Raw genomic sequence first — 576,716 nt, 5'->3', positions numbered from 1 at the left:
ATCAATTTATTTATAATCTGAGATTGCAATTGGCTCTTTTTGTGACTATGTACAACAATACTTACAGCTTGATTTACCACATTGCCTGATTGGAATAATGGGGTAATGATTCTATTTTTACAACCTTCCTGTAAAGCTGTACAAGACGTATATCTGATTACCTCTCCAAAATGTTGTGCTTTTATTCTGCCATTTAAACGACAGCAGCCGATGTTATTTTGACAGCCAAGAATGTTCTAAAATCTCATGTTACATTTTTTTCATATCAGGATATCACAACAGATATTTTCAGCACACAAGGTTTGAGCTGTCTCATACCTGACAATCAGTGGTTAAGAAAACTTTGGCCCCATTTACACTTGCAATTGTAGGCTCAGCTCAAATCGCTTTTCCTTTGCACCATCACTAGTTGTAAGTCTGGACCCAGAGTCTGATCTAACAGAGATAAAAGGGGGTCAAGTTGGGCCCCGCCTTTGGATTTAATACAACAACTTTGTAGCATCTGCATGAAGTGAAACCCTTTCGTACTGCCACTAGTGTTGTAGTGTAAATGTCAGTGAGCCTGTCACCAGATAGAGGATATCATTAGATATCATTATCATGTGGAACAAGTACCAATGGAAATAAAATCCTATTTCCACTTGTATCATGACACAGTAACAAAGTAATATTACAAAGTATTGTCGAACAATTTTTGTTTGGCTGAAATGTTTTAAAACATTTATTAATATTTATACTTTTCAGTTGTAAATCAACTACAAGTGTTGAAAACAGAATATGTTATGACTAGTAGCAGAGTATGATAAATATTTCCATTGTCGAGGGTCACTGTAACTCATTAATGATATGATCAATTGTGATGTTTGGTGAACCAAGCTTGGGGGGGGGGCGGGGGAACGTAAAGGGGGTTTAAAAAAAGTCTGTTGGCCCATGACATATTTAATTTTGCTTTCCATCTCTCCCTTTAATGAATGCTGGATAGTTTTGTGGGTTGGGTGCTGGCCTGGGGGCAGAAGGCTTTAGATTCAAATGCTGGTTGGGCTCACTCAGTCTCTCGTCCTCTTGAGTTTCCTAAAATAGGCACCACATCCTAGGATGTGAGAGGACAATGGTGGCACTGCATGCAGTGGTTGACACACTCTTATATGTATCATCTTTGGGCAGTTCTGGTTGTCAGAAATGGAAATCAGCACTGCCTTATGCAGTTGATGAGATAAGTTACTTTCTCTAATGAGCTATTACTCCTTGGAAACAATTTTTAAAAATACATTATTCCCTACCACTCATGTCACGAACAGGGTGATATCCAGGGAAGTATCAAAATCCACTCATTGTTGATGTACTTTATAGAATCATCGTAGAATCATAGAATGATACAGCACAGAAGGAGGCCATTCGTTCCATCGTGTCTGTGCTGGTTCTTTGAAAATTCCCCTGCCCTTTCCCCATAGCGCTGCAAATTATCTTTTAAGTGCTATGCCATAATATGTAGATATTAGGGTGCATATTAGAACATTGCACCCACAGAAATTCAGCGTATTATGTTTTTAGCTATATTTTGGCAAAATCAGATTCACAAAAATCATGGCAGGTAGTAGTAGTGTCCCATTACTATGAAGACTATTAATTCAGAGCATTTTCATACAACTCATGCTCTGCACTTTTGACTTGTCACTTGAAGTTGCTTGTTAGGAGGTCACTTGGATACATTCTGAATGCTTCGCTTTTTATTTATCTGTTTGGCCTTTGCAAGAGGTCAACTAAATATCTGACACCATTTTCTCTTACAAGAATGTTGTTCCTTTAATGGAAATATATTCCCTATACACTGAATCTAAGACCAATATAAAATTAGCTTGGATTATGTGACATAAAAACAGTGTGATGGTTTTGGAGACCCAGTGATCTGAAAAGGCATTCTTTTTTTTACTAGTTTAAATGGAAGGAATTGATGCAAAATGCATCTTTTAAAAAAATATATAACATACATTTTTTGGATAGTATAATTATTATCTCCAGTTTATTTTTTCATTTGGAGATTTTAATACAAAAATTGTCATTTGCTGCATGGTCTTAATTGCATGGTAGCAAAAAAACAATTTGTGACAATTAAAAATGCAACTAGTTTCTTTCTCAATAATCTAAGAATAGATTTAACATCCCTTAAAAGAGTTGTTAAAATGTCTGGTGATATTGTTGGACAGTTATGGGGCAATAATCATTTGTTAACAGATAGTTGTAATTCTCTTAGTAACAGTAATTATATATACAAGTAATTGGCTCTGTTAAGGTGGAATACACATAGTGTATGAATTCTGAACACACCTGGGTATAATGAACATAAATACAATGAACTGAAGCCAACGATCATTGTTTTTTGTGCATTCATGATCCCAAGAAATATTTGATTCAACATGTGAATGCAATGTTAGAGATTGTCACAAATATAGAAATTTGTTTGAATGAGTTTCTATTGATAATTAATATTGAAAGTTTCAACAAATTATTTAGGTATCAGAAATAAAATGGAGGGGGGCAGAATATGTTGCATGTTTTGCTACATTGAGATAAGCAGGTCAACATCGTTCACTCTTTAAGGTTGGGAGGTTCATATTCCCAGAAAATTAAATAACATCCTTCCCTGCCATTTCATTCCCTCTGGTGCCACTTTCTTGTATTCCACTTTAAGTGTGAGCCGCACACTTCTCCCAGTGATGAGCCAACAGGGAGGTGCAATGATATGGTAGTAAATTGGATTCTTCCAGCTGTTGCACCTCCCCTTGAAGATGGAAAGGCCTCATTCTATGTAGCGACTGGGGGGTTGAGAACTGACCCAATCTGGCCAAGTGACCGCTGGGCCTGGGAATTAGGCCCATAACCTTCTGGTTGAGAGCCAAGACATCACTCACTCGAACTACTGTGAAATCTGTAGTGGAAACATTTGGGAACATTAAATTGCAAAACTTCCAAAGATATGTCATTCAGAGTCTTGTACCCTATGTCTGTTGGTGATGACTCTGATTAACATCAGTGCCATATGAGAACTCTTCCAATATTAATCTGAGGTCATGCACAACAGAAAAGGAACTGGGCTCATCATGGAAACTTAATTCTTCCACGACCTTGTAGCTACAATGCAATAAAACCATTTCCCACTATGAAGTAATTTTTTTGCACGACTTCTAATAGAAAGATCGTGTTTATTTTTGAAGATTTTACGTAGATCTGTATTGTGCAATTAATTAATTCTGTATCATTCAAGCACATAGTTCTATTTCTTGCATCTGCTTATTTATAGTAGATGAGAATTTCCAGGACCTAAACATTTGCACCTTTACATAAAATGGGTTTCATTTCATACGCACAATTAGACTTTGCAGATGTAAATTTTTTTTTAAAGGAATTGCAACAAATGCAAACAGTTTAACTTTCAACGAAGAGAAGTATGGACCTTGAAGAACTAACCAGCTAGAAACCTACTTTTCTGTAAGGTTAATAAAGCTGCCTCATTTGACAGAGCTGCAGGGCTGCATTCCTACATAATTCTTTTTCTTTTTTTAAAAAAAGCAATTTATCTGTCAAACCTCCAATGTTCTTGGGGCATGTTTCTGGTCGAGCGTGTTAATAAACCTGCAGGCTGCTCAGCTGGACATTCCCACAGACCAATACTTCACATTTACACGTTTCTTTTTCAATGCGGTAAATTTATTGGCCATTTTGACGCCAAGTTCCAACCCAAATCTGGGCTGATCAGTATTTTTTTTGGGGGAAACAAGATTTTCGCTCCAAGGATAAAAAAGTGCAACTGAAAAAAAAAGGTGCCATCATCAGGTTGGTGAACACATAACTATAATTTTTGTCTTGTTTTGTCTGAGTGTTGGCACTGATTGCCCTCTTGGGTCTCAGCAATAAACAAGCAACTTTGTGCCAAAATGCTTCTCTGCACACTAAAATGGAATCACTTCTATACAAACAATTCCTTATACCTACTTTTGGAAATACTGTGTGGAAGCCAGGAGATCATTGATAGATGCGATGATACGTTTTCATCTGAAGAAATAGCCTGGAAATCATTTGTTTAATAAACGAAGATACCAATTTTACTCACTTATCCATCAAACTCTTAAAGCCTAGGGCGCTCGACCCTACATGTTTCCCCTGGTGATGAGAGGGGTTTTGTAGCCTAAACCAGAGGTGTCCAACCTTTTGTCAGTATGTATCAAGAAGTCTTGGGAGTCACATATAAGGAGCGATTCCCTGATCTGGCACTCACAGTAGTGAGCAGTGCTTCTTGTAGAGAGCACAACTTGAGAAATCGTTGGTATACACCCCATAATTTGCTAGGAGAGGAGATAGGACAAGAAGCCTTGGAAGTTAAATCTGTGACTTTCTAGTGTAGGGGGCAAACATGGTAATCACTAATACTATGGCTTTTTATTTTTTTCCCCCCAAGTGTGTATCTTATTAGAAGAACACCATGAGGGTAATTTTCACCTTCACCACCTGGGCAGTAATCTGGCAGGTTTTATCACTCAAAGGGATGAAAACCGGGCAAGTTCTACAACAGATGTGCGGTCCGATTTGCTCCGCCAGACTACCGCTCAGGCAGTGAAGACGGAAACTTACCTCCATGTGTTTGACTTAGAAATTAATGCAAATCAAACAACTTGCATTCATATAGTGCCTTTAACATAGTAAAAATGCCCCAAGGCACTTCGCAAGTGCATTATCAGACAAAATTTGACACCGAGCAACATAAAGAGGTATTAGGAGAGGTGACCAAAAGCTTGGTCAAAGAGGTAGGTTTTAAGGAGCGACTTAAAGGAGGAGAGAAAGGTAGAGAGGTGGAGAGGTTTAGGGAGGGAATTCCAGAGCTTAGGGCCTGGGCAGCTGAAGACACGTCCGCCAATGGTGGGGCGATGGAAATCGGGGATGCACAAGAGGCCAGAATTGGAGCAGCACAGAGATCTCGGAGGATTGTTGGGCTGGAGGAGGTTACACAGATAGGGAGGGGCGAGCGAAGGCATGGAGAGGTTTGAACACAAGGATGAGAATTTTAAAATCGAGGCGTTGTCAGACTATTATCATGTTCATTATCCATTAAGGATCAGTATCAACTGTTCCTCCAATCCCCAACAGAGTTAGGAATTAAATAGTTAATATACGTAGTGTGTTCTCATCCAAGAGCTGTCAGAAGAGTTGTGGTTGACGCAGTGTTATTTCCATGTCATGCTTTTTGATACTGCTAGTATTTCCATGGAGGTAACTTAAATCATTCTCTCTTAATTTTTCATTAGAGAGCAGTCTAGGCATATCTACAATACAGTGAAAGTTATAGACTTGTATGGACTGAATATTGGCATACCACAAAGCCTTTATAGATAAAGCAGAGCATCTCATTCATGAGCACTATGAACTGCAAAGCAAATTGCACAAAAGATTCCACTTGCTAGAGCCTAGAATTTAAGTAATTCATCTGTTTGCTAATGCAAAATCTCATTAGAAATATTCTTATTGATCGGTTATTAACAACTGCACCAAAAATAATTTTGTTTATGATGATTGGGCGGCTTCACTGATAAAATAACTAGTTAAGCATAGTTGTATTTTGGCACAAAACCATTAATATTTGTTTTATCGTAGCAATACTAGGTGACTTGTATTGTTTGTTGGTTTGTTCATTTGTTTTTACAAGGTCACGGGTCATAGCTAAGAGGGACCAAGGGTCCCAGGCACTTGGATTTGTAGCCATTGTTATATAAACTTTTCTAATTAAAGTGAGTGGTTGTGGTCTGGAATGCACTGCCCGAGGGGGTGGAGGAGGCAGATTCAATCGTGGCTTTCAAAAGGGAATTGGATAAGTACTTGAAGGGAAAAAAAATTGTAGGGTTACGGGGATAGGGCGGGGTAGTGCCCTTGCAGAGAGCCGGCACGGACCCGACGGGCTGAATGGCCTCCTTCCATGCTGTAACCATTCTATGATTCTATAAAAGTGGACGTTTTGGATCTGCGCAACTCATGGCTTCACTGGGTCCCAAAGTCTCTGCCTAGTTATGACCCCTGAATTTGCTGTGGTGGTTCAGTTAGTTAACTGTTTGGGTTTTTGGTGATGGATAACAAACTCATCTCTGCTTCCTCATCATGGAAGCAAGCCTTACAGATAAAAGAAGAAGTGAAAGCTTGGGATAGAATTCCCTCACCTTCCTTTAAAGGAAAAAAAAATTGAGTTTCAGGACAATTCATATGGATTGTATGCTTGGTAGCAAAGAAATGCATAGTGTCTTTATGCATTACAGCACCACCCAACTTCAACTGACTTTTTTTGTCTTTGTCTTTTACTGTACAGATCATGAGTAAATGTGGAAAATATCTATGGGAATAACTTGCTTGAAAAGTAGTTTTTCATCATACAAACTAATACAGTTGTTTGTAATGTGTTTGAAACAGGGCTCTACACTACACTGTTAGCGATTAAATAGTGCATAATTTTATATTGCTTGCCACTGTTGAGATAATAAAAAATGCCATTTGTTCATCACTGAGGGTTTTAAAAGAAAAATGGGCAGTTCTGTGGATTTGGACATTTCACTTTTATTCACATAGGATTCCCAGGCAGCCAGTTAATGAGAATAGTTTAGAGCCCTGTTATATATTGTGGTAGTTGTAGACTGTTGTGTCATAATTGTTCATATTAATGACTGACTGTGCTTGCTTTGTTTATTATGTATGAATTGTTTTTCTTCACGTTTTGATATAATGACTACATCCTTTTCAAATATTTAGCTAATTTTCTTTTCTTTTTTGTACATCTTGTAGTTGCATCTCCAACAAGATTAAAGTTTACTATAGTGTCTCAGGACAGTGTTAAGATTACATGGAAAGCCCCTAGGGGGAGATTTCAGGAATACAGATTAACCGTGACACCAGTTGTAGGTAAGAATTTTTTTTCCTGCTGTTCATAATATTTCGCTTCTTTTTCTTTTAACCAACATGCATTATCTTTGCTTCTATTTGGTCTATTTGAAACTCTTTTAAAAATAACATTACTGACAGATTCTTTTCGTATCGTTAAAGCTTGAATTTATATTTGATGCCATGTTTCTGTATTGCTATAGTGTTCGATTTTTATAGGCACATACTTTTGTTAAAGGGGAGGGAAAGGGAAGTATGAGGTGAGTACTTTGTATTCAAAGAAATATTATCCAGGAGTTAAAAAAAATCATGGGAGCAATTTTAACCTAACCCGCTTGTCGAGATCGGATACATCGCTGATTTTACACCCTGCCTGATTTTACTCTCCGTTGAAGTCAGTATCGGACGGAGTGTAAAACTGGCATTCCACCCGATCCCGTGGGATTCCCGCCCGGTGAGTTAGGTTAAAATTACCCCCAAAGTCCTTTAGTAAATGAGGTATTTGATGGGGAGACACATTTGGTGGGGGGGGAGGGGCGTGGTTATGAACTGAGTGGAAATCCAGAGTTGCCCAACCCTGGGAAAGCAAGCTACCATCTGAGTACACGCGTATAAAGCAGTATCTCTTTCTCTTTAAATAAAAGTTTCCTTGCATTATAAACTTGTATACAATAACCAACAGGAAGTGGCAGTATCGGAAAATAGCCCAATCAGTGGTACTGGAAGACAAATCCCAAGGCCAAAAGGCCTGATGTCATGAAGCTGATTATTGCATAGAATTACATAGAATTTACAGCACAGAAACAGGCCATTCGGCCCAACTGGTCTATGCCGGTGTTTATGCTCCACTTGAGCCTCCTTCCACTTTACTTCATCTCACCCTATCAACGTAACCTTCTATTTCCTTTTACCTCGTGTGCTTATCTAGCTTCCCCTTAAATTCATCTTATGCTATTTGTCTCATCTACTCCTTGTGGTAGCAAGTTCCACATTCTAACCACTCTCTGGGCAAAGAAGTTTTCTCCCGAATTCCCAATTGGATTTATTAGTGACTATCTTATATTTATGGCCCATAGTTTTGGTCACCCCCACAAGTGGAAACATCTTCTCTACATCTACCCTATCAAACCCCTTCATAGTCTTAAAGACCTCTAACAGCCCATCCCTCAGCCTTCTGTTTTCTAGAGAAAAAACCCTGTTCAGTCTTTCCTGATAGGTATAACTTCTCAGTTCTGGTACTATCCTCTTCTTTACACCTTCTCCAGTGCCTCTATATCCTTTTATAATAAGGAGAATAGAACTGTTTGCAGTATTCCAAGTATGGTCTAACCAAAGTTCTATACAAGTTTAACATAACTTCTCTGCTTGTCAATTCTATCCTTCTAGAAATGAACCCCAGTGCTTGGTTTGCATTTTTTATGGCCTTATTAATCTGTGTCGCTACTTTTAGTGATTTGTGAATCTGGACCCTGAGATCCCTTTGCTCCTCCACCCCATTTAGACTCTTATTTTCCGTATTTTCTATATCCCACTCACGTCAAGTTATTGCAGTATATTAATACCACGCATTTGTATGTTCAAATAATAAATGAACGTCGTCGTGACCTCAGCAATACCAGGGTTACTGAGAACATTGGCATTTTCTTCTCAGGGTTAAGAGTTACCCACTGAAAATCAATCATTAACATTACACTTCATGCATGTGGTGCAAATCAGATTGTATCAGTGTGAGGGAAGTTTGGCTGCTATTAACTATAGCAGCCTTGTCAGTTTTGCTCCAGGTAACATAGTTCAATGAAGTGATATATCTTGGTGTTATCTAGTTTACGAGGCAGTAAATGGTTCCCATGTACTGATGAAACAATGAAGCCTCCAGGCTAAGTCATTTCTCAGCATGGGGGAGACAATTTTAATAAGTAAGCTCGGCGACTCGAATGTCTCTGGGTATTATGCCACATTTTTTGTGGTGACATTGTGAATTATTAAACGTTTTAGGAATTTCTCAGTTAGCTTTTCTTTCTCTCTTGTATGGGTATATGAAAATTGTACAGATTTTGAGGTCCAAGTTTTAAGCAAGGGAAGAAGTGAAAATAGATGAAAAAACATTCTGTACTCTCCCATTTTGTAGACGGTGAAATGTATTTTCCAACGCAAATATACCACAAATTTAACTTTATCTGTAAAAAGTGAGTGCCAGTTTGAATAGAAAACCCAATTATTGGAACAACTTCAAAGATACAGACAGAAAACAAAGTGCTCAGCAACTATCATAAACAGTAACACAGTTAATAACTTCAAGATCAGGGCCCCAATTTAAACTCCAGGCGGGTGGGTGGGAAACGCTGTTGACTTCTCAAATTTAAAATGGCGGCCGTGCCTCCAGCTGTCTAGGCCCTAACCTCTGGAATCCCCTCCCTCAACCTCTCCTCCTTTAAGACGCTCCCTAAAGCCTACCTCTTTGACCAAGCTTTTGATCACCTGTCCTAATATCTTCTTATGTGGCTCGGAGTCAAATTTTGTTTGATAATCGTTCCTGTAAAGTGCCTTCACGGGGCATTTCATGGGGACACCTGAAAATGGAATGTTTACCTCCAGGGTGGCCCTCTCCTAATAGGATCAATCTTCATTGCTACACCTATCTATCTATGCTTGGCCTCCCAAAGTCAATCTTTGAAAAGGATCACTGTTTCTCAATCTATTTTCCTTGCATGAAAAAAAGCACAACTTTAAGAGCAGCCAACAGTCTCTTAATAACCCAATAATGGAGCCCCCAACTCCCCTGGTCCTCCCAGTACCTCGTGCGATAAATGCCAAGAGCGCAACAAGAATAAGTTGACCTTGCATTATTTTGCAAGGCTGGCTCTATGGGCCGTAGGGCAAAGCAATACCTGAGGAGGGACTGACCTGTCACATTGTGTTGGGAGCACATTATCACCCCACCCCCCACCCATAGTGCTGCTATTAATGGAAACATAGGAACAGGCGGAGGCCATTCAGCCCCTCAAGCCTGTTCCACCATTCAATAGATCATGGCTGATCTGTATCTCAACTCCATCTACCCGCCTTGGTTCCATAACCCTTAATACCCTTGCCTAACAAAAATCTGTCAATCTCAGCTTTGAAATTTTCAATGGATCCCCAGCCTCAACAGCTTTTTTGGGGACAGAGTTCCAGATTTCCACTACCCTTTGTGTGAAGAAGTGCTTCCAGACATTACACCTGAACGGCCTAGCTCTAATTTAAAGGTTAAACCCCCTTGTTCTGGACTTCCCCACCAGAGGAAATAGCTTCTCTCTATCTACCCTATCAATTCCTTTAATCATCTTAAAACGAGGAGGCACTGACTGAAAGGCAGACAAGAGTGAATCACTCTGAAGCACTCTTGTGGACTTTCTTGTGTCCTCGCTTGACAACAGCATAGGCCTAACAGCCCCTCATTTTCCCACCCGTTTCCTTGCATTTATATAGCACCTTTAACATAGTAAAACGTCCCAAGGCCCTTCACAGAGGCGTTATCAGACAAAATTTGACACCGAGTCACATAAGGAGATATTAGGACAGGTGACAAGAGGTAGGTTTTAAGGAGCGTCTTAAAAGAGGAGAGAGAGGTAGAGAGACGGAGAGGTTTAGGGAGAGAATTCCAGAGCTTAGGGTCTAGGCAGCTGAAGGCACGGCCACCAATGATGGAACGATGAAAATCGGGGTTGCGCAAGAGGTCAGAATTGGAGGAGCGCAGAGTTCCCGGAGGGTTGGAGGAGTTGACAGAGATAGGAAGGGGTGAGGCCATGCAGAGATTTGAACGCAAGGATGAGAATTTTGAAATCGAGGTATTGCCAGACCGGGAGCCAATGTAGGTTGGCTACATTGAGCTCAGGGGCGATGGGTGAATGGGACTTAGTGCGAGTTAGGGTGCTGGCAGCAGAGTTTTGGATGAGCTAAGGTTTACTGAGGGAGGCCGGCCAGGAAGGCTTGGAATAGACAAATCTAGAGGTAACAAAATCATGGACGAGGGTTTCAGCAGCAGATGAGGGGTGGAGAATGTGATTTTGTTGGCAGGAATGAAAAACAATCCTTCATGACAAAAAACCCCTTTAACACTTTTTAAGGAACCAGTGAGCCACATAACCAGTACAAGTGTCAAATTTAGCCCCAGAATGTACAATACTTATGTGAAATGACAAAGCATCGATTCTAAAAAGGCGTTTTTTTTACCATGAGGCCCAGTAGACGCAGATTCACCTCAGTCACTGCTGTAGGTCCATGTGAGAGACACAGAGGGAGGTTTAATTTAAAAAATATATATAAATGCAGAGTTTAACTGCTGGTCAATGTCCCGATGGGCCAACTGAACTCTAGAATTTAGTTTGTCCCTTTAAAAGCTGGGAATTGAAAACCTTCCTTTTTAACCAGCAAAGTAATTGCTCCCTAATACAAAGTCAGATGTTTGTTTAAAAGCTTTTTTTTCATTGTTTTGTCTTGAAATGTAAATGTGGTTTAATAAATTGTTGTAGTTTGTGTGATTGCAGAACAATAGAAACCAATTGGGAGATCTGAGCTGTGTGTCTGCGATTAAAAATTATTATTCATAGCAATATGGTAGAAATATGATAATGAACAAATACTTAATGCGATCATATCACATTCCTATCTGTGCTATTTTAACATAAACATTAACATGTTTAAAATAAATCAATTATCAGAAAAGACAGAGGTCTTTAAAATTATGAAGGGATTCGATAGGTTAGACGTAGAGAAGATGTTTCCACTTGTGGGGGAGACCAGAACCAGGGGTCATAAATATAAGATAGTCACTAATAAATCCAATAAGGAATTCAGGAGAAACGTCTTTACCCAGAGAGTGGTTAGAATGTGGAACTCGCTACCACAAGGAGTAGTTGAGGTGAATAGTATAGATACATTTAAGGGGAAGCTAGATAAACACATGAGGGAGAAAAGAATAGAAGGTTATAGAAGGTATTAGATATAGGAGGTAGTAGAAGAGTGGGCAAGAAGGTGGCAGATGGAATATAATGTGGGGAAATGTGAGATTATTCACTTTGATAGGAAGAAAAGAAAAACAGAATATTTTTTAACTGGTGAGAAACTATTAAATGTTTATGTTCAGAGGGATTGGGGTGTCCTCGTACAAGAAACACAGAAAGTTAACATGCAGGTACAACAAGCAATTAAGAAGGCAAATTAAATGTTGGCCTTTATTGCAAGGGGGTTGGAGTACAAGAGTAAGGAAGTCTTACTACAATTGTACGGGGCTTTGGTGAGACCTCACCTGGAGTACTGCGTACAGTTTTGGTCTCCTTACCTAAGGAAGGATATACTTGCCTCAGAGGGGGTGCAACGAAGGTTCACTAGATTAATTCCTGGGATGAGAGGGTTGTCCTATGAGGAGAGGTTGAGTAAAATGGGCCTATACTCTCTGGAGTTTAGAAGAATGAGATCTCATTGAAACATACAAGATTCTGAGGGGGCTTGACTGGGTAGATGCTGAGAGGCTGTTTCCCCTGGCTGGACAGTCTAGAACTAGGGGTCATAGTCTCAGGATAAGGGGTCAGCCATTTAAGACTGAGATGAGGAGGAATTTATTCACTCAGAGGGTTGTGAATCTTTGGAATTCTCTACCTCAGAGGGCTGTGGATGCTCAGTCACTGAATATATTCAAGGCTGAGATCGCTAGATTTTTGGACTCTAGGGGAATCAAGGGATATGGGGATCGGGCGGGAAAGTGGAGTTGAGGTAGAAGATCAGCCATGATCTTATTGAATAGCGGAGCAGGCTCGAGGGGCCGAATGGCCCACTCCTGCTCCTATTTCCTATGTTCATATGTTATGCTGATGGGGTGAGATGAAGTAAATAGAATGGGAGGAGGCTCGTGTGAAGCAGAAACACCGGCATGGACCTGTTAGGCTAATGGCCTGTTTCTGTGCTTTTGGTAATTTTCTTAATTTCTATATAATTCTATGTAAATAGGTTAATGGATGCATTAAAGAAGTGCAAAGTGGAGTTTGGTACAAATGTGTTAAACATTCATATGAGAACAGCGATGATTATAATTTCTACTCTAATAACCCTGTTTCCTTAGAGCTAAATAGCACATTGATGAGCCTATTTATGTAGAGACTAAGTGTAAATGTAAAATGGAATTGATTTTAAAGCACCCAGATGTTCCTCGGGAGTGAACGAATGTATCCCCCAGTTTATTTAATACAATATCCTGATATGCTTACGTTGCTTCAGGTGGGAACCCCAGGGTGTTTCCTGCTTATTACTTCCTGAGTGGGGGGATTGTTTTCGATTTGGAGACAGTGTGGAAAGTACATTAATTACTTACTCGCTTCCTCATTGTTAAGAATCACATGGAAAATTACCCTTCCTGTTCATTAACTTATAACCTTGTTTGACCTGGAGTAAAATACTCATGTTTCTATTTGATTGTGTGGCTGTGGAAAGCTCTTTGAGTTCTTCATTAATGACACCAGCTCTCAGCAACAAGAGTTAGGCAAAAAACAGACTCTTTACACACTTCCCATCTAATGTTCTTGATTCCTTTTTGGAGAGAGATGATTCCTCAGAGCATCAGAGCATTAAAAGTAGCGACGCAGATTAACAAAGGTATAAAAAGTGCACACAAAGCACTAGGGTTCAATTCTAGAGTAACAGAGTTCAAAAGCAGAGAAGTTATGTAGCAGTAAAATTATGAGGGGCCTAGACAGAGTGGATAGGAAGGACCTATTTCCCTTAGCAGAGAGGTCAATAACCAGGGGGCATAGATTTAAAGTAATTGGTAGAAGGATCAGATGGGAGCTGAGGAAAATTTTTTTCACCCAGAGGGAGGTGGGGATCTGGAACTCACTGCCTGAAAGGGTGGTAGAGGCAGAAACCCTCATCACATTTAAAGAGTACTTGGATATGCACTTGAGGTGCCGTAACCTACAGGGCTACGGACCAAGAGCTGGAAAGTGGGATTAGGCTGGATAGCTCGTTTTCGGCTGGCACGGACATAATGGGCCGAATGGCCTCCTTCTGTGCCGAAAATTTCTATGGCTCTATGAAAAGTCATGTTAAACTTATATAGAACCTTGGTTAGACCACACTTAGAGTACTGTGCACAGTTCTATTCTCCATATTACAAAAAGGATATAGAAGTACTGGAGAAAGTACAAAAAGGTTTACAGGGATGCTACCAGAACTGAGAAGTTATACCTATCATGAAAGATTGATCAGGTTGGGGCTCTTTTCTCTAGAGAAAAAAAGGCTGAGAGAGGACCTTAAGATTATGAAGGGGTTCGATAGGGTAGACGTAGAGAAGATGTTTCCACTTATGGGGGAGATCAAAACTAGGGGTCATAAATATGATGGTCACTAATAAATCCAATAAGGAATTCAGGAGTAACTTCTTTACTCAGAGAGTGGTGGAATGTGGAACTCGCTACCACAAGGAGTGGTTAAGGTGAACAGTATAGATGCATTTAAAGGGAAGCTAGATATGTACATGAGGGAGAAAGGAATAGAAGGATAGGCTGATAGGGTTAGATGAAGCAGGAATGGGAGGAGGCTCCCATGGAGCATAAACACCGGCATAGATTAGTTGGGCCGAATGGCCTGTTTCTGTGCTGTAATATTCTATGTGATTCAATGTTAAATCACTTAACACAAACAAATAGTCTATTAACGTTCTCTGTGTATGCTGCAGCACTGTTTACCCACATCTACATTTTCATCACAATTAGCGAATGAAGGGAAAATATAGCCCTTAAAACCTAGCTGTAGGCCTTCTTCTGGTTAGTGTTTTTCAACTCTTAAAAAATATAATTCTATATTCGGATAACATATTGTTAACCCTAGGAACAGGAGGAGGCCATTCAGCCCCTCGAGCCTGTTTTGTCATTCAATTAGATCATGGCTGATCTGTATCTTAACTCCATCTAGCTCCTTGGTTCCGTAATCCTTAATACCCTTGCCGAGAAAAATCTATCAATCTTAGTTTTGAAATTTTCAATTGACCCTCAGCCACAACAGCTCTTTGGGGGAGAGAGTTCCAGATTTCCACTACCCTTTGTGTGAAGAAGTGTTTCCTGACATCACCCTGAATGGCCTAGCTCTAATTTTAAGGTTATGCCCCCTTGTTCTGGACACCCCCACCAGAGGAAATAGTTTCTACCCTATCAACTCTTTTAATCATCTTAAACATTTCAATTAGATCACCCCTTAATCTTCTAACCAGGTGTTCCTGCTGGCCTTTGGGTTCTATTACGGGTGAGATACAATGACAGCTGATTGTGCCTGTCCCAGTAACAGTATTAGCAACCAGATGCAGTCAGGCTGCAGACAGAAGGCAGGTATATGCTGCTGCAGCAGCTTACCATGTTGACTCAGTTCTAACATTATGGGCCTGTCAGAGGATCAAGCAACACCCTTGTACTTTTTACATCCTCGAACATCCTTGTTTTCAAATCTCTCCATTGGCTCGCCCCCTCCCTATCTCTGTAATCTCCTCCAGCTCTACAATCCTCCGAGATCTCTGCGTTCCTCCAATTCTAACCTCTTGTGCATCCCCGATTTCCATCGCTTCACCATTGGCGGCCGTGCCTTCAGCTGCCTAGGCCTTAAGTTCTGGAATTCCTTCCCTAAACCTCTTCACTTCTCCACCTCTCTCACCTCCTTTAAGACGCTCCTTAAACTTATCTCTTTGGCCACCTGTCCTTTTATCTCCTTATGTGACTTGGTGTCAAATTTTGTTTGATAACGCTCCTGTGAAGCGCCTTGGGATGTTTTACAACGTTAAAGGTGCTATAAATACAACTTGTTTTTGAATGGTGATATATGTTCAATTTTAATAAAAGAATCACATATTAGTATTTCAAATGCTCTGTGCGGGATTAAACTGGTTTTTGGACTGAATATCACCTTTGTGCTTTTATATTGAGTAATATCCATTAAGTAATGCATTCTTCAGTCAATCTCAGAGCAAGAAAGTGCAGCAATTAGAGGGACAGAGAAAGCTTAGGAACAAGTCTCTTCAGGTGAAAAGGTGGACTATCAGTTAGGAGAGCAATGATCTTGTAGCTATGGCTGAATGATTGAAGTAACCCCACAGCCTTAAGATACATACTTTTGGCTATTGAATCCTGAATCACAGGCATTAATAGGCATAGTTAATGGGTTTCGTGATTATTAGCTATGTCCACTCTGCAGGGTTGGGTTCCTGTCTTTCAAGTGGCCATAAAATGCAGTGGTTGGTTATACTTGGCCTTTGTTGTACCCCACCCTCCGGCAATGTCTGTGAGACTGGCCATCTGACAAGAAATTTACCCGCAAGCTACGCTCAATAATTCAAGACTATAATTTAAGGAAGAAGCAGAGGCCATGAGGAAATGCTGTTCATTCATGCTCTGATTACACCTTGTCAGTTTATGGAATTCTACTTGTTAATAGCTGAGTGTTAACAATAACACTATATTCTGGAGTTAACAATAACGCTGTATTCTGGAGTTAACAATAACTCTATATTCTGGAGTTAACAATAATGCTGTATTCTGGAGTTAACAATAACACTATATTCTGGAGTTAACAATAACACTATATTCTGGAGTTAACAATAACACTATATTCTGGAGTTAACAATAACTCTGTATTCTGGAGTTAACAATAATGCTGTATTCTGGAGTTAACAATAACACTATATTCTGGAGTTAACAATAACACTGTATTCTGGAGTTAACAATAATGCTGTATTCTGGAGTTAACAATAACACTATATTCTGGAGTTAACAATAACTCTATATTCTGGAGTTAACAATAACGCTGTATTCTGGAGTTAACAATAACACTATATTCTGGAGTTAACAATAACACTATATTCTGGAGTTAACAATAACACTATATTCTGGAGTTAACAATAACGCTGTATTCTGGAGTTAACAATAACACTATATTCTGGAGTTAACAATAACACTATATTCTGGAGTTAACAATAACTCTATATTCTGGAGTTAACAATAACGCTGTATTCTGGAGTTAACAATAACACTATATTCTGGAGTTAACAATAACACTATATTCTGGAGTTAACAATAACACTATATTCTGGAGTTAACAATAACGCTGTATTCTGGAGTTAACAATAACACTATATTCTGGAGTTAACAATAACACTGTATTCTGGAGTTAACAATAATGCTGTATTCTGGAGTTAACAATAACACTATATTCTGGAGTTAACAATAACTCTATATTCTGGAGTTAACAATAACGCTGTATTCTGGAGTTAACAATAACACTATATTCTGGAGTTAACAATAACACTATATTCTGGAGTTAACAATAACACTATATTCTGGAGTTAACAATAACTCTATATTCTGGAGTTAACAATAACACTGTATTCTGGAGTTAACAATAACACTATATTCTGGAGTTAACAATAACTCTATATTCTGGAGTTAACAATAATGCTGTATTCTGGAGTTAACAATAACACTATATTCTGGAGTTAACAATAACACTATATTCTGGAGTTAACAATAACACTATATTCTGGAGTTAACAATAACTCTATATTCTGGAGTTAACAATAACACTGTATTCTGGAGTTAACAATAACACTATATTCTGGAGTTAACAATAACTCTATATTCTGGAGTTAACAATAATGCTGTATTCTGGAGTTAACAATAACACTATATTCTGGAGTTAACAATAATGCTGTATTCTGGAGTTAACAATAACACTATATTCTGGAGTTAACAATAACACTATATTCTGGAGTTAACAATAATGCTGTATTCTGGAGTTAACAATAACACTATATTCTGGAGTTAACAATAACGCTGTATTCTGGAGTTAACAATAACACTATATTCTGGAGTTAACAATAACACTGTATTCTGGAGTTAACAATAATGCTGTATTCTGGAGTTAACAATAACACTATATTCTGGAGTTAACAATAACTCTATATTCTGGAGTTAACAATAACGCTGTATTCTGGAGTTAACAATAACACTATATTCTGGAGTTAACAATAACACTATATTCTGGAGTTAACAATAACTCTATATTCTGGAGTTAACAATAACACTGTATTCTGGAGTTAACAATAACACTATATTCTGGAGTTAACAATAACTCTATATTCTGGAGTTAACAATAACACTATATTCTGGAGTTAACAATAATTCTGTATTCTGGAGTTAACAATAACACTATATTTTGGAGTTAACAATAACTCTATATTCTGGAGTTAACAATAACACTATATTCTGGAGTTAACAATAATGCTGTATTCTGGAGTTAACAATAACACTATATTCTGGAGTTAACAATAACACTATATTCTGGAGTTAACAATAATGCTGTATTCTGGAGTTAACAATAACACTATATTCTGGAGTTAACAATAACGCTGTATTCTGGAGTTAACAATAACGCTGTATTCTGGAGTTAACAATAACACTATATTCTGGAGTTAACAATAACACTGTATTCTGGAGTTAACAATAATGCTGTATTCTGGAGTTAACAATAACACTATATTCTGGAGTTAACAATAACTCTATATTCTGGAGTTAACAATAACGCTGTATTCTGGAGTTAACAATAACACTATATTCCGGAGTTAACAATAATGCTGTATTCTGGAGTTAACAATAACACTATATTCTGGAGTTAACAATAACGCTGTATTCTGGAGTTAACAATAATGCTGTATTCTGGAGTTAACAATAACGCTGTATTCTGGAGTTAACAATAACGCTGTATTCTGGAGTTAACAATAATGCTGTATTCTGGAGTTAACAATAACTCTATATTCTGGAGTTAACAATAACGCTGTATTCTGGAGTTAACAATAACACTATATTCTGGAGTTAACAATAACACTATATTCTGGAGTTAACAATAACACTATATTCTGGAGTTAACAATAACGCTGTATTCTGGAGTTAACAATAACACTATATTCTGGAGTTAACAATAACACTGTATTCTGGAGTTAACAATAATGCTGTATTCTGGAGTTAACAATAACACTATATTCTGGAGTTAACAATAACTCTATATTCTGGAGTTAACAATAACGCTGTATTCTGGAGTTAACAATAACACTATATTCTGGAGTTAACAATAACACTATATTCTGGAGTTAACAATAATGCTGTATTCTGGAGTTAACAATAACACTATATTCTGGAGTTAACAATAACACTATATTCTGGAGTTAACAATAACTCTATATTCTGGAGTTAACAATAACACTGTATTCTGGAGTTAACAATAACACTATATTCTGGAGTTAACAATAACTCTATATTCTGGAGTTAACAATAATGCTGTATTCTGGAGTTAACAATAACACTATATTCTGGAGTTAACAATAATGCTGTATTCTGGAGTTAACAATAACACTATATTCTGGAGTTAACAATAACACTATATTCTGGAGTTAACAATAATGCTGTATTCTGGAGTTAACAATAACACTATATTGTGGAGTTAACAATAACGCTGTATTCTGGAGTTAACAATAACGCTGTATTCTGGAGTTAACAATAACACTATATTCTGGAGTTAACAATAACACTGTATTCTGGAGTTAACAATAATGCTGTATTCTGGAGTTAACAATAACACTATATTCTGGAGTTAACAATAACTCTATATTCTGGAGTTAACAATAACGCTGTATTCTGGAGTTAACAATAACACTATATTCTGGAGTTAACAATAATGCTGTATTCTGGAGTTAACAATAACACTATATTCTGGAGTTAACAATAACGCTGTATTCTGGAGTTAACAATAACGCTGTATTCTGGAGTTAACAATAACGCTGTATTCTGGAGTTAACAATAACGCTGTATTCTGGAGTTAACAATAATGCTGTATTCTGGAGTTAACAATAACACTATATTCTGGAGTTAACAATAACGCTGTATTCTGGAGTTAACAATAACGCTGTATTCTGGAGTTAACAATAACGCTGTATTCTGGAGTTAACAGTGATACTATAACAAAAGCAAAATACTGCAGATGCTGGAAATCTGAAATAAAAACAGAAAATGCTGGAAACACTCAGCAGGTCAGGCAGCATCTGGGGAGAGAAACAGAGTTAACGTTTCAGGTTGGTGATCTTTTGTCAGAACTGGAAGAAGTTAGAGATGTAACAGTTTTTAAGTAAGAACAGAGCCAGGCAAAGAAGGGCGGGGGAGGGGAGAAAAGAACAAAAGGGAAGGTCTTTGATAGGGTGGATTTGATAGGAGTGATTTAAATGACAAAAGGGATGACGGTGCAAGGGAGAAGGAGGTGGTAAGGGGACAAGCAAAGAAACAATAGATGGGTCTAGAGGAGATGTGAAAGGCAACAGCAGAACCATTAGCAGCACCTGCTGTCCGAAATATGGGAGCAGTGGTTATGATCTGAAGTTTTTAAACCTCAACGTTGAGTATGGAAGGTTGTAAAGTGCTTAACCAAAAGATGAGGTGCTGTTCCCTTGAGCTTCCGTTGAGCTTCATTGGAACAGTGTAGGAGGCCAAGGACAGAGAGGTCAGAGTGGGAGTGGGAGGAAGAATGTTGGGCAAGGGTATTAAGGGTTATTGACCATGGAGATGGAGTTGAGGTGCAGATCAGCCATGATCTAGGTACATAGGAAGGACCATAGTACGAAGAGACCTTTGAGCGAGCCTGTTCCGCCATTCATTTGACCTTTGAGCAATTTGTATTGATGAGTGTTACTGCGGCGTTGTGCTTTATTTTTTCTTTACAAGTTCTGTGGTCTTTTCAATAACAGGTGGCAAAACACAGAAATTAAACTTACTGAAGAGTGAGACGGCAGCAGTGGTAGAGGGCCTTCTCCCCAACCAGGAATACATGGTGCAGCTATTTGCGATCAACAGCAACAACAAAGAGAGTTCACCGGCTCAGGGGCGATTCACAAGTAAGCATCTTACGGGATACTTATGAAACGCAGGGGTGTTTCGTATTTTTGTAAGGGGGGCTGGGGGGGGGCAGTGGGGAATGATTCTATCCAAACAACTTCATGAATAAGCTATTGAAACTACATGGTATTAAAAATCTTAGGGCATCATAAATCTCTTCTATTATGCGTGACTATTCCAATGCCCTCCTGGCCGGCCTCCCACCCTCTGTGAACATGAGCTCATCCAAAACTCTGTTGTCCCTATCCTGACTCGCACCAATTCCCGTTCACCCATCACTCCCTTGTGTTCGCTGACCTACATTGGCTCCTGGTCTGGTAATGCCTCAATTTTAAAATTCTCATCCTTGTGTTCAAATCCCTGACTGGACTTTATTACACAGGCAACTTTCTTTACTTCCCACAGCGATTGGAAGTTCCAGCAAGTGGTGAACTATTTTCTCTGGGGAACTTTTGTTGGAATTTCACAAACAATCCCTTATCGAACAAGGCATTTTCCATCAATATGGGTCCAGCCATCTGCTCCCAACATGTTCTGGTGAATGTCTTTGTCAGAAAAGGATTTTGTGTGAAAGTTTAAAAACATTTCCTGGACAGAAAATAGATAATCAGGGAAATAAAATAAAAAATATTTTACGCACTAATATCATCTAAACACAGTAAGCTTCCAGAACAAGCATAATGCCAAACATAATACTGGTTGGACATTAAATTGTTGGACATCACCCAAGTGCTATAACCAGACTCAAGCTCACTGGAGGGAAGGTGAACGTGAAAAATTTAATGACTTCACACAGAGGGGTTGTGAATGTGTCAACTAGACTGGGCAGGGAAACAGTGGACGCAGACAGTGTTGGCAAATTCAAGAGGGAGCTGGATTGTTTTTTTTTGGCATGGGAACCAATTACAAACATATGAATTAAGAGCAGGAGTAGGCCATTCGGCCCCTCGAGCCTGCTCTGCCATTTGATAAGGTCATAGCTGATCTGATTGCGACCTCCACCCTACTTTCTCATCTACCTACTATAACCTTTGACTCCCTTGTTAATTGAGGGGTGCAAGAGACAGAAGTGTAGAAATGACTGTTAGCGATATTAAATGACCATTTAACTCACTTACACTAAATCTGAGTGTCAGCTGTGGCTCATTGGGTAGTACTCTTGCCTCTGACATCAGAAGGTTGTGGGTTTAAGTCTCACTCCAGAGACTTGAGCATATAATCCAGGCTGGTACTTGAGTGCTGCACTGTTGGATGTGCTGTCTTTCAGATGAGACATTCAGCCGAGGTCCTGTCTGCCCTCTCAGGTGGCTGTAAAAGATTCCGTGGCACTATTTTGAAGAAGAGCAGGGGAGTTCTCCCCAGTGTGCTGAGCCAATATTTATCCCTCAAAAAAACATCACTGAAATAGACTATCTGGTCATTCATCACATTGCTGTTTGTGAGACCTTGCGCGCAAGTTGGCTGCCGCATTTCCCTACATTACAATAGCGACTACACTTCAAAAGTACTTCATTGGCTGTGAAGGGCTTTGGGATGCCCTGAGGTCGTGAAAGGTGCTGTATAAATGTAAGAACATAAGAACATAAGAAATAGGAGCAGGAGTAGGCCAATCGGCCCCTCGAGCCTGCTCCACCATTCAATAAGATCATGGCTGATCTGATCCTAATCTCAAATCTAAATTCATGTCCAATTTCCTGCCTGCTCCCCGTAACCCCTAATTCCCTTTACTTCTAGGAAACTGTCGATTTCTGTTTATGTAAGTTCTTTATTAGAACATAGTGAAAAATGTTTGCAGAATGCGGGCCATTTTCTGGCAATGCACTGAAAATCTCAGCTGCATTGCCTGGGATGTTCTGTCCATTGATTTCAGTGGGCAGAGAATTGCGGGTCAGTGCGGCGGAGGTGGGTGAGGCTTCTCACCAGCAGCGTGCACTCCGAACATTTATGCTAGCATGTTCACAATCAACCTCTGTAGAGGCCCAAGTAAGAGTTGGAAGCAGCGAGCAAGGATATTGGCATCTTTTGTCTAAAATATGCTACTTGATTTTATAACTTGGTAGAAATTAAAAATAAATTTTAGTCTGATTGCAAGAATAATCATTGTATTTGTGGTGCTGTAACATTTGTACTTGTTGATAAGGCTTGTTGAAAGTGGCAGCACTAGACTGTTTAAAAAAAGCATACAGGATCCTGTGCTTTATAAATAGAGGCATATAGTACAAAAGCAAGGAAGTTATGCTAAACCTTTATAAATCACTAGTTGGGCCTCAGCTGGAGAATTCTGGGCACCACACTTTAGGAAGGATGTCAATGCCTTGGAGAGGGTGCAAAGCAAATTTACTAGAATGATACCAGGGATGAGGGACTTCAGTTATGTGGAGAGACTGGAGAAGCTGGGCCTGTTCTCCTTAGAGCAGAGAAGGTTAAGGTGAGGTGTTCAAAATTATGAGGGGTTTTGATAAAGTAGATGGGAGAAACTGTTTCCACTGGCAGGAGGCTCGGCAACCAGAGAACACAGATTTAAGATAATTGGCAAAAGAACCAGAGGGGAGATGAGGAGAATTTTTTTTACGCAGCGAGTTGTTATGATCTGGAATGCACTGCCTGAAAGGGTGGTGGAAGCAGATTCAATAATAACTTTCAAAAGGGAATTGGATAGAAAAGGAAAAAAATTGCAGGGCTATGGGGAATAAACAGCACGAGTCGGACTAATTAGATAGCTCTTTCAAAGAGCCGGCACAGGCACGAGGGGACGAATGGCCTCCTTCTGTGCTGTATGATGATTCTATGATGATGAAACCAAATTAAGTTGCTAAAATGATTTTTTTTCTACTGTGCAGTGAAGGCTTCGCGGAGCAGAGGCAGACCAGGCTCATCCCATGTACCAAAACACAAAAAGGAATCGGACTCCCGCGGCAGAGATAAAGCAACTGATGGATCTCCTGAAGAAGGTACGGTTCCTTACAGAGTTGAATTTAAATGAAACACTTAACAGGCAACTCTTCGTCAATTTAAACTAAAAAAAGTTTGCGCTTTTTTTTCCTGATACGCAACGAAAGAACAGAGAAGGAATAATAATAATAATTCATCCCGCTGTCAGAATAGTTATACACAGTTACAGCATGGATGATAGTGACACACAGGAGATACCCTCAACATGCTGTATTCATTCAAAGGATTGAATGCTCGCACGGCTCTGTCCCGGGGAGAGAGCGGTTTCTCTGGGATTGAATGCTCGCACGGCTCTGTCCCGGGGAGAGAGCGGTTTCTCTGGGATTGAATGTTCGCACGGCTCTGTCCCAGGGATAGAGCGGTTTCTCTGGGATTGAATGCTCGCACGGCTCTGTCCCGGGGAGAGAGCGGTTTCTCTGGGATTGAATGCTCGCACGGCTCTGTCCCGGGGATAGAGCGGTTTCTCTGGGATTGAATGTTCGCACGGCTCTGTCCCAGGGATAGAGCGGTTTCTCTGGGATTGAATGCTCGCACGGCTCTGTCCCGGGGAGAGAGCGGTTTCTCTGGGATTGAATGCTCGCACGGCTCTGTCCCGGGGATAGAGCGGTTTCTCTGGGATTGAATGTTCGCACGGCTCTGTCCCAGGGATAGAGCGGTTTCTCTGGGATTGAATGCTCGCAGGGCTCTGTCCCAGGGAGAGAGCGGTTTCTCTGGGATTGAATGCTCGCACGGCTCTGTCCCGGGGAGAGAGCGGTTTCTCTGGGATTGAATGCTCGCACGGCTCTGTCCCGGGGATAGAGCGGTTTCTCTGGGATTGAATGCTCGCACGGCTCTGTCCCAGGGATAGAGCGGTTTCTCTGGGATTGAATGTTCGCACGGCTCTGTCCCGGGGATAGAGCGGTTTCTCTGGGATTGAATGTTCGCACGGCTCTGTCCCGGGGATAGAGCGGTTTCTCTGGGATTGAATGCTCGCACGGCTCTGTCCCAGGGATAGAGCGGTTTCTCTGGGATTGAATGCTCGCACGGCTCTGTCCCAGGGAGAGAGCGGTTTCTCTGGGATTGAATGCTCGCACGGCTCTGTCCCGGGGATAGAGCGGTTTCTCTGGGATTGAATGCTCGCACGGCTCTGTCCCGGGGATAGAGCGGTTTCTCTGGGATTGAATGGTCGCACGGCTCTGTCCCAGGGATAGAGCGGTTTCTCTGGGATTGAATGCTCGCACGGCTCTGTCCCAGGGAGAGAGCGGTTTCTCTGGGATTGAATGCTCGCACGGCTCTGTCCCAGGGAGAGAGCGGTTTCTCTGGGATTGAATGCTCGCACGGCTCTGTCCCGGGGATAGAGCGGTTTCTCTGGGATTGAATGTTCGCACGGCTCTGTCCCGGGGATAGAGCGGTTTCTCTGGGATTGAATGCTCGCACGGCTCGGTCCCAGGGATAGAGCGGTTTCTCTGGGATTGAATGCTCGCACGGCTCTGTCCCGGGATAGAGCGGTTTCTCTGGGATTGAATGCTCGCACGGCTCTGTCCCAGGGATTGAGCGGTTTCTCTGGGATTGAATGCTCGCACGGCTCTGTCCCAGGGATAGAGCGGTTTCTCTGGGATTGAATGGTCGCACGGCTCTGTCCTGGGATAGAGCGGTTTCTCTGGGATTGAATGCTCGCACGGCTCTGTCCCGGGGAGAGAGCGGTTTCTCTGGGATTGAATGTTCGCACGGCTCTGTCCCAGGGATAGAGCGGTTTCTCTGGGATTGAATGCTCGCACGGCTCTGTCCCGGGGAGAGAGCGGTTTCTCTGGGATTGAATGCTCGCACGGCTCTGTCCCGGGGATAGAGCGGTTTCTCTGGGATTGAATGCTCGCACGGCTCTGTCCCAGGGATAGAGCGGTTTCTCTGGGATTGAATGCTCGCACGGCTCTGTCCCGGGGAGAGAGCGGTTTCTCTGGGATTGAATGTTCGCACGGCTCTGTCCCAGGGATAGAGCGGTTTCTCTGGGATTGAATGCTCGCACGGCTCTGTCCCGGGGATAGAGCGGTTTCTCTGGGATTGAATGCTCGCACGGCTCTATCCCAGGGATAGAGCGGTTTCTCTGGGATTGAATGTTCGCACGGCTCTGTCCCGGGGATAGAGCGGTTTCTCTGGGATTGAATGCTCGCACGGCTCTATCCCAGGGATAGAGCGGTTTCTCTGGGATTGAATGTTCGCACGGCTCTGTCCCGGGGATAGAGCGGTTTCTCTGGGATTGAATGTTCGCACGGCTCTGTCCCGGGGATAGAGCGGTTTCTCTGGGATTGAATGTTCGCACGGATCTGTCCAGGGGATAGAGCGGTTTCTCTGGGATTGAATGCTCGCACGGCTCTGTCCCAGGGATTGAGCGGTTTCTCTGGGATTGAATGCTCGCACGGCTCTGTCCCGGGGAGAGAGCGGTTTCTCTGGGATTGAATGCTCGCACGGCTCTGTCCCGGGGATAGAGCGGTTTCTCTGGGATTGAATGCTCGCACGGCTCTGTCCCGGGGAGAGAGCGGTTTCTCTGGGATTGAATGTTCGCACGGCTCTGTCCCAGGGATAGAGCGGTTTCTCTGGGATTGAATGCTCGCACGGCTCTGTCCCGGGGATAGAGCGGTTTCTCTGGGATTGAATGTTCGCACGGCTCTGTCCCGGGGATAGAGCGGTTTCTCTGGGATTGAATGCTCGCACGGCTCTGTCCCAGGGAGAGAGCGGTTTCTCTGGGATTGAATGCTCGCACGGCTCTGTCCCAGGGAGAGAGCGGTTTCTCTGGGATTGAATGCTCGCACGGCTCTGTCCCGGGGATAGAGCGGTTTCTCTGGGATTGAATGCTCGCACGGCTCTGTCCCAGGGATAGAGCGGTTTCTCTGGGATTGAATGTTCGCACGGCTCTCTCCCGGGGATAGAGCGGTTTCTCTGGGATTGAATGCTCGCACGGCTCTGTCCCAGGGATAGAGCGGTTTCTCTGGGATTGAATGTTCGCACGGCTCTGTCCCGGGATAGAGCGGTTTCTCTGGGATTGAATGCTCGCACGGCTCTGTCCCAGGGGTTGAGCGGTTTCTCTGGGATTGAATGCTCGCACGGCTCTGTCCCAGGGATAGAGCGGTTTCTCTGGGATTGAATGCTCGCACGGCTCTGTCCTGGGATAGAGCGGTTTCTCTGGGATTGAATGCTCGCACGGCTCTGTCCCGGGGAGAGAGCGGTTTCTCTGGGATTGAATGTTCGCACGGCTCTGTCCCAGGGATAGAGCGGTTTCTCTGGGATTGAATGCTCGCACGGCTCTGTCCCGGGGAGAGAGCGGTTTCTCTGGGATTGAATGTTCGCACGGCTCTTTCCCGGGGAGAGAGCGGTTTCTCTGGGATTGAATGCTCGCACGGCTCTGTCCCGGGGAGAGAGCGGTTTCTCTGGGATTGAATGCTCGCACGGCTCTGTCCCGGGGAGAGAGCGGTTTCTCTGGGATTGAATGCTCGCACGGCTCTGTCCCGGGGATAGAGCGGTTTCTCTGGGATTGAATGCTCGCACGGCTCTGTCCCGGGGATAGAGCGGTTTCTCTGGGATTGAATGCTCGCACGGCTCTGTCCCAGGGATAGAGCGGTTTCTCTGGGATTGATTGATCGCACGGCTCTGTCCCAGGGATAGAGCGGTTTCTCTGGGATTGAATGCTCGCACGGCTCTGTCCCGGGGATAGAGCGGTTTCTCTGGGATTCAATGTTCGCACGGCTCTGTCCCAGGGATAGAGCGGTTTCTCTGGGATTGAATGCTCGCACGGCTCTGTCCCCGGGATAGAGCGGTTTCTCTGGGATTGAATGCTCGCACGGCTCTGTCCCGGGGATAGAGCGGTTTCTCTGGGATTGAATGTTCGCACGGCTCTGTCCCGGGGATAGAGCGGTTTCTCTGGGATTGAATGTTCGCACGGCTCTGTCCCGGGGATAGAGCGGTTTCTCTGGGATTGAATGCTCGCACGGCTCTGTCCCAGGGATAGAGCGGTTTCTCTGGGATTGAATGCTCGCACGGCTCTGTCCCGGGGATAGAGCGGTTTCTCTGGGATTGAATGCTCGCACGGCTCTGTCCCAGGGATAGAGCGGTTTCTCTGGGATTGAATGCTCGCACGGCTCTGTCCCGGGGAGAGAGCGGTTTCTCTGGGATTGAATGTTCGCACGGCTCTGTCCCGGGGATAGAGCGGTTTCTCTGGGATTGAATGTTCGCACGGCTCTGTCCCGGGGATAGAGCGGTTTCTCTGGGATTGAATGTTCGCACGGCTCTGTCCCAGGGATAGAGCGGTTTCTCTGGGATTGAATGTTCGCACGGCTCTGTCCCGGGGATAGAGCGGTTTCTCTGGGATTGAATGTTCGCACGGCTCTGTCCCAGGGATAGAGCGGTTTCTCTGGGATTGAATGCTCGCACGGCTCTGTCCCAGGGATAGAGCGGTTTCTCTGGGATTGAATGTTCGCACGGCTCTGTCCCGGGGATAGCGCGGTTTCTCTGGGATTGAATGTTCGCACGGCTCTGTCCCGGGGATAGAGCGGTTTCTCTGGGATTGAATGCTCGCACGGCTCTGTCCCGGGGAGAGAGCGGTTTCTCTGGGATTGAATGTTCGCACGGCTCTGTCCCGGGGATAGAGCGGTTTCTCTGGGATTGAATGTTCGCACGGCTCTGTCCCGGGGATAGAGCGGTTTCTCTGGGATTGAATGTTCGCACGGCTCTGTCCCGGGGATAGAGCGGTTTCTCTGGGATTGAATGTTCGCACGGCTCTGTCCCAGGGAGAGAGCGGTTTCTCTGGGATTGAATGTTCGCACGGCTCTGTCCCGGGGAGAGAGCGGTTTCTCTGGGATTGAATGTTCGCACGGCTCTGTCCCGGGGAGAGAGCGGTTTCTCTGGGATTGAATGTTCGCACGGCTCTGTCCCGGGGATAGAGCGGTTTCTCTGGGATTGAATGCTCGCACGGCTCTGTCCCGGGGATAGAGGGGTTTCTCTGGGATTGAATGTTCGCACGGCTCTGTCCCGGGGATAGAGCTGTATCTCTGGGATTGAATGCTCGCACGGCTCTGTCCCAGGGATAGAGCGGTTTCTCTGGGATTGAATGCTCGCACGGCTCTGTCCCAGGGATAGAGCGGTTTCTCTGGGATTGAATGTTCGCACGGCTCTGTCCCGGGGATAGAGGGGTTTCTCTGGGATTGAATGCTCGCACGGCTCTGTCCCGGGGATAGAGCGGTTTCTCTGGGATTGAATGTTCGCACGGCTCTGTCCCGGGGATAGAGCGGTTTCTCTGGGATTGAATGTTCGCACGGCTCTGTCCCGGGGAGAGAGCGGTTTCTCTGGGATTGAATGTTCGCACGGCTCTGTCCCGGGGATGGAGCGGTTTCTCTGGGATTGAATGCTCGCACGGCTCTGTCCCGGGGATAGAGCGGTTCCTCTGGGATTGAATGCTCGCACGGCTCTGTCCCGGGGATAGAGCGGTTCCTCTGGGATTGAATGTTCGCACGGCTCTGTCCCGGGGATAGAGCGGTTTCTCTGGGATTGAATGTTCGCACGGCTCTGTCCCGGGGATAGAGCGGTTTCTCTGGGATTGAATGCTCGCACGGCTCTGTCCCGGGGAGAGAGCGGTTTCTCTGGGATTGAATGTTCGCACGGCTCTGTCCCGGGGATAGAGCGGTTTCTCTGGGATTGAATGTTCGCACGGCTCTGTCCCGGGGATAGAGCGGTTTCTCTGGGATTGAATGTTCGCACGGCTCTGTCCCAGGGATAGAGCGGTTTCTCTGGGATTGAATGTTCGCACGGCTCTGTCCCGGGGAGAGAGCGGTTTCTCTGGGATTGAATGTTCGCACGGCTCTGTCCCGGGGAGAGAGCGGTTTCTCTGGGATTGAATGTTCGCACGGCTCTGTCCCGGGGATAGAGCGGTTTCTCTGGGATTGAATGCTCGCACGGCTCTGTCCCGGGGATGGAGGGGTTTCTCTGGGATTGAATGCTCGCACGGCTCTGTCCCAGGGATAGAGCGGTTTCTCTGGGATTGAATGTTCGCACGGCTCTGTCCCGGGGAGAGAGCGGTTTCTCTGGGATTGAATGCTCGCACGGCTCTGTCCCGGGGATAGAGCGGTTTCTCTGGGATTGAATGTTCGCACGGCTCTGTCCCAGGGATAGAGCGGTTTCTCTGGGATTGAATGCTCGCACGGCTCTGTCCCGGGGAGAGAGCGGTTTCTCTGGGATTGAATGTTCGCACGGCTCTGTCCCAGGGATAGAGCGGTTTCTCTGGGATTGAATGCTCGCACGGCTCTGTCCCAGGGAGAGAGCGGTTTCTCTGGGATTGAATGCTCGCACGGCTCTGTCCCAGGGATAGAGCGGTTTCTCTGGGATTGAATGCTCGCACGGCTCTGTCCCAGGGATAGAGCGGTTTCTCTGGGATTGAATGCTCGCACGGCTCTGTCCCAGGGATTGAGCGGTTTCTCTGGGATTGAATGCTCGCACGGCTCTGTCCCGGGGAGAGAGCGGTTTCTCTGGGATTGAATGTTCGCACGGCTCTGTCCCGGGGATAGAGCGGTTTCTCTGGGATTGAATGTTCGCACGGCTCTGTCCCGGGGATAGAGCGGTTTCTCTGGGATTAAATGGTCGCACGGCTCTGTCCCGGGGAGAGAGCGGTTTCTCTGGGATTGAATGCTCGCACGGCTCTGTCCCGGGGATGGAGCGGTTTCTCTGGGATTGAATGCTCGCACGGCTCTGTCCCGGGGATAGAGCGGTTTCTCTGGGATTGAATGTTCGCACGGCTCTGTCCCGGGGATAGAGCGGTTTCTCTGGGATTGAATGCTCGCACGGCTCTGTCCCGGGGAGAGAGCGGTTTCTCTGGGATTGAATGTTCGCACGGCTCTGTCCCGGGGATAGAGCGGTTTCTCTGGGATTGAATGTTCGCACGGCTCTGTCCCGGGGATAGAGCGGTTTCTCTGGGATTGAATGCTCGCACGGCTCTGTCCCGGGGATAGAGGGGTTTCTCTGGGATTGAATGCTCGCACGGCTCTGTCCCAGGGATAGAGCGGTTTCTCTGGGATTGAATGTTCGCACGGCTCTGTCCCGGGGATAGAGGGGTTTCTCTGGGATTGAATGCTCGCACGGCTCTGTCCCGGGGATAGAGCGGTTTCTCTGGGATTGAATGCTCGCACGGCTCTGTCCCGGGGATAGAGCGGTTTCTCTGGGATTGAATGCTCGCACGGCTCTGTCCCGGGGATAGAGCGGTTTCTCTGGGATTGAATGTTCGCACGGCTCTGTCCCGGGGATAGAGCGGTTTCTCTGGGATTGAATGTTCGCACGGCTCTGTCCCGAGGAGAGAGCGGTTTCTCTGGGATTGAATGCTCGCACGGCTCTGTCCCGGGGATAGAGCGGTTTCTCTGGGATTGAATGTTCGCACGCCTCTGTCCCAGGGATAGAGCGGTTTCTCTGGGATTGAATGCTCGCACGGCTCTGTCCCGGGGAGAGAGCGGTTTCTCTGGGATTGAATGCTCGCACGGCTCTGTCCCGGGGATAGAGCGGTTTCTCTGGGATTGAATGTTCGCACGGCTCTGTCCCAGGGATAGAGCGGTTTCTCTGGGATTGAATGCTCGCACGGCTCTGTCCCGGGATAGAGCGGTTTCTCTGGGATTGAATGCTCGCACGGCTCTGTCCCAGGGAGAGAGCGGTTTCTCTGGGATTGAATGCTCGCACGGCTCTGTCCCGGGGAGAGAGCGGTTTCTCTGGGATTGAATGCTCGCACGGCTCTGTCCCGGGGATAGAGCGGTTTCTCTGGGATTGAATGTTCGCACGGCTCTGTCCCAGGGATAGAGCGGTTTCTCTGGGATTGAATGCTCGCAGGGCTCTGTCCCGGGGAGAGAGCGGTTTCTCTGGGATTGAATGCTCGCACGGCTCTGTCCCGGGGATAGAGCGGTTTCTCTGGGATTGAATGTTCGCACGGCACTGTCCCAGGGATAGAGCGGTTTCTCTGGGATTGAATGCTCGCACGGCTCTGTCCCGGGATAGAGCGGTTTCTCTGGGATTGAATGCTCGCACGGCTCTGTCCCGGGGAGAGAGCGGTTTCTCTGGGATTGAATGCTCGCACGGCTCTATCCCAGGGATAGAGCGGTTTCTCTGGGATTGAATGTTCGCACGGCTCTGTCCCGGGGATAGAGCGGTTTCTCTGGGATTGAATGCTCGCACGGCTCTGTCCCGGGGAGAGAGCGGTTTCTCTGGGATTGAATGCTCGCACGGCTCTGTCCCGGGGATAGAGCGGTTTCTCTGGGATTGAATGTTCGCACGGCTCTGTCCCGGGGAGAGAGCGGTTTCTCTGGGATTGAATGCTCGCACGGCTCTGTCCCAGGGAGAGAGCGGTTTCTCTGGGATTGAATGCTCGCACGGCTCTGTCCCGGGGATAGAGCGGTTTCTCTGGGATTGAATGCTCGCACGGCTCTGTCCCAGGGATAGAGCGGTGTCTCTGGGATTGAATGTTCGCACGGCTCTGTCCCGGGGATAGAGGGGTTTCTCTGGGATTGAATGCTCGCACGGCTCTGTCCCGGGGATAGAGCGGTTTCTCTGGGATTGAATGCTCGCACGGCTCTGTCCCGGGGATAGAGCGGTTTCTCTGGGATTGAATGCTCGCACGGCTCTGTCCCGGGGATAGAGCGGTTTCTCTGGGATTGAATGTTCGCACGGCTCTGTCCCGGGGATAGAGCGGTTTCTCTGGGATTGAATGTTCGCACGGCTCTGTCCCGGGGAGAGAGCGGTTTCTCTGGGATTGAATGCTCGCACGGCTCTGTCCCGGGGATAGAGCGGTTTCTCTGGGATTGAATGCTCGCACGGCTCTGTCCCGGGGAGAGAGCGGTTTCTCTGGGATTGAATGCTCGCACGGCTCTGTCCCGGGGAGAGAGCGGTTTCTCTGGGATTGAATGCTCGCACGGCTCTGTCCCGGGGATAGAGCGGTTTCTCTGGGATTGAATGTTCGCACGGCTCTGTCCCAGGGATAGAGCGGTTTCTCTGGGATTGAATGCTCGCACGGCTCTGTCCCGGGATAGAGCGGTTTCTCTGGGATTGAATGCTCGCACGGCTCTGTCCCGGGGAGAGAGCGGTTTCTCTGGGATTGAATGCTCGCACGGCTCTATCCCAGGGATAGAGCGGTTTCTCTGGGATTGAATGTTCGCACGGCTCTGTCCCAGGGATAGAGCGGTTTCTCTGGGATTGAATGCTCGCACGGCTCTGTCCCGGGGATAGAGCGGTTTCTCTGGGATTGAATGCTCGCACGGCTCTGTCCCAGGGATAGAGCGGTTTCTCTGGGATTGAATGCTCGCACGGCTCTGTCCCGGGGAGAGAGCGGTTTCTCTGGGATTGAATGCTCGCACGGCTCTGTCCCAGGGATAGAGCGGTTTCTCTGGGATTGAATGCTCGCACGGCTCTGTCCCGGGGATAGAGCGGTTTCTCTGGGATTGAATGCTCGCACGGCTCTGTCCCGGGGATAGAGCGGTTTCTCTGGGATTGAATGCTCGCACGGCTCTGTCCCGGGGATAGAGCGGTTTCTCTGGGATTGAATGCTCGCACGGCTCTGTCCCAGGGATAGAGCGGTTTCTCTGGGATTGAATGCTCGCACGGCTCTGTCCCGGGGAGAGAGCGGTTTCTCTGGGATTGAATGCTCGCACGGCTCTATCCCAGGGATAGAGCGGTTTCTCTGGGATTGAATGCTCGCACGGCTCTGTCCCAGGGAGAGAGCAGTTTCTCTGGGATTGAATGCTCGCACGGTTCTGTCCCAGGGATAGAGCGGTTTCTCTGGGATTGAATGCTCGCACGGCTCTGTCCCGGGGATAGAGCGGTTTCTCTGGGATTGAATGCTCGCACGGCTCTGTCCCGGGGATAGAGCGGTTTCTCTGGGATTGAATGCTCGCACGGCTCTGTCCCGGGGATAGAGCGGTTTCTCTGGGATTGAATGTTCGCACGGCTCCGTCCCGGGGATAGAGCGGTTTCTCTGGGATTGAATGTTCGCACGGATCTGTCCAGGGGATAGAGCGGTTTCTCTGGGATTGAATGTTCGCACGGCTCTGTCCCAGGGAGAGAGCGGTTTCTCTGGGATTGAATGTTCGCACGGATCTGTCCAGGGGATAGAGCGGTTTCTCTGGGATTGAATGCTCGCACGGCTCTGTCCCGGGGAGAGAGCGGTTTCTCTGGGATTGAATGCTCGCACGGCTCTGTCCCGGGGATAGAGCGGTTTCTCTGGGATTGAATGTTCGCACGGCTCTGTCCCGGGGATAGAGCGGTTTCTCTGGGATTGAATGTTCGCACTGCTCTTTCCCAGGGATAGAGCGGTTTCTCTGGGATTGAATGTTCGCACGGCTCTATCCCGGGGATAGAGCGGTTTCTCTGGGATTGAATGTTCGCACGGCTCTGTCCCGGGGATAGAGCGGTTTCTCTGGGATTGAATGTTCGCACGGCTCTGTCCCGGGGATAGAGCGGTTTCTCTGGGATTGAATGTTCGCACGGCTCTATCCCGGGGATAGAGCGGTTTCTCTGGGATTGAATGTTCGCACGGCTCTGTCCCGGGGAGAGAGGGGTTTCTCTGGGATTGAATGCTCGCACGGCTCTGTTCCGGGGATAGAGCGGTTTCTCTGGGATTGAATGTTCGCACGGCTCCGTCCCGGGGATAGAGCGGTTTCTCTGGGATTGAATGTTCGCACGGATCTGTCCAGGGGATAGAGCGGTTTCTCTGGGATTGAATGTTCGCACGGCTCTGTCCCAGGGAGAGAGCGGTTTCTCTGGGATTGAATGTTCGCACGGATCTGTCCAGGGGATAGAGCGGTTTCTCTGGGATTGAATGCTCGCACGGCTCTGTCCCGGGGAGAGAGCGGTTTCTCTGGGATTGAATGCTCGCACGGCTCTGTCCCGGGGATAGAGCGGTTTCTCTGGGATTGAATGTTCGCACGGCTCTGTCCCGGGGATAGAGCGGTTTCTCTGGGATTGAATGTTCGCACGGCTCTTTCCCAGGGATAGAGCGGTTTCTCTGGGATTGAATGTTCGCACGGCTCTATCCCGGGGATAGAGCGGTTTCTCTGGGATTGAATGTTCGCACGGCTCTGTCCCGGGGATAGAGCGGTTTCTCTGGGATTGAATGTTCGCACGGCTCTGTCCCGGGGATAGAGCGGTTTCTCTGGGATTGAATGTTCGCACGGCTCTATCCCGGGGATAGAGCGGTTTCTCTGGGATTGAATGTTCGCACGGCTCTGTCCCGGGGAGAGAGGGGTTTCTCTGGGATTGAATGCTCGCACGGCTCTGTTCCGGGGATAGAGCGGTTTCTCTGGGATTGAATGTTCGCACGGCTCTGTCCCAGGGATAGAGGGGTTTCTCTGGGATTGATTGTTCGCACGGCTCTGTCCCAGGGATAGAGCGGTTTCTCTGGGATTGAATGCTCGCACGGTTCTCTCCCAGGGATAGAGCGGTTTCTCTGGGATTGAATGTTCGCACGGCTCTGTCCCAGGGATAGAGCGGTTTCTCTGGGATTGAATGCTCGCACGGCTCTGTCCCGGGGATGGAGCGGTTTCTCTGGGATTGAATGCTCGCACGGCTCTGTCCCGGGGAGAGAGCGGTTTCTCTGGGATTGAATGTTCGCACGGCTCTGTCCCGGGGAGAGAGCGGTTTCTCTGGGATTGAATGCTCGCACGGCTCTGTCCCGGGGATAGAGCGGTTTCTCTGGGATTGAATGCTCGCACGGCTCTGTCCCGGGGATAGAGCGGTTTCTCTGGGATTGAATGCTCGCACGGCTCTGTCCCGGGGATAGAGGGGTTTCTCTGGGATTGAATGCTCGCACGGCTCTGTCCCGGGGATAGAGCGGTTTCTCTGGGATTGAATGTTCGCACGGCTCTGTCCCAGGGATAGAGGGGTTTCTCTGGGATTGAATGTTCGCACGGCTCTGTCCCAGGGATAGAGCGGTTTCTCTGGGATTGAATGCTCGCACGGTTCTCTCCCAGGGATAGAGCGGTTTCTCTGGGATTGAATGTTCGCACGGCTCTGTCCCAGGGATAGAGCGGTTTCTCTGGGATTGAATGCTCGCACGGCTCTGTCCCGGGGATGGAGCGGTTTCTCTGGGATTGAATGCTCGCACGGCTCTGTCCAAGGGATAGAGCGGTTTCTCTGGGATTGAATGCTCGCACGGCTCTGTCCCGGGGATAGAGCGGTTTCTCTGGGATTGAATGCTCGCACGGCTCTGTCCCAGGGATAGAGCGGTTTCTCTGGGATTGAATGCTCGCACGGCTCTGTCCCAGGGATAGAGCGGTTTCTCTGGGATTGAATGTTCGCACGGCTCTGTCCCAGGGATAGAGCGGTTTCTCTGGGATTGAATGTTCGCACGGCTCTGTCCCAGGGATAGAGCGGTTTCTCTGGGATTGAATGTTCGCACGGCTCTGTCCCAGGGATAGAGCGGTTTCTCTGGGATTGAATGTTCGCACGGCTCTGTCCCAGGGATGGAGCGGTTTCTCTGGGATTGAATGCTCGCACGGCTCTGTCCCGGGGATAGAGCGGTTTCTCTGGGATTGAATGTTCGCACGGCTCTGTCCCGGGGATAGAGCGGTTTCTCTGGGATTGAATGCTCGCACGGCTCTGTCCCGGGGATCGAGCGGTTTCTCTGGGATTGAATGCTCGCACGGCTCTGTCCCGGGGATAGAGCGGTTTCTCTGGGATTGAATGTTCGCACGGCTCTGTCCCAGGGATAGAGCGGTTTCTCTGGGATTGAATGCTCGCACGGCTCTGTCCCGGGGATCGAGCGGTTTCTCTGGGATTGAATGCTCGCACGGCTCTGTCCCAGGGATAGAGCGGTTTCTCTGGGATTGAATGTTCGCACGGCTCTGTCCCGGGGATAGAGCGGTTTCTCTGGGATTGAATGTTCGCACGGCTCGGTCCCAGGGATAGAGCGGTTTCTCTGGGATTGAATGTTCGCACGGCTCTGTCCCGGGGATAGAGCGGTTTCTCTGGGATTGAATGTTCGCACGGCTCTGTCTCGGGGATAGAGGGGTTTCTCTGCCGCTATGGATGCTGGGTAAAGAACTCCCCCATTATATTGAAAATTTTTACAGTGCATACAGTGACCATTTGGAAAATAGGACACCTGGGAAAAAAAAGACAGCTGATGCCAGTCGCCAAGGTGTCTGTAATTTACAGGATTCAATGTACTGGCTATTGGGTTCCCACTGTGGCATTTCCAAATTAGTCCCCTGTCATGTGGCAGCTCTAGTGAGGGAGGCCATTTTGTGTTTTTAGACTTGTGTCGTTGCCATTACACATGGCTCCTCACCCATCTAGTCTCCTCTCTATCAAGTGTTGTGCAGACATTCTTTCACAGCTGGAGACGAGAGAAATATTTTGCATATATCATACAAAATATTAGATCAATTGCACCACCTGTAATTCATATTGAACATCCATTATTGCCACTGCGATTATATACAGCTCACATAATCTCCCTTGCGTTTTGGAAAACAAATGGGTCAGATTGTGTGGCAGACTTTTCCTGTAAGTTTAAACTTACAAAGTCGTTGTAATTTTTCACTTCCGGTATCATAAAGTCTTGTAACCTGTGTAATCGCTCGCTTCACTGTGATACTAAACCGCCACCATTTTGGAAACAAAAGCGGGAAGTTCTTTTAAATTTGCGGAAAAAGAATTCCGTGTAGCATAATGGCACACGGGGTCCTCCTTCCAAGGGGGAGGCAGGCACTTTATCGACACAGACATAATAGTACAATTAGGGTTGCCAACCTTCCAGGATTGTCTTGGAGTCAAAGGAATGAAAGATTAACCTCCAGGACACTGCTGCGACCAACCCATTAGAAAAATCATAGGGGCATTAAAAAAAAATGGTGTGTTTCTTTCTCATTTGCTTTGAACACTTTTATTTGTTAGTTATAAAATATTGTAGATGGGGGGAAAATTGGCCTTTTGACCTACAGTCAAGAACCATCCAATCGGGTAGAGAAGAGTCTGTTCGTTTTCCAATTGGCCATGGGAAGGTTGTGTGTCCCAAGGATGGACATGTCGGGTGACCAGTATGAGGGGGTGGGGCAGTTAGTGGCGGGAGGTCATGTGATGAAATCTCCCGGAATACGTCCAGCCAGAGTTGGCAACCTTAAGATCATCATTTGTCCCATGGAGGAGTAGAACATAGAGGTCAATTTCAATCTCCCAATGGGTTTTGGGTGAGGTGGGGGCGGGCGGGTGGGGGGAGGGACAACTGCAAAATATACTCGCAGGCCTAAGTTTGAGACCCGGGGTAACTTGACACTCAAGCCACATCTACACGCTACTGAACAGCTGGTGGCTGGGAGAGGAAGTTCAGGCAGTCAGGGGCTGCTAGCCAGCACTGAAGGAAAGCTTGCTAACAAGCGGTTAAGCCGTGGTGGGAGGGTTTCAGGAAGGGTCTTACTGGAGGGAAGTGGGGACAGGGTAGAGGGCCGAGTCTTCTTTAGTGGGGATCCCGGAGCAGCACACCTCCTTCTCCCAGCCCACACAAAGGAAACTTTTCTCACTTAATTTTGGATGGGCTTTTTCTGTCTGCCGACCAGCTGCCGACCTCCTTCAGCCTTGTTGGGGGGGAAGCTTCTGCGGCTTCCCCATTCCCCGCTCCGGTTGAAAGGCATTCGGGGTGTTATTGAAGTAACAGAATTCCGGTTTGCCCACAGGTTAAAGTCGCCAATGTTGGGGAAAGGGGTTGAGTTACAAGTGGGTAAGTACAGTCCCCACCATGTATAGCGGGCATGTTCGTGCGATTTGCTCGCCATAAGCGGTGAGCCGTGCGATGATTTGAATTTGATAAATAAATAAATGATAAAACGTACGGACAGGGCGATTCAGATGCCTGAAATGACAACCGATGAATCTTGTCAATTCTGCTGAGATTGAATCCATGGGACCAACAGGTGTCTGTCGGAGGGCGAGTATGTGCGCATTCTCTCTCACCTTAAAACAAAAACGGAATGTCTCATTACAATTCTTGATTATTTTTAAGTTGGATCATACTGAACCCCAATGAGAAAAAACCCCTTTCTAAAGTTTAAAACAGAGCCGGTAGGTGTTCAGCTCTGTGAACTGGCAAGAAGGGCTGGCAGCAGTGGCAGGAGGTCTAGAGGCCACGAACGGGGGGGTTAGGACTTAATGCCAGGTAATCGCAAGGTGCGAACAGCGGCTTGCAACTGCCTGAAATAGCCGCCCTGCTTAATATGGTTTAAGTGGCGCCTTTGCACTAGACGCCTATGGTAATGGCAAACAGTCAGCACACCATTTGCATGATACAGGCGACTGTCCGGGATAAACGGGGACTGTAACCCCCTTCGTTTTCTAACTACCCGCCCGTCCGCTTTGCGCCAGGCGGCTTGCGTTACAATCCACCCCGTGGATTTGGTTTCTCACGCTCTTGCTGAGCTGCTGATCTCAGTGAGCAGAGGTCAGATGCCTCCCAGCAGAATTAGGAGGAAAAAAATTGGAACGGGGAGCAGTCTCTACACAGCTCTGGTCAACTGACCCAAAGCAGTCTGAGATAAACCATTCCTCACAACCCACTTTCTCAGCCACACTGTATTCGTGGCTTGAGGAGAAACAGGGAGGTGGAGTAAAAGGGAGAAGATGTACCTTCATAAGAGAGAACATATCTGTGAAAAATTCTGCATGTATAAGATTTGAGGCGTATGCGTTTTCTCACCAACCAACCCGATACTCAATACACTTTGGACACATCTATGGACAAAGATTATATTGGCTATGCTATTTTCTGATATCATCCAGCAGAAAATGTTGCTGGATCACAGGAACTGGGATTACCCGTCACGTGACATGATTTAATTTCGACTTTAAACTCTGCCGTGTTTAAGTGCAAAATAATAACTGGGCAAAGTGATTATGAGCTGTGATATAATCTTAGGAGTTCTTATGATTTATACAAAACCACGCAAACTTCACTCTTGGTGCATTTGATGACATCCCAACCCCGTGATTACGCTATATTCTTGTAAGACACTTTAACCCATTGTTATTCTCTAAATCTTTATATATTTTATCATTTTTGTTTTGCTTGTTCTTTGTATTTATTGTAACACAGCGTTCAATTAAAACTTTCTTTTAAAAAAAAATGTTGTGGTTACTTTAAGATGGTTTAGATTTATTGTATAATACAGTTTGTTGAAGACTTAAATACGCAACAGAGGCAAGAGGAGTGATTGGATGGAAGTGCAGTGACACATTTGCCTCTGAGATCTGTGGTTTGGCTTGTAGAGTCAATTAGTACAATTTCCAACACTTAATTCATGATGATTAAATCAACTGGGAGTCAACGCTGCATTTGGCAACTGATTAGTCTGTTAATACGAGTCTAACATTAAGAATTTCTGTTGCAATTCTTTTTGTTCAAAGTACAGCGATGTTCTCAAACTGAAAGCAAGTCAAAGGAAACTAAATTTACCGTATGTGTCCCCTTACGATTGTCTTCCCTTTTCTCCTGAAGGCGCTCAGTCTTGTTGGCATGGGGTCCCTTGGGCTCCAGCTGCCTCTGCCCTCTAGTGGCCATTCTTCATGTGAGAACCTAGACAATGTGGGTCAGCAGGTTATTTAACCATGGAGCACCAGACCAGCTTGATTCCTGATAGCCATACATCTATATGGGCAGAAGGGATAACCTACCAGAGAATATCCTGGTTAGTTTCCCATCTCTCTCCGCTATCAATTACAGCACCCCTATTGTCACTGTGGCTGAGAACATCTAACTCAACGTAGACTTGAGGATGTCAATCTCGGAACTACTTGATATTCCAACCAGCTAGCCACAGGTCTAATCAATCAATTCTTCTCGAGATGTTAAGTGCCAATTTGCATCTCATGGGTACCTGGCCTAAAGATGATGGTCATTAGGAGGCCAAGAGTTTATGAGGAGAAAAAACCTGGGGAAATCAGGGAGAAAATGCAGGCTAACAAAGCAGGTTACATTTATTTTACTGGCGTCATTTATATTCTTATTGGCAAAGGAAGAATGAATTGAAAGATAAAGACACTGACACTTTAACTGATCACATAGGCACTGGATCAGAATAGTGAATATGCACGACCTGATACATGCTATCAATTGTTTTTCTTAAAGTAAATATTCCTGCTTGTCTTGTTATCACCAGAACGGCATATTTTGTTATGTAACTAATGCGTTTTGATGGAATGTTTTTTTAATGAAAAACCTGCATTTTTGCCAGTATTTTGATGCATTTTCTTGTGTAGTCACGTCTTTCCTGAATGGTAAGGATCTGTTTGGATGCCTCAGTTCTATCTGCATAACATAGGTTATGCTTTTTCATACAATCTGGGGAAAAGAGTGATGCATTTTTCCTGTTGATTATTTCCGTGATGATGAGTCCTGTGCCCACTGCTCTGTTTGTGAATGAATGTACGGGGTAAGTACCAATTCTCTGCTAGTTGCTACTTGCATGCTGCTCTATATCTACATACAACTTTTGCGCGTTTTATCCTTTTGTCGCTCGGTTGACACTAAAATAACTTTTAAAGCGGCAATGTTGAATTTATTACATGACTCAATTCTCTCTTTATTGGTGGTGCAGGGAAATCAACCTTTTAGCTATGGTAAAAACAACAAACGTGGCTGATGGACGTCAACCAATCAAATATAGAAGGGGAAATGGATGGATGGCAAGGATTAAGCCAACACATTGAGCTGTGATGATTTTTGTCTTGAGATTATGTACAACACAAAGACTGCTGCTCCGTAGGTAGTGTCATTTCTTGTTACTTTCTTGCGGTATTTCGAAACTATTATTCTCACGTTACAGCCCTAGAAAAGTAAATTCGTCTGTTGGAATATTTCTGAATAATCAATGGTGACTGTTGTTCGATAAACTTGCAACGATTCAACGATTACATCGCAAACATTTATCTTGTAGTATGGATGGCTTCATTAGGGGTCAGTGATTTGGGACAATGCAACAATCTCGTGACAAATCCCGCAAATTTCTGCATTCATTGCGTGCAGTGGTATTTTCTGCTCAATTATCATAACTGTCAGCCGTGGCTCAGTGGGTAGCACTCTCGCTTCTGATTCAGAAGGTCGTGGGTCACTCCAGAGACATGAGCACAAAACCTAGGCTGACACTCCAGTGCAGTACTGAGGGAGTGCTGCGTTGTTGGAGGTGCTGTCTTTTGGATGAGACGTTAAACCGAGGCCCCGTCTGCCCTATCAGGTGGACGTAAAAAAAATCCCACTGTACTATTTCAAAGAAGAGCAGGGGAGTTCTCCCTGGTGTCCTGGCCAATGTTTATCCCTCAACCAACATCATCTGAGGGATTACAAATGACTTGCTGCCACAAATCACTGTCTCCACTCACTGATGCAATCACCGATGTAAAGTATATTGGCTGTTGGCATTTGTCAGCAAAAAGAAATGATCCCATACCATGAACTCCACAAGCATACATAGTATAAAAACTGAATAGTCTGAATGTCAAGGCTGTAATCTTATTTGGGCTTTCTGATAATGAATCAAACATGCTCTCAATATTTTGAAATCATCTGAAATGCCCTGTAATCGTTGCAATATTTTCTATCCTGATAATTAACTGCAGCTTATTGCTCCATGAAACTGGCAGTGGTAACACTGCAATTGTTAATCCTTCACTGAGGACATCATTGTTTGCTGATTGAATAGGGTGTGCTAACCATTAATGTTTCCAAAACACCTGCTGTCTTACAAAAAGGAACCAAAAATGGAGTAAAATACCCGCACCAAAAATTGGCATATATCAAACAATAATGTCTACATTGAAGTCATTCCAAGTCAGTAATCTAATTTCAGGCTTTGGACAATGGCTAGAAACCACTTCATTGTCTGTGATGTCTTGTGAATGCACTGATGGGTTTGCTCTCTTGTAATCACCTCCACATTGCAATTATTCTCTACGTCAATAATGCCCATTTGCAATATTAACAAAAAAAACAACATTGATTTTGAGTGCAGTTGTACCCATTGTATCTATTAATATTTTTTTTAGTATTTTTGATGCTGAAGTGTCTAGTATTGATGCTCCAGCCACCGTGAGTGTGGGCAGGCTTGATGAACCAGCTGGTCTTATCCTGCCCGTCAATTTTGTATGTTTCATGTTTCGTAGTTCGTACAATAACAAGAATTTTTTTTTTTTTTTTTTTTTTTTTATTCGTTCACGGGATGTGGGCATCGCTGGCAAGGCCGGCATTTATTGCCCATCCCTAATTGCCCTCGAGAAGGTGGTGGTGAGCCGCCTTCTTGAACCGCTGCAGTCCGTGTGGTGACGGTTCAAGGGAGTTCTTGGTGTTTTGCCGTTGTCGTGTCCGGTGCCTAGTGGTCCGATGCCGGGTGGTCCGTCCGGTTTTATTCTTATTAGGACTTTTCGTAGCGAGATTTTACAACCTAGTGGCTTGCTAGGCCATTTCAGAGGGCAATTAAGAATCAACCACATTGCTGTGGGTCTGGAGTCACATATAGGCCAGACCGGGTAAGGGCAGCAGGCTTCCTTCCCTAAAGGACATTAGTGAACCAGATGGGTTTTTACGACAATCCGGTAGTTTCATGGCCATCATTACTGATACTAATATTTTAATTCCAGATTTTTATTTAATTAATTGAATTTAATTAATTAATTGAATTTAAATTCGCCAGCTGCCATGGCGGGATTTGAACTCATGACTCTGGATTTTAGTCCAGGCCTCTGGATTACTAGCCCAGTAACATAACCACTATGCTACTGTACCCTAAGATGGCACTCTTCAAAATGTACATGAAGGCAATAGAACAAAAGCAAAATGCAAAAACAAGATGCTAGAAATCTGAAATAAAAACAGAAAATGCTGGAAATGCTCAGCAAGTCAGGCAGCATCTGAGGAGAAAGAAACAGAGTTAACATTTCAGGTCAATGACCCTTCATCAGAACTGGAAGAAGTTAAAGATAAAACAGTTTTTAAACAAGTACAGAGCCAGGGGAAAGTGGGGTGGTGGGGGGGAGGGGAGGAAAGAACAAAAGGGAAGGTCTGTGATAGGGTGGAGGGCAGGGGTGATTAAATGACAAAAGGGATGATGGGGCAAGGCAAGGAGGGTGGTAATGGGACAAGTAAAGAAACAAAAGATGGGTCTAGAGGAGGTTTAAATGGTGATAGCAGATCCATTACCAGCACCTGCTGTCTGAAAAAATGGGAGCAGTGGTTATGTTCTGGGAAAATGGGAGCAGTGGTTATGATCTGGGAAAATGGGAGCAGTGGTTATGATCTGGGAAAATGGGAGCAGTGGCAATAGAATTCCATTTGCTTTGTTGAGGACTATAATCTAAACCAGATCATTGTCTAAGCAGACCGTTAGCCTGTATGTATATGTTCCAGCAAAAGTTTTCTTTGTACCTTGATTATAGGTTTATGCAGATGAGCAGTTAATAAATATAACAATACATCCTCGTCCAGGAATCTGCTTTGTCCCAGTTGGAGGGAAAGTACTTTCACTAAGAGCAGTTCACTTTGCTCCCACTTCATGGGCCAGTTTAGATTAGGAGGAATTTAAGGCTTTGAAACAAAAGAGAGTTAGAAAAAAAGAAAAGAAGCAACATTTGTACAACCATCTTCAGAATTTGATCGTGCATTAGCAGGATATAGGCTATCCGCCTTTTAAAAAACGATTTTCTATTTCTGCAGTCCAGCACTACCGTAAATCAAACTCCCATCAATAAGAGAAGGTCCAAAGAAAGCATTGGTTTAAATCCTTAGTCATTATTCCACAGTATCTGTTGATATCTGCTGCTGAAACCCTCATCCATGCCTTTATTACTTCTAGAGATGACTATTCCAATGCTCTCCTGGCTTGCCTCCCATCTTCCATCCTCCGTAAACCTGAGTTCATCCAAAACTCTGTTGCCTGTATCCTAACTCGCACCAAGTCCCGTTCACCCATCACCCTGTGCTTGCTGACCTACATTGACTCCCAGTTCGGCAACGCCTCGATTTTAAAATTCTTATCCTTGTTTTCAAATCCCTCCATAGCCTCGCCCCTCCCTATCTCTGTAACCTCCCCCAGCCCTACAACCCTCCGAGATCTCTGCACTCCTCCAATTCTGGCCCCTTGCGCATTCCTGATTTTAATCGCCCCATCATTGGCGGCCATGCCTTCAGCTGCCTAGGTCCAAGCTCTGCAATTCCCTCCCTAAACCTCTCCACCTGTCTACCTCTTTCTCCTCCTTTACAACGTTCCTTAAAACCTATCTCTTTGACCAAGTTTTTGGTCACTTGTCTTAAAATCCCCTTATGTGATTCAATAGTAACTTTCAAAAGGGAATTGGATAAATACTTGAAGGGAAAAAATTTACAGGACTATGGGGAAAGGGCAGGGGAATTGGACTGATTGGATAGCTCTTTCAAATAGCTGGCACAGGTACGATGGGCCAAATGGCCTCTTCCTGTGCTGTACCCAGTATAATACAATGATGCTATGTGGCTCAGTGTCAAATTTTGTCTGATAACACTCCTGTGTTCCGCCTTGGGATGTTTTACTATGTTAAAGTCGCTATATAAATGCAAGTTGTTGTTAATATACTACACTTCAAGTTTGTTCTTGTGAAATAAACGCTATCGTTACTTGAACCTCCTTGGGATTTGAGGGTAAAAAAACACTCTAGACTTATTTCTGCATTTTACTCACAAATCCATACACTTGTTTCTGTCAGAAATCTTAAAACATACATGCCATTTTCAACACAATGTGATAAATTGTTGGACTTAAAATGTTTCTAGTGCATGTTAATCTTCTGAAGGAGGAGAGTGGGAACAGGTTGGATTTCATTCAGTCAGAAAGGAGGCATCTCTAACAGAGAGCGTCTTGACCGATCAGATGTGGAGTTGAGATTAAATTCACTTTAAGCATCGGTGACAGCCAAAAAAGAGCGAGTTTCTGTGCCGTAGAATATTTCAATGAAATGGCATTCAAATTTATTTTGAGCTGCTCTGTAACAACTGATAATCCAATATGAATGGACATTTCCCTCCCTCAGGAGAAGAAAAGTACTGGTGACGCTGCTGGTGCGTGTGTGAGACTAACTAAAGGTTACAGAGAAAGATGCAAACGCTTTTGTAACAAGTGTAGTGGTGACAAGCTATTCGAATGTAAGACTCACATGACTAATGGGCCCCTATATGTCGAATAATTATTTCCACTTAAAAATGTACAAATCACTGTCAGCATAAAGCTTCCACTACAGACGCCACAGAAATTATAATGTGCTCCATTATGGACTGCAGTTCATCTTACAACTGCACAGATCTGCTTTAGTCTCCCTCATACCCGTCACCAGGCCTTGTAGGATGTTTGATTTGGCTGCAGGTTGACACAAGTAGATGATCCTGCTCAGACTGCGTTCTCCTTTTGTAAGGTGGCCTTGTGAGGTCAAAATCCCTAGGCGTTACATCAGAGACAGGAACTGTACTGGCCCCTCCAGGCAGCAGGTGCAATGCTCTTCAGCTGTCACCATCAACACCTGCTCTTCCTCACCTGTGCACTGTCACTCACCTCCTCAAGCCCCACTAGCTTTTTCCAAGATGTCTATGTTTTGTGTCGATACACGGTAAAAGTGAGACCGGAGGTGCTGGCTTGTTAGAGGTTACTATTGCTCTGTTCTTTTACGTCTACAAAACAGAAGAAGGAGCATGTGTCAAAATGTTACCTCAAAGAAGGACCATCAAGTGGTTGTTGAATTGAAATGTGCAGTTACGGTATACTGTATACAGTTCTGGTCTGCACTGCACAGCTCAGGTCTGCTGTGCACAGTTCTGGTCTGCTGTGCACAGTTCTGGTCTGCACTGCACAGTTCTGGTTTGCACTGCACAGTTCTGGTCTGCACTGCACAGTTCTGGTCTGCTGTGCACAGTTCTGGTCTGCACTGCACAGTTCTGGTCTGCACTGCACAGTTCTGGTCTGCACTGCACAGTTCTGGTCTGCTGTGCACAGTTCTGGTCTGCACTGCACAGTTCTGGACTGCTGTGCACAGTTCTGGTCTACTGTGCAAAGTTTTGGTCTACTGTGTACAGCTCTGGTTTTCTGTGTACAGTTCTGGTCTGCTGTGTACAGTTCTGTGCACAGTTCTGGTCTATTGTGTACAATTCTGGTTTACGGTGCACAGTTCTGGTCTGCAGTGCAAAGTTCTGGTCTGCAGTGCACAGTTCTGGTCTGCAGTGCACAGTTCTGGTCTTCTGTGTGCAGTTCTGTGTACAGTCCTGGTCTTCCGTGTACAGTTCTGGTCTACTGTGTACAGTTCCGGCCTTCAGTGCACAGTTCTGTTTTGCAGTGCACTGTTCTGGTCTATGGTGATCAGTTCTGGTCTTCTGTGCACTGTTCTGGTCCATTGTGTACAGTTCTGAGATTTTTGCAAAGTTTAGGTAGCACAGGCAACAGGATCCATCCTCCTGCCCACCTTGTCTGACACTTAAAGAACAATCATGATGCAGCCAGTATGGCTGATGAGAATTTCTCGTGCCAACCCCCGTGTCAGTTTTTGGGTGCCCACCGTTTGAGTTACGAGCTGATTTGGACATGCACATTAAGCATTCAGTGCCCTGTTGGTCTCTTGGCAGGATAAACTTCGATTAATGGTTTAACACAAGGTGATTGGCGGTTTATGAGAGTGTACTTTGTGGCATGTGTACTTCAGGCAGGTACTTGGCATTCCAAGTGGTACTTTAGCCTTCATTTAGCTGCTATCCTGAGGTCAGCCATTGTTTTCAGGGTCCACTGGGCTCTGAAGACAGCATTTCTCCGGTTTGCTATTTGTTAACTATAAGCTTGCTGTGCTTGCCGTTTCTGGTGAGAGGGGCCCTTCAGTGCCATCCAGAACTGCGTTCCGGCCCTTTACTTGTGTCTGACCTTCTAGCACCTGGTCAACAAAATAACTCTTGCGACTCTGAGTCAGAAGGTCGTGGGTTCAAGCCTCACTCCAGAGACTTGAGCATACACTCCAGGCCGACGCTCCCAGTGCAGTACTGAGGGAGTGCTGAACTGTCGGAGGTGCCGTCTTTCCGATGAGACATTAAACCGAGGCCCCGTTTGCCCTCTCGGGTGGACGTAAAAGATCCCATGACACTATTTGAAGAAGAGCAGGGGGAATTCTCCCCGGTGTCCTGGCCAATATTTATCCCTCAACCAACATCACTAAAAACAGATTATCTGGTCATTATCACATTGCTGTTTGTGGGATCTTGCTGTGCGCAAATTGGCTGCCGCGTTTCCTACATTACAACAGTGACTACACCTCCAAAGTACTTAATTGGCTGTAAAGCGCTTTGGGACATCCTGAGGTCATGAAAGAGGCAAGTTCTTTCTTTTCCTTTTGAAATATGCTACGCCTCTCTGTGCTGCAGATTCCACCCATTTACATTGTGACTGCTAGTAACAGAGAAAGGGCTACTCAGGCACAAGCATGTTTAAAAGTTGTGATTGTGATTTTCATTTTCTGGAGAGGGGGGTTGTGGAGGCTCTCACAACAACAACAACAAACAAACAAACAACAACAACTCACATTTCTATAGCGCCTTCAACGTCGTAAAACATCCCAAGGCACTTCACAGGAGCGATTATCAAACAAAATTTGACACGAGCCACGTAAGATATTAGGACTGGTGACCAAAAGCTTGGTCAAAGAGGTAGGTTTTAAGGAACATCTTAAAGGAGGAGAGAGAGGCGGTGAGGTTTAGGGAGGGAATTCCAGAGCTTAGGGCCTAGGCAGCTGAAGGCACGGCCGCCAATGATGGAGCAATGAAAATTGGGGATGCGCAAGAGGCCAGAATTGGAGGAGCGCAGAGATGTCGGAGGGTTGTAGGGCTGGAGCAGATTATAGAGATAGGGAGGGACAAGACCATGGAGGGATTTGAAAACAAGGATAAGAGTTTTAAAAGCGAGGCATTCCTGTAGGTCAGCGGGCACAGGGACGATGGGTGAACGGGACTTGGTGTGAGATAGGATACAGGCAGCAGAGTTTTGAATGCGTTCAAGTTTATGGAGGGTGGAAGATGGAAGACCGGCCGGGAGAGCATTGGAATAGTCAAATCTAGAGGTAACAAAGGCATGGATGATGGTTTCAGCAGTGGATGAGCTGAGGCAGGGGCGGAGACGGACAATGTTACGGAGGTGGAAGGAGGCGATTTTGGTGATGGAGAGGATATGTGATCGGAAGCTCACCTCAGGGTCAAGTAGGACGCTAAGGTTGCGAACGGTCTTGTTCAGCCTCAGACAGTGGCCAGGGAGAGGGATGGAGTTGGTGGCTAGGGAATGGAGTTTGTGGCGGGGACCAAAGACAATGGCTTTGGTCTTTCCAATTAGTTGGAGGAAATTTTTGCTCATCCAGTACTGGATGTTGGACAAGTAATGTGACAAATGAGACAGTGGAGGGGTCGAGAAAGGTGGTGTTGAGGTAGGACTGGGTGTCGTCAGCCTACATGTGGAACCTGACGTGTTTTCGGATGATGTCGCCGAGGGTCAGCATGTAGATGAGAAATAGGAGGGGGCCAAGGATAGGTCCTTGGGGTCTCCAGATGCGGGAATGGGAAGAAAGACCATTGCAGGTGATTCTCTGGCTATGACTGGATAGATAAGAATAGAACCAGGCGAGCGCAGTCCCACCCAGCTGGACGATGGAAGAGAGGCGGTGGAGGAGGATGGTGCGGTCAGCCGTGTCAAAGGCTGCAGACAGGTCGAGGGGGATGAGGAGGGAAAGTTTACCATCATCACAGTCACATAGGATATCACTTGTGACTTTGATAAGGGCCGTTTCAATACTGTGGCAGCAGCGGAAACCTGATTGGAGGGATACAAACATGAAGTTGTGGGAAAGGTGGGCACGGATTTGGGAGGCGACTTACAGACCAATAATGTGACCAAATGCCATATTCAAGCACTGAAGTAAGAATGTTTGGACCAGTAGAAATTAGATTTACTCCTAACAAGTCTTGCCTTCAGGCTGGATTGTTGCCCATTCATAGTCAATGAGCAGAAAAGTTCTTGTATTAAAATGTTCAGGTTTCTTTCGAGTCTAAGGTCCCAGGAGAGAACACTAATTCCACAAAATGTGCTACTACAGTAGTACTTGATTGATAAATCATCAGCAATTATTCTAACTCCCTAAATTCCTTTGAGGTAAAAGTTCAGAAGCCAGCAAGCAGCATTAAGTATATCCTGGGAATAATATATCCCAAAAGCCTGACAAAACAATTTGTGATGAGTGGAAAGGTTATACAAACGTAATTACTTCTGAGCTTTTCCTAGAGCTTGTTCCATAATCAACAACTGTTACACTGCTGTGAGCCTCATTTCATTTGTCTTCCTGGTTGTTTCTAATCCTGTTCATATGTCTCGGTCCTGTTTTAATTTTTGTTCTTTTTGGTTGAAGGGAGATTAATTTCTGTTTTTTTTTCTCTCTTTCTCTTTCCAATCATTTTTCCATACTAAACATCATTGTAACCACCCCAACAGCCGCTGCTCAGAAACCAGTCACTGGAAGAAGGTATGTGAGAGGTTGCCATTCCCATCGGCAAGAATCATAGAGTGCAGAAGGAGGCCATTCGGCCCATCGTGCCTGTGCCGGCTCTTTGAAAGAGCTGTCCAATTAGTCCAGGCTGTGCATTCCAGATCATAACAACTCGCTGCTGAGGACTGACAGCAGATTGCTTGCCTTTTCTCTCGGCCAGATGATGGTACTTAGTAATGGCGGAGGGGTTTACATAGAATTACATAGAATGTACTGCACAGAAACAGGCAATTCAGCGCAACAGGCCCATGCTGGTGTTTATGCTCCACACGAGCCTCCTCCCTCCCTTCTTCATCTAACCCTCTCAACATATCCTTCTATCCCTTTCTCCCTCGTGTTTAATCGACTGTAGGAGAGAACTTGCTAAAAATAAATAACTGGTTATTTGTCTTTTGGTTTTCTGGTTGTGGTTTGAGCCGTGTCATTGGAGCAGATTATGTTTTGCTCCTGTCAAATAAAAACACTGCCAGACTGGAAAAGATTTTTAGCAGCAAAATCTTCACCTACCTACAAAAGGCCGCAGCTAACAATCGAACCACAAAGACCAGGATTTGGAAGCCCATTGCATTCCATACACATCTTCCGTGCCTGAAAAAGGATCACCTTCTAACAAGAGACTGCTAGTGTTCAGAGTTAATGCAAGAGTTAATACAGTGTGCTTGAAATAATGATACCATAAAGAGAATTAGAGACATTTGAGGAGGATTTCCCATTGCCGTTAAAAATTGACATTAAATAAAATCTTTATCCTGAACATTACTCCCACGAAACAATTTATTTCTGGTTCCAGAAGGATTTAATTTCGACTGCCTGTAGCCAAAACTAACACACGCTTCTTGAAGGATTTTTACAAGATACATATAATGGCAAGATAACAATCTATGACACGGAACCAAGACATTGCACTATTCTGATTTTTGGTTTTAGCTCAGGGTAATTTCGATGCTGCAGTCAGAGAGATACATTTTTGTAAGTTAGCACATCTGGATTGTACAGCCAGATGCAGAGATCAGCGTGCCTGATTCTTGGCCCTCCTAATTTCTTGGTTTTTAATTTTTAATGACCGGAAAATTGGGAGGGCTGCAGATTGGCGTACTGCCCTCCACAGTTGATCTTCTAATCTGCCTTCCCATCAAGTGAAGCTTTATGCCAGACGCGTTAACTTATAAAATTTGTGCCTTAGTGTATTACTAGTCTGAGATTGCAGTGCAAATTCACAGTTGACAGCATCTAATATATGCAGAGGGCATAAAATTACATCCATTCATGAAACTTAAGTCCTAGCTGGTAAACTTTGAATGTTTTGACAGAATGGGCAAAAAAAAGAATTAAAAATAGACCGTTGACGTTTGCAAAGTGCTCGGAAGGTCCAACAGACCCACTAAGCACTTTTAAAATCCAGGTTAACTCCTCACTGGGATCACTAGATCACAAGATAATCACAAATGGGCGAGGCCATTAGGCTCATCTTACTTCATCCACCCAGAAAGACCCTAACTTCCACCCCTACTGCACCATTGCGTTTTCGCTACTCTAACCAGGAGTCCATTCCATGAGTCGATCACTCTCTGTGTGAAGGGGAACTTGCAAATATGAATCCTGAATTTGCTTTTTACTACTTTGAACCTTTGGCCCCCGTCCTATTCTTGCAGTTTAAAGTAATTTTCAGGATTTATTTTTTCATACCGTATATTATAATATATTTATTTTATATTATATATTATATTACACTATACAATATTATATTATAATGTTAGATTTATTTTATATTATTATATAATATATTAATACTATATTGTGAATATTTTATATTATACTATATAATATTACACTATATAATATTTGTTTCATATTATACCATACTAATATATTATACTACATTATATTATATTAATTATACCATACTAATATATTATGCACCTCAAAGATGCCTCCTTTCAAGGCTGATAAGCATAGGTTTCTCCACTCTTTTCTCATAACTCAGACCTCTAACACTAACAATCAGTTTTGTGGTTCTTCTCTGCATTGCCTCCAATATGTCCCTTGTGTCTCGATCAAAACCGGACACAGTTCTCAACTAACCAGAGCACTGTACAGCGTGAAGATGACCTCTTCTAACTCGTATTTGACTCGACTATTCCAATGCTCTCCTGGCCGGCCTCCCATCTTCCACCCTCCGTAAGCTTCAGCTCATCCAAAACTCTGCTGCCCGTATCCTAACTTGCACCAAGTCCAGTTCACCCATCACCCCTGTGTTCGCTGACCTACATTGGCTCCCGGTCCGGTAATGCCTTGATTTTAATATTCTCATCCATATTTTCAAATCCCTCCATGGCCTCACCACTCTCTATCACTGTAACCTCCTCCAGCCTTACAATCCTCCGAGATCTCTACGTTCTTCCAATTCTGGTCTCTTGCACATCCCCGATTTCCATCGCCCCACCATTGGCGGCCGTGCCTTCAGCTGTCTAGGCCCTAAGCTCTGGAATTCCCTCCCTAAACCTCTCCACCTCTCTACCTCTCGCTCCTCCTTTAAGACGCTCCTTGAAACCTACCTCTTTGACCAATCTTTTGGTCACCTGTCCTAATATCTTCTTATGTGGCTCGGTGTCAAATTGTGTCTGATTAATGCTCCTGTGAAATGCCTTGGGGTGTTTTACTACGTTAAAGCTTCTATATAAATGCAAGTTGTTGTTTTAGCTATACAGTTCAACATTCTATTGGCTTTGTTTGATTTCTGCTCTGCAGTGACTGGACAGATTGAGTATCTAGTCTAGTAAGACTCCTAGTTCTCTTTGAACTTTGTCCTGAGCTATTTTAACCCTTCTCAAGGAGTTACATTTGTTATCCGTGTTTCCTTTGTGTGGGCAGTACTTTACAGTTGTCAGTATTCAATTTTAACTGCTATTTTTCTGTCCAATTACATAATTTGTCCAGTGCGTTTTGTAACTTCTATGCTGCCTCTTCCGATTCCACTGTCACTCCTAGTTTGGTATCATCTACAAATTTGACCAATTTGCAATGAGTTTCTGAGTTTAAGGGGTTGAATTGAACCTAAGCTGCCCAGCAGAAAACTGTCGGGATTGAATCACCCACCCGTTTTACACCTCTCCTGATTTCACTTTCCACTGATGTAAATTAGAAGCAATAGTCGTCTCAACACTGATCCCCGGGACACCCCAATTGGTATCGCCTCCGTACCCTGACATAACCCCTCTAACAAGGATTGTGCTTCATATCTGGTCAAGTCCAATTGGTGTAAGTTGGCCTCCATCAGGGATCTCACATCACTGCTTAGAATCATAGAATCATAGAAAAATTTACGGCACAGAAGGAGGCCATTCGGCCCATCATGTCCGCGCCGGCTGAGAAACGAGCCACCTAGCCTAATCCCACTTTCCCGCACTTGGTCCGTAGCCCTGCAGGTCACGGCTCTTCAGGTGCACATCCAAGTATTTTTTAAATGAGTTGAGGGTTTCTGCCTCTACCACCCTCTCAGGCAGTGAGTTCCAGACCCCCACCACCCTCTGGGTGAAAAATAATGTCCTCATTTCCGCTCTAATCCTTCTACCAATCACTTTAAATCTATGCCCCCTGGTTATTGACCCCTCCGCTAAGGGAAATAGGTCCTTCTTATCCACTCTATCTAGGCCCCTCATAATTTTGTACACCTCAATTATATCACCCCTCAGCCTCCCCTGATCCAAAGAGAACAACCCCAGCCTATCCAATCTTTCCTCATAGCTAAAATTCTCCAGTCCTGGCCACATCCTCATAAATCTCCTCTGCACGCTCTCTAGTGCAATTACATCCTTCCTGTAATGTGGTGACCAGAACTGTACACTGTACTCAAGCTGTGGCCTAACCAGTGTTTTATACAGTTCCAGCATAACCTCCCTGCTTTTATATTCTATGCCTCGGCTAATAAAGGAAAGTATCCCGTATGCCTTCTTAACTACCTTATCTACCTGTCCTGCTACCTTCAGGGATCTGTGGACATGCACTCCAAGGTCCCTCACTTCCTCTACACCTCTCAGTATCCTCCCATTTATTGAGTATTCCCTTGCCTTGTTTGCTCTCCCCAATGCATTACCTCACACTTCTCCGGATTGAACTCCATTTACCACTTTTCTGCCCATCTGACCAGTGCATTGATATCTTCCTGCAGTCTACAGCTTTCCTCCTCACTATCAACCACACGGCCTATCTTTGTGTCATCCGCAAATTTCTTAATCACGCCCCCTACGTTTAAGTCCAAATTGTTAATGTATACCACAAAAAGCAAAGGACCTAGTACCGAGCCCTGCGGAACCCCACTGGAAACAGCCTTCCAGTTGCAAAAACACCCATCAACCATTACCCTTTGCTTCCTGCCACTGAGCCAATTTTGGATCCAATTTGCCACATTCCCTTGGATCCCATGGGCCTTTACTTTTTTGACCAGTCTGCCACGTGGGACCTCGTCAAAAGCCTTCCTAAAATCCATGTAGACATCATCAATCCTCCTTGTCACCTCCTCGAAAAATTCAATCAAGTTAGTCAGACAAAATCTCCCCTTAACAAATCTGTGCTGACTGTCCTTGATTAGTCCGTGCCTTTCCAAGTGACAGTTTATCCTGTCCCTCAGAATTGATTCCAATAATTTGCCCACCACCGAGGTTAGGCTGACTGGCCTGTAATTACTCGATCTATCCTTCGTTCCCTTTTAAACAACGGTACAACGTTAGCAGTCCTCCAATCCTCCGGCACAAGCCTGTGTCCAGTGAAGTTTGGAAAATGATGGTCAGAGCCTCTGCTTTTTCCTCCCTGGCTTCTTTTAACAGTCCGGGATACATTTCATCGGGCCCTGGTGATTTATCCACTTTCAAAGATGCTAATCCCCTTAATACTTCCTCTCTCACAATGTTTATCCCATCCAATATTACACTCTCCTCCTCCTTAACTTCAATCCCTGCATCATCCCTCTCCTTTGTGAAAACAGATGCAAAGTATTCATTAAGAAACATACCCATATCTTCCGCCTCCACACACGTTACCTTTTTGGTCTCTAATAGGCCCTACTCTTTCCTTAGTTATCCTTTTGCTCTTAACGTATTTATAAAACATCTTTGGGTTTTCTTTGATTTTACCTGCTAATGTTTTTTCATGCCCTCTCTTTGCTTTCCTAATTTCCTTTTTAACTTCACCCCTGCACTTTGTATACTTAGAGTCATAGAGTTATGTCATAGAGTTATACAGCACGGATAGAGGCCCTTCGGCCCATCATGTCCGCGCCGGCCATCAAGCCCTGTCTAATCTAATCCCATATTCCAGCATTTGGTCCGTAGCCTTGTATGCTATGGCATTTCAAGTGCTCATCCAAATGCTTCTTGAATGTTGTGAGGGTTCCTGCCTCCACAACCCTTTCAGGCAGTGAGTTCCAGACTCCAACCACCCTCTAAGCTTTCCGTAGTATTGAGTTCCCGGTGTCTATCGTAGGCTTTCTTTTTCTGCCTTATCTTACCCTGAATGCTTCTTGACATCCAGGGGGCTCTAGATTTGGCAGCCCCTCCCTTTTTCTTTGTGGGAACATGTTTACTCTGAACCCCTTGAATCACCCCTTTGAATGCCTCCCACTGCTCTGACACTGATTTACCTTCAAGTAGCTGTTTCCAGTTTACTTCTGGTAAATCACTTCTCAGTTTAGTAAAATTGGCCTTTCCCCAATTGAAAACTTTAACTCCTGCTCTGTCTTTGTCTTTTTCCATAACTATGCTAAAACTAACTGTATTATGATCACTGCCACCAAAATGCTCTCTCACTGCTATTTCTTCCACCTGCCGCTCTGGAATCAAATTGAGACTTGTTTCTGGAGTTATTGGGCTCGATTTTAGCACCCGCGATCGGGTGCGTTCGTGGCGGGGGGGCTACGAAAATCGGGGATTCCCGGGGCGGGGTGGGAGCCCGGCTCCAACCTGCCCCATTTCTGGGTTCCCCACTGACGCTCTGACATGCGCACGAAGCCCCCGCATGTGGAACTCCCGCCGGCAATTAAAGCCAGCGGGGTGCCACTTAAAGTACTTGAACAGGTACTTCAGGTTGTTTACAGACCTGATTGACCTGATATTTTAGCAGGGATGGGATTTTGCAACTGACTGGGACTGTTTCCCGTACTGGGGGAAACACTCCCAGTTCGAATGGACGTGTTGCTGCCATCAGCCTGTGGCAGCTGCAAAGGTCCATTTGAAAGGTTGGGGGGGGAGACCCTCACTCATTGCAGGAGGCCACTCTGTCACTTTGGACAAAGTTTGGCCTCCACCACCCTCCTCCTAACAACAAAATTCACCAACTTGCACACTTACCCTGGTGTCCAGACACATGTACCTACCTTGCGGACCCCCTCAGGTGTACATCTTCTGAATGGGGGCCGCCATAGCTACAGTCATGACATCCTTGGAGGGCGAACAGCATCACCAGCCTCGCCGGCCACGCCGTCTACCTCTGACACATGGAGCTCCACAACACAGTGCTGTGACACATCCATCTGCACAGCAGGAGGGAGGGCAACCGCAGAGAGAGATGCGTCACAGAGGGCACTACCCTCGCCACAGGGTCCACAGACCGAGGCTCAGCTTCCTGGACCTCTCTGAGCAGCAGCGCACATGGAGGCTCAGAGTCACTCGACATGTAGTCGTGGACATCTGCAGCCTCCTTCATGCTGAGCTGCTCCCAGCTGGCTTGAGCACCATCTTCTTACCCGTCGCTGTCAAAGTCACCACTGCCCTCAACAACTTCTCCTCCGCATCCTTCCAGGGTGCCACCGGGGACATCGCCGACGTCTCTCAGTCGTCTGCACAAAAGAGCCCTGCAAATACACCTACACCCACTCTGCAGTGACACAATGGGTGGCATCAGTTGTGGGTCTTCATTGTGATCCTCAGGAAAGGGCATTATTGCACAAACCAGACAAGATTTGCAAAGACATGGCAGTAGTGGTGCCAATATAATATGTAATGTGAGTTGATCAGAAATTAAATATAAGTAAAAACATGACAAACCCTCAAACACCCTTGTGCATCCCCTTCATGCTCACGACACATTTGCCTTACGCTTCCGACTGCACATATGTGATGCATGCCCTGTGGCTGCAGTACAGGTAGTGGCAGGTTGAGTGAGGCTGATTGTGAAAGAGATTCATGAGAGGGTGAGTATGAGATAGAGCCATGAGATTGTATGAGGATTGGGTTGAGTGGTAGTGGCGGGATGAGTACTGGTGAGGTGAGTAAGTGCAGGTAAGATGAGGATGAGCTTTGAGTGGGTGTGAGGGGTGATGTGACAGAGTAGTGTTGGCAGTGCAGAAGGAGATGTGGGGTGAGGGCAGTGATGTGGCAGACGGAGTGTAGGGGAATGAGTAAGTGTACTCACTTCGGCTGACCTACTTAGGTCATTGGAGCGCCTCCTGCACTGTATGCAGGTGGGCGATATGTTGTTGGTGCAGGTGACCTCCTCTGCCACCTCGAGCCAGGCCTTCTTGGTGGCAGAGGCAGGCCGCTTCCTCCTGCCCGCCGGGGGGAAGATCTCTGTCCTCCCCCTCCTCCTCACCCCATCCAATAAGAGCTGGAGTGAGGCATCATTAAACCTGGGTGCAGCCTTCCCCCTGGGCTGCTCCATGCTGTAATTTTTCCTATTTGTTGCAGCATCAGTCAGTGGAGGACTGCCCCTTTAAATAGAGCTCCTCCAGCTGACAGACCGTACTGCGCATGCGCAGTCCGCCCGCCGCGCAGCTCAGCAGCGGGGAACCCGGAACAAGAGGTAAGTGGATCCAATCAGCCTGCGATTGCGCGCGGGGCAGACTGATTTCACCGGGCGCATTACCCACGCGCCCAATCGACCCCCCGCCACGAACCCGCCACCATGGTAATATCGGGCCCATTGTGTCTCTTTTGTGTTGCTGTAAAGCAGAAACTGCTTCACTGTGATGGAAGAGACACATTTCAACTGTACCCTTAGATCCTAGTTTGGATTATTAAGAATATAAAGTGAGAAAAATACTGCATTCGACAAAAAGGATGGATTAATTGTATTTCATTAATTGTTTAAAATGTTACCTTATGATCTGGAGTGCACTGCCTGAAAGGGTGGTGGAAGCAGATTCAATAATAACTTTCAAAAGGGAATCAGATTTATACATGAAGGGGAAAAATTTGCAGGGCTATGGGGAAAGAGCAGGGGAATGGGATTAATTGGTTAGTTCTTTCAAAGAGCCCGCATAGACACGATGGGCTGAATGGCCTCCTGTGCTGTATCATTCCATGATTCTATATAAGCATATTTCTTATGACTTTCCTGAAAATACATCTGAAAATACACCTACGTAATATCAGCATACAAATGTTTAATATTTTCATATGAAATTATTTTGTCTCCTATTTATTTTAAAAGAGTTAATACTTCCATTACAACAGCAGACAAAGGAATTTCACATATATTTTAAGTATTGGCACACTAATATCAAACTGGGCATTTTAATTCCAATTGTGTTAAAGAACTGGATGCACTTGTAAACCAGAATATATAAATGAAGAAATTCAAACTTCAATTAGCTTTTGATTAGCTCCTGTGGATTATATCGTAATTGTAATTTCTGATAGATTGAACAGGACATACAGAGGTAGATGCATATATTGTTTGCTGGTACCTTATATTGTGCAGTGTCGATACAAGAGTATCTTCTCCAGGGATACTACCTCATAAAATAGCACCACAAACCTTAGAGTTTACAGCTAATACTGAAAAATGTATTTTTGCTTAAAATTAGTTATATTACAGGGGGGAATGGGAAAGGATAAGAGATGTCTGAATAAGAACTTAAAAAAAATGCGTATATAACTTATGCCTGAGAGACTTATTTTCTCAGGGCTATAAAACGAATGTAAGCAGAATGACCTCAATGCCATTCAGTGACTGGAATTCATTTCTTGAAATAAGAGAGCAAGGAATCTTCAGGTGCTGTACCATCCTGCTGAAGTAAAGGCTGCAGAGGTTAATTGACACAGCTATATTGAGTCCCGCATGGAAACAGAAGGCAGGAAGTGAGTCACTGGAGTTTGTCATGGTCTGAACAGAGGTGATAGATTGTTACAAACTGCAGATGTAGAAAATTCCGTACTTGTAGATAGTGTCCAGTCCTAAACTATTGCACGGAAGAAAATCTTGTAAAGGGTTCCCCGTTTGAGCCTAACTGTCCTCTCTTGACAAATGTAAGGAATCTTACAACACCAGGTTATAGTCCAACAGTTTCAAATAAAACTTTTCCAACAACGTTCACCTGAGGAAGGAGGAAGCCTCCGAAAGCTTGTGAATTTAAAATAAAATTGCTGGACTATAACTTGGTGTTGTAAAATTATTTACAATTGTCAACCCCAGTCCATCACCGGCATCTCCACAACATAAAATAGGAATTAGGTTCGGAAATTCTTGAGATTTTAATGGTATCTCCCCAGTGTCCTGGCCAAAGCAGCCCTCAACCAATACCTAAAACAGATGATCTGGTCATTTATCTCATTGCTGTTGAGGGACCTTTCTGTGCGCAAATTGGCTGCCACATTTCCTACATTACAACAGTGACTACACTTCAAAAGTACTTCATTGGCTGTGAAGCGCTTTGGGACATCATGAGGTTATGAAAGGCGCTATACAAATGCAAGTCTTTTTTTACATGTGTTTCCACAGGCAAGGCTCTCCGATGGGAGTGCTAAATCGGAAGATACTTAGGCTGCAGTTATGCTGCTACTTCTGTGCTAAGTGAAGTGGTTTCAAATGTGCTGTGGCGTAAAAAATGGACACTCTGCAGCCAACCAGCACGCTTGCTTCTTCCAACAGGGAAACTCTTAGGAGAAGTAATGTTTGGTGTCGCGCATCGTAAACAAACCACAAAGGGGAAGCAGCATAGCAACATTCACAAAGCTCACAATAGTTTGGACAAATATCCAGCGCTCGAGTTGTACATTGTGCGGATGATTTGTATTGAGTAAGGCAAATGATGGGTATTGATGGCACTTGAAGAAGTGAAGTGTATCAGAAGGTACTTATCATAGAATCATAGAATGATACAGCACAGAAGGAAGCCATTTGGCCCATCGTGCCTGTGCCAGCTCTTTGAAAGAGCTACCCAATTAGTCCCACACCCCTGCTCTTTCCCCATAGCCCTGCAAATTTTTCCCCTTCAAATATTTATTCAATTCCCCTTTTGAAAGTTACCATTGAGTCTGCTTCCACCACCCTTTCAGGCAGCGCATTCCAGATCGTAATAACTCGCTGCGTAAAACAATTTCTCCTCACCTCCCCCGGGTTCTTTTGCCAATTGCCTTATTTAGGGGAAGCTTTTCAGTATATGTGGACAGGGGGCTTTTAGAAAGTTAGCAGCTTAGGCACTTATTGTCCCAATGGCTTAGGTGTATCAATCCAATTGATGGTAGCTTGGGTTTAGCACTTGCCCATTCCCTGGGGTGCCGACCCCTGCAGATGTTCCAGGCCAGGCTCATTTAAGTTTTTATGATGGGCTCCCAGTGATTCTTGCATTACTGCTGGATCTTCTGCCTCAGGTGGAGGGAAGGTGAATCATTGTGGTAATTGCTGCCGTATCGTGTGGCTCATATCTCCCATCCCCCCAGGCTGAAGGAACAAAATGCACTCATTGTTTTAAAATTTTAAAAGCACACCTTGCCCAGTGCATTCAATCACTCTCTGTTAAAGCTTTAACGGCCGGGAAATCTGCCGGATGACGTAACGCAGCCTTTAATCCATTATTTGAATACAGCCAGCCAAACATAGGTGTTGCATAGTCCAAGTGGTGGCTGATGCAGTGGAGCTGGCTCATTTCTCACCTCCGTCCTGCAAATCCTGCCCCCGATGTTGTCCTGTGTTAATTTGGGCCGGATCTTGCTGGAGTGGGGCATCTCACGGCGTGCCCCATTAGTTAGACTTTTTCCTGCACCTTTCAGCTTGAATATATTTTTTGCCTTGTAATTTGCTGGAAGTGCGAGCTGATAACAGTGCGGTGAGGGCAATGGGGCAACTGGGACCTTAGTGAACAACGGGACCAAACAGTCTATCTCCTTAACCAACGAGATTTAAGGATTGAGAAAGAAACAGAGGAACGATGGAGAAGGAACTAGTGTGAATTAGAGTCAAATCAGGTACAGAAAGAGAAATAAAGAGAGGGAAAGAAAGATCGGATTATGAGAGAGAAAAAAAGAGACAGAAAGGAAAAGTTAAAAAAAAATTTACATTTTAAATTTTAAAAGTCTCCAACAACGATTTATTACCTGTAGGATGACAGTTTCAATTGTTCCCTTTCTAGGCCGGAGAGATTGAGTGGCATTGCAGGAACATAAATTTCATTAAAATGGTCCTTACACTGTTAAGTACCAGCCCTAACTTTCTGCAGCGAGTGTAATTGGCAATTAATTTGCAAATGCAGCAATTTCATGAAACTCACGGGAATGCTGATGCTGTTTTCTTGAGGCTAACATTGGAGATTCGCAATTGACAGGATATCTCTACCTCGCCACAAGTTGCTGGATGATTTACACATTAATAAAGGCGAGCGCCATTAAACTCGTCGTTATCTTGACAGCAAATTCTGGGCCATTATGCTGACCAACCTAGTACTTACCTTCAATGCTGTAACCCTCAGAAATCACTTACCCTGAACAGCAGTTAGCTGAGATGCAACAGACAGTGAGGATATAGTACGCCACGCTCCTGGTAGCCCCCAAATAACACAGGCATTACAGCTAACACCATCAATCATTTCCAGGCTATTGTCAAAACATTTGTACATTGTTAGCATAGTGTACAGAAAATATGGTTCAATGTACATGATACAGAGATAGGGAGTAAATTTTACCTGGAGCCTTACGGGCTGCCCAGGGCTGGTTCGGGTGAGTGGATTTAGTTTTTAGGTATAGTGCAGTGGCTGATTGATGCATGGAAGTCGATGACCATGTAATCTTTCTGCCTGGGTCATTAACTTTGTCAGTTTCCACATGCACATGGGTGGACACGTGTTGACACTGTGGTAGAACTCTCGCCTTTGATTCAGAAGGTTGTGGGTTCAAGTCCCACTCCAGAGACTTGAGCACAAAATCCAGGGCTGACACGTCCAGTGCAGCACTGAGGGAGCGCTGCACTGTCGGAGGAGCTGTCTTTCGGATGAAATGTTAAACCGAGGCCCCATCTGCCCTCCCAGGTGGACGTAAAAGATCCCATGACACTGAGGGGTTTTTATAGAGTAAACAAGGAGAAACTGTTTCCACTGGCAGGAGGGTCAGTAACCAGAGGACACAGATTTAACGTAATTGGCAAAAGAACCAGAGGGGAGATGAGGAGATTTTTTTTTTATGCAGTGAGTTGTTATGATCTGGAATGCGCTGCCTGAAAGGGTGGTGGAAGCAGATTCAATAGTAACTTTCAAAAGGGAATCAGATAAATACTTGAAAAGGAAATATTTGCAGGGCTATGGGGAAAGAGAAGGGGAGTGGGATTAATTGGATAGCTCTTTCAAAGAGCTGGCACAGGCACGATGGGCCAAATGGCCTCCTTCTGTGCTGCAAGATTCTATGATTCTATGTTCCTCTTGTGTTACATGTGGGCTGTATCTGAGATGTTGCTAGTACTGTACTGTTAGTTGGCAGTAGGCCAAAAGTAATTAATCTTAAAAGCAATTTTCCTTTAAGCTGTTGACTGTGTGTATATAAAAATATGCTATCTCCCTGTAAAATGCAGCAAAATAAATCCTTATATCAGCTCAGACCATGTGATCGGATTCCACAGGCTGCTGTTCATCAATGTTCGATTTTACAACCCTCAGTTGGCAGAGAAAATCTGTTCAACTCTTGCCCTCAAAACTCCATTAGCATATGTTAGAAAAAATAACACAAGCGTGTGCTCCAAAGACATAAAGCACCTTCGGGTTAAAAGGTACGGATTTCAAACCCTCCATGTGTCACTGTTTTGCAACACACCCCAGCCTATGTATAGTCTAATAGATTGTATAGTCTGTATAGATTGTATAGTCTATATAGTTCATATAGTCTGCATAGATTGTATAGTCTATATGGATTGCTTACTGAATTATACAATTTGACTTTATTAAGAAGTCTTAACACAGACAATGTTGTGATAATTCTAATTATCAAACAGAAAAGTAAATATAGCTAGATTTGTTGACAATATAGAACCACTCAATGGTATTAGTAGTATACAATAGAGGTTTATGTAATTTACATTATATTCCTAAAAATGAGTTATAACCAGTCCCACAAGCAGAAATAAAAACTATACAGAGTTCCCTATTTATATCACTTGTATTGAAATCTACTGGTCAAAGAGGAAACTTTTTTCTGTGTGCTATTTCACTGTGTAACATTCTCTGTGACTGTGGTGCATTATCCCTGCTTGACCCCTGTGCAACCTTTGACAGTCAACCGCACCATCCACCTCCAGTGCCTCTTCTCAGTTGTCCAGCTTGTTGAGAACTGCCCTACATAAGAACATAAGAAATAGGAGCAGGAGTAGGCTATATGGCCCCCGAGCCTGCTCCGCCATTCAATAAGATCATGGCTGATCTTCTACCTCAACTCCACTTTCCCACCCTATCCCCATATCCCTTGATTCCCTCACTTGGTTCCACTCTTACCTATCTGATTGTAGCCAGAGCAACTCCAGCAATGGCTTCACTTCCCAACTCTATGCATCACCTCGGGATTCCCACCAAAGATCTATCCTTGGTCCCCTTCCTCTTCCTCATTTACGTGCTATCCTTTAGCAGCATCATCTACAGACATGGGGTGAGCTTCCACACCATAAACTGACGATACCCAGCTCTACCTCCCCACCACCTCTCGACCCCTCCGCTGCCTCTGTGCTGTCAGACTGCTTGTCCTGACATCCAGTCTTTGAGCTGCAATTTTCCTCCAGCTGAAATTGGGAAGACCTATAGCCATAATCTTTGGCTCCTCAACACAGATTCCGGCCCCTCACCACTGATTCCATCCCAAGCCCGGGCACTTTCTCTGTTTGATCTAGACTGTTCACAACCCTGGAGTCCTATTTGATGCTGAGCTGAGCTTTCTGACCCCATATCCTCTTCACCACAAAGACCACCTACTTCCACCTTCATATTATCACGCTCCTCCACTGCTACCTCAGCTCACCTGCCGCTAAAACCCTCATCCATGTATTCCGGACTCCACTATTCCAATGCTTTCCTGGCTGGTCTCCCATCCTCCACCTTCCGCAAACTTCAGCTCATCCAAAACTCTGCTGCCCATATCCTAACTCATCCCAAGTCCTCCCCCTCCCATCATCTCTATCCTTGCTTGCCTGCATTGACTCCTGCTCCCCCAACCCCTCAAATTTGAAACTCTCATCTCTGTGTTTAAATTCCTTCAAGGCCATGCCCTTCCCTATCTCTGTAAACTCTTCTAATACTACAACCTCCATCCCCCCCTGAATTATGTTCCTCTGACTCCAGCCTCGAGTGCATCCCCCCTTCCCTTTCTCCCCACCACTAGCAACCATGTCTTCAGATGTCCAGCCCCTACCCACCCTCAGCTAGTATTGGAATGTAGATCTTAATCAGTGTTGCACTCCTTGTCCTGGTACAGTATAATGTATTTCTAGGAACAGTGTTTGCTTCTGGCATGGTCTGGACAGTGAGTTTGGTACCCCCTCCATCTGTGTGCTTTGCTAACAAAGTCCTCTTTGTCTTACTCCCTGGGTATATATAGCACAATGCTTCTGTAACACAGCCAAGCAGCAAAGGGGATTGTTTCCCGAGACATGGTACATAGGAACATAAAAACAGGAGTAGAGCATTCAGCCCCTCGAGCCTGTTCCGCCATTCAATTAGATCATGGCTGATCTATATCTTAAATCTATTTTACCTGCCTTGGGTTCCATATCCATTGATACCCTCACCCAACAAAAATGTATCAATCTGGGTTTTGAAATTTTCAATTGACCCCCAGCCTCAACAGCTTTTCGTGGAGAGAGTTCCAGATTTGCACTCCCCTTTGTGTGAAGAAGTGCTTCCTGACATCACCCCTGAACGGCCCAGCTTAATTTTAAGGTTATGCCCCCTTATTCTGGACACCCGCATCAGGGGAAATGGTTTCTCTCTATCTACCCTATCAACTCCTTTAAACATCTTAAACACCTCGATTAGATCACCCATTAATCTTCCATACTCGAGAGAATGCAGGCCTAGTACACCAGCAAAGGAGAGTAATTTGAACTAAGGACATATACTGCAAAAATTAGAATACTGTCACATGAAGAAAGAAGTTTATGGAGAGAGACTAGTTTTGCAGGGGTTACAGCACGAACAACAATTAACCACACTTAAAAGTTGGAATGTTAATGCAATTCCGGTATTGTCTCGACTTACTTTATGTTCTGCTTTTATCTCTTGAATTTTGTTGGAACTTTTTGTCTTTTCTTTTAAAATGTTTTTAAGATATAGTTGCTTTTGGGTTAATCTTATTTCACATCCTCAGATAGTTTATTGTTGCATATTGCAGCTGTTAACAGACCTTTCATATCTGGCTCAATGGTTCTTGTGCTCATTACATTACATCAATCGCTGATGCTTTTTCCCTTGATCTTAATGATAATGTGCCTGATTCCTTTCATTTTTTTTGTCCTTTTGATCTCATATGTCTTTTGAGTCTAACAGCTGTGTCAGTGATTTTCACCCCAATTGCAGGACACTTACAGGCTGCTACATGCATTTTCATTTCAGAGTTCATTCAAGAAAATTCAGAAGAAACTTCTTTACCTAGAGAGTGGTTAGAATGCGGAACCTGCTACCACAAGGAGTAGTTGAGGCGACTAACATAGATGCATTTAAGGGGAAGCTAGATAAACACATGAGGGAGAAAGCATTGAAGTTTACGCTGATAGGTTTGGAAGAAGAGAGCTGGGAGGAGTCTCGTGTGGAGCATAAACACCGGCATAGACCTGTTGGGCCGAATTGTCTGTCCTGTGCTATAAATTCTGTGTAATTCTACGTAAAAGTAGAGGCTTGGAATGAAGTACAATGTAAAATCTATTCAACCAAAAAGGACTGAACTAGAGTTAACTTCTGCTCATTATCTGGTGCTAAATGATGTTACTCATTAATCATACTCCATGTACCATGGAGAGGTTAGGTAATTGCATGGCAAAATATGTCTGCCATCACATGACGTTCCCTTCCTACACCCTGAACATAGCAGTCTACCTTCAGCCTGTCCTCAGCATTAGTTCTGTTTACACCCCTGTCAAAGAAGTTTTTTCTCTAACGGTGTCTCGTTCACGTTTTGGCTTTTGGGCCCTAATTTTTATTTTTGAGTTCAGGAAACTTTGACTGGCTACTTGAAAGTTTAAAACAAATACCTGCTTTATATTGTTTTGGTTCCCTTCTGGCATTTAGTGGCCACCACTACACTCAAGAGCTGATCAAGTTCTGAATGCTGTAAGTGGTGATGCTTTCCTTAATCAAGGTTAAAGCTTTCAATCTCAGCCTTGTTTTCCTTGCCCTATTCTTACTTTCACAAAGGAAATGTAATAATAAGCATTGTGGCAGAGTAGTAGGCGGAATCCTTTTCTGCACCTTCATCAATAAGGGATTCAGGAGAAATTTCTTTACTGAGAGAGTGGTTATAATGTGGAACCTGCTACCACATGGAGTAGTTGAGGCAACTAACATCGATGCATTAAGGGGAGGCTAGATAAACACGTAAGCGAGAAAGGAATAGAAGGTTATGCTGATAAGGTGAGAAGAACTAGGGTGGGAGGAGGCTTAAATGGAGCATAAACACCGCCGACTGGCCTGTTTCTGTGCTGTAAAGTCTATGTAATTCTATGTACCAGGCAACAATATTCAGCACGCTATACAATTGAAAGAAGGAACTCAAGTTAAACATAGATCAGAATCGCAAGATTGCTCATATGGGCTAATAGCAGGATGGGAACTGTCCTGATATGTCGGGGGTGGGGGCAGTTCAACCATCAGTGGCTTTCCGGTTGGAATCGCTGGGTTCAGTTTGGTTCACTTTGATTGCCCTCAGCTCGCAGCAGAATGAGGCTGTAGGATCCTGAATGAGAAATTGAGGTACAAATGGGCGGAGTTTGCGGTGCGCACAATGGACCATTGGGCGGCCTAACCAATGGATCCTTAAAGGAGGCTGCTCAAAAAAACGGCCTAGGAGAAGCAGGAGTGTGCCCGCCACCCAACCGAGGATCACCTCCCCTCCCCTCCCCCAGACCCGACCAGCTGGCCGACTCAGCGTAGGAGCCAGCCAATCCCACCCTCCCCAACCTGCGAGCTGCAACGTGGCACCGTTTGGCATTGGAGGCCTTTAAATGAGACTCGAAGCCGGATTTGGACCAGGCCTCAGGCTGGCATGGTGACACGCTCCGCCTACGGGCACAAATTGAATTTCTCGACCATTGTCCTTTGAATTCAAAGTGCAGCCACCAGATGCCCGTTTTGAAGTCGATTCAGGTTTCTCTTTCCTTCACTCTAATTTCAGATTTATCTTGTGGTTAAAATCCAAGCGAATCACGCAGTTTAAACTTTGAATTTCAATTAACAGCAAGAGTGTCAATTTGGAGTTAAAATGTAGAGTAAATTACATAGAATTACATAGAATGTTCAACACAGAAACAGGACATTCGGCCAACAGGTCTATGCTGGTGTTTATGCTCCACACGAGGCTTCTCCCACCTCTCTTCATCTCACCCTATCAACATATCTTTCTATTCCTTTTTCCCTCATGTGCTTATATACATGGTTCCAGGGATGAGGGACTTCAGTTATATGGATAAACTGGAGAAGCTGGGGTTGTTCTCCTTAGAGCAGAGACGGTTAAGAGGAGATTTGATAGAAGTGTTCAAAATCATGAAGGGTTTAGATAAAGTAAATAAAGAGAAACTCTTCCCATTGGTGAAAGGGTCGAGAACCAGAGGACACAGATTTAAGATGATTGGCAAAAGAACCAAAGGCGACATGTAGTTATGATCTGGAATGCGCTGCCTGAAAAGGTGGTGGAAGCAGATTCAATCATGACTTTCAAAAAGGAATTAGATAAATACTTGAAGGGAAAACATTTGCAGGGCTACGGGGAAAGAGCAGTGGAATAGGGCTAACTGGATTACTCTTACAAAGAGGCGGTACCAGCTCGATGGTCCGAATGGCCTCCTTTTGTGCTATAACCATTCTATGATTCTATGAACTACTCCTTGTGGTAGCGAGTTTCACATTCTCACCACTCTTTGGGTGAAGAAGTTTCTCCTGCATTCTCTATTGGATTTATTAGTGACAATCTTATATTTATGGCTGCTGGTTTTGGTGTCCCCCACACCACATCTTCTCTGCATCCACCCTATCGAACCCTTTCATAATTTTAAAGACCTCTATCAGGTCACCCCTCAACTTTCTCTTTTCTGGAGAAAAGAGCCCCAGCCTGTTCAATTTTTCCTAATACTAGGAAATTGTCTCCATGTAAACTATTTTCTCATATTAGTTTCGATTGATTGAATCTAAAGTCCAAGTACATTGGAAAAGTGAAGTTTCTTCATCAGAGAGAATTACTCTTTCAACATTAACTGGTTAGTAGACAGGGTGTCGCCGTTCAGCCACCAGCAAGTATTGACTTTAGTGAGATATGTGCAAGGGCACTTCCTGTATCAACCTTTGTGTGATGGCTGTTTCCAAGTAGCAGATAACATTATTTGCAAAAGGATGTTTTAGTTAAAATTATGTTTCTCTAAATGATTAAAGCAAAGATGAAGCAAAACATTTATCTCAAGGGGGCTGGAATACAAAGGGGTGGAAGCTATGCTACAGTTGTATAGAGCTCTGGTTAGACCCCATTGGAGAACTGTGTTCAGTTCTGGGCACCGCACCTCAGGAAGGATATATTGGCTTTGGAGGGGCTGCAGCGCAGATTCACCAGAATGATACCAGGGCTAAAAAGTTTAAATTATGAGGACAGGTTTCATCGACTTGGCTTGTATTCCCTTAAGTATAGAAGATTAGGGGGTGAACTAATTGAGGTGTTTAAGATGATTAAAGCTGCTAAGGCCGGGGGACAATTGAAAATTTCAAAACTGAGATTGATAGATTTTTGTTAGGTAAGGGTATTAAGGGTTACGGAACCAAGGCAGGTAGTTGGAGTTAACATACAGATCAGCCATGATCTAATTGAATTGGTGGAACAGGGTCGAGGGGCTGAATGGCCTCCTCCTGTTCCTATGTTCCTAAATGTGGTCTGCATTCAGCGCTTTAAACTTTTGCAGTTGTAAAATGTGCAAGTAATAGTTGTGTGCAGGGCAGGTATGTTTGACCAGTGGGAATGAGCAGTTATTAATTGTGTGTATATAATCAACTTCAATAGATTGGGGTTTGGAAAATAAATGCTGCAGTCTTATCAGCTGGTTTTAATTCAGCGGAGTCTTGATGACTGTTCGAAGATATACTTCTGGATCAAACTTTCACAGCTGGCTTGAGTAGATAGCTTTTCCCTCACATCCAGCAAGAAAGCAGCATGGAATAACCATTTAGAGATAAGCACAAATCTGCCATTCCGGATAGTTTTTTTTCTATTCAGGCAGCTTCCTCAATTGCTACCAGTTGGCATCGAGCTGCCTAAGTAACGATCTTTAAAGGGACCTCAGGAGACCACTAAGAAAATGGCTCCAGAAGAAGGATATGCTGATAGAGTGAGATAACGTGGGGTGGGAGGAGGCTCGTGTGGAGCACAAACCTGTTGGGCCGAATGGCCTGTTTCTGTGCGGTAAATTCTATGTAAGACTTTTTAACAGTGATTTTTGTCGTGCTGCTTAATAATGCACCCCACTCCAGCCCCAGTTGGTTCCAGGCCTGACTTGTGGCTCGACTACACAGAGGAGTCACCATATTCCCTCGCCCCTCCCCCACCCCCACAAGGAGTTACACACGTGGGCTCGTTGAGTGCTGACAGCTAACCCATAATATTTAGGTGCGCCCCCCCCCCCCCCCCCCCCACCACCCCCCGGCCATTAAAATGGTTTGGGCCTCTGGGTGGAGCCATTGGGCGGGCATTGTACACTCCCGGTGTCGCTGCAGTTAATTATGGACTAGCTCGACTCTTCATAACATTTTCACAAGTAGCCCCTTCGTTTTGGGGCAAATCTCAATTCTGTGCATTCTAATCAAACCTAGCCTAGTTTATCCACCACACCATCAATCCTTAGAAAATAGCCCTCGGCAGGTTCAAACAAGAATAATTATTACTCCGGTGGGGGTGGCATATTAGTATTCAGAAGTAAACTCTCTGATTAAAATACCATGTAGGGGAAGCTGGGACATATTAGCAGAATGTAGTTAATTGCCAAGTAAAAAACGTAATCACCAAGGAACAGTGAGGTATTCAAGCTGCTGAACTCTGTGTCATAAAAGCAGGAAGAATACAGCAAACACATCCAGATTTTACATTCATAGTTCAGTATACATAGATAGTTTTAACAGAAGGGGCTGAGTTATTTCGATGAAACTCCAAAGCTATTAGCTGTAACTGCAAAAATCATAATCCAACATGAAATAGATTTTAAAACTGAGCAATATATTAAAATTATTTTAATGTGCACATGAGCCAGAGTCCCTCAAGAATGAAGCATACATGGTTTAATGTTCACCGTTCACTTCTTGTTAATCTAGTAAGACTATACTTCAGAGCTGTTAAAGTCAGATCTGTATAGCATTTACAAAAAGAACCATTCTATTATTTCAAAGGGCAATTTAAGTTTTATCTGTTTTTTTAATTGACCCATTCAGAGATTTTGTTTGGATTTTTAATATTTAGTTTAAGTATTATTCAAGGTTCCTTTAATTAATTTTTTCTGAGAAGCAGAAATCCTACCTAATGTTTTCCCTTCCTTCCCCCCAGGGAAACTGAGGCCAATTATAGTGCCACAACTGGTACCCAGCTGAGAACAGCACAGACTAAGGGTGGAACTTGGGTCTTTCCTGGTCTGTATCGCTTGGGGCCACACCAGGTTATGTATTTAGCCACTAATCCATTCGAAACTTTAATTCACCCTATAACTTATTAGGTCAGAGAATTGTGGGTTTGAGACCCATACTCGGACTTTGAGTTTATAATCCAGAAAGAAAACAGAAAGAAAGAACTTGCATTTCTATAGCGCCTTTCATAACCTCAGGACATCCCAAAGAGCTTTATAGCCAATGAAGTACTTTTGAAGTGTAGTCACTGTTGTAATGTAGGAAAAGTAGCAGCCAAATTGCACACAGCAAGATCCCACAAACAGCAATGTGATAATGACCAGATAATCTGACTTTTAGTGATGTTGGTTGAGAGATAAATATTGGCCAGGACACCGGGGAGAACTCCCCTGCTCTTCTTCAAAATAGTGCTGTGGGATCTTTTATATCCACCTGAGAGGGCAGACAGGGCCTTGGTTTAAAGTCTCACCTGAAAGGCAGCACCTGCAACAATGCAGCACTCCCTCAGTATTACACTGGAGCATCAGCCTAGATCTTGTACTCAAGTCTCTAGAGGGAGGCTTGAACCCACAACCTTCTGACTCAGCAGGCCGAGAGTGCCACCCACCGAGCCATGGCTGACACTTGAGTGCAGCACTGAGAGAGTCAAGAGCATTACGATTCCGGCTTCTTCAGTTATTTTTTTCTCATTCCAACACTAACGTCAACTCCCTTCTGCAGAAAGTAATCTGGGATAGCACGCCCAGGGTAAATAATAAATCATTGTCTTTGGGTTTACAGGTAGGATTTCCACTTGTGCCCTTGTCACTTCAGAAGATAATTAGTATCAGTCACGCTTATGTAGCAGGCTATATTGGCAAACAAGTTTATTCACAGATCAGCATTCACAGAGTTAAACAATCACAGCTAGGGTTGCCAACTCTGATTGGACCTGTATTCCTGGAAGTTCGACCTCCAACCTCCCTGTCCGATCATACAGTCTGTTTCCCATCTCCAATATTTTTATAACTAATAAACAAAAGTGTTCAAAGAAAATGAGAAAATCACACACAATTTTTTTTAACGCCCCAGAATTGATCGCAGCAGCGTCCAGGAGATTAATCTTTAGTTCTTGGAGACTCCAGTGCAATCCTGGAGGGTTGGCAACCCTAGTAACAGCTAGTCACTGAAGTCAGTTCATGAACGGGTTAAACAGATAAACTAGTCATTTGAGTTCCTTTGAATGGCTTTCTTTGTTGGTCTTTCATACAAATAATAGACAAATACTTATAAGAAAGGACAATATCTGCACAATCCTTCCTGGTTTCAATCTCCCTCTAAAAACATAGTCATTCCTACCTACAGAGTAGAGTCATACCTCCATGTCTATTTTGGTGAGGTCAAACCGTAACTAACTAATTTGTCGATGTCCGAGCCTTTTGCACCTAAAGTCCTTTGAAATACAATCTTACCTTTGAGATACCAATCTGCGAGACTGAAGCATTTTACACAGCTAGCTCCATAAAACATTCGAAAGTCATGTTAATGATCAGCTGTGGTGTCTGACAAGTGAAGTCTATGTTAGAGCTATCCTGATTAGATTAGAGCATTGCTTATTAGCCTGCCGATATATGTTAATTATTTCTAGCACTTGGGTGTGGTCAACAACAACAACAACAACAAGTTGCATTTATATAGCACCTTTAACATATTAAAACGTCCCAAGACGCTTCACAGGAGCGATGAAGCAAAATTTTACACCGAGCCACATCAGGAGATATTAGGACAGGTGACTAAAAGCTTGGTCAAAGAGGTAGGTTTTAAGGAGCGTCTTAAAGGAGGAGAGAGAGGTAGAGAGGCGGAGAGGTTTAGGGAGGGAATTCCAGAGCTTAGGGTCTAGGAAGCTGAAGGTACAGCCGCCAATGGTGGAGCGATTAAAATGGGGGATGCGCAAGGGGCCAGAATTGGAGGAGTGCAGGGAATGGCTGCTGGAAATTGTAGCCTGGTTGCTTGAATCGGATCGGCCTCAAAGAAGAATTGGATTTTGTGCACTGTGATGGATTACTGCATCACATGGTGGCTCAATGGGAGCTGTAGGGCAGGTGCCTGGCACAGAATATCTGATCTCAGCTGCTCAGGCTAGGCTGTGATGTATTGCATGCTGGTGTACTCAAGCCAAAGAATGTCCCTGCCCCACGCACAGGTGGGAGGAGGCGGAAATGGTTGGGAGTAACTGAAAGATGGGTCAGGTTTGTGAATTCTTTTTCTAAATTGTTGAAATTTTTCTGCGCTTATTATGCAATAAATCTTATTTTTAGGAGGATATAGTGGGTTGGATGAGGAACCATCGGGCAGCTGTATCTTTACATAGAATGTACAGCATAGAAACAGGCCATTAGGCCCAACTGGTCCATGACTGTGTTTATGCTCCACACGAGCCTCCTCCCTCTCTACTTCATCTAACTCCATCAACATATCCTTCTACTCCTTTCTTCCTCAAGTACTTATCTTGCTTCCCCTTAAATGCATCTATGTTATTTGAGGGGATTTGAGAAAGAACTTTTTCACCCAGAGGGTGGTTGGAGTCTGGAACTCACTGCCTGAAAGGGTTGTGGAGGCAGGAACCCTCACAACATTCAAGAAGCATTTGGATGAGCACTTGAAATGCCATAGCACACAAGGCTACGGACCAAATGCTGGAATATGGGATTAGAGTAGACAGGGCTTGATGGCCGGCGCGGACACGATGGACCGAAGGGCCTCTATCCGTGCTGTATAACTCTATGACTCTATCTATGACTCTATGACTCAATTACTCCTTGTGGTATCGAGTTCCACATTCACACCACTCTCTGCGTAAAAAAGTTTCTCCTGAATTCCTTATTGGATTTATTAGTGACTATCTTATATTTATGGCCCCTAGTTTTGGACTCCCCCACAAGTGGAAACAGCTTCTCTACGTCTACCCTATCAAATCCTTTCATAATCTTAAATACCTCTATCAGGTCATCCCTCAGTCTACTCTTTTCTGGAGAAAAGAGCCCCAGCCTGTTCAATTTTGGAAAGTTAATTTTTTCGGGAACACATTTGGTTAGATTTTCATTAGCACGATGTGACTGGGGAAACAGTTGTAATTGGGAAGAAAGGTTTCGTGTAATGTGAATTTTGAATAATGGAAATGGAACAAAATAGAAAATAACCAATTCAAAAGGATAAATAAGCAGTCAACCTATGAGGAAGAAGGCCATTGATGAGTGGTTCGATGACCCACTGTAAACAATTTGACAAACTTGACTTTAAAAAAACAAGAATGTGAGAGAGAGGCCACAAGTAAGTTCTTTTTAACAAAGGTCTCAGCCAAGTAGCACGAAAATATCTTTGAATAAATTTGGATAATATATATATTTTTAATTTGATCGAAAGCAGTTCTGAAGTATCTGTGAAGTAGAAGCAAAGCTATATTCACAGTAATATTACTAACCACTGTGGCTCATCCTATTAAGCCTCAGAACGATCATAAAACTCGTAATACGATGTATGTAAGGAATCTGATAAATATCGGTTATGGTTCTACTATTAAGTAGTGATTATCCCTTGTACTAATTTGTGCTTTTTTTAAAAGTATTCATAAAAACTAAATAAGTCAGAGTGAACGTCTTAAAAAAACATTCATTGCAGAATGTAACATCAGTTAGATCTGAAACATGTGTTTTGTGCCAGAGTTTATCGAAGCAGTTAACAATTTACATGCTGAGTCTCTGTCCAATGTAGCCATTCACAGATTATTGCCTCGACTTAACTGCAATGTGTCAGGGAGTGAAAGCAGCCAGATGCTCTCTCACTATAAAGGAGCAATGCCTTCAGGAAAATGTAACTTTGATTTGGTTTAGGGAGGCTGAAAGAGCTGAATATCATTTCTGTCACATCAATGCCGCACGCAACAATGCGTTTTAAAAAAGAAAGACTTGCATTTATATAGCGCCTTTCACGACCTCAGGATGTCCAAAGCGCTTTACAGCCAAATGAAGTAATTTTGAAGTGTAATCACTGTTGTAACGTAGGGAAATGCAGCAGCCAATTTGTGCACGGCAAGGTCCCACAAACAGCAGTGTGATAATGACCAAATAATCTGTTTTAGTGATGTTGCGTTGAGGGATAAATATTGGCCAGGACACCAGGGAGAACTCCCCTGCTCTTCTTCGAAATAATGGCCATGGGATCTTTTATGTCCACCTGAGAGGGCCTTGGTTTAACATTTCATCTGAAAGACGGCACCTCCGACAATGCTGCACTCCCTTAGTACTGCACTAGAAGTGTCAGCCTAGATTATGTGCTCAAGTTTCTGGAGTGGGACTTGAACTCACAAACTTCTAACTTAGAAGGCGAGAGTGCTACCCACTGAGCCACGGCTGGCACAAATAAAGCATTTTATGGTGCAGTTGCAGTTTTAATATTCAGTGCCAGTATTTTGCTAACTGTGAAAAGCTACCAGCTGACAGTCTTTGTGGTGCCTTATCTGATTTAAAAGATGCACTATTGAAAAAATGATGAGTGCAATAAAATTTAAATTGAAAAAAAGATAATTACTGAAGTTTAAACACACAGCAACAAATGTGTTTCTATTCTGCTGCAGCTTTCAGCATATTTAGCATAAAGGGAGGTCAGGAGGAATTTGCAAGGTATCTAGTGATATCAAAAGAATTCAGGGTGAAATCTGAGTGACAATCAAAAGCTTCTGGAACCATATGGCTTTGTGGTGCAGCAATACAAAATCTGCAAAATCACCCAAAAAAGGGGGAGAAGACGACAAAGGGGGCTAAGATATTTTTGGCCCTTCTGGCACACTCTCCCCATAATTAGACCAGGACCCAGATACGCCAGGTCCTGCCCTGGCCCTACAGTTTCCTGCCCACCTCAAACAAGGCCACGAACACAGGCGGGGATAGGACTGGGACACGACCTCTGAATGGACCCGCATCCCCAGCTTCTGGCCGATCTTTAGAGGTAGTGTTGCCAACCCTCCAGGGTTGCCCTGGAGTCTCCACATATTGAAGATTAATCTCCAGGACACTTCTGCGAGCAACACCCAGGAGAACAATCACAGAGACATAAAAAAAATTGAGTGTTTTTTTTTTCATTTTCTCTGATCACGTTTGTTTATCAGCTATAAAGATATTGGAGATAAAGAAAAGAAGGATGTTTGACTGGGCTGTTGGAGGCGAGAGGTCATGTGATTAGAAGTCCAGGGATACTTTGAACCAGAGTTGGTAACCATACTTTGGCGGATGATACGTCAAGAAAAAAGAGACGACACCTCCAACAGTGTCAGCCTAGATTTTGTGCTCAAGTCTCTGGAGTGGGACTTAAACCTATAACCTTCTGACTTAGAGGCGAGAGTTCTACCCACTGAGCCATGGCTGACAGTTTATAGCTATTTATTTTATTGTCATGCTGAGCATTCAATTTCTATTTATGGAAACTTGAAAATTCTAATCCCAGGTACGCTGCATCAAAGTATCCGGAACATTTCCAAGAATGGAGCAAATATGGAGGTCCAGTTATATACTTACTGACCTCTCGCAAGTAGTCTAAAATCAGGAAAAACAAACACTTTTGTGCATGTACTTAAATGCGTTCACACAGTCTTGTGCAGCAATATCTTACTGTCAATACATTTCTAAAGTTAAAAAGGAGCTGGTAGGAGTGCAAACAAAGTTCTTCATTGAACACTTTATAAGTGGTTCAATAGATTGGTTTATGGTGCTATATGTTCTATGCTGTTTCTTTGTTCTGAGATTACATTGGCTCAAGAATTTTTCATTTAACATTCAGTTTTGCTGGAGCATACTACACTGTGCACAAGGCAGTAGTATATTAAGGCTGTAGTATATTAAGGCTGTAGTATATTAAGGCAGTAGTATATTAAGGCTGTAGTAAATTAAGGCTGTTGTATATTAAGGAAGTAGTATATTAAGGCTGTGGTATATTAAGGCTGTAGTATACTAAGGCAGTAGTATATTAAGACGGTGGTATATTAAGGCAGTAATATATTAAGGCTTTTGTATATTAAGGCAATATAAATTAGGGGGCACAATTCTAAAAGAGGTACAGGAACAGAGAGATCTGGGGGTATATGTGCACAAATTGATGAAGGTGGAAGGGCAGGTTGAGAAAGTGGTTATAAAAGCATACGGGATCTTGGGCTTTATAAATAGAGGCATAGAGCACAAAAGTATGGAAGTCATGATGAACCTTTATAAAACACTGGGTCGGCCACAACTGGAGTATTGTGTCCAGTTCTGGGCACTGCACTTCAGGAAAGATGGCCTTAGAAAGGGTGCAGAAGAGATTTACTAAAATGATTCCAGGGATGAAGGACTTTAGTTACGTGGATAGACTGGAGAAGCTGGGGTTGTTCTTCTTGGAATAGAGATGGTTGCAAAGAGATTTGATAGAGGTATTCAAAATCACAAAGGGTCTAGACAGGGTAGATAGAGAGAAACTGTTCCCATTGGCGGAAGGGTCAAGGACCAGAGGACGTAGATTTAAGGGATTGGCAAAAGAACCAAAGGTGACATGAGGAAGAACTATTTTACACAGTGAGTGGTTAGGATCTGGAATGCACTGCCCGAGGGGGTGGTGGAGGCAGATTCAAAAGGGAACTGGATAAGTACTTGAAACAAAAAAAGTTGCAGGGCTACGGGGATAGGGCGGGGGAGTGAGACTAACTCTTAGAGCCTGTGCGGACTCGATGGGCCAAATGGCCTCCTTCAGTGCTGTAACCTTTCTATGATTCTACTATATTAAGGCAGTAGTTTATTAAGGCTGTAGTATATACCATAGCCATAATATACTTCTGCCTTAATATACTACTTCCTTAATATACAATAGCCTTAATATAATACTGCCTTAACATACTACCACCTTAATATACTACTGCTAAGTATACTACTTCCCTAATATAATATGCTATGGCAGTAGTATATTAAAGAAGTAGTATATTAAGGCTGTTGTATATTAAGAAAGTAGCATATTAAGGCTGTGGTATATTAATGTAATAGTATAGTAAGGCTGTAGTATAGTAAGGCTGTAGTATATCAAGGAAGTAGTATATTAAGGCTGTGGTATATTAAGGCTGTAGTATACTAAGGCTCTAGTATATTAAGATAGTAGCATATTATGGCTGTGGTATATTAAGGTAATAGTATACTAAAGCTTTAGTACATTAAGGCTGTTGTATATTAAGGCAGTAGTATACAAAGGCAGTAGTATATTAAAGCTGTGGTATATTAAGGCTGTGGTATATTAAGGCTATGGAAAATAAGGTAATGTTATACTATGGCTGTAGTATATTAAGCCTGTAGTATATTAAGGAAGTAGTATATTAAGGCTGTGATATATTATGGCTGTAGCGTATTAAAGCAATAGTATATTAAAGCTGAGGTATATTAAGGTAATATTATACTAAAGCTTTAGTACATTAAGACTGTTGTATATTAAGGCAGTAGTATACAAAGGCAATAGTATATTAAGGCTGTGGTATATTAAGGCTGTAATTTAATAAGGCAGTAGTATATTAAGGCTGTAGTTTTATAAGGCAGTAGTATATTAAGATAATAGTAAACTAAAGAAGTAGTATATTAAGGCTGTAGTATATTCAGGCTGTGGTATATTAAGGTAATAGAATATTAAGGCTGTTGTATATTAAGGAAGTAGCATATTAAAGCAGTAGTATATTAAGGCTGCGGTATGGCAAGGTAATAGTATATTAAGGAAGTCATATATTAAGGCAGTAGTATTTTAAGGCTGTAGCATATTAAGGCAGTAGTATACTAAGTTGTATATTATGGCAAGAATAGATTACGGCAGTAGTATATTAAGACTGTTGTATATTAAGGCTTTTGTATATTAATGTAGTAGTATATTATGGATGTAGTATATTAGGGCTGTGGTATATTAAGGAAGCAGTATATTAAGGCTGTGGTATGTTAAGGCTGTAGTACATTAATTGTAAACAATTTTACAACACCAAGTTATAGTCCAACAAATTTATTTTAAATTCCACAAGCTTTCGGAGGCTTCCTCCTTCCTCAGGTGAACGGTGTGGAAAATTAAGTGGTACATTAAGGCAGTAGTATATTAAGGCTCTGGTATATTAAGGTAAAATTATATTAAAGCTGTGGTATATTAATGATGTGGAGATACCGGTGATGGACTGGGGTGGACAAATGTACGGAGTCGTACAACACCAGGTTATAGTCTCAACAGCTTTATTTGAAGTCGAAAGCTTTCGGAGCTTTCCTCCTTCGTCAGGTTAAAGCACTGAAAGCTTGTGATTTCAAATAAAGCTGTTGGACTATAACCTGGTGTTGTACGACTCCGTACATTTGTGGTATATTAAGGCTGTAGTATATTGTGGAAATAGTATATTAAGGCAATAGTATATTAAGGTGACAGTATGTTAAGGCAGTAATATATTAAGGCTGTTGTATATTAAGGAAGTAGTATATTAAGGCTATGGCATATTAAGGTAATAGTATGTTAAGGCTGTAGTATATTACGGCTGTAGTTTATTAAGGCTGTAGTATTTTAAGACTGTAGTTTAATAAGGCAATAGTATATTAAGGCTGTTGTATATTAAGGAAGTAGTATATTAAGGCAGTAGTATATTCAGGCTGTGGTATGTTCAGGTAATTCTATATTAAGGCTGTTGTATATTAAGGAAATATTATAGTAAGGCTATTGCATATTAAGGAAGTATATATTAAGGCAGTAGTATATTAAGGCTGTGGTATAATATGGTAATAGTATATTAAAGCTGTAGTATATTAAGGCTTTTGTATATTAAGGTAGTAGTAAATTATGGCAGTAGTATAATAGGGCTGTGATATATTGAGGCAATTGTATATTAAGGCTGTTGCATATTAAGAAAGTAGTTTATTATGGCAGTAGTATTTTATGGCTATAGCATATTCAGGCTGTAGTATATGAGGGAAGTGTATTTTGGCAGTAATATATTAAGGGGGTAGTATATTAAGGCTGTTGTATATTAAGGCTTTTGTATATTACGGGAGTAGTATTTTCGAGCAGTAGTATATTAAGGCTGTAGTATGTTACGGCAATAGTATATTAAGGAAATAGAATATTAAGGCTGTTGTATATTAAGGAAGTAATATATTAAAGCAGTAGTACATTAAAGCTGTGGTATATTAAGGTAATCATATATTAAGGAAGTAGTATATTAAGGCAGTAGATTATTAAGGCGGTAGTATATTGAGGCTGTGCTATATTAAGGAAATAGTATATTAAGGCTGTTGCATATTAAGGAAGTATATGTTAAGGTAATAGAATATTAAGTCTGTTGTATATTAATGCAGTAGTATATTAAAGAAGTAGTACATTAAGGCAGAAGAATATTAAGGCTGTAGTATATTAAGGCTGTTGTATATTTAGGTAATAGTATATTACGGCTGTAGTATAATAAAGCAGTACTGCATTAAGGATGTATTATGTTAAAGCAGTTGTATATTAATGCTGTTGTATATTAAAGAAGTAGTATATTAAGGCAGTAGTATATTAAGACTGTTGTATATTAAGGTAATAGTATATTAAGGCTGTAATAGTATATAAAGGCAGTGGTACATTAAGCCAGTAGTATGTTAAGGCTGCTGTATAGTAAAGCATTAGTACATTAAGGAAGTAGTATATTAAGGCAGAAGAATATTAAGGCAGTAGTATATTAAGGCTGTTGCATATTAAGGTATTAGTATATTAAGGCTGTAATAGTATATAAAGGCAGTGGTACATTAAGCCAGTAGTATGTTAAGGCTGCTGTATAGTAAAGCATTAGTATATTAAGGAAGTAGTATATTAGGGCAGTAGTATATTAAGGCTGTTGTATATTAAGGCATTAGAATATTAAGGAAGTTGTATATTAAGGCAGTAGTATATTAAGTCTGTCGTATGTTAAGGCTGTAGTATATTAAGGCAGTAGTATATTAAGGCGGTGGTATATTAAGTTAATAGCAAATTAATGCTGTAGTATATTAAGGCTGTAGTTTATTAAGGCTGGAGTTTATTAAGGCTGTAGTATATTAAGGAAGTAATATATTAAGGCAGTAATATATTAAGGCTGTGGTATATTAAGGTATTAGTATATTAAGGCTGTTCAATATTAAGGAAGTAGTATATTCAGGCCATAATATATTAAGGCTGTAGTATATTAAGGCTGTGGAATATTAAGGTAGTAGTATATTAAGGCTGTGTTTTTTTTTATTTGTTCACGGGATGTGGGCATCACTGGCAAGGCCAGCATTTATTGCCCATCCCTAATTGCCCATGAGAAGGTGGTGGTGAGCCGCCTTCTTGAACCGCTGCAGTCCGTGTGGTGAAGGTTCTCCCACAGTGCTGTTAGGTAAGGAGTTCCAGGATTTTGACCCAGTGACGATGAAGGAACGATGATATATTTCCAAGTCGGCATGGTGTGTGACTTGGAGGGGAACGTGCAGGTGGTATTGTTCCCATGTGCCTGCTGCCCTTGTCCTTCTAGGTTGTAGAGGTCGTGGGTTTGGGAGGTGCTGTCGAAGAAGCCTTGGCGAATTGCTGCAGTGCATCCTGTGGATGGTACACACTGCAGCCACTGTGCACCGGTGGTGAAGGGAGTGAATGTTTAGGATAGTGGATGGGGTGCCAATCAAGCGGGCAGCTTTGTCCTGGATGGTGTCGAGCTTCTTGAGTGTTGTTGGAGCTGCACTCATCCAGGCAAGTGGAGAGTATTCCATCACATTCCTGACTTGTGCCTTGTAGATGATTGAAAGGCTTTGGGGAGTCAGGAGGTGAGTCACTCGCCACAGAATACCCAGCCTCTGACCGGCTCTTGTAGCCGCAGTTTTTATGTGGCTGGTCCAGTTAAGTTTCTGGTCAATGGTGACCCCCAGGATGTTGATGGTGGGGGATTCGGCTATGGTAATCCCGTTGAATGTCAAGGGGAGGTGGTTAGATTATCTCTTGTTGGAGATGGTCATTGCCTGGCACTTGTCTTGCCACTTATCAGCCCAAGCCTGGATGTTGTCCAGGTCTTGCTGCTTGCGGGCACGGACTGCTTCATTATCTGAGGGGTTGTGAATGGAACTGAACACTGTGCAATCATCAGCGAAGATCCCCATTTCTGACCTTATGATGGAGGGAAGGTCATTGATGAAGCAGCTGAAGATGGTTGGGCCTAGGACACTGCCCTGAGGAACTCCTGCAGCAATGTCCTAGGGCTGAGATGATTAGCTTCCAACAACCACTACCATCTTCCTTTGTGCAAGGTATGACCCAGCCACTGGAGACTTTTCCCCCTGATTCCCATTGACTTCAATTTTACTAGAGCTCCTTGGTGCCACACTTGGTCAAATGCCGCCTTGATGTCAAGGGCAGTTACTCTCACCTCACCTCTGGAATTCAGCTCTTTTGTCCATGTTTGGACCAAGGCTTTAAAGAGGTCTGGAGCTGAGTGGTCCTGGCGGAACCCAAACTGAGCATCGTGAGCAGGTTATTGGTGAGTGAGTGCCACTTGATAGCACTGTTGATGACACCTTCCATCACTTTGCTGATGATTGAGAGTAGACTGATGGGGCAGTAATTGGCCGGATTGGATTTGTCCTGCTTTTTGTGGACAGGACATTCCTGGGCAATTTTCCACATTGTCGGGTAGATGCCAGTGTTGTAGCTGTACTGGAACAGCTTGGCTAGAGGTGCATCTAGCTCTGGAGCACAAGTCTTCAGCAATACAGCCGGGATGTTGTCGGGGCCCATAGCATTTGCTGTATCCAGTGCACTCAGTCATTTCTTGATTTCATGTGGGGTGAATCGAATTGGCTGAAGACTGGCTTCTGTGATGGTGGGGATATCGGGAGGAGGCCGAGTTGGATCATCCACTTCTGGCTGAAGATGGTTGCAAACGCTTCAGCTTTGTCTTTTGCACTCAGGTGCTGAACTCTGCCATCATTGAGGTTGGGGATGTTTACAGAGCCTCCTCCTCCCATTAGTTGTTTAATTATCCACCACCATTCACGATTGGATGTGGCAGGACTGCAGAGGTTTGATCTGATCCGTTGGTTGTGGAATCGCTTAGCTCTGTCTATAGCATGTTGCTTCCGCTGTTTAGCATGCATGTAGTCCTGAGTTGTAGCTTCACCAGGTTGGCACCTCATTTTTAGGTACGCCAGGTGCTGCTCCTGGCATGCTCTTCTACACTCTTCATTGAACCAGGGTTGATCCGCTGGTTTGTTGGTAATGGTAGAGTGAGGAATATGCTGGGCCATGAGGTTACAGATTGTGCTGGAATACAGTTCTGCTGCTGCTGATGGCCCACAGCACCTCATGGATGCCCAGTTTTGAGCTGCTAGATCTGTTCTGAATCTATCCCATTTAGCACGATGGTCGTGCCACACAACACGTTGGATGGTGTCCTCAGTGTGAAGATGGGACTTCAGCTCCAGAAGGACTGTGCGGTGGTCACTCCTACCAATACTGTCACGGACAGATGCATCTGTGACAGGTAGATTGGTGAGGACGAGGTCAAGTAGGTTTTTCCCTCATGTTGGTTCACTCACCACCTGCCTCAGGCCCAGTCTGGCAGTTATGTCCTTCAGGACTCGGCCAGCTCGGTTGGTAGTGGTGTTACTGATGTTGGTGATGGACATTGAAGTCCCCCACCCAGAGTACATTCTGTTATGTTAAGGTAATAGTATGTTAATGCTATTGAATATTAAGGAAGTAGTATATTAAGACAGTAGTATATTAAGTCTGTGGTATATTAAGGAAGTAGTATATTAAGGCAGTAGCATATTAAGGCTGCAGCATAATTATTGAACTCCTGGAGTCATGAGTTCAAATCCCGCCACGGCAGTTGGGGAATTTAAATTCAATTAATTAAATAATATCTGGAATTTTAAAAAAACTGGTATCAGTAATGGTGGCCATGAAACTATTGGATTGTCGTAAAAAACCATCTGGTTCACTAATGACCTTTAGGGAAGGAAACCTGCTGTCCTTACCCGGTCTGGCCTATATGTGACTCCAGACCCACAACAATGTGGTTGATTCTTAATTGCCCTCTGAAATGGCCTAGCAAGCCACTGAGTTGTACAGTCTCGCTACAAAAAGTCATAATAAGAATAAAACCGGACGGACCTACCGGCATCGGACCACTAGGCACCGGAAACGACCCAAAAAAAGCCCAGTCGACCCTGCAAAGTCCTCCCCACTAACATCTGGGGACTTGTGCCAAAATTGGGAGAGCTGTCCCACAGACTAGTCCAGCAACAGCCTGACATAACCATACTCACAGAATCATACATTTCAGCCAACATCCCAGAATCCTCCATCACCATCCCTGGGTATGTCCTGTCCCACCGGCAGGACAGACCCACCAGAGGTGGCGGTACAGTGATATATAGTCAGGAGGGAGCGGCCCTGGGAGTCCTCAACATTGACTCTGGACCTCGTGAAATCTCATGGCATCAGGTCAAATATGGACAAGCTAACCTCCTGCTGATTACCACCTACCGCCCTCCCTCAGCTGATGAATCAGTCCTCCTCCATGCTGAGCACCACTTGGAGGAAGCACAAAGGGTAGCAAGGGCACAAAATGTACTCTGGGTGGGGGACTTCAACGTCCATCACCAAGAGTGGCTCGGTAGCACCACTACAGACCGAGCTGGCCAAGTCCTGAAGGACATAGCTGCTAGACTGGGCCTGAGGCAGGTGGTGAGCGAACCAACATGAGGGAAAAACCCATTGACCTCAACCTCACCAATCTACCTGTCGCAGATGCATCTGTCCGAGAGAGTATTGGTAGGATTGACTACCGCACAGTCCTTGTGGAGACGAAGTCCCGTCATCACATTGAGGACACCATCCAACGTGTTGTGTGGCACTATCACCGTGCTAAATGGGATAGATTCAGAACAGATCTAGCAGCTCAAAACTGGGCATCCATGAGGCGCTGTGGGCCATCAGCAGCAGCAGAATTGTACTCCAGCATAATCTATAGCATTATGGCCCGGCAAATTCCTCACTCTACCATTACCAACAAGCCAGGGGATCAACCCTGGTTCAATGAGGAGTGTAGAAGAGCATGCCAGTAGCAGCATCCGGTGTACATAAAAATGAGGTGCCAACCTGGTGAAGCTACGACAAGGACTACATGCATGCTAAACAGCGGAAGCAACATGCTATAGACAAGGCTAAGTGATTCCACAACCAACGGATCAGATCACAGCTCTGCAGTCCTGCCACATCCAGTCGTGAATGGTGGTGGACAATTAAACAACTAATGGTAGGAGGAGGCTCTGTAAACATCCCCATTCTCAATGATGGCAGAGTCCAGCACATGAGTGCAAAAGAGAAGACTGAAGCCTTTGCAACCATCTTCAGCCAGAAGTGCCGAGTGGATGATCCATCTCGGCCTCCTCCCGATATCCCCACCATCACAGAAGCCAGTCTTCAGCCAATTCGATTCACTCCACGTGATATCAAGAAACGGCTGAGCACACTGGATACAGCAAAGGCTATGGGCCCCGACAACATCCCGGCTGTAGTGCTGAAAACTTGTGCTCCAGAACTAGCCTCGCCTCGAGCCAAGCTGTTCCAGTACAGCTACAACACTGGCATCTACCCGGCAATGTGGAAAATTACCCAGGAATGTCCTGTTCACAAAAAGCAGGACAAATCCAATCCGGCCAATTACCGCCCCATCAGTCTACTCTCAATCATCAGCAAAGTGATGGAAGTTGTCGTCGACAGTGCTATCAAGCGGCACTTACTCACCAATAACCTGCTCACGATGCTCAGTTTGGGTTCCGCCAGGACCACTCAGCTCTAGATCTCATTACAGCCTTGGTCCAAACATGGACAAAAGAGCTGAATTCCAGAGGTGAGGTGAGAGTAACTGCCCTTGACATCAAGGCGGCATTTGACCGAGTGTGGCACCAAGGAGCCCTCGTAAAATTGAAGTCAATGGGAATCAGGGGGAAAACTCTCCAGTGGCTGGAGTCATACCTAGCACAAAGGAAGATGGTAGTGGTTGTTGGAGGCCGATCATCTCAGCCCCAGGGCATTGCTGCAGGAGTTCCTCAGGGCAGTGTCCTAGGCCCAACCATCTTCAGCTGCTTCATCAACGACCTTCCCTCCATCATAAGATCAGAAATGAGAACGTTCGCTGATGACTGCACCGTGTTCAGTTCCATTCACAACCCCTCAGATAATGAAGCGGTCCTTGCCCGCATACAGCAAGGCCTGGACAACATCCAGGCTTGGGCTGATAGGTGGCAAGAAACATTCACGCCAGACAAGTGCCAGGCAATGACCATCTCCAACAAGAGATAATCTAACCACCTCCCCTTGACATTCAACGGCATTACCATCGCCGAATCCCCCACCATCAACATCCTGGGGGTCACCATTGACCAGAAACTTAATTTGGCTAGCCACGTAAATTCTGTAGCTACAAGAGCAGGTCAGAGGCTGGGTTTTCTGCAGCGAGTGACTCACTTCCTGACTCCCCAAAGCCTTTTCACCATCTACAAGGCACAAGTCAGGAATGTGATGGAATACTCTCCACCTGCCTGGATGAGTGCAGCTCCAACAACACTCAAGAAGCTCGACACCATCCAGGACAAAGCTGCCCGTTTGATTGGCACCCCATCCACCACCCTAAACATTCACTCCCTTCACCACCGGCGCACTGTGGCTGCAGTGTGTACCATCCACAGGATGCACTGCAGCAACTCGCCAAGGCTTCTTCGACAGCACCTTCCAAACCCACGATTTCTACCACCTAGAAGGACAAGAGCAGCAGGCACATGGGAACAACACCACCTGCACATTCCCTTCCAAGTCACACACCACCCTGACTTGGAAATATATCACCGTTCCTTCATCGTTGCTGGGTCAAAATCCTGGAACTCCCTTCCTAACAGCACTGTGGGAGAACCTTCACCACATGGACTGCAGCGTTTCAAGAAGGTGGCTCACCACCACCTTCTCGAGGGCAATTAGGGATGGGCAATAATTGGCCTTGCCTGCGATGCCCACATCCCATGAACGAATAAAAAAAATGAAGGCAGTAATATATTATGACTGTGATATATTAAGGTAATAGTATATTAAGGCAGTAGTATATTAAGGCTGTAGCATGTTATATCAGTAGTGTATTAAAGCAGTAGTATATTAAGGCTGTAGTTTAGTAAGGCTGTAGTATGTTAAGCTAGTAGTAATTTAAGGTAATAGTATATTAAGGCAGTAATAAATACCAATGTATAGGGAAATAGCGCTCGTGGTATAACCGGTGGCCGATCCAACATTACACTGTCTGCAAAAGTTAAAATTACCCCTATTATGTGGCACATGAACCAACACAGCAGCTCAATCAGATTAGAGCAGCACCCAATCTTTTTAATACATTTCAGATAGTGAATCTCCTATTGTAAAAACTCAGTGTTGGTTGAAAACTACCCATGAATCGGTTTATATTAATTGTTGGGCAGTGCAATGACACAACAGGTTGGAGCAGCGACATTGCTGCATGATCATGGTGGTTAGACACAGAATCCTTTGCGTCCTGTGGAGAGGCACTGGGCAGAGGGAAAGTTATATCTGGGATGCTGCTAAAGGAACACCATTCTCACGTGTTTCTTACTAGCAGCCCAGATATAACTCTGGCAAAAGCCTGGGAGCAGGTGGCTTGCTGAGATGGCGTCGTGGTTTCAAGTGGCAGATTGCCTTCATTCTCCTGGATATGGGTTTGAATCTTTCGCAGACTGTTGGGATTGAAGTGCTCTCCGGCCCGGCTCCCACCTTCCACGCTCCATACACTTGAGCTCATCCAAAACTCCTATCCTAACTCGCACCAAGTCCATTCACCCATCACCCCTGTACCACTGACCTACATTGGCTCCCAGTCCGGGAACGCCTCGATTTTAAAATTCTCATCCTTGTTTCCAAATCCTCCCACGGCCTCGTTCCTCCCTATCTCTGTAACCTCCTCCAGCCCCACAACCCTCCGAAATCTCCGCGCTCCTCCAATTCTTGCCTCTTGCCCATCCCCGATTTTAATCGCTCCACCATTGGCGGCCATGCCTTCAACTGCCTAGGCCCTAAGCACTGGAATTCCCTCCCTAAATCTCTCCGTCTCTCTACCTCTCTCTTCTCCTTTAAGACACTCCACAAAACCTACCCATTTGACCAAGCTTTTGGTCACCTGTCCTAACATCTCCATATATGGCTCGGTGTCAAATTTTATTTGATGACACTCCTGTGAAGTGCCTTGGGATGTTTTATGTTAAAGGCGCTATATAAATGCAAGTTGTTGTTATTGTTGCTATATAAGATAAATTTGGTAAGTTCTAACCCAGTTTCTGGTGTGCCCACGGCCTAAAGCTCCTCTGACATTGCACTAATAGGCAAGGTCGTACAGAAAGTCCACAATGTGGGCTAAGGTGGGGAACAGAAAAATGTTACGCTGGTGTAATATAGGATGGTCTCGTAAGGTTGAGACACATCACTGGGGCGGAGCGAAGGCAGCTTTACTCTACAATATAATGGCTCTATACCTGATCTGGTAGTATTTTATGATGACACTGGGTGCCTGAAATGTAAAAGTAACCCATCTCTCACCTTGATAAGCACAGAATTCACTGGAAGGAAATAGAAGTTAAAGCTAAGTAAATTACATACCACTGTCTTCATAATCAGAAAGAGATCTTCACTTCTAAAGATTACAATATTGTTATGCAAAGGCAGAAAATTAAAGAGAATTTTAATTATAGGCAATAAAAACAGAAAATGCTGGAAAAGCTCAGCAAGTCAGGCAGCATCTGTGGAGAAAGAAACAGAGTTAATGTTTCAGGTCGAAGACCTTTCATCTGAGGTCAAATGCTGAGCTTCTCCAGAATTTTCTGTTTTTATTTTCCAGCATCCGCAGTGTTTTGCTTTTGATTTAATAATCGGCACTTCCCAATAATTATGGAATGTAGTTAGGGAATTGAACTTTTGAACCCACGATAGTTATAATCATCGAACCACACGGCATAGAAAGAGCCCATTCGGCCCATCATGCCGATGCCAGCCCTTTGAAAGAGCTGTCCAATTAGTCCCACTCCCCTGCTCTTTCCCCTTAGGCCTGCAATTTTTAAATTCTTTTTAAGTATATATCCAAATCCCCTTTGAAAGTTACTATTGAATCTGCTTCCACCACCCTTCTCAGGCAGTTGATTCCAGATCCGTTGGTTAACATTCTTTACCTGAAAGGGTTGTGGAGGCAGGAACCCTCACAACATTCAAGAAGCATTTGGATGAGCACTTGAAATGCCAAAGCATACAAGGCTACGGACCAAATGCTGGAATATGGGATTAGAGTAGACAGGGCTTGATGGCCGGCGCGGACACGATGGGCCGAAGGGCCTCTATCCATGCTGTATAACTCTATGACTCTATGACCTTTTCCATAATTTTTTTACTCATTCATGGGATGTGGGCATCGCTGGCGAGGCCAGCATTTATTGCCCATCCCTAATTGCCCTTGAGAAGGTGGTGGTGAGCCACATTCTTGAACCTATGCAGTCCGTGTGGTGAAGGTTCTCCCACAGTGCTGTTAGGAAGGGAGTTCCAGGATTTTGACCCAGCGACGATGAAGGAACGGCAATATATTTCCAAGTCGGGATGGTGTGTGACTTGGAGGGGAACGTGCAGGTGGTGTTGTTCCCATAAGACCATAAGAGATAGGAGCAGGAGTAGGCCATTCAGCCCCTCGAGCCTGCTCCGCCATTTAATGAGGTCACGGCTGATCTGGTTTTTACCTCAACTCCACTTTCCTGCCCTTTCCCCATATCCTTTGACTCCCTTGCTGATCAAAAATTTGTCTAACTCAGCCTTGAATGTATTCAATGACTCAGCCTCCACAGCTTTTTGGGGTAAAGAATTCCAAAGATTCACGACCCTCTGGGAGAAATTCCTCCTCATTTCCATCTTAAACTGCCTGCTGCCATTGTCCTTCTAGGTGGTAGTGGTTGTGGGTTTGGGAAGTGCTGTCGAAGAAGCCTTGGCGAATTGCTGCAGTGCATCCTGTGGATGGTACACACTGCAGCCACAGTGCGCCGGTGGTGAAGGGAGTGAATGTTTAGGGTGGTGGATGGGGTGCCAATCAAGAGGGCTGCTTTGTCCTGGATGGTGTCGAGCTTCTTGAGTGTTGTTGGAGCTGCACTCATCCAGGCAAGTGGAGAGTATTCCATCACACTCCTGACTTGTACCTTGTAGATGGTGGAAAGGCTTTGGGGAGTCAGGAGGTGAGTCACTAGCTGCAGAATACCCAGAATATGTCTGTATTTTATTTATTTGGGATTTTTTTTCAAAGAAAATATATTTCTGCTTGTAACATCTTGGCAGGTTATTAGATTCTCTGTAATGTGTATTGTCACGTTGGTCATCTTTTTATGTGTTATGGAATTATTTTTGTATTTAAAAATATACCAGTTTTACAGTGTTTAAAATCAGAATGGAAAATTAAATTTGTGGGTATGTGGAATGGACTGGCCCGAACAGTGTGGCAGAGGTGGGCACTTGGAAGCTGATAAAAGGACAGTAGGGTCTTTCTGAATGGATGAGACAAGAATGGTTGGATGGCTTGCCTCATTTGTATCTATCTTGTGAACCTCTTAGGCTCTGTCATTGTTAGAGATTAATGATATAAATACACGTTTTGCTTGGATTAATAAGATGGCTTATGTCACTTCAGTTTTGTTTGTCTTGACGGAGGGGCCGTCTTTCGGATGAGACGTTAAACCGAGGCCTCGTCTGCCCTCTCAGGTGGATGTAAAAGACCCCATGGCATGATTTTGAAGAAGAGCGGAGGAGTTCTCCCCCGCTGTCCTGGGGCCAATATTTATCCCTCAACCAACATCACGAAAAGAATAACAGATTATCTGGTCATTATCACTGTTTGTGGGATCTTGCTGTGCACAAATTGGATGCTGTATTTCCTACTTCATTGGCTGTAATGCACTTTGGGACATCCTGAGGTTGTAAAAGGTGCTATAAAAATGCAAGTCTCTCTTTCTTTCATATTTGTAAGGCAAAGCTTCTGGGTTTTAAGAGTTTGCAATTCAACAGTGGAAAGATGCCTGTCCTCCCACTTTTTAGTGCCTACTTTATAACATATTTTAAGGATGCATTCTTTAGCTCTGAATGCCTGACTTGCAGGAACTTAACTTGACAGAACGCCAGTGTTAGGGAGTGGTGAGTGAGGGTTGCGGGGGTTGAGGAGGGGAGTTGGTGCAACATATTGAAGTAGTGTGTTTTTCAGTACATTGTGGAGTTCTACTCGGAACTGGTGCACTCGGTCACAGTCCTTTGTCCCTTCCGATACGGTGCATGTTTGGCAAGCTCCCCGACCCCGGGCAGCAGCAGGCGCACAGTGGTCTGGCTCTCCTGGGAGCTGATGGTCGAGCGCTCGTTGTAATGGGCCGGTCGGGAAGCCTCACCCACCATGGACTCAAATCGTTCACAGAGGAGTTTGTGGCGCTCATGGTCCTCGGAGGAGATGCCGGTGTCGGGGGTGAACCTGCTTCATCACCTTGTAGATGTAGATGGAGTGACTCTCCTTCCTCAACCATCCCCGCTTCTTGCCGCCCTTTGCTGGTCTTGGCGCCCTTCTTGGGAGCTGCTTTCTTCTCCCTGGGCATTCTCAAACTCAGTTTCAGACACACAGAAGTGAAGCTGGCACTTCTGGCTGTGAGCGTTAATTGAGGGCCAGTGGAGTCGGTATTTCTGGGAGAGGAAACCAATCCAAACAAACTGAATTCTGCTCCATTCCATCGGATTAAGAAAGTCATTTGAAAGGTGAAGAAGATTAAACCACAGCCTATGTTTAGTGGCTGAACTTTTTTTTTAAGCAATTCAGAATAAGGTATTCCATCTTTATTTGTATGATGAGTATTTGTCACCCTTTTTTCTGCTCCTCTGCTGTAATACTTGAGAATTCTTTGCATTCGCAGTCACAAATCCCTCTTGTCTTTTTATTTTGCTGATTTTTGCAGCCTTTTGCCATTTTAAACTCTGTCGGCCAGCTTTCCCACATTCTGCTTTCTACATTAAAGCAAATCTATCTGATATTGAAGCCTCATAGTTTGGCGTGCTGCCCTGATTGCCATCAATGCCAGCTTTATCCACAAGGAGACACCAGTGACCAATCCAAAATCCCCTTCCTCTCTCCTTTTGCCCAGCACCTTCCCTTTGCTTATGGGCTTGATAAGTCAGCTGAGATTTTGCTCTCTGACCTTCATTGGCTCCTGGTCCAGCATCTCCTCCAATTTAAAATTCTCATCCTTGTGTTCAAATCCCTCCATGGCCTCACCCTTCCTTATCTCTCTAACCTCCTCCAGCCCTACAACCCTCCAAGAACTCTGCTTTCTTTCGCCCCACCATTGGCGGCCGTGCCTTCAGCTGCTTACGCCCTAAGCTCTGGAATTCTCTCCCTAAACCCCTCCACTCTCCACCTCTCTCTCCTCCTTTAAGCCCCTCTTTAAAACTTGAAGTGCCCTAACCTACAAGGCTACGGACCAACAGCTGGAAAGTGGGATTAGGCTGAATAGCTCATTTTAGGCTGGCACAGACACGATGGGCCGAATTGCCTCTTTCTGTGCTGTAAATTTCTATAATTCTATGAAAACCTACCTCTTTGGCCAAGCTTCTGGTCACCTGTCCTAATATCTCCTTGTGTGGCTCGGTGTCAAATTCTGTCTGATAATCGCTCCTGTGAAGCACCTTGGGACGTTTTACTATGTTAAAGGCGCTATATAAATGCAAGTTGTTGTTGGGATGAACAATTTATCAAAGGGGGCTGAGTATGAATGTCACTGGGTGCCATCCTGTCATTAGCACCCATTTTCTCAGCTCTGTAGTGAAACATTTCCTACAAGTTGTCTAGTGTAATTCAATCTTCACTCACTGCCAGGATCAACTTTATTGTGCAAATGCCTGGGTATACAATCCCTGCATTCACTGTGACTGTTTTATTTACTAGCCTCCTCAACATAGCAAATAAAATGGGAACTACAAATACAAAACATATATATATATATATAAACTGCAGAAATTATTGTTGTATGAAGAATCCTAGTGTGGGAATCCCAGAGCTGAGAATATCCCAGTACACCAAAAATGATAGGCTGTGTGATTTATACTTACCTTGGAACCCCAACCAGCTGTGGCAACTAAGTGACTTCTTGTTATATTTGGAATATATTTGCTCAGGTAATATGTAGCTTTAAGTGTATCATATCCATTGCTCTCTTTTTGCAGATCTGCCTCCACTGCCCTTATAATCCTATACATAGAGAGAGAGAGAGAGAACCAAACCCAATTACAGAGCGTTTGTGAGCTGTGGATTATAAATATCAGCAATGAAGCCTCAATGTGCAACAGATTGTGATGGTACAGGTGTGATTCTGATGTGGAAAGTGACTAAGTCATGTCTTTCAGGGTAAATTAATAAAGCCTATTATACAAGATGCGATGTTGATCAGTTTCTGAGCATTGTTCCGCATCAGTCCGCAGAAGGAGGTCGAGAAGGAACGATATCAGTTAACCAAAGAATTTGAGAATGTATATGTTCTCTGTGAGGGAGGAAGGAAGAATTCTAGAGATATACATGGTTCTTGAAAATGGAATGTACAATGTAAATAAAATGTTATAGTTAAAAATGTGATGCAGTATGTAGTGATTTTGATCATTCGTTCATTTTAAGCTCTAGACTATGTCAGGGCTCTAACTCACTGCCTCATCATTGCAGTCATAATGGTTGTAATATCATGCTTCATTTTTTATTGTTGAAATACATCCAGTGCCTATAACAGAAGTGCTCATGTCTACATTTTAACAGTGTTTTGTGTGAATGGAAAAATAAATCTCAAGCTTAATTGTTTGTTGTTTTTTGTTTGAATTATTTCTAGAAACTGACAATAAATAATTCTGTATTGTAGGACTATTTCTGTCCTCTGCGATGACATTAAAATAAAGCCTTAATGCCTCTAATCTCTGAAAAAGAGGTGGTTGTCCTGTCATTCATTATTTTTATCATACATTATGATCATCTCTACCCAAAGCTGTATTGTTGATAGTAAGAAAAAAAAAGGAAAATATGTACTTGGAGTTCAAAGCTTTGGGGGTGATCACAAACTCATTTGCGTGGCTGTGCTTTTATTCAAGTTGTACTCTGCTTTGTACATCTGTTAGTAAATAGATGTTTGGATAATGCTGCTCATCTGCACATCAGGGGCTAATATCTCATGCAAGGAGTATATTTAAAGATCAGTACATTTTGCCGTCTTGCCTAATGTTGATGTTGGAACTTGCCACTGAATTAATTCTCCCTATTTGGTTGCAGGTTCCCAGTTTATGTGCAAGTCTTCAGCTATCGCTGACATTGTGGTGCTGGTTGACGGTTCCTGGAGTATTGGCCGACTTAATTTCCGACTTGTCCGGCTGTTTTTGGAGAACTTGGTTAGTGCTTTCAATGTAGATTCTGACAAAACCAGAATAGGTAAGTCTACCTTCCGGAAATACCGTGAAAATATCGGGATAAGTTTGTTTTGTGTAAAACTGCACGGGATTCCATAGAGTCACTCAGGTTACAGTAGGAGGCCGTTCAACCAGTTCTAGTGGCAGCTTCCCTCCAGTCTGAGCTAAGTACTCCGATCCCATTCCCCTGCTCTTGGAGCTTGCGGGTCTCAATAATTTGCATGAGGACCTCATGTTGGGCAGCAGTGCAAAAGGGGCGGTATCTCATCAGCATTGAATATCGGGCCGGGCCTATAATGGGCGGCCAAGGCGATAATGGCCGTTATGTGATGCTGCCCAAGTCGAATTTCTACCCTAAAATGTTTGTTCTGAGGATTTTGCTATATTGTAAAATGAATATTGTATTCCCACATTTGCCAGTTATTTCTCTCCCTTATTGGAGGGGAATTGTTGTTTTGAGGGTTGGCTGTATGCAAGCGGGCGCCCAGGAGGGGATCAAGCGGGGGTCCCGAGTGATTCTGGTCCTAATTACAACGAGGTCGGCGAACTGCCAGTGCGAAACGCCGCCCCCATAGGCAGGAATTCAGACAGAGCGAACGAATGAGATAAGCCTCCAGCACCAACCTTAAAGTGAGAGGAGTATTAGTGTGGGGAATAAAAAGGAAGCAGGATATTAGAGCGGGCAACATGTCGGCAAACACTTTAAAACGTGAAAGCCTTTGAGGTACGAAACCCCTGAACGACTTGCCATAAAAATACCTCCCAAAGCGGCGTCCAGCTTTCTCTGACTGCAGCTGAGATTCCCTGTAGTTATCGCTGCAAATGGTCACCTCATGTTTGGTGGGCCAGATCAGGAACTGGCACCAGTCGAGTGGGTAGAGACAGGGGGTCTTAACAAGCATTATTTGACCCCCCCAACTTCCATAGATCTGTGGGCCTCCCTCCTGTTTCCAGGAGGTCCACCCGGAAATCAGGATGGGCAGCCCATGGTAGGTCAGCGCAACTCCCCACTGCTTGATTTGGGACCTTGCTACTGACCCCGTTTTCAGGCACTATCGAGGCAACACGAAAATCATCCGCACTGTTTTTACGTAGAATTTACAGCACAGAAACAGGCTGTTTGGCCCAACTGGTCCATGCCGTTGTTTATACTCCACACAAGCCTCCTCCCTCCCTACTTCATCTCACCTAATCAATATACCCTTCTATTCCTTTCTCCCTCATGTGTTTATCCAGCTTCCCCTTAAATGCATCTATGCTATTCGCCTCAACTACTCCATGTGCTCGCGAGTTCCACATTCTAACCACTCTCTGAGTAAAGAGGTTTCTCCTGATTTCCTTATTGGATTTATTAGTGACTATCTTATACTTATGGCCCTTAGTTTTGGTCTCCCCCACAAGTGGAAAGAAGTTCTCTACGTCTACCCTATCGAACCCCTTCATGATTTTAAAGACCTCTATCAGGTCACCTCTGGAGAAAAGAGCCCCAGCCTGTTCAATCTTTCCTGATAGCTGTACCCCCTCAGTTCTAGTATCACCCCTCAGCCCTCTCTTTTCTACAGTGCACCATTCTCTGACTGAGAGAATTAGTTATTAGTACTCCTGCTGTCAGGAGGAGTACGAAAATTATACCACGTACTTTCTAATGGCTCTTCCTCCAATAAGGGACAAACCTTTCCTCGATTCACTGTCTCTCCCAGGAACATGAGCTCAAGCTAAGGCTGAGGTCTTACTGTGTGGGGGAATCATGTCCAGGCACTCCATTGACCCAGCACTTAGTATTCTAGCCTGCTGGACCATCACACTATATAGATTTGACTCTTTTCTTCCAATGTTGTAACATTTCAAGGGGTTCACTATTTCATAGAACCATAGAATCATAGAATCATACAGCACAGAAGGAGGCCATTTGGCCCATTGTGCCTGTGCTGGCTCTTTGAAAGCACATGGGAACACCACCTGCACGTTCCCCTCCAAGTCACACACCATCCCGACTTGGAAATATATCGCCGTTCCTTCATTGTCGCTAGGTCAAAATCCTGGAACTCCCTTCCTAACAGCACTGTGGGAGAACCGTCACCACATGGACTGCAGCGGTTCAAGAAGGCGGCTCACCACCACCTTCTCGAGGGCAATTAGGGATGGGCAATAAATGCTGGCCTCGCCAGCGACGCCCACATCCCGTGAACGAATAAAAAAAAATCCAATTAATCCCACTCCCCTGCTCTTTCCCCATAGCCCTGCAAATTTTTTTCTGTTCAATTATTTATCCAATTCCCTTTTCAACATTACTATTGAATCTGCTTCCACCACCCTTTCAGGCCGTGCATTTCAGATCATAGCAACTTGCTGTGTAAAAAAATGTCTCCTCATCTCCCCCCTGGTTCTTTTGCCAATTACCTTAAATCTGTATCCTCTGGTTACCGACCCTCCTGCCAGTGGAAAATAGTTTCATCTTATTTACTCTGTCAAAACCCTTCGTAATTTTGAACACCTCTATTAAATCTCCCCTTAACCTTCTCTGCTCTAAGGAGAACAATCCCAGCTTCTCTCTAACCTCTCCAAGTAACTGAAGTCCCTCATCCTCAGTTAATTGATCTCAGCGAAGGTGACAGTGAGCTGACTAAGACAGGCTTCAGTGTTCCAGATTAGGGTGGAGAGTAAAAAAAAATCAGTTTAGAGTTTCTGCTCCTCACCATATCCAGTCATCTCTGCTCAAAAAGTGTCTGATTGCATGGGAGTGAGTTAAGGAAAGATTGGGCCCAGTTGTGTTGTCTCCCACTGTCAAGTAGCAAGTCAGAGTGTGATGGAATGCTCTCCACTTGCCTGGATGAGTGCAACTCCAACAACACTCAAGAAGCTCGACACCATCCAGGACAAAGCAGCCCACTTGATTGGCACCCCATCCACCACCCTAAACATTCACTCCCTTCACCACTGGCGCACTGTGGCTGCAGTGTGTACCATCCACAGGATGCACTGCAGCAACTCGCCAAGGCTTCTTCGACAGCACCTCCCAAACCCGCGACCTCTACCACCTAGAAGGACAAGGGCAGCAGGCACATGGGAACAACACCACCTGCAGGTTCCCCTCCAAGTCACACACCATCCTGACTTGGAAATATATCGCTGTTCCTTCATCGTCGCTGGGTCAAAATCCTGGAACTCCCTTCCTAACAGCACTGTGGGAGAACCTTCACCACACGGACTGCAGCGGTTCAAGAAGGCGGCTCACCACCACCTTCTCAAGGGTAATTAGGGATGGGCAATAAATGCTGGCGTTGCCAGCGATGCCCACATCCCATGAACAAATTTTTAAAAAATCACTGATAGTCAGTAGGTTGGCACCTGAAGAATGGCAACTAGGGTGAGGTTGCTGAGGGCTGCTGGGACCCATGAGTCAAAACCTGATTTAAAAAGTAATGAACAGGACATTGCTGCTTTTCCTTTGACACTTCAATAATTTTCTGGACTTTATTTGGAAAAGAATGAAACTGTTCAGTAATGCTAAAGTGAAGTATTTTAAAAGGCATGGGAAATGTTTAACCTCTTTGACCATTGCAGTATTTGTAAATGATTCATGCTGGTCTCTGGGAAGATGTAATTTTATGTTTTAAGCAGATTACACTTGTGTAAATTTCACATTCGTCGGGATGGTATCACAAAATTACTTAATTGTTTGATCCAGATCAGTTAAACAGGCCTCTTTTTAAAAATAAGATCTGTTCCATCTAGAAAGGCCTGGGTATTAAAACGTTTATTTAATGCCCAATGGCGTTTATTCAAATATGTCACAGAGTCATACGTTACTACCGCACCGCACAAAAACGTGCTACTTTTTATATTTGTCGTCACACTTGTTTCAGGGCTGGCTCAGTACAGCGGAGACCCAAGAATAGAATGGAATCTGAATCAACACAGCACGAAGGAAGCTGTACTCGATGCTGTCAGAAATCTCCCTTATAAGGGCGGAAACACTCTTACAGGTACCGTCAATTGTATAAAGTAGTGAGGTAAAAAACAAAAAAGCCCAAGTCAACCAGGATCTAAGAGAAAAAAAAAATTGAACTATAATTTTTCATCAGAAATTAATTTGTAATAGTTTTTGTTCTATAGTCAGGAATATAGTCGGGGCGCTCTGTCAGTGTGGTAACTCTGGGCCATAACGCAAATCGTTCTAGGTTAGATGCTCAATAATAAAGGTCAGAGGTGACATTTCGTGCATTGGGCTTATTCCAGGTAGAACCTATTTTGGGGTGGTTGGGGATGGGGAGGAAAAATGAGAAACCTATTACTCAGAGAGAGGTGCGAATGTGGAACTCGCCATCACGTGGAGTAGTTGAGGCGAATAGAATAGATGCTTTGAGGGGGAAACTAGATAAGTACATGAGGGAGAAAGGAATAGAAGGATATGCTGATAGGGATAGATGAAGGAGGGTGGGAGGAGGCTCGTGTGGAGCATAAACACCGACATAGACTAGTTGGGCCGAATGACCTGTGCTGTAAATAAATACTGTGTAATGTAATACCGGCCATCTGAAAGGAAGAAGTGGGCACTGAGTGGGGGAGGTCCGGGCTAACATTGTTGTTTGAACCCAGAAGCGGAGGCATTTTGTTTTTACATACGGCCCCTTCCAAAGCGAGCAGCATGGAGAAGCTGGCAGATGTTTCCATGGGAGAGGGACCTGACACACCCTGAAACCCACCCCCCTCCCCCCCACACGAAGCCACTCTTTGCCTGGACCTTGTTGCCGATTAGGCAGGTGGGTGCCTTAGATGTGCTTAGGTTTGCCAACTCAGATTGGGCATATTTCTGGAGGGTTCATCACATGACCTCCTGCCTCCGCCCGCCCTGCCCCCACACTCCCGCCATTGGTCGCCCGTCACACCCATCCTCGTGAAGCTCACCTTCCCATCGGAAAGTGAATACACTCTTCGTTACCCGATTGAATGATTCTTGAATGTCAATCAAACAACCTTTTTTCCCATCTCCAATATTTTTATAACTAATGAACAGAAGTGTTCAATGAAAATTAAAACAACACTATGATCTTTCTCCCAGGTGTTGCTGCAGCAGTGTTCAGGAGATTAATCTTCCATTCCTGGAGACTCCAGGACAATTCTGGATCATTGGTAATCCTAGATGTGCTCCTAGTCAGGTGAATGTCAGCCGGCTCAGTGGTAGCACTCTCACCTCTAAGTTGGAAGGCTGTGGGTTCAAGACCTAATCCGAAGACTTGAGTGCATAATCTAGGCTGACGCTCCCAGTGCAGTACCGAGGGAGTGCTGCACTGTCAGAGGTGCTGTCTTTTGGATGAGATGTTAAACTGAGGCCCCGTCTGCCCTCTCAGGTGGATGTAAAAGATCCTATGGCATTATTCAAAGACGAGCAGGGGAGTTCTCCCTGGTGTCCTGGCCAATATTTATCCCTCAACCAACATCGCTATAACAGATTATTAGTTGCTGTTTGTGGGACCGCAAATTGGCTGCCGCGTTTCCTACATTACAACAGTGACTACACTTCAAAAGGCTATAAAGTGCTTTGGGAGATCCTAAGGTCTTGAAAGGCACTATAGAAATGCAAGTCTTTCTTTTTTATAATGAAACCCTCGAGAGAAGACTGAGAACTATTTATTAGGAACAAAAATGGAGTTGTACAAAATGCGTAATGGTTCATGAGGAATTTAACAGCCCACAGATTGAAGCCTTAAGTGTGCTGCAGAGAACGCTGTAAAGGTCTACAGATAGCAGAAGTAGGTCTTCTGCCATTCTCATTCAATTTGCTGTTGTATTGGTTCTCTCTTCACAGCCGAAGACACAAAAAACATACCAGAAATAATGGGGAACCAGGGTCTAACAAGCGTGAGGAACTTAGTAAAGATTAGTAAAGGAAAATTACTGGAGAAATTAATGGGACTAAAAGCCGACAAATCCCCTCGACCTGATGGCCCTCATCCTAGGGTTTTAAAAGGCGTGGCTGCAGAGATAGTGTGATCTTCCAAAATTCCCTAAATTCTAGAACGGTTCCAATTGATTGGAAGGTAGCAATTGTAACCCTGCTATTCAAGAAAGGAGGGAGAGAGAAAACAGGGAACTACAGGCCAGTTAGCCTGACATCAGACGTCGGGAAAATGCTGGAATCCATTATTAAGGACGTTATATCGGGGCACTTAGAAAATCATAATATGATTAGGCAGAATCAACATGGTTTTATGAAAGGGAAATCGTGTTTGATAAATCTACTGGAGTTTTTTGGGGATGTAACTAGCAGGGTAGATAAAGGGAAATGAGTGGTTGTAGTATATTTGGATTTTCAAATGGCATTCGATAAGGTGCTATACAAAAGATTGTTATACAAGATAAGGGCACATGGGGTTGGGGTAATATATTAGCATGGATAGAGGATTGGTTAACGGTCAGAAAACAGAGAGTAGGAATAAACGGGTCCTTTTCAGGTTGGCAGGCTGTAACTAGTGGGGTCCTGCCAGGATTGGTGCTTGGGCCTCAGCAATTTACAATCCATATCAATGACTTGGATGAAGGGACCGAGTGTAATGTATCCAAGTTTGTTGATGATACAAAGCTGGGTGGGAAAGTAAGCTGTGAGGAGGACACAAAGAGTCTGCAAAGAGATATAGACAGGTTAAGCAAGTGGGCAAGAAGGTGGCAGATGGAGTATAATGTGGGGAAACATGAGGTTATTCACTTTAGTAGGAAGAATAGAAAAACAGAATATTTTTTAAATGGTGAACAACTATTAAATGTTGGTGTTCAGAGAGATTTGGGTGTCCTTGTACAAGAAGCACAAAATGTTAACATGCAGGTACAGCAAGCAATTAGGAAGGCAAATGGTATGTTAGCCTTTATTGCAAGGGGGTTGGAGTACAAGAGTAAGGAAGTTTTGCTGCAATTGTACAGGGCTTTGGTGAGACCACACCTGGAATACTGTGTACAGTTCTGGTCTCTTTACCTAAGGAAGGATATACTTGTCTTATTGGTGGTGCAACGAAGGTTCACTAGATTGATTCCTGGGATGAGAGGGTTGTCCTATGAGGAGAGATTGAGTAGAATGGGCCTATACCCTCTGGAGTTTAGAAGAATGAAAGATGATCTCATTGAAACATATAAGATTCTGAGGGGGCTTGACAGGGTAGATGCTGAGAGATTGTTTCCCCTGGCTAGCGAGTCTAGAACTTGGAGGCATAGTCTCAGGATAAGGGATTGGCCATTTAGGACTGAGATGAGAAGGAATTTCTTCACTCAGAGGTTTGTGAATCTATGGAATTCTCTATCCCAGAGGGCTGTGGATGCTCAGTCATTGAGTATATTCAAGGCTGAGATCGATAGTTTTTGGACTCTAGGGGAATCAAGGGATATGGGGTTTGGGCAGGAAAGTGGAGTTGAGGTCGAAGATCAGCCATGATCTTATTGAATGGCGGAGCATGTTCAAGTGGCCATATGACCTATTCCTGCTCCTATTTCTTATGTTTTTAATAAAGGGTTACTGTCAGGTGGATATTTATAACTTTCCTATTGACTGAGAGATGAGTTAAGGTAGCTGGACAGAGTTTCGACAGAAGTTTAGTCACATTAACACATTAATACAGCGATCTCTGCTTTTCTCCAATTCTGGCCTCTTACACATTCCCGATTTTCATCGCTCCACCATTGGCGGCAGTGTCTTTAGCTGTTTAGGCCCTAAGCTGTGGAATTCCCTCCCTAAATCTCTCCGCCTTTCTACCTATCTCCTCTCCTTTAAGACGCTCCTTAAAACCTACTTCTCTGATTAAGCTTTTTGCTCACCTGTCCTAATACCTCCTTATGTGGCTCGATGTCAAATTTTATTTGATAATCGCTCCTATGAAGCGTCTTGGGACGTTTTACTACGTTAAAGGCGCTATATAAATGCAAGTTGTTGTTGTTCACAGTAAATTAACTTACATTGTCAGCGGTGTTGATACATTAGCTAAAACAGAGGAAGAGGAGACTTTCGCTGTGTTGAAGATTCTAACCGTTGGAGAGAGTGGGGTCAAAATCTGGCTCAGTGAAGCTAATTTGCAAATGATCTAACTGGTGTCTCCCAGATTCAGTATGGAAATCTCGGAGGCAGAATGCCGAACAATCTGTAATTCTTTTGTCAGTTATTTCACAACCTGTGAACCACAATTTTCTTGACCAGACCCCATTTGGAGTACTGCGTTCAGTTTTAGGCGCCGCACCTCAGGAAGGATATATTGGCCTTGGAAAGGTTAGAGTGCAGATTCACCAGAATGATACCGGGGCTTAAAGGGTTAAATTATGAGGATATGTTGCATCACCTTGGCTTGTATTCCCTTGAGTTTAGAAGGTTGAGGAGTGATCCAATCGAGGTCTTTAAAATGATAAAGGGATTCAATAGGGTAGATACAGAGAAACTTAAATATATAGCTAGGCCATTTAGGAGTGAAATCGGGGAGCACTTACAGTGGAAATCTGGGGGTCAATTGGAGCTTTCAAGACTGAGATCGATAGATTTTTGTTGGGTAAGAGTATCGGGGGATATGGAGCAAAGTTGGAGGAACAGGCCCGAGGGGCCGAATGGCCTCCTCCTGTTCTTACGTTCCCATAACCAGTCCTCTGGCAGAATGGTGGAGTGCAAACGTGTGCAATAACTTACCTTTCTGACCCCATTCACTGGGGTACTCAGTAGTCCTTTGTACATTATCTCTTCTCCACGTGCTGGATGGAAAAGCAGACTAGCAACTGTCAGAAAGGTAGTGAATTTCTTGAGTGTGTCCGGAGTAATTTTTTACAGCAGTATGTCCTAGAGGCAACGAGGGGGCAAGCCATACTAGATTTAGTAATGAGTAATGAACCAGATTTAGTTAACGGCTTAACTGTACGTGAACATCTATCCAATAGCGATCATAACATGATCGAATTCAATGTGGTGTTTGAAAGGGAAAAAAGTGAATCAGCTGCTAAGATTCTAGACTTGGGTAAGGCCGACTTCAATGGGATGAGACAGAGACTGTCCACAGTAAACTGGGCAAATCTGTTGATGGGTAAAACGACTGATGATCAGTGGGAAATGTTTAAAGAAACTTTTAACGTGCTACAGAATCGGTTTATACCCCTGAGGGGCAAGAACTCTACTTGCCAAAAAAAACAGCCATGGACAACTAAAGAGGTAAGGGACAGTATAAGACATAAGGAAAGGGCATAAAAAAGACAAAAACTGGCATAGATCCTGGCGAATTGGAAAGATACAAAGAGCAACAAAGGGTTACAAAACAGATAGCGAGGGCTACAAACAGAGAGTATGAAAAGAAACTTGCAAGGGATATCAAAACCAATACGAAGAACTTTTATAGTTATATTAGGAAAAAGAGGGTGGTCAGGAGCAGTGTTGGCCTCTTAAAAACTGAAAGTGGGGATGTTGTCATTGACAATGGGGAAATGGCGGACATGTCAAACGATTACTTTGCGTCAGTATTTACAGTAGAAAAAGAGGATAGCATGCCAGAAATCCCAAGAAAACATATTGAATCGGAGACAGGGACTCAATAAAATTAACATAAGTAAAGCAACAGTAATGAAGAAAATAATAGCACTAAAGAGTGACAAATCCCCAGGACCAGATGGTTTCCATCCCAGGGTTTTAAAGGAAGTAGGTGAGCACATTGCAGATGCCCTAACTATAATCTTTCAAAGTTCTCTAGATTCAGGAACTGTCCCTCTAGATTGGAAAATTGCACATGTCACTCCGCTTTTTAAGAAAGGAGAGAGAGGGAAACCATGGAATTATAGACCAGTTAGCCTAACATCTGTTGTGGGGGAAATGCTGGAGTCTATAATTAAGGATAGGGTGATTGAACACCTTGAGAATTTTCAGTTAATCAGGGAGAGCCAGCATGGATTTGTGAAAGGTAGGTTGTGCTTGACAAACCTGATTGAATTTTTTGAAGAGGTGACTAAAGTAGTGGACAGGGGAATGTCAATGGATGTTATTTATATGAACTTCCAGAAGTCATTTGATAAAGTCCCACATAAGAGACTGTTAGCTAAGATAGAAGCCCATGGAATCGAGGGAAAAGTACAGACTTGGTTAGGAAGTTGGCTGAGCGAAAGGCGACAGAAAGTAGGGATAATGGGAAGATACTCACATTGGCAGGGTGTGACTAGTGGAGTCCCGCAGGGATCTGTCTTGGGACCTCAATTATTCACAATATTTATTAACGATTTAGATGAAGACATAGAAAGTCTCATATCTAAGTTTGCCGATGACACAAAGATTGGTGGAATTGTAAGCAATGTAGATGAAAACATAAAATTACAAAGAGATATTGATAGATTAGGTGAATGGGCAAAACTGTGGCAAATGGAATTCAATGTAGACAAATGTGAGGTCATCCACTTTGGATCAAAAAAGGATAGAACAGGGTACTTTCTAAACGGTAAAAAGTTAAAAACCGTGGATGTCCAAAGGGACTTAGGGGTTCAGGTACATAGATCATTGAAGTGTCATGAACAGGTGCAGAAAATAATCAAAAGGCTAATGGAATGCTGGCCTTTATATCGAGAGGACTAGAGTACAAGGGGGCAGAAATTATGCTGCAGCTATACAAAACCCTGGTTAGACTGCACCTGGAGTACTGTGAGCAGTCTGGGCACCGCACCTTCAGAAGGACATATTGGCCTTGGAGGGAGTGCAGCGTAGGTTTACTAGAATGATACCCGGACTTCAAGGGTTAAGTTACGAGGAGAGATTACACAAATTGGGGTTGTATTCTCTAGAGTTTAGAAGGTTACGGGGTGATCTGATCGAAGTTTATAAGATATTAAGGGGAACGGATAGGGTGGATAGAGAGAAACTATTTCCGCTGGTTGGGGATTCTAGGAGTAGGGGGCACAGTCTAAAAATTAGAGCCAGACCTTTCAGGAGCGAGATTAGAAAACATTTCTACACACAAAGGGTGGTAGAAGTTTGGAACTCTCTTCCGCAAACGGCAATTGATACTAGCTCAATTGTTAAATTTAAATGTGAGATAGATAGCTTTTTGGCAACCAAAGGTATTAAGGGATATGGGCCAAAGGCAGGTATATGGAGTTAGATCACAGATCAGCCATGATCTTATCAAATGGTGGAGCAGGCACGAGGGGCTGAATGGCCTACTCCTGTTCCTATGTTCCTATGTTTAGCCTTAGCTCAGAAGCGATAATGCAACAATGGATTATGAGGCAATTTAAGGATTATATGGAGGCCCCCAGGCAAATACGCACTCTCCCTGCAGTAACTCATTCATGCAACTGGAAAGTGATGATACTCATGAAAGCACAGCCTTGAAGGAAGTACGTTCACCAGTCCAGATGCCTTCAAGATGGCAAATTGCCTTGTAGACTTAGGATGCATTCACACTATATTGTAGTGTCGGTGTGAAGCAGTTACATTTGACAGATGTGCAATGCAGGTTTTTCAATTGTACTGCGATACTTCAAGCCAAAAATAATGTTAATTAGCTCATCAAGATAGGTTTTATGTCATCCAATCACCAAAGAGAGCTTGCCTACCACCTTGACTCTTTTCCAAGCCTGCTAAAACACAGTTTTATTTTTTTTCAAAACGTTTAATAACAAAAGACAAAAAAAAATCAAAAATGCCAAAAGAGCAGAAATACTTGACAAATTTCTTCAGATGAGTAGTTATTTCCTAAACTGATATGGACAATTGCCAGCACATTTTATGGAACTAGTCCAAACACACTGATAATGCAGTCTGTGGATTAAGGTTACAAAGTTTGTTTTTTGGCAACCTTATCATGCAATACAAAAATACTCCCAGAAGACTGAACATAATTTAATTTTTTTTTGCTAAGGTTTACAAAGTTTAATTTTACAAAGTTAGTTGTAACAAAGTCCAGCTGGAGTCAGTTCAAGACCTGGTAATTCATGGATGCAGGCATAAAGGGTGACTCTGTGCCTGATTGTTTTGTTACACCCCTTTGCTGAAGATTATACTGGAATCATTGAATCAAACATCGAAACATAGAAAATAGGAGCAAGAGTAGGCCATTCGGCCCTTTGGGCCTGCTCTGCCATTCAAAATGATCATGGCTGATCGTCTAACTCAGTACCCTGTTCCCACTTTTCCCCATATCCCTTGATTCCTTTAGCATTAAGAAATATATCTATCTCCTTGAATACGTCTAATGACTTGGCCTCCACTGCCTTCTGTGGTAGAGAATTCCACAGGTTCACCACCCTCTGAGTGAAGAAATTTCTCCTCATCTCAGTTCTAAATGGCGTACCCTGTATCCTGAGACTGTGACCCCTGGTTCTGGACTCTCCATCTATCGGGAACATCCTCCCTGCATCTAGTCTGTCTAGTCCTGTTAGAATTTTATATGTTTCAATGAGATCACCTCTCATTCTTCTAAACTCCAGTGAATATAGGCCTAGTCGACTCAATCTCTCCTCATACGTCAGTCCTGCCATCCCAGGAATCAGTCTGGTAAACCTTTATTGGACAGCACAGGAGGAGACCATTCGGCCCATTGTGCCTGTGCCGGCTCTTTGAAAGAGCTGTCTAATTAGTCCCTCTCCTACACTCTTTCCCATAGCCCTGCAAATTTTTCCTTTTCAAGTGTGTATCAAATTCCCTTTTGAAAGCCACTATTGAATCTGCTTCCACCACCCTTTCAGGTAGTGAATTCCAGATCATAATAACTCGCTTTGCAAAACTATTTCTCATCAGCTCCCCTCTGCTTCTTTTGCCAATTACCTTAAATCTGTGTCCTCTGGTTACCAACCCTCCTGACAGTGGAAACAGTTTCTCCTTATTTACTCTATCAAAGCCCTTCATAATTTTGAATACCTCCATTAAATATCCCGTTAACCCTCTCTGCTCTACGCTCTGAATACAATCCCAGCTTCTCCAGTCTCTCTACGTAACTGAAGTCCTTCATCCCTGGTATCATTTTAGTAAATCTCCTCTGCACCCTCCCCAAGGTCTTGACATCCTTCCTAAATGAGGTGCCCAGAATTGGACACAATACTCCAGCTGAGGCCTAACTAATGAAATAGCCTCCAATTATTCACTTATTTTGCCATCAGAGGCAACACTTTGTGCATAGAGTTGTCACATGGCTGTACGAAAAGCTACTGATCACATTTTAGGAACAGCTAGTAAGAAGGGATGCTCAGTGGGATATAAAGGTGATATTTGTGTTTCTAAGTGTTCCAAACCCACCTCAAAACACTTGATACTCAAGCCTGTGCACTTGTGTGTGACATGTGTTGTGTCAGGCTTGAACTAGTCCACTTAATACCGCTGTGGAATATTTCGCCTGTGGGAGAGTGAAGAACATAAGGAGAACAGTAAAATAGACTTAGTTGTCCTGACTGTCTTGTATGTTGTGAGATGGTCACAATGCTGTAATGTTAACAGTTTAAGCCTTTAGTTATTAATGCAAAGCGCTACACATCTCAGAAAACTATTCTTATTTTCTTTTTGTGGATAGAAGGTACAGAAACTTCAGACCTAGCATTGACAGGCGGAACCTTGATCAGATCACCTTGATACATATTAGTGCCATTCTAATACATGCCCGTTGATTTAATTTTTTTTTGTGCCTTCTTTTAGGGCTTGCCTTAACTTATATCCTTGAGAATAGCTTTAAGCCTGAAGCTGGAACCAGAACGGGTGTGCCAAAGATTGGAATCTTGATCACAGATGGCAAATCCCAAGATGACGTCCTTCCACCAGCTAAAAGTTTACGTGAGGCTGGCATCGAACTCTTCGCTATTGGTAGGTCACTGAATGTCTGTGTAGGTATAATTATCAACTAGAAACGCTGAAAAATGTTTAACCAGATTTAACTGACACCATCTGACTTGGACCATTGGTTGCTATTTTTGATGTACTGAGATAGGCTCCAGCCAGTTATTTTTCCCCATGAGATTTTTTACGTATTGCAATAGGATTTCTCAAGGTGAATCTTCTTTGTAGTACAGTGAAACCTGCATAAACGGACACTCCCAAAAAATGGACACCTGCAAAAAAAAATGGGCACTTATTGAGAGACCCAAATAATTTGTATGGTAAAATATACAAGAGGCATTCTTAAACCATGGACATTTCAAATTATGAACTATGGACAGCCTTCAATGCACCAAGCCCCTTTTACAACTTAAAACACAGGACAGGCAGGTCAGCACGAGGCAGCAGCGGGTTTTGTGAAAGGAACGGCTTTTGTGGAATGAGGAGCGCTTTACCCAGAATCCACAGCGGCAGAGAAACAGCTGTATCTCTGGGATTGAATGCTCGCACGGCTCTGTCCCAGGGATAGAGCGGTTTCTCTGGGATTGAATGCTCGCACGGCTCTGTCCCGGGGATAGAGCGGTTTCTCTGGGATTGAATGTTCGCACGGCTCTGTCCCAGGGATAGAGCGGTTTCTCTGGGATTGAATGCTCGCACGGCTCTGTCCCAGGGATAGAGCGGTTTCTCTGGGATTGAATGCTCGCACGGCTCTGTCCCGGGGAGAGAGCGGTTTCTCTGGGATTGAATGCTCGCACGGCTCTGTCCCGGGGAGAGAGCGGTTTCTCTGGGATTGAATGCTCGCACGGCTCTGTCCCGGGGATAGAGCGGTTTCTCTGGGATTGAATGTTCGCACGGCTCTGTCCCAGGGATAGAGCGGTTTCTCTGGGATTGAATGTTCGCACGGCTCTGTCCCAGGGATAGAGCGGTTTCTCTGGGATTGAATGTTCGCACGGCTCTGTCCCGGGGATAGAGCGGTTTCTCTGGGATTGAATGCTCGCACGGCTCTGTCCCGGGGATAGAGCGGTTTCTCTGGGATTGAATGTTCGCACGGCTCTGTCCCGGGGAGAGAGCGGTTTCTCTGGGATTGAATGTTCGCACGGCTCTGTCCCGGGGATAGAGCGGTTTCTCTGGGATTGAATGCTCGCACGGCTCTGTCCCGGGGATAGAGCGGTTTCTCTGGGATTGAATGTTCGCACGGCTCTGTCCCGGGGAGAGAGCGGTTTCTCTGGGATTGAATGTTCGCACGGCTCTGTCCCGGGGATAGAGCGGTTTCTCTGGGATTGAATGCTCGCACGGCTCTGTCCCGGGGATAGAGCGGTTTCTCTGGGATTGAATGCTCGCACGGCTCTGTCCCAGGGAGAGAGCGGTTTCTCTGGGATTGAATGCTCGCACGGCTCTGTCCCAGGGAGAGAGCGGTTTCTCTGGGATTGAATGCTCGCACGGCTCTGTCCCAGGGAGAGAGCGGTTTCTCTGGGATTGAATGCTCGCACGGCTCTGTCCCAGGGATAGAGCGGTTTCTCTGGGATTGAATGCTCGCACGGCTCTGTCCCGGGGATAGAGCGGTTTCTCTGGGATTGAATGTTCGCACGGCTCTGTCCCGGGGAGAGAGCGGTTTCTCTGGGATTGAATGTTCGCACGGCTCTGTCCCGGGGATAGAGCGGTTTCTCTGGGATTGAATGCTCGCACGGCTCTGTCCCGGGGATAGAGCGGTTTCTCTGGGATTGAATGTTCGCACGGCTCTGTCCCGGGGAGAGAGCGGTTTCTCTGGGATTGAATGTTCGCACGGCTCTGTCCCGGGGATAGAGCGGTTTCTCTGGGATTGAATGCTCGCACGGCTCTGTCCCGGGGATAGAGCGGTTTCTCTGGGATTGAATGCTCGCACGGCTCTGTCCCAGGGAGAGAGCGGTTTCTCTGGGATTGAATGCTCACACGGCTCTTTCCCAGGGAGAGAGCGGTTTCTCTGGGATTGAATGCTCGCACGGCTCTGTCCCAGGGAGAGAGCGGTTTCTCTGGGATTGAATGCTCGCACGGCTCTGTCCCAGGGATAGAGCGGTTTCTCTGGGATTGAATGCTCGCACGGCTCTGTCCCAGGGATAGAGCGGTTTCTCTGGGATTGAATGCTCGCACGGCTCTGTCCCGGGGAGAGAGCGGTTTCTCTGGGATTGAATGTTCGCACGGCTCTGTCCCGGGGATAGAGCGATTTCTCTGGGATTGAATGTTCGCACGGCTCTGTCCCAGGGATAGAGCGGTTTCTCTGGGATTGAATGTTCGCACGGCTCTGTCCCGGGGATAGAGCGGTTTCTCTGGGATTGAATGTTCGCACGGCTCTGTCCCGGGGAGAGAGCGGTTTCTCTGGGATTGAATGTTCGCACGGCTCTGTCCCAGGGATAGAGCGGTTTCTCTGGGATTGAATGTTCGCACGGCTCTGTCTCGGGGAGAGAGCGGTTTCTCTGGGATTGAATGTTCGCACGGCTCTGTCCCTGGGATAGAGGGGTTTCTCTGGGATTGAATGCTCGCACGGCTCTGTCCCAGGGAGAGAGCGGTTTCTCTGGGATTGAATGCTCGCACGGCTCTGTCCCAGGGATAGAGAGGTTTCTCTGGGATTGAATGCTCGCACGGCTCTGTCCCGGGGATGGAGCGGTTTCTCTGGGATTGAATGTTCGCACGGCTCTGTCCCGGGGAGAGAGCGGTTTCTCTGCTGCTATGGATACTGGGTAAGGAACTCCCCATTCTGTTGAAAATTTTTACTTTTTGGAAAATAGGACACCTGCAAAAAAAAAGGACAGCTGATGCCAGTCCCCATGGTGTCCGTAATTTGCAGGTTTCACTGTACTTTTTCTATTATCAGCATTTAATGTCATTCATTTGTTCGCTAACACAGTTGTTACCATTTCTGTTAAATAACAGGCGTGAAAAACGCAGACGTGAATGAGCTGAAGGCAATCGCCTCAGAACCCGATGAAACGCATGTCTACAATGTGGCGGACTTCAATATCATGAACACAATCATTGAAGGCCTCACTAAAACTGTGTGCTCACGCGTGGAAGAGCAGGACAAAGAAATAAAAGGTATGATACAACACACCTGTGCTTTGCATCAGTGCGGATATAGAATTACATGCGATAGTAGCCGGGGGCATAAAATGGGTGGTAGCAGATCAGCTGCCCCCCTTATAGCCTGCCCGATTTTCCTTTCCACGTATTACATGCAACCAAACTGCTAATGCCTGTTTTATGCCCCTGACGAAGTTGAAAGTTTCACCCAATTTCTCCCTCCTCCTCCTTTTTTTCTCTTTTGCTCTGATCTTAATCCATTTTCCAAAGTTTATAGAACAGAAATGAAAGCTGCAACAGGTGTGTGATTAGTACATTGATAGTTTTTCTCACTTTCTCACATAGACACAGCCTTTTGTTAAAAAAAACGCTCAATATGAATTTTATCTCAGTGAAACTTGTGAAAATTCTTCTCATGCTTTTCAAAATTATTTGAAGGCACGCTACTGGGCAGAATGTTCTAGAAGCTGAAGAAAAATATAGCATAAGAAAAATATAGCATTAGTGCAGCTGACTGAATGGTACTAATGCATCTTGGTATGTGCTCTGATTACACAATCCAAATTAAATCACAAGTCTGGGATTGAATGCTCACACGGCTTGAATGCTTAAAGGACTTAACCTCTCCCAAAAGCCCAGGCTTTTGGGAGAGGTTAAGGCCTTTAAGTAAAAACTTTAATGAAAGTATTAAAAAGCACAGAAGACAATTCAATTGATAAATTTAATTACGTTGTTGTGAAGTATACAATTTTTATTTAAAAAAAAAAATTCTTTAAGCATTTTTTTTGGACAATAGAAATTTCAGTTACTTAGGGAAAAATAGCTGAAAGAAAGTTCCAGCAAGATTTATGGGAACGTGGCCAGATTGTGCGTCAGTGATGAGAATGTGGAACTCGCTACCATAACGAGTGGTTGAGGCGAATAGCATAGATGCATTTAAGAGGAAGCTAGATAGGCACATGAGGGAGCAAGGAATAGAAGGATATGTTGATAGGGTTAGATGAAGAGGGGTTGGAGGAGGCTCGCGTGGAGCATAAACACCGGCTTGGACCTGTTGGGCCGAATGGCCTGTTTCTGTGTTGTAGACTCTATGTAATTCTAGAGAGGCAAAGCCCATATTAAATCTGGACATAGAAATTAATAATGCAAAAAGTTGACACAAAAAGTGTAATAAAGTGTGACAGCGGGAAGTGAAATGTTGCAGATAGGAAGTGTGTGCAGATGTAAGATTTTTAACAAGACATAGATACATAAAAGACACATCTCAAATAGGCTGAGAATTTCTGTGAAAGTTTTTATTCAGGTTTAACTTTACAGGTCTTTCAGTGCCATTATTCATTAAAAAGATATAATTATTAAGCGAATGATGCCCATAGCTAAACAACACTATTAGCATGCTAACTGCAGAACTGATAGCACAAAATCAGATTTTCTCTCTGCATTATGTGTAGCAAAATTGTCACTACATTTATAAAGAATTTATTGGTCATTTTGCTCCCCACAGTGCTCAGAGGAAATCTCTCCCTGTCAATACTCCCGGCACAGGCACGATGGGACGAATAGCCTCCTTCTGTGATGTATCATTCTATGATTCTATGATACTCGGATTTTGTGACTTTTATTAGCATAAGGAAGGCATCTGATTCAATTTCATGCCCTTTTGGTATGTGGCCACTAATCAATAGTGACACTGGCTTTTCTTCATACTGGTGCAATTCTGACCCTCAGTACTAGGTTTTATTTTATTTCCCGAATCTTTAGAAGCAACTGGAAGTGTGAGCTCAAATCCAGTGGGGCCCATGAACCTCGTTACATCTGACGTAACAGCCCGGGGCTTCCGTGTCAGCTGGTCACACGCACCCGGGAAAGTCGAGAAGTATCGCGTAGTGTATTACTCTACCACCGGAGGACACCCAGAAGAGGTGGGTTCTTTTTAATCGCAAGTACATAACTGCAAAATTGTATCATGTACCATTATGTACATATATTTTTAAATATTAGTTTTAGAATATAAAAGGATAAATAACTTTGTGATGTTTTATTTATTAGGCTAAAATGCCCCCCCCCCAATTAAAAAGTAAAGCATTTTTTATCTACCTATTTGGTGGCAGCCTGCAGCGGCCCTTTAAAGACTGCTGGTTTCGCTGCTGTTTGCCTGAGAAAACTGAAGGGCGCATGCCTGCTGCGGTCAGTCAAGATCCAATATCTGAAAGGAACCTGAAATAGGTGTCAGGCCCATGACTTGCACAGGCAATGCTTGATTCAGGCTGGCGCCCTTGGACCACTGCTGGGCGCTCTAACCAATATGGGGTGTGGTGCATACCCGGTGCAGAATGAGCGCATGCACGCCATATTGGACCCTTTAGCGCCCGTTTTCAGGTGCAATCCAATTCCTAGGCCGTTATCAAAAGTCTTGTTACTTAGCAGAATCTGTAAGAACATTGTTCTAAATTGATATGTAAATCCATTGTGTACTGATTCTAGTTTGATTGTCCTGTTTTGTACAGATTTTAATGCTTATATTTTTTTTAAAAAAGGCGTAGTGATTTTTTCAACCATTTGCCTATTAGTGTCAGTTGTGGTTCAGTGGGTTGCACTCTTGCCGCTGTATATCTAGGAAGGTTGTGGATTCAAGTCTCAATCCAGAGACTTAAGCTCAAAATCTAGGCTGATACTCTCAGTGCATTACTGAGGGAGCACTGCACTGTCAGAGGTGTTGTTTTTTGCATGAGATGTTAAACCAAGCCTGCCCTTTCAGGTGGACGTTAAAGATCCTATGACACTATTTTGAAGAAGAGTAAGGAAGTTATCCCTGGTGTCTTGGCCAATATTTATCCCTCAACCAACATCACTAAAAACTGGTTATCTGGCCATTACCTCATTGCTGTTTATGGGAGCTTGCTGCGTGCAAATCCCTCCATGGCCTCATCCTCCTTATCTCTGTAACCTCCTACAACCCTCCGAGATCACTGCGCCTCTCCAATTCAGACCTCTCATGCAACCCCGATTTTCATCGCTCCACCATTGGCGGCCGTGCCTTCAGCTGCCTAGGCCCTAAGCTCTGGAATTCCCTCCCTAAACCTCTCCGCCTCGCCACCTCTCTTTCCTCCTTTAAAACGCTCCTTAAAACCTAACTCTTTGACCAAGCTTTTGATCATCTGTCCTAATATCTCCCTATGTGGCTCGGAGTCAAATTGTGTTTGATAACGCTCCTGTGAAGCACCTTGGAACGTTTCACCATGTTAAAGGTGCGATATAAATACAAGTTGTTGTTGTTTTGACTGCCACGTTTCCTACATTACGACAGTGACTACACTTCAAAAGTACTTCATTGGCTGTAAAGCGCTTTGGGATGTCCTGTGGTTGTGAAAGGTGCGATAGAAATACAACTTTCTTTTTTCTTTTAGGTGGTTGTGGATGGAACGGAATCAACTGCCGTTCTTCAGAATCTGATGTCCCTGACGGAGTATCAGCTGGCGGTGTTTGCCGTCTATGCGAACGCAGCCAGCGAGGGCCTACGGGGGGCCGAAACCACATGTGAGTAGCACATGGCTAAGTCCCGATCCTGTGTTTAAGCTAGGGTTGCCAACCACCCTCCAGGATTGTCCTGGAGTCTCCAGGTATTAAAGACTAATCTCCTGGACACTGCTGTGAGCAAAAACCCAGGGAGAAAAATCATAGGGGCATTAATACAAAATTCTGTTTTGTTCATTTTCTTTGAACACTTTTATTAGTTATAAAGATATTGGAGATGGGGAAAGGATGTTTGACGGGAGGCCATATGATAAAATCTCCAGGAATGCATCCAACCCAGAGTTGGTAACCCTAACTTAAACATCAGCTTTGACATTTACAACTTTAAACATTTGGGTTTGAGAATTAGTTTCGATTATGCATGGAATGCAGACACAGTGATAGAAACATTTGTTTAAAAGAAAATTGCAGACAGTTTTGCTGATGGAAGTAGGCTGAGATTTTGGCAGAGTCCTTCGCTGTTAAACTCTGAAACAAGTCGCACAGTAAGTCCTGAATAATGCTTTGTAATGTTGCCCTTTGTAAGATTAGACAGAAGTTTATTTATACGGAACCTCGTTTACAAAATTAGCTTTCACTGCAATCTAAGGCTTGGTTTAAGGCCAGGTTCATAGCTGTTAGTCTACAGTGCCAAAAGCTAGAGGAATTTTAGCTTTCAGAGGATATATTCCATGACGGGCTTTTATTTCAACCAGTGAATGTAGCATAATTTAAATAACTTGTAGTGGATTATGAAGCAGTGGCCCATTCTACAGTTATGGATATCAGTAAAACCTGAAGATGGAACTGCTGCCAGGAATTTGATATTTATTATACTGCATTATGTATTGTTTTTTCTTAAAGAGCTTCCTTTAAGAACTTTCTTTAAACTATTATTAAATTGGGTGTGGGTAGTGTACAAAGCACGGTAGAGGCAGCATTACGTAGGTAACAAGGTGATGAAAAACATGGGCCTAAATTTTAACCCCGCGAACGGGTGGGTTGGGGGCGGCTGGGAAGATAAAAGTTGTAAAAAACTAAAACCCGACCCCAACCTGCTTCCAACCCGCCCACTTCCGGTTTTAATGGAGGCGGGTCGAGTGGCGGATGACCAACTCGCTCTCAGGAGGCGGGTCGGTCAGTGAAAGCTTTCAAGGAGGTTGTGGGCAGAGGGCGGGGAGGGGGGAGGGGAATTGCTGACGGGAAACCCGGAAGTGCAGGTTTCCCGCACATCCTTACGATTTTGACGTTAGGACGTCTTTTATTTTTATTTTGTCGGTTTCTTGCCCGACAGGTCAGCCTGTTTGACAGGCTGACCATCAGTCGGACGGGAGAAGAGCCAGGAAGCAGATGCGAGCAGGTAAGCCTTAGGTGGGAAGTGGCGTGGGGGGGGGGGGAATTGGTGTTGGGGGTCATCGGGGGGACCGGAGGTCGGTCATCAGGGACCGGTCATCGGGCGGGGGGTTGGGGGTCATCAAGGGTCGGTCATCTCTGGGTCGGCTGTCATCAGTGGTTGGGGGTCACGGGAGCCATCGAGGGTCGGAAGTCATTGAGGGTAGGCCTTCAGGGGTGTCAGGAGTCATAGGGGGGTCGGGAGTCATTGGGGTCAGGAGTCATTGGGGTTGGTCATTTGGGGGGTCGGGGGTCATCGGGGCTGCTCATCGAGGGAGGTTGGGAGTCATCGGGAGTTGATAGTCATTGGGGGTTTCGGGAGTCATCGGGGAGGGTGGGGGGTCATTGGGGGATCGGGAGTCATCGGGGGGTCGGAGATCGTGGCGTCGGAGAACGTGGGGTGGGGAGGTCAAAGATTGGGGGGGGCGTGGGTCGCTGCAGGTAGGCTTGTTGAGCCTGGGAGAAGCACTCCTGCTCCTCCTAGCCCACAAGCAGTGCGATGAAGGCACTTACTTGCCGAGCTGGGCCTTCTTGCCTCCTCTCACGTGACATGAAGCAGAAGGCCTGGGAGTTAAAAATAAAAAAGCTGTAAAAATAGTGTCAGATGTTGGTCAGTGGGTTCAGAAGGTCAGAAGGTTGTGGGTTCAAATCCCACTCCAGAGACTTGAGCCTATAATCCAGGCTGACACTTCCAGTGCAGTACTGGGGGAGTGCTGCACTGTTGGAGATGCTGTTGGAGATGAGATGGTAAACCAATGCCCTGTCTGCCCTCTCAGGTGGATGTAAAAGATCCCTTGGCATTTCAAAGAAGAGCAGGGGAGCTCTCCCCAGTGTCCTGGCCAATATTTATCCCTCAACCAAAATCATTAAGAAACAGATTATGTGGTCATTATCTTTTGCTGTTTGTGGCATCTTGGCTGCCACGTTTCCTACATTACGACAGGGATTACACTTCAAATGTAGTTCATTGGCTGTGAAGTGCTTTGGAACGTCCTGAGATCATGAAAGGTGCTATATAAATGCAAGTCTTTCTTTCTTAATCTATCTGAACTCGCTAAAATAATTTATGCAGCAAACATCCAAACGCAGCCTTTAAAAATACCTAATAAATGCCTTGCCTCCTCTTGAGTCCCGCATCTTTTTTGCAGCACCTTCTTCTCCATGGCTCCAGACCTCTCACTGCAGATTTTCCATTCCAGACCCAGATTCTTAGCAACAGCTACTCCACTTAAGTCACACATAATCTTCATTCACCCCCAACGAGACTGAAACAATTTGTAAAGTGGGTCTAGTTTCAACTGCATCAAAGGCTGGAGAGTCTAGAACTAGGGGGCATAGTCTCAGGATAAGGGATCGACGTTTTAAGATTGAGATGAGGAGGAATTTCTTCACTCAAAGGGTTGTGAATCTTTGGAATTCTCTACCCCAGAGGGCTGCGGATGCTCAGTCGTTGAGTATATTCAAGACTTAGATCGATAGATTTTTGGAATCTAAGGGAATCAAGGGATAGGAGGATCAGCAATCAAGGGATATGGTGATCGGGCGGGAAAGTGGAGTTGAGGTCGAAGATCAGCCATGATCTTATTGAATGGCGGAGCAGGCTCGAGGGTCCGTGTGGCCTACTCCTTCTCCTATTTCTTATGTTCATGCTTAGGACGTCATTGGAGGCAACAGATCAGCCACAGGGTTGGACTCAGGACTTGGACGCTAAAGACTTTATAAGCACAAAGTCACTCTGCATATTCTTGTATTTCATGATATGCAGTGAGATATCTTTTATTTAGCCTTATATAAATGTAATAAAAAATATGATAATAGCTTTAAATGTAGATGTTGCCCCATATTGGTTTCAGTATGAATGATACTGGGTTAAATTATGAGGACAGGTTGTACAGACTAGGCTTGTATGCCCTCGAGTATAGAAGATTAAGGGGCGATCTAATCAAGGTGTTTAAGATGATTCAAGGAGTTGACTGGATGGATAGAGAGAAACTATTTCCTCTGGTGGGGGAGTCCAGAACAAGGGGACATAACCTTAAAATTAAGCTGGGCCGTTCAGGGGTGATGTCAGGAAGCACTTCTTCACACAAAGGGTAGTGGAAATCTGGAACTCTCTCCCCCCCCCCCCAAAATCTGTTGAGGTGGGGGGTCAATTGAAAATTTCGAAACTGAGATTGATAGATTTTTGTTAGGTAAGGGAATTAAAGGTTACGGAACCAAGGAGGGTAGATGGAGTTAAGATACAGATCAGCCATGATCTAATTGAATAGCGGAACAGGCTCGAGGGGCTGAATGACCTCCTTCTGTTCCTATGTTCCTATGTATGAATATTCATTTGTTTATTTTTTTCAGTGGCACTTCCTGCAGCTGTAGATCTGGATATCTATGATGTGACTCACAGCAGCATGAGAGTCAAGTGGGAAGCGGCTGAAGCTGCCTCTGGTTATATGATACTTTACGCTGCGCTCACGGGAGGAGAGACAGCTGACGAAAAGGAGGTACGGTTTTTACTAATGGACATTATCCAATTTTCCATTAAAGGATGATTTCACCCGCTTATCATCTAATGCCCATGAATCCGCGGTTAGATTATCAGGAAGATATAACTTTCTAGTTCTTCGCCAGTCTTTCCAGTTTAAACAGGCTCAATTAAAGGATGAAATGGACACCAACCTCTCCCCTCTCTAATTGTTAGGCCTGTAGTTCAGTGGGTAGTACTTTTGCTTCTGAGTCTTGGGTCGTGGGTTCATGTCCCACTCCAGAGACTTGAGCACAAAAATCAGGGCTGACAGTCCCATTGCAGCACTGAGGGAGTGCTGCACTGTCGGAGGTGCTGTCTTTTGGAGGAAACGTTAAACTGAGGCCTTGTCTGCCCACTCAGGTGGACTTAAAAGATCCCATGGCACTATTTCGAAGAAGAGCAGGGGAGTTCTCCCTGGTGTCCTGGTCAATATTTATCCCAAAACCAACATCACTAAAAACAGATTATCCAGTCATTATCACATTGCTGTTTGTGGGAGCTTGCTGTGCACAAATTGGCTGCTGCGTTTCTGACATTACAACAGAACTTCATTGGCTATAAAGTGCTCTGGAATCTCCTGAGGTCGTGAAAGGCGCTATATAAATGCAAGTCTTTTTTTTATTTTCCTTTCTCATGCCACAGTTATACTGCAGATTTTCTGTTGTGCAGCAAAATCTTTTGGATCATGTGGAAAATACATGTTCAATTCCATTTTGTGGTTTAGCATGTCTATCAATGGTGACCTTGGCTGCAATATAGCTTTATGTGCACAGACACATTTTTTTGAAGACTGAAGTTTAAAAGAAAAGTTCAGATAGCCCTGTATTGATGTTCAAGTTGCAGTGAGTATGTCAGCTCTTTTCTAGCATTAGAAGCAACAGTCTCTGTCAAAGACCAGTGAGAAATGCATTTGATACATCACTCAATAACCATTCAAGCAAAGAGTATAATAGTGGATGGCTACCAGCTTCACATTTTTAATGTTGCATTGCTTGACTATAATTAGAATAGAAAAGCAAGGAAGTTATGATAAACCTTTATAAAACACTGGCTAGGCCCCAGCTGGAGTATTGCGTCCAATTCCATGCACCACACTTTAGGAAGGATGTCAAGGCCTTGGAGAGGGTGCGGAGGAGATTTATTAGAATGGTACCAGGGATGAGGGACTCCAGTTATGTGGAGAGACTAGAGAAGCTGGGGTTGTTCTCCTCAGTTAAGGGGAGTAATAGAGGTTTTGAAAATTACAAACCGATCTTTGACAGAGCCTTACCCTTCCCTCCCAATACTTGCCCAGAACCATCCCCCCTCTCCCAAGGCCTATGATTCTAATTCAGACTTAGGCTTTTAAAGATAAATGGTGTAAATTCAGAACAATGTCCTCATGCCTTGCACCCAATTTATGGAACTGGTGATTTTCCAATCTTATATTTGACTGTGAAATGATAAGAGTTACGATTGAGAAATCAGCTTGTTGTATTTTCCTTAATCCACCACAGGTAAAAGTGGCCGATTCAGTTACAGATATAGAACTGGAGGGATTGACTCCGAACACTGAATATACAGTAACGGTGTACGCCATGTATGGTGAGGAGGCCAGTGACCCCCTGACTGGACAAGAAACAACATGTAGGTCCTGATGATGCTTTTACTTAATTGTATTCCTCATACTATCTGAACACCTGCAGCATCATCGAATGTAAGAAATGCCGAAGAAAGCTTTCCAATTATGGCCAATACCATCAGATCTGCTTTTCATAGAATCATGCAGCACAGAAGGAGGCCATTCGGCCCATTGTCATTAATCCGGCCGATCTCGGTGCCTCCTGTCGAGCTGCCTCTCGGACCACGACTGGCGGCCACAACTTTCGTAAATGAGGCCGGTATTCCGATTTCCCACGGTCCTGCCAATGGCCTCATTAGACACATGCAGGGTCACATCACTCAGATCAGGTCCCGATTTGGGCACGGTCCAATTTCTAGGCCATGGAGGTTTATCTTTTGACATAGATGTTTGCGTGAGTAACCTCAACCTATATTCATAAAAGTCATAATAACAATAAAACCAGACAGATCACCTGGCATCGGACCACTAGGCACCGGACACGACAAAGGCAAACAAAGCCCAGTCGACCCTGCAAAGTCCACCTCACGAACATCTGGGGACTTGTGCCAAAATTGGGAGAGCTGTCCCACAGACTAGTCAAGCAACAGCCTGACATAGCCATACTCACAGAATCATATCTTTCAGCCAACGCCCCAGACTCTTCCATTACCGTCCCTGGGTATGTCCTGTCCCACCAGCAGGACAGACCCACCACAGGTGATAAACAGTCAGGAGAGAATGGCCCTGGGAGTCCGCAACATTGACTGCGGACCCCATGAAATCTCATGGCATCAGGTCAAACATGGGCAAGGAAACCTCCTGCTGATTTCCACTACTGCCCTCCCTCAGCTGATGAATCAGTCCTCCTCCATGTTGAGCACCACTTGGAGGAAGCACTGAGGGTAGCAAGGGCACAAAATGTACTCTGGGTGGGGGACTTCAATGTTCATCACCAAGAGTGGCTCAGTAGCACCACTACTGACTGAGCTGGCCGAGTCCTGAAGGACACAGCTGCCAGACTGGGCCTGAGGCAGGTGGTGAGCGAACCAATACGAGGGAAAAACCTACTTGACCTCATCCTCACCAATCTACCTGTCGCAAATGCATCTGTCCTTGTCAGTATTGGTAGGAGTGACCACCGCACAGTCCTTGTGGAGACGAAGTCCTGTCTTCACACTGAGGACACCGTCCAAAGTGTTGTGTGGCACTATCACCGTGCTAAATGGGATAGATTCAGAATAGATCTAGCAGCTCAAAACTGGGCATCCATGAGGCGCTGTGGGCCATCAGCAGCAGCAGAATTGTATTCCACCACAATCTGTAACCTCATGGCCCAGCATATTCCTCTCTCTACCATTACCAACAAGTCAGGGGATCAACCCTGGTTCAACGAGGAGTGTAGAAGAGCATGCCAGGAGCAGCACCAGGCGTACCTAAAAATGAGGTGCCAACCTGGTGAAGCTAAAACACAAGACTACATGCATGGTAAACAGCGGAAGCAACATGCTATAGACAGAGCTAAGCGATTCCACAACCAACGGGTCAGATCAAAGCTCTGCAGTCTGCCACATCCAGTCGTGAATGGTGGTGGACAATTAAACAACTAACGGAGAAGGAGGCTCTGTAAACATCCCCAACCTCAATGATGGCAGAGTTCAGCACGTGAGTGCAAAAGACAAGGCTGAAGCGTTTGCAACCATCTTCAGCCAGAAGTGGATGATCCATCTCCGCCTCCTCCCGATATCCCCACCATCACAGAAGCCAGTCATCAGCCAATTCGATTCACTCCACATGATATCAAGAAACGGCTGAGTGCACTGGATAAAACAAAGGCTATGGGCCCTGACAACATCCCAGCTGTAGTGCTGAAGACTTGTGCTCCAGAACTAGCCTCGCCTCTAGCCAAGCTGTTCCAGTACAGCTACAACACTGGCATCTACCCGACAATGTGGAAAATTGCCCAGGTATGTCCTGTCCACAAAAAGCAGGACAAATCCAATCCGGCCAATTACCGCCCCATCAGTCTACTCTAAATCATCAGCAAAGTGATGGAAGGTGTCGTCAACAGTGCTATCAAGCGGCACTTGCTCACCAATAACCTACTCACCGATGCTCAGTTTGGGTTCCACCAGGACCACTCGGCTCCAGTCCTCATTAAAACCTTGGTCCAAACATGGACAAAAGAGCTGAATTCCAGAGGTGAGGTGAGAGCGACTGCCCTTGACATCAAGGCAGCATTTGACCGCGTGTGGCACCAAGGAGCCCTAGTAAAATTGAAGTTAATGGGAATCAGGGGGAAAAGTCTCCAGTGGCTGGAGTCATATCTAGCACAAAGGAAGATGGTGGTGGTTGTTGGAGGCCAACCATCTCAGCCCCAGGACATTGTTGCAGGAGTTCCTCAGGGCAGTGTCCTAGGCCCAACCATCTTCAGCTGCTTCATCAATGACCTTCCCTCCATCATAAGGTCAGAAATGGAGATGTTCGTTGATGATTGCACAGTGTTCAGTTCCATTCACAACCCCTCAGATAATGAAGCAGTCTCTGCCCGCATGCAGAAGACCTGGACAACATCCAGGCTTGGGCTGATAAGTGGCAAGTAACATTTGCGCCAGACAAGTGCCAGGCAATGACCATCTCCAACAAGAGAGAGTCTAACCACCTCCCCTTGACATTCAACGGCATTACCATCGCCGAATCCCCCACCATCAACATCCTGGGGGTCACCATTGACCAGAAACTTAACTGGACCAGCCACATAAATACTGTGGCTACAAAAGCAGGTCAGAGGCTGGGTATTCTGCAGCCAGTGACTCACCTCCTGACTCCCCAAAGCCTTTCCACCATCTACAAGGCACAAGTCAGGAGTGTGATGAAATACTCTCCACTTGCCTGGATGAGTGCAGCTCCAACAACACTCAAGAAGCTCGACACCATCCAGGACAAAGCAGCCCGCTTGATTGGCACCCCATCCACCACACTAAACATTCACTCCCTTCACCACCAGCGCACTGTGGCTGCAGTGTGTACCATCCACAGGATGCACTGCAGCAACTCGCCAAGGCTTCTTCAACAACACCTCCCAAACCCGCGACCTCTACCACCTAGAAGGACAAGGGCGGCAGGCACACGGGAACAACACCACCTGCACATTCCCCTCCAAGTCACACACCATCCCGACTTGGGAATATATCGCCGTTCCTTCATCATTGCTGTGTCAAAATCCTTGAACTCTTTCCTAACAGCACTGTGGGAGAACCTTCACCACACGGACTGCAGCGGTTCAAGAAGGAGGCACACCACCACCTTCTCAAGGGCAATAAGGGATGGGCAATAAATGCTGGCCTCGCCAGCGACGCCCACATCCCATAAACAAATTTTTAAAAAATTCATCAACAACTTGCATTTAACGTAGTAAAACGTCCCAAGGCGCTTCACAGAAGCGTAATCAGACAATAATTGACACCGAGCCACATAAGGAGATATTAAGACAGGTGAGGTTCGAAGAGGTAGGTTTTAAGGAGCGTCTTAAAGGAGTAGAGAGGTAGAGAGTTTTGGGGAGGGAATTCCAGAACTTAGAGACTAGGCAGCTGAAGGCACGGCCACCAATGGTGGAGTAATGGAAATCGGGGATGCACAAGAGGCCAGAATTAGAGAAACGCAGAGATCTCGGAGGGTTGTAGGGCTGTAGGAGGTTACAGAGATAGGGAGGGGCAATGCCATGGAGGGATTTGAACACTAGGATGAGAATTTTAAATTCAAGGCGTTGCCGGACCGGAAGCCAATGTAGGTCGGTGAGCACAGGGTGATGACATGACTGGATTCTAAATAAATTGCAAATGCGTACTGCAGATTGTATGTAATCTTTTAACGTCCAGATTATGTCCATTGTGGAAAATATATTAAAAAATTAACGATTTGCAAAATCTGTTTTATCTTGTCTGTGGATTTACGAGAAAATAAATTTATATTTCTTCTTTTCTCAGTGCCACTTACTCCTCCCAGAAACCTACAATTCTCAGATATTGGGCACAGCAATGCCAGGGTTACCTGGGACGCAGGATCGAAGAAAGCAGTCGGGTATCGCATCATGTACGTGAAAACCGATGGGGCTACAATAAATGAGGTGAGCCCAGGAATTGGCTACTGAACAGCTCACTAATAGGAATAATAAGACAAATTTACCATTCATTTATTTTCTTGAAAACTGATCGGGGGAAAATTGCTCTGAGTGTTGCACTAAACGTGCGTTTATGAGTAACCATTTAGTTTGTTCACGCTAACCAAGGCATCAGTGAAAGTGACCATGAAGCTATCGGATTCTTGTAAAAACCGATCTGGTTCACTAATGTTCCTTTAGGGAAGGAAATCTGCAGTTCTTACCCAGTCTGGGCCTATATGTAACTGCAGTCCCATTCCCAAAGTGGTTGACTCTTATCTGCCCTTTAGAGTTGCCCAGCAAGTCACTCAGTTGTACTAGTGATGGCCAATAAATGACGGTATTGCCAGCGATGCCCACATCCCAAGAATTTAATTGAAGAAAAACATCTGTTCCCTCTCATAAAATTGATTATATATGTTATGCACATTGATGTAGAGTCCTGGCATCAACAATTTTACTTCACTGGTGAAGAAGGCTTTGATGGATTTTTCCTAATTTTTTACGGCTGTACTTTGCCAAGGCATCAAGGGATATGGGGATGGTGCAGGAAAATGGCGTTGAGGTAGAAAATCAGCCATGATCTTATTGAATGGCGGAGCAGGCTCGAGGGGCCGGATGGCCCACTCCTGCTCCTATTTCTTATGTTCTTAAAATTATTTTAAAATGTTCATGTCGCTTATTGATGATAGGGCTGCTCAAATCTACTACATCTGTTGATGTTCACCTGGCTATTAACGTGGCTTGATTGAAGTTTATTTTCTGTACAATACAGGCATTCAAATTATGAACCGGGATAGATCCTTGATCATGCGATGCAATGCAATGTACAAAATTACCTTTTCTGAACCGAGTACAGAAGTTCCTTGCTGACACTGCAAATTCAGGAATGAATGAATGCATGCTTAATTTTTCAGCACTAACGATGCAAAATAATAAGCTTATATATGTCAATCAGCTGTGACTCAGTGGGTCGCACACTTGCCTCTAAATCAAAAGGTTGTGGGTTCTAGTCCCACTCCAGAGACTTGAGCACAAAATCCAGACTGATACTCCCAGTGTAGTACTGAGGGAGCACTATGTCAAAGGTGCCCTCTTTCAGATGAGATGTTAAACTGAGGTCCTATCTGTTCTCTCAGGTGAACTTAAAAGATCCTGTGGCCCTATTTTGCAGGAGAGTTCTCCCCAGTGTCCCGGCCGATATTTATTACTCAAATAACATCACTGGTCACTGTCACATTGCTGTTTGTGGGACCTTGCTGTGCGCAAATTGGCTGTCACGTTTCCCTACATTACAGCAGTGACTACATTTTAAACGTACTTCGTTGGCTGTAAAGCAATTTGGGATGTTGTGAAAGCCGCAAGTCTTTCTCCTTTCTTTTTACGTTTACAAACATCATGATTATGTACCCAAACTGATAAGAGACACCCTCAAAATGACAAGGCTCTCCGGCTCGTCCCGGATCCACAGTAAGGTTAAGAATATTGAACCTTATCTTCCCCGTGGCAGCCTCTGCTTTGGCTGCTAAGCACCTGAACATACTTGCGGCAGCAATGCGCAAGGCTCATCCTGCGGTCACACGCAGTCGAACTTTGCAAAGGGGGTCTCAAACGGGCATTGGGCCCTATTGGCATATTCAAAGGGCTGAACGTTTTATTCAGGCGCGTGCACTGGACACCTAAGGAGAAGTCTTAGCCAATACGGCACTGCCTGCGCGGAATGAGCGCGCTCTTTCTGCCTACCGGATCGGATCCTTAGGTGTCCATTTTACGCCTGTGAAACGGGCACAGTGCGATCCAATTTCTAGGCCCTAGCTGTTGCTGCAAAGGTGCTAAAGGATGTTACGGTCGATGTATTTCTGTAAAATGGGGGAATGTTTTAAACAAGAATGAGGATTTGCATCAATCTATTCGTGGGCCGGACTGATTGTCTTCCCAGGACTCGGATTCCAGCAGTGTAAAGTTTAAACCGAATCACAGACTAAAGTATACTCGAAAATTTTAGATTATTCCAGACTTGGGCGTAACAGTCACATGTGGAGTATTGATTGTACCTTGCATTGCATAGAATTACATAGAATTTACAGCGCAGAAACAGGCCATTCGGTCTAACTGGTCTATGCCGGTGTTTATGCTCCACGCGAGCCTCCTCCCTCCCTATTTCTTCTCACCCCATCAACATAACCTTCTATTCTTTTCTCCCTCATGTGCCCTTAAATCTATCTATGCTATTCGCCTCAACTACTCCATGTGGCCATGAGCACTGTTTCCTCTAAGCTGTGCGCATGTGTGGTCATGCAGCAGTCTGCTGTTTGCTGCGCATTTATTCATTCCAAACCTGGGCCACGAGGTGTCATCATCAGTCACATCTGGGTGACTATAAATAAATGATCTTGTTGCGTCTGGTGGATCTTCACATCCGGCGGAGCGGATGTGCTGGGGTTTGGAATTGGCACAGGCCCTGGTTGTCCTCGTGCTTTGTGTCTGCAGCTGCTCCCGCGGGGACCTGCTGCCAGCGCTGTGTGCGGACCCGTGACGTTGGAGAATCAGTTTGAGGTGGGTGTTTATGGGTCGGGGGTGGGTGTCCTGGGTGTCGGGTGTGTAAACAACTAGATCCTGTAGCTCAAGATCCTTTCAGGTTCAATCCCCTCTCTGGCTGAGTTAACCACTGGTGGGGACACTACATTTACCTTCCGTGTTACTGGACTAGGGAGGGGAGAAAGGTTCCTTATTTGCTCCAGCCTTAAATCCAGCGATCCTTCCTGGAAAGTGTATGTGCATTCAGATAAGGGCATTTCTGAATTTCATCTGCGTTTCCCCCATGATCAAATAGCCATTGGCAAACACAGCACTGCACAGGCCAGACCAGGGATTGGACGTGGGACCGAGTATGCACCACAGGAATGCAAATTAATAACTGAGCCATCGCTATAACCCATTTGTGCCATGTATCTGTGGCACTGGCCAAGTTGGAAGCACCAACAAGGTGAATGTTTCCAGTTGCATCTCAGGTAACAGGGCCACCTCTGCCTGCAGCTTTAACAGTACACAGCCTTTACTGTCCCGGCTCATATGTCAAGAATGGTCATTTGGATGAGGTACCGGAGGACAGCTATCACTCTGAGCTGGGCCTCAATGTAAGTCATTAACTGAAGAGGAGTAAAGGGAGAAAGGGGAAAAAGTAGCAGATTCCACAAGCAGGGGAGCAGTGCGTGCGTCTGCATGCCTAAGTAGTAAAGGTTTAGGTTTTTGTAAAGGTGGTAGCAGTGGTTGTTTGCTTCCATAATTGTTAGGGGACATAATCACTACTGAAACAATGGCATTTGAATGTGTTGAAAAACATCAGTAACTTGTGTTGAGAGAAGTTTCTGTACATTAGCAGAAAATCCCAGGCTCCTGCCCTTGGGAGGAGACAAAGTAATGAAGGTCAGAAAAAACAGAAGGAAATGACTGGCTTTTTTCTTATACTTTTGACATAGCAAATGTGATGTCCGAAGTGTGACATCTCAAGTGTGATGGACTTATGCTGGATCCAAGACATATACTGTATATCAGGCACAAAAAAATTACTGATCTCATTAAAATAATGGACTCCAAGGCACATGTGTATCGGGGTAGTTAACACACCAATAGCCATTTTAGCGGACAATTTCACCTTGTGATTGAACAACCCCTGACTTGATAAAGCCCCGATGTACTTGCACCACATTGCCTCATTATTTTTCAGACGTTTTATTTGCCAGTTCTGCCCCATTTAGACTGAGCTAAACCATCAAACAATATAACTGCTCCACACATCTCTAACAGAGACACAGCCTTTATTTACACAATAAAAACATCCGAATCAGAGGCAGTCACCCTCTTCTTCGCCATCATCTGGCCTGTCATCTACGGACTCTGGGGTCCTGATATTAGCGGGGAGGCGGGGGCGCGATTGGGTGCGTGGGTAACCCGCCCAATAAAATCCGTCCGTTCCCCACCCGATCGCGGGTAAATTGGAGCCACTTAACGTGGCTTCCGGGTTTGGCGTCTGAAAGCTGCGCAGCGGACGGACTGCACACCCACATCACAGGCTGTCAGCTGGAGGAGCTCTATTTAACGGGGCAGTCCTCCAATGGCTGCTCCTGGAGCAAACACCCAAATTGAACAATGGAGCAGCCCAGGGGAAAGGCTGCTTAAATTCAGTGATGCCTCACTCCAGGTGCTACTGGATGGGGTGAGGAGGAGGTGGGATGTCTTCTACCCAGTGGACAGGAGGAAGTGGCCTGCCTCTGACACCAAGAAAGCCTGGCTCGAGGTGGCAGAGGAGGTCACCAGCAGCAGCAACATCTCCCTCACCTGGATACAGTGCTGGAAGAGCTTCAATGACCTAACTAGGTCAACCAAAGTGAGTACACTTACTCATTCTCCTACATTCCGTCTTCCACATCACCGCCCCCACCCCCCAACTCATTCTGCACTGCCAACACTACCCTATCACATCACTCCTCACACCCACTCAAAGCTCGTCTTCAACTTACCTGCACTTCCTCACCACTTCCTCACCTCCCCATTACTCTCCCCACCACAACCACTCAACCCAATCCTCATACAGTGTCATGGCTCTGTCTCATACTCACCCTCTGATGCATCGCTTTAACGGTCAGCTGCACCAAACCAATGCATTCAGCGGTTGGCCACGTCACCATCACTCACTCACGCGTCTCCACTTTCTCCCCTTATAGGAGATGAGAGCCCAGAATGCACTGGAGAGGGCGAGGACCGGAGGGGGGCCACAACAGGTAGTCGTCCTCACAGACGAGGTGCAGGAGGCGCTGGAGCTGAGCCGCACCCTCGAGTGCCTGTCCGGCAGGGACACCGAGACTGGCACCTGACAAACGTCTGGTGACAGAACTTTAACATTCAGCACACACAATATGAATTGATGTTAACATGCCTTGCCATCTTCAGCACCATGCTTAATATTGCCTCCTGTTCTCTTACAGGGCCTTCAGCGACCACTATGACTGTGGAGGGCAATTCCTCAGATGACCTGCCGGACTCTGAGGGTGCACGGTCACATCTGAGCGAGCCATCCACCAGTGCAGATACACACATCTCAGTGGGTCCCCATCTTCTGTTAGATTGGGGTCGCATATGGTGAGTTACCACACACATGTGAGCAGGAGCAGACACTGGTGGCAGGGGCAGCTGTGGAGAGACTGCGTCAGTGGGAGCACTCCTTTCCAGGCTCTGCTCAGCTGGACACAGATGCTAAACCCTGGGGGCCATCCTTTAAAATGAGAATGATCGAGGGGCAGCAGCACATTTGCGAGGTGCTGGAACAGGTACCGCATGCACTCTCCACAATCGCCCAGATGATGGAGGAGTCCAACTCCTCCATGAATGGAATGGTGGCACAGGTAAGGGAGGGCATTTTTTTTTTTTATTCGTTCACAGGATGTGGGCGTCGCTGGCAAGGCCGGCATTTATTGCCCATACCTAATTGCCCTCGAGAAGGTGGTGGTGAGCCGCCTTCGTGAACCGCTGCAGTCCGTGTGGTGACGGTTCTCCCACAGTGCTGTTAGGAAGGGAGTTCCAGGATTTTGACCCAGCAACGATGAAGGAACGGCGATATATTTCCAAGTCGGGATGGTGTGTGACTTGGAGGGGAACGTGCAGGTGGTGTTGTTCCCATGTGCCTGCTGTTCTTGTCCTTCTAGGTGGTTGAGGTCGCGGGTTTGGGAGGCGCTGTCGAAGAAGCCTTGGCGAGTTGCTGCAATGCATCCTGTGGATGGTGCACACTGCAGCCACAGTGCGCTGGTGGTCAAGGGAGTGAATGTTTAGTGTGGTGGATGGGGTGCCAATCAAGCGGGCTGCTTTATCTTGGATGGTGTCAAGCTTCTTGAGTGTTGTTGGAGCTGCACTCATCCAGGCAAGTGGAGAGTATTCCATCACACTCCTGACTTGTGCCTTGTAGATGGTGGAAAGGCTTTGGGGAGTCAGGAGGTGAGTCACTCGCCGCAGAATACCCAGCCTCTGACCTGCTCTCGTAGCCACAGTATTTATATGGCTGGTCCAGTTAAGTTTCTGGTCAATGGTGACCCCCAGGATATTGATGGTGGGGGATTCGGTGATGGTAATGCCGTTGACTGTCAGGGGAGGTGGTTAGACTGTCTCTTGTTGGAGATGGTCATTGCCTGGCACTTATCTGGCGCGAATGTTACTTGCCACTTATGAGCCCAAGCCTGGATGTTGTCCAGGTCTTGCTGCATGCGGGCTCGGACTGCTTCATTATTTGAGGGGTTGCGAATGGAACTGAACACTGTGCAATCATCAACGAACATCCCCATTTCTGACCTTATGATGGAGGGAAGGTCATTGATGAAGCAGCTGAAGATGGTTGGGCTTAGGACACTGCCCTGAGGAACTCCTGCAGCAATGCCCTGGGGCTGAGACGATTGTCCTCCAACAACCACTACCATCTTCCTTTGTGCTAGGTATGACTCCAGCCACTGGAGAGTTTTCCCCCTGATTCCCATTTTACTAGGGCTCCTTGATGCCAGACTCGGTCAAATGCTGCCTTGATGTCAAGGGCAGTCACTTTCACCTCACCTCTGGAATTCAGCTCTTTTGTCCATGTTTGGACCAACGCTGTAATGAGGTCTGGAGCCAAGTGGTCCTGGCAGAACCCAAACTGAGCATCGGTGAGCAGGTTATTGGTGAGTAAGTGCCGCTTGATAGCACTGTCGACGACACCTTCCATCACTTTGCTGATGATTGAGAGTAGACTGATGGGGCGGTAATTGGCCGGATTGGATTTGTCCTGCTTTTTGTGGACAGGACATACCTGGGCAATTTTCCACATTGTCGGGTAGATGCCAGTGCTGTAGCTGTACTGGAACAGCTTGGCTAGAGGCGCAGCTAGTTCTGGAGCACAAGTCTTCAGCACTACAGCGGGGATGTTGTCGGGCCCCATTGCCTTTCTTGATATCACGTGGAGTGAATCGAATTGGCCGAAGACTGGCTTCTGTGATGGTGGGGATATCGGGAGGAGGCCGAGATGGATCATCCACTCGGCACTCCTGGCTGAAGATGGTTGCAAACGCTTCAGCCTTGTCTTTTGCGCTCACGTGCTGGACTCCGCCATCATTGAGGATGGGGATGTTTGCAGAGCCTCCTCCTCCCATTAGTTGTTTAATTGTCCACCACCATTCACGACTGGATGTGGCAGGACTGCAGAGCTTTGATCTGATCCTTTGGTTGTGGAATCGCTTAGCTCTGTCTATAGCATGTTGCTTCCGCTGTTTAGTATGCATGTAGTCCTGAGCTGTAGCTTCACCAGGTTGGCACCTCACTTTTAGGTACGCCTGGTGCTGCTCCTGGCATGCTCTTCTACACTCCTCATTGAACCAGGGTTGATCCCCTGGCTTGTTGGTAATGGTAGAGTGAGGAATATGCTGGGCCATGAGGTTACAGATTGTGGTGGAATACAATTCTGCTGCTGGCCCACAGCGCCTCATGGATGCCCAGTTTTGAGCTGCTAGATCTGTTCTGAATCTATCCCATTTAGCACGGTGGTAGTGCCACACAACACGTTGGATGGTGTCCTCAGTGTGAAGACGGGACTTCATCTCCACGAGGACTGTGCGGTGGTCACTCCTACCAATACTGTCATGGACAGATGCATTTGCGACAGGTAGATTGGTGAGGACGATGTCAAGTGAGTTTTCCCCTCGTATTGGTTCGCTCACCACCTGCCGCAGGCCCAGTCTGGCAGCTATGTCCTTCAGGACTCGGCCAGCAGTGGTGCTACCGAGCCACTCTTGGTGATGGACATTGAAGTCCCCCACCCAGAGTACATTTTGTGCCCTTGCTACCCTCAGTGCTTCCTCCAAGTGGTGCTCAACATGGAGGAGGACTGATTCATCAGCTGAGGGAGGACGGTAGGTGGTAATCAGCAGGAGGTTTCCTTGCCCATGTTTGACCTGATGCCATGAGGTCCAGAGTCAATGTTGAGGACTCCCAGGGCCACTCCCTCCTGACTGTATATCACTGTACCGCCATCTCTGGTGGGTCTGTCTTGCCGGTGGGACAGGACATACCCGGGGATGGTGATGGAAGAGTCTGGGGCGTTGGCTGAAAGGTATGATTCTGTGAGTATGGCTATGTCAGGCTGTTGCTTGACTAGTCTGTGGGACAGCTCTCCCAATTTTGGCACACGTCCCCAGATGTTAGTAAGGAGGACCTTGCAGGGTCGACTGGGCTTGGTGTTTTGCCGTTGTCGTGTCCGGTGCCTAGTGGTCCGTCGGGTTTTATTCTTATTATGACTTTTTGTAGCGAGATTTTACAACTGGGCCATTTCAGAGGGAAATTCAGAATCAACCACATTGTTGTGGGTCTGGAGTCACATATAGGCCAGACCGGGTAAGGACGGCAGGTTTCCTTCCCTAAAGGACATTAGTGAACCAGATGGGTTTTTACAATAATCCGGTAGTTTCATGGCCATCATTACTGATACTAGTATTTTAATTCCAGATTTGATTTAATTAATTGAATTTAATTAATTAATTGAATTTAAATTCGCCAGCTGCCGTGGCAGGATTTGAACTCATGAATCTGGATTTTAGTCCAGGCCTCTGGATTACTAGTCCAGTAACATAACCACTATGCTACCGTACCCATCTCTGAGATATTGTCACAGGGACGATAGGACATCTCTTCGATAGTGTCACAGGTAAGTGTGGGAATGTCTGCGATGGAGAGAAGGCTGGCCTCCATGAAGCTTCAAGCACGGCTCACAAATGAGTCCATTCAGGCTCTGACAACGGCTGTTCGGACTCAGGGTGAACAACATTCTGCCACCTTAAACAGGCAGGCAGGTACACTAGCACTGGCCTGACAAGGCTTCACACATGTCCTCCAAACTGTCATCCAGCAGAGTGATAGGAATGGTGTGGGCCTGGCCCAGGGGAGGGATGAAAGGGGACATGGAAGTGGGGACACCACTCAAAGCGCCCCCATGTGTCATCCATTGCCCCCCTCTCAACCAGTACCCGCAATGCTGCCTCCTCTCCAGGTGGCCGAGTCTGCCCCTGCACAGGGGCAGGTGGAGCAATATATGGAGGAGCCCTCACGGGCATCGAAATCCAGAGGGCATAGGCCCAAAGTATCTAATCGGTCAGGTCATGAACAAGAGCAACCTGACACTACCTCTGCTGCAGGCTCAGGGGATGCACCACATAGGAGTAGTTGGAAGCGAAAGGCAAAGGTTTTGTGAGCACAAAGTGGATGCACAAGGGTGTTTGATGGTTGGTCTTGTTTTTTATTTATATTTGCTTTTTGTTAAACACATTTTAAATATTATTATTGTCACCACTACTGCCACATCTTGGCCATTTTTGACTGGCTTCTGTAATGTGGCCCTTTCTTGAGGTTCACCATGAACGTCCACACTTGATGTCACCCATTGGGTCATCCTACATTGGGTGTATGTGTAGTTGCAGGACTGTTTTGTGCAGAGAGTGGGGGGGCGCTGGTGTGGCCGCTGCTCGATCCAGGTAGTGAGGGCTGGAGTCTTCACACTGTCTGATGTTAGGAGAACCGTTCACATATCAGTGACTCCCTGGCCTCACGAGCAGCCAGGTGAGCCGCTGTTCTGCCCATGGGTCGCTCCTCCTCCTCCTACTGCCCTCCTCCTCAAGGTGGGTGGCAGATGTGGATGGGGCCTCCTCTAGCGGCATCCCTCTCCGTCGTGCCTTGTGGTGCAGGGCACAACAGACGACTATAATGCGTCCCACTCTGTCTGGTGCGTATTGAAGCGCTCCCCCAGAACGATCAATGTACCTGAAGCGCATCTTGAGTAGCCCTATAGCATGCTCAATTGTGGACCTGGTAGCGATATGGCAGTCATTATATCAATGCTGTTGCTTGGTGGTGGGGTTCCTCAGAGGTGTCATGAGTCACGTGTGCAGGGGGGGTATCCCTTGTCCCTGAGGAGCCAGCCCTTGCCGGTGTTCGGTGCGTGGAAGAGGAGTGGGATGTTGGACTCCCGGAGGATGAAGGAATCGTGGCAGCTGCCAGGGTATCAGGTGCACACGTGACGGAATCTCTTGCAGTGGTCACAGATGAGCTGAGTGTTGATGGAGTGATAGCCCTTCCTGTTGATGAACAGTCCTGGCTTGTGTAGAGGTGCTCGTATTGCTATATGGGTACAATCGATTACACCCTGCACCCGTGGGAAGCCAGCCACAGTGTGGAATCCCACTGCCCTCTCCGTCTGGCTGAGGTTGTCCATGGGGAAGTTGACGTAGTGTGAGGACCTGCGAAACAATCCATCGGTGACCTGCCTTATGCACTTGTGTGTAGACGACTGAGAGACCTCAGTGATGTCCCCGTTGGCACCCTGGAACGATCCGGAGGTGAAGAAGTTGAGGGCAGTGGTGACTTTGACAGCGACAGGTAAGGAGATGCTGCTCGGCCCAGCCGGGAGCAGCTCGGCATGAAGGAGGCTGCAGATGTCCGTAACTACCTGGCGATTGACTCTGAGCCTCTGTATACACTGCTCCTCAGAGAGGTCCAGGAAGCTGAGCCTCGTTCTGTGGACCTTGTTGCAGTAGGAGGAGGAGGAGCAACCCATGGGCAGAACAGCGGCTCACCTGGCTGCTCGTGAGGCCGGGGAGTCACTGATATGTGAACGGTTCTCCTAACATCAGACAGTGTGAAGACTCCAGTCCACACCACCTGGATCGAACAGCGGCCACACCAGGGTAGCGCCTCCTGCGACGTCGCTCTCTCTGTTGTTGCCCTCCATGCTGTTGTGCAGGTGCCTGTGGCGCAGCACTGTGTTGTGGAGCTCCACGTGGCGGAGGTGGACGGTGTGCCTGGCGAGGCTGGTGATGTTGTTCGTCCTCGGATGTAGTGGTGAATGCAGCCATGGCGCCCCCCCCATCCTGACTGTGTGAGTTTGAGGGGGTCCGCAAAGTAGGTAAATGTGTTTGCACATTAGATTTTTGGGTGGAAAGTAACAATTTTGAGTGGAAACACAAAGGTCTTGCAGCCAAAACTTTGTCTGAAGTGACAGAGTGCCCTGCTGCAATAAATGACGTTTTCTCCCCACTTGTCAAATAATCATTTGTATCTCCCACTGGCTGCTGGCTGAAACACGTCTGTTGCAACAGGGAGTATTTCCCACAGCACGGGAAACACACTGAGGATCCTTCAAAATTGCACCCCTGCCAAAATGTCTACTCAATCAGGTATCTCAAGTACTTTAACTATGTGTAAAAGTATGTAAATCACCATCCCGTCGGCTTTAATTGCCGGTGGGACTCCTGCATTCGGGAGGCGCGCGCACTGAACGCATCACTGGGGAACCCGGAAGTCAGCGGTTTGGAGCTGGGCTCTGAACTCGCTCCGGATTTCTACGATTTTAGAGCCCCCCCCACCCCACCCCGTGCCCAACGCACCCACTCCGCCATCAGAAAATCGGCCCCTGGGTCTCAATCAGGATGTCCCCATTCCTCTGTTGACAGTGTTTACTTCCGCAATTTCTATAACCTATTTTGTTTAATTAAAAATCCTTGACAGCTCGCCTTGTTACAATTATCCATTATTTTGTACATTTGTTCTGTTTGTTTACCCTGAATAATGTTTTCTAAAAAGATCTTCTATTCAAAGTTGTGATTTTTTTCCGGTGGTGCACACAGCCTTTATATCGGTGCACCAACCCAAATTCATTCCGCAAACAGCCGAAAAAAATCAGAGAGAACATTGGTAGCGAGTTCCACATTCTCACCACTCTGTGGGGAAAGAAGTTTCTCCTGAATGCTTTACTGGATATATTAGCAACTATCTTATATTTATGGCCCCTAGGTTGAAGTTGAAGACTCAACGACAATTTTCGTGAGAAACCTGACATCTCTTACAGAATATACAGTTGCCATTTTTTCAATTTACGATGAAGGACAGTCCGACCCACTCACAGGCAGCTTTACGACAAGTAAGTCACAGAATTAGTCTGTCCTTTCTCAGCGACCATTCTTCCGTTGCTCTCGTTCACGTTCTACCTTATGTTAACGATTCAATATAAAAAGTAAAACATGCTGCTAAAGAATGTACTTAAGTCCACTCCCTAATGCATTGCTGTTTTTTTTTAATCCTTGTCCAATTTAGGGAACGTCCCAAATCCTTTGGCCTTAACAGTCAGCGATGTTTCTGCAGACGATTTCAGAGTTAGTTGGAGACATGCTGCAGATGACGTTACTTTATACCGATTGGCATGCACTCCCTTGAGTGGTGAAGGTTCAAAAGAGGTAAGGCACGACTCATCTAGAAGCAGTGCTAGTTTAGAAATGAAATCCCCCCCAAAAATCTAATCATTTCGTATAGTAATTATGAATTATTGAATTCACACAGGCACAGCTTATAAATGTGAACAATCACGGCAAAAACATCCTTTGTTTGTTCGTTATAGCAAAATTATAAACTCCTTCATTTTCAGGTTGGCAGGCTGTAATTAGTGGGGTGCCGCAAGGATCGGTGCTTGGGCCTCAGCCATTTACAATCCATATTAATGACTTAGATGAAGGGAACAAGTGTAATGTATCCAAGTTTGCTGACGATACAAAGCTAGGTGGGAAAGTAAGCTGTGAGGAGGACACAAAGAGTCTGTAAAGGGATATAGACAGATTAAATGAGTGGGCAAGAAGGTGGCAGATGGAGTATCATGTGGGGAAATGTGAGGTTATTCACTTTGGTAGGAAGAATAGAAAAACAGAATATTTTTTAAATAGTGAGAAACTATTAAATGTTGGTGTTCAGAGAGACTTGGGTGTCCTGGTACAAGAAACACAAAAAGTTAACATGCAAGTACAGCAAGCAATTAGGAAGGCAAATGGCATGTTGGCCTTTATTGCAAGGGGCTTGGAATACAAGAGTAAGGAAGTCTTACTACAGTTGTACAGGGCTTTAGTGAGACCTCACCTGGAGTACTGTGTACAGTTTTGGTCTCCTTATCTAAGGAAGGTTATACTTGCCTTGGAGGCGGTACAACGAAGGTTCACTAGGTTAATTCCTGGGATGAGAGGGTTGTCCTGTGAGGAGAGGTTGAGTAGAATGGGCCTGTACTCTCTGGAGTTTAGAAGAATGAGAGGTGATCTCATTGAAACATATAAGATTATTAGGGGGCTTGACAGGGTACATGCCGAGAGATTGTTTCCCCTGGCTGGAGAGTTTAGAACTAGGGAGCATAGTCGCAGGATAAGGGGTCGGCCATTTAAGACTGAGATGAGGAGGAATTTCTTCACGTAAAGGGTTGTGAATCTTTGGAAGTCTCTACCCCAGAGGGCTGTAGATGCTGAGTCATTGAGTATATTCAAGGCTGAGATCGATAGATTTTTGGACTCTAGAGGAATCCAGGGATATGGGAATCGGGCAGGAAAGTGGAGTTGAGGTCGAAGATCATCTATGATCTGATTGAATGGCGGAGCAGGCTCAAGGGGCCGTATGGCCAACCCTGCTCAAATTTCTTATGTTCTTATGTTCATTCTAACCTCATTCACAATTTACAGAAAAAGGCCATTCGGCCTAACTGGTCCATGCCTAATGAAGAGAGAAAATTCCCTCCATGTGTTCCGGAAAGTACCATAGCAAACATGTCATATAAAAACTGTTTTGCTTAATCGGGAAGTGTGTTCAACTGAATTGCTATATAATGTTACTTTTTTTAAAGAGACATCCATATATATTTATTTCTTGGTCCTTATTTTGATTTGGACTTTAGGAACATAGGGACATAAATAGGCCATTCAACCTCTTGAGCCTGTTCTGCCATTCACTGAGATCATGGCTGATCTATACGTTAACTCCATCTACCCTCCTTGGTTCCGTTACTCTTAATACCCTCACCTAACAAAAATCTATCAATCTCAGTTTTGAAATTTTCAATTGACCCCCATCCTCGACAGCTTTTTGGGGGAGACAGTTCCAGATTTCCACTACCCTTTTTTGTGAAGAAATTTTTCCTGACATCACCCCTCAATGGCCTAGCTCTAATTTTAAGATTATGCCCCCTTGTTCTGGACTCCCCCACCAGAGGAAATAGTTTCTCTCCATCTACCCTATCAAATCCTTTAATCATTTTAAACACCTCAATTAGATCACCCCTTAATGTTCGATTCTTGAGGGAGTACAAGCCTAGTTGATGTAATCTGCTCTTTTTACAGTACTTTTTTTTTGTCTTTCAATGATCATAAAATGCTTCCTGTGATCAATAGCGGCAGATATCCGATTAGGTTATGAGAGCATTTGGCAGTATTCTCGTATATTCAAACAAAATAGAAAGTCCAATAAAATCTCAATCCACTATGACAACTTTCCTCCAACTGTCTTTTATCATTTTAGAAGTGTCTCCAAAATATAAACTTTAAAGTTTCTTGGAGAGAGTCATCCTCCGGAACTCCTCGCTAACCCTCAGGTGATCTCTCTTCAGCTGGCAAAAGGAAGGCCTTTAAGCTATGATTCCCTTCGAGGCCAGACTTGCATATCAAAGGATCGGTATTATTTTAACATGTCCTAGTAGATGACTCATGAGCTGTGGCTCAGTAGGTCGCACTCTTGCCTCTGACTTAGAAGGTCGTGGGTTTATGTCCCTCTCCAGAGACTTGAGTACATAATGTAGGCTGACACTCCCAGTGCAGTACTGAGGGAGTGCTGCACTGTTGGAGGTGCTGACTTTCGGATGAGACATTAAACCGAGGTCTTGTTTGCCCTCACAGGTGGACGTAAAAGATCCCACAACACTATTTTTGAAGAACAGCAGGCGTCCTGGGCCAATATTTACCCCTCAACCAACTTAACTAAAACAGATTATCTGGTCATTATCTCATTGCTGTTTGTGGGATTTTGCTGTATGCAAATTGCCTGTCATGTGTCCTACATTACAACAGTGACTACACTTCAGAAAGTGCTTCATTTGGCTGTAAAACGATTTGGGGTGTTCTGAGGTCGTAAAAGGCTCTAGTTTTTTGGGAGAGATGTGAAATGGGCTGTCGATTTGCTATCACCCATTTTACACTATTGCATAAAGTCAAAATGACCCCCCATATCTGTAAAAGAGCCCAGCCAATTTTCATCCATCAATTTAAATAGAGGAAAATCGGGTGGGTCCCTTCAAGGGCATGCACTCCGACCTATGGGATCGTCCCTATTAAATGTTCATCTGCTAATAATGGCAACAGTAACGTCTAGGCTTATATTTGTGTTTTTACATGTTAATGAGGTATGTTATATAGATTTTAAATCTCTTTATGTGGGAAGAAAATGCTTGATTTACATCAGCAACTTTTATTTTGCAGTTTGTTTTGAGTGGGGACACGGACACTATAATTCTTGACGATTTGCTGCCTGGGACAGAGTATGAGGTTTCTCTCTCTGCGATTTACAGCGACGAGACTGAAAGTGATGCCGTGGCTGTTCTTGAGACTACACGTAAGATAAAATGCGTGTAAAAAGTATCCTGCTGATATCGTAAAACGGCACCTATAAAATGTCATGGCCTCGCCCTCCCTTTTCTCCTCCAGCCCGACAACCCTCCGAGATCTCTGCGTTCCCCCAATTCCGGCCTCTTGCACATCCCCGATTTTAATCGCTCCACCATTGGCGGCCGTGCCTTCAGCTGTCGAGGCCCTAAGTTCTGGAATTCCCTCCCTAAACCTCTCTGCTTCTCTGTCCTCCTTTAAGACTCTTTGACTTGCCTCTTTGACCAAGCTGTTCTAATATCTCCTTATGTGGCTCGGTGTCAAATATTGTCTGATAATTGCTCCTGTGAAGCGCCTCGGGACGTTTTACTGCGTTAAAGGCGCTATATAAATACAAGTTGTTATTAGAACATAAGAACATAAGAAATAGGAGCAGGAGTAGGCCATATGACCCCTCGAGCCTGCTCCGCCATTCAATCAGATCATAGCTGATCTTCGAACTCATCTCCACTTTCCCGCCCAATCCTCATATCCCTTGATTCCCTTAGAGTCCAAAAATCTAGCGATCTCAGCCTTGAGTATACTCAACGACTGAGTATCCACAGCCCTCTGAATTCCAAATATTCACAACCCTCTGAATGAAGAAATTCTTCCTCCTCTCAGCCCAAAATGGCCAACCCCCTATCCTGAGACTATGCCTCCTAGCTCTAGACTCTTCAGCTAGTGGAAACAGCCTAAGAACATAAGAAATAGGAGCAGGAGTAGGCCAATCGGCCCCTCGAGCCTGCTCCACCATTCAATAAGATCATGGCTGATCTGATCCTAACCTCAAATCTAAATTCATGTCCAATTTCCTGCCCGCTCCCCGTAATCCCTAATTCCCTTTACTTCTAGGAAACTGTCTATTTCTGTTTTAAATTTATTTAATGATATAGCTTCCACAGCTTCCTGGGGCAGCAAATTCCACAGACCTACTACCCTCTGAGTGAAGAAGTTTCTCCTCATCTCAGTTTTGAAAGAGCAGCCCCTTATTCTAAGATTATGCCCCCTAGTTCTAGTTTCACCCATCCTTGGGAACATCCTTACCGCATCCACCCGATCAAACCCCTTCACAATCTTATATGTTTCAATAAGATCGCCTCTCATTCTTCTGAACTCCAATGAGTAGAGTTCCAATCGACTCAACCTCTCCTCATATGCCCACCCCCTCATCCCCGGGATTAACCGAGTGAACCTTCTTTGCACTGCCTCGAGAGCAAGTATGTCTTTTCTTAAGTATGGAGACCAAAACTGTATGCAGCCTCTCAGCATCTACCCTGTCAAGCCTTCAGAATCTTATATGTTTCAATTCATCATAAGGTCAGAAATGGGGATGTTCGCTGATGATTGCACAGTGTTCAGTTCCATTCGTTACCCCTCAGATAATGAAGCAGTCCGAGCCCGCATGCAGCAAGACCTGGACAACATCCAGGCTTGGGCTGATATGTGGCAAGTAACATTTGCGCCAGACAAGTGCCAGGCAATGAGCATCTCCAACAAGAGTGAGTCTAACCACCTCCCCTTGACATTCAACGGCATTACCATCGCCGAATCCCCCACCATCAACATCCTGGGGGTCACCATTGACCAGAAACTTAACTGGACCAGCCATATAAATACTGTGGCTACAAGAGCAGGTCAGAGGCTGGGTATTGTGCGGCGAGTGACTCACCTCCTGACTCCCCAAAGCCTTTCCACCATCTACAAGGCACAAGTCAGGAGTGTGATGGAATACTCTCCACTTGCCTGGATGAGTGCAGCTCCAACAACACTCAAGAAGCTCGACACCATCCAGGACAAAGCAGCCCGCTTGATTGGCACCCCATCCACCACCCTAAACATTCACTCCCTTCACCACCGGCGCACAGTGGCTGCAGTGTGTACCATCCACAGGATGCACTGCAGCAACTCGCCAAGGCTTCTTCGACAGCACCTCCCAAACCCGCGACCTCAACCACCTAGAAGGACAAGAGCAGCAGGCACATGGGAACAACACCACTTGCACGTTCCCCTCCAAGTCACACACCATCCCGACTTGGAAATATATCGCCGTTCCTTCATCGTTGCTGGGTCAAAATCCTTGAACTCCCTTCCTCACAGCACTGTGGGAGAACCTTCACCAGACGGACTGCAGCGGTTCAAGAAGGCAGCTCACCACCACCTTATTCAGGGCAATTAGGGATGGGCAATAAATGCCGGCCTTGCCAGCAACGCCCACATCCCATGAACGAATTTTAAAAATGAGATCACCTTTCATTCTTCTAAACTCCAGAGAATATAGGCCCATTCTACTCAATCTCTCCTCATAGGACAACCCTCTCATCCCAGGAATTAATCTAGTGAACCTTTGTTGCACTGCCTCAAAGGCAAGTATATCCTTCCTTAGATAAGGAGACCAAAACTGTACACAGTGCTCCAGGTGAGGTCTCTCCAAAGCCCTGTACAATTGTAGTAAGACTTCCTTACCCTTGTACTCTAACCCCCTTCCAATAAAGGCCAATATGCCATTTGCCTTCGTAATTGCTTGATGTATCTGCACGTTAACTTTCTGTTATTTGTTTACAAGGACACCCAAGTCTCTCTGAACACCAACATTTAATAGTTTCTCACTATTTAAAAAATATTCTGTTTTTCTATTCTTCCTACCAAAGTGAATAACCTCACATTTCCCCACATTATACTCCATCAGCCACCTTCTTGCCCACTCACTTAACCTGTCTATATCTCTTTGCAGACTCTTTATGTCCTCCTCACAGCTTACTTTCCCACCTAGCTTTGTATCATCAGCAAACTTGGATACATTACACTTGGTCCCTTCATCTAAGTCATTAATATAGTTTGTAAATAGCTGAGGCCCAAGCACTGATCCTTGCGGCACCCCACTAGTTACAGTCTGCCAACCTGAAAATGACCCATTTATCCCTACTTTCTGTTTTCTGTCCGTTAACCAATCCTCTATCCATGCTAATATATTACCCCCAACCCCATGAGCCCTTGTCATGTGTAACAACCTTTTGTGTGGCACCTTACCAAATGTCTTTTGAAAATCCAAATATACTACATCCACTGGTTCCCCTTTATCCACTCTGCTGGTTACATCCTCAAAAAACTCTAATAGATTTGTCAAACATGATTTCCCTTTCATAAAACCATGTTGACTCTGCCTAATCATATTATGATTTTCTAAGTGCCCCATTACCACTTCCTTAATAATGGATTCCAGCATTCTCCCGACAACTGATGTCCGGTTAACTGGCCTGTAGTTCCCTGTTTTCTGTCTCCCTCCTTTCTTTAAAAGCGGTGTTACATTTGCTACCTTCCAATCCACTGGGACCATTCTAGAATCTAGGGAATTTTGGAAGATCACAACCAATGCATCCACTTTCTCTGCAGCTACATAAGAACATAAGAACATAAGAAATAGGAGCAGGAGTAGGCCATACAGCCCCTCGAGCCTGCACATCTTTTAGAACCCAAGCATGTAGGCCATCAGGTCCAGGGAATTTGTTGGCCTTTAGTCCCATTAATTTCTTCAGTACTTTTTCTTTGCTGATATTAATTACTTTAAGTTCCTCATTCTCATTAGCCCCTTGGTTCCCCACTATTTCTGGTATGCTTTTTGTGTCTTCTACTGTGAAGACAGATACAAAGTATTTGTTTAACGTCTCTGCCACTTCCTGATTCCCCATTATAATTTCTCCTGTCTCAGCCTCTAAGAAACCAACGTTTACTTTCGCGACTCTCTTCCTTTTTTCCATACTTGTAGAAGCTCTTACAATCTGTTTTTATATTTGTTGCTAGTTTACTCTCATAGAATGTTGTTATAGTTTTGGTTGTGTTGTTGTCTACTAAAACCTAAACAAAGAGGAACGCTGTGATGGCTGTACAATATTCCGCCTATGCACCCCCGATTGACCCTGAGAAATGTGTTGTTTAGAGTCCTAGGGCTGCCTGTTGCTGTTTCTCTTGTCCCGGTGGAGCAAGTTGGGAAAACGAGATACTTAAAAAAAACTCAATGGGGTGGAGTATAAACAGAAAATGCTGGAAAGCACTCAGCAGGTCAGGCAACATCTGTGGAGAGAGAAACAGAGTTAACGTTTCAGGTCGATGACCTTTCATCAGAACTGGAAGATGTTCGAGATTAATAACTTTTAAGCAAATACAAATCCAGAGAAAAGGGGTGGGGCGGGTGCAGGAAAAGAACACAGGGGGAAAAGGTGGAGGGCAGGAGTGATTAAATGACAAAAGGGATGATGGTGCAAGGCAAGGAGGGTGGTAATGGGACAAGTATAGAAAGAAAAGATGGGCCCAGAGGAGGTGTAAATGGTCACAGCAGATAAGCAGAGGGGAAGGGAAATATGGAAAATCTGGCAAAGAGAAAAAGGCTCCCAGGACCTGGAATGTGGTGGAGAAAGGCAGGGAGACCCCAGGAGTATGGACCATCCCACTGGCCCTGAATCGATAGGAGATCCCCCACCCCAAGCACCGGCCCACCCCTCCCCCACCCCAAGCACCGGCCCACACCTCCCCCACCCCAAGCACCGGCCCACCCCTCCCCCACCCCAAGCACCGACCCACACCTCCCCCACCCCAAGCACCGGCCCACACCTCCCCCACCCCAAGCACCGGCCCACCCCTCCCCCACCCCAAGCACCGGCCCACACCTCCCCCACCCCAAGCACCGGCCCACCCCTCCCCCACCCCGAGCACCAGCCCACCCCTCCCCCACCCCGAGCACCAGCCCACACCTCCCCCACCCCAAGCACCGGCCCACACCTCCCCCACCCCGAGCACCAGCCCACACCTCCCCCACCCCAAGCACCGGCCCACACCTCCCCCACCCCAAGCACCGGCCCACCCCTCCCCCACCCCGAGCACCGGCCCACCCCTCCCCCACCCCGAGCACCAGCCCACACCTCCCCCACCCCAAGCACCAGCCCACACCTCCCCCACCCCGAGCACCGGCCCACCCCTCCCCCACCCCGAGCACCAGCCCACACCTCCCCCAGTCCCAGTGGCTCTGCTGCAGTCCATCCTCCATTACCAGCACCCGCTGTCCAAGAGAAAATGGGAGCAGTGGTTAAAATCTAAAGTTATTAAACTCAATGTTAAGTCTGGAAGGTTGTGAAGTGCCCAGTAGAAAGATGAGCTGCTGTGAAGTCAGTGGGCTGGAAATTGGGCCTTATTTTCAGGTCCATAACCAGGGAAGACCTGAGTTCCAAGATCTGTGTGTTAATTGAATTAATACAAATGCGTCTAATTAAAAAGCTGACACAGATAAATTACTAAGCAATGCTCTTATAAACAAATGTATAATCCTAATTTATAAGCTAAGATAAATATTATACATTATTTTATCCGGGGTTGTGCCACACGATTTAGAATCAATTTTAACTTTAATTTTAAATTACAGTTCAGCGGATAACCACGACAACAACAACCTCAACAACGACACATAGACCAACTACAGCCGGTATGTGATTATTAACAATAAAAAGATTCTTACAGGTCGATAATTTAATTGAAATGAAACTGTTTATGTTTCTACACCTAAATAAAACATTTACAATTATTTTTAATATAAATGTTCTCTTAGTTGTGCCAGCCGTGGCTCTGTGGGTAGCACTCTCGCTTCTGAGTCAGAAGGTCATGGGCTTAAGTCCCACTCTTGAACCTGATAATCTAGGCTGACACTCCCAGTGCAGTACTGAGGGAGTGCTGAATTGTCGGGGTTGCCGTCTTTCGGATGAGACTTTAAACCGAGGCCTTGTCTGCCCTCTCAGGTGGACGTAAAAGATCCCATGTCAGTATTTTGAAGAAGAGCAGGGGAGTTCTCCCCGGTGTCCTGGCCAATATTTTTTCCTCAACCAACATCACGAAAACAGATTACCTGGTCATTTACCTCTTGCTGTTTGTGGGATCTTGCTGTGCGCAAATTGGCTGCTGTGTTTCCTACATAACAACAGTGATTACACGTCAAAAAGTACTTCATTGGCTGTAAAACGCTTTGGGACGTCCTGAAGTTGTGAAAGGCACTGTAGAAATGCAATTCTTCTTTTATAGTCATCTCTTTGGTTACATGTTAAATTGTTTTTTTAAATTAATAATGTACAAGTAATAAAAACAAATGTTTCCCTTCTGTACTTCATTCTTGTGCATATATTTCTAGTTCCAGGGTTTTTATAGGGTGAAAAGCTGACTCTGCACTTTGTCTCCAAGCTTATGACTTTGAAGTGTTTGGAACTCCCTAACTGACAGCTTTGAATGGGGGGCATCTGTGAATCATTTCCGTGCAGTGTGACTGACCTCTCTCTCCATAGTCATCTGAAAGGCAATGTTGGGCAATAACAGGGATCAAACTGTCAGAATGCCCATCCCGGATATAAAACAATACGGTGACAGAATGACAATGTGCAGCTCTAAACCCACCATACGCAGCCTGAATCATATAAATGATCGTGAACATCCACAAATCCATTGGTGTGGGTAAAACCACGCAGGAGGTCTAACCAAGAACTGAAAGGGATCCAAGACTCTTTCACTCCAGACAGGATCTTTGTAACTCCATTATGTCATAGGAACATAGGAACAAGAGTAGGCCATTCAGTCCCTCGAACCTGTTCCGCCATTCAATTAGACCGTGGCTGGTAGATACAGGAAGGAATTGGAAGGGACCAGTGGTTCTTGCTAAAATTTAGATGAGGAGACACTGTACGTCACCTGTTGTTTTAAATGTAAATTATTTCACCATTACTGCTTTTTATACAGGTGCCATAGTCTCAACTCATCTCCGTTTTCATCAGTCAAGAGCTCTTTCGCAAGGCTCGGTGCAGTAACTATACAGTAGTTCTTTACTTAGAGAGTGGTGAGAATGTGGAACACGCTACTGCATGGAGTAGTTGAGGCGAATAGCATCGATGCCTTTAAGAGGAAGCTAGATAAGTACATGAGGGAGAAAGGAATAGAAGGTTATGTTGATAGGATGAGATGAAGTAGGGAGGGAGGAAGCTCGTGTGGAGCATAAACACCGGCATAGACCTGTTGGGCCGAATGGCCTGTTTCTGTGCTATAAATTCTATGTAATGCTGTGCAATACAAGGTACAATCAATACTCACATGTGACTGTGGCACCCAAATCTTGAATAATCTAAAATTTTAGAGTATGAATCACAATTAGCCAAGGACTCATACATTAGTCTGTTACAATTGGCTGAAATGTGAATTGGTTTAAACTTTACACTGCTGGAATCTGTGTCCTAGGAAGACAATCAGTCCGGCCCACAAATAGATGCACTTTCTCTTTTTTGTTCAAAGCATTCCCCCATTTTACGAAAATAGACTGACCGTAATATTCTTTAACATATTTGCAAAACATTGAGGGCTTAGAAATTGGACTGCATCGTGCCCATTTGACAGGAGTAAAACAGGCACCTATGGAATTCTAAGTAGCAGGTCCATTTTCAGTCACCTCCGTGGAGTATTAATGGGGCCCAGTGTTGGCGTTGTTGAAGTTTTACTCTAGAGGGTCAATTTTTCCGAATGTGCACTTCCAGCGTGGAGCCTTGCCCACTGGGATTGGCTGACATGAACATGAGCACAAGCCCCACAACGTTCTGTCCAGAATGCACGGGAAATCCTGGGGCTCGCACCTGCGATTTCAAGGTGTGTGCTCCCAGTAGATGAGGCTCCTCCCTGAAAGCATACATTCAGGGAATTAGTATTCAGATATTTACATAGAATTTACAGTTCAGAAACAGACCATTCGGCCCAACTAGTCTATGCTGGTGTTTATGCTCCACACGAACCTCCTCCCACCCTACCTCAACTAACCCTATCAGCATTTCCTTCTATTCCTTTCTCCCCCATGTGTTTATCCAGCTTCCCCTTAAATGCATCTATGCTAGTTGCCTCAACTACTCCTTGTGGTAGGGAGTTCGACAGTCTAACCACTCTCAGGTGAAGAAGTTTCTCCTTATTGGATTTATTAGTGACTATCTTATATATATGAGATATTTCTCTCAGCTTCAGCATCTCAGACCACTCTTGTAAGTGACCCCTTACTCCTTACGGACCAGAACGTGCCTTTACTTGCTCGACATGTGGGTAATTTATAGTGAACCCACAGGTTAAACAGAATAACCCCATCTCTGTATTCCGATTTAGTGGATCAGCCTTCCTGTGATCTTTCTCGATTTCATTATATACACTCCTGCAGATTGTAGTTGAGGCTATAAAGTGCTAAACAGATGTATTAAACAGTAAATGGATAAGTGAGAACCATAGCAATAACCATAGTAATTTCAGTAACTGCAGGTTTAACTTTCCGTTTCTGTGAGAAAGGAAAATAACAAACAGGGATTTGCTACGCTAAACTTCAGTGTAAAACTGGACCTGGTACAAGGTCCCTGATGGTTGCAGAGAGCTTATTCAATTGGAACAAGATAAGCTGAGGTATAGGACCTCAATTGTCCTACCCCCAACCCCCCCACCCCGCAAGCCAAGTATGGGGGGGGAATCTAGCTGCTGTTGCAGGACTGAGAGGCTCTGTGCAGCAGTAGTGTAATGGCTGTCAGCTGCGGGCTAGTGCCTCACAGCAATTGTGTCAAGCTGTGCCCCAATGATAACATTTTTGGGGGTTACTGAGTCCACTGAAGAATACCAAGACAACATGCTATGGGCTTCGTCACTTTTTCTCAAAGAGCAATACTGAGGTCTTGGGAAGCCCAGGCTAGGAAGACCAGTTAGCATTAGGAACCAAGACTGCAGAGTGTTGGTCCATTCCAGGAACTGCTTCTCCTCTCTAAACCAAAGAGGGCCATGCCGCTACACATTATAAATGCAACTGGGGCTGACCAAGGTCGCCATGGCTTGCGGATGCCTTTGGTTCTAGAGGATTGCAGTGATAACAGGTCACATCTCTTCACTTTCCTCTCCCTAGATTTTGGAAAGGGGTTGAAATAATAACTAATGTATTAATTGTAGATGATTTTGTGCAGGAAGGACTCAAAGAATTGCAGTGATTTTTTTGTAAACGTCTACGGAAAGGAAGATTAAAATCTGTGAGATGAGAATTATTCTGGTGATTTACAAATTGCCTTTTGTGGTTATTTGTTAAATTATGCAAAAATGTAATTTAAAAATTAATGATCTGAAAGTACATATGGTCCAGCAAAATATTATTAGATAATTACCCAAAGCCCTGATTTACAATTTGCTTTGATTTGTTTTGTTTTAGTTATTCGATCTGGAATAAGGAGCCTGGTTGTGGATGATGAAACCACATTTAGCCTACAAGTGTCTTGGGACCATGCTGATTCCTACGTCACACAGTACAGAGTGTCCTATGTATCTCTTAAAGGAGACCGTGCGGAAGAAGCGGTAAGCATGGTCTGTATAAGTTTTCACATATTCTATTAGGAATGAACTATGGGAATGTCCTAACGAATACCAGGCTGAGTGAAAGGTAAATTCTGAATGAAAATTAGGGACAGCACATTTAAGTGATAACTTCCCATCTATTGCCCTGCCCAAGTCAAGTATTAATTGATTATCTACAGAACAGCCTTTTGTTCATTGTCTCCACATGCTTCACCTATTGTCTTGCCTGAGAACTGGCAAAACCCATCCAATGAGAGTTATGTAGATTTATAGGGATGTTACCAGAACTGAGAGGTTGTAACTATCAGGAAAGGCTGACATTTGGTTGTATATTTTAATTGAACATTTTAGTTTGAAGACAGATTGTGAACATGAAACGACAAAAGAACACCATTGTTTTCGTTCTCAGCTTCACTAGTGGAGACAACTGACTGAGTTCTTTCCAACACTATTAATGGAACTTTTACTCCTGTGTAAAAGAAATTTAGTTTCTGAGATTGGAAAATACTTGAATTTTGGCATTGTCATTAACTTTTAATACTTTAGAAAATTACTAAAGAATTAAGTTGTCTGCAAAACAGGCTAATAAATGTGAGAATTTTTTTTCTAACACAAACCTTCTTTCATGTCAGATACCAGCCCTATATTTGGTCCCACGTATCGCTAATGCTGCTGTTTTAACCTGTGGCTATACTAATATGAGCTAGCAGACAATTAATAAATAAACGCAATATAATCCATCTGCTTGGTTTTAAAATCTCACCTGGTTCCATGCGTATCTATCCAATTGTAGCCAGACAACATCCAGGCTTGGGCTGACAAGTGACAAGTAACATTTGCGCCAGACCATCTCCAACAAGAGAGAGTCTAACCACCTCCCCTTGACATTCAATGGCATTACCATCGCCAAATCCCCCATCATCAACATCCTGGGGGTCACCATTGACCAGAAACTTAACTGGACCAGCCACATAAATACTGAGGCTACAAGAGCAGGTCAAAGGCTGGGTATTGTGCGGCGAGTGACTCACCTCCTGACTCCCCAAAGCATTTCCACCATCTACAAGGCACAAGTCAGGAGTGTGATGGAATACTCTCCACTTGCCTGGATGAGTGCAGCTCCAACAACACTCAAGAAGCTCAACACCATCCAGGACAAAGCAGCCCGCTTGATTGGCACCCCATCCACCACCCTAAACATTCACTCCCTTCACCACCAGCGCACAGTGGCTGCAGTGTGTACCATCCACAGGATGCACTGCAGCAACTCGCCAAGGCTTCTTCGACATCACCTCCCAAACCCGCGACCTCTACCACTTAGAAGGACAAGAGCAGCAGGCACATGGGAACAACACCACCTGCATGTTCCCCTCCAAGTCACACACCATTCCGACTTGGAAATATAATGCTATTCCTTCATCGTCGCTGGGTCAAAATCCTGGAATTCCCTTCCTAACAGCACTGTGGGAGAACCTTCACCACACGGACTGCAGCGGTTCAAGAAGGCGGCTCACTACCATCTTCTCAAGGGCAATTAGGGATGGGCAATAAATGCTGGCCTTGCCATGAACGAATAAAAAAAAATCTCCTGAAATGGCTTCTCTTCCCACTCCCACACCATTACCTCTGGAGTCCCCAAGGATATTTCCTTGGACCCCTCCTATTTCTCATCTACATGCTGCTCCTCGGCGACATCATCCGAAAACTACAACGTCAGGTTCTACATGTACATCAATGGTACCCAGCTCTACCTCACCACCATCTCCTTCAACCCCTCCACTGTGTCTGATTTGTCATGCTGCTTGTCTGACATCAAGTACTGGATGAGCCAAAATTTCCCCCAATTAAACATTGGGAAAACAGAAGCCATTGTCTTTGGTCCCTGCCACAAACTCTGTTCCCTCGTCGCTGATTCCATCTCTGGCCACTGAACCAGACTGTTTGCAACCTCGACGTCCTATTTGACCCTGAGCTGATCTTCCGATCCCATTTCCTCTCCATCACCAAGACAGTCTACTTCCACCTCCAGAATATCGCCTGTCTCCACCCCCACCTCAGCTCATCTGCTGCTGAAACCCTCATCCATGCTTTTGTTACCTCCAGACCCGACTATTCCAATGATCTTCTGGCCGACCACCCATCTTCCACCCTGCATAAACTTGAGCTCATCCAAAACTCTGCTGCCCATATCCTAACTTGCATAAAGTCTCTTTCACCCATCACCACCATACTCGTTGACTTACATTGGCTTCCAGTCCGGCAATGCCTTGATTTTAAAATTCTCATCCTTGTGTTCAAATTCCTCCACGACCTTGCCCCCTCCAATCTCTGTAATCTCCTCCAGCCCTACAGTGCTTCGCGATCTCTGTGTTCTTCCAACTCTGGCCTCTTGTGCATCCTCCACTTCCTTTGCCTCACCATTGGCGGCCGTGCCTTCAGCTGCCTAGACCCTAAGTTCTGGAATTCCCTCCCTAAACCTCTCCGCCTCTCTACCTCTCTCTCCTCCTTTAAGATGCTGCTTAAAACCTACCTCTTTGACCAAGCCTCTGGTCACCTGTCCTAATATCTCCTTATGTGGCTCGGCAACAATTTCTTCTCTGATAACTCTCCTGTGAAGCGCCTTGGGATATTTTACTATGTTAAAGGCACTATGTAAATGCTAGTTGTTGTTGCTGTATGTTGTGCTGTGCAGTACGCCGACAGAATTGGCTGACCGTCCATTTTACTCAGGTGATGGTTCCTGGAAGGCAGAATGACCTCCTGCTCCAGCCTCTGCTCTCGGACACATTGTATAGAATTTCTGTGACACCTATCTATGCTGATGGAGAAGGCAACACTTTCGCTGTCACAGGCAAGACATGTAAGTGAAGTATCTACTGGTGCTCATTTTATATGATATCAGTCACTCATGGTGCAACAAAAATTTAAATCTTTCTAAATGGGTTTATCATTCCATGAGGAAACCTTACCCGAGTATGGGCCTGGGCTCATAACCTGCCTTTCTTACCATACCTGGGGCTCCATGTGCCATTTGGGGAAAGGAAACAAAGAAAGACCAAATAATCTGTTCCAGTGATGTTGATTGAGGGATAAAAATTGGCCAGGAATAGCACCATGGGATCTTTTACGTCCACCTGAGAAGGCACACGGGGCCTTGGTTTAACGACCCATATGAAAGACGGCACCTCCAACAGTGCAGCACTCCCTCAGTACTGCAGTGGGAGCGTCAGCCTAGATTTTGTGCTCAAGTCTTTGGAGTGGGATCATGAACCCACGACCTGCTAGCTCAGAGGCGAGAGTGCCACCAACTGAGCCACGACTGACAAGACATATGGAGTTAAAACAGTTTATTAATTTGAGGGCGCATTTTTAAAAAAAGTAACATTTTGTTACCGCGATTACTTTTCCTTGTAGTGTCACTCTCTGGACCAACGAGCCTGCACATCTCTGAGGAATGGTACAATCGCTTCCGAGTTAAATGGGACCCCCCACCATCAGCGACTATGGGCTACAGAGTGGTGTACCAGTCTGTCTCTGGTATTTCATTTTCATTATTGTTCAGTGATACTCGTACAAATATTTATTTCTATTACAAAATCTCTTGAGCATTCACAGTTACATCCCAGCAGGATAGGCACTGATAATTTTTAGTCACCAAATCACTGTACATCTCTTTAGATGTCAAATGTATTTTACTCTAGGTCCAGTAACATACAGCATACCGATCTTTCACTGTCACCCCCAGTTTATTTTGTTAAAAAGCAGTTAGTCTGGATATATTTACCAGTTATCACTATTTCTGTGCCACCCCACTGCCTGCTATTCTGAACTGCTGACAATCTGTCTGGTGCACATCAATACATATTCGAACTGTCTGCATCCAGGAGTGAATCAAAACAGTTACCGGTTTTGCAGGCACTGTAGATCTTGAAAAATAAAAAGCATGTTTTCAATATAGGCCTTTCTTTTCCATTTTTGTCTTTGTTATTTTACAAAAGCCTAAGGGTGCAATTTTAACCTAACCTGCCTGTCGGGAAACTGACAGGGATCGGGTGTAACTCTGGTTTTACACCCGGCCCGGTTTTACTATCCATTGAAGTCAATATTGGACAGGACGTAAAACCAGCATTCCCCCCAATCCTGCAGGATTCCCGTCTGGCCAGTTAGGTTAAAATTGCCCCCTAAATGTCTGTACTATTACTTCGGTGTGCTCTTGTTACACAAATGGTAGCTTTTGTTGAGTGGTTGTTAATAATGTTTGATTTGTGAGAAGTATAAACAGATATGGAGATAATGTCGTGAGATTCACCGTAGGTTTCATTGACGATAGTTACTAATTTTGATTCATGTTTTCCATAGCTTTCTACTGAAAACATTCCCGCCTGCAATCTCCCTGGTTCCTTTTCTGTCCTTGATGTGTTTCAGCTGCTCTAATCCATCTAATGAAGAATATTAAGAAGGAAATGATGGTTAACAAGAGAATAATGGTTACTGATATTAGAAAGAGGATAGTGACTGTTCTGACATGTTTAGATCAGATCCAGAACTGAAATTTGGCATATCAGAAAGAGGAAAAGCAAATTACCAAGGAGAAACATTAACCTATGTGATTCCGCCTTTGTTTTTTTTTGTTGTAATCTCAGCACCAGGTCCAGCTCTGGAGACGTTTGTAGGAGATGATGTGAATACAATGCTAATTCTTAACCTGCTCAGTGGCACTGAATACAGCGTCAAAGTGTTTGCAACGTACTCCACTGGTTCTAGTGCTGCACTTACAGGAAGAGCCAAAACACGTAAGAGCTATTTTCTGTTAGCCTCATTACCCTAAACTACGTTGCTTTTTATAAAGCTAATGTGGAATGGAGGCCATTCGGCCCAGCGTGCTTGTGCCAGCTGTTTGAAAGAGCTATCCAATTAGTCCTACTCCCCTGCCCTTTCCCCATAGCTCTGCAAATCTTTCCTCTTCAAGTATTTATCCAATTCCCTTTTGAAAGTTATTATTGAATCTACTTCCACCACCCTTTTAGATGTTGTGGAAAATGTTGCCATTTAAAGTTCAATATTTCTGATTCCATTTTGTAACTATCAGTAAAGATTTATTAATAAAAGCACCAAACGTAAGCAACTGCTTTATGAATTCTGGTCCTACCAACATGTACTTTGCATTGGAGCCGTTCTGGAAACTACATCAGTGGGGCGGCCACTTGCTACATTTACAAGTGCAGAAGATAAATGTTGACATTTTATAAACCAAGCAATAGTTCTAACCTTTTCCATGCTGCAGCTACTTCCATCATCTGAAATTCCTGAAGGTTTCTGTAAGGTGTCAGCTGTAGCTCAGTGGGTAACACTCTCACCTCTGAGTCTGAAGGTCATGGATTCAAGCCCTACTCCAGAGACTTGAGCACATAATCTAGACTGACACTTCTAGTGCAGTACTGATGGAGTGCTGCACTGTTGGAGGTGCTGTCTTTTGGATGAGATGTTAAACTGAGGCCCTGTCAGGTGGATGTAAAAGATCCCATGGCACTATTTTGAAGATCAGGGTAGTTCTCCTCGGTGTCCTAGCAATATTTATCCCTCAACCAACATCACTAAAACAGATTATCTGGTCATTTATTTCATTGCTGTTTGTGGGATCTTGCTGTGCACACACTGGCTGCTGCATTTCCTACATTACAACAGCGACTACACTTCAAAAAGTACTTCATTGGCTGTAAAGCGCTTGGGACGTCCTGAGGTTGTGAAAGGTGCGATATAAATGCAGGTTGTTTCTTCTTTCTGCGAAGCCAGTTGTGTAAACACTTAACACTCTCCTTGTTCTTTCCTGCAGTATACCTCGGTGTGACAAATCTTACCCCGTACCAAGTTCGAATGACTAGCATGTGTGCTCATTGGCAGCTGCATAGACATGCCACTACCTACAGAGTAGTTATCGAATCTCTCCGAGGTAAGGCAAAGTGGCAAAGTTGCATGGACTAGATTGCCACAGTGCACAATATATATTTACTGTACGCACGCTAGAAACTTAGGGGAGAGTTCTTTCCATCATGGATGGTGAAAGTACAAGGATGTGGACGGTAAGGGAGATGAGGAATTGTTCAGACATTGTCATGTTGGTGATTGAGACCAGGAGTACCGAGAGATTAGAAAAGATGGTGAAGCCAAGGATATAGATGAGGGAATGCCACAACTTGGGAATTTTTTAACCATTTTTCCACAGAAAGGAGTTGGAAAAAGAATTACTTTTAGCATAGCATCTTACAGCATAGAAGGAGGCCATTCATCCCATCGTGCCTGTGCTGGTTCTTTGAAAGAGCTATCCAATTAGTCCCACTCCTCCTGCTCTTTCCCCATAGCCCTGCAAATTTTCCTTTTCAAATATTTATCCAATTCCCTTTTGAAAGTTACTATTGAATCTGCTTCCACCACCCTTTCAGGCAGTGCATTCCAGATCATAACAACTTGCTGCGTAAAAAAAATTCTCCTCATCTCCCCCCTGGTTCTTTTGCCATTTTTAGATGCTGGGTTTTTAAAGCAAAGTGTATTCATACAAGTTTAGACAAAAGGTGGTTAATATGCTAATGGAGGTTGTTTTTCTTAAAGACAGTTTAACGGTGCGTGAACATTTATCTAATAGCGATCATAATATGATCGAGTTCAACGTTGTGTTTGAGAGGGAGAAACCCGTAACAGCTACTAAGATTTTAAATTTAGGTAAGGCGTCTTCAATGGGATGAGACAGAGACTCTCCATAGTAAACTGGGCAAATCTGTTAATGGATAAAACGACAGAAGATCATTGGGAGGTGTTCAAAAAAGAATTTAACGTGTTACTGAACAAGTTTATATCCCTAAAGGGCAAGAGCTCCACTTGCCAAAAAAAACAGCCATGGACGATAAAAGAGGTAAGAGACAATATAAATCTAAAAGAGAAAGCATACAAAAATGCAAAAAAAGCACAGATCCTGGTGACTGGGAGAGATACAAATGACAGCAAAGGGTGAGAAAACAGATAGTAAGAGCTACAAAAAGGGAGTATGAAAAGAAATTTGCAAGGGATATCAAAATCAAACACAAAAATTTTTACAATTATATTAAGAAAAAGATGGTGGTCAAGAGCAATGTGGGCCCCTTAAAAACTGATCATGGTGATATTGTAAATGAAAATAAGGAAATGGCGGGCATGTTAAATAATTACTTTGCATCAGTATTTACAGTAGAGGAAGAGAATAGCATGCCGGACACCCCAAGGAAACTAATTTTGAATCAGGGACGGGGACTCACTATAATTAATGTAAGCAAATTAACAGTAATGAAGAAAATAATGGCACTAGAGAGTGACAAATCCCCAGGACCAGAAGGTTTCCATCCCAGGGTTTTAAAGGAAGTAGGTGAGAATATTGCAGAAGCCCTAACTATAATCTTCCAAAGTTGTCTCAACTCAGAAACTGTTCCTTTAGATTGGAAAATTGCACGTCATTCCGCCGTTTAAGAAAGGTGAGAGAGGGAAACCAGGGAATTATAGACCAGTTAGCCTAACATCTGTTGTCGGGAAATTACTAGAGGCCTATAATTAAGGATAGAGTGACTTTGACCTTGAAAATTTTCAGCTGATCAGAGAGAGCCAGCATGGATTTGTAAAGGGTAGGTCATGCCTGATGAACCTGATTGAATTTTTTGAAGAGGAGACTAAAGTAGTGGACAGGGGAATGTCTATGGATGTTGTTTATATGGATTTCTAGAAGGCATTAAATAAAGTCCTTTATAAGGGACTGTCAGCTAAAGTTGAAGCTCATGGAATTGAAGGCATGTTATTGACCTGGTTAGGAAATTGTCTGAGCGGCAGGAGACAGAGAGTAGGGATAAGGGCAGGTACTCAAACTGGCAGGTTGTGACTAGTGGTGTCCCACAGGGATCTGTATTGGGGCCTCAACTATTCACTGTATTTATTAATGACTTAGATGATGGGATAGAGAGCCACATATCCAAGTTTGCCGATGACACAAAGATAGGCAGCATTGTAAGCAGTGTAGATGGAAGCATGAAATTACAGGGATGGTTACTAGATTAAGTGAATGGGCAAAACTGTGGCAAATGGATTTCAATGTAGGCAGGTGTGAGGTCATCCACTTTGGACCTAAAAAGGACAGATCAGAGTACTTTCTAAATGGTGAAAAGCTCAAAACAGTGGAGGTTCAAAGAGACTTAGTGGTCCATGCACATAGATCATTAAAATGTCATGGCTAATGTCATCAAAAAGGCTAATGGAATGCTGACCTTTATATCTCGAGGACTAGAATACAAGGGGGTAGAAGTTATGCTACAGCTATACAAAACCCTGGTTAGAACACACCTGGAGCACTGTGTTCAGTTCTGGGCACCGCACCTTAGGAAGGATATATTGGCCTTGGAGGGAGTGCAGCGCAGATTTACTAGAATGATACCTGGACTCCAAGGGCTAAATTACGAGGAGAGATTACACAAACTAGGGCTGTATTCTGGAATTTAGAAGATTTAGGGATGATTTGATCGAAGTTTTCAAGATATTAAGGGGAACTGATAGGGTAGATAGAGAGAAACTATTTCCACTGGTTGGGGAGTCTAGGACTAAGGGGCATAGACTAAAAATGAGAGCCAGGACTTTCAGGAGTGAAGTTAGGAAACACTTCTACACGCAAAGGGTGGTAGAAGTTTGGAACTCTCTTCCGCAAACGGCAGTTGATGCTAGCTCAATTGTTAATTTTTAAACCTGAGATTGAGAGATTTTTGTTAACCAAAGGTATTAAGGGATATGGGGCTAAGGCAGGTATATGGAGTTAGGTCACAGATCAGCATGATTGCATTGAATGGCGGAACAGCCACAAGGGGCTGGATGGCCTAAGACTGTAAACAATAAACAATTTGTTAGCTTGTCTCAGTAATTGATAAATACCCCACACCTCTCTTTGACCATGAATAGAGAAAGCTAAGAGATGAAGAGTATAGGCAGTCAGTTAGATTTTTGAAACAGAAAGCTGTAAGCCACTTTCAATAGGAAAGCTATGAGAGCTTTTCCGAGACTAAGAGGTTAGAAATGCTAGAAGAACAGTTAGGAGTCATCTTCAAATAAGGTGACCTACTGATGTGGGGAAGCATGGCGTGTTCTTTATTTTGTATTATTGCATTAAAATAAATGTTACTGATTGAATTGAATGTGTCTGATTATAAATGTATGTTCACCTTACTGCGCCTCTGAGAAGGTTAGAAGAAGCACACTTGTGAAAGACACGAATATCCAATTAAGGTCACAAGGATGCTATTGTTACATTCCTGGGTCATGCTATCATACAAGTAGATATGTAAATTAACTCCCAGAAAAGTATGATGCAGAATCTGCTTACTGGAGTGATTGACATCACTGAACCTGAGAAGGGAACTACAGCAGTTCCGAATTTGTAACAAGGAGTTTATATGAAGGGTGAGATTGAGAGAGGACGCAAGAGAAGTGGGTTTGGAGGAGATGGGGCAAGGGTGGGAGGGGTCTAAGGTGAACATTGATATTTCTGAGGATGATGAGACATTTGACACAGATGCTAAGCGAAGAGAAAAGGGAGGACATCTAAAGGAGGAAATCGGTATGGAGTGATGATAAATAATGAGCATTTTAAATGAAAGCAGAGAGTGATGTGCTTGTAAGAGGAGAAAGTTGGGAGAGAGGCCAAGGTTTGACCTGGAGATAAGAATAATGCTGTTGACATGGTTGCTATTGTGGGTTAGAAGGTAAAATTTGCAGCTAGGTAAGGTAGCTACTGTAAGGGGGAAGGGGGAAGGAGTCACCACTCATGACCCTTGATTCAGCCAGAGCCAGGATGTCAATACGACTATATATAATAAGGACCTTAATCGGACATTCTGGGGAGAAAAATGGAGGAGATAGTGGTTATTGATCCACCAACGAGGCCTGGTGGTGCAGTGTTGGCAACGGTGAGTCAATGAGGATTGGAAGCGGTGCAGTTAATCTCCAGGAGATGGTGAGATGGTCAATGGTGTTATGGGAATAGGCAGCTGGGGGTTGCTGTTGCACAGTGGAGGCCAAGGCGGGCCCATCTGAGAAGGCAGAGAGAGGCACAGAGGAAATCCATGGGCTCATTCATTAGTCTGTGATTCGAACTTGAGCTGGTGGCAGGAGAGAAGGTAGGCTGAGGAGCAATGATGGGCAGGAGTAGAGTTTAGATAGGGCTTGATGTTGGAGAAAGAGGAGATAAAAGGTGGCCTGGCTGGGTGAGGGGGGAGCAAGAGAGAGGAGGGGGGTATCCAGGGAGGGTCAGAGGGAGGAAAATAGGAATAGTACCCTCAGGTGGATTGGTAGTCATAAAGGGGGTGCAGGATCAGAGAGACCTGGGGGTTTACATATACAAACCTTTGAAGGTGGCAGGACAGATTGATAAAGGCTCATAAAAAAGCAAACGGGATCTTTGGCTTTATAAAAGAGGCATAGTGTATAGAGTCATAGAGTTATACAGCACGGATAGAGGCCCTTCGGCCCATCGTGTCCGCGCCGGCCATCAGCCCTGTCTACTCTAATCCCATATTCCAGCATTTGGTCCGTAGCCTTGTATGCTATGGCATTTCAAGTGCTCATCCAAATGCTTCTTGAATGTTGTGAGGGTTCCTGCCTCCACAACCCTTTCAGGCAGTGAGTTCCAGACTCCAACCACCCTCTGGGTGAAAAAGTTCTTTCTCAAATCCCCTCTAAACCTCCCGCCTTTTACCTTGAATCTATGTCCCCTTGTTATAGAACCCTCAACGAAGGGAAAAAGCTCCTTAGTATCCATCCTATCTGTGCCCCTCATAATTTTGTACACCTCAATCATGTCCCCCCTCAGCCTCCTCTGCTCCAAGGAAAACAAACCCAATCTTCCCAGTCTCTCTTCATAGCTGAAGCGCTCCAGCCCTGGTAACATCCTGGTGAATCTCCTCTGCACCCTCTCCAAAGCGATCACATCCTTCCTGGAGTGTAGCGACCAGAACTGCACACAGTACTCCAGCTGTGGCCTAACCAGTGTTTTATACAGCTCCATCATAACCTCCTTGCTCTTATATTCTATGCCTCGGCTAATAAAGGCAAGTATCCCATATGCCTTCTTTACCACCTTATCTACCTGTTCCGCCGCCTTCAGGGATCTGTGAACTTGCACGCCAAGATCCCTCTGACCCGGTGTCTTGCCTAGGGCCCTCCCATTCATTGTGTATTCCCTTGCCTTGTTAGTCCCTCCAAAGTGCATCACCTCGCACTTTTCCGGGTTAAATTCCATTTGCCACTGTTCCGCCCATCTGACCAACCCATCTATATCGTCCTGCAGACTGAGGCTATCCTCCTCGCTATTTACCACCCTACCAATCTTTGTATCATCAGCGAACTTACTGATCATACCTTTTACATTCATATCCAAGTCATTAATGTAGACCACAAACAGCAAGGGACCCAGCACCGATCCCTGTGGTACCCCACTGGCCACAGGCTTCCAGTCACAAAAACTAATTTAAGCTAAACCTTTAAACGTCACTGGTTAGGCCTCAGCTGGAGTATTGTGTCCAATTCTGAGCATCATGCTTTAGGAAGGATGTCAAGGCCTTAGAGAGGGTGCAGAGGAGATTCACTAGAATGGTACCAGGGATGAGGGACTTCATTTATGTGGAGAGACTGGAGAAGCTGGGGTTATTCTCCTTTGAACAGAGAAGATTAAGTGGAGATTTAATAGAGCCGTTCAAAATTATGAGGGGTTTTGATAGAGTAAATAGGAAGAACCTGCTTCCACTGGCAGTAGGGTCGGTGACCAGAGGACACAGATTTAAGATAATTGGCAAAAGAACCAAAGGGGAGATGAGGAGACATTTTTTTATGCAGCGAGTTGTTATGGTCTCGAATGAACTGGCTGAAAGGTTCTATGGTAGTGCATGCGAATGGATGCAAATGGAAGCCTGAGTTACATAAACATGCAGGCAGGAGTCATGTTAAGCATTCATCTGTCAATATTGCCAACAATAATTTCTAGCTTAGATAGATTTGGATTAGTGTTTTGCGTGTGTAAAAGAATTATATTATGTATGAAAGAAAATGAACATATGTAGGAGCCAATTCCTTGTATGCGCCCCATAGATTCATCTATTTGTATTTTATTATGTGGTTCAAAGTAAGTCATTGCTTCAGCTGGAATTTGGACTAAACACAACCCAGATGTTCAGATAGCTGATGCAGCAATATATAAAAGTGGGGATAGATTTTCTGCTCACTGACTATGAATAGGTGAAATTCAGCATCTTTTGCATCTTTTTGTAACAGCAGAACTTAAATACATTTAAGTTTAGACATTAATTAGTTGACATGGGAAAACTGAGTTTAAAGTAGTTTAAACTGCTCAGCACTTAGGTTTGTCTAATTCTTAATGCTAAAATCATGGAGGTGATAGTATAAAACAGCATATTAATAACCACCACCGGAAATATTTATACTGCCCTTGCATATAGCACTCTATTTTATCCAGTATTCGCGCATGCAGTTGATTTTTTGCTGAGACACAGGATAGCTACCTTTGGCTAAATGGATAATTTAAAATATCGGTAGCGGGCGACATTTCACAAGTTGAGCTCCTGTTGACTTTCTATTGTAAAGGAATTATAGGCCAAGAGACAGCTCGAGAACAAAAGAACAGTGTCCAGAAGTAACTATACCTTGCGGTTGAATGCAACTTAACCGACCTACCACAGACTTGTTAGACCTCAGACGGTTCCCTTTATGGTTTGCACATGTTCTGTATAATCCTTTGACACAATCAAAAAAAAAAAATTGGATTCCACTTTGTCCTTCTCTTTTGCCAAAGAAAAGTCTCTCCATGATTTTCTTTTAAGGTTTTTGTAGGGTGAACATTTAGAAAAAAAAATGGCTTGGCATTGTTCCAAGAAAGAGTTTCTACCAACAAAGCATTCTATAGTAGCTGTATTTTGATTTGCCAGGGGGCTGGAATGTCTCAAAGATCGAGTTTCAAATAACTAATTTCATAGAATCAAAAGGTGTTCAATTCAGACTTGCTTGGGAGATGAGATTTCCTCATCGAATCGAATTTGACAAAAGCAAAAATACTTTGGATGCTGGAAATCTGAAATAAAAACAGAAAATGCTGGAAGTACTCAGCAAGTCAGGCAGCATCTGTGGACAAAGAAACAGAGTTAACGTTTCAGGTCGAAGACCTTTTATCAGAACTGGAAGAAATTAGAGATTTAACAGTTTATAAGAAGTATACTTGCTCTACTTGCTTAAAAACTGCTTAAATCTCTTAACTTGTTTCAGTTCTGATAAAAGGTTATCGACCTGAAACGTTAACTGTTTCTCTCCCTCGCCACAAATGCTGCCTGACCAGCTGAGTGTTTCCAGCATTTTCTGTTTTTTAATTGGACAGTTTGCCGAAAATGTTCTGGAAAATGTAAGAAATATGGGTATAAGAAAAGAACAAGTTTTGATTTGAAGATTGAATGACATCTGTCTGTCTGAGTTCTGTATTGTCCCTGCCCACATCGCTTCCAATCCACACCGCCTTGGCCAGCACTTGCACTCTTTAGAACAAAGAATTCACATATTGACCAAATATGCACAGATGTGGGTTTTGTGGCATTAGTGAGATGTATCATCAAATTTGAGTTTCTTCAGTTATCTTTACCTGACCTTAGAGATTGCTGTCAGTATAAAACGAGTGGGCTGATCACATCACAACAGGTTTGCGCTGGGCGGGACAGGCTGAAATGACCCCCCCGCCTTGATTATATTGGCATGACTAATAACATCCTAATCAACTGATTATTTCTTTTGGGAAATTTCAGATGGAAAGAAGGGGGAAGTGGTTGTTGGTGGAGGGACTTCCAGGCACTGTTTTTATGAGCTCATTCCTGATACCAAGTACAAAATCAGTGTCTATTCGCAGCTACAGGAGATTGAAGGACCTGCTGTGAGCATACTAGAGGCAACAAGTATGTACTCGCTTTATCTACAACTTATTCACTGTTCTCCCTACATTCATTTTAGTTTTAATTTAAACTGCCTCACACTTTACTATGCATGCTTTGAAAGACTACAGTGTTCTGTTCAGCTTGAGTTATTAAACGTGGAAGTTGCTTTACATGATATCATCCACCGTGACTTACTATCATATGTGTAAACTGCACTCTGTGTCAGATAACTGTCAGGGCAAGAATGTGCATGGCAGAGGCTGTATTCAATCATAAACACGCAACAAAGCCTATATTTCTATAAAGCTGATGTAACAACATCGGTAAAAGTGGCTTATTTCATAATCTCCTGGCCGGCCTCCCATCTTCCACCCTCCGTAAACTTGAGCTCATCCAAAATTCTGCTCACCGTATCCTAACTCGCACCAAGTCCCATTCACCCATCACCTCTGTACTCGCTGACCTACATTGGCTCCCGGTCCAACAATGCCTCGATTTTAAAATTCTCATCCTTGTTTTCAAATCTCTCCACGACCTCGCCCCTCCCTATCTCTGTAACCTCCGCCAGCCCTACAACCCTCCGAGATCTCTGCACTCCTCCAATTTTGGCCTCTTGCGGTTCCCTGATTTTTATCGCTCCACCATTGGCGGCCGTGCCTTCAGCTTAGGCCCTAAGTTGTGGGATTCGCTCCCTAAACCTCCCCTCGTCTCCTCCTTTAAGACGCTCCTTAAAACCTACCTCTTTGACCAAGCTTTTGGTCACCTGTCCTAATATCTCCTTATGCGACTCGGTGTCAAATTTTGTTTGATAATCGCTCCTGTGAAGCGCTTTGGGACGTTTTACTACATTAAAGGCACTATATAAATGCAAGTTGTTGTTGTTGTTGTTGCTGTTGTTATCACGGAAGGTTTGGTATGATATTTGCCAGCCTTCATATCTTCTATTCCTACCAACTACTATCAGAGTCTGGTAACTTTATCTCTCTACTCCCAACATTTCTTCCTGTTGTCAACTTTTTTTTATTTAAGGTAATGAAATAAGGTTGTCTTGTTTGATATGACAAAAAAAACTGTGGCCGTTTGGTTTTTCTTCTGTCCAATAAAACTAGTAAAATTAAATACTTCAAACCCGATGATAGATTGGATGAGAGTTTGGTTCTACAAGGATAACATGATTCAGTAAGATATCAAGATATCATTGAGAAGCGATGAGAGATGACTTGGGAAGTAAATGTACCAAGCCAGTCTGAGTAAGATCAGCTCAGCCAGGGCCGTTACAATGGACTTCAGCATCCCCACGCTCAGACTTGGGGGGAGGAACAGGAGGATCCCACTATTGCTCATGGACCTATACTGTGGCTTGGGTTACTCAGCCATGAGAGGTTGAGAGGAGTATTGTGAGCTATCCAGCCCTGCAACCCTCTCTATCTCTGTAACCTCCTTCAGCCCTACAACCCTCCGAGATCTCTGCGCTCCTCCAATTCTGGCCTCTTCCGCACCCCCGATTTCCATCGCTCCTCTATTAGCAGCCGTGCCTTCAGCTGCCTAGACCCTAAGCTCTGGAATTCCCTCCCTAAACCTCTCCGCCCCTCTACCTCTCTCTCCTCCTTTAAGACGCTCCTTAAAACCTACTTCTTTGACCAAGCTTTTGGTCACTTGTCCTAATATCTCCTTTTGTGGCTCGGTGTCAAATTTTGTCTGATAACCCAATTTTGTGTGAAGCGCCTTGGGACTTTTGACCACGTTAAAGGCGCTATATAAATGTAAGTTGCTGGTGGTGAGAGAGGTGGAGAGGTGCACTCACTCTTGCTGCTCTTGTGAGGTCATTAAACCTCTTTCTACGTTGAACCCAGGTCATGGAGGTGATTGACACTGCTGGTACTGACCCGATCAGTCAGCTCTGTCCAGCCCTGCCTGATCCTGGCCTTGGAGATGCTCCAGCAAGTGCCGGGAGGGAGTACCTCCCTCCTGGCCCTCAATTCCTCCACTAGGACCTCCAGGGAAGCATCAGAAAAGCGGGGGGGGGGGGGGTGGTGGGGGGGGGGGGGGGGGGTTGGTGGTGGCAGCAGCCCTGTGACACACCTCTTGCAGCTAACAATCTTCCACAGGTGTTCAGTCAAATATGCCAGTGGGCGATGCAATGTCACTTTAAGAGGTGCTTTTCCTCTTTAAGTACAGCCAGGGAAACACGCCAGAAGTTGTATGGCTCATGTGGGCGGGCTGCCTGATTCTGCAGATTCTGGAGTTAAAATGACCCAGGCCTCATGGAGACAACATTATGGGGGGCTTGACCCAACCCTCCAATTTGCACCTCAAGTTAAAATTGGGGTTAGAGTGTGGGGCTGAAGTCACAACTAGGCCAGATCCAGTAAGGACGGCAGGCTCCCTCTCCTTAAGGACACAAATGAACCAGTTGGGTTTTTACGGAAATCTGGCGGCTTTCATAGTCAAATATTGTGAAATATGTACTGTGCAGTACTGAGGGAGTGCTGCACTGTTGGAGGTGCCGTCTTTCAGATGAAACGTTAAACCGAGGCCCCGTCTGCCCTCTCAGGTGGATGTAAAAGATCCCCTGGCCATTATTATAAGAAGAGCAGCGGAGTTCTCCCTGGTGTCCTGGCCAATATTTATCCCTCAACCAACATCTAAAACAGATTATCTGGTCATTATCACATTACTGTTTGTGGGATCTTGCTGTGTACAAATTGGCTGCTGTGTTACAACAATGGCAACACTTCAAAAAAAGTACTTCATTGTCTGTAAAGTGCTTTGGGACGTTCTGAGGTTGTGAACGGCACTGTGGGAATGCAAGTTCTTTCTTTTTTTACTCTGTTCTGGTGCCTCGTACAGACTCATTATCACTTCCTGGGATCAGTGCTCCATCCCTCTGCTTATACATCCCACGATCCTTTTAACTTCTGTTGCTGCTGCCACACTCGTGGTTTCAGCGAGCCAGCCACCAATACTCCTGTGTTGTGTCCTGTAGCCAAGAGCAATTTATTTTGTGTTCTCACTGTTTACTTCCCTTCCACGATCTCATGTTCTTGCATCTGCCCAAAGTAAGTGGCATGTGTCCTGCAACAGTCCACTTTTCCAACCTACCCAGATCCCTCTGTGTTTGGTTTGCTGGTTCCTCCCCCCCATTCCCTCCACCTCCCACTCCCCCCACCACCAACACACACTTTGGAGATATCTGTAAACTTAAACCTGTAAACTGTAATGGTCCTGGCACTGATTCTTATGCCATTCCACTGATGAGACGTTGCCATGTCAACTCAGCTTCATGCACAATCCCCCTTTGTTTCCACTGAGCTTATCCACCTCAACTTTATCTGCTTTGACCCACCTCAGAGGCTTGACTCCTATTTCATGATATCCTCCCTTGCAGACTAATTACTGTTTTGGCAAGGTAGCAAAAGCTGTGCTGAACTCTAAATACCTTACATCCATAGAATTTTCATCGTGAACAAGGACTCAAGGGACTCCAGTAAACTTCAGTTCATCCAAAACACCGCTGCTCATATCCTAACTCCCGTTCACCCATCACCCCTGTGCTCGCTGACCTGCATTGGCTCCCGGTCTGGCAACGTCTCAATTTTAAAATTCTTATCCTTGTTTTCAAATCCCTCCATGGCCTCGCCCCTCCCTATCTCTGTAACCTCCTCCAGCCCTACAACCCTCCGAGATCTCTGCGCTCCTCCAATTCCGGCCTCTTGAGCATCCCCCACTTTCTTCACCCCACTATTGGCGGCCGTGCCTTCAGCTTCCTAGGTCCTAAGCTCTGGAATTCCCTCCCTAAACCTCTCCACCTCTCCACCTCTCTCTCTCCTCCTTTAAAAACGCTCCTTAAAACCTACCTCTTTGACCAAGCCTGTCCTAATATCTCCTTATGTAGTTCGGTGTCAAATATTGTCTGATAATCGCTCCTGTGAAGCACCTTGGGACCTTTTACTACGTTAAAGGCGCTATATAAATGGAAGTCGGTGATTTTATGGGAACGACCTCCCTCCCATAAATCCACGCTGACCCCCTATTACCATAACATACCTGCTGGGTGTACCTCACACCAGATTGTTTTGTAGTTGTATTATGTGTGTGTGGGGAAGCAGTTTTATCTGGAGTGTGCCTTTATTTTACTTTAGTTCCTGTTCCGACTGAGCCACCAATCCCTCCGACAACAACTGCCCCTCTTCCAACGATCCCTCCTGCCCGGGAAGGTAAGACAGACTTGTTATAATTAATATCCTTTGGGGGAAAAAACAGGAAGTTTGATTCCATTGATTTGTGTTTCTTTGCTGCATGAGAAGATCAGTACCGATTCTGTTGGGGTTATTTCATGCTATTCACGCATCGCCGTTTATTTTATGCTATGTACTGTGTATGGAATATCCATCTCGACTGTTCTAACAAATTAAATTTATACTGGTTGTGTTAGTTATTTGCCATGCTAGTATTACTGCCATAGTTTATAATGCTCCTTTTCCCGATATATGTCAAATGATTGGAAACAGAGCAGTCTGATTGTCTGATCACTACATATTGATTTGGAATTCAATAACCATACTCACCAGTATCTGCTTCCATTGATTTCTGACAAACTTCCATTGCTCTTCTTCCTCCAGTTTGCAAAGCTGCCAAAGCTAACCTAGTATTCCTCGTGGATGGATCGTGGAGTATTGGGGATGAGAACTTCATCAAGATCATCGGGTTTCTGTACAATACGGTCGGAGCTCTAGACAAGATTGGCCCCGAGGGAACTCAAGTAAGTACCGACTGGGGGTGGGGGAAGGAAATCAAACGGAATCAGTGCTTCGTTGCATTGCTCTCAGACTCTTTCCACTGGGAGGAACATGATCAGGAGTGCATTTCACCTCTGTGTCATGTGCCTTCCACCACAGCAAGATCTGGGTTCAAATCATTGAATCATAGAATCATACAGCACAGAAGGAGGCCATTCAGCCCATCATGCCTGTGCCGTTTCTTTGAAAGAATTAGATAGAATTTACAGCACAGAAACAGACCATTCGGCCCAACTAGTCTATGTTGGTGTTTATGCTCCACACGAGCCTCCTCCCACCCTGCTTCATCTCACCCTATCAGCATATCCTTCTATTCCTTTCTCCCTCATGTATTTATCTAGCCTCCCCTTAAATGCGTCTTTGCTATTTGCCTCAACTACTCCTCGTGGTAGCGAGTTCCACATTCTCACCACTCTCACAGTAAAGAAGTTTCTCCTGAATTCCTTATTGGTAAACTTGAAGGAAAGGATTTTGCCTACTACTCTGTCACAATGCTTATTATTAAGTTTGCTTTGTGAAAGTAGGAATAGGGGAAGGAAAACAAGTGGTATCCAATTAGTCCCACTCCCCAGCTCTTTCCCCATAGCCCTCCAAATTTCTCCTTTTCAAGTATTTATCCAATTCCCGTTTGAAAGTTATTATTGAATCTGTTTCCCCCACCCTTTCAGACAGTGCATCCCAGATCATAACAACGCGCCGCATAAAAAAATTCTCCTCATCTCCCCTCTGGTTATTTTTCCAATTACCTGAAGTCTGTGTCCTCTGGTTACCGACCCTCCTGCCACTGGCAACAGTTTCTCCTTATTTACTTTATCAAAACCCTTCTTAATTTTGAACACCTCTTTTAAATCTCCCCTTAACCTTCTCTGCTCTAAGAAGAACAATTCCAGCTTCTCCAGTCTCTCCACGTAACTGAAGTCCCTCATCCCTGGTACCATTCTAGTAAATCTCCTCTGCACCCTCTACATGTCCTTGACATCTTTCCTAAAGTGTGGTGCCCAGAATTGGGCACAATACTCCAGCTGAGGCCTAACTGGTGATTTATAAAGGTTTTAAAAACTCACTGACATCTAACACACCAGTCTCACATGTGGCTCTTCTAAATCAGACATAACTCTCTGCTGACCGACTGCACACATCCCACACGCACCTCTATTGATAGACTGTGAGCCCAGGAGAAGAATAACCAGTTATTAATTTAAAGGGAAACTGGATAAGTATACGAGGGAGAAGGGAATAGAAGGTTATGCTGATATGGTTAGATGAAGTAGGGGTGGGAGGAGGCTCGTGTGGAGCATAAACACCGGCAGGGACCAGTTGGGCCGAATGGCCTGTTTCTGTGCTGTAATTCTATGCAATAACCAGTTATTTGTAGGATGGTGTTTGTCCTGAAACTAAATAGCACAGACAACAATTTCCTTCTCTAAACTATGAGAAATATATAAGGGTTTTGCATGTTTAAATTCAACATTGACTCTCCCTAATGCTCTTTTAAAATATTCACCAGCTGAACCAGCGTTTCCTTCTATCAGTACATATCGTTCTTAAAATCATAGAATCGTAGAAAGGTTACAGCACGTAAGAAGGCCTTTTGGCCCATCGAGTCCATGCCAGCTCCGTGCAAGAGCAATCCAAGCAATCCAGCTGGTTCCACTTCCCCGCCCTATCCCCGTAGCCCTGCAATTTTTTTTGTTTCAAGTACTTATCCAGTTCCCTTTTGAGGGCCATGATTGAATCTGCCTCCAACACCCCCTCGGGCAGTGCATTCCAGATCCTAACCACTCACTGTGTAAAAAAGTTTTTCCTCATGTCACCTTTGGTTCTTTTGCCAATCACCTTAAATCTGTGTCCTCTGGTTCTTGACCCTTCCGTCAATGGGAACTTTTTCTCTCTATCTACTCTGTCTAGACCCTTCATTATTTTGAATAACTCTATCAAATCTCCTCTCAACCGTCTCTGTTCCAAGGAGAACAACCCCAGCTTCTCCAGCCTATGCACGTAACTAAAGTCCCTCATCCCTGGAATCATTCTAGTAAATCTCTTCTGCACCCTCTCTAAGACCTTCACATCTTTCCTAAAGTGCGGTGCCCAGAACTGGACACAATACTCCAGTTGTGGCTGAACCAGTGTTCTTCTGGCACAAGCCCCACCCCTTTCCCCCATGCACTATATCCCCCCTCCTCCAACCTCCCCCCCACCCCCACCCCCTGCACTTTCAGGTATCAGGAAAGCAGGCCTGTGCTGCCTATGATTTTGCATTCATGTCGAGTGTGTTCAATGTGGGACCTAGCAGGTGAAACTCTGCGATTTTGTGAAATTAACCCTATAGCTTTTTATTCAAATTCACTTTCAATATTATAACACAACTTGCAAGAAGATTTACTGTAAATTTATTTGTGCCCCACCCTTTAGATTCCCTATGTACCACAACCCATTTCATGGCTGAGAGGCCAGTACATGTGTGGGAGCAGCCCAGATAGACCTAGGATTGTTCCTTCCTACCTTGTGGCTTCTGGATTGCACCTAGCTCCAGGTGATCCATTGACGTTGATAGACACAGAGATAAACCCATGTACAGAGATAAACCCATGTACAGAGATAAACCCATGTACAGAGATAAACCCATGTTCTACCACCCCCAGGGCTAGTGAGATTTTTTAAAGTGAAATCCATTTGAATATTATCTTCCCTTCTTGTCAAGTGTGAATTGACCTGACAAGGGTTTTGGTTACAGGTTTTTACAGGGTACTTACTTGAGAATTTGCCCCCTTAAAATAGTCAAACCTTTGAGAAGATTGACAGAAGAAAGAGAAATATAAACTGGATTGTAATAATTTGTGAGGTGGAATTGGTTTACTGACATGATACTTATTTGAAATGGAACAGGTTGCAATAGTTCAGTTCAGCGATGATCCCAGAACAGAATTTCAACTCAACTCGTACAAGGACAAAGAGAGTCTCCTCAATGCTATCCAGCATATTAGGTACAAGGGTGGAAATACAAAGACAGGTACGGACAAATAGTGTTTAACACAGAATCTTAGAAATTACAGCACAGAAGGAGGCCAATTGGCTTATGAGACCAGTACCAGTGCTAACTCTTAAACTGTATCTAACTATTGTAATCACATTTCTCTACCTTTTGCCCCATATCCTTTCATAATCTTCCTTTTCAAATATTTATCTTATTCCCTTTTAAATGCTGTTATAATCCTTGTCTCACTTGTGCTAATGTTTTAATGAACCTCTCTGTAGAAAACAAAATCTTTTAACTTCTCCCTTCGTTCTGCTGGTGTTAATCTTAATTGCTTTCAGCTACAATTTAGTCTATGGTACAATAACAAATTTATATATCGGGGTGAATATTGACACTGCTCTGTTAGCCAATGAGTTAGAGGCCAGGTGGGATTTGTGGTTTTAAATTACTCATAAACTACAGCAAACAGAGTCTGTTTAAACATCGCACCACAGCAAACAGTCTATTTAAACAGCGCACTACAGCAAACAGAGTCTATTTAAACAGCGCACTACAGCAAACAGAGTCTATTTAAACAGCACACTACAGCAAACACAGTCTATTTAAACAGCGCACTACAGCAAACACAGTCTATTTAAACAGCGTACTGCAGCAAACAGAGTCTGTTTAAACAGCGTACTGCAGCAAACAGTCTATTTAAATAGCACACTACAGCAAACAGAGTCTATTTAAACATCGCACTACAGCAAACAGAGTTTATTTAAACATCGCACCACAGCGACCAGAGTCTATTTAAACATTGAACTACAGCAGAGTATGTTTAAACATTGTACTACAGCAAACCGAATCTATTTAAATAGCACATTACAGCAAACAGAGTCTATTTAAATAGCACACTACAGCAAACAGAGTCTATTTAAATAGCACACTACAGCAAACAGAGTCTATTTAAACAGCGCACCACAGCAAACACAGTCTATTTAAACAGCGTACTGCAGCAAACAGTCTGTTTAAACAGCGTACTGCAGCAAACAGTCTATTTAAATAGCACACTACAGCAAACAGAGTCTATTTAAACATCGCACCACAGCAAACAGAGTCTATTTAAACAGCGTACTGCAGCAAACAGAGTCTATTTAAACATCGCACTACAGCAAACAGAGTTTATTTAAACATCGCACCACAGCGACCAGAGTCTATTTAAACATTGAACTACAGCAGAGTATGTTTAAACATTGTACTACAGCAAACAGAATCTATTTAAATAGCACATTACAGCAAACAGAGTCTATTTAAATAGCACACTACAGCAAACAGAGTCTATTTAAATAGCACACTACAGCAAACAGAGTCTATTTAAATAGCACACTACAGCAAACAGAGTCTATTTAAATAGCACACTACAGCAAACAGAGTATTTAAATAGCACACTACAGCAAACAGAGTTTATTTAAACAGTGCACTACAGCAAACAGAGTCTTTTTAAATAGTGCACTACAGTAAACAGAGTCTATTTAAATAGCACACTACAGTAAACAGAGTTTATTTAAACAGTGCACTGCAGCAAACAGAGTCTTTTTAAATAGTGCACTACAGTAAACAGAGTCTATTTAAATAGCACACTACAGCAAACAGAGTATTTAAATAGCACACTACAGCAAACAGAGTTTATTTAAACAGTGCAGTACAGCAAACAGAGTCTTTTTAAATAGTGCACTACAGTAAACAGAGTCTATTTAAATAGCACACTACAGCAAACAGAGTTTATTTAAACAGTGCACTACAGCAAACAGAGTCTATTTAAACAGTGCACTACAGCAAACAGAGTCTACAGCAAACTCATGAACTACAGCAAACAGAGTCTATTTACTCATTCTGGTCGGGACTTGTGGGGTCACTATATGCAACCTTATTTCTCCAGCAAAATACAGTGAGTGGAGGATAGTAACATAATACAAATTCTGTGCATAAAATCAATCCCAGTCACTTACAGCAGTGCGGTTTCCACGCTTGATTGAAGGGGGAATTATCCAATCATCTCCATTCTGGCCGGGAATAGTGGTGTCACTATATGCAGACACATCATCAACTGTGTTGTTAGTTGTAACCTTAACCAACTACCCCTCCTGTACTCGCTGACTTACATTGGCTCAAATCCCTCTGTGGCCTCGCCCCTCCCTATCTCTGTAATCTTCTGCATCCTTACAACCCTCCGAGATCTCCAATTCTGGCCATTTGCGCATCCCTGATTTTCATCGGTCAACCATTGACGGCCGTGCCTTCAGCTGCCTGGACCCTAAGCTCTGGAATTCCCTCCCTAAACCTCTCCGCCTCTCTACCTCTCTCTCCTCCTTTAAGATGCTCCTTAAAACTTACCTCTCACCTGTCCTTACATCTCCTTATGTACCTCGTGTCAATTTTTGTTTGATAACGCTCTTGTGAAGTGCCTTGGGACGTTTTACTACGTTGAAGGCACTATATAAATGCAAGTTGTTGTTGTTGTTTGTTTGTTTAGTAAAAAAACATTGCAGTGATTTTTCCAACTATTCAATCATACTATTTCCAAATATCTTACTACAAAACATGAGAAAATCAGATGGAATTTTGTATTCGTACTACTCCATTAACACTGGGAAACGGGGCGATGGGCAATCAAAAATTTGACAAAAGAATGTCCATCCCACTGGTTGCCCAAGGCCTGCCTGAATGTGATTCTCATGTCTTCTTTGAAATGGATGGCCAGCACTCTCTCCCCAAACAGGCCATCACTCTAGATTCAAACCAGGGTCCTACGCCATTGTGATTTTCGTGTACCAGTGGCGGGTCAATGAAAGAATTGGACATTTTCTCTTTAGTACAAGAAAGCAAATTATTTGCTCATTCAATGTCGACTCAGCACGTGCACAGAAAGTAATTTGGTGCCTTTGCTTGAATTTGCAGCAAGCTAGTCCCTCTGATGCCTCAGTTGTTATGTACCCCTCGCCATGTGGTGCCGAGGGGTACAAGGCAGAGGGGAAAAAGGGTTATAGCCAAAATATGCATTTTTCTCTTTCGTGTGCTGACCAATCCATTTTGCATTTCCATAATTTTCATTTTTACTCCAGATTTCTATTGTTTGTGGCTTTATTTCTATCCCTGATTAACCTGTCATGTGCTTTTTATTATCAACTCAGGCAGAGCAATCGTACATGCCAGAGATGCTGTCTTCACTGTAAAGGCAGGATTAAGGAGAGGCATTCCTAAAGTCCTGGTGGTAATTACAGATGGCCGATCGCAAGATGACGTTGACAAGGTTTCCAAAGAGATGCAGCTTGATGGTAATGGAAGGAAAAGGTTCTGGAAACCTGTGGCAGATGCTTCGATCTGAGATGTCTATCTCATCTGCACTGTACTCTTAGTGATAATAAGTGTGCATTTGTTTAAGTATCAGTTTGGCTCAGTGGTGAATATGCTTGAGTGATGGATGTTGGCCAAATTCACAGAAGAACCCTTTGCTGTTCTTCGAATAGTGCCATGGGATCTGGTTGTATAGACCAGGCTTGAATTCACTCGAGAATAGAAGATTAAGAGGTGATCTAATCGCGGTGTTTAAGATGATTAAAGGAATTGATAGGGTAGATAGAGAGAAACTATTTCCTCTGGTGGGGGAGTCCAGAACAAGGGGGCATAATCTTAAAATTAGAGCTAGGCCGTTCAGGGGTGATGTCAGGAAGCACTTCTTCACACAAAGGGTAGTGGAAATCTAGAACTCTCTCCCTCAAAAGTTTGTGGATACTGGGTCAATTGATAATTTGAAAACTGAGATTTTTGTTGGGAAAGGGTATTAAGGGTTATGGAACCAAGGCGGGTAGATAGAGTTAAGATACAGATCAGCCATTATGTAATTAAATGGCGGAACAGGCTCGAGGAGCTGAATGGCTTACTCGTGTTCATATGTTCCTATGCCATCAGGTCTCTTATGTCCACTTGAATAGGATGTATTCAATGTAATTTTATGTAAAGGCACTTAGACGAGTGCCAACAATATTGTAAAGAGATTAAAATTAAAGTACCCTAAAATCTGGTGTATTTTAGGTGTTCTTTACACTTACAAGGTCAAAAATAGACAAGAAGATGTGAATTAACCATTTTTGCAGCACAGTACTTACAGAAATATATAGGATTGACGCATATTCTCATTCCTGTGTCTTTTCACTCCAGGGTACAGTATCTTTGCAGTGGGTGTTGCTGATGCTGATTACGCAGAACTGATCACCATTGCGAACAAACCCAGTAACAGGCATGCTTTCTTTGTGGATGATTTCGACGCCTTCAAGAAGATAGAAGATGAGCTCGTTACCTTTGTTTGCGAGACGGCGTCTGCAAGTGAGTCACGATGACTTGATGTTTCTAATCACTGCTATTAGATTGATTTATTAAAGCCTACTGCCGAACAATGATGCCTGAATCTCAGAGAGCTCAGTTGTCAGCACTGACGGTGTCATCGTTTTACGAACATGTATCTATTCTAATACATAAGGGTCTGGAAACTTATTGGTGTGCACCCGTTTTACGGGGCCAGTATGGCGGTTAGCCAGCAGCGGGTGCACATTCCGCGCCGGAGGTGCGCTACCTGCCATATTGGTCAGGAGCTGCTCAGTAGGTGTCTGAGGTACATGCCCGAAGCTGGCGTTAGACCCGTTGCACGTGCAAATTGGGGGCCCAATGCCCATTTCAGTCCCCCTTTAAGAAATCAGTCCGCGAATGGCCTCCGCGCGCACTTCGGTCAGTTTCTTCGAGCGCTCGCTCAGCAGCCGAATCCAGCAGGTCCTTAAAGGAGGCTGCCAGCGGAAAGGAGAGTTTGACCTTTTTTTCTGTCTTACCGCATCGCAGAGCCACGGAGGGAACAGGAGCGTTCCTCCACCCCGCTTCCCGGTTCCATGTTAAAACAACGAGCCACTGATGGGCTATCGCTCGCCCACCCCACGATTGCTCCCCCCACGCCCCGGACTCTCCTTAAGCCCTCGGGCAGTGCCCAAGCCGGCCGATCTCGCTGCTCCCCACCCCGTAACTGGCGAACTGCCTCTAGGGCTGGGAATGGCGCCCGCCATTTCACCCTGGGCCCTTGCTGCCAGTCTCATTGGGCGCAGTCAGCTTGTGCCGCACTCTGCAATTTCTAGGCCACGTTTCCCCATTCCAGCTTTTAGAATAAAACAACGCACGAGGTAGGTTTATGTTTTCAAAATAGAATTTGAACCCAAAAATGTACTCCAGAAGAAAACAGGCCTGATCTCTATTCAATTTTCCTTGTGACAGAAACCTAATTTGATCCACAGTTTATGATGCATTTGTGTTGTATTGTTGAAAATTGCATGGTAGTGGCATCTCCAACATTGGTAGCAGCACTGCAGGTTAAATGCTGCTCTTTCCAGAAATTCGCTCATGGTTTTGCCCAGTGTTTCAAAAGATCAGCATTATAAGTGCAACCTCTGGTGGTGCCACTTGCCATTTTATCTTGTCACCGGTGAGGAAGAAAGAAAGAAAGAAAGAAAGAACTTGCATTTCTATAGCACCTTTCATGACCTCAGGACACCCCAAAGCACTTTACAGGCAATTAAGTAGTTTTTTGAAGTGTAGTCACTGTTGTAATGTAGGAAATGCAGCAGCACACTGCCTATAATTTTCCGAATGTTAATCCTAAACGTCTTCCCAACCCCAACTCTTTATACATGATTGTGACTCTTTAGCTTGTGCCTCTTCTGCAACTTGATCTGGAGCACCTTGATCTGGAGCATCGTGATCTGGAGCATGTGATCTGGAGCATGTGATCTGGAACACCTCGATCTGGAGCACCTTTATCTGGAACACCGTGATCTGGAGCATGTGATCTGGAACACCTTGACCTGGAGCACCTTGATCTGGAGCATGTGATCTGGAACACCTTGATCTGGAGCACCTTGATCTGGAGCACGTGATCTGGAACACCTTGATCTGAAGCACGTGATCTGGAACACCTTGATCTGGAGCATGTGATCTGGAACACCTTGATCTGGAACACGAGATCTGGAGCACCTTGATCTGGAGCATGTGATCTTGAATACCTTGATCGGGAGCATGTGATCTGGAACACCTTGATCTGGAAAACGAGATCTGGAGCACCTTGATCTGGAGCACCTTGATCGGGAACAATGTGATCTGGAGCATGTGATCTGGGGCATGTGCTCTGGAGCATGTGCTGTGGAACACCTTGATCTGGAGCACGTGATCTGGAGCACCTTGATCTGGAGCATGTGCTCTTGAACACCTTGATCTGGAGCACCTTGATCTGAAGCACATGATCTGGAGCATGCGATCTAGAACACCTTGATCTGGAGCACGTGATCTGGAGCATGTGATCTGGAACATCTTGATCTGGAACATCTTGATCTGGAACACCTTGATCTGGAGTATATGATCTGGAACACCTTGATCTGGAGCACCTTGATCTGGAGCACATGACCTGGAGCACCTTTCTCTGGAACACTGTGATCTGGAGCATGTGCTCTGGAACACATTGATCTGGAACACACTAATCTGGAGCACATGATCTGGAACACCTTGATCTGGAGCACATGATCTGGAGCACATGATCTGGAACACCTTGATCTGAAGCATGTGATCTGGAGCACCTTAATGTGGAATACCTTGATCTGGAGCACCTTGATCTGGAGCACCTTGATGTGGACGCCTTAATCTGGAGCACCTGGATCTGAAACACCTTGATCTGAAACACCTTGATCTGGAACACCATGATCTGGAGCACCTTGATCTGGAGCACCTTGATCCAGAACACCTTGATCTGGAGCATGTGATCTGGAGCACCTTGATGTGGAGCACCTTGATCTGGATCACCTTGATCTGGATCACCTTAATCTGGAGCACCATGATCTGGAGCACCTTGATCTGGAGCACCATGATCTGGAGCACCTTGATCTGGAGCACCATGATCTAGAGCACCATGATCTGGAGCACCTTGATCTGGAGCACCTTGATGTGGAACAGCTTGATCTGCTGCATGTGATCTGGAGCACCATGATCTGGAATACCTTTATCTGCAACACCTTTATCTGGAGCACCTTGATCTGGAGTACGTGATCTGGAGCAGAATGAGAAAGGGAGGATACATTACTTTTAACAAAATGACTGAAAGCTATCAATGCATTAGAACTAGGAAAATGGAACCATATCCGTATATTAATGTGTTTTAATTGATATACTTTCAGGTTGTCCATTGGTCCTTGTTGGAGATAACAGTCTTGCAGGTAAGGGAGTCACCACATATTTTACCATTTGATGAAAAAGTGCAGGGGGACACTTTATAATGTTGCTGAGTTTGTGCTGATTACCCAGTGATAACAGGCACAGGATTGTTAGAATAATTGCAATTTGAGTTGATGCTTCTCTACTTTGTACTTCCTGCCATCCAATTGTAAATGATCACATCATAATAGAATCTCCATGGCTGCAATTAAAACCATTAATAGTTTTAAGGACGTATTTTCCTCTGTTTGTAAAATTAAGGAAAAATTCTTTTACTAAAACTGCTCATGTAAAACCAATGCAAGTTTAGTAAAATAATTTGTTTTTGCCTTTACAAACAAAGGAAAATCTATTCTGCTAACACCAGCAGAGCAAGAAGGAAGTACCTTGGCTACTGTCTTCTAATGCCTATAATCCACCACAGGCTGAGGTGCCAATCCCAAGGGAAGCTAATGCCTATTAGTGCTTGAGCAACAATTAGTCTTCTCAGGAGAAGATTTCCCACTGAAAAGAAAAAAAGACTTGCATTTATACAGCGCCTTTCACTACCTCAAGATGTCCCAAAGTGCTTTACAGCCAGTGAAGTAATTTTTTTGAAGTGTAGTCACTGTTGTAATGTAGCAAACATGGCAGCCAATTTGCACACAGCAAGCTCCCACAAACAGCAATGTGATACTGACCAGATAATCTATTTTAGTGATTTTGGTTGAGGGATAAATATTGGAGCACGTGAACTCCCCTGCTCTTCTTCAAAATAGTGCCGTGGGATCTTATACGTCTACCTGAGAGAGCAGACGGGGCCTCAGTTTAATGTCTCATCCGAAAGATGGCACCTCCATCAGTGCAGGACTCCCTCAGTACTGCACTAGAATGTCAGCCTCGATTTTGTGCTCAAGCCTGTGGAGTGGGACTTAAACCTACAACCTTCTGACTCAGAGGCAAAGGTGCTACCCACTGAGCCACCTTAAAGGTCTCTATTTATTGTGAAATTATAGCGTATTCAGCAAACGGTGGCCAACTTCCTCTTCATATTGACACCCAAATTCATGTTAAAGTCATCTGTGTGAAATACATATTTATGGTGTAACTTTATTGCCAAATGATGGCAGAAAGGCTGAAAATATATATGTTTCAAATTTATTAGTGAAGCAATGAGAATTTACCACTGAAGCCATCACTTTAGAAAGAAACCCACTAGAGAGAAGGCCAGCTGATGGTAATGATGTGGAACGTTCATCACAATGTGCTGTCGAGGGAAATTTCTATTGGATTTGTGCAGCACTGCATAGAATGAGTAGCACTTTTGAGCGATATGCTTGGCTGAGATGATATTGTCAGAAAAAAATGCAGGTCAATTCTTGTTCTTTTCCCACTCCAAACAACAAAAAAATTTGCCAAATACTTTGTCACACCAGGGAGAACTCTCCTACTCTTCTTTGAAATAGTGCCGTGGGATCTAATACGTCTAACTAAGAGGGCAGACAGGGCCTCAGTTTAACATTTCATCCAAAAGATGGCACCTCCAACAGTGCAGGACTCCCTCAGTACCCTTTGTTAAGGGAAGGTCGTATCTGACTAAGTTGATTGAATTTTTTGAGCAGGTAACAAGGAGGGTCGATGAGGGTAATGCGTTTGATGTAGTCTACGTGGATTTTCGCAAGGCTTTTGACAAGGTCCCACATGGCAGACTAGTCAAAAAAGTAAAAGCCCATGGGATCCAAGGAAAAGTGGCTTGCTGGATCCAAAATTGGCTTAGTGGCAGGAAGCAAAGGATAATGATTGACGGGTGTTTTTGTGACTGGAAGGCTGTTTCCAGTGGAGTTTCGCAAGGCTCAGTACTAGGTCTCTTGCTTTTTGTGGTATATATTAATGATTTGGATTTGAATGTGGGGGGGCTTGATCAAGAAGTTTGGAGATGACACAAAAATTGGCCGTGTGGTTGATAGTGAGGAGGAAAGCTGTAGACTGCAGGAAGATACCAATGGACTGGTCAGGTGGGCAGAAAAGTAGCAAATGGAATTCAATCCAGAGAAGTGTGAGGTAATGCATTTGGGAGGGCAAACAAGGCAAGGATATACACACTAAATGGGAGGATACTGAGTAGTGCAGAGGAATAGAGGGACCTTGGAGTGCATGTCCACAGATCCCTGAAGGAAGCAGGACAGATAGATAAGGTGGTTAAAAAGGCATACGGGATACTTTCCTTTATTAGCTGAGGCACTGAATATAAGAGCGGGGAGGTTATGCTAGCTCTGTATAAAACACTAATTAGGCCACAGCTTGAGTACTGCGTACAGTTCTGGTCATCACATTACAGGAAAGATGTGATTGCACTAGAGAGGGTACAGAGGAGATTTATGAGGCTGTTGCCAGGGCTGGAGAATTTTAGCTATGAGAAAAGATTGGATAGGCTGGGGTTGTTTTCTTTGGAACTGAGGGGAGATTTAATTGAGGTGTATAAAATTACGACAAGACTAGATAGAGTGGATAGGGAGGACCTATTTCCTTTAGCAGAGGGGTCAGTGCCCAGGGGGCATGGATTTAATGTAATTGGTAGAAGGATTAGAGGGGAGTTGAGGAGAAATTTTTTCACCAAGAGGGTGGTGGGGTCTGGAACTCACTGCCTGAAAGGGTGGTAGAGGCAGAAAACCTCAACTCATTTAAAAAGTACTTGGATGTTTACTTGAAATGCCGTAACCTACTGTGCTATGGACCAAGTGCTGGAAAGTGGAATTAAGCTAGGTAGCTCTTTTTTGGCTGGCACGGACACGATGGGCCGAATGGCCTCCTCCTGTGCCGTAACTTTCTATGATTCTGTGATTGCACAATAAAGGCAGGGTCCCTTTCAGCTTAACTAGAGAAGCTGGGATTGTTCTCCTTAGGACAGAGAGGGTTAAAGGGAGATTTGATAGAGGTGTTCAAAATTATGAAGGGTTTTGATAGAGTAAATAAGGAGAAACTGTTTCCACTGGCAGAAGGGCGGTAACCAGAGGGCACAGAGTTAAGGAAATTGGTAAAGAACCAGAGGGGAGAAGAGGAGTGCTTTTTTTTACGCAGCGAGTTGTTATGATCTGGAATGCTCTGCCTGAAAGGGTGGTGGAAGCAGATTCAATAGTAACTTTCAAAAGGGAATTGGATAAATACTTGAAAAGGAAAAATTTGCAGGGCAATGGGGAAAGAGCAGGGTGAGTGGGACTAATTGGATAGCTCTTTCAAAGAGCCGGCACAGGCACGATGGGCCGAATAGCCTCCTTCTGTGCTGTATGATTCCATGAAGTCACACCCACTCTACACCCAAACTTCGCTTGCCAACCAGTCCCATACATTGGTGCTCTTATTGGCAGAACTTGGAGTTAATGCCTGTAATTACCCATGCTTTCAGTTTCTTATTTTTCTTGTGCAGGAATAGGCCGTACAGCCCCTCGAGCCTGTTCCGTCATTCAATTACATCATGGCTGATCTGTATCTTAGCTTCATCTACCTGCCTTGGTTCCGTAACCCTTAATACCCTTGCCTAACAAAAATCTATCAATCTCAGTTTTGACATTTTCAATTGACCCCCAGCCTCAACAGCTTTTGGGGGAAGAGAGTTCCAGATTTCCACTCAATTTGTGTGAAGAAGTGCTTCCTGATATCACCGCTGAACAACCTCGTTCTAATTTTAAGGTTATGCCCCCTTATTCTGGACTCCCCCCACCAGAGGAAATAGTTACTTTCTATTTACCCTATCAACTCCTTTAATCATCTTAAAAAGAGGATGCACTGACTGAAAGGCAGACAAGAGTGAATCAAACTGGGGCACACTTGTGGATCTTCTTGAGTCCTCGCTTGATAACAACATCGGCCTAACAGCCCCTCATTTTCCTACTCTCTCAGCCATTGAAGAACACACACACACAAAGGGTCTGTCAGATGGTGAGAGGGAGAAATACCCCTTTAAAAGTCCAGAGGGAACATATTAAAGTACCAGAAAAAGAAACCTTGCTTTTACCTTCCAACTAATAGGAGAATTGTCGGGAGATATTTTATAGGTTTTATACTGTAATCTGAAAACACAATTAATTGTGCTTGCAGGATTTAAGATGATGGAAATGTTCGGGCTAGTCGAGAAGGAATATGCCTCCGTTGAAGGAGTATCTCTGGAGTCTGGCTCCCTCAATAGCTTTCCCTGTTTCAGACTTCACAAAGATGCTCTTGTATCACAGCTGACCAAGTAGGTATCATTCTTGAACTGAGATTTTAAAAAGAAGCTCTCTGTATAAGCTGCATGTTTATTGTTCAAGAGAAGGGCACTTTATTGTAAGTTTTACTCTGGCCAGTTGTCCGTTACTGTTCCTGACTTTTTCCAATAGTCAAGAAATTTGGGTAAACAGCCAAGGGCCATAGTGGAGGGGACCACCACTGTTTTAAAGAGTAGATAAAGTAAATTGAGAAGGACCAATTCGATTATGTCAACCGTGGGTTTTAAAAGTCTGTCAATTGTAGGAGGAAGGGAAAGAGCTAGATTAGGAAACTGTGAGATGAATTATCATTTGAACGTTCATGAAGGAGAAAGAGTGTGTAGTTTGCCTATTTGGTCTTATGAACATGTGGTTTTATATTGTGGTGGTGAAGTTATAGACAGAGTTTATACTTTGTTATACACAGTTTATTATACAACTATCAGGAAAGATCGAACAGGCTGGGGCTCTTTTCTCTAGAAAAGAGACGATTGAGAGGATACCTAATAGAGGTATTTAAAATTATGAAGGGGTTTGATAGGGTAGATGTAGAGAAGATGTTTCCACTTGTGGGGAGTCCAAAACCAGGGTCCATAAATATAAGATAGTCACCAATAAATCCAATCGGGAATTCAGGAGAAACTTCTTTACCCTGAGAGTGGTGAGAATGTGGAACTTGCTACCACAAGGAGTAGTTGAGGTGAATAGCATAGATGGGTTTAAGGGGAAGCTAGATAAACACATGAGGGAGAAAGGAATAGAAGGATATGTTGATAGGGTGAGATGAAGTAAGGTGGGAGGAGGCTCGTGTGGAGCGTAAATGCCGACATAGACGGTAAAATTCTGTGTAATTCTATGTAATTTGTTGTATATAGATTACAGCAAATTACAAAACTGACATCTCAAATGAGTGCAGGTATTTCCTGCATAGTAACCTTGTGTTAAAATATCATTCATCAAAAACAAGGATTGTGTGATGATGTTGGGGCCTAAAATTCTGGAGGTGCAAAGTCTGCTGTTACCTGGGTGGGCAAGGGGCAGAATCTGCAGTCGGACCTGGTGAAGCGAAGTCTCCGGGGATGATGTTAAACTAACGCACGTTATTGAGTTTTATTAACGGCACCGTTTCTTCGTCAGGAATGTCCACCCTGAGGGCCTGCCTTCTGATTACACCGTCACCTTCCTATTCCGCTTGTTGTCCGACACGCCTCAGGAACCCTTTGCCCTCTGGGAGATTCTAAACCAGCAGAACGAACCTCTGGTTGGAGTTATCTTGGACAGTAAGAGTTTTATGGCTATTCACCTCAGTGTTGTGCGGAACTATGTCAGATTTAAGTTGGTCTCAACCCTTCAACCTCGGAGATGTTTTAGGACAGGGAGCTAGTGATCCAGCGTACGGTGCATTGCTCTGCTCATGTTAGGTTCATGATGTGTAAAGAAAGAATTTGCATTTATATAGCACCTTTCACAACCAATTAGATACTCTTTGAAGTGTAGTCACTGTTGTAATGTAGGAAATGCGGCAGCCAATTTGCACACAGCAAGATCCCACAAACAGCAATGTGATAATAACCAGACCATCTGTTTTAGTGATGTTGGTGGAAGGATAAATATTGGCCCAGGACACCAGCGAGAACTCCCCCGCTCTTCTTTGAATAGTGCCATGGGATTGGAGACGAGAGTGCTATCAACTGAGCCAACACTGACACCTTATACTGTCCTAGCAATACAACGTAAAACCCTACTGGCCTTCTTAATGGCCTCATCACACTCTTTGTGGACCGTAAACAATTTAAAATGTTCACAGTTGCCACATTGGGCAAAGGCTCAGTAAATTATAATCACATATGACTTCAACCCTGTTTGACTGTGAAAGTTTACTGTTAATTGTTACAGGCTGAAAAATTACCCAAATGTTTTTTCAATTTTAATCTTTTCTTATTTGCTGTGTTTAGATGGTGGGAAAACCCTGACTTATTTTAACTACGATTACAAGGATGAATTCCAAACTGTCACTTTTGAGGATCCAGAGGTCAAGAAGATTTTCTATGGCAGTTTTCACAAGGTTAGTTAACATAAATTAATCCAAAAGATCTCCTTTAATTGCCTCTTTTATTCTTTGACTGAGTTTCATTACTAGATAATGGACCACGATTGTTGCATCATTTGTGTTCCAGCAAATAAATTTAGGAAACTTCCCCTTTCAAAAAAACAGTGGGCTAAATCTTCTCAGTAAAATAACGGTGTGTTAACAACGCACACCGTTATTAATGTGCAAATCAGCCAGCGAGTTCAGGGGCTGAAGAGATACGCCGTGAGTTGTGAATCTCCAGAATTGCTGCTCGATTTATGCTACTCCTCCGTGCTTCACACAAATAGCATCTCGTTTTCAACCTCTCCATTATTTTTAAGAACTTGCTGGATTTGCACATTAATTGCCCCATTAAACTCGCTTCAGAAGGTTAGAGCTGGTGATTAATAGCGTAAGTACCCTTTTAACAACATGATAATTGTTAATTCTATGCCAATCAATCTCCCTGGCCCAAAAAGGGAACAGTTTAAACTGTTTAGTCTCATTTCTACCGGTCGTCAATTGTTGTCAGAGATTTTAAAAATGTAAAATTAAAAATCTACATTTTTTCTCTTACTTTTCCTCAATTTTTTTTCTCTCTCTCTTAATCCGATCTTTCCTTCCCTCTCGTTATTTCTCTTTCTGTACCTGATTTGACTTTAATTCACACTATTTCCTTCTCCGTCATTGCTCTGTTTTTTTCTCTATCCTTAAATCTCACTGGTTAAGGAGACAGACTGTTGGTCCCGTTGTTCATTAAGGTCCCAGATGTCCTGTTGCCATTGCTGTGCCATTATCAGCTCGCACTTCCAGCAAGTTACAGGGCAAAAAATAAATTTGAGCTGAAGGGTGCAGGAAAAAGTCTAACTAACGGGGCACGCCGTGAGATGCCCCACTCCAGCAAGAACCGGGCCATTAATTATGCCAGTTTAATTTGTTACCTCATGGTGTGCTTCATTTCACAGGTTGAGGATTAATTTTATTTGACATGAGGTATATAGTGAGATGTAATAAATATATTTGGCGAGATCAATTGCCCACTGCTTGGAGAACTAAACTATTCCACCAACTGGCTCCTGGCTCATTGTATAACTATGTCACTGAGCCTTGGAGGGGATGCAGCGCAGATTCACCAAACTTCTTCACGCAAAGAGTGGTAAGAATATGGAACACGCTACCACAAGGAGTAGTTGAGGCGAATAACATAGATGCATTTAAGGGGAAGCTAGATAAACACATGAGGGGAGAAAGGAATAGAAGGATATGCTGTTAGGGTGAGACAAAGAGGGGTGGGAGGAGGCTCGTGTGGAGCATAAACACTGGCATGGACCTGTTGGCCCCATTAGCCTGTTTCTGTGCTGTAATCTCTATGTAATTCTATGTAATGTCACTCCATATTCTTTGCCAACAGGTACATGTGGTTATCACCAAAACCCATGCAAAACTGATTATTGACTGCCAGCAAGTAGGGGAGAAGGAGATCAATGCAGCTGGAAACATTACCACCAATGGGATCGAAGTGTTGGGCCGAATGGTGCGGTCCAGGGGTCCACGGGATAACTCTGCTCCTGTGAGTGACTCAAATCTTCCTGCATCACCGCTAGCATTACTTTACATAGCATGCACAAAACAACAACAACAACAACTACTACTACTACTACTACTCGCATTTTATACAGCACCTTTAACGTAGTAAAATGTCCCAAGGCACTTCACAGGAGCGTTATCACACAAAATTTGACACCGAGCCACATAAGGAGATATTAGATCAAGAGCAAAATACTGCAGATGCTGGAAATCTGAAATAAGAACAGAAAATGCTGGAAGTACTCAGCAAATCAGACAGCATCTGTCGAGAAAGGAACAGAGTTAATGTTTCAGGTCGATGTTCTGATGAAGTCATCAACCTGGAATGTTACCTTTGTTTCTTTCTCCACAGATGCTGCCTGACTTGCTGAGTATTTCCAGCATTTTCTGTTTTTATATTATATAAGGAGATATTAGGACAGGCAACCAAAAGCTTGGTCAAAGAGGCAGGTTTTAAGGAGTGTCTTAAAGGAGGAGAGAGAGAGGCGGAGAGGTTTAGGGAGGAAGTTCCAGAGTTTAGGGTCTAGGCAGCTGAAGGCACAGCCGCCAATGGTGGAGCGAATGAAATCGGGGATGCACAAGAGGCCGGAATTGGAGGAGCGCAGAGATCTTGGAGGAAAGAAAGTTACACAAACCAAATGTCAATTTTTTAGATTTCTCACGATGCTGCCATTTGGTGGAGGTGGGGGGGGAGGTGGTGTTAACTTTGAGTAATATATGTTAAAAATGCTGTTATTGAATTAAACTTAGCACTTGAGGGGTTAAATTCACAAGATAGTAGGGCTAGAAGGTGTAATTTAGGATTCAAACGGAGTGTTTGAATCATTGTGCTTCAGACAATAGAAGTTAGTTTGGACTTTTTGGTGACTGTTCACACCTATTCTGGTTGAGGTGACTCAGTTAATTTGAGCTCGGAGGAGTAGATGCCAGGATAGTAATCTGTTGAGATTCCACTTTCTTGGATCAGAATTAACAAAAAGGATAGAAAACCCCATCTTCAGGGTCAGTCAGGTTTAACAAAGGCTGCAAGAAGCCTGAGCTGGGAATTAAGAGATATCCAGGTTGTTTTTTCCAGCTGTATCCTGACCCAAAAAGAAATAAAACGGAAATTGAATGTTCCGTCCACTGTTTGTGATAGTGTAGCATATTTTTGTTGTTTTGTGCTGTTGTGGGAAGCTGTGTGAAGAAAGAAAGAAAGAACTTGCTTTTCTATAGCGTCTTTCACGACCTCATGATGCCCCAAAGCGCTTTACAGCCAATTAAGTACTTTTTGAAGTGCAGTCACTGTTGTATTGTAGGAAAAGTGACTTCTAATTTGCACACAGCAAGGTCCCACAAACAGCAATTAAATAAATGACCAGATAATCTGTTTTAGTGATGTTGCTTGAGGGATCAATATTGTCCAGGACACCAGGGAGAACTCCCCTGTTCTTCTTCGAATAGTCATGATGTGGAGATGCCGGTGATGGACTGGGGTTGACAATTGTAAACAATTTTACAACACCAAGTTATAGTCCAGCAATTTTATTTTAAATTCACAAGCTTTCGGAGGCTACCTCCTTCCACATCGTTCACCTGAGGAAGGAGGTAGCCTCCGAAAGCTTGTGAATTTAAAATAAAATTGCTGGACTATAACTTGGTGTTGTAAAATTGTTTACAATCTTCGAATAGTGCCATGGGATCATTTACTTCCACCTGAGAGGGCCGACAGGGCTTCGGTTTAATGTCTCATCCAAAAGACAGCACCTACCAACAGGGCAGCACTCCCTCAGTACTGCACTGGAATTTCAGCCTAGATTTTGTGCTCAAGTCTCTGGAGTGGGGCTTGAACCCATGACATTCTGACTGAGGTGAGAGTGTTGCCCACTGAGCTACGGCTGAAGTTTAAAACAGTCTGGAATTGCTACTTTTGCTCAGTAACATGCATTATGCAAAACAGACCAGCTTCTTGATTTGTCATTGAGCTCATCTTATCAGAGTGCTCACCAGTTCCACTTATCGCTAGATTGATGAAAAGCATGTGGGGGGCAGGTGTGAGTTTCCAGTATTTAGCTTGTATGATAAACAGGACACATTGTCGATATTGGGCTGTGTGAGTTAACTCTGGAACGCAAGAGGTGTAAGGTCTGCTTACGGGTGTAACCTGTGCCACTGAAACTGTGAGAATAACTAAGACAGACGCAAAATTTGTGAACACCAACCTTTGTCTTCAGTTGTGGGCTCAATTGTAATTAAAGCCCGTGCAGACTTTGAAGCAAAGCATAACTAAATTAAACGCCCCTTTGTTAATGAGTATTAGCAGGAAACTGTGCATTTGTCATGATCTTTGTAGTGTGTAAATCATCATAAACACAAGTTCCCCCGTTACTTTGAAAACATTTTGTGATCTGGGCGGCATTCCTCGATTGTATGAACGTAATTCTTTGTAGGTTACAACTAAACAAACATTTTAAGAGATTTTTTTTCCAGCTGGTCTATTTGATGTTTTCCAAAGCTTGGTTCTGTTTTTTTTAGTGACTGAAGCAAAAAAAAAATGGTTTTAATTACGGTGTAGTGTATTAGATTTGCACAGAAGAACGATATTCAATCCCTGTTCTTATGGGAATAGTGATTGAGGGAAAAGTTCCTGCATTTTGTTGAAGTGCACACTGGGGCAGTGGGAAAGTAATAGCTAGTCTGTTGGTGCCCTCTGGGTCTTTATGGGCTCTCAGCAATTACAAGGCGCAATTTTGTAAACATCTGTTCCAGTCCAATCACTTAAGCACATAGCCTAAGCTGATGCTTCAGTGCAGCACTGTGGGAACGCTGTACTGTTGGAGGTGACGTCTTTCAGATGAGACATTAAGCTGATGCTCAGTCTGCTGTCTCAGGTGGATGTACAAGATCCCATGGAACTAGGGGAGCTCTCCCCAGTGTCCTGGCCAATATTTATCCCTCAGCCAACATCACTAAAACAGATAATCTGGTCATTTATCTCATTGTTGTTTGTGGGACCTTGCTGTGTGTGAATTGACTGCCGTGTTTCCTACAATACAACAGTAACTACACTTCAAAAGTACTTCATTGGCTGTAAAGTACTTCTAGACCAAAAAGCCCAGCATGTTGTTCCTTTTATTCACTGTTTACAAAGATCTTTCACCAAAGTGTACACCATTACAGCAGTGACTACACTTCAAAAATACTTGATTGATTGTAAAGTGCTTTGGGACATCCTGAGGTCGTGAAAGGTGTTATAGAAATGCAAGTCTTTCTTTTATAGCCTTCCAACCCATCATGTATGGCCTGTGCAACATGTTATATCAATTTACAGGCATATTATTCACTGACTGTAGGGACTGGAGTCCTGCAGTTGCTAAATGTGAACAGTATCTCCAATACAAATGGTAACATTGTGACATTATGAAACAAATTGGACAATGGGATGTTATGTTGGCCTTAGACATTGTACCCCGTTGATATTACAGAACCACTTCCAATGGAGGTCGTTCTATAATTTAATCCGTTTTTTTTCTGCCAAGGGCAGCCCTGTTTATATTGTGATGCAGATTGAGCCACACTGCATACTTGCCAGTTTTGCACATCAGCAAGGTAGCATTTGTGACTCTGCCAATCTAGTCTGGACCCTCCCCAATGCAGAGGGAAAGATCTGTACTAGACCGAACACTTGTCAACCGGTACAGGCAAGTTAAGAGCTCGCTTCACTCACAGCCAAACTCAGAACGGCCAACGGCCACATGTCCACAATCACACAGCAGTTGGAGGACACAGTGAAACGGCCTCCTATAGAGATTACCTCTGACAACACTCTTGAGTTGGAACATAGCAAGAAGAGAAAGAAAGACTTGCATTTATATAGCACCTTTCACAACCTCAGGACGTCCCAAAGAGCATTACAGCCAATGAGGTACTTTAGAAGTGTAGTCACTGTAGTAATGTAGGAAATGAATGTTGTCATAACTTGACACCAGGGACATGATCTTAAATGGGAAAAACGGATAGGTTGGAGGCTATGGGGGCAGTAAAAATCTTAAAAATCTAAAACCTGCCCCCAACCCACCTCCAACCCGCCCACTTCCAATTTTCACGGAGGTGGGACGAGGGGCGGGCGACCAACCCGCTCTCAGGAGGCAGTTCAGTCATTAAAAGCTTTCAAGGAGGCTGCGGGCCTCCATTTTGACAGATTTTTTGTTTTTAACTCCTGGGGGCCAGAATTCCCGGGCATTCTCCTTCATGCCACATGAGAGGAGGCGAGAAGGCCTGAAATTGCAGGTAAGTGCCTTTATAGCACAGCTTGTGGGCCCGGAGGAGCAGGAGTGCTTCCCCCAGGTCCAACAAGCCTACCTGTACCAACCCTACAAACACCCCCCCCTCCGATGACTGACCACCCTCCGATGACTGACCACCCTCCGATGACTGACCACCCTCCGATGACTGAGCCCCCTCCCCCGATGACTGAGCCCCCTCCCCCGATGACTGACCCCCCCCCCGATGACTGAGCCCCCTCCCCCAATGACTGAGCCCCCTCCCCCGATGACTGACCCCCCCCTCCAATGACTGAGCCCCCTCCCCCGATGACTGACCCCCCCCCTCCGATGACTGAGCTTCTCCTCCGATGACTGACCTCCCTCCCCGATGATTGACGGCGCCCCCCCACCCCCGGTGACTGACCTCCCCTGATGACCCCCTATTGACTGACCGCCCCCCCCAGTGACCCCCAATGACTGAGCCCCCCCCCGATGACCCCCGACCCCCCCGGTCTGTCGGGCGGGAAACCGTCAAAAAAAAACGTCCTTACGTCAAAATCCTAAGGACATCCAGGAAACCCATACTTCCAGGTTTCCCTACAGGAATTCCCCCCACCCCCCACCACATCCCCGATAAAATCATGCTCCTGATGTTTGCTGATGTTGAAAATTCTTTGTAAACGTTAATAACGAATAGATCTGCATCATTTATTAGTCCATATTAGTCCATTTATTTGTCCAGTTTACACTTCAGAAATTTCTGGGCAGTTCACCAGTTTGTCTGGTCCAGGACTAGACGGGTGACATCACTAGTGTGTTTGTGTATATACTACCCATGAAATGTTTGAATCTATTTTAGAAATGATTACTGTGGCTAACAAAACAATGTCAGTTTACTGTTGGCGTTGACTTAGTACGACAGAATATATTTACACGTCGTTAACAAAAGTTGTATTGCCTTATTAAATGTGCTTGATCTTTCACAAAGATTTACCTTTTAGTATTTCATTTCAATTCTAGTTCCAACTGCAAGGATTTGATATTTCCTGTTCCACCTCCTGGGCCAACAGAGACAAGTGTTGTGAACTTCCAGCTCTGGTGAGTGCAGAATAAAACAACAAAGATATCTACAGATGCGCTATCCCAGGATTTGTACATATTTATATTTTTGGAGGCATGGAGATGATGCTGAGGAGGTGTGGGTTTAGCGGCAGTTTATTTAAGACTCGGCGATTATAGAATTGATTCAGCCTGTTTTGATTTCATTATTTTCCTAAACAGTCACTCACATGAAAATTTGCAGAACAGAATAACGATCTGGTTGACAAGCATAAGTGAACTTTACAGTGTATTTGGGGCAAATTTTCCTCTTTGCACTTGGGTGTTAGATGTTCACTTGGGCAGAGCACATGGAGGAAAATCAGGCAGGGGGGGCAATCACACATCTGTAGTGGAACCTGCTTGTGCCATCCATTTAAATGAATTGATTGAAATTTGGGTGGGCTCCATTCCAGCCATGCAATCCTTCCTAACCCGATATTCCTCCATTCAGGCCAAGCACAAAACAGGAAAATATGCCCCAAGAATCCTTCCTTGCTACCGTTGTATAAAGCTCTGGTCAGACCCTATCTGGAGTACTGCATTCAGTTCTGGGGATCTTACCTGTTTCTGTGCTGCAAAATTCTATGTAATTCTCTGCAACCTAACAGTAATTCCCAAATTATATACATTAGACATAAAGAGATATGCATCTGGTAGTTTTTTTTTCAGGGAACTATGAAGGAATGTTTTATTCTTCTCAAAGACCTTTAGAGATTACAGCGTAAATATTGCAGGGCATGTTTGAGCTAAAAATTGAAAGGCCTTTTACACCTTATAATTGAAAATATTAAAATTGAACAATAGTCCACAGCTATAATTGCAATTGCTATAGTAATGGAAAATGTGGAAGTTTAACAGCATAGAAATACATAGACCTTGCAACATGGAAATAGGAACATAGGAACAGGAGTAGTCCATTCAGCCCATCCAATTCAATTACAGCGTAGCTGATCTGTATCTTACCATCTACCCGCCTTGGCTCCGTAACCCTTAATACCCTCGCCTAACAAAAATCTAGGCCATTCGGCCCAACGGGTCCATGTTGTCATTTACCCTCCATGCGAATAAATAGCCATAATCCCATTTACCCTCCCTGTTCCCATATCTCTTCATCCACCGATCCAATCTGAGCTTGAATGCTGACATAATTCCACAGCTTCACAGTTCTCTGTGTAAAGATGTTTCTCTCGCTATCTGTTCTAAATCTCTTACATTTATTCTTGGTTTTAGCCTCCCCTCATTCTGGACCCTTGAACTACTGGAAATCGACTGCTTAATGGCCCATCTTTTCATAATTTTAAACCCTATCATTTGCATCTTTCTATTGAGAAAACCCCCAAATTGTCCAAGTCTTTCATCACATTTATATTTTCTCATACCAGGCAGCATCCTATTAGAAATAAAAACAGTAAATGCTGGAAACATTCAGTAAGTCAGGCAGCATCTGTGAAGAGAGAGGCAGAGTTAACGTTTCAGGTCGATGACCATTGATCGGAACTCAGATGTGTTGTGATCTGTATTGTACCCCCTTTAAAATCTCAATTTGCATCCTATGGCATGAAGCCCATTACTGCACACAGTATAACTGAGGTCCCAATAAGATTTTAAATAGGCTTATCGTGACCTCTCGGCTTTTATATTCTAGATTTACAACACGATAGCTAAATTTGTTGTAGAATTGCGAATGTTTTCAATTGCCAATTTTTAAAAAAGACTGCCTGTTATTTTCATTCATTAAGAAGCTGAATGGTGTTGCTAAAATCCTCCAAGGGTTTTCTTTTGCCAGTGGGTGGGCTGAGCAGACGACAGCTGTGAATTCCTGTCCCCCCGCAGCCTGACCCCACCATTTCCCAAGAAACGTCTAAGTAGATTGACAGCTGCAGTAGGCTTTATTACTGAGCCTTGTCAGTAACAGCTGACCGAAGGGGATAGGACCATGAGTATTCGGAAATGCATTCCCAACTAATGAAAGCACCAAAGTATTTTAAAAACCTTGCGCTCTCGTAAGGAATGAATTGTGCAATACTTTTACATTATTGAAAATTGCAAAAAAAAATTAATGCAGAAAGATCTTTTTTTGGGGGAGGAGGTGGGTGGAGAGAAATTATTCCTAGTGTAAGTCAATTATTTTTTTGAAAGTTGTATTATAATGTGAACAGCAGTGACTGAGTCAATTTGCAGTGATCTCTGCACTTCTCTCCCTCTGGTACCTTGCCCGCATGGCCAATTATTCACATGTGAGATTTGACGGTGAGTTTTGGCAATCAATTTAACTAAAAGGGGCCATCATAGCCAAGCCTAATCCTTTGATCACACTTGCACTTTAAATGGGGCCACTGAGAGACGTAGAATCACAGCAAAATAGAATGATATAGCACAGAAGGAGGCCATTCGGCCCATTGGCCTGTGCTGGATGATTTCACTAATTTTCTATCACCCCTCCTCAAGCCACTTGTGATGTCCCTACCAATGACCTAGCTGAGATCAGTTAAGTCAGCATAGAATGCCTACTAAACCTGAGACATTCCTGGCCTGCATGGTCAATGCAAACAACAACAACTTGCATTTATATATCACCTTTAATGTAGTAAAACGTCCCAAGGCACTTCACAGGAGCGTTATCAGACAAAATTTGACACCGAGCCACATAAGAAGATATTAGAATAGGTGAGGTAGGTTTTAAGGCGCAACTTAAAGGAGGAGAGAGTGGCAGAGAGGCGGAGAGGTTTAGGGAGGAAATTCCAGAGCTTAGGGCCTAGGCAGCTGAAGGCACGGCTGTCAATGGTTGAGCGATGAAAATCGGGGATGCACAATGAGAATTCGCAATGAGAATTGGAGGAGCACAGATCTCGAATGGTTGTAGGGCTGGAGGCGGCTATAGTGAAAGAGAGGGCGAGGCCATGGAGGGATTTGAAAACAAGGATGAGAATTTTAAAATCGAGGCATTGCCAGACTGGGAGCCAATGTAAGTCAGCGAGCTCAGGAGGGGTGATGGGTGAATGGGACTTAGTGCGAGTTGGGATACGGGCAGTTTACAGAGGGTGCAAGGCGGGATGCTGGTCAGGAGAGCTTTGGAATATTCAAGTCTAGATGAGTTTAAATAAACCTTGTGGTCCTTGTGGGGGAGCCAATCTTAATGACAGTCTCTCCCACTGGAGGCAGGCCCAATGCAAATGAGGCAAGGCTAAAGCATCCAATGTCACAGAGAGAACCAACCCAACAGCTGGCTTTGTCCCCTTGTGCCAGATGTGCAATACCGCTGGTGGCAAACTTGAGCAGTCATCTTTGACTGGCCATTTTGCTCTGGACGCACACCATGCGAAGCTCTCATCCCATTGGTGCAGGCCAGCAATGAGATTTCCCGGCCTATACAGATCTAACTCTGACTTGACGGAAGATCCGTGGTCAGAAACTATTAGTTATGGACACCACTTAGAAGCAACTACATAGAATTATGTGTACAATTCTGGTCACCATATTACAGGAAGGATGTAATTGCTCTAGAGAGGGTGCAGAGGAGATTTACGAGGATGTTGCCAGGGCTGGAGAATTTTAGCTATGAGGAAAGATTGGATAGGCTGGGGTTGTTCTCTTTGGAACAAAGGAGGCTGAGGGGAGATTTAATTGAGGTGTACAAAATTATGAGGGGCCTAGATAGAGTGGATAGGAAGGACCTATTTCCCTTAGCAAAGAGGTCAATAACCAGGGGGCATAGATTTAAAATGATTGGTAGAAGGATTAGAGGGAAGCTGAGGAAACATTTTTTCACCCAGAGGGCGGTGGGGGTCTGGAACTCACTGCCTGAAAGGGTGGTAGAGGCAGAAACCCTCAACTCATTAAAAAAGTACCTGGATGTGCACCAGAAGTGCCGTAACCTACAGGGCTACGGACCAAGTGCTGGAAAGTGGGATTAGGCCGGGTGGCTCATTTTCAGCTGGCACGGACACGATGGGCCGAATGGCCTCCTTCTGTGCTGTAAATTTTCTATGATTCTATGATTACATAGAAAGTACAGCACAGACACAGGCCATTCGGCCCAACTGGTCTATGCCAGTGTTTATGCTCCACATGAGCTTCCTCCCTCCCTACTTCAGAAAAACCCTATCAGTATATCCTTCTATTCCTTTCTCCCTCATGTGCTTATCTAGCTCCCCCTTAAATGCATCTATGCTATTCGTCTCAATTATTCCTTGTGGTAGCAAGTTCCACATTCTCACCACTCTCTGGGTAAAGAGGTTTCTCCTGAATTCCCTATTGGATTTATTGGTGACTATCTTATGGCCCCTAGTTCTGGTATCCCCTGCAAGAGGAAACATCTTCTCCAAGTCTACCCAATCAAACCCTGAACCAGAGGGGGAAATGAGGAGAAATTCTTTTTATGCAGTGAGTTGTTATGACCTAGAATACACTGCCTGAAAGGGTGGTGGAAGCAGATTCAATAGTAACTTTCAAAAGGAATTGGATAAATACTTAAAAAGGAAAAAATTGCAGGGCTATGGGGAAAGAGCAGGGGAGTGGGACTAATTGCATAGTTCTTTCAAAGAGCCGGCACAGGCACGATGGGCTGAATGGTCTCCTTCTGTGCTGTATGATTCTGTGGTTCTATGATTCCAGTACCTCACCCAAGTGCCCATTGTTCATGTGTGGATCTAGACAGGAAGCAGCAGCAACTTATTTGACAATGGGATGGGGGGAGCGAGTGCATTACTGCCAAACTCGATCCTGTTTCTACCTAAAACGTTTCCGGCAGCAGTGACTGGACAGTGATTATTCGCGGAAACCTGAGTTCATCTTTCCTCTAACCTAGCTAGCCCTGGGACAATTGAGGCCAAGTATATCCTCGCTGTTGAGATCACCAAGTCACTGCAAATCAAACCTGGGACCTGGCTGCTCTTACATCACTCAGTTTCCACACTGAAGGCATTGGATATGTACATAGAATTACACAGAATGTACAGCATAGAAACAGGCCATTTGGCCCAACCAGTCTATGCTGGTGTTTTTATGCTCCACCTGAGCCTCCTCCCACCTTACTTCATCTCACCTTATCAGCACAACCTTCTATTCTTTCTCCCTTGTGTACATATTTAGCTTCCCTTGAATGCATTCGCGATTCGCCTCAATTACTCCTTGTGGTAATAAGTTCCACATTCTAACTACTCTCTGGGTATAAAAGTTTTCTCCTGAATTCCCTATTGCATTTATTAGTGACTGTCCTATATTTACAGCCCCTAGTTTTGGACTCCCCCACAAGTGGAAACATCTTATCTACATCTACCCTATCGAACCCTTTCATAATTTTAAAGACCTCTATTAGGTCACCCCTCGGCCATCTATTTGAGGGGAAGCTAGATCAGTACATGAGGGAGAAAGGACTAGAAGGATATGCTGATAAAGTTAGATGAAATAGGTTGGGGCGAGGCTTGTGTGGAGCATAAACGCCGGCATAGACCAGTTGGGCAGAATGGCCTGTTACTGTGCTGTAAAATTCAATGTGATTCTAAGTAATTCTTTTCTAGCGAAAAGAGCCCCAGCCTGTTCATCCTTTCCTGATATTTATAATTCCTCAGTTCTGGTATCATCCATGTTAATCTTATTTGCACCCTCTCCAGTGCCTCTGTATCCTTTTGCAGTATTGTGCTGCATGTTAAGAAATATGTTGCCTCTTGTATAATTTGGTATTTGTACCGTATTTCTGCACAGCCTTAGTTTTGCATTATTCACCAGGTGTTTCAGAATGACACATTTCAGTATGATTAATTGAAAAGTTATTTATTTCAGAGAGATGAAGGCAATTGCCCAGCTCTTCCACATGCCTGCACTTGTTCTCAAGACAGCAAAGGACCATCAGGACCACCAGGACCTTCAGTAAGATGCAATATTTGATTTGAAAAAATATAACTGGATAAAAACATTTTAGTTTTGAAGTCCAAGATTTCTTTTGTGGGTCTTATTTGGCAGATTTGTTTGTAGAAATGTGGCCCATCTCCATTTTACACATTTCTCACATTGTATTTGTGTCTTCTCTTCTCAGTACTGTTAAAAGAAGCCTCCTGGACTTTATAAATAGAGGCCAGGGGTACAAAATCAAAGAAGTCATGCTAAACCTTTATAAATCACTGGTTAGGCCTCAGCCGGAGTATTGTGTCCAATTCTGGGCACCACACTTTAGGAAGGATGTCAAGGTCTTAGAGAGGGAGCAGAGGAGATTTACTAGAATGGTACCAGGGATGAGAGACTTCAGTTATGTGGAGAGACTGGAGAAGCTGGAATTGTTCTCCTTAGAGCAGAGAAGGTTAAGGGGAGATTTAATAGAAGTGTTCAAAATTCTGACAGGTTTTTGATAGAGCTGGTAGGGAGAAACTGTTTCCACCGGCAGGAGGATCAGTAATCAGACGACACAGATTTAAGATAATTGGCAAAAGGACCAGAGGAGATGAGGAAAAATTATTTTTACTCAGCGAGTTATTATGATCTGAAATGCACTGCTTGAAAGGGTGGTGGAAGCAGATAGTAACTTTCAAAAGGGAACTGGATAAATACTTGAAAAGGAAAAATTTGCAGGGCTATGGGGAAAGAGCAGGGGGAGTGGGACTAATTGGATAGCTCTTTCAAAAAGCTGGCACAGGCACGATGGGCCGAATGGCCTCCTTCTGTGGTGTATGATTCTATGATTCATATTCTAAATGTAATAAGATCTAAATCTTATTGGCAATGCTTTAAAATCTCACTGCAAGTAAATTCTGTTTTGTGGTAGACTGTTGCAGTGTGATCCTGTTATAGTGTGTAGCATTTTTAGCAATCATCCCAATACAATGCTCAAATCCTGTTTGTCAAACCTGGTGTTAAATCTGCCCATCAGCTGTATGGCAATGCCCTCAGGAGAGGAGAACATTGGCAAAAGAAAAAATGATCTACCGTTTACGGTTAAAAATCAAATATTTGAAAAATAATTTAATTTTTGTGCCTATTAAGGTGAAGGATGTTTGTGCTGGGGTAAGAAATACATTTTCCAACAAGTGTCAGCAGCATGCATTCCCAGGTATAGCGTGGGTTAGGGGAGGAGAAAAGTTTCTTCTACTTTGCTCCAATAATGTTCTTTGACTATAACCTTGGAAGACCACTCCTGATTGAAAATGTCAAAGCTGAGATTGATAGATTTTTGTTGGGCAAGGGTATTAAGGGTTACGGAACCAAGGAGGGTAGATGGAGTTGAGATACAGATCAGCCATGATCTAAATGAATGGCGGAACCGGCTCGAGGTGCTGAATGGCCTGTTCCTGTACTTGTGTTTGCACTGATCAGTTTGTGCTGGGCTCCCCATGTACGATGCACAACAGAAGGTGGCAACTGCGGCTCAGCAGATCGCAATCTTATGATGCCAGACAGGGCAGGTCTTAGCTCAAAGTCAGTAGAGTACTGATCAGCTGGTTCAAGGAGCAGCATTGTTGAACTGCTGAGCAGCCCTGACTGGCTGATTGGCAAACTGCATAAGAACCCTAACTTGCTGCCCACATCCTAACTCTCACCAAGTCCAGTTCACCCATCACCGCTGTGCTCGCTGACCTACATTGGCTCCCAGTCTGACAACACCTCGATTTTAAAATTCTTATCCCTGTGTTCAAATCCCTCCAAGGCCTCACCCCTATCTCTGTAACCTTCTCCATTCCTAAAACCCTCCGGGATCTCTGCGCTCCTCCAATTCTGGCCTCTTGTGCATCCCTGATTTTAATCACTTCACCATTAGCAGCCATGCTTTCAGCTGCCTAGGCCCTAAGCTCTGGAATTCCTTCCCTAAACCTCTCTACCTCTCTCTCCTCCCTTAAGACACTCCTTAAAACCTACCTCTTTGACCAAGCTTTTGGTCACCTGTCCTAATATCTCCTTATGTGGCTCGGTGTTAAATTTTGTCTGATTATGCTCCTATGACGCACTTTGAGACATTTTACTACATTAAAGGCACTATATAAATGCAAGTTATTGTTGTTGATGTTACTGAAGAGGAGGAGAGACTGAGTAGCTTGGAAATGGTTTTTACCCAGCTGACTCATCAACTTGTTTAAAAAGTCATTGAGTGCTGCTGAGCTGATCAACAATGCTGCCCACCGAGCTGATCAGCACTGCACTGCACTGGGAGCTGCCCAGATTGGGGTCCCACCTCCTGATCTAGTACTCATTCACTTCTGGCGAACATTTGGAAATCCATCCCAATTGAGGACTATCATTGACTACCCGTTCCCACGGGTCCCCGTCTGCAGCCTCCTGCCTCCCCAGTTAGTGGTTCTGGCCGGGTTCTGACGGGGCTCCCCGAAAGTTTATTTAGATGAGGCTCGGGCCTCCACATCTCCAGACTCCACAGGTTTGCCGCCCGATTCGGGGCTCTCGCTCTCCGTTCCCATCCCCACTTTAAAATTGGCGCCATTGTGCCAGCCAACTTACTCTCTCTCCCGTTTTTCTGCTTCTACAAGGTGACCCCTGAGTGATACAAAGTTGAGAGGTGGGTGGCTGGGAAGGTTCTCCTGGAATCAAAGGACTGAGGTGACTTGTCTCCATGAAACTGCTGTTCCTTAGGGCCCTGCTTCTGGGTATCCTTTCCCTTGCAATCTTAAAGGGGTGGCCAGGCCTCGGTCTGAAGAATATTCCTCCCAGTGGGTGTCTCTGGGCTGGTGCTGGAGCACATAAGATATCATGATGGAGTTGTGCAGCTTGAAGTACCCTCTGACTGGTTCACCTCTGCCTCAAAGACATCCCCATAGGTGTTAAAAATGCAAATGGGGGAGAAAATTCAACTTACCTTCACCCGTTTTTCAGGCATAAAATAGTCACTGGGCCTACAAATCTCTCACGTGCAGGCATCGGAAAGGTCCTTTAGGAAGTGAAGGCTCATTTCACTTTCATGGGAGACAGGGACATTTGTTACCACCTCTTGCAACCAACTGGTGCTGGGCACAGGTGCAGAGGTGCTACTGGTCAGTCTGAGAATAGACTGAATAGATCTTGGAAGCCCTATAAAAGTGTTGTGTTAATGTTGGACCCTCAAGGCATCTATTGAGACAATACTCAGCAGCAGCCACCAATGTCCTTCGTGACTCTAAAGAAAGAACTTCCCCTTTCACGACCTCAGGGCGTCCCAAGGCTCTTTACAGCCAATGAAGTACTTTTGAGGTGTCGTCACTGTTGTAGGAAATGGTGCTTTGTTGCCACAGATATCTCCTGGATTGAAACACTATCCAGCATGTTCTGCATGGTACGACAGCCTTCCTGCATTGTGTTGTAGATAGCTCCTAGTTATCCATTACCTCACCTCAAGAATATCTGCGTGTTCCTTACGCGACTAGTGATGTTAGAGGGTGACCCCAAGGGGGAGGGGGAGCGGGAGGGGTGGTGGGAGGGGGAGGGACTCCCTATGCAGGGGGTTTCCACTTTCCAGTTCAGCAAGGACCCAACATATGACTAGAGGCCCAGTGCGCTGAGGTGAGATGAGGCATATTGGCATCCAGATGGCAACAAGTAGACACGGCCAAGGGGGCCCCACCTGGATCTCCAAATAAAGAGTAATTAACAAGAAGAACTGGATTGGCTTGTTGTGTAGTGAGTGAGGGGAAGCACTATAGGGCATGGGGGTGAGGGAGGGGGTTGTGACAATGATTCCTAATTGCGGGGGGGGGGGGTGCAGGTACCATATTTTCCAGGCACATGGAAACACCACCACCTGCACGTTCCCCTCCAAGTCACGCATCATCCCGACTTGGAAATATATCGCCGTTCGTTCATCGTCACTGGATCAAAATCCTGGAAATCCCTTCCTAATAGCACTGTGGGAGAACCTTCACCACACGGACTGCAGCGGTTCAAGAAGGCGGCTCACCACCACCTCTCAAGGGCAATTAGGGATGGGCAATAAATGCCGGCCTAGCCAGCGACGCCCACATCCCATGAACGAATAAAAAAAAGTTGCATTTGGTGGTGAGGGTGAACCTGTAAATTAGTTGCCCTCTCACTGAGCCTGCAAACTCCGTCACACTGGGATCACAGCCCAGAAATTGTCTGGGCCCATCTTTTTATAGGATTCCATGCGCATGATCAAAATAGCAGGAAGGTTTGTATCAATGAAAGACTGAGCAGGCTGGGGCTCTTTTCTCTGGAAAAGAGATGGCTGAGGGGTGAGGTGTTTCCACTTGTGGGGGGAGTCCAAAACTAGGGGCCATAAATATAAGGTAGTTATTAATAAATTCAATAAAGAATTCAGGAGAAACTTCTTTACTCAGAGAGTGGTTAGAATGTGGAACTCGCTACCACATGGAGTGGTATGTATGAATAGCACAGATGCATTTAAAGGGAAGCGACATAAGCACATGAGGGAGAAACAAATCAAAGGTTATGTTGATAGGGTGAGATGAAGAGGGGTGGGAGGAGCTCATGTGGAGCATAAACACCGGCATAGACCAGTTGGGCCGAATGGCCTGTTTCTGTGTTGTAATTTCTCTGTAATTCTATGTAATATTTTTCTCCTTTCTGATCATACTCATGTCTCTGTTATGACATTACAAACAATACATTGCAAATTCTTTTTTGGAGGAAAAAAATGGAGTTGGTCTTGCCACAGTCCAGGTGAAGTCTATGGACAGTGGAACGTGACTTGAGTATGTTGGAATGCTGAAGAGGCTACTCAATACCTGTCAGCTAATTGTAGGACAGTAATCCCATCGAAAGGCTTGAAATAACACCAGGAATTCTGAGAGAAATGCTTTAGCAGTTTGTGGTTGACATCTGGATCTTTAAATTGGATTTTACTGTCTTGATCCCACTGCTATTTTCTTTAATATAAAATGTATTTTTTTTCAGTGAAAACACTGTCAATTGACCAGTTGATTTCTTTTATTTTGAGATTTTCATTAATTTTTGTTCCACTGCATCACATCGAAGCTCAAGGTATGAGTCTTCTTGTGCAGTTCAACCAGGATATTTGGGATATTGAATTTACAGAAGAGCTATGGGGAGATTGTTTGTGCTGCACTGCGGTGGGTTTACGTATCAGATGTTTACACCAGCTACACAGCCTGCCTCATTTCCCATCCGTTGACATTTGGGCCACGATTTTGACCCCAAGCCGGGAAGGGGACGGGGGGGGTTGAATTTCATACAGGAAACCCAGAAGTACGGGTTTCCCGAATGTCCTTACGATTTTGATGATAGTCCGTGATCGTTGGTGGTCGGGATTGGGGTCATCGTGTTGGTCCGCTATCGTTGGGGGTTGGGATTGGGGTCATCGCGATGGTCCGTGATCATTGGTGGTCGGGATTGGGGTCATCGCGATGGTCCGTGATCATTGGTGGTCGGGATTGGGGTCATCGCGATGGTCCATGATCATTGGTGGTTGGGATCGGGGTCATCGCGATGGTCCGCGATCATTGGGGGTTGGGATCGGGGTCATCGCGATGGTCCGCGATCATTGGGGGTTGGGATCGGGGTCATCGCGATGGTCCGCGATCATTGGGGGTCGGGATTGGGGTCATCGTGATGGTCCGCTATCGTTAGGGGTTGGGATTGGGGTCATCGCGATGGTCCGCGATCATTGGAGATCAGGATCGGGGGTCAACACGGGGGCCCGTGATCGTTGGGAGTTGGGATCGGGGGCCATCGCAGGGGTCTATGATAGTTGGGGGTCGGGTTCGGGGTCATCGCGATGGTCTGCGATCATTGGGGATCGGGATCGGGGGTCAACACAGGGGTCTATGATCGTTGGGAGGTGGGTCAGAGATCGGGGGGGCCGCAATCGTTGGGGGGATCCGTGATCATTGTGGGGGGGGTCACTGCAGGTAGGCTTGTTGGGCCTGGGGGAAGCGCTCCTGCTCCTCTGTGCCCACAGGCTGCGCCAGAAAGGCACTTACCTGCAGTTTCAGGCCTTCTCACCTCCTTTCGCGTGGTGTCAAGGAGAAGGCCCAGGAATCCCGGCCCCCAGGGGTTGAAATCACAAAACCTTTCAAAATGGAGGCCTGCAGTCCCTTTGAATGGTTTTAGTGACCAACCCGCCTCCTGGAAGTGGGTTGGTTGCCAGCCCCTCGTCCCGCCTCAGTGAAAACCGGGGATGGGCGGTTTGGGGGCAGATCTGAAATTGTTGCAATTTTCAATGCCCCCTGCCACCAACCCCCCTCTGTTTTTCACTGTTAAAATCCTGCCCCTTGGTGTCAGCTGTGGCTCAGTTGGTAGCACTTTTGCCTTTGAGTCAGAAGGTTGTGAATTCGAGTCCCATTCCAGAGACTTGAGCACAAAATCTAGGCTGACACTCCCAGTGCAGTCTTTCAGATGAGACGTTAAACCGAGGCCCTGTCTGCCCTCTCAGGTGGCCGTAAAAGATCCCATGGCACTATTTTGAAGAAGAGCAGGGGAGTTGTCCCTGGTGTCCTGGCCAATATTTATCCCTCAACCAACATCTCTAACAATAGATGATCTGGTCATTTATCTCATTGCTGTTTGTGGGACCTTGCTGTGTGCAAATTGGCTGCCATGTTTCCTACATTACAACAGTGACTACACCTCAAAAGTCCTTCGCTGGCTGTAAGGTGCTTTGGGTCATCTTGAGGTCATGAAAGGTGCTTTATAAATGCAAGTTCTTCTTCATCCATTAAAATAAATGGGCAGTAGTTCAGGCACACCTTGCCCAGTATTCCAATATTAGCTGCTCTGTGCCACGAATTCAAGAATGGAAAATGAACCTTTATATTCTGAGGTGATGGTCTCCATGCTCCATCCCTATCTGAGAAGGTGCGAGGCTTTAAAATAGGCCATCTACAAAGTGCATGAGGAGAACCCTCAGGGTGACTCCTCCATCCTATTTAACTCTTCCTCTGTAGGTAAGAGACTGATCTCCATTCAACACATCCCCACGATGGCAGAGGTGAGATTGACAACGCATTATGTTGTGGGGAGGGGGCGGAGCACGGGTACAAACCAGCCTCCTTCCACCCCACAGCACCTTGGTGCTACAAAGCACACGATAACAAGTTGCCGCTATATTGTTGCTTTCTATCCATCGCGTGTTACATAATTGCAGTAAAATGCTAGATATGCACAGCAGGTCCATCTGCATCTGGAAAGCGAAAGCAGGTTAGCACTTTGAGTGTAGACACTTTATCGGAACTAATGTTATTTGAAGATGTCCTGAGGAATGGCCTATATCCAAACCCCATTAATAGATCTTATTTCTCTTTACAGAACGGTCTGTTGTGTATTTCCAGCATTTTATGTTTTTATTTCAGATTTGCAGCATTCAAAGTTTCTTTTATATGTGCGTATATGACTTACGTTTGCTCAATTTGTCACATTAATGTGTATTTTACAGGGTGGCCTAGGTTTAAGAGGACCAAGAGGTGAGAGGGGAGAACCAGGTCAAAGGGTAAGAGTTTCCTTCACAAACCTATTAGAAATCTATAAAATCCAATCGAAGAAATGCTTTTTATTCCTGTTTTAAAAAATTCACCCATCATCAAAAGCACAACTCGAATGTTCTACTGTATGCCTGTGCTCTATCGGGTAAATATTGTAAGGCTGCACTCCTGTCACAGACTCACTCAATGGTTGGAGGTCAGAGCGCCCAATTTTCCAGCACTCTCAATTTTCTGGTGATTAATTTTAACGACGACTGAATCTATGTCCAAATCTCTTCGTGCTCAACACCAGGAGTTCAGCGATACAAAATGTACACTCACTTGTAAAAATGTACCTTTATTTTGTGACAGGGATCAGAAGGAGTCCGTGGTGAGATTGGATCTACCGGCCCCCAGGGACAACCTGGCCCCCAAGGACCAAGTGGACTTTCGATTCAAGGACTTCCAGTGGGTTCATATTCTTTCTCAATTGGGGACTAGGCTAGACAGCATCGGTTGCATGAAACCATCTTTATGTTCACTGAAGGCTTTTGAAACTTATCTTCTTGTAACGGAATGGGGGTTAAATTGGTCTTTGGGCAGTAGGACGAAAGGGGCTCGTGGAGAATCGGGCTCGTAGGGAATCGGGCTCGTAGGGAATGGGGCTCGTAGGGATTGGGGCTCGTAGGGATTCGGGCTCGTAGAGAATCGGGCTCACGGGGAATCGGGCTCGCGGGGAATCGGGCTCGCGGGGAATCGGGCTCGTAGGGAATCGTGCTCACGGGGAATCGGGCTCGCGGGGAATCGGGCTCGTAGGGAATCGTGCTCACGGGGAATCGGGCTCGCAGGGAATCGGGCTTGTGGAGAATCGGGCTCGCGGGGAATCGGGCTCGTGGAGAATCGGGCTCGTGGAGAATCGGGCTCACAGGGAATTGGGCTCACAGGGAATTGGGCTCACAGGGAATTGGGCTCGCGGGGAATCGGGCTCGCAGAGAATTGGGCTCGCGGGGAATCGGGCTCGCGGGGAATCGGGCTCGCAGAGAATCGGGCTCGTAGAGAATCGGGCTCGCGGGGAATCGGGCTCGCAGAGAATCGGGCTCGTAGAGAATCGGGCTCGCGGGGAATCGGGCTTGTAGAGAATCGGGCTCGCGGGGAATCGGGCTCATAGAGAATCGGGATTGCGGGGAATCGGGCTCGTAGAGAATCGGGCTCGTAGAGAATCGGGATCGTAGAGAATCGGGCTCGTAGCGAATCGGGCTCGCGGGGAATCGGGCTCGCGGGGAATCGGGATTGCGGGGAATCGGGATTGCGGAGAATCGGGCTCGTAGAGAATCGGGCTCGCAGAGAATCGGGCTCGTAGAGAATCGGGATTGCGGGGAATCGGGCTCGCAGGGAATCGGGCTCGTAGAGAATTGGGCTCGTAGAGAATTGGGCTCGCAGGGAATCGGGCTCGTAGAGAATCGGGATTGCGGGGAATCGGGCTCGCAGGGAATCGGGCTCGTAGAGAATTGGGCTCGCAGGGAATCGGGCTCGTAGAGAATCGGGCTCGTAGAGAATTGGGCTCGTAGAGAATCGGGATTGCGGGGAATCGGGTTCGCAGGGAATCGGGCTCGTAGAGAATTGGGCTCGCAGGGAATCGGGCTCGTAGAGAATCGGGATTGCAGGGAATCGGGCTCGTAGAGAATCGGGCTCGTAGAGAATCGGGCTCGTAGAGAATCGGGCTCGTAGAGAATCGGGCTTGTAGAGAATCGGGCTCGCGGGGAATCGGGCTCGTAGAGAATCGGGATCGTAGAGAATCGGGCTCGTAAAGAATCGGGCTCGCGGGGAATCGGGCTCGTGGGGAATCGGGCTCGTAGAGAATCGGGCTCGTAGAGAATCGGGATCGTAGAGAATCGGACTCGTAAAGAATCGGGCTCGCGGGGAATCGGGCTCGCGGGGAATCGGGCTCGCGGGGAATCGGGCTCGCAGAGAATCGGGCTTGTAGAGAATCGGGCTCGCAGGGAATCGGGCTCGTGGAGAATCGGGCTCGTGGAGAATCGGGCTCGCGGGGAATCGGGCTCGTAGAGAATCGGGCTCGTAGAGAATCGGGCTCGCAGAGAATCGGGCTCGTAGGGAATCGGGCTTGCGGGGAATTGGGCTCGTAGCCAATCGGCAGCCCGTTTTACACCATGCCCGATTCTCTTTTCCATTGGAAATTAAATGGGGCACGTTGTAAATCGGGGCTGCTGATTTGTGATGAGCCTGATTCACGTTACTGGCACAGACAATTATTTCTTTCCTTTTCTATCTTGCAATTGCCACCAGAATAGCAGGTTTACTGTGTTATGCTGCATTTTCTTTTTAAACCCATTTACAATATCACGCTTGGAGTACTGTGAACAGTTCTGGTCTCCATGTTATAAAAAGGATATAGAGGCACTGGAGAAGGTGTAAAAAAGATTTACCAGAACTGAGAGTTTATACCTATCCGGAAAGATTGTACAGGCTGGGGCTCTTTTGTCTCTAGAAAAGAGAAGGCTGAGGGGTGATCTGATAGAGGTCTTTAAAATTATGAAAGGGTTTGATAGAGTAGACAGAGAGAAGATGTTTCCACTTGTGAGGAAGACCAGAACTAGGGGCCATAAATACAAAATAGTCGCCAATAAATCCAATAGGTAATTCAGGAGAATTTTTTTTACCCAGAGAGTGCTTAGAATGTGGAACTCGCTACCACAAGGAGTAGTTGAGACGATTAGCATTTAAGGGGAAGCTAGATAAACAGATGAGGGAGAAAGGAGTAGAAGGATATGGTGATAGGGTGAGATGAAGTAGGGAGGGAGGAGGCCCGTGTGGAGCATAAATACCGGCATAGACCTGTTGAGCCGAATGGCCTGTTTCTGTGTTGTGCATTCTAGCTACAATCACTGTATATAATGTAGAGGGAAATATCCCCCCATATTGCCATCGACTAAGAAAGCTGAAAGTTCATGTCTGACTTGTGTCTTTATTTATTCTGTTAGGGCAGCATTGGTGATAAAGGTGAAAAAGGAGAGATAGGTCCTTTAGGCCACCAGGTATGAGTTTAATTTAATGATACTATCCTATAGCTATTTTAAATGTTACTTATTATTATAAGATATTCAGTTTATGCTACATAATTGTACAGTTATTCCTTTTGCCTAACTTATATCATATGAAACTTTCTTTCTGCACATTTGTAGCATATTGTTTCAGAAAGTGTAGATTTCTGCTGGATTTTTTTGTATAAGTCAGAGCAATTGTAATGATAGGTATTTCTGTGTTGGGAGTCCGTCTTTCCAGAGTTCCTTAGCTTCAGGCATCTATCAGAGAGATATGAAATCTTGCTAGTGCTGTCTTGCATAAGCTGCCGTGCTTGTTTCAAAAAAAGCTCTTTTAAATTTATTATTTTAAGTGCATAAATGGGTAACTGACTAGACAAAATCTAGGCTCATACTCCCAATGCAGTACTGACGGAGTGCTGCACTGTCGGAGGTGCTGTCTTTTGGATAAGATGTTAAACTGAGGCCCCGTCTGCCCTCTCAGGTGGATGTAAAAGATCCCATGACGCTATTTGAAGAAGAGTTCTCCCTGATGTCCTGGCCAATATTTATCCCTCAACCAACATCACTTAAACGGATTATCTGGTCATTATCTCATTGCTGTTTGTGGGAGCTTGCTGTGTGCAAATTGGCTGCCGTGTTTCCTACATTACAACAGTGACTGCACTTCAAAAATTCTTCATTGGCTGTAAAGGGCTTTGGGATGCCCTGAGGTTGTGAAAGGCGTTATATAAATGCTAGTCTTTCTTTCTTTTATTTTGCATCTCTCTTGTTTCGGACATTGAGGCTGATTATAGCACCATCACCAATGCCTTGGCTCAGATCAGCTCATTTGCACGGACCAGGGATCAAATCTGAGAATTTCTTATCTGAATAAGTCAATGCGACAATACGTGGGCCTGGAATTTCTGCAGGGGTTTCTCCTCATTTCCCGCTGTAACTTTGCCGTTTATGCCGTTGCTCAGTGGTTTCTACTGAAATTTTGGCAAGAATCCCCCGCTGAGATTTTACCCCCTGGTGTTTATACCCACCGAGACTGCAGCAATTCCTAATGCCTTCCCTTTATTGAGTTTCTGTTTTTTTCCGTTTTCTGTTCATTAAAGTGTTAGCAGAACACCTTCCATTTCAAGACCTGGTGTCTACATCAGGCACTCCTAGACCATTGGAATCATACCCCAACAATGTGCCTCAGCTACACCTCAGAAGAGATCCAAAACCGTGCCTAACAGAAGCTGGGTTGAGATTGCCCAAACTCATTTCGCATAGAACCTTTACGGCCAGCATACGAAGGAATGCTTCATCCCATCCGCATGGGTTGGATTTCAACACGGATGCCAGAAATTCGAGGATACTGTCCAGCCCATTGCACCAACCGAACAACAGTGTCTAATTCAATCTCTTGTTCACATGTCTAGGGTATCCCAGGAGCACAAGGGACACCAGGACGTGATGGTTCGCCAGGTCATAGGGTAAGACTAAGGAATTATCTCAAAACAATTATTAGATTACTATATTACCTACTTTTAGGTCCCTATGTATTACAGTCAGCATTGAAATTCACTAGAGATTTAAGTACAGTGGATATTTTACTGATCTTGATTGTTGGCCAATTATTGTACTACAAAGAACCCCTCCTGCAACACAACTTTGGAAACACAGGAGGTGACATCCACCTTGGCTGGTTACACAAAATGAGCGATAGCAAATCTGCAGCCCGTTCTACTCTCCACCCAATTTTTTGTTGGAAATGAATGGAAAAGAAAATCGGACAGAGAGTAAAACAAGCTGCCGATTCGCTGTCGCCCGTTGGGCGGAGAGTAAAACCAGCTGCCGATTCGCTGTCGCCCGTTGGGCGGAGAGTAAAACAAGCTGCCGATTCGCTGTCGCCCGTTGGGCGGAGAGTAAAACAAGCTGCCGATTCGCTGTCGCCCGTTATGCACGTCTGCCTAAGATTAATTTCACCCCCATACAGTTTTGTCTTGAATTAGATTAGAAAATATTACTAATTATCTTTAAAAGATAAAACCCTGCAATAGTCTTATCCTCAACAATGATTTTTTAAATTCATTCTCGGGATGTGGCGTCGCTGGCAAGGCCGGCATTTATTGCCCATCCCTAGTTGCCCTTGAGAAGGTGGTGGTGGGCCGCCTTCTTGAACCGCTGCAGTCCGTGTGGTGAAGGTTCTCCCACAGTGCTGTTAGGTAGGGAGCTCCAGGATTTTGACCCAGTGACGATGGAGGAACGGGCGATATATTTCCAAGTCGGGATGGTGTGTGACTTGGACGGGAACTTGGAGGTGATGGCATTCCTGTGCGCCTGCTGCCCTTCTTCTTCTAGGTGGTGGAGATGGCGGGTTTGGAAGGAGCTGCTGAAGAAGCAGCTGAACTGTGTGCTTGAAACACAGTGTTGTATTCAATCTTTAAAAATAAAAGCATCCTCAGAACAGTTGTGAAGCGGTGGATCCATCAGGACAACAATTTTGTTGCAAGTTATTTTTTTTTTCAATTCATATGTAATTCTTTTTTAAATTCAATGCTGTTCTTTATTTTTCAAGAACAAATGTTGAAGGATAAGGACCATTGGATCCTATTCTAAAGCATTCCTTTAACACTCTATTGAGATTTATTTCCATATTTCCTGGAGATTATTTGTGTTTAAATGCTGAAAGGTGATGAGGTGATCAGGGGAACTGGATAAGAAGAATTACTGAGCCCCGGAGCTAAATGAATATCAATAGACGCAGTCATTAGTTTCGGTCTCTTCAGCAATCTTGTGTGTGTTCACTCAACGTCCTGATGCTGCTGGGCACTATAACTCTTCCCAGTCAGTTTCTTGAAGATAGAAGTAGCATTCATCCCTCAAGCAAAAAAGATCAGAAAAATCAAGAGAAACAATCAGAATAAAAGGACATTGAAGTGAATTATAATTCCTTATTTTTATATAAGAATTGATAAGGGTCATGTGTTAGTTAGCACATTCCAATCTAACCCAATGCACCAAGTAGTAATAAAATGTGGCTTTGAAATTAATGGGAAGGAAAATTGGGTGAGGTGTATGATTCGATTTTGCACATTTTACACAATCGCCAAAAGTTAAAATCGCCCCTCCTCCCCTCGTGTTTTCTCCCCTTCTTTGGCTATCCCTCAGGAATCATTCCCTGATGAAGAGAGTGTGAGATGACTTGTTTTCTCTGTAATGCCACGCTTGAATAGGCCATGAAAGGGTGTGTGAAAATGCTGAACCTTACCTCCCTTCAGAATAGAAGGGCTCTTAATTGGCCGGCCCTCCCGAGTTTTTCTTTCTGTCTTCTTGGGAAGCATCCTAGTATCCTTGTTGTCTCAGACCGGGAATAAATTGTTGGGGAGGACCCAGATCTATCACATCATGGTGCATAAGATGAATGAACCAGTGTGCTACATCAGCACAACATGAACACTTCTTAATGGTCTATTAATAATGGAGAAATAAAATGATTCTGGTGACTATGTATAACATTTAGAAATGTTGTATAACATAATCCAATACAATACATTGGAAGTCAACCATTATAGAAGAATATGTTCTAGGAATTTGCACTCCTGTCATGCACTGGGAACGCATGTCGGGAATTATGGGCCATATTACAGCAGGTCCCACAATTTTCTATCTATTAAAATTAATGAACCGAGGACCACTAACCATGGAGCTGAATTCCTGATATGTGGATTCAAGTCCCACTCCAGACACTTGAGCACAAAATCTAGGTTGACACGCCAGTGCAGTACTGAGGGAGTGCTGCACCGTTGGAGGTGCCATCTTTCAGATGAGACGTTAAAATCGAGGCCATGTCTGCCTTCTCAGGTAGACATAAAAGATCCCATGGTACTACTCGAAGAGTTCTCCCTGGTGTCCTGGCCAATATTTATCCCTCAACCAACATAAGTAAAAACAGATTATCTGGTCAATTATCTCTTTGCTGTTTGTGGGATCTTGCTGTGCGCGAATTGGCTGCCGTGTTTCCTACGTTACAACAGTGACTACACTTCAAAAAGCACTTCATTGGCTGTAAAGCGCTTTGGGACGTTTTGAGGTCATGAAAGGTGTTAGAGAAATGCAAATTCTTTCGTTTAATGCTCTTCACCGAAGAGTGCAAATTCCTCAAATTTAATTTATCATTTGCAAGTCTTCTTACCTGGAATTTGAATAAATTGCCTGAGGGCAAGAACATGTATGTGTATATGAATTTATTTTGCAAAGAAAAACTCTTCTGTTTGAAACACTAAATGACCTTTGCAATCAACTTTTGATCCAGGGTCCACCGGGTAAAGATGGTTCTGTAGGGCCACCAGGCTCACCTGGGCCTGTGGTAAGTACAGTTTGCATGCCCTGTAGTGTAGCGGGATATTAGTATTTAACAATGTCAATTTTTCAGGGTCGAAGAGGTACAGAAGGTCCAGTTGGACCAGCTGGATTTCCAGGTAGGAGGGTAAGTTTTTTTTTGTATAGCTAAGGAATGTTGCCAGAATGTCCCAAGAACCTCCTGCAACATTTTAATTCCGTAAATCACGTACTTTGTACGTGATCAAGTACCGGGTGTTACGCAATGAGGACTGCTACTGTTTGATCTTATAAGTCACTGGTGAATGGACTTTTATTTTAAATTCTGAAATGCATTCTTTCTTCCGATTCATAATTTGTTAAGTGGAAAAAAGTTCTTGGACTACTTTGGTTTTTGCCCAATATTTTTTGTTGTAAATCCAGTTATCTGTATTACACGGATTATCCCAGCAATTCACTATCAACAGTGAAATAGTTATGTTCAAATGATAAGAAAGAAACACAAGGAGAGTACAGGACCAGAAAAGCCTCATTTAGACCATCTGGTCTCAAAAACTGATCTCTCTTATTTGCCCACTCCCTTAAATATTTATTCAATTCTCCTTAAATTTTCTCACATTATCTGCCACCTTGGACAGTCCATTTCATACATTCACCACCATCTGCATAAAGTAGTTAAATCTAATTCCTCTGTGCACCCTCCCTCTTCTTGGGCCCATGCTATGCTTATGCTACCTTTTTAAAGATTGGTGTGTGTTAGCTATTCTCCAATCCTCAGGGTCTACGCCTGTTGCTAATAATTCCCTAAAAGGACACAATTGATTTCATCAACTACTTTTTTGTACCCTTGTTTGAAGTCAAACCAAACTCAGTGCCTTATCTTCCTTTAACTTCCTTGCTTTGACTGAAATTTCTATTTTCTTTCATACTTCTTCCCTGAAATTCAACTTCTATGCCTGGGACACTGTCCATACCCTCCAAACCCACACTGATTAGGCTACACCTCGCTACCTGTTCACTCGTTTCATCCCGTTTAATGGACTCTAGAGAGAAAATTTGAACAAATTTGCTCTTCTGGTACAAAGTAACCATCAAGTCCCACTTTCACTTTTCCTCCTTAAAAATATTTATGGACTTATTTTCCATAAATGGACTTTGATCACTATAGAAATGTAAAAGTAGCAGCCCTATGTGTAGCAGAATAGATAGGCATAATTAACACGATTGGCTGAAAACTGCAGTATTGAATCACAATTTGACAGACTGTTTGCACATTAGAAACCTATTGAACTGTTAACCAAATACATTAAACTTGGTGATACAAATGAAGAAAGTTATTTAGAATTTAGATTGAAAAATCCAATTAAACCATTTAATTGTAACACGCAATTAGGAAGATGAGATGAACGATAGTGTCTATACATTAAAAAGTAGTTAACATGTCTTAATATAGCACTTGGCACATAGTACAAAGTAATATGTAACTCCAATTATAGTCACTGGAACCCCTGTCACTCATTCTAATGCAGACCTTTCGGACGTCTGTCATTATTCGCCACCATTGAGCGTCTTCATTGCTTCTGCTAGTCATTGCATGAACTCACATTTCTCCATAGGCTTTCTAACTGAATACAGTTGTACATATTCCATTGACAATTAAATACTGGCACTCTCAGTGCCTTACACACCTGGACCAGGCCTTTCTCTGGCACAATCCAAGGAAATAAAAATGGGGAGAGATGTGTAACGGGTGGCTGATCTGATATCTCCCGTTTTACACTGTCGCCCGAAGCCAAAGTTACCTCCAGTGAGTTGTTAAGTGCAGCTTTTGTCTGTCACTTGCAATACAAGCACATTAGAAGGGTATTAGTGCTCTGTTCCTTCTGCTTGTTAGAGCTGCAGAACTGTACATCTGTTTCATGCACTTCACAAAGCCACAACTTCTTGGAAAATGTCCTTTGGAAAGTGCAGCTGTGATATTGGTCTCCCTCATTTTGTAATTACATTGCAGTAGAGGTTTCTTTATTCAGTTCAGAGCCCTAACAAAAGTTAAATACTGGACGACAGGTTAAATATCGAGTAGAAGTAAATTTGTTTCCCCAAGCAAAAGTGACACGGCAAACTGTCTTCACAAGACTGCAATATAGAAGCATTGATCGACATGACCACAATAAGCAATAGTATAAGGAATGGTTTAAAATGCTTGTTCAGCCTGGCGCCTTGTTCAAGATAACCAAGTGTAAGTATGCGAGCGAGCTGATTTCATTTCCTCCTTGCATTTTAATGAGTGGTTAATGACAGAGCATGGACGATCTCTTTAACAGAGCTCATTTGGTTTGACACGATAATCTCTTTTTAATAATAGCCAACAGTCCAAATTACACATTGTACACATCCCTGGGCCTTGTTATCATGTGCAAGGTAAAACTTTGAGCTACTATCCTTTTAAAAAATGTTATCTTTGTATCTTTGCTCCAACCATAACACTATTTTCAGCCTGGATCATAGGTATTTGTAAATAAGCCACAGTGCGATTTCTTGCTTGTTCGCCTATCTAGAGTAGACATAAAGGGAAGCTCCAGTTATTAGGGAGGTTTTAACAGGCAGATGCTTTATTGTATATATATCTTTTTAATTTTCATTTTTCCACTACCTTTCAGTGATAGTTTTTATTGTACTTATATTTTTGCTTTTTCTCAATCTATTTAGTCTTTTTTGATTTTTTTTTAAAATTCAAACTTATGGAACCATAGAATCACAGAAGGAGGCCATTCGGCCCATCATGCCTATGCCGACTCTTTGAAAGAGCAATTAATCCCACCCCCCCCTTGCTTTTTCCCAATAGCCCTGCAAAATTTTCCCCTTCAAGTATTTATCCAATTCCCTTTTGAAAGTTACTATTGAATCTGCTTCCACCACCCTTTCAGGCAGTGAAAGTATGGTGAAGTTATATTTGGAATTTTTTTGTATTAAAACATGTAAGGGAACATTTGAAAAAAATAAACTACCCAAATATTTTCTGCAAAGTTAGTAGGAAGCTGAGTTTAATTGAAACACTTACAAGACTTTGGGAGAGTCTAAAAATAGAAGGTCAATCCTGACAGAGGCTTATACCCAGAATGATAACTTGTCTTTTCCCTTTAAGACACTGACTGACCTGCTGTATATTTGCAGCATTTTCTGCTCCTGTTTCAGTTTCCCAATAATTGCAGGGTTTTCTCTTTTATTTAAAAATAGAGAGGGCATATAAAGGGGCCCTTGCAAAGCAAGCTTTCAGTAGAAGCTCTGGGAGGCACTTAAGTGACCTACAGCAGCCAAGTCAAGTTATGATTAATAATGGGGGTTAGTTTTAAGTTAAAGCAACTGGCAATGACATAGGACAACTGCCCCTGCAGGCTTCAGGCAATATGGAGAACTATAGCCAACCTGTCACAGTCAAGATCACCATCACCTGCCAATATCTTCTTCCAGGCTAACATTGGGATCATCTGCAATATCAGTCAATCTGCCGCCCAAAGATGTATCAAACAGATGACTGATGTATTGGTCTGCTTGGCCAGCACTTTCATCTCCTTTCCTTATTAAATAGTTACTTCATAGCTGGAATATTAGCTCAGATCAGGTCTCCAGTCTTGTTCTTCTGAGTCAGAATCCAACACCCTTTATCATGTTGAATTATGGCTGCACAAAAATAGGAGGCAACATTAAAATGTAATCTTGGCTGGGTTCTGAGTTAACTTAAGTTAATAAACCACTGATTCCAAATATTGTGAACAGCACAAAGACAATTCATATTTGTATTTAATCGAAGCAGAAGCTTCAATAAATTAATGCATTCATATATAGACTTTAAGTTTAACTAATGCTTTAAATGGAGTGCTTGGCAGATGAAGTCATCTATTCTAACACTTTAAAGAAATCTATCAACTTCAACTTAACAGCAGCAAAGAAAAAAGAAATACAGACAAGTTTATGGAGTGCTTTAGTCTTGTAAAAGATCCAGCATATTGACATTTTGACAAATTAAGTCTTGAAACTGCACAGGTTGTAAAAAGTGATTGGTATTTGTTCCAGATCATGTGAGTGAGATCCTCCATGTTTAGTAACCTGCTTTGCATGTGTTTAATTTGTTTATTCAAGATGTTCATGCTTAATGGCTCCTTCCTCTTCATAACTATGTATTAGTTCACGTCTCTCTGTAATGTATCTTGTTATTTGCTTGCAATATATTTGATTCATTGCAGATTCTTGCTTTGCGATTGGAAACCATCTTGTTTGTATTCTCTTGTAATTATGAATGCAACTCCCCCCCAACTGCATTGCTAAAGAATGGCGCAGTCAACAGCTGACAGTGATGTTTTATAAATATTAAATATTTACATCTCCCATTTCCTTGTCTATTGTCTCTTTAAGTAAGTATGCTTTCATGACAATAAAACATTGCTGATCTTTAGAAGCACCAGCGACAGTGAGGTATATTTATTGTGCGAGAAGACATCTGGCGATTTGATCACCACCTTTTTTATCAACAATATTTATTCTGTTTCGCCTTTTGAAGTAGTTGATAATTATCACTACTTATGGTTATTAAAACTAATGTGTTGGTTTTGAATCTTCAGAGTTAGTCCAATCATATTACCCACTTTACAGCCAATTTAGCCTAAACAAAATACAATTCTCTCCTTGTAGAAATGTGCTGCACAGACACCACTAGTTACAAACTAGAAAGAGTATTCTTAACATTCATTTTAGACTTAAAAGCACTAATTAATTTATACTTAAAAGCATAATACTTTTGACTTGTAACAGTTTTTCTTCACTTTTTGAATTATACACACATTTTCACGTGGTGATGAAACATTTGATGCTTGATAAGTTCTATCAGAGCAGTACATATTCTAAACACAAAATAATAATTAAGTATAAATGAGGTCCTTAACACAGTTCGCTTTGAAAGCCTTACTTTCCTGGTGCTGTATTATTTTATAAAGTTCAATGTTCATTTCCTTTCCCCTGTGAGACAACCAGTTTGATGTACGGTCTTTAAAATCTACCAAATCTGTCTGAGTTGAGTTGTTAAGCAATTTGTGCATCTGTGCTGTGAAATTAACTTTGCATTGAATGGCTTCATAGGGAAGTCCAGCTGCTCCAGGCTCCCCCGGAGTTCCAGGCAACCCGGGTCCCCAGGGCAACATAGGACCTCCTGTAAGTAAAACATTATCAGATTATACTTCTACAAAAGACAAAGAATTGTTTAACTGCAAATAGACAAAAAAAACAGTGGTGATATCATTCCTTATTTCACTGGTGACTAAAGGATTTTTTCTCCATGATTCACTGTAGAAATATGCCATTATTTTCAGGTTAATGTTTGAGTATTGAGCAAGGTGAAATATTGGTGATGGTCAGGTATTAGCTTTCTGACTGGAGGACCATAGCAATAGATCCACAAATATTCTGTTTGGCTTAAAATACATAATACACTATCATTGATACCAACCATATTCTAACTATATTTCAGTACAATAAAGGAGGTGCTTTTGCGTTCTGTTTTGTTTTGGCATTTTACGGTTATCCGCACTAGATGTATCTAACTTTCTGTGGGCATAAAAATAATGTCTGGTGGAGAGCATAAAAGTAGGCTGGGTCTGATCTGGCTGATATCGGCGTTGGTTAGTTTCAGTCCTGTTTCCTAAATTCAAAATCGAATTACCTATGGCCAGGAAGTTTTTCTCGGAAAATGAGGTTTCCATAGCATTTCTGGCGAAGTCATAACAGGAGCAGCTCCAAGGAAATTCAAAGGCTGCAGCACTGTTCAGAGTAGGGTTGCCAACTCTGGTTGGACGTAGTCCTGGAGGTTTCATCACACGACCGCCTGCCTCCAACTGCCCCGCCCCCACACTCGCACCATTGGTCGCCGAACACGCCCATCCTCACGACGCCCCACCTCCCAACACCGATTGGTAAGTGAACATACTCTTCATTACCCAATTGGATGGTTCTTGACTGTCAGTCAAACAGCCCATTTCTCCATCTCCAGTATTTTTATAACTAATAAACAGAAGTGTTCAAAGAAAATTAAAAAAACATACATTTTAGTTTTTAGTGCCCCTATGATTTGCAGCAGTCCCCTGGAAATTAATCCTTAATTCCTGGTGACTCCAGGCTAATCCTGAAAGGTTGGCAACCCTAGTTCAGAGATTAGAGTAGCTAATAAGCTGAGTGACGGCATTATAGGCTGGGAATTCCCTTGGAGCTGCCAGGCTATGGCTGTTTCAGAGCAGACTACCAGAGGCTTCTAAAGAACAGCCTCAGGTGACTGACTGTCTCCTTTACCTCCTACTTCGTACCCTGTGCAGAGGACCCTGGTCTCCAGCCAGTACCTGCTACCAATGGTGATTTAGGATGTAAACCTTAATCCTAGCAGTTCGTGGCACAGAGTGTTGACGCACCAGTGCACTGCAACACTGGAGAATGAACAAACTGCTAGTACGAATCATACTCTATTCAAAGGGCAGTGAATGTGCCTCCAAGTTCTGCCCAGTATGACCACTGCAAAGCTAAAAAAGGAATGTTTCCTTAGTTAATTATGCTTAACAAAATACTTTGACATTTCTGGCACTTCCAGGCTCTCAATAGTCCCAGAGAAAGTCTTTTCAAATTTATTGCCTCTCCGCTAATTAGATTTATTTAGAGCAAATTGTTTCAGACCATTCAAACAACATTATCTATTCAATTCAAACACTGAAATGCCTTTTCTCACCACAAAGGCAGCAATTTTACGAAGTTGTAAGCTTCTTGGGGAAGAATCAGCTAAATAGTTCCCAGCAAGCATTAATTTGCTTGAAATGTTTGCCTTTGTTTAATATTGGCCCTTACTGGGACAGGTTAATAAAATCCACTTGGACTTGATCTTCAATGTGAATTTTAAACAATTAAGACCATTGATGGGAAATTAAGAGATTTACTGATTAGAATTGTGTTTCAGAAGGCCCAATAGTTCACTGAGCGCAATTCATTCACCGTATTTCACTAAAGTCATGGTCCTCGCAATGAATAGCAATGAATTGCAGCTTCCATTTTAAAGAATACTAGTATACCGATGCATTTGATGCATCAAGAAACACAAAGAATACTGCTTCATCCTGAAACCAAGTCATCAGAAAATATGGGCTCAGTAACCTCTCTCATAACTTCATGGGGTGGGGTTGGGGGGAGAGGGTGTAATCCAATAATTATATGCCCCTAATTTTCCCAGTTGAGTTCTTCATAAATGGTTAATTCTCCTAAGTGGCCTAAGGTCATCTGGCATATTGCATTATCTCTTTGTTGGTGCTTTGCTTCTGTCTAGAATCTGTGGGTTTGGACATCCTTGCTGACGTATGCTTAGATTTTCTAAGGCATTTGACTGAAATCTGCTCAGGATAACCTGCACTGGATTCAGACAAAGAGGAGATGCTGTCGGTCACCAAATAAATGTAGAGATGTTCAAAACATGCGGCTGGGTCCAACTATGGAATAGTGTACAAGTGAAAATAGAATCATTACAGATTTCAAGCAGAAGACACATCTGATGTTCATGTTGTAAATATTTAACTTTACTGCTTAGATCCTCAAGAATTAAGGAAGTGTAGACTGGTTTGAACCTTTGTACAGCGACTATTGTCCGCATGATAGCCCTTTATTGGTTATATTCCTTCTCAGCACATGTGCAGAGCTGCGCAATAGTCATCATAGTTTCTGCAACAACTGGAGATAAATACCAGTAGCAGAACCAAAGAAAACAAGTGATTTAAGTAACTGATGTGTTTTTCCTCACATTAATCCAAAAAGGCAATGTATGTTAAGAGAGGCACAACATTTAATGCATTTAAGGGGAAGTTCGATAGGTACACGAGGGAGAAAGGAATAGAAGGATATGCTGATAGGGTGAGATGAAGAGTGGTGGGAGGAGGCTCATGTGGAGCATAAACACCGGCATAGACTAGTTGGGCTGAATGGCCTGTTTCTGTGCTGTAGACACGATGTAATTCTATGTAACATTTGCCTCTGAATTATGTATATTTCCATATAAACCAATATCTATTGTTAATTCTATTACAGGGTCCTTCTGGTCTAAAGGGAGACAGGGGTCCAAGGGTAAGTTCGTGAATGCTGGTTTTAAGTAATATTAAGTTATTCTGAAATGAATGAATAGTAGAAAATATGTATACTCTATGTTGGAAGAAGTACCTGCTTTAATAGCTTTATTTCCATTACAAAATAATTTGTAGAATGTAGTATTTATTTAGCAGTAAGTAAACATTGATTAACACCAAAGGCAACAAAATTGAAAGTTTCAAAATTGACATGTGACAAAGTATTACAATGACTACATCAATTGTGTTGCTAAAGGTCACTATTGTCATTTTGAAGAAACATTTTAGCAGAAATGCCCAAAATTACAGTCAGTGCTGTACTATTTGGGGTTATTTTATCCAAGTTGGTACAATAACCTTAATGAACAAGAGTGGTCGATGTGTGAGAATCCAGCAATCCAATTGACCTGAGCAGCCAAGGCTTGCCAATAGAATTTATTGCTTCATATTATATTTCAAATATAATGATATAATGATTTGTAATGCACAATCCTGCCATTTAATCTCATTTTGATTTTTAAAAAATTTCCTTTACTGCTGTATTACATAATGAAGAGGTATGTTAGAGATAATTGTAATTTTTCAGGTTTAACACTGTCCCATATCTTTTTTATTGGATTTTTACATTTTATGCGATATGTGGTTTTAATGTTAAGATATTGTTTCTTAACCTATTTCAAATTTACATGACCACTGAATGCACATTTTATAATTAATAATTTTTATTTAATGAAAGATTTTTTACAAAGTTTAAGTTATTTTGCTTTTTGCGTGGGGCTACAAATTAATGTCAGTGATATGATCACACGGATTCTTAACCCGTATCAAATTCCTCTCTCTGCTATTTTGACATAAATATTAATCCCAAAGTTTTTTTCCAAATTAGAGTTCAGTATATATCTTTCTTTAAAAAAAATCTTGCTGGCACAATTTCTGTTTGAAGACTGATGATATGACCCTTATAGTCAACAAAAACAATACTATATCAAATAAATAAATACCCCTTCCCTCCCCTCACCTGGGTCGCATCACTCGTTCCTATTTCCTTATTATGTGACTCCCCCCCCACCCAACCTCTATAGAATCATACAGCACAGAAGGAGGTCATTCGACCCATCGTGCCTGTGCCGGCTCTTTGAAAGAGCTATCCAATTAGTCCCAATCCCCCGCTCTTTCCCCATAGCCCTGCAAATTTGTCTTTTTCAAGTATATATCCAATTCACTTTTGCAAGCTGCTATTGAATCTGTTTCCACCGGGCAGTGCATTCCATTGTAGTCTATCTATTTCATCTTCATTCTTAGTCCTTTTGCAAATTCCCAGAAGTGTTCATATCTGGTTTCTCACACACATCAGTACTGCTGTTACTGTGTCAGTTCCACCCCCCGCCCCATCACCTCCCCCAACAACTACTGATTTTCCAGGTGTTAATTAATCCCAATGTCTCGCCAATCACGTTCTACTGATGCGCAATGTTTGAACTAGTAGTTCTGTTCTGGATTAGAATCTCTCCCAAAGAAATGCCAGCCATTTCTACAGTACAGTGGAGCGAAAATCACTCTCACACACATCTCCTTAGCAGCCAGTTCAGATCAAGTCACTCTCCTAGTTCCTGCCGCATTTGATAAATGGCACGGAAGGAAGTTACAAAAAAGGCAGACTTTTTTTTTGCCAATTTGCATCCCTCTTCCCCCTCCTCCTGCTTAATTATGGATCCAGGATTATAATAGTACCACTGCTTTGCTTGCCAAAATTATTTCCAATGATGTGCATTACTTTACACTGTCAGAGTGACGGGACTAGAGGGCAAAATTTTGAATGTGTACTTGAAACATTGCAAGGGACCCTAAGCTATAAATTGAATACTATTAATTAATCTTCTTACGAGACTTTGCATCTAGTGTTCATAGAGCAGAGTTCCTTTGTTACTATGTATTTCAGTCTCCGAGCCAAACGCGGGATAATAATGGGGCCTTCTCTCCAGCTTGATTTTTAAAAAATTTTCTCTCACAAAATATTCGAGGAGAATGTGGTTTAATAAAACCACAGAATGTATCGGCTGTTCTTCGCGGTTTCTGGAGATTTTAATCTTTAGAGGGGCAGAAGTTTTTTTTAAAGAGAAGAAAGACGTAGGAAAACATAGATTAAATAGCAAAAAAAAAATCAACCGAGAGTTCAAAAATAGCAAAGAGGAAGAATATTGGGGGAAAATAATGATGGGGAAAAAAGGGAAGGGTGACAATTTTTGTGTAGCAACGGTGTTAATATATTTGTGAAAATTTCCTTTGGCCGGTATATTGAAATCTCCAAGACTGAGATTGATAGATTTTTGTTCAGTGAGGGTATCAAGAGATATGAAACCAAAGCGGGTAAATGGAGTTGAAGTACAGATCAACCATAATCTGATTGAATGGTGGAACAGGCTCGAGGGGCTGAATGGCCTCCTCCTGTTCCTATGTTCCAATATTTAGTGAAGTTATAAACATGGGACATGAAAATCAAAGGCCGTTCCAGTGTATTCCAGCCATGTCTTTGGTGGTAGGCCAGGACTCAGATACGTCAGGCCCCAGCTTTATATCGGGGATGGCCTATTGGAGTCAGAGCCTCCATCGTGCGGTGGTGAGGTCAGTGGGCCGAGGACTCCCTCACGTCAAGAATTACTGCATCTATGGGGCCCTCAGTGGGACCCGGCATACGGTCAGTGGAGGTACAAGCAGACCCACCAAGGGGCAGAATTGGGGTTCAGGCTGAGAGAATGAGCTGGAACCTTGAAGAAAAAGAAAGGGGAAAATTAAAGAATAAAAATGTTAAATGTTGCCTTTCTAAGTTGGGCCACGGGGAATGGCAGTTATTGATCCTTTCCTGGGGGGAGGTGGGGGAGAAGAGGGGGGTGGGATAACACTCCCCCTTTATTCTGGCTGCCCGTGCCAGACTTTCTGACAAGGTGGGTGCCCTAGATGCACCCCCAGAGGTGCAGTGATCCGCCACTGGCAAGTAAGTAAGAGAACCTCCCACTGACCCTGGATTATCAGCGGAGGTTCCCAGTGGTCAAATCTCACCACTTACAGTAAGATGCAAACAAAAGTGGATTTTCAGAACCATACGAGTTCTTACCCCGAATAGATTTGAAGCAATCCAGTTACTTCTCTTTTCTCTAATTTTTAATTCTAAGTGCATTTCAAACATTTATTTTTGTAGCTTAGGGTTCCCGCAATATAAAGCTGTCCCTGACACTGGACATATTACTGTGTGTGCCATTGTTACGGTTCATTAGTTGAAAACTTACAAAATCAGCCAGTCCAGAAAGGCAGAAAGCAATCAAGAGGTTAAAAGGACGGGATAGTATTTTAACCCTTTTTTTTGCAGTATGTGGTGCTTTTTCTTCAAATTTAAGCATGTGACTTATATGAGGTGGCTATGAATAAGGCCACAAGTGATGCATCATTGGCTTAAGTGAACTGATCTTAAGGGTTTGTAACCATTTGGAGACATGGAAATCCCACATGAAAGTGAGCACACGGACAATAGCTCTAACTGAAACATTGTTCAATCGCAACCAATGATACAAGAATCAGTTTTGGCATCCATATTACAACAACTTGATTTATATAGCGCCTTTAACATAGTCAAATATCCCAAAGTGCTTCACAGGAGCGTTATCAGACAAAATTTGACAACGAGCCACATAAGGAGATATTAGGAGAGCTAGGTTTTAAGGAGCATCTTAAAGGATGAGTGAGAGATAGAGAGGCAGAGTGGTTTAGGGAGGGAATTCCAGAGCTTAGGGTCTAGGCAGCTGAAGGCATGGCCACCAATGATGGAGCGATGGAAATCGGGGATATACAAGAGGCCAGAATTGGAGGAGCGCAGAGATCTCGGAGGATTGTAGGGCTGGAGGAGGTTACAGAGATAGGGAGCCTTGAACTATTGATGATCTGAATCTATAAGATTTCAACAAGAAATGCTGTTAAAGGATTTGTCTGGAAACTACATCAGATGCATGCTCTACATGCCTTTTGTGTGGCTCCTAAAACAGGTTTACAAAGAAGGTCTATTGCATTTGGTGTCAACTGATTCCTCGAGCTTTGGGAATTGGAAATGATACAGTTTTCTTGAAGTTATAAAGTTGTAATTCAAATGCATTGTGTTCAAGGGACTTCACATAATTGCATTTTTCATTCCACTGTAGGCTTAATTATATTAATAGTTTATAAATAGAAAGGACACAGATATTGTACATGTGAAGGCAATTAAACAGGGTCAGATCACACTAGAAATATTTACAAGAAAATGACTTCATAAGGAATTGCCTCAAGCAGAGAGCTTATTAATACTAATAAATTGTAACAACTTTCCCAAAGCTCCAAAGTGAACTTGCAATCCTTTTTTTGTTGCAACACCTGCATTGTGCTTAAAACTGTTGCTAGGTGCTTTTTAAGTAATTTAGGAACATAGGAACAGGAGTAGGCCATTCAGCCCCTCGTGCCTGCTCTGTCATTTGATAAGATCATGGCTGATCTGTGATCTAACTCCATATACCCGCCTTTGGCCCATATCCCTTAATACCTTTGATTGCCAAAAAGCTATCTATCTCACATTTAAATTTAGCAATTGAGCTAGTATTAATTGCCGTTTGCGGAAGAGAGTTCCAAACTTCTACCACCCTTTGTGTGTAGAAATGTTTTCTAATCTCGCTCCTGAAAGGTCTTGCTCTAATTTTTAGACTGTGCCCCCTACTCCTAGAATCCCCAACCAGCGGAAATAGTTTCTCTCTATCCACCCTATCCGTTCCCCTTAATATCTTATAAACTTCCATCAGATCTCCCCTTAATCTTCGAAACTCCAGAGAATACAACCCCAATTTGTGTAATCTCGCCTCGTAACTTAACCCTTGAAGTCCGGGTATTATTCTAGTAAACCTACGCTGCACTCCCTCCAAGGCCAATAAGTCCTTCCGAAGGTACGGTGCCCAGAACTGCTCACAGTACACCAGGTGCAGTCTAACCAGGGTTTTGTATAGCTGCAGCATAACTTCTGTCCCCCTGTACTCCAGTCCTCTAGATATAAAGGCCAGCATTCCATTAGCCTTATTGATTATTTTCTGCACCTGTTCATGACACTTCAATGATCTATGTACCTGAACTCCTAAGTCCCTTTGGACATCCACTGTTTCTAACTTTTTACCATTTAGAATGTACCCTGTTCTATCCTTTTTTGATCCAAAGTGGATGACCTCACATTTGTCTACATTGAATTCCATTTGCCACAGTTTTGCCCATTCACCTAATCTATCAATATCACTTTGTAATTTTATGTTTTCACCTACACTGCTTACAATAAATTTTACCACCATATTTTATTGTCGATATTGTTTCCTTTCCACAGGGTGACACCCAATCCCAATCTATGGTTCGTACGATTGCTCAACAAGTGTGCGAGCAACTAATCCAGAGTGAGTAACTGCTATGAGACTTTCTGTTATTGTATGGAAATTCCAGGGGTTTATATGGAAAAGGTGTGATTTGTGATTCTTGTCATGAATGAAGTAGCTCTTTCTGTGCGTCTTTCTTTCAAACCATTCTGAAAGGCGATTAAGTGAGTTGGACAAGGCAGTGGTTGCATCAGAAAGCTATACCAGAGTATATACGAGCATACGAATTAAGAGCAGGAGTAGGCCATTCGGCCCCTCGAGCCTGCTCTACCATTTGATAAGATCATGGCTGAACTGATTGTGACCTCAACCCTACTTTCCTGTCTACCTACTATAACCTTTGACTCCCTTGTTAATCAAGAATCTATCTGACTCAGCCTTAAAAATATTCAATGACCCTGCTTCTACCGCTCTCTGGGGAAGGGAGTTCCACAGACTCACGACCCTCTGAGAGAAAAAAATTCTCCTCATCTCCATCTTAAATGTGACAGCCCTTATTTTTAATCTGTGACCCCTAGTTCTAATCTCTCCCACAAGGGGAAACATCCTCTCAGCATCTACCCCTTCTTGTCCCCTCAGGATCTTATACGTTTCAATAAGATCACCTCTCATTCTTCTAAATTCCAATGTATACAGGCCCAACTTGTCCAACCTTTCCTCATAAGATAACCCCCTCATCCCAGGAATCAGTCGAGTGAACCTTCTTTGAACTGCCTCCAAAGCAATTATCTTTCTTAAATAAGGAGACCAAAACTGTACACAGTATTCTAGATGTGGTCTCACCAATGCTTTGTACAACTGCAGCAAAACATCTCTACTTTTATATTTCATTCCCCTTACAATAAATGACAACATTCTATTTGCCTTCCTAATCACTTGCTGTACCTGCATACTAAGTTTTTGTGATTTATGTACTAGGACACCCAGATCCCTCTGTACCTCAGAGTTCTGCAATCTCTCTCCATTTAAATAATAAATTGAGTAATAAAGTAGTAGGATGCACATTGACACAACAACAACTTGCATTGATATAGCACCTTTAACATAGTCATGTGAGTTCCTTATACAGTGATTTTCCAGATTGGCTGAATTGGCTAGGGCAGGTGCTGAATGTGGGGTTGCCAATCCTCCAGGATTGTCCTGGAGTCCCCAGGAATTGAAGTTTAATCTCCAGGACACAACTGCAAGCAAAAACCCAGGAGAGAAAAATCATAGGGGCATTAAAAAGAATTGTGTGTTTTGTTTCATTTTCTTTGAACAGTTTCATTTATTAGTTATAAAAATATAGGAGTTGGAGAAGCAAAGGCTGTTTGACTGACAGTCAAGAATCACCCAATTGAGTCTGTTCGCTTTCCAATTGGCTGTGGGAAGGCAGGGCACCATGAGGATGGGCATGTTGGGCAACCAATGGCGGGAGTGGGGGGGAGGGTGCGGGACAGTGGGAGGCGGGAGGTCATGTGATGAAACCTCCAGGAATACATCCAACCAGAGTTGGCAACTCTAGCTGAATGGAGAGCAGGTGATTACACAACAAAAGGAGGAAAGAAAAGAAACCAATTCTTGTATTAATGCGGTGCCTTGTCATAACTTTTAATAAGGGTACGGTAGCGTAGTGGTTATATTACTGGGCTAGTAATCCAGAGGCCTGGACTAAAATCCAGAGTCACGAGTTCAAATCCCGCCACGGCGGCTGGCGAATTTAAATTCAATTAATTAAATAAAAATCTGGAATTAAAATACTAGTATCAGTAATGATAGCCATGAAACTACCGGATTGTTGTAAAAACCCATCTGGTTCACTAATGTCCTTTAGGGAAGGAAGCCTGCCGCCCTTACCCGGTCTGGCCTATATGTGACTCCAGACCCACAGCAATGTGGTTAATTCTTAATTGCCCTCTGAAATGGCCTAGCAAGCCACTCAGTTGTAAAAATCTCGCTAGGGATGGGCAATAAATGCCGGCCTTGCCAGCGACGCCCACATCCCGTGAATGAATAAAAAAAAAACTTTTAATAATATTTCAAAAGTGATTCACACACAGTTAGTTACATTGAAGTCTAACAAATTCAGGCAGTGAGGCTTAACTCTACCTGATCGTCTCAACCGCACTTGCCCACCAGGATTGCAGCTGGACATTCCGTCTCTGCCTGCCACATGCAAATGGTGGAAGGGAAGCAGGGCTTGGGCCCCTGGAGGATTTCCCTGCTCCACTTACTGCTGCTTCCAATGGCTGCCATATGGAAACCTGAGACGGTGGCCGGTGAGGGGGATAGAATCGATGGGCGGAGGTTACGGAGTTTGTGGCACGGGTTAAAGATGATAACTGGAGGGATTGCGGCTCATCCTGGACTGGATGTCGGACAAGCAGTCCGACAACGCAGAGTCAGTGGCGGGGTCGAGAGAGGTGGTGGTGAGGTAGAGTTGGGTGTCATCAGCGTACCTGTGGAAGCTGACCCCATGTTGTCCGATCATGTCGCCGAGGGGCAGCATGTAGATGAAGAAAAGGAAGGGGCCAAGGATAAATCCTTGGGGGATTCCAGGGGTAACGGTGTGGGAGGCAGGAAGAGAAGCTATTAGTGGTGATGCTCTGGCTATGATTGGTTAGGTGAGAGTGACACCAAACGAGGGCAGTCCCACTGAGCTAGAAAGTGGGGGGGAGGCTTTGGAGAAGGATGGTGTGGTTGATCATGTCACAGGCTGCAGAGAGGTTGAAGAGCATGAGGAGGGATAGTTTACCGGCGTCACTATATAGATAAGTGTGAGGTGGTGCATTTTGGTAGGAGGAATAAGGAGGCCACATATTGCTTGGATAATAAGAGTCTAAATGGGGTAGAGGAACAAAGGGACCTAAGGATACAGGTATACAAATCAATAAATGTAGCAACACAGGTTGGTAAGGCCATAAAAAAGGCAAACAGTTCTAGAGGGATAGAATTGAAAAGCGGAAAAGTTATGTTAAACTTATATTGATTCATTTAAGGGGAAAGCTAGATAAACACATGAGGGAGAAAGGAATAGAAGGTTATGCTGATGGGGTTAGATGAAGAAGGGTGGGAGGATGCTCGTGTGGAGCATAAACACCAGCATGGATCTGTTGGGCCGAATGGCCTGATTCTGAGCTGTAAATTCTATGTTGTTGCAATCACAGAAGATTCAGGGATTATAAAATACTTATTTCAATAATATTTTTCTACAATGAGTCAGACTGGAAGAAGGTGCCTGGTGGGTTTGGAAACATTCAGAAAAAGATGTTGTGTTGTCCTTGAAGCTAATGTAACCCCTGTGTATCTGTTTGTGGCACAACTGCTGATATTTGGGAGTTCTGATTTTCTTAGGTCACTTGTCGAGGTACAACTCCATTCTCAACCACATTCCAAGCAACTCAGTTCAAGTACGGGCAGCCCCGGGGCCTCCCGGAGAACCTGGGCGTGAAGGATCTGCAGGTCCACCGGGGGAACAAGGACCTCAAGGCCGACCAGGATTCCCCGGCAACCCAGGCATGCCTGGCAGACCAGGGGAAAGAGGTAACAAGATAAATGTCACCAGTGTCCTCCATTGTTTATGGAAAAATGTGACAGGACCTTACGAGCTGTAGATATTTTATTTTTTTTATAAATATTTAAGACATTGAGAAATAAACAAGAACTAAATAGGCTAAAAAAAAATCGCCTGGTGTTGATTTTACCAAGACATCAATGCAAATAGTAATTTCAACGCAATCTTGAGGCAAATTCATGATAACAAGACAAAACATATATCGGGACAGCTGTTAGAAAAAATTAGAGAACCTTAGATAATTACGTGCCCAGATGGGGATATATTGAATAAATATATTAGGAGTGTTATAATATATTACTCCCTCCTTCTGTTGGAAACTGGGCGGTACAGGAGTTCAAATCAAAGCAACCTACTTCTGACGAAAGGTCTTCGACCTGAAAGGTTAACTCTGTTCCTTTCTCCACAGATGCTGCCTGACTGGCTGAGCTTTACCAGCATTTTCCGTTTTTATTTCAGATTTCCAGCATCCACTTTGTTTTGCTTTTGTTTTGGAATACAAGCCTAGTTTGTGTAACTTGTCCTCATAATTTAACCTTTTTAGCCCTGGTACCTTTCTGATGAATCCGTGCTGCACCCCCTCCAAAGCCAATTTATCCTTTTCTTGTAGATATCTAGGCGACTGAGGCGGGAGCAAGTAATCCATCGTGGCATCCAACACAGACTACTTAATGATATTACAATTCAAAACGACAAACAGCTTCATATAACAATGCTAATATAGATACGCACACACACGCGTGCAACTGAGTAGCGAGCCAGGAGTGCGATTAAATCACTAATTGTCCAGACATTCACAATGGCCAACAAATGAGTATGGTGCGATCACAGGAATTGCTGCCGGCACCAACTAAGTGGCCATTGGCAACTTCAATCATTGAACAGCAGTCAGTTTGCAACATTGATCACAGGGGCCACCATCAAATTCTTAGTTCTTTTTTCTGCGATTTTACATGAGAAAGGGTTGGTTGACTCGTTTGGTTTGACACTTGCAGTCGCTAGCGAGAAAGCTGAAAATGAGTTTCTTGGCAGGATTAACAAATGAAAAATAAAAGCCTAGTAACAGATATTGGACCAAACTCTCCTCGCCGATACTCTTTACCAATGGTGAATATAGGGATTAACACAGGAACATAGGAACAGGAGTAGGCCATTCAGCCCCTCGAACCTGTTCTACCATTCAGTGAGATCATGACTGATCTATATCCTAACTCCATCTACCTAATACTCCATATCCTTTCAAATCCTTGGCAGGCAAAAATCTATCGATCTCAGATTTAAAATGATTAATTAAGCCAGCATCTACTGCTTTTTGTGGGAGAGAGTTCCACACTTCTACCACCCTTTACATGAAAAAGTGTTTCCTAACTTCTCTTCTGAATGGCCTGGCTCTGATTTTAAGGTTATGTCCCCTTGTCATAGACTAACGGAAAAAGTTTCTCTCTAACCACCCTATCAGTTCCTTTCAAAATCCTAAAAACCTCAATCAAATCACCCCTTGACCTTCTATATTCCAGGGAATACAAGCCTAGTTTATGTAATCTCTCCTCATAATATAACCCTTGGAGTCCTGGTAACATTCTGGTGAGCATCAAAGAGAATGAAAACAATGACTCGATATTAACAAAAGAACGCTGTGATTTAGTTGTAACAGTTGTGAGTTTGGTGCCACTCTCGAATGACAAGCAGCAGTCTGTACATTACGTGTACGGTGGCCTAAGTTTGTTCACGTTGTTGCATTTTCGTAGGTTTGTCGGGTGATAAAGGAGAACGGGGAAGTCCAGGCCTTGGCAAACAGGGACCCAGAGGGCCAGCAGGAATGGCAGGTAAAACGCAAGTTTCATGCTGCACTATCAACCTGCAGATTTTATGCTTCGCAAATATATTGCACATACTGTTGGCAATTCTCTACTGTCATACAATAAACATAGACTATCCCGTCTTATCGCTGCAGTACAAGTTGTGGCTCTAGCTGTCAGCTGTCATGATGAGAGACAACCATCAGCAAAGCCCCAACAAAATATCACACAATCACATAGTGGCATGTGGGATGGATAGCATTTGGATGCATTGTATTTACAGCAGGATTCTGTTTTGAGTTCAAGATGGTTGTAGCATGAGAATATTAAATATTCATTTGAATTATTAAGCACAGAGTAGTGTTACTTCATGGTTAGAAAATAACACAAATAATATTGAAGATAATTAAAGTACAGTATTTGGAAGAAAAAAAAGATTGAAAGCTCTTTGTGTTTTTGGATGAAGTCTCTGTGCACAGATTTGGATTCGCTAATAAAAGCAAACTGACATTATGAAAACAGCCCTGATGGCTCAGCTGGTTAATCCATGAAATTCAAAGGCTCAGTGCACATATGCTGTTTCACTGAGACACTACAATTGCTCTCGACTTCCCAAATTAAGGAGAGGAATATCAATCAGGGTTCTCACTCTGAATCACTGTCCATTGATGCCGCGCAGGAGGTTGAGTGAGGGCAGGGAACAGCCTTGGCTGTGATGCCCCTGGGAGAGCAAATAGCCTCCCGACACAACAACAACTTGCCTTTATATCGCACCATTAATGTGGTGAAACATCCCAAGACGCTTCACAGGAGCAATTATCAGATAAAATTTGACACCGAACCACATGAGATATTAGGACAGGTGACCAAAAGCTTGGTCAAAGAGATAGGTTTTAAGGAGCGTCTTAAAGGAGGAGAGAGAGGCGGAGAGGTTTAGGGAGGGAATTCCAGAGCTTAGGGCCAATACGGCGAAGGAAATCGGGGATGTGCAAGACACTTACTATCGAGGCTCACACGTAAAGATAGCTCCATTGGCAAGGTATCGAAGGTTGATCATTGGAACCATATTGCAGCAAAGACTCAATTTCCTGGGAGAGGGGTTGGGAGGAGAGTAACATGAAAAAAAGGGAGAAAAAAAACAAACTGATATTGAGACTGTACACAAACATTCTTCTGCTCTTTATTCAGTCTGTCGCATTCATTCATCCACTCACCTATTGCAGGACCTCAAGGGGAAGGAAGGCCTGGTAGCCAAGGATCACCAGGCCTCCCAGGCCGACAAGGTAGCCCAGGACGTACAGGGGCCACTGGTCCAAGAGGACCACATGGCACACCAGGCTACTGTGATCCGTCTTCCTGCGCTGGCTACAATATTGGAGGTACGATATTTTACTGAATTAACGTGGTCACCTTTATTGCTAGTCTAGTTGCTGTGGTTCTGTTTGTTTTGTAAATGTCAGATGTTGGAAAACGTTAAGTTTGCTGTTCTGTATTTTTGTATGTGCACTTATTTTTTTGTTGATGTCACTTTTTTGGTCTAACCTTCAGATACAATCTGTTGCCTTCTTACCCGGGTAGTCACAGATTTGTTTGAAGTATTGCAATACAGTTGCAGTAGTTTGTACCTGTGTGTCTATCACTGTTACAGATGGGGCGTAGTTAAAACAATTAAAGTATGCTGCACTTGTGAGTATAGCACCAGCAGACTTGCATGAATCGCTCTCCAGCTTTGCAATGTCCTGAGACTTTTGCCTTCTTTGCCCTGAACTGGCACTGTGCCCCCCAAAAATGGGGATTTTATTAAAAACTTAGCAGTGAGGACAGGGTACGGTAGCATAGTTATTATGTTACTGGACTAGCAATCCAGAGGCCTGGACGAATAATCCGGACTCATGAGTTCAAATCCTGTCACGGCAGCTGGGGAATTTAAATTCAATTAATTAAATAAAAATCTGGAATTAAAAAGCTAGTATCAGTAATGGTGGCCATGAAACTACTGGATTGTCGTAAAAACCCATCTGGTTCACTAATGTCCTTTAGGGAAGGAAACCTGCTGTCCTTACCCGGTCTGGCCTATATGTGACTCCAGACCCACAGCAATGTGGTTGATTCTTAATTGCCCTCTGAAATGGCTTATCAAACCATGCAGTTGTACAGTCTCGCTAAATAAAGTCACAATAAGAATAAAACCGGACGGACCACTAGGCACCGGACACGACAAAGGAAAACCAAGCCCAGTCGACCCTGCAAAGACCTCCTCACTAACATCTGGGGACTTGTGCCAAAATTGGGAGAGCTGTCCCACAGACTAGTCAAGCAACAGCCTGACATAACCATACTCACAGAATCATACCTTTCAGCCAACGTCCCAGACTCTTCCATCACCATCCCTGGGTATGTCCTGTCCCACCAGAGGTGGCGGTACAGTGATATACAGTCAGGAGGGAGTGGCCCTGGGAGTCCTCAACATTGACTCTGGACCCCATGAAATCTCATGGCATCAGGTCAAACATGGGCAAGGAAACCTCCTGCTGATTACCACCTAATGTCCTCCCTCAGCTGATGAATCAGTCCTCCTCCATGTTGAGAAGCATTGAGGGTAGCAGTGGCACAGAATGTTCTCTGGGTGGGAGACTTCAATATCCATCACCAAGAGTGGCTCGGTAGCACCACTACTGACCGAGCTGGCCGAGTCCTGAAGGACATAGCTGCCAGACTGGGCCTGCGGCAGGTGGTGAGCAAACCAACACGAGGGAAAAAACCTATTTGACCTCATCCTCACCAATCTACCAGTCACAGATGCATCTGTCCATGACAGTATTGGTAGGAGTGACCACCGCACAGTCCTCGTGGAGACAAAGTCCCGTCTTTGCACTGAGGACATCATCCAACGTGTTGTGTGGCACTACCACCGTGCTAAATGGGATAGATTCAGAACAGATCTAGCAGTTCAGAACTGGGCATCCATGAGTCGCTGTGGGCCATCAGCAGCAGCAGAATTGTATTCCAGCACAATCTGTAACTTCATGGCCCGGCATATTCCTCACTCTACCATTACCAACAAGCCAGGGGATCAACCCTGGTTCAATGAGGAGTGTAGAAGAGCATGCCAGGAGCAGCACCAGGCGTATCTAAAAATGAGGTGCCAACCTGGTGAAGCTACAACTCAGGACTACATACATGCTAAACATCGGAAGCAACATGCTATAGACAGAGCTAAGCAATTCCACAACCAACGGATCAGATCAAAGCTCTGCAGTCCTGCTACATCCAGTCATGAATGGTGGTGGACAATTAAACAACTAGCGGGAGGAGGAGGCTCTGCAAACATCCCCATTCTCGATGATGGCAGAGTCCAGCACGTGAGTGCAAAAGACAAGGCTGAAGCGTTTGCAACCATCTTCAGCCAGAAGTGCCGAGTGGATAATCCATCTCAGCCTCCTCCCGATATCCCCACCATCACAGAAGCCCGTCTTCAGCCAATTCGATTCACTCTACGTGACATCAAGAAACGGTTGAGTGCACTGGATACAGCAAAGACTATGGGCCACGACAACATCCCGGCTGTAGTGTTGAAGATTTGTACTCCTAGAACTAGCTGCGCCTCTAGCCAAGCTGTTCCAGTACAGCTACAACACTGGCATCTACCCGACAATGTGGAAAATTGCCCAGGTATGTCCCGTCCACAAAAAGCAGGACAAATCCAAACTGGCCAATTACTGCCCCATCAGTCTACTCTGAATCATCAGCAAAGTGATGGAAGGTGTCGTCGACAGTGCTATCAAGCGGCACTTACTCACCAATAACCTGCTCACCGATGCTCAGTTTGGGTTCCGCCAGGACCACTCGGCTCCAGACCTCATTGCAGCCTTGGTCCAAACATGGACAAAAGATCTGAATTCCAGAGGTGAGGTGAGAGTGACTGCCCTTGACATCAAGGCAGCATTTGACCGAGTGTGGCACCATGGAGCCCTAGTAAAATTGAAGTCAATGGGAATCATGGGGAAAACTCTCCAGTGGCTGGAGTCATACCTAGCATAAAGGAAGATGGTAGTTATTTTTGGAGGCCAATCATCTCAGCCCCAGGACATTGGTGCAGGAGTTCCTCAAGGCAGTGTCCTAGGCCCAACTATCTTCAGCTGCTTCATCAATGACCTTCCCTCCATCATAAGGTCAGAAATGGGGATGTTCGTTGATGATTGCACAGTGTTCATTTCTATTCGCAACCCCTCAGATAATGAAGCAGTCCATGCCCGCATGCAGCAAGACCTGGACAACATCCAGGATTGGGCTGATAAGTGGCAAGTAACATTCGCGCCAGACAAGTGCCAGGTAATGACCATCTCCAACAAGAGAGAGTCTAACCACCTCCCCTTGACATTCAACGGCATTACCATCACCGAATCCCCCACCATCAACATCCTGGGGGTCACCATTGACCAGAAACTTAACTGGACCAGCCACATAAATACTGTGGCTACAAGAGCAGGTCAGAGGCTGGATATTGTGCGGCAAGTGACTCACCTCCTGACTCCCCAAGGCCTCTCCACCATCTACAAGGCACAAGTCAGGAGTGTGATGGAATACTCTCCACTTGCCTGGATGAGTGCAGCTCCAAAAACACTCAAGAAGCTCGACACCATCCAGGACAAAGCAGCCCGCTTGATTGGCACCCCATCCACCACCCTAAACATTCACTCCCTTCACCACCAGCGCACTGTGACTGCAGTGTGTACCATCCACAGGATACACTGCAGCAACTCGCTAAGGCTTCATCGATAGCACCTCCCAAACCCGCGACCTCTACCATCTAGAAGGACAAGGGCAGCAGGCACATGGGAACAACACCACCTGCACGTTCCCCTCCAAGTCACACACCATCCCGACTTGGAAATATATCGCCGTTCCTTCATCGTCACTGGGTCAAAATCCTGGAACTCCCTTCTTAACAGCACTGTGGGAGAACCTTCACCAGACGGACTGCAGCGGTTCAAGGCGGCGGCTCACCACCACCTTCTCAAGGGCAATTAGGGATGGGCAATAAATGCTGGCCTCGCCAGCGATGCCCACATCCCATGAACGAATAAAAAAAAGAACGAAGAGCTTTTATGGCTCTCTTACAGTAACAATATGTGGAATTTGCTATCACAAGGAGTAGTTGAGGTGAATAGCATAGATGGATTTAAGGGAAGCTGAAGGTAGAAAGGAATAGAAGGGTTGTTGATGGGGTTAGATGAGTAGGGAGGGAGGAGGCTCATGTGGAGCATAAACACTGGCATAGACCTGTTGGGCTGAATGGCCTGTTTCTGTGCTGTACATTCTATGTCATTCTATGTAACAATATAATTGTAATATGTATATAAAACTAAGGAAAAAATGAGTTTTACACAAAATTGAGGCAATGATAATTGGAACTGGGAGGATAAGAAATAGTATAATGTTAATATCTCAACGCTTCTCCTTTTAAAAAAAGAATGTTAAAGGTTATAATTTTGGCTTCAGCTTGCTTTATAGTTTTGTTTTTTTTACTGACTGTAGTATGTGTTTCTGTTTGTCCTCTGTCTTCCCTGCCACCTCAACCCCATCCATTCTGCCAATAATCTAAAGGTCAAGATGTTTACAATGATTATCAACTATGAACTAGGTACGAGCTTATTTCTCTAGCACTCTCTGTCACCTAGGGCAGGTGCAGAGTCCTGGGCAGGTGTTTTGTCCCATCTTGTCTCATCCAGGCTAAACCCAACAAACATTAACCACCATCAAACAGCTGCTACCAGCTTTCCCCCTTCTACATAAACTAAGTAGCAACAGCTTCTCTAGATGCAAATAGTTTTGTAACAAGGCAAACCAGGGCTGGAGTGTTCCCCTAACCATGTTTAACGATTATGTATGAACTAATCGATCTAACAATGACCTACCTGTTCATGAAACCAAACTACTTTCAAACATTGTCCATTTTATTTTATTCATCTATTTTATGATGAAAAAAACATTAAAATGCAGCTTTGTTTATTTAAGAAGCACCAAACTTTCTATCATTAATTGCTCTCTAATCAATCGTACTGAGAGAGAATATCCTGTGCGTCTCGGGACTGGGTCTAATTATATACGTTCGCTAAATAGTTTGGAGGCAGTAAAAGATTTTGTCTGTTTTGGATACAAGGATTGCACTTTTTCCCCAAACACATTCTGTGGGAATTCTGTATTCCAACCAAAAGTGCGGTGACAGCACCAATTTGTGTCATTCTGGCTACCGCAAACCTATCAATTTGCACTGAACCATCTAACAATGAATAGCGACTTATAAATAAAAGAAAAATCCAAAGAAAAAAAGGGAAACAGTTTATCTGTGTCTTGTCAATTTCCTACTCCCTGGTGCTGGGATTCTCTCTGTGCTGTCTGCGTGTGCCGATCCCTGGTGCCTTGTCAGTTTGTGCTGATGTTTATTACTGGTGTGTATTTTAAATTTACCCGTTAAAATGTACATCAAGTACCAACCACCTTTTTGAATTTACAAATAATGTTCTAATCTCCTAATCATATTTAATCTTCTGCCTCTCCTCCTGTGCTAACTATGAATACTGTTGGTGGTGGTGGGTTAAGGTGGATACGGTGATCCAACTGATCAAGACATTCCTGTAGTACAATTGCCTCCAAACTCCTACCAAACCTATGACCCTTATGACGAACAAGATCCGTACATATATCATGGGTCCTACCCCTACCCAAACCCATACTCCCAGCCCTCCTATCCAGAGCCTCGGCCGGTCGAACCAGACGATGATTACAAGGAGGAGACGGAGGAATCGGAAGCCATCGAAGTCCAGTCGCCTGGAATCAGACGGTTCGCAAGGAACATGTCTAAACGCTCAAACACAAGGGAGGAGAACCAATAAAAGAGACTCGTAAATATAGCGTAAAAGCTCATGTACAGAAGTTCTTCACCCCTATCAAATGAGCAATGGAAAGGGTGGATTCAGTTCAGTAGATTAAAAACTGGGACCTCTGCAGAGATGGGTTTTTAATAATGGAACAATTACCCTGATAGAGAAGTCAAGCATGAATATTGGATATGAAATTTACGATGTAGCCAAATTAAAGCGTGGTGCCATTAAATAATAGTTGAATTTTTTAAATACCACATGATGTCAAATATTTCAGTACTAAAAAGGTTGCCTGATCATTTCAAATGACAAGTCTTATTGAAGATTAGTAGGGTGCTACTTTATCAGTTCTCTGTGTTATACTGAGCATAAAACTCGTGTTTTCCTTTCTGTAACAGTGCTATTTGTATTAAATTAATATAAATTGGAATGATGCAGTCATTTACATTCCACAAAAGCAAACAAATGTGTAAAGAACATGTCACGAAGTATAGAATGGTTAAGCACTTAAACTGATTCAAAACCACTGGGATGAGTTTCTGTTTATAGGCACTTGTGATAGTTACCAAAACTAACCTTTCACAGCAATGCAGAGATGTACATTTATGAATGGGAATCTTTACAAAGATAAAATGGTGTATTTGCTACTAAGTGAAGCCATTTAAATGAAGACTTAAAAGTTTTTCACGTATTACCCATTCTGCCCATTCCATTCGATTAGCTCTCCACGGAATCCAGCAGGTAATTTATTTGGATGAGATGATCATTGTTCAAATGAATAAGTCAATAAAAGCAAACAAGTACCAACTTTAAAGAGTGTCTGCCCTCGTTTCTGCTTTTGCGTTGTACATTAACAATCAGAGGACTGAAATACCCTTCCAATTTTCAAATCTGCACACGTTTCCTGCTATTAACTAACGATATAAATCTGAAATGCTTAATGTTATGAAGTAAATTTGATCTAGCAGGCTCCAGGCCCTATAGAGTTGCTAACTCTGGTTGGATATATTCCTGGTGGTTTCATCACATGACCTCCCGCCTCCAACTGCCCCCCCGCCCCCCCCCCCCACCAGTCAAACAGCCTTTTTTCCCATGGCCAATATTTTTATAACTTTAATAAACAAAAGCTTTCAAAGAAAATGAAAAAAATACACCTTTTTTTTAATGCCTCTATGATTTTTTTCTCGGGTGTTGCTCGCAGCAGATTAATCTTTAATTCCTGAAGATTCCAGGACAATCCTGGAGGGTTGGCGACCCTAATACCCTAACATTTGGAATTCTCAGCCACAATAATTTCTCCTTGCCATGTCCCTTTCATGCCTTCAAAACCTTTCTATAAAACTGTTCACTTTGGCCTCCTGTCCGGAATTATTTTTTCCTCCTTTGTTCCCTGCTTAGGATGTATCTACCTTGTTAAGCACCCTGAGAATTTTTCTTCATGTGAGGGGTACTGCTGAGATGTAAGCAGAGAGGAAGCACATTTAAATACCCATAAAAGCAAAAGCAAGCCTGTTTAATTAGGTTCTACGGCCCATTAAACTTCTCCATCCACTGCCCAAACATGACTACCTGAATCATGGACTCTTCCTCCACCTCACAATGAAAAAGCACTACCTCCTGAACAAGGACTCAAAGACTGTACTCTCAGATTATTAGGCTGAAACTTTACCAGTTGAGTTCCTTTGCTTCTGGCATAGAACGTTTCCTGTCAAAGGAATCACTAAGCTAGAGGCTGCAGATGCTATAATGTTGAAAATAAGGTTTGTAACTTAGTAAAGACGGAAAAAAAATACATATTTCACAATAATATGTTCAAACTTATCAATGCAATTATCTTGTGTCTTTAAGTACAGTCATTGATATTTTTAGTCTCTCTGAAAAGCCTAAGATTTGACTTTACATTCTTCACAGAGTTATCACTCATTCAGCAGAAGAGAGTTAACAACTATACGTGTACCTGCAATTCTCAGGATGTTGCAGTCTGAGTATGTGCACCCTGGAAACTCAGCATGCATATGTATGGCTCTCTCAGTGCAACAATCCAAAGGGTGTTTTTCCTTACCCATAACAACTATTATGAATTTTCTTTTTCAAAAGCATTTCAAAACAAGCTGGAGCATTGACATTCAGAATCTTTTTTGACATAAGAGCCCCATAATTGCACAATGTGGGTTAATTCCAGTGGGAGTGAGGCCATAATTTGGGGCAGAACACGTAGGGCATGTTGGGTTTCCACCCCATTGTGACCATGGTAAGAAATTCTGCTTGGGGGTGGGGGTGCACCTTATGCCCATCCAGCACTTCTGGGGGCCTGTCTGGGAATGTTCCCAGGTTAACTCATCTCCTGCATCTACAGTCACCAAATATAGTAAGAGTACTGAACACAGATACGGGAAACAAGATGGTGAATGGGAAAGGACTCACGATGGGAACAACTCTGAGCAGGTGTTTGTGTTGTAATGTATTTTAAATGGCTACACTAGCTGTATTTCTTTTATGTGTATACTCAGAATCAAAAGTAGTAATTGTTCATTTAAACAGCAGCAAGTTCTGAGTGGACTGTACAATTGTTTAAGTTTAGACAGAGGTTCTAAATAAAAGTCTTCAATTTTTAAAAAACATTTATGTAAGCAAAACTTTTTTGTTAACACTATGCACTGTCATGGAGATATCTGGTAAGGAGGGAAAGATTAAATGAATGGGCAAAACTGTGGAAAATGGATTTTAATGTAGGCAAGTGTGAGCTCATCCACTTTGGACCTAAAAAGGACAGATCAGAGTACTTTCTAAATGGTGAAAAGCTCAAAACAATGGAGGTTCAAAGAGACTTAGGGGTCCATGTACATAGATCATTAAAATGTCATGGACAGGTACAGAAAATAATCCAAAAAGTCTAATGGAATGCTGACCTTTATATCTAGAGGACTAGAATACAAGGGGGTAGAAGTTACACTACAGCTATACAAAACCCTGGTTAGGTCACACCTGGAGTACTGTGTTCAGTTCTGGGTACCGCACCTTAGGAAGGATATATTGGTCTTGGAGGGAGTGCAGCGTAGATTTACTAGAATGATACCCGGACTCCAAGGGTTAAATTACGAGGAGAGATTACAATAACTAGGGTCGTATGCCCTGGAATTTAGAAAATTTAGGGGTGATTTGATCGAAGTTTTCAAGATATTAAGGGGAACTGATAGGGTCATTAGAAAGAAACTATTTGGAGTCTAGGACTAGGGGACATAGTCTAAAAATTAGAGCCAGGACTTTCAGGAGTGAAGTTAGGAAACACTTCTACACACAAAGGGTGGGAGAAGTGTGAAACTCTCTTCGACAAATGACAGTTGATACTAGCTCAATTGTTAATTTTAAATCTGAGATTGAGAGATTTTTGTTAACCAAAGGTATTAAGGGATATGGGGCTAAGGCAGGTATATGGAGTTAGGTCACAAATCAGCTATGATCGCATTGAATGCTGGTACAAACTTGAGGGGCTAAATAGCCTACTCCTGTTCCTGTGTTTCTAGATAAAAAATTGTTTAATCTTTTAATTTTTATATATTTCTTGGCATTTGGTATAAAGATCCATACTTTAAATAGATGGACAGTGAATGTAATGGGCTACTATCCTGTATTACATGGCAGAGGGGCCTGCTTGGGTTGGCATTTTTGCCTATCTGGGGGGCATGCCCAGTCACGTGTCCCCAACCTGCCAAAGACCAGCTCCTCTTGACCCCACTCCCTGATGCTGGCATAACGACTGGGATCTCATCCTATAGGAATTTCCAGGTCACAATCTTCAAACGATCAAGATTAATGCTTGCGTTTCCTATAAAGATAATCGGATGAGAGTAAAATGTCTCTCTTGCATATTAGAGGAAATATTCATCCAAATGAATATTCCATCATGAAATGAACAGATAGACTGCTGGGCTTCTAATATTTGAAATTTGGTGGATTATCATTTTGGAAGCTTGGAGTTACAGTGAATTTAAATCCTACAAACAGCAAGGCTTAATAGGCTAATACTTGAATATTAAAATGATTTTTGAGAACGTATTAGTACAATCGCAAGAAAAAAACTTTCATTTATATAGTGCCTTTCATGATCTCAGATGTCCTAAAGCACTTTACAGCCAATTAAGTACTTTTGAAGTGCTCTGTAGGAAATGCAGCAGCCAATTTACACACAGTTAGGTCCCACAAACAGCAATGAGATAAATGACCAGATCATGTTTTAGTGATGTTGGTTGAGGGATAAATATTGACCAGGACAGTAGGGAGAATTCCCCTGCTCTTCTTTGAAATAGTGCCATGGGATCTTTTACATCCACTAATGAGAAGATGTGTGATGTCTCTTCCGAAAGATGGCACCTCCGACAGTGCTTTTTAGTGATGTTGGTTGTGGGATAAATGTTGGCCAGGACACCTATTAATCCTAACATATTGTAAACAAGCTCCCAAGTGTCATGAGATACCCTGCATAAACATTTTTAATGTGCAAATCACAAAAGTCTTGTTTTTTGATTTTTTTTTGCTGCTTATGATTTGTGTCCCTGTGTGCAGTGGGGGTGGGCTGGATAGTTACAATACAGAGACATCTAGTTTGATTTATTCATCGAAAAAAGCCACTAGAATCAGCTTTCAAACAAAATAACTTGTTGTGAACTTCAGCTCTAAAATAGACATGTCTTGGCTAGTAAAAACATTCTGAATGGCATTCTCAAATGATGTAAACATCTGGTAGTGTTCAGTATCCAATAGTTATTCTATTAAAAAAAGGCATTAGATAAATCTATGTTCTGCAAAGTGTTTTCAAGTACCTTACTGCTAGACCATTGAATCCTTGTGACTGACAGTCTTATAATGCCTAAACCTTTAAATAAAATGGGAAAGGCTGTATAAGATTTCTGCTCATTCATGATGTGTATGGAAGCTGCCATCGTAATCACCTCAAAGACAGATTAAAGAAAATTCAAACAACCCATTACAATTCTATTTTATTAGAGCGGCAAATTGACTTTTGATCTTCTCTGTCACCTGCCTCATCAAGCCTTAAGGTCTAGAATCTTTGCAAAAGCAAACAAATTGACATGTCTTAACCTAAAACTTTGGTAGACATCAGGGATGATAAAAACACCATGGACGCATGCAAGAGTGGAATGTTGATCCCTATGTCTGAACAGATGGCTTTATATTACTCTCTCATTGCTGAGATGCTAATTGACTAAAGAGTTTTAAGGACTAAATAGAACGTTAACAAGAATTATTCTTGGGGGTTGGGTGGTGCAATGAGTTAAGACTCTGGCCTTTCACCTTTGTGACTGGCATTCACATGCAACCCAGACTTTTGGAATGAAAGTCTCCTTTTAGCACAGGATAGCTGGTGTGGGAAATGAAAAAATATTACACTGGTGGTTTTGTGAAGGTACTCTTCTGAGATTGGGGCTTATGCATTGTTGGGGCAAAGTAAAAGGAAAGACTTGCATTTATACAGCATCTTTCACAACCTCAGGATGTCCCAATGACAGGCAATGAAGTACTTTTGAAGTGTAGTCACTGTTGTAATGTAGGGAACACAGCAGACAATTTGCGCACAGCAAGATCCCATAAACAGCAATGAAATCAATAATCAGATAATGTTTTTTTTAGTGATTTGGTTGAGGGATAAATATTGGCCAGGACACCGGAGAGAACTCCTCTCCTCTTTTTCGAAATAACGGCCGTGGGATCTTTTAACTGAGAGAGCAGACTTGGTTTAATGTCTCATCCAAAAGATGGCACCTCCGACAGTGCAGCACTCCCTCAGAACTGCACTGGAGTGTCAGCCTGGATTATGGGCTCAAGTCTCTGGAGTGGGGCTTGAATCCACAATTTTCTGACTCAGATGCGAGAGTAACACATCTGACAGTAGAGGGAACTTTACTCTGTGTATAAACATGCTATACTAATCTGGGAATACTTGGTACTGATACTGGGTGCTCATCATACAATTATTTTCATCATGAGCATAAAAAATTGAACAAAAATTATGCTTTTCTATGGTATTTTCAAATTGTGTTTCTGATCCTGAAGTAGTGTTATTAGGATATTTTAGGTAGAAAATTGCGGACAGAAACTTCCTAGAATCAGTGATGTGCTCAAAGGGTGTATTGATTGCAGTTGTTAGCTTAATTAAGTGTATGATTTCAATTTATTCATGCTTTTCACCTTTTATTTTCATATTTAATCTTCTTTATGTAACAGTACATTTATGGAAAATGGAAATAAAAAAGCAGCTCATTTTATCAGATGAGCATGTTCCTTTTGATGGCTCAAATTGAACTACATCAGTTAAGTAAACTGTGTTATTGCTAGCCCCGGGATGTCCCTATCTCAGCTTGCTACAATGGCACACCGTGAACTGGAAACATCTCACGGATCGATAATTTGTTATGACAATAAGTTCAATTTATTATTTTGCTCACATAAGGAGACAGTGTTGGCAAATGCAACCATTGTCTGTGTGTGAACAAAGATAGCATTGAAAATGTTAGACCTTTTTGAGCAGAATTCTGTGTTGGTGTGTTTTAAAGCCTATTCATTCTGCATGTGCCACATTAAAAGTCAAGAGTCAACTGCATGAACAAAAAATGTTAAAGTAGAAAAAGCTGGAATAATGAGTTTTCAGACGAGATTTGGCAGATATTAGTAATGTTCATGTGCCTTTGACACCATTCATTGCTGAGCGATGTGGATTGAAAAAGTCAAACATTAAGTCTGCTGACAAAAGTTCTCAAGCACAAAATATTCTGTAACATTGAAATTTGTGAATGAAACTTGGCAAGTATCAATAGTACCAGTTAGGTGCCAAGCCTACACATTGTTAAAGGTTATTGAGCTAATGCTAAAGCACTGTAACAAATCTTCCAGATCTAATCACAGCAATTGAGAAGTTTTGCCTACGTACTAAACACAGCTTGGAATGTGATGAGAAAGCAAGTTGAATCATTAAAATAGATTCTTGTGTAGACATTTAAATTGATTCAGATAACTTTTTCATTCATCTATTTTCTTCTGAAGTGGAGGGCAAAAAATGCAGAAATATATTTGCTGCTTAATGGCAGGATCTGAAACACTATTTGCAAGTATACTAATAGCATGATAACAGGATCTGAAAAACAAGTCTTTTCTTTGAAACAAATCTTTGAGGCAAATTGGTATTGTCCTAAATCACAAGCAAATTAAACATATTAGAAATACTAATCCATGTAATTACTTTAGATTTTCCTCTCACTTATGCTCTTCAGATCCTCACTGCAATACATCAGCTCGTTAGGCACCATGATGTGTATCATAGACATCTCCACAGTCACAATCAATGATGTTTTAACTGGTGTACACTATAGAGGAGCAAGAAGAGGTCTGTGCACTTTTGCTTTCCTTTGTTCCGTCAGATGCAGCACTGTAAATGCACAATTCTTTATCTGGCATCCCAAGCCAGACAGGATGGAATTTTTCCATTAAGCATAGCTGGTCTGAAAGGCAATTGAGGCTTGAATAGAAATTTGAATCCTTTGCTTGACAGTTCTACTCTGAACTGGAGCTATCAAACGCAAAATATGAAGCAATTTGTGGAATCAATCTGGAATCATTTTCCTATAACGGAATTTGTTTTAAATAAAATGTCATCACTTTATTTCTTTCAAGTCCAATTTCATTGTCTTTGGGGCTGTTTATAACCACCGTTGCTAATTTTTAGAATTTTTGGAAAATAGTGGATAGTGTCCCACTGTGAGAGTGTATTCAGAAAATTATCTCCTTTATATTTACAGTTGTTAAAAAATTTAATATGTCTGTTGGGTACTAATTCTTTCAGCGTTCTATGGAAATATTTTCATGCCATTTTGACACTACCATTGCCATTTAGCTTCTTGGCTTGACAATAACATCCGAACTATTGGTGAAGACAACTAGAAAGGCTGATAAAGAACAAACAAACTTGCATTTATATACAGCCTTTCATAACCTCAGGATGTCCCAAAGCACTTTACAGCCAATGAAGTACTGTTGAAGTGTAGTCATTGTTGTAATGTAAGAAATGCTGCAGTCAATTTACACACAGCAAGCTCCCACAAACAGCAATGTGATAATGACCAGATAATCTGTTTTTAGTGATGTTGATTGCGGGATACATATTGACCAGGACACCGGGGAGAACTCCCTTGCTCTTCTTTGAAATAGTGCCATGGGATCTTTTGGCTCCACCCAAGAGGGCAGACGGGGCCCCGGTTTAGTGTTTTATCCAAAAGGTGGCATCTCCGACCGTGCAGCACTCCTTCAGTACTGCATTGGAGTGTCAGCCTGGATTATTGTGCTCAAGTTTCAAGTGGGGCTTTCTGACTCACAGGCAAAAGTGTTACTTACTGAGCCATGGCTGACACTCAAAAAAAATGATAAATGGTGGGGGGGGGGGGGGGGGGGGGGCGCGCGCTCGCCTCAGGAAAGCACAGCTGTGTTTTCACTATCGTAAAGGCTCTGTCTGCCCAGTAAAGGAATATTGTAGCTCCTGGTCGTCAGATTACAGAGAAGCTCCATCTGTTGTTTTTGGCCATAGCCGCTCAGTCTAATGAACTGTGTGAGAGTGGCTGACTTATGCCAGAATTCATCAAAGAGATGTGACTACAGTGTCAATCCTCTGCAAGGCAATGACCAGTGCAATTGTTGAGCTAGACCTCAATGCTGATGCCAGGAACTGCTACAGCTGTAAACTCAACATTTTGCATGCATCCAAAATTGATACCGCATGCCACTAGTGAAACTTCACACTACTTCTCTCTGTGTAGCTCTCTCCCAGACAGCAGTCGTCTGCTTCTCTGTGGTTTGCATGCAGAAGTTCAACCGCAGAATTAGTCACCAATTGTTTAACCAGGTTTAATGAGGTCTATTGGAAATCTCCGACTTGCCAGCTCACATGACAGCACAATTTCTTCAAGCAACCATCAGGTTTAAATTTGTGTTTTTTTACTTTCCTTTGGCAGCATTCAGTTATAATATATAGCAGAGGACTGGATGGCTCAATGGGTCAACATGCTTTTGCCTTTGTGATAATGAGTTTGAATTCAACCCAGACTAAAGAGATGGAGTTGCTTCTTCCCGTTAGCTCCAACAGTCCAGCAAGGAAAATGTTAGGGTGGTTGCAACATAGCTCCTTGTGGGCATAGGTCCACATCATAAAATCCGTCACAATTTGGCAAATTCACTAAGCGAGACCACAATGATGTCTGGTATGGTGCAGTGAGAGTGGTAAATCCATTTTTATAAAAGTTGGGGCCAGAACTCGTTCTTGGAAGAAGAGTAGGGGGAGCTTTACTATGTATCTGGACCATGCTAAACCATTCAATTAGATCATGGCTGATCTGTACATCGACTCCATTTACACGTCTTTGTTCCATATGTCTTGATTCCCTTACCTAGCAAAAATCTATCAACCTCAGTCTTGAAAATTTCAATTGATCTACAGCCTTTTGTGGAGCGAGTTCCAGATTGCCACTGGTTTCACACCTAATAGGATAGCTGTAATTTTAAGATTATGCCCTCTTGCTCTGGATTCACCCACCAGAGCAAATAGTTTCTCTCTATCCACGATATTGAATCCTTTGATCTTTTTAAACACCTCGATCAGATTATCCCTTAACCTTCTAAACTCAAGGGAATACAAGCCAAGTTGATGCAACCTGTCCTCATAATTTAACCTTTGAGCCGTGGTATCATTCTGGTGAATCTGCACTCTACCTCTTCCAAGGCCAATACATCCTTCCTGAGGTTCAGTGCCCAAAACTGAATGCAGTACTCCAGATGAGGTCTAACCAAAACTCTGTACAACTGAAGCATCACTTTTGAAACTCAACCTCCTTGAGATAAAGGCCAACATTCCATCAGCCTTTTTTTAAAAATTACTATTTATAACTCTGCACTAGCTTTTAGTGATTTGTATACAGGGACACCTAAATCCCTTTGCTCCTCCACAGCTCCTAGTCTCTCACCATTAAAAATATATTGAGAAAATATGTCTTTCTCAGATCAAAGTGGATGACCTCACACTTCCCCAAATTTGTCATAATTTTGCTCATTTAAGTAGTCTATTTATGTCCATTTGTAACTTCCTGCACCCATCTACACAACTTACTGTGCCCCCTAATTTAGTGTCATCTGCAAACTTGGATAGACAACTCCATTCATTCATTCAAGCCATTAATATGCATGGTGAAAAGCTGTGGCCCCAGTTTGGTTCCCTGAGGGACACCATTTATCAAAAAATGGACAGTTGTGTAGTTACCTGGTTACTCCCTCCTTTCTTAAATAATGATATTTGCAATTTTCCAATCCAAAAGGTGCAATTGCTGAATCTAGAGAGCTCTGGAAAATTATGACTAATGCATCTGTAATTTCCTCACTTTTTTTTAACACCCTGTGGTGGAATCCATCAGGTCTTGGAGATTTGTCTATCTGTCCCATTATTTTCTCCATTGCCATTTATAAAAAACTTATATTAAATCTGCCAAGTTCCCCCTCTTGACTTATTTTTTGGTTCCCTGCTGGTATTCTGTCCTCTTGCTCCACTGTGAAAACGGATACAAAGTTCTATAAAGTCTGCCATTTCCTTATCATCCATTTAACAGACCCACATCTCCCTTTATTTTAAAATATTTATAAAAACTTTTGCTGTTAGCTTTGATATCCCTTGCAAGATTTCTCTTCATATTCCCTTTTTGTACCTTATACTTTCTTTGTATCCCTTTGTTGCTTTTTATAGCAGGATTTCCACTATTCCTTGAATTTGCATAAGCCTTTTCTTTTAGCTTGATACTGTCTCTTACCTCTGGTTGCTTAACTCTACAAGTGGAGCTTTTGCCCTTTAGGGGTATACACTGGCTTTGTATTGTACCAAATACTTCTGTTTGTCTGTAGGTTTACCTATTTACCTATTAACAGTTCAGCCCAGTTTACTGAGGTCAAATTATTTCTCATCCCGTTGAAGTTTAAAACCTTGGTCAGTAACTCTCCCTTCTTCCTCTCAAGCCTAATATCAAATATAATCATATTGTGGCCTAATATCAAATATAATCATATTGTGGTCACTATTTGCAAGATGCTCCCTTACCATCAGATTATTAACTAATTCTGGTTTATTAGTCATCACTAAATATAATATGGCCTGTTCCCATGTCGGTTCGAAATCAGTTTGTTCTAGAAAATTGACGGAATACATTGTGGAAATTCATTGCCTTTACTACTTGAGCTGTTCTATTTCTCCCAGTCTATGTGAAAATTAAAATCTATTATAACTACATTGCTTCTATTACATGTTTCCCTGATCTCTGTATTTATACATCCCCCAGTACATCACTACTATCAGGAGGTCTGTAGACAACTCAGAGTCTTGCACCCTTTGCTGTTCCTTAATTTTACCCATGGTGTATTCACTGCCCATTCACTCTTTGTTCTACTGCAGTAATTGTGCCTTTTATCAATATTGCTACAACCCCTATCTCATCCCAATTTCCCTGTCCTTTCTAAAGAGCCTATAGCTTGGAATATTTAGATCCCAATCATGCTCAGGTTGTAGTCAGGTCTCTGTAATGGTTACTACATCATACCCTTTAAGATGAATTTGTGCTTCCAACTCATTTGTTTTATTTCTTATGCTACTTGGGAAAATACCTTCAACTTGAAATATTTCCTCCTGGAGAAATGTATTTTTTCTTAAAAGATATCTAAATGAACATGTATTTTATACTGACTAGTCTCTCTCTAAGCATCCTTTCGGTTTAATGTACAGTTCATTAAAAGAATCCCACTCAATTCATGTGATCCTGATTTCGAAACAAATATTTGTTGAATGCTTGCAGGGGATTAAGATTCACATCAGAGGTAGGTAGAGGAAAGAAATAGCTTTTAATTCTGCAAACCAGCACTGTGAAAAATAAATAACTTTCTGAATTATCTTCATCCTGGCTTGGGAATGTATTCACTTCATCCTGTAGTCATCAGGTCTGGAAAGAAAAAAAAATAAATCAGAAAGTGAAACTTTGTCCAACATGGAAAAGACATCTGTTTCACATTAATGTAGTCATGACATCAAACAATTCTCAAAAAATTCAAAACGACAGTAATTATAGCATGATATCCACCGTATCAAGTTCTGTTTATTTTTATATAATTTAAAATGCATATCTTGAACTAATACACACTTAATTTTAAGTGCTCTGACACCCTTTCCTAGCTTGGCCTGAGGTCATGTTCAGTTCCTTTGTATGGATGGAAACCAACACATTTGCAAAGCTCGAGCCCTGTTCTGGGTCCTGGTCTTTTTTTTAAAAAAATGAACTCAGCACACAAGAAAATTCATACACATTTCCCATTATTTTTAGGATTTTGGTCCAAACCTTGAGACTTTGGAACTGGTTATAACTGTTTTAAGTACATTCAGATTAAAATTCCTCAGCCTTTCAGACGCACTCAAGGGCGGGAGCATTGTCGAAAGGGAAGGAAAATAGGCCGAGACCTGGCATTACAGCGGAGTTCCCACTCGGCCTTGGATGGCACAGAGCCTTTGGTCTGCTCCTTACAAGGCCAGAATCAAGGAGGGCAGGGACTTCCTGCATTGGAAATCTCTGCAGCCTTGACCTCATAGAAAGTCGGAATCTTTGGAGAGGTACTGGCCTCTTTGGCAAATGTAGGGACCACTTTAGGAGTTCAGGCCAAGGAAATGGCCCTGATCCCTAAAGATCAATTTTTCTTTTGGTGAGTATAATGAATGCACTTGAAGCCAAGTCAGAATGTTTCTCTGAGGGGGGAGGTGTGGGGGCGCCCTGTCCTCCTCCACCTTCTCCTAGGATTGACAACTCTGGTTGGGTGTATTCCTGTAGGCTTCATCGCATGACCTCCCACCTCGAACTGTCCCAGGCCTTATGGTCATCCAAAACTCTGCTGCCCGTATCCTAACTCACATCAAGTCCTGTTCACCCATCACCCCTGCGCTCACTGACCTACATTGGCTCCCGGTCCGGCAAAGCCTCAATTTTAAAATTCTCATCCTTGTTTTCAAATTCTTTCATGTTCCTCGCCTCTTCCCTATCTCTGTAACCTCCTCCAGCCCTACAACCCTCCGAGATCTCTGCATTCCTCCAATTCTTGCCTCTTGTGCATCCCCGATTTTAATCACTCCACCACTGGCAGCCGTGCCTTCAGGTGCATAGGCCCTAAGCTCTGGAATTCCCTCCCTAAACTTCCCCTCTTCTCTACCTCTCTCTTCTTCTTTAAGACACTCCTTAAAACCTACCTCTTTAACCAAGCTTTTGGTCACCTGTCCTAATGTCTCCTTATGTGGCTCAGTGTCAAAGTTTGTTTGATAACGCTCCTGAAGTGCCTTGGGACATTTTACTATGTTAAAGGTGCTATATAAATGCAAGTTGTTGTTGTCCCACACTCCTGCCATTGTTCCATCCTCTTGCCATTGTTTCATCCTCCAGGTGCACTGCCTTAACAAGGCCAATTGGAAAGGGAACAGACTCTTTGTTATCCAATTGGATTGATCTTGACTGTCAGTGAAACGGCCTTTTTTCCCCATCTCCAATATTTTTTACAATTAATAAATGAAAGTGTTCAAAGAAAATGAAAAAAAAAATGATTTTGTTTAATACCCCTATGATTTTTCGCCTGGGTTTTTGCTCACACCAGTGTCCTGGAGATTGATTTTAAATTCCTGGAGACTCCAGGACAATCCTGGAGGGATTCCTCCCCAAAAGCCCTGGCAGTAAGGCAGATGGGAGCCTGAGATACATTCCTAGTGATATTATTTAAAAGGGTGACTTTCCGCTGACCCTGTGCAAGGAGCTGTCCTCGACCGAGCGTTGCAGACTGGCACATTCCGAGTCCAGGACTACGTGCTCAGGGACGCACTGAAGCTGGGTATGGCCGCCGCAAAGGCTCTGTGGGGAAAGGCAACCATTTAGAGCCTTCCCGCCATTGTATACCGAGGGGCTGCAATCAGGGGAAACCCCCCCCCCCCCCCCCGGGCAGAATGTAAAATTCAAATTGATGTAATGTACCTGTAATGAATCTGTAATCAATAATCTGTATTGAGTGTAATGCAATGAGGCACCCCAGAGTGTCATGAACTGTAATTATGTACAATGTGTTCATTGAACTGCACTTGATGTAACCTGCAAATTGTATAATCTGTATTGTGTACATTTGGAATTTGATATGACAGCTGTATTGTATGTATTGCTGCAAATTTTATGAATAAAGTATATTTTATGAAAAAAAGACTCCGGCAGGTTTGATGGAGGTAGTCACTGCCGGCCCCATCCTAGTTAACTGCAGGGATCATGTCTCCGAGGAGCTTCAAGGCCTTTTTACTTGTTCATTGGCTGAATTCCAAAGCTGTCATGCATCTTTCAGAATGTATGCAGAAGGCGTTGGTTTTGAATGAAAGGCGTCAATGACCGATATTTGACCTTACCGAACATCCAACAAAACACTCAACTGAGTGACTCATTCTGAAGGATGGAAGGCTCTGACCTTTGACTAGGTCACTGGTATGTAACGACTGCACTTCCACCCACATATTCAGTGATCAGTAAGATGAACTTTGCCATTTGTTTGGAATGTATGGTCTAAACAATGGATACAGATTAATATGTCCCAGTGCAAACTCCACAGTCAATATGCTGGACAAGTTGGGCGAGGGGATGGTCCATTTTTATGCGCAGATGCAGTAAATATTCGTATTCTGGCATCTTTAGATAAATTGTAGTACTGAACTAATGATTTATACATTTAAAAAACAAAGGAAGTGCTGCACAATAAACTATCAGTAACTGAATGCACATGAATCACCTTCTGGTTTTTACAGCAACTGTTTGCATGTCCTACACAAACATGTCCAGCTTCACTCACCGGGTAAATGAATGGACTCTGATTCTTTTTACAAGAATTACAATCTATATACAGTACAAATCTTGGCATGACCTAGTCAGTATGGGAACAGTTTGTTCGTATAGATCTTTTCTGATATGCTTCTCTCTTTAGTCTCCACTTGTCAAGTACAAGGTCAGACATTAGGGGAAGATGGTGCTGATACTTTGCCTGATTCTTCAAATGGTGGCTTTGATTTTGTGCAAATGAGATTTAATTTTGAAATGCCCAAGTGCATCTCTATCAAAATTACAGCATGACATACAATAGCAGAAAAAGAATCTCAATAGTTAATAGATATCAATAGAAATGCCCCATAACTTGTAAAGCTTCTCAACTAATTGCACATTTTAGGTAACAGTACTGTACAATATTTACATTGCCCTTAGCTTTACTTTCTGTCGGTGCTAAGCATGAGTCACCATATTTCAAAAGTGGAACCTCTTTCTGTGGAAGCATTTCATTCCAAAATGTACTGTATATAGATTGTAATTCATTGTAAAAGGAATCACAGTCCATTCATTAACAAAATTATCAGGACTTCTTTATTCTTGTACTGTATGTCCCTATTTATAAAATCCAAAATGCTGGTGGCCTTTTTATGGCTTTATCTACCTGCACTCATACATTCAGGGAATTATGTATTTGAACCACTTTTTGTTCATTCCTGCCCTTCAATGTTTTCCCATTGAGTGTATACTCCCATTTCTTGTTTTCCCTCCCAAACTTATTCATAGGATCATAGAAATTTGTGGCACAGAAGGAAGACATTTGGCCCAGCGTGTCTGTGCCAGCCTAATCCCACTTTCCAGTTCTTGGTCCTTAGTCTTGTAAGTAATGTATTACCACATTAAGTTGCATTTGCCACCTGTTTGTCCATTCCATTAACCTGTCCTGTGCCTTCCCGAGATCTTATACTGTTGGCCATACCTCCTACTTTTGGGTTGTCCACAGATTTCAGATTGTATTCCCTATACTCAAGTTCAAATCGTCTATAAAACTGTTAACAATTCTAAATCCTGACAACTGGTGTCAGTGTGACCTGCTGGTGCTCAAACTGATCCAATTGCAAATCACTTTTCTTTTTGCATTCTCTGCGAATTTTTGCTGCATTAGTAAAAATTGACAAAAATAAAGGAAATAAAAACAGAGATTGGAGCATCGTCTGCATCCTTTTATTCCCCCTCTGACTGCTGCTCATGTTCATAATAGGCAGCTTGTATGTTTGCTTCTCATTGACTTTGATTTTTCTTTTCCAGCTGTCTGACTTTATTAACCCTACCAGTAAACAATGATCAATATCAAAAGGAGAAGGTTAACAAAGGCACGGGCATGTGATTCAGTCCACCATCTTGCACTAAATCGTTTCCGTGGATATTTGAATTCCTCCAACTTCTGAACTCTAACCTTTCTTGCTAAATGCATGGAAGATAAGAAATACCAGTACCTCGCCCTGCACTGCTGCTTGTGGGCTGAATTGTGGAAGCCTAAGGGTGGGTGGGGAAGGAGAGGTGAGCAGTGAGGCAGTGTGGAGTCAGCAATCAGCAGTTAAAGCCCCGATGCTCAGAAAGGAGACCCAGTGTACGATTCGAAAGTGCTCATAGGAGGCCTGGCAAGTGTGTGACAAGAGGTCCCGGTGGCATGGAGTTGGGAACGTGTATACGCAAGTTCCTACTTCTGTCTTTGCTTCTGCATGTTTGGTGGACAGCTGTGCAGGTTAATGAGAGAACTGTAATCGTGGTCAAAAAAGGAGTTCAAGAATATTTTGCTAGTATCTGATTGGATTGTAGTAAAAACATTGGACCAAAACTTAGCACAAGCCTACACTAAAATAATCAGAAAGTTGGTATGTGAAATTTCAAGCACAGAAAATATAGATAGATAGACATATCAGTGCAACATTTTCTCTATGTTGATATTCAGCAACTTAAGGACATCCTCATGCAGACCAAAATTACTTTTTCTCAAAATGCTCATTCACTGCTTCACCAAAGCCCTACTCTTTAGTAGTGAGTTTTGAATCAGGTAACAACCATAGAACGTGAATTTCTGGTAGAAGCAATCTCAACTAAAACAAACTTATTTTTTGTAAAATTATGTGAAACCAAGTGACAACATGTGTGAAAAAGCTAATACTTTATTATGTTACAACACATCTTAAGAAAATAATCTACAATTAGGCCTTCACTGCCTGAAGAAATGGAAAATAGATTTAATCTCGCAATTTGTTTTTTGGAATAGCTCTACAGTACCTCTGGAGTTTTTTTTTAAAAAGGATATCGTTATAACTACAGGTACCAGTTTGAGACAGATACCTTCTTAGAGTGGCGTGACGCTGGCAGACCAGAGTTATCCTGCCACCTCAGCACAGTCCTCTGGCCAGGGAAAATGTGTATGGTGTAAACATGGATTTCACACAGTGGCATGTGAGTGTAAAGGAAATCTAGTCGGCGTCTCTGCTAACCATAAAAAGATTTTAAGATGTATTTTCACCATTTGCCCAGGAGCGTTTTAAACTTGATTTTGCACTGGCTACAATTACACAGCAGTGGAGTGGGGCTTCTTCCTGGACATCTTCTTACGTCATTTATCTAAATATCATTCATACCAGAAAGGCACATATTTTCTGTTATTCCAAAGTTGTTACTGCTTGTGTAGTATAATTGGCTCATTAAAGACCTGTTGTAATCTCAGTGGTTACCCAGTGTAAAAGTGGTTTCTTTTAAACAAAAGAAAAGCGAAGGTCAAGAAAAGGCCATTTGGCTCACTGCGGTTTCTCCCCTTAAACTCTTCCAGCCGAGCATCCAACCGCACCCTGAACACCCTGAGTCTGCATCTTTACCACCCTCTGTCAGAGTATTCCAGTCACTCATCAGCCTTTACATAAAAATAGTTCTTTACGATGTCTGATTTAAATTTATTCTTCATTCATTTATATATTTCAACTAGAACCTTAATCTTCTTTCTAGGCTGTAGGGATTGAGTTTTTATTTATTTTTGTCACATGATCGACAGTCATTTCTTTGGTATATATTTCCCACATTAATTATCTCTAGCTCAGCACAGATAATTGAAAACAGTCTAAGTTGTTCCAGATCAGATCAGAATGACCTACCTGTACCTGCCAATGTAAATTCTATTGTCTGAACATGAACAAAGAACAGCTGGCTTTAGATAGTAGGAATCATCCTATAAAATGCAAAAGGTAATGTTGCCTTGGATTTGTTAGGCACATCAGCTTGATAAACCACTGTCCTATCAAGCAGCAGCAGTAGCCTGTAATCTTTAGATGTCCTTGAATAGGTGTTTACTGAATCAGGCCACAGAGGCATGCTCTTCTGTTGTCTACAATGTTGGCAATATTCCATAATACATAATGACCCCATCCTATCACACTGCCTCCACCGTGCATAGAGAGTGAGGAGTTAGTAGCAATTCCCCATCTTTACAAACAGCTTTAATGATTTAACATTTTCCCTGCTCTCAGAAATTCCTAGAAGCAAGTTCATGGCATAATCCCATTCTTAGAGCTTGAAGTAATCCCAGCACAATATCTCCATGAAACAGCATACTTATTTCATACTCAAGACGTTGAATGTGGCCTGTATTAAAAGCCAGTGCTGAAAACGTGAAAAACAAATCTACATCTTAAATTTCCTCCAAATTATATTGCCCTGCTTTTATATGAACTGTTCAACTAAGTGATGCAATCAGTTAAGACAAATTGAGCAGAACGGCCGAGATTCAACCAATGACGTCACCGGCGGGACAGTAAAACCGAAGACATACCGAAGGACTGTAATCTTTGGACATTGTGATTTTAAGTGATCCATTGTTTGTCAGAATTCCAAACACTATGCTGCGGGTAATTTTAGTTCAGGCTTTACTTTTTTAAGTGGTCGACAGAAAACCCAAAATATTTGAGATTATGTAATCTAAAGATCAGTAACAAATGAAACCTCATCCACAGAAACATTTAGGGGAAAAATAGAAATGCTGGGAACAACTGCCATTATTCATATGTGATATGATTAAATCATTAAAACTATTATACCCCAACCACTCACAGAGGTTAAACACCAACACGGACTGGTTGAGCCAAACTGCCTGTTTCTGTGTAGTAATTCCTATGTAATTCTATGTAACTGATATGGATTATAAATTGTGTTATTCACTTATAATAGATTTAACATTTTTTCCCCACACCAAAGAACTGGAGGGGGAGATGAGGAGAATTTTTTTTAAAAACGCAGCGAGTTGTTTATGATCTGGAATGCATTGCCTGAAAGGGTGGTGGAAGCAGATTAATAGTAACTTTCAAAAGGGAATTGGATAAACACTTGAAAAGGAAAAATTTGTAGGGCTATGCGGAAAGAGCAGGGGAGTGGAACTAATTGGATAGTTCTTTCAAAGAGCCGGCACAGGCACGATGGGCTGAATGGCCTCCTTCTGTGCTGCAAAATTCTCTAAAATTTCTCCTCTCCTGAAGGTACAAATTCCACAGGTGCCAGGCAACCTTCTGAACTTCATACAAATAGCCATTATTCAGTTCTGAGCCTGGAAGTGACAATGAATAAGGTATTTGAGCATTGTAGGGGAGGGGGAGGAGGTTATCACAACCAAGCCTAATCCACTCATCACCTGGCATCTGCATTTCCAGCACGGATCGTCTTCTAGTAATCAAGGACTGGAACGTGGGCTGTTTTTCTTCCTCCCTATCCAAGGATCAGAGGCAATTGCTGTGCCAGGATCACCACTGTGGCTGAAATCAGCACAGATTAGGGAAAACCAGAGACCTTCTTGAACTAAGACGATGGACAGAATGAAGGTACTGAAGAAAGCCCAGGCCCGGGAGCCAGAGGGATTGTACCCGAGGTTTCGTAAGGAAGTAGTTCATGAATCATAGAAAGGTTACAGTATGGAAGGAGGCCATTTGGTCCATCGAATCCGCGCCGGCTCTATGCGAGAGCAATCCAGCGAGTCCCACTCCCCCGCCCTTTCCCCGTAGCCCTGCAAGTTTTTTACTTTCAAGTACTTTTCCAGTTCCCTTTTGAAAGCCACGATTGAATCTGCCTCCACCACCACCTCAGGCAGTGCATTCCAGATCCTAACCACTCGCTGTATAAAGAAGTTTTTCCTCATGTCACCTTTGGTTCTTTTGCCAATCACCTTAAATCTATGTCCTCTGGTTCTTGACCCTTCTGCCAATGGGAACAGTTTCTTTCTATCTACTCTGACTAGGCCCTTCATGATTTTGAATACCTCTATCAAATCTCCTTGCAACCATCTCTGTTCCAAGGAGAACAATCTCAGCTTCTCCAGTCTATCCACATAACTAAAGTCCCTCATCCCTGGAATCATTCTAGTAAATCTCTTCTGCACCCTCTCTGAGGCCTTCACATCTATGAAACTGGATATGTTGCAGCAGGCATCTTTTGGGAATACTTAGAAATGGGAACTGTGCCTGAGCACTAGAGAAAGGGGAAATGTGATACCAATTTATTAAAAGAGATAACCCAGGGAACTGCACACCAATCAGCCTGACATTATTATAGGAAAAGCACTGCAGGACGTTCCGAAGGAATGAATGATGAATCATCTGGAGAAATACGGAACTATAAGAGGGGGCCGGCATGGCTTTATAGGAGGGAGGACATGCCGGTTAAATCTCTTGGAGCTCTTTGTGGATTTAACAAATCTCGTGGACAGGTGGAGCACAGCAAATGATGTTTATTTAGATTTCAGCTAAGCTTCTGATGAAGTGCAGCATAGGAAATTGGTCTGCAGTTTGGAAAGGCACTGCACAGGTGGGCTGCGTCTGAAATGAGTTGAAAATGAGCTGAAACAAAGGAGGCAAAGAGTGGGTAAACGTGGAGCTGGACCAGCATGGAACGAGGTAACTATTAGGGTGCCTTGGGAGCAATGTTGGGGCTATTACTGTTTATAGTGTACATAAATTACTTGGAAATGAGAACAGAAAGAAAACTCTCCACATTTACAGGTGATTCCAAACTGGAAGGGACTGAAAACAACAGGGAATAGGCCGATCAAATACAGAAGGAACTGGATAGACTCGGGACCTGGGCTGATGAGTGGCAGATATCATATAATGTGGACAAATGCAAAGCTATGGGATTAGGAAATGATAATAAACTGTGGTAATATAAGCTCAATACTAATTATTCTACAGAACAGAACACAGGAGAGTGATTTGGTGCATAGTGTGTGGCAGCAGTAAACACAGCAAATTAAATCTTGAACTGTATAGCCAGAGGAATAGAACACAAATCTCAGGAAGTGATTCTGAGTTTATACAGAGTGCTGGTCTGGCTCCACCTGGAGTATTGTGTATAATTTAGGGCACCACATTATAAGAAAGCCATTGATAGCTGGCATTTGGCACCTGAGTTATGAGGATGGGATTATTTACACTGGAGAAGGGATGATCATACAGAAATACTCAAGATCCTAAAAAGTATAAACAATATGTTTAAATACAGTCATAGAATCTGTAGCAGGAGAGCATAAACTAAATACAGAACAGGTGAAAAGATAGTTTAGATTTGACATTTTTATACACAAGGTGGTGAATGTATGGAATGGACTGCCAAGGGAGGCTGATTGTGTCAGCAAATTTGAAAGAGATTTAAGAGAGAGTTGGATAAGTGCCCAGAGAAAAAATTGGTAGAGAGGTATAACTGGTATCATGGGATATCATATTTCCTAGACACTGGGACCAGCCAGATGGATAGCAATAGTCTTTTCCAGTGCTATACATTCCTATGTTCCTACTAGATTCAATCCTTTCATAATTTTAAAAACCTCAATCATATCCCCTGAGCCTACATTTCTCCAAAGTGAAGAACCCTAACTCTATATGGCTACTCTTGCAACTAAGATTCTAAGTTTAGGTATTGTTCTGATTCCTTTTTTCTACACCTTCCCTACAGCCTCAATATCCATTACCAACGTGGAAACCAAAACTGGATGGAATATCCTAAGCTCAGCCAAACCATCTGTAAGATATAGGCGAATTCAGAGCGTGGAGTTGCATTCTTATATTTGGTGATATTTGCAAGTTAAGCCTGTACAAATTATAGTACTAACGTGCCCAAGATAACGCTACTTTTAATTTGGACATGTCTAGAATAAATAATCGTGGCGAGGAGGGCGGAATTAAGTTGTAATAGATTTAGTCAGGCCAGATAAATGGTGGGAAATCCAGGCCAGTTAGTAGAAGCTGTGTCCTGAAATTCACAAACGATGTGATTGGTCTACAAGGTTAACAAGGCAAACTAATGAATGATGAAAAAAGATGCAGTCCCACATAGGAATTTGCACAGAGCAATGATAGTGTACTATTTGGGAAGTAGCATTTACTAAATACTCAACCCTTATCCCCCTCCTCCTTGACATTTTATCAACAAATTGCTTGAACACATGTTGGTTATCAGCTAGCTTCTCCCCAATGTTGAGCTCAGCTTTTGTTTTTGTGCAGCCTTAATTAAACAGAAAAAATACCATAGCTGGTAAAACTTCACAATAAAATATATGATTGGCAAAGCAGATTTGACATCTGACCATAAAAATGCTAAATTGAAAAAAATATATTTTTTATGAGTAGTGAGTATTAACACATTTGGAAACTTTCACAGAGGTTCTAAAGGCAGTCTATTGGAGAACATGGTGCACAAATCCCTTTATGTTCCCTTTACAGTGCCGGTGCTGTAAAGCAAATGAAGTGTCACTGGAACCTCCAGGGATGGAGTTAAAGGAAATTTTTACTGCATCTCTGGAGACAACCAGCACCCTGGTGGCAAATATAAATGCTATTGCCTCTCATCTGGTCGTAGCCAGGCTCAGTGCTCAACTGCCTGTACACATCAGTGATGCCCTGACTTGTATGGACTTTTCCCAACAGCTGAGGAAGGTCTGGCATGCAAAGCTGTGGAATAACCAAGGAATTTTTAAAAAAACGGGTGGATACCACAGCACTGGCAGAGTTGGGCTATACTGAAAACCCACTTCTTGAAGTTATTCTACAATATGAAGAATTACATTGGATTAGTGGATCATGAAACAGCTCCTTCTGCCCCTCAGATATTTCTAACATGCCATATACTAGAAATTTGTCATGGAAGTGAAACAAGGGGAAAATTCAGTTGGATTAAATTTGCTTGTAAGCAAAGTAGAGGTGATTTGTCACAGAAGCAATGATTCTCAGAGGCTGAAAACATTTCATTTCAGTCCTCAAGGGTTAAAAAAGCTTTTTTTTGCCACCCTTACTGCTATTGTGAGATGGTCCAAAAGTACCAGATCAAAGGAGCCAGCAGTGAGAAGAAAGGGGCAGGCAATCAAGGGGAAGCTGGATAAATACATGAGGGAGAAAGGAATAGAAAGATATGATGATAGGGTTAGATGATGTAAGGTGGAAGGAGACTCTTGCTATAAATCCTATGTAATCTGCAGCTGTCTTTAGTTTGCAAATCCATTGTTTAATGTGAAGAGAGCACTTATGGAATGGTATTAATAATACATTTATAAAAACCATGTGTCTTATTTGTGAACCATCTATATTTGTGCAATTATAAGCCATGTGACAAAGTGAAGCTTTATATTAAGTGACAAATGAATTGCTTGTGCTTCACTGAAAAACCAAAGCAGCATGGAACAAGTAATCATAACATTCAGATGACTTAATGAAAATTCATTTTCATTAACTTCTGTGAATACAAGGTCTTTGATTCAATCAGAGTTCACAGCTGAATAATGCCAAAGCCAAATGAAAATTAAAAACAGTTTTTAAATGATTGTTTGAATAAATAAAAAAACTATTAAGACTCCACTTACACTGCCACTTTCACATCAATGCAAAGAAGCTTCCAGCTAGCAATGCAAAGAAGCTTCCAGCTACCAGTGGCAAAAAAGTGTCCAGTCCCAGTCTGACATGTAAGTGTACTAAAGACAAGCAGTATGAGACATTACCAGGAGGCCGTCGCACATTACTTTTAATTTGCAGTATAACTCTAGTGCGCTGTAAAGCCGTATTTTAAAAGTGCCTGCACAGTCCTTCGTATTTCCTGGAACTGTTAAAACTTTGTGTGGAATCTTTTTAACGTTAGGGGGAAAGTGGATGCTCCTACCAGCCCTCTCCTACCTCAAAGTTAACTGTTGGGGAAGTGGAAGCAAAACATGTGCAGAGCTCTGTTGTCACTGTACCTCAGTGATGAACCAACTGAGGTCTGGATGGAGTAATTCCACTCTGCCAATTGCGCATTCCAACAGGCAGATCCTGGCCTCAGATCATTAACTGTAGTCTAAGATGACTAAGAAGAATCAAGCTCCAGCTCCCCCCAACCCCCCTGCCAACCCACTTCCTCTCTAGTTCAGCACAGATATCAATCAGCATCTCTTTAGAGCAAGAAGGATATTCTAAACAAAAACACACTTTTGTCCAACATTTTACTCATCGCTCTGAAACTATTTGCATTTAATCCCTTGTGGGCTGCTGCAGATTTCTCTCAGGAAAACTAATATGGAGAGAATAATGTACAGCTGGGTAGGCATTACAAGGTAGTAATTCTGAGGGATTCAGATATGTTAAAGCACCAGAACAAAGCTCGAGCAGTTTAAAGCCATCATCTGGACCCCCTAAATAAGATTACAACATTGAAATCATAATTTTTTCGTTTTCCTTTGGTTAACCTTCTAAATTCGGTCAGTTTTTCATCTCTCCCTATTGACTTTTGATGGATTATGGTTCCACATGTGCCAACCAACCTCTGATACTTCACTCAAACTGTTTTGATGTGCGTGTCTGAAGAATAATTGTGCACTACGCTATTTCACCAAAGACCATCACAAATGAAAATGAATTTCTCTGTCCCTAGTCCACAGATACTGAGTCAAACAGTAGCACTGAATAGGGGTAATTTCATTCAGGTTCAACTTTTTTTTCCTACAGGCGGAATGATAGTTAGCAGATAAATGCATGATGATAATGGGCAGGATGAACAATTGTGACACAATTACTATAAGTTTATCAAGTGATAGTCAACAGTTGGTTACCAGCAAATAATTTAATGAATATATATATACAATAATGCTAGCAGATCTCTCAACACTGTACACAGCATGTCTAAGGATAGACAGTTTTATAAGGATGCACCATATTATGAATAATGTATTATTCTCCTGCCAAGAGGCAGCTTTATGCACCCTAGTGTGTCCCCTTAAGGTCACAATGATCCTGAAATGACACTGTGGGAGAATAGGGTATGAGCTCTTAATTTAATTGTCTTAAATTCCTTTTACTGCTAGCTTAGCAGAAATGCTAACTTGTTTAAAATAAATGGGTTAACGGATCTGGAGAGTGGAATTTCAGACGAGCGTATTTATGCATTAACATCCCATTGTGCAATTTCAGTTCATTTCGTTTATGTACTGACATCCCTGTTGTTAGTCTATATCGCTATAATTTTCTGCATTTGTGCCTCAAATCCTTGATTACAAATGCCTACATAGTCTCACCCTACGCTACCTCTAAGACCTCCTCTAGCCTATGTCCCAGCTCGTACCTTTCAATCCTCTAACTCTGGTCATCCCCTCCTCCCGTCGCCATCCTATCAGTGCAAGAGCTTTTAGTCTCCTTGGCACTACTCCTTCCTTAATATCTTCGAGTTGCTACTTCCCTCCCCGATTTAACAGCCTCCTCAAATCTATTTTTTTTCTACCATGCTTACACTTATCTCTCTTAACTCTTTTGCCACCGTTCAGCATTCACTTCCTCCTATGTGAAGTCCTTTGGGAAGTTTGTTATGTTAAATGCACTATATAAATGCAAGTAGTAATTGTAATGGATGTAAAACTTTTAGTTGTATAGATTATGAGTGGTTAGACTGTGGAATTCTTTTACACGAACCACTGCTGAAACAGAGCCCATAAGGTATTTTAAAAAGGGAAACAGATGCTTGAAAAATAATATTAAAGGGTACGGGGAGCAAGCAGAAGAGTGGGATGAGACTGGGTGACTCCTGTGGGGAACAAAAAAAACTGGCACAGACTTGATGGGCCAAATGGCCTGTTTCTTTATTACAGCATTTCAAATGTAAATTCAAAAATATGTTCTATGATTTTGATCACTATAAAATTAAACATTTAGCACAAACAAATCTGGAGAAAAACATCCTTTGAGGGAGTTGTTTCGTAGCAAATGCAATTCTTTTGGTTCTGAACCCATTAATATTCAAAAGGGCTATGAAACAATATGCATAAGAAAAAAGATTATGGGCTACAAATTTGGCCGTGTAGTGCCCGTTGTATAGGTGCTACGCAGCCTCCTGAAGTTCCAAAATGGCATCCGGAATGCATCACACGGTTCTAGCGTGACGTGTGGTGCATGCCACCTTGGTAAAGGGGTTTGCGCAAATAACGAACGCTAGCTGCATGTAAAGTAAAGAGAATATGCATTAGATAGGGTACGGTAGCATAGTGGTTATGTTACTGGACTAGTAATCCAAAGGCCTGGACTAATAATCCGGAGTCACGAGTTCAAATCCCGCCACGGCAGCTGGGGAATTTAAATTCAATTAATTAAATAAAATCTGGAATTTAAAAAAAACTAGTACCAGTAATGGTGGCCATGAAACTACCGGATTGTCGTAAAAACCCATCTGATTCACTAATGTCCTTTAGGGAAGGAAACCTGCCACCCTTACCCGGTCTGGCCTATATGTGATTCCAGACCCACAGCAATGTGGTTGAATCTTAATTGCCCTCTGAAATGGCCTAGCAAGCCACTCAGTTGTAAAATCTCGCTAAAAAAGTCATAATAAGAATAAAACCGGACGGACCACCTGGCATCGGACCACTAGGCACCGGACACGACAAAGGCAAACCAAGCCCAGTCGACCCTGCAAAGTCCTCCTCACGAACATCAGGGGACTTGTGCCAAAATTGGGAGAGCTGTCCCACAGACGAGTCAAGCAACAGCCTGACATAGCCATAGCCAACATCCCAGACTCTTCCATCACCATCCCTGGGACAGACCCACCAGAGGTGGCGGTACAGTGATATACAGTCAGGAGGGAGTGGCCCTGGGAGTCCTCAACATTGACTCCGGACCCCATGAAATCGCATGGCATCAGGTCAAACATGGGCAAGGAAACCTCCTGCTGATTACCATCTACCGTCCTCCCTCAGCTGATGAATAAGTCGTCCTCCATGTTGAGCACCACTTGGAGGAAGCACTGAGGGTAGCAAGGGCACAGAATATACCCTGGATGGGGGACTTCAATGTCCATCACCAAGAATGGCTCAGTAGCACCACTACTGACCGAGCTGGCCGAGTCCTGAAGGACATAGCTGCCAGACTGGGCCTGCGGCAGGTGGTGAGCAAACCAACATGAGGGAAAAACCTACTTGACCTCGTCCTCACCAATCTACCTGTCGCAAATGCATCTGTCCTCGTCAGTATTGGTAGGAGTGACCACCGCACAGTCCTTGTGGAGACGAAGTCCTGTCTTCACACTGAGGACACCGTCCAACGTGTTGCGTGGCACTATCACCGTGCTAAATGGGATAGATTCAGAACAGATCTAGCAGCTCAAAACTGGGCATCCATGAGGCGCTGTGGGCCATCAGCAGCAGCAGAATTGTATTCCAGCACAATCTGTAACCTCATGGCCCAGCATAATCCTCACTCTACCATTACCAACAAGCCAGGGGATCAACCCTGGTTCATTGAGGAGTGTAGAAGAGCATGCCAGGAGCAGCACCAGGCGTACCTAAAAATGAGGTGCCAACCTGGTGAAGCTACAACTCAGGACTACATGCATGCATGCTAAACTGCGGAAGCAACATGCTATAGACAGAGCTAAGCGATTCCACAACCAACGGATCAGATCAAAGCTCTGCAGTCCTGCCACATCCAGTCGTGAATGGTGGTGGACAATTAAACAACTAACGGGAGGAGGAGGCTCTGCAAACATCCCGGAGTCCAGCACGTGAGTGCAAAAGACAAGGCTGAAGTGTTTGCAACCATCTTCAGCCAGAAGTGCCGAGTGGATGATCCATCTCTGCCTCCTCCCGATATCCCCACCATCGCAGAAGCCAGTCTTCAGCCAATTCGATTCACTCCATGTGATATCAAGAAACGGCCGAGTGCACTGGATACAGCAAAGGCTATGGGCCCCGACAGCATCCTGGCTGTAGTGCTGAAGACGTGTGCTCCAGAATTAGCCGCACCTCTAGCCAAACTGTTCCAGTACAGCTCCAACACTGGCATCTACCCGATAATGTGGAAAATTGCCCAGGTTATGTCCTGTCCACAAAAAGGACAAATCAAATCTGGCCAATTACCGCCCGATCAGCCTACTCTCAATTATCAGCAAAGTGATGGAAGGTGTCGTCGACAGTGCTATCAAGCTACACTTACTCACCAATAAGCTGCTCAGTTTGGGTTCCGCCAGGACCACTCGGCTATAAACCTCATTACAGCCTTGGTCCAAACATGGACAAAAGAGCTGAATTCCAGAGGGGAGGTGAGAGTGACTGCCCTTGACATCAAGGCAGCATTTGACCGAGTGCGGCACCAAGGAACCCTAGTAAAATTGAAGTCAATGGGAATCAGGGGGAAAACTCTTCAGTGGCTGGAGTCATACCTAGCACAAAGGAAGATGGTAATGGCTGTTGGAGGCCAATCATCTCAGCCCCAGGACATTGCTGCAGGAGTTCCTCAGGGCAGTGTCCTAGGCCCAACCACCTTCAGCTGCTTCATCAATGACCTTCCCTCCATCGTAAGGTCAGAAATGGGGATGTTCGCTGATGATTGCACAGTGTTCAGTTGCATTCGCAGCCCCTAAGATAATGAAGCAGTCCGTGCCCGCATGCAGCAAGACCTGGACAACATCCAGGCTTGGGCTGATAAGTGGCAAGTAACATTTGCGCCAGACAAGTGCCAGGCAATGACCACCTCCAACAAGAGAGAGTCTAACCACCTCCCCTTGACATTCAACGGCATTACCATCGCCGAATCCCCCACCATCAACATCCTGGGGGGTCACCATTGACCAGAAACTTAACTGGACCAGCCACATAAATACTGTGGCTACAAGAGCAAGTCAGAGGCTGGGTATTCTGCGACGAGTGACTTACCTCCTGACTCCCCAAGGCCTCTCCACCATCTACAAGGCACAAGTCAGGAGTGTGATGGAATACTCTCCACTTGCCTGGATGAGTGCAGCTCGAACAACACTCAAGAAGCTCGACACCATCCAGGACAAAGCAGCCCTCTTGATTGGCACCCCATCCACCACCCTAAACATTCACTCCCTTCACCATTGGCGCACTGTGGCTGCAGTGTGTACCATCCACAGGATGCACTGCAGCAACTTGCCAAGGCTTCTTCGACAGCATCTCCAAATCCGCGACCTCTACCACCTAAAAGGACAAGGGCAGCAGGCACATGGGAACAACACCACCTGCACGTTCACCTCCAAGTCACACACCATCCCGACTTGGAAATATATCGCCGTTCCTTCATCGTCGCTGGGTCAAAATCCTGGAACTCCCTTCCTAACAGCACTGTGGGAGAACCTTCACCACACGGACTGCAGCGGTTCAAGGCGACGGCTCACCACCACCTTCTCAAGGGCAATTAGGGATGGGCAATAAATGCTGGCCTCGCCAGCGACGCCCACATCCCATGAACGAATAAAAAAAAAATCCGTGTGCAATGCTAATTTAAAGGGATAGATACTATTTTGGCACTTAATGCTGCAGCGAATGCACTGTCTTAACCATGACCAGCTAAACATGTCAGACGGCCTGGCGGAACCCCCCCCCCCCAACCCTATCAGTGCTATTTGAAGGGACAATGCGGGATTTACAGGTTAGTTGCTGGATACCCGATGGATTTGTACCCGTATTCAGAGGTCTCCTATATTTGAATACATTTACAGCCAGGAGTTGCAGGAGTGAAGTTCGGAAATGCTTCTACATGCAAAGGATGGGAGAAGTTTGGAACGCTCTTCTGCAAATGGTAGCTGATGCTACCTCAATTGTTAATTTTAAGCCTGAGATTGATAGATTTTTGTTAACCAAGGGTATTAAGGGATATAGGGCTAAGGTGAGTATATGGGGTTAGGTCACAGATCAACCATGATCTCACTGAAAGGCGGAACAGGCTTGAATGACTAAATGCCACTGCCACATGCTGCCTCCTGTTATGCAGCACCTTCTCCTTTGAGAAAACGGGATGTGTGTCGGTGAGTGTCTTGCGGGATGTTTGGGTGACGTGCCGGTCATGGTTGAATTGCTGCCAGTGTGTGTGACCTGTGAGTTGTGGGTGTGCGGATTGAAACAGTGATAATGTGTGAGGGTGAGAGGAAGCATCTGATTGGAAGAGTTGAGTACTGATTGAAAGAGTTTGTTGGCATGTGGGTGATGGGGGCGCGGTGTAGTGCGTGGAGCAGTGGATGCGGCTAGTGGTGCAGTTGGTAGGAGATGCCAACTGACAGTTGACCTCACTCACTTTGGCCACTCGTGCCAAAGCATTGCATTTCTTCCTGCATTGCATCCATGTTCGTGATGCTATGCGCCTGGCATTGACTTCGTCCCCTACTGCCTCGAGTGTATGTCTGGAGGGCCTCATGCCTCCCCCCCCACCCCCGGTGGATATAGGATGCCCCTCCTTCTGTCCACCTCTTGCACCAAGGTCGTCAGTGCATCACCACAGATTCTTGGTGCACGCTTTCTCGCAGGCCTGGTACAAACTCAGATCGGGAGATTGGTGAGGTCTGGCATGCAGATTGGAGGATGTGGGATTTAGTAATGTGCAACCTTTATTCAATGTTTTTTTTAATTCATTCATGGGATGTGGGCGTCGCTGGTGAGGCCAGCATTTATTGCCCATCCCTAATTGCCCTTGAAAAGGTGGTGGTGAGCCGCCTTCTTGAACCGCTGCAGTGCGTCTGGTGAAGGTTCTCCCACAGTGCTGTTAGGAAGGGAGTTCCAGGATTTTGACCCAGCAACGATGAAGGAACGGCGATATATTTCCAAGTCGGGATGGTGTGTGACTTGGAGGTGAACGTGCAGGTGGTGTTGTTCCCATGTGCCTGCTGCCCTCGTCTTCCTAAGTGGTAGAGGTTGCGGGTTTGGGAGTTGCTGTCGAAGACATAACTCAACAGTTTGTAAACGTAGGGACGGGACCTCCATCTGTGTTTTACATGTGCGATGTTTGATCTCCGTTCAGACTCCGTGCGGACCAGTATCTTATATTTGGCACTGTGGTGCAGGCTGCCTTTAAGAGGTGCGAGCAATTCACACAAAATTTGGGCCCCCTTGCTGGTGAGAAGTATCAAAACTGGAGAGGACATCGCAGCTAAGCCTTGAAGCTGAGCTACTGTCAGGTAAATGAGAAGGCAGCACACGTTGGAACCACCAGGTGCAGGCTAATCGTGTACCGTAATGCCAGCACCTGGTATCGGGGGGTTAAATTGGAGAAGGCCCATCAGGTTTGAACAATAGCAGATGTTTTTCAACAACGGATTAAGTCGAATCCTAACAAAGTCTGAAGTAAATTTATACTGTTAAAATAATAGGGCAAGTCAGTTTCTTTTCCAAAATATAATAGAGATTACATCTTATACAATAGAGATTATATTTTCACAACACTTTTACTTGATATAAATTGACTAGTACATGCGGGAGTGTGTGTGGCAAAATTTGTATTTCTCAGAACTGGAATATAGCACTAATATTTGGAAAGCGAACGCTTTTTCCTTTTAATTGTTCCAACTTGGATAGCACTGTCATGTCTGAGAGTACTGCACGTCTGCCTGACTAAAACAGCTATTATTTTCTGCTTAGGAGTAGACTATTAACACATTCTGAAGCTTTTACATGACTATGAGACATATGCTTCAAATCATTGCACTGTATTTGTAGTTACATAAATTCGTAACCAAAAGTCCTCGAACTTAACTCTTTAGGAGGGCAATACAATTTATGTGACAATATCAGATTACCGTGCTTAAGTAGAGAATTTTTTTAATACTCAGCACTACAAAATTTACAAAGATACCGTTTCTCCGATATTATATGAAACAATTGCTGTGCATATTTTATAAAGTTTAAAAAAAACTAGGACACAGACAACTGAAGGCTTGGTCAAAGGTCAGGTGAAGGGAAGGGGGATGCACACAAGGTCCTTGAGGAATGGAGTGTTCGGGTGGAGGGTGGGATATAGAACTGCAAGGGATTGCAGAGATTAGCTTGGGGCAACGCTATGCGGGGATTTAAAGACAAGGGTGAGAATTTTCCATTTAATGCACTGTGGGATGAAAGCCAATATTGGTCAATGAGAACAGAAGTAACGTGAGTGGAACTTAGTGCAGGGCATGAAATGTGTGGCGGACTTCTGGACAAACTGGAGTTTATGAAGGTGAAATGATAGGAGGTCAGCAAGGAGGACATCAGAGTAGTTGCCTCAAGGTGAAGTGGAGGTGCAAGAGGGCAAGATAGAAGTCAGAGCAGCTCAGGATCGAACAAGTTGCAAACTGTCTGGAAGTGGAATGGAATCAGTGGCAAGGGAGTGGAGTTTGTGGTGTGGCCCAAAGACGATGGCTTCAGTCTTTCCAATGTTGATCTAGAGCAAGTTATGACTCATCCAAAACTGGACGTTGGACAAGCAGTTGGCGGGGGCTGGGGGGCGAGACAAAGGTGGTAAGAGGTAGATCTAGGTGTCATCAGCATAAACGTGAAAGCTGATCCTGTACCTAAGGATGATCTCACCAAAGAACAGCATATAAATTAAGGAATGGAAATCAGAGCACAATTCACCATCCAGTAACAGCTCATGTGGAAGTTTTCAAATGTGTACATTTTATGATGGACTAGTCCACTCAGAACTCTCCACACACCTCTACTTGTATTCCTGACTTACCCTCTGGTCAATATGGCTGGTGCCACTCTTCAGCATTTTCCTTTTTTTTTGAAAAAACTCTCCAATAAGAGAAAGCAACAGGAAGCTATCTGAGCACTGAAGCATTTTGGAGAACACTGAATAGAGGTGACAGCAACACTTGCCAGCTAGATGGGCTGGGAGCAAAAGCAGAGAGAGGAACAGGAAGAGAAAGTAAAAATGGAGACAGCAGAGTAGCATTGTGTATTGGATGTCTAATGCTCAGCATCATGGAGTGGAAGGGTTTTACATAGAATTACAGAGAATGTACAGCACAGAAACAGGCCATTCGGCCCAACAGGTCTATGCCGGTATTTATGCTCCACACGAGCCTCCTCCCTCCCTACTTCATCTCACCCTATCAGTATGTCCTTCTATTCCTTCCTCCCTCATGTGTTTATCTAGCTTCCCCTTAAATGCACCTATGCTCGTCACCCCAACCACTCCTTGTTGAAGCGAGTTCCACATTCTAACCACTCTGGGTAAAGGAGTTTTTCCTGAATTTCCTATTGGATTTATTAATGACTATCTTATATTTATGGCCCCTGGTTCTGGTCTCCCCTGCGAGGAGAAACATTTTCTCTACGTCTACCCTATAAAACCCGTTCATAATCTTAAAGACCTCTATCCGGTCACCCTTCAGTCTTCTCTTTTAAAAAGAAGAGAAACGAGCCCCAGCCTGCTCAATCTTTCCTGATAGGTATAACCTCTCAGTTCTGGTATCATCCTACTATATATTTTTTCACCTTCTCCAGTGCCTCTATCTTTTTTGCAATGTGGAGACCAGAACTGTTCTCAGTACTCCAAGTGTGGTCTAACCAAGGTTCTATACAAGTTTAACATAACTTCTCTGCATTTCAATTCTATCCCTTTAGAAATGAATCCCAACGCTTGGTTTGCTTTTTTAAAAAAAATGGCCTTATTAACCTGCGTCACTACCTTTAGTGATGTGTATCTGTATCAGATCCCTCTGCTCCTTTACCCTATATAGACTATTACCAAATTAGTATGTGATCCCCTTATTTTTCCTACCAAAATGTACCACCTCACACTTTTCTATATTGAAATTCATTTGCCAATTACACAAGGTTTGATCCTCACTCCACTTGGCTCCTGATCGGAGCACCAGGCAAAGGCCGTGGTATTTTTCCAGTACTGCAGGACGAAAACCAGACCATGGAAAAAGCATTCTAGCTATATCACTGCACCAGTGTCTATAGCTAGTGCTGCATAATTTAGGTACTTGCTGCTTTTGTTTAGATTTTACAAAAATTAATGACACTTGCGCAAAGTAGAACCTTATTTTCACTGTGCAATTATAGTATTTCTTCAAGCCAAATGCTTAAAGATGATATGCAGTTTTTACAATGCCAATGTTGAAAAGTAATAAAGGAATGGCAAAACAGGATGGTGTATGACTGGAGGTGATGGGTTCCCATCACATTGTTGCTCTTGCTGTTTCTCCGTTTCAAGTGGCAGAGATTGGGGGGACTGGAGAGTGCTGTTGAAGTAAGCTCACGCTGCACGCTGTAGATAGTACATACTGCAGCCACATGATGGTGGAGCTAGAGGGGATGGATATTGAGTTAAGTGGCAGGGGCAGCGATCAAGTGACTGCTCTGTCCTGGATGTTGTCAGGTTTCTTGAGTACTGTTGCAGCTGCACCCATCTAGGCGAATGGTGAGCCACTCGTAGCAGAGTATCCAGCCTTTGCCTTGTTTTTGCACTGCTGTGACCAGTTAGGTTTATGACCCCCCACCCTCCAAGATGTTGATGGTGGGGGATTTGGTGATGGTGGTGCCGTAAAAGGCAGGGGCAGATGGTTGGGCTGTCTCTTGTCAGAAGAGTACAAAAAGTACCTGGACCTGCACCTAAAGTGCTGTAAGCTGCAGGGCTATGGATCGGGTGCTGGAAGGTGGGATTAGAATGGGCACCTGGTTGTTCTTTGAGTCGGCGCGGACACGATGGGCCGAATGGCTCCCTTCTGTGCTGTATCTTTTCTATGGTTCCAGAAGGTCACTGTCTGACTTTAGATGGCGAGAATGCTATCTGCCAGTTATCATCCAAGCCTGAATGTTGCCCAGCTCCTGCTGTAGGTTGGCAGGTTGCAAATAGTGGGATGCTGCAAGGATCAGTGCTTGGGCCTCAGCTATTTACAATCTATATCAATGACTTAGAGGAGAGGACTGAGTGTAATATATCCGTTTGCTGATGATACAAAGCTAGGTGGGAAAGTAAGCTGTGAGGAGGACGCAAAGAGGCTGAAAAGGGATTATAGAAAGGTTAACTGATTGGCCGAGAAGGTAGTAGTGAGAGTATAATGTGGGGAAATGTGAAATTATCAACTTTGTTAGGAAGAATAGAAAAGCAGAATATTTTTTAAAAGGTGAGAGACTAAGAAATTGTCGGTAGTCTGAGGGATTTGAGTGTCCTTGTACACGAATCACAGAACGTTAACATGCAGGTATAGCAAGCAATTATGAAGGCAAATGGTATGTTGGCCTTTATGGCAAGGGGGTGGGAGTATAGGGGGTGGAAGGCATGCGGAATGATCTCCGTTATTAGCCAAGGTATAGAATACAAAACAGGGATGTAATGAAGGAACTGTATAAAAGGCTGGTAAGGCCACAGCTTGAGTATTGTGCATAGTTCTGGTCACCACGTTATAGGAAGGACATAATTGCTCTGGAGAGAGTGCAGAGAAGATTTACAAGAATGTTGCCAGGGCTTGAAAATTGCAGCTACGAGGAGAGATTGGATAGGCTGGGGTTGTTTTCCTTAGAGCAGAGAAGGCTGCAGGGAGACTTGATTGAGGTGTACAAAATTATGAGGGGCCCAGATAGAGTAGACAGGAAGTACCTGTTTCCCCTAGTGGAGAGTTCAAGAAGAAGAGGACATAGATTTAAGCTGATTGGGGAAGGATTAGAGGGGACATGAGGAAAAACTTTTTTACCCAGAGGATGGTGGGTGTATGGAATTCGCTGCCCGAATTGGTGGTAGAGGCAGGGACCCTCAACTCTTTCAAAAAGTACCTGGACCTGCACCTAAAGTGCTGTAAGCTGCAGGCTACGGACCAGGTGCAGGAAGGTGGGATTAGAATGGGCACCTGGTTGTTCTTCGAGCCGGCACGGACACGATGGGCCGAATGGCCCCCTTCTGTGCTGCATCTTTACTATGGTTCGATGCGTAGGACTAGCTGGATTGCTCTTGCAGAGAGCTGGCACGGACTCGACGGGCCAAATGGCCTCTTTCCGTGCTGTAACCGTTCTATGATTCTATAAGAGTTAGGAGGTCTTGCTGCAATAATATAGGGTTTTGGTGAGACGACACCTAGAGTACTATGTACAGTTTTGGTCTCCTTATCTAAAGAAGGATATACTTGCCATTGGCGGGGGAGTGGGGGGGGTGGGAATAAAGGTTCACTAGATTGATTCCTGGGATGTGAGGGTTGTCCTATGAGGAGAGATTGAGCACAATGGGCCTATATTCTCTGGAGTTTAGAAGAACGAGCGGTGATATAATTGAAACATATAAAATTCTTACAGGGCTTGACAGAGTAGATGCTGAGATGCTGTTTCCCCTGGCAGGAGAGACTAGAACTAGGGGTCATAGTCTCAAGATAAGGGGTTGACCATTTAGGACTGAGATGAGGAAAAATTTCTTCACTCAGAGGGTTGTAAATCTTTGGTATTCTCTACCCCCGAGGTCTGTGGACGCTCAGTCGTTGAGTATATTCAAGACCGAGATCGATGGACATTTGGACACTAAGGGAATCAAGGGATATGGGGATAGGGCAGGAAAGTGGAGCTGAGGTAGAAGATCAGCCATGATCTGATTGAATGGTGGAGCAGGCTCAACGGGCCGTGCGGCTTATTCATGCTCCTATTTCTTATGTTCTTTTAATAGATTTATTTATGTCACTTTCTAAGTAAATTGAAATTTTACCAAACCAAAGACATATTTACATGTCTAGTTTGGTTACTGTGCTTATACGGTGCTTACTGGATCATATACTGCTGTCGTACACTAGTACATTGAGTTTATCGGCAAAGTTTCATAACCTGGCCAATATTTATCCCTCAACCAAATTACTAAAACAGGTGATCTAGTCATTATCATATTGCTGTTTGTGGGATCTTGCTGTGCGCAAATTGGCTGCTGTGTTTCCTACATTGCAATAGTGACTACACTTCAAAAGTACTTTATTGGCTGTAAAGCGCTTTGGGGCATCCTGAGGTCATGAAAGGCATTACATAATTGCAAGACTTTCTTTCTTTGGACATTGAAGGGGGCTGAAGCAGTTTGTTTGTTACGATTGGGAGGTTGGGATGGAAGTTGTGACCTTTGAGGGTCATAGGGTATTGATACGAATTTTGAGTGTCGCAGGGTTTAAGAGGTGAGTGCTGCTCATTACGATTCTCCAGTTGCGCTAGCCAGCCTTTCTTTTATGGGGCCATTGGGATATTGTGGCAGAGGGGGGAAAACGTATGTCATGTGTGGCCTCTAAGAAAGGAGACCAATGTGCCAGATATTTCCCAATTCTAATGGAAGCTGTAATAATGCTATGCTGATTGGCATACGTCCCATAGTTTTACATACAGGTCTGTTGTAGGAGCAGGTATGGCTCACCACAGAAGAGGGACATTGCTAGAAGTGAGAGCTGTGCAAGTCCAAGTTCCGCAAAGGATTCTCGAGGAAGGAGAGTCACAGACTTTGTCGCTTTGTGACTTGTTGCCTCCAGTGGCTGGATATGGGATTACAACCACAAAGTGTGCAGAAATGTGTCCTGGCCATAGCATCTCCACTATTTGTCCATGAGGGAGAATGGAATTTATGCGCGACACAGCATGTTTGATGAATAAGTCTTTTGTGCTAATTGGAACCAGTGCACATAACTGTGCCAGAGATATCTTAATAGGGATGTCAATCTCTCCAAAGCGACCAACGCCTTTGCCAGAACTTAAGCTTGCAGTCTGAGGTAAAGGGGGAAGGGTGAGGGTCACATTCTGCAACAAAATGTGCAAAGGAAAAGAAAATTCTTAATTTGGGTAAACATAAAATGCAATTCATAAATTACTAAATCTCCAGAGAAAGGGGGGAAAAGCGTGCCCAACGTGGTCCTCATCCTGATGGCCACCTTTGTGTGCGGCTGCATCAAGCTGTGCATAGACCCTCGGTACGCAAACACAAAGTGTCACTACATGCTGAGGTTCTACCTGTCCCCGGTGTTGAGAAGGATGGGCCTGGCCACGCTGCCACGGAACGCTCCGTCCAGTTGGACCGTTCCGCCCCACCTGTCCTTCGTGGAAAAGTTTGTGCAGAAAAACACCTTTGACCACAAGGCGATCAGCAAGTGGTCCGCACGTAACGTCCTCGAGACCCTGAGGGAAAAGGAGATGGTGGATCCTGTCGGTTGGTTCTCCAAGCAGACTGTCAATGTCATTTGTCAGAACGCCTCATCGCCAGAGCTTTCAAACAAGCACCAAGACCTAGCTTGGCTGGTGGTGAGAAGGGCCCTTCCCATCAGGTCCTTCATGTACTCCCGGACTCTCAGCGCCACCGCGCGCTGTCCCAGAGAAGGCTGCGGTGGAGACGAGACCGTCACCCATCTCCTTCTGGAATGTGCCTTTGCAAAGAAGGTCTGGAGAGAGATGCAGTGGTATCTGTCCAGGTTCGTCCCGAGCAGTTCCATAACACAGGATTCTGTGCTCTACGGGCTGTTCCCGGGGATGCACACTGAGACGGACATCAGCTGCTGCTGGAAGACCATCAACTCAGTGAAAGACGCCCGAAACTTGCTGGTCTTCCAGTACAAGGAGCTGTCCTCGACCGAGTGTTGCAGACTGGCACATTCCAAGGTCCAGGACTACGTGCTGAGGGACGCACTGAGGATGGGTGCGGCTGCCACAAAGGCTCTGTGGGGAAAGGCAACCGTTTAGAGCCTTCCTGCCATTGTATACCGAGGGGCTGCAATCAGGGAAAAATCCCCTCGGGCAGAATGTAAAATTTTAATTGATGTAATGTAACTGTAATGAACCTGTTATCAAAAATGTGTATTGAGTGTATTGCAATGAGGCACCCTAGAGTGTCATGAACTGTAATTATGTCCAATGTGTTCATTGAACTGTACTTGATGTAACCTGCAAATTGTATAATCTGTATTGTGTACGTTTGGAATGTGATATGACAACTGTATTGTATGTATTGCTGCAAATTTTATGAATAAAGTATATTTTTTGAAAAAAAAATTACTAAAGGTAAATTAGGCTTCATTCTCTGACTGACTGTTATATTCCACATTTCATAGAAAGAACATACAATTAAGTGTTTTGATCTGATGTTCAGGTGTAAAAGGACTTAGATTCTTTATCTGTCTCTTCTTTCTCCTTCCAGGATTTGTATTAGCTATTTCTGCCTCAGTAATGTTAGTAGGTATGCGGGGTCTCTGTTTATGTCCTTTCCTGAAACTTCGGCAGATTTCGCAGCCTACAAATTATTATTGAGTGGCAAACACTTGTCACATCTGTCATCAGTTTCAAAATCTCACAAGAAACAATTTTAAAATTATTATACACCACAAAACATTCTCCAAAAAAACTGAGAAAAGGAACTGCAATTTATACAAAGCAAAAAAAAATGACCTGAGCTTTCAGTTTGTTCTTCTCACTTGAGGATAGTGTGGGCTTATGACTGATGTTGACAGCACAAAATAAATGATCTTAAGTTGATGTATGAAGAGGTGTTACAGGAAACAGAAAAGGAAAGATAACAAGTTCTGAAAAGTTGAAACGGCTTAATGAAATAGACATTCCTCTGATTTTCTCAGCCTGCATTTCTTATCTTATGGCATACAGAATAAAACCAAATGGAAATAAAGCAGCCTTTGATAGTGTTCATTACAAAAATAGCCAAACATTTTTATGGTGTAGAGGAACAATCATTATTTTCTATTAATTTCAACAACTTGCATTTATGTAGTGCCTTTAACGTAGTTAAAGGCGCTTCACATAAGAATTAGGAGCAGGAGTGGGCCATACGGCCCCTCAAGCCTGCTCCACCATTCCTGCCCGATCTCCATATCCCTTGATTCCCCAAGAGTCCAAAAATTTATCGATCTCAGGCTTGTACATACTCAATGACTGAGCATCCACAGCTCTCTGGGGTAGAGAATGTCAAAGATTCACAACTCTCTGAGTGAAGAAATTCCTCATCTCAGTCTTAAATTATCCTGAGACTATGTCCCCTAGTTCTAGGTTCACCAGCCAGGGTCACAGGAGGGTTATCAAACAAAATTTGACAAGCCACATAAGGAGATATTAGGACAAGTGACCAAAAGCTTGTTCAAAGAGGTGGGTTTTAAGGAGCATCTTAAAGGAGAGCGGTGTAGAGAGGTGGAGAGGTTTAAGGAGGGAATTCCAGAGCTTAGGGCCGAGGCAGCTGAAAGCACGACCGCCAATGGTAGAGCGATGAAAATCTGAGATGCACAAGAGGCAAGAATTGGAGGAGCGCAGAGATCTTGGAGGGTTGTAGGGCTGGAGCAGGTTACAGAGATAGGGAGGGGCGAGGCTATGGAGGGATTTGTAAACATTGATGAGAATTTTAAAGAAGAATCGCGAGAAGAAAGGTTAATGTAAATATTCACTGTGTACATTGAATGTTGCCTTTTTAATCCCACTGCAACATTAAAATATTTTTCCATGATATTCATAAATAAGAGGCATCATACTATAAAAATCGTTAATTCACATGGTGTTATTAATAGATCCTAGGCACAATACTTCAGTGCAGTCCAAGTTATTTGGTTGAACCTAAAACGTCCCCTAGAGATATGTACGTGTTGCGCACACCTGTTACTTTTCAATAAAATCCTCCCTACAGCTTAATAACTCCATTTATCAAAATTTCTGACAAAGTTTCATACAGCTGCACTTTACTTTGGTACAAGCAGATGCAATCCATCTGTTTATCTGGAAAATTCTATGGACTGAAAGCAATTCCATTAAACTTTCAATCAGAGCAAGACCGGTTCTCTTCACGTAACCCATCATATGCATTTGACCAATGAATTTCCAAACAGCTAACATCCTTCACAAGTAAAAAAAAAACGATATATTCGTGTTTTGGCCCATTTTTGCCTCTAAGATCCCACTGCTGCCAATACGTCTCCAACTTTAGCTGTGTGTAGACAGGCAGCCATGATTCTAGTTCTTTTAATGGCAATTATTAATTATATTTCAGTTGACCAAGCAGAGGGCAAGAATAATCCTATTTGCTTGTCCTTCTGTGTGAGTTGGAGAATTCTACAAATTCAAAGCGGTCCAATTTAGTTATCCAGTTTTGAGCTGACTAAACGTACTCCTGGGTAAGGGAAGAGGGAAAATCAAATTCAAAGGACAGCTAATTCTGAATGAAATCCAAATCTATACTACCAGAATTACCATCTAAGTCCCACTAGTATAGTCCTAAAATGCTACAGCTCATTCGTCTGGTATTATAAGTAATACTTCAATGTTCTAAATCAACACTTTAAATTTTTTATTGTGAATGTTAAGGTGATCTACCCTCAAAATAACTACTCCATTGACTAGGTGATGTCATGTATTGAAACAAATAATGCAAGTGTGGCAGAGTTCCATCTAATGACTTCAGTGGATCATTTGGAGCAGGGGGACAACATTTAGCTGAAAATAACACAATCGGCTGGATTTTTCTCTGATATCCCAGCAAATTTGGGCAGGGATGTGGTGGAAAAGGGGGTAAAACAGGCTGTGAGGCTTGCCAACGACAGCTGGGAAGGGGAAAGACAGCTAGCATCAGAAGATTTTCCTGTGTTTTATGCCTGTGTTACCACTGCTTCCCAGAACCACCGTGTGGGAGGGCCCAAGGACATGGCAGTATTTGCCCCGAGATCTCCGAATGGAGGAAAAGTGCTTTGTAGCAGCCTCCTCTTCCTCCCACCTGGCCCTCATTAATCCACCCTGTGAGGCCTCTGCTGAGGCTTACCGGCCAACTAATTCCCTGATTTTCAGGGTTCTTCTGCCCCTTCAAATGCCCAGCCACCTCCTCAAGAGTCCAGTAGAAATCCCACTGCTGTAAGGCCAGGATTTTGTGGCTCGGCACTGGCAAGCTGCCTCATGGTGACAGGAATCCCGGATCTGAATCCAAAACTTCTATCTACCTTTTGTGGCCCTTTTCAGGTCCTGCTCTCCTCTTTCCCTCGTCTAACCATGCCAGCTTTCACCTCTCGCTTCTGAGATATTTACTCTCCTGATCCCTACCCAACACCACTCCTTAGCCTTCCTTGTACTGACATCCCAGGCTTGAATTCCCCTTGAACAAGCCCGCGGCTACAATCTGTACCGGAAGTGCATTTCACACGGGCGATGAGCCCTGACCCAGGATAATGGTTGTGGCGGTGTCAGAGGGGTGAGTGGGCATTGGGAGGAGCAGCTAGCTGAACATATTTAGGGTTTTAAAAGTATTCAAATGTTTTCAAAACTTTGAAATGTTTATTATAGGCGCGGAGGAATGAGATTCACTTTTAAAATGGTACTTTGGTGAAATCCCACTTGGTTTATTCTGACAAGGGTCAGAACTTCGATGGAGTTATTTTACACAAAAACACCCAGAACCGTTACCATGGTATTTGGGCCATGACCTTTGCTGCCTGTTCATGTGCACATATTGTTGCTGCAGATATGCACCCAATACTTCTGTGGCCTTTTTCAGGTCCTGCTCTCCTCTTTCCCTCAACTGGTCATGCCAGCTTTCTTTTCTTGCCTTTGAGCTATTTACGCTTATGATCCCTACCCATCACTACTATTCAATCTTCCTTCTCTTGAGCTAGTCAACACCAACACACCCACTATAAGAAGTGGGACTGTATACAAGAAACGTTATAGAAAAGGTAAATCTGGAAATTTACCTAAAATTAAATTGGGACACAAGTTCCAAACTAATAAAAGGCATAGTTAAGACTGATGTCAGGAATCATGAGAATCATTCAAGAACCATTTTGATGCAGCAATGGAGAGGAGGGGGGGGGGAACTTAAGGGTCCTTCAACAACAACAAAGCTCATTTACATAGCGCTTTTAATGTAGAAAGACATTCTGAGGCATTACCAGAAAAATGGACACCAAGGCAAAGGAGGGATGACCAAAAACTTGGTCAAAGAGGTGGGTATTAAAGAGAGTTTTAAAGCTGCTAGGTTTGGAAGATGTTTCAAAATTCTTATTGGCAAATGAAATACAGACGAAAGCTATGAGCTTTATAAATACATTGGATAATGCTATTAGGTTTATAGTTTATAACGTCTGTACTCCAATCTGAAGTGCTTCTGCATCCCAATAAACGCAAGCTAATAAATCTACCATCCTTATATAAATATGTTTTGGCCTGCTGCTCTTGTGTAAATATACTGCTCTTTTTGGGGAGAGGAATGCTCATTCCTCAAGTCTTTAAAGCAAGTAACCGTAACGGCCAAGACCATTTAAAAATAGCACTTTAAGTGATCTATGTTCCTGAACTATTAACAAGGCATCAAAATGCACATCTTGTGACCCAGTAGCTCAAAAGGTAAAACTCCCATTCGGAGAGTCGGGCTTCTAATCGCCACCTTGCTCATTTAAATTCAGCTACTCGTAACTAGTGAGTTTTACCATCTTTTGGCTGGTTGCAGTGCCTCATAGCAGCAAAGCATTCTATCTCAGGAGAAGAAGGACTCAGCACGGATTATCTACCTAATCCCTACAGTGAAAATCATGGCTTCTGCCAAACAATAACGGGGGCTCTGTGAAAGTACATGTGGAGATTTTGGTGGTCCCAGATTGAAGCAGAATCTTGCAGCAGTAGCAAATCATTGGATAAAGATGTTGTGTACCGTTACACAATCTTTTAAAACCTATTACTGCCAGTCTCAGATTTCGAAAACTGCCACAATAATCAAACATCACATCAATTTTGTTGATGAATGTCAGCTTTCTCGCATGCATTAATTGACTCTTGAATAACAGCCAAACGCATCAATATTTCAAACGCTGCTCTCTGTGGAGATTTCAATAAATACGCAACAGGTTTGTAAAACAACTGCACAACGTTACATTATGCATCTATGTATTTCAGATTTTGATCACCCTAATAAGCTTAACTATCTTTATTTCAACTGGCCTATCTAAAAGGCACATATTTTAGAAGAGTCCAGCATAAAGTCAAATAGCATTCATTCTTAGAAAATGTCTCATCCTAGAATTCTCAGAAAAATGGCACCAAATTCAGTAAATTAAATTATGCTCCAACTAAGCCAAATACCCTCAGAACAAAGTTATGTGCAATTTCCAGTCATTAAAACAGAAATACAATTATTGGCCTGGTGTCAATTAATGGCACTGAAAGAAAAGCATTTTAATAAATATGTAATTTTGCAACACAATCTGCTGTAGTCGCGCAGCAGTAAAAGATTTGCCTGTGTGCTTGTTGAGGTTTTTCCTGGACTGCAGTTCATCAATATGCTTGACTGTGTGGCCCATTTCCCACCTCTTCTCTCAACCCCTCTTATGACAGGTTTCCACTTTTCTATCTGCCAGATTATTTAAAGCCACCTCTGCCATCAACGTGATCTCACCGGGCAGCACATCTTCCCTGGAACTGTTCTCTTTAGAGCAGAGAAGGTTATGGGAAGATTTAATAGAGGTGTTCAAAATTACGAACGGTTTTGATAGTTTCTCCCTGTCTACTCTGGCAGGAGGGTCAGTAACTAGGGGACACAGATTTAAGATAATTGGCAAAAGAAACAAGAGAGGAGATGAGGAGAATTTTCTTTTTACGCAGCGAGTTGTTATGAGCTGGAATGCACTGCCTGAAAGGGCGGTGGAAGCAGATTCAATAATAACTTTCAAAAGGGAACTGGGTAAATACTTGGAAGAGACAAATTTGCAGGGCTATGGGGAAAGAGCAAGGAAATGGAACTAATTAGCTAGCTCTTTCAAAGAGTCAGCACAGGAATGATGGGCCAAATGGCCTCTTTCTATGCTGCAAGATTCTATGATTCTAATGCTTGAGACTTGATTTGTGGCAAGCTCTTAAGAAGATTACACCACACTGAAAAGTTCAAGTCTCACAACAGATATGCTCATTGAAGGTAAAGGGAAAGTCATTGTATTATTAGAAGTGCTCACCAGGGAGGACAATACTAGTTCACTATCCAATTATTGTGTACAATAAATATTTTGAAATCAGTGAGGAGGAGGTGCTTGATAAGTTTAAAGAATTGAAATTAATAAAACTCATGGGTCAAATGGCATATGTCCAAGAGTGCTAAAACAAAATAAGAAAGAAATTTGCTGGGTACTGGCTACAGTAATGAAAGATTCATTGGGTACTGGAGATGACGTAGTGCCTACATTTATTTTAAGAGAACAAATTGGACCAGGTAACCACAGCATCGTCTGCCCTACGCCACAACCAGGTAAATAATTGGAGTTAATATAAGGAGCGGGTTCAGAGGAATACCTGCATAGTCATAGTTTAATAAGTAGCAGCATCAATTTCGAAGGGGAAAGCCCTGTGTGACAAGCCTTCTTGACCTCTCTGGGGAAATAAAATTGATTGTGGAAGTTCCTATGAGATAGTTTACTTGAACTTTGAAAGGGCTTTGACAAAGTCTTAAATGAAAGACTAATTAAACTAAAATCTATTAACATACAAGGTAGAATCTGGGACTGGATAAGTAATTGGATAAAAAAAAAGGAAACACGGAATATCCATGAGAGCCATAGTGCCAGACAGGGGAGAGGTGCTGAGTGGAGTACTATGCAGTGCGGGTTAGTAATTGGACCTTTGTTGGTGATTTAAATAAATGATCTGAATGTAAAACAAATTATAAGGCTGTTAAATTTGCAGCTGTCACTAAATAGAGAGTGCAGTTGGGTCAGAACATGCAGCTAAAGTTTTTCAGAAATATTTAAATCTAATATTCAATTCAGCAGACAAATAATATTTAATGGTGCCAAATGCAAAATATTGATTTCCATCTTCGTCTCAGCTCTCCTTGCCCTCTCTCCTCTGAAATCACTGACTTCCTGCCCTCTCTAAATTCTCCCACCATATAGACTCTCCTTCATATCAAGGCCAACCCCTGGACCTTGTCATCTCCCACGGCCTCTCCACTCATAGGAACATAGGAGTATTGGAACATAGGAATATAGGAACAGGAGTAGGCCATTCAGCCCCTCGAGCCTGCTCCGCCATTTGATAAGATCATGGCTGATCTGTGATCTAACTCCTTTGGCCCATATCCCTTAATACCTTTGGTTGCCAAAATGCTATCTATCTCAGATTTAAATTTAGCAATTGAGCTAGTATCAATTGCCGTTTGCGGAAGAGCGTTCCAAACTTCTATCACCCTTTGTGTATTCCCATGGTCTATTACAAACGAAAGAAAGAACCAAAGATTGATACAGCGCCTTAAACAACCTCAGAACATCCCAAAGTGCTTTACAACCAACAATGTACTTTTGAAGTGTAGTTACTATTGTAATGTGGGAAATGCGGCAGCCAATTTGCACAAAGCATGATCCCACAAACAGCAAGGTGATAATTACCAGATAATTTCTTTTTAGTGATATTGACTGAGGGATAGATATTGGCCAACATACTGGGGAGTACTCCTCTGCTTTTCTTCAAAATAGTATCATGGGATCTTTTACATGCACCTGAGAGGACAGACGGGATCTCGCTTTAACGTCTTATCTGGAAGACGGCACCTCAGACAGTGCAGCACTCCCTCAGCACTGCACTGGAGTGTCAACCTTTTGTGCTCAAATCTCTGGAGTGGGACTTGAACCCACAACTTTCTGACTCAGAGACGAGTGTGCTACCAACTGAGCCATGGCCATCACCTAACATGCCATCTTCCACAATTTTCTTATATCCCTCACCACCCACATTCCCCTACCCTCTTCCAACCCCACTTCCCTGGAAAAAACTCTCCACAGAATCACTTACAACTGCACTTTCTAAATCCCAACTGCCTAGTCTATGGCCTTCAATTCACTACAACACTTCTGCAGTTGTCAATTTGCTCCCATTTTTGATGCCCTTGTCCCCAACAAAATCTCTCCAATCCCAGTCAATCCCACAGTATAGCCCCCATCTATGCTCCCTTAAATCGAAGGAGTGAACACAAATGGTTTAGCCATCCATCACCAAATCTGGCTGGACCATGTCAAGCACTTTTAGGTATCACGCTCCTCTGCCAACACTGCCCACTATTTCAGAATCATCCAGGAAAGCAAAGATAACCCCTAGCTTCTTTTCTCCACTACTGTCTCCTTAACCCTTCTCTCCTGCCTCCTTCACCCTCACCAACAAAAAGTGCAAGGAAATCATGGCCTTCTTTATCACCAAGATTAAGACCATCCGCTCAGCTGCCACTTCCCCACTGTCCACCAAACCAAACCTTCCTCCAGGCTCCCCCGCGTTTGGCCTGAACTCACATCTTTCTCCAGTTTCTATCTCCCCTTATGCCCTCTCCAAGTTCATCTGGCTCCCCATGCTCCAGCAAATTAATTTCAAAATTATCATCCTTTCATGACCTCGCCCAGCTGTACGTTGGTGATCTCCTCCTTCCGTACATCCTTGCACACATCCTTTGAACCTCTAGTACCAGGCTTCCCCTTGTGCTCCGCTCCCTATGCCCCACCATTGATGAATGCTGTTCAGCCATTACGCCCTTGCATTCTGGAACTTCCAACCCTGTTCCCTTAACTTTACCGCCTCCCTCTCTGCCTTGAGAAAAACTTCTTCAACTACCTCCCGCCTCCAACTCTCTCCATTTTTCTCTTTTTCCATCCTGTTCAGGGTGCACTGTTTTGTCCTCCTAAAGTTAAGCATTTTAAAACATCTTCCTGCACGTGAAGAGCAATGGAAGAAACAACTGTTCTTGACAGACATTCCAGGACTTCAGCCAATGCCCTGTTTCCCCGATTTGAGATGATAGCTAAAGGACACCATGCCAGGATGTGTATCTGGGAAATCAACACTCATCCTCAACATCATCAACACTTATTCTCTCATCCTGCATGGCTTACATCTTTGCCAGTCACAGCAGGACTCAGTAATTAAAATTTGCGATTTCCAGACTGGAAGTTTATAACTCATGAGTGAGCCAAGCAATCAAAATATTGCAGCAGACATGCTGCAGTTCTTCAGTGCTAGACTATTGTAAACGAATTTCTGGCTACTTTCGGCTTCCGTTTTTATTTCATTACCTAAGTGGCCATTCAGAACATACTTGTGACCTCCTCCCCTTTCTAAAAAAGGGATTGCAAAAAAAACATATTATGTAGATAGAAAGAGAGAAAAAGAGAATGAAAGGGAGATCAAGATACCAATGGTGATGGAGAAAGAAAGTGTACAATCTCCAACTAATCTTTGTACTTTTGAAAATGACGATAAATATGGATGGCTCTTATAGCAATACTTCAATCCTGAGTTCTTCCATCTACCATTTTACAATTGGTGCTATATTATTTCACAGCAAAGTCACTCCCTTACCTTCTTTCAAAAAGAAAGAGAAAAAAATGTACTCTGAGCAAAAATGTAACAGGTATCTTGAAAGGAAAGCAATTTAACATAATATAGTGTTCTGGAAAAGAAGTTGGCAGTCAGTGAATAAAAGTTCCTGAGACAAAATTACAAGAGTGATGGGACAATATAGTGAAGCATAAAATGGTCCAATATATAACTGGTTTGTAGAATGGCTCGTTGTGTTGGCACAGAAAATTTTCCAACATACTTCTCCCTAATTACAATTGTTTAACCATACGGCCTACAATTTAAAAAATGGTCCTTTAATCTCATTTCACTCCACAACTGCGCTATTCTGGGGTTTGTATACAACACGTCAACCACATTTTCTATTATACCTCCTTGAATTATTTGAGACCACTTCAATTTTAGAAATTAGCCCCAAAATCTGGCATGTGGCAGCATTTACATTTCCAGCAGAATATTCGCAGAACCCTCTTCCCGCTTCCCCTTAAAATGCAAACATAAAGCACTTTGAGGATGCATTTATTTGCTGGAGCTTTGATTGGCTCAGAGCCAAACCTTATTTGCAATTAGTCAAACACTTGTGCAGAACCAGTAGTGAGTAATTTGGGTTAAGATGAGGTTTGTTTTACTAATAAACATTTTCAGTCTGAAGTGCAAAAATAGGTTATTGTATAGCAAGTTGTAGTACTCAAAAAGCTGCAGCAGATCAAGTTCACCTGAAATACTTTCGTATTGCTTAAATCTTATGGTGCTTAGAATTATGCTGTAGTAAAACCAAGACTTACTGGCAATAAATCTTCTAACACAATAGTAATGGTGCCTATGGGAAGCCGACAGTCAGATCAGTCACAGTACTAAGAAGGATTACAGTGTTTAATTTACTATGCCGTTGTTGTGCCATTTTACACAGTTTACCATTTCTACAATGGAACAAATGGATGGTAGGAAAAGTTAGATTATTTACTGTAGGTGTTCTTCCTCACTCTGAATAAAGTTCAATCTCTAGATTCAAGACTTGAGCTCCCTCCATTAATGGGGGCACAATCATTTTCAAGGATACTGTCCGTTTACATTTTCACACTTCAAGTCGGGTAATCTGCCCCAAGCTCTGTTTACTCAAATTCATTCTAAGCAAGTTCTCCGGGAATTTTTTGCCCATGGAGGCAACAAATAGGGATCTTCAAACCTTGAGAGAGCAGTGAAACATTCCAATGCAATTCCAGTGCACAAGATGATAATGTGAAATATATATACACTGGCTAGCTATAAAATGTTATGAATGGTATAAAAAGTATAAGAATGTGGAATATTTTGTTAGAAAAGTAGTGGAGTCCTTGAGCAGTTCAGATTGTGCTGTCCATGCTTCATTATCAACAAGGTGAAGCCCCAACTGCAACCGACTAGGACCTCTCCACCGGAGCCTAGTTCCAGATCGCAGTGGGCATGATATCCCTACCAGTGCATCAGTCTGAAGTGATCAAAGTGCAATATCTGGCTCTGACAGTGGCTCCAGGATCTGAGTGCAGCTATACCTACACATGCTTCAGCTACTGTTGGCAGCAATATTGACACATTTGCAATGTTTATGCACCCGTCGCAGTTAAACCTCTTTACACAATGGCCTCTTGTATTCCTGTCTCAGTAGCAGCCCTATAATAATAGAAAAACAAAGATACTGAGGGTACTGTGATACGGCCCTCCCTCACCATCTATTATCAATGCCTCTCTCGCAGGATGAGGATAATCCTTTAACATGGGGAATATGGCTGACATTATGGCTTATAAACTGGCTTGAACTCACCTGTTTGCTTGGCTCTCAAATAATTTAAGGCATCAGGTGCAGGACAGGGCATCAAATTATGGTCTAACAAAGCAACTGTGGTCTGTCAATATAGACAGTGTTGGGGAGAGAGAAGAGTAAAAAAAGTTCTCAACACTCTGAAAGAACGTTGCAAATCTGGCACTGGTGCAGGGTGAGGCTCAGATGCAATCAGGTTTTCCATCAAGAGATGGTCCAGGTTACCTTCCAGCAGAAGGTCACTTCCCATCACAAAAGGCTCCCCCAGTGCTTTGCTACATAAGGGGCTCATTGACAGATGACACTGAGCCAAAGGCCTCTTAAATTAAGTACAAGTGGACCTTAAGTCAGTCTTGGACAGTAATTTTTTTGGCCTGCTGGCAACAGTGAGGTGGTACTAAAACATCAGCGAACTTGGTGTTGGAGTTCACTTGTATGAGCACAGGTCCCAGTGCTGACATAACTGCATTGACTGACATGGAGGGTTGCACTGACAACTCGACTAAAGCTAACTAATGTTGGCTTTAATCCAGAGATCGGTCCTGAAGCCTGGATTGCACCTTGGTGACAGATGCTGATCACCCAACGTGCATCAACATTAGTTGGTACTGGCTCACCTGATCATCACTGACTCTGGGTTCTATCTCCGTGGTTGGTGCCAGAGGAGATAGTGTTCTATCATGGGGCATGGATGCCTTCCAAGGGATATGGGCCAAAGGCAGGTATATGGAGCTAGATCACAGATCAGCCATGATCTTATCAAATGGCAGAGCAGGCACGAGGGGCTGAATGGCCTACTCCTGTTGCTATGTTCTCTCCCACCACTTGAACCGTCTGCAGAATGGGTCTCAACTGGTGCACTTGAAGGGATGGGAACAGGGGAAGGCGTACAACCAATGCTTTAGATTGATACTCAGATGTCTCTCTGACCTACAGGTGGAAGCTAATCTTGTTGAACTGGATACTAAGGTCTTCTTGCTGCAGAACAAACCGAGTTTAGACACTCTGGAGGATAACTTTCCTTTTCTTTCTGAACCTCAGAGCCAAGCTTCATATAATTGTGACATGCTGAAGTTGTGAGTAAATGAAAAGGCATTGGAGACAAAAGTGATGGCTATCTTAACACTAGAAAGGCTTCATGGTTATCTTAACAAATTTTAAAACCAGCTGTTAACATGAACCAGCAGCTGAAACTCCAAAAGACTTCAACCAAGGCTCAAGAAAACTAAAACCCTGCTGGCAAAGTTTAAAAACTTCAAAAGGTGGAAGCAAATACAAAAAGGAAATAGTACAGGGGTAACTTTAACTTTTGGTAATTGTGTAAATGGAATGACATTGGAATGGCTGCCCGTTACACACCTCACCCGATTTTCGTTTCGAATTAAAACGGTAAGAGGTGTACAATGAGCGGCCGATCTGGTATCACCCCGTTTATACTATTGGCATGACCCTCTAGATGACTGGAGCAATTTTGGGGGTCTGATCAAAAACAATTTTGAAATAATAAAAGCAGCAAAAAAAATTAAATCTTTTCCTTTGTTGGGAGCACACAAAGCACGTCTGACTTGCAAAGGACATGGAACCTGGAATCCACTCAGAGTGAAAGTGAGCCTCATCTGAATTGAAAAGCATCTGACAAGTGTGACAATTTAATGTAACACAATACCCCAAAGTACTTCCGATAGGTGAAAATACCTGGCCGCTGGGCAGGGGTGGGAGATGGATTCATGTTCTCTGCAAGCAGTTTTCAGTTATATGAATCAAAACAGTGAAGGCAGCTGAAAAAGTTGATGGAAAGAAGGAATTCTCCAAGAAAGGTGGCCTATTTGTCACCATCATCGCTGAGCAGTGGTGGCAGTGACCAAAAGAAGTAGGCTTCAAGGAGACTTTTTAAGGAGAGCATATACTATAATGTAGAAGAATTTTGGGGATAACGTCCCAGAGTGTGTGACTGAGATGGCTGAAGGCATGAGGATACAAAGGAAGCCAGAGTTGGGACAGCGGAGGGTATGTGCAGGAGCACAGGGCCGAAGGAGGTTGAGATTGGTAGGAGTGTCGTCAGCATACATATCAGGGAGAATGAGCAGTCACAAAGGATATCTCCGTTGGACAGAGTATTAATCATGAAATAATAGGAGCTTGCAACAAAGGTAATGCAGTAATTGTGGGGGACTTTAATCTTCTTATAGACCAGACAAATCAAATTGGCAAAATTAGTCTGGAGGACAAGTTCATGGAATGCATTCAAGATGGTTTCCTAGAACAATACGTCATGGAACCAACCAGGGAACAGGCTATTTTAGATCTTGTATTGTGTAATGAGACAGGGTTAATTAGTAATCTCACAGTAAAGAATCCTGTGGGGAAGAGTGATCATATGATAGAATTTCACATTGAGTTTGAGAGTGATGTACTTAAGTCAGAAACTAGAGTCTTAAACTTAAATAAAGCCAATTACATAGGTATGAGGGGCGCGTTGGCTAAGGGTAGATTGGGAAATTAGATTAAAGGGTATAACGGTTGATAAACAATGGCAAATATTAAAAGAAATATATCGATATTCTCAACAAATACACATTCCACTGAGAAATAAAAACTCCACAGGAAAAGTGATCCATCCGTGGCTAACTAAAGAAGTTAAGGATAGTATTAGATTAAAAGATGAGGCCTATATTGCTGCCAAGAAGAGTAGTAAGCCTGAGGATTGGGAGAATTTTAGAAACCAGCAAAGGACGACCAAAAAATTGATAAAAAGGGAGAAAATAGAATATGAAAGTAAACTAGCAAGAAATATAACAGATTGTAAGAGCTTCTACAAGTATGTAAAAAGGAAGAGAGTAGCAAAAGTAAACGTTGGTCCCTTTAGAGGCTAAGACAGGAGAAATTATAATGGGGAATCAGGAAATGGCAGATGCGTTAAACAATTATTTTGTATCTGTCTTCACAAGAAGACACAAAAAGGATACCAGAAATAGTGGGGAACCAAGGGGCTAATGAGAGTGAGGAACTTAAAGTTATTAATATCAGTAGAGAAAAAGTACTGGAGAAACTAATGGGATTAAAAACTGATAAATCCCCTGGACCTGATGGCCTACATCCAAGGGTTCTAAAGAGATGGCAGCAGAGATAGTGGATGCATTGGTTGTGATCTTCCAAAATTCCATAGATTCTAGAACAGTCCCAGCAGATTGGAAGGTAGCAAATGTAACCCCACTATTCAAGAAAGGAGGGAGAGAGAAAACAGGGAACAGGCCAATTAGCCTGACATCAGTCGTCGGGAAAATGCTGGAATCCATTATTAAGGAAGTGGCAACAGGGCACTTAGACAATCATAATATGATTAGGCAGAGTCAACATGGTTTTACGAAAGGGAAATCGTGTTTGACAAATCTATTAGTTTTCTGAGGATGTAACTAGCAGGATAGATAAAGGGGAACCAGTGGATGTAGTATATTTGGATTTTCAAAAGGCCTTCGATAAGGTGCCACATAAAAGTTAGTTACGCAAAAAGGGCTCATGGGGTTGGGGGTAACCTATCAGCATAGATAGAGGATTGATTAACGGACAGAAAACAGAGAGTAGGGATAAATGGGTCATTTTCAGGATGGCAGGCTGTAACGAGTGGGGTGCCGCAAGGATTGGTACTTGGGGTCTCAGCTATTTACAATCTATATTAATGACTTAGATGAAGAGACCGAGTGTAATGTGTCCAAGTTTGCTGACGATACAAAGCTAGGTGGGAAAGCAAGCTGTGAGGAGGACACAGAGTCTGCAAAGGGATATGGACAAGTTAAGTGAGTGGGGCAAGAAGGTGGCAGATGGAATATAATGTGGGGAAACATGAGGTTATTCACTTTGGTGGGAAGAATAGAAAAACAGAATATTTTTTAAATGGTGAGAAACTATTAAATGTTGGTGTTCAGAAAGACTTGGGTGTCCTCGTACAAGAAACACAAAAAGTTAGCATGCAGGTACAGCAAGCAATTAGGAAAGCAAATGGCACATTGGCCTTTATTGCAAGGGGGTTGGAGTACAAGAGTAAGGAAGTCTTACTACAATTATATAGGGCTTTGGTGAGACCTTACCTGGAATACTGTGTACGGTTTTGGTCTCCTTATCTAAGGACGGATATACTTGCCTGAGAGGAGGTGCAACAAAGGTTCACTAAATTCCTGGGGTGAGAGATAGGATAAACTGTCACTTGGAAAGGCATGGTTTAATCAGGAATAGTCGGCATGGATTTGTTCAGGGAATGTCATGCCTTACAAAGCTGATTAAATTCTTTGAGGAAGTGACAAGGAGGATTGATGAGGGTAGTGCAGTGATGTTGTCTACATGGATTTTAGTAAGGCATTTGACCAGGTCCCACATGGCAGACTGGTCAGAAAGGTAAAAGCCCATGGGATACAGGGAAATGTGGCCAATTGGATCCAAAATTGGCTCAGTAACAGGAAACAAAGGGTAAAAGTCGATCGATGTCTTTGCAAATGGAAATCCGTTTCCAGTGGTGTGCCACAGGGCTCAATGTTGGGTTCCCTTGCTGTTTATCGTATATATTAATGATTTGGACTTGAATGTAGGGGGCATGATTGGCAAATTTGCAGATGACACAAAAATTGGCCGTGTAGTTGATAGTGAAGAGGATAGCTGTGGACTCCAAGAAGATATCAATGGGTTGGTGGAGTGGGCGGAAAAGTGGCAAATGGAGTTCAACCTGGAGAAGTGAGAGGTAATGCACTTAGGGAGGGCACACAGTAAAAAGGAATACGCAGTAAACGGGAATATATTGAGAGGGGTAGAGGAAGTGAGAGACCTTGGAGTGCATGTGCACAGGTCCCTGAAGGTGGCAGTACAGGTAGATAAGGTTGCGAAGAAGGCATACAGAGTGCTCTCCGTTATTAGCCGAGGTATAGAATACAAAAGCAGGGATGTAAAGATGGAATTGTATAAAATGCTGGTAAGGCCACAGCTGGAGTATTGTGCACAGTTCTAGTCACCACATTACAGGAAGGACGTAATTGCTCTGGAGAGAGTGCAGAGAAGATTTACAAGAATGTTGTCAGGACTTGAAAATTGCAGCTACGAGGAGAGATTGGATAGGCTGGAGTTGTTTTCCTTGAGGTAGGGGAGGCTGAGGGGAGACTTGATTGAGGTGTACAAAATTATGAGGGGCCCAGATAGAATAGACAGGAAGTAACTGTTTCCCCTAGCGGAGAGTTCAAGAACTAGAGAACATAGATTTAAGCTGGTTGGCGGAAGGATTAGAGGGGACATGAGGAAAAACTTTTTTACCCAGAGGCTGGTGGGTGTATGGAATTTGCTGCCCGAAATGGTGGTAGAGGCAGGGACCCTCAACTCTTTTTAAAAAAAAAAATTACCTGGATCTGCACCTAAAATGCCGTAAGCTGCAGGGCTATGGACCGGGTGCTGGAAGGTGGGATTAGAATGGGCACCTGGTTGTTTTTCGAGCCGGCGCGGACATGATGGGCCGAATGGCCACGTTCTGTGCTGCATCTTTTCTATGGTTCTATTTCTATGTGAGGGGGTTGTCCTATGAGGAGAGGTTGAGTAAAACGGGCCTATACTCTCTGGAGTTTAGAAGAATGAGAGGTGATCTCATTGAAACATATAAGATTCTGAGGGAGCTTGTTATGGTATATGCTGAGAGGTTGTTTACTGTGGCTGGAGAGTCTAGAACTAGGGAGCATAGTCGCAGGACAAGGGGTTGGCCATTGAAACTTAGATGAGGAGGAATTTCTTCATTCCAAGGGTTGTGAATCTCTGGAATTCTCTATCCAGAGGGCCGTGGATGCTCAGTTGTTGAGTATATTCAAGGCTGAGATAGACAGATTTCTGAACTATAAGGGAATTAAGGGATATGGGGATCAGGCAGGAAAGTGCAGTTGAGGTCGAAGATCAGCCATGATCTTGTTGAATGTTGGAGCAGGCTCGATGGGCCATATGGCCTACTCCTACTCCTGCTCCTGCTCCTATTTCTTATGTTCTTGTGGTGACTTTGATCAGGGCAATCTCAGTGCAATAGGCAGGGCAGAAACTGGATTGGAGAGTTTTGAAGAGGGAGAGATGAGCACAGAGCTGAGTAGCAATGACATGCACAAGGGCTTCAAAGAAGGTAGCGAGGTTGGATATAGGTGGTAGAGAGGATAGAGTGATCGAGGGTAGTTTTTCGGATTGGGGACAGAGCCTCAGCAAAGAAAGCTATTGATGATGTCAGCAATCATTGGGGTGAGGAGGAGCAGTTGTTACAACCTAATTTCATTATAGCAGCTGTTCATTATTTATGTAAGATACATCAAAAAGGGTGCAATTTCTTTCAAATATGTCTCTCTCAAAGCTGGATGTATAGTGAAAATAGAAGCAGAAGAAGTGAAACGCATATACTGCTACAGGTCCACTGAACAATTCAAAGCCTGTGGGAATAGCTCCATGCTGACAAATAATGAATACTGTAATCAAACATCTGGACAGCACAGTGCAACCTCTAATCTGACAAAAACTTGTGTTTACTTTTTGTCTTTTAATTCTACAGTGTGTGGAAAATATACATTTTTTGAGTTCTTAGAAAATTGTGGGTTTTAAACAAGATACCACCGTACAGTTCTGATTGAGATTTCATTGTATTGTACTTGAACAGTCAGCTTTATGCTCTCCTACTGAACACCTGGTTCCTTTCTAACACGTTGGGAGTTCAACAGCAAGAGGACAAATTGAAAAGACAACAGAATTAGCCATTTTCATAAATTCAGATTCTGACAGGAGTCCTCCTGGATTTTGAAATAGCTGTGCAGACAAGCATTCTGCACAGGACTATGCCCAAAAGAAAACAACGCGGCATTATATAATTTACAAAAGAAATTAAATATAGAATCGTACAAGCTTAAAGTACAGGAAACAGTCATTTGGTTCATTGCGTCTGTGCTGGCTCTTTGCTAGAGCAATCCAAAACTAATTCCACTGCCCCGCTCTCTACCCATAACCTTGTACATTCCACTGCTTTAAAATGCTTGAGAGAATAAGAAGAAATGTTAACAATTTGTTACAGAACAATAAAAAAAAAACTAGAAATAATTCTGCTGCAGTTCACAGAATCTAAAAATGCCTCTCACTTCCAAGCACTATTACTGAAACAACTGGCAGAGCTGCTAAGGAATCTTGAGATGAAAGTTCACTACTTCTTTACAATTTCCTCGCTGATTATTGACCTTTTAAGTGAGCTTGGCTAAAATTGGCTAACTAACTGAATATAAAGTATATACAGCAAATTACAAGATAATTATGTATAAGGATGGCCCATCTTAATTCATCAATTCAGAGAGCTGCTAATATCTCCCCACTGCAGCATCTAGTTGTTTCTTAAATAATGTCTGGGTTTTTGCCCTATCCAGGACCCTATCTGGACATTGATTATTCTTTGGGTGAAGACAAATTTCCAGACAGCAGTCCTATAATTATCTTTTACTGGTTTGAGCCTGCATCCATTAATTCTATTCCCGCAGTTTAATTTAAAGTAATAGTCCAGTTAACTTTTTCCACAGCCCTAACAATTTTATCTCTATAAGATCACCTATCAGATCCTTCTTTCTAGACCAGGAAACCCAAGTTTCCCTGCCCGTCAGCCAATTTCTTATTTATTTTGAGGGTTTACTTTGAATCCCCACAGCTTTGAATTTAATTAATAGCCTTTCGCGTGGGACTTTATCAAAAGGATTTTGAAGTTGAGGTACACCAGATCTCAGTGCTTAACACTATCTACTTGGTTTGTCATTTCCTGAAAGAAGTTGAGGAGGTTGGCCAAGCAGGATCTTTCCCTCCTGACTCCATGCTGACTGCTGTTAATGGATTCTTGTTGTACAGATGATCCTCAAGTTTACTTCTGATAATAGATTCCATTATTTTACATTTTCTATCCGCTCTGTCTTTTCTAAACACTCCATAGCCCTGAATATTATATTCATTTCCAACCTCTGGATTTAGCTGTGCTTCTGATATTTCCACTATTTCATAGTTCCCTAATGCCACAACAGCCTCTGGTTCTGGCATCTTTTTTCCAGAGAGGGAGGTGGGGGGGGGGGGGGGGAGAGAGAGAGAGGGAAAAGAGAGAGAGAGAGAGAGAGAGAGAGAGAGAGGGATGAAGAGAGAGAGAGATGAAGAGAGAGAGAGAGAGAGAGAGAAAGAAAACGAGTGCGCACGTGCCAGGAGAGAGAGTGCGCCGGAGAGAGAGAGTGAGCGCCGGAGAAAGAGAGAGAGCGAGCCAGAGAGAGACACACACACGAAGAGAAAGCTCATTCCAACAGTTATAGTTCATTTCTTCGCTCTCTTCCTCTGGCAAAAATATTTTAAAAATAAATCTTTGAGCAATGCTTTTCCAGCCACTAATAAATACTTTGGTAAAATATATAGATTTTATGTTCTGGATCACAAACAAATGGGTCCCCATGGAGAGAATGGTATATTCTGTACATCTTCATAGTCTGGACCTATAATTCATGCACCATTCATTTCCAGATGTTTCCTCTACTGTGCTCAGTGTGTGAAAGGACTTTTCTGAAGTCTTTTAACAGAAGTTAAATTCACACAATTTCCAATATTATATTGGAACACCAGTAAATTTTTAGAGAAAATAAGAATTAAGAGTTCTCTCAGGAACACAGTTGTCTAATGCAATTTATCTCCAGTTGAAAAGCTGATTAGGAGTGGAGAAGTAAATCATCAGTCTTTATGATTCAGTAAAGTAGAAAAATAAACAAAGCACCATCCACTGCTGTATTGAAGTTAGTATTTGGAAACAAAAACCTTATTACTCAGAATTTTATTATTCTGAACCTAACCGAATATAAAGTCTTAATGAAAGAAAATAATTTAAAAGCATCTAGTCGTGCTGTTTTGTACAATGATAAATTCGGCCCATCAGTTGAAGACTACTTACAGCGTCCACAATCTTGGGAAAGCATTAATCTCCTCTTGAGTGTACTCATTCAACCTTCTGGGTACGTGGCGTGGCTGTGGAAGCTCTTCTACCAGGTTCTTAAGAATTTCATCTGGAATCGCCTAGTGAAATAAAAAAAATCAATCAAACAAAAGATACAGCATTTAAGATTTACCAAAGGTTTTGAGCAAATGTTTGCTTTTTGGTATGTTGATTCTAAGTTAGAAAGAATATACAGCACTGCACAGATATGAAATTAAAACATAATTTCTTAAGGCATCTCAAGTAATTTTCTATTTTCTTTTAATTGAAAGGGCTGATAGAGAGGGCTTCAAGCACCTAATTTATTGTAGCAAACAGGAGTCAGCTCCATTCTTCACGTGGAATGACACAATTAAATATTACCAAAACTCGCACGAACGCGCCCAGTATAAGCGGTGTGGACTGTATCAGAACTGCAGTACAGGCAGAGGCAGTTGGGCTTGTGGTGGACATTTTTTTTTGGTTGTGACTTAATCCTTCCTTCTGTGAGTCTGCTTCATGAAATAAAATGTGCAATTTTAGTAGGAGGAATGCAGATCTGCCAATGTATGTCACTTTAAAAAGCAGTTCTGCACGATAGACCCTATATTAAATTTACTGACCCACAATACTGCTTATTCTCTTTTTTCCCCTCTTTCTCTTGAACAGTTACCTCACATTTAACAGGTGTGAATAATAATTGCACATTGCAGAAGACAAGCAAACATTGGATCCAGTACAGCAACATCGAACATGAGGGAATAAGAAAAGTGACTTTTTAAATATCACATAAGTTATCAGCACAACTAGTTAGTTATCAGTTGTAACCCCTGGGGATTTCATCTACTTGTGCTAGTTAAATTGAAGGATTAAGAACTGGTTCCAATCCCACCAGAATTGTAAAATGCTAATAACTCTCAAATTTCTTGGGCCATCTATTTCCATAATTATTTGCAGATTCAGGTGTAATTTGGGTGGGTGGTGGGAGCTGGAATTTACACACAAGTGAAATTTAAAAGGCAAAGGAACAATTAAAAGGGAATGTGAGAATAGGAGACAAAAATTCTGAAAGCCTTTATAAAGGCTTAAAATACATCTCAACCCATTAGCAGCCTTTGCCAAGGCTGAAGAGATAGGAAAGAAGCTACAGACAAAAGTGAAGGGAAACAGAACCCCACAGGTGCAGGGATGAGTCTGTAGGCAAGTGACTGAGCAGCCCAATGCCCAACCCTGGCTGAAGCAAAGATGGTGCTACATGAGGTAGGGCAAGCTTGAGACCACAGCTGACCAGTAGTGTCACTGGCTGTGCCATCTATATGCGCATGTTAGCAGTTGATGCGCCTACATCAGATGGCACATTGCTGCAGCTGGCTTTCTGCTGCCCTGGGACTGTGACGGTCAGTTAAGTGAGGCAATGCCTGCAAATGTGGTTGGTTGCCTCTCAGTAGATATGCCAATCAGGGCTTTGTAAGCTGATCACCCTAATGTCCCTTATTTCATGCAATGCCACGTAGAGCATGTTGCTTGAGAGTTACTGGGTTCCCCTTATTTCTGAGCACCACTGAAGGAGAGTAAGAGGGTCCTATCCACCTATTTGTCCTTTACTCACCAGCATCATAAAATAAGATGAAACTTAAAACAGATTAATAATATTTATCTACACAAGCAAACATTTTTTTTGTATACTTGCAGGTTTTACGAATGGCTCACGGGGTAGGAACTGCACCCGAGGCCAGACTTATTGATCATTACCTTATTCTGAATTAGTTGGACGGTTAAGAGTAGTAAAATTTCATCACAGTCATCAACCTTCAATGTAAAAGGGAATGTGAGAATGTGACTTGGATATGAATGTAAAAGGTATGATCAGTAAGTTCGCTGATGATACAAAAATTGGTAGGGTGGTAAATAGCGAGGAGGATAGCCTCAGTCTGCAGGACGATATAGATGGGTTGATCAGATGGGCGGAACAGTGGCAAATGGAATTTAACCCGGAAAAGTGCGAGGTGATGCACTTTGGAGGGACTAACAAGGCAAGGGAATACACAATGAATGGGAGGACCCTAGGCAAGACAGAGGGTCAGAGGGATCTTGGTGTGCAAGTTCACAGATCCCTGAAGGCGGCGGAACAGGTAGATAAGGTGGTAAAGGCGGCATATGGGATACTTGCCTTTATTAGCCGAGGCATAGAATATAAGAGCAAGGAGGTTATGATGGAGCTGTATAAAACACTGGTTAGGCCACAGCTGGAGTACTGTGTGCAGTTCTGGTCGCCACACTACAGGAAGGATGTGATCGCTTTGGAGAGGGTGCAGAGGAGATTCACCAGGATGTTACCAGGGCTGGAGCGCTTCAGCTATGAAGAGAGACTGGGAAGATTGGGTTTGTTTTCCTTGGAGCAGAGGAGGCTGAGGGGGGACATGATTGAGGTGTACAAAATTATGAGGGGCACAGATAGGATGGATACTAAGGAGCTTTTTCCCTTCGTTGAGGGTTCTATAACAAGGGGACATAGATTCCAGGTAAAAGGCGGGAGGTTTAGAGGGGATTTGAGAAAGAACTTTTTCACCCAGAGGGTGGTTGGAGTCTGGAACTCACTGCCTGAAAGGGTTGTGGAGGCAGGAACCCTCACAACATTCAAGAAGCATTTGGATGAGCACTTGAAATGCCATAGCATACAAGGCTACGGACCAAATGCTGGAATATGGGATTAGAGTAGACAGGGCTGATGGCCGGCGCGGACACGATGGGCCGAAGGGCCTCTATCCGTGCTGTATAACTCTATGACTCTATGACTCTAAAAAAGAAATACTAATATATTAAATGGTGCGAAAATTCAACGACTGAAGAGATTGTAAGAAAATAAAGGGATTTTTCCCTTAAAAAGTTAAATAAAGGCAGTAGGATTTACAAAGACTTTTGGAAGGAAAAGTCAACCATGTCCATAAGGAGATGAATTAAACATATGGAGTATTGGCAAGAACCGTATTCTTCTTGACATTTTACTTAAAAATGGGATTTTCTGTTTTGCACAGGGTAAACCAGAAGGTCAGGCTCTGTAATTCTTCCATATCTTTACAGAACAATATTTATAGAGATGAATCTAAATATTAAATCTCTCCAATAAACAATTTTGTAAAGATTGCATCAGACGTGGAACTCCAGCACCCTAGGATGCAGCTGGCTGTTTTGTTAAACACTAATCTTTGAAGAGAGAGTTTTACCAATGAAAGATGGTGACAGTTTGATCCTGCAGGTAATTTTAACTCGAGGAGAAAAATACTGAGTTTTGCCGTCTAAATGGACAAACAAAAAAAAAAATACAGCCTTCTGGCTGTAAATCAGATCTAGGAAGAAGAATTTCAGAACAGCTGCTATCTATCATTTGCCACACTCCCACTGCTAAACAGGTAAGCCCCTACTTATTTTGAGGTCCAGCAATTTTAATTTTCAAATTCTGTACTCTTCCCTGCCTTCTCCCTCCCCACCCCCCCAACCGTGCCCCATTGCCCTTCGTTATGCTCAGAATAAGACATTGTTAAGCATCACATTCATGTGCTAAATCACCTGTGAGCAACATCACAGGGATCAGTTAATACTTTAAAAATTAACACTGAACTTTTATCAAAGAGATTGCTGTTGTTTGAAGTACAAACTAAGCAAAGCCAAGATCCCGAAATGCAAACTACCTAGTTTTTGCAATTTCATGCAAGTAGTTCTTCAGATTAATACATTACCTTACTGAAACTATTCTCTTTTCATCACACACACCTACCAGATAGGGGCAGGTGTGCTATCGCACGACAGAAAATAAACTAATTAAATTATTAGAATCATAGAAAATTTACGGCACAGAAGGAGGCCATTCAGCCCACCTTGTCTGCGCCGGCTGAGAAGCGAGCCACCCAGTCTAATCCCACTTTCCTGCATTTGGTCCGTAGCCCTGCAGGTCACGGCTCTTCAGGTGCACATCCAGGTATTTTTTTTTTAAATGAGTTGAGGGTTTTTGCCTCTACCACCCTTTCAGGCAGTGAGTTCCAGACCCCCAACACTCTCTGGGTGAAAAAGATTTCTCATTTCCGCTCTAATCCTTCTACCAATCACTTTAAATCTATGCCCCCTGGTTAATGACCCCTCCGCTAAGGGAGATAGGTCCTTCCTATCCACTCTATCTAGGCCCCTCAATTAAATCACCCCTCAGTCTCCTCTGTTCCAAGGAAAACAACCCCAGCCTATCCAATCTGTCATCATAGCTAAAATTCTCCAGCCCTGGCAACATCCTCGTAAATCTCTTCTGTACCCTCTCTAGTGTAATTACATCCTTCCTGTAATGTGGTGACCAGAACTGTACGCAGTACTCAAGCTGTGGCCTAACTAGTGTTTTATACAGTTCCAGCATAACATCCCTGCTTTTATATTCTATTGTAAACAATTTTACAACACCAAGTTATAGTCCAACAATTTTATTTTAAAATCCACAAGCTTTCGGAGGCTTCCTCCTTCCTCAGGTGAATGTGGAAATGAAATCCTCGAACCTATCGCATTTATAAATCACAGAACAATGCCTGGTGATTACAGATAGTCTTTTCAACTGCCCGTTGCCAAGGCAACCAAAGTGTTCAGACAGACAGGTGTTACCTACAGGGCCACCGAATATACAAACGGCCAGAACTAAAAAAACAGATGATGTGGAGATGCCAATTAAAAAAAGAGCGAGAGAGGCAGAAACATAGAAACATCCGGAAGGAAAAGACAGCAATTGACCCGTTATATTAAAAACAGATAACATTTGTTCGCTGGTGGGGCAACGTGTAGCGTGACATGAACCCAAGATCCCAGTTGAGGCCGTCCTCATGGGTGCGGAACTTGGCTATCAATTTCTGCTCGACGATTTTGCGTTGTCGAGTGTCTCGAAGGCCGCCTTGGAGTACACTTACCCGAAGGTCGGTGGCTGAATGTCCTTGACTGCTGAAGTGTTCCCCGACTGGGAGGGAACCCTCCTGTCTGGTGATTGTTGCGCGGTGTCCGTTCATCCGTTGTCGCAGCATTTGCATGGTCTCGCCAATGTACCATGCTCTGGGGCATCCTTTCCTGCAACGTATGAGGTAGACAACGTTGGTCGAGTCACAGGAGTATGAACCATGCACCTGGTGGGTGGTGTCCTCTCGTGTGATGGTGGTATCTGTGTCGATGATCTGGCATGTCTTGCAGAGGGTACCGTGGCAGGGTTGTGTGGTGTCGTGGACGCTGTTCTCCTGAAAGCTGGGTAATTTGCTGCGAACGATGGTCTGTTTGAGGTTGCGTGGCTGTTTGAAGGCGAGTAGTGGAGGTGTGGGGATGGCCATAGCGAGGTGAACGTCGTCATTGATGACATGTTGAAGGCTGCGGAGAACCAGGCGTAGTTTCTCCGCTCCGGGGAAGTACTGGACGACGAAGGGTAATCTGTTGGTTGCGTCCCGTGTTGGTCTTCTGAGGAGGTCTATGCGATTTTTCGCTGTGGCCCGTCGGAACCGTCGATCGATGAGTCGAGCTTCATATCCCGTTCTTACTAGGGCGTCTTTCAGCGTCTGTAGGTGTCCATCGCGTTCCTCCTCGTCTGAGCAGACCCTGTGTATTCGCAGGGCCTGTCCAAAGGGGATGGCCTCTTTGACGTGGTTAGGGTGGAAGCTGGAAAAGTGGTGCATCGTGAGGTTGTCCGTGGGCTTGCGGTAGAGTGAGGTGCTGAGGTGCCCGTCTTTGATGGAGATTCGTGTGTCCAAGAAAGAAACTGATTCTGAGGAGTAGTCCATGGTGAGCTTGATGGTGGGATGGAACTTGTTAATGTTATCGTGTAGTCTCTTTAGTGATTCTTCGCCGTGGGTCCATAGAAAGAAAATGTCGTCGATGCATCTGGTGTATAGCGTTGGTTGGAGGTCCTGTGCAGTGAAGAAGTCCTGCTCGAACTTGTGCATGAAAATGTTGGCGTATTGGGGTGCGAATTTTGTCCCCATGGCTGTTCCGTGTGTTATATTCCATGCCTTGGCTAATAAAGGAAAGTATTCCATATGCCTTCTTAACCACCTTATCTACCTGTCCTGTTACCTTCATGGACCTGTGGACATGCACTCCAAGGTCCCTCACTTCCACTACACCTCTCAGTATCCTCCCATTTATTGTGTATTCCCTTGCCTTGTTTGCTCTCCCCAAATGCGTTACCTCACACTTCTCCGGAGTGAACTCCATTTGCCACTTTTCTGCCCATCTGACCAGTCCATTGATATCTTCCTGCAGTCTACAGCTTTCCTCCTCACTATCAACCACACGGCCTATCTGTGTGTCATCCGCAAATTTCTTAATCATGCCCCCTACGTTTAAGTCCAAATCGTTAATGTATACCACAAAAAGCAAAGCACCTAGTACCGAGCCCCGCGGCACCCAACTGGAAACAAGCCTTCCAGTCGCAAAAATACCAGTTGACCATTACCCTTTGCTTCCTGCCACTGAGCCAATTTTGGATCCAATTTGCCACATTCCCTTGGATCCCATGGGCCTTTACTTTTTTGACCAATCTGCCACGTGGGAACTTGGCAAAAGCCTTCCTAAAATCCATGTAGTCTACATCAATTGCGCTACCCTCATCGATCCTCCTTGTCACCTCCTCGAAAAATTCAATTAGTCAGACACGACCTCCCCTTAACAAATCCGTGCTGACTGTCCTTGATTAGTCCGTGCCTTTCTAAGTGACAGTTTATCCTGTCCCTCAGAATTGATTCCAATAATTTGCCCACCACCGAGGTTAGGCTGATTGGCCTGTAATTACTCGATCTATCCTTCGCTCCCTTTTTAAACAACGGTACAATGTTAGCAGTCCTCCAATCCTCCGGCACTACGCCTGTATCCAGTGAAGTTTGGAAAACGATTGTTAAAGCCGCCGCTATTTCCTCCCTGGCTTCTTTTAACAGTCCGGGATACATTTCATCGGGCCCTGGTGATTTATCCACTTTCAAAGATGCTAATCCCCTTAATACTTCCTCTCTTGCTAGGTTTATCCCATCCAATATTACACTCTCCTCCTCCTTAACTTCAATCCCTGCATCAACCCTCTCCTTTGTGAAAACAGATGCAAAGTATTCATTAAGAACCATACCCATATCTTCCGCCTCCACACATAGTTTACCCTACTCTTTCCTTAGTTAGCCTTTTGCTCTTAATGTTTGTTTGCCCAGTTTATTTTGCGCTTGACCAATTGTTTGCACAATAACAGTTGATCCATTTACTGAATAAACTGCATCAGTAGCCACTCAGTGATTAACAGATCTATTTATTAGATTTGAAAGCTGACTGTTTCTCAGTCAAAACTAATATTTTCTTACCACAGCACTAGGATGCACAAGTTGAAAGGTTATCATAGAATCATAGAATGGTTACAGCACAGGAGGCGGCCATTTGGCCCATCGAGCCTGTTCTGGCTCCCTAGCCCTGCAGATATTTTCCCTTCAAGTTATGATGAAACACAGTTTATTTTCAGCAGGCAATCACAAATAACTATTGATTTGCTTTTCCAAGAGAGGTTAAAAATGTGCTGAGATGAGTAAAAACATTATAGTAACTGTCTTCAGGAAGTCTTTGAGCTTTGCATTCTTCAAATTATGTTTGTGCTAAAAAGAACACACCATTTTTGTGGTGTTGCATTTCAAGAATTTGTGGGGGGGGGGTGGGGTTGAGTCAAACAACTCGAACAGAAGCAAAGGTTTTAGGGATCATTGCAACTCATTTTATTTCACTGAGAGCATACCACTTAATTTTTAAAACAATAACCAGTAAGCACCTTTTTTTTTGGTAGCTAATGCTAAATTTCAGATATCTGAATGGAAAATAGCTCCTACTTTTGGTAGCTAGCAGTGTGCTGAAATTGAGGAACAGGCACAAACCCAAATATGATCATATTATGGTACAGCATTGCTTTAAAAAAAATTCTTACTTTCTACAACCGTCCCTGTAATATTTCACCATCAAAAATTAAATCTATTGTTGTTTCTCTAAGTCTCTTGGTTGCCCATGCAACATTGTCCCCAAGATTCTTGGGGCTGGAGAGGGTGTAAGTCGTATTTACACCTGGGGGAAAAGCCTCAGCAGAATTCACGTCAGTTGAGACCTGGATTGAGTACCTTTGAGGCCTACTGTGATAGACAACAAAGTTAGTGGCAGATTTATTAAATGAGTACTTTGTATCTGTTTTCACAGCAGAGGAAGAGGATAAAATACCAGCGATAGAAGGGAAACTAAAAATAAAACAAGGAGAAGAACTCATTGGAGTCAATACAAGTTTTAAAAAAAGTGATAATGGAGAAAATAATGGGACTTAGGATAGCTAAATCTCCTGGACCTGATGGTTTCCATTCCAGGGATTAAAAGAAGTAGGTGAGGAAAATGCAGAAGCTTTAGTCATACTCTTTCAAAGCTCTCTTGATTCAGGAATTGTGCCATTAGATTGGGAATTTGCTAATATCGCCACATTATTTAAGAAGGGAGGGAGGGAGAGAGAAACCAGGTAAATACAGGCCTGTCAGTTTAACATCAGTTGTGGGGAAGCTGCTAGAATCTGTCATTAGCGATAGAGTAACAAATATGAGCTGATCAGAGAGCCAGCATGACTGTGTTAAGGGTAAATCATGTCTGGCAAATCTAGTTGAACTTTTTGAGTAGGCCACTAACAAGGTAGATAAGGAAGTGCCTATGGATGTTATCTATATGGACTTCCAAAAGGCATTTGATAAGGTTCCGCACAAAAGATTAGCAAAAATGAGCGCGCACGGAATTGGAGGTAGCCTTTTGACTTGGGTTGGAAAGTGGGGATAAAGAGTACGTACTCTGATTAGCATGATGTGAAAAGTGGTGTTCCCCAGGTATCTGCTCTGGGGCCTCAACTTTTCACCATATCTATTAATGACTTGGATGAAGGAATAGAAAGTTGTATACCCAAGTTTTCAGATGACACCAAGTTAGGAGGCACAGTAAGTTGTGTCGATGGGAGTGTTGTAAACTGGATAGCCAGGTGGTGAAGGATAGAACACTAGAGCCAAGTCTTCAGTTGCTTCCAGCCTTTACTCAGAGATCTACATTACCACCACCCCACCCTAGATCAGCTCTCTTATGAATGGATACAAGTGAGTTCCCAATTGATACCACCTGAATACAATTAACACTAAATGATATAAATCATGGATACAATTAACAGGGAGCTGGTTGCAAAGGAACGTAGACAAATTAAATGAGTGGGCAAAACTATAGCAAATGGGGTTCAATGTGAGTAAGCATGAAGTCATCTACTTAGGATCAAAGTTTGATAAATAGCAGTATTTTCTAAATGCTGAGAAACTAGGAACAATTGGAGCTTTCAAGACTGAGACAAATAGATTTTTGTTAGGTAAGGGTATCAAGGGATATGGAGCAAAGGCGGGTAAATGGAGTTGAGGTACAGATCAACAATGATCTAACTGAATGGTGGAGCAGGCTCGAGGGGCTGCATGGCCTACTTCCTTTCCTATGTTTCTGAAGATCGTAAACCTTAACTAGAGTAAAGTAATTGTTCTTTTAAGTGGGAATGGCTCCAGTGGGAGTCAAAGATTATTTTTCCATTTAAAAAAATGTTTTCACCCATCTGCGCCTCTGGAGGACTCTGCTCTGAGGGTGGATTTGGTTTGGGTTGGTGGCTGTTGCTGATGCACTCTTACAGGCGCTGGTGGCCCACTCTGGCTATGAAGACAATCACGTCCCGAGAATTTGGGGCAGGCTTTCCGGCTCTGGGCTATGGTGGGCAGGGGTCACGCTCCACTGCTGGAGGAGAGCCCTGGGAATTTCAGGCATTTGACTGTAATGCAGTATGAATGAGAATTCTTTTGCATTTAAAAATTGGAAGTAGAAAAATTCTACAATAACGCAGGAAGCATTTTCTTAAAGGATCATCAATTTGTAAATGCAGTTTTTAAATTGGCAAACCCTTGGGAGCAATTGCAATTACAAACAAAATAAATATTTAGCCATAAAAGTTTTGCTGCGTTAGTGGCCAGTTTATTTGTTAAGTAGAGTAATTCCACAGCTGTGTCTAGACATGAAGGATTTAATAGGGATAGAGTTTCCTTGTCACAATACTTCAACTTGTGGTTCTTGCTCTATTGAGGCATGTTATTAGGTCAATGCACTGGAGCAAGGTGTTGTACCAGTCCCTGCAGCAAACTTAATTCTGGAGTATCACACCTTCATGAACAAGTGCAGTTTTTTTATTATATATTAAACTTCAAAGCATTAACTCATTAAACTTCCTGAACTATTTATGCAGCTCCCTAACTTTATTAAATGCTTGGATAGTTTCTATCCTTTAGATAATAAAAGAATACTTTCATCACTTGTATGTTGCAGATATATAGAATGGGTGCATGTGTAGTGAGGTGCAATGAAATGATGAATTCCCTTTGATTTAGCATTTTCTTTTGATCCTTTTTTCTGCCAATTTTCCCTTTTACTCTCCTCTCCTGAAGGTTGAATCCTTGCCGAGTTACATCTCCTCGGATGCCATGATTATGTGGCCATTTTTCATGTTTGAGCCATCTACTAACTAGACTGCGAGTGTCAACAGGCTATTTGATCACTGAAAGGGTCACAGCTGAGCCTTTGCCTGATGGCCATATGCACGCAATTTAAAAAAAATTCATTCATAAGCTGGTGGTGAGCCACCGCCTTGAACCGCTGCAGTCTGTGTGGTGAAAGTACTCCCTTAGTGCTGTTATGTAGGGAGTTCCAGGATTTTGACCCAGCGATGAAGGAACAGCGATATATTTTCAAGTCAGGATGCTGTGACTTGGAGGGGAACGTGCAGGTGGTGTTGTTCCCATGTGCCTGCTGCTCTTGTCCTTCTAGGTGGTCGAGGTCATGGGTTTGGAAGGTGCTGTTGAAGAAGCCTTGGCGAGTTGCTACAGTGCATCCTGTATGTCAGACGTGGCTCAGCGATAGCACTCTCGCCTCGGAGTCAGAAGGTTGTGGGTTCAAGCCCCACTCCAGAGACTTGAGCACAAAATCTAGGCTGACACTCGAGTGCAGTCCGGAGGGAGTGCTGCACTGTCGGAGATGGCGTCTTTCCGACGAGAGGTTAAACTGAGGCCTCATCTGCCCTTTCAGGCGGATGCAAAAGATCCCACCGCACTATTTCAAAGAAGAGCAGGGGAGTTCTCCCTGGTGTCCTGGCCAATATTTATCCTTCAACCAGCATCACTAAAAAATAGATTATTTGGTCATCATCACATTGCTGTTTGTGGGAGCTTGCTCTGTGCAAATTGGCTGCTGTGTTTCTTACATTACAGCAGTGACTACACTTCAAAAGTAGTTCATTGGCTGTAAAAGGCTTTGGGACGTCCTGATGTCATGAAAGACACTATATAAATGCAGGTCTTTCTTTTCTTCTGTAAAATAGGCACCTATATCTCAGCATTTAAACACATGGATCATGTCTCCCTTCAATCTTTACTACAATGAAAACAAGTTCAACTCTGCAAGTTTCTCCTTACAATCTCAAACCCTAAATCTTAGAATCATCCTTGCTCTTCTTTGAACCCTCTCCAGGGGTATCACAATGTCCTTTAAGAAGGCATGGCAGCCACAATTATGCACAATCCCAATTGCCTTGTGTGTTATATGAAGAAAAGGTGTTTGCGAATCCAAAGAAACAAATTTCTGTCATCCTTACAGTATTTCTGCCTAGTTCTAAATATATTCAATGCATGGAATTTTAACAGACAGGAGAATATATCCCAAACAATTTCTTTCACTGTTAATGAAAATTTAAGTCCAACAACTGTTCACTGGAATAAAAATCATGTGCATTTTTTTTTAAACGTAGGTCCATTCAATTCTGAAGTTCCTTTCCAGAGAAGGACATTTATACATGTTTTCAATTACAGAATATTTTCATAAGGAGCATTACACAAAATATGTACTATATGCTGGAATATAATAAAGGAAATGAAAACCGATTGTTTCTGAATTTGTTTTTGACATTCTTATTCCTCCCCTCAAACGAACATAAGCGCTTGCAGCCACGTGTCTTTCAGTTGCTGGGTCAACAGACTAATCAACTTCAGATGCTGCTGAAATTTACTGGCAGTAAGGGTGGTCTTTGCTCAGCTCAAACTAGCTTGCAATAGAACAGAGTGAAATGTCAGCTTCTTGCTCTTTCCCTCGCCCCCTCGACAGCAGGGCAGACTACTTTTGCACTCCATTTATAAATTGTGGAGCCGCTTCCACCAGCGTGGCTGCCCACAATACGAAATCATTCCCGTTTTTACATACTGCGGCACAGGTTTGGAGACGGCCAGCAGCACCAGAACCAATCGTGCGTACATTTTTTAAAAAATGCTCCTCAAAAAATGACTAACTTAGAGCAACTTCTCACAAGCAACTGTGTACATCTTCGATTGCGGAAGTGACCCCGATATCAGAGGAAGATCTGTACAAGCCGTCCAGATACGCTTGCTGCCAGCAGCACTTTGCTCTCAAGAGGCATGTACTTTGCTTCGTTTATATCACCAGAGGCAGGGCTGCAATAAAAAAAATGGACTAATGGGGGCTAAAAATGCACAAGAACAGCTGGCTTTTTAATTAAGACACTTGTAAAACTTTGAGATCGGTCATTTAGCCCAGAACAGTCTTCTCAGCAAACTTGTCAGCTTATGTCTAATGGGAGCATATATTCACTCCCAACAAGAGAGAGATTATGTAACAGGAAACATCATCGACTGAATTTGGATGTTTAATAGAGAAAATAAAATTGATGCCGGTTACACTTACCACATCTGGGAAGAGATGCAACCTTTGCATCATGGTTCTTCTATGCAAATTCTTTGGCAGCATACCGTAGATGGCCAGTTTTACAATCTGTACAGAAAGTGCACAATTGAAAGTCCAACCACATGATTAATTATACACTTTCGTGACCAGTGATATAGTGGTCACAGATAGAACAGAGGAAAAAAAAATACCCATCAGAAAAAAAACCTAATTTACCATTGAAAATGCAAGGAGACAAGTATTATTATTACTGAAAGAAGATTCCAAATAAAGTAAAAGTGAAGCCTTCTATAGAAATCTGCAATTTCATTAAGAAAAAACATGCACTTGAGTGGTCAAAATAAAAATTTACAACAGACTTGTACCGAGTTCTTGATTCGAGTAGTTAAGCTCTAAACTCTTCTCCCTAAACCTCCATTGTAAAGCTGAGTGAAGTTTTCTTTAAATGAGGCACTGTTACGTTTCAAGATTCTTTGGCCATTTTTCCAGGGAAAGAAAGGATCTAGATACGAGTTATTTTAAAATCCCTTTTTAAGTTATAGTTTGAAAAGGAGTCAAATACACAGGACAGCAGGGCTGAGAGATATATATGAAGTTTCAGACAGGGTATCTGAACCCAACATTATGGAGACAATGAAGGATAATTTGACATTCTGGTGATCATTCACACTTACTGCTGTTGCAACAACCTGATTTATTTGAATTTAACATGGCTCATTATCAAGTTAGGCGATTAGCATTTTACAAATCTGGTAGGATTAGCAACAGCCCTTAACCGTTCAACTTGACTAGTGCAAGTAGATGAAAATCCCCAAAGAGGCTATAACTGATAAGTTATCAGCACAACTATATTGTTTTAAATGCCTGGTTACCTTCAGCCTAGGGTTAAATTATACTATTGTTAAATGGATCAAGAAATATTACAACATAAGAATCGGTCATTAAATGACTTAAGTAATCTCCTGTCGATAGACATAACTGCAAGGACATTTGTCCCAGACTCAATGTTGGGGATGGATGGCAGTAATAGCAAGTTTATGAATTTTCCGATTCTAGTGACAGTAGTCTATTAATTCCACAATGCAGAGCAGTACAGAAAACATTTATCTATGAAGTCTGGTGCTCTGTATTATGGGAATAAACATGATCTGTGCATGTGCTACTTTGAGATTGCCATGGGATGTGGTGTAATTGTACACTTCCTGTCCAACCTGTGAAGACTAAGTGCATGGTGAGGGACCTTCGAAGAACCAGGGTAGGAAGCAGTATTTGACAGAATGAGGACACCAGAAGAGGGTAGAGGCACTGATGTAAGTAAGTAAAATGAAATATATGTCAGGGGTACCAACAGCTAGCAGAGCACAGCACCTGTAATTTTAATTAAGGTGAGGAGGGAGGGAGAAAAGGAGGGATGAAAGGTTAAAAAGTCATCCTTTAAACTTATTCTTTCCACACTGATAACCAGGCTTTTGTTTCAACCCTCTCCCAGTTGGCATTGCTCTGGTTAGCTATAAATGCTGGCAGGCTAATTGGAACAAAATGGCTGCAGGCATTGCGAGCTGCTTAGGGCTACCTGTATGTGATGTTGGTGTGGGCTGGGTGCAGTTAAACTCCCCCACCAGCATGCAGCCCCCAACCACTGTGGGGGGTGAATTTCCACAGGGGTTTTCCCCACTCGTCTGCTGTAACTTTAGTTTACATACTTTTCCTGGGGTTTCAGCAGACCTTCCGCTGAAGTTACAGTAGAAGAGAAGGGAGAACCCCCATGGAAACTCACCCCTTGAGAGTCAGAAAGAAATTGCCTGATTTCAGTTGCAGAATAACTGGAAGAGTCAAATTTACACAAGTACTCGAAGGACTTTCTGCCCTCACAAATGTGTGCCACAGATTTCTATTTGTTTCAATCCCTAAGACCTCTCTCAGAAACAGGGTGTGTTTTGTGGTAAATTTAAATACCTACAACTGAGACAGACAGTAGGTGAGGGAAAAGAGGAGGGGAGGAAATTATTAGAAAAACAAAAACAACTCTCTTCCCCCCAACGCTTCCCACTTGGGGTGGTGACGCTCTGGTCATAGCCATTACTTCAGCTCACAAGTGGCAGGTAACATCCACGGCACTTAAGTGCCAGGTAATGACCATCTGCAACAAAAGAAAGCCCAGCCACCCCCTCTTGACTTTCAATGGTACCATCACCGAGTCCCCCACCATCAACATCATGGGGGCCACTATTAACCAGAAGCTGAACCAGGTCAGCCATATCAACACCATTGCTATAAGAGTAGGGCAGCGGCTTAGGTACTCTGTGACGAGTGGCTCACCTCCTGACCCCTCAAAGCCTCTCCACTATCTACAAGTCTCAAGTCAGGAGTGTGATGGAATTATCATCACTTGCCTGGATGGGTGCACCCGCAACAACACACAAGAAGCTCGACACCATTCAGGGCCGAGCAGTTTGGTTGATTGGTGCCCCTGCCACTGGACTCATCTGCCCCCTCCACCGCTGGCACACTTGGCTGCAGTACGTATGATCTACAACCGCAGGCACTCACGAAGGTTACTTTGACAGCATCCCCCTCCCTTGCGACCTCTAACACCATTAAGAACAACAGCAGCAATCTTGTGGGAACACCATCACCACCGATCTTGTGATCATGCATCATCCTAACTTGGACATGCATTGCTATTGGATCAGAATCCTGGAATTCTCTAACTAATTGTGGGAGATCCTTCGCCACAAGGACTGCACGATTCAAGGAGGAGACCCACCCACCGCCTTCTCAAGGTAACTAGAGATGGGAAATAAATGTGGCCGTGCCAGTGTCACTTACATACCATGAATAATTTTTAAAAAAAAATTAAGCATGAGAACAAAGATAGAAGAGCAATACTCAAAACTTAAAGTTACTGATCAAGAATTAAGAATTTTCAAGAACAAATTTACAACACAGTTTTCAGGTGAATATGATGCTTTCCGAAACTTTACTGCACTATTTTCTGCATTTGGATAGAACAAAATTAGGGTATGAACACAATGGGTCAGAAATTGTTCGTAAAATAACGGTGAGCCTAACAGCGCTCACCATTATTAATGGGCAAATCGAAGAGCAAGTTCCGGCAACTGCACATGCGCAGTCAAATGCGGAAATCCGGAAATTGCTCTTCCCGATTCCTTGCTGATTTGACAAACTTCGTGTTAAACAGATATTGTAGGCAGGAATCAATGGACCAGTGTGAACTTGCTTTCCTGCCCAACTAGAAACTAACTAATCTCGCTTGAAAAAAAGGTACGCTGAGGTTTTTTTTTTAAGGTCCATAACAAATTTTAATGGCGTGATAAGTATTAATGACTGCCAAACCACCTTTCTGGCACTGAAAATTAACTGTGAAAAACGTGGGGCCCGATATTAGGAGGGAGGCGGGTTGGCAGCGGAGTGGGGGAGGGGGGGGGGTGGTTGACTGGGCGCATGGGTGACGCGATCGCAGCCTAATTGAAGGTACTTACGTGTGCTTCCGGGTTTCCAGTTCCAGGCCTGCGCAGTGGGCACACTGTGCACTCACGTCACAGGCTGTCAGCAGGAGGAGCCCTATTTAAAGGGGCAGTCCTCCAATGCTCCTCCTGCAGAAAAGAATCAAATTTGGAGCATGGAGCCGGCCGGAGGCAAGGTTGCTCCAAGGTTCTCTGACTCCTCACTCCAGGTGCTGCTTGATGGGGTGAGGAGTAGGAGGGAAATTCTGTTCCCATCTGATGGGAGGAGGTGGCCCCCCTCTGCCACCAAGGAGGCCTGGCTGGAGGTGGCCGAGGAGGTCAGCAGCAGCAGCAATGTGTGCCAAACCTGGGTCCAGTGCAGGAAACGCTTTAATGACCTAACCAGGTCAGCCAAAGTGAGTATACTTACGCATTCTCCCACACTCTGTCTTCCAGATCACCTCCACCACAACACAACTCCTTCTGCACTGCCACCACAACACTCTCGCATCACTCCTCACATCCACTCAACTATCATCCTCACCTTGCCTGCACTTACTCACCGCCCCAGTTCCCATTCGAACACTACCACGCAACCCAATCCTTACAATCTCATGGCTATGTCTCACACGCACCCTCCCATGCATCTGCCTCACGCTCACCCCCACCCACACCAATGCATGCAGCAGGTCACCATGCAACCATCACTCAATCACGCCTCTCTGTGTTTTGCCTTGATAGAAGAGATGCCAGAATGCCCGGGAGAGGGCAAGGACCGGAGGGGGCCTGCCACACCAGGTGGTCTTAACAGACGCGGAGCAGCAGGCATTGGAAGTAAGCCGGACGCTGGAGTGCCTGTCCGTGGCGGACGCCGAGACTGGGAGTGCACAAGAGGCTGGTGACAGAAATCTAACACTCAGCACTCATGATAGCGAATGATCTTAGCATCACTTGACTTCTGCAGCACCTCGACATCTGTCCACATGCTTAATATTGCTTTCTGTTCTCTTGCAGAGCCATCTGCGACCGCCGTGACTTCGAAGGTCGATTCCTCAGAGGACCTACCGGCTTCGGAGGGGGCATCGTCACATCTAAGCCAGCCATCCACCAGCGCAGATACACACACCTCGGTGGGTCCCCATCCTCACTTAGTTGGGCTTGCACATGGTGAGGCACCACGCACGTGAGCACGAGCAGACCCTGATGGCAGGGGCAGCCGTGGAGAGTCCGCGTCAGTGGGAGCACTCTTCTCCAGGTTCTGCTCAACTGGACCCAGATGCTGAACCCTGGGGGCCAGCCATGAAAAGGAGAGTCATCGAGGGCCAGCAGCACATTGCCGAAGTACTGTAACAGTTGCCACGCGCACTCTCCACAATCGCACAGAGGATGGAGGAGTCCAACTCCTGCATGAGTGGAATACTGTCACAAGGACGTGAAGGCATCTCTGAGATAGTGTCGCGGGTAGGTGCGGGAATGTCTGCGATGGAGGAAAGGCTAGCCTCCATCGAGCTTCAAGCACGGCTCAACAATGAGTCCATTCAGGCCCTGACTACGGCCGTTTGGATTCAGGGTGAGCAACATTCTGCCACCTTAAACAGACTGATAGATACCTTAGAACTGGCCTTCCAAGGCTTCACACAAGTCCTCCAAACTGTCGTCCAGCAGGGTGGAAGGAGTGATGTGGGCCTGGGCAAGGAGAGGGATGATGGTGAAAGGGGACATAGAAGTGGGGATGCCACTCAAAGCGCTCCCACCTCTCACCTGTTGCCCCCCTCTCAACCAGTACCCGCAATGCTGCTCCCTCTCCAGGTGGCCGAGTCTGCCCCTGCACAGGTCTTCGGAGGGGTCCTCATGGGCACCGAAACCCAGAGGACGTCCACGCAAAGCATCTCATCAGTCAGGGCATGGACAAGAGCAACCTGCCACTACCTCTACTGAAGCCACAGGGATAGCACCACGTAGGGGTTCCCGTAGTGTAAGGCGAAGATTTTGTGAGCACAAAGGGGATGCACAAGGGTGTAAGACAAAATGTTATGTTTTTGATTTACTTTCATTTGTTTTGCAAAAAACCATAAAAATTTGTTATCACCACTACTGCCACGTCTTTGCAAATCTTGTCTGGCTTGTGCAATAATTCCCTTTCCCGAGGATCACCATGAAGACCCACAACTGATGCCACCCATTGTGTCACTGCAGAGTGGATGTAGGTGTATTTGCAGGGCTCTTTTGTGCAGATGACTGAGAAACGCCGGCGATGTCCCCAGTGGCACCCTGGAGGTATCCGGAGGAGTTGTTGAGGGCAGTGGTGACTTTGACAGCGACAGGTAAGAAGATGGTGCTCGGGCCAGCCGGGAGCAGCTCGGCATCAAGGAGGCTGCAGATGTCCACGCTACATGTCGAGTGACTCTGAGCCTCTGTGTGCACTGATCCTCAGAGAGGTCCAGGAAGCTGAGCCTCAGTCTGTAGACCCTGTGGCGAGGGTAGTGCCTTCTGCGATGCATCTCTCTCTGTGGTTGCCCTCCCTCCTGCTGTGCAGGTGGATGTGTCACAGCACTGTGTTGTGGAGCCCCACGTGTCAGAGGTGGACGGCGAGGCTGGTGATGCTGTTCGTCCTCCGAGGAGGTCATGACTGCAGCTATGGTGGCCCCCATTCAGAAGATGTACTTTGAGGGGGTCCGCAAGGTAGGTAAATGTGTCTGCACACCGGGGTAAGTGTGCAAGTTGGTGATTTTTTGTGTTAGGAGGAGGGTGGTGCAGGCCAAACTTTGTCCAAAGTGACAAGAGTGGCCTCCTGCAATGAGTGAGGGTCTCCCCCCACCTGTCAAATGGACCTTTGCAGCTGCCACAGGCTGGTGGCTGCAACACGTCCATTTCAACTGGGAGTGTTTCCCCCAGTACGGAAAACATGCTCAGTTTGGATGAAAATCCCACCCCTCCTAAAATATCCTCCAAATCAGGTCTCCGAACTACCTGAACTATCAAATTAATTGGTTTAAGTGGGATCCCGCTGGCTTTACTTGCCGGTGGGAGTCCCGCGTGCGGGGGCAGTGCGCCCATCTAAGTGCGTCACTGGGGAATCCGGAAGTGGGTGGGTTGGAGCCGGGCTCCGGTCCCGCCCCGGGAATCCCCAATTTTCGGAGCCCCCCCCACCACGAACGCACCCGCTTGGCCATCCTAAAATCGACCCGTGGAGTCTGATTACTCCCGATTTTAATAGTTTTTGCTCATCAAAAAAAAATTAGAATTACATTTTTTTTTTACTTTTCCTTTGTCTCTTTTATCTCAGTCTTTTAATCTTACCCTCTCTTTATTTCACTTTCTCTATCTGATTTTGTAGTCCATTTACTAATCTTATCTGACATTTCCTGGTTCTTACTCTGTGCAGTTTGTGAATAAGATTCACTTCCTGCTTCTCAGTGTGGCTTGCTTCAAGCCGATTGGTGGAGGGGACATAGAGGTCCTTTCCCCACTCACCACTCAGAGAGCCTGTGAACCATCGCTGGCTTCTTGCAGGTCTCAATTAAAGCAAGTTGGCATCCAGATGCCCGGAAAGTGTTTGTGGATGAGTTAGTTACTTACCAGCAGCGGCTGACATCCGTTTACCGCTCAGCACAATTTCCGGACCAATGCTTAAGTCTGGCTTATGCTCACATCATAAATTGAAACGTTTCAGTGCATTGTTCAGTCAGATTATATTAACTAATAGATTTTATACAAAAAAGTAGCAGTATGGTGGTTCTCTGAAACCACATAAGGGCAATGATATAGCTCTTGAAAAGGGGGGCAGTTTTAAAGCAAAAAAATCTCACCGTTTAAAAAGGCTGTGGTTGCACTACGCTTTCATAAAATGTTCCGCCTTTTCCCCCTTCTTGCTCACGTCAGCATCTGACAGTACGGAATTCACGCAGTCTTCCCATGCCGTGATAAATGGTTTTTAATACAGCAGAAGCTGTACACTTTCTCCCACAAGCTTTAATAACTTAACGAGGTTGTGTTTTTGTTAATTTACTGCACTATATAGCACTTACATTCTTTCAAAAAAAAACTTCAGCAATCTTTCTTAGGATGTTTATTACTGGAGAAAAAGGACCTCTGGATTTAGCTCATGTGTACAATAAAAGAACAATTATCAAAAATTATCCTACATTACAAGCACAGCATCTGCCAATTACTAAAAATTGTCAAAAAATAAAAATAAGTGACTGTCCTGAATTGACTCCCTTGGTTCAAAAGATTTCCCAAAACTAGGGAATGTTACGTTCCTATTTAATAGTCAATGCACTTTAGAAGTAACTATACACAGTGCTCCCTAATTATTTTTCTTTCTCCCATTTTTGCTTTAATGAATTTAAGCACAAGATACCAAGTGTTCCTAAAGGCTCTGATGATTCAATGAAAAACAACACCCTGTTCAAGTGAGTGAAGTGCTGACATATTGCCAAAAGCTCTTTCAGCTGAAATAATAATAGAAATACCAAGAATTTAATTTGTTGTAGAGTTGGAGAGTCAGAATAGAGGGAGAAAGCACACATATAAATTCTATCAGGAGACTGAGAAGAACACAAACAAAAAATCCAGAACGAGTAACTAGGCAAGGATCGACAATGTACTTATTTACCCAACATCTGTACGGATCCTTTGACTTTTTACACAGTGCGCAGAGAATGAAACAAGAGAAAAACTAACAGAAACAGACATTGCTGGAAACAGTCAACAGGTCAGTCAGCATCTGTGGGGAGAACAGACGAGTTAACGATTCAGGTGTGGACCCTTCTTCAGAACTGGACGAGACTACACCCGAAACGTTAACCCATCTGTTCTCCACACAGATGCTGTCTGACCTGAACTGCTGAGTGTTTCCATCACACTGAAATATTTGTCTTTTGTGAGTAGCACTGAAGGCAGCAAGAGGGATGTTTTTTAAACTTAACAGGAGAAATTAAGACAAATAGAAATAATGAAAGTCATTAATTTAAAGGAACGTATTCTCGCTTTCTCCTTTGTTCAACGTTTCAATCTTGCAAGCTTTTTACATCTGTTATGCCAACTATATAGAGTTTACTGAAAAGAGTTTATGGGCCCCATATTAGGAGGGCGGCAGGTTCTCAGCGGGGGGTCGACTGGGCACGTGGGTAACGCGCCCAGTGAAATCGGGGTGCTCCGCACGGAGTCGCAGGCTAATTGGATCCACTTACCTGTGCTTCCGGGTTTCGCGCTGGAAAGCAGCGCAGCGGGCGGACTGCATAGACTGTCAGCTGGAGGAGCCCTATTTAAAGGGGCAGTCCTCCACTGACTGATGCTGCAGGAAATAGGAAAAATTACAGCATGGAGCAGGCCAGGGGGAAGGCTGCTCCCAGGTTTAATGATGCCTCACTCCAGGTATTATTGGATGGGGTGAGGAGAAGGGGGAGGACAGAGATCTTCCCCCCAGCGGGCGGAAGCAGCCTGCCTCTGCCACCAAGAAGGCCTGGCTCGATCGAGGTAGCAGAGGAGGTCACCTGCACCACCAACATATCGCGCACCTACATACAGTGCAGGAGGCGCTGCAATGACCTAAGTAGGTCAGCCAAAGTGAGTACACTTACTCATTCCCCTACACTCCGTCTGCCACATCACCGCCCCCACCCCACATCTCCTTCTGCACTGTCAACACTACTCTATAACATCACTCCTCACACCCACTCAAAGCTCATCATCATCTTACCTGCACTTACTCACCTCACCAGTACTCATCCCACCACTACCACTCAACCCAATCCTCATTCAATCTCATGGCTCTATCTCATACTCACCCTCTCATGCATCTCTTTCACGGTCAGCCTCACTCAACCTGCCACTACCTGTGCTGCAGCCACAGGGCATGCATCACATATGTGCAGTAGGAAGCGTAAGGCAAACGTGGCGTGAGCATGAAGGGGATGCACAAGGGTGTTTGAGGGTTTGTCATGGTGTTTACCTATATTTAATTTCTGATCAACTCACATTACATATCATATTGTCACCACTACTGCCACATCTTTGCGAATCTTGTCAGGTTTGTGCAATAATGCCCTTTCCTGAGGATCACCATGAAGACCCACAACTGATGCCACCCATTGTGTCACTGCAGAGTGGGTGTAGGTGTATTTGCAGGGCTCTTTTGTGCAGACGACTGAGAGACATCGGCGATGTCCCTGGTGGTACCCTGGAAGGATGCGGAGGAGAAGTTGTTGAGGGCAGTGGTGACTTTGACAGCGACAGGTAAGAAGATGGTGCTCGGGCCAGCCGGGAGCAGTTCGGCATCAAGGAGGCTGCAGATGTTCACGACTACATGTCGAGTGACTCTGAGCCTCCGTGTGCGCTGCTGCTCAGAGAGGTCCAGGAAGCTGAGCCTCAGTCTGTAGACCCTGTGGCGAGGGTAGTGCCTTCTGCAAAGCATCTCTCTCTGCTGTTGCCCTCCCTCCTGCTGTGCAGGTGGATGTGTCACAGCACTGTGTTGTGGGGCTCCACGTGTCAGAGGTGGACGGCGAGGCTGGTGAGGCTGTTCGTCCTCCGAGGAGGTCATGACTGCAGCTATGGCGGCCCCCATCTGGAAGATGTACATCTGAGGGGGTCTGCAAGGTAGGTACATGTCTCTGGACACCGGGGTAAGTGTGGAAGTCTGTGAATTTTATTGTTAGAAGGGTGGTGGAGGCCAAACTTTGTCCAAAGTGACAGAGTGGCCTCCTGCAATGAGTGAGGGTCTCTCCCCCCCAACCTGTCAAATGGACCTTTGCAGCTGCCACAGGCTGATGGCTGCAACACATCCATTTGAACTGGGAGTGTTTCCCCCAGTACGGGAAACAGTCCCAGTTGTTTGCAAAATCCCACCCCTCCTAAAATGTTATGTTAATCAGGTCTCTAAACGACCTGAAATACCTTAATGAGTACTTTAAATGGCACCCGCTGGCTTTAATTGCCAGCGGGAGTCCCACATGCGGGGGCTGCGCACGCATGTCAGCGTGTCACTGGGGAACCCGGAAGTGGGCGGGTTGGAGCCGGGCTCCGGACCCGCCCTGGGAATCCCAGATTTTCGCAGCCCCCCTGCCACGAACGCACCTGCTCGGGGGTGTGAAAATCGAGCCCTATATCTCTCTACCGGCTAACCACAATGGTGCCCCATTTGTAGCCAACTTGTTACAAGACAAGAGAGATGAAATCAATGCCAGCGACCCAGTCCCCTACCAATGAATCACTCAGAATCCCATCAAAACACTCAGCTTAGAATATATTCATCACGGAGGGAAAACATACTTTTCCTTATATTAAATAAAATTACAGTACACATTTCCACAAATGTAGGGTAAAGAATTATATTGGGAATTCATTGAAGGGTGTTACATCGAAACTACAGCACAGAAACAGGCTGTTCGGCCCAATTGATCTATGCTCTACACGAGCCCCCTCCCTCCCTACTTTATATAACCCTATCAGCATACCTTTCTATTCCTTTCTCCCTCATGTGCTTATCTAGCTTTCCTTACATGCATGCTTAACATGTTTTTTGTTTACAGCATTCCGAGCTCAAATTACCATTTAAGTAAATTCTGTGATGGCTCAAATGTTTTATCAGTGTTGTGATTGATTGACATTTGTGAGGAGACTACATCTTAGTTTGAATGCCACTAAAAAACTTGTGCCATTGGATATTAAAACGCACTGCAGATTCCAGTGCTTATTACCAATAAATAACTGTGAGATTAAACATTACTTTTATAAATAAAAACAAAATGAAAACAATGGAATATTTAAAAGTTCTTTTCCAGTTTGTATAGGGTACTGGGTAACATTAATCGGCAGGTTGCTAACAGCATCCCTCCTATATGGCATCATGTTCTCAAAGTGTGGCATTCACTGCCAGACATGGAATGAGCATTGGATTTGTAGCTGGAATCTGAGCTCTGACCATGTTTTTCAAATGGGATTAATGGGCTGATTGATTAAAGATCCATTTATCTTAAGAAATTTATTGATAGGTTATGGAAAGAAAATGTTAGACTTAATTTAAAGAATACATAATATTACAAATTCCTATCTTGCAAACTAGAAAGCCCACTATTGGTTTGACTTTATATCATGGATTTTTTTTTGTGATGGGCACTCTGATCCATTATTAATATATGCTTCTCCTATTGGATGTTTGATCCACTAAATTCTGGAAACAACTCTTCATCTCTGGCAAATGTTGTCCAGATCATTAAGGTTTTAGTCACACACTGAATATATAGAATATAGAAGATTGCTTTGTCACAGATTTTATTAATTCCCAATTCCTTTCACTGAAACCATGGGCCCGATTTTAGCACCCGCTACCGGGTGCGTTCTCGGCGGGGGCCCCCCCGAAAATCCCGAAATCCCGGAGCGTGACCGGATCGGATCGCGCCTCAATCCCGCCCATTTCCGGGTTCCGCGCTGACGTGCGGGGGTGCGTGCGCAGCCCCCGCTGGTGGGAATCCCACAGGCAATTAAAGCCAGCGGGATGCCACTTGAGTGTATTTACTTCGGTTGTTCAGGTCATTAACTGACCTGATTAAGGGACTGTGTGTGATTTTGGATAAACATGGGACTGTTTCACACACTGGGGGAAACAGTCCCAGTTGAAATGGACGTGTTGCAGCCGTCAGCCTGTGGCAGCTGCAAAGGTCCATTTGACAGGTGGTGGGGGGAGACCCTCACTCATTGCAGGAGGCCGCTCTGTCACTTGGGACAAAGTTTGGCCTCCACCACCCTCCTCCTGATGGTCGAAGTCACCAACCTGCACACTTACCCCAGGGTCCGGAGACATTGCGGACCCCCTCAGATGTACATCTTGCGGATGGGGGCCGCCGTAGCTGCAGTCATGACCTCCTCGGAGGGTGAACAGCATCACCAGCCTCACCATCCACGCCGTCCACCTCTGACATGTGGAGCTCCACAACAGAGTGCTGTGACACATCCACCTGTACAGCAGGAGGGAGGGCTACCGCAGAGAGAGATGCGTCGCAGAGGGCACTACCCTCGCCACACGTTCCACAGACCGAGGCTCAGCCTCCTGGACCTCTCTGAGCAGCAGTGCACACGGAGGCTCAGAGTCACTCGACATGTAGCCGTGGACATCTGCAGCCTCTTTCATGCCGAGCTGTTCCTGGCTGGCCCGTGCACCATCTTCCTACCTGTCGCTGTCAAAGTCACCACTGCCCTCCCGAACTTCTGCTCCACAGCCTTCCAGGCTGCAACCGGGGACATCCCCGATGTCTCTTAGTCGTCTGCGCAGAAGAGCCCTGCAAATACACCTACACCCACTCTGCAGTGACACACTGGGTGGCATCAGTGGTGGGTCCTAATAGGGATACCCAGGAGCGGGCATTATTGCACAAACCGGACAGGATTCGCGAAGACATGGCAGTAGTGGTGCCAACGTAATGTGTGATGTGTGTTGTTCTTTAATTCAATAGAAGTAAGAACCATGACAATCCCTCAAACACCCTTGTGCATCCCCTTCATGCTCACGACACGTTTGCCTTACGCTGCCTGCTGCACATATGTGATGCATGCCCTGTGGCTGCAGCACAGGTGGTGGCAGGTTGAGTGAGGCTGGCCGTGAGAGAGATGCACGAGAGGGTGAGTATGGGATAGAGCCATGAGATTGTATGAGGATTGGGTTGCGTGGTAGTGGCGGGGTGAGTACTCGCGAGGTGAGTAGGTGCAGGTAAGATGAGGATGAGGTTTGAGTGGGTATGAGGGGTCATGTGACAGAGTAGTGTTGGCAGTGCCGAAGGAGATGTGGGGTGGGGGCAGTGTTGTGGCAGGCGGAGTGTAGGGGAAAGACTACGTGTTCTCACTGTGGCTGACCTACTGAGGTCATTGGAGCGCCTCCTGCACTGTATGCAGGTGGACGATATGTTGGTGGCGCAGGTGACCCCCTATGCCACCTCGAGCCAGGCCTTCTTGGTGGCAGAGGCAGGCCGCTTCCTCCCGCCCGCCGGGGGGAAGATCTCTGTCCTCCCCCTCCTCCTCACCCCATCTGATGATACCTGGGGTGAGGCATCATTAAACTGGGAGCAGCCTTCCCCCTGGGCTGCTCCATGCTGTAATTTTTGCTGTTTGTGGCAGCATCGGTCAGTGGAGGACTGCCCCTTTAAATAGAGCGCCTCCAGCTGACAGATCTTACTGCGCATGCGCAGCCCGCCCGAGTCGCAGATCAGCATCGGGGAACCCGGAGGAGCAGGTAAGTGGATTCAATTAGTGTGTTGCCTGCTACGATCGCACAGGAAACCCACTAATTTCACCGGGCGCGTTACCAACGCGCCCGCTGGCCTACCCGCCGAGAACCCGCACCCCTGGTAAAATCGGGCCCCATGTGACCATTAAAACAGCATTTGATCTAGCTTTTTACTGTGTACCTAATGTATACAAACTGAGATATTTTATTACTATTCAAAAACAAAATACTGATTTTCAATGATCATTTCCTCTCGTGTCTTAGGGACACTTTGACCACAGTTTATGTAAGAAGGCAACATAAGATGATTCATCTCAAGGGGAAAGAGCTTTCCCTGATAGTCCCACTGAAAGTCTAAAGGAACTGACCGTATGAAGAACCGTGGAGAACCAATATATTAACATTCCATAGCATGGCACATTAGTGCATGAATGTGGCAATCTACAGAAATACTAAACAACACAACTGTTCATCGTCTATCCAACAATTAATAGGTTAGGCACTGGCACAGACAAGAGGTTCTTTCTTAAAATATGTTGCAACATTTCAGAAGTGCGTAATGAAACAGCTTTCCCACAACTGATTTGTAATGTCTACTTGTGTGACCTAGGTCATTGGTGGTTCCCCATTTTTGATGCTGATATAACCTGCTTTCTCTTAAGCTTTCCACAACTTACAAAAAACATACACAATAGAGACCTGTCCTCGGAAAAAGTACAAATGCAGTACTCGTGCCTTTGTGAACTTCAAATGTGGAGGGCAAACTATGGATTTTCTTTTGAAAGAGAAGTAAAACTTTTATTGTGTCAGAGTGGATAAGAGCAGATGATTTTTCTAATTATGGTATTGATCAAGTTAAACAAGAGATCACAATCTGAATCATTTAGGGTACTAATGTCGAAATAATGCATTTTTACTTTAAATCTTTACAGCTATCTGATTTAGCAAATTTGTTTTGTACAGCACATACTATAATCAAGGCTGACACTTCAGTGTAGTATTGAGTGAGTGCAGCACTGTCAGGTGAGATGTTAAACTAAGGCCCTGTCTGCCCTCTTAGGTGGACATAAAAGATCCCATGGCACTGTTTTGAAGAGGAGCAGGGGAGTTCTCCCTGGTGTCTTGACCAACATTTATCCCTCAGCCAACATTACTAAAAAACAGATTATCTGGTCATTATCTCATTGCTGCTTGTGGGACCTTGCCGTGCACAAATAGGCCGTGTTTCCTACATTATAACAGTCACTACACTTCAAAAGTACTTAATTGGCTGTAAAGCACTTTGGGACATCCTGAGGTCATGAAAGGCACTATATAAATGCAAGTCTTTCTTTCTTTTACATACAGGACAAATATGCATCATGCAGCATTGGCTGCCAAGCGGTCTTCTGTTGTGACTAGCTCACTGACACAAGAACATCTTACAGATTACAAAGCAAAGTGGAGAACAGGATGCTCACAAATTGAATGACCATGCAGAATCATTTAATTATGATCCAGTAACACATATGTGGAAACAGCGCACCCAAGTGTCCAGTTCCAGATTACAAGTACAAGCAGATGGCTTTACTTTCAAGTACGCAGATCGAGGTTATCATGCAAGGATATATTTCAGAGAAACTGGATGTAAATTCCTGCATATCAAATAAAAAGCAGTAAGATAACAACGTAACTTATGTTCATATTGAAGGGGTTTCACTGTACACTGAGGACGATACATGATGAACTGTATTTCTATCTAGTGTTGTTTGGAAGTTCTTTCAATGATTTAACTCATTGTCTTGGGTCTTTTCCAGCTCTCTGCTCAGTTTGAACAAGATTGAAGTGCAATTCATCATTTTCTTTTACTTTTGTTTGGATACATGCAGGTGTGTTTGACAAGCTTTTTTTCTGTATCAGTACATGGAGAGGTTTTAACATATCAACCCTTAATTTACTTTTCCTCAACTTTTTTCTTCCTGTTTTCCTCCCCCTACTCCTGCTCTCTTGAAGGCTCTTCAAGCCAGCATGTGGTCTAACAGGCAAAGACAACTCTTCAGTATGTCACCCAAGTGGCATTTTTGACATAACAAACATAAGAAATAGGAGCAGGAATAGGTCATACGGACCCTCGAGCCTGCTCCGCCATTCAATAAGATCATGGCTGATCTTCAACCTCAACTCCACTTTCCCGCCCGATCCCATATCCCCTTGATTCCCCTCGAGTCCAAAAATCTATTAATCTCAGCCTTGAATATACTCAATGACTGAGCATCCACAGCCCTCTGGGGTAGAGAATTCCAAAGATTCACAACCCTCTGAGTGAAGAAATTCCTCCACATCTCAGTCTTAAATGTCCGACCTCATCCTGAGACTACGTCCCCTAGTTCTAGACTCTCTAGCAGGTGAAACATCCTCTCAGCATCTACCCTGTCAAGCCCTCTTAGAATCTTATATGTTTCAATGAGTTCATCTCTCATTCTTCTAAACTCCAGAGAGTATAGGCCACTTCTACTCAATCTTTCCTCATAGGACAACCCTCTCATCCTATGTGAACCATGACAGTGAGTGTTGGCAGGCAATTTGCTCTTGAGAGGCACCACATCCCAGTCCAATTCTGTACTTAACTGGCATCCATACATGTACAGTTCCAGAAGGGGATCACTGAATTGCAATTAGGAGCGGGAATGCTGGCCAGTTTTTTCTCCTTAACCCAGGGATGCTTAGCTTAACTGCACTGCTATCCACATTGCACCAGCTGAAATTGGCTAACGCAGCACAGGCCAAAGATTGAATCTGGAATTCTCCTGTTCTGTGTGGCTTAGTATAACACTATGTGGTGTATTTATCTACAGACCTGCTGTTAGAGCACCCACATATTGTCTCTTGAGGAGTACAGGATCTTTGTAGCTCTCAAAACATCAAGGTTCTTTTCAAGTTACACTATAAATGGCACTACATTTTTTCAATGGCTACAAAACTATGTTATAAAAATGAGAGAGTGATAGTACTGCCTCTTCATACATCAATTTAAATTTTGGCCCAAGGATAAAATGTATTCCATATACTTACAGCCGTGGGGTCCTTCTGGTGGAGTTGGGCAGCTGTCACTTGCTTAAATCCACCAGGATAACTGAAATTAAAATTACACTTTAAATTTCCAATGTACTTCTTTCTAACCTCTTAGTACTAAAAGCCTTAAGTAACTAATGATTTTAGAAATTCAGACAATGTTTCAATTTTCTTATATTTAGCATTCTGTAATATTAATTTAGACCGTTCATTTAGATCTTCATTAAAAAGGACACCAAGGTTCAAAAGAGGCGGAGAAAAATTAAGTAGAAGGAGTGTAGGTGGTTCAAACCTTGAGTTTCAAAATCCGTAGGTTGTGTAGGAAAAAGCAAACAGAGGGAGATTTTTTGGCCAATGTAGAGAGAGCCTTCCAAAAGGATTTAATAAATATATGAAATAAATATGCTACAAACAACCTTTATTTGCTTTTACTAATTTCCTACTTACCCACTGTGAGAGGAGTACACCTTCTGTTCCCATTTATTTCCAGAGAATGCAATGTGCCTTGTATTTACCACTACAACATGGTCACCACAGTCACCTGAAAGTAAATTCAGCTGGTTACTTGGTTGGAAATTGCCATCACAGTCTTTTTCTTTCACACACAAAAAAAAGGGACAGGGGCACTCTGTTAAGGTTGAGATTAAGACATATTGCTGGCGCCAAGAAACAACTTAGCTCTTTGGCCTCAGAATGCATCTTGTTTGCCCAAAAATTCTTCTGCAGAAAGTCAGCGGATGTTGTATGAAAAGAGAGACATATTTAATCTGGCATTTTGAGAACATAAGAAGAAAAAAATGTCAAACTGAGATTATTGAAAACCACAACAATTTGAGATGTGACATTCTCAGGAAAAGCTGTGCTCACATTTTAAAAGGTTTCCTGAGGCCAAACAATTACAATCATTTCCTGCTACTGGTGCGATCAGGTTGAATATTCTGATGCCAGGCAAACTTGGAGGTATGATAGAGCTTGGTTTGCCTTAGTTTCAACGGTGGTTAAGTACCTGCAATCTGAACATCATTACCATTCTGCTAAACAGGTAAATCAATGATCTTCTGGGTTACTTCTACACCCAGCAAAGGGTATACACCACAATAAAATCAGTCATCTCTGGCCAGATTTTTCAGGGAGAATTTAACCTGGGAGAACATGGAAATTGCTACTGGATATATGCAGTAACAACAGGTAGCCCACTTTAATGCATCTTTGCTATGATAAAAACTTGTATGAATGCTCCAGTATCAACTTTTTCACAAAGACCTCAGCATCTGGTTGGCATGGAGTAAATATTTCACGGCAACATCTATTAGGACATTGGAATACCTCTTCGATAGTACAGAATACAACCACTTGCACTTTCACTGGTTATGATTCGCCACTTCAACTAGCAAAATTAACAGATTCAAAGGTAAACCCATGGAAACACCCCATGCAGTAAAGATTGGGCTGATTTTAGAATGTCAGTGTATTTTATCAATGTCATATGTTTACACACACACCTGCTCACTACGTTTAGTCTTCCTGTGCCTAGGCACGAATTAAAGGTAGATTAAAAAAAAATCAGTAAGGGAACCATTCGCACGTGGATAGTTGAAAAGGTCATGTTTAGTAATTTGCAATGTTTTTATACAGATCATTACCAATAAGTATCAATCACGAGGGTTCAATACCTGCGTGAGTGACTAAGTTATTTGCCTTTCACTGAAATAATCTACTAGTACAGTAAATGACAGTCAGAAAAGATTTCCCCTCAAAAAAGAATATTGTTAAAGGGTAATTTTGGAAATTATTCAAAAAACACTTCAAATGCGATTAAAAGAAATGCACACAGATGTGAAAATACCATTGCAATCTGGACCACTGTAAAATGAACTCAAGTCTTAGTTTTCTTTGGCCTTTGAAATGCACATAAATTTTAAAAGCAAAAAATGCTTAGCACTGTGGGCCCTCTGAACTCCAGTGGTTGCAAAGAGCAGTTCATGACCATGGCTTCTTAACATAAGAAATAGGAAGAGGAGTGGGCCATATGGCCCCTCAAGCCTGCTCCGCCATTCAATCAGATCATGGCTGATCTTTAACCTCAACTCCACTTTCCTGCCCGATCCCCATATCCCTTGATTCCCCTAGAGTCCAAAAATCTATCTATCTTAGCCTTGAATATACTCAACGACTGAGCATCCACAGCCCTCTGGGGTAGAGAATTCCAAAGATTCACAACCCTCTGAGTGAAGAAATTCCTCCTCACCTCAGTCTAAAATGGCTGACCCCTTATCCTGTGACTGTGCCCTCTAGTTCTAGACTCTCCAGCCAGGGGAAACAGCCTCTCAGCATCTACCCTGTCAAACCCCCTCAGAATGAGATACCTCTCATTTTTCTGAACTCCAGAGAGTATAGGCCCATTCTACGCAACTAGGCCCATTCCGCTCAACAATCTGCACAATAATTCAGCCACATGAAATGTTACAGGACTTGTAATTGTGGAAATTCAGAACCTAGCAAATAAATTAGTCAGTATTTGGGAAATGTTGAGAGTGAGATTTATGATCGAAAAAAAAAGAGACTGACTACAAATATATGGGGAGTGAAAATCAGTCATAACTCTGGAAGGGCTGCTAATTAGGTTGGGTCCTGGTTATGCTGGGTGCCAGACTTCATGGGAGTTTCCTGGATGACCTGCTTGGTGGGGAGGGGACGAGGTTGGGGGGGGGGGGGGGGGGGGGGAGGAAAGAGGGTAGTCTCCACTTGCTCCAAACAAAGCCTTCGATGCAGGACGGTCTATGGACTCTGACCCTGAGGAACACAATATAGCATAGGCTGTGGTATGCCTGGTGCCACCAAGTGTGCCAAAGGGCAGAGGTTGGGCCCGCCTGGGGGTCAAGGCCAGGATGGTGCCTGAACGTCTAAAGAAAGAAATTGTAATGAAGAGACCTTCTCCAACTCTGCGAACTTTGGTGCTGTCAGCAGCAGAGGTCCCATGATCTTCCTTGCCTTTGGAAGGTGGTAGAATATCACTGCACCAGACTGTGACTTAGGTATTAACTGCCGAAGGAATTTATGGAACAGTAAAAGAATAAATGAGCATTTGTAATAATACAACAAAGATTTGACAGTTTTTAAGCTTCACTATCTGAGTGCATGAGAAAATAACAAATAGTCACAACTGCTGTGCTAAACTGTAGTGTATTTGTGTCAGTTTTTCATTGTTTCACTGCCCACAGAAGCTATCCAGCCTGACTGACTCCAGCGATTTCACTGACCAAACAAATTTAAGTAACTGTTACATTCAAAAAAGCTGCCAATCAAAAATATTTGAACAAATCCCACAAGATGACCGTATTTGATTTGATTAGCTTGGCCTCAAAATAAACTCTAGACTTTTAAAATTTATTGTTTTTGTTCAAAGTGAGACACATTAGTGCTGGGGAATAGAACTTATCCCATTTCAGTCACTTAGCATCAAGCACTCCCAGGTGAGGTATAGCACAGCCAGATATTGAGTAAAGCTCCCTAACTCTGCCCAAACCATGGGCTTCAGCCCCAACCTCAGAAGAGCACCCCACAGCACCAGTGCAGAGCAATGGAGCTGTTTTATAACCCCTTATATACGAGGACAAAATTAAACACACACTCACACAGAGAAATGATTGTTCAGAAATGAAATGGGAATGAGTTGAAATGTCAGCATACTCTATTATATATCTCTGCAAAAACAATTTTAATAATGGAGAGTCTGGATTCATATCAGAACTTAATTTTGAAGTTAGAAATGACCAAGTTATTATGGCTTGCTTTTTAATTTCTTAAAATACATTTTTTTAAGAACAATACCTAAGTCTTTTCACCTGGCACATCTCCAGATAGCAGTCAGATCGAGGACCAAAGCACATAAATGTATTTTGAGTGAAATTAAGCTGCCAATCTCAGCTGGTCAGAATCTGGGAATGAACAAGCAGTGGAGTAATAGGGTAACTGAACTTTGGGTGGGGGAAGAAAAAATATGGGCACTTGCCGACACTTTAAGAAATGATATTGAAACAGCATAGCAGCCAAATTCACACTGGGTTAACATAGAAATTTACAACACAGAGAAGGAAGCCATTTGGCCCTTTGTGTCCGTGCCAGCTCTTCAATAGAGCAATCCAAAACTAATACCACTGCACTGCTCTCTTCCCCAAAGCCCTATCATCATCGGTTTCAAATACTCATCCAATTTTCCCTTAGTAGATTGCAAAAAGGATGACAATTTAACAACATTTTGACTACTGGAAGACCTGTAGAACAAAAAAAGGAAAATAAATCAGGATTCTTTCATTGTTCAAAAATACTCCAGAAAGAAGCAAGCTTGTGTGGATTAAGATTAAAGATATTTTTGTTCACATAAAGTCCTGTAGTATTTGTTCAAATTTCAAAATTTGCAAGATCCAGAATCATGAATGGAGAACAACTAAATTTTAAAAATCCCATGATTGAACTCAACAGCAATGAATCAAAATATGCAAAAGTACTTTCATCCTTACAACTGTGCCAACATTGAGAGGCACTGTATATTATTGTACACTAATCTGGCTACTCTGAGGTGCTGTAATACCTTCAGACATATACATCAGCAATTCTTTCTCCACTGCAAGTTGTCCATAATTTCTGTGAGAAATAAGTCAAGACAAATAATCAATGCCAAATGGTGCATAACTCATTGCTCAGAGTTCGAGTTCAGGGGTACTAGAGCTTTTTAAAAAAAATAGTACCAGCCTGGGATAGTTGAAGTATCTGTTGCTGACTGCAAACCACACAAAGAAGTCAGTTGGCACTGCAGTATTCTCAAACGGATTTCAGTAAAGATAATGTTGGCCAGGTGAAACATATGTACACTGTCCACTTGAACTGTGTAAAAACATCCAGCAGTAGCTACAGATTTTGTCCTTCCAAAGAAGGATTTCACGACAGTCTATATCCTCACCCATGCACCCTATCCCTGCCAACTTCCACTATCACGCTGTGCCCCACTGAATCGATTTCAAGGCCTCAGCATCACCTTGAAATCCTTCCACTGTCTCATCCCAACTGACCTCAGGGATCTCCTCCAAATACACCTCCCCATGCACAATTGTTACTGTCTCACTGACCAACTGAAACAATCTATCGCAATTCACCTTACCATAATACTTCTTAAATCTTGATGACATCAATCAGATCACCCTTAACCTTCTCGGCTTTCATGAAAATTGCCCCAGGTTCTCAAGTTTCTCATGATAATTGCAATCTCTCATCTCTGGTATCTTCGTGGTGAATCTACACCAACTTTTCCATTGATTTTATATCCTTCTTATAATAGGGTGCTTAAAAGTGTGTACAAAACTCCAACTACAGCCTATGCTCTTGTACAAATTCTTTGGCTTTGTATTCTATGCCTCTAGATACAAAACTAATCTACTTGTACTGCTACTTTTAAAGAACTGCATATCAATGCAACAAGGTCCCCCTATTTCAGATTTCCAACATCCGCAGTATTTTGCTTTTGTTTTAGTGCATCAAGGTCCCTCTGCTCTATTTAAAATATTACCGTTTAAAGTAATTTATTTTTAAATTCATATTTTTGTAAATTGAACTGCCTTTGCTAGCTATATGCCCATCATATACATGAAGACTGTTATAGGAATATAAGGTGTTCGTGTCTAAAGAGTGATTTGAGCTATACAATACTGTGGTGAAGTACTGGTGGTATTAGTGGTGGAAACAATTTGAAATGATGCATTAAAAGTGTCAAATGTGAAGAGCATTGGGTCAAAAGTTTGGTGGCAATACACTTAAGCCTAGTTATCAATTACAACTGTGTACTGAGTAACTGATGAGTGAAGAGAGAAACCAAGGCTATACTTCAAATACTAGGAGGTGGAACTTCAGGTCCAGCACAGAAACAGAAAACTTAATGATGAAATAGACGCTAGTTACTCCTATGTTAGTGAATGGCCCATCTGTAACTGATTAAATTGAATAGCATGTCACAAGGGAAAAATGTGTACGGGTTAAATAAAACAGCTTAAGGAATCTTGAAATTGGAAAAATCCTCCTTCTACTTTCAGAATAATTCATTAAAAAAAAAGCCAACCAATCAAGATTAATTGTACACAGCCAATTATAGCCAAATTATTTAGAAAAAAAACAAACCAGAGTGACGTGTCCACAATACAGAAATTCAAACGGGAAGCACATCGAATTTAAAATAAGTTTTTAAAAAGTATTTGTCTAAAAATATAAACCATCTCTTGATTCAAAATGCAGACAGAAAACTTTTAGAACACAGTATACCTAATTGAGAAAGTCTGCTCCCAAACCTCTGGGAATAGTGCTCCATGACTGACTGATAAGAGAAGAGAGAAAACAGACAAGGGCGTTCTTCCATATTATATGGTTCCAATATATCCCCAAACATGGGAATTCCACTTAACATCCCCGTGACAGCAGCGCTGAGATCAGAAACTAGTGCTGTGGCATAAACCCATGTCCTATTACTATATGACATAACTTGATAGAGCTCCAACATGCTGCAATGGTCCACATCATCCTTGTACATGGAATCTTCATAGTTTTTTTAAAAAAAGTTATTAATACACTATTTAGGGTAAATGCTGCCTTCAAAGTTCCAATTACAGTATGAGTATTTAGTAATGTACTACAGGCAAAGTCTGAGGATGCAGTACTTTGGGAAAACCAAAGTTCAACACTCTTTTTATACCATACTTCAGCTTGCTAAAGAACCCCGAGTTATATTTCTGAGTATAGGAAGTAGCTGTTAAGTTAAGATTTATGTTTTGACTTGTCACACATTGTGGTTGGGGTGGAGAGTGATGGGAAGAATTTATCCAGCAAGAATGTAGGCACTCCTGCTCAGGTCAAAGATCAACATCTCTCCCAACAACTAGTTTTTTCAGGGCTGCATTTAAAGTTAGGGACAACTATATGTTTGTTTCACTCAATATCTGATAATTATGCAGAATTGGACTATTACGCAAGACAAGACAAACGAATAAAGCAATTTTGCCTTTGAAGATTATCAAGCATTAAACCTTCAATGTTCCTATGTCTGAAACACAAATTATTTCATTCTTCCAATTAAAAAATAAGTTTTAGTATACAGCTAATTCACTGGAAGGTTTTTCTACCAAGGCAGGTGCTGATGGATGAAAGTCTCCTGGCTATGTGTAACAGACAATTCTTGTCCTTTACTCCCATCCGTTATAGTGAGGTGCACAACATCAATCATGCATATACTGGAGGCTTGAGACTAAGTTTCAATGAGAAGAATATATTAACTAGAATGTTATGCCTGAGCACTTCTTTAAAAAAATTACAAAAACATTTGCTCAACTGGTGGTGAGACTGCTTCTTCTAAAATTATTTTTCTCTGCCTTCTGTTTGTAAAATTGGCCCACTGAGCAACGTAGATGAGTTTCTGGAGAAAAGGGATTGAGGGCGATGGTAAAAAAGTAGGTGGATAATAAAAAGGGACAAGCTTATTCAGCCTTTCCTGTCTCTAAAAATTCATATGTTCTCGCCATGCTACAAACCTTCCCTAGGTGAGATGACCCAATCTCAGGCATCCACGAAAAGGTGCATGAGAATAGCTGGAGTGACTCTTCCTCCGTCCCCTTATTATGGAAGCACACACCTTCTTCTCCGGACCTCACATCAGGACAACCAAGATTGATGGTTTGGCACATGGAGGATCTTGGCTGCAAACCTAAATCCCACCTAGTTGCACTACAATGCATTGAGGCTTCCAATTGCTGCAACTATACTACCCTTGCAGACATATTTTTAAAGCTGCCACCTCATGTTGTACTTCTCTTCACTCTTTGGCTCCACTGCTTCAAAACAATTTTGGCCTTGCTCCTGACCCACCCAGTCCAAAAGGCTTGCAGCCCCACTCCCCCACCGAGATCTGCTTTCAGCACATCGGTTCCATCATGAACATCAAAGGTCTCCGCAACCCTGCATAATCCCTCCGATGAGGGGCAAGATGCCTTCAATTCCCCCTTTTCTTTCGCCCTGGCAACAAGTATCAGACAGAGCTCAGACATGAGGGCAAAGTACAATCTTTGCCATAATAAACATTTAGATGAAACATCTGTGGCACATATGCCATTTGGAAAGGTAATGTTACAGGCTTATCCAGAAACTCAAGGAGATACTAGACCACCCACTCACATTTCTCCCATCTGGGGTACGTTGCCCCACTAATCCCTAACCCAAGCCATCGCTATTCCTCTGTGTTCCTACTCTCATGCCACTGTCCCTTGCTTGAATTCCTCTTGGATAAGCCCATCAGCTAACCTCGTGTCTTTTGGTATTATCCAAAGGGCCTATCAAGGCTCCCATCGCTACTCCAACTGCTCTACCTTTCCGCCCAGGACACCCATTGGGGGTAGTTTTTCTATCCCACTCACGACACCAACCACTGCGCAGCTTCTGTCAGCAGATGTTCAATCACCACCCATCTCTCCATTTCCCATCAGTATATCTGTTCACTCGTTAACAAGGCCCTTGCCAGCCAGTCTTATTGCGGATGATTGACATCAAGGGGTAAATTTTAACCCGGAGCCGGGAAGTAGGCTGGGGGAAGAATTCCTGACAGGAATCCCGGATGTAGGGGTTTCCCCGATGTCCTTACGATTTTGACGTAAGGATGTCCTTTAATATATTTTTGTTCATTTCCTGCCCAACAGGCCAGCCAGATTGACAGGTTGGTCGAAAGTCGGACGGGTGAAGAGCCAGTAGCGGATGCCAGCAGGTAAGTCTTAGATGAAAGTGGGGTAGTGTCGGGTTTCATCGTTTGGGAGGGGGGGGCGAGCGTGTCGGAGTCCGTGGGGGGCCCTCTCGTCTCTCCTTTAAAATCCTCATTCTCTACTGCCCCGCCAAAACCCATCCCAAGTTTCTCCCTGAGATAGTACATAGAATTATATAGAATGTACATCACAGAAATAGGCCATTCAGCCTAACAGGTCCATGCCGGTGTTTATGCTCCACATCAGCCTCCTCCCACCCTCCTTCATCTAACCCTATCAGCATATCCTTCTATTCCTTTCTCCCTCATGTGTTTATCTAGCTTCCTCTTAAATGCATCTATGCTAGTCGCCTCAACTATTCCTTGTAGTAGCGAGTTCCACATTCTAACCACTCTCTAGGTTAAAAAGGAGTTTCTCCTGAATTCCCTATTGGATTTATTAGTGACTATCTTATATTTGTGGCCCCAGTTCTGATATCCTCCCTCCTTATCTCCATCAGCCTCAGGCACTGCTCCTCATCCTCAAATTATTTAAGTCTGCATCTCAACTCACCTTGCCCTCTCTCCTTTGATTTCACTGTCGCAACACGGGACGCAACCAACAGAGTACCCTTCGTCGTCCAGTACTTCCCCGGAGTGGAGAAACTATGCCATGTTCTCCGCAGCCTTCAACATGTCATCGATGACGATGAACAACTCGCTAAGGCCATCCCCACGCCTCCACTACTCGCCTTCAAACAGCCACCTAACCTCAAACAGACCATCGTTCGCAGCAAATTACCCAGCTTTCAGGAGAACAGCATCCACGACACCACACAACCCTGCCACGGCAACCTCTGCAAGACATGCCAGATCATCGACACGGATACCACCATCACACGAGAGGACACTATTCACCAGGTACATGGTTCATACTCCTGTGACTCGGCCAACGTTGTCTACCTCATACGTTGCAGGAAAGGATGCCCCGGAGCATGGTACATTGGCGAGACCATGCAGACGCTGCGACAACGGATGAACGGACACCGCGCAACAATCGCCAGACAGGAGGGTTCCTTCCCAGTCGGGGAAAACTTCAGCAGTCAAGGACATTCAGCCACCGATCTTCGGGTAAGCGTTCTCCAAGGCGGCCTTCGAGACACACGACAACGCAAAATCGTCGAGCAGAAATTGATAGCCAAGTTCCGCACCCACGAGGACGGCCTCAACCGGGATCTTGGGTTCATGTCACGCTACACGTAACCCCACCAGCGAAAAAAAGTTATCTGTTTTTAATACAACGGGTCATTCTCTCTCTTTCTCTTCCTTTCGGATGTTTCGCTCTCTCTCTCTCTGTCTTTTGTTCTGGCCGTTTGTATATTCGGCGGTCCTGTATGTAATGTCTCTCTGTCTGAATACTTTGATTGCCTTGACAACGGGCAGTTGGAAAGATTATCTGTAATCACCAGGTATTGTTCTCTGACTATAAATGCGGTAACCTTCAAGGAATCCCACACTTCACCTGACGAAGGAGAAAGCCTCCGAAAGCTTGTGATTTTCAAATAAAACTGTTGGACTATAACCTGGTGTTGTAAGATTCCTTACATATAAACTGTCCTACCCATATTTACGGCCACCCCCTCGACCTTGCCATCTCATGTGCCTCTTTACTCCCGTGGTCTTGATTGCAGACAAGGCCAACTCCAACCACTTCCTTGTATAACTCACCACCCACATTGCCCTAACCCCTTCTATGTCTGCCCCAGAAAAAACTCTACCCCAACTCACTCACAATTGCACTTTCAAGCTGCCAATTGCTTAGCTTTGGCCCTGATGTATTCTGACAACAGCCGTTTCAAACCAACCAGCACCTTTCTGATTAGGTTAATTGAATGTAATTTCTTCTTAACAACTTAAACTATCAGCATATTAAGGACTCTGTTTTGTCAGTGAGTTTCTATAGCTGTCTTGACTGTAGACAATACACTAGCTTAATGAATGTGCAGCTTCCAGTTTGAATGCAGTATTTTTAAAGAGGACCTATATTAGTACAGTAAGAGAGGAAACCCTTAGGTGATAGACAAAAATACTCCCCATTCCATAGCCGCATTTTAACTGCCACCGAGAGCAGGCAGATAACCTGTTACCAAATGGCCAATGCCACTATGACGCATTTGTAACACTGGAGCCATATTTAGGTCTATTCAAAATTTCTACTTAATATTTCTTCAGCTGACAACTAAATGTCAGTTAATTCAAAAGGTCAGTGCTTGTTTGTGACAACATAATCAGATTGTGCAAGGAAAAACGCAACCATGAAATGATCATGCAACAAAACACAAAGGAAAACACAAAATCATAACTGTATGCTTTGTAAAAAGCTAACTTAATGTATGAAGAGTTTTGCAAAAATCTAACAATATGTGAGAGAATGATTAATGCTTGTTACTCTGTATAGAACACGTTTTTTAAACATCCATACAACTAATGTTTTTGAGCAGTTGCTATTTTAACAATGCAGAATGGTAAAAATGAAAACTACTCCTTTTGGAACATAAGCACATAAGAAATAGGAGCAGGAGTAGTCCATATGGTCCCTCAAGCCTGCCCCGCCACTCAAGATCATGGGTGATCTTCGACCTCAACTCTACTTTCCCGCCCGATCCCCATATCCCTTGATTGCCTTGGACTCCAAAAATCTATCGATCTCAGCCTTGAACATATTCAATGACTCAGCATTCACAGCCCTCTGGGGTAGAGAATTCCAAAGATTCACAACGTTCTGAGTGAAAAAATTTCTCACCTGTCTTAAACGGCCAACCCCTTATCCTGAGACTATGCCCCCTAGTTCTAGACTCTCCAGCCAGCGGAAACAACTTCTCAGCATCTACCCTGTGAAGCCCCCTCAGAATCTTATATGTTTCAATTAGGTCACCTCTCATTCTTGTAAACTCTGGAGAGTACAGGCCAATTCTACTCAATCTCTCCTCATATGACAACCCCCTCATCCCAGGAATCAATCTAATGAACCTTCGTTGCATCGCCTCTAAGGCATGTATATCCTTCCTTAGATAAGGAGACGAAAACTGTATGCAGTACTCCAGGTGAGGTCTCACCAACATGCCATTTGCCTTCCTAATTGCTTGCTGTACCTGCATGTTAACTTTTTGTGTTTCTTGTGCGAGGACACCCAATCTCTCTGAACACCAACATTTAATAGTTTCTCACCATTTAAAAAATATTCTGTTTTTCTATTTTTCCTACCACAAGTGAATAACCTCACATTTCCACACATTATACTCCATCTGCCACTTTCTTGCCCACTCGCCTAACCTGTCTATACCCCTTTGCAGACTCTGTGTCCTCCTCACGACTTACTTTCCCACCTAGCTTTGTATCATCAGAAAACTTGGATACATTACACTCAGTCCCTTCATCTAAGTCATTAATATAGATTGCAAATAGCTGGAGCCCAAGCACCGACCCTTGCGCCACCCCACTAGTTACAACCGAAAATGACCCATTTATTCCCACTCTCTCTTTTCTGTCTGTTAACCAATCCTCTATCCATGCTAATATGTTACCCCCAATCCCATGAGCTCTTACCTTGTGTAACGACCTTTTATGTGGCACCTTATCGAATGCCTTTTGAAAATCCAAATATACTACATCCACTGGTTTCCCTTTATCTACACTGCTAGTTACATCCTCAAAAAACTCTAATAACTTTGTCAAACACGATTTCCCTTTCATAAAACCATATTGACTCTGCCTAATCATTTATGATTTTTTAAGTGCCCTGTTGCCACTTCCTTAATAATGGATTCCAGCATTTTCCCGACGACTGATGTCAAGCTAACTGGCCTGTAGTTCCCTGTTTTCTCTCTCTCCGTCCTTTCTTGAATAGCAGGGTTACATTTGCTACCTTCCAATCCACTGGGACCGTTCTAGAATGTAGGGAATTTTGGAAGATCATAACCAATGCATCAGCAATCTCTGCAGCCACCTCTTTTAAAATCCTTAGATGTAGGCCATCAGGTCTAGAGGATTTATCGGCTTTTAGTCCCATTAGTTTCTCCAGTACTTTTTCTCTACTGATATTACTTCAAGTTCCTCACTCTCATTAGTCCCTTGGTTTCCCACTATTTCTGGTATGCTTTTTGTGTCTTCTGTCAAGACAGGTACAAAATAGTTGTTTAAGGTCTCTGCCATTTCTTTATTCCCCATTATAATTTCTCCTGTCTCAGCCTCTAAGGGATCAATGTTTACTTTTGCTACTCTCTTCCTTTTTACATTCTTGTAGAAACTCTTACAATCCATTTTTATATTTCTTGCTACTTAACTTTCATATTCTATTTTCTCCCTTTTTATCATTTTTTTGGTCATCCTTTGCTGATTTCTAAAGCTCTCCCAATCCTCAAGCTCACTACTCTTACTACTCTTCTTTGCAACATTATAGGCTTCTTCTTTTAATCTAATACTATCCTTAACTTCTTTAGTTAGCCACGGATGAATCACTTTTCCCCGTGGAGCTTTTATTTCTCAATGGAATGTATATTCGTTGAGAATATTGAAATATTTCTTTAAATGTTTGCCATTGCTTATCTACTGTCATACCTTTTAATCTAATTTACCTTAGCTAACTCGCCCCTAATACCTATGTAATTGATTTTATTCAAGTTTAAGACTCCAGTTTCGGACTTAAGTACGTCATTCTCAAACTCGATGTGAAATTCTATCATGTTATGATCACTCTTCCCTTTACTGTGAAATTACGAATTAACCCTGTCTCATAGCACAATACAAGATCTAAAATAGTCTGTTCCCTGGTTGTTTCCATTACGTATTGTTCTAGGAAACTGTCTTGAATACATTCCATGAACTCGTCCTCCAGGTTGCCTTTGCCACTTTGATTTGTCCAGTCTAAAAGAGAGCAGCGGCGGCGGACCTGAGCAGGACCAGAGGGGAGAAGACCGAGAGCGGGGATATAAACAGCGGCGACCAGAGGCGCGAGACCAGAGCAGCGGCGGACCTAGAATCATAGAAAGGTTACAGCACGGAAGGCGGCCATTCAGCCCATCAAGTCCACGCCGGTTCTATGCAAGAACAATCCAGCTAGCCCCACTCCCCCACCCTATCCCTGTAGCCCTGCACATTTTTCCTTTCAAGTACTTATCCAGTTCCCTTTTGAAGGCCATGATTGAATCTGCCTCCACCACCCCCTCGGGCAGTGCATTCCAGATCCTAATCACTCGCTGTGTAAAAACGTTTTTCCTCATGTCACCTTGGGTTCTTTCGCCAATCACCTTAAATCTATGTCCTCTGGTTCTTGACCCTTCTGCCAATGGGAACAGTTTCTTTCTATCTACTCTGACTAGACCCTTCATGATTTTGAATACATCTATCAAATCTCCTCTCAACCTTCTCTGTTCCAGGGAGAACAACTCCCAGCTTCTCCAGTCTATCTGTGTAACTTAAGTCCCTCTTCCCTGGAATCATTCTAGTAAATCTCTTCTGCACCCTTTCTAGGGCCTTCACATCTTTCCTGAAGTGCAGTGCCCAGAACTGGACACAATACTCCAGCTGTGGCCGAACCAGTGTTTTATAAAGGTTCATCATGATCTCCTTACTTTTGTACTCTATGCCTTTATTTGTAAAGCCCAGGATCCCATATGCTTTTTTAACCACTTTCTCAACCCGCCCTGCCACCTTCAACGATTTGTGTACATATACCCCCAGATCTCTCTGTTCCTTTACCCCTTTTAGAATTATGCCCTTTAATTTATATTGCCTCTCCTCATTTTTCCTACCGAAATGCATCATCTCGCATTTTTCTGTGTTAAATTTCATCTGCCATGTGTCCGCCCATGCCACCAGCCCGTCTATATCCTCTTGAAGTCTATCACTATCCTCCTCACTGTTCACTACACTTACAAGTTTTGTGTCATCTGCAAATTTTGAAATTGTGCCCTGTGCACTCAAGTTGCCAAGATGAGGTGAGGATTGGGGTAACTGGCAGTAGTGAAGGGGAAAAGCAGGAGGTGAGCATATGAAGGGAGTGAGGATGACAGGAAGTGCATCGAACCGCTCTGATTGGTGCTGAGGAGTGCCACCAGCCTGTCGCTATCCTCTTGAAGTCTATCACTATCCTCCTCACTGTTTACTCCCCTTCCAAGCTTTGTGTCATCTGCAAATTTTGAAGTTGTGCCCGTCCTTTCTGAAAAACAATCGTTCGCCACTACTCACTGCTTCCTGTCCCTTCGCCAATTCTGTATCCATGTTGCTACTGCCCCCTTTATTCCATGGACCGCAATCTTGATGTCAAGCCTACTGTGTGGCACTTTATCAAACGCCTTTTGAAAATCCATATACATATCACCTGCATTGCCCTCATCGACCCTCTCCGTTACCTCATCAAAAAACACTATCAGGTTAGTTGAACACAATTTGCCTGAGCGAGGATCAAAAACAGCAGAAAACCAAGGGATGATGTCACAGGACAGCAGGTAAGCGATTGGTTGGTGAGTATTACTGTTTTTTATTTCTCTCTAAACTAGGGCATTGGTTTAAACCAGAGCTGGGAAACTAAAAAGGGGTAGGTTAACCGCGGTAAGTAAACAGTAGTAAGTAATCAAGAGTATTTTAAGCCTTTAGTTTATTTCTGTTAAGTGAGTTAGTAATCTAATAAATAGAGGCATGGCAGGGCACCTCAGTCTCATCGAATGCACATCTTGTGCCATGTGGGAACTCCTGGATGCTTCCTGTGTCCTGGACAACCACAGGTGCAGGAAGTATCATCAGCTAGAGGAGCTCGAGCTCCGGGTTTTGGTGTCAATGCAGTGCATCTGCGAGGCTGAGAGCTACGGGGATAGCACGTTTCAGGAGGTGGTAACCCCGCAACTTAAGAAAGTGCAGGCAGAGAGGGACTGGGTGACCACCAGACAGACAAGGAGGGCCAGGCAGGTAGTGCAGGAGTCCCCTGAGTGCATCTCACTCTCTAATTGACATTAAATTCTGAGTACTGGTGAGGGCGAAGGTTCCTCTGGGGAATACAGCCACAGCCAAGTTCCACAGCACCATGGTTGGCTCAGCTGAACAGTGTGGGGGAGGGGGGGGGGGGCGGGGGGGAAGGAAGATCGGGAAAACAATAGTGATAGGGGATTCAATAGTTAGGAGAACAGATGGGCGTTTCTGCGGCCGCAGACATGAGTCCGGGATGGTATGTTGCCTCCCTGATGCCAGGGTCCAGGATGTCACTGAGCAGCTGCAGAACATTCTGAGGGAGGAGGGTGAACAGCCAGAGATCGTGATCCATATTGGTACCAACGACATAGGTAGAAAGAGGGATAAGGTCCTGCAGGCAGATTTTAGGGAGCTAGGAAAAAGATTAATAAGCAGATCCTCAAAGGTAGCTGTCTCTGGATTATTCCTGGTGCCACACGTTAGTGAGTTTAGAAATAGGAGGATAGAGCAGATGGATGCGTGGCTGGAGAGATGGTGCAGGAGGGAGGGCTTTAGGTTCCTGGGACATTGGGACCAGTTCTGGGGGAGGTGGGACCTGTATAGGCCGGAAGGGTTGCACCTCAATAGAGCTGGGACCAATGTCCTCATGGGGAGGTTCACTAGTACTGTGGGGGAGGGTTTAAACTAATTTGGCAGGGGGATGGGCACTAGGATGTAGCATTGGAAAAGAAAAACAAAGTGCACAAAGGATTGGGAGAGACAGATACAACTAGAGTTAATAACAGTACAGTATTAGGTGGGATCAGACTAAGAGTGAATACAAGGTCTAAGATAGGTTTACAGTGCAAATGTGTAAACGCACGAAGCATGGTAAAGGTTGGTGAGCTGCAGGCGCAAATAGCCACAAGGGAATATGATGTCGTGGCGATAACGAAGACCTGGCTCAAAAAGGGAGCAGGATTGGATATGAAATATTCCTGGATACAAGATGTTCAGGAAGGATAGGGAAGGAAAGAAAGGAAATGGGGTGGCGGTATTGATTAAGGAGAATATTGCAGTGCTGGAGAGAGAGGATGTCCTGGAGGGGTCAAGGACAGAATCTATTTGGTTAGAGTTAGGAAACAATATAGGTTCCATTACACTACTGGGTGTATTCTATAGGCCACCAACTAGTGGGAAGGATATAGAGGAGCAAATTTGCAGGGAAATTACAGAGAGGTGTGAGAACCATAGAGTAGTGACTTCCATTATCCTAATATAGACTGGGATAGTAATAGTGTAAAGGGCAGAGACGGGGAAGAATTTCTGAAGTGTGTTCCGGAGAATTTTCTTGATCAGTATGTTTCCAGCCCAACGAGGAAGGAGGCATTGCTGGATCTAGTTCTGGGGAATGAGTTGGGTCAAGTGGAGCAAGTGTCAGTGGGGGAACATTTAGGGAACAGTGATCATAGTATCATAAGGTTTGGAATAGCTATAGAAAAGGACAAGGAGCAATCTAGAGTAAAAGTAATTATTTGGAGGAGGGTCAATTTCAGTGGGTTGAGAACGGATCTGGCCCAGGTAAATTGGAATCAAAGATTGCCAGGCAAAACTGTAATCGAACAATGGGCGGCCTTTAAAGAGGAGATGATTCGGGTACAGTCTAGGTACATTCCCACGAGGGGGAAAGGTAGGGCAACCAAAGCCAGAGCTCCCTGGATGATGAAAGAGATAGAGACTAAGATGAAGCAGAAAAAGGGGGCGTATGACAGATGTCAGCTTGACAATACAAGTGAGAACCAGGCTGAATGTAGAAAGCTCAGAGGGGAAGTGAAAAAGGAAATAGGAGAGGCAAAGAGTGAGTAGGAGAATAGAGTGGCAACTAACATAAAAGGGAAGCCAAAAGTCTTCTATAGGCATATAAATAGTAAACGGGTAGTAAGAGGAGAGGTGGTGCCAATTGGGGACCAAAATGGAGACCTCTTCATGGAGGCAGAGGGGATGACTGAGGTACTAATTGAGTACTTTGCATCTGTCTTTACCAAGGAAGAAGTGCTGCCAAAGTCACAGTGAAAGAGGAGGTAGTTGAGATACTGGTTGGGCTAAAAATTGATAAAGAGGAGGTACTAGAAAGGCTGGCTGTACTTAAAGTGGATAAATCACCCAGTCCGGGCGGGATGCATCCTAGGTTGCCGAGGGAAGTATGGGTGGAAATTGCAGAGGTACTGGCCATAACCTTCCAATCACCCTTAGATACGGGGGTGGAGCCAGAGGACAGGAGATCTGCAAATGTTACACCCTTGTTCAAAAAGGGTGCGAGGATAAACCCAGAAACTACAGGCCAGTCATTTTAACCTCGGTGGTGGGGAAGTTTTTAGAAACAATAATCTGGGACAAAATTAACAGCCACTTGGACAAGTGTGGATTAATAAAGGAAAGCCAGCACGGATTTGTTAAAGGCAAATCATGTTTAACTAACTTGATTGAGTTTTTTGATGAGGTAACAGAGAGGGTTGATGAGGGCAATGCGGTTGATGTGGTGTATATGGACTTTCAAAAGGTGTTTGAAAAAGTGCCACATAATAGGCTTGTCAGCAAAGCTGAAGCTTATGGAATAAAAGGGGCAGTGGCAGCATGAATACGAAATTGGCTAAGTAATAGGGAACAGACAGTAGTGATGAACGGTTGTTTTTCGGATTGGAGGAAGGTATACAGTGGTGTTCCCCAGGGGTTGGTACTAGGACCACTACTTTTTTGATATATATTAATGACTTGTATTTGGGTGTACAGAGCACAATTTCAAAACTTGGGAGTGTAGTGAACAGTGAGGAGGTTAGTAATAGACTTCAAGAGGACATAGACAGGTTGGTGGAATGGGCGGACACGTGGCAGATGAAATTTAACCCAGAGAAGCGCAAAAGTGATACATTTTGGTAGGAAGAACGAGGAGAGGCAACATAAACTAAATGGTACAATTCTAAAGTGGGTGCAGGAACAGGGGGACCTGTGGGTATATGTGCACAGGTCGTTGAAGGTGGTAGGGCAAGTTGAGAAAGCGGTTAAAAAAGCATACGGGATCCTGGGCTTTATAAATAGAGGCATAGAGTACAAAAGCAAGGAAGTTATGGTGAACCTTTATAAAACACTGGTTCGGCCACAGCTGAAGTATTGTGTCCAATTCTGGGCACCACACTTTAGGAAGGATGTGAAGGCCTTAGAGAGGGCGGAGGCAAGATTTACTAGAATGGTTCCTTCTCCAGTATGTGGACATACTGGAGAAGCTGGGGTTGGTCTCCTTACAGCAGAGAAGATTGAGAGGAGAATTGATAGAGGTGTTCAAAAGCATGAAGGGTTTAGAACCAGTAGATAGAGAGAAACTGTTCCCAATGGTGGAAGGGTCGAGAACCAGAGAGACAGATTTAAAGAAATTGGCAAAAGAACCAAAGGCAGCATGAGGAAAAACTTTCTTACGCAGCGAGTGTTTATGATCTGGAATGCACTGCCTGAAAGGGTGGTGGAGGCAGATTCAATCATGGCTTTCAAAAGGGAATTGGATAAGTAATTGAAAGAAAAAGATTTGCAGGGCTTCGGGGAAAGGGTGGGGGAGTGGGACCAGCTGGATTGCTCTTGCAGAGCCGGCACAGACTCGATTGGCCAAATGGCGTCCTTCTGTGCTATAACCATTCTATGATTGAAGTCCCCCATGATTATGTTACAAGCTCCTATTATTTTTTGATTAATACTACGTTGAATGGTATAGCTACTGTTAGGGGGCCTATAAACTACTCCCACCAGTGTTTTCTGCCCCTTGTTATTTCTTATTTCCACCCATACTGATTCTATTTCCTTATCCTCTGGCCAAGATCCTTTCTCACCACTGTCCTCATGTCATCCTTTATTATCAGGGCTACACCCCCTCCTTTTCCATTTTATTGTGTTAAAAAAACTTTATTTTGTTCCAAAATGTTTGTGCTTTCTGTTTCACACTCTTGAGAATGTCAGCGTGCGTTTCAGTTTGTACAAGACCTGTTTGTGATATGGGAGCATATTTTCGCCTATTCAAAATTGCTACTTAACATTTTCCTAGCTGGCAACTCAATAAAATAATAATGTTAGCAAATTCAAAAAAATGTGTCTGTTTCTGACAACATAACTAGCATCTGTCAACATGTTGTTTCAGTTAATTAAGCAAGATAGCTATGACAGCAGCAAATTAAAAACTATTCCAATTTCTATCTTTAGCTGACAGCTGTGGCTCAGAGGGTAGCAGTCTCGTCTCTAAGTCAGAAGGTTGTGGGTTTAAGTTCCACTCCAGAGACTTGAGCTCATAGTGTAGGCTGACACATCCAGTGCAGTACTGAGGGAGTGCTGCACTTTTTGAGAGGTGTTGTCTTTTGGATGAGACATTAAACCGAGGCCAATCTGTCTTCTCAGGTGGACGTTAAAGATTCCATGGCACTATTCGAAGAGGAGTTCTCCCGGCGTCCTGTCCAATACATATCCCTCAACCAACACCGAAAATGGATAACGTGGTCATTTATTTTATTATTGTTTGTGGGATCTCCTCTCTCTGAGAAGTGCTTCATAGATCCTCACCTCAATACCTGCGAAAAGGTTTGACTGATGAAAGAACTCCCCTTCTGGGAACCAATGATACGTCCTACAACTCTGTGCCCTATTATATTTTTTCCCCGAAAACTTAGATGAATGGGCCAAGACCCATTGTGCAAAAGAACGCCAATATTTTCAAAAGATCAGGAGGGGTGAGAAAAATTGAGAATTAGCGATTAAGTGATACCATGCTTGGGTTTTAAGACTTTTAAATTAGCAGATTGTTGGAAGAGGGAAGGCTGAGGAAAGTAAGGAAGTTCACAATTTTGAGATCCCGAAAAAGAAAAAGTTGGGAGGACTCTGTTAAAATCAAGACTCATCGCACAGAGTGAAAATATAAAGCAATTCCAATGCATATGTTTGAAACTGTGTAAACACAGGTTACTAACACATGGAAACATTATTTTTAACATGTCTACTTTATGGGAGCAAAGTAATTGAGAGAACATTTTCCTTGGATTGTAAGTTTTCCCAACAAATAGCTTCTACAATACTTTTTTTAAAACTCTAAAGGAAGCCAGAGGGAGTTGCACTAATACTCCCTCCTGGACATGTCAAGTAGATGCCTTTGCAGCTCACTGCTTCTCAGATGACAGCAGCGGTACTGTGTTTCACAGAGAGAGACGTTTGAACGAGACGAGAGAAAATAATGCAAACGTCAAAAACTTTTCTGAAAACACAGATTCTTTGTTCAAATTGAAACAAAATTCTATGCAGAAATGTTTCAGCACATCAATCATATTGAATGACATATTTAAGAGTCTTTAATAAATGGAACCCCATAAACCTTCAGTTTCAGTAATTGTGATCTTGTGTTGACAATTCTTGGGTCTCTCGATTCGACTCAAATATGTATGAAACAAACCCGAGGGACACAAGAGCTAATCATATTACTGACACCATAAAGTGTTCTCCCAAAGCAGGAGTGCAAACAGGGCTAGTTGTTTTATATTTAAAAAAATATTAAGACAGCTCATGTTGCTAGTGGAGGGGGAGGGGGGGGGGGGAAGGCGGTGGTGAAGAGAATCCTATCCTTTTACTACCATCTGATGTCTCTAGCAGTGCATTTGCGCTATCTACTGACAGCACATCAGCACTGCGAAAACATTCCTTTTCTTAATTAAAAAAAATACATAACTTGGGGCAACCTGAGATTTGATACTTGCTACATATTTGACTTGCTGAGGTCACACATCAGTTCTAAAGTTTGAATAAGTTCATTGTACATGGCAAAACAGTTAACCATTTAATTATCTGAACTTTCATTTTAAAAAAGGTCGTCTGGTTACCATATACAATACTTCATGCAAAAAAATTGCTTGTTCTGCTTCCTCGTAGAACTTGATATTCTAACACTCGTACACATTATTGAGAAAAAGCAACAATGGAAGTTTTAAACCATAGCATATTGAACAAAATGAAATTTTCCCAGAGAGATCGGTAATGAAAAATATATATTTTTTAAAAAAAGAAACTTTAGTGGTTAGCTTTAGGAAAAAAACTCATCTTTCAAGCTCGAATATTTCATGGTTGAATATTCGAATAATCAAAGCATCGACTTTTACGGGACATGTACGATCAGCTTCTGAAAATTGCTGCACTGAAATCACCACAAGAGCATCCCCCAAAACTAGCAAACCCAAAATTACCATTTGAACAGAAACAAATCTAGTGAGATCACTCTGTGATTAAACGCTTCAAAGATGGGCCAAACATTACAATAATCAATTAAGAAAGAACAAACTTGCATTTTTTTATAGCACCTTATCACACCATCAAGACATTACAAAGTGCTTGATAAACAATGGATCAAGAATTTAGACAACGAGTACTTTTGAATGCTAGGTCTGGCTATTGGCTAAATATTATATCCAATAGGTCTGACCTTCCCAATTTATATCGAGTGGAATATGCTGCCTGGGGTAAATGCCATTTTCTTGTTCCTACTGTTTAGTTCTCAACTATGGTAAAGAGTTTAAAAATATTTAAATTGCAGAGCAATGTTCCAGCCCACATCATGCTTATGCATGCACTTTTTCTTCATCTACTCAATGTGGAGTTGCTAAAGCAGACCCAGAAAAAAAGACTACTGGTGACAAAATAGGGCAATCTCTCTATTTTGTGTTGTGTGATTTTAGATGCATCAAGTAAATCCAATATAAAAATTGCTTCAGTCAGCTGCACATGTGGGGGAACACCACTGATGACCCATATACATAACTGACCAGACCGTGCACTATATTCAATACGAAATGCCTGTCTGGAATGTTTTTTCTTCGTTTTTGTCTATACCTTTATTCAGAAATTAAGTCAAAAAATGTGAGGTGGGTGGAATGGTTCAATTCAAAAGTTAACACTTGTGGATTAACAGTCTGTGGTGGAGATGGTACTACTATCTCTGATACAATAGGAAAATTCACTATAAGTATGAAACTGTAAAAGAGCGAAATAGCAAGTTTTCCAACATTAACATCCCAAGATGTAAGATAAGTTAAACTCACAATTTGTCTGTTTACTTCAAAGAAGTCTGTAACATGGAAACTGTACCAGTATAAATCATTCTTGGTCGCTCAGCATTAGTTCTGGCAGAATCCATTGGACAAGAGGACATTCGTGTCACCCACATACAACAATGCATCATGAGAAAGACTGATTTATCCAGAAGTGTTGCTTATCAAACATTCTTAAAAAGGTATTTTAATCCATTGTGAACTGATTGTATTTTTATTGCTTCTTTAAGTATTGAGCTTGTTCAGTATCTTGCTGTGTCCTACTGCTTCTCTGTATTAATTAACCTACAAACAAATCTGACCAGGTAGTTTTAGCTGAGATGCATTGGTTTATTGCTGTGATATTACCAGCCTTTCAAAAGATACCAATGAATGTGGTGCACATCCACATAATTGCCAGTGTACTCGAGTTATGGGGTATATATTAATTGTGGGCCCCCATCCTACAGATGGCATGTATAAAGATGCAGGTTTTGGATCATAGAAGGCTTAATCTGCTAATAGAAATCACCTTTTGCCAGCAGCACAAGCCAAAATGTGCTGGGAAAAGCCTAAACCATATCTGTACCATTCAGGATGAGAAGTCTGCTACCAAAGGGTAATGCAGCAGTCTTTTTTTAAACTTCTACTTACAAGCTCTCAAAACCACCCATCGTATGAATGGATGGTTTCATGAGCTGACAGGAATACAGATCTCAAATTCATCCCATTTCCAATTTAAATGCTAAACGCGGTAAATAGACTGACAACGAATAGAAAGACTTAGAACCATAGAAAAGATACAGCACAGAAGGGGGCCATTCGGCCCATCGTGTCCACGCCGGCTCGAAGAACAACCAGGTGCCCATTCTAATCCCACCTTCCAGCACCCAGTCCGTAGCCCTGCAGCTTACAGCACTTTGGGTGTAGGTCCAGGTACTTTTTAAAAGAGTTGAGGGTCCCTGCCTCTACCACCAATTCGGGCAGCAAATTCCATACACCCACCACCCTCTGGGTAAAAAAGTTTTTCCTCATGTCTCCTCTAATCCTTCCGCTAATCAGCTATGTCCTCTAGTTCTTAAACTCTCCGCTAGGGGAAACAGGTACTTCCTGTCTACTCCATCTGGACCCCTCATAATTTTGTACACCTCAATCAAGTCACCCCTCAGCCTCCTCTGCTCCAAGGAAAACAACCCCAGCCTATCCAATCTCTTCTCGTAGCTGCAATTTTCAAGCCCTGGCAACATTCTTGTAAATCTTCTCTGCACTCTCTCCAGAGCAATTACATCCTTCCTGTAATGTGGTGACCAGAACTGGGCACAATACTCCAGCTGTGGCCTTACCAGCGTTTTATACAGTTCCATCAATACATCCCTGCTTTTGTATTCTATACCTCGGCTCATCACTGGAAACGGATTTCCATTTGCAAAGACAAAGACATCGATCGACTTTTACCCTTTGTTTCCTGTTACTGAGCCAATTTTGGATCCAATTGGCCACATTTCCCTGCATCCCATGGGCTTTTACCTTTCTGACCAGTCTGCCATGTGGGACCTGGCCAAATGCCTTACTAAAATCCATGTAGACAACATCCACTGCACTACCCTCATCAATCCTCCTTATCACTTCCTCAAAGAATTTAATCAGCTTTGTAAGGCATGACATTCCCTGAACAAATCCATGCCGATTATCCCTGATTAAACCATGCCTTTCCAAGTGAAAGTTTATCCTATCTCTCAGTATTGATTCTAATAGTTTGCCCACTACCGAGACAAGACTGACCGGCCTATAATTGTTCGGCCTTTCCCTCGTACTCTTTTTAAACAATGGTACTACGTTTGCAGTCTTTCAGTCCTCCAGTACCTCCACTGTATCTAGTGAGGATTGGAAAATGATCCTCAAAGCATCCGCTATTTCCTCCCTGGCTTCCTTCAATAGCCTAGGAAACAATCAATCCGGCCCTGGTGACTTATCTACTTTCAAGGATTCCAGTCCTTCTAGTACTTCCTCTCTTGTTATGTTTACCTTATCCAATATTTCACACCTCTCCTCTAACTACTACATCTGGATCATCCCTTTCCTTTGTGAATACGGAGACAAAATATTCATTTAAAACCCTACCCACATCCTCTGCTTCTACACACAACTTACCCCTATCATCTCTGTTAGGTCCCACCTTTTCCTTAGCTATCCTTGTGTTCTTAATGTACTGATAAAACATCTTTGGGTTTTCTTTAATCTTACTAGCTAATATTTTTTCATGCCCTCTCTGTGCTTTCCTTATTTCCTTTTTTATGTCATCCCTGTAACTTTCTATACTCCTCTAGGCTTTCTGCAGTATTTAGTTTTCTGTGACAGTCATAAGCTTTCTTTATCTGCTTTATCTAGCCCCGTATACCTCTAGACAACCAGGGGGCTCTAAATTTGGCAGTGCCACCCTTTTTCTTTGAGGGGACGTGTCTGCATTGTACCTGTAGAATTTTACTTTATAGTGCCTCCCACTGGTTTGCCACTGATTTCTCCTCAAGTAGTTGTGTCCAGTCCACTTCTGCCAAATCACCTCTTAGTTCTGTAAAATTTGCCTTCCCCCAAATAAACGTTTACTCCTGATTTAACTCTCCTTTTCCATAATAATGCTAAAACTAACTGAATTGTGGTCACTATCCCCAATATGGTCACCCACTGTCACTTCACCCACTTGCCCATCTTCATTTCCCAGGACTAACTCTAGAATTGCATCCCTTCTTATTGGGCTTGTCACGTACTGGCTAAAAATGTTCTCCTGGACACCGATCAAGAATTTTGGGCCCTCTGTGCCCCTCATACTGTTTGAATCCCAGTTGATGTTAGAGTAGTTGAAGTCCCCTACTATTATTGCCCTCTTATTTTTGCACTCAGAAATTTGCCTACATATTTGTTCTTCTATCTCCCTTTCGCTATTCGGGGGTCTATAGTACATTCCTAGTAGTGTGACTGCCCCTTTTTTATCTCTTAGCTCAACCCATATGGCCTCGATTGATGATCCATTTAGCATATCATCCCTTCTCACAACTGTAATTGATTCTTCAACCAATAATGCTACCCCCACTCCTTTTTTTTAAATCACCCACTCTATCCTGCCTGAAAACTCTATATCCAGGGATATTGAGCTGCCAATTATCCCCCTCTTTAAGCCAGGTTTCCATTATAGCAATGATATCACGCTGCCATGTGTCTATCTGTGCCCTTAGCTCATCTGCTTTGTTGTAACACTCCTTGCATTGAAGTATATACCCTTTAACCCCATCAAATTCCTGTGCTGAACACTATTTAACCTTTGCTTCTTTTGCCTTTCTGAGTCGCTAACTACGTCACTAACTGCTTTTCTACTTCCCGTTTCCTGGTCTGAATTTGCATTTATATAGCACTTTTCACAAACTCAGGACATCCCAAAGTGCTTTACAGCCAATGAATTACTTTTGAAGTGTAGTCACTGTTGTAATGTAGGGAACTCAGCAGCTAATTTGAACACAGCAAGGTCCCACAAACACCAATGTGATAATGACCAGATAATCTGACTTTTAGTGATGTTGGTTGAGTGCAATGGAGCACAGAGTGAACAGCTGAGAGTTTGGTGAGTGCGGGAGTTCGGGGAAGTGGGGAAGGAGGTGCTCCTTTGCCTCGCTTTTCCTAACTTTTTCCGCAGAGCGGCGGCGGACCCGAGCAGCAGAAGACTGAGAGCGGGGATAAAAGCAGCAACAGACCTGCAACAAGAGAAAACTACTGTGCGATGTCACAGGTGAGGCAGGAGAATCTGCGAGTGGGAGGAGAGTTCGAGAGGTGAACGCAGTGTAAATCTAAGACAATTCATGGCAGCACAGCTCGCACCCGTGATATGCTGCTCATGTACTATGTGGGAAGTCATGGACACTACCAGTGTCCTTGGCGACCATGTGTGCAGGAAGTGTGTCCAGCTGCAGCTACTGGCTAACCGTATTTCGGAGGTGGAGCTGCGGGTGGATTCACTGTGGAGCATCCGCGGTGCTGAGAATATCATGGATAGCACGTTCAGTGAGGTGGTCACACCGCAGGTAAAGATTACGCAGGCAGGAAGGAAATGGGTGACCACCAGACAGAGTAAAAGGACAAGGCAGGTCGAGCAGGAGTTCCCTGGGGCCATCTCCCTCTCAAACAGATATATCGCTTTGGATACTGTTGGGGGAGATGGCTTATCAGGGGAAAGCAGCAAGAGCCAAGTTCGGGGCACCACGGGTGGCTCAGCTGCACAGGAGGGGAGGAATAAGAGTGGCAGGGCTATATTGACAGGGGATTCAATTGTAAGGGGAACAGAGAGGCATTTCTGCGGCCGCAAACGTGACTCCAGGATGGTATGTTGCCTCCCTGGTGCTAGGGTCAAGGATGTCACGGAGCGGCTGCAGGGCATTCTGGAGGGGGAGGGTGAACAGCCAGTAATCGTGGTCTATATTGGTACCAAAGACATAGGTAAAAAAAGGGATGAGGTCCTGCAAGGTGAATTTAAGGAGTTAGGAGATCAATTAAAAAGCAGGATCTCAAAGGTAGTGATCTCAGGATTACTACCAGTGCCACATGCTAGTGAGTATAGGAACAGGAGAATAGACCAGATGAATGCGTGGCTCCAGGGATGGTGTAGGAGGGAGGGATTTAGATTTGTGGGACATTGGGACCGGTTCTGGGAAAGGTGGGACCTGTACAAGCGGGACGGGTTACACCCGTGCAGGACCGGGACTGATGTTCTCGCGGGGGTGTTTGATGGTGCTGTTGGGGAAGGTTTAAACTAGAATGGCAGGGGGATGGGAAGCTGAGCAGGGAGACAGAGGAGGGGGAAACAAGGATAGAAACAAAAGACAGAAAGGGAAGAAGCAATAGTGGAAGGCAGAGAAAACAAGGGCAAAAAACAAATAGGGCCATAGTGCAAAATAATACTAAGATGACTAGCAATCTTAGAAAGACAAGTCTAAAGGCATTGTGTCTTAATGCGCGGGGCATTTGCAATAAGCTAGATGAATTAACAGCGCAGATAGATATGATATAGTTGCGATTACTGAGACATGGCTGCAGGGTGACCATGGATGCGAACTGAACATCGAGGGGTATTCAATATTTAGGAAGGACAGGCAAAAAGGGAAAGGAGGTGGGCTAGCATTGTTAGTAAAGGAGGAAATCAATGCAATAGTGAGGAAGGATATTGGCTCGGAAAATCACGATGTGGAATCTGTATGGGTGGAGCTAAGAAACACCAAGGGGCAGAAAACGTTGGTAGGGGTTCGCTATAGGCCCCCAAACAGTAGTGGAGATGTAGGGGAGGGCATTAAACAGGAAATTAGAGACGCATGCAAGAAGGGTACAACTGTAATCATGGGTGACTTTAATTTACATATAGATTTGTCAAACCAAATTAGCAATAATACTGTGGAGGAGGAATTCCTGGAGTGTGTACGTGATGGTTTTCTAGACCAATATGTTGAGGAACCAACTAGAGAACAGGCGATCTGAGACTGGGTATTGTGCAATGAGAAAGGATTAATTAACAATCTTGTTGTGCGGAGTCCCTTAGGGAAGAGCGACCATAACATGATAGAATTCCTCATTAAGATGGAAAGTGAAGTAGTTGAATCCGAAACTAGGGTTCTGAATCTAAATAAAGGAAATTACGAAAGTATGAGGTGTGAGTTGGCTAGGATAGATTGGGGAACTTTACTAAAAGGGATGACGGTGGATAGGCAATGGCTAATATTTAAAGAACGTGTGCCGGAATTACAATTATTCATTCCTGTCTGGTGAAAAAATAAAACAGGAAAGGTGGCTCAACTGTGGCTTACAAAATAAATTAGGGATAGTATTAGATCGAAAGAAGAGACAGAAAATTGCCAGAAAAAGCAGCAAGCCTGAGGATTGGGAGCAGTTTAGAATTCAGCAAAGGAGAACAAAGAGATTGATTAAGAGGGGGAAAATAGAGTATGAGAGTAAACTAGCAGGGAACATAAAAAGTGACTGCAAAAGCTTCTATAAATATGTCAAGAGAAAAAGATTAGTGAAGACAAATGTAGGTCCCTTACAGTCGGAAATGGGGGAAATTATAATGGGGAACAAAGAAATGGCAGAACAATTAAACACATACTTTGGTTCTGTCTTCACAAAGGAGGACACAAATAACCTGCCAGAAATGTTAGGGAACCAAGGGTCTAGTGAGAGGGAGGAACTGAAGGAAGTCGGTATTAGTAAAAAAAAAAAAGTGCTAGGGAAATTACTGGGGCTAAAGGCTGACAAATCCCCAGGGCCTGATAATCTACATCCCAGAGTACTAAAGGAAGTGGCCCTGAAAATAGTGGATGCATTGGTGGCCATCTTCCAAAATTCTATAGAATCTGGAACAGTTCCTACAGATTGGAGGGTGGCAAATGTAACCCCACTATTTAAAAAAGGAGGGAGAGAAAAAACAGGGAATTATAGACCAGTTAGCCTAACATCAGTAGTGGGGAAAATGCTCGAGTCTATTATAAAGGATGTGATAACAGAACACTTGGAAGGCATTAGCGGGATTGGACAAAGTCAACATGGATTTATGAAAGGGAAATCATGCTCAACAAATCTACTGGAGTTTTTTGAGGACGTAACTAGTAGAATAGATAGGGGAGAACCAGTGGATGTGGTGCACTTGGATTTTCAGAAGGCTTTTGATAAGGTCCCACACAAGAGGTTAGTGTGCAAAATTAAAGCACATGGGATTGGGGGGAATATACTGGCATGGATTGAGAATTGGTTGACAGAGAGGAAACAGAGAGTAGGAATAAACGGGTCTTTTTCCGGGTGGCAGGCAGTGACTAGTGGGGTACCGCAGGGATCAGTGCTTGGGCCCCAGCTATTCACAATATAGATCAATGATTTGGATGAGGGAACTGAATGTAACATTTCCAAGTTTGCAGACGACACAAAGCTGGGGCGGAATGTGAGCTGTGAGGAGGATGCAAAGAGGCTCCAATATGATTTAGACAAGTAGAGTGAGTGGGCAAGAACATGGCAGATGCAGTATAATGTGGATAAATGTGAGGTTATCCGCTTTGGTTGTAAAAACAGAAAGACAGATTATTATCTGAATGGTGATAGATTGGGAAAAGGGGAGGTGCAACGAGACCTGGGTGTCCTTGTACACCAGTCGCTGAAAGCGAGCATTCAGGTGCAGCAAGCAGTTAGGAAGGCGAATGGTATGTTGGCGTTCATTGTAAGAGGATTTGAGTACAGGAGCAGGGATGTCTTACTGCAGTTATACAGGGCCTTGGTGAGACCACATCTGGAGTATTGTGTGCAGTTTTGGTCTCCTTATCTGAGGAAGGATGTCCTTGCCATGGAGGGAGTGCAACGAAGGTTTACCAGCCTGATTCCTGGGATGGCAGGACTGACGTATGAGAGATTGGGTTGACGAGGCCCATATCCGCTAGAGTTTAGAAGAACGAGAGGTGATCTCATCGAAACATATAAAATTCTAACAGGACTAGACAGAGTAGATGCAGGGAGGATGCTCCCGATGGATGGGGAATCCATAACCAGGGGTCAGTGTCTCAGGATACGGGGTATGCCATTTAGAACCGAGATGAGGAGAAATTTCTTCACTCAGAGGGTGGCGAACCTGTGGAATTCTCTACCACAGAAGGCAGTGGAGGCCAAGTCATTAAATATATTCAAGAGGAGATAGATATATTTCCTAATGCTAAAGGGATCAAGGGATATGGGGGAAAAAGCGGGAACAGGGTACTGAGTTAGACGATCAGCCATGATCATTTTGAATGGCGGAGCAGGCCCGAAGGGCCGAATGGCCTACTCTTGCTCCTATTTTCTATGATTCTATGATAAATATTGGCCCAGGACTTCGGGGAGAACTCCCCCGCCCTTCTTCGAAATGGTGCCAAGCGATCTTTTACATCCACCAGAGAGGACAGACGGGTCCTCGGTTTAACATCTCGTCTGAAAAACAGCACCTCTGACAGTGCAGGACTCCCTCAGCAGTGCACTGGGAGTGTCAGCCTAGATTTGGAGTGAGACTTGAACCCACAACTTTCTGACTCAGAGACGAGAGTGCTACCCACTGAGCCACAGCACAAGGCAGTGCTAAGAAAAAAGGGAAAGTGGGAGAAAAAGTAATTGCACACAGAGGAAGGGAGTGGTGAGATGGAGAAGCTGCAAGTCTGAAGGGAGAGTACAAAGATAAAAGGGAACATTTTCACAGAAAGATCATGTTTAATAGGGCAAATAGGATACAGTGCAGCAGATGATGATGGAGAACAGAGTAAAGACACATATGCCATGGTGGTAGAAAACTATTCAGCGAATATAACCCTATCCAAAAGTAAAACTATCCCCTGTGCACTATGTATATGGTACACTCTGGAGATTATAGCAGAATTTCTGACAACGGGAATGAAAAATCCAGCTGTCTGTTCATATTAAAGCTAAAACAAAGATTCTTCAATGCTGTACGCTACATAAGATTTTAAAATACAAATTTAACGTGATATCATTCATCATGAGGAAGCCGTCCGCAAATCCAGCCAGTGTTGTCTCTCCTCCCCCCGCAAATCCAGTCAGTGTTGTCTCCCCTCCCCCCCCACCCAGTTACACAGGAGTGCTGCAACACATACAGCTGCAGCCTGCTCAACCCATCCAAATGAAAATGGATGCCTTTAAGGAACTGTGGGAGAGACCATAGGTATAAGATAGACACTAAAAGAATTCAGGAGAAACTTCCTTACCCAGAGAGTGGTGTGAATGTGGAACTTGCTACCACATGGAGTGGTTGAGGCAAATAGTATAGATGCATTTAAGGGGAAAGCTAGATAAGTACATGTCGGAGAAAGGAATGGAAGGATATGTTGATAGGGTTAGATGAAGTAGGGTGGGAGGAGGTGCGTGTGGAACATAAACAGCGGCATGTTTATGTTCCTATCTGGCTCCTTGTTAGTCAAGTGTGTTAATGCACCAGGTGGGGCAGTGTTGAGTTGTGCAGACCAGATTTGTTTCCTGTCTATGTTGAGTGATCTAGCCTGATCTTAACCAACGTGGGAGTTCGATTGCTACGGTTGACTTAAATGTCCTCCAGCTAGGGAGGGAGAGCAAATATCTCTCCAGCATTCCTGACTGCTTTTCCAGTGATCCTTGGAATTGCATGCGTGTGGATGTGAGGTGAAGGCAGGATCAAGCTCCTATGTAATGTTGGATCCCTGCTCCCATTCCACCCTTGCCTCACGACCCAGGCTTAAAACACGTAGAATGATCATTTGAATAATTTCTGGAGAGCTGCTGCTGTTGCCTGTGTTGTCTGCTTCCAAAAGGGGCAGGGGGAAAAGAGGGAAGATGGATTTCAGGGAAAAAATTGGTGGGAAAACTGGATGGGAAAAATAAAATAGATACAGTCCCTCAAACTTAGAATGTAGTTTCACCTCTGCACATAAATGAATAGGCTGACAGTGCAAATATTTCCAGTATACATCAATGACTAAGTAAGGCATTTCAATTTTGGGAAAAAAAACCCTTCTGAATGACAAAGTCTTTTAATAACTTTTGGAATATATTCTTGATAAAACAAAAACAAAGAACACCAGTGCATGTTTTGCATCAAGTTCATGACAACAGTGTTGAAGTTTGGAGACTGTCTGTACCATGTACTTTTTAAAACTTCCCTTGGATTTTATCCATTCAAGTTTTCCCCAAGAATAATGAAACCAGCTGGAACAGCACCCATGAAGCCCTTCTACATTGAATGAACTAACTTTGGCCAGATATACTTTATATAGATTAAAATAAATGCACTCAGTTAATAAGTTTACAAGTTTAAAGTTGGAGATATGTACAAAGCCAAAAGTTACAGTGATCGTCTATGCTGAAATGGAATCTCTATGGTCTAATTGAGTTTGCAGGTTTTCCTATGATGTTCAAAGTCTGTGGTATGATTTTGGCTTTATATCAAATGCAAGAGAACTGCAACAGTGGTTTACACTTGGAGGTTGACAGGTCTTCAATGCCATAGCTGAAATTATTTTCCAAGCCTGTTACAAATGCCCAAAGCCCTCCCAACTATAAGCAGGATGCAAAGGTCATTCCTTTTTCCCCTTAAGCACTCTGCCTTTCTCCCCAGTGCTCTTTGCATTAAACTAGCAGTTGTGAACTCATGGAATCCATAAATCACAGGTTAAGCCCTCAAATGATAGTGACCTCAGACCACAGCACTAATAAAATTGCCTGCCAACTACTTCACCTTTATGTAACTCAAGGCATTACAAAAAAAACTTCAAAACGATAACAAAAAACACTATTTTTGAAACAAAGGCAACAGGACTTATAAATACATACTGAAATAGTGGGTCTCAGGAGTTATGTCATCCCCCATCACGCAATGGTTTATTTACTTTAATCTACCAATGAATTAACTTTCGATGTAACTTATCAATCGGGCAAGTAATTTGTCATGTCAGAAAAAAAAGTTTAAAACAGGAGTTATGCAATCTGTGCAGCAAATTCCCCATTCGTGGGAAAATAGTGTAATGGGATATTATTTTCTTGAACTGAACTCATGCATGTGCTGAATGACTCCCGATTGGTTTACTTGTTTGCTTATCAGGATGTGTTTACCAAAGACTTTGCACCTGGAAGGTAGCCATGATGAGTCATCACTTACCTGGTGCAGCAAGATTTTCTCCGATTTGCATAATTTGCTGGCCAAAACCTCAGAGTCCACGAAAGTGAACTGAGTGCTTCTTGCTTGTAACACTCAGCTGGAGCTTTGTATTTCATATCAAGATCAATGTACATGGATCATAAGTAGAAATCCTAAGGGGTTTCAAATTATAAATGTGCCCCAAGAAATTCACTTGAAATCTGCAACTATGCTAAAATTAGTAAATTTTCAGATTTCCACTACCCTTTGTGTGAAGAAGTGCTTCCTGACATCACCTCTCAACAGGCTAGCTCTAATTTTATTATGTCTCCTTGTTCTGGAATCCCTCCACTAGAGGACATATATTCTCTCTATCTACCCTATCAACTGCTTTAATCATCTTAAACACCACAATTAGATCACCCCGTAATCTTCTGTACTGAAGGGGTATTGCCATTGCTGTTTTGTAAACAATGAGATGAGCTGCCCCTCCAGACAGGTGCCTTTTTGCAGAAGGGTTCAATGAATTTGTAGCGGGTTTGTAGAACAATCAGTAAAATGCTTACAGTGGAGCTCCATTTAGTTGAGCACAGAACCAAGCATCTGTCTTTATTTGGAAAAGCCTACCAGTTAATTAAAATAAGGGACAAGTTATATTGAGAGATAATACTGGTTTGAATCTCGTAACTATTCTAGTTATTCAAAGAAATTACACACCACCACATGTGCAGGTGCTGCCACTCATGTCATTTATCTGTATCATTTGTGCAGCAATTCCACTTACCTTTAGCAGTTGCGAAAAGCTCAGGTTGTTAGTGAAAGATTACATTCAGAGAGGTAGTAAAGATTTTGGATACTTACTCAGTGCATGATAGATAGGTTTATGTTTCCCTTGTAGTCTGACTGAGCACATTGTAGCAATTTTTCCAGGCGGCTGCATCTTGGCATCAATCAAATACCAAATTTTAGAAAAGGAGGCCCATTGCTGGAACAAAGAGGGGGAAATGCTTTCTAGTAGAAAAGACATAATTCACACATATAACTGAGCGTAATCTCAAAATTATGTAGCATATTATATAGCACAGAAGTTATGCTAAACTTTTATAAATCACTGCTTAGGCCTCAGCTGGAGTATTGTGTCCAATTCTGGGCAGCACACACAAGCAGGGAAGAGAGGACATCAAGGCCTTGGAGAGGGTTCATAGGAGATTTACTGGAATGGTACCGGGGATGCGGGACTTGAGTTATGTGGAGAGACTAGAGAAGCTGGGATTGTTTTCCTTAGAGCAGATTTAATAGAGGTGTTCAAAATTAAGGCGTTTTTGATAGAGTAAATAAGGAGAAACTGTTTCTACTGCAGGAGGGCTGGTAACCAGAGGACACAGATTCAAGGTAATTAGCAAAAGAACGAGAGGGGAGATGAAAATTTTTTTATGCAGAGAGTTGTTATGATCAGGAACGCACTGCCTGAAAGGGTGGTGGAAGCAGATTCAATAGTAACTTTTAAAAGGGAATTGGCTAAATACTTGAAAAGGAAAAATTTGCCGGGGGGAGTGGGATTAATTGGATAGCTCTTTCATAGAGCCGGCACAGGCATGATGGGTTGAACGGCCTCTTTCTGTGCAATGATTGTACACCTTAAAAAATGTCAGATGTATATTGTGGACTGAACTACCGAAAGTGGCGAGCAGCGCTGGTCCCCGCCGAAACATGAACGTTTGCAGGCCACGGCTATCACCAAATTGCCGGCAAAGCAAATTCTCCAATGTTGTGTAGCAACGAATAAAAAATTCAATTCCTGCAAACAAAATAGGAACAACACATACAACGTAATGGGAGAACTTCTGAAGGACCCCATGGGATACGATTTATACCCAATGCTTGGTTCATCTGAGAATATCCGATGAAGTCACTCATTCATTAAAAACTAAACAATTTTATGGGTTTTAATGGGCTTCATACTGTACATTAATCTAACTTGTCTTGCAGTGTGTTGCCATATCAAATGGCTTTTTCTGGAGCAACTTAATCAGAACCTATTCCAATGGAAAACCAGTTAAACTAGAAGGGTTTAGCAGCTCATCTGAAAGCCTGCCCCCCCCCCTCTCCTCTCCTCTCCTCTACTGTATCGATCCCTCTCACCCCTCTCTGTACTTCCACTCTTTTGGTACCAGCTTCTCCAGTCACCTCATAGCTGAACCCTCCATCCGTCTCCATTTTTTTACCTTTGATTTCTCTCTCTCTTCTCCTCTTGTGTGTGTCTCCCTCTCCCATCTCTTTCTTCCCCCTGTGCCTCTTTCTCTCTCTCCCTCCTCTGGTCTCTCTCTCTCTTTCCCCTTCCCCCACCCCGGTCTCTCCATCTCCAGTCTTTCTTTCTCACCCCCATCTTTCTCTCTCTCTCCTCCACCCAGGTCTCTTTCTCGCTCTCTCTCCCCCCCCCCCCCCCCCGCCTCTCTTCTCCAACCAGTGCCTCAGCAACAGTGAAAATTGAGTATTAGGATGTATCAAGTCCCTCTCCTGAGACTTGAGCAGAAAACCTAGGCTGATACTCCCCGTGCAGTACTGAGGGAGTGCTACACTGTCAGAGGTGCCATCGTTTAGATGAGACGTTAAACCAAGGCCCCTTCTGCCCTCTCAGGTGGACGTAAAAGATCCCATGACACTATTTTTAAGAAGAGCAGGAGAGTTCTCCCTGGTGTCCTGGCTAATATTTATTCCTCAACCAACACCACTGACTCAGATTATCTGGTCATTTAGCACATTGCTGTTTGTGGGAGCTTACTGTGTGGAAATTGGCTGCTGCATTTCCTACATTACAACAGTGACTACACTTCAAAATAGTATTTCATTGGATATAAATCGCTTTGGAACGTCCTGAGATCATGAAAGGCGCTATAGAAATGCAAGTCTTTCTTTCCAGTCTCTCTTTCTCCCTGTCCCCTCCTAGTCCAGGATTTGCCTCCATTTCTCACCTGTGCAGCCTTGGTGAAATTGGACATGTTGTTAGTCGTTCAATCGCCTGTGCAGCGTCTGAATCTTTCCGAAGCGAAACATGTGTTCAAAAGACCTAATTAATCCAATTTTAACACATAATTCACAGGTTTTAATTTCACATGCAGCGGAAGCGAGAGTATTTAACAGATTGTCGCTGACAAGCTCTGAGGAAAATAGCAGAGAGGTGTTGTTTTAAAAAAAATACTGCATGTTCTGTATGAAGGAAAGAGCTGTCTTGGATAATTTTTCCAGCCGGACTGGTTATTCGGTGACACAACTCCCGGAAACGGAAAGCGCGCGGAGAGGAGCTCGAGCCGGAGGCGGACGGCGCGGAGAGGAGCTCGCGGGTTACGCCGGCGGGAAACAAAGGAGAGCGGAGAGAAACGGGAAACCCGTCCACCGACCACCAGCGAGCCCCCCCCCCCCCCCCGTCCACCGTCAGTCAGCGAGTCCCCCCCCCCCGTCCACCGACCACCAGCGAGCCCCCCCCCCCCCCCCCCCCCGTCCACCGTCAGTCAGCGAGTCCCCCCCCCCCCCGTCCACCGTCAGTCAGCGAGTCCCCCCCCCCCGTCCACCGTCAGTCAGCGAGTCCCCCCCCCCCCCCGGCCACCGTCAGTCAGCGAGTCCCCCCCCCCCCCCCCGGCCACCGTCAGTCAGCGAGTCCCCCCCCCCCCCCGGCCACCGTCAGTCAGCGAGTCCCCCCCCCCCCCCCGGCCACCGTCAGTCAGCGAGTCCCCCCCCGGCCACCGTCAGTCAGCGAGTCCCCCCCCCCCCCCCCCCCGGCCACCGTCAGTCAGCGAGTCCCCCCCCGGCCACCGTCAGTCAGCGAGTCCCCCCCCGGCCACCGTCAGTCAGCGAGCCCCCCCCCCCCCCGGCCACCGTCAGTCAGCGAGCCCCCCCCCCCCCGGCCACCGTCAGTCAGCGAGCCCCCCCCGGCCACCGTCAGTCAGCGAGCCCCCCCCGGCCACCGTCAGTCAGCGAGCCCCCCCCGGCCACCGTCAGTCAGCGAGCCCCCCCCGTCCACCGTCAGTCAGCGAGCCCCCCCCCGGCCACCGTCAGTCAGCGAGCCCCCCCCGGCCACCGTCAGTCAGCGAGCCCCCCCCGGCCACCGTCAGTCAGCGAGCCCCCCCCCGGCCACCGTCAGTCAGCGAGCCCCCCCCGGCCACCGTCAGTCAGCGAGCCCCCCCCGGCCACCGTCAGTCAGCGAGCCCCCCCCCTCCCCCCCCGGCCACCGTCAGTCAGCGAGCCCCCCCCTCCCCCCCCGGCCACCGTCAGTCAGCGAGCCCCCCCCTCCCCCCCCGGCCACCGTCAGTCAGCGAGCCCCCCCCTCCCCCCCCGGCCACCGTCAGTCAGCGAGCCCCCCCCCGGCCACCGTCAGTCAGCGAGCCCCCCCCTCCCCCCCCGGCCACCGTCAGTCAGCGAGCCCCCCCCTCCCCCCCCGGCCACCGTCCGTCAGCGCGTCAGCGAGCCCCCCCCCCGACCACAGTCAGTCAGGGAGGGAGGGAGGGAGCCCCCCGACCACCGTCAGGGAGGGAGGGAGCCCCCCGACCACCGTCAGTCAGGGAGCCCGCCGACCACCGTCAGTCAGTCAGGGAGGGAGGGAGCCCCACCTTCACTCCCATCAGCGTCTGCAGGAGGCAGGCACTTGGCCGTTTTGTGTTCACACAGCAGACCCGGATAAATGATTGGAGTAAACACTCGAGGAACCAGAGTTAATGTACAGATCAGAAAGATCAACGTTAAACACGGGTAGAAGATACCAGAGAGTGGAAACCTGCGGGGGTCCAGATACTTAGAGGCAGCCGCCAAACCAGAGAAAGCCTTTTAGCAGTCTATACCTTGTAAGACCAAGCTGAGATACTCAAAGAAAAACGAGAAGACACGCATAAGCAGACCACTATGAGACAGTCTTTACAACTTTAAATAGTTTGTGTCTCCCTTTATGACAGCCAATTAAGTTTTACAATGGATCGATATGTACTGTTAGTTGTTTGGAATCAAAAAAGTGACCAGTATCAAGATGAAGAGTTTGCTGGTGAGCGCTGTGTTTCTGAATTGTTCAATTAGATGCATTAAAGTGTTATGATGACCTCCTTACACAATAAAGTTATAGCCTGAATAATACGGAAGGGGAAAGAATAGCTTGGTACTTTATATCACACCAACTATTTTGAGTTAAAAGGAAAGCTTGTTGTTTATATGTGTGAATAGTCCAGCTCAATTAAGAAAGAAAAACAGAAAATGCTGGAAACACTCAGCAGGTCAGACGGTATTTGTGGAGAGAGAAACAGTTAATGTTTCTCTTGTTAACTGGTGGATGAAAGAAAGAAAAACCTGCATTTATACAGCACCTTTTACGACCTCAGGACGTCCCAAAGCGTTTTACAGCCAGTGAAGTACTTTTGAAATGTAGTCGCTGTTGTAATGTAGGAAACGCAGCAGTCAATTTACGAACAGCAAGCTCCCACAAACAGCAATGTGATAATGATCAGATCATCTGTTTTAACGATGATGTTAAACTGGCATGTCTGTATTCTGGTTTCTCCCTCCTAACCGTCTTAAATAATGGAGTGACATTTGCAGTTTTCCAATCCAAAGGCATAATTCCTGAGTCTGGAGAGCTTTGAACAAGTATGACTAATTTCCTCATCTGTTTCTTTTAGTTTCCCCTCCAGGTATTATCAGGTCCTAGAGATTTGTCTGATCTGATTTAGGTGTGATGGGGAATGGGCTCGCTTCTGGCGGATGACATTTAATGTAGATAAATGTAGTGTTGTGCATGTGGGTAGTGCTAATGCCAATCATGTATATACCATACTGGGTCCTGAATTAGTCTGCTGAGGAGGAAAGTGACCTAGGTGTTATGGTGCACGAGTCTCTAAAAGTCCGCAAACAGTTCTGAGGGACCACAGTAAAAGCCTCACAGTGAAAATTGAGTATTAGGATGTATAACTAAGATGATCCAATATAAAACAAAAAGCACCATAGTGTTCTTGTATCCTTGTACAAGACTTTGTGGAGTCCTCATCTAGAATACTGTGTCCAGTTCTGGTCCCCTCACAAGGCGGGAGAAGTAGAGGCCCTAGAAAAGGTTAAGTAAGCATTGAACTTGGTTAGATGTCAGGAGATTGTTCTTTTCACAGAGGGTCATTGACCTTTGGAATAGCTTGCCAGGTCATGCAGTGAATGCAGATTCACAGCATACGTTCAAAAGGGAGCTGGACCAGATCTTGGAGGAGGCTAATATTGCTATGCACAACAGGTTGGTGGGATGTTGGGTGATGTACCTCATGGTCACTGTTATCTTCTGGAACTTGTTTTTAAATTGCCTTTGGGGTTTGGAAAATAATTTTCCAGAATTCTTTTTTCCCTGAATTGGTCGAGGGTTTTTTTTGATCTGTATTTTTGCCTCCAGGAGATTATACAGGGAGCTGGGGGAGGCGTTGTGTTGCCTCTTTGCAACATGGATGAGTCTGTCTTTTCTGTACGTTTGTCTTTTCCGTATTTTCGTATGCATGCAGTATTCACTAACATCATTCTTATTTAACAGAGCTGATGGCAGTTAATAGTATTTGTGAACTACTGAGAAAGAACTGCGGTATCTCAACAAATTCAAGTTTTGCCTCATTTCCAGGTAATAAATTTATTCAGCGTTTTCTTTTTAATTCATGAGCCTCTCTATATTCAGCCATATTAAGTCACAGTTGTTGACTTTGTTTCTTGTAAGGCAATATTTTTGTGAATGACGGATAACTACCATATAACTTTCACCAGTAGAAATTATATAAAAGTACAGCTCCACTTTGTCCTTTCACATGCTCTGTTATCTAATAAATTATGTGACATGTTCTCCCTGTGACGTGGCGAACCTGCGGAACTGCTTAGATCCAAAATATCCAAGCCAGTAGCTGGAGCTCAGATTTTATTTTGTCCATCTGGACAGTTTAAAATCTGACTACTTAGCTCATTTGGTAGCTCAGTGGGTTGACAGTGAGTGGCTGAGCCATGCAGATTCGGAAAGTCCCAGGTATGATCTCCAGTCTGTGCTGAGTTAGCTGATCTCAGCAAGGGAAGGTTTTAAAATTCTTATCCTTATTTTCAAATCCTTTCTTGATCTCACCCCTCTCTATCTCTGTAACCTCCTCCAGCCCTACAATCCTCTGAGATCTCTGCGCTCCTCAAATTTTGGCCTCTTGCACATCCCGAATTCCTATCGCTCCACCATTGGCGGCCATTGGCTGTCTGGGCCGTAAACTCTGGAATTCCCTCCCTAAACCTCTCCATCTTTAAGACGCTCCTTAAAACCTACCTCTTTGACCATGCTTTTGGTCACCTGTCCTAATACCTCCTTATGTGGCTTGGTATCACATTTTGTCTGCTAACACTCCTGTGAAGCACCTTGGAACATTTTACTACGTTAAAGGGGCTTTATAAATGCACATTGTTGTTGTAGGGGGGTTAAATTAGGCTTAATGTTCTGAGTTACGGAGGGAGAAAACAGCCAAGGTTCCAGCTACTGGTTGTTTTCTAGTGACCCCTGCTGGAAATGGAGAGAAAAATAATGTGACAGCCGAGAATTCTAGGTGGTAGAGGATTCGGGTTTGGGAGGTGCTGTCGAAGAAGCCTTGGCGAGTTGCTGCAGTGCATCTTGTAGATGGTACACACTGCAGCCATGGTGCACCGGTGGTGGAGGGAGTGAATGTTTAGGGTGGTGGATGGGGTGCCAATCATGTGGGAAACTGGATTGCTCTTATAAAAGAGCCGCCACAGGCTCGATGGGCCGAATAGCCTCCTTCTGTGCTGTAAGGATTCTATGATTCTATTCTAATTCATCGCACATACCATATATTGTTTTTGGTTGGTTGGTTCAAATGCTTTCTAGCTTGCTTTCCTTTCCCATCTGCAATTTCACATTGATTTTATGTTTGTTTCTCTCCCGTTACTTTTATCGAAATATGTAAGCTGCTCCTTTGCCTTCTGTCTATTCCAGTCTTGCCTTTGGCGTAATGTTAATTTGAGATGGTACAGCTTCATTATTCTAATTTTCAGACAGTTCTCGCGATGGATTAGTATTTAAAATCTCTTGTCAAAACCTGGTATTAGTTACATCTGTTTAATGTTTTGCAGTCTGTTCAATAACTGGTGTTCCGGTACCACAAAAATGGTTCTTCGCAATTCAGGCAATCCATGGCTTATCACAGGTGAGGAGAGCAGGAATTAGAAACTATTGTGTGTATGACAGCTCAAAGTTAAGGTCACAAAAATATTAGTAAAACAAAAAGACCAGTCCACCGTTTTTATTTTGAAAACTTACCAGTGGGGGGGAATATAATGAAACTGGCTAGCCAATTAGAAGAAAAGTAATTGTAAATGAGCATTGTTGATAGTGAAAATGTGATGAATCTTATTTTCCTTTCAAAATGATGAAACAATGTTACTGGATAGTTAGAGATTTGAAAATTGGGATGCAATAGTGACAGATGGGTTCTGGTCTTGAGAGGTAGGCAGATAATCGGGTTCCTGCAGTTCTTATGCATCAAATGAAACAAGTTTTGTGACCATTACTTTTTCTCGATACATCAATTCTTCAGTTTTTGTTGGCAGAAGTCAAAACTGAAGGAAAAATAGAAGATAAATAGAACTGAGAGAAATACAACGCCAGTTGATCAGGATCTTTAAAAGGGAAAAAAGTTAATGGCTTGGCTATAGACCCCTGCATGACAACAAAAAAATCAAGTTAAATATTTTTAAAGAACTCTCAAAAGCCACAAAGTTGACATACTCTGCTAGATGTATCTTATGATTGTTATCCCATTATTGTTTTCTTTCTAGTTCTGCAGTCCAGAGTGGGAAGAAATTAGTTCCAATGCACAGGATAGTGACTGTGAGGAACCTGTACCAACATTAATAAAAGAATACCTGAATATCATGAATGGCTGTGAGGAAGAGGATGGTGATGAGAAAGAGTCTACCTCCCTGTCTGAGTAAGTATTGTACAATATTTTAGCGTTGACGATAATAGGTTCTAAATATCCTGAATGTTGTGTATATTCAAGTAGTTGAGCCTTAGCAGTCCAGGATCAGAAAAGGCTTTGTTTTAATTATTCGTTCATGGGATGTGGGTGTCGCTTTGGATTTGGGCCAGCATTTATTGCTCATCCCTAATTGCCCTTGAGAAGGTGGTGGTGAGCCGCCTTCTTGAACCGATGCAGTCCGTGTGGTGAAGGTTCTCCCACAGTGGTGTTAGGTAGGGAGTTCTAGGATTTTGACCCAGCGACGATGAAGGAACGGACGTATATTTCCAAGTCGGGATGGTGTGTGACTTGGAGGGGAACGTGCAGGTGGTGGTCCCATGTAAAACCATGTTTCCTATGGAAAACTCTCCAGTGGGTGGAGTCATACCTAGCACACAGGGAGATGGTAGTGGTTGTTGGAGACCAATCATCTCAGCCCCAGGACATTGCTGCAGGAGTTCCTCAGGGCAGTGTCCTAGGCCCAACCATCTTCAGCTGCTTCATCAATGACCTTCCCTCCATCATGAGGTCAGAAATGGGGATGTTCGCTGATGATTGCACTGTGTTCAGTTCCATTCGCAACCCCTCAGATAAATGAAGCAGTCCGAACCAGCATGCCGCAAGACCTGGATAACGTGCAGGCTTGGGCTGATATGTGGCAAGTAACATTCACGCCAGACATGTGCCAGGCAATGACCATCTCCAACAAGAGAGAGTCTAACCACCTCCCCTTGACATTCAACGGTATTAGCATCGCCGAATCCCCCACCATCAACATCCTGGGGGTCACCGTTGACCGGAAACTTAACTGGACCAGCCAAATAAATACTGTGGCTACGAGAGCAGGTCAGAGGCTGGGTATTTTGCGGAGAGTGACTCACCTCCTGACTCCCCAAAGCCTTTCCACCATCTACAAGTCAGGAGTGTGATGGAATACTCTCCACTTGCCTGGATGAGTGCAGCTCCAACAACACTCAAGAAGCTCGACACCATCCAGGACAAAGCAGCCCGCTTGATTGGCAACCCATCCACCACCCTAAACATTCACTCCCTTCACCACCGGCGCACAGTGGCTGCAGTGTGTACCATCCACAGGATGCACTGCAGCAACTCGCCAAGGCTTCTTCGACAGCACCTCCCAAACCCGCGACCTCTACCACCTAGAAGGACAAGAGCAGCAGGCACATGGGAACAACACGACCTGCACGTTCCCCTCCAAGTCACACACCATCCCGACTTGGAAATATATCGCCGTTCCTTCATTGTCGCTGGGTCAAAATCCTGGAACTCCCTTCCTAACAGCACTGTGGGAGAACCTTCTCCACACGGACTGCAGCGGTTCATGAAAGTGGATTACCACCACCTTCTCAAGGGCAATTAGGGATGGGCAATAAATGCTGACCTTGCCAGCGACGCCCACATCCCATGAACAAATTTTTAAAAAAATGTGCCTGCTGCCCTTGTCCTTCTAGGTGGTACAGGTCGCTGGTTTGGGAGCTGCTGTCGAAGAAGCCTTGGCGAATTGCTGCAGTGCGTCCTGTGGATGGTACGCACTGCAGCCACAGTGCGCCGGTGGTGAAGGGAGTGAATGTTTAGGGTGGCGGATGGGGTGCCAATCAAGTGGGCTGCTTTATCCTGGATGGTGTCGAGCTTCTTGTGTTGTTGGCGCTGCACTCATCTAGGCAAGAGAGTATTACATCACATACCTGACTTGTGCCACAGAATACCCAGCCTCTGACCTGCTCTTGTAGCCGCAATATTTATGTGGCTGGTCCAGTTAAGTTTCTGGTCAATGGTGACCCCCAAGATGTTGATGGTGGGGGATTCGGCGATGGTAATGCGTTGAATGTCAAGGGGAGGTGGTTAGACTCTCTCTTGTTGGAGATGCTCATTGCCTGGCGCGATTGTCACTTGCCACTTATGAGCCCAAGCCTGGATATTGTCCAGGTCTTGCTGCATACGGGCACGGACTGCTTCATTATTTGAGGGGTTGCAAATGGAACTGAACACTGTGCAATCATCAGCGAACATCCCTATTTCTGACCTTATGATGGAGGGAAGGTCATTGATGAAACAGCTGAAGATGGTTGGGCCTAGGACACTGTCCTGAGGAACATCTGCAACAATGTCCTGGGGCTGAGATGATTGGCCTCCAACAACCACTACCATCTCCCTGTGTGCTAGGTATGACTCCACCCACTGGAGAGTTTTCCACCTGATTCCCATTGACTTCAATTTTACTAGGGCTCCTTGATGCCATACTCGGTCAAATGCTGCCTTGATATCAAGGGCAGTCACTCACCTCACCTCTGGAATTCAGCTCTTTTGCCCATGTTTGGACCAAGGCTGTAATGAGGTCTGGAGCCAAGTGGTCCTGGCGGAACCCAAACTGAGCATCGGTGAGCAGGTTATTGGTTAGTCAGGGCCTCTTGATAGCACTGCGGACGACACCTTCCATCACTTTGCTGATGATTGAGAGTTGACTGATGGGGCGGTAATTGGCCGGATTGGATTTGTCCTGCTTTTGTGGACAGGACATACCTGGGCAATTTTCCACATTGTCGGGTAGATGCCAGTGTTGTAGCTGTACTGGAACAGCTTGGCTAGAGGCGCGGCTAGTTCTGGAGCACAAGTCTTCAGCACTACAGCCAGGATGTTGTTGGGGCCCTAGCCTTTGCTGTATCCAGTGCACTCAGCCGTTTCTTGATGTCACTTGGAGTGAATTGAATTGGCTGAAGACTGGCTTCTGTGATGGTGGGGATATCGGGAGGAGGCCGATTTGGATCATCCATTCGGCACTTCTGTCTGAAGATGGTTGCAAACGCTTCAGCCTTGTCTTTTGCACTCACGTGCTGGACTCCGCCATCATTGAGGATGGGGATGTTCACTGAGCAGCCTCCTCCTGTTAGTTGTTTAATTGTCAACCACCATTCACGGCTGGATGTGGCAGGACTGCAGAGCTTTGATCTGATCCGTTGGTTGTGGAATCGCTTAGCTCTGTCTATAGCAAGTTGCTTCCGCTGTTTAGCATGCATGTGGTCCTGAGTTTTAGCTTCACCAGGTTGGCACCTCATTTTTAGGTATGCCTGGTACTGCTCGTGGCATGAACCAGGGTTGATCCCCTGGCTTGTTGGTAATGGTAGAGTGAGGAATATGCCAGGCCATGAGGTTACAGATTGTGGTGGAATACAGTTCTGCTGCTGCTGATGGCCCACAGTGCCTCATGGATGCCCAGTTTTAAGCTGCTAGATCTGTTCTGAATTTATCCCATTTAGCACGGTGGTAGTGCCACACAGCACATTGGATGGTGTTCTCAGTGTGGAGATGGGACTTCGTGCGGTGGTCACTCCTACCAATACAATCATGGACAGATGCATCTGCGACAGGTAGATTGGTGAGGACGAGGTCAAGTAGGTTTTTTCCCCTGTATTGGTTCGCTGACCACCTGCCGCAGGCCCAGTCTGGCAGCTGTGTCCTTCAGGACTCGGCCAGCTTGGTCAGTTGTGGAGCCACTCTTGGTGAAGGACATTGAAGTCCCCCACCCAGTAGCACATTCTGTGCCCTTGCTACCCTCAGTGCTTCCTCCAAGTGATCAACATGGAGGAGGACTGATTCATCAGCTGAGGGAGGGGCGGTAGGTGGTAATCAGCAGGAGGTTTCCTTGCCCATGTTTGGCCTGATGCCATGAGACTTCATGGGGTCCGGAGTCAATGTTGAGGACTCCCAGGGCCACTCCCTGTATACCATTGTACCGCCACCTCTGGTGGGTCTGTCCTGCCGGTCAGGACATACCCAGGGATGATGATGGAGGAGTCTGGGACGTTGGCTGACAGGTATGATTCTTTGAGTTTGGCCATGTCAGGCTGTTTCTTGACTAGTCTGTGGGACAGCTCTCCCAATTTTGGCACATGTCCTCAGATGTTAGTGAGGAGGACTTTGCAGGGTCGACTGGGCTTGGGTCGTCATTGTCGTGCCTGGTGTCTAGTTTTTTTTTTATTCGTTCATGGGATGTGGGCATCGCTGGCAAGGCCAGCACTTGTTGCCCATCCCTAATTGCCCTTGAGAAGCTGGTGATGAGCCACCTTCTCGAGTGGCTTGCTAGGTCATTTCAGAAGGCGATTAAGAGTCAACCACATTGCTGTGGGTCTGGAGTCACATATAGGCCAAACCGGGTAAGGACGGCAGGTTTCCTTCACTAAAGGGCATTAGTGAACCAGATGGGTTTTTACGACAATCCGGTAGTTTCATGGCCACCATTACTGATGCTAGTTTTTTTAAATTCCAGATTTTATTTAATTCATTGAATTTAAATTCCCCAGCTGCTGTGGTGGGATTTGAACTCATGACTGTGGATTACTGGTTCAGGCCTCTGGATTATTAGCCCAGTAACATAACCACTATGCTACTGTACCCTATCTGGTCCGAAGCCGGGTGGTCCATCTGGTTTTATTTTTATTGTGACTTTTTGTAGCTAGATTGTACAACTGAGTGGCTTGCTAGGCCATTTCAGAGGGCGATTTAAGAATCAACCACGTTGCTGTGGGTCTAGAGTCACATATAGAACATTGTTTAGTCCACTAAGTTTCACATCATAGCACCCAACTGAATATTGAACAAACTCAAATGTTTTTGCCTCTACTGCTTTTCCTATCAGATTATTCCAAACGTGTATCAGATGCTAAGTAATGAAGTTCTTTCTGTTCTGAATTTCTTCTCAGTAGTTTACATGTATCTTTTCTAGTGAAACTTTCCTGGCTTATTCTAAAGTAATAATCTGGGTTTACATTTTATATGTAATGTTTGCATATGTCAGTGAGGTTCCCCTTAACCATAGAATCATAGAAGCTTACAGCACGGAAGTAGGCCATTTGGCCCATCGAGTCATTGCCGGCTCTATGCATGAGCAGTCCAACTAGTCCCACTCCCCCCGCCCTATCCCCGTAGCCCTGCACATTTTTTCGTTTCAAGTACTTATCCAGTTCCCTTTTGAAGGCCATGATTGAATCTGCCTCCACTACTCCCTCGGGCAGTGCATTCCAGATCCTAACCACTCGCTGTGTTAAAAAGTTTTTCCTCATTTCACCTTTGGTTCTTTTGCCAATCACCTTAAATCTATGTCCTCTGGTTCTTGACCCTTCCGCCAATGGGAACAGTTTCTCTCTATCCACTCTGTCTAGACCCTTCATGATTTTGAACACCTCTATCAAATCTCCTCTCAACCTTCTCCGTTCCAAGGAGAACAATCCCAGCCTCTCCAGTCTATCCACGTAATTTAAGTCCCTCATCCCTGGAATCATTCTAGTAAATCTCCTCTGCACCCTCTCTAAGGCCTTCACATCCTTCCTAAAGTGCGGTGCCCAGAACTGGACACAATGCTCCAGTTGTGGCCGAACCAGTGTTTTATAAAGGTTCATCTTGACTTCTTTACTTTTGTACTCAATGCATCTATTTATAAAGCCCAGGACCCCATATGCTTTTTTAATTGCTTTCTCAACCAGCCCTGCCACCTTCAACAATTTATGCACGTATACCCCCAGATCCCTCTGTTCCTCCACCCTCTACTTTGCCTCTTCTCAGTTTTCCTATCGCAATGCATCACCTCGCATTTTTCCGCGTTAAACTTCATCTGCCACGTGTCCGCCCATGCCACCATCTTTTAGACTGTAAAGCTTAAGGTGGAAAGAGAATCTAGGGGAGGAATACTTCTTATTCAGAGTATTTCCCCTTTTATAAAGAACAAACTTGCATTTATATTGCAGCTTTCACAACCTCCAGGACTTTCCAAATCACTTCACAGCCAGTAAAGTACTTTTGAAGTGTAGCTACTTGTAGAGAAATGCAGCAGCTGATTTGTGCACAGTAAAGTTCGAAAAACAGCAGTGAGACTAATGACTGGATAATCATTTTTTACTGCTGTTGGTTGAGAGAAATGTTGGCCAGGACACCGATAGAACTCCCCTGCTCTTCTTCGAATAGTGCCGTGGGATTTTTACGTCCACCTGAGGGCAGACAGGACCTTGGATTAACATCTCATCCGAAAAACGGGATCTCCAACAGTGCAGCGCACCCTCGGTACTGCATTGAAGTGTCAGCCTAGATTACGTGCTCAATTCCTGGAATGAGTGCGGGACAGAATACGGGCAGTTGGATTTTGGACAAATTGGAGTTTATGAAGGGTGAAGAATGGGTGGCTATTAAGGAGGACATTGGAATAATCGAGTCTAGAGGTGACGAAAACATGGACGAGAGTTTCAATGGTTTTGGGATTGAGGCAACGACAGATGGCTGACATTGTAGAGGTGGAACTAAGTGATATTGGTAATGGATAGAATAGGAACAAAATAGTGAAAATGAAAGAGGTAGTGAAAGAAAGCTAGAAAAGACACAATGCCAGAAAGAGGTAGGAGATCGGGAGACAAAGAAAAAGAGAATGAACAAAACTAAGACTGGAAGGAACCTGGTAGATCTGTGCCAAATGTACTGATCTTTTTTCGAAAGCACCAATTTTCTTATGGATATGGACATGCTGCACCTTCCTTTTGAACTGTTCTCGATCATCAATTATGGATAATTAAGATAATGTCCCCGAGGGCATTGAGTTAACCATGTAGTGTGGGGCAGTAGGTCACGCCAATGAGGGTTGGTATGTTTTTGACAACCCAACAGCTTTCATGGTTATTTTTCTGGTGCCAGCCCACAAATGACTAGATTTTGTAAATTCAGTTTAACAACTTGCCATGGTGAGATTTGAGCTCAGGAGCTCTGAGTTGCGAGTCCAGTACCATAACCACTAGGTTCCTGTACCACCTTCAATTTATAGGTTTTTAAATAATGGTGCTGATCAGACCAAAAACTGTTAAGTTACATAGTACTGTTTTTTTTTGGTAAATGTTTGTGTATTTTGTTTGATAACGCTCCCGTGAAGCGCCTTGGAACATTTTACTATGTTAAAGGCGCTATATAAATGCAAGTTGTTGTATTGTTTTTGTGCACATTAAGGGAATAATGGTGATGTAAACATTTGAAAATGTAAAAAATATCTAGTAACATTTCTTTTATAGGTTATTTGAAGAGGCTGCTGAGGGTCTACATCAACTTGCAGATAAACTACCTCCTCCTGGTAATTGACAGCATACTTTCTATCAGAGCCCATAAGTAGTAACAGTGAGCTGTTTGGATAATCCAATTTAATTGTAATAACGGCAGGCACATTGCTATCAATTTGTCAGTATCTTACAATGTGCTTTTTTTTTCTTCTTCAGTTCTTTAATGCAAATTGGAATTTGACATGAATTGATTATTGACAGGAAAGAAATGAATAATGTTGCACAATATGTACTGCCCTTCAAACAGTCATTTTTCTACCCTGTATAGTTAATATTGTACCATGTATTTTTGTCTCGTTTGAATTAAACCAGAACTATAAAGTTGAGGTGCTCTTAAGGGATGGGGAGATCTAACACCTACAGTACTGAAGTGCTGCATAACTATCTAGCAGACCCAATGCTGAATTCCAGTTTTGAGTTAAATTTGCCAGTACTTTACTTTTCTGAGAGGGAAGGGAACCTATCAGACAGAGTTGTTTCTCTGTGATGCATTAATAATTCTTGGAGGTTATCAAACAAGCAGGTGGTATTTATTGAAATACTGGTGGATGGACCATGCTGTCCTCCCGACTAGATAGAGTGAAATTTAAGAATAGCAAAGATAAGTGGCATGTTGGAGCACCAACATACTGCACCATAAAGCAAAGGATTTCAGGTTTGTTCCTGATCTAAACCACATTATTGTGCAGAGGTTGTTAGATAGCAGATCATGGAATCTTACAGCACAGAAGGAGGCCATTTGGCCCATCATGCCTGTGCTGGCTTTTTGAAATCCAATTAGTCCCACTCCCCTGCTCCTTCTCCATAGTTCTGCAAATTTCTCCTTTTCAAGTATATATCCAGTTGCCTTTTGAAAGTTACTATTGAATTTGCTTCCACCACCCTTTCAGGCAGTGCATTCCAGATCATAACAACTCGCTGAATTAAAAAAAGTTCTCCTTATCTCCCCTCTGGACCTTTTGCCAATTTAAATCTGTGTCCTCTAGTTACCGACCCTCTTGCTAATGTTTCTTCTTCTTTACTCTATCAAAACCCTTCATAATTTTGAACACCTCAAATCTCCCCTTAACCTTCTCTGCTCTAAGGAGAACAATCCCAGCTCCTCCAGTCTCTCCACATAACTGAAGTCCCTCATCCCTGGTACCTTTCTAATGAATCTCCTCTGCACCCTCTCCAAGGTCTCGATATCCTTCCTAAAGTGTGGACCCCAGAATTGGGCACAATACTCCAGCTGAGGCCTAACCAGTGATTTATAAAGTTTTAGTATAACTTCCTTGCTGTAAAATGTACTACATAATTTTGAGATTATGTTCAGCTTTACTTCCTGAGCTAAGTAAGCGAGGTAAGTTTATCACTAAAGAGTTTATTTTACCTAATAATTTATGTTCCAATAACTGGATGTCAAAAAGTGTTTGTGGAGAGAAAAAAGTTCAACACCACTCTTAAGTTGTTGGCTTTGAGCTGTTGGCCTTCATGATTGATCTTAAATTTTGAAGTGTTCCTTTGTTCTGTTAACAGGGAAGGGATTATTGGATTTAATCTTGCTGGTCTCTGGCAATGGTGTTCCAAGGCTAAAAGACTGGCTCCCTGTTGTGGGTGCATTCAAGCACCTGAGGGAGTGGCATTCAGCAGAAATTGCCATAGCAACAAAGGCTGGCAAGTGGTAAGTATCTCAAAACTTGAGCAAGTTCAGTGTTTATACGGAACTGGTACAAAAGTCAAACAATTGCATAAACTATATATTCTTTATAGCTCATTTTGCTGGCATGTAATACTATTTTACGGTAAGAAGTTAGGATTTGAAGTTTGGTCAAACTTATATTTTTGGTATCATACAACTTTATGTTTTATGATTACTGTAAAACATTTCTTTCTTCCCACCAAATATCTAATTTTAAATAGTTTTGTAACTGTAACCTCATGGCTTGTACACCAGTGATTAATTTCCAGTTCTGGATCTAGAATTGTAGGAACTTTGGGCAAAGAGCAAAACCTAGTACCATAAATCTGCAAACATTTAAAGAAGATCTTTAAATGGTGTGTGAGGCCGTATTTAGTAATTTGAAAAATGGAGGGATGTTATAACTTTAAAATTCTCATTTGAATTTAATACAAACCAGAAATAAAACCAGTCTGAACAGCAACTATATAGTTGGTACCTTCATGCATAACTATGAGGAATGATTGGATGAAACACTGTTGCCACTCCTGATAACACAGTAAAAGGATGCAGCTCGGATTCTTTAGGATCAGTGGTAAAGATATGGCAAGTGGTAAAATGAAGCATGTTGTAGCAGGCTGGGATGCTAACTGATGTGTGGTCAGGCATCTGCCACAGGAACTGGATCGGCAACCAATTTGTGACCTATAGATGGCATAAAGAATACTGTGAGAACTAATGATTAAACACAGATTGCGACCAGCTAGTCGTTAATTCAAACTGCAATTTATTATTTTCAAGTCCAGACATCTAACACCATTTGTCTCATTGTAGTTGGCAGAAAATTGCAGAATACCTGGGAGCAACTATTGTTGACCCAGAAAAATGTGAGAAAATTATTGATCCATTGGTGGTATGGAGAGGAAAGGTACATATCCAAGAGAAAAAGGTACAACTTCTGTTTCTCTATTGTTACACTGCAAAAAATAACCTAACTGGGGTTTCTGTACGCTAGGAAAAGTGCATTAAACTTGCAACAAATTGTTTGTATTTCACAAAGCCACTGTGACAAAAATAGTTTTTTTTGGGCTACTGTTTAACTTGGCATGAACTCTTATTTTAATTCTAAGGAACTTATAAATCAGCTTCACTAACAGGACAGTATTCCAGCTCATAAAGGTGCAGCAGGGCTACCACTGGCAGGCCGGTGTAATGAAAGCGTGATACGTTTACATTGTCACTTTACATTACAAATGTGGACAAAGAAATTTATAATGGGAATATAAAACTAAGAACAGAATGCCTGACTTTAAAAACAGAGACTGCATTGTGTCTGCCTGCCCTAATCTAATCATCTCCCACCCTCTAACTCCACTTCACCTGAAGACTATGCTGAGTGTTAACTCCCTGGAAATGGGATAGTATATATTTATGTATTAATAATAGTATAATTGAGACAGTATCAATGGCTTACAAGTGCAAGGGAAAGTGGAATTTCAGCAGACTGGGAGAGCTATAAAAAGCAACAAGGGGATACAAAAAGTAATTAGAGGTGCTAAAAGGAACTATGAAAAAAAACTTGCAAGGGATATCAAAGTTAACAGTAGAAGTTTTTATAAATATATTAAGAGAGAGAGTGGTAAAGAGGAATGTGGGCCAATTAAAGACAGATGCAAGTGACGTAATGGACAATAAGGAAATGGCAGACTTGTTAAATGAATACTTTGTATCCGTTTTCACATTGGAGGAGGAGGACAAAGTACCAGCGGTACAACGGAATCCAAAAATAATTCAAAGGAACTTTACAGATTTAATACAAGGAAAAAAAATTGCTAATGGAGAAAATAATGGGACTTACGACAAACCTCTAGGACCTGATGGTTTCCACCCCTGGGTATTAAAAGAAATAGATTAGGTCATTGCAGATGCAGTAATCATAATTTTCCAAAGCTCACTAGATTCAGGAATTGCCTTTGGATTGGAAAATTGCAAATGTCACTCCATTATGTAAGAAGGGAGGGAGGGAGAAAACAGGTAACTACAGATTTGTCAGTTTAATATCAGTTGTGGGGAAGATTTTTGAATCTATTATCAGGGACAGTGTGACTGAGCACTTGGACAAGTTTGAGCTGATCAAAGAGATTCAGCATAAATTTGTGAAAGGTAGATCATTTCTGACTATTCCAGTTGAATTTTTTCAGGGGGTTACTAGCATGGTGGATAGGGGAGTGTCTGTGGATGTTGTCTTTATGGACTTCCAGAAGGCATATGGTAAAGTTCCGCACAAGTAACTATTGGCAAAAATAAAAGCGCATGGAATTGGAGGTAGCCTTGTGACATGAGTTGGTAATTGATTGGGAGGTGGGAGATGGAGAACAAGGATTAAAGGGAATGTACTCCAATTAGCGGGATGTGACAAGTAGTGTTCCCTGGGGATCTGTATTGGGGCCTCAGCTTTTCATCATATATTTATGACTTGGACAAAGGAATTGAGAGTTGTACATTCAAGTTTGCTGATGACACTAAGTTAAGGAGGCACAGCAAGTTGTGTAGATAGGAGTAGGAAGTTACAAAGGGACATAGACAGACTGTCTGAGTGGGTAAAATTGTGGCAGATGGACTTCAATGTGGGGAAGTGTGAGGTCACCCACTTTGGATCAGAGAAAGACGAATTGTGATATTTTCTTAATGTTGAGAGACTAGGAGCTGTGGAGGAGCAAGGGATTTAGATGACCGAATACACACATCACTAAGAGCTCGTGATTGATTTTGATTTACAAAAAGTAATCAAGAAGGCTAATGGAATGTTGGCCTTTATCTTAAGGGGGTTCTAATACAAAAGTGAGGAAGTAATGCTTCAACTGTACAGAGCCTTGTTCAGACCCCATCTGGAGTACTGTATTCAGTTTTGGGTTCTTTGTTATACTCTAATCTTCCTAGCTTGTACGTGTATCTGTATCAGATTCATAGATGCAGTTTGCCACCAACATTTGTAGATCTTCAAAGTAATTCCTTCAATTTTGAGTTTCCACACTTTAAAAAAAAAATCCATTATTATCACTATTTACTTCTCCAGTTTCTAGTCATATTTCTGTTTAATTTTATTCTGATATTACTAATTAAAAAAACCTGCTTTATAATTAGCAAAATCACCCTTTGTAATTGGATCTAAAGCATATTAAATTGACGTCAATTATATTTCCTGGTCAATCAAAATCACAAAAGCATTAATCGTTACCTGCTTTTTTTTAAACCACCCAAAATAGTGACACAATTCTATAAACCAGAGGCTGTTAGTTTTACGAGCAGGGGACCATCTAGCAGGGTAGAGCGGAAGCTTTATGAATTCATTTGGCTCTTGAGAGGGACTTGCTGTTGGTGGAGTTGATATTTCCTTTTTCCAAATCTAGTAATATTAAAATAACAGCACCATTTTGTATGCTGCTGGGTCTATAGAAACAGGCAGGGCTAACCAATAAACCAGCAGACAGTTAAATGAACTTGGAAAACGATTGTGACTAGATCAAATCAATAACATGCCTTTGCCACTATTGACCTCTGTAATGTTTCTTTTGTGAATAAAGAAAGCAATGCTGGTGCAATCTTGATGGCAAGGGTGGTATATAATGGTTTATGGATAGATTACTGATTCTTTACCTGCCCATACAAAATATGACTGCCTATTGTTTCAAAACGTCTGCCATAATACTAATCTAAATTTCCCTTCCTCGGCACCTCCACCCCTCTCAACTCCTTTTAATTGCTCCTTAAAACCTACTTCATTGACCGAGCATTTAGTCAGCTGTCTTAATATCTCTATGTGCCTGGTTGTCAAATTGTGCCTGATTACGCTTCTATGAAGCACCATGGGGCATTTTACTACGTTAAAGGTGCAATATTAATGCAAGTTGTTGTAATCTATTTGGTATGTAATAATTTTTTCTTACATCAGTTTTTCATTATACCAATGCAGTGTTTTTCATTTTTCTTTTTAAACTCTTAATGGAGAGGTGGAAGCAACTATTTTCTTACTACTTTGTGGACACAGTTTGACGTTTGAATTATTTATCCTTTTTAACCTTCAGAAATTTTGTGATGCATATGTGTATTTTAGTTAAACCTTTATTTTGGCTCCATTTTCTTTCCCTGCACCTTGGGTTTCACTGCATAGACAGGTGAGTGATCAATGATATCTCCATCAGTGTCCCTCTGTAGTTGTGCTAAAATGCTAACTAGTGGAGTCATTTGATAATGGTGATCTGGCTGAGGTTGTCAGCTTCCTATCTAAGGGGAAAAAGGGTGACTGGGCCAAAATTTAGAAGCGAAACATTTTAAACAAAAATTCAAAGCCGCAAGCACCTCGATCTTTTGAGGAAATGGATTCAAGAATGGAGTTCAAGGTGGTTTGCATGTGTAACTTGAATGGATGGGGCAACATGTTCCTGAAACAGTGTGTGGAACTACAATGGACAGCAATCCCAACAGGAAGCCAGAAGAAACAAACTGAGAATGTGCAAGATATGGGAACTCTGTTCCCCAGGACAAGTATTTACTTGAACTTGATCTAGTTTTCAGCACACCCTTCTGCGTTCAATTGCGTCATCGATGAAACATTTGGCAGTTGAGGATTTATGAAGTCAACCCTTAACAAATGTATTAACTTTTGAAATCATATAGTATATTTTGTTTGAGGAAGCAGTTAGATTGTACCTGCATACCTTTTTGTATTGCTTTCTGAACTCCTGATGTAGTTTACAAGTTTCAGGCAGGCCACTGGGTATAAAAGCAAAGAATAACTTGTATAACAAAGATGTTTTTACTTTTTCATATTTCCCCAGTTTGCTTCTGAGGTCACATTTCCAGGATTCTGCTTGAGAGCCTGCGCTCAAAAATCTTGGAGTCATTTAATAAGCTCCTGCACTTTGACTGAGAGTGCATCCACAGCTTCTAGAACAACAAATACAATGAGAGAGGTGAACCTGTTTTTTGACTACAAGCTTGTATTGGGCATAACAACCACTCAGGAATTCATCATTCTTTTGTGTATTCTGATGATTAGGCATGATAATGTGTATAGATGAACTAGTAATGGTCAACTTTTAATAAGTTCCGAGTGGAGTGCATCCACTCTAAATGCCAAAACTAATGTAATCAAAATTTCAGGAAAAAACATTTTTTAATGAAGTGTTTATCCTGAAGCTAATTAAAACCTCTAAATCTGTATCTCGGCCACTTGTACTAAGTTACAGCTTGAAGTATGTAACCTACATCCTTATTCAGTGGACTTCCAATTTGCATCTCTAAGAAGTAGTGAGAAATACCTTGCATGACTGAGGAGTATAAAAGAGCTTCTTTAATCTACCAATAAAATTCAATTCATTATCTTTTAATGAATTGCTTATACAGTACAGCATCTGGAATACTTGGTTTAGCCCACTGCTAAGGAAGTCCTTTATAACGGGGAGGGTAGGGGCAAATCATCTTAGCGTCACATTAACCTCTCGTGTCACAAGGAGATTCCTCATCATTACCTCATTTAAAAGCAACTGTAATGTCTTCAATGTTTAACTTAGTAAAATAACAGTTTACATATTTACTGAATATGTATCCAAGTTTGCTGACCATACAGCGCTAGGTGGGAAAGTAAGCTGTGAGGAGGACGCAAAGAGGCTGCAAAGGGATATAGACAGGTTAAGTGAGTGGGCAAGAAGGTGGCAGATGGAGTATAATGTGGGGAAATGTGAAATTATCCACTTTGGTAGGAAGAATAGAAAAGCTGAATATTTTTTAAAAGGTGAGAGAAGAAATGTTGGTATTCAGAGGGATTTGGGTGTCCTTGTACACACATCACAGAAAGTTAACATGCAGGTACAGCAAGCAATTAGGAAGGCAATTAGTATGTTAGCCTTTATTGCAAGGGTGTTGGAGTATAAGAGTAAGGAGGTCTTGCTGCCATTATAAGGGATCTGGTGAGACTACACCTGGAGTATTGTGTACAGTTTTGGTCTCCTTACCAAAGGAAGGATATACTTGTCTTAGAGGGGGTTCAACGAAGGTTCACTAGATTGAACCCTGGGATGAGAGGGTTGTCCTATGAGGAGAGATTGAGTAGTATGGGCCTAGACTCTCTGGAGTTTAGAAGAATGAGAGGTAATCACATTGAAACGTATAACATTCTTAGAGGGCTTTACAGGGTAGATCCTGAGAGGCTGTTTCCCCTGGCTGGAGAGTCTAGAACTAGCGGCCATAGTCTCAAGATAAGGGGTCGGCCATTTAGGACCGAGATGAGGAAGAATTTCTTCCCTCAGGGTTGTGAATCTTTGGAATTCTCTACCCAGAGGGCTGTGGATGCTGAGTCAATGAGTATACTCAAGACTGAGATAGATAGATTTTTGGACACTAAGGGAATCAAAGAGTATGGGGATAGGGCGGGAAAGTGGAGTTGAGGTCGAAAATCAGCCTTGATTTTATTGAACATTGGAACTGGCTCGAGGGGCCTTATGGCCTACTCCTATGTCTTATGTTTTTATGTTCTTATGAAGTATAAGCAATAGGATAACACAGTTTATCCCATGAGACAGGAAAATGTTAACTCAGTTATGACTTCCTCACTTGTGAAATATTTGGTCTTGTAATAAAGTTGCTTCCTACAGTTCTGTATTGTGTATTCTGTTTTGTTTCTATTTTTTAAATAAAGTTGATAGTGCCTCCTAATTTAATACAGCTTTGTGATATGAGAGCAGTCGTACAACTGACAACTAACAAAAGTGACTTTGGTTTAATTTACATTGTTGAAAACCAGCTAGATAATTATTAGCAAGGATCTGCATCATAGACTTCAAGCTGGCAAACAGTAACTTCATGTTTTACAAACAATGATATGAGTTTACCTAATAAAATATATGGAGTTTATTTCTAAGTATTCCATTTAGTGGAAAACATTTTGATGTTTATATAGCCTTGTTAAAACTGACTTCTAAATAATTTGTACTTTTCTGTTGTAGGTTTTTTATTATTATAAGCCAGTGTTGGATTTTGTGCAGTTGGTGGCGCTGTCCGACCTTCCTTCTTACTTCCTTTCTGGGATTGAGTTTGAATTGTATCCTTGTTTTCAACTAATGTGATTTCAATCTCTCTTTGTAGATTGCCATTTATTTAGATCTTTTGTGAACTGTACTTGTTCAGTTTCACCCTTTTGACTTCTAAGAATTACAGGATTTTTTCATTTTGTTTACTGCATGAGAATTGACCTGCTAATAGTAGCTTAATTTAAAGGGAGTGGGTTGAACATAGGAACAGGAGTAGGCCATTCAGCCACTCGAGCCTATTGCAGCATTTTATTAGATTGTTGCTGACCTTTACCTCAACTCCATTTACCTGCCTTTGCTCCATAATCCCTTGATACCCTTACCCAACAAAAATTTTTCAATCTCGGCCTTGAAAATGTCAGTTAACCCCCAGCATTCACAGCCTTTATGGGGAGAGAGTTCTAGATTTTTAACTACCCCTTACATGACAAAGTGATTCCTGATTTCACTCCTAAAGGGCCTAACTAATTTTAAGATTATGCCCCTTCGTTCTGGATTCACGCATCAGAGGAAATAGTTTCTTTGTATCTATCCTATCAAATTTTTTAGCATTTTAAAGACCTCGATTAGATCACCCTTCAACCTTCTGATATCAAGGGAATAGAAACCAAGTTTTTGCAACTTGTCTATATAATTTAACGCTTTAAGCACCGGTATCATTCTGGTGAATCTGTGCTATACCCCCTCCAAGGCCAATATATCCTTCCTAAAGTGCGGTACCCAAAACTGAATGCAGTTTGACTAAGACTTTTGTACTTTAAGCCCCTTGAGATAAAGGCCAACATTCCATTAGTCTTTTTGATTGCTTTTTATATCTGTACACTCGCTTTTAGTGATTTGTGTACATGAACACCCAAATCCCATTGCTCCTCCAAAGCTCCTAGTCTCTCACCATTAAGAAAACATTCCAATTTGTCTTTTTCTCATTACTTCACATTTCCCCACATTGAACTCCATCTGAAAACAGCAAGTAGTATGTATTCTGCATGATGATGATTTCATTCTTTTAGGTTTTCGAATTACTTGAAACTGAATTTATACTTGCTACCAGTAAACTGTTGCAGGTTATTTCAGCACACTTAAGCTGTTTTATGTCTAGTATGAGTGATGATGGTTTTGTCAGGGAGTCTGATGAAATTAGCAGTTACTTAGTTACTGCTTGGATCAGAAAGATAATGTTTCATTGCACCTCCCTTACGCTTTTGGAATTTAGTTTGAGTTGAAAATTCATTGTAAAAGATTACTGGTGGATTTCTTTATTCTTCAAATTACAAATTTAAAAGCATAATTTTCCTCTACAGCAATGCAAATACTTGGATTTACAAATAGAGGCAGTTCTTTGTAACCAAATCTGTTTCTTTGTAGATACTAACTGATGTATAGCTACTGTTTCTTGTGATTTACTTTGCGGTGGTGAATGAAAAATTTCAATCTTTTTCTCTTCTTTCCTCCCTTCCTGCATGGACAAGTTTTAATCACTGCAACTGTGTTCAGCTGGCATAATAAGGCAGGTCAGTGACTCAGACCTAAGGGAATTCGGTGTATAGTCTGCGGAGAATCTGGCTTAGTTTGGTATTTTATTTTACTCTTCCACATTTTAAATAATGGTATTTTAAAGTATCCTCTGTATTTTCTTTTGTTTTATAGAAAGTATGAGGTTTCTTTCACTTGGTGAATAATGTGGATTGTTTTTCTTCAAATTCTTGAAAGTTTGTATTCCTTAATGTCAAATAATATATTTAATGATGATTGGGATGTAAACTAGACTGATAGTACAATGGCCAGTCTATAAATACTGAAATCTGTGAATTATACCTGTCAAAATAGTAACAATTCAGTGTAAATGAAAATGTAAAGTTTATTTGTTTTTTAGAAATGAGAATTTAAGCTGGATAAAGCTTTACAGTCATATAAATAATTTAGTGGCACAGCAGTGAGGAAAACAAACTTGAATTTTTAACTGAACTTATAGGAGACTCTTCTTGCAGGGCTCCAGAGTATTTATTGCCAATTCTATGATTTATATCAATTAGTGTTAATTGTATTCAGGTGTTGGGTATCAATTGGGGACTCTCGTGTCCTTTTATAGGAGAGCTTATCTAGGGTGTGGGGTGTGTGTAAGGGGAATCTATGAATAAAGGCTTGGAAACAACTAAAGGCCAGGCTCTAATATTCTATCCTTCACCACATGGCTATCCAATTTTAACACTTATATATTCCATAAGAGGGCCAGCCATTCCCATGAATGGAAAGTACAATCATAAAACAATGACAACTAGCACGGTCTAATTTATTTTTTAAATTGCTATTGACATGCAGCACTGTATGATTAATTTTAAAACTGCAATAGGATATGAGTGATTTTTCAATCTGTAAAGTCTGTGATGATAGAGTGTTTGGGACTTACTTTCACTTTTTAATTTGTTCTTGTATTTCTGGAGATAATGGTCGGCGGGGAGACCGTCTCTGTGTTCTCTATTATACTATGAGGCCACAGTGATGAGTGCTATCTTGTCTTTAATGTGTTGAGTACCTTCATTAAGTTGTACAGCAGCTTATCAAGAAATGATGTCCAAGGCAAATCAAAGCTTCTGCTGAACCAGCTTTCTTCTCTACAAGGGAAGGTATGTTCTTGCTGTTTTCTCAAGGTTAAACTTCCAAACAGAAAGCATCACACTGAATGCCTGTCCTTCTCGTTTCTGCTTCCTCCATTGCATTGTCTGTTGAAATATATAATTATAGCCTAGATTCCTGTTCTCCATGAAAAAGGACTTTGATGGGAGAACCTCCTTTGTGTGATGAAACCGAAATTAAAATATTCAAACCTCCTAGCTTCAGGGATCGATCAACTAGTCAATGCATCCCAGTATGGATAAGAAAGGTTTCAATGTTTCCATATTTAAAAGCAGGCACAATTGTGTTCAGGACATAGACCTGACTTCTGGATCATTTTGGTTCTTCCACTAATAAGAATTATGCTGCATATTCTTTTGGCATGGCAAAAGTGGTCCATGGTCCGATTAGTGCATCTGTTACAAACTTGATAGATTTCCTGTTATCAGACTTCGTAACTACTTTGAAGCTGGGTATGTTTGTAGCATTCTGTACACCCGAGTGTGTGTGCATAAACAGTTTGTTCTAAAATATATTTGTGACTCTTATGAATGTCCACAACCTTTGCTGCAGTAAGCAGATCGCTATACCGTTGGCTTGGTCCTTATGGGAGAATTGGCTATTCACAAATACTCCTACAACCATTACTTTGTACTTCTGTCATCATCTGTTAGTTTTTTACCCATCTCTGTACAAACTGTTCCTGGAACGCCTCCATGTTTGAAATACCCTAGTCATTATCCAGCACTTGAAACCAGTTTGACACTGTTATTCCTGGCACTTTTCTGCTAATTCTTTCCCTCTTGTATAACCTCTCCTTACTTTTACCCATGATGTGGAGATGCCGGTGATGGACTGGGGTTGACAATTGTAAACAATTTTACAACACCAAGTTATAGTCCAGCAATTTTATTTTAAATTCACAAGCTTTCGGAGGCTTCCTCCTTCGTCAGGTGAACGTTGTGAAAAAGAAATCCTCGAAATGAAATCGCATTTATAATTCACAGAACAATGAATTATAAATGATTGCCTTGGCAACGGGCAGTTGAAAAAACTGTCTGTACTCACCAAGCATTGTTCTGTGAATTATAAATGCGATTTCATTTCGAGGATTTCATTTTCACATCGTTCACCTGACGAAGGAGGAAGCCTCCGAAAGCTTGTGAATTTAAAATAAAATTGCTGGACTATAACTTGGTGTTGTAAAATTGTTTACAATTACTTTTACCCAGTCACTGCCTGCTGCTGCCTTTCAGTGTTTGTTGTGGAGCTTCCACTGGTTGTTCTTCTTTCCTCTATGTCTAACCCAAGTCCAAATACAGCAATATTGCTGTAATTTTTTAAAAAAAGTTGACTGCTATTTACTGTTCCATGGTATATATTTGGTGTGCTTTCCTCCACACTGACCTCACCAACTGCCTTTTGACAGCATCACAATATAGTAACTCTATTGTGAGAACCTCTTCCACCATGATGATGCTTGTAGAGTAAATGTTAAGTCCCATCATGTGTCTCTGTATCATGTGTTTTTTTTCCTTCCGCTCCCCCCCCCCCCCCCCCCCCCAAAAAAAAAAAGTAGTGCAGGTGTTTACTAACAATCTGTATTAATTTATTCCTGCCCATTCAGCCATCTGTATTGTAAATTATGATAGATTTAAGTTTGCGGTTTGATAATTCCAGTTTATTTCCTGCTACTTCCAGGTGGGAGCTCTTTTTAATCTATCTTGTACAGTGAGCACCACTGTGGTTCCGCCAGCTAACCAGTACAGTACACGGAAATGGAAAGAATATATGGCAAAGAAGCCAAAATGCATTAATGGTGGGTTTGTAAAGCTGTCCTTTTTCAAGAGTGAAGTGTCCTTGTACCTGTAGCAATTTGAGCAAGTCTGCATCAAACCTGGATTAAATTTTCATTCCCACTAATTTGATTTTTGGATAATTTGTCTGTGTATTTGCCATTACTTTCCCAGGTCATGTGCTGAAAAGCAATGATGTCCATTTTACAAACAAAAGCGTAGCTTAATTTTTTACTTTTCAAAAAAATTAACAGTTGGCAAGTTTGTATGCTTCATAATTGAGTTAGATTTTAGCCATGGATTCAGTATTTTAGATCTAATTTGTTATTTCCTCCAGTGCAGGCAATTTAAGTTTGGTCTCTGGAGTTGAATTGCTGCAAAAAAACAGCATGACACGGCAGCTTCCAATGCTATATATAATGTACATAAGCACAAAAAAAATTGGGATTAAGGGTTCAACACAAACCTTTTCTTTACAAATTTTATAATGATGCTTGCATTTTTCATATTGTAAACTGGGGAGGTAGTGCAAATCTGCTGGGTTTACAAAGTTTTAAAGCCGTAAGAGACTAATTATTGAGTGTATTTTTTGTGTAAGGTTGTTGGTTAATCTCGATGAGACTCATTTAAATGTCTATTTCCTACCACGGGTCACTTGTGGAAAATGAGGTGGGCTGTAAATGCAGTGGAACCTCTTTGGAATTATCACCCGTCTATGCTAATTTTTGCAGTCTGGAAGTTAATGGTAAATTTCCTTAATTAAATAGTCACCCGTATGTTACAATTTGGCTACAAAGAATTGAATTCCACTATATTCTGCCTACTTATTGCAGTCAAGCATGAGTGCTAGAGCCAAATTGGGACTGAGCAGAACTCTAGCAAATTCTCAATGGCAGCTAGACGATCTAGTGATTCAAAACTAACAGGGAGTCGCCCACAAATTATTGCAGGGTCATTTAGGCGCAGAAAGATTGAACTGTTTTATTAAGATCATGCATATGCAGTCACTTATGTATTATAACCAATTGGACCAGTCTCATGGGTGACTCTAATAGACAGGTTGCATTGTATGTTATCTTCAGTAATAGTTGAGTCTGCAGTGCGTCAGGTTTACTGTGCAACTTGGAATAGCATAAAAAGAGAACAATTGTAACTGTTTGCACACCTTCTGAAATTAACTGGTCTAACAATTTGCTTGTAAATATGATTTATATTTTGGAAGGAATAACCCATTAGCATTCTTTTTAAATATAATGTATACATTGTTAGGTTACAATTCTGCTTTTGCCTTTTAAATGTTGTCCCTGTGATTAATTTTGCCAATTCCTTTATCACATATAAACAGAGCACTGCAATACTTGTCACAATTCTGAATCACAAAATTGATTTCCTCCTTTAAATCTTGATGTTGTTCTGGAAGGGCAGGAAGCTTCAGATGTGTTAATGAAAATTAAATTGCATTTTAAATGGTGTATAATTTGATTTTAAAGCATTGAGGTAGATAACAGCATCTATAATTTATTGTTCTGTGAATTTTCATGTAACCATTACAAATAAGCTTTGCTAGCTATTTGTATCTTTCCAAACTCATCACATTCTGATGCACCCTTGACCTTTTTGTTATTCTTAGTAATGTTTTAGCTAGCTCTTCATTTTAAGTCAGCTATTTAAAAACCCTTATGGTGTGCTGTTAATGAAGATTGACTACCTCTTCTGCCACCCAATTACAATGTATAATGCATTAAATAAATCTCATTCCAGAACAGGAAATCTAAGTATACCTGAAGTTTGAATTGTAGACATTTGCTTTCTAAAGATATGGCTAACAGCTGTTCAGAAATAAACTCTATATAATTTTTAAAATTCTAGCTGTAATATTTGTGGGGGTTTAGGGTCCATTAAGGATGTTAGTAAAGAAATGGAAGACTCTTGCACTTTTAACACCAGTATCAGCATTAATCACTCTCTGATGATGCATAACAGTGTACAAAGCTCTACCGTATCTCAGCATTGTGCCTTAACTGAAGTCCCTACTGTAACAGTGGGAAATTTTCAATTCTAAACTTGTGGCCTGTGAATGGGACTGCCAGTTTTATGGGTAGTTTTATGACGTAGGCTTGTACCTACTGGCAACTTGTCTAAGAATGCCCAAATTTCTTGGGGTTTTTTCAATCTTAGATTTCTGTGACAATATTCAGCTAAATAGTTATAATGTCAAACAGTCCAATCACACGCATGTTGAAAAAAATGTAGTGCACACAAAGTCCCAATCGGAACTTTATTTAAGGATAGTAGCAACTCATTTTGTTTGTCAGTTTATCAAATAATCTCATTATTTTGATGAGATTTGCTGTTAAAAGTTTCCGAAAGATTGTCATTTTCAAATCCCTAAATAATACTGCAGTAATAGTCCATAAATACGAAAGGCCAATTGTAGTGTATCCATTGCGGCACCATGTAAGTTCAGCAATCTCCGCATAAATCAGTATGTAAGCTAGGGACTATCAGTTTTGAATGCTGTACAGTACACTTTCCCACTAAGCCATTGGGGAGCTCTGTTTTGACGGTTCGCTGACAGTGGGTGAGATGCAGAGATCACTGTGCAGTTGACCACTTGCTAAACTGCTAGATGAGAAATGTTAATACATATATGTCCTTTTATCACTTAATTTTGTATTACCATTTGTGGAATAACAACCTGGTGTTGATTACTTTGTTTTAGAGCTGTCGAACGATTTTAAAAAATTAATCGCAATTAATCTAGCCATTTAAAAAAAAATCAAGATTAACGGGTTAAAATTTTTTAATTGCAATAATTGATACAATTACTGCATCTATCGCTTTCTAATTTGTTTTATTACTGATGCTATTATCATCCAAAAAACAACCCAGCATAAAAACCCTGTTTTCCTATTTCTGGATTCGCGCAAATCTTCTATACTTCTAACATAGTTAAGTGTTTTGTACTTGAATGCTGAGCGCCCCATATCCACTCATGAGTCGGAGACAGCTGATCATGTGGCCGCGATTGTACTGAAGATCACCATATAGACAGAAGAACTCAGTTCTGCGGATTCGTGGAGACCGTAGGGCAGGACAGCACAGAAAGCTTTAATCGTGCCTGTCCGTTTGGTTGATAGTCAGGGGCATATTAACACATGGGACTATAGGACCGCACCAAATATAACTTAGAACCCCCAACCCCGGTTCCTAATCCTTCCCATCCTCCTACGACCTTTTCAGCAACAGCAGTAGCCCAAACTCGGGGTGCAAGAACCATTTAAATAAAGCCATTGAGTGAGCGACTTGAGTGGGGAGCAGGGACTGGAAACGTGAAAGCTCTCACAGCCTGTGAGAGCCTATCTGGTTGGCAGCAGCGGATTTTGTTTTAATAGATTGGGGTGAGGGTGAAGTTAATGTCCGCGATTAACGTGCATTAAAAAATTTAATCGGCAAAAAATTATCATGTTAATCACTAGACGTTAACTGCAATGAATTGACAGCCATACTTTGTGTTTTTTGACCACATTTGAATTCTACTTTCAGGTATATGTACTGTTGGCTTTATTTGCAGTCCAAATTGCTTGTGTTATTTTATTGATTGACTTATGCGTTTTCCCCCCATTTTTGTATATGGAAGCTGAACAAATGAGGCAGAATTCACTTCCTTGTATAAATAGTCATAATTTCTTGTGAATATAGTAGATACTGAGCATAGGAAAATGCCTCATCTTTCATCTTTTCGTAATGGTGGTGGATAGGAATTCAGCTTCTTTTACACTAAAATGGTGAACCTTGAGCTAATTATAACAGCTAGTTTATTTCTAGCATAAAGTCTGCTGGATTATTCATCACAGCCATAAATCAGAGTTCAGAATATCAGTTTTAGCCTTCATCTTTTATCACATGATGTGATATCTAGCATATCATTATCTGCAGTATTTTCCGTAGCCTTTACCTTCAGTATGCTTTAAATCCTTGTTTGTTTCCAGCTCCAGAGATTGAGATGAAAGGAGAGATTTACAGTTATTACCTGTTGGTTCAAAGCAACAGTCGAGATGGCTGCAAGGGAATCCTGATTCATTCAGCCAGTCAGATAAATGGAGCTGCAGCTGTAGCCATAGTGAATGGGATGTTGGAAAAAAGAGCGGAAGATAAAGAAGGTGAATGTGACACATTATATAAGTAGTCAATATCTTTTCCTTTCAATAACAAATGTGAATATGTTTCTTAATGCTAAAGGGATATGGGGAAAAAGCGGGAACAGGGTACTGAGTTAGACGATCGGCCATTATCATTTTGAATGGCGGAGCAGGGCCGAATGGCCTACTCTTGCTCCTATTTTCTATGTTTCTATGAATGCCACAATGGCAATACTTGACATTTCTATTGTGCTTTTAATGTAATAAAATGTCCCAGGGTACTTAATGTGGGAAATTAAGGATATTGAGCAGAAGTGAAATAATTAGGAAAGATAACCGAAATATTACCAAAAAGAGAGAGCTTTTGAGGAGGCTATTTGCTGCCTTCGTAATTAGCAAAAATTCCAGTTTTTGGCCTCAAGTTGGTTGGCGAAGTAGGAGATAAATGTGAATCAGCTGCTGTCTTCTGTGGGAAAGCTGAATTTAGCTGGATATTACTCTAGGCAAGTGTCAATATGTGCACCGATAGACCCTGATTCAGAAAGATTTATTGTTCAGTCTCAATTGCAAATAGAAAATATAAATCCCCATATGGGGGAAATTATTTAGGACACTGTAACTTTGTACCATGGTACTGCCATCTTAGTCAGATGAACACTTCAATTTTGCATCACTACAGCCCAGAATTTTTTTTCACTTTTTGCAAACATTTAGCTTTATTTAGGTTATTTACTGCAGTGAAGAAATAAAGAAAGAACTTGCATTTATCTAATGCCTTTCAACTTGCATTTATATTGAGCCTTTTAAGTTCTCGGGGCATTCCAAAGTGGTTCACAGCTATTGAGGTACTTTTGAAATGTAGTTTTGAAGTGTAGTATAGGAAGCCTAACAGTCATTCTAATTCACAGTTGAAAATATGAATATGGAGCTCACCAGAATCTACAATAGGAGGAACTCTTGCTCCATGGTAACAATACAGTGCAAATGGAACTGAAATGGCTATGTATTGCAACTTTTGTTCATGTAGCTCCATTTTGCCATGGCAAATGACTTATAATATAGCCAATAGATCTTTTTGTATGTAAAGAAAGGATGATAAGCATGTTGTATGTTCTTCTCTCTCCCACCCAGCTATGCACATTCACAAGCAAAGGGATAAATCATATGATTATATTTGAAGGCCTATACCAATGTCCTTGAACTGGCTAATGTGCTGTAGTTTTAAAGTTCAAACAAATTTTCAAGGAAAGTGCCTAGTTGTGATCAAGAATTACAAAGGTGAATTCATGTCCAACCTTATATAGTGTGCTCATCAGACTTTAAACCCTTTTTATCTTCTCTTTTAATTCCAATTTATACAAGTCAAACCCCATTTTTTGCTCAACTATAAACATTGTTCAAGTATTAACTCAACTCAGTGTTAGGAATAAGTTTTTTGTGGTTGATTTATGATCAAATGTAATTATTCAGAAAATAGCTTGAAGTTCACTTCCCTGTGAACACTTCATTGGATTAACTCTGAGCTATAAAATTGCTTTCTGAAACATATACTAGATTATAAAATCAGCCTTTGACCTGAAGACTGCTGTTTTGCTCTTACTCTTTGTCACTGAGTTGTTAGAGCGGCAGAGAATGACTCCAATGCATCTCTAGTCTGCTTCGTACATCATTCGAATTTATTTTGTACATGTGCACAACATTGACTGACTGGCTTCCCACAAGTTGGCACTTTACTAAGCCTATTAGTTTATGCCTTTGTATTTTCATTTATAGAATACAATCTAAGATTGTGAAGTATTTACATACAGCTGAATGTGAACATGATTGGATTATAATAGACTTGTGAGTTAATAGTTACTTGGCATGCTGCCATGCTAACAAAATGTCAAATGATGCATGTGCATTGGCTGCTGAAAAGACTACGATTATTGGATTTGTACAGTGCTGAATCATTAGGTAACCTGACACTGCTTCAAAAGATATTTGCAGAATCAGTGAGATGAGAATTGTATCGGGTGTTTCTCTTATTTTACAAAAATTGAGGCAAAACAACAACATGTCAGCTTTTACCCTGTAATGTTTTACAAATAATATACGTTTGTAAAACTACTTATTCAATCTTTTTTTATTTAATGCGGCATCATCTCTTAAGTGGTTGCCCACTCCTGAAGCCTCTGACTCTTACTGATATATTGTCCCACAAGCACCAGCAATTCTTTTATTTCACCCAAGTGACCATTCATCGGGTGGGAGCCTGGACAATGATTGTTATTTGGTCATGGAGGTCAGTATGCTTTTTTTAAAAAATTCAATCATGGGATGTGGGTGTTGCTGGCAAGGCCAGCATTTATTGCCCATTCTTAATTGTCCTTGATGTGGTGGTGAGCCGCCTGTGGAGTGGCTTGCTAGGCCATTTCAGCAAGCAGTTAAGAATCAACCACATTGCTGTGGGTCTGGAGTCACATATAGGCCAGACCGGGTAAGGACGGCAGGTTTCCTTCCCTAAAGAAGGGCATTAGTGAACCAGATGGGTTTTTACGACAATCCGGTTGTTTCATGGTCACCATTACCAGCTTTTTACTCCAGATTTTATTTAATTAACTGAATTTAAATTCCCCAGCTGCCTCAGCTGGATTTGAACTCATGTCTCCAGATTATTAGCCTGGGCCTCTAGATAACTAGTCCATTAACATAACCACTATGCTACCAAAACCTTGGTTGAGCCTTATCTTCACCCCCTCACCTGGCATCCAGTCTTCACAACAGAGGTGACTGGATAGCAATTTGGAGCATTAGTCCTTTAGAATTTTTTTTTCCCCCTCTGCCTAGGCCAGCTTTAGAGACCCCATTACTGCTCCCTACTGAGATCAGTTTTTTTTCTGTTATCATAAATCCAATAGCCTAATGCGTGATCTAGTAATCTTTGGTTGAGCAAGTGGTTAGCTCTGGATGGAACAAAGTTTCAGGCAGTAACACAATTGGAGAGTTCAGTGGAATGACGAAGCAGTATGTGAAACTTCGCCCCTGGCATTCCGCAGTCATTTTGGTTTGATGCAGAATGTTCAGCTGCATCTGTAGCAGTTCTTATGGCAGAAGCATGGAGATATGGCTTAAACATCATAAACTATTGTGGTGTCACTACAGTTAAAATCTTGTAGGAAACTGACAATCGAAACACATCACTTCTATCCTAGAAAGAGTTCACTTTGGCCTGGAGTTTTATCATTTTTATTTGGTACAGTAGTTTGCATGACTTTTAGACTGTTGATAGGTTTGCAGTAATGTGGATTACTAAACATTAAAAAAAAATGTTCATTCTTGCATAATTTTATACTTTAATTCCTTATAGTTTTTTTTTTAAAAAATTGGGGGGATGTGGGCGTCCCTGGTAAGGCTGGCATTTATTGCGCATCCCTAGATCCCCTTGATAAGGCGGTGGTGGGCCGCCTTCTTGAACCGCTGCAGTTCGTGTGGTGAAGGTGCTCCCACAGTGCTGTTAGGTAGGGAGTTCCAGGATTTTAACCCAGCGACGATGAAGGAATGGCCGATATATGTCCAAGTCAGGATGGGGTGAGACTTGGAAGGGAACTTAGAGGTGATATGTTCCCGTGCACTTGCCGCCCTTGTCCTTGTAGGATGGAGGAGGTCGCGGGTTTGGGAGATACTGCCAAAGAAGCCTTGGCGAATTGTTGCAGTGCAACCTGTAGATAGTACACATTGTAGCCATAGTGCGCCAGTGGTGGAGGGAGTGGATATAGAGCCAAAAAAGAGCTTTCTGCTTTTCAGGCATGCTGCTTTTTTAACCATCTTATTTTTATTCATTTTTAATAGAAATAATAGATTTGTTCTGACTTCTGGGGAAAAATGTGAAAAAAACAACACGAATGCTAACTGACCTCTTCTTTTGCAATTTTGAATTAGTTTCTGTCACCTATTGGCCAAAATTACAAAAATATATGGTAGTATCATCAAACTCTTCAGAAAAATAGTGAATTAAGAATAAACTTCCAATGAAACTTCAATGTGTGGGGGTTCCTTTTTTAAATTGTATTCTGCATAAGTGCATTGGTTATGTTTGCTAATTAATAGAACAAATGAATTAAGTGACCATATGATAAAGGGTAAACATACTGAAATAGAATGTGCTTCTGGCAGCTGCTGTATATACTAAACCTTGTTTTCATCTACAGAGTGTGATGTTGCAGAGCTTCTCAGGGCATTGCCGTATCTTACTGGTGAGCAGCTTGTGATCCAAGAGAAGAAGCTGGCCCAAATTCAAATGCTTGCTTTAAAAGAATTTCTCAGTAAGTCTTAATTGTACAATAGATCTCTGAATTTTCTGAACATCCAGCAAACAATTGTGACTAAATCTGGCAAGGTATAATGATGTGTATATTCTTGATCATCAGATGTGGGTTAAGGTTGGGCTTAGTCTTAGAATCATACAGCACAGAAGGAGGCCATTCGGCCAATGGGAGTGAGGGAGCACGGAGTAGCAGCTATCCATGGAGTCTGGTTTCGACAGAGTCTATAATTGGGAATTTGGTGAGTGAGGGGATTTTTAAGGGTTGATCTTTATCTAAAATTTGACTAAGTTTGGCATCATTTAACTTAAATTTAATCTTAACTTGCAGTTTTCAGTTAGTGGTAACAAGCAGCCTGAAGTGGCAGTTGGTCACCTAGTTAATTAGGTCACTGGTTAGAACCGGTAATCTACTGTCAGCTGGGGCTGACTCAGGTGATTGGCATTCTAGCTAGCATAAATTCGGAAGGGTTTTGCTAACACACTGAGTGAGGGAGCACAGAGTAGCAGCTATCGACAGAGTCTATAATTGGGAATTTGGTGAATGAGGGGATTCTGTGCAGTAAGGGGTGAAGTGCATTTGATCAGACAGCAGAGAGGAGCGTACCAAGAGCAGGTCACAGCAACAACAAAACCAAACTGTAGTGTAAGGCAGGTAGGTGGTTAGTGGTGAGTATCTCTTCTGTTTTCTTCTTTCTTAAGACTGTGAGCTAAGTAACTCATAGCATAAAACTAAATTTAAAAAAAATCTAAACTTCATTTAATAAATTAAACAAGGCCAGTACTTGGTTCAACCTGACAATAATTTGATTGGCATTGTAGTAATCGATAAAATAGTTATGACAGGGCAGGAGATGTGTTGCAGCTGCAATATGTGGGAACTACTGGACAGTTTTGTCCAGGGCAACAACATCTGCGGTAAGTGTCTGCAGCTCAAGGAACTTCGGCTCCGGGATGAGGAGCTGGAGTCTGAGCTACAGACATTGTGAGGCATCAGGGAGGGAGAAAGTTACCTGGACACTTTGATCCAGGTGGCGGTCACGCCTCTTAGACTAAATACTGTAGAATTGGCTCAGGGACAGGAGGGTGTGACTGCAAGTGAGGCAGGTACGGGGATCCAGGAGGTCGCATTGCAGGACTCTCAGCCTCTGCACTTGTCCAATAGAGACAAGGTTCTTGCAGTCCTTGTGGACGAGTACAGGGACTGCAGGGAGGATGAGTAAACTGGCCACGACACCGTGGTTCAGGGGGCAATTCAAGTGGGGGGAGTAAAAAGGAATGTGGTTGTAGTCGGCGACAGTATAGTTAGAGGGATAGATACTGTTCTCTGCAGCCAAGAGCGAGAGTCCTGAAGGCTGTGTTGCCTACCCAGTGCCAGGGTTAAGGACATCTCCTCAGGGCTGGAGAGAAACTTGGAGGGGGAAGATCCAGTTGTCGTGGTCCACGTAGGTACCAATGATATAGGTAGGACTAAGAAAGAGGTGCTGCTGAGGGAGTTTGAGCAGCTAGGGACTAAATTAAAAAGCAGAACCACAAAGGTGATAATCTCCAGATTATAACCTGAGCCATGAGCAAATTGGCACAGGGTAAATCAGATCAGAGAGATGAATGTGTGGCTCAGAGATTGGTGTAGGAGAAGTGGGTTTCGATTCATGGGGCACTGGCACCAGTACTGGGGAAAGAGGGAGCTGTTCCGTTGGGACGGGCTTCACCTGAACCATGCTGGGACCAGTGTTCTGGCAAACCGAATAACTAGGATGGTAGAGAAGACTTTAAACTAAATAGGGGGGAGAGGGCTCAGGTGGGGCGAAGTTTAGATTGATAAAGAGAAAAGACAAGGAAGTAGTACAGGAAAGTGATGGGGGTAATGATAAACAGAGTGTGTCAGGAAGGGACAGAGCGTACAAACATAAGAGTGCACTAGCTAATGGGGCCAGGGTAGGAAAGAATGGTGGTAAGAGAAAATTAAAGGTTCTTTATCTGAATGCGCGCAGCATTGGTAATAACATAGATGAATTGACGGCACAAATAGAAACAAATGGGTATGATCTCGTGGCCATTACAGAGACGTGGTTGCAAGGTGCCCAAGGTTGGGAGCTAAATATTCAGGGTTATTTAACATTTCGGAAGGATAGAAAAAAAGGTAAAGGTGGTGGGATAGCTCTGTTAATAAAGGATGAAATTGGTATAATAGTGAAAAATGATCTTGGCTCAGAAGATCAAGATGTCGATCAAGATGGTGACTGGTAAGTAGTTTTTCTTTCCTTTTTTTTCCTTGACATTGTAGTTGTTGTTAAGCTAACTTAAGGGTTAAGTCATGGCAGGCGATCCCAGAGCCGTGTCATGTTCCTCTTGTGGGATGTGGGAATTCAGGGATCCTTCCTGTGTCCCTGGTTCCTTCACCTGCGGGAAGTGTGTCCAGCTGCAGCTACTGTTTGACCGCTTGACGGCTCTGGAGCTGCTGATGGACTCACTTTGGGGCATCCGCGATGCTGAGGAAGTCGTGGATAGCACGTTCAGTGAGTTGGTCACACCACGGATAAAAATTACTGAGGGAGATAGTGAATGGGTGACCAACAGACAGAGGAAGAGTAGGAAGGCAGTGCAGGGGTCCCCTGCGGTCATCTCCCTCCAAAACAGGTATACCGTTTTGGATACTGTTGGGGGAGATGGCTCACCAGGGGATGGTGACAGCGGCCAGGTTCATGGCACCGTGGCTGGCTCTGCTGCACAGGAGGGCAGGAAAAAGAGTGGCAGAGCTATAGTGATAGGGGACTCGATTGTAAGGGGAATAGACAGGCGTTTCTGCGGACGCAACCGAGACTCCAGGATGCTTTGTTGCCTCCCTGGTGCAAGGGTCAGGGATGTCTCGGAGCGGCTGCAGGACATTCTGGAGGGGGAGGGTGAACAGCCAGTTGTCGTGGTGCATATAGGTACCAACGATATAGGTAAAAAACGGGATGAGGTCCTACAAGCTGAATTTAGGGAGTTAGGAGTTAAACTAAAAAGTAGGACCTCAAAGGTAGTAATCTCAGGATTGCTACCAGTGCCACGGGCTAGTCAGAGTAGGAATGACAGGATAGCTAGGATGAATACGTGGCTTGAGAGATGGTGCAAGAGGGAGGGATTCAAATTCCTGGGCCATTGGAACCGGTTCTGGGGGAGGTGGGACCAGTACAAATTGGACGGTCTGCATCTGGGCAGGACTGGAACCAATGTCCTAGGGGGAGTGTTTGCTAGTGCTGTTGGGGAGGGTTTAAACTAATGTGGCAGGGGGATGGGAACCGATGCAGGAAGTCAGTGGGAAGTAAAGTGGTGACAGAAACAAAAGGCAGTAAGGGAGAGTGTACAAAACATGACCGGACAGATGGTCTGAGAAAGCAGGGCAAAGACCAAGGGAAGTCTAGATTAAACTGCATTTATTTCAATGCAAGAAGTCTGATGGGCAAGGCAGATGAACTCAGGGCATGGATGGGTACATGGGACTGGGATGTTATAGCTATTACTGAAACATGGATAAGGGAGGGGCAGGACTGGCAGCTCAATGTTCCAGGGTACAGATGCTATAGGAAAGATAGAGCAGGAGGTAAGAGAGGAGGGGGAGTTGCGTTCTTGATTGGGGAGAACATCACGGCAGTAGTGAGAGTGGATATATCCGAGGGTTCGCCCACTGAGTCTATATGGGTAGAACTGAAAATTAAGAAGGGAGAGATCACTTTGATAGGATTGTGCTACAGACCCCCAAATAGTCAACGGGAAATTGAGGAGCAAATATGTAAGGAGATTACAGACAGCTGCAAGAAAAATAGGGTGGTAATAGTAGGGGACTTTAACTTTCCCAACATTGAGTGGGACAGCCATAGCATTAGGGGCTTGGATGGAGAGAAATTTGTTGAGTGTATTCAGGAGGAATTTCTCATTCAGTATGTGGATGGCCCGACTAGAGAGGGGGCAAAACTTGACCTCCTCTTGGGAAATAAGGAAGGGCAGGTGACAGAAGTGTTAGTGAGGGATCACTTTGGGACCAGTGATCATAATTCCATTAGTTTTAAGATAGCTATGGAGAAGGATAGGTCTGGCCCAAAAGTTAAAATTCTAAATTGGGGAAAGGCCAATTTTGATGGTATTAGACAGGAACTTTCAGAAGTTGATTGGGAGAGTCTGTTGGCAGGCAAAGGGACGTCTGGTAAGTGGGAGGCTTTCAAAAGTGTGTTAACCAGGGTTCAGGGTAAGCACATTCCTTATAAAGTGAAGGGTAAGGCTGGTAGAAGTAGGGAACCTTGGATGACTTGGGAGATTGAGGCGCTAGAAGAAGGAGGCATATGACATGCATAGGCTGCTGGGATCAAGTGGATCCCTTGAAGAGTATAGAGATTGCCGGAGTAGAGTTAAGAGAGAAATCAGGAGGGCAAAAAGGGGACATGAGATTGCTTTGGCAGATAAGGCAAAGGAGAATCCAAAGAGCTTCCACAAATACATAAAGGACAAAAGAGTAACTAGGGAGAGAGTAGGGCCTCTTAAGGATCAACAAGGTCATCTATGTGCGGAACCACAAGAGATGGGTGACATCCTAAATGAATATTTCACATCGGTATTTACGGTTGAGAAAGGCATGGATGTTAGGGAACTTGGGGAAATAAATAGTGATGTCTTGAGGAGTGTACATATTACAGAGAGGGAGGTGCTGGAAGTCTTAACGTGCATCAAGGTAGATAAATCTCCGGGACCTGATGAAATGTATCCCAGGACGTTATGGGAGGTTAGGGAGGAAATTGCGGGTCCCCTAGCAGAGATATTCATCGACAGCTACAGGTGAGGTGCCCGAAGATTGGAGGATAGCAAATGTTGTGCCTTTGTTTAAGAAGGGCGGCAGGGAAAAGCCTGGGAACTACAGACCGGTGAGCCTGACATCTGTAGTGGGTAAGTTGTTAGAGGGTATTCTGAGGGACAGGATCTACAAGCATTTGGAGAGGCAGGGACTGATCAGGAACAGTCAGCATGGTTTTGTGAGAGGAAAATCATGTCTCATGAATTTGATTGAGTTTTTTGAAGGGGTAACCAAGAAGATAGATGAGGGCTGTGCAGTAGACGTAGTCTACATGGACTTTAGCAAAGCCTTTGACAATGTACCGCATGGTAGGTTGTTACATAAGGTTAAATCTCACGGGATCCAAGGTGAGGTAGCCAATTGGATTGATGACAGAAGACAGAGGGTGGTTGTAGAGGGTTGTTTTTCAAACTGGAGGCCTGTGACCAGCGGTGTGCCTCAGGGATCGGTGCTGGGTCCGCTGTTATTTGTTATTTATATTAATGATTTGGATGAGAATTTAGGAGGCATGGTTAGTAAGTTTGCAGATGACACCAAGATTGGTGGCATTGTGGACAGTGAAGGAGGTTATCTAGGATTGCAACGGGATCTTGATAAATTGGGCCAGTGGGCCGATGAATGGCAGATGGAGTTTAATTTAGATAAATGTGAGGTGATGCATTTTGGGAGATCGAATCGGGCCAGGACCTACTCCGTTAATGATAGGGCATTGGGGAGAGTTATAGAACAAAGAGATCTAGGAGTACAGGTTCATAGCTCCTTGAAAGCGGAGTCACAGGTGGATAGGGTGGTGAAGAAGGCATTCAGCATGCTTGGTTTCATTGGTCAGAACATTGAATACAGGAGTTGGGATGTCTTGTTGAAGTTGTACAAGACATTAGTTAGGCCACACTTGGAATACTGTGTACAGTTCTGGTCACCCTATTATAGAAAGGATATTATTAAACTAGAAAGAGTGCAGAAAAGATTTACTAGGATGCTACCGGGACTTGATGGTTTGACTTATAGGGAGAGGTTGGATAGACTGAGACTTTTTTCCCTGGAGAGTAGGAGGTTTAGGGGTGATCTTATAGAAGTCTATAAAATAATGAGGGGCATAGATAAGGTAGATAGTCAAATCTTTTCCCAAAGGTAAGGGAGTCTATAACGAGGGGGCATAGATTTAAGGTGAGAGGGGAGAGATACAAAAGGGTCCAGAGGGGCAATTTTTTCACTCAAAGGGTGGTGAGTGTCTGGAACGAGCTGCCAGAGGCAGTAGTAGAGGCGGGTACAATTTTGTCTTTTAAAAAGCATTTGGACAGTTACATGGGTAAGATGGGTATAGAGGGATATGGGCCAAGTGCAGGCAATTGGGACTAGCTTAGTGGTATAAACTGGACGACATGGACAGGTTGGGCCGAAGGGCCTGTTTCCATGTTGTAAACTTCTATGATTCTATAATTTGGGTGGGGGTAAGAAATAGCAAGGGAAAGAAATCACTGGTGGGAGTAGTATATGGGCCCCCTAACAGTAGCTACACTGTAGGGCAAAATATTAATCAGGCAATAAGGCTTCTAAAAAAGGTAATGCAATATTCATGGGCGATTTTAACTTTCACATAGATTGGACAAATCAAATTGGCAAAAATAGCCCTGAGGAGGAGTTCATGGAGTGTATTGGGGACTGTTTCTTAGACCAATACGTCGGGGAACCAACCAGGGAACAGGCCATTTAGGATCTGGTAATGGGTAACGAAACAGGATTAATTAATGATCTCAAAGCAAAGGATCCCTTGGGAAGCAGTGATCATAACATCCAGTTTGAGAGCGAGGATCTTGGGTCTGAAACTACTGTATTAAACTTAAATAAGGGCAATTATAAAGGAATGAGGGTGGAATTAACTAAAGTGGACTGGGTAAACAGATTAGATGGTATGATGGTGGATAAGCAGTGGCAAACATTTAAAATGATATTTTATGACTCACAACAAAAATATATCCCTGTGAGGAGGAAAGACTCCACAAAAAGGGTGAACCAACCATGGCTAACTAAGGAAGTCAAGGATGGTATCAGGTTAAAAGAAAAAGCATACAACATGGCAAAGATTACTGGTAAGCCCGAAGATTGGGAAAACTTTAAAAACCAGCAAAGGATGACTAAAAGAATAATAACGAGGGAGAAAATAAATTATGAGAGTAAACTAGCAAGAAATATAAAAACTGACAGTAAAAACTTCTACAAGTATATAAAAAGGAAGAGGGTAGCTAAAGTAAACATTGGTCCCTTAGAGGATGAGACTGGGGAAATAATAATGGAAAACAAGGAAATGGCAGAGGAATTGAACAGATATTTTGTATCTGTCTTGACAGTAGAAGACACTAATAATATACCACTAATAGTAGAAAATCAAGGGGCAAAGGGGAGGGAGGAACTGAAAACAATCACTATCACTAGAGGAAAAAGTACAAGGTAAACTAATGGGTCTGAAGGCTGACAAGTCCTCTGGACCTGATGGCTGTCATCCTAGGTTCTTAAAGGAAGTGGCTACAGAGATAGTGGATGCATTGGTTGTAATCTTCCAGCATTCACTAGATTCTGGAAAGGTCCCAACGGATTGGAAAACGGCAAACGTAACATCCCTATTCAAGAAGGGAGTGAGACAGAAAGCAGGTAACTATAGACCAGTTAGCCTCACATCTGTCATTGGGAAAATGCTAGAATCCATTATTAAGGAAGTAGTAGCAGGACATTTGGAGACTCATAATACAATCAAGGAGAGTCAACATGGTTTTATGAAGGGGAAATCGTGTCTGACAAATTTATTAGAGCTCTTTGAGGAAGTAACGGGCAGGGTGGATAAAGGGGAACCAAAAGGCATTCGATAAGGTGCCACATAAAAGATTACTGCACAAGATAAGAGCTCATGGTGTTGGGGGTAATATACTGGCATGGATAGAGGATTGGCTAACTAACAGAAAACAATGAGTCGGGATAAAAGGGTCATTTTCAAAATGGCAATCTAACTCGTGGGGTGCCACAGGGCTCAGTGCTGGGGCCTCAACTATTTACAATATATATCGATGACTTGGATGAAGGAACAGAGTGTCTTGTGGCCCAATTTGCTGATGATACAAAGATAGGTGGAAAAGCAAGTTGCGATGAGGACACAAAGGGCTCTATTTTCGCACCCGCGATCGGGTGCGTTCCTGGCGGGGGGGGGGCTACGAAAATCGGGGATTCCCGACGCGGGTCGGGAGTCCGGCTCCAACCCGCCCACTTCTGGCTTTCCCATTGACGCGCTGACATGCGCGCGCAGCCCCCGCATGTGGGACTCCCGCCGGCAATTAAAGCCGGCGGGGTGCCACATAAGGTATTTATTTTGGTATTTCAGGTCGTTTACAGACCTGATTAACGAGATATTTTAGGAGGGTTGGGATTTTATAAACAACTGGGACTGTTTCCCGTACTGGGGGAAACACTCCCAGTTCAAATGGACGTGTTGCAGCCATCAGCCTGTGGCAGCTGCAAAGGTCCATTTGACAGGTGGCGGGGGGGAGACCCTCACTCATTGCAGGAGGCCACTCTGTCACTTTGGACAAAGTTTGGCCTCCACCACCCTCCTCCTAAAAATAAAATTCACCAACTTGCACACTTACCCCGGCGTCCAGACACATGTACCTACCTGGTGGACCCCCTCAGATGTACATCTTCCGGATGGGGGCCGCCGTAGCTGCAGCCATGACCTTGGAGGGCGAACAGCATCACCAGCCTTGCCGGCCACGCCGTCTATCTCTGACACGTGGAGCTCCACAACACAGTGCTGTGACACATCCACCTGCACAGCAGGAGGGAAGGCAACCGCAGAGAGAGATGCGTCGCAGAAGGCACTACTGTCGCCACAAGGTCCACAGACCGAAGCTCAGCTTCCTGGACCTCTCTGAGCAGCAGTGCATACGGAGGCTCAGAGTGACTCAACATGTAGTCGTGGACATCTGCAGCCTCCTTCATGCCGAGCTGCTCCCGGCTGGCCCGAGCACCATCTTATCTGTCGCTGTCAAAGTCACCACTGCCCTCAACAACTTCTCTGCATCCTTCCAGGGTGCCACCGGGAACATCGCCGACGTCTCTCAGTCGTCTGCACAAAAGAGCCCTGCAAATACACCTACACCCACTCTGCAGTGACACAATGGGTGGCATCAGTTGTGGGTCTTCATTGTGATCCTCAGGAAAGGGCATTATTGCACAAACCAGACAAGATTCGCAAAGACGTGACAGTAGTGGTGACAATATAATATGTGATGTGAGTTGCTCAGAAATTAAATATAAGTAAAAACCATGACAAACCCTCAAACACCCTTGTGCATCCCCTTCATGCTCGTGACACGTTTGCCTTATGCTTCCTACTGCACATATGTGATGCATGCCCTGTGGCTGCAGCACAGGTAGTGGCAGGTTGAGTGAGGCTGACTGTGAAAGAGATGCATGAGAGGGTGAGTATGAGATCGAGCCATGAGATTGTATGAGGATTGGGTTAAGTGGTAGTGGCAGGATGAGTACTGGCGAGGTGAGTAAGTGCAGGTAAGATGAGGATGAGGTTTGAGTGGGTGTGAGGGGTGATGTGACAGAGTAGTGTTGGCAGTGTAGAAGGAGATGTGGGGTGGGGGCGGTGATGTGGCAGATGGAGTGTAGGAAAAATGAGTAAGTGTACTCACTTTGGCTGACCTACTTAGGTCATTGCAGCGCCTCCTGCACCGTATGCAGGTGGGCGATATGTTGGTGGTGCAGGTGACTCCCTCTGCCACCTCGAGCCAGGCCTCCTTGGTGGCAGAGGCAGGCCGCTTCCTCCCGCCCGCCGTGGGGATGATCTCTGTCCTCCCCCTCCTCCTCACCCCATCCAATAATACCTGGAGTGAGGCATCATTAAACCTGGGAGCAGCCTTCCCCCTGGGCTGCTCCATGCTGTAATTTTTCCTATTTGTTGCAGCATCAGTCAGTGGAGGACTGCCCCTTTAAATAGAGCTCCTCCAGCTGACAGACCTTACTGCGCATGCGCAGTCCGCCCGCTGCGCAGCTCAGCAGTGGGGAACCCGAACAAGAGGTAAGTGGATCCAATCAGCCTGCGATTGCGCGTGGGTCAGACTGATTTCACCGGGCGCGTTACCCACGCGCCCAATCCCCACCCCCCACCCCCGCCGCGAACCCGCCGCCATGGTAATATCGGGCCCAAAGTGTCTGCAAAGGGATATTGACAGGTTAAGCAAATGGGCAAAAATTTTGGCAGATGGAATATAATGTGGGAAAATGTTTGCTGTATTCATGTTGGCAATACCGGCACCTTAAGTTATGACAAGTCTATGCCCCACTACATGGGTTTGTCACAACTTAAACTGTACATTTACCCATATTCAGGGATGTTTGAATTAATTATTTTTTTGGAAGCTGTTGGTCAGCTTTTGCTAGTTTACCAGTGTGGCATTATTATAATTGTAAAATTTTCTATCATTGTCAGAATTCATGTAGTGACATTATTGCATGGTTGAAAGGTTGAATAAAATGTAAATGCTTCAGTGTACTAGGATGCTATCAGTCAGCAGATATTATGAGGCCATGGGTAATATTTTGATGTTAACCAGACTGTCATAATTTTGGCTTTAAGCCATGTTTCAAATGTTCTACATAATTCAGTGTAGCTTAGTTAAAGGTCATGAAGCTTCTATTATTGATGCAGTGATTTAAAGGCTACAGGACCAACATAATATTACACTCCTGGTATATAGATTTATAATTTCACTGTGGCCTTTAAATATTCTTTATCAACCATGGAATATTGTGGTTAAACTATGGGCAGGATTTTTTTTTAAAAGAATTCTGTGCATGGATTATATGAAATATTTACTTCCAGCTCCAACCCACAAAACTGAGACAAGAAAAGCTTTGCTTTGTATAGGCAAATTGTCAATGTGCCTTGAAATGTGATGAATATTGTACAAAAATACATCTTTTTTGACATTTCTATATTATAATAGTTATCCATTGCTTTATTTCTATAGAAAAAAAGCAGATGAATAAAAAGCATTCGTTAATTCCAGTCAATGAATTGAAGGCTTTGTTAACCTTGGCAAGAGAACAGTACTTTAGGCAGTGTGGCAGTAAGCTGCCAAGCACCACTCTGGGCAACACAGATCAAAAACAAGAGGAAGCTGTTAAACATACTGGTAAGTTATATTTTGTGTAGAAATTCAACCTTGAATAAAATGTAAAATTGTGCATATATTGTGAGCCCTCACCCTATGCTCATTCCTAAAGCTTTAAATTGTACAATGATACCTCCATTACATCGTTAATTGATTTTGTAGCGTAAAATGTCATTTAAAAGTGCATATAATTTGTATCTTTTAAAACTTCCCTACAATTAAGTGGAGAGAATAAGGATTACCTCAACAGAGAAGAGAATGAAAGGAAAAAGTTAACTGGAGATGATTACTTGTGACGATAAGTGAAACCGAGCACCAATACTTCTTGGATCTAGGGTTCAGCAATGTACTAGGAATAATAAGTGATCAAGCAATTGACAGCCTTCAGCCTCAGGGTATTACTGTATAGTTAAGTCTGATGTTATGAGGAAAGATACTAAAAACAGCAAAAAAAGCACTGGGTTTCAGAAAGCTAGATTGTTACTGTTCACTGTTAGAACGGGACAACATTGCTTTTCAGGGGAAGTTGAAGACTTACATCTCATGAGAAATGAGGGTCAAATGTGGCCAGAATGGTTGACTACACAAGTCCAGAGAAGTAGACCGAGAAAGCAAAGGAGTTTTAAAAGTTACAAAAAGTTAGAAGAGATGACTGGATTGCATATAAAAAGCAGTTGAGGATCTGCAAAACTATAAATTGGGGATGGAAAGAAAAATGGAGAATCTAATTGTGGATGACATGAAAGGAAACCATTATGATTAAAAACAAGCTATCCTTTTGAGTGAGGGCAGACTAGTCCCTGAAGGACCAGGAAATGACAGAATTATATGACAAATGAGTTTGGTCAGTTTCAGTATATTTCACATCAATCATGAAACCACACCATAAAAAGTTCAGTAAAACTTAGCACTGATTTGGCAATCTAATTCTAAGAGACATAACAGCATCTCTGTGCAAAAGTATATAAATACGCTGTCTTACATTTGACCCATGCTGTACCTGACTTGTGTGTTACTGTCAGTTGTTATTCAGTATCGTTATCCTTCACTGAATTCATGACATGCTAATGCATCCCATATTCTTGCCCCTCACCTTTAATAAATACTTCTTCAGAAAAATATACACGGCTGAGAAAAATTATTAAATAGCAAGAAGTCATCTTTTGGAAGTTATTCACTGATCATATTGTTCGCTACATGTCAGTACTTTCTCTTATTAATGACTGGAGTGCTAACTGACCTTGTCAACTGACATTGGCTAGACACAATTTAAACATTAAGCTGCTGCCAAATTCTCAAATAGGTACAGTGCAAATGTGCCTTCTATTTATGAGTAGAAGAAGCACCTTAAATGAAAATGGTCTCATTAGAGTTGATGCTGAATGGAGTTTTGACAGTTTATAGCTTTTCCCTCCGTTCTTCTCCCTTTCTCCATTCCAAATAATAAATCTGTTAACATTTTTATAAAAAGGACTGACCAGTACCATAATTGCCTAAAAAAAATTCATAGATGTATTCAAATGTACTTGGTAAAACAAAGTACTACTTTTAACCAAACTAGAAAATACTAATTGTAAAATTTATGTAATTACTAAAATTTTGTAGGTATATTTTGATGAGTCAGATCAGTTGTTTCAAATTCAAACTGGATTTTCTTTGTTTTAACAGTTCATTAAATTTAAGCTATGTAAGTCAGATAATATATCCATTAACGCCCTGGTGCACAGGTGTACAGGCAGATTGCCTGCAGTAAGCTTAAAGGGGAAGGAAAATCTATGGGGAGTACATTATCAGCAGGGATTGGGAAGAGTATTAGGGAAGATGACCATAGGGAAGATTGAAGAAGTTGGTTTTGAGGCCCTTTTAGAAGGGGGATGGGATGAAGTAAGGCAGAAGGGTTTTAGGAAGTGAATTTCAGTAAGCAGAAATGTGACTGCTGAAGGAGGCTGTGCAAATAATAGTGGGGGGTGGGTGGTTGCACAGCAATGGATATTCAGAAGAGCAGAGGGTGCAAACTGGGATGTATGGCTAGAGAAGGTTGTAACGGTAGGATGGGATGAGGCTATGGTGAGATTTGTAGTTGGGGGCAAGGATTTTGAAATAATGGAAATAATAGTCTTAACAGGAATATCTTTGTTTTTTAAAGGAAAAGCATTGTTAACCTGTAGCACAATTTCCTCAGGTTGGATATCTTCGGAGTGCCACTCAGGCTGATTTGAAGTTGTATCCCCTGTTTGCTATGGAGCCACTTTGGGATTCACAGCAATACTCCCGTAATTGGCACCATTACAGTAACCCAGCAATATGGGAGACATACTTGACAATATCCCTGTCGATGTAAAATTGACAAAAACAAAATACAGCAGATGCTGGAAGTCTGAAATAAAAACAGAAAATGCTGGAAAGCACTCAGCAGGACAGGCAGCACCTGCGACGAGAGAAACGGAGTTAACGTTTCAGGTCAATGACCTTTCATCAGATGCTAAATTGAAGTTTTTTTTTCCTGTCGTAGATTCCTGCCAAACAATATTTTCTTCTGTATTAAAAAGGGGAACACTTTGAACAGAAAGTACTCCCCTATAGACTTTTCTTCCCCATTAAGTACAACACGCACGACACCTGCTTCTTTTTAAGGAAATTAGGCATTCTGTGAAGATTTCATTTTAAACTTTTGTCTATCTAGAAAGTGATGTCTCAACTCTAAGCCCTTCACAGTGGCCTGAAAGAAGTGTTCTTCAAAACTATGAAAATCTTGAAAGAATCAGACAGAAAACCAGGTGAAATACATTTATTATATTTTATCACCAAGACTGAGAGGGGTCAGTCTTGCACAAAACTTTGTTCGTTTTCATTTGCAAGATCCGAGCTCATTACAGCAGTCTTTCCCTAGTTTTTCCCTAATAGTTCAATATTATTGGCTAATTCCTGCATTTCCATCCATAACTGTTTTTGAGTGCTGTTGCTGACACTTTCCGGCCCTGTCTAAATCTGAATTCAGTATGTGAAGTACAGCGCTGTGATCGAAACTTGCACTTTAAGAACATACAACAGACAAACAAATGTTAAGAAGAAGTGGTATTGTTCACATAGCACTTATATACGCAAAACTTCAGTCATTACTTCCTGTTGCGAATTTGGGTTTGCCACAGATACCTTATCGGGATCAGTGGTGTCATTCGCTCCCTCAAGCGGTCTTTTATGTGAGTTGACTGACACTGCCCTTTGTCTACTTGCACAATAGCGTAACTGAGGGATATAACAATAGCATCCCCTTGTGATGTGGATATTCATGTCTTTTGCACTAGTGTTTCTTCGGTCTTGCCAAAGACAAACTGATCAAGCGCTTGGCGAGATAAGACTCAATATGAATTGTTATGCTGCTGTCTTTCTCCTCAGATTAACATACAGAACAATTACAATTGGATTTACTTATTTTCATCATTATATCTTGTTTTCATGTAATAATATAAAATAATGACTATGCTACGCTACCCGACATTGGTGGTTTTTCTTGCTTGACAAAGCTAACTTCTTACTCCTCTCTCCTGAATTCCATTTTTGTTGTCTGCCTGCCTCTAGCTTTAGTAGCTCTCTCTGTTTTTAAACTCCGGTATCACCTTTTAGCCAAACTGACTTGCATGCATCCCTCCCCAGAGCAGAATCTACCAGCCTAACTCTGCTGAGTTCAAATGAATAGAGTTGGCACAGTAGTAATGTGTGTGAATGATTACTGGAATGTCAAACTATCCTTCGTTTTCTCCAATACACCGATCCAAACTTCCCCTCAAAATTCTAATCTACATCTGCCAGCCCTACTGTTCTGTGAATTTGCAGTAGTAACTTTTTTAATATATAATTACCCCAAGGCCCCTCCCATTGTGATGTAGTCTAAAATGGAGGTACTATTGCAGGAGCCTCAGTTCCTGTGCTTGTCCAATAGATTTGAGGTTCCTGCAACCCTTGTGGACAAATTCAGGGACTGCGGGGAGGACGAACAAACTGACCACTGCACTGTGGCACAGGAAGCCGTTCAAGTGGGGGGAGTAAAAAGGAAGGTGGTTGTAGTTGGCGACAGTATAGTTAGGGGGATAGACACTGTTCTCTGCAGCCAGGAGCATGAGTCCCGAAGGCTATGTTGCCTACTCGCTGCCAGGGTTAAGGACATCTCCTCCAGGCTGGAGAAGAACTTGGAGGGGGAGGATCCAGTTGTCGTCGTCCATGTAGGTACCAATGACATAGGTAGGACTAAGAAAAAGGTTCCGCTGAGAGAGTTTGAGCAGCTAGGGACTAAATTAAAAAGCAGAACCAAAAAGGTGGTAATCTCTGGATTATTACCTGTGCCACAAACAAATTGGCATAAGGTCAATAGGATTAGCGAGATGAACGCGTGGCTCAAAGATTGGTGTGGGAGAAGTGGGTTTCAATTCGTGCGGCACTGGCACCAGTACTGGGGAAAGAGAGAGCTGTTCCGTTGGGATGGGCTACACCTGAACCATGCTGGGACCAGAGTTCTAGCGAATCGAATGATTAGGGCTGTAAACTAAATAGGTGGGGGGGGAGGGTCCCGGTGGAGAGAAATCTAGAATGCTAAGGAGAAAAGACAAGGAAGCAGTGCAGGAAAGTGATTGGGGTAAGGATAACCAGATTGTGTCAGGAAGGGACAGAGCATACAAACAAAAGAGTGCACTAACAAATAGGGTCCAGGTAAGAAAAAATAGTAATAAGACAAATAGGGCTATAGTACAAAAAAATGTTGAGATGTCTAAAAATGTTAAAAAGACAAATCTAAAGGCACTGTATCTGAATGCACGAAGCAATCGTAATAAGGTAGACAAATTAACTGCAAATAGATGTAAACGGATATGATATAATTGCAATTACAGAGACATGGCTGCAGGGTGACCAAGGCTGGGAGCTGAATATCCAAAGGTATTCGATTTTTAGGAAGGACAGGCAAAAAGGAAAACGAGGTGGGATGGCATTGTTAGTAAAGGATGAAATCAGAGCACTAGTGAGAGAGGATATTGGCTCAGAAAATCAAGATGTAGGATCAGTCAGGGTGGAGTTAAGAAGCACCAAGGGGCAGAAAACACTGGTGGGAGTTGTCCATAGGCCTCCAAACAGTAGTGGTAATGTAGGAGATGGCATCAAACAGGAAATTAGAGATGCATGTAACAAGGGTACTACAGTAATCATGGGTGACTTTAATCTACATATAGACTGGACAAACCAAATTAGCAATAATGCGGTGGAGGATGAATTCCTTGAGTGTGTACGAGCTGGTTTTTTAGACCAGTACATTGAGCATCCAACCAGGGAACAGGCTGTCCTAGATTAGGTATTGTGCAATGAGAAGGGGATAATTAATAATCTTGTTGTGCGGGGTCCTTTAGGGAAGAGTGACCATAACATGATAGAATTCTTCCTTTAAATGGAAAGTGAAGTAGTCCAATCCGAAACTAGGGTTCTAAATCTAAACAAAGGAAACTACGAAGCTATGAGGAGTGAGTTGGCTATGATAGATTGGGAAGCTTTATTAAAAGGCATGACGGTGGATAGGCAATGGCTAACATTTAAGGAATGAATGCATGAATTGCAACAGTTATATATTCCTTTCTGGTGCAAAAACACAAAAGGAAAAGTGGCCCAACTATGGCTAACAAAAGAAATTAAGGATAGTATTAGATCCAAAGAGGAGTCATATAAAGTTGCTAGAAAAAGTAGCAAGCCTGAGGATTGAGAGCAGTTTAGAATTCAGCAAAAAAGGACCAAGAGATTGATTAAGAGGGGAAAAATAGAATATGAGTGTAAACTTGCAAGGAACATAAAAGTGGACTGTAAAAGCTTCTACAAGTATGTAAAAAGAAAAAGATTAGTGAAGACGAATGTAGGTCTCTTACAGTCAGAACGGGAGAATTTATAATGGGGAACAAGGAAATGGCAGAGCAATTAAACAAATACTTTGGTTCTGTCTTCACGGAAGAGAACACAAATAATTCCCCAGAAATGCTAGGGAACCAAGGGACTAGTGAGAAGGAGGAATTAAAGGAAATTAGTGTTAGTGAAAAAAATAGTGCTGGAGAAATTAATGGGACCGAAAGCTGATAAATCCCAGGGCCTGATAATCTGCATCCCAGAGTATTAAAAGAGGTAGCCATGGAAATAGTGGATGCATTAGTTGTCATCTTCCAAAGTTCTATAGATTATGGAACAGTTCCTGCAGATTGGAGGGTGGCAAATGTAACCCCACTATTTAAAAAAGGGAAAGAGAAAACAGGGAACTACAGACCGGTTAGACAAACATCAGTAGTAGGGAAAATGCTAGAGTCTATTATAAAGGATGTGATAACAGGACACTTAGAAAATGTCAACAGGATTAGAGAAATTCAACATGGATTTATGAAAGGGAAATCATGTTTGACAAACCTAGTGGAGTTTTTTGAGGATGTAACTGGTAGAATAGATAAGGGAGAACCAGTGGATGTGGTGTACTTGGATTTTCAGAAGGCCTTTGATAAGGTCACACATAAGAGATTAGTGTGCAAAATTAAAGCACATGGGATTGGTGGTAATATACTGGCATGGACTGAAAATTGGTTAACAGACAAGAAACAGAGAGTAGGAACAAATGTGTCTTTTTCGGGGAGGCAGGCTGTGACTAGTGGGGTACCGCAGGGATCAGTGCTTGGGCCCCAGCTATTCACAATATATATCAATGATTTGGATGAGGGAACCAAATGTGATATTTCCAAGTTTGCTGACGACAGAAAACTAGATGGGATCGTGAGTTGTGAGGAGGATGTAAAGAGGCTTCAAGGCGATTTAGACAAGTTGAGTGAGTGGGCAAATACATGGAAGATGCAGTATAATGTGGATAAATGTGAAGTTATCCACTTCGGAAGGAAAAACAGAAAGGCAGAGTATAATTTAAATGGTGATAGATCGGGGAATGTTGATGTACAACGGGACCTGGGGGTCTTTGTACACCGGTCACTGAAAGCAAACATGCAGGTGCAGCAAGCATTTAGGCAGGCAAATGGTATGTTGGCCTTCATTGCAAGAGGATTTGAGTACAGGAGCAAGGATGTCTTAATGCAGTTATACAGGGCCTTGGTGAGACCACACCTGGAGTATTGTGTGCAGTTTTGGTCTCCTTACCCAAGAAAGGATATACTTGCCATAGAGTGAGTGCAGCGAAGGTTCACCAGACTGATTCCTGGGATGGCAGGACTGTCATATGAGGAGAGATTGGGTTGACTTGGCCTGTATTCACTCGAGTTTAGAAGAATGAGAGGGGATCTCATTGAAACATATAAAATTGTGACAGGGCTGGACAGACTGGATGCAGGGAGGATGTTTCCCCTGACTGAGGGTTCCAGAACAAGGGGTCACAGTCTCAGGATACGGGGTAGGACGTTTAGGACTGAGATGAGGAGAAATTTCTTCACTCAGAGGGTGGTGAAACTGTGGAATTCTCTACCACAGAAGGCTGTGGAGGCCAAGTCACTGAATATATTTAAGAAGGAACTAGATAGATTTCAAGACACAAAAGGCATCAAGGCGTATGGGGAGAGCGTGGGAATATGGTATTGAGATAGAGGATCAGGCATGATCATATTGAATGGCGGAGCAGGCTCAAAGGGCCGAATTGCCTACTCCTGCTCCTATTTTCTATGTTTCTATGAAATCCCAAAACATGATATTCCCATTGCCCACAGTCTTGCCTAAGTGAATCTCCATGAGTTTCTTCAAACTCTGGTATTGCAGAGGTAGACTTCACGCCAATCAGAAGGGTGCTGTTATGTTAGACAATATTATCTCTATAGACAATACCACCTGTACACACAAGCACAGTCCAAAAAGGTGGAGAAACAATTGGCTAAAATTTTGAGAGCATACCTCAGTTTATTTCCTCTCGTCATTTGTCATCCATTTGTCTATTGTGAGCACACTGTCTTTTAAAAAGTTCACCTTCCTGATCAAATCGGTCTTGCTCCCTTTGTAGGTGTTCTGTGGTTTCTGCTGTTACGGAGTCAATTGCTCGTGTAATGTGAGCATAAAGCATTCAGTTATGTGGAGTCAACTGTAAAGAAATGCATAATGGCAAATGAGTTCTGTTGTATGCAAATATGACGAGCAGCAATTTCTAAGTATGAATGCTGTAGGCATGTTCTTCATTCGTTTGATGTAGTTCAGTCTTGTGGTGGATTATCACTTTGTTTAACAAGTGCAATTTTAGATGGAACACTGCCCCACTGCATCACCCAGCCTCCTCAGACTGCATGTGTAAAAATTCCTCTTTTTTTGGAAATGGAGCCGACACTTCTTGGAGGGAAGGGGGAAACTTGACTGATTGGGCTTACTTATTAGCTATATGTTTTGGTTTTAAACCCAGCAACATGTGTCCTGGAGGGCTGGAGTCACTGCAGAGCATAAGGGAGGCTGAAGGTTTCCTTGATCATATGTTCCGGGGAGGTGGTCATCCCGCAGCCATAGAAAGTTCAGGATAGCAAGTGGGTGGCCATCTGAAAGGGTAGGAAGAGCCAAGCAGTGCAGGAATCTTCTGGATGTGTGGCACTGTCAAACCGGTACCAGTGAGGTTGATGACAATTTGAAGGAGTGGAGTCCTGAGCATGGCACATGGGGCAAAGGACTGCACAGGGGGGCACAGAGAAGTGTAGAAAAGTAGTAGCCATAGGGGATTCGATAGTCAGGGGGACAGACAGGCATTTCTGTGATTCCGACGTGAGTCCTGCATGGTGTTGCCTCCCTGGTGCCAGGATGAAGGATATCACTGAGACGGTGCAGAACAATCTGCAGAAGGAAGGGGAACGGCCAGAAATCGTGGTCCATGTGGGTACCAACGACAAAGGAAAGAAAAGGGATGAGGTCCTGTGGTCAGAGTTTCAAGAGCTCGAGAGGAAATTAAAAAGCAGGACCTTAAAATTAGTAATCTTTGGATTACTTCCAGTGCCACGCGCTATTGAATACAGAAATAGGAAGATAAGGCAGGTTAATGCGTGGCTGGAGACATGGTGCAGGAGGGAGGGCTTCAGATTCTTGGGGGATTGGGACCAGTTCTGGGGCAGGAGAGACCTGTTCAAGACAGATGGGTTGCACCTCAACAGAGCTGGGACCAATGTCCTCGCGAGGAGGCTCAGTAGTGCTGGGGAAGGTTTAAATTAATGTGGCGGGGGTTGGGCACCAGGATGTGGCATTAGAAAGGGGAAACAAGGTGCACAAAGGTTTGGGAAAGACAGATAGCACTAGAGTAAGAAATAGTACAGTATTAGATGGGATCAGACTAAAAGAGAATACGAGAAGGTCTGATAGGTTTAGAGTGCATGTGCATAAAAGCACGAAGCATAGTAAACTAGGTTGATGAGCTACAGACACAAATAGCCACATGGGAGTATGATGTGATGATAAGAGACCTGGCTCAAAAAGGGCAGGATTAGGTACTAAATATTACTTGGATACAAGGTGTTTCGGGAAAGATAGGGAAGGAAAGAAAGGAGGGGGTGGCAGTATCGATTAAAGAGAATATTGCCGTGCTGGAGAGAGGATGTCCTTGAGGGGTCGAGGACAGAATCTATTTGGTTAGTTAAGAAACAATAGAGGTGCCATTACACTACTAGATGTATTCTATAGGCCACCAACTAGTGGGAAGGATATAGAGGAGCATATTTGCAGAGAAATTACAGAGAGGTGCAAGAACCATAGAGTAGTGATAATGGGGGAATTCAACTATCCTGACACAGACTGGGATAGTAATAGTGTAAAGGGAAAAGAGGGGGAGGAATTTATGAGGTGTGTTTAGGAGAATTTTCTTGACCAGTGAGGAAGGTGAATAGCTGGATCTAGTTCTGGGGAATGAGGTGGTTCAAGTGGAACAAGTGTCAGTGGGGGATCTTTTAGGGAATAGTGATCATAGTATCATACGGTTTAGAAAAGGACAAGGAGCAATCTAGAGTAAAAGTACTTAATTGGAGGAGGGCCAATTTCAGCAGGTTGAGAACAGATCTGGCCCGGGTAAATTGGAATCAAAGATTGGCAAGCAAAACTGTAATCGAACAATGGGTGGCCTTTAAAGAGGAGATGGTTCGGGTACAGTCTAGCTACATTCCCATGAGGGGGAAAGGTAGGGCAATTAAAGCCAGAGCTCCCTGGATGATGAAAGAGAGAGTAAGATGAAAGCAGAAAAAGAGGGTATGACAGATGTCAGGTTGATAATACAAGTGAGAACCAGGCTGAATATAGAAAGTACAAAGAAGATGTAAAAAAGGAAATGAGGGCCAAAGAGAGAGTATGAGAATAGACTGGCGGCTAACATATAAAAGGGAATCCAAAAATCTTCTCTGGGCGTATAAATAGTAAATGGGTAGTAAGCGGTGGGGTGGGGCCAATTAGGGACCAAAATGGAGGCAGAGGGCATGGCTGAGGTACTAAATGAGTGATTTGCATATGTCTTTACTAAGGAAGAAGATGCTGCCAAAGTCACAGTAAGTGAAGAGGTAGTTGAGATACTGGATGGGCTAAAAATTGATAAAGTGGAGGTACTAGAAAGGCTAGCTGTACTTAAAGTAGATAAATCACCCAGTCTGGATGGATGCATCCTAGGTTGCTGAGGGAAGTAAGGGTGGAAATTGTGGAGGTGCTGGCCATAATCTTCCAATCATCCTTAGATACGGGGGTGGTGTCAGAGAACTGGAGAATTGCAAATGTTACACCCTTGTTCAAAAAAGGGTGTAAGGATAATTGCGGCAACTGCAGGCCAGTCAGTTTAACCTTGGTGGTGGGGAAGCTTTTAGAAATGATAATCCAGGACAAAATTAATAGTCACTTGGACAAATGTGGATTAATAAAGGAAAGCCAGCAAGGATTTGTTAAAGGCAAATTGTGTTTAACTAACTTAGTTGAGTTTTTTGATGAGGTAACAGAGAGGGTTGATAAGGGCAATGTGGTTGATGTGAATACGGACTTCCAAAAGGCATTCGATAAAGTGCCACATAATAGACTTGTCAATAAAATTGAAGCCCATGGAATAAAAGGGGCAGTGGCAGCTTGGATACTAAATTGGCTAAGGGACAGGAAACAGAGAGTAGTGGTGAACGGTTGTTTTTCGGACTGGAGGAAGGTATACAGTGGTGTTCGCCAGGGGCTGGTACTAGGACTTCTGCCTTTTTAATGTATATTAATGACTTGGATTTGGGTGTACAGGGCACAATTTCAAAATTTGTAGATGACACAAAACTTGTAAGTGTAGTGAACAGTGAGGAGGATAGTGATAGACTTCAAGAGGACATAGGCAGGCTGGTAGAATGGGCTGACACATGGCAGATGAAATTTAATGCAGAGAAGTGTGAAGTGATACGTTTTGGTAGGAAAAACGAGGAGAGGCAATAGAAACTAAATGGTACAATTCTGAAGGGGATGCAGGAACAGAGAAACCTGGGGGTATATGTGCACAAATCTTTGAAGGTGGCAGGAAGGTTGAGAAAGCCGTTGAAAAAGCATACGAGATCCTGGGCTTTATAAATAGAAGCATAGAGTACAAAAGCAAGGAAGTTTTGTTGAACCTTTATAAAACACTGGTTCGGCCACAGCTGGAGTATTGTGTCCAATTCTGGGCACCGTACTTTAGGAAGGATTTGAAGGCCTTCGAGAGGGTGCAGAAAAGATTTACTAGAATGGTTCCAGGGTTGAGGGACTTCAGTTATGTGGATAGACTGGAGAAGCTGGCATCGTTGTTCTTAGAGCAGAGAAGTTAAGAGGAGATTTGATAGAAGTGTTCAAAATCATGAGGGTTTAGATAAAGTAAATAAAGATAAACTGTTCCCATTGGTGGAAGGGTCGAGAACCAGAGGACCCAGATTTAAAGTGATTGGCAAAAGAAGCAAAGGCGACATGAGGAAAAACTTTTTTACACAGCGAGTAGTTATGATTTGGAATGCGTTGCCTGAAAGGGTGGTGGAAGCAGATTCAATCGTGGCTTTCAAAAAGGAATTAGATAAATACTTGAAGGTCAAAAAAATTGAAGGGCTACGGGGAAAAAGCAGGGGAATGGGACAAACTGGATAGCTCTTACAAAGAGCCAGCGTGGGCTCGATGGGCTGAATGGCCTCCTTTTGTGCTGTAACCATTCTTTGAGTCTATGATGTATGGAGATATAAATCACCACACAGATACCCTGTGGAGTAACATTGCTTTTCTTTATCTGAAAACCTTATGATGAAATGATAGGCCCGGATTTTGCACTGAGTGACGAATGAACGGTGCCTCATTCAATTTTAAATTTACCCACAAACTATCCATGGCCTTTTGGATGCCAACTTGCTGCAATGTAGCGCCGAAGAAAGTGGTGTCCTCTCCTGGGCATCTGTGACCTGTGTGAGCAGGGCAAGGAACTGTCTATCCCCTTAACCAATCAGATTGACGCATCCTTAACAAGCCACACAGAATGAGAACCAGGAAGTGAAAGCTAAATCAGGTAAATTCAATGTAAAATCAGAAAGTGAAATAAAGAGAGGGTAAGAAATATTGAATTAAAAGTCAGAGATCAGAGACAGAAAGAAAAAGAAAAACATAAAAAATTTAAAAAGTTTTTTTAAATGTCCAACAACAATTAAAACCGGAAGGAATGAGACTCCACATTTTTAAAAGTTAATTTTCAGTGCCAGAGTGGTTGTTTGGCAGACATTAAGACTTACCACGCCATTAGAAGTTAGCTTTGACTAAAAAATTGAGCGTGTCTTTTTCTGTGACGATTAGTTTGTTTCCAGCTGGGCAGGAGAGCAACTTCGCACTGGTCCATTCATTCCAGCAGGCGAGATCTCCTTCCCCCACAGCTTCCGGAAGAGCAGGGCATCTGGCAGAGCAACTTCCGGATTTCTGCACCTGACTGCCCATGTGCGCTAGTTGTTCTTCCTGTTAGCCTCACCGTTATTTTAAGAGCAAATTCCAGGCCAATGTGTTTGGAGCATGCCAATTTGTCAGCCACTTTGGAAATGATAGCTGGGACCGTATTTGAGGGAAATGACCTTTATTTTGAAACAACTTGCATTTATCAAGGATACATTTAGAGTTGAATGTAACCAATTAATTTGTGTAAGGACACAATAGGTAATAAATGCAGATTTCAGTATTGGCTTTGTATTACACAGTACAAAATTGTTACTTTGTACATAAAATTTGAACATTTAAATCTTTCATTTCATGAGTTCCTTGGCGTCATCAGCCTAGAAATGTATGGGGAGGATCTATCTGAACAAAACCATGTGCAACGTGTGCTTTAGTTGAAATTGAGAAAAATTAAAAATATCTGGCACTTTTTAACTAATTTACTTTGTTAAAAGATCAAATGTGCTGGGTTTTGACAAGTATTTTATTACAGAAAACATTTGCTTGACCTTTATAAAGGTGCCATGTTAGAAAACTACAGAAATGAAAACTAAACTAGTGCTGGGTGGAATGGAACTGGGATCTTATTTGTGTTATTGTTAAGTGAGGCAAAATGTTCTTTCAGATCATAACTAGCTTCTTTCTACCACAATATTTTAGCAACTACATTAATATTTAACCCTATATAATCTCTACATACATGCACAATTTTTTAAAAATTACCAATAATAGGTGCCTGCTGAAGTGATATCCAGTCTAAACTTTTTTTATCTTCCTAAAAAAAAAAGCCAAGTAAAAGTAGCTTGCCATCCAGTTGATAAAGATTTTTTTTAAACTGCAAATGTGGGAAACAAATATAAACAGAAATGCTAGAAATACACAGCAGGTCTGCCAGCATCTGTTTAACACGCAGATATTAATCCATCTTTTCTATTTACAGATACTGATGAATGTGCTGTGCATTTACAGCAATTTCTGTTTAGTTCAGTTCATAATGCAATTTCACTATAGTTGCTTGATTTTATAATTATTTTCTAATCAAAAATTTGCATACAGGCAGAATAAATATGCAACTCTCCCTTATTCTTTTGACTACACTTTATTACATTATCAATTTGATAATGTAATAAACACCATGAATTGATTGATATTGCTATGATGTTTAATCCAATAGGTCAGTGAAGGGTAAACAAATAACATAGAAATGAATTATTACAGTAACTTTCTGAAGTTGAAGTTTAAGTATATATATTTCCTATATTACAACAGTGACTACACTTCAAAAGTATTTCATTGGCTGTAAAGTGGGATGTCCTGAGGTTGTGAAAAGCGCTATACAAATGCAAATTCTTTCATTATTACTGGTATGTTTCATTTCTAACTCTTCATATTTGCATCCAGGGCTGGTTCCATATTGCCAAGCTCGTCTGAGACTCTTTTGGGACTCAAAGATAGCCAAAGAGTACTTCCAGTTCAGCTTGATGCCAAAGAGCTGCTAAAGTATTTTACTCCAGAAGGTTTCCCAGCTGCTGAGCTCCAGCCTTTACAAATACAGAGAGGGTAAGCAGAGTTTGTTTATCCATTTTTCTTCTGGGATTAGTTTGGGGAGAAAGGACAATGGTACTGTGTAAAATCAGCACCCGGGAGTGGCCTAAATTCATCGCAGGCAAGACGAGCTGAAAGACATCCTCTTGTGCTAAAATATTACATCAATTTGGACTAGGAACTGGGGGATAGATATCTGGTGCCTTTGGAACATTACCTGTGCAAACAGTCAACACCATCAGGAGAAATTGGAAGGGGAAAAATTGGTAAAGGGGAGAAAACCCACAGGTGTAATTATTAACTTCTGCTGGAGTCTACCATCATCATCCAGGAATATGCAGTATTGTAAGTGGAATTGTTTAGATCTTTATTTTTTTGATCAGTTTTACCTCCATCATCTGTTTACTAAAAATCTGCTTCCCAATTTGCTCAAAGTAACTTGTTAATACTGAAAAGCTGACCTTTGATGAAGATGTATTAGAGCTAAATGGCATTTACTGTAAAATTATGATGAAGTTTCATCAAAGGAAACTATTTTATCATCTATCTTTAAAAAAAATTATACTCTAGTTAGAATTACAAAAAAATGTACTTAACCTCAGAAACACACTGTTTTTGAAGAAAAGCACAACGTTTAGAGTATAATTTCTGTTACACTCCTACAAGCTAACTTTTTAAATGGTGTTTTTATCTAATTTTTGTTCAACTGAATATAATTTAAATCAATTTTTAAATTGATCTACTGTTTGTTTACAATTGTTGCACAGCATTTTCATATAGTTTGTAGAAATAATTAATGACCATTTTTTGGATAGTCAAAATCGTTCAAAAAAGGGTATGTTAATGCATAAATCTTAGCATTGTATTTTTAAAGAATAAATTTTTTCCATTTCAGTGAAAATGAGTTTCTACTGACCCCAGAGATGACTGTCCAGAAGCTGAAAGATTTGTCATTTGAAAAGGCTACAGAATGCCATTACCATGGACTTGAGTAAGTATGATGTTTTAAAGGCTCGCAAATAATTCAGCGTCTGAGATGTTAGGCGCTTCATTCTTTTTTATTATCACAGGTAAAGAATGTTGGCAAACATTTCTGATAGCAGGATTCCAAAGTAGCTTGCTACAATTGCAAGTCAGAAAAACCTCTTACTTAACAAAACAAAAAATGTCTAATGTCAGAGAAATCGCTTACTCGTACACTTTAGTTTTGTACCTTTGAGTTCATGGGTCTCTGCCTCTGTTTTTAATCACCTGTACTACAAGATTATTTATCATTAAATCCTGGTTCTCTTTTGCCCCGTTGAGATGGCAAGTGACCCACACATTCCTACTCCCAGCAGGGTATCTCATGCTGATGTGCTGTAACAAACTGTCTGAACACACTGTTGTGTTGGTTTCTTTCTCCACCCCTTCCCGATCTTTAGGTGTGTAAAACTGTTTTGTAGCTTGGGCAGCGGCTAATGAAGCTTATTACCTGATGGGGACCAAAGAATGTGTGAGACCAGAAAAAACTAGTGCGGTCCATTTGATTGGTCCCAAAAAAATATTTTAAACTGTATCGTACTTCATCTATATCCTTAAATCAATTCCTTTGCCAAAAAGCTATCCAACTACCACTCGAATTTGCTGAAACTGTCCATCCCCACTGCCTCCCAAGGCAGACGTCCACGTGTGAAGTAGCTTCATTTAAATTGTTTCCATGTTCCCTCCTGCTTACTGATTATAGAATTGTGGTGGTCAAACATTTATTTGCACCTCTTAGAATCCTGAAAAATTCGATAAGGTAAACATTCCTAGTTTTCTTGGTCGTTCTTCATAGCCAAAGTGCCTAATCTCCAGTATTGGAGACTTAACTGTGCTTTCATGGAAGATGATACTCAAAGATTAAACCAGCTTACCTGCCCAGTTTCTGAGTGAGATCATTTATGTGATAAACAATTTCTGCATGTATACACAATAAATGGCTTACCTGCCAAATTGTTGATTGAGTTTGTAATGGGTACTGCATGAAATTTGCAGGTACTGCCTAGACAACAGAAGAGCACTGGAAAAAGATATTGGATTTGGGAAGCTTCAGTCTCGCCTTATCCGCTATGAAACTAACACAACATGTTCAAGGGAACACTGTCCAGTTGTTTATGGATTAAGCCCGCTGCCATCTCCTGCAGTTCTTTCAGAGCCTGGAAGTGTGCCAGATGGAGAAGCTGTACAAAGTGATCAGAAAAATACCGATGGGACTGGACAGAAGCGTAGGTCCAGAAAGGTGGAGAGTTTCCATCCAAGCAAAAGGTAACTTTCAACAGAAACAAAAACAGAAAAAGGAAGGAACATTTCAGGCATAGCTCTTCGTCAGAGGGCTGTGCCTGAAATGTTCCTTCCTTTACAGATGCTGCCTGATTAGCTGAGTGTTTCCAGCATTTTCTGTTATATTTTCAGATTTGCAACATCTGCAGTATTTTGTAACTTTAAACAGCCTGAACTTGCACCAAACCATAATGAGGCCTGGTAGTTGTTACTAATTTATCACTGTGTTCTTCACTGTAACTTCCACTCCCTTTTGTGAGACATAGGGCTCGATTTTAGGAAGGAGGGGGGTTGGCAGCGGGGAGGGGTCGACTGGGTGCGTGGGTAACGTGCCCAGTGAATTCGGGATGCTCCACACGCGATCGCAGCCTAATTGAAGCCACTTACCTGTGCTTCCGGGTTTCACGCTGGAAAGCTGCGCAGCGGGCGGACTACGCAGCCGCATCATAGACTGTCAGCTGGAGGAACCCTATTTAAAGGGGCAGTCCTCCACTGACTGATGCTGCAGAAAGGAGCCAAAATTACAGCATGGAGCAACCCAGGGGGAAAGCTGCTCACAGGTTTAATGATGCCTCACTCCAGGTCCTACTGGATGGGGTGAGGAGGAGGAGGAGGACAGAGACCTTCTCCCCGGCGGACAGGAGGAAGTGGCCTGCCTCTGCCACCACGAAGGTCTGGCTCGAGGTGGCAGAGGAGGTCACCAGCACCACCAACATATCATGCACCTGCATACAATGCAGGAGGAGCTTCAATGACCTAAGTAGGTCAGCCGAAGTGAGTACACTTACTCATTCCCCTACACTCCGTCTGCCACATCACCGCCCCCACCCCACATCTCCTTCTGCACTGCCAAGACTACTCTATCACATCACTCCTCACATCCACTCAAAGCTCATCCTCACCTTGCCAGTACTCATCCCACCACTACCACTCAACCCAATCCTCATACAATCTCATGGCTCCGTCTCATACTCACCCTCTCATGTATCTCTTTCACGGTCAGCCTCACCCAACCTGCCACTACCTGTGCTGCAGCCACAGGGCATGCATCACATATGTGCAGTAGGAAGCGTAAGACAAACGTGTCGAGAGCATGAAGGGGATGCACAAGGGTGTTTGAGGGTTTGTCATGGTTTTAACTTATATTTGATTTCTGATCAACTCACATTACATATTATATTGTCACCACTACTGCCACATCTTTGCAAATCTTGTCTGGTTTGTGCAATAATGCCCTTTCCTGAGGATCACAATGAAGACCCACAACTGATGCCACCCATTGTGTCACTGCAGAGTGGGTGTAGGTGTATTCGCAGGGCTCTTTTGTGCAGCCGACTGAGAGGCGTCGGCAATGTCCCCGGTGGCACCCTGGAAGGATGCGGAGGAGAAGTTGTTGAGGGCAGTGGTGGCTTTGACAGCGACAGGTAAGAAGATGGTGCTCTGGCCAGCCGGGAGCAGCACAGCATGAAGGAGGCTGCAGATGTCCACGACTACATGTCGAGTGACTCTGAGCCTCCGTGTGCACTGCTGCTCAGAGAGGTCCAGGAAGCTGAGCCTCTGTCTGTAGACCCTGTGGCGAGGGTAGTGCCTTCTGCGACGCATCTCTCTCTGCGGTTGCCCTCCCTCCTGCTGTGCAGGTGGATGTGTCACAGCACTATGTTATGGAGCTCCACGTGTCAGAGTTGGACGGCGTGGCCGGCGAGGCTGGTGATGCTGTTTGTCCTCCGAGGAGGTCATGACTGCAGCTATGGTGGCCCCCATCCGAAAGATGTATGTTTGAGGGGATCCGCAAGGTAGGTAAATGTGTCCGCACACCGGGGTTGAGGTCGCAAGTTTGTGAATTTTACTGTTAGGAGGAGGGTGGTGCAGGCCAAACTTTGTCCAAAGTGACAGAGTGGCTTCCTGCAATGAGTGAGGGTCTCTTTTTTTTTCCTCCCCCACCCCCACCTGTCAAATGGACCTTTGCAGCTGCCACAGGCTGGTGGCTGCAACACCTCCATTTCAACTGGGAGTGTTTCCCCCAGTACGGAAACAGTCTCAGTTGAGTTGAAAATCCTACCCCTCCTAAAATATCCTACAAATCAGGTCTGCAAATGATCTGAACTATCTAATTAATTGGTTAAAGTGGGATCCCGCCGGCTTTAATTGCCGGCGGGAGTCCTGCATGCAGGGGCTGCGCGCACATCTAAGTGCGTCATTGGGGAACCCGGAAGTGGCTGGGTTGGAGCCGGGCTCCAAACCCGCCCCAGGAATCCACGATTTTAGGAACCCCCCCCCCCCTGCCACGAACCCGCTGGCTCGGACGTCGGAAAATCGAGCCCATATACTCCGAACACTTTTTGTATCAGGAACAGAGCCATTTTGAACAATTGCTCAAATCCTGCTAATTCTTGTGCTGTGTTGCTCATTATAACCACTTCAGTTTCATCCTGTATTAGACTGCTCTTTCATTTAATGGCTTAGTCCTACTCTCTCTGGGTTTGATTCATTTTGTTTATGCATGCTTCAAAATTTGTTTTAAGTTTTAACTACTGCATTTCATTTGTATCTTACTGTAACTAAGCATTTGACGAATGCTGATACAGCTCCTGCTTTGGTAAAGAATGGTGGTAATTCAGTCTTTGCGCAGTAAACTGAGATTTTTCTATCAAATTGCAAAGTAGAAGTCATATGAAAAACATGCAAGCAATGAAAGAAAACTCGATCTACTAACTTGAAATTACTTTGTGACTTTAAAGCAAGCCCAAATGGAAATTCTTTCAGCAGTTTGTTAAATAGCCTGTAACAGTTGTGAGAAGCAGTGTCAGGCTCACAAATTCAAAAAGCATAAGTGTAAAGGGAGTGAGATTCTTATGAAGGGTTATATCTGAAACAATCTGACCTTTCGGATACAGATGGTAACTAACCTGTTGCATATTTCCAGAATTTATTTTGTTTGATATCTAGCATTTGCATTTTTTTCTTTTTCTTTTTATTTAGATTCAAATAATTGTTTGTAAAAAATTGAACCAAAATTTGCTAGTTGTGATAAAGTAGCAGTAAGACACACACAATGAAAAAAGAGCAGAAACAATATAGAGACAGTGGGATATAAAATGAGATGTGTGGAGAAAGATTAGCTTTCTCAGAATTGTACAAGTGATTCAAATATGCCCATTTACAACTAATATTCATTGACTCCTCTCTCCTAGACTCGCCAAGTCCAAAAGCACGGAATCCCTCAATTCCCAGTATTCACTACGCACATCACGGGGAAGTGGAAATAATGGACATCATTTAGCAACTGCCTTGCGTGAACACTCACAAAGGCTTGCAGCTGTTTCTTCTACTTCCAGCAAGCAGTCCAACAGCCAGACTCAGAGAATGGTAACAAAACCTGGACATGAAAATGTGAAACAAAAGGAATCACGATCTCAGAAACACAAACGGGTAAGGAGTGTGTCAAGTTATTATATCACATCCTTTTAAAACATGGGGAAATAAAGAAATATATTTGGTTCTTTACTTACTTTCTAATACTTAATATGATATATAATAGACAGTGTGGCTAATTTTCATCTCCATCGCAACCTGAAGACTGGCATATGTGGGGTATAACATCACTAAATGAGGTGGAGATCACTTCTACCTGAACTCCCCCTGTTTTCGTCCCTTTTTGATTTCAGTCCAAAACTGGAGTTTTCAAGAGGGGATGAGGACATTTTGTGCACCTATTTTTCACATGGTTAGGCAGGAAATCCCTGCTCAGGATCACTATAGGTCAGGCAATTAACTGAAAAGGTTACTGAATGGAAAGGTAAGTTTCTAAAACATTTCTGGGTGGTTTTGTTGACTTTTTCTCTGCTGGCATTCAAGTTCACATGAGCCTTTGTGCCATTTGCTCTTTTTTTTGCTCCCATTGCTGGTATCAGTTCTCCAAGGTGATGTGTTCAAAAGAAGGGATGGACCTATGGAGGGGTGCCAAGCGAATCAGGCTGTCCAGTAGGTGCACCTGGCAGCACCTGCACAATGACATCTGCAGACAGTGATGAACTTTTGTCACTTTTGCAGATTTTCTACTGGAATTTGGGACATCAGACCTCTGATGGCATCACTAAGATATGTGAATGCCTGACTAACAGTTATGCTGGATGGTTCTTCAATCACAGCTGACAGCATGTTATATCTTAGATGGTACTGCATCAAAGAATGCATGCCAGAGTGATCGAGGCAGCATAGCCTGCCCACCAAGATGTCGCCAACCATTTTCCCATGTCATGGCATTGATGGTGGGGACTAGTTTCAGGGTCTTGGTCAGCAGAGATGCATAGCTGTGAAGTGTGAAGAAAGTGGCATCACATTTTCTGAACCATTTAGCAAGAGGGCTTGAGTACAGAAATGTTTCTTAATTTTAGGTTCACTTTGGTGTTTCTCCTTAGATGCTGAAAGAAGTTGTGACAAAAGTACTCATGGATAATGGAATTTCAGAAAACCATAAATCTTTTGCTTCTTGCAGTCAACATCTATTTAAAATATCCATGTTTTACCTCAAGGTAGGATTCTTTAGTTCCACATTGCAGGTTTTCATCCAAGTAACCTGTATTGTTGCAATATTTTTAAAAGCTATCTGCCTTTATTTCAAGGAACACTAGCTCTTAGTTCAAACATTCTCAGGTTTAAAATGGTTTTCCTTGCTATTTATGGAGTAATTGAACTTTCACCTCAATTATGCAGTGATTGAGTCTCCACGCAATGACATAATACCCCTTCGTTACTACTTCTTGATCCTCTCATTAGAGATAATGTTTCCATATTAGTGAATTGCTGGTGCTGTTGATCCGAATGCTCACTTAGGACTGGTTCACTTTGTTTCAGTTTATTGCATGCGTGCCAGCTGTAGTGATGGTCTTACTGCCAATGTCAGTGCTTGCCAGTCACATGCTTATTATTCACAGAGCTCTGTGTTCTGCAGAGCCTCTTCAATCAATTGCAGCCATTTGATATGAGTCTTGAAATTAGCAATGCCAAGGGAAGATTAAGTGCTGAAAGAGAAGAAATCATAGAACTAGATGCTGAAACCAAAATGCAAGTGAATGACCTCAAAATAAGAGGAACAATAAGTGCAATATAAGGAATTTTTATTGTATTGATGGGTTTAATCCTTGGCTAGAAATTAGGTAATTGTGGTCTTTTGAAGTAATGTGCTGCAAGTTTCAAGTTGCCAATTGTGATGTGACGTGGTCCTATGCATATTCTTGGGAACTCCCATGATCATACGTGATGGAGCATAAGAGCCTTATGGCTAAAGATTGGTACCCTTAGAATAGGTATCAGTTTAAAAAAAGGATCACATGGAAGTCTAAAGCTGAAATGGTGGATCCTGTGTACGGGAAGACCTGAATGGAAGAGTGGACAGAAAGACAACTGCAGGAGTTAGGAGAGTGAGATGGCGAGGTCTGATGGCCTCCATAGCCAACTTGAATCATAATCCGTCACCACTGCACCCAGCTTCAAAAATATTTTTTTTAAAGGATGAAAATCTCAACACTTCCATCTTAAATCATCTATTCCTCATGCATGGAGCTTTCCTTTTTAAATGTTAAAATAATTTACTGTTTTACTTCAGTTGTGATTTGAGATGACCCCCCGGTAGTCATATTAATAACAGAATAATGTTCCTTTTTACAATACGAGTGGTGCAATGATTCAAGTCTTCACACATCCAATCATTTCCTGTGAAAAGAGCAATTACTGTTTCATGTAAGGTGTTGTTGTAAGTAGTGTGTATTGAAAATTTCCCTTCAGCGACTGAGGAGCACTGAAAATTAGCATCTAATTGAAGATATCAATAATATCAATATCAATAATACAGAAAAATATCAGTGTTGCTAAAATGTATATAGAATAATCTTCTCCCTCAAAACTGCAGGTATTAATGGAAAAGATATAGTAGGAAATTACAGTATTGCTTTCTCTGTCTGTTGAGACCCTTAGTATTGAGCCATTAGCAAGTCTTTCCATAGGACCATCCAATGGTCAACTTCCAAGTCACTATCTTGGGAGGGGGAAGATAGTGTCCAAGTCAGGAAAATTAAGTATCAGATGGGCCATACTTTGTACTCCCCTGGTACTGAATTTTCTTGGTTTGGATGATATTGAATCAGTGTTCAGGCCCAGAAAAGATGATCTGCAGGGTGCTCTATACTGCTGCTCCTAATGCTCCCAAAGCTGATGTCAGCTGAGAGGGAGAAGAGACTTGAAATGACTAATATTTTTATCCACATAGGAAAATTCAGGCAGGGATATATCGGCCTATTTTCTTTTCTGTTCAGATAACCACATACAGGCATAGAATTTCAATGTTCAAGATGTTATCTATTCCTTTGCCATTGTATAGAGATATCTAGGCATATGACTTGAATGTATAATCCTGATGCAAACACAATTTAATTTTATTGTTCGGTATAGGAGGTTGTCCATCCAGCATGTCTATCTTTTATCAGCTTTTTGACAAGTTACGCGCTTTCCTTAAAGGTAGCCTTTCACCCTTGGGTGAGAAAAGTGCAGTTCTATGTGGAAAACGTACACGATCAGAAAATAGCCAGCTGGCTGATGTAATATAGTTTTTTATGAAGCTCTTCATGTGACGCTCCACTGTCCCATTGGTTTGTAAATGGAACTTTAAAAACCACTACTTCTGAATTCTTCTTGCTCACAGTTTTCCTGCCCCTCCATCCTGATGCCATGTTTCTGTATCTGAGTTTTCTTTTCCCCATCTTTTTTATGGAGCTCTTAATGACATTGTTCTGTGATGGGCAACAGTACTAAGACTATTAAATTAACACCTTCCCCTTTCACACCAATGGAAGATACCATTTTGTTAAAAGTTAAATGAAAGAACTGATTTTAATGCTGCAAAAATTAGGATGTGCAGTATAAACAGAGGTGCAAGGGTAATTCCATAATCCATGCTCCCAGTTGCTAGTTGCGCCAGCAGAGAACGTGGGTCAGAGATTGGGCGTACAACATTGTAGCTCTGATTCATAGGTCATGGGTATTAATTGTATCCATGTGATTTATATCAATTGGTGTTAATTATATTCAGGTGGTGGTATCAATTGGGAACTCTCATCCATTTATATGAGAGCTGATCTAGGGTGGGGTGGTGGTAATGTGGAATTCTGTGAGTAAAGGCTTGAAGCAATTGAAGACTAGGCTCTATCCTTCACTACCTGGCTATCCAGTTTATAACACAGGGTCCCTGCTTGTGCCACTGTTCCGTGGGAGTGCAGAATTGCCTCTTACATAACAAGACAGTTGTGAGTTAAATCTTTGTACTTACTATACCATATTGTTATTTTTCAAGACTTGTCACTTACCATTCCCATCATAGAATTTTACAGCGCAGAAACAGGCCATTCAGCCCATCTGTGCTTATTTTTTTTTCTCCTCATCAGGCACTTGGTCTGACGACTCTCTGAGAAAATAAGTATTTCTTACCATCTAACATGGTTCTATGTTTTTTGTAACTTATACTTATGTCCCATGGTCTTCTCTAACCTATTTCGCTCAAATAGTCCATCCACTTGGACCGAGTCTAATCCTTTCATTATTTTAAAGACCTCAATCATATGTCTTCGAAGTCTATGCTTTCCCAAAGTTCAAATCCCCAGCTCTGTCAGCCTGTCTCGATAACTGAGGGCCCTTGCATTAGGTATCAATCTAGTGGACCTCCACTGAATCTTTTCCAGGGCCTCTATACTCCCTGCAAATACCCTGTAACAAGCAAAGCATTTATGCTTCAATTGTTTGAAGCTAAGGATTCCACATTCCAACCACTGTCTATGTAAAGAAATGTTTTTGAACTTTCCTTTTAATTCTTTGCTAATTAAATTCTCAGCTTGTGACTTCTACGTGAATAGAAATTCTTGCTTTCCTCCCAGCATAGCCAGCTGGATATTTTCCGATCGCGCAGTGTTCCACAATTCATTATACATACAAAAAACTGCACATTTCTCACCCAAGGGAGAAAAGCTACCCTTGAGGAAAGCGAGTGACTTGTCAAGAAGCTGATGGAGGGGCTGAGATGTTGGATAGACAAGCTGGTATGCTGACCAATAAAATAAAATTCTGTTTGCATCAGGGATGGTGGGAAGGCAATAGGTAATTTTAGTCAATGTCTCGGATGGGGTTTTAGCTAATTATTGGTAAATAATTGAGTTTTCAGGAGTGACCTCTATGCTAAACCATTTTGATTAAACTGAACCTCTGCTGAAAGTGAGTGAAGGGAATTCAAAATGCTATAAAGATAAATTCTATTTGTTTCTAAAGCTTTTCTTATCTTTCTGTCTGGTAACTAATGGCAGTGCAGATTCTGTTTGGGAACAGAACCATGAGGCCATGATATATTTTGATGCATTTCATAATTGATTGAGAAGGGTATGCAATTTGAAAAATGGATGAGTCCTACAATTTAGTTTTGGGGGAGCACAATTAAGGCATGATGTTAGCCAGCTATAGGTAGGGGTACTACATTATGCTTTTCTGTGCTATAAATTATCTGGTTGTGAAGTATTAACGAAAGTTCTATTTTTCATTCATTTTGACTACGAGAAACTATATGTATAAAGATTGTGGGATGCTGTCATCATCTGAAACTGTCATACCAGATGATATAATATGTTACTTTGCAAAACCTCACATGACCTGTGTACTTCCTAATTGACCTTTAAATATAGGATTTAAAAACATCACGTGGTCTACATGAAGAAATGAAAAAGACTGCAAACAATAATGTTCGGCAGGTGAGTATGATTTTTTTGCAAAGCAAATCCTCCTTTCTTGCCATCACTTTTCATGTTGTCCTATGTTTGGGGGTTAAGTAGCTGCTGCATCCTTCCCCCCTCTTTCCCCCATTGTAAAATTACAATACCTGCACTTATTTTAAGTAATCTATTGTAATCTCATTTGTCCTTTTTAATACAGGAATTCTATACCATACTTGTGACAAAAGGAATCAGACCATTTCTTATATTAGTTTCTAAATTAGACCTATTAGTTTCAATTTGTGGACATTTTCAATAAAGTACCCAGCTAACTGTGGTTTCCCCAAATATATGATGGAATTAGCCTCGATGCTTGGAGTTCTGATCCCAATGTGTTGGTCTAAATAATGTTAGGGAGATAAATAAGGGCCAAAAGGTCCAAGATTTTTTTTGGTGCAAAGGTAATGTAGTCTTGGTATGGAGGACTGGAATTTAGGGTGAAAGTCAGATATGCCAGAACTGTACCTGTTCTTAAATACACACAGAATTCCAGTAGAAGTGACTGCTGGCAGAAGGTTCATCTGCCCACCCCCCACCCCGGCAAGTAGTGCATGTATGCAAATGGCATAATAATTAGGGCAAAAGCTCATGTCACAGAAATTCCACCATTTATACCAGAATTGCACCTGACTTGAGTTAAGCTGTGGAAAGGAGGGATAAGTTATCTGCATGAATGTCAAACCAGGAAGAGGTTGAGTTCGAGACTTTGAATGTTGACAAACTTCATCTGAAACATCAGCTTTGACTGAAGACATTTTTAAAAAACCTGTTCTTATCTGTGCTGCTACTATGAAAGTATTCTGGAAGTTGCCTTTCAGGATTTCAGGCAGAGAAATCATTTATTCCTATCCATTTGTCATAGAGCCCTAACCATGGACTTTCTGGGCAGTCCCCTACATGTTCTCATAATGGAACCAAAACAGGAGCAGGGAGAAACATAGAAACATAGAAAATAGGAGCAGGAGTAGGCCATTCGACCCTTCGAGCCTGCTCCGCCATTCATAGCTGATCATAGCTGATCCTTTATCTCAATACCATATTCCCGCGCTCTCCCCATAGCCCTTGATGCCTTTTGTGTCTCGAAATCTATCTAGCTCCTTCTTAAATATATTCAGTGACTTGGCCTCCACAGCCTTCTGTGGTGCCTCCACAGCCTTCTGTGGTAGAGAATTCCACAGTTTCACCACCCTCTGAGTGAAGAAATTTCTCATCTCAGTCCTAAATATCCTACCCCGTATCCTGAGAATGTGACCCCTCGTTCTGGACCCCCCCAGCCAGGGGAAACATCCTCCCTGCATCCAGTCTGTCCAGCCCTGTCGGAATTTTGTGTTTCAATGAGATCCCCTCTCATTCTTCTAAACTCGAGTGAATACAGGCCGAGTCGACCTAATCTCTCCTCATATGACAGTCCTGCCATCCCAGGGATCAGTCTGGTGAACCTTCGCTGCACTCCCTCTATGGCAAGTATATCCTTTCTTGGGTAAGGAGACCAAAACTGCACAAAATACTCCAGGTGTGGTCTCACCAAGGCTCTGTATAACTGCAGTAAGACATCCTTGCTCCTGTACTCAAATCCTCTTGCAATGAAGGCCAACATACCATTTGCCTTCCTAACTGCTTGCTGCTCCCGCATGTTTGCTTTCAGTGGTGTACAAGGACACCCAGGTCCCTTTGTACATCAACATTCCCCAATCTATCACCATTTAAATAATATCTGCCTTTCTGTTTTTCCTTCCGAAGTGGATAACTTCACATTTATCCACATTATACTGCATCTGCCCTGTATTTGCCCACTCACTCAACTTGTCTAAATCGCCTTGAAGTCTCTTTGCATCCTCCTCACAACTCCCGATCCCACCTGGTTTTCTGTCATCCAAATCATTGATATATATTGTGAATAGCTGGGGCCCCACTAGTCACAGCCTGCCTCCCCGACAAAGACCCATTTATTCCTACACTCTGTTTCCTGTCTGTTAACCAATTTTCAATCCATGCCAGTATATTACCCCCAATCCCATGTGCTTTAATTTTGCACACTAACCTCCTATGTGGGACTTTATCAAAGGCCCTCTGAAAATCCAAACAAACCACATCCACAGGTTCTCCCTAATCTATTCTACCAGTTACATCCTCAAAAAAAACTCCAGTAGGTTTGTCAAACATGATTTCCCTTTCATAAATCCATGTTGACTTTGTCTAATCCTGTTGATATTTTCTAAGTGTCCTGTTATCACATCCTTTATAATAGACTCTAGCATTTTCCCTGCTACTGATGTTAGGCTAACTGGTCTGTAGTTCCCTGTTTTCTCTCCCTTTCTTAAATAGTGGGGTTACATTTGCCACTCTCCAATCTGCAGGAACTGTTATATAATCTATAGAATTTTGGAAGAAAAAAGGCTTAACTAAATAAATACATTTTAATTTACCCTTCCATCAGTCTCTCCCTCGATGTCTCAGCAGTAGTTAAGGAAGCAACGGTTCAGTTAGGAGGTATAGAAGGAACTCCAAACATCCTCTCGGACACAAAATACAGAAGTAGACTTGCTTCAGAACACTGGAATTATCATAGTGGTTTTACTCTGCACATGCATATTTACAGCAAGTGCTTTTTACTACCATGGCTACTCTTGATACCTCTTTGTGCTGTTCTTAAACTTTTCCTGGTGCTGCTTCCAGGCGATGCCGAGGGCTAGGTGCTTGGTTGTGTGTGGCATCCCGAGATCGGGGTGGCTTTTGTCTCAGTTCCCAGGAGGACTCCAGCAGGCTGCTTCGTCACCTCAGGTCCATGGGCAGCCTAGTCCTGTATTGTAACACTTACGTGAACAGGCATCTGAGGGAGCTGGCTAAAAATGCCACGTGAGCTGTCACCAGGAAAGAGGACGGCATCATGAAGGAGGACTCCAGACGTGCCATTTGTGCTGGGTCCTGGATCTGAGTACCCACTGATCAGGAGGGAAGACCTGACCTGCAGATAATGAGGGATTGAAGGTGCTTTCCATCTTTCTCTCCAAATGGTGTTTGAAGGCCAGTGGTCAAAGCATCCACTTTGGATGCACTGACTGGTCTGGAAACCTCTCTGTTTAGGGGAGGGGCAGTTGCAGATGTTCGTTGTGCCACCACCAGCTCCAGACAGCACTGCATAGTATCAAAATCTTTCTCTGATATTGCCATTGAGGATGACATTGTGACTCTTGCCACCTGTCTCTCGGTGCCTCCATATGAATGTGACGATCATCCTCTCCCCTGGTGTGTCTGACGTGTGGCAGGCAGTATTTAGACAGCTTGCATGCCTCTGGGTATTTAAATTAGCTGACCCCATAGTTTACTGCAGTTTCAACACCATAACCTGAAGGTGGGCAGAAGCCCCGCTCCCTCCCCCCCCCCCCCCCACTCCCTGCCGTCTCGATTCCAACGGCGTTATTGGAACTTCTGGCTCAAGGTGTATTTTTTTTTAAAAAGAAAACTATCCAAACTTGAAAACCAATAAATCAAGCAGAATAGGTGCAACAAATGACTAAAGTTTTAGTGATTATAACTGTAACACATACCTGGAGCTTGAGATTTGTGAAGACAAATTATGCCAATAATCACTGGACATTTGTGGGGAATTCAGAAAGTTCTCCTGGACAGATGCAGAGAATTTCACATCCTTGGAAAAGTTATTGGTTCCAATAAATATATTGTGGCTTAACTATAATGCATATCATAGCATGCAATCAACTGTAACAACTCCAAATCACGTCCCCTGAAGTTACTGGAAACTGTTGGTGGTTAATTGAGAGTTAGTTTCAGTACTCTCAAGTTATTTATAATTGTGTAATTTTCACTGGACGCATGCACTTATTAGCACGAGTTCAATCAGAAATTATAGGGGATGATGAAATGATAGACGATTGTAGCAGTGGTTAGCACAGAGTCTCCATTCGGGTTTTATTTTATTCAGAGTCCTATTTAGACTTGTACAGCATCAGCTAGTCCTTGGGAAAACTATGATTTTTTTTTTTGATACTTCTGGACTAGCACATTCTGTATCCAAATTTTAGAGATTATCAGAGAGTGAGGAACTTAACGTAACTAAGATTAGTAAAGAAAAAGTACTCGAGAAATTAATGGGACTAAAAGCTGACAAATCCCCTGGACCTGAAGGCTTATATCCTGAAGGTTTTAAAAGAGTTCGCTGCAGAGTTAGTGGATACATTGGTTTTGATCTTCCAAAATACCCTAGATTCTGGAATGGTCCCTGTGGATTGGAAGGTAGCAAATGTAACCACTCTTTTGAAAAAAGGAGGAAGAGAGAAAACAGGTAACCGAAGACCAATTAGCCTGACATCAGTAGTAGAGAAAATGCTAGAATCTATTATTAAGGATGTAGTAACAGGGCACTTAGAAAATCATCATATGGTTAGGCAGAGTCAACATGGTTTTATGAAAGGAAAAACATGTTTGACAACTTTATTAGTTTTTTGTGGATATGACTAGCAGGGTAGATAAAGGGGAACCAGTGGATATAGTATACTTGGATTTTCAAAAGGCATTCGATAAGGTGCCCCATAAAAGGTTGTTACGCAAGATAAGGGCTCACGGGATAGGGGATAATACATTAGCATGGATTGAGGATTGGTTAACGGATAGAAAACAGAGAGTTGGAATAAAAGGGTCATTTTTGGGTTGGCAGGTTGTAACTAGTGGGGTGGCGCAAGGATCAGTGCTTGGGCCTCAGCCATTTACAATACATATCAATGACATAGATGAAGGGACTGAGTGTAATGTACCCAAGTTTGCTGACGATACAAAGCTAAGTGGGAAAGTAAGCTGTGAGGAGGACGCAAAGAGGCTGCAAAGGGATATAGACAGGTTAAGTGAGTGGGCGAGAGGGTGGCAGATGGAGTATAATGTGGGGAAATGTGAAATTACCCACTTCGGTAGGAAGATTAGAAAAGCAGAGTATTTTTTTAAAAGGTGACTTAGAAATGTTGGTAGTCAGAGGGATTTGGGTGTCCTTGTACATGAATCACAAAAGGTTAACATGCAGATTTAGCAAGCAATTAGGAAGGCAAATAGTATGTTGGCCTTTAATGCAAGGGGGTTGGAGTATGGAGTAAGGAGGTCTTGCTGCAATTATACAGGGCCTTGGTGAGACCATACCTGGAGTACTGTGTACAGTTTTGGTCTCCTTACCTAAAGAAGAATATATTTAGAGGGGGTGCAACAAAGGTTCACTAGATTGATTCCTGGGATGAGAGGGTTGTCCTATGAGGAGAGATTGAGCAGAATGGGCTAAATTCTCTAGAGTTTAGAAGAATGAGAGGTGATCTAATTAAAGTGTAAAATTCTGAGAGGGCTTGACAGGTTAGATGCTGAGAGGCTGTTTCCCCTGGCTGGAGAGTCTAGAACTAAGGGTCATTGTCTCAAGATAGGGGTTGGCCGTTTAGGACCGAGGAGGAAAAATTTCTTCACTCAGAGGGTTGTGACTCTTTGGAATTCTCTACCCCCAGAGGTCTGTGGATGCTGAGTCAATGAGTATATTCGATTCTGAGATTGCTAGATTTTTGGACACCAAGGGATATGGGGATAGGGTGGAAAAGTGGAATTGAGGTAGAAGATCAGCCATGATCTTATTGAATAGCGGAGCAGGCTCGAGAGGCCATATGGCCGCTTACTGCTCCTGGTTCTTATGTTCTTATCAGAGATTGCTTATATCTTTAGGTCATGTTGCTGATAGTACTGTGATGCTATGGCAGAACATGAAGCAAGTTCCAGCCACAGAATGGCAAGCATAGTAATTCAAAGGATGAACCTTGCGCAGTAAAACAAAGTGACTCCCAACGACTTTGTCATAATTAAGCTTTGTTGTCTGTGGAGATAATACAATATAGCCTAAGTTTAAAACTAGCTTGATAAAGGGAAGAAAGCAAACCACATTTAGAATTGGTGCTGGCAGCGGTGGAAAGATATGACCTGTTATGCTGGCTCCCCACCCATTTTTACCTGCGTCAAATTTTCCATCAGAAACATCCTCTTACTTGCAGGCATAGTCTGTTGACTGGTTTTAATACGTCACATAGCAATGCTGGACCCTAACAATGCCTCTATACAACAGGTATCCAATGTTTCTTGGCCTGGCGGACACCATTTGAACATTAAATGGAGCTACAATCAATTTCACCCCCCCGCCCCCCCCCTCACTGGCACTGGAGCTCAGACGCTCACACTTCTTTAAGCTACTCGGCTGCCAAAATTCTGCAGCAGCGGTGATTTTTCTACTCCTCCCTTGTGGCAGATCCCTGTCCCAGACTAATTTGAATATTTATGATGGAGACCTGACCATGGAAAATGTGCCAGGGTCAGCAGCATGATATCATGACTCACCCTGCCATCTTCATGGCAGCAATTATGTTGGCTTATAGCTTGCTCACTCATCATGGCTCTGTTAACTATTGGGCCATTCAAAGCCAGCTTGTCTAGCTCCACTGGGATATCTCAAAATAACCTCTGTGGATTGCCACTGTTCCAATTAATAACATTCTAATTACTGTTGAAGAAATTAATTTAACATAACATAAAAGTTGATTTTAGAAAATAAGATTTTCAGGTCATGGTGTAGCAATGGTTTAGCACGTCTTTTTCTAGTTCATGAATTATCACAGCCTTTGCTCAAATCCCTCCTGAAAAGTATACAAGTATTTCCTACAAAAGGGTAATTGCTGTTCGCAGAAGGCAGTTGTGTTCCAATATCAGGCAGTGAGAAAAAGTGAACTTCTATAATCTTAAGAGCCAAATAACATGCAATGTAAGGCATACAATTCAAAGTATTTTTACATTGAACTGTACTTGAAACTTGACGAAGACAGTTTTCTTATGTTTAATTATTAGTTCAGCTTGCCTTGTTTTGTGATTTTTATGGAGAGAATGTGCTGCTGGTTGTTATTTACCACATTTCCATACTTAGAAAAGCTTTGTTTGGCATCAACATCATTCATAGGAGTACATAGACAGTTGATTATTTTTGACAACTTCTCTTGCCCACGCCCCCCTCCCCCCCCATGCCTGCTGGAGCCCCCAAGGATCTATCCTTGGCCCCCTCCTCATGCATATCTATATGCTTCCTCTTGCTGATATCATTGCTATGGTGTGAGCTATCATATGTATACTGATGATTAGTTCTACCTCTCCACCACTTCCCTCAACTTCATGCCCACTTCTATGCTGTCCGGCTTCCTATCTGATATCCAGTCATGGATGGGTTGAAATTTGCTTTAACTGAACATTGGGAAGACTGGAGCTATTATAAGCTATCTGTCCCTTTGTCACTTACTCCATCCTATTCCCCAACCACCTGCTCTGAACCTAACAGTGCAAAATATTGGTATCCTGTTTAACCAAGAACTGACCATCAAACCCCACATCACGTGTCATGAAGAATGCTTACAAACCCTCAGCAATATCATCTGCCTTACCTCCTACCTTGCCCACAACACCACTGAAACCCTTATCCACCTCTGTGCTAGATATTCTCCAACGCCGTCTTTGTCAGCCTGTTTCCTCTATCTTTTGTGAGCTCCAACTTGTTCAAAGTGCAACTGCCTGTATCCTATCCAGCAGTAAGTCCTGCGTGTTCATTGCTTTCGCCTCGCTGGATTACATTGGCTTTTTGTTCTTCCCCAAATGGTTCCATGCTCTTGCTCCGCCCTATGTCTATAAACCCCCCACCCCAACCCCCATCTCTGCAACCTCCTCTACCCTTTAGTCCTTCAACTCTGGCCTTTTGTGCATTCTCTCCCCCCACCACCACTATTGCTCCACCACTGGTGGGAGAGCCTTCAGTTGCTACTCCTTCCTTAAACCCCTCCATCTTTCCACTTCTCTCTCCAGCTTTAAAATTCTTCTCAACCCAACTTTCAGTCCACTTTCCCAACTCACCATGGCTCAGCGCCCATTCATTTAATGCTTTTTAAAAAAAATCTCCGTAAAGCACATTGGGATGTTTTCTACGTTAAAGGTGCTATATAAATACAATTTGGTGTTATCTTGGGTAAGGCAGTGGAGCTGTACTGATGGACTGTACAATGGCAGCAAAAATCAGCAAAATCAACAAATTAGTTGCATCAAATGTGTCTGCTGTTTCTTGTTCAGGTGATTGACTGGGTATTGGAAAAAGCCGATAAGAAGTGAAATCCCGGGTTCATTCAGGAACTGGAAAGCCTACTGAAGACTGTTTCTAAATCTGATGGGATTTCTCTGGACAGTTCTGCACTTGGAAGCAACATGAAATAAACAAATATAAAGTTATGCAGAATTGTATACCTGCTTAATAACAGTTTTGTTCTAAGTTTATTCTGAAAAGTAAGAATCTTACTTAGATGCCAATATAATCACGGAGAATAAAAATTTTATTTTTGTATTGAAGCTATGTGCTTTTTGTTCTCAGTAAGACCTTTATAATCCAATTAAAGCTTTGAACCTTAAGTTTTTACAGTCAGTTTGACATTTGAAAGTCAGAATATGTACCTTTTTCCTGATCCATTTTAGAGATCTGTTCTGTAACAAACAAAACTAAATCCATCCTTCCAGTTTCTGTAGCTGCGTATATGCCAAGTGTGCCTGATTGTTAGCTGCATAAAAATCAGATTGGTTAATGTTGATTGTATAAAACTGTTCTGAAACTGGTTGATTAAAAGGTTTCAAGAACAATGAAATGCATTTGTTTCACAACAGCAAGCACCCAATTGTCAAACATCAAATTAAATTAAAATATAAGCTGATCTCTCACCTGTTAGATTTAGAATTCATCCTGCATATTTAAGGATGAAAGTATACTCCTTATACCAGTGGTACGGTTAGTCATATAGTGGAGCAAAGTTCCTTTCTTTTGATGAGATTTTTTAAACTGGTACTAATGTGACTCTTCCTTACCACATCTTGTAATGTGGCCTGAGGATATTATCTCAGCAGGCGAATCAACAAAGGGACTAATCCCATGTCCTTTATTACAGCTGGGAGGGGTGGAAAACTGTCCCTTCTAGTGTTTCAAAATAAAGCCTACAGCTTAATATAGAAATTTATATTTACAAAATTGCTGCATTGTCCATTAAATTCCACACCCCAATAACTTTAGCATATTAGAATCCAAATTGTTCAAAGCCATTTGAAAAGTGATAAAATAATGATGAAAACAGGAGTTTTCCTGAATTGATGCTTGTTGACATAAGATATGATGGCACACTTAAAGCAGATTGGGGAAAATCAACCTGACTAACAACCAGAATCACTCCCCTTTTTCAGAGAGAAGTTTGCAAAAACTTGCTATGCAGTTTACTTCCGTATCAAACTTCAAAATTCCACAGGCAGCTCTTCTTGAACAGTACCTCCCACATAAGGCATATTCTTAAACCTAGGAAACAGTCATATTTGTGATTTTCATGCAGTAAAAATTTAAAGAAAATGGACAGTAAATCATTAGGGACAGTCTGCCATACAATTTTCTCAAGATCTATCATGGAGCTGAGCCCAAATCTGCCAACATATACTATTCGTAATCAGTCAGGTCTGAGCCTTTCAGCTTTGTCTAATTGTGCAGATTACTCCTGGCAGTTATCCTGTAGGTGACTTGAAGTGCCAAATTATGTGGACCCCAACTAATTGTTTTTTTGAAAAAGGTTCTGGTGTCCCTCTGATTTTTCCAGGTCATTGATTTGCCCAGCTTTTGATCTGTGGAGTGTGATGAATTGAGAATTAGTAATAACTAGTTCAAAAGAACATCTGATATTTGCTTAAGTGATGGTTTTTGTTTAGTTGAATGTGCTGTAAAGTTGTGTATGTTTCCTGCAAACTAAGTTTAAAATGTAATTACTTAAAGTGAACTTGTACATAAGTTAGTTTCCTTTGTGGGTTACATTCCTGTAATGTAGCAAATGAACATACAACAGAAATAAAGTTTATGATCATCTTTTATTCAGTATTCATTTATATACAATCAATTATCAAGCATATTCTTAAACCTAAGGGAAAAAGTCACGTGATTTTATTTAATGAAGTAAAACTGTAAAGAAAATGGACAGGACAGTTTTCTGCCATACTATAATCTACAGCAGTCTGCAAAATCCAAGTTGTATTTTGTACCTCAACTACCTCTTGATGGTTTCACAAAGCAATGGAATGTTTAATTTGTGGGCTTTTATTCACAGTTTGAGACATATTTTTGCTGATGATGGCTTATGGTGAGTATTTGTGAACTTGGTCTTCAAAAAAAGAATACCAATGCCTTGTTAAACTGAGCAGTAATCTTATTTATAACCAGAATTTACTATGGTCCATATATATTTACTTAATATGTAAATGAAAACTGAAGGCATGGAAAAGTATCACCTGTATTATATGCTCAAACTTCATAAATAAATACATTTTAACATGTTAATTCATTGTATCAGTAAAAGCAGCAAATATTTCAACACTTTGTCATTGGCAAGTGGAAGCACAGACTTGTAGTACTGTTGAGACATTAGTAATGTGGAATTTGGTGGTGTGTTAAGTTATCAGAAAAAAAAGACATTTTTAATTAAATTCTTGGGATCGCCATATTATTTGAATGTATAGTCAATGTACTGCAAAGAAACTGTCCCATATAAATGATCAATAAGATAATTATAAATCTCTATTTCTTCAGTACTTTTGGATATCTCCTGCAATCTTTGGTATTAACCTCCTTTTATAATTCTTAAATTTAGTTCAAAATTTGGATCTCAGAGAATGTGCTAGACTTCATTCCACCTTAACCTTGTAATAACACAATCATTTATATTTAAGCTGCTTTTATATTGCCCTTAACGGGATGCTCGGGCCACTGGCTCTCAATGTATGGACTTTGTACAGCCAGTTGCAACCTTCAAGTAAACTTGATGGATTTTCTAAATCCAGCTACCAGGGAAATCTAGAACTCCTGCTGGTCTTGTAAATTTGGCAAGTTTACTCCAGAGTTGATAACGACTGCATGACCTGTGCACTGGGAGCCAACGGCCCTCGTGCCTCGCCAAGTACAATGTAAAAACTACATTAAGTAGAGCCTATTACATTGTGAAACACCACCAGGAGCTTTGGGGGGAATTCATACACTGAGCAGGGATTCGAACAGTTATGGCAAGAGACCAAAGGCAACGTTGAAAGAAGTAGGTTATGAAGAGCATTTTTTAGAAGTGGAGAGTTGAAGTAAGATGGACCAGTTTGGGGTAGGAATTTTATAGAGCGGGGCCAGAATGGCTGAAGGGAATGTATAATAATCCAAAATGAGAAGAGTGGAAGATACAAGCAGGAATGTCGGCCTGGAGGAGGTTGCAGGGTTAAGGCCATGTAAAGATTTGTAGATGGGATTTTTGAAGTTAATACATGAGAGATGGGGAACTGATCGAACTCGTCAAGGACAGAAGTGATAGGTGAGTGAGAAATATGATGCAGGTGTTGGAAGTTCTTGAGTTACAGATTGGTATGGTGCAGGTACAGAAGGCTTATGAAGAAAGTGTTGGAGAAATTACCCCTTGGAGGCAACAAAGGTATACACTTACAAATTATTTTCAGATGAGTTTTTTGTTAGAGCATTCCCAGTAAAGTTAGTAATTTTCAAAAAATAACTCCATTGAAATTGCTACTCACGTCAGTATTATCCAATGAATGAACAAAAGTCATGCTTTGTTTAGAAACTTAAAGTTGGAGGAAAGGCTTTTGTGATTTAAATGTTTAAGGATGCCACGTGTAATAAATGAGACCTAAAATTGGACCAATAAATGAAAACTTCCCAGATATTCTTTGCATAGTGATAATTCCAAACATAAATTGAATTTTTTTAATGTATCAAAATACTGGGAATCTGCTACCTCTGCCAATATCTCGCATTCCCACAGACAGCTGCAGCATACAGCTCCCTCTACTCTGCCCCACCAACGTGTCTTAACCCACCAGCTCATTAAAGAGTCTCAACTGCACCACTGTCAATATTTTTATTTCCTGCACCAGATGTCATTATGAGCTGTCTTAAGTGATCTCACTTAAGACAGCTCAGTTTGGTGCAAGATTAGTGGGCATGGCTCCTGATGATCTCAGTTGAGACTGCCTAGACCCCTTACACATCATGCAGGCAGGAGACTTTCATCCCATCATTGTAGGCTCTACTCGAATACAGGCCTAGAGATTAAAGGACACTTAATATACTGCATCACCCAATCTCTCTCTTGGGTGTACCTTCAATTAAACTGCATGAAAGGAAATATGCCCCAAACTGAACATAATGTGCTTATATTTTCAGATCTAAATTAAAGCAAGGCCATGGTGGATTTATTTTAGGAATTATTTTCATTAAACAGAATTTTTTTTGTTTCATCTGCCTCTGCTTTTCTGCAACTCTGCTTCTGTTTTGCAACTCCACAGCTTGAAATATGCCAACCTATCAAAGCTCAGAGAAGCTGAAGAGCTTCAAAAAAGCTGAAACTGGCCCCAAAAAAGCTGACAACTGAAAATATTGTATAGCTGAAAACAGCTCTGAATAAAGGCCTATGTCAGACCATTACTTCAAGGCAACTGAATAAGTTAAATTCCTTTTACATTAGATTATGATTTTTATTAGTGTTTTGGGGTCATATTCTGCAATTGTTAGCTTTTCTGTGAAAAGAATTCTGTGGATTTAGGAACATAGGAACAGGATTAGGCCTGTTCCGCCATTCACTTAGATCATGGCTTATCTGTATGTTAACTCCATTTACCTGCCTTGGATCCATAACTCTTAATACCCTTGCCTAATAAAAATCTATCCATCTCAGTTTTGACATTTTCAACTGACACCCAGCCTCAGCAGCTTTTTGGGGGTACAGAGTTCCAGATTTCCACTACCCTTTGTGCAACCAAATGCTTTCTGACATCACCCCTGAATGGCCTAGCTTTAATTTTAAGGTTATGCCCCCTTGTTCTGGACACCCCTACCAGAGGAAATAGTTTCTCTCTATCTACCCTATCCAATCCTTTAATCATTGTAAACACCTCAATTATATCACCCCTTAATCTTTTATACTCCAGGGAATACAAGCCTTGTCTATGCAACCTGTCTACATAATTTAACTCTTTTAGCCCCAGTATCACTCTGGTGAATCTGCGCTGTACCCCCTCCAAGGTCAATATAACCTTCCTGAAGTTATACCGATCAGGAAAGATTGAACAGGCTGAGGCTCTATTCTCTAGAAAAGACAAGGCTGAGGGGTGACCTGATGAGAGCTCTTTAAAATTATGAAGGGGTTTGATAGGGTAGATGTAGAGAAGATGTTTCCACTTATGGGGGAGTCCAAAACTAGGGGTCATAAATATAAGATAGTCACTAATTATTCCAATAAGGAATTTGGGAGATACTACTTTACCCAGAGAGTGGAATGTGGAACTTGCTACCACATGGAGTGGTTGAGGCAAATAGCTGAGATGCATTTAAGGGGAGGTGGGAAGAGGCTCTTGTGGAGCATAAGCAAGTGTATGGATAGGTTGGGCTGAATGTCCTGTTTCTGTGCTGTACATTCCATGTAATTCTTGAGTCAATAACTGTAGACATCATGTTGTGCAAATTTCAACTTGCTGTCTGGGCATTTATGACCATGAGATGCATGATTTGATTGATGGTCTTGTCATTCTGGCTCACCCAAGCTGAAACAGACCTGCTATGATACATGCTGCTTCTTGCAGGTGATTTAATTCAGTGTAACTTCTAAGTCGTAAAGTGTTGTGGGGCAGTTTTTAAAAAGTCCCAAGAAATTGTGACTATGGGAAGCACACATGAGTTGAAACACTGATACCTCCTCAGATGAGCTGAGGGCAACTAGAGTGCTTACTCAGCTGACTTGTTCATTTTCTCTGACTTCACCATCTGATCTGTTATTTGAGAGCTTCATCTACGCTTTCCTCTAATCTGTCTGCCTTGGTCCTGTTCTCCACTTACCCTCCCTTCCCTGCCACCTGTATTGTATTCTGTCTCTTCAGTCTCCTACAATATTGCCGATGCTATTCTAGCAAGTGTCAGAACATTGATGGCTCTTCACCATTTTTTGCAATGCAACAAAAATGACAGTCGTTTCTCTTTGTCATTACAGAACCAACATTTCTTCCATTGGCCTTTTATCAATGTATCATTGCAAACTCTCACCCCAGGAGGTTGCCTATAGATAACAAACCAGCGTTTCATGAAAGAGTAGCCTCCGTTATATTGGCAAAGGCAAATTGTTATTTTTTAAAATTAGACCCAACGGCAATTACGGACTCAGGAAGAATGCTAATTTAATTGGCTTATGATGGCATTCAATGGAATTTCCTGTCCCTTCAAACATGACTGCCTCCTAACTCCAATCTCAAACACATTCTTCAATGCTTTGTGAAATCACAAAGTGCCACTAACCTTGAACAAGTTACACTGACTGAAAACGTTGAATCATCAGATTAAAAGCAAAACAAAAATCCTGTTTATGTTCTTGCCTGTTTTTTTTAAAAAAATGAGCACCTCTTAGTCACCTTGTTACCAATGTTAATCTTTAGCAACTATCCATACACACTGGGGCATAATTGCAAGCACTGCAGCCCATGTTTATACCTCTAGATTCATTGGTGCAGATGGAAATAGTTGCTGTGGGTGTTTTATTTTATGTAACAAAAACATACAACCTGCAGCATAGCTCTTAACTAAAAATCTGACCCAAGCTTGCAACAGCCTTGTTAAAAGTTGAGTGAATGTTATGGAAATAACTTGAAGTACAGCCATATGAATAGTCAAAATTAAAAAGGCATGATTATAGTGTATGTTTAAATGCAGCACTAGTGCAGTTATATTTAGTGTCATTTAGTTGTTGCAAAATGCATTAGTGCTGTTTCGCTGGTCTCTTATACTAGTTTTTGTTGTGATACAGATAGAGCACTGTGTTCAAGAGCTTGACTTAGTAACTGCATATATAAAAAGGTGCTACTAAGCTAATTTATTTAAATCTAATAGAAGACCTGAATTTCTTAAGATCACAAGTCCTTGTCAAGCAGTACATAAATGGTTGCAGGTCTAGTTTCCAGCTCTTTGAATACTTGAAAATCCAGTAAAACCTTTTTATCATCAGTGCAGTACAAAATGATACAGCTGTATAGTCCAATGTACTGAGTGTTCACGGTGCGTTTGTGCATTGAATTACTGAAACCTGTTGTTTCATGGCTTCTTATAAATGTGCAAATGATGGATGTGGACTGTTCTAGGTTTGGCTATTTTTAAATAGAACTTCGTTGGGAGGGAAGGGGGTTGTACAATAAACAGCCTCCCTTTGTGACATTTTATTTCTCTTGTATATATGTTTTTGCACTGTAAAGTGAGGGTTACAATTTAAAATGTCTCCAAAGCTTAAAGCTGCTATTTACCACTCACTGCATGAATTAAAGAAGATGAGCTGAATGGCCTTGCTCTTCCTTAATTATCTTCTGATCTTAAGATATTTAAGGAAACATGAGTATCGCAAGATCATTGTGAATGTAGTGTAGGCATATGAGAAGGTAAATGCACTGCAGGTTTTAATTTTACAGCTACAATATTTTTTTAAACTAACATTAAAATGTCCCAGTATCAACATACAGTACTTTAGATCATCTAGCTTTAATATCATCTGAGTTTCAAGAAGTGATATACTGTACACTGTAATGGGCAATTATAACTTTGAATTATGTTAAATTATATTTGATAAATCAGACCATATATTCTCTCTATTAAAAAGATTTCCCATTCCATTCCCATAAACAACTGATATATGGTTTAGCTGGTACTTTTTGTTCTGTGGTTTTTACATTTTGGAGGACGTTAGATCGAAGTTCAGCTGCAAACCATGCTGATCCTACTATTCAACACATATCTTAGTTATGTTTTTCTTCTTTCCCACCCACCTGTCCTCCTCCTCCCTTGTATCCGTAATATTGGTAGGAAGATGACCTGGAAAGGTTAGTTTGCAAGGACACAAGCCTGTGTGCAACATACAAAGTTGCACATTTTTGTGGAGAGCTAATTGGTCTCGGTTAAATGTTCATTGTACCCATGACAACTGAAACTAACCCCAGTCTAAATAATTTTAGCCAAGAAAATGCATACATACAAATAACTCCAACTGTAAATGCATGTGCTGTCAAGTTCAAATTTATATTTAGAACTTATGATTATTAGGAAGCCATTTGACTTTCTAATTAGTTTAGTCTACTGAACATGTTGGAGAAAAAAGCCTCTTAATCTTACAATGACACTAAATGATTAGTTGATCTGCTAAAGCCAGTGATGGCTCTGCTTGTTTAAAATTTTAACTTTTTAAATAAAACGTGCAGCAGTTCAGTAAAATCAGATCAACTGGCAATTGTTCATTTTTAAATATAGGAAATAAATGTAGCATTACTGATGACACGGCCTCCTGAAAAGCTACGACTCTTAACGACACAGAGTGATGAACCTAATACTTGGCTCCACATGTTCCCAGGATCTTCCTTCACTCCTCTGAGGAAATGTAGCCAATCACTGGATTCTAAAGCATCAGGAATTGTCCCATTAGACAAAGAAAACTTTTTATAAACTTTGCTAAGTAGAAGACAGCAGCATTTTTCTAAAACCATATGATTTCTTTGAAGAGCTACAGAGCCTCGTCACAATTAAAACCACATCAGGGGAGAGAAGAAAGTCTATGTATCACCACTGTAAAGAGGGTATAGTTGATATAAAAAATTCAGAGAGGCAAAGTTCCACCCTCCCAACATCATTTGCCCAGTTGTGATGCTTTTTGCACATGCGCGCATACACACACACACACAACCTGAATGTACCAAACCATCAAATCCTATGCTTTACAACATTCTGGCATATTCTAATTCTGGGAAAACTCTAAATCAGATTGCTTTGGAAATGACAAGCGTACAGAAACCTGCAATTTCAAAAGGATCCCGATCTAAATAAGGGGTTGAGCTTTAACTGTTCCTGCCTGAGTGGTTAAAATGGAAAGGAAAATCGAGCGGGGGTGTAAAACAGGCGAGCAACCCCTTGCCCCCTCGGCGGGAACAGTTAGAATCGACCCCCTCCCACTCCAAGTATTATTTACAGGACACTACAGCTTTTAAGTTAACCTATTTTATTAATTACCTAGCCCTGTTGTTCGAAAGAACTCAACAAACATGACGGATGGTTGGAACATCACCTGACCAAGGGCTTGTGGTAACGTTTCAAATGATTAAAAGATTTTTTTAAAAATAAGAACCTGCATTTATATAGTGCCTTTCACGACCTCAGGACGACCCAAAGCGCTTTACAGCCAATGAAGTACTTTTTGAAGTTTAGTCACTGTTGTAATGCAGGAAATGTGGCAGTCAATTTACATACAGCAAGCTCCCACAAACAGCAATGTGATAATGACCAAATAATCTGTTTTCTTTAGTGATGAGTGATAAATATTGGCCAGGACACCTGTGGCCTGTTAGTGGTGAAAAAGGTTGAACAGTTCTAAATAAAATTAGTCACGTTTGACACGAGCATATTACCACGATGTTAGAACTTCCCAAATGAGAAGCAGTAGTGGAACTGTTGCATTATTAACTCCGCTGTTCCCCTTTTGATCAACTTTAAAACAATGAAGAAAGGAAGCTTCTGTTTTTTTTACATAGATATAATGTGATTTAAACTGAACTCTCATTGTACATATTTATAAAAACTAATTGACAACAGCCTTGGACAGGCTTTGTAAAATTATATAGAAAATTCACCGACAGAACTGATGGGGTTTCTTCATATTACACAGCGGGAAAATAGGAATCAGACGTAGCATTAACAAACAGTATTGCAGTGATTTTTTTTTTAAAAATTGAAACTGGTGAAGATATTATGATTTTCATTACGGACTATGATTGTAAAAGTTATTAGACCTCTCACAGCAGTCGTAGAAAAGAAAGCAAAATTTCTTGTTATAAAAGCAGCAAGGTGCCTTTAAAATTCATTTCAGATTGTTACAAATTTTTTCTCTAGTCTATTAAATAAACTATTTGTCTGATTCTATTGAAGATTAAATATCCCCCTTCATACGTCAACACTCCGCCTCCCCCCACCCTGGCTGATTATGCACTAGTTCCATACGATAACCCTTTCTGAGCAGTGTTCCTTCATTGTGCAAGTGTTCCCATCTCAGGCTAGCAAGCCAAGTCGTGCAATCTTTGCCGAAAGGAAGGAATGGATGATGAAAACAATAGGCTTCGGACACGAGTGGAGATCCAGTTGCTGGATGGAAAGAACAAAAAAATATACTGAGGTTTAAAAGAGAATCTTCAATCTGCAGTATAGGTGGATGTAAAAAGATTATTTTCTTAATACATAAAAGTGAAAGTTAATCCTATTTTTAAAAAGCATTTCAAAACCATTTAAATTGTTTGTATCAATAGTCACTCCCTCTCCACAAAACTTGTGCTAGCCCACTGGAAGCACCAACAACAACAACCTGGATTTATATAGAACCTTTAATGTAGTCAAATGTCCCAAGACGCTTCACAGCAGCAATTATCAGACAAAATTTGACATCGAGCCACATAAGGAGATATACATATGAACATTCGATTAAGAGCACGAGGAGGCCATTCAGCCCCTCGAGCCTGCTCTGCCATTTGATAAGATCATGGCTGAACTGATTGTGACCCCAACCCTACTTTCCCGTCTACCTACTATAACCTTTGACTCCCTTGTTAATCAGGAATCTATCTAACTCAGCCTTAAAAATATTCAATGACCATCCACCGTTCTCTGGGGAGGCAGGGTCATTGGACAGGTGACCAACAGCTTGGTCAAAGAGGCAGGTTTTAAGGAGCAACTTAAAGGAGGAAAAAGAGATAGGGAGGTGGAGAGGTTTAGGGAGGGAATTCCAGAGCTTAGGGCCTAGGCAGCTGAAGACACGGCCAGCAATGGTGGAGCAATGAAAATTGGGGATGCGTAGGAGGCCAGAGTTGGAGGAGCGCAGAGATCTCGGAGGGTTGGAGGAGCTTACAGACATACGGAGGGACTTGAACACAAGGATGAGAATTTTCAATTCGAGATGTTGCCGGACTGGGAGCCACTGCAGGAAGGCGAGCACAGGGATTATGGGTGAACGGGACCTGGTGCGAGTTAGAATACGGGCAGCAGGGTTTTGGTTGAACTGAAGTTTACAGAGGGTGCAAGATGGGGGGCCGGCCAGGAAAGCATTGGAACGGTCAGCAAAGAAGGGATGAAAATGAAGGAATAACAAATAAAAAGGACAGCATAGTCACAATAATACTAAGGAGGCCTCTGTGAACTGACCTCATTCTGGGAACAGTGGTGCATGGTACAGCGCTGTGCATATCAGAACTTTGTTATCCCCTGCAGCAGGCTTTCAATTTATTCTCTGACTCTAAAGCACTACACCATTCCCTCCAGTGGCTTCGTTTACCTGTAAGCCTGTGGGCAGGCCATAGCTGTAACTTAAGTGAGAGCAGTGCTGGAGTTTAATCTCTAGACCAACATGTTTATTAAGCTGCAAAAATGAATATGGAGCTCCTGGTTTAGTTGTTGTAAGTCTCCTGTTTGGATCCTCCTCTCTAATATTAAATTAATTGTTCTTTGTATAAGTTCCCTATACTCTAGTTTGCTGCTTTTTTTAAAAAAAAGGATCAGTGTGCAGTCACACCAAGTTTTGAACCCTCATTCCATAGAAGCATTATGGAAATCAAAGTTGGTTATCCAGCCATCTTTATCTGGAGTGTTTCGGTCCAGTGCCTGTTCAAGCTCTTGTGCAAGTGGTGTAAAGTGTCTCAGCCCTGTAGAGCTGCTTCATTTGTAGTGGCTTATTTTTGTCAGTTTTAGCCCAAGTCAAAACTAGATCACTGTGAAATAAAAGTAAATTAGGAAAACACAGGGATGATCCTGGAAATTCAGTTGAAATTTATGGGTATTTATGTCTTCTATATTGAAGCACCTTAGGAAATGGCCTAGAATTTTTGGTAACTGTTCAAGTTCTTGTTGTACAAGTGGTGTGAAGTGTCTCAGTCCTGTAGAGCTGCTTCATTTGTGGTGGTCCTGTTGGGAATGATGTTAGCTGCAGTGTGTGCAGTTTGAGAAAACCCTGGATGTAGGTCATCAGTTACTTCAATTATCAGGTGCTCACTGCTGCAGTGCTTCAATCTTACTGTATTCTTAAATATCAATTAAAAAAATACTTACAATTTCCCCATCCCTTCCGCCAAAGTCTAGGTAGAGCATTCTCACCCCATCATCTGAGGAGTTTTTTAATTTCTCGAAAGGATATTGCCAAATCAGTTTTGGCAAGCTTCCTTCTTGTGCTTCTTTCAAGATAGAAAAGCCATTTTCATAATGAATCGTCAAGCGGCACTCCTGGGTCCTGTATGTACATGCTGTGAGCAACAAAAAAAAGAACAATTTTAGGTAATTATATCCAAGAAAGATCCTGCCTGAACCAGTCTGAATTGAGTGGTTTTGCGATACTAAGTGAAAACGAGCTGAATTGTATATACTGTGAAATCTAGTGTACAGGTTGCAACTTCAGTTTATTAAAAGATTGAAATATAATTCACAGTTATTAAATCTTAAGTGACATGTTCCAACTTACATGCTCCTCTCTGCCTCCTCACTTGTGTTAAAATAGAGACTTGCTGCACTATCTCCCACTCTCCATTCTTTCTCTCGACCTCGCAAGAGTGGATCTAACTCTATGGGGAAAAATCGTGCTGGTTGCTTTATGCAGCAACATCATAAATGCTTCAAAAAGAACATGTTTGCACTGTCGTTACATATAGCAACCAGAGAAATTCTTGCTCAATCTTAAGTCATCTTTAAAAATCCAGAATTTATAGGTTTGTGAAGGTACACACAATCTTGAGGGCTGGTGCCCATGTTTCCTTGCAACACCAGACTTGACTGCACTGTACCATCAGGTCAAATGAATATATATCATCACCAATGACAACAACTCAGAGTGCCTTTAACTTTGAAAAACATTGCAAGGTGCTCCACAGAAATGATTTTTTTAGAAAATGGATATCAAGCCAAAGAGGGTTGACCAAAAGCTTCGTCAGGAATGGATTTTAAGGAGGGACTTCAAAGAGGAGAGGGAGATGAAAACATGGAGTAGCTTAGGGGGGGAATTCTAGAGCAGTGGGGACTAGGTGTCTGAAGGCACTGCCGCCATTGATGGAGCAAAGTGAGGGAGGGATGCACAAGATGTCAGAGTCGGAGGAATGGAAAGTTCAGGCGGGGGCGGGGGGCGACTAGTAGGGCTGGAGCAGGTTACGTTGAGTGGAGCCACGAAGGGATTTAAACACAAGCATTGGAATTTTAAAGTAGAGAGATTGGGGGAGCTGAAGCCACGTAGACAGGCAGCAGAGTTTTGGATGAGCTTAAGTTTACAGAAGGTAGAGGATGGGAGGCCAGCTAGGAGAGCATTGGATTAGTCCAGTCTGATGGTGACAATGGCATGGATGAGGATTTCAGCAGCAGATGGGCTGAGGTGGCATAATTTCCATATTGTAACGTCACTCGCAGTGATTTCAAGGTTTTTAAATGCAAAAAGAAGTCCATGTTTCACTTTTTTGAAACGTTATCAAATTCAACATTTATAATTAATTGGCAATTTTGAAATTTGAGTATTTTTAATTTGCAGAGTGGGGCTTGAACCAACGACCTTCTGACCCAGAGGTGAGAATGCCACCCAACTGAGCCAAGGCTGATCGGTAAGTTATGTTAAAAATTTCTCTCTCCTTACTCTTATTTTTGGAGTCTTCCAGTATCACAGATAATCCTTGCCTGAGAAGAATCTTTAGATCTGCTGTATCATTGGAAAAGATCAACCTGGGTGTTAGTCATCCTCGCGTTTTCCTTCCCTTCAGGAAGGATATGTTGGCCTTGGAGGGGGTGCAGCGCAAATTCACCAGAATGATATCAGGGCGAAAAGGGTTAAATTATGAGGACAGGTTGCATAGACTAGGCTTGTATTCCCTTCAGTACAGAAGATTGAGGGGTGATCTAATTGAGGTGATTAAGATGATTAAAGGCGTTGATAGTTTCTCTCTATCTACCCTATTTCCTCTGGTGGGGGAGTCCAGAACAATTAAAATTAGAGCTAGGCCGTTCAGGGGTGATGTCAGGAAGCACTTCTTCACACAAAGGGTGGTGGAAATCTGGAACTCTTTTCCCCCAAAAAGCTGTTGAGGCTGGGGGTCAATTGAAAATTTCAAAACTGAGATTGATAGATTTTTGTGAGGCAATGGTATCAAGGGTTACAGAACCAAGGCGTGTAGATGGAGATACAGATCAGCCATGATCTAATTGAACGGTGGAACAGGCTCGAGGGGCTGAATGGCCTCCTCCTGTTCCTATGGAAAGTATCTGGGACTGCTTCAAACGCTTCATGGTGCAGCCCAATTCCAGAATTTGTGCCAAACCTGGAGGAGCCAGGGTGACAGAAGCAACATTACAATTACCCTCAACACCAAGAGCAAGAAATGCCTAGGGTTCCTGCTCCAAATCGTTATCCAGTGACTCCTCCTGGAAAGTGCATCTGTGTGCAGACATCAGCTGAGGACAGGAACAGGCTTGGCTGTAATGCCACTGCAGTCAATTGGCCGACTGAGCCAAGTGCATCCCAGCAAGGAAAGGAGGAGAGAAAAATAAACCCGGGAGGGACCTTTATGGATCTCAGTCTTAAAAATGCAGGACTTATTAAAACAGGACTTTCCACTTTCCTCAGATTCGTTAACTCCTGGAGATTCATTTCGAATCCACAACAAAAATCCAAAGGAACATTCCTTTGTACCTCATTTTGTATAATAATTAACCCGAGAACTAACTGACTACTTTATAATCAAACCAGGGAATGCACTGCTTAAAGTGATCTAACAGTGACAAGTGACAATTTGAAGCTTTATGTTTCCAGCAAGGTGCGAAAGATTGAATTGTTTTATTCCACTAATTCCACTCATCTATTCAACACGATGAATGCAAATCTCTCTGTAGGAATCTCAGCGCACTTCTTTGTGACAAAACACAACCCCTACATGCTGGGTTACAGATCAACCACAGCACCGGGAGACAAGTGATATTTTCAAATCACTAATGCATCACTTGAGCCACATTCCGTAATGACTACGGTATTCACATCACACTTCATAGTTCATACTGTAATATCGTAGATCAGCAGTTCATTCCATCTTATTGAACAGCATACTGAGGTGAATCAAATGCTAACCATTCGACCCAGTCATCTTCATGAATATTAACAGTGCATGCATCCCATTTGCCACCTCATATAGTGGTTCTGATTTTATTGTGTGTCCTTTATTCTTTTTAAGAAAAATCTGTTTGGTTGGCATTTAAGTGAAAGCATCCCTTGCACTGGTCTAAGCTTTGCATTCAAGTTATCACAAATATCACTCTACATTCCTCATCGACAGCTCTAGGAAGATTTGTTTAATGCTGCAGTTATACTCCAGCTGCTGGTCTCAGACAGGGTACCTGTAAAGTGTAATGATGCAGCCAGAATTATACAGCCAATTGTACCTCAAACCAAGCTTGTTGACAAAGCAGCTCTGCATGTTTGCTTGTGGGGCACCTGCAGAGCTTCACGCCTTGGGCAGTTAATTATTAATGTAGGAGAGATCAATCGGGACTGTTGCTATTCTCAACATTAAGAAAGGTCAAAAATTAAGTTTAGAAAGTTCCCAGGAGGTACATTTTACATAGAATTTAAAGGACAGGAATGAGGCCATTCGGCCCAACTGGTCTATGCCGGTGTTTATGCTCCTCACGAGCCTACTTCATCTAACCCTATCAGCAGAACCTTCTATTCCTCTTTCCCTCATGTACTTATCTAGCTTCCCCTTAAATACATCAATGCTATTCGCCTGAACTACTCCTTGCGGTAGCGAGTTCCACATTCTAACCACTCTCTGGGCAAAGAAGTTTCTCTTGAATTCCTCATTAGATTTATTAGTGACTATCTTATATTTATGGCCCCTAGTTTTAGATTCCCCTACGAGTGGAAACATCTTCTGTACGTCTACCCTATCGAACCGTTTCGTAATTTTAAAGACCTCTATCAGGTCACCCCTCAGCCTTCTCTTTTCTAGAGAAAAGAGCCCCCCAGCTTCTTCAGTTTTTCCTGATAGTTATAACCTCTCAGTTCTGGTAGCATCCTTGTAAATCTTTTCTGTACCTTCTCCAGTGCCTCTATATCCTTTTTGTAATATGCAGCATTCCACTGAGCTCAAAGCAATACTGTACATGGGGCGAGGTCCAAATGGGGTGAGACTACCTGCTGGAAAAGTTCACGCAACTCTTACTTCGATGCGATTGGGTGTCATATTTGTTGACCTGACTGCCAAGGCACTTTTGCACTGATAAGCACTTGAACACATGCATTACTGCAAAGCAAATTCCAGAACAACTGCAGCCTAATCTAATTGATCTTTAATTGTCACTGTACATGGTCTACAGCATCTGAATGTTTTCATTTTATTGTTCGATTATTAAGTAGACAGTTTTTAATTTTTTTTTAATTTATTAATTCTCGGGATGTGGGCGTCGCTGGCAAGGCCAGCATTTACTGCCCATCCCTAGTGTCTTGCTAAGCTACGTCAGAAGGCAGTTAAGAGTCAGCCATGTTGGTGTGGGACTGGAGTCACGTATAGGCCACACCAGGTAAGGACAGCAAGTTTCCTTCCCTAAAGGAAATCAGTGAACCAGTTGGGTTTTTTTTTTAATGAAAATCTGACAGCTTCATGGTCACTTTTACTAATACCAGCTTTTTATTTCAGATTTTTTAAACTGAATTCAAATTCTCAAACTGTCGTGGTGGAATTTGAACTCACGTTCTCTGGATTATCAGTCCAGTGACATAACCACTACACTAATTGGTTCATGGCAAAAGAATTGTGGCTTTTAATCGTTATTTCAGCAAGATGCATTTTCACAGTAGTTTAGGAAAGCAATTGGGAGATCTAGTTTTTTTCATCAAATTGATTCCTCTACCACATTAGTTATTTGTAAGGAGTCTTACAACACCAGGTTATAGTCCAACAGCTTTCGGAGGCTTCCTCCTTCGTCGACGAAGGGGATAATCTCCGAAAGCTTGTGATTTTAAATAAATATGTTGGACTATAACCTGGTGTTGTAAGACTCCTTACATTTGTCCACCCCAGTCCATCACCGGCATCTCCACATCACATTAGTTATTAAGAGTTACACTTGTGGTTTTTTTTTTGAATGGGTGAGTTTTGAAATCATTAATGCAAGAGACATTTGTGCTGGAGAGTGGATTTTTAAAAACTTTTTGCACCTGGTGTCACCATTCCCAGGTATAGCAGATAAAACGTCCCTCTGATCTTTTCCAACCATGAAGCTTAACCCCTAATGTCAGAGTGTGCTCTACTGCACCCGTTTAATATTCCCCACAACAGCCAACCTTGTCAGATTGTGAAGTTACTTCTAAATTATGGGCCGTTTGCACTGTTATGAATTAATTTTGTACTGCACCCTTACAAATCGTGAGCAGAGGAGAGCCACATCCGAACAACTGGGATGGGATTTAAGCACAAGTGAAAGTCCTGCCAGTACAAAGAACACATCACTTTGGGCCAGTTCACTAAATTGCTACAGACATAGAATTACATAGAATGTACAGCACAGAAATAGGCCATTCGGCCCAACTGGTCTATGCCAGTGTTTATGCTCCAGACAAGCTTCCTCCCACCTTACTTCATCTAACCCTATCAGCATAACCTTCTATTCCTTTTTCCCTCATGTACTTATCTAGCTTCTCCTTAAATACATCTATGCTATTCGCCTCAACCACTCCATATGGTAACGAGTTCCAAATTCTCACCACTCTCTGAGTAAAGAACCTCCTACATTTTCCTACATGTCCAACACTAAAGGGGCAGGGACTCAGACAGATATGCACCAGAAAACTGCCAGGAAATCAGACACTAGACTGCCAGGAAATAAATGTATATTTCTCTTACTGGATCATCAAGGACTCTGATGTACAAATCTCACTCAATTATTAGGTAGTTTGAAGGAGAGGGTCAAATTTGTGTGATCTCCTACTTCGGCTGAGGTAAAGAGGGCATTTGGCTCCCTTGATCTGTATCCCAGTGAGAGTCACTGCCTTCCTTTAGAAGTGGAGGACAGAAGGAAAAAAAAGGGAAGCCAATTAGTTTTTTTATAAAAAGCTTCATTCCTCAGTACTATCATTAACTTCCTCTGTGCATTGTGTAGCAAAATCATAAACATTTTTACAAATGCGTTTATAATTTCAGTGCACATGATGCACAACAGAAATCTTCTTCCCGTTTTGCTTTTTTTTTTAAAAACACCATATAGAGATTACTCACTGGTTGTAACTTCTTTAATTAGCTCCGCTGCTTTGTGACATCCCTGTACGATTTTCCTCGTCCAGTTCGACAGATTCGAGTTTGTCTCGACACGGAAGAGGTGCGTTTCGATGCCTTGACGTGTTCCAGTACGAGTGGCAAAAGACAGTTCTACGCCTGGCTGTGGTGATCCCTTCCCAGCACCAGACTGAACCAACCTACAAAAAAAAACACACTTGGTAAGTTCAAAAAAAAATTAAAGAAACATTTGTTAATGAAATAATTGAAGTCCGCACCTTTTGTTCACAGGAAATCTGACTTTGAAACTGCTCCAAATGGTTGTGAACGTAGGAACAGGAAGAGGCCATTCAGCCCCTTGAGCCTGTTCTGCCATTCAATTAGATCATGGCTGATCTGTATCTTAACTCCATCCATCCGCCTTGGCTCCATATCCCTTAATAGCCTTGCTTAACAAAAATCTATCAATCTCAGTTTTAAAATTTTCAATTGACCCCCCAGCCCAGCTTTTTAGGGGAGGGAGTTCCAGATTTCCACTATCTTTTTTGTGAAGGAGTGCTCCTGACATCACCACTGAACAGTCCAGCTCTAATTTTGAGATTATGCCCCCTTGTTCTGCACTGTCCCACCAGAGGAAATCATAGTATCATAGTAGGCACAGCACAGGAGAAGGCCATTCAGCCCATCATGCCTGTGCCGGTTCTTTGAAAGAGCTATCCAATTAGTCCCACTCCTCCGCTCTTTCCCCATAACCCTGTAAATTTTTTTCCTTCAAGTATTTATCCAATTCCCTTTTGAAAGTTATTATTGAATCTGCTTCCACCACCCTTCAGGCAGTGCATTCCAGATCATTACAACTCGCTGCGTAAAAAAATGTTTCCTCATGTTGCCTCTGCCTCTTTTGCTGATCACCTTAAATCTGTGTCCTCTGGTTACCGACCCTTCTGCCACTAGAAACATTTTCTCCTTATTTACTCTGTCAAAACCATTCATGATTTTGAACACCTCTCTCAAATCTCCCCTTAACCTTCTCTGTTCTAAGGAGAACAACCCCAGCTTCTCCAGTCTCTCCACATAACTGAAGTCTCTCATTCTTGGCACCATTCTAGTAAATCTCTTCTGCACCCTCTCTAAGGCCTTGACATCCTTCCTAAAGTGTGGTGCCTAGAATTGAATTCAATACTCCGGTTGAGGCCTAACCAGTGTTTTATAAAGGTTTAGCAAAACTTCCTTGCTTTTGTATTCTGTGCTTCTATTAATAAAGCCCAGGATCCCATATGCTTTTTTAACAGCCTTCTCAACTTGTCCTACCACCTTCAATGATTTGTGAATGTGCACCCCCAGGTCTCTCTGTTCCTGCACGTCCTTTAGAATTGTACCATTTAGTTTACATTGCCTCTCCTCATTCTTCCCACCAAAATGTATCACTTCACACTTCTCTGCGTTAAATTTAATCTGCCATGTGTCTGCCCATTTCACCAGTCTGTCTATGTCCTCCTGAAGTCTGTTACTATCCTCCACATTGTTTACTACATTACTGAGTTTTGTGTCATCTGCAAACTTTGAATTATACCCTGTATACCCAAGTCCAGGTCATTATTATACATCAAAAAGAACAGTGGTCCTAATACTGAAATAGTTACTCTTTATCTGCTCTATCAACTCCTTTAACCATCTTAAAGACCTCAATTAGATCACCCCTTAATCTTCTATACTCGAGGGAATACCAAACCTAGTTAATGCAACCTGTCCTCATAATTTAACTTCATAATGGGAATATTCTCAGCACAGCTGCAGCAAAGAAGTGAAGGCTTGCAGTGATTTATAATTTCATCCCGTGAAATAACACATTAATGATACAGGTATTGGAATAGGGATAGAACTTGCATCAATACCTCTGTCCTCCACTCCAAGGTGGGGCGTGTGTGCTAAGTGGAGATCATATGTTGTGCTAAGTGGAGATCATATGTTGCTGACCTGTGAATTTCCCTGTTGCAAATAGCCTCGAGTGAGATAAGTGAAACACAAGATTACTGAACTATTTCTGCAATATCCCTGACAGTTACTTGTCCAAGTGCAACCACTTATGATTCATGCTAGGCCCTTGCAAACTTGCACATTTCAAGTTTTAAGCCACTCATAGGAGTTCCCTGATGGTAAATGCACAACTCTGATTTACTGAGCAATACAGTCCAGAAAGGTCTCACCCAAATGTTTGACCCTGGTCTACGCTTCATTGGTGTTAGCTGTGGCTCAGTGGGTAGCACTCTCGCCTCTGAATCAGAAGGTTGTGGGTTCAAGTCCCACTCTAGAGACTTGAGCACAAAATCTAGGCTGACACTCCAATGCAGTACTGAGGGAGTGCTGCACTGTTGGAGTTGCCGTCTCTCGGATGAGATGTTAAACCGAGGCCCCATCTGCCCTCTCAGGTGGCTGTAAAAGATCCCACGGCACTATTTCGAAGAAGAGCAAGAGGGTTCTCCCTTGTGTCCAGGCCAGTCAGCCAACATCACTCAAACAGATTTTCTGTTCATTATCACATTGCTGTTTGTGGGACCTTGCTGTGTGCAAATTGGCAGCTGCATTTCCTACATTACAACAGTGACTACACTTCAAAAGTACTTCATTGGCTGTAAAGTGCTTTGGGACATCCTGAGGTTTTGAGAGGCGCCGTATAAATGCAAGTTCTTCCTTGTTTACAATTGAACCCAATGGCCTAATCTGAGGAGAGAAAAAAGATCAGTATGGATTCCCACTTTTGATCCCTCTCCAGTGACCACTGCTGGAAAGTATGGGGGTAATTTTGACTTTGTGCAATTGAGTAAAATGGGTGATAGTGAATCGGCAGCCCGTTTTTACTTCTCTCCCCATTTTTAATTCCATTGACTCCAAAGGAAATAATGTAAAATGGAGTGAGATGTAAAAGGGGCTGCCGATTCACTGTCACCCATTTTACACAATCGCGCAAAGTCAAAGGTCCATCCCCTAATGCGTGTCACCTTAGGGTGAGAACATGGTGGGCTTCAGATGTGACAGCCTCCTGCCTCCGTGGTTGATTACTTCACACGTGAAGGATGTCTACTTGGACAAATTACCGAAGGGTAGCTGTCATGCAAAGAACCCTTGCCGATCATGAATCAACCCCTTTGGAAAAGGGCGTAAACTGGGCGTAAATACTCACGTGGACACAGCTGTTCCAAGGCCAGTTTTGATGGCACAATATTATGAGTTCATACTTCAGGTGTGGAGCCTTGCCCTTAGCAGGAGCGCATATTGATAATCCAAGCATGCATGCTCCACAAGATTAATTACCCCTTAAAGTTCCCACCCTTTCAATGATTACGCTCCCACCATACAGTGTTATAAAGGCAGAGTGACAAATGTGCAGGGCCGCAGATAAACTCCCAGATCCAACGTATTCTTTCAATGAACTAAAACACAAGTCACAATGTATTTCAGATCTCACACAGAATAACGCTGTGGACTTTCAAAGGCTAATAACAGAAGCAGCATTGTGTTTGTGGTGCTACATAAATCACACTTGATTAAGAAGCAGAATTCCTTCAACATTTCTCAGTATGCTTAGCAAGTTTCAGGCTTCTCCCGTGTGAATGAATTGGATTCTTGTAGATGCTTTGAAAAATATGTAATGAAGGGGAGCTGATTATTTACTGCAGCTGCACAAACAGCTCAGGAAACTTGTCTAGGATGGGTACCATGTGTTATCTTCACTGCTATTGTCTATCGGAAATGAATGAACCATTTACTAGTATTTTAACAGAATTTACAGGAAATGCAAACGGGCTGTAGTATTTACAGATCTTTATCACAACACATTTTTTAGTACAACATAAGAACAACATATTAAAACTGGCAGATGTGAAGTTCATGACATTCAAAGGCTCGGGGCTGTTTGTTGTTTAAAGAACAACAATTTTTCTTTACTGAAACACAAGAGCCTCACGTTCACAGAAGGAAAAGTTTGTGTCTCACTGAGAGTTGATTTAACTTGGCAAATTCATATCAGCGTAACTAACAACATCCCAGAACATCTGAGAGTTTGCACAATTTAAATCCAATAATCCAGTAATAACATGACTCATTATTGGGGTTGTTGGTGTGACATGGGATTTAAAAAAAATTAATTTGATGTTTCAGTCACGGTACAAATTTTACCAATTTCACAGTCTGGCACAGGTTGAGTTTACAAGCCAAGCTCACTGGTATTCACTATCATTTTGACCCATTACACATCTTACGGGAGCAAATAATACCATAAACCATTTCCTAACCTCATTTCTTGGCAGTTTACAACGTCCTGAAGTGGTGAAAGGTGCTATATAAATGCAAGTTCTTTCTCTTTTTACCACTTGCTGTGAAGTTTGCCTTAACAGGATGAATGGGCTCTTGGCACACACAAAGAATGGCTACTTGTGGGGAGGCACCTGAGACTCCCACCTCTGATTATACCCCATCAAGAGCTGACATCTTCAGGAGAAGAAAGGGAAAAGGTTGGGGGGGGGGGGGGGGAAACTGAAGTTTAAAATCTTTGCTTTGCTGTTATACTACAGTCTGTGCAGAACAAAAGCAAGGTTGATAAAGTAGTCTCACACTAAACCCTGAGGTCAGCAATTGATCAGCAATCAGTAAGGTAACAGCAATTGTCTTTCTTCTTGGTGGACTTGCATTGCTCAATAATATCCTTTTCTGCTTTTAAGAACAAACTCAGTAATATGAGGCTGATAAGACCAGAACAGCAAGCAGCTAACACAGAGACAGGCAAACAAACCAAGAATGCTGGAAAAAGACTCCGAAGTAAATATTACTCAAACAACATTGACTTTTTAGTCATTTTGTTTACCACATAAATACCAATGGGTACCTCCTACTGGAACTTATTTATTTTGTGAAATGATGGCAGTGGGGAACAGCTCCTTCAATCCTGAACGTTTCGAAGTGATTCTTTCAGCCTGAAGATTGAGAGTCAGGCAGTGAGTGCGGCCAACTCCCTAACAACACAAATAAGAACTATCACTGGGGTGGGGGGATTGAAATCAGACATTAATTCTTAAAGCTGTTTCCTATGTTTCAGCGGAAGGGATTTTGTTATAATAATGAGTCAGCAACAGAACAACAATGGCCAGTTGCAGAGATTGGGGTCACGCCTGGGTCATGGGAGAAAATTACCTGGCAATGTTCAACCTTCCATTCAGCTCTTGCAGGAAACCTTTCAAAGAGGAATTAGTGCACAGAAAGCTAGGTCTCCTGGCACGGTGAGAGCTGGACCTTTTTATGATAGGTCCATTCCTGCCTTATATATTGCATTCACTCCCCCATCCCCAAAAAATAATAATACAAAGAAATAACTGTTGCTTTTCCACCAGGGATTCTCTCATTCCATTTTGGAATCCAGTGACAAGTCCTTGCAATCAACAGTGTTGAATCAATGACCCTACAAGATTCAAAACTGTTTTTAAAAATCCTCTCCCCCTCCCCCCCCGCAGTTGAACTAATATTTTAATACTTTGAAGCTACTGGGTCCAACATTCCAGGGTCCTGGCTCCCCTGTCTGCAGATATGGGCACCAACTGTATCCTGAATCCCAAGGATGGGATCAGTACCAAGTTTGAGGTGGGCACATTGGGCCTGTAAGGGAGCATCAGCAATACATGCCCTGATCTGCAGACAAGAAGAGCGAACAGAACATAGCTGCTTCACCTGGGGCGTTTAGAGACCTTTCCTTGGCCAAAGAAAAAGTGGCACCGAGAGACCTTTAGCTTCGATGAGAGGCTTAAATCCGGTAACACTAAGGTAATTGATGCTGGACTTCTGACAAGGTCTCAGGCCCTTTATAGGGCTTCAGCCAGACTGATGCCAGCCTGGGAACTCCCCCCTGATGCCCCCTGGGTGCAGAGTTGGGGTGGGCTGGGAAGTGGGGGGGAGGGGGGGGGGGAGGAGGAAGATCGGCTATTGTCCGCTCCTTACCAGAAACTGGCTGGAGCTAAAAAGTAGGGTGGAATCCAGTCACAACCTGCTTCTGGTTCCACACCATTTTCCAGTCCCTTGATCAGAGATCTGCCCCGGCTACATCTCTGAATTTCAGGCCCACTGTGAAATGTAAAGGTAAAATAATTCATTCATTCTTAATTTTTTTTGGAATTATTATAAGTTCCAACTGTGAATTCTGCTACTTTTCAATTGTCGACAAATGTTTGAATTCTCATGGTTGATTCAGAAAAGGGGAGAAGGTTGGTTACCAGACTCTTCTTAAAGGGAAAGTATCTCCACTGAATATTTGACTGAGAGAAAAGTATTATGCAATGCAGCGGTCAGAAACTGACCAGTTCTCCTTTTAACCCAGCTTGTTCCCATCCACTTACAAAAAGGCATGAAGGTGAACAGAGATACCTTGAGTTTATCAGCTAGGTATACTCAGTGGTGTAGCCCATTACATCGTTCAGGTGTAGTCTTCCAGGACCAATGGACACCACGTGATATACTGTTTAATATATCGCCCCTGCCTCAGCTCATTGGCTGCTGAAATCCTCTTCCATGCCTTTGTTACCTCCAGACTCGACTACTCCAATGCTCTCTTGGCCGACCTTCCACTTCCATAAACTCAAGTCCATTCAAAACTCTGCTGCCCGTACCCTAATTCGCACCAAGTCCTGTTCACCCATCACCCCTGTGCTCACTGACCTACATTGGCTCCTGGTCCAGCAATGCCTCAATTTTAAAATTCTCACCATCGTTTCCAAATCCCTCCATGGTCTCACGTCTCCCCACCCCATCTCTGTAACCTCCTCCAGCCCTACCACCTTCCGAGATCTCTGCGCTCCTCCAATTTTGGCCTCTTGTGCATCTCCGATTTCCATTGCCCCACCTTTGATGGCAGTGATTCAGCTACCTAGGCCCTAAGCTCTGGAATTCCCTCCTTAAACCTCTCCGTCTCTCTTCATCTCTCTCCTCCTTTAAGATACTCCTTAGAACCTACCTCTTTGACCAAGCTTTTGGTCCCCTGGCCTAATATCATCTTCTTTGACTTGGTGTCAGATTTTGTCTGATAACGCTCCTGTGAAGCACCTTGGGATGTTTTACTACATTAAAGGTGCTTTATAAATGCAAGTTGTTGATGAGAGCACCTGTGCCCACTGTTTCAATTTAAGATCTTGTTATTAAACCCCAATTCTGGGGTGAACATCTTGTCACAAGTTTGCATTTTTTTAAATGCAAATTTGCAATCTGGTAAGGGGCCCTTTAAGGACTGAACTGGGATTGTTGGTGTTGGGGGAGGGGGGGGAAGAAACTGCCTCAGCTCTCTTTATGATTGGCTACAGATCACATCCATCTGGCCAAACCCCTCCCCTCCTTCGCACGTCATTTTAAACTTACACCTCGTGCTATTGCCAATGGTCTATGTGTGTCAATGGAATTCACCCTCTTATGAAGGCAAGCACGATCTACAACTATTTTTACAACGTTCGACAGCTGCACTTGCTCGAACCCCCACCCCACCACCTGTGCAGCTTGCCAGTGCTACATCTTCCTCCTCCCCCCACCCTTCAACAGTGGTCACCCAAATACTGGTGACAGGTGCCTGCCAGAAATATATAAAATAAGTGACTTTACCCTAATCCCCAGATTCTCTGAAGGTGTTGGAAGTATTAACAAGAAAAAAAAGAACTTGCCTTTATTACAGCGCCTTTCACAGTCTCAGGACGTCCCAAAGCACTTTACAGCCAATTAAGTACTTTTGAAGTGTAGTCACTGTTGTAACGTAGGAAACGCGGCAGCCAATTTGCGCACAGCAAGATCCCACAAAGAGCAATGAGATAACGACCAGTTAATCTGTTTTAGTGATGTTGGTTAAGGGATAAATATTGGCCAGAACACCGGGGAGAACTCCCCTGCTCTTCTTTGAAATAGCACCGTGGGATCTTTTAAGTCCACCTGAGAGGGCAGATTGGGCCTCAGTTTAACGTCTCATCCAAAAGACAGCACAGCACTCTCACAGTACTGCACTGGAGTATCAGCCTCGATTTTGTGCTCAAGTTTCTGGAGTGGGACTTGAACCCATGACCTTCTGACTCAGAGGCGCGAGCGCTGCCACGGCTGACACCTAAGGTCACAGATGCAGCAATATTCCCGCTCGATCGCACTGCGCTGTTCCAAGGATTTTCGGCCCCTTTAAGTTGCCAGTATTTGTTAATCCCCAGATGTCCCATACAGAACTGAATCGTGTCTTACCATTTATACACCCAACCACTAGATGGAGCATCCTCTGCTTAAAATATTAACCCATGAATGACTCATGGCTACCACTGCTAATACTACTATCACAACAACAACAACAACAACAACAACAACGTGTATTTATATAGCACCTGTAACATGGAAAAATGCCCCAAAGTACTTCACAAAGATGTAATCAAAAGCCAAAGAATGAGATATTAGGATCAAAAGCTTGTTAAAGAGGTAGATTTTAAGGAAGGTCTTAAAGGAGGAGAGAGAAGTGAAGGTGTTTAGGGAGGGAATTCCAGAGCATGGGGCCTAGGCAGCTGAGGGCTCGGCTGCATCTTGGTCAGCTGTGGCTCAGTTGGTAACACTCTCACCTTTGAGTCAGAAGGCTGTGAGTTCAAGTCCCGCTCCAGAGACTTAAGCTCAAAGTCTGGGCTCAATTCCATGCCATGTCCCTCTTCAGGGACTTGCGTCTACGCTGACACTCTCAGTTCAGTACCGAGGGAGTGCTGCACTCGGAGGGGCCATCTTTTGGATGAAATGTTAAACCGAGATCCCATCTGCCCTCTCAGGTGGATGTAAAAGATCCCACGGCACTATTTTGAAGAAGAGTGTCGGAGTTCTCTCCAGTGTCCTGGCCAATATTTATCCCTCAACCAACTTCACTAAAAACAGATTATCTGTTCATTTATCTCATTGTTGTTTGTGGGACCTTGCTGTGCGCAAATTGGCTGCCAAGTTTCCTACATTACAACAGTGACTACACTTCAAAAGTACTTCATTGGCTGTAAAGTGCGTTGGGACGTCCTGAGGTCGTGAAAGGCGCTATATAAATGCAAGTCCTTTCTTGCTTCTGTCTGGTTTTGAATTTGGAAGCAGTTTCTGTTTAAGAGATGCTGGTGTCAAATAACTCACACTCTGTCTTAACTCAGCATTTCAGGCACTGTGTTTTTAGGAGTCTCAAAAATATACTTGAACGAGCCGACCTCATATTATAGCACGAGGGTTCACTCGGTGGAGCACAGGAGCAAGCAGGACTGAAGCACAGTGGGTCCTGGTGCTGCTTCATCCGCAAAAGAATTATCGACCGCTGGCATTTATTGCCCATCCCTAGTTGCCCTTGAGAAGGTGGTGGTGAGCCGCCTTCTTGAACCGCTGCAGTCCGTGTGGTGAAGGTTCTCCCACATTGTTGTAAGGGAGGGAGTTCCAAGTTTTTGACCCAGCGATGATGAAGGAACGGCCGATACATTTCCAAATCGGGATAGTGTGTGACTTGGAGGGGAACTTAGAGGTGATGGTGTTCCCATGCGCCTGCTGCCCTTGTCCTGCTAGGTGGTGGAGGTCGCGGGTTTGGGAGGTGCTGTCGAAGAAGCCTTGGCGAGTTCCTGCTGTGCGTCCTGTAAATGGTACACACTGCAGCCACAGTGAGCCGGTGACCATCCAGAGTCTGTCCCTGAGCAACCCAGGACAAGGCGATCCCATTTCGGTACTGATTTGCAATCTGAATTCGGATATCATTGGAGGTCAGGTTTACAGTAACAAGGATACAAGGAATTCACTGGAGCTACTTATATCAGACCGCTGAATTACAGGATACAACGCAAACTTCAGATTCACTTTGATCTAGGATTGAATTAAATCATTCCACACCATTTCCTCAGCAGACACGAACATCCAATAAATACACAAGTCTGCAGCTGCAATATAAAGACGGCTAATCATGTATGGAGTGCAGTGAATAAGGTGCAAAAGTCGAGATACAAAAGAATAAACACTTGTCAAAACCCTTTAGTTCTTGTTTAATTAAAGTCATACACTGAGAAAATCCTTTCTTGAAAAGAAAATCAAGTTTCTGCTGGTAAACTAAAGAAACAGTTAAAAAAAAGTTTATACCCTCTTCTTACCTGGTAGCGAGCAATGGATAGGTGTGAGCCGGACTGAACCATGTTTCTTTCATGCGAGGCATGCTGGGATACATCAGCATGTCTTTTTCAGTGAGTACAACCAGAACAGGCTTCCAAGGCCGCCTTTCATTCTCTCCCATTGTCTGCATCAAGAGAAAAATGGAGAGCGTTGAGGAGTTAGCAATCCCAACTTTACAAAAAAACAACTTGCATTTATATAGCGCCTTTAACGTAGTACAATGTCCCAAGGCACTTCACAGGAGCGTAATCAGACACAATTTGACACTGACCACATAAGGAGATATTAGGACAAGTGATCAAAAGCTTGGTCAAAGCGGTAGGTTTTCAGGAGCACCTTAAAGGAGGAGAGAGAGGTGGAGATGTTTAGAGAGGGAATTCCAGATCTTGGGGCCTGACAGCTGAAGGCAAGGCCACCAATGGTGGGGCGAAGGAAATCAGGGATGCACAAAAGGCCAGAATTAGAGGAAGGAGTCTTCTTGGAGGATTGCAAACAGGGAGGAGCGAGGCCATGGAGGGATAGTAGGGCTGGAACGTACCCCAGGCTTTTATAAATCCTAGATGTGTGTTAAATGATGATTCCACTTACATGAACCAGACAGCGAGCTAATCTTTGTCACCTCATGTTTCTGCACTGACTCCAAGGTCATGAAAATTGCAAGGCATTAGCAGGAGCAGCACAACCCCTTTTACTAAATGTGAATTTGCTGGTGGTGCATTACTTATGGTGCTGCCACCAACAAAAAGCCAATTCCAGTGGCTGGGCTCTAAGGTAGCTGTTTGCTATCTCTGGAGTGCTGCCCCACCAACCCAACTGAAGAGATACTTTTCTTCAGCAGCTCGGGAGACAGCAGTGCTCGAGCAGAAATTTAAAAGCCATCCCTGCCAGTGCTGGGTGATATTCTTTGAAAGAAAGAAAGACTTGCATTTCTATAGCGCCTTCCATAACCTCAGCATGTCCCAAGGTGCTTTACAGCCAATTAATTACTTTTTTTGAAGTGTAGTCACTGTTGTAATGGAGGAAACACGGCAGCCAATTTGCACACAGCAAGATTCCACAAACAGCAATACGATAAATGACCAGAAAATACGTTTTAGTGATGTTGGTTGAGGGATAAATATTGGCCAGGACATTGGGGAGAGCTCCCCTGTTCTTCTTTGAATAGTGCCGTAGGATCTTTTACGTCCACCTGAGAGGGCAGACAGGGCCGCGGTTTAACGTCTCATCCGACAGTGCAGCACTCCCTCAGTACTACACTTCAAAAAGTTATCACAAAATTTTCCAGGCTCCCCCTACAAAATTTTAAAATGTAGGTTAAACAACTGACAGAACAATGAATTGACATCATGCTGAAAAAGAAACAGTTCACTCAGATTTTAATTTTCCTCCAATTCATAGGTGAGTGGCTCAACTAACTAGACAAAACATTATCAGTATCTTCCAACCAGCATCAGCTCACATTGACTTCTATCCAACATCCCACCTCTTGAGCTGAATTTCAATTATCCTGTCTAGTCTCCAATACGTACACATATACAGATGTGGATGTCTCCTATTCACAACATACCTAGTATCTTCTTTCTAATCTGTGGTCTCTTATAAAGGGGGTGCCAATTGGGCGTCCAAAAAATCAAGAGGTGCCCACCACTTGGATGAAAATTGAGGTGACCACCACCCAACTCCAGATGCTTAGACAGGCTTGCAGATATCTGGGGCCATAATATACTGGCCTGGCAAGAATGCTGAAATCATAGACTGCATCCCTTCATTTCTAACCCCTAACGAAAATCACAGAGCAAGGAACTGCTAGAGGGGACGACTCCTCCAAGACCTGAAATCAAGAAACCTCAGAGTCAGGAGCCGAAAAGAGGTCACAATGATCAAAGCTCCATTGAATTAAAGGACCACACTTTAGAATATATGGCTTACAATCGATGAATAATTACGGGAAGACTCTAAAGGTCTACTTGAAAAAAATGTATACCGAAAATAATCTAATTGCTTAGGAAAAAGATGTTAGCCTTGAAATTGCAAGATTCCATTCCTGGAGCAGAATCTTGCTTGACTGGAGAAAAGATTGGAGTATCGGCACATCCAATTTGTGGCATTCCCGATTTTGTGGCTGCTAAAACCAATACCTAGGAAATGGGAAATTGTACGTGCTGATCTCTACGCCCAATTTTCTGATCTCTGCTCCCGCCAAGCGAGACTTCACACCACAAGCAGAGTCCTACAATTTCAGGGCTAACTTTTTTCATGTTTTTTTTGGAAAGGAAGGAAACTATAATGATATTGGTATAATTAGAAGCCAACATATTTACTGATCTTGGTTTTTTATGTTGAGTGCCTTAAATATAGGAAAGGTTACTATTTGTTAATTATATAACTGGAGAAAATCAGGCCTATGAATAGTTTTTAGTTTGTGTGTTTTGTGAAGCTTTATTCAGAAATAAAGAGACTTCATAGAATCATACAACACAGAAGAACATAAGAAATATGAGCAGGAGTAGGCCAATCGGCCCCTCGAGCCTGCTCCGCCATTCAATAAGATCATGGCTGATCTGATCCTAACCTCAAATCTAAATTCATGTCCAATTTCCTGCCCGCTCCCCGTAACCCCTAATTCCCTTTACTTCTAGGAAACTGTCTATTTCTGTTTTAAATTTATTTAATGATGTAGCTTCCACAGCTTCCTGGGGCAGCAAATTCCACAGACCTACCACCCTCTGAGTGAAGAAGTTTCTCCTCATCTCAGTTTTGAAAGAGCAGCCCCTTATTCTAAGATTATGCCCCCTCATTCTAGTTTCACCCATCCTTGGGAACATCCTTACCGCATCCACCCGATCAAGCCCCTTCACAATCTTGTATGTTTCAATAAGATCGCCTCTCATTCTTCTGAACTCCAATGAGTAGAGTCCCAATCTACTCAACCTCTCCTCATATGTCCGCCCCCTCATCCCCGGGATTAACCGAGTGAACCTTCTTTGTACTGCCTCGAGAGCAAGTATGTCTTTTCTTAAGTATGGACACCAAAACTGAATGCAGTATTCCAGGTGCGATCTCACCAATACCTTATATAACTGCAGCAATACCTCCCTGTTTTTATATTCTATCCCCCTAGCAATAAAAGCCAACATTCCGTTGGCCTTCTTGATCACCTGCTGCACCTGCATACTAACCTTTTGATTTTCTTGCACTATGACCCCCAGATCCCTTTGTACTGCAGTACTTTCCAGTTTCTCGCCATTAAGATAATAACTTGCTCTCTGATTTTTCCTGCCAAAGTCCAATATTGTATTGCATCTGCCAAACCTCCGCCCACTCACCCAGCCTGTCTATATCCCCCTGTAGGTTTTTTATGTCCTCCTCACTCTCTACTTTCCCTCCCATCTTTGTATCATCTGCAAACTTTGATATGTTACACTCGGTCCCCTCCTCCAAATCGTTAATATAGATTGTAAAGAGTTGGGGACCCAGCACCGACCCCTGCGGAACACCACTGGCTACTGGTTGCCAGTCCGAGAATGAACCATTTATCCCAACTCTCTGCTTCCTGTTAGATAACCAATCCTCCACCCATGCCAGAATATTACCCCCAATCCAGTGATTCTTTATCTTGAGCAATAATCTTTTATGTGGCACCTTGTCGAATGCCTTCTGGAAGTCTAAATACACTACGTCACTGGTTCCCCTTTATCCACCCTGTACGTTATGTCCTCAAAGAACTCAAGCAAATTTGTCAGACATGACTTCCCCTTCGTAAAGCCATGCTGACTTTGTCCTATTAAATTATGTTTATCCAAATGTTCCGCTACTGTCTCCTTAATAATAGACTCCAAAATTTTACCCACCACAGATGTTAGGCTAACTGGTCTATAATTTCCAGCCTTCTGTCTACTACCCTTTTTAAATAAGAGTGTTACATTAGCAGTTTTCCAATCTGCCGGGACCTTTGCCAAATCCAGAGAATTTTGGAAAATTATTACCAAAGCATCCACAATCCCTACTGCCACTTCCCTCAAGACCCTAGGATGTAAGCCATCAGGTCCAGGAGATTTATCCGCCTTGAGTCCCATTAATTTACTGAGTACCAATTCCTTAGTGATTTTAATCGTATTTAGCTCCTCCCCCCCTAGAGCCCCCTGTTTGTCCAGTGTTGGGATATTCTTAGTGTCTTCTACCGTAAAGACTGAAACAAAATATTTGTTCAGCATTTTTGCCATCTCCATGTTTCCCACCATTAATTTCCCAGTCTCATCCTCTAAGGGACCTACGTTTGCCTTAGCCACCCTTTTTCTTTTTATATAACTGTAGAACCTCTTGCTATCTGTTTTTATATTTTTTGCTAATTTATTTTGATAATATATCTTCCCTTTCTTAATCAATCCTTTAGTTACTTTTTGCTGTCTTTTGAAGATTTCCCAATCTTCTATCCTCCCACTAAGTTTGGCTACCTTATATGTCCTTGTTTTTAGTCGGATACTATCCTTAATTTCTTTACTTAGCCATTTCTTTTACACCCTTTTTTCCTCAGTGGAATATATATTTTTTGAAAGTTGTAAAATAACTCCTTAAATGAACACCACTGCTCATGTACCGTCTTACCCTTTAATCTATTTTCCCAGTCCACTTTAATCAATTCCGCTCTCATACCATCATAGTCTCCTTTATTCAAGCTCAGTACGCTTGTTTGAGAACCAACCTTCTCACCCTCTAATTGGATATGGAATGTAACCATGTTATGGTCACTCATTCCAAGGGGATCCTTAACTAGGACATTATTAATTAATCTTGGCTCATTACACAGGACCAGGTCCAAGGTTGCTTGCCCCCTTGTAGGATCAGTTACATACTGCTCAAGAAATCCATCCCTAATACACTCAATAAACTCTTCCTCAAGGCTGCCCTGCCCAATTTGATTTGTCCAGTTAATATGATAGTTAAAATCCCCCATAATTATAGCTGTTCCCTTATTACATGCCCCGACTATTTCCTGATTAATACTTCTTCCAGCAGAGTTGCAACTATTAGGAGGCCTATATACTATGCCCACGAGTGTTTTTTTCCCCTTATTATTCCTTATCTCTACCCAAACTGTTTCATTATCCTGATCCTTTGTCCCAATATTATTTCTCTGTATTACAGTGATTCCTTCCCTTATTAACATAGCCACCCCACCTCCCCTTCCTTCCTGCCTGTCCTTCCTGATTGTTAAATAACCTGGCATATTTAATTCCCAGTCATTGTCACCCTGCAGCCATGTTTCTGTAATGGCCGCAAGATCATACCCAAACGTAGTTATTTGTGCCGTTAACTCGTCCATTTTGTTACGAATGCTACGTGCATGCAGATAAAGAACTTTCAAATATGTTTTGTGACACTTAGTTCCTGCTTTTTCCTTTTTTAACACTTTACCTTTTACTCCATACCTTCTGTCCCTTCCTGACACGCTTTCCTCTGTCTCGCTGCTCAGGTTCCCAACCCCCTGCCACGGCTTTGATGCTGGGTTAATCGCCTTACGCCTTCTAGTTTTTATTTTATCTGTCGTGCCTAAAGTACACTTTCTTTCCGCTGCTCTACGCTTTTCCCTGTCACTTGTTCTTGAACAACTGTTTGTACTATTTGTATTGTAGATTTCCCCTGGGTCTTCCCCTCTCTTGCTGCTCTCAACTTTACTCCCTTCTGACTCCCCGCTCAGGTTCCCATCCCCCTGCCACTCTAGTTTAAACCTTCCCCAACAGCACTAGCAAACACCCCCGCGAGGACATTGGTCCCCGTCCTGCTCGGGTGTAACCCGTCCCGCTTGTACAGGTCCCACCTTCCCCAGAACCGGTCCCAATGTCCCAGGAATCTAAATCCCTCCCTCCTACACCATCCCTGCAGCCACGCATTCATCCGGTCTATTCTCCTGTTCCTTTACTCACTAGCACGTGGCACCGGTAGTAATCCTGAGATCACTACCTTTGAAGTCCTGCTTTTTAATTTATCTCCTAACTCCTTAAATTCACCTTGCAGGACCCCATCCCTTTTTTTACCTATGTCGTTGGTACCAATATGGACCACGACTACTGGCTGTTCACCCTCCCCCTCCAGAATGCCCTGCAGCCGCTCCATGACATCCTTGACCCTAGCACCAGGGAGGCAACATACCATCCTGGAGTCACGTTTGCGGCCGCAGAAACGCCTATCTATTCCCCTTACAATTGAATCCCCTATCACTATAGCCCTGCCACTCTTCTTCCTCCCCTCCTGTGCAGCAGAGCCACCCGTGGTGCCCCGAACCTGGCTCTTGCTGCTTTCCCCCGATAAGCCATCTCCCCCAACAGTATCTAAAGCAGAATATCTGTTTGAGAGGGAGATGGCCCCAGGGGACTCCTGCTCTACCTGCCTGGTCGTTTTACTCTGCCTGGCGGTCACCCATTTCCTTTCTGCCTGCGTAATCTTTACCTGTGGTGTGACCATCTCACTGAACGTGCTATCCACGACAGTCTCAGCATCGCGGATGCTCCACAGTGAATCCACCCGCAGCTCCAGCTCCGAAAGACGGTTAGCCAGTAGCTGCAGCTGTACACACTTCCTGCACACATGGTCGCCATGGACACTGGTAGTGTCCATGACTTCCCACATAGTGCAGGAGGAGCATATCACGGGTGTGAGCTGTGCTGCCATGACTTGCCTTAGACTCTCAGACTCTCCTCCCGCTCTAGGTCTCCCCTTTTATACTGTGCTCACCTCTCTGACTCTCCTGCCTCACCTGTAGTTGTCTCTTGTTGCAGGTCTGCTGCTGCTTTTATTCCCCAATCTCAGTCTTCTACTCTCAGGTCCACTGCCGCTCTGGGGAAAAAGTTAGGAAAAGCAAGGCAAAGCAGCACCTCCTTCCCCCACTTCACCAAACTCCCACATGTACCAAACTCTCAGCAGCTCACACTGTGTTGTCCGCACACCGTGCTGTTCGCACTGACAGGCCCCTGTATTTCTACAGTTTGTGACTCAGATGAGTCAGGCCTGCCCCACCTTCAAGTACCAGTTTGATCTAGCTAACCAATTAACTTGCTACAGCAGCTCTCTCTGCTGAAGCCTGACAGAAACTTAAAAATTTAAACTTTAAAATTGAACTTAAACAGTAGAAAGCAATTCAACTTGAACTTAAACAGTTGAAGCAATATGCACTAGATTTAAAGAGATTAACCCTTAAACTCCCACACGTACCAAACTCTCAGCAGCTCACACTGTGTTGTCCGCACACCGGGCCATTTGGCCCATCGTGCCTGTGCCGGCTCTTTGAAAGAGCTATCCAATTAATCCCACTTCTCCGCTCTTACTCTATAGCCCTGTAAATTTTTCGTTTTCAAGTATTCATCCAATTCCCTTTTGAAAGTTACTATTGAATCCGTTTCCCTTTCAGGCAGTGCATTCCAGATCATAACAACTCGCTGCACAAAGAAAAAATTCTCCTTATCTCCCTCCTCCTGGTTCTTTTGTCAATTTCCTTAAATCTGTGTCCTCTGGATTGTGTGACATCATCACACAACTTGCTCCATTTACTCTATCCATACTCTATTCATGGAGCAGCTGGCAACGAGGCTGACCTGGCCCAGACAGTAAACAGTGTATACCATAAACACGTGTGTGAAATGTTACCTTTTTCCTGGTGTGCACTATACTAACGATATGATAGGACTGAATCCGAACTTTAGTTTGACGAGGAATATGTAACATATTGGTTTCTAGCCTCACAATACTCACCAGCGTTGATTTTACCACAAGAGATTATTGTTGGGATTTCTAGTTTTAGGTTTAAATTGATAACTGATAAAGGGTTAAATTATGAGGACAGGTTGCATAGACTAGGCTTGTATTCCGTTGAGTTTGGAAGATTACAGGTTGATCTAATTGATGTATTTAAGATGATTAAAAGAGTTGGTTGACAGAGTAGATAGAGAGAAACTATTTCCTCTGGTGGGGGAGTCCAGAACAAGGGGGCATAATCTTAAAATTAGAGCTAGGCCGTTCAGGGGTGATGTCTGGAAACACTTCTTCACACAAAGGGTAGTGGAAATTTGAAACTCTCTCCCCCAAAAAGCTGTTGAGGCTGGGGATCAATTGAAAATGTTAAAACTGAGATTGATAGATTTTTGTTAGGTAAGGGTATTAAGGGTTATGGAATCAAAGCAGGTAGGTGGAGTTAAGGTACAGATTAGCCATGATCTAATTGAATGACGGAACAGGCTCAAGGGCTGAATGGCCTCCTCCTGTTCCCATGTACCTTCCCCCCGCCACCTCCCCTCCAACAAAATGTTACGGTCGCTGCTTATTTCATCAGCACCAAAAATGTAAAAGGTTAAAAAATACTCAGTTATGTGTTCGCCTGGTATACCGATGTTTTGTGTGTTACATTTTGTGATAACAAATGTTATTTCACTTACTTCGACAAAGATACAGAGGAAATGTTTGTTCCATCTGTCAAGTAACACTGGAACTGGATAACCCAGGATAAAGCAACAATGTTTTATATTTATTTTGCACCCAAAGAGAAACAGAAAACACTATTAAAACCTAGATTTAGTGCCACCAAAAATGGCTAAAATAAGCACTAAAATGATATTTAAAAAAACACTGGAAGCCCTGGTCTTTGTCTAATCTATAAAATAAATGCAGCTTTATGTATGTGCTGCATATCAATATTTCCATTGGACATCGGCGAATGACTATCATTTTCCAATGAGGATACTCCCACAATGCATCACATTCGAAAGCACAACTACCGGTGAAACTCAAGATGTTATCCAATGCTACAGTACATGTGGTTAACCAACCAGAAGAATGTTCTTTGCACGTTGTTGCTAGCTTTCTCTAGCAACTGTATGTCAGAGAAACCAATAAGAACACTCAATTGTTGCTCAAGGAGACCGTCCTCTGGAGACAGACAAAGCTGTACTGCCAGAACCGCTATCAATTTACTTGCCCCAAGAGTACTGAGATGAATTAATTGTGCAGTCATGAAAGAAAGCATTTAAGCGTCGGCCAATAACACTGAGCCAAAGAACAATAATCACGTATTTATCAATCCAGTCAAGAAAACTGCTTTCTGTTCTGTATTTGAATAAGAAGCCATTCAGGCAGAATTCCAGGTTTAAAAGTTAAAAGTGATTCTGCTTTTTGTAGCATAGATTTCAATAGAATCCAATTACCTGCTTGACAAATGGTAGAAGTCCCTCCAAAAGCAACAGCAAGTTAATTCCTCTTTATCCCATGCGGGAGGTCAATGGCCTACAAGGTATTACTGCAAACAGCCTACGTGCACTCTTTTCTGCCAATGCACTGACACTTGGCTAATTGCTAGTTCTTTTCTTTCCCTTTTGTTTTCACACAGGTTAGAATGTACAATAAATAAGCCTGCAGTGACCCTCCATATTAAAGCAAAATAGTAAACTTTTCTTTTGCTGAATGCAACATTTGTGGGGAGTCCAAAACTAGGTTCCATAAATATAAGATAGTCACTAATATATCCAAAAGGGAATTCAGGAGAAACTTCTTTACTCAAAGAGTGGTGAGAATGTGGAACTCGCTACCACATGATGTGGTTGCGGCGAATAATATAGATGCATTTAAGGGGAAGTTAGATAAGTGCATGAGGGAGAAAGGAATAGAAGGTTATGTTGATAGGGTTAGATGAAGTAGGGAGGGAGGAGGCTCGCATGGAGCATAAACACCGGCATAGACCTGTTGGGCTGAATGGCCTTATTCTGTGCTGTACATTCTATGTAACATTTTAAAAGGCAACAGAAAACAAACTTAGGAACTTACAATCTGCTACTTACTGGTAAAATATGTCGGCCAAACTCAATTCCCTGTGCAGGGTAAGTGTTATTGAGTGACTTACGCTACTGTGTAAACAGGACAATACATTCAACAACAACAACTTGGATTTTATATAGCGCCTTTAACGTAGTAAATTGTTCCAAGTCGCTTCACAGGAGCGTTATCGGACAAAATTTGACACCAAGCCACATAAGGAGGTGTTATTACAGGTGACCAAAAGCTTGGTCAAAGAGATAGGTTTTAAGGAGAGTCTTAAAGGAGGAGAGGTAGAGAGGTTTAGGGAGAGAATTCCAGAGCTTGGGGCCTAGACAGCTGAAGGCACGGCCACCAGTGGTGGAGCAAAGGAAATTAGACGCCTTTCACGACTGATGAAGTACTTTTGAAGTGTAGTTACTGTTGTAATGTGGGAAAGGAGGCAGCCAATTTGCACACATCAAGGTCCCACAAACAGCAATGTGATAATGATGAAATGATCTGTGTTTTTTTTTATTGATGTTGGTCAGGACACCAGAGAGAACTCCCCTGCTCTTCTTCAAAATAGTGGCTACGGAATCTTTTATGTCCATCTGAGAGAGCAGACAGGGCCTTGGTTAAACGTCTTATCCAAAAGGCGGCACCTCCGACAGTGCAGCACTCCCTCAGTACTGCACTGGAGTGTGAACCTAGATTTTGGGCTCAAGTCTCTAGTGTGGGACTTGAACCCACATCCTTCATGACTGAGGTGAGAGTGCTACCCACTGAGCCACAGCTGACACCTATCAATAGCATCACGCTGTTACCATGGACCAATCAGCATTGTGCTGGAGGCACTCTACATGAATCTTTATAATCGTACACTCCCTGCAATCATACGTTGTTACTGACAAAAACTTTAATAGTCTGGATAGATTTGCAGGAAAAAGTGCATTTTAGCCAATCAGGGAAAGCTTCGTGAACTGGTAAACTTCCGTACAGCTACTAGTGCGCTACAAAATAATCTAGCAGCTGTTGTGTAGAAAGGATACCAGTCAGGAAGCTGCTCACTGCTGCACATACTGTACCATTATTACTGGTAACCCTTAGTAACCTCTTTAACAGTTTCACAGTACATTGTAATTATTGTAACAGGACACCCACTTCCCACAAACCCTACAGCAAAGCATAAAAGGATAAAGAACAATTTCCCACAGTCTTACCTTTTCTGCGAGCCAACCGATGTGTCGAATCTCTCGACTGCCAGCTATCCCTGTTCTTCCTAGTTGATCTTTGACCTCTGCTATTACCTTGGCTGTTAGGTTATTGGTGTTGGCCTGAATGGTATTAAACCAGGCCTGGGCTGTGGTAGGATCTTTACACCGCAGGACAACTGTGTACTTACAGTCAGGGGAATGCAGCTCAAACTGCCTAAAAGGAAACAACAATTAAACCAATGAAGTTCTATTATCATTTATGATTTATCATTTCCAAACATTTGCTTTGTCATTTGTGAACAATAATGGGCTTGATCCTCTCATTGTGCTCGGGAGTAACGGATCCTGGGCGCAGCACATCGAGAGAAAGCGGGCAGGGAGGTTTGCAGACCAGTAATGGAGCCCGCCCGCTTTCCCCCTATGTTCTGCGGAGATGTGACCCTTTACGTCCAATCACAATAGGAGGAAAATCTGCCCTAATCAAGAGGGGTTTTCGCCTTTTTTAAAATGATTCATTCTCGGGATGTGGGCGTCGCTGGCAAGGCCGGGATTTATTGCCCATCCCTAGTTGCCCGTGGTGGTGAGCCGCCTTCTTGAACCGCTGCAGTCCGTGTGGTGAAGGTTCTCCCACAGTGCTGTTAGGAAGGGAGTTCCAGGATTTTGACCCATTGACGATGAAAGAACGGCCGATATATTTCCAAGTCAGGATGGTGTGTGACTGGGAGGGGAACTTGGAGGTGATGCTGTTCCCATGCTCCTGCTGCCCTTGTCCTTCTAGATGGTGGAGGTCACGGGTTTGGGAGCTGCTTGCAGGGGGTGGGGGGCCTGGTGCAAAGGTTAGATTTGGAGCACCCTACATTTTACCAGATGTACCGATGAGTTGCACAAACGCACAAACAGTAGGGCTCGCCCTTCCACGACTGTCGGGGGGAAGGCCCTGTGGGTACTGCATGACGTGTAAGGGGAGGGTGAAGAATCCGGCCAGAGTTGGGGGTTTCCCCCTCGGGCTGCGCGATTTGCAGGTTCTGGGATCGAGCTCCATTTGTGAGTCAGAGGTGCCGTCCTTGGGGTGAGACTTTTAACCGAGGCCCTGTCTGCCCTCTCAGGTCGATGTAAAAGATCCCATGGCACTATTTCGAAGAAGAGCGGGGGAGTTCTCCCCAGTGTCTTGGGCCAATATTTATCCCTCAACCAACATCACTAAAAACAGATTATCTGGTCATTATCACCTTGCTGTTTGTGGAATCTTGCTGGGTGCAAATTGGTTGCCGTGTTTCCTACATCACAACAGTGACTACACTTCACAAAAAAAAATGTTTCTTCATTGGCTGTAAAGTGCCTTGGGATGTCCTGAGGTCATGAAAGGCACGACATGAATACAAGTCTTTCTTTCTCACTCCTGCACTGGGAGTGTCAGCCTAGGTTTTATACTCAAGTCTCTAGAGTGGGAATCAAACCCACAACCTTCTCACCTCAGAGGTAAGAGTGCTACCACTGAGCCACAGCTGACAGCTATCAAGGCACTACATAATAGACTGTACCTCACATTGACAGGGTAGAGGCTGAGTGGTTGTTTCCCCTGCCTGGAGAGTCTAGAACTAGGGGGCAGAGTCTCAGGATAAGGGGTCGGCCATTCAAGACTGAGATGAGGAGGAACTTCTTCACTCAGAGGGTTGTGAATCTTTGGAATTCTCTTCCCCAGAGGGCTGTGGATGCTGAGTCGTTGAGTATATTCAAGGCTGAGATTGATAAATTTTTGGACTCTAGGGGAACCAAGGGATATGGGGATGGGGTGGGAAAGTGGAGCTGAGGTTGAAGATCAGCCGTGATCTGATTGAATCGTGGAGCAGGCTCGAGGGGCCGTATGACCTACTCCCCCCTGCTCCTATTTCTTATGTTCTTAGTAAATAACTACTACCTCACATTAAACAGCCACTAACATAATGTACCTCATATTACATAGCCACTACCAAACCTCATCTAAAATCAAATCAATGTTCAAACAGTTCAAAGTCAAACTGAAACAACAGGGACTGAAGACTAACAGCCATAATTGTGGAACGATGTTGTCACATGATTCATAGGAGGTACAAATAGGGAAGTAGTGTTTAGTTCTAAGAGTCTCATGTGTGGTATAAGTGGTATTTCTATAGACACACAGCCTAGAGTACACAGAAGTCATGTGCCGTCTTGAAATATCAAACCCTTGTACCATACACACATTGTTCACTCGCAGACCACAGCTTCCTGAATATGACGGAGGAAAAAAAGCGATTTAAAGTGAGCAGGACATATATCAGGCTGTGCTGTAAGTTATGAATTGCAAGGTTTCCAAAGCCAGGATAAGTAATACAGTGAAGTCCTTTAGAATCATAGATTTATACAGCATAGGAGGAGGCCATTTGACACATCAATGTGCCATCTCCTTGAAAGAGCTATCCAATTAGTCCTACTTCCGCCACCCGCCCCCACCCCCCCTCGCCTTGCTTTTTGCCTAAGGGCCTGCAAATTTTTCCGTTTCAAGTATTTATCCAATTCCCTTTTGAAAGTTACTATTGAATCTGCTTCCACCTCCCTTTCAAGCAGTGCATTCCAGATCAGAACAACTCGCTGAGTAAAAGAAAATCTTAACTCCCCCTGGCTTTTTTGCCAATTACCTTAAATCTGTGTCCTCTGGTTAACAACCCTCCTGCCAGTGGAAACAGTTTCTCCTTACTCATTCTATCAAAACCCCTCCTAATTTTGAACACCACTATTAAGTTTCCCCGTAACCTTCTCTGCTCTAAGGAGAACAATCCCAGCTTCTCCAGTCTTTCCACATAACCAAAGTCCCTCATCCCTTCTGCACCCTCTCTAAGGCCTTGACGTCCTTCCTAAAGTGTCGTGCCCAGAATTGGACACAATACTATAGCTGACGTCTAGACATCATCCATAACCAAGTTCTTACCAACTAAAATCCATTTTTTAACTTTTTGCAAACAGGAGCTATTCTTTAGCACAGTTTGAAATACACCATGGCTTTTTGTGAATCTAGAGCATTTGCTGTAGTCCAGTACAGTGTGGATGAATGATTCAGTTCTCCTCCTCTCCCAGCGCTCTCTGGGAGGCCAACATCCTCAGTGATTGAACTTCACCTGGGGCCTCATTGTAACGTAGCAGGTGCACATCGGGGTCAGTCTTGGGCGCAGGGCCACAAAGAAGAAGCAACCCATGTGTTGTTTGGATCTGCCTGGGGTACTGTGTTCAGTTCTGGGCAGCGCACTTCAGGAAGGATATATTGGCCATGGAGGGGGGTGCAGCACAGATTCACCAGAATGATACCGGGGCTAAAATAATTAAATTATGTGGACAGGTTGCATAAACTGGACTTGTATTCCCTTGAGTATGGAAAATTAAGGAGTGATCTAATTGAGGTGTTTAAGATGATTAAAGGGTTTGATAGGGTAGATGGAGAGAAACTATTTCCTCTGGTGGGGGAGTCCAGAACAAGAGGGCATAATCTTAAAATTAGAGCTAGGCTGTTCAGGGGTGATGTCAGGAAGCACTTCTTCACACAAAGGGGAGTGGAAATCTGGAACTCTCTCCCTCAAAAAGCTGTTGAGGCTGGGGGTCAATTGAAAATTTCAAAACTGAGATTGATAGATTTTAGTTAGGCAAGGGTATTAGGGGATATGGAACCAAGGTGGGTAGATGGAGTTAAGATACAGATCAGCCATGATCGAATTGAATGGCGGAACAGGCTCGAGGGGCTGAATGGCCTACTCCTGTTCGGATTTCGGAGCTGGAGCTGCGGGTGGATTCACTGTGGAGCATCCACGATGCTGAGATTATCGTGGAAAGCACGTTCAGTGAGGTGGTCACACCGCAGGTAAAGATTACGCAGGCAGAAAGGAAATGGGTGACCACCAGGCAGAGTAAAAGGACTAGGCAGGTAAAGCAGGAGTCCCCTGGGGCCATCTCCCTCTCAAACAGATATACCGCTTTGGATACTGTTGGGGGAGATGGCTTATCAGGGGAAAGCAGCAAAGGCCAAGTTCGTGGCACCACGGGTGGCTCTGCTGCACAGGAGGGGAGGAAGAAGAGTGGCAGGGCTATAGTCATAGGGGATTCAATTGTAAGGGGAACAGATAGGCGTTTCTGCGACCGCAAACGTGACTCCAGGATGGTATGTTGCCTCCCTGGTGCTAGGGTCAAGGATGTCATGGAGTGGCTGCAGGGCATTCTGGAGGGGGAGGGTGAACAGCCAGTAATCGTGGTCCATATCGGTACCAACGACATAGGTAAAAAAAGGGATGAGGTCCTGCAAGGTGAATTTAAGGAGTTAGGAGATAAATTAAAAAGCAGGACCTCAAAAGATAGTGATCTCAGGATTACTACCAGTGCCACGTGCTAGTGAGTATAGGAACAGGAGAATAGACCAGATGAATGTGTGGCTGCAGGGATGGTGTAGGAGGGAGGGATTTAGATTCCTGGGACATTGGGACCGGTTCTGGGGAAGGTGGGACCTGTACAAGTGGGACGGGTTACAGCCGAGCAGGACCGGGACCAATGTCCTCGCGGGGGTGTTTGCTAGTGCTGTTGGGGAAGGTTTAAACTAGAGTGGCAGGGGGATGGGAACCTGAGCAGGGAGACAGAGGAGGGGGAAACAAGGATAGAAACAAAAGACAGAAAGGGAAGAAGCAATAGTGGAAGGCAGAGAAAACAAGGGCAAAAAACAAATAGGGCCATAGTGCAACATAAAACTATGATGACTAGCAATCTTAAAAAGACAAGTCTAAAGGCATTTTTTTTAAATGCGCGGAGCATTTGCAATAAGCTAGATGAATTAACAGCGTAGATGGATATTAACGGTTATGATATAGTTGCGATTACGGAGACATGGCTGCAGGGTGACCAAGGATGGGAACTGAACAAATATTCAATATTTGGGAAGGACAGGCAAAAAGGGAAAGGAGGTGGGGTAGTGTTATTAGTAAAGGAGGAAATCAATGCAATAGTGAGGAAGGATATTGGCTCGGAAAATCACGATGTGGAATCTATATGGGTGGAGCTAAGAAACACGAAGGGGCAGAAAACGTTGTTGGGGGTTGTCTATAGGCCCCCAAACAGTAATGGAAATTTAGGGGAGGGCATTAAACAGGAAATTAGAGACGCATGTAAGAAGGGTACAACTATAATCATGGGTGACTTTAATCTACGTATGGATTGGTCAAACCAAATTAGCAATAATACTGTGGGGGAGGAATTCCTGGAGTGTGTACGTGATCGTTTTCTAGACCAATACGTTGAGGAACCAACTAGAGAACAGGCGATCCTAGACTGGGTATTGTGCAATGACAAAGGATTAATTAACAATCTTGTTGTGCAGGGTCCCTTAGGGAAGAGCGACCATAACATTATAGAATTCCTCATTAAGATGGAAAGTGAAGTAGTTGAATCCAAAACTAGGGTCCTGAATCTAAATAGAGGAAATTACGAAAGTATGAGGTGCGAGTTGGATATGATAGATTGGGGAACTTTACTAAAAGTGATGACGGTGGATAGGCAATGGCTAATATTTAAAGAACATGTGCAGGAATTACAACAATTATTCATTCCTGTCTGAAGCAAAAATAAAACAGGAAAGGTGGCTCAACCGTGGCTTACAAATGAAATTAGGGATAGTATTAGATCCAAAGAGGAGACATATAAAATTGCCAGAAAAAGTGGCAAGCCTGAGGATTGGGAACAGTTTAGAATTCAGCAAAGGAGAACAAAGAGATTGATTAAGAGGGGAAAAATAGAGTATGAGAGTAAACCAGCAGGGAACATAAAAACTGTTCGTAAAAGCTTCTATAAATATGTCAAGAGAAAAAGATTAGTGAAGACAAATATAGGCCCCTTACAGTCAGAAATGGGGGAAATTATAATGGGGAACTAAGAAATGGCAGAACAATTAAACACATACTTTGGTTCTGTCTTCACAAAAGGAGGACACAAATAACCTGCCAGAAATGTTAGGGAACCCAGGGTCTAGTGAGAGGGAGGAACTGAAGGAAGTCAGTATTAGTAAAAAAAAGTGCTAGGGAAATTACTGGGGCTAAAGGCTGACAAATCCCCAGGGCCTGATAATCTACATCCCAGAGTACTAAAGGAAGTGGCCCTGGAAATAGTGGATGCATTGGTGATCATCTTCCAAAATTCTGCAGACTCGAACAGTTCCTACAGATTGGAGAGTGGCAAATGTAACCCCACTATTTAAAAAAGGAGGGAGAGAAAAAACAGGGAATTACAGACCAGTTAGCCTAACATCAGTAGTGGGGAAAATGCTGGAATCTATTATAAAAGATGTGATAACAGAACATTTGGAAGGCATTAACGGGATTGGACAAAGTCAGCATGGGTTTATGAAAGGGAAATCATGCTTAACAAATCTACTGGAGTTTTTTGAGGACGTAACTAGTAGAATAGATAGGGGAGATCCAGTGGATGTGGTGTACTTGGATTTTCAGAAGGCTTTTGATAAGGTCCCACACAAGAGGTTAGTGTGCAAAATTAAAGCACATGGGATTGGGGGGAATATACTGGCATGGATTGAGAATTGGTTAACAGAGAGGAAACAGAGAGTAGGAATAAACGGGTCTTTTTCCGGGTGGCAGGCAGTGACTAGTGGGGTACCGCAGGGGTCAGTGCTTGGGCCCCAGCTATTCACAATATATATCAATGATTTGGATGAGGGAACTAAATGTAACATTTCCAAGTTTGCAGACAACACAAAGCTGGGGTGGAATATGAGCTGTGAGGAGGATGCAGAGAGGCTCCAATGTGATTTAGACAAGTTGGGTGAGTGGGCAAGAACATGGCAGATGCAGTATAATGTGGATAAATGTGAGGTTATCCACTTCGGTTGTAAAAAGAGAAAGGCAGATTATTATCTGAACGGTGATAGATTGGGAAAAGGGGAGGTGCAACGAGATCTGGGTGTCCTTGTACACCAGTCGCTGAAAGCGAGCATTCAGGTGCAGCAAGCAGTTAGGAAGGCGAATGGTATGTTGGCCTTCATTGCAAGAGGTTTTGAGTACAGGAACAGGGATGTCTTACTGCAGTTATATGGGGCCGTGGTGAGACCACATCTGGAGTATTGTGTGCAGTTTTGGTCTCCTTATCTGAGGAAGGATGTCCTTGCCATGGAGGGAGTGCAACAAAAGTTTACCAGACTGATTCCTGGGATGGCAGGACTGACGTATGAGGAGAGATTGGGTTGACTAGGCCTATATTCACTCGAGTTTAGAAGAATGAGAGGTGATCTCATCGAAACATATAAAATTCTAACAGGACTAGACAGTCTAGATGCAGGGAGGATGTTCCCGATGGCTGGGGAGTCCAGAACCAGGGGTCACAGTCTCAGGATACGGGGTATGCCATTTAGAACCGAGATGAGGAGAAATTTCTTCACTCAGAGGGTGGTGAACCTGTGGAATTCTCTACCACAGAAGGCAGTGGAGGCCAAGTCATTAGATGTATTCAAGAAGGAGATAGATATATTTCTTAATGCTAAAGGGATCAAGGGATATGGGGAAAAAGCGGGAACAGGGTACTGAGTTAGACGATCAGCCATGATCATTTTGAATGGCGGAGCAGGCCTGAAGGGCCGAATGGCCTACTCTTGCTCCTATTTTCTATGTTTCTATGTTCCTATGTTAACAGTACCAGCTGCATTAAATCGGCAGGTATAGTTAAAGCTCCAATTGAGGGCCAGAAGGAATTAAATTCTTTCAGTTAATGGGGCAGTATTCCGATTTGGACACCTTCTGATGAAGAATGTTCAGTTTTTAAATTAATATACGTGTGCTGGAAGCCGTGATTTGAATGTCAATGTGCTTCACGTTAATTCAGGGGTTCTGTCCCCCTGTGAATGAGTTTGTGCTGCTGTGCCATTGGTGGGGTGGCAACAGTGCCCAAGCAGCAGTCCACACACCCCATTGGCTTGCCTTGGAGGGAGCTTTTAAGAAGGCAGCATCGTTGTGCCAAATAGGGTTGCAACTCTGGTTGGACACATTCCTGGAGGTTTCATCACATGACCTCCTGCCTCCAACCGCCCCGTCTGGTCAAACAGCCTTTATTCCCCCATCTCCAATATTTTTAGAATCAATAAATGAAAGTGTTGAAAGAAAATGAAAAGTAAAACACAATTATGTTTAGATTTTATGATTTTTCTCCCAGGTTTGCTCCCAGTGTCCTAGAAATTAATCTTCAATTCCTGGAGACTCCAGGACAATCCTGGAAGGTTGGCAACCCTACTGATAGTGGGGACAATTTGACCTAAACTGTTCCTGGTGCTATCAGAAGAAATGTGTGTGTCAAAGCCAGCTGACACCATGTGCAAGTAATTTACTTTACCGTGTCCTCCCAAGGTGCAGACACGGCTGTATCCCATAGAGGATGTTTGAGTGCAGTGCTATTCAGGAGCAAAGGATTAGCACCCAATTTTCCTCCGCATTGCATCCACTGTTGGGTCACAATTTGGAAGCAGGAGAGAGGAAAATCAGTCCTCAAAAGTTCCAAGATCTGAGACTCATAGGAAATATCAGCTTAACCCAAGAGTCAAACCATTGAATAAACTTGAAATGTTGCATTGCCTATAGCCCAGCACTAGAGGGAACTATTTACACAGCTCATGGGAAGAGATGGACCTGGTGGTTGAGACCCAGCATTACAGCACTGCCAAAGGAGCACAAGAGTAGGGGCTAATTGTGCGAAGCTCTGCTCGTCCTGGCCCCAATAGGGTTGCCAACTTAGTCCCCAGGAATTGAAGATTAATCTCCTGGATACTGCTGGGAACAACCCAGGAGAAAAGTCATAGGGGCATCTAACAAAAATTCTTTCAACACTTTTGTTTATTAATTATGAAAATGTTGGCATTTGGAAAGAAAAGGCTGTTTGACTGACAGTCAAGAATCATCCAATCAGGTAACAAAGAGTCTGTTCGCTTTCCGATTGACCATGGGAAGGCGGTGCCCCGAGAATGGACGTGTCAGGCGACCAATAGGGGGAGCGTAGGGGCGGGGCAGTTGGCAGGAGGCGGGCATGTGATGAAACCTCCAGGAATACAACCAACCGGAGTTGGCAACCCTAGGCTCCACAAAAATAATTTAATACTCACCTTATCAGAGCCTCAGTGGATCTATCGCCACTGAAACTGGTTGGAGTGTGCACAGGCACACGCACTGGCCAGTTCTATCCTATAAAGTCACTCAGGACCCAATGTTTGTCATAGGACCCCGATTTGCATGTTAAAATAGGCCTACTGCCTGGAACAGGCAGATGCTTTGGCCGCCCAGCTGTAAGCCTCTATGGAAGTGGCAGTGGGCCAATCATTGGGGTTAATGGGGGCAGTGTGTCTGCCGACCTCATTTTGAGGCTGTTACTGCCCCATGAACGCTGATTTTGCTTGTTTAAAATCTACCCTTTAATTGACTTCCTGTTGTTCATAGGAAGAAACACTTGCAATTTTATACCGCCTTTCATGACCTCAGGATGTCCCAAAATGCTTTAGAGCCAATGAAGTACTTTTGAAATGTAGTCACTGTTCTAACATAAGAAACGCAGCAGCCGATTTCATAGCATCACAATATGTTACAGCACAGGAGGCCGCCATTTGGCCCATGCTTTCTTTTTGAAAAAACTATCCAATAGTCCCAAAAGCAAGCTCCCACAAATAATAATGAGATAATCTGTTAGTTGAGGGGTAAATATTAGTCAGCAATCTCCCCTGCTGTTGAACCTATATATATATTTTTTTATTCGTTCATGGGATGTGGGCGTCACGGGCGAGGCCAGCATTTATTGCCCATCCCTAATTGCCCTTGAGAAGGTGGTGGTGAGCCGCCTTCTTGAACCGCTGCAGTCCGTGTGGTGAGGGTTCTCCCACAGTGCTGTTAGGAAGGGAGTTCCAGGATTTTGACCCAGCAATGATGAAGGAACGGCGATATATTTCCAAGTCGGGATGGTGTGTGACTTGGAGGGGAATGTGCAGGTGGTGTTGTTCCCATGTGCCTGCTGCTCTTGTCCATCTAGGTGGTTGAGGTCGCGGGTTTGGGAGGTGCTGTCGAAGAAGCCTTGGTGAGTTGCTGCAGTGCATCCTGTGGATGGTACACACTGCAGCCACTGTGCACCAGTGGTGAAGGGAGTGAATGTTTAGGATGGGGTGCCAATCAAGCGGGCTACTTTGTCCCGAATGGTGTCGAGCTTCTTGAGTGTTGTTGGAGCTGCACTCATCCAAGCAAGTGGAGAGTATTCCATCACACTCCTGACTTGTGCCTTGTAGATGGTGGAAAGGCTTTGGGGAGTCAGGAAGTGAGTCACTCGCTGCAGAATACCCAGCCTCTGACCTGCTCTTGTAGCCACAGTATATATATGGCTGGTCCAGTTAAGTTTCTGGTCAATGGTGACCCCCAGGATGTTGATGGTGGGGGATTCGGCGATGGTAATGCCGTTGAATGTCAAGGGGAGGTGGTTAGACTCTCTCTTGTTGGAGATGGTCATTACCTGGCACTTGTCTGGCGCGAATGTTACTTGCCACTCATGAGCCCAAACCTGGATGTTGTCCAGGTCTTGCTGCATGCGGGCTCAGACTGCTTCATTATTTGAGGGGTTGCGAATGGAACTCAACACTGTGCAATCATCAGCGAACATCGCCATTTCTGACCTTATGATGGAGGGAAGGTCATTGATGAAGCAACTGAAGATGGTTGGGCCTAGGACACTGCCCTGAGGAACTCCTGCAGCAATGTCCTGGGGCTGAGATGATTGGCCTCCAACAACCACTACCATCTTCCTTTGTGCTAGGTATGACTCTAGCCACTGGAGAGTTTTCCCCCTGATTCCCATTGACTTCAATTTTACTAGGGCTCCTTGGTGCCACACTCGGTCAAATGCTGCCTTGATGTCAAGGGCAGTCACTCTCACCTCACCTCTGGAATTCAGCTCTTTTGTCCATGTTTGGACCAAGGCTGTAATGAGGTCTGGAGCCGAGTGGTCCTGGCGGAACCCGAACTGAGCATCGGTGAGCAGGTTATCAAAATAGTGCCATCAGATCTTTTATGCCCACCTGAGAAAGCAGATGAGTCCTCAGTTTAACATCTTACCTGAGGGCATGTGATGCCTTCCATCAGTACCGCACTGACTGTCAGCCTAAATTATGTGCTCAAGTCTCTGGAGCGGGACTTGAAACCATAACCTTCTGACTTAGAGGCAAGAGTGTTACCCACTGAGCCACAGCTGACACTCTAATAGCATACTACTGCTTTCCAGTTCTTTGGGGATAGCTGGTAATGTCATGTCATTTGACACAGAAGAGATGACTATGGAAGCTGGTTCAGAGAGAGAATGATGCATTCCTTTTATCTAGTGCAGGCTAAGTTGATTAGTACATGGGGAGGGAGAGGTTGTCCTAATATCAGTGATCTCAGTTGATCCTTGGGTCTGCTCTTGGTGATGCTGAAGCCCCTGTATTCTTCTATCACCAACCCATGTGTCAGTCCCCATATTATTGTGGACTGATTTTTCCGAGCCCTGATAATTATTCTTAAGACTTTTTCTAGCGGGGAGGTTCGCTAGTGTTGTGTGTGTGTGTGTGTGTGTGTGGGGGGGGGTTTAAACTAATTTGGTAGGGGGGTGGGCACCAGGATGTAGCAATGGAAAGGAGAAACAAGGGGCAGAAGGGATCAGGGGAGTAAGATAGCACTAGAGCAAGTAATAGTACAGTATTAGGTGGGATCAGATTAAGAGAGATTACAAGAAAATCTAAGACTGGTTTGCAGTGCATGTGTGTAAACGCACGAAGCGTGGTAAACAAGGTTGGTGAGCTGCAGGTGCAAATCGCCACATGGGAATACAATGTTGTGGTGATAATGGAGACCTGGCTCAAAAAAGGGCAGGGTTGGGAAGATAGGGAAGGAAAGAAAGGAGGGGGGTTGGCAGTATTGATTAAGGAGAATATTGCAGTGCTGGAGAGAGAGGATGATCTGGAGGGATCAAGGACAGAATCTATTTGGTTAGAGTTAAGAAATAATAGAGGTGCAATCACACTACGGGGTGTATTCTATAGGCCACCAACTAGTGGGAAGGGTAACAAGGAGCAAATTTGCAGGGAAATTACAGAGAGGTGCAAAAGCCATAGAGTAGTGATAACTGGGGACTTCAACTATCCTACTATAGACTGGGATAGCAATAATAATAAGGGGCAAAGAGGGGGAGGAATTTTTGAAATGTGTTCAGGATAACTTTCTTAACCAGTACGTTTCTGGCCCAACGAGGAAGGAGGCACTCCTGGACTTGGTTCTGGGGAATGAGGTGGGCCAAGTGGAGCAAGTGTCAGTGAGGGAGCATTTAGGGAGCAGTGATCATAGTATCATAAGATTTAGAATAGCTATGGAAAAGGACACCGACCACTCTAAAGTAAAAATACTCAATTGGAGGAGGGCCAATTTCAATGGGATTAGAACAGGCCCGGGTAAATTGGAATCAAAGATTGTCAGGCAAAATTGTAATTCAACAGTGGGCGGCCTTTAAAGAGGAGATGGTTCAGGTACAGTCTAGGCACATTCACACAAAGCAGAAAGGTAGGGCAACTCAGGCCAGAGCTGCCTGGATGACAAAAGAGATAGTGAGTAAGATGGAACAGAAAAAAGGGGCGTATGACAGATGTCAGGTTGATAACACAAGTGAGAACCAGGCAGAATATAGAAAGTTGACAGAACAAGTGAAAAAGGAAATAAGAGGGGCAAAGAGAGAGTATGAAAATAGACTGTCGGCCAACATAAAAGGGAATCCAAATGTCTTTTACAGGCATGTAAACAGTAAACGGGTAGTAAGAGGAGGGGTGGAGCTGATTAGGGACCATAAATGAGATCTACTCATGGAGGCAGAGGGGATGGCTGAGGTTCTAAATGAATACTTTGCATCTGTCTTTACCAAGGAAGAAGATGCTGCCAGAGTCTCGGTAAAGGAGGATATAGTTGAGATACTGGATGGGCTAAAAATTGATAAAGAAGAGGTACTTGAAAGGCTAGCTGTACTTAAAGTAGATAAGTCACCCGGTCCAGATAGGATGCATCCTAGGTTGCTGAGGGAAGTAAGGGTGGAAATTGTGCAGGTACTATCCATAATCTTCCAAACATCCGTAGGTACGGGGGTGGTGCCAGAGGACTGGAGAATTGTAAATGTTACACTGTTGTTCAAAAAACAGTCACTTGGATGAGTATGGATTGATTAGGGAAAGCCAGCATGGATTTGTTAAAGGCAAATCGTGTTTAACTAATCTGAGAGTTTTTTGATGAGCTAACAGAGAGGGTAGATGAGGGCAATGCAGTTGATGTGGTGCATATGGACTTTCAAAAGGCATTTGATAAAGTGCCGCACGGTAGACTTATCTTCAAGATTGCGGCTCATGGAATAAAGGGGGCAGTAGCAACATGGATACAGAATTGGTTAAGGGACAGGAAACAGAGAGTAGTGGTGAACGGTTGTTTTTTGGACTGGAGGGAGGTGTACAGTGGTGTTCCCCAGGGGTCGTTGTTGGGACCACTACTTTTCTTGATTCTTATTAATGACTTGGACTTGGGTGTACAGGGCACAATTTCAATATTTGCAGATGACACAAATCTTGGAAGGGTAGTAAACAGTGAGGAGGATATTGATCGACTTCAAGGGGATATAGATAGGCTGGTGACATGGGCGGACACATGGCAGATGAAATTTTTACGCAGAAAAATGCAAAGTGATACATTTCGGTAGGAAGAATGAGGAGAGCAATATAAGCTAGATGGCACAACGCTTAAAGGGGTACAGGAACAGATAGATCTGGGGGTATATGTGCACAAATCTTTGAAGTTGGCAGGGCAGGTTGAGAAAGCGGTTAAAAAAGCGTACGGGATCCTGGGCTTTATAAATAGAGGCATAGAGTACAAAAGTATGGAATCATGATGAATCTTTATAATACACTGGTTCGGCCACAACTGGAGTATTGTGTCCAGTTCTGGGCACCGCACTATAGGAAAGATGTGATAGCCTTAGAGAGGGTGCAGAAGAGATTTACTAGGATGATTCCAGGGATGAGGGACTTTAGTTACGTGGATAGAGTGGAGAAGCTGGGGTTGTTCTCCTTGGAACAGAAACGGTTGTGAGGAGATTTGATAGAGGTATTCAAAATCATGAAGGGTCTAGACAGAGAGAGAAACTGTTCCCATTGGTGGAAGGGTCAAGAGCCAGAGGACATAGATTTAAGGTGATTGGCAAAAGAACCAAAGGTGACGTGAGTGAACTTTTTTACACAGCGAGTGGTTAGGATCTGGAATGCACTGCCCGAGGGGGTGGTGGAGGCAGATACAATCATGGCCTTCAAAAGGGAACTGGATAAGTACTTGAAAGGAAAAAATTTGCAGAGCTACGGGGATAGGGCTTGCTCTTGCATAGAGCCGGTGGGGACTCGATGGGCCGAATGGCCTGCTTCCGTGCTGTAACCATTCTATGATTCAGTGTGTTCGTGACTTTCTCTCTCCTGATCCCAGCCGCGATTGCCAATAACAGTCCTGAAAAGTCTCTTATTGTTCTCTTCAGCATATTATAACCTTGTTGAGACTCATAATATGCGATCTATTAATGTTACTGTTGAGTGACTTAATCTTGTATTGTAAACTTGTGCATATAGTTGTTACTGTTACAAAATTTTATCCCCGCTGTGTACAGTGTGACATTGACCTTTTATCTTCTAATTTTTTTTTATACTCTCAGTTCACTCACTGCATATTATTGCTATAAGGGGTCGGGGTCGGGGTCGAGGTCAGGGCCAGAAGGTCGGGGGTCGGCAATGATGGGGAGGGGGTAGAGAGAGACATGGGGAAGAGAGGAGAGAGAGAAATAGGAAAGAGAGAAGAGAGAGAGAAAAGGGAAGAGGGAAGGAAGGGAGGAAGGAGACGGGCGAGGGGGAGATGGGGAGGGAGGGAAGTAAGTTTATTAATAGACTTTTTACAGATACTTATGCCTTGTCTTTTCCTGTTTGGATCTGAAATTTGTTATTCATAAATATAAAGGTTATTAAAAAAAACTGGGTTACCTGTTTTCTGGGTCGGGGGCACTTCTTGTGACGTAACACATCTTTAGTGGAATGCTCTTCCGATCTTTGGAGTCCATATGTAATGAGAACAGAGGGGCTGAGGGAGATTCCGTGGCCACTGAGCCGAGCCTGGGGGACTCTGGAGGAAGAGCTTCCCATCCAATTTCAGAAACTGGAGAGGTCTTCTTAATGTACGGCGTAGCTTCCCTCATGTACTTCACTAAAAGGGGAAACAGACAACACCTGGGTGAAGACAGGGTATTTGGTGACATTCCAATTCCAATGGGACCTTTTTGCCTTTTAGCAACGTTACCAAATTTTAGTTTCAAAAAACTTTTCAAAACAAAAAGTTACAACTTCAAAGGGTTCTTAAAGCTTTTAGACTCGTTGAGCAGAGAGTGGGCACACAATATACTTCTTTTACTATCATTAGATGCACTATCTGATCAATCTGCAGTATAGTACAGATATTTATTCCTCAACCAACATCACTAAAACAGATGATCTGGTCATTTATCACACTGTTGTTTGTGGGATCTTGCTGTACGCAAATTGACTGCTGCATTTCCTACTTTTTTTTTATTCGTTCATGGGATGTGGGTGTCACTGGCAAGGCCAGCATTTATTGCCCATCCCTAATTGCCCTCGAGAAGGTGGTGGTGAGCCGCCTTCTTGAACCCCTGCAATCCATGTGGTGAAGGTTCTCCCACAGTGCTGTTAGGAAGGGAGTTCCAGGATTTTGACCCAGCGACGATGAAGGAACGGCGATATATTTCCAAGTCGGGATGGTGTGTGACTTGGAGGGGAACGTGCAGGTGGTGTTGTTCCCATGTGCCTGCTGCTCTTGTCCTTCTAGGTGGTAGAGGTCGTGGGTTTGGGAGGTGCTGTCGAAGGAGCCTTGGCGAGTTGCTGCAGTGCATCCTGTGGATGGTACACACTGCAGCCACAGTGCGCCGGTGATGAAGTGAATGAATGTTTAGGGTGGTGGATGGGGTGCCAATCAAGCAGACTGCTTTGTCCTGGATGGTGTCGAGCTTCTTGAGTGTTATTAGAGCTGCACTCATCCAGGCAAGTGGAGAGTATTCCATCACACTCCTGACTTGTGCCTTGTAGATGGTGGAAAGGCTTTGGGGAGTCACGAGGTGAGTCACTCGCCACAGAATACCCAGCCTCTGACCTGCTCTTGAAGCCACAGTATTTATGTGGCTGGTCCAGTTAAGTTTCTGGTCAATGATGACCCCCAGGATGTTGATGGTGGGGGATTCGGCGATGGTAATGTCGTTGAATGTCAAGGGGAGGTGGTTAGACTCTCTCTTGTTGGAGATGCTCATTGCCTGGCACGAATGTTACTTGCCACTTATCAGCCCAAGCCTGGATATTGTCCAGGTCTTGCTGCATGCGGGCACGGACTGCTTCATTATCTGAGGGGTTGCGAATAACTGAACACTGTGCAATCATCAGCGAACATCCCCATTTCTGACCTTATGATGGAGGGAAGGTCATTGATGAAACAGCTGAAGATGGCTGGGCCTAGGACACTGCCCTGAGGAACTCCTGCAGCAATGTCCTGGGGCTGAGATGATTGGCCTCCAACAACCACTACCATCTTCCTTTGTGCTAGGTATGACTCCAACTACTGGAGAGTTTTCCCCCTGATTCCCATTGACTTCAATTTTACTAGGGCTCCTTGGTGCCACACTCGGTCAAATGCTGTCTTGATGTCAAGGGCAGTCATTCTCACCTCACCTCTGGAATTCAGCTCTTTTGTCCATGTTTGGACCAAGGCTGTAATGAGGTCTGGAGCCGAGTGGTCCTGGCGGAACCCAAACTGAACATCAGTGAGCATGTTATTGGTGAGTAAGTGCTGCTAGATAGCACTGTCGACGACACCTTCCATCACTTTGCTGATGATTGAGAGTAGACTGATGGGGCGGTAATTGGCCGGGTTGGATTTGTCCTGCTTTTTGTGGACAGGACATCCGTGGGCAATTTTCCACATTGTCGGGTAGATGCCAGTGTCGTAGCTGTCGTGGAACAGTTTGGCTAGAGGCGCAGCTAGTTCTGGAACACAAGGCTTCAGAACTGCAGCCGGCATGTTGTCGGGGCCCATAGCCTTTGCTGTATCCAGTGCACTCAGCCGTTTCTTGATATCGCGTGGAGTGAATCGAATTGGCTGAAGACTGGCTTCTGTGATGGCGGGGATATCGGGAAGAGGCCGAGATGGATCATCCATTCGGCACTTCTGGCTGAAGATGGTTGCAAACACTTCAGCCTTGTCTTTTGCACTCACGTGCTGGACTCCGCCATCATTGAGGATGGGGATGTTTACAGAGCCTCCTCCTCCCATTAGTTGTTTAACTGTCCACCACCATTCACGACTGGATGTGGCAGGACTGCAGAGCTTTGATCTGATCCGTTGGTTGTGGAATCGCTTAGCTCTGTCTATAGCATGTTGCTTCCGCTGTTTAGCATGCATGTAGTCCTGAGTTGTAGCTTCACCAGGTTGGCACCTCATTTTTCGGTATGCCTGTGCTGCTCCTGGCATGCTCTTCTACACTCCTCATTGAACCAGGGTTGATCCCCTGGCTTGTTGGTAATCGTAGAGTGAGGAATATGCCGGGCCATGAGGTTACAGATTGTGCTGGAATACAATTCTGCTGCTGCTGATGGCCCACAGCGCCTCATGGATGCCCATTTTGAGCTGCCAGATCTGTTCTGAAGTGAGTAGACTTCGAAAAGTACCTCATTGGCTGTAAAGCACTTTGAGACTTCCTGAGGTAGTGAAAGGTGCTCGAGAAATGCAAGTTCTTTCTTTTCTCTCAATAGACAAAGTTTGTGTTTTGGAAAATATTTGCATAGTCTGTTCTCGATCTGGTATCAATGTCCCCTTGTTGCTGAGTACCAGGAGGTGGCAGAGACCCTCTGATATCTCCATTTGCAGCCTCTACTTGGCTTGGATATTGATTGGTACAGGAATTGAACCTACGTCAGTTACTGCTCCATAATGCTAAGCATTCAATAGCACATCAATGTTCATACACACTGTAACACCATAGGATAGAGTTTATGCTTGAACAAACGCATCACATTTTATATTTTCCACTTTTTTGCTTGCAAGTAATTTTCTTCTGTATCCATTTGTGAGAGCACTTTAGTTGCCACTTCATACCGATGCACGTTACTTCTATCTCCCTTTATCCCCTCTTGGCCCCTTCTATCCAGCCTTCTCACCTTCCTGTCAGTCATGCCACTTATTATTTCTCCCCAGTGTTACTTTGCACCCCCCAATCCCTACCCGACTACTCCTCTGCTTTCCTACTGCCCTGCCACTGTTCTAGACTTGAATATCCCTTGAGCAAACCCTCGGCTACCCTCTGTGCCTCTCTTAGCATTCTCTGTCGGAAGCTCTCTGCGCTCCTCCATTTCTGGCCCCTTGCGCATCCCTGATTTTCATCGCTCCACCATTGGCAGCCGTGCCTTCAGCTGCCTAGACCCTAAGCTCTGGAATTTCTTCCCTAAACCTCTCCGCCTTTCCACCTCTCTCTCTCCTCCTTCAAGACGTTTCTTAAAACCTACCTCTTTGACCAAGCTTTTGGTCATCTGTCCTAATATCTCCTTATGTGGCTCGGTGTCAAATTGTGTCTGATATTTGCTCCTGCAAAGTGCCTCGGGATGTTTCACTGCATTAAAAGCGCTACATAAATGCAGGCTGTTGTTGTTCTCTACCCTTCCACCAGTTTGTTAGCATACCCAAGATTTACTCTGAACCCCTACAGCTTTGAGCTTAACTAATAGCCTTTCTTGTGAAACTTTACCAAATGCCTTCTGGAAGTCTAGGTACAAAATGTTGTGGGGACTAGGGTAATCCCACCTGGAATGTCACTTCCTCACGGGAGTCAAGGAGGTTTGGTCAGAGCAGATCTTCCCCTACCTTTCACAACGTAAATCGTTTGGATCAGATGCGGTGTGTTCATTTATAATCACCCTAGGTTTGGAATAAAGGGGGGGGGGGGGGGGGGAGTTCTGGAGCTCAGGGGGAGGGATTATAAGAACTGGGAACTAGTTCCACTGTAATGACTAAGTCAGCACAGAGGTGGTGAGTAAGCCCTAGTAATGTTGCTTTATGCAGACTTTGATAACTTCTGTAGGCAACTTCCCCAATTTCATACAGAATGCCCGTTATAAATAACTAACAGTTTTTTCCCCCATTTACACCGTGCCTTATCACATCAGGTCTCAAAAGTGCACTTTTGCAGCAACTGATGTTATGCAGACAGAAGGCCGAGAAATTCCCTCGAAGCTGCTCCAGCTCTGCCGCTGTAACCTCGCCAGATGTGCGTCTTAAACCCTGTTTACTCGGGTAAACAGGGATCACTGTCCCACTTCCGGAAAAGTTACGGCGGTGGAGGGGGAACAGTTCCGAGGAAATTCCCAGTCAAAGTCAACGGCAATCCCATAATTCAAGAAAAAGAGTTTAAAGACTATACTACAAATGACAATCGGGAGTGCCAGGCTGTCTCTGTACAAGGTGATGGGGTCAGCCCACATTGCCATTTCACAGCTACTCTGTGTTGGCTTCGCAGTAATAGACTCTGGAGCACCGTGGTGAATCACTACCACAAATATTCATGGGAAATCATTTGTAGAACATTCCCTCCAATGTGTGATTAAAAAGAAAAAAGGAATAGTGTTTATTCAACATAAAGATGAGTCTTGTACTGGTTTCCAGCGATAATATTGAATGTATGTGATTGAAGTCCCTCCAGCTCCCTCCGACTCCTCACTCTCTAATGAACTGTATCTCTATCAGCTTTCGGTTATGGCTGAGCTTTTGAAGTCGAGCAGTGTGCTGTCTGCCAGAGACAGGAAAGAGGGGGCGAGAAACCCACTACTGTCAAACCGCTGCCAGTGGGAGCCAGTACTGAATCATTGCTGCGGGACCTCTTTACGCGACAGAGTGAGTTACAGCCATGAGGCAGTAGGAAACGTGTGTTCCACATAAAGAAAATAAACTTCTTCCCTCTCTTCCACTTCTCTCTCCTTTCCCTACCGATCCTGAAGGTGCTGACTCATGCAGATTTCCATGGGCATTGGCAGCTCGTGCGCACACACACACACACACACACACACACAGATACATTGACACGCACACGCACACATATAGACACACACACACAGATACATTGACACGCACACGCACACATATAGACACACACACACACAGATACATTGACACGCACACACCTGGACACATAGTGACCAGGAGCAGTAACTCAGGTTAGCCTAAAGTAAATTGTAGTGCACACAGCCATTGATCTGACTGGGATCAGCTAATACAGGATGAAATGGAGATTGAAGCTGGAATCTTCCATGTCAGTATAACTCAGGACCACACAGGGCTCTGTATTCTCCAACTGAGGTATCAGGGAACAAAATGCCTTATAAAAGATGTACTCCTTTAGGAACATTAGCTTTGGTGTTCTGATAAAACTGAAACTCGTACAAAGCTTTCCGAGCGACCTTGGGTTACTGTAATGTTCCAGATAGTTTCAAAAGTCACCCTTCAATACTTCTGGATAATGGCCAAACTAATAAAAGATTAAAGCTTTCCACATTCATTATAACTTGCTGTGACTGTAGACTTGTGTGAGTGTGTTATATGTTGCACTGTAAAGAAATAAATGTCTAGTCCAAACTGTGTCCCCATGTACCTTGCTCTGCTCATTGTTACATTTTCTGCAGAACATTTCTGAAAAAAAGATACAAAGAAAAACATTGTTTCTTCAAATCTATCAAAAAATAATCTTCCGGTGCTCAGTGAGTTCACTTTCCAAGGCAGATAAAGACCCTGAGAAAATTTAAGGCTCTGACTGGCTGCCCCCCTTTTATGACTCTTGCCCTCTCTCATTTTTTTGACACACACAAACACAGACACACACACACAAACACAGAGACACACAAACACAAACAGGCACAAACACACACACACACACACAGACACAAACACACAGAGAAACACAGATACACACACACACACACACACACAGTGAGGAACAGATGACGAGTGATACAGTTGCATATTTCAACGTGGCTCAAACCCAGCCTAGCAGCAGCTGAGCCCAGTCTGGAATGAAGGCTCAAAAAGACTTGCCAGGCTGAACACTTATCCTGGCAGACTTGCAAAGATATTGATTCAAATGCACAAAGTTAACTTTCCAAAGTTTCCTCCAATGCTTGAGTTGATCTCTTTTCACTCTTTTAGCTGTCATTTCCCTTCTCTGTTTTATTTTCCTCAATGCTCTGGTTATCTCCCTCCCCTCACTTCATGCGACAAAATGAGATTGATTAAGAAATGGGCCCCTAAAGCTTCACTGCAATAGCTGAGAGGATCAGTGTACTGTTCGGTTGTATGTCACTGAGCCATAGAAATCAGAAAGAGGCAGATTTCAGCTTGGAGAAGAAGGGGAGAGAGTGTGAAAGACAGTGAGCGTGGGAGAGTGCAAATCCACTGGCTAGAGAGAGTGTGACAAAAAACCATCGGCCAGGTTCCTGCTCCCAAATGCTGTTCAATGACCCCTGCTAACAAAAGTACATGAGCATAGGGTCAACTGCAATACGCTCCACAGTAGAACAACCTGTTGACACTCAAGCCCCTTGAAAGGGGAAAGAGGAAGAGGAATAGTCATCCCAGGCTGCTTTCATTCACCTGCCAGTGTTGTAGGGTTACCAACTCTGGTTGGACGTATTCTTTTTTTTTTATTCGTTCATGGGATGTGGGCGTCGCTGGCGAGGCCGGCATTTATTGCCCATCCCTAATTGCACTTGAGAAGGTGGTGGTGAGCCGCCTTCTTGAACCCCTGCAGTCCGTGTGGTGAAGGTTCTCCCACAGTGCTGTTAGGAAGGGAGTTCCAGGATTTTGACCCAGCGACAATGAAGGAACGGCGATATATTTCCAAGTCGGGATGGTGTGTGACTTGGAGGGGAACGTGCAGGTGGTGTTGTTCCCATGTACCTGCTGCTCTTATCCTTCTAGGTGGTAGAGGTCGCAGGTTTGGGAGGTGCTGTTGAAGAAGCCTTGGCGAGTTGCTGCAGTGCATCCTGTGGATGGTACACACTGCAGCCACTGTGCGCCGGTGGTGAAGGGAGTGAATGTTTAGGGTGGTGGATGGGGTGCCAATCAAGCGGGCTGCTTTGTCCTGGATGGTGTCGAGCTTCTTGAGTGTTGTTGGAGCTGCACTCATCCAGGCAAGTGGAGAGTATTCCATCACACTCCTGACTTGTGCCTTGTAGATGGTGGAAAGGCTTTGGGGAGTCAGGAGGTGAGTCACTCGCCACAGAATACCCAGCCTCTGACCTGCTCTTGTAGCCACAGTATTTATATGGCTAGTCCAGTTAAGTTTCTGGTCAATGGTGACCCCCAGGATATTGATGGTGGGGGATTTGGTGATGGTAATGCCGTTGAATGTCATGGGGAGGTGGTTAGGCTCTCTCTTGTTGGAGATGGTTATTGCCTGGCGCACATGTTACTTGCCACTTATGAGCCCAAGCCTGGATGTTGTCCAGGTCTTGCTGCATGCGGGCTCGGACTGCTTCATTATCTAAGGGGTTGCGAATGGAACTGAACACTGTGCAATCATCAGCGAACATCCCCATTTCTGACCTTATGATGGAGGGAAGGTCATTGATGAGGCAGCTGAAGATGGTTGGGCCCAGGACACTGCCTTGAGGAACTCTTGCATCAATGTCCTGGGGCTGAGATGATTGGCCACCAACAACCACTACCATCTTCCTTTGTGCTAGGTATGACTCCAGCCACTGGAGAGTTTTCTCCCTGATTCCCATTGACTTCAATTTTACTAGGGCTCCTTGGTGCCACACTCGGTCAAATGCTGCCTTGATGTCAAGGGCAGTCACTCTCACCTCACCTGGAGGTTTCATCACATGACCTCCTGCCTCCAACCGTTCCGCCCCTACACTCCCACCATTGGCCGCCTGACATACCCATCCTCGCGACGCCCCACCTTCCCACAGCAAATCGGGAAGCGAACAGGCTCTTTGTTCCCTGGTTGGATGACGCTTGACTGTCAGTCAAACATTCTTTCTTCCCCCCTCTCTAATATTTTTATAAATAATAAACAGAAGTGTTGAAAGAAAATGAACAAACATACAATTATGTTTTCACGCCCCTATGATTTTTCTCCTGGTTTGCTTGCGGCAGTGTCCTGGAGATTAATCTTTAATTTCTGGAGACTCCAAGACAATCCTGAAGGGTTGGCAACCCCTAGGTGCTTGGTTTAGAGGGACATCAACAGAGGCCCCAAACTGACTGGAGACCAGGGAACTGTGGAGGAAATGGAACGATCTTAAGGGGAAAAAAAAAATCAGGAAAACAAGTACTGCACACAAGGATGGAGCTCAAGTTGCAGTTTCTAAACTTGAAAAACTTAAAACTTATTAAATGTTCTTACAAACCATAAAGGTTTATTGTGATGGTAAAAGATGCATCTGGCTGGAGGGCTTAATTTAAGCTTTCAATCTTGTTTCTACCTGACACAGTATATGTATCTGTTGACAATGAAGAATGATATTATTTAACAGTGTGCATATCTAGCATTCTATAAGGAATTACAGTTTTTCAAATATATTTAAGGAGTTTATAAGGATTCCTGGGTAATAAAAAAACCACAAAATACTGGTTATAAGAAAAACCCAACAAACTGGGTTAAAAGTGGTCAAAACAACTGCACAGGGCCATTACACCATCAAATGCACCCATCTAAAACTGACCAATATTGCTTAGAGTAGAAATTCCTCTGTTATTTCTAATGAATCGAATAACACATTTCCATTAAACTCTTCTGCTATTTTGATGAAGTTTGGTGATTACATTTTCAGGCAGATGCATTAACCAGTTATGAATAGTGGAGTGTAGAATCTCAATCCCCAAAGACTTGGCTATTTCTACGTAAATAGAGGGAAGTATTGAAGGAAAGAAATGGCTGGAATGGTGGAGTGGTTATATCTGGGTATAGGAACAGGAGTAGACCATTCAGCCCCCCGAGCCTGTACCGCCATTCATTTAGATCATGGCTGATCTGTATCTTACCTCCATTTAGCTGCCTTGGTTCCGTAACCCTTAATACCCTTACCTAACAAAAATCTACCAATTTTAGTTTTGAAATTTTCAATTGATCCCCGGCCTCAACAGCTTTCTGGGAGAGAGAGTTCCAGATTTCCACTATCCTTTGTGTGAAAAAGAGCTTCCAGACATCACCACTGAACTGCCTGGCTCTAATTTTAAGGTTGTGCCCCCTTGTTCTGGACTCCCTCCACCAGAGGAAATAGTTTCTCTCTATCTACTATATCTATCCATCTGGGTGTCCAATAACACAGAAAAAAGTAGGTGGCATTTTCTGCAGAGTAAGCAGAGAGAAACAGGTAGCGTGTTCTTCTGTTTGTGAGGAGTGCATTGATCACAAAATTCAATCTTTAAAAGTCAATAATCTCCGACTCATTCGTTGCACGTACTCATTGTACTTCTATCTCTTGTGATCTATTTGGTCAATGATATTATTAGGGTGCGAGATGGAGCCTTGCAACATAAACCATTCCACGTTAACTGAAGACTTTGATTAATTGACACGAGTTCCTGCAGAAGATTTCCATTGAAGATCAAATTTTGAAAATCTTACAAGGCACCCTGAAAAGGACAGAATAAAAACCAGCAATCTGAAGAAAACAAAATCATATCCTCAACACCAAAGTAAAAAATGTTTGCCTAGAATAAACATTAAAACAAAGAGCTCAAGTACAACTATGTTTTAAAAGGGGGTAGAGCAACTTCTTTCCTGGTTTAGTTACAGAGTTGATTGTAAATGATTCGCCATTAGAGTAGATGACAGATAAGTGATTCTTGCCTACATAACATGGCTGATCTTAACTGGTGAAAAGATTCTTTCCAGAGAGTATTTTATCAATTTTTAAAATTCAGTCTCAGGATGTGGGCATCGCTGGCAAGGCCGGCATTTATTGCCCATCCCTAGTTGCCCTGAAATAGTGAGAGGCTTGCTGGGCCACTTCAAAGGGCAGTTAAGAATTAACCACATTGGTGTGGAACTGGAGTCACGTATAGGCCCAGGTTGGGTAAGGACGGCAGGTTTCCTTCCCTAAAGGGGCATTAGTGAACCAGCTGGGTTTTTACAACAATCTGACAGCTTCATGATCACTTTTACTGATACCAATTTTTTTATTTCCAGATTTTTAAAACTATTCTCACACTGAATGGTTAGAATGCAGAACTTGCTACCACAAGGAGTAATAAGACCATAAGACCATAAGAGATAGAAGCAGGAGTAGGCTATTCAGCCCCTCGAGCCTGCTCTGCCATTTAATGAGATCATGGCTAATTTGATTTTTACCTCAACTCCACTTTCCCACCCTTTCCCCTTTTCCTTTGACTCCTTTGCTGATCAAAAAAGTAGTTAAGGTGAACAGCATAGATGCATTTAAGGGGAAGCTAGTTAAGTACATGAGGGAGAAAGGAATAGAAAGATATGTTAATAGGGTGAGAGGAGGCTCGTATGCAGCATAAACACTGGCATAGATCAGTTGGGCTGAATGGCCTGTAAATTCTATATAATACCAAACTAATGGGATTTGAACTCACGTGCTCTGGATTACTAGGCCAGTAACATAACCATTACACTATCATATCCTGTAGGTGGGGTGGTAGGTTCTAGATCAAGTTTGCTCACCACTGGAATGTAGAAGAACGATCAACATGAAATATGATTCAGTCCTTTAAAGTGCTGAAGGGAAGGGATAGTAGAAATGTACCCCAGATGATTCATTTAAACTACGATTAGGAAATAAGCAGGGCAAAGCTGGTGAGCCTCAAACAAGATTGGAGACGAGATTTTATTTTCACACATCATAGTTATTATATGGAATGGATTCCTGGCAAATGTAGACAATGTTTTGTCATCTTTTCTCATAGCAACTCTCACACTCCTGAACAGAATACAAGAAAAAACCTGTAGGAAGGAAAGAAATGGAAAGGATGGAAGGATGGAAGAAAGAAAGACTTGCATTTATATAGCGCCTTTCACAACCTCAGGACATCCCAAAGTGCTTTATAGCCAATGAAGTACCTTTTGAAGTAGTCACTGTTATAATGTAGGAAACGTGGCAGCCAATTTGCACACAGCAAATCTCACTAACAGTGATAATAAACAGATAATCTGTTTTAGTGATGTTGGTTGAGGGATAAATATTGCCCAGGGCACCAGGGAGAACAACAACAACTTGCATTTATATAGCGCCTTTAAAGTAATAAAACATCCCAAGGCGCTTCACAGGAGTGATTATCAGACAAAATTTGACACATGAGGAGCTATTAGGACAGGTGACCAAAAGCTTAGTCAAAGAGGTAGGTTTTAAGGAGCAACTTGAAGGAAGAGAGAGAGGTAGAGAGGCGGAGTGATTTAGGGAGGAAATTCCAGAGCTTAGGCAGCTGAAGGCACGGCCGTCAATGGTGGAGCGATTAAAATCGGGAATACGCAAGAGGCCAGAATTGAAGGAGCGCAGAGATCTCGGTGGGTTGTAGGGCTGGAGGAGGTTGGCCAGGAGAACATTGGAATAGTCACAGTCAGAAAACTAACGACACGATCTTCAAGATGACCAGACAGAAACATCTTTCAGCTGAGACATGACCTAGTAAACAGGAGCGGAGCACAGGTAGTGGGAAGGTTTTGTTTCTCAGCGCATATTTTGAAAAGGCATACAGTTGTATCCAATCCAAAGTGGTCCATACTTGGTGTATGGGGCTAATTCACAAATTACCCCTTATTGACTCAGCTCAGGTGACTTGAGATCTGAAAGCTGGTCCAGTGAATCTGGTCCAGTGGATTGGGTCCTGTGGATCGGGTCCAGTGCTTACCCTTAACGATTATATTTTTAAAAAACACAGAAAAACAGACATTGCATAACTTGTGGAGGAGACATTTGGAACAGCAAAGTTTCATCTGTTATGTTACCAATAGGGTTGCCAACTCTCCAGGACTGTCCTGAAGTCTCCAGGAAGTAAAGATTAATCTCCAGGACACTGCTGCGAGCAAAAACCAGGGGTAGAAAAACCGTAATAGAATTTTTAGAAGTTGTATGTTTTTTTCATTTTCTTTGAAGACTTTTGTTGATTAGTGATAAAGATATTGGAGATGGGAAAAAAAGTTGTTTGACTGACAGTCAAGAATCATCCAATCGGATAATGAAGAGTCTGTTCGCTGTCCAAGTAGTGTGGAGAGGCGGGGCACTGTGAGGATGGACCAATGGTGGGAGTGTGGGGGCCGGGCGGTTGGAGGCTGGAGTTCATGTGATGAAATCTCCAGGCATACGTCCAACCAGAGTTGGCGACCCTCGTTACCAACCAGTAAATGTGACTCAACCTCACTACGGTTTGTGAATCCTAGCATAAAACCAATGTATTTAGCAACTTGCCTTGACTGGTGGTGAAAGTGCTCACTTAATGTGGAATGTAGCACATAAAGGTTACTTTGAAATGCATGCCATCATTTTTATTGAAACGAGGCCATTTGGAAAAAAAATGCCTGGTTCTCCAGTAATTAAAAGGAATGGAATTGCATTTAAGTCATGTGCAAAAATAAATTGTTAAAAGTTTCTTAAGCAGCTTGATACGTTTTATGTTATCAAACATTTGCTCTAACCTTTAACCTTTTCGTGAAACTGAGACACTGAAACAATGTGATTTTCAATGCCTTTATTATGGGTTGCCAAGTCTTGTCTTCAGCCGATGGTGTCAGAAGCACACAGCGGGTGTCGCTGGATAGTGATCAGGGATCTGTACTTCCCCAATCGCTGCCTCGGCAAACTTTTCAAATCAGTAACCACGGTCCCTGAGGTAACTGAACTTTGCTGCATCATTTTCAGTAACGGAGAATCCCCGTCTTTGAATTCACCCGCTGTTCCGCATTAACTTAAACGAACAGTGGTTCAACATCGTTCTCCGGCCCAATTCGTTCTTTGTCTCAGTTATGTGGCAAGACTGGAGAAGCTGGGATTGTTCTCCTTAGAGTAGAGAAGGTTAAGGGGAGGTTTAATAGAGTTGTTCAAAATTATGAGGGGTTTTGATAGAATAGATGGGGAGAAACCGTTTCCACTGGCAGGAGGGTCGGTAACCAGAGAACAAAGATTGAAGATAATTGGCAACAGAATCAGAGGGTGGTGGAAGCAGATTAATAATAACTTTCAAAAGGGAATTGGATAAATACTTGAAAAGGAAAAATTTCAGGGCTATGGGGAAAGAGTGGGGTCAGGCACGATGGGCTGAATGGCCTCCTTCTGTGCTGTAAGATTCTATGATTCTTTGGTCTAACGCTCCTGTACTGTTTTGGGGAGTTGTGACATCTGTGCAGTAACCAGGTCGTTCCCGGTAACTGTACCGTCTTTTAATAGCATGTTTGACCGATCAAAGTCAGCAAACGGGTGGTTTATAAATGTTGGTTCAAGCTTGCACTCAAGCTACACATTGGCTTTGTACTTCATTGAGAAATTATCCTAACCGGAGGACGTGTGTATTAATCAAGCCTTTGCTGGAAGACATAAAACAGCTGACGGCAGTGTATAAACGCCATCATCCTATTGCAGCTTAGTGGGTCAGTGCTGTGTAAACTTTTGATAAATTCTTCCTCTCAGTGTTTGGAATCAGCTTCTATATTCAACACTGTTAAAAACCAACTGATGGTCCTGCTTCAGTTACGGTTCCTGCACTTGAATCATGAATTTCCATTGAGTGTCACCCTGCGTTCCCAACTTTCCTCAAACTTTTCCTGTTTCGGAGGAACTCATCCCGAGTCCCCCATACCTCCAAAATAGCTAGAAAATGCATTAACTGGCTTCACTGCCCAGAAATATAGTTTTCTTGTGGATCCCAGAGGAGCAATCCAGTTTCTTTTGGCCCATTGGAAGCTGTAACAAAATATTTTCCTCAAGGCAAGAGTGCTACCACTGATCCACTGATCACTACAGTGGCAGGGCTACCCCAGCAATCATAGCGACTGTGAAAGCCCTCTATTAAATCTATAGGCCCTATAGTTTGAACGCATTCAATACCACTATGGATGTTGAGATAATCCTTCCTATATATACACTTGAAAAGGAAAAATTTGCAGGGCTATAGGGAAAAAGCGGGGTGCGGGGTTGGGGGAGGGGGGGAGGGGGATAAATTAGATAGCCTTTTCAAAGAGCCGGCATAGGCACAATGGGCCGAATGGCCTCCTTCTGTGCTGTAAGATTCTATAACAGTCTCTTGCTTTGCAAAAAGAGAAATGAGAAAAAAGGACAAAAAGAGATGGAAAAGAGAATGACAGTGGAGAGAAAGAGGAAAGAACACATTGGTGCCACTCGAATGTCCTATGTGGTCCATGTGACAGATGTCACTATAAGCCATTTTACATTTCTGGTGCAAATGGAGGCCTCTGGGACACACCTACAATTTGTCCAAATTGACAGCTTTGGCAACAATGCAGAGCATATAGCAGGACTTTGGGAGGATGAGTCACATGATAAGATTTACTTGCGGGCTCATTCAATAGTTGAACGGGCAAGTGCACTATTTTGTGCGATGCTAAACTTTACAGGCCAAATAGGTGCCAGGTTTGATCCCCGATTTGTGCTGAGGTGGTGACTCTCACCTGGTTCATCAGCGGGGACAGTATAATTGACCTCGAGTTATGGAGGGGGGGAAAAAAATCAGCTTGTACCCGATTACTGTCCAGCGACTAATGCCGGGAGGTACATGTGTGGGTATCACCTGAGGACAAGATCAGGCTTGGCGCTGATGCTGTGTGTGGTCAAACTGAATGCCATTATTTACTGTCTGCACTCATAAGCGAAGAGTGGAAACGTGGGTGAGATAACAGAGGATTGCTGAAGCCTGTGGAATGATAACAGAATATGAATCAGGACAGCAGGAAGGAAAAAATATTTCAAATAATATGTTTCAAGTGACCTGAAAGTTTATAAGCAGGTTAGAGAACCCCTTTGCTTCACTGATGAGTTTAAGAGAGGATGGTAAATTCTATTGTTGGAGAGTATGCGGGTGATTGGGCTATCAGAAAACATGCTCAGCATGAGAAATCGCTTGATAATCTAGCTGTAAGTTGTCGTGTAAAGAATTAACCCAACTTCACAAACAAAACTTCAGAAACTGGAAGGACTGGGAATGAGATGCTACGGGGCAGCAATGCAATGGAACACCGAGCAATGGGATACTCAAAGGGTCTATCTTCTCAATGCACTAATTGCTGATTTAGTCCAGAGGCCAACATGAAAAAATGGTTCAATAAATGAAACTGTAGCACTCCCCCTCCCTTACAGATACAGCCCACCACATAGATACAGTGGAATTGAAATGGCTCCTTAGGCTTTATTCTAACAACTCAGCTGTGGCTCAACGGGTAGCAATCTTGCCTCTGAGTTAGAACATTGTGGGTTCAAGTCCTACTCCAGGGCTGAGCACAAAATCTAGGTTAACACTCCCATTGCAGTACTGAGGGAGTGCTGCACTGTGAGAGGTGAAGTCTTTCGGATGGGACTTTAAACTGAGGTCCTGTCTGCCCTCTCAGGTGGATGTAAAAGATCCTATAGCACTATTTCAAAGAAGAGCAGGGGAGTTCTCCCTGATGTCCTGGCTAATATCACTAAAAGACAGATTATCTGGTCATTATCACATTGCTGTTTGTGGGATCTTGCTGTGCACAAATTGGCTGCTGTGTTTTCTACATTACAACAGTGACTGTGCTTCAAAAGGTATTAAAGCTCTTTGGGACGTTGCTACATATAAATGCAAGTTATTTTAAAATATAACTCGCATACTTTTTCTGCAAGTGGTGTTGAGCAACTTCAACAGAACTGAATATCGGCTGACGCCCGCCTACCGCTGCTGACCGAGGCAAGTTTCTACTGCATTCAATCTTAGCAAGAATCATTTCTCTGGAGGAGAAGCAGAATAGGGGAGGGGGAAAGCTGCGAATCCGAGAGGGGTTTGGGGGTACGTTACTGCCATTTTATTTGCCCACCCAATTCCACAGGGTGGGGTTAAAATTGGCCCTTTTAATTTCCTAAAAATGCAATCGCACATGCTTTGCACTGGTTCCTGTAGACTACGCGAGTCCAAAGCTGCGGTATCCCAATTTCCAAGAACTTGTAAATGTGCAAAGTTGGCCTGGAAGTGACAAATCAGCCTCACAGTGATCTCTGTGTTCTTGTTGAAATGGAAAAGGAAACCACCATGAAACAGATTAACATTAAATACTGGAAAAGCTTTCACATCAAAAACAATCGGGATCAGTTACACTTGGAGACTTGAAGCAGCAACAATGGAGCTCTTTCTATCAGAGTTCAATATAAGTGAACAAGCCGTCTACAGAATGCCCAGGGAAAAAAAAGCTGACTTCAATTTCATTCCCTTGTAGAAACAGGTTCAGACCATGACGTTTCCCTATGTTATACTGAGTTTAATTGTATGAGAACTCCAAAACCCTAGGATGGCCCATCCTCAATTTCCTCACTCCCCCCCCAACCCATCTTCTCCTCTGAAGTTGGTGACTTAAGATGGGCTCTTGCTCCATAAGTGTCTGAGCCCTCCATTATTTCATCAAAAATGGCTATTCTTTCTGTCTTGAGCCTCGTTGGTGAGCATCATTGTACTATTTGACTGTGAAGGCATCAGAGCCGAGACTGATCTTCTCTTCATCTGAAGTCCATACACACAGATTTTCCAGCGGGTGAGGGGGAGGGGGGGGTTGTCACTGATTAGTGATCAGGAGTGGGAACCCTGCTCCTATCTGACTCAGAGGCGAGAGTGCTACCCACTGAGCCACAGCTGATACTCTAACAAAAGTGCCTTTTCTCCTTTGGGCACTTCAATTCTGACAGTGCAAATCCTGAATAAAAATACATCTGGTGATTTTTTTGGAAGGGACCACGCATTAATGGTTAGCGTTCTCCTGACTATGAAAGAAGCTGTGCAAAAGGATGCTTTTAAAAAGACGCAAACTTTTTTTAAAATACGAAATTGATTATAATAATCAGTTTTCATTTTTTATAGTATGGCTACTTTTTTTTTTAGATAGAGATGGGTACAATGGGTTTAGAATAAATATTGTGTGAAAAATGTGATGGTTTTAGATGGCCGCTAAGCTACGTTCATATTGGACTAACTTAAGGTAATTGGCAAAATTTAAGTTAATTGGCAAAAGAACCAGAAGGGAGAATGAGGAGAATTTTTTTAACGCAGCAAGTTGTTATGATCTGGAATGCACTGCCTGAAAGGGTGGTAGAAGCAGATTCAATAGTAACTTTCAAAAGGGAATTGGATAAATACTTGAAAAGGAAAAATTTGCAGGATTATGGGGATAGCGCAGGGGAATGTGACTAATTGGATAGCCCTTTCAAAGAGCCGTAACAGGCACGATGGGCCGAATGGCCTCCTTCTGTGCTGAATGATTCTATGATAGAGTGTATGTGTGATGCTTCCTGCCACACTGGACCGAAATGGAGTCTCACCATTGTTGGTTGAGTGCAATGAACTTTCTAAAACGTGCTGCGTGGACTGGAGTAGTTGAACAGAAGCCTTGCTTGCATCAGCGATTTGAGGAACAATGCCTGTTTTTTTTTGTAAAGCACTTTAATAAATAAAGCAAGTCCCACGGGTTTATTAACGTGCATTATGAAAATGGCAGCTCTTGCCAGGACCTGTGGAATTTGGCTTTTCGTGTCTGTTGCACATGTGCCCACTCGGTAACCTCGCCAGCACCTGGAGAGCAGGCTGGCCAGCTGTTAAGTGCAAGTACCTCTTCAGCTGGATCCTCTGCAGCCACTTGCTGCAGTGGCGTTATAGTTTCTTTTAATTAATTCATGGGATGTGGGTGTCGCTGGCGAGGCCAGCATTTATTGCCCATTCCTAATTGCCCTTGAGAAGGTGGTGGTGAGCCGCCTTCTTGAACCGCTGCAGTCCGGTGAGGTGAAGGTTCTCCCACAGTGCTGTTAGGAAGGGAGTTCCAGGATTTTGACCCAGCGATTGTGGTGCTATATCAAGCACTTTTGAAAATTTCAACACTGAGATTGATAGGTTTTCATTAGGCGAGGGTATTAAGGGTTACGGAACCAAAGCCAGTAGCTGGAGTTAGAATACAGATCAGCCATGATCTAATTAAATGACGGAACAGGCTCGAGGGGTTGAATGGCCTCCTCCTGTTCCTATATTCCTTTTCACATTGGCCTCAATTTTCTTTTCTTCTCTTCCGACCCTCCCCACTCCTTGTTGGCACAATCTTACAGCGGTGTACACAAAACGCTGCTGTTATTTTATGTACAATGAGGCCTCGGTGGTCAGAGGTGCTGTTTTTAGATTTTAATTCACTTCCCATTATGTGTTAACAAAAAGTGGGGGTAGCCTCTTAAAGGCACAACCAGGTTAGTGTTCCTCTCCTCCAGAATAAAACTGTAGCTGTGGACTTACTTTCAGTTTTGTCCTTTTTTTTTGGTCTCTCTCCTCCTTACAAAAGTGGTTATTCATTGCTGGAGTACAGTCCAGATTCTATGAACTAGCTTTCGATTTACCAGTGATGTAGCAAAGTATTGTTTTATTAGTTTGTGGCTGTCAAATTTGCAATAAAGGATTATAGCGATGACTTTACTACATTGGGTTTCAAACACTGCAGGCTGCTTTGTCATATAGATAGATGATAATCATGACAATAAAAAATTCTTCAATGAACTGTCTTGAAATGGATTCGATTTGTAAAGAAACAGACAATTTTCGCAAGAAGCTCATTATATTTTGATGAAAACATTCAGCTAGTTACATGGATGGATTACATGTCAACCAGATATCCTTTAGTGTCAGCTGTGGCTCAGTGGTAGCACTCTCTCCTCAGAGTCCATGAAGGTTGTGGGTTCAAGTCTCATTCCAGAGACTTGAGCTCAAAATACTAGGCTGACATTCCAGTGCAGTACTGAGGGAGTGCTGCACTGTCAGAGGTGCTGTCTTTTGGATGAGATGTTAGATCGAGGCCCAGTCGGCCCTCTCAGGTGGATGTAAAAGATCCCAAGGCACTATTTTGAAGAAGAGCAGGGGAGTTCTCACTTGTGTCCTGGCCAATATTTATCCCTCAACCAACATCATTAAAACAGATTACCTGGTCATTATCTCATTGCTGTTTGTGGGACCTTGTTTTGTGCAAATTGGCTGCTGCGTTTCCTATATTACAACAGTGACTACGCTTCAAAAAGTACTTAATTGGCTGTAAAGTGCTTTGGGGTTGTGAAACTATATCAATGCAAGTCTTTCTTACAGTTTGTTGGAATTCAATTTTTCTTCAAATCATTGTTGATATTGTTCATGTGCATCTCCCATACTTGCAGGTCCATTCTGCATGATTTCACATAGCATCACTTTGAATTAGATAGATAATAGATCTCCAAGATTCGAGGTAGGCATCTAATCAAGGCTGCTGAGATGATGGTCACAGACATCAAACTGCAGGCAGTGTGCTTGTATCATCTGAGCTCTCGAGATTAGATTTGGGACGTCTGGTTCTCGTTATAGGAAAAACTATGCATTTCTTATGTGAATCTGCACTCATAAAAAGGTGAAAGATGTTAGTGCGAAAAAGCAGAACACTCTCCATTTCTGGCATCAAGTATACCCAGATCAAGCACAGCACTCTGGAAGTAATCTAAAGCTCCCTCTACTCTGCCTCAATATCTGATCTGTGTCTTAACTCCATTTACCCACCTTGGATCCATAACCCTTAATACCCTTGCCTAACAAAAATCTATCAATCTCAGTTTTGAAATTTTCAATTGATCTCCAGCCTCAACAGTTTTTTGGGGGAAGAGTGTTCCAGATTTGCACTACCATAGGTTAAAGATTGTTTTCCCTGTTTAAAATGGATTTAGGGAAAGCACGTGCTCTGAGGCACGGCATTCCTGTGGGTTCTGAAACCTTCTATCAGTAAATGTTGGTCAATCCCCAATGACCACAAAGTCACAAGTCAAATGAACAACTATTAAAAAATGTGAACTCCGAGTATTACTCCTCCTTTTTTGGCAATATTTTCCTCTTTTAGAAATATTACGGGCCAATAGTCCACATATTGTAGAAATTAGTGATGAGACTTTCTAACAGAAGATGGTACAACACGTGAAAGGTTAACTCTATATTATTTGTAGCAATGCCAGGGATGGAAGGCACACGGTGAAGCTATACATAGAAGGGGTAGAAATCTGCCTTGGGCATTAGCGCAAAATGGGCGGTAGCAAATCAGCCGCCCATTATACGCCCCCGCCCGTTATACAGCTCCGTTGACTTCAATAGTTAGGATATCCCGGCGTCGGGATGGTTTGCTTCCCGCCTCGACCCCCCCGCCCGTCCCCCCACCCCCCCCAGCACCACCACTGCTGCCACCCAGAGTTAAAATCGGGTAAAAGCCTATTGTAATATTTGTCTTGCCTGACATCCCCTTTAATTATTGCAGCAACCCTGAGCAATTAGCTCCCATTTGACGCTAACCAGCATTATATAATTGCTCCATCCACAGGCCATAAGTGAGGAACAACAAAATATTAGCACATTGGCCCAGCTAAAATTCATATCAAAAGGTAGAACATAGAAATATTTCGTAACATGGTGCAGGAGGCAGCATCCATCACACTCACACGTACGAGAATACCACATGCGTTCAAACATCCCATTAATTCACTAAGTAATATTAGTTCGTGTGGAATGTTTGTTGCAGTCTGTTTTCTTTTCCAATACGCTACAAAAGGAGCTCCCACCCTCACAGCTAGACATAAAAGTTCCCACAGCACTATTCAGAGAAGAGCAGGGGAAATCTCCCCAGTATCCTGGCCAATATTTATCCCTCAACCAACATCACTAAAACAGATGATCTGGACATTTATTTTGCTGCTGTTTGTGGGACCTTGCTATGCGCAAATCGGCTGCCCTGTTTCCTACATTACAACAGTGATTACACTTCTAAAGTACTTCACTGTCTGTAAAGCGCTTTGGGACATCCTGAGGTTGTGAAAGACTTCATATAAATGCAAGCTCTTTCCTTCTTTTGCTCCAAAGTATGCCAAACCAATTCTAGGTATAAGTAAAGCAACTTGCAGTTCTGTAACTGTAAATATGCCCAATAGAGCTTTATGATGCCAAGTTGCAGGGCACACTAGAAGGTCTGTGTAAGGAGACCCTCACAGGTCTCCCTGGCTACAGAGGTTTGAGTGTTTTCAGTGATTGCTGATGAATCCATGTTGTGGTGATGATAGGGTTGCTAACTCTGCTTGGACATCTTGCCGCCGACTGCCCCCACGGCTCCTGCCATTGGTCGTATGACACGTCCATCCTCACGGTACCCCGCCTTCCCATGGCCAGTTGGAAGGCGAACCAACTCTAGACCCCAATATTAGAGGGGAGGTGGGCGCGATTGGGTGCGTGGGTAACATGCCCAATAAAATCTGTCCGTTCCCCACGCGATCGCGGGTAAATTGGAGCCACTTAACGTGGCTTCCGGGTTTGGCGTCTGAAAGCTGCGCAGCGGACGGACTGCACACCCACATCACAGGCTGTCAGCTGGAGGAGCTCTATTTAACGGGGCAGTCCTCCAATGGCTGCTCCTGGAGCAAACACCCAAATAGAACAATGGAGCAGCCCAGGGGAAAGGCTGCTTAAATTCAGTGATGCCTCACTCCAGGTGCTACTGGATGGGGTGAGGAGGAGGAGGGATGTCTTCTACCCAGTGGACAGGAGGAAGTGGCCTGCCTCTGACACCAAGAAGGCCTGGCTCGAGGTGGCAGAGGAGGTCACCAGCAGCAGCAACATTTCCCGCACATGGATCCAGTGCAGGAAGCGTTTCAATGATCTAACTAGGTCAGCCAAAGTGAGTACACTTACTCATTCTCCTACATTCCATCTTCCACATCACCGCCCCCATCCCCCAACTCATTCTGCACTGCCAACACTACTCTATCACATCACTCCTCACACCCACTCAAAGCTCATCCTCTATTTACCTGCACTTCCTCACCTCCCCATTACTCACCCCACCACTACCACTCAACCCAATCCTCATACAATGTCATGGCTCTGTCTCATACTCACCCTCTGATGCATCTCTTTCGCAGTCAGCCGCACCCAAACCAATCATTCAGCGGTTGGCCACGTCACCATCACTCACTCACGCATCTGTACTTTCTCCCCTTACAGGAAAAGAGAGCCCAGAATGCAAGGGAGAGGGCGAGGACCGGAGGGGGGCCGCAACAGGTAGTCATCCTCATAGATGCGGAGCTGGAGGTGCTGGAGCTGAGCCGCACCCTCGAGTGCCCGTCTGTCGGGGACGCTGAGACTGGCACCCGACAACCGTCTGGTGACAGAACTTTAACATTCAGCACACAATATGAATTGATGTTAACATGCCTTGCCATCTTCAGCACCTCAATATCTGTTATCATGCTTAATATTGCCTTCTGTTCTCTTACAGGGCCTTCAGCGATTGCTGTGACGGCAGAGGGAGATTCCTCAGAGGACCTGCCGGCCTCTGAGGGGGCACCGTCACATCTTAGTGAGCCATCCACCAACGCAGATACACACACCTCGGTGGGTCCCTGTCCTCAGTTAGATTGGGGTCGTACATGGTGAGTCACCACACGTGAACACAAGCAGACAATGGTGGCAGGGGCAGCTGTGGAGAGTCCGTATCAGTGGGAGCACTCTTCTCCAGGCTCTGCTCAGCTGGAGACAGATGCTGAAACCTAGGGGCCATCCTTTAAAAGGAGAATGATCGAGGGACAGCAGCACATTTGCAAAGTGCTGGAACAGGTGCCACGCGCACTCTCCACAATCGCGCAGAGGATGGAGGAGTCCAACTCCTGCATGAGTGGCACAGGTACAGGAGGGAATCTCAGATACTGTCACAGGGACGTGAGGGCATCTCTGAGATAGTGTCGCGGGTAAGTGCAGGAATGTCTGCGATGGAGGGAAGGCTAGCCTCCATGGAGCTTCAAGCACGGATCACAAAGGAGTCCATTCAGGCCCTGACAATGGCCGTTCGGACTCAGGGTGAACAACATTCTGCCGCCTTAAACAGGCAGGCAGATACTCTAGCACTGGCCTTACAAGGCTTTACACATGTCCTCCAAACTGTCGTCCAGCAGAGTGGTAGGAATGGTGTGGACCTGGCCCAGAGGAGGGATGATGGCGAAAGGGGACATGGAAGTGGGGATGCCACTCAAAGCGTCCCCACGTCTCATCCAATGTCCCCCTCTCAACCAGTACCCGCAATGCTGCCTCCTCTCCAGGTGGCCGAGTCTGCCCCTGCACAGGTGCAGGTGGAGCAGTCTTTGGAGGGGCCCTCACGGGCACCGAAACCCAGAGGGCGTAGGCCCAAAGCATCTAATCGGTCAGGGCATGAACAAGAGCAACCTGCCACTACCTCTGCTGCAGCCGCAGGGGATGCACCACGTAGAAGTAGTTGGAAGAGAAAGGCGAAGGTTTTGTGAGCACAAAGGGGATGCACAAGGGTGTTTGATGGTTGGTCATGTTTTTTATTTATATTTGCTTTTTGTTAAACGCACATTAAATATTATTATTGTCACCACTACTGCCACGTCTTGGCCATTCTTGACTGGCTTCTGTAATAAGTCCCTTTCATGAGGTGCACCATGAACGTCCACACTTGATGTCACCCATTGGGTCACTCTACAGTGGGCATATGTGTAGTTGCAGGACTATTTTGTGCAAGGGGCGGGGGGAGGGGGCTGGTGTGGCCGCTGCTCGATCCAGGTGGTGAGGACTGGAGTCTTCACACTCTCTGATGTTAGGAGAACCGTTCACATATCAGTGACTCCCTGGCCTCACGAGCAGCCAGGTGAGCCGCTGTTCTGCCCATGGGTTGCTCCTCCTCCTCCTCCGCCTTCTCTTCCTCAATTTGGGTGGCAGATGTGGATGTGGCCTCTTCAAGTGGCATCCCTCTCTGCTGTGCCTTGTGGTGCAGGGCACAACACATGACTATAATGCGTCCCACTCTGTCTGGTGCGTATTGAAGCGCTCCCCCAGAACAATCAAGGCACCTGAAGTGCATCTTGAGCAGCCCTATAACATGCTCAATTGTAGACCTGGTAGCGATGTGGCTGTCGTTATATCGACGCTGTTGCTCGGTGGTGGGGTTCCTCAGAGGTGTCATGAGCCACGTGTGCAGGGGGGTATCCCTTGTCCCCGAGGAGCCAGCCCTTGCCGGTGTTGGGTGTGTGGAAGAGGGGCGGGATGTTGGACTCCCGGAGGATGAAGGAATCGTGGCAGTTGCCAGGGTATCAGGTGCACACGTGAAGGAATCTCTTGCGGTGGTCACAGATGAGCTGAGTGTTGATGGAGTAATAGCCCTTCCTGTTGATGAACAGTCCTGGCTCGTGTGGAGGTGCTCGTATTGCTATATGGGTGCAATCGATTACACCCTGCACCCGTGGGAAGCCAGCCACAGCGTGGAATCCCACTGCCCTCTCCGTCTGGCTGAGGTCATCCATGGGGAAGTTGATGTAGTGCGAGGACCTGCGAAACAAGCCGTCGGTGACCTGCCTTATGCACTTGTGTACAGCTGACAGACACCCCGGCGATGTCCCCAGTGGCACCCTGGAAGGATCCGGAGGCGAAGAAGTCGAAGGCAGTGGTGACTTTAACAGCGACAGGTAAGGAGATGCTGCTCGGCCCAGCCGGGAGCAGCTCGGCACGAAGGAGGCTGCAGATATCTGTGACTACCTGGCAACTGACTCTGAGCCTCCGTATGCACTGCTCCTCAAAGAGGTCCAGGAAGCTGAGCCTTGGTCTGTAGACCCTGTTGCGAGGGTAGCGCCTCCTGCAACGTCGCTCTCTCTGTTGTTGCCCTCCGTGCTGTTGTGCAGGTGCCTGTGGTGCAGCACTGTGTTGTGGAGCTCCACGTGGCGGAGGTGGATGGCATGCCTGGCGAGGCTGGTGATGTTGTTCGTCCTCGGATGAAGTGATGAATGCAGCTATGCGCCCCCCATCCTGACTGTGTGAGTTTGAGGGTGTCCGCAAAGTAGGTAAATGTGTTTGCACATCAGAGGTTTGGGTGGAAAGTAACAATTTTGAGTGGAAACACAAAGGTCTTGCAGCCAAAACTTTGTCTGAAGTGACAGAGTGCCCTGCTGCAATAAATGACGTTTTCTCCCCACTTGTCAAATAATCATTTGTATCTCCCACTGGCTGCTGGCTGAAACACGTCTGTTGCAACAAGGAGTGTTTCCCACAGCACGGGAAACACACTGAGGATCCTTCAAAATTGCACCCCTGCCAAAATGTCTGGTCAATCAGGTATCTCAAGTACTTTAACTATGTGTACAAGTATGTAAATCACCATCCCGTCGGCTTTAATTGCCGGTGGGACTCCTGCATTCGGGAGGTGTGCGCGCACTGAACGCATCACTGGGGAACCCGGAAGTCAGTGGGTTGGAGCCGGGCTCCGAACCCGCTCCGGATTTCTACGATTTTAGGTGCCCCCCCCCCCCAAACGCACCCACTCCGCCATCTGAAAATCGGCCCCTTAGTTACCCGCTTGGATGATTCTTAACTGTCAGTCAAACAGCTCTTTATCCCCATTTTGAATATTATATAATTAATAAACAAAAGCACCTAAAGAAAATGAAAAAAAAACACATTTTGTTTAACGCCCCTATGATTTTTCTCCCAGGTTTTTGCTCGCAGCAGTGTCCTGAGATCAATCTTCAATTCCTGGAGACTCCAGGACAATCCTGGAGGGTTAGAAACCCTCGGCGATGATGTAATATTCACTTCTACTACTACTTTAGTCAAACTTTAACTTACTGTTCATCCTTTGCATTACTAATTCACAGATCTAGATGAGGGTACATGATTAAACCTCCTTTGTTAACCCAAGCTGAGCAATTCTGAAAGATTCAATGCATATTGACCTTCAACTAGTAAACATTTTTAAGCTCCCTTCTATTAACACATGACAGCAAAACTGGGAGTTGCAGTAAAAGGTGAAGAATGGTCACTTTCCTTTGCTCACCAGTTTACTCTTGCCTTCTTCGATCTCACAAAGGCCCTCAACATGCCAACCGTGAGGGATTGTGGAGCACCCTCCTCAAATTCGGCTGCCCTCAGAAATTCGTCACCATTCTCCGCCTGCTCCACGATGACATGCAAGCTGTGATCCTCACCAACGGATCCACCACAGACCCAATACGAGTGCAAACAGGGGTCAAGCAGGGCTGAGTCATCGCACCAACGCTCTTCTCCATCTTCCTCGCTGCAACACTCCACCCCAACACCATGAAGCTCCCCGCTGGAGTGGAGCTAACCTACAGGACAAGCGGGAAACTGTTCAACCTTCGACGCCTACAGGCCAGAACCAAGACCACCCCAACTTCTGTCATTGAACTGCAGTACGCAGACGACGCCACAGTGTGCGCACACTCAGAGGCTGAGCTACAAACCATCGTCCACGCATTCACCGAGGCATATGAGAAAATGGGCCTCAGGCTAAACATCCAGAAAACAAATGTCCTCTACCAGCCCACTCCTGCCACACAACACTGCCCCCCGACCATCAAGATCCACGGTGAGCCTCTGGACAGCGTGGATCATTTCCCATACCTCGGGAGCCTCCTCTCGGCGCGAGCAGACATCGACTCCAATGTGCCAGTGTAGCCTTCGGACACCTGAGGAACAGAGTGTTCGAAGACCGAGACCTCAAATCCAGCACCAAGCTCATGGTCTACGGAGCAGCCGTGGTTCCCGCCCTCCTGTACGCATCAGAAACATGGACAATGTACAGCAGACACCTCAAATCCCTGGAGAGACAGCACCAATGTTGCCTCCGCAAAATCCTGCAAATCCACTGGCAGAATAGGCGTACCAACGTGAGCGTTCTCTCTCAGCCTAACATCCCCAGTACCAAGGCACTGGTCACGCTCAACCAGCTGCGATGGGCGGGCCACACTGTCCGCATGCCCGACACAAGATTCCCGAAACAAGTGTTCTACTTCGAGCTCCGCAATGGCAGGCGATCACTAGGAGGGCAGAGGAAACGCTATAAGGACACTCTTAAAGCCTCCCTAAAAAAATGCAACATCCCCACCGATACGTGGGAATCGCTTGCTCTGGAACGTCCAAACTGGAGAAGAAGCATCCACGAAGGCGCCAATCACCTCGAGCGTCACCGTGTGGAGCGCGTGGAGGCCAAGCGTCAGCAGCGCGCAGAATCCAGAACGTCTCACCCACCCGCCTTATTAAACATTACCTGCCCCACCTATGGCAGAGTCTGCGGCTCCAGGTTTGGACTATTCAGCCACCGCAGAACCCACCCTCCCGGAGTGGAAGCAAGTCATCCTCGACACTGAGGGACTGCCGAAGAAAAAGAAGAACAAGGAGAAGACGACTCTTGCTTGATTTTCAAATTTAGCCCAAAAAAGAGGAAATTATAGCCCTTAGTCACTGGGCAAAAGTCAACAGCTCTCATAACTTAAAATCCTCTCCCTCCTCCTCTTCCCCCAAAAAGTGTTTCTCTGGTTCAAAGTTAACCTCTTTGAAATGAGGTCACGAGTAATCTGCAGCTGTCCATCAGTTTTGAAATGTCAGTTTTAAAATCATTTTCAACCAGATTCTCATATTTCCACTTTTCATGAAGAACACTAACATTTTTTTAAAGTTATGACCTCTTGACAACTGTTATCTGTTGCAAAGTAAAAGCAACTTCCTCAAATACAAGCATTTGCCTTGTCACGGGAGGCAAGGCTACTTGTACCATATTAACCAAGACAAATAAACTGACGGCTGCAAAGTCTGTACAGAGTCAATGTCGGAGGTGCCATCTTTTGGATGAGACATTAAACCGAGGCCCCACCTGCCTTTTCAGGCGGACGTGAAAGATCCCAAGGCACTATTTTGAAAAGGAGCAGGGGAGTTCTCCCCAATGTCCTGGCCAACATTTATCCCTCAACCAACATTACTAAAAACAGATTATCTGCTCATTATCACATTGTTGTTTGTGGGATCTTGCTGTGCACAAATTGGTTGCCGCGTTTCCTACATTACAACAGTGACTACACTTCAAAAATACTTAATTGGCTGTAAAGCGCTTTGGGACGTCCTGAGGTCTTAAAAGGCGCTGCAGAAATGCAAGTCTTTCTTTCTTTGTTTATAGAACACTCGCAGTTTCAGTTCCGAATCAGCTCCAAGGAGAGCCAGTCACATGTCTCAGAGAGCCTATTCCCTGCTTAATGTGAATTTATTGCAAATGCACATTGTCTCTTCATTGGACATAGAAGCCTGTGGTGAAAAAACACAAGCTGGAGCTAGGCTGACATTCTACCAACTCTGGGTCAAGAGTTAAAGGGGAACCAGTCAGGAAGTTCTCATTTCCAAGCCAAAAGTTCCTTTTGCTTTTTATATTAAAAACAACCTGCATGCTTTAAAAATCCAACTCGGTGGCAGATGTGTGATTTCTATATCTATTACAATCATAGAAGGGCAAGGACAGCAGGTACATGGGAACACCATCACCTCCAAGTTCCCTTCAAAGTCACACACCATCCCGACTTGGACATATATCGCCCGTTCCTTCATCGTCGCAAAATCCTGGAAGTCCCTACCTAACAGCACTGTGGGAGCACCTTCACTACATGGACTGCAGCGGTTCAAGGTGGCGGCTCACCACCACCTTCTCAAGGGCAACTAGGGATGGGCTATATATGCCGACCTTGCCAGCGACAGCCATATCCCGAGAATGAATAATAAAAAAGAAAATATAGGAACATAGGATCAGGAGTAGGTTATTCTGCCCCTCGAGTCTTGCAATGATAGACATTGTGATGTCTTCATGATATGTGGTAGCCCCTCTGGTCTCTCACCCTAGCAATTAAAGCACTGCATCATACATCACAATATATGCAATCCCTGCAAAAATTAAACTTTCCATTTGAGATGGAAGTCCTTAGATACAATATAAATGCAGAAACGCCAAAGTATTCAACAGCAATATTTCACTCCATGTCACACTTGGAATTAGAGTGGGTTCCAAAATGCTGATAAATGCACCAAATCAGATGTCAAGCATCAAAATGTTTTTTGTGGAAGGCCCCCATTCTCACGCCTTCAACACCCTTCACTAATTTCTATATCAGCACTTGCTATCTATACTGTTGTCTACTCAATAAAATTGGTAACATTTTGGGTATATTTGGAGTACAGGTTAAGACAAGGTGTGCTCTCAGTCTATCTCCTTGTCCTATATTCACAACTACTTTTTGAGCTGTCCACTTTTTTGAAGCTGTTGGTCAACTTTTGCTAGTTTTCCAGGTCGGCTTGTATGTTTAGCACATGGACAACAATCTTCACCTTTTGAGAAACAATCATACTGTAAACTTTGAACATTACAAAGAAAAATATTATGTAAGAACTGTTAAAACCCTATGGAGCGCTTCCTTAGGGATTATCTAAAAATTGCAACCCTTGATCTATCAAGAGTATTGATAGAAGTCAAAACTGTTTCTTGGCAGTCTGGTTCCACAGTTATGCAGATATAAGTGTGACTGATTATTCCCTAAAGTAGGTTTCATTATGTTTAATTCTCTCCGATATCGAACCCAAGCCTTTTTTGCCTCTCTCGCTATTGAACCAATCCAACAGTGGCAGTTTGAAAGGAATGGAGGAACTGCAAGTTTGGATTTCTATAAAAAGCAAGAGTCAATTTTATAACGCAACAGGGGTGATTCATGCCGATAGCCTCCTTTGATCTCGGTCTTTAAAGCTGATAAGACTTCTGAAAGATGCAGCAAACATCAATTCTAGCACCCAGTAATACCTTCAACTTGATACCATGCAGTAACTTGCATTTCTTCTATTGAATATGCTTCTATAGGCTTTCAATATCTTGAGTCTTGATTTTTTTTTTAAAAAGAGGCCACCAAATGCTTGCTCTTCAATTATTCATTGTTACACAGGAACAGGAGTAGGCCATTCAGACCCTCGAGCCTGTTCCGCCATTCAATCAGATCATAGCCTGATCTTGTTGGTCCTGTTTTCTCTCTGGATCATTGCCCCTCCCTCCGTACCACTACATGCTCCAGGCTAGTAAATACATTGGGGGGCAAGTGTCCCCTTCACCACTTCGGCAGGAAACTGGCGGAGCAGATCGCCCGTCCGCATCCGATTTTGATTCCCACAATGGACATGAGATTCGATCGGGTTCTATAAAGGGCAGGCATTCTGCTCCACCAGTTCATTGCCCAAGAGGTGAAGGTGAACATTACCCCCGTTATCTGCAGTCCCTTTTTTGCAGCTTCAGAGCAGCAAGTCTGGAATGGGACTCATGTTAATTGTCTCCATGTGATTTATATCAATTAACAACTCAGTGGGTAGCACTCTCGCCTCGGAGTCAGAAGGTTGTGGGTTCAAGCCCCACTCCAGAGACTTGAGCACAAAATCTAGGCTGGCACTCAGTGCCAGTACTGAGGGAGTGCTGCATTGTCAGAGGTGCCGTCTTTCGGATGAGACGTTAAAGCGAGGCCCCGTCTGCTCTCTCAGGTGGACGTAAAAGATCCCATGGCACTATTTCGAAGACGAACAGAGGAGTTCTCCCTGGTGTCCTGACCAATATTTATCCCTCAACCAACATCACTAAAAAACAGATTATCTGTTCATTATCTCATTGCTGTTTGTGGGGCCTTGCTATGAGCAAATTGGCTGCGGTGTTTTCTACATTACAACAGTCACTGCACTTCAAAAGTACTTCATTGGCTGTAAAACACTTTGGGAAGTCCTCGGGTCGTGAAAGGCGCTATATAAATGCAAGTTCTTTCTTTCTTTCAATTATGTGCTAAATCTGTTCTCATCAAAGGACAAAGAAAGTATAAGAAACAACAGGGGGAGAACAAAGCTGCCAAACAATCATTGCTGAAAGTCTAGGCGTATGAATGAGTAGGTACTTAACCCCATAACTCGAGTAATTTGCTTTGTTCTCAATCAAGAAGAACTGAGAGGACAAGCAAGGCTTAGATTGATTTTTTTCCTCTTGTATAGTCAGCATCATTTTCACAGGAGCTATTGCTGTCACTAACAGATTTTCTTTTGCACTTTTCAAACTGATTGGAATTAAAGAATAAGGTCATATATATAAGATAGTAACTAATAAATCCAATAAGGAATTCAGGAGAAGCTCCTTTACCCAGAGAGTGGTGAGAATGTGGAACTCACTACCACAGGAGTAGTTGAGGTGAATAGTATAGATGCATTTAAGGGGAAGCTAGATAAACACATTAGGGAGAAAGGAATAGAAGGATAGGCTGATAGGGTTAGATGAAGCAGGGTGGGAGGAGGCCCATGTGGAGCATAAACACCGGCATAGGCTGGTTGGGCTGGATGGCCTGTTTCTGTGCTGTAAATTCTATGTAAAGACTGAGGGAATTCAGTGGTGGAGTGAATGGACATCGAGTCATCAGTAAGACCACTGGGTTTCTGTTTTCACCGAAAAATGGACAGAATCACAAAATGCGATCCCAACACACTGGTAAAAATCCCTAAATTCCATCAAATAAAAATAGAATTTTATTTTTTCCAGTCAGCGCAAAACAATGACCCTGGTAACTGGGGTTAAGAACCTCACTGGTAGCAGATTCCCAAGTGGCTGGAATGGCTGCTTAGTGAACTAACAAATTCTGCGGCACTTTGCACAGTCAGCTAGAAATACTGGTAAATGTTTTACTTTATTATGTAACAGAACAGTTTAAATAAAAATCTAGGCTGGGAATTTCCTGGGAAGTGCTCCAGCTCCCTTGCCAGGAGTGCAGCAGAAGCTCTGTTTATAACAACAACAACTTGGATTTATATAGCGCCTTTAACATAGTAAAATGCCCCGAGGCGCTTCACAGGGGTATTATCAAACAAAATTTGACGCTGAGCCACATAAGGAGATATTAGGACAGGCGATCAAAAGAGGTAGGTTTAAGGAGCTTCTTAAAAGGAGGAGAGAGGTTTAGGGAGGAAATTCTAGAGCTTAGGGCCTAGGCAGCTAAAAGCACGGCCGCCAATGGTGAAACGATTAAAATTGGGGATGCATAAGAGACCAGAATTGGAGGAGCGCTGAGATTTATAGTAAAAACTTAAGATAAATAAATGCTAATGTTACCTTTAAACAATCTTAAAGGCACCTTATCTGATGAGGTGATACTAAATTTCTGTTAACACTTTATACTTCCTGACATATAGTACTGACAGTGTTTGGGATAATAGCCTGAACTGAAATATGCAGTGTCTAGACAGATATAATGGACTATGTGTATTAACTCGACATAGTCAATAAACTAATTAATTTTAAAAAAACTTGACAGGTTGAGAATAATTAGTCAACTTGAAGAACTTGCGGGTGTAGTGAGACACAGTACTGTACACACATTTGATCCACTTATTCGGCTCCAGTTCTTCAGAACTTGGCTGATATATTGTGTAAATAATAAAGCAAATGTACTACAATGTGCTCTGAGGTTTTAGTCCATGCTCAGACCTGGCAAGATCAGGTACATGACAGACCAGATGTAGAGCAAAACTGACTTGGCCCTGCTCCAACAGTGTACCTGAACCTCTAACCCTACAAGATCACTGTCTACTGCATCAGTGTAAATATATTCACTTGCAACATCACTTAAGTGAAATTAGCAAGTTAATTTCAATCACTGCCAAATCAGGGACCGTTTTGAGCTCTGGATTCCTGCTCACTTGGAACTAGGTGTCAGCTGTGGCTCCGTGGTAGCACTCTCACCTGAGTCAGAAGGTTGTGACCCCACATCCTCTCCACCACCAAGGCTGCCTACTCCCATCTCCGTAACATCGCCCATCTCTGCTCCTGCCTCAGCTCATCTGCTGCTGAAACCCTCATCCATGTCTTTGTTACCTCTAGACTGGACTATTCCAATGCTCTCCTAGTCAGCCTCCCACCTTACACTCTCCATAAATTTGAGCTCATCCAAAACTCTGCTGCCCTTATCCTAACTCACACCAAGTCCCATTCACCCATTACCCCCTGTTCCCGCTGACCTACATTGACTCCCGGTCCATCAACGTCTCGATTTTAAAATCCTTATCCTTGTTTTCAAATCCCTCCATGGCCTCGCCCCTCCCTATCTCTGTAATCTCCTCCAGCCCTACAACCCTCCGAGATCTCTGCGCTCCTCCAATTCTGGCCTCTTGCGCTTCCCCGATTTCCATCGCTCCACCATTGGTGGCTGTGCCTTCAGCTGCCTAAGCCCTAAGCTCTGGAATTCCCTCTCTAAACCTCTCCGCCTCTCTCTTCTCCTTAAGATGCTCCTGAAAACCTACCCCTTTGACCTAGCTTTTAGTCACCTGTTCTAACGTCTCCTTATGTGGTTCGGTGTCAAATTTTGTTTGATAATCACTCCTGTGAAGCACCTTGAGACATTTTACTTTGTTAAAGGTGCTATATAAATGCAAGTTGTTGTTGTTGAAGACCCACTCCAGAGACTTGAGCGCATAATCCAGGCTGACACTTCAGTGCAGTACTGAGGGAGTGCTGCACTGTTGGAGGTATTGTCTTTCAGATGAGACGTTAAACCGAGGATCCCTCTGCCCTCTCAGGTAGACTATTTCAAAGAAGAGCAGGGGTGTCACTGCCAATATTTATCCCTCAACCAGCAGATTATCTGGTCACTATCTCATTGCTGTCTGTGGGACCTTGCTGTGCGCAAATTGGCTGCTACGTTTCCTACATTACAACAATGACTACACTTCATGAAAAAAAAAGTACTTCATTGGCTGTACAGTGCTTTGGGACATCCTGAGGTGGTGAAAGGTGCTGGATAAATGCAAGTTCTTTCTTTTCTTTGGTTGAGGATGCCCCAACTTATTTCATGTGGGACCCTTGCAGTTCCCATCATTCAGAGCTGGGTTCAAAAATGGAGCTCGAGTAAAGTGCCAGAGTAGAAAGAATGCTTACCACCTAGTCTCCCAAAAATGTCATACTAAATTAGTTTACAGGCAGGCTTGTACAAGCAGGACTGACAACAGTTATGAAATCCATGGTTTCCCCAGAGCTTCAGAATCTTATGGTATCAGGAACATCGTAGACAGCAACTCAAATACGCTTTTAATAAGCAGACCTGTTAGTAATCCAACAGCAGTGATAACTTCTATACTTCCACACAGCCGAGTTTGGGTCAGCACATGGGTTCATGTGCTGACCCATTCTAAAAGAGTTCCAGTCTGCTCAGAATCCATAAGTACACGCCTCACATTATTAATTGCCTAAATAATCTCAAGAACATGAAGTTACAAAGTTGGCAAAGTTCATGTGTAGGAGTGCCAACTATTTTCTAGGTTGGGCTCTGCTGGAGCTCTGTGGCAATCCTCAATAAGTCTCTTCCTCCCCTCCCCTGCCCAAGAGATTACCATTTTCAGGAAAGCTTAAGATGAAACTAATTTCACTGTGACTCTTTCAAGAGTTGTCTGTGTGATGCAATGGATTTTAGCTTCTCAGGGATGTGCAAGCTCCCTAAATTGTAACACGAAGAAGTGTATCCAATGCCCTTAACTAAGACTACATGAGACGCTAAGAGAGGAAACAATAATTGTGCCTTGATTTGTCCAAATCTTTGCGATTTAATAAACAGAAACTAGATCTTTGAGGACTATGTTTTCATCTGGTCTTAATTTCTGTACGCATTGGATTGAGGTGAAGTGGAAAACACCACCTTTTACTCATGTCTTTGTTTGTGTTTCCTTGGTTCCACCATTGGCGGCCGTGCCTTCAGCTGCCTAGGCCCTAAGCTCTGGAATTCTCTCCCTAAACCTCTCCGCCTCTCTCTCCTCCTTTAAGACGCTCCTTAAAACCAACCTCCTTGACCAAGCTTCACCTGTCCCAATATTTCTTTATGTGGTTCGGTGTCAAATTTTGTCTGATAATCGCTCCTGTGAAGCGCCTTGGGACGTTTTACTACGTTGAAGGCGCTATATAAATGCAAGTTGTTGTTTTGCTAAAACTAATGAATAGAGAATAACAAGCCCCTAAGAATCAGTGTACTGGTACATTATATGCACCAACTTGGTGAGGCAGTAAACAATTTTGTCCAGTGCATCACAACAGCAAGGGGCGGTCAGAGAAAAGGTAGAAACCATAAAAGATGCAAACAGACTTGAAACCGAGGATGAACACAACATGGTAAATATTCTGAATGATGACTTCTTTCAAGTATTCACAAGGGGAGACATGAGCAACATACCCTCTCTCCAAACAAAGATATCTCAAGTAAAATCAATGACTTTGTTATAAATGACAGGCCAATTGGGCTCAAAACAAATAAATCCCCAAGGATAGCTGGCATTTATCCCAGAATGCTGAATGCGAGTGGGGAAGAGATTTGTGGAGGCACTGACAACCATTATGAGGGAGTCGATGGTCACTGGGGAAGTAACAGAAAATCAGAAACATGCTATTGTGGTTCCCATATTCAAAAAGGGCGACAAAACAGAGACAGGCAACGACAAACCCATTAGTCTTATTTCTATTTACTGTGTCAGCCTTGGCTCAGTGGGTAGCACTCTCACTTCCAAGTTAGAGGTTTGTGGGTTCCAAGCCCCACTCCAGAGACTTGAGCACAAAATCGAGGCTGATACTTCCAGTGCAGTACTGACAGAGTGCTGCATTGTCGGAGGTGCTGTCTTTTGGTTGAGACTTTAAACAGAGTCCCTGCCTGACCTCTCAGGTGGATGTAAAAGATCCCATTGCATTATTTCGGAGAAGAGCTGGGGAATTCTCTCCGACGTCCTGGTCAATATTTATCCCTCAGCCTACATCACTAAAAAGATTGTCTGGTCATTTATCATATTGCTTTTCTTAGGACCTTGCTGTGTGCAAATTGTCTGCCACGTTTCCTACATTACAACAGTGACTACACTTCAAAAGTACTTCATTGGTTGTAAAGCATTTTGGGACGTCCTGAAGTTGTTAATGGTGCTATAGAAATGCAAGTTTTTTTTATTTCATGTAAAATAATGGTATCAATTATCGTTGAACCATGAGGCTTGTCTACACTATGGGCCTGTTGCCTTCAACTATGTTTTTCGGTTTTAAAAAAGTAAAATATTGGACTATGAAGGGGAAGAATGGAACATATGTGAAGACTACAGCACTATAAGTGAAGGGATAATAAGAGGGCAGTGTGGTTGGACATTAGCACTGACAGCAGCCCATAGAAAGAAAGACTTGCATTTATATAGCACCTTTTACGACTTCAGGACATCCCAAAACGCTTTATATCCAAGGAAGTACTTTTGAAGTGTAGTTACTGTTGTAATGTAGGAAACACGGCAAACGATTTGCACACAGCAAGGTCCCACAAACAGCAGTGTGATAATGACCAGATAATCTGTTTTAGTGATGTTGGTTGAGGGATAAATATTGGCCAGGACACCAGAGAGAACTCCCCTGCTCTTCTTCAAAATAGTGCCAAGGGATCTTTTACGCCCACCTGAGATGGGCCTCGGTTTAACCCCTCATCCAAAAGACAGCACCTCCGACAGCGCAGCACTCCCTCAGCACTACACTGGGAATATCAGCCTAGATTATGGGCTTAAGTCTCTGGAGTGGGATTTGAACCCGCAACCTTCTGACTTAGGCGAGAGTGCTACCCACTGAGCCACAGCTGACAGCCTATGAACTGGTCATCTTGCCCACCTTTCCTCATCTGGGACATAATCCATGGTCCATCTCATGGTAGAGAGAAGGTTAAAGGACAAGAGGATCAAAGCAAAAAGAAAGTGGCAAAAGTATAAAAACACATGCAGATTCCTAATAACAGCAGCAGAAATGATGCAGAAACTCAGCCTTCTGAAGATGAATGTCAACATCGAGCTGTTGCCCTTAAAATCACACTGGCTGTGTGTCTAGCTGCTGCACCCAGTCACTTATTGCTAAATCACTCAGAGTTGGGGGTAAAGCAAGTACTGTCATAATTAACCTTAAGTTGGAAAACAATTTGCGATTCAGTGCAAATGTGGTTGCTGGCAAATTAAAGGGCCTAACTGCATTTATTTCAATAGATGGTTAATTCTGAGTTCGCTGTTTGCAATAACAGTCTTAACTTTCAAATTTTGCTCGCTTGCTTTTTGGAAACACTGGAGGGTGAGATTGGTCTGGGGTTGGTCACTCAAACTGGGCGATAGCGAATCACCAGCCACACTTTACCCGCTGCCCGGCTTTCCTTCCCATTGAACTCAGTGGAAAACTAAATCGGGGGATGTGTAAAATGGGCTGTTGATTTGCTATCGCCCCTTTTTACGCTACAGCTCAGGACCGATCTGGCCCTCATAAGGTCCGATATTCCTGTGGCTACGCTCCTGCTGCTGTGAGTGCAGTGGGCCAGGACTTCCGGCTACAAATCTTCACCTCTGATCCTGCCCCAAATCTCAAAGTCAGGGGTATTTGCATATTGGTGGGGTGGGGGGGGGGCCTTGTACCATTTGTTGCATTATCAGGCTTCCCATTTCAATGGGGGAAGGGGGAAGTGGCAAGAATTTTGCTACTAAGTGGGTCAACCGTGCCAGTCAAAATGGCCTGACATCTGTCAAGAGATTGTGAAGGGTCTTTCAGTGGTCACCACTGGGGACTTAAAATCCAACCCTCGGATTGAAACTACCTGACTTTGAACACCTAATTTACCAGAAACCCCATCCCTAACTCAGTTAAGCTGAAGTATGAAACGATTCAGAAGATTACACAAGTAAATTCTTTATTGCTATTCAATCATACTGAACATGATTTAAAAAAAAAAAATCCTGAATTTGTAGTTTGAGGAACTCCTTTGGATCTGAAAGAGATGTCAAGTTCCTTTAAATTTCCAGCAACTTCCTTGGTTGGCAGTGAGGTATCTTCAATTGTCAAACCTGAGGGGGCCGTTTAGTTGACGACCTGTCTGTGTATTACAGCCTCTAGTAAAGTTACCCCCAGCTGTGCCTGACAATGTTCAAGTGCTACGTTTGAATCCCTTTTAGTTTGAAAAACAAAAGATTTAAGACATCATGCAAATACTGGCTTGCTGCAAAAAACATTTGGGATTCAGATCAGGCCCTTTAGCACGCACTCTCCAACCAGGAATGTGCTTAATTGTCTCCCTCTCTCAGTAAGTAACTGACCAAGTTCTTAAGGCTGCATCATTATAAAATTATATAAAAAGGATATAGAGACACTGGAGAAGGTGCAAAAAAGATTTACATGGATGATACCAGAACTGAGAGGTTATAACAATCAAGACCGAACAGGCTGGGGCTCTTCTCTCTGGAAAAGAGAAGACTGAGAGGGGACCTAATAGAGGTCTTTAAAATTATGAAAGGGTTCAATAGGGTAGACAGAGAGATGATGTTTCCACTTGTAGGGAAGTCCAAAACTAGGGCCCATAAATATAAGATAGTCACTAATAAATCCAGTAAGGAATTCAGGAGAAACTTCTTTACCTAGAGAGTGGTGAGAATGTGGAACTCGCTACCACACAGAGTAGTTGAGGTGAATAGCATAGATGCATTTAAGGGGAAGCAAGTACATGAGGGAGAAGGGAATAGAAGGATATGCTGATAGGGTTAGATGAAGAGGGGTGGGAGGAGGCTCGTGTGGAGCATAAATGCTGGCACAGACCAATTGGGCCTAATGGCCTGTTCCTGTGCTGTAAAATCAATGCAATTCAAGATACTGGCGCAGTCAGTGAAATGTTAAAGTTGACTGAGGTTAAGATCGCTGTAAGATAGTCATGTTCATTGTGTTGATCAAAGTCCTAGTCTCGCATCGCTTAATAAGATCATAAGAGCACAGTTACTGCGCAGCACTGGGAACATGTTTCAAACTGCACGTTTCCACAACCGCTTTCATTACTTTGTAATGCTGAACCAGTGCCCACTAAAATGTCACCACCAGTTTTGGCACGGCCACTAAGCATTAAGACAAAGGGGCATCTGAAGCCTCAGCAGCACAGGACAACCAAGCTCCACAGATGGGCACTAACCCACACAAAGTTGTCACCATCGATGAGGCCCTTAGTAAAACCAAAAGACAGGCCTTGCTTCCGGCTTCTGAAGCAGCAAAGATGTTCATGCTGCCAACAGTGCTCATTAACTCTCGTCAGTGGTCAGAATAGAATGTTTTTCTGTTCCGACTTTAAAGAGGAAAAGACATTCTAACCACCAGCTCTCTTCCACCACCACAAGCCTGCTGCTCCGTGCTACTTATGTTACTGCAGCCACTGGAAGGTAAGGGACCACTGAAATGCAAATGTTAACCTCAAGTGCTGTAATTTATAGGAATTGCTAGATGAAATAAAGACCAAGGTCCATCCAGTTCGCCTTCTACCATCCTGGTAGTTGCCTGATATGATGATAATGGAGTTGTTGACTAACAATAGCAATTAACCTCTATCAATTAGTCTACAACAGACCCAGACATGAGGCAAGGAAAACCCCAGTGGTGAAGACTTGAGCACAAAAATCGAGGCTGACAATCCCAGTACAGTACTGAGGGGATGCTGCACTGTCAGAGGTGTCGTTCTTTTACATGAGATGTTAAACCAAGGCCCTCTCAGGTGGACGTAAAATATCCCATGGTACTATTTTGAAGATGATCAGGGGAGTGCTCTCTGGTGTCCTGGTCAATATTTATCCCTCAATCAACATCAGTAAAAAAAAAACAGATTATCTGATCATTATCACATTGCTGTTTGTGGGAGCTTGCTGTGCACAAATTGGCTGTAAAGCGCTTTGGGACATCCTGAAAGTTCTTTCTTTAAATAGACATTTTATACACACAATATATATTTGATAGATTTACACCAATGCAAACAATCTTTCATATGACTGATTGCAAAGACATTTCATGTATTTAAAAAGGTTCCCACCCTGGCTGTAGCCATAGTTACCCATTTTGGATAAATAATGCACAGTCAAGCAGTTTGACAGAGTGCCCGCTTCAGTATGACCTGAGTCCCTTTCTCCAGAAACAGTAAACAATCTGATCCAATGTGTACAATAAACAAAACAAACAAAAAAGCTCGACGGTATTTTTTGCCAGTTCAGTCTCCTACAGAATTCAGTTCTGCCATTCAGTTAAAAGTTGCCTTGACAATAGACAATAGGTTACATTAAGTACCTGGAATGAATGCACAAGCATTCACAAGTTAATAGCACAAACACTATCCCCTAATGGGATAAAAAAAGAAAGACTTGCATTTATACAGCGCCTTTCACGACCTCAAGATTTCCCAAAGTACTTTACAGCCAATGAAGTACTTTTGAAGTGTAGTCACTGTTGCAATATAGGAAATGCAGCAGCCAATTTACACACAGCAAGATCCCACGAACGGCAATGAGATAATGATCAGATAATCTGTTTTTAGTGACGTAGGTTGAGGGTTAAATATTGGCCAGGACACCGGGGAGAACTCCCCTGCCTTTCTTCAAAATAGTGCTGTGGGATCTTTTACATCCACCTCAGAGGGTAGACGGGGCCTCGGTTTAACTTCTCATCCGAAAGACAACAACTCCGATAGTGCAGCACTCCCTCAGTACTGCACTGAAGTGTCAGCCTAGATTCTAGGCTTAAGTCTCTGGAGTGGGACTTGAACCCACAACCGATTATGCTGAAACAGCCAATTGCCCCTTGGCAGGATCTGAATGTGAGTCTTGAGATGCAAGTAGTCTAGACATAAATCACTGCACTGGTCCAACTCATCCACAATGAATCAGCTTAATGTCAAATCTCACACATTACACACACGATGCATGGAATTTTAAAGTCCCTGTTGCCTTTTCATGCATCAATTTTACAATCTCAAGTCAAACCATTCACGCTGAAAAATTAGTTTTAAAAAAATAATTACAGCAGCGGCAGTCCTGTGACACTCGAATGATGAAAACAATAACTTCTTCCACTCTTTCACTGAGCGTCTCATCCAATAGCTGATAAAACCACCTTGTGTGGGACACAGGTGATGTGAAAACAGTGACTGAAAAACAACTATCGCTGCTACAAGTCCAACTGAACATAAATCAATGAGTAACCCTCTGAACAAAGTGGAACAAGGCTGGACCTACAATAGTCTTGGCATCCTAAACAGTTCAAACCTACCCAGTGCGTGCTATATAGCTACAATCATAAGAACTACACAGTAAACTGTGAAGCGTCAAGGGTCGTTAAGAAGAATTAGTGCCTCCATTCAAACCCTTGGTTATTTCTCTCCATAAGGCAGCGGGTACCTGGATTCCTCGGCATTCTCGAGCATTTCAGAATTTAAAAATAGCAGCCGCAACATCTGTACAACATCTGTCCAAACACAACTGGAGGTTTTTCAGCATGCACAAAAACGACCACATTGAGCAGCTGTCTGCTTCTGTGCCTCTTTCAAACCCTCTCCCTACCACCACAATGCATTTCATAAAGGAATCATTTTTATGTCATTCTAAAGTGTATGAAAATACACCATGAGTTTCCCCAATGGCACTACCTTAAAAGACCAACGTCCCCCAAGTTCAGTGACCAGTTTGTGCTGTGTTAGTTGATCCCATCTGGGTTAGCAGTGGGGATACAACAGCTAGTCTAAGGAAGGAAGGTAGGAACAGAAGGAGGCCGTTCAGCCCCGCGAGTCTGTTCTGCTGTTCAATTAGATCATGGCTGATCTGTACATCAACTCCATTTTCTCATCTTTGCTCCATGTCCCTTAATACCCTTACCGAACAAAAATCTATCAATCTCAGGTTTTGAAATTTTCAATTGACCCCCAGTCTCAATAGCTTTTTTGGGGGAGAGTTTTCCATATTTCCACTACCCTTTGTATGAAGAAGTGCTTCCTGACATCACACCTGAACGGCCCAGCTCTAATTTTAAGGTTATGCCCCCTTGTTCCAGATTCCCCCACCCGAAAAAGTTGTTTCTCTCTATCTACCCTACCCTTTGAACACCTTACACACCTCAATTAAATCACCCCTTAATCTTCTATATTCAGGTATGCTCCTGGGTTGCTGCACACCACGAATCACAGTAACAAAAGTGGGACAAAGGGAGACCTCAGGACGACCCAAAGTGTTTTACAGCCAATTAAGTACTTTTGAAGTGTAATCGCTGTCGTAACGTAGGAAACGCAGCAGCCAATTTGTGCACAGCAAGGTCCCACAAACAGCAATGTGATAATGACCAGATAATCTGTTTTTTTTTTAGTGATGTTGGTTGAGCGATAAATATTGGCCAGGACACCAGGGAGAACTCTTCTTCAAATAGTGCCTTGGGATCTTTTATGTCCACCCGAGAGGGCAGACGGGGCCTCGGTTTAATGTCCCGAACAACAAACTTGTTACGCTCTCACTGATGGAAAAACTCAGCTCGCCCTCTTTGTTCTTTTGATTCAAATGCTAGCGTTTGGAACAACATGTTTTGCAATTTGCCTAGGAGCATGAGAAACTACAGAATGCTGCAGGAATTCCCTTGTTGCAGGAAACCCAACTCTTTGAAAGTTGGTACTTCAATTTACAGTTTAACAACAGAGCCCTCCTCATAACTGAACCGCAGTTTCCTGTTTGCTTCATGCTGTTGTTATCCAGCCTGATGGCTCAATTTAGACAGCAGCTGAAGTCTCAATTTGGTTCCGAGCTGCTCCAGGGCTCTGACCCCACCTCCGCTGTAAATGCCGCTGGTTTGTTTGATTACTCTGATGACTACCTCCTTCTACTTATTGGCAATTTTAAAGGGGAATCATCTGAATTGAAGGAGTATGTTGGACAACATTGAGGGAAGAGAGCCAGAAAAACCATGGGGGTAGATCTTTAAACTTGACACCAGGGCGTGAAACTGGTGCTACAGATCGGCCGCTCGTCATAGACACTGTCTGATTTTAATTTCCGCGCAAGAGGAAAATCAGGCGGTTTCTAGTCCAGGAGAAGTCAACACCGTAAAGAACTCTGTAAGCGCATTTACAATGAAACAACAGAATGCAGGAAGGCACATAAAATATGTCAAATTACAAAAGACATCCACCAGATGCAGCAGACCTAAACCGGGACAGATTAAAATCTAAACGAGAGTGGGAGAGAGAATGAGTGTAAGAGAAACACAAAGTGAGACAATCTGAACAAGTATGAGGAAGTGTGAGAATGAGACACAGTGCCAAAGAGAGTGATAATCAAAGTCAAAAACAAAGGAACAGAACATGACCCCAAAATGTTGCCTTATGAGTTATGCCACAAATTAAATACAAATGTACACACAAAACTGAAGATAAACAGAGCTGATCCCAATCAGAACAGACTACATCCTCTCCATCTGTTTGTTTCCTCATTGCCCACGCTTCCACCCAGCGCTGGAATGCACTGTTAGCAGATGACCCATCTCATCCTGCAGACCTTCAACAATGAGCCACTGATGAAAAGCCACTGACTGACACAAGCGAGTCCCCATTATCTGGAGGGTGTCACAGTGCAACTTCACAGACTGGTAAGAGGGGGCTCCCTGCTCATTGATTCCTCACATTCCTGAGCTCCCAATCTGAGGCTGTGAATGTGGAGGACAGTGTAGCCAAGTCTGATCCCACCCCTCACTGGATTTTCACACACATGCACTTTCGAGGAGCTGCAGGAGTGGGAAACCTGATTGATTTTTTTTTCCCCCCATTCCTAATCCAGGGGCACTCAACTCGATTGTACTCCCTTAGTTATCCTCAGATCACCTAACTCAGCACAGACCATGGATTGAACATGCAATCTTTCTGGTCCATATGGCTCATGACAAAGTGGGGTGCATTACTCACTAATCTTGGAGGAGGTAAGTTCGAATAGAACCACAGCCACGAACAACAATGAATAACAACGTTCATTACTATCTAGGTTGTTTATTTTGCCTAATGTCATTTACCAGTTTTATCTTTGACTGTCAGAACATCAAGTGTTTGGACTTTCTAACCGAGTGTTAGGTCAACATAACTTTTTCTATATTTACACATAATACTTGCACAACTTCTGTCCAGTTGATCAGTCTATGAAACAAAGTCCAGATAGTTTTTGTAGCATTCAGCACATCCACATAATATTTCTATCAGGAAAGGCTGAACAGGCTGGGGCTTTTTTCTCTAGAAAAGAGAAGGCTGATGGGTGACCTGATAGAGGTCTTTAAGATAACAAAAGCGTTAGATAGGGTAGACGTAGAGAAAACATTTCTACTTGTAGGAGAATCCAAAACTAGAGGTCATAAATATAAAACAGTCGCTAATAAATCCAATAAGGAATTAAAGAGAAACTTCTTTACCCAAAGTGTGGTAAGAATGTGGAACTTGCTACCACAAGGAGTAGTTGAGGCAAATATGGGCATTTAAGGGGAAGCTAGATAAGCACATGTGGGAGAAAGGAATAGAAGAATATGCTGATAGGGTTAGATGAAGCAGGGAGGGAGGAGGCTCATGTGGAGCACAAACACCGGCATAGATCAGTTGAGCCGAATGGCCTGTTTTTGTGCTGTAGTTTCGATGTAACTCGATGTTTCCTTTGGGAGACCTCAATTAGCTACTGCAAAAAAAAATGCATTAATTCTGTTTTGGTCAACAACTTGCTGCTTTCTTTAACATTACATACTCAAGGGTAGATGTTCTGCTGCAGTACCAGTGCTTGGATGGTGGGATTGGTGCTCGCACAAACTAGAAACAGTTGACCCGGCCTGATCTTCTACATTTGGAACAATTTTATATTCCCAGAGAAGCTGGGATTGATTTTTTCAGAGCAGAGAAGGTATTCAAGATTATGAAGGGTTTTGATATACATAAAGAGAAACTGTTTCCACTGGAGGGTCGGTAACCAGAGGACACAGATTTAAGGTAATTGGCAAAAGAACCAGTGGGAAAATGAGGAGAATTGTTTTTTTTTAAAAAAACACACGAGTTGTAATGATGTGGAATGCACTGCCTGAAAGGGTGATGGAAGCAAATTCAGCAGTAACTTTCAAAATGGAATTGGATAAATACTTGAAGGGGGAAAATTGCAGGGCTATGGGGAAAGAGCAGGGGAGTGGGACTAATTGGATAGCACTCTCAGCGAGCCGGCACAGGCACAATGGGCCGAATGGATTGCTTCTGTGCTGTATGATTCTATGATTCTATATTCAATGCAAGCTCCTGGCCTGCCGCCTGGATTGGGTGCTGAAAATCCAGAGCACCTGCAGTTCTTAAAGGCCATGGATGCCAAATTAAAGGGGACGTGGCCACTTACAGAGACACCTCCACTGTAAGAATTACCGTCAGATAAAATAATGCAGATGGAAGCTGGCCCAACTCTCCGGAGGGTCATAAATTGAAGGAGACAGGAAAGGGAATCTCTGGTGCAGTATTAAACCCCTACCCAAACACCCCCATCATTTGATGGATGGCAAGGCGGAGGTGCTGTTGAAAGAAGTGGGTCTCATCCGAAAGACGGCACCTCTGACGGTGCAGCACTCCCTCAATACTGCACTGGGAGTGTCAGCCTGGATTTTGTGCTCAAGTCTCTTGAACCCACAACCTTCTGACTCAGAGGTGAGAGTGCCACCCACTGAGCCACTGCTGGCACCTTGATAAGGCCTCATTTAGAATATTGCATCCAGTTTTGGTCCCCTCACATGGTGGTGATATTGAGGCGTTGGAAAAGGTTCAGAGGAGAGCCGCAATATTGATTCCCAGTTGAAAGAAACCTTAGTTACCCCCAGGTAGACTTAAAAAGCTGGGTGTATATACTATAGAGAAACAAAGGTTCATGAAGATTTGATTGAGGTCTATAAAATAATGAAAGATTGTGTTCACATTAACAGATTATTTACATTAGATAGGTATGGGAAGACCAGGAGTCACGTTTATAAGTTATGCAAAGGGTAGAACCAGGTTAGATGTTCTTCTTTTCTCAGAGAATAGTAGACCTACGGAACAAGTTGCCGGCTTGTGTAAATTCACTGTATACCTTCAAGAGAGCTGGACTGATTCCGAGCTGAGACAAAGATCATGTCATACAATAGGTAGGTACCAAGTAATATAAGTCATTGTCAGTGTGGTCTCCTGGACTAGTTTTGATCACCTAGGAGGGTGGGAGAGAAATTTTCCAGATTTATTTTTTTACCCAAGTTGGCCTTGGGTTTTTATCTGGGTTATTTTTGGCTCTCCCAGGAGATGACACAGCTACTGGTGGGTGGGGAGTGTCTGTATCGTGATGCATGGGGCATCACAACTGTGTGGGACAGATTACGTGGACCAGCTGGTCTTTTCCTGTCCAACATTTTTCTTATGTTCATATTTTGTTATGTCTCTCAATGTTTCAAATTGCTGTGCAAAAATCTTCAGAGCACCCACTGACATTTCATCTGTTCTTGATAGTTGTGGAATATAACATATCAATAGAAGAGTCGACAGAGATGCAGCATCCTCGCTATCCAAGAATCTTTGCATTCTCAAACTCATGAGTTAGAATAAAGACTCTATTGTAGAATTAACAAATCTTTGACTACAATGCAACCTTTATCTCAGTTCACTGAACTCAATGGTTCCTGCCAAGGGCAGAACTATAATACTCTATTTAGGAGTATTGTTTTGCAGTCCAAAGTCCATTTCTCACTATTTAAAATGCTAATCTACTCATTGTTTAGCTATTTCCCAGTCTATATCTGGTTTGAATACCTGACCCTGAGCTTTTTAAACAGTCCCCAAAGCTCCTTTTATTGTAAAACAGAATTCTTCAATGGTAGAATGTGGAGGTCCACACGTGGTGGGGTTTCAAATCTCAGCTGAGTTATCAGAAACTGTTGTTTAGTTCAGATCATGGGGAGAGTGGTATCTGATCATTGACCCCCATTATCACATTGCTCAAATATTTTTGTGGGTCCACTATACTACCAATGGGATAAGGGAGCTGGTTTTAGCAATGTCAACATGAGAAGCCAGGGCCTGTTTTTTTTTAATTTGTTACTGGCAGACCAGAGTTATTGGCCATCCCTAGTTTCCCTGAGAAGGTAGTGGGTGAATTTACAACAATTGGTTTTACAACTGTGCACCTTGCTAGACTACTTCAGAGGGTATTGAAAGTCAACCATATGTCGTGGGGCTGAAGTCACAAGTAGACCAGACCAAGTAGGGATGGTAGGTTCACTTCCCTGAAGGGCATTAGTGAACTAGTTTGGTCTCTACAACATCGACAGCTTTCATTCCCATCTTTTTTTCTGGTCCTAGCCCATAGTTGAATTTGATTTCATAACTTGCCATTGTGGGATATAAACTCACAACCTCTGGGTTGCTAATCTAGTATCGTAACCTCTACATTATCATACCCGAATGGACACCTGTCTCCCAAAAACCAAGCTAAAGAAGTTCCAAATGTAAAAGTGTATGAAAATAACTACAGAATGGCATCAAATAAGAACATAAGAAATAGGAGCAGGAGTAAGCCATAGGGCTCCTCGAGCCTGCTCCGCCATTCAATCAGATCATGGCTGATCTTCTACCTCAACTCCACTTTCTCGCCCTATCCCCATATCCCTTGATTCGCTTAGAGTCCAAATATCCATCAGTCTCAGTCCTGAATACACTTAACGACTGAGCCTCCGCAGCCCTCTGGGGTAGAGAATTCCAAAGATTCACAACCCTCCGAGTGAAGAAATTTTTCCTCATCTCAGTCTTAAATGGCCGACCCCTTATCTTGAGACTATGACCTCTAGTTCTAGACTCTCCAGCCAGGGGAAACAGCCTCTCAGCATCTACCCTGTAAAGCCCTCTAAGAATTTTATACGTTTCAATGAGATCACCTCTCATTCTTCTAAACTCCAGAGAGTATAGACCCATTCTACTCAACCTCTCCTCATAGGACAACCCTCTCATCCCAGGAATCAATCTAGTGAACCTTCGTTGCACCCCCTCCAAGACAAATATATCCTTAAGTAAGGAGACCAAAACTGTACACAATACTCACGATGTGGTCTCACTACAGCCCTTTATAACTGCAGCAAGACCTCCTTACTCTTATACTCCAACCCCCTTGCAATAAAGGCTAACATATCATTTGCCTTCCTAATTGCTTGCTGTATCTGCATGTTAATTTTCTGTAATTCATGTACAAGGACACCCAAATCCCTCTGACAACAGCATTTCTTAGTCTCACCTTAAAAAAAAATATTCTGCTTTTCTATTCTTCCTACCAAAGTGGGTAATTTCACATTTCCCCATATCATACTCTATCTGCCACCTTCTTGCCCACTCACTTAACCTGTCCCTATAACTTTGCAGCCTCTTTGCATCCTCCTCACAGCTTACTTTCCCACCTAGCTTTATATCATCAGCAAACTTGGATACATTGCACTCGGTCCCCTCATCTAAGTATTGATATATATATTGTAAACAGCTGAGGCCCAAGCACTGATCCTTGCGGCACCCCACTAGTTACAATCTGCCAACCCGAAATGGGGATGAGATACTTCCTCTGCACAGGGAGGAAGACGACAAGTAAATCATCTTGGGTTGCGACCTGGCTGGCCTCCCACCTTGCACCCTCTGTAAACTTGAGCTCATCCAAAACTCTGCTGCCTGTATCCTAACTCGCACCCAGTCCCATTCATCCATCACCCGTGTGCTCGCTGACCTACATTGGCTCCCGGTCCAGCAAAGTCTCAGTTTTAAAATTCTCATCCTTGTTTTCAAATCCCTCCATGGCCTTGCCCCCTCCCTATCTCTGTAACCTCCTCCAGCCCGACAACCCTCCGAGATCTCTGCGCTCCTCCAATTCTGGCCTCTTGCGCATCCCTGATTTTCATCATCCCTCCAATGGCGGCTGTGCCTTCAGCTGCCTAGGCCCCAAGCTCTGGAATTCCCTCCCTAAACCACGCTCTCCTCCTTTAAAATGTTCCTTAAATCCTACCTCTTAGACCAAGCTTTAGGTCACCTGTCCTAATATCACCTTATGTGGCTAGGTGTCAAATTCTGTTTGAGGACATTAAAGGAGCTATATAAATGGAAGTTGTTGTTGTTGCTTTCCCACACATCTTAGCAAATTGTAACTGGTAGAAATCTTAGGATTTCCTCTTTAGATCCCCCCACCTATGATCAAGGAACGTGTATAGCCTGGATAAACTGGGAGTGTGTATCTAAAGCCTGAGATAAGATGTAACATTGGGAACTTAAAACTGTGCATAGATATTTACGGTTGACGTATCACGGATTGTGAGGAAACCAGTTGAGGAAGAGTGCAACGTACTTGGCATGAAAGTTAAATAGCAGTCGTTTGTTAACAGCCTTGTGAAAATTACTCTGCGGCAATGAAATGCTGGTTACAGTGTGGGTGCTGCAATCATTTAAGTTCTACAGGTGTCCGCCTTAACAAAACTGTTACTGTTTTGAAATCTGGACACTAGAGGACCGTGCCAAACCACAGCACTTTCGCTGCATCACGTTCTGCCTTAAAGGGACACTAACTTCATGCAAAAACTGTGGGAAAATCTTTGATTTTGGGGATAGAAAGACCAGCGGGGTACATGCTGCAAGGTGTCAGCTGTGGCTCAGTGGGTAGCAATCTTGCTTCTAAGTCAGAGAGTTGTGGGTTCATAGTCCCACTCCAGAGACTTGCACATAAAATGGCACTATTTCAAAGACCAGGGGAGTTCTCCCACATCCCAAAGTGTTCTACAGCTAATGAAGTACATTTGAAGTGTTTTTACTGTAGGAAATGTGACAACCAAATTGCAAACAGCAAAGTCCCACAAATAGCAATGAGATAATGACCAGATAATCTGTTTTAGTGATGTTGATTGAAGGATAAATATTGGCCAGGTCACCAGGGAGAACTCTCCTGCTCTTCTTCGACATAGTGTCGAGAGGTCTTTCATGTCCCGAGAGGGCAGAAGGGACCTCGGTTTAAAGTCTCATCTGAAAGACGTCAGTACTGCACTTTAGTGACAGCCCAGATCTTGTGCTCAAGTCTCTGGAGTGGGACTTAAACCCACTACCTACTGACTGAAAGGTGAGAGTGTTACCATTGAGCCATGGCTGACATAGAAGGCAGGGCAGCTGCAAGTTCAATCCCTGGCCTTTGCTGAGTTAGCTGATCCCAGCCAGGCTATAACTGGCCCCAGTGCTCTTGGGTTAGGGAGGGGAAAAACAACCAGGATTCCCGCTCTCGACTCCCGGTCAATGACTCCTGCTGGAGAGGGGTGCGCGTGTGCGCATGGGCGGGACTGTGGGGACAGGCATGTGGGCGTGCGTGCCTGTGCGTGTGCAGGTATGTGCGTGTGCAGGTATGTGCGGTGTGTGTGTGTATGTGCGCATGTGCAGGTATGTGCGGTGTGTGTGTATGTGTGCATGTGCAGGTATGTGCACGTGAGTCGAGTACAGGATTGGGCTTGGCCATAACTCACTGGATAGCCGGCCAACGCTCACACGCAAAGGACATCCCTTGGGTGTGGTACCACTCGTGGAACTGTATCATGGAGTTAGAAGTATTCAGGAGAGATGGGGAGGAGAGAAAACCGGTTTAAAAGCAAAGCTATGAAGAGTGAATTGCTACAACAGTACACCAGACAATTAAAAGTGTACTAAGACAGCAGTATCTCTATGACATACTGAGTCTGTTGGAGTTGAATGTTGATAGCAATGGCTGCTCTTCCCACCACCCTTGTCCTCAGCGTGAGTCCAATAGTTTCAATCAAACATTAACCGAACTTGTCTGTCTTCCAGTGCTAGTTTTGTGTCTGTTTTTATTTCACTTTCCAGCATTTGTAGGTTTCTCTTTTCTTTTTATTTCATGTAACCTGGTTGGTTGGAGATGCATTTCACGGTGCAAAAATTGCACGTTACACATCAACAAATTTTGGTAAATCCAATTATTATCAAACATTGGTGCAGAACTACCAGCTGCTTCCCAAGATGTTCCTATACAGCTTTAAACATTTCAAAGAATCATACAGCACAGAAGGAGGCCATTCGCCCATCGTGCCTGTGCCGCATGTTTGAAAGAGCGATCCAATTAATCCCATTCCCCCTGATCTTTCCCCATGGCCCTGCAAATTTTTCCTTTTCAATTATTTATCCAATTCCCTTTTGAAAGTTATTATTGAATCTGCTTCCACCGCCCTTTCACGCAGTGCATTCCAGATCAGAACAACTTGCTGCCTAAAAGAATTTCTTATCTCCCCTCTGGTTCTTTTGTCCCCCTGTGAACAGAGAACTAAACACAGCATAAAAAAGTACGAGGGCATTGCAAATACAGTCTACTCTTAATTGGACGTCACTTAGTTTTAATTATTCTATTTTTTCTAGCACTAAATTGCCACCTTGCTGTGTTATTTGCACTGCCTAATTCAAATTATTGGATTTTTTTTTCAAGTGCCAAAACAGTAAATGAATTCGCAGTAGTCCGTAGCTAGGAGGCAATTTTAATCCAACCCCGTCAGGAAACTGACGGGATCGGGTGCAACGCTGATTTTACACCCCGCCCGATTTCACTCTATGTTGAAGTCAATATCGGGCGGGGTGTAAAACCAGTGATCCCCCAGGTCCCGTGGGATTCACGCCCAGCAAGTTAGCGTAAAATTACCTCCCGCGATTCTATTTCTCTAGATAATAACTAACTACTGTCTGCTTCATAACTAGTTACTGCTTACATTTAGTTCATACTGAAAAAACATTGCTTCTCAGTTGGACAGCTCATATCTGTCAAGACCTGGACTGGCAGTGGAGGGAGTTGTCAGTGCAAAGTAAATTTTAAGTAGGGATTTTGTGCAGATACGGGAGTCCCTTAGCATCTGGGAGTCCTGCAGATGTATATTAAAGTGACATCCGCCAATGCCTGAAAGATGTTCAGTTCAGGGTGATGTTTCATGTAAAACACTTTAGATAATGCAGATCTGGGTCTGTACATTTTGCAATAAAACTCCGATAAGATCCATTAAACAAGGGGGAGAATCTCATTAAAATGTTCCATAAAGTCTTATAACCAGAATTCTACATGCTGAGTATGTCAGTCAGCTCTCAGACCTTCAGAAAAAGTCAATACTTAGTCCATCAGGTTTGACTGGTTCCACTGCTGGATTTGTGTATTCAGTGGCACCCTGTTATTATGCTTTAAGCTTAATTGTTACTGTAATCATATTCAAAATCACAGCATCCAATTAGTTCTCATCCAACCAACAATAAACAACAAGAAAGCTCGTTGGCAGAACCTTTAAGTGTAGCTGGAAATCTGGGAAATAAATATGAACATTTACCAAATTCCGAAGTTGTGGGTTTGATGACAAGCTCCTGTCAGTAACCTAGGCCGGGAATTTCCTCAGATCTGCTCCCGCTCCGCTGTAACTTTGCTGGAAGTGTAGCTGAAACTACATTTCCTCCTCCCAATTCACGCTGGCACCCTCTTCTTCGTCCTCCTCCCCCCCCCCCCCATTCCACCCTAACATCCTTCTGCCCCTCTCCCCTAACTTCACGCTGGCACCCTCCTCCTCCCCCAGTTTTTGCACCGTGAAATGCATCTCCAACCAACCAGGTTACATGAAATAAAAAGAAAAGAAAAACCTACTAATGCCGGAAAGTGAAATAAAAAGACACAAAACTAGCACTGGAAGACAGACAAGTTCGGTTAATGTTTGATTGAAACTATTGGACTCACGCTGAGGACAAGGGTGGTGGGAAGAGCAGCCATTGCTATCAACATTCAACTCCAACAGACTCAGTACTCTGAATTAAGAGCACTAGGTAAGAAAAATATATTGCACAATGTCAAAGTATACTGGCTTAAAAGTGATTTATTTTCCCCAATAGCATATTGGTAGCAATATGTAAAATAAGGAATGTTATATTGGCCTTTTGAGGGGGTGCAGTGCAGATTTACCAGAATGATACCGGGGCTAAAAAAGTTAAATTATGAGGACAGGTTTAATCCCTTGAATATAAAAGATTAAGAGGTGATCTAATTGAGATGTTTACAATGATTAAAGGAGTTGATAGGGTAGATAGAGAGAAACTATTTCCTCTAGTGGGGGTGTCCAGAACATGGGGGCATAACCTTAAAATTAGAGCAAGGCCGTTCAGGAGTGATGTCAGAAAGCTCCTTATGGTAGTGGAAATCTGGAACTCTCCCCCGCCCCTCCCCACAAAAAGTTGTTGAGGCTGGGGGTTAATTGATAATTTCAAAACTAAGATTGATAAATTTTTGTTAGGCAAGGGAATTATGGGATATGGAACCAAGACAGGTAGATGGAGTTAAGATACAGATCATCCATGATCCAACTGAATGACGGAACAAGCTTGAGGGGCTGAATGGCCTCCTCCTGTTCCTATGAGTCCTCAGAGGAAGGACGTCCCAGTTAAAGTCGAAAATGGAAATAAAGCACAATTGCAATTTGGCTGGGATTTGGAAGATCAATTCAAGAGCCTGGAGAAGATCCACTAGCCAGGCGAGGGAAAGAAATAAAGTCAAAACCAACCCATTTTAAAGTTTTGCACTGCGGACTGGACCCATCGGCTACTTCACGGCAGAGTTAAGTGAGCCAGGTAAATGCTGAAAATGTACAGATCGTTCTGGAACCCTGACGTCATGTGGAATCATATCGATGCAATCCCTTCTGCGGGGGGGGGGGGGGGGGGGGGGGGAAGTCCAAGGCACTTGTGTGGTGGGAATCCTGAAAAAATGGGGGGTAATTTTAACCTAACGGGGCAGGAATCCCATGGGATCAGGTGGAAGGTTGGTTTTTATACCCCGCCTGATATTGACTTCAACGGAGAGTAAAATTGAGTGGGGTGTAAAACCAATATCGCACCCAATCCCGTCAGTTTCCAGACGGGCAGGCTAAGTTAAAATTGCTCCCAATCTTCTCCATTACTTTCCAGAAATGTTTACCCCTCGAACCCCTTATTTCACCCCTTTGACTGGAGTTATAAAAACTTTGATTATAATAATTAAACTTGTCATGAGGAGGCACGGGAAATTTTGTTGATTCCCATTCTCCCTGCAACACTTGTGACTGACTCTTTATTAATGAGCTGCTTCAGTGCGAACAAGAATGGTCCCTGAAGCAAATTCAAAAAAAAATGTGCTCTCCATATTAGGCATGATGTGGAGATGCCGGTGATGGACTGGGGTGGACAAATGTAAGGAATCTTACAACACCAGGTTATAGTCCAACAATTTTATTTTAAAATCACAAGCTTTCGGAGATTATCTCCTTCGTCAGGTGAGTAGCGAATTCACTACTCACCTGACGAAGGAGATAATCTCCGAAAGCTTGTGATTTTAAAATAAAATTGTTGGACTATAACCTGGTGTTGTAAGATTCCATATTAGGAACATGTAGAGAGAGGGTTTTCAGAAGTGAGCTCTTTCCCTTCTTTCCCATCTACACCAGGCATTCGCATGTTGACTGGTTTCCATATGTGTGTATCTTCCCCCCCCACCCCCATCCATGCCAGTCCAAACCTTGGAGCCTTATTGTGATCTTTCCAGCAGATGTACACTTATAAACTGCTTTTCAACATTCCAATGTTTCTACGTCCTTATATGGTTCTTGTCTCTAACTGAAGCTGCTGGGATTTCAACTAGCATGGTTAGAATTTGTAACCCAAGGATTTTATGTTTTTCAGGTAGGATCATACAGCACAGAAGGTGGCCTTTTGGCCCATCGTGCCTGTGCCGGCTCTCTCAGGGCTATCCACTCCCCCTGTTCTTTTCCCATAGCCCTGCAAATTTTTCCTTTTTAAGTATATTTCCAATTCCCTTTTGAAAGTTATCACTGAATCTGCTTCCACCACCCTTTCAGGCAGTGCATTCCAGATCATAACAACTCGCTGTGTATAAAACCATCTCTTCATCTCCCCCCTGGCTTATTTGCCAATTATTTTAAATCTGTGTCCTCTAGTTACCAGCCAGTGGAAACAGCTTCTCCCTATCTACTTTTTCAAAACCTTCATAATTTTGAACACTTTCATTAAATCTGCCCTTAACCTTCTCTGTTCTAAGGAGAACAATCCCAGCTTCTCCAGTCTCTCCACATAACTGAAGTCCCTCATCCCTGATACCATTCTAGGCAAATCTCTTCTGCACCCTCTCCAAGGCCTTGACATCCTTCCTAAAGTGTGGTGCCAATCATATGGTCAATCAAAAACAATAACAGAGCTGTACACTGATCCACAATTTCTGTGTCAATGTTAGCTTGTATCAGGAAGCCACAAAGTCAAAGGAGTCATTTAGATTAGGATCTCGTTCTCAAACGTATAAATTTGTGGGTGCACAAATACAACGTAACCATGACGATAAAGGCTGTTCTACAAAGGCAGAGCCATCTTTGAACGTGCCAATGCCATCCCAGTATAAAGACTCACGTATCATCTCACAAGGTTTGTAAACAGAAATGCATGATGGATGTGATGTCACCAATTGTTCTGCTCCATATTATTAAAAAGCTGCTTATTTTAAAATTAAAGAAATAATCTAGGATAATACCTCATCTTTTCTTACATAGAATTTACAGCACAGAAACAGGCCATTCGGCCCATGCCGGTGTTTCAGTTCTCCACATGAGCCTCCTCCCATCCTACCTCATCTATCCCTATCAGCATATCCTTCTATTCCTTCCTCCCTCATGTGTTTATCTAGCTTCCCCGTAAATGTATCAATGCTATTTGCCTCAACTACTCCTTGTGGTAGCGAGTTCCACATTCTAACCACTCTCTGGGTAAAGAAGTTTCTCCTGAATTACCTATTGGATTTTTTAGTGATTATCTTATATTTATGGCCTCTAGTTTTGGACTCCCCCACAAATGGAAACATCTTCTCTACGTCCACCCTAGCAAACCCCTTCATTATTTTAAAGACCTCTATTAGGTCACCTCTAAAGTGATTAGTTATCACAGGCATTAGCCTGCATTGCTGATTTGTGAATTTTGTCTGATAACGTTCCTGTGAAGCACCTTGGGAGGTTTTGCTACGTTAAAGGTGTTATATAAATGCAAGTTGTTCCTCTCTTCAACAACAACAACTTGCATTATATAAAACGTCCCAGGGAGTTTCACAGGAGCATAATCAGACAAAAATTTGACACTGAGTCACTTAAAGAGATATTAGGACAGGTGACCAAAAGCTTGGTCAAAGAGGTAGGTTTTAAGAAGTGTCTTAAAGGAGGAGAGGCAGAAAGGCACAGGGGTTTAGGGACAGAATGGCAGACTTTAGGGCCTGGACAGCTGAAGGCACAAGGAAGAAAAATAACTGAAAAGGGTGAAAGAAATAAAAAGCAAAAAGGCTCCATTTATTCTTGAAAGAGAATTCTTGGCGCACTGAAGATTGTACCTAATGAACTGGGCTTCTGCTTTATTCCTGCCAAGACATTACTGAGACCTTGGAGCAAGGCTGAAATCCAATTTATTTGTGACCTTCTGTGAATCAAGAAACGCCTACTATATCTATATATCTTCAAAGTCATAAAGCTTTACACATGAGCCTACTTCCGGCCCACGTTTCAGAAGTCACATATTTTAACGCAAATCCGTGTGTTATGCTTTTAAGACAATCATTGGCAATTTACAGAGAAACCTCTCCAACAACAGAAAATGTCCTGTTGACATAGAATTCAGAATGTGTGTACCTCTATCAAACGTGGCAACCATTTCTCTTAAGAATGAGAAAGCCAGGCATTTCATACTGAATTATGACCTGCAGACTGAAAATATGCAACCACCTTCCAATTTGGCAAGCATCCTTTACAAGAGAGCAAGAAACATCATCCTGCATTTATTTAACCGTTTACCCCAGTTCTGACACGTCTTAGGATTCCCTCTCGTGCCTCAGCACCTTTCCCCGTGCCGATAACTCCTTTGCCCCCACCCAGTAATTACCCCAATGCTTCTAGATCCTGGAACCAACTCCCCATAGGGTTGCCAACTCTGGTTGGGTTGTATTCCTGGAGGTTTCATCACATGACCTCCCACCTTGAACCGCCCTGCCCCACACCCCCGTCTTATCTAGAGGACTAAAATACAAGGGGGTAGAAGTTGTGCTACAGCTATACAAAGCCCTGGTTAGACTGCACCTGGAGTATTATGTTCAGTTCAGGGTACCACACCTTAGGAAGGATATATTGGCCTTGAAGGGAGTGCAGCGTAAATTTACCAGAATGATTCCTGGACTCCAAGGGTTAAATTATGAGGAGAGATTACACAAACTAAGGTTGTATTCCCGGAAATTTAGATGATTTAGGGGTGATTTGATCAAAGCTTTCAAGGTATTAAGGGGAACTGATAGGATAGATAGAGAGAAACTATTTCTGCTGGTTGGGGAGTCTAGGACTAGGGGACATAGTCTAAAAATTAGAGCCAGGACTTTCAGGAATGAAGTTAGGAAACACTTCTACACACAAAGGGTGGTAAAAGTTTGGAACTCTCTTCCGCAAACAGCAGTTGATGCTAGCTCAATTGTTAATTTTAAATCTGAGATGGATAGATTTTTGTTAACCAAAGGTATTAAGGGATATGGGGCTAAGGCAGGTATATGGAGTTAGGTCACAGATCAGCATGATTGCATTGAATGGCGGAACAGCCTCAAGGGGCTAAATGGCCTACTCCTGTTCTTATGTTCCTGTTGGTCCATCCTCCAGGTGCACTGCCTTCCCACAGCCAATTGGAAAGGGAACAGACTCAGTATTCCAATTGGATTAATCTTGACTCTTAGTCAATCTGCCTTTATTCCCCATCTCAAATATTTTTATAATTAATCAATGAAAGTGTTCAAAAAAGGAAAAAACACAATTTTTTTTAACACCCCTATGATTTTTCTCCCGGGTGTTGCTCGCAGCAGTGTCCTGGAGGTGAATCTTCAATTCCTGGAGACTCCAGGGCAATCCAGGAGTTAGCAACCCCTATACAGAACAGATGAAACTTGACTCTTCCAAATGTCTCCACAAAATATGCAATATCTGTTTTCTGTGTTTTTTTTTTAATATAGTTGTTACGGGTGAGCACTGGACCAGATTGCAGATCTCAAGTGATCTGAGCTGAGTCAATGTGGGGTAATTTGTGAATAAGCCCCAAGCATCCAAATATGGCCCACTTTGGATTGGATATGGCTGTGGTCATACCCCCTTACTCTCTTTCATTACTGCCAGACCCCAAGAATTACCGAGTAACTCAAACCCCAATTCCCACCCCGAACTGTAGGCTCCCCCTCAACAGTACTGCCGCACCTCAAAACAACTCCCCAGTGCTGCCAGTTGTCTTATACATCCCATAACTACTCCAAAACCCTACAACACCATCCCGACTGATGCTAAACTTCATGTAACAGCTACCAATCTGCTGCAGGTTGTCTCCCACCTTCCTGTGTATCATGGGCTTGAGAAAAGGAAAAAGATTTTTAAAAAATCAAATACATCAACACAACTTGCATTTACACAGCATCTTTAATGTAGTAAAACGTCCCAAGGCGCTTCACAGGAGCGATTATCAGACAAAATCTGACACCGAGCCACATAGGAGATATTAGGACAGGTGACCAAAAGCTTGGTTAAAGAGGTAGGTTTTAAGGCGCGTCTTAAAAGGGAGGAGAGAGAGGTAGAGAGGTAGAGAAGTTTAGGGAGGGAATTCCAGAGCTTAGGGCCTAAGCAGCTGAAGGCATGGCTGCCAATGGTGGAGCAATGAAAATCGGGGATGCGCAAGAGGCCAGAATTGGATGAGCGCAGAGATCTCGGAGGGTTTTAGGGCTGGAGGAGGTTACAGAGATAGGGAGGGGCGAGGCCGTGGAGGGATTTGAAAACAAGGATGAGAATTCTAAAATTCAGGAATTACCAGACTGGGAGCCAATGTAGATCAGCGAGCTCAGGGTGGGTGATGGGTGAACAGGACTTAGTGTGAGTTAGAATATGGGCAACAGTTTTTGGATGAGCTGAAGTTTACGGAGGGTGCAACGTGGGAGGTCGACCAGGAGAGCATTGGAATAGTCAAGTCTAGAGGTAACAAAGGCATGGATGAGGGTTTCAGCAGCAGATGGGCTGCATCGGGTCATAAAAAAATAATTTTCGTGCAAAATTTAATCTCCAGAGCACTGGTAAGAACCCCAGGATACCACGCACTACAAATGGAAATTGACTTATTCTGTCACCTTAAGTCGGTGACCATGATAATACATTGTGCGCTGCATAGCATACATTGTTCTCAAGCAGCTCACTGTAAGCAGTGATAGGGAGATCCATCAGTACTTGTATAAAAATTGTTCATCATGCATGCATTTTGTCCTTCACATTCCAGATGTCCAACACCACACATCACCCTTTGTTACAGATTTAAAACAATGTTAAAAAAAAAGATAAAACTCAGGAGCTGGGGTAGTGCAGTGGGTTAGACACTAACTATTCATCTCCGGGCCCTGGGTTCAAATCCACTCCAGATTAATGGGGTGCAAATCTCCTCCCTCTGCTGGCTGGAAGGATCCCACATCAGCCAAGTTTGAAAGTCTCAATCCAGTTACTAGTGAGCCAACGGCCCACATTGTCCCTAAATTCGCACTAACTGGTAATCTCACAGGATGACTGGGGAAGGAAAGAAAGACTTTTTAAAAAATTCGTTCATGGGATGTGGGCGTCACTGGCGAGGCCGGCATTTATTGCCCATCCCTAATTGCCCTTGAGAAGGTGGTGGTGAGCCGCCTTCTTGAACCGCTGCAGTCTGTGTGGTGAAGGTTCTCCCACAGTGCTGTTAGGAAGGGAGTTCCAGGATTTTGACCCAGAGACGATGAACGGCGATATATTTCCAAGTCGGGATGGTGTGTGACTTGGAGGGGAACGTGCAGGTGGTGTTGTTCCCATGTGCCTGCTGCTCTTGTCCTTCTAGGTGGTAGAGGTCGCGGGTTTGGGAGGTGATGTCGAAGAAGCCTTGGCGAGTTGCTGCAGTGCATCCTGTGGATGGTACACACTGCAGCCATTGTGCGCCGGTGGTGAAGGGAGTGAATGTTTAGGGTGGTGGATGGGGTGCCAATCAAGCGGGCTGCTTTGTCCTGGATGGTGTCGAGCTTCTTGAGTGTTGTTGGAGCTGCACTCATCCAAGCAAGTGGAGAGTATTCCATCACACTCCTGACTTGTGCCTTGTAGATGGTGGAAAGGCTTTGGGGAGCCAGGAGGTGAGTCACTTGCCGCAGAATACCCAGCCTCTGACCTGCTCTTGTAGCCACAGTATTTATATGGCTGGTCCAGTTAAGTTTCTGGTCAAAGGTGACCCCCAGGATGTTGATGGTGGGGGATTCGGCGATGGTAATGCCGTTGAATGTCAAGGGGAGGTGGTTAGACTCTCTCTTGTTGGAGATGGTCATTGCCTGGTGCAAATGTTACTTGCCACTTATGAGCCCATGCCTGGATGTTGTCCAGGTCTTACTGCATGCGGGCTCGGACTGCTTCATTATTTGAGGGGTTGCGAATGGAACTGAACACTGTGCAATCATCAGCGAACATCCCCATTTGTGACCTTATGCTGGAGGGAAGGTCATTGATGAAGCAGCTGAAGATGGTTGGGCCTAGGACACTGTATTTATGTAGTGCCTTTCACAAGTTCAGGACATCCCAAAGCATTTTACAGACAATGAAGCACTTTAGAGGTGTAGTCACTATTATAAATGTAGGAAACGCGGCAGCCAATTTTTACACAGCAAGGTCCCACAAACAACAATGTGATAATGACCAGATAATCTGTTTTTAGGTGTTGAGGGATAAATATTGGTCAGTACACTGGGGAGAACTCCCCTACTCTTCTTCAAAACAGTGCCATGGGATCTTTTACATCCACCTGAGGGGGCAGACAGGGCCTCGGTTTAATGTCTCATCCAAAAAACAGCACATCTGACAGTTCAGCACTTCCTCAGTACTGCACTGGGAGTGTCAGCTTGGATTATGAGCTCAAATCTCTCGAGTAAGAATTGAACCCACGACCTTCTAACTCAGAGGTGAGAGTGCTACCCACTGAGCCATGGCAAGTAGACAGTTAAAGCTTGATTTGGGGTTGTGCCATGGTAAATGTCCCTTTTTGTTACATTATTTAAAAATGCATATTGCTATTGAAAACCATTACATTATTTAAAAATGCATATTGCTATTGAAAACCATCTGAAGAAGCAGATTATGTTTTCGTTGCTTGTTTACTTGTTGTCCACGTGAGCAGGTTGATACAGTGTTGCTCCTTTCACACACACAGAACACGTCGGCAACAGAGATTGTGAGTTTTTGTCTATTTTCCAGGGACCAATGAATTCAGTAGCGATCGGCAAGATTCCTTCACATTACCTGCTGGGTTATGAATGCTTGGCCCAAGTCCAGGACTGTTATTTTATTTTTGCTTTCCATGTGATCTCAATGTTTGCTTGTTAAATGGGAAAGGAAACTCTCAGGTTAAGTAGTTTCAATGTGAAGTACTTACTCCTAGATTTTCTTGTTATAGCAAAAACATGTATGGACAGGGTTCATTGGGAAGATCACCAGTCAACGTTCTATTATTACTGCTAATCAAATCCAACACTAATGTTAAATGAGTCCAACGAAGGATGATTGTAGTATAAGTTGCAGCAGCCTAGAGTCCCCTGAGGATTATGATTATTACTAATGAATGCCACTAACTTAAAGCAAGATTCTAAGAAGTGGCAGTGAATCTAGGAGCACTGCACCAGGTGTAAACTAAACAAGCTACATCTCCAATACATTCATAGAGTCATACAGCACAGGAGGCGGCTATTCGGCCCATCATACCTGTGCCAGCTCTTTGAAAGCGCTATCCAATTAGTCCCACTCCCCCACTCTCTCTCTTTAGCCCTGCAAACTTTTTCCTTTTCAAGCATATATCCAATTGCCTTTTGAATGTTACAATTGAATCTGCTTCCACCACCCTTTCAGGCAGTGCATTCCAGATCATAACAACTCGCTGTGTAAAAATAATTCTCCTCATCTCCCTTCCCCCCCGCCAACCCCCAACCCCCAGATTCTTCTGCCAATTATCTTAACTTTCTGTCCTCTGGTTACTGACCCTCCTGCCAGTGGAAACAGTTTCTCCTTATTCACTCTATCAAAACCCTTCAAGAAAGACAAAATGATGGGAAATGGGATTTCACCATGGACAGAACACTCACAGGCCACATACCCGCAAGTGCTGCTCCCCACTGGGAGCACTAGATCATAGAATCGACCGCATAATCTTTTAGTCAAAAGGTGATATTGGAATACTTTTAACAGAAAGCAAGGGCAGACAGGGCCTCAGTTTAACGTCTCTTCCGAAAGACGGCACCTTGCACGTTGCAGCACTCCCTCAGTACTGCACAGGGAGTGTCAGCCTGGATTATGTGCTCAAGTCTCTGGAGTGGGAGTTAAACCCATGACCGTTTGACTCAGAGGTGAGAGTGCTACCCACTGAACCACAGCTGACACTAATAATCACTGGCAGCACTTTAAAAATAGATGTCATTCTTCATGTGCCAACATTGAAAGTGACTTTCAAATCTTTCAAAATTGGCTCTGCTTCAGTTTTTCACCAGCTATTCTACATGTGGCAATTGATTGGGGATTTTTGTCACAGTATTTTAAAAAACAAATCAAAAATGAATGATTTGATTTTAATTTCACAAAATAAGCCTCTACAATCAACTGTGCTTTCTTTCGCCTTCCTTTCTCTGTTCAAATGCCCAGAATCTAATGTAGCATTGAAGTGCTAACCACTCTCGTTTGCCATTTTAAACTACAATAATCAGCCTGATTGTGTGGTAGACATCTTAAGCAGAATCACACTACGTCATCCTGAGATAGCATTGCTTTCATTTCCCTGCTCAAGTTAATGCTGGAACTGCTGTATAACACATCTCACAACCCAGTAGATCTAAATGCATCTATCATGGATCACATTACCATTCCACCTGTCCCTTGGTACCCAATCAAGTACCTGGAGCATCAATAGTTTTGTCTCATTTTAATAAAGACATTTTACGTCTGAAAAACGTCTCTAGCTTATCATTTCCCTGTGCCCTCACAGACGCTGTGATCTCAACTACCACAACAACTTTCCTAGGAGTTGCTTAAGTCAGCTAAACACTGCATTTGGTGTCTAAATTTATTTGGCTGTAACTTATTTCCGCTGAGTGTCACTATAATATGTACAAAATTATAGAACAGTCTGAGATTCACTGTAAATGATAATTTGCTTCAGGAATCGCTCCACAAAAGGGGTAAAACACCCTTTATTATGAACCATCATTAAGGCCTAACTCCAAATATCATGAAACAGGAATGCTCAAAATGAATCTAAAAGTCTCAATATCCAGAAGTTGAACCATTACTACTAATTTAACAGCAGCTCCCAGGTAATACTTTCTTTTTACATTCAAATACTTTAAAAAAAATTATTAGAATTTTACAGTGCGTTATTAATTAGTAGCCTAATGGTCAGCAGCATTGCCTGGTATTGCTGAATTTATTTAAAGAGGGGCTAGAAAGTTGTTTTGTGGGTGTACTGGTTCAGAAACTGAATGTTACAATACTCAGATCCTGCCCTGGGTCGGTGAGTAACACTCTCGCCTCAATCAGAAGAATTGCAGGTTTAAGTCTCACTCCAGAGACTTGAGCTTATAGTCCAAGCCGACACTCCCACTGCAGTACTGAGGGAATTGCTGCACTGTCAGATGAGATGTTAATCCAAGGCCCCGTCTGCCCTCTCAGGTGGATGTAAAAGATCCCACGGCACTATTTTGAAGAGGAACAGGGGAGTTCTCCCCAGTGTCCTGGCCAATATTTATCCCTCAACCAACATCACTAAAAAGAGATTATCTGGTCATTATCATATTGCTGTTTGTGGGACCTTGCTGTGCACAAATTGGCTGCCACATTTCCTACATTACAACAGTGACTACATTTCAAAAGTACTTAATTGGCTTTAAATCGCTTTGGGACATCGTGAGGTCGTGAAAGGTGCCACATAAATGCAAGTCTTTCTTTCTCAGACATTTTGCAAGAAGTTGTCTAGTGCTATGGTGCTACAGGACTAGATTTCTATGACCCTCATTTTAAATAATGGAGCCTGACTAGAGGGACAAAATAGCACTGAATCCTTTGAGTTTACTCAACCAGTGCTACAAACTTGATATTCATATTCCACATGTTTGGAAAATAAACCTCAAACCTTGATATTTCCTTAATCAGAAACAACAATCCAACAGTTCACTTCACAAGCAATTCATAAATTTTCACTCAATACCTTTGACAAACCAAGGATTAAGATGTTGATTGGATTTTTAAAAAACTTGGGTAAAAAACTTCCCTCAAATATGGTTTCATTGCAATCGTGAATAATTAAAGAAACATGGGGCTCAATTTTAACCTAATCCGCCCGTTGGGAAACTGATTGGGTGTGACCCTGGTTTTACACCCCGTTTGATTTTACTCTCTGTTGAAGTTAATATCGGGCAGAGTGTAAAACCGACGTTCCCCGATATCCCGGGAGATTCCCGCCCGGTGAGTTAGGTTAAAATTAGCCCTATAACTCCGATTAGTCATATCTTGCTCAGAGTAAGTAAGTGCCAACTTACCCTCCAGGAGGACCTCCTTGCCAGCTCTCTTCAACACTTGCACTGCCTCATCATGCGTTGCATCCCTCAGGTCCACAGCATTCACGGACAAGATGGCGTCCCCCACATAAAGAGCTTCAGTCTGGTCAGCCGCCAGACCTTTGAAGATCTTCGAGATCAGGATCGGCATCTTGTTTTCTTTGCCTCCCTTGATGCTGATCCCCAGTCCCCCGACCTCTTGCTTGAAGGAGAAAAGAAAATGGCTATTACATTGGAGCTCAGCGAAGATCATAGTCGTGCGTTCCCTAACGGCGGGACTCTCAGATTATTGTTTACTAGAATCCCGCAGGACACCAACTGGTTCCTGCTCTCTTTTAAGGTGGCAGCCGTGGCTCAGTTGGTGGCTCTCTCGCCCCTGAGTCAAAAGGTCGTGGGTTTAAGTCCCACTCCACAGACTTGAGCATAAAATCCAGGCTGACACTCCCAATGCAGAACCGAGGGAGTGCTGCACTGTCGGGGGGGGTTCTGTCTTTTGAATGAGACGTTAAATCGAACCTGCTATAACTTCTGTTTCTAGCTCTTGCAACAATAACTTGCGTTTATATGGTGCCTTTTAATGTAGTAAAAAGTCCCAAGGCGCTTCACGGGAGCATAATCAGACAACATTTGACACCAAGTCACAAAGAGTCATTAGGACCAAAAGCTTGGTCAAAGAGATAGGTTTTAAGGAGCATCTTAAAGGAGGAGAGAGAGGTAGAGAGGCGGAGAGGTTTAGGAAGGGAATTCCAGAGTTTAGGGTCTAGGCAGCTGAAGGCACGGCTGCCAATGGTGGAGCAAAGGAAATCGGGGATGCATTAGAGGCCAGAATTGGAGGAACACAGAGTTCTCAGAGGGTTGCAGGGCTGGAGGAGGTTACAGAGATAGAGAGGAGCGAGGCTATGGAGGTCTTGGAGACCTGTTGCTGTGTGACAGACTACAGATTGCTGAGACATTGGAACACAGGCAGTAGCCACTGATCTTTCCATTGAGCACTTGCAATTCTGTTGCAAAAATTATCTGAGTCATTATCGTGCTATGCAGACACAGGAAGAGCACTAATTAAGACTTTCTCTGTTGTAAGGTTATATCAGATAATATAAAACCTCTGAGACCAAAAACAAACAAGTTACTTCAGCCCTTAACTCTGCATTGCTCCCAGTGTAACTTGGGGCACAAAAGCTTAGTGCTGAATATACTCCCACAAGCACTTTCAAATCAAAACGCATAATGAACCAGAATTTGCTGTCAAAATAACGGTGAGGCTAACAGCGCTCACCGTTATTTATGCGCATATCGGACAGCAACTTCAGGCGAGCGAAGATATGCAGTTAAATGTGGAAATCTGAAAGTTGCTGTCCGAGATGCGCCACTCCTCCGTAAGCTGCACGAAAACAGCATCTCGCTGTCTGGCTCCCCGTTCAAATGTATTGAATGGCATGAAGTTCCTGCACTGACGTCGTAGATACAGACTAAACACGCCACAAAAAGTTAGGACTTGTCCATTTCAGTCTAAGCACCCTTTTAACGGCGTGGTAAGTCTTAATTACTGCCAAACAACCTCTCTGACACTGAGACAACATCCAGGCTTGGGCTGATAAGTGGCAAGTAACATTCACGCCAGACAAGTGCCAGGCAATGTCCATCTCCAACAAGAGAGAGTCTAACCACCTCCCCTTGACATTCAACGGCATTACCATCGCCGAATCCCCCACCATCAACATCCTGGGGGTCACCATTGACCAGAAACTTAACTGGACCAGCCATATAAATACTGTGGCTACAAGAGCAGGTCAGAGGCTGGGTATTCTGCGGCAAGTGACTCACCTCCTGGCTCCCCAAAGCCTTTCCACCATCTACAAGGCACAAGTCAGGAGTGTGATGGAATACTCTCCACATGCCTGGATGAGTGCAGCCCCAACAACACTCAAGGAGCTCGACACCATCCAGGACAAAGCAGCCCACTTGATTGGCACCCCATCCACCACCCTAAACATTCACTCCCTTCACCACCGGCGCACCGTGGCTGCAGTGTGTACCATCCACAGGATGCACTGCAGCAACTCGCCAAGGCTTCTTTGACAGCACCTCCCAAACCCGCGACCTCTACCATCTAGAAGGATAATGGCAGCAGGCACATGGGAACACCACCACCTGCACATTTCCCTCCAAGTCACACACCATCCCGACTTGGAAATATATCGCCGTTCCTTCATCGTCGCTGGGTCAAAATCCTGAAACTCCTTACCTAACAGCACTGTGGGAGAACCTTTACCGCACAGACTACAGTGGTTCAAGGCGGCTCACCACCACCCTCTCAAGGGCAATTAGGGATGGGCAATAAATGCTGGCCTTGCCAGCGACGCCCACATCCCATGAATGAATTTTTAAAAATTAACATTTACAAGTGTGGACTCTCAATCCTTCAACTTTTAATTATTGTTGGAGATTTTTAAAAAAATTTGAATAAAATGTTTTTTTTACTTTTTCTTTCTGTATCTTTTCTCTCTCTCTTCATCCAACCTCTTTCCCTCTCTTTATTTCTCTTTCTGTACCTGATTTGACGATTCTAACTTACACTTCCTGGTTCAGATGCTGCGCTGCTCATTAACAAGTCTTCAATCTGATTGGTTAATAAGATACACAGTTGCTTGCCCTGTTCACACAGGTCCCAGATGCCCTGTAGAGGGCACCACGCTGTTTGGATCTCCTGCTGACAGCAATTTGCTGTGTAAAAACCCCATGGAAAGTCTATGGGAAAGTGCAAGTCTAACAAACAGCAGGTACAGTTCTTTCACCACTCACGATAAATTCTGGCCCAATGACTTCGGATAATGTTTGCGTGAGTGTAAACTCTCAAACAATTTTTGAAAATGCAGGATTGTAGGTGTTACCCACATAACAGTACTTCTTCAACAAATAAATCAACTCAAATTTGAAAGAAAAAGAGTAAAACATGAAGGGTGGAAATCTGCATTAAAAATAGAAAATTCTGGATATGTGCATATATATTTTAAATGAAGTCATTGATTTGTGAGAGGGCCTGTCTATTGACAAGAACAAGAGTCCAAGAAAGTGACCTTTTATTTTAGCAAAGCTCTGTGGTGACCTATTGAACACTTTTAAAATGTGATTATCATTCTATGAGAAATCTTCATACAATGGCACCCAACGTCATAGCGTTTGGCCTTTGACCTTACAAGGACTATTATCCACTGAGATCCTCACATGGGTGAGAGTAAAAACAATTCCGATCTATAACTCAAGCCAGAGTGTATAATAAAGTAACTACCCCGATTTTAACTGCCACAACCTGGTGGAAACTGGGCTGGGGGTTGGGGGTGGTGTGGGAGGTTAAGATAATACAAGGGGGGATGGGAGGGGAAGAGGAGGGATGGGGAGGAGGATGAGGGATGGGGAGGAGGATGAGGGATGGGGAGGAGGATGAGGGATGGGGAGGAGGATGAGGGATGGGGAGGAGGATGAGGGATGGGGAGGAGGATGAGGGATGGGGAGGAGGATGAGGGATGGGGAGGAGGATGAGGGATGGGGAGGAGGATGAGGGATGGGGAGGAGGATGAGGGATGGGGAGGAGGATGAGGGATGGGGAGGAGGATGAGGGATGGGGAGGAGGATGAGGGATGGGGAGGAGGATGAGGGGTGGGGAGGAGGATGAGGGGTGGGGAGGAGGATGAGGGGTGGGGAGGAGGATGAGGGGTGGGGAGGAGGATGAGGGGTGGGGAGGAGGATGAGGGGTGGGGAGGAGGATGAGGGATGGGGAGGAGGATGAGGGATGGGGAGGAGGATGAGGGATGGGGAGGAGGATGAGGGATGGGGAGGAGGATGAGGGATGGGGAGGAGGATGAGGGATGGGGAGGAGGATGAGGGATGGGGAGGAGGATGAGGGATGGGGAGGAGGATGAGGGATGGGGAGGAGGATGAGGGATGGGGAGGAGGATGAGGGATGGGGAGGAGGATGAGGGATGGGGAGGAGGATGAGGGATGGGGAGGAGGATGAGGGATGGGGAGGAGGATGAGGGATGGGGAGGAGGATGAGGGATGGGGAGGAGGATGAGGGATGGGGAGGAGGATGAGGGATGGGGAGGAGGATGAGGGATGGGGAGGAGGATGAGGGATGGGGAGGAGGATGAGGGATGGGGAGGAGGATGAGGGATGGGGAGGAGGATGAGGGATGGGGAGGAGGATGAGGGATGGGGAGGAGGATGAGGGATGGGGAGGAGGATGAGGGATGGGGAGGAGGATGAGGGATGGGGAGGAGGATGAGGGATGGGGAGGAGGATGAGGGATGGGGAGGAGGATGAGGGATGGGGAGGAGGATGAGGGATGGGGAGGAGGATGAGGGATGGGGAGGAGGATGAGGGATGGGGAGGAGGATGAGGGATGGGGAGGAGGATGAGGGATGGGGAGGAGGATGAGGGATGGGGAGGAGGATGAGGGATGGGGAGGAGGATGAGGGATGGGGAGGAGGATGAGGGATGGGGAGGAGGATGAGGGATGGGGAGGAGGATGAGGGATGGGGAGGAGGATGAGGGATGGGGAGGAGGATGAGGGATGGGGAGGAGGATGAGGGATGGGGAGGAGGATGAGGGATGGGGAGGAGGATGAGGGATGGGGAGGAGGATGAGGGATGGGGAGGAGGATGAGGGATGGGGAGGAGGATGAGGGATGGGGAGGAGGATGAGGGATGGGGAGGAGGATGAGGGATGGGGAGGAGGATGAGGGATGGGGAGGAGGATGAGGGATGGGGAGGAGGATGAGGGATGGGGAGGAGGATGAGGGATGGGGAGGAGGATGAGGGATGGGGAGGAGGATGAGGGATGGGGAGGAGGATGAGGGATGGGGAGGAGGATGAGGGATGGGGAGGAGGATGAGGGATGGGGAGGAGGATGAGGGATGGGGAGGAGGATGAGGGATGGGGAGGAGGATGAGGGATGGGGAGGAGGATGAGGGATGGGGAGGAGGATGAGGGATGGGGAGGAGGATGAGGGATGGGGAGGAGGATGAGGGATGGGGAGGAGGATGAGGGATGGGGAGGAGGATGAGGGATGGGGAGGAGGATGAGGGATGGGGAGGAGGATGAGGGATGGGGAGGAGGATGAGGGATGGGGAGGAGGATGAGGGATGGGGAGGAGGATGAGGGATGGGGAGGAGGATGAGGGATGGGGAGGAGGATGAGGGATGGGGAGGAGGATGAGGGATGGGGAGGAGGATGAGGGATGGGGAGGAGGATGAGGGATGGGGAGGAGGATGAGGGATGGGGAGGAGGATGAGGGATGGGGAGGAGGATGAGGGATGGGGAGGAGGATGAGGGATGGGGAGGAGGATGAGGGATGGGGAGGAGGATGAGGGATGGGGAGGAGGATGAGGGATGGGGAGGAGGATGAGGGATGGGGAGGAGGATGAGGGATGGGGAGGAGGATGAGGGATGGGGAGGAGGATGAGGGATGGGGAGGAGGATGAGGGATGGGGAGGAGGATGAGGGATGGGGAGGAGGATGAGGGATGGGGAGGAGGATGAGGGATGGGGAGGAGGATGAGGGATGGGGAGGAGGATGAGGGATGGGGAGGAGGATGAGGGATGGGGAGGAGGATGAGGGATGGGGAGGAGGATGAGGGATGGGGAGGAGGATGAGGGATGGGGAGGAGGATGAGGGATGGGGAGGAGGATGAGGGATGGGGAGGAGGATGAGGGATGGGGAGGAGGATGAGGGATGGGGAGGAGGATGAGGGATGGGGAGGAGGATGAGGGATGGGGAGGAGGATGAGGGATGGGGAGGAGGATGAGGGATGGGGAGGAGGATGAGGGATGGGGAGGAGGATGAGGGATGGGGAGGAGGATGAGGGATGGGGAGGAGGATGAGGGATGGGGAGGAGGATGAGGGATGGGGAGGAGGATGAGGGATGGGGAGGAGGATGAGGGATGGGGAGGAGGATGAGGGATGGGGAGGAGGATGAGGGATGGGGAGGAGGATGAGGGATGGGGAGGAGGATGAGGGATGGGGAGGAGGATGAGGGATGGGGAGGAGGATGAGGGATGGGGAGGAGGATGAGGGATGGGGAGGAGGATGAGGGATGGGGAGGAGGATGAGGGATGGGGAGGAGGATGAGGGATGGGGAGGAGGATGAGGGATGGGGAGGAGGATGAGGGATGGGGAGGAGGATGAGGGATGGGGAGGAGGATGAGGGATGGGGAGGAGGATGAGGGATGGGGAGGAGGATGAGGGATGGGGAGGAGGATGAGGGATGGGGAGGAGGATGAGGGATGGGGAGGAGGATGAGGGATGGGGAGGAGGATGAGGGATGGGGAGGAGGATGAGGGATGGGGAGGAGGATGAGGGATGGGGAGGAGGATGAGGGATGGGGAGGAGGATGAGGGATGGGGAGGAGGATGAGGGATGGGGAGGAGGATGAGGGATGGGGAGGAGGATGAGGGATGGGGAGGAGGATGAGGGATGGGGAGGAGGATGAGGGATGGGGAGGAGGATGAGGGATGGGGAGGAGGATGAGGGATGGGGAGGAGGATGAGGGATGGGGAGGAGGATGAGGGATGGGGAGGAGGATGAGGGATGGGGAGGAGGATGAGGGATGGGGAGGAGGATGAGGGATGGGGAGGAGGATGAGGGATGGGGAGGAGGATGAGGGATGGGGAGGAGGATGAGGGATGGGGAGGAGGATGAGGGATGGGGAGGAGGATGAGGGATGGGGAGGAGGATGAGGGATGGGGGAGGAGGATGAGGGATGGGGAGGAGGATGAGGGATGGGGGAGGGGAGTGGAGGTGGGGGCAATGTCGGCTCCCCCGTCAGGCAAACCTGTCGGGAGCCGGATCCTGGGCCAGAAGAGGCCCAGAAGGCGAGTTTTAGAGTTTTATTTTAGGCTTCTTTGTGGGCCAGGAGGGGCAGGCATGCTCCCCTGGGCCTCAGAAGGAAGCCTTAGGCCTCCCTTGCGCCGGGCTAGCCCCTTCCCCCCGATATTTGACAGGTCCTTCCCAACCCCTTCTGATCATGACCAGAGGCTTCTCCCCACTTCCTGATCCCTGCCGACAGCCTCCCCCCACCTCCACCATCCAACCCCTCCAACCCGATCGCAGCCCAGAGCCTTCCACTGTCCCCCCAACAACTAAGTGCCGGGGGACATTCTCATTAGACCCCCCTCGCCTGTGGCCTTCTGCTGCCAGATGCCCACTGGTCAGGTATTTAGTCTGGCCGGGTGTCCGGCAGGACTCTGCAGAGTTTTATTTAAATGAGGTCCTGCCGGCAGGGCCTCCACGTCTCCAGCCTTGCTGGGTTCATCGCACTCTCCGAGGCTCCCCCGCACCCTCCCCACATGGCCCCCCGTGAAAAATCAAGGCCTTTCTGTCTGTAAGTAAATAGGGTCCATTGAGTGTATAGTTGTGCACTCAGTCCTTAACTTTATATATGAGTCCCTTCTGGAACTTACTAGCCAAAACTTGCACTACTGATTGGCTCAAAAAGTAGTCAATGTTTGTACATTATAGGTACACCATTCAGTCCCTCGAGCCTGTTCCGCCGTTCAATAAGATCATGGATAAGCTGTATCCTAAATTCATCCACCCACCTTGGCTCCATATACCCTAATGCCCTCGGCTAGCAAAAATCTATCAATCTCAGATTTAAAATGATTAATTCAGCTAGCATCTGCTGCTTTTTGTGGGATAGCGTTCCATGCTTCTACCACCCTTTGTGTGAAGAAGTGTTTCCTAACTTTTCTCCTGAATGACCTGGCCCTGATTTAAGGTTATATCCCCTTGTCCTCGACTCTCTCACCAGTTTCTCTCTATCTACCCTATCAATTCCTTTCAAAATCCTATAAACCTCAATCAAATCACCCCTTAACTTTCCATATTACAGGGAACACATGCCTTGTTTATTTAATCCCTCCTGATGAATCTGCGCTGCACTCCTTCCAAGGCCAATATATTCATTCTAAGGTGCAGCGCCCAGAACTGTACACAATACTCCAGTTATGAGAACTGATGTAACTTCCTTTACTGTCATTGCCTCCCTGAGATTAGAAGCAGAAATCACTTAGTTCTGAGATAAATAACAGAACCTTTTATAAAAGTCAAGGAAATTCTTTAACAGTTTGAAGTTTTTTGTCAAATTAGATTAAACAATACACTTCTTCAGAGATTGTTAAAAAATCCTCTGTGGCGATTATACATATTTTCTAACTTTGCTATATTACGGTTAGAGTGCTATATGGAAGAAAACCAATACTAACCATTAATTGGTACAGTAGTGTGGTAGTTAGGTTACTAGTAATCTAAAGGCCTAGACTAATAATCCAGAGAACGTGAGTTCAAATCCCATTTTGACAAAAGAAATCTGGAAATAAAAAGCTGGTTTCAGTAAAAGTGACATTGAAGCTGTCAGATCATTGTAAAAACCCATCTGGTTCACTGATGTCCCTTTAGGGAAGGAAACCTGCCGTCTTTACCCGTTCTGGGCTTATAAGTCACTCTAGTCCCACACCGACATGGTTGACTCTTAACTGCCCTCTGAAGTGAGCCTAGCAAGCCCCTCAGTTATATCAAAAACTGTTACCAGTGGTTCAAGAAGGCAGCCCAACACCTTCTCAGAGCAACTAGGGATGGGCCATAAACGCCAGCCTTGCCAGCAACACCCAAGGATGATTTATTTTTAAAACTCCACTGACAGGCAAATCTTCACTAAGCCCTAAATTATACCTGACTTGCATTTTCAGCAATTCTTTCTTTTTTTTATTACGCCTCTGTGACACATCTTGGAATGTTTCTTTTCTATGTTAAAGGCACTGTAAGTTGTTAAATGCAAGTCAGTTTATAAGTGTTGATGTCTGCTTCTAAATCCCACCGCACTTTAAAAGCAAAGGAAAGCATTAGGTACTCAAAGGGTTAACTGCTACTTGTACAGATCTTGTGGTATTTCCATTTGTGAAGACTTGCTGGGGTCCTGGTGACGGAATGCAGCAATTGTTAATAATTACTGTGCACATAATTTTTTTTAAAACCAAGAGAAGGCAAAACATATGAATAATAAAAATGTTTTTTTTAAAAATAACTTCGGACTCATAGCTAATAGAAAAGTAACTCTGAGCAGTAAATAACGTCGGAACGAAAATCACAGCAGACAAGTTCCTGGGAATGCAGAAAGACTGATTCTATCAGTCTCAGCCTGGAGCACTGTGTAATAACTTTTTTTTAATCGTGCCATCTTTGGAACTTCGACACAGACCAAACCTAATCTCGATGTCATACATTGAGATTGTAAGAGGCATTCTATAAATGGGCTAAATCAGCAGATACAAATGAGAAAGCACTGACGTCCACTTTTCCTTTTCAGTGCTAAGGATAGAAAAGCTGAATGTGACCAGGAGCTGCAAAAAGGGGGCCAGAATGACCAAAGGAAACGGTCTGTGGCAATGGCGTGTGAGAATGAACTGTTCCACCGCTTCTGAGTGGTCAATGGGAATGGGGTACAGATAAATGCGAGCAAAAATAGTCAGACAGGCATTGACAGCGAATGTCTGATTACACTGGACACAATCCCCTGTACATGAAGGAAAGCTCAAACTTTCTGCTCATGACATCTTTGGAGCTTTGAAGCTTGCAACTGATTACCGAAGTATATTCATGCACAAATAACAATATCAATAAAGCAAAAATAACAGTATAAATCAATATCTCAAACAGTGAGGGGGGATGCAGTTACTACCAGTACAACAGTCCGCTCCCGGAGTAGAAGGGTTAGGGATTCCTACTAATTCTGTCACAGTCCAGATATGAATACAATACCTTGACGACCCTGACATTTCGTTTCTTGTTGCTGATGGTTTCAGGGATGTGTTCGGGTAGCTCGGTGAAGGCATTCCGGACCCCGGTAGCTTTGGGGCTGCGGGATCCGAGTTGAGGGCTGTGGGATCCCACTCGGGGACTCTGAGATCCTGGTCCTGCTCCGGCTCGGGTCGGGGTCGAGTGAGCTCCATTGGTGAGACCGTTCCAGGCGGCAGTGTCCCCGGACGGGTCGCAGCTCAGGGTGAGGTTGTCCTCGTTCAGTGTGGCTAGCACACGATGCCAGCTATCTCTCACCAAAACCTCCAACAGCCCACTTCTCTGCACCCTGCCTACTAACGCCATCTTTGTCGCATTCTTAAAATACCATGCGAGAGCCCTAGGACTTAAGTCTGAGAGAGAGAGAGAGATTGGAGCCCTTGGGGAAAGAAGGGGGGGGGCTGAAATTACTTGTTTCTCTTTCTCTCTCTCTTCCTCCCAGTGCCAACAAATTCTTCTACTCAAACCGTGTTTGGGGTGGAGCGAAAACGACAAGTTAGGCAACAAAAAAAATTATCTCCACCCACTTTCTGAAGTGAGCCAAAGGGAGTGTTTTGGGGCTGTGGAACAATAGGGGCGTGGAGTTCGACTTTAAAGCCTTTTCCCCCCCAACAACCACCAAAAAAGTTTCGGTCAGCATGTGACCCGAGAGAGCGCAAGAAAAGTTACACCCTTTTAAGAAAGTAAAAAGACCCAGCTCCTCAACTCTTTAAGCTTTGGTTAAACTGTCGCCCAGTGTATCTCTGTGCCTGAGTGTAAGTTTCAAGTTGAAATTAACTAGAGAAAACCCGAATTTAAAGAAAGAAAAGTCAAGAGAGATTAATAAGCGGGTTCAATTTTTTTTTAAAATTGTTTTCGTGGCTCTTAAAACACTGGCAAGTAGTCGTGTGCCTGGGAGAGGTAAACTACACGGCAGTCAACTACATTTACCGCTTTAGTTGTGCTATGACAGAAGTCCAACATATGAGGCAAAGATATAAAAACAGAAAATGCTGGAAACACTCAGCAGGTCTGGCAGCATCTGTGGAGAGAGAGAGAGAGAGAGTGAGTTAACGTTTCAGGTCGATGACCTTTCATCAGAATTGGAAGAAGTTAGAGATATGAGCCAAAGATATACGTGGACATATTTATAATGAATAAAAACACTCACAAAAATCATAGTTTACCATCAAAACAAAAGTTTGAAGTTCCAACATGCAAAGCCAAAACTTAGCCTCGCCAATCCCTGGCTCCTGCTATACATAAAAATCAGAAACCAAGGCAAGTCTCCCACTTGCATTTAAATGGCAAGAACGTTGATCAAATTGAATTGTACCTTAAAATAAGCTGTTTCCCCCGACTTACTTTGGCAACGTACGAGAATGGGGGCGTCTTAAAGTGCACGTGAATGATTATAAACGGTATCAATAGTTTATGCAAAATATAGAGTTTAATATCTATAGTGAACCATTTCCAAAACACCGGTCGTTCGGCGCAAACACAGCTAAAGCAAAACAATTCCCCGAAAGGCAGATAGTTGTTTGACATTAAAGTTTTATTGCAATAGCAGATTCCCGATTGGCACTCTGCAAATATCGTGTTCATACTAACACTCATTTAGCCGAAAGGGTTTACTTCAAGTCTCAGGAAGTTCGAGACTTTTTTTTGTGTTGGAAGTATTGGAATGTGCAGCGGTTTGTACATAGGAAACGGCGACACCAAGTGGCGTTAGAAGAGAGGACTCAGAGAGGGCGAGGCGCAGGAGCGGCGCAACAGCGCCAGTGTTCGAGGATGGGGAAATGGTGAAGGAAACGAGCTGGGTTCCTTACCCCTTTCACTGACCTCTGTCTGGTTTCCATTCCTGTTTATGGCCTGTCTTCCCGCGACTCTCCCTCACTTCTCCCTGAGGAGATTTAACTGAGGAAGGAGGAAGCCTCCGAAAGCTTGTGAATTTAAAATAAAATCGTTGGACTATAACTTGGTGTTGTAAAATTGTTTACAATTGTCAACCCCAGTCCATCACCGGCATCTCCACATCATGTCTCCCTCCTACAGCACAGAAGGAGCCCATTCCTCACAGCTTGCGTGTGACGGCTCTGTGAAAGAAGTCCCACTCCCCCTGCTCTGTTCCCTTAGTTCTGTAAATGTTTCCTTTTCAAGTGTATAGAATTACATAGAATTTTACAGCATAGAAACAGGCCATTCGGCCCAACAGATCTATGCTGGTATTTATGCTCCACAAGAGCTACTTTATCTCATCATCTCAGCATACCCTTCTATTCCTTTCTCCCTCACTTGTTTATCTAGTTTCCCCTTAAATGCATTCATGCTATTCGCCTCAATTACTCCACGTGGTGCGAGTTCCATGTTCTCACCACTCTATTTATAAAATTCCCTTTTGAAAGTTACTATTGAATCTGCTTCCTCCACCTTTCCGGCAGAGCATTCCAGATTGCCCCCTTGCTTTGCTTCTCCCTCAATAATCTCCGGAACAGGTTTCTTGTAGTCTATTTGTGACCTACCTGTTGCATTGCCTCTTCATCATTTAACCTATTGTCTTGGCTCCCCCACAACTGGTGATCTCTCTGTTACATTGAGTAATCGTCACTGTAATCTTTGGGACGGGCAGCGCTTTAGGTGCCACATGAGTGCAATGGGTAACCAAAGACATGTGTGATGCACAGTGCGTTACTCCAAAACTGGGCCCCACATATTCTCTTAACAGGGGCACAGACTTTGTGGGAAAATGTTTTTTTTTGCGATTCTTTGCACCACAAACCACGTCAGGCAATCAATGCAATCAAAGCTCTGGAATTCCCTCCATAAACCTCTCCACCTCTCCACCTGTAAGACGCTCCTTAAAACCTACTTCTCGGACCAAGCTTTAGGTCACCTGTCCTAATATTTTGTTATGCAAATCGGTATCAAACTTTGGCTGATCATAGAATCGTACAGCACAGAAGGAGGCCATTTGGCCCATCATGTCTGTACCGGCTCTTTGAAAGGCCTATTCAGTTAGTCCCACTTGCCTGCTCTTCCCCCATAGCCCTGCAAATTTTTCCTTTTTAAGTATTTATCCAATTCCCTTTTTTTTTTGATTAAGCTCCTGTGAAGTGCCTTGGGACATTTTACTACATTAAAGGCGCTGTATAAATGCAAGTCGTTGCTGCGGTTGTTGCATTATAGAAATGCCATATCGTGATGAAAAGGACTTGTAGCTGTGGCCAGCTCCATGCCCAGTGATGGAACATCTGCAGATGCACCACATATGGCCTGACTAAGCATAGGTCTGACATTCCTAATCAAAAAGATATCAAAGTTTATAAAAATTGGAGCTCCCTGCACCAATTCTTTACAATTCAGTATTTAGTTCAAATACTGATAGTCTGGCCAACGTCTCCCGAACATTTACTGATGTTTCAATCCCTGCCAATGGAAATGCTCTGGCCAACACTTGAAACATCTGACTTTCGGCAGATAATTATTCATTATAATTCATAAATAAATATAGAAATATGCACTAGCAGGTAGATGCCTTCAGTTCTTATTTTAAAGTCATACATTCTGCCTGCATTTTTATATAGTTTGATTTTATATTATTATTAATAGTTACATTATGCAAAGCATCCAGCAATTTGGGAAGCATTGAAGGCTGGTTTAGCATCGGGGTCTCTTTGCAGTCCAGTCCCAGGAGCTGGGAGATGCAAAGCTGAGGTGCTACAGCACCACTGGTGGCATTATGGTGTAATTACAGCATAAATTTACAGTGGGAGTTTCCAGAATTTATGTCCCCCTATTCCCTATGGGAACGTAGGAAATTTACAATTGGAAATATTGATACAAAAGCGTGAGAAGAACATGGAATCATAGAATGATACAGTACAGAAGGAGGCCATTTGACCCATCATGTCTGTGCTGGTTCTTTGAGAGCGCTATCCAATTAGTCCCACTTCCCTGCTCTTCCCCCGTAGCCCTGCAAATTTTTCCCCTTCAAATATTTATCCAATTCCCTTTGAAAGTTACCATTGAATCTGCTTTTACCACCCTTTCAGGCAGTGAATTCCAGATCATAACAACTTACCGCGTAAAAACAATTCTCCTCATGTGGCCTCTGGTTCCTGACAATGGGAATAAGAAGTGTAGGAAGACATGAGAGTTTTGATATACGGCCCAGAGATAAATAACTTTTCAAATGTCAAATTTTCAACAAAATAATTACAAAAGAGAAAACTTATAATCTGGCTTTCACACTGCTATATTACCAATATATATCCTCAAAATGGCATTTACCAGAGGGTACCGTGATATCCTAATTGTGTACAGTTATCGAGTAATTTAACATGCATGGGGGGGGGGGG

General features: G+C 43.6%; 4 protein-coding genes and 1 long non-coding RNA gene across 13 annotated transcripts in view; 3 read left to right on the top strand and 2 right to left on the bottom strand.

Moving 5' to 3' along the window:
* The window catches only part of col14a1a (collagen, type XIV, alpha 1a), a 244,686-nt gene extending 5,217 nt beyond the window's left edge, over positions 1 to 239,469 (top strand). The window contains exons 3-50 of one of the 8 annotated variants that reach the window (XR_010962201.1): positions 6,817 to 6,933; positions 20,714 to 20,860; positions 23,702 to 23,812; positions 94,805 to 94,960; positions 98,805 to 98,924; positions 108,560 to 108,724; positions 111,644 to 111,805; positions 113,552 to 113,712; positions 115,198 to 115,327; positions 119,048 to 119,193; positions 120,713 to 120,842; positions 124,803 to 124,942; positions 136,829 to 136,955; positions 137,129 to 137,268; positions 140,311 to 140,443; positions 145,886 to 145,945; positions 149,708 to 149,850; positions 152,581 to 152,710; positions 153,265 to 153,387; positions 154,494 to 154,643; positions 155,684 to 155,800; positions 163,707 to 163,853; positions 167,975 to 168,049; positions 168,455 to 168,594; positions 171,518 to 171,641; positions 174,782 to 174,925; positions 175,809 to 175,973; positions 178,850 to 178,888; positions 182,961 to 183,099; positions 184,244 to 184,386; positions 185,062 to 185,171; positions 186,589 to 186,747; positions 192,029 to 192,106; positions 197,891 to 197,977; positions 205,452 to 205,505; positions 205,849 to 205,944; positions 208,476 to 208,529; positions 209,951 to 210,004; positions 212,947 to 213,000; positions 217,986 to 218,057; positions 220,956 to 220,991; positions 226,374 to 226,440; positions 229,753 to 229,941; positions 231,721 to 231,798; positions 232,995 to 233,150; positions 233,420 to 233,457; positions 237,379 to 237,415; positions 238,375 to 238,394. Coding sequence is in view for 6 of the 8 variants with exons in the window: in XM_067981666.1 (XP_067837767.1) it covers positions 6,817 to 6,933; positions 20,714 to 20,860; positions 23,702 to 23,812; positions 94,805 to 94,960; positions 98,805 to 98,924; positions 108,560 to 108,724; positions 111,644 to 111,805; positions 113,552 to 113,712; positions 115,198 to 115,327; positions 119,048 to 119,193; positions 120,713 to 120,842; positions 124,803 to 124,942; positions 136,829 to 136,955; positions 137,129 to 137,268; positions 140,311 to 140,443; positions 145,886 to 145,945; positions 149,708 to 149,850; positions 152,581 to 152,710; positions 153,265 to 153,387; positions 154,494 to 154,643; positions 155,684 to 155,800; positions 163,707 to 163,853; positions 167,975 to 168,049; positions 168,455 to 168,594; positions 171,518 to 171,641; positions 174,782 to 174,925; positions 175,809 to 175,973; positions 178,850 to 178,888; positions 182,961 to 183,099; positions 184,244 to 184,386; positions 185,062 to 185,171; positions 186,589 to 186,747; positions 192,029 to 192,106; positions 197,891 to 197,977; positions 205,452 to 205,505; positions 205,849 to 205,944; positions 208,476 to 208,529; positions 209,951 to 210,004; positions 212,827 to 212,880; positions 217,986 to 218,057; positions 220,956 to 220,991; positions 226,374 to 226,440; positions 229,753 to 229,941; positions 231,721 to 231,798; positions 232,995 to 233,150; positions 238,375 to 238,667 (5,561 nt within the window). In the remaining 2 variants the exon portion in view is untranslated. Of the gene's footprint in view, positions 1 to 6,816; positions 6,934 to 20,713; positions 20,861 to 23,701; positions 23,813 to 94,804; positions 94,961 to 98,804; positions 98,925 to 108,559; positions 108,725 to 111,643; positions 111,806 to 113,551; positions 113,713 to 115,197; positions 115,328 to 119,047; positions 119,194 to 120,712; positions 120,843 to 124,802; positions 124,943 to 136,828; positions 136,956 to 137,128; positions 137,269 to 140,310; positions 140,444 to 145,885; positions 145,946 to 149,707; positions 149,851 to 152,580; positions 152,711 to 153,264; positions 153,388 to 154,493; positions 154,644 to 155,683; positions 155,801 to 163,706; positions 163,854 to 167,974; positions 168,050 to 168,454; positions 168,595 to 171,517; positions 171,642 to 174,781; positions 174,926 to 175,808; positions 175,974 to 178,849; positions 178,889 to 182,960; positions 183,100 to 184,243; positions 184,387 to 185,061; positions 185,172 to 186,588; positions 186,748 to 192,028; positions 192,107 to 197,890; positions 197,978 to 205,451; positions 205,506 to 205,848; positions 205,945 to 208,475; positions 208,530 to 209,950; positions 210,005 to 212,826; positions 212,881 to 212,946; positions 213,001 to 217,985; positions 218,058 to 220,955; positions 220,992 to 226,373; positions 226,441 to 229,752; positions 229,942 to 231,720; positions 231,799 to 232,994; positions 233,151 to 233,419; positions 233,458 to 237,378 lie in introns of those variants that run through there. The other 7 variants (XM_067981670.1, XM_067981672.1, XM_067981668.1 and 4 more) reach the window with 7 other exon arrangements.
* Positions 239,470 to 250,570: 11,101 nt separating this feature from the next.
* Positions 250,571 to 364,145, bottom strand: mrpl13 (mitochondrial ribosomal protein L13). 2 transcript variants are annotated; one of them, XM_067981651.1, is made up of 7 exons: positions 363,899 to 364,133; positions 361,788 to 361,911; positions 327,902 to 327,995; positions 327,455 to 327,515; positions 310,718 to 310,804; positions 297,878 to 297,999; positions 250,571 to 250,687 (listed from the first exon to the last, which is right to left on the bottom strand). In XM_067981651.1, exons 1-7 carry the CDS (start codon positions 363,923 to 363,925, stop codon positions 250,663 to 250,665), a joined length of 540 nt encoding a protein of 179 aa, XP_067837752.1. In that variant the 5' UTR covers positions 363,926 to 364,133; the 3' UTR covers positions 250,571 to 250,662. The 2 variants fall into 2 exon arrangements, with proteins under 2 accessions (XP_067837752.1, XP_067837754.1); XM_067981653.1 differs by lacking the exon at positions 310,718 to 310,804 and having other exon boundaries at positions 363,899 to 364,145.
* Positions 364,146 to 365,377: 1,232 nt separating this feature from the next.
* Positions 365,378 to 445,147, top strand: mtbp (MDM2 binding protein). The gene is made up of 22 exons (XM_067981642.1): positions 365,378 to 365,955; positions 367,471 to 367,554; positions 369,048 to 369,121; positions 369,753 to 369,904; positions 376,996 to 377,054; positions 378,559 to 378,703; positions 379,535 to 379,649; positions 383,539 to 383,673; positions 385,705 to 385,799; positions 388,340 to 388,412; positions 390,103 to 390,220; positions 394,190 to 394,360; positions 398,530 to 398,643; positions 409,500 to 409,664; positions 412,327 to 412,420; positions 423,945 to 424,103; positions 424,984 to 425,079; positions 426,108 to 426,377; positions 429,584 to 429,821; positions 430,811 to 430,924; positions 435,110 to 435,175; positions 443,330 to 445,147. The coding sequence occupies exons 1-22, from the start codon at positions 365,886 to 365,888 to the stop codon at positions 443,366 to 443,368; spliced, it is 2,646 nt and encodes an 881-aa protein (XP_067837743.1). The 5' UTR covers positions 365,378 to 365,885; the 3' UTR covers positions 443,369 to 445,147.
* Positions 445,126 to 572,967, bottom strand: sntb1 (syntrophin, basic 1). The gene is made up of 8 exons (XM_067981645.1): positions 572,344 to 572,967; positions 562,515 to 562,734; positions 497,855 to 498,074; positions 482,767 to 482,974; positions 471,751 to 471,893; positions 461,612 to 461,808; positions 455,427 to 455,617; positions 445,126 to 453,476 (listed from the first exon to the last, which is right to left on the bottom strand). The coding sequence occupies exons 1-8, from the start codon at positions 572,683 to 572,685 to the stop codon at positions 453,384 to 453,386; spliced, it is 1,614 nt and encodes a 537-aa protein (XP_067837746.1). The 5' UTR covers positions 572,686 to 572,967; the 3' UTR covers positions 445,126 to 453,383.
* Positions 461,561 to 526,374, top strand: LOC137319497 (uncharacterized). Its single transcript, XR_010962174.1, has 3 exons — positions 461,561 to 461,829; positions 522,529 to 522,619; positions 524,014 to 526,374. It is a non-coding gene; the product is annotated as an uncharacterized lncRNA (long non-coding RNA).
* Positions 572,968 to 576,716: the final 3,749 nt, after the last annotated feature.

Source organism: Heptranchias perlo, chromosome 3, assembly GCF_035084215.1.
Source record: "Heptranchias perlo isolate sHepPer1 chromosome 3, sHepPer1.hap1, whole genome shotgun sequence".
NCBI lineage: Eukaryota > Metazoa > Chordata > Chondrichthyes > Hexanchiformes > Hexanchidae > Heptranchias > Heptranchias perlo.
Note: the sequence above shows the minus strand (reverse complement) of the source record. Positions and strands in the feature narration are given on the sequence as shown.

What these genes read in the sequence shown, in the direction of transcription:
- mtbp (XM_067981642.1), top strand. Translation starts at nt 365,886, where the DNA reads ATGGATCGATATGTACTGTTAGTTGTTTGGAATCAAAAAAGTGACCAG. An exon ending in AAGAGCGGAAGATAAAGAAG is followed by an intron (nt 394,361 to 398,529) that starts GTGAATGTGACA and finishes TTTCATCTACAG; the next exon opens with AGTGTGATGTTGCAGAGCTT. An exon ending in CCTTTACAAATACAGAGAGG is followed by an intron (nt 424,104 to 424,983) that starts GTAAGCAGAGTT and finishes TTTCCATTTCAG; the next exon opens with TGAAAATGAGTTTCTACTGA.
- sntb1 (XM_067981645.1), bottom strand. Translation starts at nt 572,685, where the DNA reads ATGGCGTTAGTAGGCAGGGTGCAGAGAAGTGGGCTGTTGGAGGTTTTG. An exon ending in GCCCCCGACCCAGAAAACAG is followed by an intron (nt 482,975 to 497,854) that starts GTAACCCAGTTT and finishes GTTTCCTTTTAG; the next exon opens with GCAGTTTGAGCTGCATTCCC. An exon ending in GCGGAAGGGATGGGGAAATT is followed by an intron (nt 453,477 to 455,426) that starts GTAAGTATTTTT and finishes CTTTCCATCCAG; the next exon opens with CAACTGGATCTCCACTCGTG.
- mrpl13 (XM_067981651.1), bottom strand. Translation starts at nt 363,925, where the DNA reads ATGTCCAATTTCACCAAGGCTGCACAG. An exon ending in ATTTCACCAAGGCTGCACAG is followed by an intron (nt 361,912 to 363,898) that starts GTGAGAAATGGA and finishes TCTTTGTTCCAG; the next exon opens with CAATGGGCCTCCTTTTCTAA. An exon ending in GTGTACTCCTCTCACAGTGG is followed by an intron (nt 327,516 to 327,901) that starts GTAAGTAGGAAA and finishes TTTTAATTTCAG; the next exon opens with TTATCCTGGTGGATTTAAGC.